The sequence below is a fragment of the Urocitellus parryii genome, chromosome 1 (assembly GCF_045843805.1).
Source record: "Urocitellus parryii isolate mUroPar1 chromosome 1, mUroPar1.hap1, whole genome shotgun sequence".
NCBI classification, from domain to species: Eukaryota; Metazoa; Chordata; class Mammalia; order Rodentia; family Sciuridae; genus Urocitellus; species Urocitellus parryii.
The window spans coordinates 141,515,901-142,092,616 of record NC_135531.1 but is presented as its reverse complement, the minus strand read 5'-3'; the positions used below and the strand labels follow the sequence as shown (position 1 = coordinate 142,092,616).

The following is a 576,716-nucleotide window of genomic DNA, read 5'->3' as shown; positions in this document are numbered from 1 at the left end:
TTCATGTTGTTCTAAGCAGAACACTGAGGTCCCATTTGGCTTCCATCTCTCTGGCTGCCAGGGTGGGGGTGGGGGGTCCCTTCCTAAGTATCACCCCCACCCCTCCCTGACCCCACTTGCAGTTGGGAACCCTGGGCCACAACTGGTAGCCCAGGCCACTGACCCTGGCCTGGGGTCTGCAGGGTTAATCCCCTGGGCCCAGAGGAAGGGCTGATTTGCAGGCCCTGCCACTCTGGGCTGATAAGCTCCTCCGGAAGGAATAGTCAGGGTCCAGCCAGGAGGAAAGTGGAGAAATAAAGCAGGTGGGGAGGGGGCTCCAGGAGCCCCCGGGGTGGCCGTTTTCCAGAGTCCACAGCTTCATTCCTCACGGGCAGGTAACTAGCTGTTGTTTCTGTCAGGGTCCACGTGGGTTTTATGGAATCCTATTTAAAGAAGAGAAAATATTAGATGCAGGGCTTCCAGAGGGGCCCTGTGACTTGTGCTTCCTCCGCATATCATTAAGTGTGCACCGTGATCTTCCATCAGGGAGTAGCCCCGTGTACAGATGAGGAAACGGGGGTTCAGAGAGCTGGGAAGGGGCGGAGCAAGCAGAAGAGTCCTGTCTCCGAGTCCAGAATTCTAAACCACCACCCCAAGTCTACAAATACAGCCACCTGTAAGCCTCAGGCCATGGACCACTGTGGACATGGGTGGGCAGGGGGCAACCTGAGCAGGGGAAGGGCTCATCTTGGGGGCAGTATCACTGCTGAGGACAGGATCCTGGGTGGCCAGGACCCTCTTCTGCCTATGAGACTCTCCAAACTGGCTCATTCTGAACCACCTGGAGGTCAGAGCAGAGGCTATAGCACCTGCCTGAAGACCAGGGGCATTGGTAAAATGCCAGTCCTGGACCACAATTCAAATCTCTGAAATCCTAGTCCCCAGCACTGGGGCCAGGAATCTGTGCATTGGACATAATTGCCAGGCTACTTTACAGCTCAGCCAGTGCCAGAACCACAGATTCAGCCTTCAGCCTGAGTTCTGGGGTCTGAGGACTCCCCTCTTCGTGGCAGAGATGAGTGTGTGAGCCTGAGGGCCTGGGGGAGGGAGTGGGAAGGGCCGCTTGCCCACATTTGCAGCAGTCTCAGTTGGAAAAGGACAAGGTCCAGGGCATGGTGGACACAGAGCTGGCCAGGGCCTGAGTCCCGCCTCTGGAGCTCAGGCCTCCCTTTCCTCATCTCTAGAAAGGAGTTACCGAGGCCCAGCACCAGGAGTTATTAAAGCAGTCACTACCCTCTGGTGACCTTTAGAGAGCATGCCGTGTGTCCACACAGTCCTTGAGGTGGGTAGGACTGTCATTCCTAGTGACAGGTGGGGAAGCTGGGGCCCTAAGAGGTGAGGTAACTTGTCTGTGGTCGCCCATCTCGTAACTGGCCAGCCTGGAACGGGAAACCAGGGCTGTGTGATTTCAGAGCATATGATTTTTAGGTTGATTTTTTTTTCTCCTGTTTCATTTCTGGCCTTGCTTCACTCAGTGGTATTTGCTGAGTACCTGCTATGTCTCTGTCAAGAGCCCAGCCCTGTCCATCCACTCTTTCTTGGTGAGGGAGACAGAGGTGTAGTGGGGACAGGCCTCTGGAAATTGAAATGTGCTTCTCTGGCTCCAGAGGGTCTTAACCAGCTCTCACTGTGCGGCTTCTGCAGCCCGACTGGATCAGAGTTGCCCAGGGAACTGATTGAAATGCAGAAAGTGCTGGAACTAACCCAGTGATTTTGATTCAGTTGGTCAGGGCAGGGGCCTGGGACTCTGCATTTTGACAATTGCCCAGGCTCTCTGTTGTGGGAGATATGAGCATCACACTTGAAGATGTATCATAACAGAAAGATGAAAGTCAGGTGAGATTCAGAGACCCCTTGGTGTCCTAAGTCTTAGACCACAAAAGTTAAAAGGACTTCCTTTCCAAGACAAAGTTGCTTCTCCTTTGTGTTCCCATAACATGCAGTGAAGACGTAAGTCCAGCAGGGTAGTTGTTTACACAGCTGCCTCCCCTCCTGGACTGTGGGACATGTTGGCAATCATTTTCATCTTCCTTTCTGGTACTTGGTGGCATTATACTCCCCTGTTCCCTTGAAGGTAAAGCAGAATTATGTATTATGAAATAATCAGTAGCAACTATGAGCCACTGAGTTCCCAAATTCACTTCATTTTGCCCTAGTAATTTTGGAAATGTGTCAGGTGGAGAGCCTTTGACTCTGAATGAGTAGGTGGAAATAAGCCTGGGTTGCTTGTTACTGCAGCATAACCTGGCTGGTCCTGACTGATACTCTTTGAAGGCAAATCCCTCTCTGATTGCACTTCTGGATCCTGAAAGAGGCTGGTACCAAATAGATGCTCAAGAATCACACCACTGCCATTTGTTAAGACTTTGCTAAGGGCCAGGCACTGTACCCTGTTATCTCATCTAAGGCTCCCAGCAACTTTATAAGTCAGGTGTCATCATTTCCATCTTCAGATGAGGAAAATTTGTGGTTAGCCAGTGGCCTAGGTGCCTGAGTCCTTATCCTCCCGTACCTTACCTAGAGTATCACATATAACCCAAGAGACAAGCTGAATTGTTTTTTTCTTTCCACTCTTGAGACAAGTCTCTTCTCTCTGAGCCTCAGTTTCCACTATATCAATTGGCTTAATAATAACTCGCGTGTCCCAGGCCAGCTGAGACGTGTGAAGTATTCTGCTCGGTGCCCGACTGTCGTTATTCATTATGATGCTACTCAGCTTCCGAGGAAAGCTGTTTTTTTTTTTTTTTTTTTTTAAAGAGAGAGCGAGAGAGTATTTTTTTTAATATTTATTTTTTAGTTCTCGGCGGACACAACATCTTTGTTGGTATGTGGTGCTGAGGATCGAACCCGGGCCGCACGCATGCCAGACGAGCGCGCTACCGCCTGAGCCACATTCCCAGCCTGAGGAAAGCTGTTTGAAAGAAAAAAAATGGGGGCTGGGGATATGGCTCAAGCGGTAGCGCGCTCTACTGGCATGCGTGCGGCCCGGGTTCGATCCTCAACACCACATACGAAGATGTTATGTCCACCGAAAACTAAAATAAATAAATATTTAAAAAAAAAAAAAAGAAAGAAAAAAAATGAATGAATGAAAAAGAGCAGGGTAAAGTATGAGCGGAGATTAGGCATCTGGGGACCAAGTGGGAGTTTTTGGCTTTTTACCCAGTGCCCTTGACTGACGTTGAAGGTCAGCTTCCAAGTCCAGAGCTCCTGTTCTGCTCACATCTCCAAAAGCCTCTCCTTTGGGACTCAGAGGCTCATTTAATCCTTATTTCACCCCATGAAGGAAGTGCCCTTATTCACCCCCATTGTAAAGATGAGGAAACGGAGGCTCAGGGAGTCAAGGATCTTTCTCCACAATTCACTGCAAGAAGAGAGGCAGCGGGGAGGTGAGTCCTCAGCCTGGCATTTGAACCAGTGTAAGACGAGTTCCCTTCTCTAGGGGAAAGAGAGGACAGCCACAGAGTGGCCCATTCTTGGGCTCCACAGGTGTGTAGCCCAGGGTAACCACTCTGTAAACGACAGGCAGTCATTGTCATTATTGATACTCTTCCCATTGGCTTTGTGAATTGAAGCAAGCGGCTATTTCTCCTCTGCAACCTGGGCTCTGCTTTGGGAAGGTGCGAAAACCCGCACATGCGCACCCGCGCAGGCGCCCCCCCTCCCCAAAAGAAAGCAAAGGCAGTCTGCACAGTGGCTGCGGGGCGGCCCCCTCCTCGCCCAGCCCAGCGCCAGCCGCGGCCCTGTCCGTGCCATGCAGACTCTTTGTCACCACCGTGATTGGTAGACTAAACAGCTGCAGCGGAGCCGGCCTCCGCGCTCCCTCTCGCCGGGGCGGCCGGCCGGGGGGCTTTCAAAGACCAGCCCCCGCTGCTATCTCCCCCATCAGCCCAGCAGCATTTAGCCACTTTCTTCAAACACCCAGCCAGGGCGTGATGGTTAACGTCAAAACTGGCAGCAAGTCATAACCTATAGGGCTGGGACATTTATCACGGGCCTGGGGCCCCTGGGGACTTCAAAGGGGCCCCGAGGGGTGGGGGTGGGGAGATCCAGTGCGGCTCTGGCTCTGCCACTACCCAGAGTCGCAGATGGCTCGTGGGAGCTCGAGGGATGGAGGGACCACGTCAGCCGGCCAGCCCCAATAATAGCTACCGTGATGATGAATATCGATGACGAACAGTAGCTGTTGTCTATGGAGGGGTGAGGACTTCAGATTTGATGTCACTTTATCTCCATAGGCCTACCCTGTGGAGTGTTTGTTGTTACTGTGTTCTTATCCCCATTTCAAATGTCAGGAAGTGGGGCACAGACAGGTTGAGCCGCTTGCTTCAAGTCACAAAGCCAATGAGAATATTATCAATTGTAATAATGACTGCCTGTCATTGACAGAGTGATTACTCTGTGCTAAACACCTCCAGGGTGAGCTCATTCACTCCTCCAGGGGATCTGTGGGATAGACAATTTTTTTTTCTTTCTCATTTTAGAGACGAGAAACTAGTCTGAGAGATGAGACGTGGCTTCTTGAGGTGGTATGTGTGGTAAGTGGCAGGGCTGGGGTTCAAAAGCAGATCATTTGCTCCAAACTCAGCTCATCACCACCTCACAAGACCCACTCCCAGGTGGGGGCCTGAGGTTCTAAGAGACATGGTCCTGTTCACTTTCGTCACAGTCCCTGTCATGTGTCAGGAGCCAGAGAGTGGTCCTGGGTGTCGTGGCCTGGGCAGAATCCTTGGGGTGTCCTGAGCCTTTTAAGAGCACCTCTGGGCTCTGTGGGAGCACCATGGAGAAATGGAGGGTCAGGTGTTGTGTTCTACCTGGGTGCCAGGCAAAGACTGGGAGGGGAGGGGCCTGGGGTTACCCAAGTGGCCCCAGGGTGTGTTCCACAGCTCACTGATGGTGGGGTGTCCCAGGGATTGGGAACAGGGAGTGGTGGGGGATTTAACCCTCAGGCCATGGCTGCTGGCACAGGGGAGGGAGAGCTCTGTCTAAGATGGGGATATACCACTCTCCAGGGCTCCTAGGAGCCGGTCAGGAGATTGACCAATCCCAGAAACATTATGGACAGTGAGAGAGGACAGAGTCCAGTGCACCTCGGAAGGAACGAACTCCCTCTTTTTGTGAGGCCATGTGACGCCCTCCCTCTATGTGACAAGTGTCCCAAGAGGGAAGGTTCCAGAAGGTTCCTCTCTTCTGTTATCTGGTCTGAGGGAAGAGATGGGAATCATCTCCACGTGGAGGGAGCAGGGCCAGTGTATTTGGATTCTCCAGAAACAGAACGGACGGACGGGGTACCTAAGTGTGTCACATCCACGTACAGACAGAACATTTAAGGAACTGGCTCCCGCAGTTCTGGGGACTGATGGATCTATCTATAGGCACAAAAATTCAGACAAGAGCTGACATTGCAGATGCAGCTCAACCTGGAAACTCGGGCAGAATTTCCAGGTTGAACTGCATTGCAGATGCGGCTGACTGGAGGCAATTTCTTTTTTGGGGGGGCTCTACCTTTATTGTTCAGTTCTTTGTGTCCCTGGATGATGCCTGCCCACGTTCTGGAGGGAACCTACCTGCTTTACTGATTTGAGTGATAATCACACAAAAAATACTTTCCCAGCAACCCCAAGGGTTGACCAAACAACTGGGCACCACAGACCTGCCACGCTGACGTAGGTAATCAACCATCATGAAAGAAATATTGTATGATTCCAGTTATGTGAGCTCTCTAAAATAGAGTCACGGAGACAGAAAGTGGATAGTGGGTGCTTCGGGGTTGGGGGCAGGAAGGAAGAATAGAGAGTTACTGTTTGATGGGTTTTGAATCTCAGATTGGGGTGATGAAAAAGTTCTGGAGAGGGATGGTGGCCAGTGATGTGAAAGTACTTAATGCCACTGAATTGTACTCGTAAAAATGGTGAAAATGATCTGGGCACGGTGGCGCACACCTGTAATCCCAGCAGCTTGGGGGGCTGAGGCTGGAGGATGGTGAGTTCAAAGCCAGCCTCAGCAAGGGCGAAGCACTAAGCAACTCAGTGGGACCCTGTCTCTAAATAAAATATAAAATAGGGCTGGGGATGTGACTCAGTGGTCAAATGCCCCTGAGTTCAATCCCCAGTATAAAAAAAAAATGTTAAAATGGTAAATTTTATGTGCATTTTGCTACAATAAAAGAAAAATTAACCACTGCATCCAGGGAGAGTCTGAGCAAGAAAGAGCAGTGGGAGCCAAGATTCCTGTAGAGTTCACTCAGTTCCTCACCCACCAAATGCTTTATGTTAAGCTGGCCAGGCTGGGTGTCTGGTAGGACTGGGGAGATGGCAGTAAGTGGCTGCCCGGGAGTCATGTGGGCTGCGGGGGCTTTCCCAAGACAGGGGACCAGTGAGGAAAATACCTCTGCTGGTTGTGCCCAGCAGCAATGGAGTTCCCCACCCCCAGCCCAACTCCATTTACTCCTGCCTGCAGTCGACCTTTGGGAGGGGAACGAGGCTCTAAGAATTACCATCTCATAATAGGCTTCATAGACAAAAATATCAGGCTCTGCTGTTGAGTAGCTGTGTGATTCTGGGCAAGTCTCTTAGCTTCTCTGAGCTTTAGTTTCCCCAAAGTGAGGATTAGAACCCTACCCCCAAACTCTCAACTGTGAATGTTTCTGGGTAGAGAAGTCTTTTTTGGGAAGTCATGGGAAGATTTTCACTTTATACTTTTTACCCTTTAGAATCAGATAGAAATTTTGCAATTCTTTGTGATCAGTATAAACAATAGAGACTTCTATATATATATATTTTAAAGATACTCAAAACATTTTCTTGCTATGTAAAATGTGTGAAAATGGGCTAATGAGTGAGAAGGTTCTTTGTGATGTGTAAATCCTGGAATAAAAGAGAGAAAATAACATCATTCATAATAGTGCCCCTTTTCAGCTTTTGCAGAGAGAGATCAGAGATTTCCAAGAGCAGACCTCACCCTTCCTTCCTAGCTGCTGCTTATAGCCTTCAAACCCTTGCAACAAATGTTGAGTGAGGATCTACTGTATGCCAAGCTCTGTAGGAGGCTTTGAGGATAGAGAAGCAAGCAAAACAGAGGAAGCATCGGCTGCCACAGAGCTCGCATCTGATGGGAGAGAACAAGCAAGTATCTACTATGGGAGGGAGTGGGGAACTCCATGTTAGAACTATAGGGTGGTACAGAGCCAAGGGGGCTCTATTTTATTTTATTTTAAATTTTTTTTTTGGGGGGAGTGCATTACTGGGGATTTAACCCAGGGCCTTACACATCCTAGGATGCAGTGCACTACTACTGAATGACTTCCTTAGCCCTTTTTATTTTATTTTGAGACAGGGTCTTACTAACCTGCCCAGGCTGGCCTTGAACTTGTGATCCTCCTTCCTCAGCCTCCTGGGTAACTAGGATTACACCACGGGCCACCGTGTGGAGCAGAGGCCATACTTCTCAATATGGAGATTGAAGTCTAAGAGGAGAATCCAACGCAAGCAAGCCAGAGTGGAGTTTGTGGAGCGGCCAGGGATGGTCTTACTTCACCACTCACCAGTATTTTTGTTAAGAAAGTTCTCTCCGGGGCTGGGGATGTGGCTCAAGCGGTAGTGCGCTCACCTAGCGTGCGTGCGGCCCAGGTTCGATCCTCAGCACCACATACAAACAAAGATGTTGTGTCCGCCGAGAACTAAGAAAAAATAAATAAATGTTAAAAAATTCTCTCTGTCCCCCTCTCTCTCTCACTCTCTCTTTTTTAAAAAAAAAAGAAAAGAAAGTTCTCTCCGTATTTCCCCATTCTCATGATTTTAGGAAATCTTGCTTGAGGTTCACCCTCTCCATGACTCTTTTTCTGGCCCTTTCTCTTAGAATTCACTTCTCTCTCTGGCTTGGGTCTCCCTTGCACACTGCTGTGCCCCATCCTGTTTGGAATTCCCTGGGTAAATCATCCTCCAGCCCTGGCTCCTGGGCTACCAGCTATGGCATGCTTAACTACTTGTTTGGTAGTGAGCTGAGCACGTTTTTAATGCATCATGTTATTATTTGTTAATCAAAATCTATGGAAAGGGACCTACTGTCCTATAAGAGAAGCCTCTGTTGTCCCCATTTTACAGATAAGGCAATCAAGGCACAGAGGACCCGAGTGACTTGTCTATGCCACAAACCTGTAGGTGCCTGAGCTGGGACTTTAATCCTGGCTCTTCTAATGGCAAGAATCATTCTTAAACAGCAGTGTCACCTCCTGCCTTTGTTGTCTCGGTCCCACCTTTCTGAATTGAGGCGCTGGGCGAACAGAAGAAGAGCTCTCTATGCAGGAGTGGGGAAGTTCACGGCTCTGGCTGCCTGGGCTGGCATCTCACCTCCACCAATGGGATTCAAGTTTCGCGACCTTGACCTTGGTCCAGCAAGTAAACTGTTCTGTGTTCCAGCGTTCTTGTTTTAAAATGGGGGTGAAAGAAGATCGCAACCCCCTTCCCCTCAAGTTTGCCGTCTTTGTCCTTGCACCATCTGTCCCTCCTGTTTTGTCATTCTTCCTTTGCGCTGTTTGCTAGTGGCAATTTTGCAAAAGTCCCAGGGCTTCTGCCTGCAGAGCCTCCAAGGTGAGTAAAGAGCCTGCAAGAAGAGAACCAGGTTCAAACCCAGGTGTAAGAGACTGGCCCTGGTGGAGGTGGGCAGAGCAGGAGGGTCCCTGATATCAGACCTCTGCTGGACAGAGCAGGAGGCTGAGGGGAATCAGGCGGCACTTATCTGCCCCTCCCTGGGGGCCACATTGGTAAGACCTTCAGGCCGTTCCCTGTAAATCATCCTGGGGTGATTTATATGGAGACACTCAGTCCACTAATCCAGTAAACAGGATCAGCAGGGCCCTGCTGGATTTATGGGCTGCCAGAAGGGCCTTCACCCAGGGAGCTGCACGCTGCATGACCCTTCTCCTCCTGACTGCTGGCCAGAGCTTCTGAATGGGCAGGGGGTCACACTCTCTGGGTTCCAGGCCCCACTGTGCTCCTTCGGCTTCTGCTGGTCACATTGGGCTGCTCCCTTTCCCTCTCTGTGCTCCAGGACCCCAGGGCCAGGTGTTCACAGAGCAGTCAGCCTGAGGTCAGCACTCAGGGAAGCCAAAGGATTTGTAAACGGGGCCCTGATGTTCCATGGTGGAGACTGGAGTGCTGCTCTGAGCTCAGATTCTGGCTCAGACACTTCCTTACGGTGTGCTTGCCTGAGCCTTCGTTTCCCAGTGGTGGCCCATTAGTGCAGAGCTGTTATTATGATAATAGAATGAGAGAATGCACAGGAAATACTTACTTAGCACCTGGCATGTAAAAAGGGGTCCCCAAGTATTAGTAATGGTTATTGCACGAGTGGTTGGACAGGCGATATCACAGAGACCCTCACACAGAAGGGCCCAGGCGGGGAAAGGTCTGCCTTACGGTGTGTGTGTGGCCGCCTTATCGTGGTCACAGGGAATTGGAAGGAACCTTGGTGCCCCTGGCTAGGGCAGAGGCTGAGCAGCCATGGAGGACTTTGCAGAAGCTACAGGTGACAGACTGCATGTTCACACAGCACCAGGGATGGCTATGAAAAGCAGATTCTATTCCAAAAGGGATATGGAGTGTTTTAAGATCCGCAAAGACAATACAATGTCTTGTAAAAGATAAACAAAACTGGAGATCCCGCATTTCCTGATTTTAAAGCCTACTAGAAAGCCATGCTGACCAAAGCAGTAGAAACTGGCTTAAAGTGGTCATATGGACAAGTGGAATAGAATAGAGGCCCTAGAAATAAATCCTCAAATGTACAGTCAATTGAATTTTGACAAAGGTGCCAAGGTCATTTAACAGAGAAAGGATGGTTTTCAACAAAGGCTACTGGGAAACCTGGATATTCAAATGTAACAGAAGTCCACAAGCTGGACCCTTACTTTACACCATACATAAAAAAAATTAACTCAAAGTGATCAAAGAATTAAACCTAAGAGCTTTCACAATACAACTCTGAGATTAAAACATAGGGCAAGGGCTGGGGTTGTGGCTCAGCGGTAAAGCGTTCGCCTAGCACATGTGAGGCCCTGGGTTCGATCCTCAGCACCACATAAAAATAAATAAACAAAATAAAGATATTGTGTTAAACTACAACTAAAAAATAAATATTAAAAAAAACATAGGGCAAAAAAAACTCCCCCAAAATCATAGGGCAAACCTTCATGACCTTGAAATTGGTAATGATTTAAATAGGACACCCCAAACACAGGCCACACAAAAAAGAACTTCATCAATATTAAATTATTCCTTTAAAAATATTAGCTATTTTAGGGCTGGGGTTGTGGCTCAGTAGTAGAGCGCTTGCCTAGCATGCGTGAGGCACTGGGTTAGATTCTCAGCACTGCATGTAAATAAATAAATAAACAAAGGCCCATCAACAGCTAATTAAAAATATATTAAAACTATTAAACATTTTTATATCTGTGTTAATATTAAAATATTACTTTTTGCATCAAAGGAGACTATCAAAAGAATGAAAACTCACAGGATGGGAGAAAATATTTAATATTTGCAAATTATGTATCTAATAAAGGATTAATATCCAGAATATATAAAGAATTCCTATAATTCAACAACAACAACAACAAAATCAACCCATTTATAGAATGGATGGAAGACTCAAGCAGACAGTTCCCCACAGGTGATACACAAAGAGTCAATAAGCACATGAATCAATGTTCAACATCATTAGTCATTAGAGAAATGAAAATTGAAAACACAACAGGATACCCAATGGGTACCTATTGGGATGGCTATTTTTTTTATTTTTAGTTGTAGTTGGACACAATACCTTTATTTTATTTATTTTTATGTGGTGCTAAGGATTGAACCCAGTGCCTCACACATGCTAGGTGAGCACTCTACCACTGAACCACAGTCTCAGCCCCAGGATGGCTATTCTTAAGAGAAAAAAAATATAAATATATAAACTAACAAGTATTGGCAAGGACACAGAGAAATTTGAGTCCTAGCTCTTTGCTGGTAAGAATAAAATGATGTAGTTGGCCATGGGAAAATGGCAGTTCCTCAAAAAACTAAATAAACAAGATGACCTAGGAATTCCACTTCTACTTATATAGCCCAAATAATTGAAAACAGGGACTCAAATAGGTACTTGTAAACCAACATTCCTAGCAACTCATCCACAATAGCCAAGAGGTGGAAACAGCCCAAGTGTCCTTCAGCAGATGAATGGATAAACTACATAGGGTCTTTACTTACAATGAAATATTATTCAGCCACGAAAAGGTGTACATTCTGATATATGCTACAATCTGAGTGAAATATTATGATAATGAAATAAACCAGACACAAAAGGACAAGTATTGTATGACCCCACTTACATGAGGTATCTATTATAGTCAAGTTCAGAGATAGAAAGTAAAATAGTTACTTATCAGGGGCTGGGGTGCCATTGCTTAATGGGTACAGAATTTCTGTTTGGCGTAATAGAAACATTTTGGAGCTGGACAGTGGTGATGGTTATAGAAGAATATCAAGAATGTACTAAAGTCACTGAGCCATATACCTACAAATGGTTAAAATGGTAAACTTATGTCTTATACATTTTACCAACACACACACACAAAAAAAAACAAACAAACAAACAAACAAAAACCATATGCATATCTTTTAAAAATGTGTACATTAAGTCAGGCAGGCCTCTAGCCACAGCGATTTGGGAGGCTGAGGCAGGAAGTTGCAAATTTGAGGCCAGCCTCAGTGACTTATCAAGAATAAAATTTATCTCAGAATAAAAAATAAGCTGGGTGTGGTGGGCCATGCCTGTAATCCCAGTGGTTCAGGAGGCTGAGGTAGGAGCATTCTAAACCTTGAAATTGGTTTCAAAGCCAGCCTCAGAAAATTAGTGAGGCTCTAAGCAACTCAGCGAGACCCTGTCTCTAAATAAAATACCCAAAAAAAGGGCTAGAGATGTGTCTCACTGGTTAAGTGCCCCTGAGTTAAACCCCCAGTACCCAAAAAAAAAAAAAAAAAAAAAAGTACATTAAGCAGGGAGTAGCAGTGGAGGCCTGTAATCTCAGCTACTTGGGAGGCTAAGGCAGGAGGATCACAAGTTTGAGGCCAACCTGGGCAGTTGAGACCCTATTTCAAAATAAAATGTAAAAGAATTCTGGAAGTGTTCAGTGCTGGACAAGGCCCTGAGGATCCAACCCCCAGTACCACAAATTTAAGTAAATAAATAAACAAGTAAATAAATAAAAATAAAAAGGTCTGGGGGTGCAGCTCATTGGCAGAGCTTGCCTAGCCTGTGTGAGGCCCTGGGTTTGATCCCCAGTACTACAAGTTGTACATTAAATCAATATGACTTGTGCCTTCCTACTGTGTGCCCTCTGGCGTGTGTAGGTAGTGACAACGAGGGTAGAGTGGGCAATAGAGTGTCAGTCTGTAAACTCTGGCGGCCTGTAGCTGCAGTGCTAATGTGCCCCCGACAGAGGACAGTGGCTAACTGAACATGTCATACTTGGGTTCTAAGAAACACAAACTCACCCTGGAGAACAGCTAATAAGCTACTCAAGTGCCAGGCCACACGGGCATGATGCCTCTCTCCGTCCGCACTCTTCCTTTGGGGCTACGCTTGGATAATACATTTCATAAGAGATGTTAGGGTCAATTGCCAGGGCTGGAGCTCATGGGCTCTGGGAAGCCTGGGAACTGGCATCAGGGACCCACATGTCCCTGCTCACTCACTGCCTCTATTTGGACAGTCTTGAAGACTTGGACCCACGGTTACCCTGGCAGGGTCAGGGGCCTGCTCACACTGCCTGTGGGTGGAGTGAGGCTTGTCCCCTCACGTGTCTGCCCTCTGCAGAGACCGTGGCCAGCTACCGACCTGGAGGCTCTGGTGATGGGCAAGGTGCCTGGTGCCTTGGGGGCGGAGGGGGCGGAGGGCTGGACCTACCTGCCTGGGCTCATGGGGGTGGTGTTGGCTGGGGCACACATGGGCCTTGCAGGCAGCAAGTGAGGCAGACAGATGGGAGAGGAGGAAGGCAGAGGAAGGGGAAGAGAAGGGAGGGAGCAGCTCACAGAGGGGTGTGGGCCACAAGTGTCACCAGGCGGGTTGTCAACTCATTATTTCAACTCATGCATTAACCTGTATTGAATTCCTGCTAGGTTCCAGAACCTCCTGGGGACTGGGGGCATCAGAGTGACCAAGACAAAATTGAATGAAATAAAAATCTCTGATGTGACCTGCTGGGAGGGAGGGTGGGGTGCAGGATTAGCCCGAGCAGAGGGGGGGGGTGCGGGGGCGGGGGAGTCCTGCCAGGCTGGAGGAGCTGTGGCAACACCCTCAGGGCAGGAGGGAGATGGGCAGGGAAGTGGCCATGGAAATCCATCTCTGCCTAAGACACCTGGTTCCTTTGCTTCATCTTAACTTCCAGACAGGCTGTCAGGAATCAGCCCATCACACAGGCAGGGAAGCTGAGTCCCAGGGAGGAGCTTGTCTAAGGTCACAGCTACCCAGGGGGGAGCCCCGGTCACCTGATCCTGCTTGAATTATAACCTTTTTCTTTGAAATGGAGATTTTTCTTTCCTTTCCTTCAGATTCCCTTCCCTTTCCTTCCCCCTTCCTTCCTTTTTGAGGTGCCAGGGATTGAACTCAGGGGCACTTGACCACTGAGCCACATCCCGAGCCCTATTTTGTATTTTGTTTAGAGACAGGGTCTCACTGAGTTGCTTAGTGCCTTGCTTTTGCTGAGGCTGGATTTGAACTCTAGATCCTCCTGCCTCAGCTTCCCAAGCTGCTGGGATTACAGGTGTGTGTCACCGTGCCAGGATCCTTTTCATTTCTTCCTATGTGGTCATGGCTTTGGGAGAACTGGATAAAAGGAAGAAGGGGCAAATAAATGACTTTCCACATGATTTGAGGGATATGACCCTGGAGTCCACAGACCTAAGATTTGGGGTCAACTTGGGCTATTTTTGCCAGATGAAAACACAGGACACCTCCACCTCCTGACATTCCATTTGAACTACAACAAGGAAGATTTTCTTCTCTTTTCTAGAAATTTTCCACTTTGGTCTTAAAAAGATGAGGGGGCTCTGGAGGTGGGGCAGGTGAGCTGTTTTCACAGAACCCCAAGGTTCTCCAGGAAAAGGAGCAGCAGATGTGAGAAGTCCCCAAGGACAGATGTGGGTCACCGTGAGTGGACATTTGAGGAAGGCAGATTACAGTCCCCATCAGTCTTCACTGCATCAGCAGTGGTGGCCCAGGGCCAGGATTAGAAAGGCCTAAGGGCCACCCTTCTGGGAGATGCTTAGGTAAGGCGGGAAGATGAACTGCTGAGATACTTCCCAACGTGGGGTCAAGGATAAAGTTAGTAATTTAAAAGTAATGACCACACACTGATTAATCACTGGCAAATGATCTCTTCAGTTCCATTTCTATGGTCCTTGGTTGCTTGATTGGTCCCTGAAGGGGTAGGAGCCCACTGCAGGACATGAGGGCAGATCAAAACCACTGGCTCCATGGGTAGAAAGCAAAAGAGAGCCAGGCAGGATCGGATCCCACAATCCCCTCCCAGGTCACGCCCCCAGGAACCTAAAGTCCTCCCATTAGGCCCTACCTCTTAAAGGTTCCAGCACCTTCCCATACAACTTCCCCCAGGGAGCAAGCTTTTAATATTGGGGCTTTGGGAGAACAAATGACAGTCGAGAGTGCCAAGCATTTCTTTTCCTGCCAATAGCTACAGGTGCTTAAACTGTCACAACAGACCTGTGAGGAGAGGCTGTTGGTGCCTCTGACCTAAGATGCTTTTGTTCTGTTGTGTTTTGTTGTCAGTGTGAATGGGCCTTTGCATCCTCCGGTTTTTGTTTGCATATGTAGTCAGGCAGAGCATAATCAGATCCAGAAGCGAGGGACCTGCCAAGCTCACTGCAAGTCCCTAGGAAGTGGGATGGGGTCTGCGTGCAGGGCTGAGGGGAAGGCTGCGTGGGGACCCTGGCGTTTGAACAGAGCCGGTAGTGTGTGTGTGTGTGTGTGTGTGTGTGTGTGTGTGTGCATGCACGCAGGCACATGCTCCCTGGCGAGGCATGGGTATGGTGTAATTCAATGACATAGTCTCTGGTTCCAAAAATGGATTCCAGGTCATTCCATACAGACCCCAAAAAGATCCTGGCTCTTCTCCTAGATCAAGTAACTGGCAAAGAGCAACAAGAATTGATTAAAGATGGGGACAGTATCCATTCCCCACCCCTTCTCTCCAGACATTGGTAACAGTTTGTTAACACTTTCTTTTCAAAGCTGTGTGGTTGGCTGAGGGGTCTGCAGACCCCCACCTCTGTCATCTCGGGCCTGCTTCCTTCCATCTCCTCAGAGCTGGGACCACGTGGGGCCCTGGGCAACCCCACAGGCACAGACCTCTCCAGAAGGATCATTGGCCACATTTTCTGGTCTCCGGGTTGGGCCCACAGCTTCAGTGCATTACTGATTGGTGCTTTTGACCAAAGTTTTGAAAAGAGAGATTAAAAAAAAAAATCTTGGAAACAAATTGTTGCTGGTTGGGGGAAATGGTGGGAGGTGTCGCTTCATTTCAAGCTCAGTGCTATTTTTCTATGATTTGGTTCTCTAAAAAGCAGGATAAAACAAATATCTATTTATCACAAGTAAGCTTTCTAATGAGCTCCCCTGTGCCCTCCCTTTAAATTCAAACCACTTGTCTGCACATAAAATCTATAGGCATGCCGTTCACACTCTGCTGAGGCGAGGGCCGGCCACAGCTGGCAACCCCTGGCTTTTGGGCTTCGAGCTATGGAAAGTGTGGGGCTGCAGGAGAGGCTCACGGAGGGAGAGTTGTGGGGTCAGGGCCGTTGGGGAAGCCTCCTGGTTGAGGTTGGAGATGTCATCTGCGCTGAAAAGACCTGTGGGACACACACCCCCGATGGGGACTCAAAGGGCCTCAGGCCGTTGCAACTTTGACACCATCTGGCAGAAGATGTCCAGTGCTCAGAAGGAAAAGAATCCATTCCTACATTCTTCTGCTCTGGACACCCACTGGATGTTTACACGTCCCTCAGAGAGGTTATCTCCATCTGACTCAGGCCCAACACCAGGCCTCCTGCGAAGGAGCCCGGGGCATGTTGAGAAAGATGGCTGAGAATGTGCTTGCCGGTGGGGGGGTTCAGAAGAGAGACTCCTTGCAATCCAGAGGCCCACAGAATCACCTCCGTGGCTGGCCCCTCTCTAGCCACCCCCTGCCAAAGAGTGATGGGGTCTTCTCCCGAGGATGCTGAGGCTTAGAGAGGCCTGCCTGTGCCCTTGGCTGGTTGTGTGACCTTGAACAAGTCATTTCCCCATTCTGGGACTCAGTTTCCCCAACTGTGAAAAGCCTGTTGGATAGCAGGCTCTAACCAGTGGCTCTCAACATCCCAGGGACACTAGCCCTTGGGTAATCTGACACCCATGTGTTTTTGTAGAAAGTACATGTTACATGTGCAGATTCCAAATTTGACTTCCACATTCAGGGGTTCTTCTGAGGATCCTGGATAAGAGCCCTTGCCTACATATTATAGGTGCTCAAGAAATGTTTTTGGAATATGAGCCTTTTTTTTTTTTTTTTTTTTTTGGTACTGGAAATTGAACCCAGGGGTGCTTCACCACTGAGCCACATTCCCAAACCTTTTAAAAATATGTTATTTAGAGACAGGGTCTCACTAAATTGCTAAGGGCCTTGCTGAGGGGGGTTGGCTTTGAACTCACAATCTACCTGGCTCAGCCTCCCAAGCCACTAGGATTACAGGTATTTGCCACCATGCTGGGCCTATATTATGAGCCTTCTGACTGCCAGTCCTACTATGCACAAGGCCCTGGGGAATGGAGGTGAGTGGGACTGACTCTATCCTAGCTCAGTGGAACTGTCCAGACACCTGTACCAGGCCTGGCTATGCAGGGAGGCACACACAGCATTGAGATGTAGGTCACAGTGAGACTTTGTGTGGGCCTTGGGTACTTTGGCCTGCACACACCCCTTCCTCCAATACAAAGTATTTGACGCTATTGACCACTGTGCTGTGAATCTGGGCTGGATTTGTTGTTAATTGTTTATTGTTATTATATTCCTTTGTATCCTCTGATAAAAAAAAAACATTAAAATTAAAATATTTTTGTGGGTCCCTACATGCACCACAGGAGTCTGATAAGTCAGCCATGCCCATGGCTCAGCTGTACTCAAGTGACAATGCAAAATAGAAGCTGCCTAGCAAGGGAGAGGAGGGAGAGGGCAGGGAGGACTTCCAGAGGAGATGGCACTGGAGCAGAGCATGGTGGGTGAGCAGGACTGACCGCTGGACCAGAAAAGGCAGGTGGCCTGGGGTGACCTACAGCAGTCAAAGGCCTGGAGGGAAGGACACTCAGTGGCAGAGGCAGCCAAAGTCCTGGGGTCCCTCCAAACTGGACCTGGAGGCCAACACCCTGCAACACCCAGCCCCTTCTTACACCCTCCAAGTGTAGACCCTCAGAATGTGCAGGTGGGTGGTGCTTGAGTGGCCGCTGTAACCACTGCTGTTTCCTGAGCTAACGATTAATACCGAGCCCATGGAGAACATTCTCACTATCCCATTGTATAGATGCGAAGCCCCAGGTTCGGGGCTAACTCACGTGCTTACAGTCACACAGGAGGGAGAGGCAGGGCTGCATTCTTACCCTGGGCTGGTCAGAGCTCAGAGCTCTGAGCTCCTGCCACTCAACATACAGCTTCTGGGAGAAGGTGGAGGAGCCCTACCTAGTCGGGCCACAGATGGGGAAACTGAGGTCCAGAGAGAAGATGCGCTTGGTCCACCCCATGGGAGGTTCCCAGCAGAGTTGGGAACAGAACCCGGGGTCCTGGCTCCAATCCCGCAGCTCTGCCCGCAGCTGGGAAAACTTTCTCATCCTCCAGCCTCAGGAAGCCCAGCTCAATGACCGTGTGCCCTCCCGGGCCAGCCTGCCTAGTCCACCTGCCCCAGAGGTTCCTGAGCACCCAGTCAGACCTCGATACTCCTTTCTCTCTGGGGTGGGGGAGTTTCTCCTTGATGTTCTCCCACCCCTGCTCCCTGCCCCAGGGAAAGGCTTGGCAAGGACAGACTTGTCCGTGTCCCAAACCTGTCCCTTGAGTGCAAGAAGCACATGCCTCCCAGGCTGGCTGTGCAGATGTTATCTCCAGCAGGAGCTGACTAACACACATGACATCTCAGCCTGCTGGGGAGAAACATGGTGCCGTCTCCCTAGACACGGCAGCAGCCCCAGGGCTGGGCAGCAGGGAGGCGAGGGGCCTCCATGCCGTGTCCCCGGACAGAGGAGCAGTTGTAGAGCAGGGTTGTGGAGACAGCTGATGTAAACACTGTGCTCAACTCAGGGGAGCATCTTCTAGAAGGAGGAGGAAGGGCTGGGGTGGAGGAATCTTCAGAGACAGCATTTGGACTCTTGGGCTGCAGTGACAGGTGCATTCAATCCAAGACCTTCTGGTGGTCAGCGCTCACCACCTTCCTGTGGTGTGCTGAGCAGGGATGTCGGGAGGAGATTCGAGGACCAGACAGGTGATAGAGGCGTTTGCAGCTGGTTGGATGGGAGCAGTTCATGTAGCCCTATATCTCCTCCCATTTTCTAGGGAGGCAACGTGGTAAATGGAAAGAAATACAGCCTCTTTTTTTTTTTTTTTTTTTTGGTGTGCGAGGTATTGGGGGTTGAACTCAGGGGCACTCGACCACTGAGCCACATCCCCAGCCCTATTTTGTATTTTATTTAGAGACAGGGTCTCACTGAGTTGCTTAGCACCTCGATTTTGCTGAGGCTGGCTTGGAACTCTAGATCCTCCTTCCTCAGCCTCCCAAGCCGCTGGGATTACAGGTGTGCGCCACTGAGCCCGGCCAGACAGTTTCTGTTTAAATATCCAGTTTCTACTACTTGCTAGAAAAAAATGTCTGTCACCTCTCTATGATTCAGTTTCCTCTTCTATAAAATGGGGACAGTCATGACCACAAAGGCTGCCTTGAGAATTCAGATAATGTATATCAATGTCCTGGCAATACATGGGTTTCTCTTCCCATTTCACAGGGAGGACATGGAGTTGGTAAGTGAGACACTGTTCAGTGGCTGGCAGTGCCAGTCAATTTAGAATCAGAACCCCGGTCTCTTCCAGCACAGTGGGATGTGTCCTACCTATTTAGGTCCCACTTACTGAGCACCTACACCATGCCTGTGCTGAGTGATATCCCCCCACCAGGCATAATTATTATCCTCGTTTTACAGATGAGGCTTAAATAATTCAGCCAGTTGTTCAAAGTCACTCCGGGCAGCTGAATTGAGATTCCAATTCTAGTCTGGCTCCCAAGTCCAGGCTCTTAACTAGGGGTTGCTAAACGATGGTCCATGAGCCAAATCCTTTCTGCTGCCTGTTTTTGTAAGTAAAAGGTTGTTGGAAACAGTTATGCTAGTTTGTTTGTGTATGGCCTGTGGCTGCTTTTGGACCAAGGTGGTGGAGTTGAGTCATTGCAAAGAGGCCGGGTGACTCACAAAGCCTGAAGGCTTTATGACCTGGCTCTTTACCAGAGGTTTCCTGACCCCTACTTTTAACTCTCATTTTATAGTCTTTCCTTGAGAATTTTAAAACAATGTCGGCTTCACACCAGGATACACTTTTAGGCAGGATGTAGGCGAGTACTCGGAGTGAATCCTGGGCTAGATGATCTGATTCCTGCCTGGGGTGGCTTCTCTTCCGTCCCATCCTCCCTGAGCAGATCTTCCCGGTCACGGGGGACCGGGGGACCTGCCTGGTGAGACAGACAATGGCTTGGTGCTACAACAGCAGCAAGCTCCTGGGTTTTGCAGTTGAATGTGGTGACAGAATCAGAGGACTTTTAGCATTTTAATTTGAAAAAAAAAGTTATTATTTAAGATGGTTTTTAGTTTTCTTACTTATTGATTAATATTTACTATTTATTATCCATGCTATTTATTATTACTTTTGGGAATGTTATTTTCCTTCTCGTTTTTTTTTTATTTTTAAAAAAAATATTTTTAGTTGTAGATAGACACAATAACTTTATTTTGTTTGTTTATTTATTTTTTTATGTGGTGCTGGGGATCGAACCCAGTGCCTCGTACCTGCTAGGCCAGCGCTCTACCACTGAGATACAAACCCAGCCCCTTAAATACATGATTAACGTCGTTAATGTGCACAACCCCAGGGCCACTTCCTTCTCCAAGTGGACTAGCTATAACCAGGGAGGTAACAGAGTTTGATATGCAGGGATTCAGGGAGCAGATACATTCCACAAACATGACCGCAGAGAATCTGAGCACAAGAGAGACCTTGGTTCTCCATCTAATTAATCATGTGATTTGGGCTCTCCATAGCAACTCCCTGTGCCTCAGTTTCCCCTTATAGAAAATAAAGCTATTTGGCCAGAGGACTGCTAATGGCTTTTCCTAGCATGGTGTTGTATTTGCATAAAAGTCCACCAAAATAAAGCCTTTGTGGATAGTTTTGCTAGCAGTTAGAGCTTTTAACAAGGTGACTTCTGATTCCTCAACAGGATTCTCATTTCTGAACCTGGCAATTTTTGGGGAATGGGGGATGATCTCCATGCACCAGGCACCTTACCAATCATTTCTGGTTTTATCATAAGGTTCAGGACTCTTTTATCAGAAGAAGAGGGATTTGGGTCTGATGAGGGTAGAGCGTGCCTGGGGGGGAGGGCAGTGGGCCAGTGACGCCATGATTGATTTCAAATCCATGGAGGGGAGGAGGTGGAGGCCATGGGAAGTGGAGACTGACCTGCCCTCCATTCTTGGTCTGGGGATGGCTCTATCAGGATGTGGGGAGCAGTTCATCACTGTGTGGGGTAAGGGCACCCCACCTTCTTTCTGGCTAATCCCATCATTTTCACCCTCCTTCCAACTCTAAAGGGAAACCCTTTGGTCTTTACTTAACATCATTGCTTATAATTCGATAGGAAAAAAGAGAGATTTCATTGTTTTTAAAATTTGCTATCTATTTGTTCTAAGGTTTAATCTTTCTCCCCCTCACTTAGTTATTTGTATTTTAACTTTTGTAAATGGATTCATTCATGACTTTTGCTTTAATTTTTTTTCTTGGAGCAATATTTTTTAGGTCACTTAGTATATAAATATATATTTTGTGTTGTCAAACTTTCACCAAATCCAACAAGAGTGAGCGTAGCAAGAAGAGGCCAACGGTTTTCCTTTCTTCTCTGGAATTCTAAGCCCCCAGAAACAGCTGATGATTGACAGTTCCTGGTAACTGCTGTCACCCTTCCTGTACTTATACAAACTCATTAAAAATGTAAGTTATATGTATAATTTTTCCTCTTTGTAAAAGTGGGAATATACCTTCTAACCTGAAAAGTGCTTTTAAATTTTCTGCATTTTTGATTAAATTAATCCTCTCTTAGATTCCTATGCCTCTTCTCCGTTTTACAGAATCTTTCTTGTCATCCTCACTCCAAGAATTTGGCAGGACCATTTTACAGGGCCTGAAGGTCGGGGCAAAAAAGGGTTTTTCCCAGAGCCTTTGCCCTCTTAGTAATGGGACGAAAACTGCAGACTTCTGATTCTGGAGGGTCTTCCTTCTCTGTGTGAGTGAATCAGAGCTTCTTCCCCTAAAGTCACCTGTCTTGATGTACCTGGGCTGGAGTTTGGGAGGTAGAGAGCAGAGAAAGTGTAAGTTCTGAGGGTCAGTGAAACAAGAGAATCTTCCCAAGATTCCAGCCAATTCCTAAGGCACTGCGTGGCCTTGGGGAGCTGTTGGCCCTCTCTGGGCTCCCTGAGCCCATAGATGAAGTGAAGCCTTTTAGCCTGAATGCAGGATTCCAAACAATGCTCTTTGGGGCTCTAGGGGAGCCCCCCATGAGCTACTGATGCTCAAGAATGAATACACAGAGCCATATTCACAGATACTGATTGTGCTGGTATTGGTGAAAAGCTAGAAGCAATCCACATGATCACCGGAAGTGGGGGATTCACTGCATCTCACATTCTTTCATTTGTTCCTTCAATCATCCTACAGTTACTGAGTGACACTCCTGCTAGGCCTTGCTTTAGACAAGGGAATCATTAGTGACCAAATAGACTAATTCTCCACTCTACTGAAGCTGCCCTGAAGGGAGAGCCCTCTGACTCCAGAGCTGCACCCACTTCACTTAGGTGAAATGGGATGGATCCAGAGGTGCCAGCATGGATGGATGTCCAGGCCACGGGGCAGAGTGGCAGAAGGAAAGCCCCAGACCCTGTGTGAGATGATTCTTTTTAAATAAATCCTTTTAAATAAATCCTAAGGAATGAGTCTGATGAGTTTGGGTGTCTATTTGTGGTAGACAGATATGAAATGTGCTGAGAGAGTTTTGGGGGTGCATTCCCAGATGGTGGTGTTGCTTCATTTAAAGGGAATGGTGCAGGATTGAGGGTACCTTGTCAGGAGCAATTTTTTTTTTTTTTTGGTACTGGAGATTGAACTGAGGGGTGCTCTACCCCTGAGCCTCCTCCCCAGCCCTTTTAATTTTTTATTTTGAGACATGGTCTCACTAAGTTGTCCAGGCTGCCCTCAAATTTGGAATCCTCCTGCCTCAGCCTCCCAAGTTGCTTCAACTCAAGGTGAAGCTAGAACACTTTCTTAGCATTTTCTTCAACAAGGGAGACATATTCAAATATCATTTGCATTTTAAAAACATCTTTAAAAATTTCAAGGACGTTGACACCCAGAGAAAAGAGAAGGGCAAAAATAAATGTACAGGTTTCAGTCTTTCCCAGTCCTTCGAGATGCAACGTGGTCAGTGTCTCCAATCTACCCAAAGCTAGGAAGCCTTGTGCTTTGGGGCTCAGAGATTCTAAATTAAACAAACCAAAGCTCGTTATCCCCTGGATCTAAGAACGAGCTTGGCTCTGCCATCCAAGCAGCATCCTCACTTCCTTCAGACGTATCTGCTTCTCTCTTAGCTTCTTAGGGTCCCATCTCGGTAGAGCTGGAAGGAACGCCTCTCCCAAGGCTTACGGGAAGTCGAGGCCTGGACATCATGAAGTTTTCATTGGCCAGAAACTCAATGACAGAGACGGAATTGCAAACCGGGAAGCAGATCTGTCCTGCGTCCAGATCCTGGGAGCAGAAGCCAGGGGACATGGGCGTTGTGAGAGGGGATGACATGCTCCTGCCTCCCCCTGGAAGCTACCCTGATGAGCCCTGGTGTCTGGCACATGCTGAAAGGAAGCCTTGTCGACATGGAAGGAGATCAAGGCGGCCGGGGGCGCTGAAACGGCCTGTCGAGTCCAGCATCTCTGAGGAGATAGGGAGGCTGCAGACCCTGCCTCCACCCCTCCTTGAGCTCTCTCCACTCAAATTCCGAGGGGCTTTGGAACCACTAGACTGTCTCTCGCTCCCAGGAAACTCCAGGCTTCCGTGGAGCCAGGGAACTGTCCATCCATCATTCTTATCTCCCAGCTCTGGCGGCCCTAGGTCCCTGGCCTGGATGGGCCCAGGGGGCCAAGAGGGGCTGGGGGCTGAGGGCTGGGGGTGCATTGATAACAAGAAAGCAGCTGTCCCTGGGGGAACTTCAAAGTGCCTGGAGCTGAAATTTATGTGCAGAGGAGCTTACATTAGGGGCCAGAGGGCCTTTCATCCTACAAATATTTATTGAGTCCCTACTGTGTGCCTGGCACTGGATTAGGGGAATCTTAAAGACGCGGAGATCTTGTTTGTGATGTGGCTACGTCCTCCTCCTGGGCCAGGTTGGGTGGAAGGATCAATTCGTTTATTCATTAAGTATTCGTGAAACCCCCTCAGCATGGGGAGGGTTTCTGGGGACTCAGTGAACATGCCCTCTCCTGTGGTCCGGGTTTGACATCTGCTAACACAGGGGTGGGAAGAGCTTTTGAGTCAGATGACCGGGCTCAGGTTTCCTGGCTGTAAAATGGGGATAAACAATGCATCCTCCCAGTGGGGTTGGGGAGAAGAGAAAAAGTGGGAGGCTGTAGGTCAAAAACTTAACCCGAGGCCGGCGGATGAGCAGCTCACCACCAAGGGGGCTACTTTGTGATGGCCGTTTGAGTGATGTGTATATTTACTTATTAAATATTTATTGAGTAACTGCTAGGTGCTGGGCAGTGGCTGGAGAGACTTCTGAGAGGGTTTGAAAAAGTCCCTTACTCTCCCCACGGGTCCCTCCCCTGCCAGGGCTTTGGGGTTGAGGAGGATCAAGGGCCCTTAGAATCTGGCTCACAGGGACTTGAGAAGCTGCCACTTCTGGCGCCTCCCCCACCCTGTGCAGGGGTTTCTTTACCATTCAGCCTTGTCTTCCAGCTTCCGGTTTCACACCAGGGTGGGGCCTGACCACCTCCCCGGGAGACCCCACCAGGAAGGCCTTCTTCCATAGAGCTGAGTTCTTGATTTCCCCCATTAGACTCCTAGTTCTGTCCTCTGGGCCGTAAGATCTCTGAGCCTCAGTTTATTCATCCATAAAATGGTGATATTAATAATTCATGTCCTGAAAGATGACTGTGAGGATGAAATAAAAAAAAAAAATTATAGAGCCGGGGAAGTAGAGCACTTGGCTAGCGTGTGCGAGGCCCTGGTTCCACCCCAGCACCGTACACACACCACACAACACGTACCACACACACCCACACACTCACACAGAGTACTTGGCCCAATGTCTGCATAATGAAGTCTGCAGTACACAGTATCTAGTTACAACAAGACAATACAATGTGGTGATAGCCTTTGGGAGTCAATAAAACCCGAAGAAGGAGGAGGAGGAGGAGGAGGGAGAGTGAAGAAGGAGGAGGAGGAGGAGGAGGGAGAGTGGCTACTAGAGCTTATTTCCTGAGGGAAATGCCATCCTCAGGGAGCCTAAGATGGGCCAGACAGCCCCAGGACCTCTAGGTCGGAATTCACGTCGACCTAAAAGGGAAGAGGACCTGGAGTTGAGCCTCTTCTCCATCTAGTTTTGGTGACAGTACTGTGTTACAGATAAGCAAGGGAACACTCAGACTGATCTCTTGGAGTCCACTGGGCCAGGTAGAGCTGGCTACTGCCAAAGCCTGGGCTCCTCTTCCCCCAACCTCCTGCCTTGGTAGTGGCCGGGAGCCCCTCAGGGTCAGTGTTAGGGGCTGAACTACATGGTGCCCTTCGCCCTAAATTCTCATAGTCTCGTCCTGCCAGGGTGCTAAAGGCGAGGTGGCTGGGGGACCCTGCAGACTTTTCTCACAGCTCTGAGACTCAGTCATCCGAGTTCAGGGCAATGGCAGATTTGGTGTCTGGGGAGGGCCGCTTTCTCATACAGAGTTGTGTGCTCATCTGGTGGAAGGGACACTCTGGGGGACTTGAATCCCACCCACGAGGACTCCGCCTTCCCAACTGAACCACCTGATGAGGGTCCCAGGTCCTGATACCATCACACTGGGGACTACATTTCAGCACCTGAATGTCTGGGGAGTGCCACATTCAGTCCCTAAGGAGCCCTAACCCCTGTACCTCTGAATGAGATCTCAGTTAGAGATAAGGTCTTTATAGAGGAAATCAAATGACATCTTTAGGGTGAGCCCTGATGCAATGCAACTGGAATCCTCATAAGAAAGGGAAATCCGGACATTGAAATATGCACAGAGGGAAGGTCATGTGAAGGGACTTGAGGGAAGACAAGGGAGAACTGGGGACATTCAGGAAGAGGCCATCTTACTTGTAAGTCTCTGAGAGCCTGGAACAGAACTCCACCCCCGTGCCCCAGCTCTCAGAAGGAATCTTCCTGACCCCTTGCTCTTAGTTTTTTAGCCTCCAGGGCTGTGAGACAATAAAATTCTGTTGTTTAAGCTGCCTAGCCTCAGGCACTTTGTTACAGTAGCCCTAGCAGCCTCCCACGGATGGATGGATGGACATACAGACAGACTGACGTGGCTCATCCCAGTTAGAGCTCACTGAGTAAGCACTGGGGAATTCCCTGAAGGGGAGGCAGGGGCAGGGTGTGGGCCATCAGCTGACTGCCCTCCTGAACCCTGGGACGGGGACCAGAAGCCTCAGGACTGGAAGGGCAGATAGGATCACAAAGCCCAGGCCTTTCCTCAACCAAGGTTCACCTTGATGGGACTCTCTGAGAAGTGAAAGTCAGTTTTCCTGGTGCTTCATCGTGGATTCCAGCTGGGTTAACTTTACCTGCTGTGGAGGGAGGACCACTGCCCTCTTCTGCAAAGACCTTCCAGCCTCCACCTCCAGGAGGCTGGGGATTTTTCAGAGGTTCTGGGAATTGTTACGCTTGATGCATCGATTTCCTCCTCTTTCTGTGGTCTTTTCCTCCTCCTTCCTTTCCTCTTTCTTTGGCTTCCTCCTTCTGGATTTTGCGTTCTGCAATTCCCCATCCTCCTCCACAGCACCCACAACACTGCTTTCTCCCATGTCCCCATCCTCCAGGACACCCACACCTGGGGCCCTCCACAGAGTTAGGGACGGTCCAGACTCTAACATTGCCTTGGAGACCGAAGCCAGAGAAAAATCTAAACTAGCTTCCTCAGTGCTGGGAAGAAATTGTCCAGAACTGGTTTCTCCTCCCACCTTCTAGGGAGCCTTGCTCTTGTCCCCGGCCTGGATACGTTATTATATTTTGCTTTAATTGCATTAGAGCAAATGGCTATGTCCCCCTGTGGTTTCGATCAGGTCAGGGATCTGATAATCAATCCTGGCACAGTCTAGACAGGAGTCACTTTGAAGCTGTTTTTAACAGGATGAGAACAAACAATTTTTCCAAAGTGGTCACATTAGGCAAACAGGCCAGTGGGGCATCTTTCTGAAAGGGAGCATGTTCTGGCTCCAGGCAGCCTGCTGACGCCCAGGCCCCTGGGGGACTGTGTGCCACACTCCTGGGAGGGTGAGGGACTGTAAGTGGAAAGGCCACATGCTCAGGCCTCCCAGATGCCTCTTCCAAGAAGTCATACCCCACTGATGTCACCTAGCTCAGCGCCAAAAGGTAGTGCTGTTCGGTGTGGGTTGTCTTGCTCTGAAGATGGAAAAAGGTCAAATTCATACCTGATCCTCTCTTCAATTTTCTTTCAATCCTTTGGATTTTTTCAAGGAGAGAGCCTCAACATGGTGCTAGTCTGTCTCCCCAAAGTTTGATAATCTCCCCTTTTAACAAACAGGGAAGGACAAGGGATCTGCCAGGTGATAAGACCTAGCCAAATTTGGCTGGGTGAGGTGGCTCACGCCTGTAATCCCAGCAGCTTGGGAGGCTGAGGCAGGAGGATCATGAGTTCAAAGCCAATCCCTGCAACTCAGGGAGGCTCTCAGCAAGTCAGCGAAACTCTGTCTCTAAATAAAATATAAAAAAAGGGCTGGGGATGTGGCTCAGTGGTTAAGCGGATCCTGGGTTCAATCCCTGGAACCAAAGGAACAGAACAAAACAAAAAAGTAACCAGGTTTTAATAACACTTTTGTTTTTTTTGAATGCACTTTCTAGAATCTCTTTCAAATGATACTGGTTTTCCCTTTATGGAAAGGGAATCATTGGAGCTGGGGTTGTGGCTCAGTGGTAGCGCGCTTGCCTAGCAGGCGGGAGCCAAGGGTTCCATTCTCAGCACCACATACAAATAAATAAAATAAAGGTCCATCAACAACTAAAAAAAAATATTTAAAAATATGAAATAAAGAATTATGTCTACCTATGACTAAAAAATGAATATTAAAAAAAGGAAGTGAACCATTGCTCAAGCACAATTATGGACAATGATGGCAAAAGTTCCGAAGCAGAGGAGTTTGGGCAAAGGGAATCGAGGGGGAGTCTCACACACAGGACCAGTGCGCCTACTTGCTGTGTGACCTCTGGCAGGCTGCTGTGCTCTCTGTGTGAAGCGGAGCCGAAGACACTGCTGTGCAGGGGTAGAGTGAAGATGCTCCTGGGGAGTGCATGTGTTCGAAGCGTCCAGAAGGTGCTCACAGGGGACGTGCACACTCTGCCTGTGGCCTCATCTCCTTACCAGGGCCATTCTCAGAGCCTTCGCTACTCCAGGGTCTTAACAAAGCTCCAGGGTTCCATGGAAACAAAGTGAACACGGAGTCCCAAAGATGCGATGCTCTGGCTCAGCTCCCTGGCTTTGAGCCTGTCCCTTCCTCTCGCTGGCCCCAGCTCCCCCATCTGTCAACACAGGCTTTGACCAAATGCTGTCTAGGGTCCCTGGCGGCTCTGGCATAACATTTGGTGCAGTAACCCGGATGTGGCCAGAGTGTGACAGAAGACTCCAGGCTTTACCAACCCTGTGACTCGTGCTCCTTCCTGCTGGAAGGGCGGCCAAGGACCAGCAGCAGCCACCTCGCCTGAGAGCAGGTCACAAATGAAGCCTTGAGCCCAGGAGACCCCAGTCGGCATCTGCGTTCCAATGAGATGCCCAGGCACCAGGCCCCAAAGGAGGATCCTAAAACTCTGCCACATTTTCAAAGTTGTTTATATATTTTTTTAAGGAATTTTTTTTAATTTAAATTTTTTTTTTAAAGAGAGAGAGAGAGATGAGAGAAAGAGAGAGAGAATTTTTAATATTTATTTTTCAGTTCTCAGCGGACACAACATCTTTGTTGGTATGTGGTGCTGAGGATCGAACCCGGGCCGCACGCATGCCAGGCAGGAGCGCTACCGCTTGAGCCACATCCCCAGCCCTATTTTTGAGGAATTTTAAAAAACAGTGAACATATATAAGCTCACTGATATATATATTCAAAACTGGAAAGCTATTACAAAATTATGGAACTAGCCCAGGACAGTTAAAAGAGGAAATGAAGCCGGGTATGGTGGCGCATGCCTGTAATGCCATCGGCTCGGGAAGCTGAGGCAGGAGGATCATAAATTCAAGGCCAGCTTCAGCAACTTAACAAGACCCTAAGCAAATTAGTGAGACCCTGTCCCAGAATTTAAAAATTTTAAAAAAGGGCTGGGGTTAAGTGCCCCTGGGTCCAATCCCAGGAACAACAACAACAAAAATACTCGAGGAAATGATCACATACGCCTGTAATCCCAGCAACTTGGGAGGCTGAGACAGGAGGATTGCAAATTGAAAGCCAGCTTCAGCAACTTAGTGACATCCTAAGCCACTTAGTAAGAACCTGTCTCAAAATAAGAAAAATAACATAAAAAGGGCTGGGATGTGGTTCAGTGGTTGAGTGCCTCAGTACCAAAAATTATTTATAAAAATCTTGTGAACAACTTTTCTCCAGATAATTTTCTTATAGTGTAAAATAGGGTCCCTCATTCCCATAGGTTCTTTTGGCCTCTTCCCAACAAGCATCTCCTTCGTACCTGATTCTTGGAGAGCAGTGTGTCATGTGTGTGTGTGTGTGTGTGTGTGTGTGAGAGAGAGAGAGAGAGAGAGAGAGAGAGAGAGAGAGAGAGAGAGAGAGCAGGTGAACAGGTGAACATGGGGAGGTGAGTTTGTGTCTGTGTTTTGCTGCTGATCTTCTGAGCAGAGACTTCAGCCAGCTCAGAAAAACCAGGAAGTAAACCAGATGCCTAAGGGCTTTGTTGGACTGGTGAGGGAGGGAAGGGAAGCCTGTCCTAGGAATCTGCAGCCCTGAATTCCTGGTCCAGCCGGGCGCCTGGCTTTCCAGTGGAGCTTTCCCATGGATGGTGGCCTGCGTGCGCCTCCACCTCCAGCCTCCCACCAGGCTCAGGGTCCTCCATTTCTTCTCATCCCCCAAATGAAAGCACCAAACACTGAGCCATCTGCTTCAAGGCTTATCCCAAAGTGACCGCGACGCAGGGAAAGATCTTCCTACAAGATGGCTTGTCATATGCTGTGGATGAGTATAAGATACCAGGAAAAGAAAAGGAGTCCCAGCATCTAAGAATAAGGGCCCGATGTCACTTAGTGATGTTCTTTCAATTTCACAGACAGCTCCGGGGAAGCTGCACACTCAGGAGAGAGCGGATCTGGACCCCAGGGGTGTGGTGAACACACTGACCCTCTTTGAACATCAGTTCTCTCTGCTGGAAAATGGGGGGGAGTGCTGTGAAGATCTAGAAGACAGGGGCTGGGACAAAGGAATGACAAGGAGAGCAACATTGGCCACCCTGGTCTGCTCAGTGCCTGGCCTATGCCTGTGCTGAAGTGTCACACTGTACCCCATCAACATGTTTGCTTCATACATGTTAACAAACATTTTCAATGTGGATGACAATAACACCCAATTCATTTTCTTATTTCGAGGAATAAGCGAGGACCTGCGTGAGAACTATTTCACAGTGGCTGGCCCGTGGAAAACTGTTGGCACAGATTAGTTTGCTGTGCACCTGTTCGAACATGTAAACATTGCAGAGGAATGTTAGTGACATGAAAGAATATTTACAGTCCAGTGGAAAAAAACAGATTATAACTCAGCATGATCTGTTTTATAAGTGCATGTGGATATATTTGCATTTAAGATGGCGCAGAACAGTGGGCATGGAGTGGAGAGGGGACTGCTGGAAAAAGGGCCCATGCCTAGCCCTGCAGACCTCTTTCCCAGGCTCCCTTCCATCGTCTCTGCCCAGGTGCCCACAGGGAAAATCAGAGTTGCCCTGATCTTGGAGAACAGCAATAAATGTAGACTAAAAGTGCTATCTGTTGACTGTGTGTTGGAGCCAATTTTTTTCTAGGTGTGCTAGTAGCTAATTCTATTTTTTTTTTTTTTTAGTGGATTGGGGATCTATTTATTTTTATTTTTATTTTTTTTAATAGTTGTAGATGGACAACTTGCCTTTATTTTATTTGTTTATTTTTATGTGGTGCTAAGGATGGAACCCAGTGCCTGACACATGCTAGGCAGGCACTCTGCTGCTGAGCCCCAGCCCCAGCCCCCAGATTAGGGATTTATTGTGAGACTATGACCTTACGCAGTTGAGGAGAGACTGAGGAAGGGAGAATCTGGACAGGGGATTTGGGAGATCAGCGGAAGTCACTGTCTGCCTCTTTTAGAATACTGACAAGGACAAAAAAGTCAAGCATTGTAGGGGATTCTGGGGAGGAGCTGAACTGATCTTCACAACCAGCTATGAGGTAGATACTGCTGTGCTCCTGTTCCTGTTTACATATGAGGAAACTGTGGGACTGGTTAATGACTTGCCCAAGGTCTTAAAACCAGAAAGAGGGTAGAAGATGAATTCAAACCTAGACTCTTCATTTTTTTTGGGGGGGGGAGGTGGTAAATGGAGACTGAAATCAGGGGCACTCGACCACTGAACCACATCACATCCCTAGCCCTATTTTCTGTTTTATGTAGAGACAGGGTCTCACTGAGTTGTTTAGCTCCTTGCTTTTGCTGAGGCTGGCTTTGAACTCGGATCCTCCTACCTCAGCCTACCCAGCTGCTGGATTATAGGTGTGCCTCACGGCCCCCAGCCTCCAAACTGAACTCTTAATCATTACTCTAGGGCACCTCTTAGGCATCCTCATTATGCCAAGAAGGAAGCTGAGGATGAGAGAAGTAGACCATCTGGCTCAAGGCCACACAGCAAAGCAGCAGCAAAGAGGGAACTAGAACTCAGGTATCCTGATGCCCAGGGCTTGAGATACAAATAAGAATGGGTCCCCAGAGGGCATCTGTCACCCTAGTAATGCTTATTTTTCTCACTGCTATGCCTCCATCCGGCAGTCCCTCGGGGCTGTGCCAAGGGCACCCAGGCAGGTGCTTTCACTTCTCAGCTGCACGGGAGGCAGCCCCAAGTGCCTGCTCCCCGGGTCCTGGCGCTGTCTGCCTGGCTCTAAGTCCTGTGTGACTCAAGGCAAATGTAATCCATATGGCTGGGCTTCATTTACACTGAAGGCTTCAAAATATTGTGTTTGAAGAGCTGTTTCTTACAAAGCCTCCGGAACCTGTTAAATAAGATTCAGCTCCCCACCCCCATCCCCACCCCCATCATGGCTGCAGCCCTTTCGGGCATCTGGAGCGGGCGGGGGTGGGGTGGGGTGGGGGTGGGGGGGGAGGACTCAACTCAAGCACAGCCTTGGAAACTTGCAGCAGACACAAGGAGACACTTACCGGGATATTTAAAGTGGCACTGTTTATAAACCCCCCAGATCGGAAGCCATTTAAATGTCATCCACAGGGGAATGGGTGCATCAGGTGCCAAATTCACACAGTGTGATCCCCAAGGCAGTGAAAACCAACAAACAAGTTCTCCACGTGGAAGGACAGACGATGCCACAGACCAAGTACTGCAAGAAAATTACAGGTGAATGCATAACATGATACTGGTGTTATAGAATTTTATGAAATATTAAAATATCAAAAATCCTTTTCTCAAGGATGTTTTAAAATCTGGCAGATCATTCTCTCTCCATATATATGTGTGTGCATGGAAAAAAAAATACATATGCAGAGAGATAAAGAGAGATACAAATAGGAATGGATCCCCAGAGGACTTCTGTCACCCTAGTAACGGTTATTTTTTCAGTTGGTGGGTGCATACATGTCTGTTATAGGAAACATGCATTTCATATTTTTGAAAAATACATAACAAAACTTTCAAAACAGCATAAACTGCCAGGCCTGGTGGCCTAAGCCTGTAATCCCAGTGGCTCGGGAGGCTGAGGCGGGAAGATCCGAGTTCAAAGCCAGTCTCAGCAAAAGCAAGGTGCTAAGTAATTCAGTGAGACCCTGTCTCCAAATAAAATACAACATAGGGCTGGGGATGGGGCTCAGTGGGCGAGTGCCCCTGAGTTCAAACTTCAGTACAAAAAACAAAACAACAACAACAACAACAAAAAACACTCTAGATTTACTTTCAGCAAGGCCAGCTACCTTCTCTATTAATGGGTTCAACCCCCTTAAGTCATTAAGGAAGTCATTCAATAAACACAGCAATCATTGAGACACAGGGTCCTTTCATTTAAGTTCCACACTAGCAAATGCAGCATAAGTTGCTGTTATCTTAACTTTCAGAAAACTAAGGCTCAGATACTTTCCCAAGTCGTGAAGCTTGTAAACCCACTGATTCTTCGGAGTCCAGATCACGTGTTCTGCCTCCCAAGTGCCACCCCGGATCCCTTGGTCTTCAGCTAGGATCATTACTCAATCTTTCCCTTCCATTCTTTGAGATAGGTTTCATTACTGCCAGTTGTCTAGATGAGGAAACAGAAGCTCAGAGAGGTCCAGTGGCTGGCTCTTGGTTCTGGGAGTTAATCCGTGGTACAGGGAGCCCTCATCCCTTTTTGATGCTCTTTCCATGCCAGGCCTTGTCTGCTCCACCCTATCCTGTCTTCCTTGCTCTTCTTTGAACGCAGGAGAAGTCCTCACTTGAGGGCCTCTGCTGGCCGGCTGCCCCGAAGGTTCTCCTCTGTCTGCTCTTTACTCAAGGGTCTCCTGCTCAGGGACACCACCTGGCACCCCTTTGTAAACCTGCAAGGTCCCTCTCCCCATTCCTGACCCTGATATCCCTGCTTTAGGTTTCCTTTCCGCATATCACCCGCCATCTTTTAGCACCACCTAATAAGCTTGTTACGTCAGTCTGTCTGTCCCCACTGGAATGCAGGCTCTGTGAGCACAGAGTTATGTTTTCTCGTCAGTATCTCCCTACAACTTGAAAAACAGCAGATAATCAGCCTGATTGTTGAATGTGGTTGAGTGAATGACATGGAGTTGAGAAAAAAAGTGGGTGTGGGATTTTCCCACTTAGGAAAGAGCCTGAATGGGAAGAGCCAGTGAGATTAGAGTCCCATAGGTAGTTGACAGAATTTATTCATCACCCTTTAACCAAGATATTTCATTTTCAAGAATTTGTACTAGGGCTGGGGATGTGGCTCTGGGCTGGGGATGTGGCTCAAGCGGTAGCGCGCTCGCCTGGCATGCGTGCGGCCCGGGTTCGATCCTCAGCACCACATACCAACAAAGATGTTGTGTCCGCCGAGAACTAAAAAGTAAATATTAAAATTCTCTCTCTCTCCTCTCTCACTCTCTCTTTTAAAAAAATATATTTATGATATATTTCTTAGTGAGAAAAGCAAACTGTAAAACAGTATTCTTGGTTTTTATTTTTTATTTTGGTACTGGGGATTGAACCCAGTGGCACTTAATCATTGAGCCACACCCCAGCCTTTTAATTTTATTTTAAAAATTTGAAACAGGGTGTTGCTATTGCTGAGTCTAGGGTTGAACTTGAAATTTTTCTGCCACAGCCTCCCAAGTCACTGGGATCACAGGTGTGTGCACCATGCCTGGCTTGTGTGTGTATGTGTACATATGTATATATGTATAAATGTGTTTGTATGTGTGTGTGTGTGTGTGTGTATACATACATACACACACATACACACACATTTTTAAAAGTTTGGGAACCTATAAACTAATATATACACAGTACTTATCTCTGGGTAAGCACTATACAGGGATTCTCTTTATTTTTTCCTCTCCTTTTTTGGGGGGTGGGTGGGTGGGTACTTGGGATTGAACTCAGGGGCACTCAACCACTGAGCCACACCCCCAGCCCTATTTTGTATTTTATTTAGAGACAGGGTCTCACTGAGTTGCTTAGCACCTTGCTTTTGCTGAGGCTGGCTTTGAACTCGAGACCCTCCTGCCTCAGCCTCCTGAGCCTCTGGGATTACAGGAGTGTGCCACTATACCCAGCTCCTCTGTCTCTTAAACTTGCTTTAAGAAACTTGGATTATTAACTTAAAAAAAACTAAATTTACATTTTTAAAAAGCTCTTGGGAAATCAGGTGACTCCTCTGGACCTTGGTTCCCTCATTTGATAAAAACAGCTTCAGGTTGTTCCTGTTTCACAGAGTTGTTTGCTAAGGTGACCAGATAACATCACAGATAGGAGGCAGGGTTGTAAACCACAAGGGCACAAATTCCCTTAAATTCTTAGTCAACTCCTGAGCTGGTCATGCACAGGGTCACATGCCTTTGGAGGAGCTCAGAGGGACAACAGCTGGGAGACTGTAAGAGTTGAGTGGAAATAGTAGCACTTGCTCGGCATGAGGAATAAGGACTTTGGAGTTTAAATCCTGCCAAATTAGAGACTTGGCGAACACTTGTGGTTTTTGACTGACATCCCAGAAGGACCGCACCTGAGGAGTTGAGACCATGTGCTGGGACTAAGGGCTGCACCCTAGAACCCAGGGAAAAATCATACAGACCTTCTTTAATAGAGGTCAGAAACACAAGTCTCCACAGGGTCAAGGTGATCTGCCTTCCTTTAGAGTCTCTGCTAGAATTAAACGGCCCTTTTCAATCCAGGAGAATCAGTGAACCCAAAATGCAGAGAAAAATTACCACGATAATCACCACAGATAAAGTCACCAAAGATAAAGAGAAAATCTTAAAACTGGTCAGCCTAGAGGGAAAAGAAACCATGCAACATATAGGAAAATAATGATAAGAACAATAGTTAAGCTGACTTTTCTTAAATTAATCTGTATTGGTGCATTATAATTATACAGAATACTGGGACTCATTGTGACATATTTGAACATGCACATAGCATCATTTGGTCAATTTCATTTACCAGGGCCCCCTCATCTCTCCCCTCTTGCCTCCCTCTGGCCCCCTTCCTCAACTGGTCTCCCTTCTATTTTCATGAGATCTCTCTCTCTCTCTCTCTCTCTCTCTCTCTCTCTCTCTCTCTCTCTCTCTCTGTCTCTCTAGCTTCCACAAGAGACAAAACATACAACCCTTGATCTTCTGAGTCTGGCTTATTTTGACTATTATAATACTCTCAAGTTCCATCCATTTTCCTGCAAATGACATGATTTCATTCTTCTTTATGGCTGAGTAAAACTCCAGTGTGTATGTGTATCACATTTCCTTTATCCATTTATCTGTTCATGGAAACCTAGGCTGGTTCCACAGTTTGGCCAGTGTGAATTGTGCTGCTATAAACATGGGTATGCATGGATCAATCACTACAGTAGGCTGATTTTTAATTGTTTGGGATAAATACCAAGAAATAGTATTTAACCACTGGATCATATTGTGGTTGCATTCCTAGCCTTTTGAGGAATGTTCATACGATTCCTATAGTGGCTGTATTAATTTACAATCCCATCAACAGTGTATAAGTGTTCCTTTTTCTCTACATCCTCTCCAGCACTTATTATTGTTTGTATGCATTATGATTGTCATTTCTCAGTATAGTATTGATTTGCATTTCCCTGATTGCTAAAGATGGTGAACATATTTTCATATATTTCTTGGCCATTTGTGTTTCTTCTTTTGAGATGTGTCTATGTAGTTTATTTGGTCATTTATTGATTTTTTTTTTTTATGATTTATTTTGTACCAGGGATTGGACCCAGTGGCCCTTAACCATGAAGCCACATCCTCACCCCACCCCCCTTTTTTAAGAGAGAGAGAGAACTTTTTAATATTTATTTTTTAGTTTCAGCGGACACAACATCTTTGTATGTGGTGCTGAGGATCGAACCTGGGCCGCACGCATGCCAGGCGAGCGCGCTACCGCTTGAGCCACATCCCCAGCCAAATTGATTGGTTTTTTAAAAAATGTTTTTAAAGCCAGGAGCGGTGGCACATGCCTGTAATCCCAGAGCTTGGGAAGGCTGAGGCAGGAGGATCATGAGTTCAAAGCCAGCCTCAGCAAAAGTGAGGTGCTAAGCAACTCAGTGAGACCCTGTGTCAAAAAAAATTTTTTTTTTTTTAAAGAGAGAGTGAGACAGAGAGGGGGACAGAGAGAGAGAGAGAGAATTTTAATATTTATTTATTTTTTCTTAGATCTCGGCGGACACAGCATTCATTTTTACATAAAACATTTCTTATTTTTCTATATATATATATTTTTAAAGAGAGAGTGAGAGAGGAGAGAGAGAGAGAGAATTTTTAATATTTATTTTTTAGTTCTCGGCGGACACAACATCTTTTGTTTGTATGTGGTGCTGAGGATCGAACCCGGGCTGCACGCACGCTAGGTGAGCGCGCTACCGCTTGAGCCACATCCCCAGCCCCCCCCAAAAAAATTTTTTTTTGAGCTCTTGATATATTCTGAATATTGATCTTCTGTCAGAAGAGTAGCTGGCAAAGATTTTCTCCTATTCTGTAGGATCTCTCTTCATGTACTTGTTTCCTATGCTCTGCAGAAGTTTTAAAATTTGATATCATCCCATTTATTAATTCCATTACTATTTCTTGAGCTTTAGGAGTTCTATTAAGGAAGCTGTTGCCTGCAACTATATGTTGGAGCATTGTCCCTGTATTTTCTTCTTGCATTTGCAAAGTTTCTGGTCTAATTCCTAGGACGTTGATCCATTTTGGGATGACTTTTGCGTAGGTTGAGAGGGATCTGGTTTCATTCTTTTACAAACGGTTATACAGTTCTCCTAGCACCATTTGTTAAATAGGCTATCTTCTCTCCACATTCTACATTTCACTATTTTGTCAAAGATGAGATGTCTGTATCTGTGTGGGTTTGTCTCTGTGTCTTCTATTCTATTCTATTGATATATATGTCTACTTTTATGCCAGTACCATGCCGTTTTTGTTGCTCTAGCTCTGCAGTATAATTTAAGATCAGGTACCATGATGTATCCAATCTTGCTCTTTTGCTTAGAATTGCTTTGGATATTTCTTCTGGATGCTTTATGTAGACTGACTTTTCATCAGGAATAATGGAGGCCAGAGGATCTGGAAAACAACATTGAAATAAAACAAACAAATTCAGGATTCGACATTAAGCATAAACATTTTTATAAAATGAAGGCAAAATAGGGGCATTTTCAGATATACAAACAGTTAGAATTTATCACCAGTAGACCTGTGCTGTAATAAATAATAAGAAAGTTCTTCAGGCTTAAGGGAAGTTCAGAACAGATGAAAATCTATTGGAAGAAATGAAGATATTCAGAAATGGCAAATATGTGAGTCAATTTAATGATATTTTGTTTCTTAAATGATTGAACATACTTAAAGCAAAAATAATAATTTATTGTGAGATTTATAATGTAAAAGAACTATGTATCAATAGTATGGAAAAAGAGAGGGAATGGAAGTGAAATTGCAGTCACGTTGATTAATGACAGGGACATGTTCTGAGAAAAGCACTGTTAGTTTTTTTGTACGACATCATAGTGCACGTACACAAGCCTATATAGTATTACCCACTTCACACCCAGGCTGTATACATATCACATATCATATATATAGCCTCTAAGAGCATGAGACACAAAACAACAATTTTGTGTTCCCAACCTGATGCAGTTATCTATGGAAAATCTATAGCTAACTTAATAATAAGCATTAAAAAAAAACCCAAAACAGAATGCTTTCACCTCAAAATTATGAACAAAGCCAAGGTGTTCCTTTTCACTTCTATTCCGAATTATATTGCTTATTCCAGTTATTGTGACAAGACAAGAAAAACAAATCCAAACAGAAAAACCCATAAAGCTTGGAAAAGAAATAAAGTTGCTTTATTCACAGATAATACAACTGTGGGGGGAAATTCTAAGAAACCTACAAGAGAAACTACCAAACTCAGGACAAAAGGTCAATTTTGTCTATATAGACAGGATCATGAAAAATTAAAAATTAAATGAAAACCATTAGCAGCTCTAAAATCCAGGACATTCTTAGAAATAAATTTATCAAAAGATTTGTGAGGTATCTACACTAAAAGCTACAAATATTGACAGAAGATATATATATCTGTGTTTGTGTGTGTGTTTGTGTGTGTGTGTGTGTGTGTGTGTGTGTGTGTGTATTATTTTTTGGCAGTGCTGGGGATTGAAACCAGGACCTGACAAAGATATTTAAAAAAAAAAAAATCTAAACAAATGAGAGCTATACCATGTTCATGGACCTGGGGACTCCATATTATTATGCTCTATAAATTTATGTATAGATTCAAGAACAAAATATCAATCAAAATTATAGCATGAGGGGCTGGGGTTGTGGCTCAGTGGTAGAGTGCTCGCCTAGTATGTGTGAGGCACTGGGTTCGATCCTCAGCACCACATAAATATTAAATAAAGATACTGTGTCAACCTAAAACTGAAAAATAAGTATTAAAAAAATTATATCAGGGGCTGGGGATGTGGCTCAAGCGGTAGCACGCTCACCTGGCATGCGTGCAGCCCGGGTTCGATCCTCAGCACCACATACAAACAAAGATGCTGTGTCCGCCAAAAAATGAATAAATATTAAAAAATTCTCTCTCTCTCTCTCTCTCTCTCTCTCTCTCTCTCTCTCACTCTTTCAAAAAAAATTATATCAGGACTTTTAAGCACAAGTTGATTGTAAATTTTACCTGAAAATGTAACAGCCTAAAATATTAAAATGAATTTTGAAAAAGTAGGAGAAAGTTAAAGGACTCACACAACCTGAATTTAAGACTTACTATAAAGCCACAATAATTAGGAAAATGTGGTAGTGGCTCAAGGATAAATATATAGATGGATGAAACAGAATGCTATCCAGAAATAGACCTACACCAAAGTAATTTAATATAGAAAGAAAAGACTTTTCAAAAAATATATATTGCAACAACTAGACACCTGTATGGAAAAAAAAGAAAAAAGAATTCTGATCCCCTCATTATATCCCAAAATTAATTCCACATGGCTCAAACAGATCTAATGCAATAACAAAAACTATATAGCCTCTAGAAACAAACACAGGATTATATTTTCACAAACTTGAGGTAGACAAATAATTCTTAAATGAAGTCTATAAAAGATAAAAGTGGATAAATTTTCAATAAATTGAGAAGACAAAATAGTTGCAAAAGACATATCTGATAAAGAATGGTCATCCAACATATACAAATAACTCTTAAACTAAAAGAAAAAAAAATCCTTCAATTTAAAAACAGACAACATACCTGAAAGACACCTCACCAAAGAAGATATACAGATGGCAACAAACATAAGGAAAGATACTCAATATCCTATGTTGAATTGCAAATTAGAACAACAATAAGATGTCACTACACATCTGTTAGAATATCATAATATCAGCATCACCAAATGCTAGGGAGGATGTGGAGCACCAGACACTGTCATTCATTACTGGTGGAATGCAAAATGTGCAGTCACTTTGGAAGACAGTTTGGCAGTTTCTTATAAAATTGAAGATACTTTTTACCATACCATTAAATGATTGTGTTCCTCCATATTTACTCAAATGAGTCAAAACCTTATGTCCATACAAAAGCTTATATATACACATTTTTTAAGCAATCCTTTTTTTTAAAGTTGTTGATGGACCTTTATTTTATTCATTTATTTACATGTGGTGCTGAGAATTGAACCCAATGCCTCACATACACTATGCAAGTTCTCTACCACTGAGCCACAACTCCAATCCCTTATTTATAATTTTTTTATTTTGGGGGGATACTAGGGAGTTGATCCTAGGAGGGTTCTACCTCTGAGCTATATTCCAAATCCCTTTTCAATTTTTATTTTGAGACAGGGCCTTACTAAATAGACCAGGATGGTCTTGAACTTGAAATCCTCCTGCTTCAGCCTCCCAAGTAACTGGGATTACAGGTGTGCACCACCACATCTGGTGTGCAAACAGATATTTATAGCAAACTCCACTCACAACTGCCAATACTTAGAAGCAATTGACATGTCCTTCAGCAGATGAATAGATAAATAAATTATGGTACATGCCTGCAATGAATTTAGTGCTAAAAATGAATTATCAATTAAGCCATAAAAAGACATGGAGAAAACTGAAATGCATTACTAAGTGGTAAAATGCAACCTGAAAATGCTAAATATTGCAGCATTCTGTACAAGGCAAAACTATGGAGACATTAAAAAGATCAGTGGTGTTCAAGAGTTAGGATGGAAGGAGGGATGAAGGCAGATCCCAGATTGTTTTCAGGGCAGTGAAATTAATCCTGTATGATACTATAATGATGGATCCATATTGTTATTTATTTGCCATGGGGAATCTGAGACACAGAGTTCAGGTAAGTTTCTGAAGGTCACACAGCTAGTCATTTGCACAACCTAGATTCAAACTGAGCAAGCCTGAAGGCCATGCTATTAACTGTTCACCATGGCTCCAGAGGAACTTCTTGAGGGCCAGGGCCCAGACTGGATTGCAGACCAAGTAACACGAAGGCAGGCCCCTGTAAAAAAGGTGACCCAGAGCAAGCAGGGTCTGCGCCTTCAGCCCAAATAAACACCCTGCCATCATTTCCTCAAATTTAGCAGTTGCCAAGAGGGAACCAGGTGGAAGCCCATGTGGTTTTGATAGAACGTCCGTTCAAGCGGAGCTTAAATATTACAGCGGCACTGTTTGCCCAGTTAAATTTAAAGAACTGTCAGTTTATGATGAATTTTTATTTTTAAGGGTTTCAAGTAAGCTGTAAACATTCACTCCAGACTGAAATTTCCTCCATTTAACACCTGGGAGGGGCGGGGCCAGGAGCAGGGGGTGGGATGGGGGTGAGAAGAGGCTGGACACCAGCCAAAGAGGGCAGGGTGTGGGGACCCTCTTCCAACCAATGTCTCCAGTAAGGGGCCTGAGGGGCCCATGCCCCAAACGAGGGAGGTCTGGGAAAGCAGGGCCATGCTCACTGAAACTCAATTTAGTTTCCCCTTCCCCTCTTCCCAGGGAAGTGGGATTTTAAGAAGACCTTTATTGGAAACTGGGATCTGTGGAGGAAAGAAGGAAGTCTGGGACAATATGCATGGTATGGATGTAATTTTTAAAAAATGCACACACATACGTGGAAAAGGGGTTGATGTTTAACAGGTTGATGTTTTCTTTCTTTTTTTTTCCCATTGGCTATTTAAAAAAATTTTTTTTTTGATTGCAAACATGCAAAGTTTTTATGATCATAAAAAAGTTGTTGCTAAATAAAAAAATAAACTAAAACAAACAACATGCTACCAGTGATGGCTGACCTATTCTGTGTTTTTACCTTGCACTAGGTCCCTACAACTCCATTGCGTGTCCTGGGCCGTGTGTGTAAGTTTCACCACAGCCTCTGTGATCTTTACTATTTTTTTAATCTTCCTTTTACAAATAAGAAAAATGAAGTTTAGGGAAGAGAAGTTACTTGCCCAGAGATGAACAGTAGGAAGTTTTTTTAGTTTGCTAGGGCCACCATGACAAAACACTACAGCTCAGGGGATTTAAATAACCAAAATGTATCGTCACCATCGTGGAGGCTAGAAGTCCAAGACCAAGGTGCCATTGGGGCTGGTTTCTCCTGAGGTCTCTCTCCTGGCTGGCAGGACAGCCTCCTCCTTGAGTCCTCAACGGCTTTGTCTCTGTATATGCACATCTCTGTGTCTCTTTCTGTGTCCAAATTTCCTTTTCTTAAAAGGACATCCGACAGAATGGCTTACCCTAACGGCCTCATTTTAACTTCATAACCTCTTTGGAGGCTCTGTCTCCTAATATGGTCACATTCTGAGGTCCTGGGGGTTAGAGCTTCAACACAGGACTTTTGAGGATAGCAGGATCCCAGTTAAGCCCATAATGGAAGTGGAATTGCTAAATCATGGGAGAATCTTGTCAAAGACTTTTTAAACAGCAAGTCAGCTTGACCAGACAAGTAGCATCTCATTCTCTCAGGGGACACTTAGGAGTTCACCTCTAGGAGAAGGAGAGCCATAACTGGGTCCCTGGATCTCTATCAAGTGCCTGATAGCACATGGCTTGGCCACCCATGCACACCTCTGCCCTCTCCCCCACTTCTTCTCTACACAGCCAGAGAACTGCCTCTGGTTGACCTATGTGAATAAAGACACAACTGGGAGAATGAACAGGAATAATGACAACAGCTGTCATTAACTGAGCACCTCAAATAGATAGGCAAGGTGCCAAGGCCATTTCTAATCTTCATGGTAGCTCTATGAAGAAAGGTAGTATAGTGGTCTCATTTGATGTTTTCTGATTGAAAATGACAGAAAACCCATGTAAGCAAACTACTGCAAGCAAAACAGGGAAGCTATTAGCTATTGTTGCAGACTAAACTATCCCCTGAAAGCTATGCTTAAAAGGATAAGCTTTATTATCGCATATGAAGCCACAGGCTGATTGGGTGGCTCCTCTGTTCTGCAGGGCCCAGCTCTGTGATCAGCTCTGCTGATTTTGGCTAAACTTTTTTTTTTTAAAATATAAATTTATTTTTTAGTTATAGTTGAACACAATATCTTTATTTTATTTTTATGTGGTGCTGAGGCTCGAACCCAGAGCCTCACACATGGTAGGTGAATGCTCTACCTCTGAGTCACAACCCCAGGCCCATGGCTAAACTCTTTCACGCAACCTAATCAGTGGATTCATTCACTGATATGGATTTACCCGGTGGTGGTAACGGTAGGCAAGTGGGGTGTGGTTGGAGGGGGCAGGTCACTGGAAGTGTGCCTTTGGGATTTATAATTCGTCCCTGGTGAGTGGAGCTCTCTTTCCACTTCCAGTAGCCAGGTGCTGTCCACCCTTCCTCCACCAGGCCCTTCCATCATGGTGCGCTGCTTCATCTTGCGCTCAGAGCAATGGAATCAGCCGTCTATGGACTGAGACATCTGAAACCATAAGACGAAATAAACTTTTCCTCCTCTACACTGTTCCAGTCCATTCTTTTCGGTCACAGTGATGAGCAAGAAGGTTAAAGCGGAGGCTCAGGCTCAGAACCAGCCCCTCATCACCTCTGCCATGTTCTGTTGACCAAACCCAGATTCAAGGAGTGGGAAATGGATTCCACCTTTGATGGAAACTGCTACAAAATCATATTGCAAGAACGTGGATGCAGGGAGGCCTGGGGAAGTATAGCCATTATTGTTATCAATCTTACACGAGGAATTTGTGGGGTTTGGCATCTGAAAAGTCCACAATCTGGCTTCAGACACAGCTTAGCACAGCCACTCAAGGACTGTCGCCAGCTCCAGGCGTGGCTCCCTTCCGTGGGTAGTTCCTTTCTCAGAAAGGCTTTCCTTCCTAAAAGCAAACAAGAGCAACTTCACATTGCGCAGCCTCGCATCTACCAACCACTGAAGAGAGACTGCGCCGGTTCTCCTCTCCACTTGGCTCTGATTGGCTGGAGTTGGGTCACATGTCTCTCTCTGAGCCAATCACGGGAGGGGGGCGTGGTATAAGGCAAGTGCAGAGTAGTTCAGTGCACAGGAGCCTAGATGGGGTTGTGCCCACGACGGGCGTCCTCTGTGGAGACCTGGGGACACCAATAGAAGGTAGAAAAGGCTCTGCTGTTCGCTACAATTATAATTTCTTTCTTACAGAGAAGAAAACCAAGGCTCAAGGAGGTGGAGGGTCTTGACCCAGGCCTGCCCGCCTTCCTCCGCGCCTGGTCTCCTTCCTGAGTGGGAAGCCTGTCACCAGGCTCTTGCAGACTCCCCTGAATCTGGGGTCGTCTTGGCCCTGCCCACAGAAGGTGACTGCCAGGATGAGGAAGCCATGGCATTGGGGGACTCGCTGAAGGCCCTGGGGCTGGGTGGTTTGGAGAAGACTTGGGGACTGATGGCCATTCCCAGCATCCAAGTGGCCTCCTAGCAGGAACTCAGGCAGTTGGTAAGGGCAGAGGTAGGCCAAGAGGCCAGCTATCAGGAGGGACAGCAAGGACTTCTCAGTGAAGAGGGAGAGGAGGGGAAGGGGGGCCAAGAGAGGAATAAGGAGGGGAGGGGTGAGACCATGGGTGGGGGGATAGGGACAAGCAGGGGCCCACTGGGTGCCCCTGAGCTTTTCCAGATGATTTCTAGGGGACCTTGCACATCCACTCCACAAGGTCAGTTCTGGTTCGTGGGATTCTCAGACAGTGACTTAGCCAAGTCAGGGCAAAACCCAGACAGGAATGGCCTTCTCCTAATCCTTCCTCTCCATGTTGGAGGCATCTTCAAAATTCTAGCAGCCCTGGCTTCCGTGGAGTCCCAGTATCCCAAAAGCAGGGTGGTGAGACCCCAGTCTTTGCCTTCAGCACAGCAGAGTCTGAATCTTTCCCTGATGCTCTCCAGCTGTGTAGGGGAAGAAGTCACTTGTTTCTCTGAGCCTCTGGGAGGAATTCCAACCTCCCAGGGCAGTTGAGAGAGCCCAGGGAGCCAGTGTGCGCTGGGCTCACGGGGTGGGGGTGGGGGTGGGGCACACCTGTGTGGTTGGGCATAAGCACCCTCAGGCTCCTCCCTGCTTTGGTCCTACAAGTGCCTCCCCATTGACTCAGCAATAGCTTCCAGGTGCCCCAGACAGGAAACCCAGGGGCCCTGCCGTCCCCTCCACAGCCTGAGGGGCTCACTACTCTTCCCCTCGCCTCCTGGTGCCCACAACACACAGATCTCTTTCACTCCATCTGCAAGAACCCGGCAGCTGATTTAGAGTGTGTTCAGGACCCAGAATGTAAACCATTTCTCACCAGGAATGTGTAAACAACCCATAAAGCAAAGGATTTGGGGCTCGGTCACGTGGCCCAGCTGCCCATAAAACCAAAGCATTGATCTCTGCTCTGCAGTGAGCCTGTAAGCCGCGGGAATGATGGAGGGGCTGCGTCTTGGAGACCTGTAATCTCCCACTATACATCTAAGGTGGCATGTTTGAAGTCCTAGGATGAGTTATTTATATTATTTTTGCAACATGTACTGAAATGGCATTAGCCCAAACTCCTGGCAACGAGGCTGATGAGGCCTGGCCACTTGAAAAAAGGTGGTGGTGATTCCAGGGGTTCCTTCAGCAAGTCACTCATGAGCCAGGGTTTCTCTGGGTAGCCATATAATCAAAGCCAGGTCATCCAGGAAACCCAGGTTGCTTAAGGACCACCTTCCCAACTTCTACCACATCCGTGTGCCACCTGATCTACCTAATGCTTTTTATTTTAAGGCACTACATTTTTTTTTAATGGTGCTAGGGATTGGACCCAGGGCCTTGTGCATGCAAGGCAAGCACTCTTACCAACTGAGCTATATCCCCAGCCCGAAGGCACTACTTTTAAACCTAGCTTCATCCCAAATAATATCCACAAAATCATGGGTCTGCTATCTGAACTTTATACATTATACATTAAAATATATTCATAACTTAATAGGTGTTCACTCTCTACCATGGAAAATCACCTGGCATATCACCTGTGTACCACTCTTTGAGAAACTCTGAGGTACTCAGATACATTCCTACAAATTAGAAAACTGAGTCTCACAGAGAAAGAATGTTACCCAAGGTTACTCAGAAGCAGGTTATCAAGGTTACTCAGGATTTAGGAGCAGAGGGAGCAAAGGGATTATAATAACAATTACCTATTGGTTGAGCATTTACTGTGCACTCAGCACTGTCCTCAAGTCCCTTATGTATATTTCCTGACTCATTTAACGAGATTGCATCTACCATTAGTAGATGAGGGAACTGAGGCCCAGAGAGGTTAAGTGGTTAGTCCCAGGTCACACAGCTCAACAATGACTGACCAGCATTTTAGTTCAGGTCTGCTTGACTATCAAGTTCTGTTCTTAATCATCCAAGGGAAAGAGAAAGGAGAGAAAGAAAAGAAATAAATGCTAGCAACCTTTGTATCTACAGTTGTGTCCTCTGCTCACCTATTCAGCATGCCTGTTTAATAAAATCCTCCCCATGGCTGCCAGTTGCCACAAGAACAGGGTCTTCTTCCCAAGGCTCCCCAAGGTCCCAGCAAAAGGAAGCCCCTCACTGCTTACATCCTTGTTTTTCTGAGATTCACTCTGTGCGTCTAAGAAGTTGACTACTTTAAATTGTACCTGTGATGAGCTCACGCAGACCACACATCTGACAGGAATCGAGTGGCCAAAACACACAAGGAACTCAACAACTCACTAGCAACACCCACAAATAATCTGATTTTCAATATAAACAAAGGACATGAATAGACACTTCTCAAAAGAAGATGTATCAAAAGCCAAAGGATAGATGGAAAAGGGATCACCGTCACTAATTATTGGGAAATTCAAATCAAAGCCCAAATGATGAGCTATCATTAGAGTGGCTACTATCAAAAAAAAAAAAAAAAAAAAGAAAGAAAGAAAAAGAAAAAAAGAAGTATTGGCAAGGATGTAGAGGAAAGGGAAGACTTGTACCATATTGGTGGGAATGTAACTTAGTATCATCATTATGGAAAATGACCTGAAGTTTCCTCAAAAAAATCAACAATAGGAATACCATAGGATCCAGCCACCCCATTACTGACTATCTAACCAGAGAACCCAAAGTATCTGGAAGAGATGCTACCACCCCATGCTCACTGAAGCACTATTCATAAAAGTCAAAATGTGGCACAATGGAATATTATTCATCCATGAAGAAGAATGAAATTTCGGTATTTGCTGGTAAATGGAAGGAACTGGAGACTATCATGCTAAGTGAAATAAGCCAGCCCCAAAACAACAAAGGCCAAATGTTCTCTTTGATATGAGGATGCTAACCCACAAGAAGGTGGGAAGGGAAGAATAGAAGTTCACTGGAGTAGGGCAAAGGGGAATGAAGGGAAGGAGGTGATGGGAAGAGGAAGGATGGTAGAATGAGTTGGACATAACTTTCCTGTGTTCATATATGAAGACATGACCAGTGAAACTCCACATCATGGACAGCACAAGAATGGGATCTAAATCAGGATGGGTTATACATCGGGTATGTATAAGATGTCAAAATACACTGCACTGTTATATATACCTAAAATGAACAAACAAAAATAAATAATTAAAAAGAAGTGGGATTTTTTTTTCAAGGAGTTGTCTTTCAAGTGGTCCCAGTAATCCAAGAAAAGTCAGATTTCTCCACATCCTCACGTCCATCCTTGCCAACACTCAGCATTCTTAGTCTTTTTTCTTTTAAATATTATATAGGTGAATAGTAGCATCTCACTGTGATTTTAATTTGCATTTCCCTAATAAGAAATAATGCTGAGCATCTTTTCATGTGCTTACTTACCATCTACATCTTTTTTTTTAAAGCGAGAGAGAGAGAGAAGAGAGAGAGAGAGAGAATTTTTTAATATTTAATTTTCACTTTTCAGTGGACACAGCATCTTTATTTTATGTGGTGCTGAGGATCGAACCCAGCGCCCCGTGCATGCTAGGCGAGTGTGTTACCACTTGAGCCACATCCCCAGCCTCCCATCCACATCTTTTTGAATGAAATGTCCTTAAGATAAATTTTTAAAAAGATACAGAAGCAACCTAAATGCCTGTCAATGGATGAGCGGCTAAAGAAATGTGATACCTGTTCACAGTAGAATATTATTCTGTGTTTACAAAGGAAACGTCATTTGCAACAACCTAGATGAACCAGGAGGACATTATGGCAAGTGAAATAAACCTGGACTGTAAGCTGGGCCCAGTGGTGCACGCTGTGATCCTGGCGGCTCAGGAGGCTGAGGCAGAACCAGAGTTCAAAGCCAGCCTCAGCAACTTAGCGAGGTGCTAAGCAACCCAGCGAGACCCTGTCTCTAAACAAAATACAGAGAAGGGCTGCGGATGTGGCTCAGTGGTTAAGTACCCCTGGATTCAATCCCCTTTACCAAAAAAGAAAAGAAAAACAAAACAAAACAAAAAAACTTAGACTCCAAATTCAAAGGAATATTTTATGTTCATGGAGTTGGATCCTTGAGTTGTTGGGGCTCAGGTGCTATCCAGGCCCATTGAGACTAATTTCCAGTTTGACAAACTCTTGAACTCTTCATGCCTGTGCTCACAGAGTTTTATATGTATGTTGTTGGCAGCTCTTGTGTGTTTGAGATTCCCGTCTTTTTTTTTTAATTTTAATTTTTTATTTGTTTTACATGACAGTAGAATGCACTTATATACTTTGATGTATCATACATAGATGGGATATAATTTCTCAATGGGATTCCCATCTTAACTCTGCCATTGCTTCTGAGCCAGATTGATGGCGCACACCTGTAAAGCCAGTGACTCCGGAGGCTGAGGCAGGAGGATCGTGAGTTCAGAGCCAGCCTCAGCAAAAGTGAGGTGCTAAGCAACTCAGTGAGACCCTCTTTCTAAATGAATAAAATACAAAATAGGGCTGGGCATGTGGTTCACTGGTTGAGTGAGTGCCTCTGAGTTCAATAAAAAACTACTGAAATTGCTGATCTTGCTAAACTTTGGTTCTCCCAGTTGTGAAAGGAACAGAGTCAAAAGCCTATTCTTAAAGAACTGTTTTGAAGATTGTAAAAATAAAGTCTGCAAAGCACTTTGTGCAATGCCTGACGTGGGGTAAAGGCTTCCTACAGGAGCAATTATTCCTTGTTTCTAACAATCACATTTCCATGGTCTGATTTAGGAAATGAAGATACTGGGAAATGTGAGTTTGTGAACAGAGGAGAACAAAAATGTGGTTTTTATCAAACCCATTAATAAAATGCGCTGGGTGTGCCAAATAAAAATTAGCTGCAGGGTTGGGGACACCTCATTCCACGCACATTTTTTTGGAGGGCCGAGGGAGTGAGGCTTGACCCTGGCTCCCGGACAGTCAGGCTGCAGACTTGGCCCTGTCCTCGGGCTGCTCCAAACCTCCCAGGGACAGAGGACTGGCAGGAGCAACAGCTCAGCCTCAGCACTGAGTCTACCCGTTGGCCAAGCTCTGTGCGCACTCAGGAAACGTGACTAACTTCAGCCTGCGGCCCCCAGCAGGAAGGCAAGCTTGGAGTTGATCCCTGAAAAATGGGAAGAATTTCCTTCTATAAAAACAAACAAACTGCCCACATCTGGGTCCAGATTCTACCCCCCCTTCAAATGCCGCTTCCTCCCAAAAGCCTTCCAGGAGCACTCTCCAGTCCAAGTGTCCCCTCCCTCCTCTTTGGAAGTCAGCACGCCAGTATTAGGTCTCTTTCAGCCTCCTGTGGGCTATTTTTACATTCCTGTTCGGACCCCCAAACCCCCCACCCCGCCCACCTGAGGGTTTTAAAGAAAGCTTTCTGAGCACTGGTCTTACCCAGTGTGTTCTTGAAAGCTTGGTCCTTGTCCCCATGCCAGTCCAATAATGGGGACACGTCTTTTTGAGAAAAAAAGGAAAAGTTTGATTGCTTTGCTAGCAAAAGGAGAAGCTCAGGGGACTCCTATCCTGGAGGCTGTGATCCAGGGGAACGAGGGGCTTTTAAAGCCCTCATTTGAAGAAGGGAGCCAAGAAGAAAGTGGTTGATCCATTTTCTAAGAAAGATTGGTATGATGTAAAAGCACCGGCAATGTTCAATATAAGAAATATTGGAAAAACATTAGTCACCAGGACCCAGGGAACCAAAATTGCTTCTGATGGCCTCAAGGGTCGGGTGTTTGAAGTAAGTCTTGCTGATCTGCAGAATGATGAAGTTGCATTTAGGAAGTTCAAACTAATTACTGAGGATGTTCAGGGAAAAAACTGCCTGACCAACTTCCATGGCATGGATCTTACCCGTGACAAAATGTGTTCCATGGTCAAAAAATGGCAGACGATGATCGAGGCTCATGTTGATGTCAAGACTACCGATGGTTTTTTGCTGCGTCTATTCTGTGTTGGTTTTACTAAAAAACGCAACAATCAGATACGGAAGACTTCCTACGCTCAGCACTAGCAGGTCCGCCAAATCTGGAAGAAGATGATGGAAATTATGACCCGGGAAGTGCAGACAAATGACTTGAAAGAAGTTGTCAATAAACTGATTCCAGACAGCATTGGGAAAGACATAGAGAAGGCTTGCCAATCAATTTATCCTCTTCATGATGTCTTTGTTAGAAAAGTAAAAATGCTGAAGAAGCCCAAGTTTGAATTGGGAAAACTCATGGAGCTTCATGGTGAAGGTAGTAGTTCTGGAAAAGCTACAGGAGATGAGACAGGTGCTAAAGTTGAACGAGCTGATGGATATGAACCACCAGTTCAAGAATCTGTTTAAAATCCAAATTTTTAATAGTGACCAATAAAAAGTCCTATTTGTGAAAAATAAATAAATAAAGCCCTCATTCCACGTGTTCCCTGTTGGAGTCGTAAGTCATCTGTTAATTGGGAAATTGTCATTTGCTGCTAATGTCAACAGGGGTCCACTTTAGGCTTTGAATATGACCCTTGCCTGCTCTGCCACTGCAACTTATTTTTAAAAATATTTTTTTTAGCTCTGGAGGACACAATATCTTTATTTTTATTTATTTATCTTTATGTGGTGCTGAGGATGGAAACCAGTGCCTGCCTCATGCATGTGAGGCAAGCGCTCTGCCCCTGAGCTAGATCTCAGCCCGCAATTTATTTTTAAAATGGACGTGTTTCTTTCTCTTCCTCTCTCCCTGCTTCTCCCTAATCTCTCCCCTTCCCTAATCTCAGGGGAAACAGGATTACCTTTCTCCCCATCCTAAACGGATTTTTCTATCCTTGACGCACCCACCATAGAAACAAGTCATCCAGACTTTGGAGAGGCACCAGAAGGTCTCAGAAATGACTACCTCCCAAATTAACAAGCGACTTACCACTCCAGGCAGAGAACACGTGGGATGTCGCCTTTGAATCCCTCCTTAAAAGCCCCCTGTTCCTGCTGGTGGGCAGATTCACAGCCTCTGGGACAGGAGTCCCTGGTGTGTCTCCTTCTTAGCAAAGCAATAAACCTTCTTTTTCCTTTTTCTCAAAACCACATCCTTGTTATTGGATTGGCCCTGGGGACAAGGACGGAGATTTCAGCCACAAGATCGTCTGATGCCATCCTCAAATCTGAATTCCTTCCCTCCCGAGGCGGGTGTGTGCTCAGGGACAGAGGACTCTGCCCAGGTGGGGAAGAGAGGTGATCCCGGCTCCCCAAGAACTGAGAGGAGGGAGGGGAGGGGGGAGGAAGAGAAAGAAACGTGTCCCTTTAAAAATAAGCCGCAGCGGCAGAGCAGCCAGGGCTGTCTTCAAAGCACAGGGTGGACCCCTGTCACAGTGGGCAGGCGATGGCTGAGGGTGGCCCAGTGGAAAGGTGTGGGTCCAGTGCCAAGTCCAGGCCCTGGGTCTCTGGTTCAGACTCCTCTGCGGGTGGGTCCCACGCACATCCAAACTGGCCCTCTCCACAGCCTGCACTGTGACCCATGCTTCCCTGGCCATTCCCCACCCCCCCCCCCCAGCCTCCCCTCCCCAGGCCCTCAGAACACCTGGACTTTAGGGTCCCAGGCTCAGGTTACCTGGGAGAGTGCCCCTCTGGGCTCTGCCTGCATGCTCACTGAGGAGTCCCTGCGTCCTTTTACCTGGTTCACAGAAGCAGGAGCAGAGGGATCAAAGGCCACTCAGCTGGTGACCTGGAGTGGTCCCCGACGCCTCCCTTCTCACCTCCCCGCACACCAACCCATTCCCTGTCCTGGGCATTTCATCTGCTGGGTGTTTTTTGAAAATCACCCTTTTCTGTCCCTGCCACTGCCACCACCCTGGCCCAAGCCACCATCTCCTCTTGCTGGTATGAATGCGGTAGCTTCCCATGTGGTTGCCTTGCCACTGTTCTGATCCCTTCTGGTCTGTCCTCAATACTGCAGCCACCAACTTGTTGACTTGAAATCTTTTCCTCTGCACCCACAATGCACGGATATGTAGTGTACACACACATGATTTTACATACAAACCTATGCATGCTTAGAGTCCACTGTATTCTGTCAGTGCTTCTCTTTCTTATTTGGTTCCTCTTTTTCTGTCCTCTCATTCCCACACTTTATGCCAACAATACATGTGTCCTTCTATACTCCTTCAACCTAAGCACACATCTCTATCACATTCATGTATACAATTGTTATTCCTTTTTTTTTTTAAGAGAGAGAGGAGAGAAATTTTTTTTTAATATTTATTTTTTAGTTTTCAGCGGACACAACATCTTTGTATGTGGTGCTGAGGATTGAACCTGGGCCGCACAAATGCCAGGCGAGCGCGCTACCATTTGAGCCACATCTCCAGCTCCCAATGTCACTACTTCTTAAAAAAAAAAAAAAGAAAAGGGACTGTTGAGTTAGTCAGCTTTCTGTTACTGTGTCAAAATACCTGAGATAATATACTTATAAGGAGAAAAGGTTTACTTTGGCTTATGGCTTCAGAGGTTTCAGTCTATGGTCATGTGGCCCTGTTGCTTTGGGCCTGTGGCAGCACTGAATATCATGGCAGGAGCCCATGGCCAAAGAAGCCTGTTCATCGGTGGGGACAGGGAAGTAAAAAGGGAGGAAGGAAGAGGAAGGCTTAGGGTTTCAATATTGTCTTCAAGGGCACTCCCCCAATGACCTCACTTCCTCCTATGAGGCCCTACCTCCTAAAGGTCCAGCTGCCTCCCAATAGCACCATAAACTGGAGACCAAGCCTTTAACACGAGGACCTGAGCAACACATTGTAAAAAAAACAAAACAAAACTTTTTCAAAAACATATTGGCGGGGCGTGGTGGTGCACACCTGTAATCCCTGTGGCTTGGGAGTCTGAGGCAGGAGGATTGCGAGTTCAAAGCCAGCCTCAGTAAAAGCGAGGTACTAAACAACCCAGTGAGACTCTGTCTTTAAATAAAATACCAAATAGAGCTGGAAATGTGGCTCAGTGGCTGAGTGCCCCTGGGTTCAATCCCTGGTATCAAAACAACAACAACAAAAACCCTCATTAACGTCCCCTGCGCCTTGTCTTCTGTGCTTCTTGAGCATCTTTCCGAGGCATGTCTGGTAGCTCCAAGGCTTTTGTTGGAGTGGCTGTGTGATACCCCTCAGTTGCCTTCGTCAGTTCATTCGCTGTCCCCTTGTTGACAGTCACTCATGGCTGCCTGTTTTCACTCCTGGGAGCATCTGAAAGTGGCCTTAGGAGCAGCAGTGAGACTCCAGTGTGGCAGGGAGATTCCAAAGGCAGGTTCCCACTTAATTCACGGACAGGGCATTGGGGACAGTTCCCTGCTGCAGCACCAGGATGACGTTCTTCATTTCGGCCCCTTAGGAGCAGGGCTTATTACGGCTGAATATGTGCAGCTGGGAAACGGCTCCCACCAGCAGCAAGAAGGTGAGGCTCTATGAGATGGAGACTTGCTTTCTAGAACCAAGGTCCCAAATCATGTTGTGGAACAGCCAAAGAGCTCACCACACCCCCCCTGCTGCTCCACTCATGCCTCTTCTGCACCCGGAATCCCAACTTGCTGCCCCTGGGGAAATGCCCCTGGTGCTGTAGCCCCCATAACTGGACCCTATCTGCCAGTGCAAAGTGGGAGACATGACAGGGTGCATCTGATTGGTGGATCCCACTGGGACAGCCACGTCAGAATTGTGAAGGAGGTGAACTGGGGGAGGAGGGTTCCCCCCAATGAAAAGGAAAGCTGGCTGGTTTACTGAGGTGCACTCTGTAATCCCAGCGACTTGGGAGGCTGAGGCAGGAGGATGACAAGTTTGAGACCAGCCTCAGTGATGTAGTGAGGCCCTAAGCAACTTAGTGAGACCCTATTTCAAAAATAAAAATAAAGGGGCCTGGGGATGGAGCTCAGTGGTAAGGCTCCCCTGGGTTCACTCTCCAATAGAAGAGTGGGGGCTGGGAGAAGCTGTATAAAATTACGGGAAACTATGAATATGACAGCATCCACTGCAGTTTCTTGTTCATAAGTCCTTCTTACTGGGCCTTTATTTCCATGCACCAGATCCCAGGAGCTGAACTGCTGCTTTTCAAAATGCCTCTGACAGATCCTATTTGCAGGAAATACGTCTGATAGGTCGGAGTCCCGCTTACTCGACCTCCCCTCTAGCCATGGGTGTTAAGCTCGACTGGACGTGAGGCTGCTGGGCTCATCCCTTTTCCTGACTGCTCACGTCAGTTGGAAGATCCTTTCCACAGTCAGGCCATTGCCTTTGGCCAGCTCTGTGGTCCAGGCCACGCCCCTTCCCCCACAGGGATGCCCTCCTTCTGGGCCACAGCTGGCTCTTCCACTCAGCCCTTCAGATCAGCTCTGACTCTACTTCCTGCCTTTGCTCTGTGCCTCTTTTTTTTTTTTTTATGCCTTTATTTTATTTACTTTTATGTCGAACTCAGTCTCAAGCGTGCTAGACAAGCGCTCTACTGTCGTGGCACCCCTTTCTCCACAGAAATGTCTTAACTGGGCTTCTCCAGAAATCTTCACCATGGCTGACTTTAGGACTGTCAGCAAAAGAGTCTCTACAAAAGAATTCAAAGTAGATAAACTTCCAATTTTCGTGTCGCCCTGTTTACTTGGCTACTGGCCAGGAAGATACCAGTACTCCAGGTGCTGGACACCCCATTACTAGTTTTTCACAAACATATCCAGTATAGTAGCTTGTAGAAATGTGTAAACAAGGCCTCTGAGGGCCTTGAGCTGGGCTTCACAGAGATGTCTACATTTTTAAGATAAGTTACAAATGGGCTCCATGGTAACAGTTGGCAGGGGGAGGAAAGAAAGGGGAGAAGAAGCTCTCCCCTTCTCAGGTGCTGTCCTTGAAGAGTTAACTTGTCCAGAACAGTGAAAGAAAAAACTGCTTTATGTGAACTTCTGCAGACTGTGAACTTCTGAGCCCCTCCCCTTTCATGCTGGTTATAAAACTCTGAAACCCCCTGAACTCGGGGCTCAGGGGATTGATTGATTACAGCAAAAGCTGTGCCCTGTGAACCTGGCTGCAGCCAAATACAACTGTTTCCTCCTCTCTTCGGTGCCTTGCCTGGTCTGTCCCTAACACTACCACTGAGCCACAACCCCAGATGAGCTCTGTGCCTTATACCCCGTGGGCTGTAATGAGCTCCTGTCCTCCACCTCCTGCAGGGTTTGGCCAGTAGGAGGCCCAGCCGGAGCTCTCTGGGCAGGAGGAAAGGGAGGCTGTGTGTTTATCCCAAGGGCTCTACCACGGAGCTACACCCCCATCCCCAAATGTGCTCCACTAAAACATTATTTACAAAAATGGGTAGCAGCTCATTCCACTCCTAAGTATTTATCCAAGAGAAATAAAAATACAGGGCCATGCAAAAACCTGTACCCAGGGCTCACCGCAGCAGTGACCACAACAGCCGAGAAGTGGAAACACCCCAAATGTCCACCAGCTGATGAACAATGAAAAAATGTGGTGGAAATCAACACGTGGAATGTCATTCAGGAAAAAAGGAAGTACAGACACACGCAGCAATATATATGAGCTTGAAATAGTAGCTCAGCGTAAGGAAGTTACTTAGGTCCCATAGTATATAATTGCACTGTCATGAAATGTCCCCAGCAGGCAAATTTCATGGAGACAGGTTAGTGGTTGCCTAGGGCTGGAGCTTAGGGCATAGCGGGCTGGGAGCTCAGAAGTAAGGGATTCCTTTTTTTTTAGTGCCAGGAATTGAACCCAGGGCTGCTTAACCACTGAGCCACATCCCCAGCCCTCTTTATTTTGAGACAGGGAAATCTTTAAGTGGCTTGGGGCCTTGCTAGGCTGCTGAAGCTGGCCTCGATCTTGTGATCCTCCTGCCTCAGCCTTCCGAGCTGCTGGGATTATAGGTGTGTGCCACCATCCCCGGAAGGGATTTCCTTTTGAGGTGAGGAAAATGTCCTCAAATTCACTTTGGTGATGGTTGCACATATCCATGAATATACCAAACCCACTGGACAGTTACTTTAAATGTGTGAATTATACGGTATGTGCATTATCCTTCAATAAAGCTGCTATTAAAAAAAAAAAAGTCAGCCAGCTAGATTTGGCCATGGGTCATTTGTTAACTAGCTCCTTCTCCATGTTGTAAATGTGGTTTTCTAGACTCTCTTACATTCTTTTGCATATCGTAATTCTTAACTTTAAGGTTTTGATCCACAGGAAATTTAATATTTTATGATTTAAAAGGAAGGTTCATCTTATTGATTCCAGAACACTACCCCTCTGGGCCAGCCCTATTTGTGTGATACACGACCTTTTTCCCACTGAGAAGAGGTATCTCTTGTCAAATATCAACATCTACATCCTGGAATCTAATTTTGGATTATTGATCATGTTCCACGGATCTATTTGTCTCTGCCTTTCTAATACCGCAATGACCCCATTTTCACAACTTTATTGTATGTTCTGGTTTCTGTAAAGGAAGTCACCGCCCCTCCTTGTTCTTTTCTTTCACACTTGACTTGCAGCAGTGAGCTTGTCGAAATGGATATTGTTCCCTGATGAAAAGCCTCTAATGGATTTCCATTGCTCTTGAGAGCATGGCCCAAATCCTAACTGGCCTTGAGCTCTTGTGCTTGGCCCTGTGTAGCTCTCCAGCTTCACTTGACTGAGGACATCTTACCTGGGACTTGGTACTTTGGTCATACTAAAGCTATTGAAGAGCTCCTTCTCCCACCCGCCCCAGGACCTTTGCGCTGGCTATTTCTTCTGCTTGGAATGAGTTTTTCCTTATCCTTCAACAAGCTAGCACCTCCTCTTTCTGCAACCTCAGTTTGATCATTATTCCCAGGGGAAGTCTATGCTGACTCCCCAACCAGAACCGCATTGTGCACCTATGCTGGGTTACTCTACTGCATTTGTTGTGGTTATTTGATGGTATCTGGACTAATGCCTGCCTCCTCTAGCTCCCCACTGCCTTCCCAGTTTACATCCCACCCATAGCTGGTAAGAAAAAATATTGGAGGAGGGACAAACTGCTAAGCAGGGCTGTGATCCATTACCCTGGTTTTCCAGTTGAGAATCTGAGGCCAGTGATGAGGGGACTCACCCAAGGTGACACAGCCAGTCAGGGGCAGAGCCAGGGCCCTGCTGTCAGGGCCCCAAGTTGGGTTCATTTTGGAAAGACCCTTTCCTTGGCCCACCTGCACTTGGCCCTGGTGGCCTGGCTAGGAGGGGCGGAGCCTGGTTGGGCCCCGCATCCCGTGTTTCAGCCTGGGTTGCCCTATTGGATTTCTTTTTTTTTTTTTTTTTTAAAGAGAGAGTGAGAGAGGAGAGAGAGAGAGAGAGAGAATTTTTAATATTTATTTTTTAGTTTTCGGCGGACACAACATCTTTGTTGGTATGTGGTGCTGAGGATTGAACCCGGGCCGCATGCATGCCAGACGAGCGCGCTACCGCTTGAGCCACATCCCCAGCCCAACCCTATTGGATTTCTATCTGCGTGATTCACTCAGGAATTTTATTTAAAGGACTGTGAAAAAACAATTCAATTTGCTCAAAAATTGTTTTAAAAGGAAGCTTCTAAAATATATATGTCATTGCAGTAGCCACTGGTGGCTTTCCTTCTTTTTTTTAAAAAAAAATTAATTGATTTAAAAAGAAATAAACGTCAGAAGAATGCATTACAATTCTTATTACACATCTACAGGACAATTTTTCACATCTCTGTTTGTATTTAAAGTATGTTGACACCAATTCGTGTCTTCATACATGCACTTTGGATAATGGTGTCCATCACATTCCACCATCATTTCTAACCCCATGCCCTCTCCCTTCCCTTACCACCCCTTGCCCTATCTAGAGTTCATCCATTCCTCCCATGCTCCCCCCCTCTCTACCCCACTATGACCCAGCCTCCTTATATCAGAGAAAACATTCGGCATTTGTTTTTCTGGGATTGGCTAACTTCATGTAGCATTATCTTCTCCAACTCCATCCATTTACCTGCAAATGCCAGGATTTTATTCTCTTTTATTGCTGAGTAAAATTCCATTGTGTATATATGCTACATTTTTTTATCCATTCATCCACTGAAAGGCATCTAGGTTGGCTCCACAGTTTAGCTATTGTGAATTGTGCTGCTATAAACATTGATGTGGCTGTGTCCCTGTGGTATGCTGTTTTTAAGTCCTTTGGGTATAGACTGAGGAGAGGCATAGCTGGGTCAAATGGTGGTTCCAGTCCCAAATTTCCAAGGAATCTCCATACTGCTTTCCATATTAGCTGCACCAATTTGCAGTCCCACCATCAATGTATGAGTGTACCTTTTCCCCCACATCCTCATCAACACTTATCGTTGTTTGTCTTCATAATAGCTGCCATTCTGACTGGAGTGAGGTGGTGCCTTAGAGTAGTTTTGATTTGCATTTCTCTGATTGCTAGAGATGATGAACATTTTTTCATATATTTGTTGATTGATTGTATATCCTCTTGTGAGAAGTGTCTGTTCAGGTCTTTGGCCCATTTGTTGATTGGATTATTATTATTATTTTTTTTTTTTTTTTGGTGCTTAGCTTTTTGACTTCTTTATATACCCCAGAGATTTGTGCTCTATCTGATGTGTGAGGGGTAAAAATTTGCTCCCAGGTCCCAACTTCCTTAATAAGACTCCTATAGCACAAGAATTAAAACCAAGAATCAATAAATGGGATGGATTCAAACTAAAAAGTTTCTTCTCAGCAAAAGAAACAATCTGTGAGGTGAATAGAGAGCCTACATCCTGGGAGCAAATTTTCACCCCTCTCTGATGGCTTTTCATCTAAAACACCTGTAAGTAAAAGGGACCCATTGGCTCAGCAGGGAGCCATGACACGCTCCCCGCCCCTCCCGGGCCCTGGGGGCCTGTGTTTGGGAGGCCCTGCTCTGGGCTGGGGCTGAGGTGGGCAGCCGTCCACGCGGCCTCAACTGTCCAGTGACAAATGACTGCTGAGTGGCACGAGCGTGCAAAGGTCCAGGCCAGGGGCTGCCACAGCAGGGCAGAGGAGGGTTCCCGTGTGACTCTGGGGTGTCAGGCTGTGACGGCCACGGCATGCTGGTGTGTGTTGAGGTCAGTGTGGGATAGTCCGTGGGAGACTTCAGGATCGTGGCCTCCGCTGGGCCTGCTGCCTGGACTCCCACCACTGCCCCTCTTTCCCAGTCCAGTCCCAGGTCAGCCCACGTGGCGGTGCTGGCCAAGGCCCGCCTTCTCTCAGGGCCAGAAATGCCGAGTGACAGAGACAAGGGGGCCAGCAAGGAGGGCACCTCCATCCTGCCCAGTCTCCTGGAGGCCAGCAAGCAAAGGAGGCCTCTGGAGTCCTGGCTGGGACCTAGCATTCCAGAATGTTCCTGGCCTCTCTCTCATGGACCGATGGAGAAGTGGGGCTTGAAAGGGCAGGAGACGCTGAGCGCCTCGGAGGCAGGGCCTGGCCTCTGGGTCCTCAGGGACTGCGCAGCCTCGTCAGGAGCCTCCAGGGACTGGCCGAGTACCATCTGCTGCCAAGACAAACTGAAAATGAGGAGAAAACGAGGACTTTGAAACTAAAGTTAAAACCAATGTGTGTGGAGCCCACGTGTGTATTAAACACTTTAAATGCTTTACCACAAATCCCAATGAGAAAGAATGACTATTTTCCAGATGAAGGAAGCAAGGCACAGTGAGGTTAATTAACTTGACCAGAGTCAGAGAGCTAGTTCACGGCTTTATGGCCAGCATTCCAGGCCTCTTCGTTAAGCAGAGAAGGGGTAGGTGTTCCAAGAATAGAAAAACTGAGATTCAAGAATAGCTGGAGCCTCTTTGGCCATCCTACCACATGTCCTTGGAGTCTAAGGTGGCCCCTGCCCAGGTCTGCCTGGTGGTTCACAAACAAGGAGATCAAATGGAGGTGAAATTACTTGTGTGAAATCATATCGCTGTTCCCAGGTCCCTCACCATTTTCGAATGGGGAAACCTGAGACTCAGAGTGGTTAAGTAACTCACCCAGAGGCACACAGTTGGCAGCTAAGAGACAAAGGTGTCTGGTCTGAAGCCCATGACCTTCCCCACTACGATCTCCTGCTTCACATTTCCCTGTATCTCAAAACCACAGCAGAGAGGGCCGGGCACAGGCACTGTCCATTGGACAGCAAGGTGGTTCAGCTTGCGTGAGAGCACACAGAGGGCGAACCTGGGAGCCAGGATTCAGAAACCCAGCTCCATCTGATTCCGGAACCTTTGTTCCTTCAAGAATATTCCAGAAAGGGCTGGGGATGTGGCTCAAGCAGTAGTGCGCTCGCCTGGCATGCGTGCGGCCCGGGTTCGATCCTCAGCACCACATACAAACAAAGATGTTGTGTCCACCAAAAACTGAAAAATAAATATTAAAAAATTCTCTCTGTCTCTTCTCTCTTAAAAAAAAAAAAAAAAAAAAAATTCCAGAAAGGCTCCAGTTCTGTGGTTGTCTGTAGTCAGCAATTTCCAGGACACTTTCCAACACGATTTCTTACTCATTTTACTGATCACTCCTTACAAGCCCTTGAGGGTCAGAACACACTCCAGTTCACAGATGGGCCTTGAAAGGGTCCTTGAAAGGGACATGCCCAGGGCCTTGAACCAGGGTCCCCGGGTACGCCCACCAAGTCGGCCCAGGGTGGGGGCTCTGCTGGGCAGTCTCTGGAGGGCCCACCCTGTCTGCTCTGGGTGAGGTCATCGTCTTATCAGTTAATTGCCACCCTGAAGTCTCACCCTGGCTCCACTGGAACCTGCAGGAGTGGCTGCTGTTGTCCAGATGAAAGGACCCTGAGGTAGAGGGCAGGGGAAGGGGGAGAGCGCACCCTCCTACTCCCCCTCCAAGCCGTTGGCTTTTGCCAAAACCTCTGGGGCAGGGACGCTGGGGCTTCCCTCAGCAGAACAGCAGGTTTCTGCTTCTTTTTTGCTGAGATGTCAGATGCTGAAACCAGGTGGGGGCCACAGGCTCGCTAGGAATAGACAGGCAGGGCTGAAAGCGGGTGGGGCTGTCCCTGGGTGCAGGGAGCTGGTCACTGATGCTGAGATAAAAGTTGTGCAAGCCTGGGAAATGCTAACACGGTGTCTCCCCCTGGGGAAGCCCTGGGGACAGGAGTGGGTGGGACGTGAATGTGGGCAACAGAGAGCTGTGTGTTGAAAGGAGGGACACAGAGAAGGACCTGGATGAGTCCCAGGATGTCTGGGAGACCAAATGCACAGGGCCTCACTGCTCCCTCCGTCCTAGATCAGGCCCTGCTGGGTGGGTGACTGTCCCTTTCTGAGCTCCTGTCCTGTCCTAGCTGTGATGGCAGGGGAGGAAGAGCTCCTCCTACCAGGGAGGTTGTCAGCATGAAGTACAAAGAGGGAGAGGAAGTGTCTAGCACACTTGGCACCAGGCCGCGGGATGGATGGCGGCCACGGAGCTGACCCAGGGGAAGGGGACAGCTGTGGCTGGGCCTACAGGTGAGCTGGCCACACCAGTCTGCATGAGCCCACAGTGTGTCCAGGGGAACAGATTGGGCTATGAGATGACCATGGGGAGGGAGAGGCTGCCGGGAGATCCCACCACTGAGACACAAGAAGTCCTGCTCCCCAAATGTGGTCACTTAGAACCAAGAGAGACATGTCCTTGCTCTGAGGGTTACCCAAACAGAGTTGGCACCTTGTATCTCACTCTGTTTTATTTAAGCCTCAAAATTTAAAACCAATTTTGCAACAGCCTCAGTGGATACATGGAGAAAGGGAGGCTTTGAGAAGTCAGGTAGTGCTTCCTGTTGCGGAGCTTGGGTGTGCCCCAGCCGGGATCTAACCCGGGACTGCCTGACCCCTTCTCTTATCCCCTGGGCTCTACAGCTGGATGGGCTGCTGGCTGGATGTGTGACCTTGGAGAAGTCATATCTCCTTTCCTGAGCCTCAGTTTCCCCACCCCTCAAGGGAGAAAGCGTGGGTCATATCAAGTCATGGGTGTGGGAGTCCTGCCAACGTTCTTCTAGCTGGAGAATTATTAGAAAGTGATGTAGAAAGCACCCAAGGGCCCCTTCTTCCCCCACCCTCAGGATCTCCCTCTGAGCCAGGGTGCTCAGTCTCCAAAGATCTCCCTTACATCTTTCCTGCAACCCAACCCCAGAGAACCATAAGGAAGCATTTTAATCAACAGCTGTGGCTACCTCACATTTTCCAGATGAGAAAACCGAGGCACCAGGAGATAAAGATAAGTCTTTTTCCCCAGAGAACACAGGGTATGGCTGAGGGGGTGCCTGAGAGCAGACATCAGTCTCTGCCCACCCTGACTGCAGGCCCTAGCCCTGGGATAGCACTTATGGAGTGGGGGCCGAGGTGCTGTTCTGCTGAGGCTGCGGTGGGGAAGACAGGCTCCATGGACCTCCCTCTCCCTCCTCCACCCTGCCTCCTGGTCTAGAGATGTCCCCGGGTGCCAGCCCTTCCCCACGGTGCAAATGAGCCTGGCCCTTTGAGCTCCCTTCTCACTTGCATGTGAGACTCCAGGCCTTCAGGAGGGCCTTTCTTCTGGGAGAGACGAGGAGTCTGGAGCAGAAGGCCTGGGCGGTCAGGTTTAGGAGGCTTCATGGGGAGGGATGTGCGGAAGGGTCTGGAATGAAACAGGATCCTAATCTAATCAAAGTGACATTGTGTTTTGCTTTGTTTTGCTTTAGCCATAGGAACAAGTAAGACCTAGAAAGGTGCTCCAAGCCTGACATCAAGAGAGGAGCAAAACCAGGACCTCAACCTGGTCTCCTGAGCCCCTAGTCTGACCACTTGTCTGGCCTGCTTTGTGCTGTGACCTACAAGTGGCAAGAGTCCTGACTAGAGACAGGTGGGAAGCACTGAAAAGTGTTTTGAGTGAATGAATGAATGAATGCATGCTAGACCTTCCTCTAGAGGAGCGTTGGATGGGGAGCTGATCCCCCAGGAACCCATGGGCAGGGCTCAGCTCCTCTAAACCAGTCCCTTCCCAGCTTGGAATTCACTCTCCAGGGCTTTCCCTTTCCCCTAGAGAGTTGGGCGCCACCTAGAGGACACTAGGAGCACCGCACCCTCATCCCACTCCACAGCTTCTAAATGTCCCCCATAAGCCTGCCACCTCATGTGGGGAGGCGTGGAGCCCAGATCAGCTTCCAGGAAGACTTTTTTTTTTTTATTTGGTACTGGAGATTGAACCCAGGGACACTTTACCTCTGAGCTATATCCCCAGCCCTTTTTCTTTTGAGACAGGGTCTCAGTAAGTTGCCCAGGCTGGCCTTGAACTTGTGATCCTCCTGCCTCAGCCTCCTGAGTCACTGGAATTACAGGCATATGCCACCACGTCCAGCATGGAGACACTCACTCACTTTCTTTCTTTCTTTCTTTCTTTCTTTCTTTCTTTCTTTCTTTCTTTCTTTTCTTTCTTTTTTTTTTTTGTTATAGATGGACACAATGCCTTTATTTTGTTTATTTATTTAGTTTTTTAATGTGGTGCTAAGGATCGAACCCAGGGCCTCACACATGTTAGGCAAGTGCTCTACCACAACCCCAGGCAATGAAGACATTCTTGCTGACTAAAAGACTTCAAGTAGAAAATGGCTCAAACTCTCCCACTTCCATGTTTCCTATTCAGTCTGTTTTGCCTTCCTCTACCCCTTCCCCACTCCTCCATACCTCTAAATAATAGAGACAGATGAACAGCATTGCTTCCGTGGTCTTCCTTCAAAGATGCAAAACCAGAACTAATCATCAGACAAAACCCATGGAAGGGATATTCTACACAATAGTTGGCCAGTAATCTTCCAAATGCCAAGGTCACGGAATTCACAGAAAGTCTGAGAGATGGTTTCAACTGAAGAAAATCAAAGCGACACCCAGGATTCTAGCCATGCAGAATCTTGGATGGGGGCTGAGGGTTTGAGGGTGGGATGTTAACGTCTCATCAGCAAAGGTCATGTTCGAGTTTGTAGGACATTGTCTGTTTTTTGGGAATAAACAGAAGGCCATTCGGATGGCTTGGGCTGTCCATCAGCAACTTACTCTCAAGCGGTTCTAACAAAAACAGGAACGTGTGCTGTACTTGCAGCTTGCTTATGAATTTGAGATGGTTTCAACATTTTTAAAAATAGATGGCAATAAGAATAAACAGAATGAATTTATTATAGGGAAAAAGATAGCACTGCCTTCTTCAGATTGAAATGGTAGTGAGAGTAACGTCTATAATCACGACGCCACTTTTTGATTCCTGACTAAGGGCTTGCATACCCCATCTCCTCCGCACACGCTCTGACTGTGCATTAGGCATCTTCATCCCCATATCGGATGGAGAAACTGAGGTTCAGAGGTTAACTAGATGGGCTGCTAAATTTTCAGCCCGTGGTCCCAGTACCTCCCAGTGCCCACCCAGGGTCTAAACAGCACATTCTCCTCCTCTGCCAGTGAACATCTCCTATTCATCAACCCCGCTTATGCCCAGTACCCAGGAAGTCTTCTTGGATTTCCTATAGGATACAAGGATCTTCTGATCTCCTAATTCTGAGATTCTGCCTTCCCGTGGTCCGTCCTTCACTCACCAAGGAAACATTTGCTCAGAGTCTTCCGTGGGGCCAGCATCATCATCCAGGGGCTAGGCCTGGACTGATTTGGAAAACACACTGTGGCCTCCCTGGTGGCCTTGCGGTTAGGTAGTGGAAAGAGACAGAACCCAAATCCACACACGTGTACATGATTGCACATTGGTGGGGCCACGGAGGCAGGTGATATGATAGCAGGGCAGAGGGGTGGCCTCTGGGAAGGAGGGGCCAGCGGGTGGGCAGGGACATGGGCCGCCAGCCCAGGGGAGCCCAGAGAAGGACTGGAAAGGGGTGGGAGAGCCCCACTGTGGCTGGAGGTGAAGAGGGGCATGGCCATGGGGTCCCACAGCAGGCAGGCATCCTCCGGGACCTCGGAGGCTATATTTAAGGAAGTTGATCTTGATTCAGCTGCACAGGAAGTCCCCGTGGGGCTGGGAGTCAGAGGGAGCCTGAGATTTACATTTTTCAGAGATCACTCTGGTGCTGCTATGGCAGATCAGAGGGTCAAGAGTGGAAGCAGATGGGTCCTTATCGCTCCCTGCCTGTTTTCTGGTGGAGCGGGGTCTTATCTGGCTTTCTGGAGAGCTCCTTGAGCCAGGGCGGGCATCTGTCTCCCAGGCTGCAGAGCCCCGGCCTGGCTCCCTCTGTGGCTCAGTCCCCAGGCTTCGCCTCTGTCCCTGGGGACAATCTGGGACACTTTCTGCTCTCGCCTCCCCAGGACCGTGCAGCCCCAGTGTGGGGGAATGTTTGACAGAGGAGCTCACGTGTTCTCCAAACAGACCTTGATTCATGTTTCCCAGAAAAACTTGCAAACAGACTTCGGCGGGTGCATCCATCAGAGGGGAGAAGGACTCTGTAAACAAAGGCCTACGGACTGTCTCCGGCTTCCACACCAACATCCTCCCTGTGGGCCACTGGCAGCCCCCAGCCCTGTCCCGGTGACTTGGGTCCACACTCTGTGCCAACCCCTTTACTTTACTCGAGTCTCCAAGAGGCATTGCCCCTTTTTATAGACAAGAAAACAGAGGCTCAGAGATGTTGAGTCAGTTGCCCAAGGTTACTCAGCACAGCCAGGTACTCAATTCGGATACTGTGACTTTCAGACTACATTCTACTACCAAACTCTCCTATTGATAAGCATGACGGTGACTCACATCAACGGACCCTTGCCATGTCCTAAATGCTTCATGTGAATTGATGCGTTTCATCCTCACGACCACTCTGGGAGGTAAGGGCCCTTATTCTCCCATTTTTTCTCTCGGGGAAGCAGGACACAGAGAAGGAGACCACGTGCTCAGGCTGAGACCAGAGGGAAGGTCGGACCCGAACCTGGCAGTGTTCCCTGGGCTTCGCGTTCTGCCAGGCTGGACCCAGGTGGCTCTGGCCTCCAGGAGCCAAAACAGGCCCATCCCTCTGACCCACTTTTTTCTCTGTTTGAGAGGAAGAAACCAAGGCCCAAGAGGGTCCCTGGCTGTGCCTCCATAGCAGGGTGGGGCCTAGAGTGGGGCTGGGGCCTCTCCTGTTCAAGCCCAGGACAGGAGCTGAGAGGCCCGGACTCTGCCTTGCTGTGAGATCTGTCACAGCCCACGGCCCCTGTCTTCTCAGTGGGAATGGCTGCTGTAGCCCTTACCCACCCGCAAGGCCCGCTGGGAAGCCGACCAACCGGGGGACAGGATGGCCGGGATTCCTGGTCCCTGAATGGAATGTCCAAGCAGCTCCTTCTGGGGTTTAGAGCCCCAGGGGTGGGGCCGGGCTGGACCTCCTCCATGGGGAGACCCCCCACCTCGGGCTCCAGCCCAAATTGCCAGACGCAGGCCTGAGAGGAGGCCGCCCTCCAGGCGGGGGTGATCAGGAGCCAGCCGGCTGGCCATTTGTCCACAGATGGGCGTGCAGATAACAGCGTCTGGAGATAAGGCAGGGCCTGTCCCAGCCCAGGACAGAGCTAGCAAGCCAGCTGGGGAGGTGGGGTCTGGAAGTGGGCAGTTCAGGGCTCTGGGCAGAGAGGCCGGATCCCAGCCCTAGGCCTGCCCCAGAACTCCTGATACCCCTCACCAGGGCTCTGTCCTCCCCTCAGGACCTGTCTCTGCCACCACCAGGACCAAGCAGAACAGAGCAGACACACCAACAAAAAAGTATGTATTATTATTATTATTTTTTAAATAAGTGCTGCTTCAACTGAAGAGAGCCCTGGGGCAGCAGCAGGTGTGATTCAGCAGATCCCCACTCCAGGTCCTGCCTCCATGTGTCCATCTGTGCAATGGGCACGGTGAGGCCTCACACCCTTCCTCGTGAGCATGAAGAATGCAGATGATAAGAAGTGGGCGCTGTGCCGAAGCTGTGGAGGCGACTGTCCCTGTCCCCACTTTGCAGATGAAGAAACCGTGGTCAAGAGGTGCATGACTCTAGTCCCAAATACCAACAGCATTGATATCTAGTAGGCTGGAGGGTTGGGCCATGAAGTTACAAAACAGTGGGAGCAGGATTCAAATTCAGACAATTCAGTCCTAGTGTCGGGCTCTTAATGGCTTGAAATGTCACTGCCAATATGATTCAAGGAAGAAAAATTAAAAAAAAAAAAAACCCTCCACAATTGGTTTTTAAAATTTGCACAGTTAGGTTTGTATGGTCACAGACATGTTTAGGTACAGTCACCTGCTGCTCGCTGACATTTCAGTCACCGGTGAACTGCAGATACGGGTTGTTCTCCTGGGGTTACCTCTCCTAGGGATGTCGTGGCCTTCTTAGTTCATACGACAGAGAAACTGCCCCCCACCACGGCATTTCTCAGAACATATCCTTGTGGTCGAGAGGCGCATGACTGTATTCCCAAGTACGAACAGCGTTAATATCTAGTGCCAGGTTTTTTCTGCCTTGGAACTGTTGACATTTGTGGCTGGTTAGTTCTCTGTGGCAGGGAGCTGTCCTGTGCCATTTGGGATGTTGAGTGACATCCCATCTATTTATTAGATGTCACCTCTTGCATCCCTCAAGCTAAGACAACCCAAAATGCCTGCAGACATTGCCCAATGCTCTCTGAGCACAGGCCCCCTCCCTCATGGAAAACCACTCATCCCGTGGATGGGAGGAAGAGGAAGTCCACTCTCTAAACCCTCTACTGGGCATTTTGCCACGAGCAGGCAAGACACACTGAAGTTGGAGAAAGCGACAATAAATAAAGATGAAAAAATGAAGCAGAGTCTCTGGATGACGGATGGCGGGTGGTGGAAGAAGAGATGGATGATTCTCCACTGAAGGGGTCAGACGGCAGAGCCTGTGCATTCTGGGAGGGCTTTTCCAGACCGTCGGTCCATCCCTGCATTTTCTAGAAGAAGAGAGGAGGCCCACAGAAGGCAGGCTGCCCAGGGTTCGAGGAGAGGCTGGGGCTGGGGACTCCTGTCCAGTGTTCTGATCCCAGGAATGTGGAAAAACAAGTGGGAGAGGAGTCACACGGAGAACCTTCCTGCTCTTCAGTGGGAGGCTCCCTGGGCTCAAGAGTGGAGCTGCCGCCCGGCCTGGTGCCTTTGATGGTGACCGAGACCTTCGGGAGCAATGGGCTCCACAAACAACTTGGCCCCCGTGGACCCTCAGTGTGGAGAGTCTGCATACATGTGACAGTCTGTGTCAAGGGCCAGAGGAGGAGGAGTTAGTTTATTTATTTATTTATTTGCTCCTTTTAGATATCCGTGACAGTAGAGTGTATTCTGACATATCATACATACATGGAGCATAACATTCTAACCAGGTTCCCATTCTTGCGGTTGTACATGATGTGGAGTTTCACTGGTGGTGTGTTCATACAGAAACACGGGAAAGCTATGTCTGATTCATACTACTGCCCTTCCTATTCCCTTCATTACCCTTTGTCTACTCCCATGAACTTCTATTCTACTCCCCCCACCTCTTATTGTGGGTCAGCATCTGCATATCCGAGAGAACACTTGGCCATTGGTTCTTTGGGGGGATTGGCTTATTTCACTTAGCATGATAGTCTCCAGTTCCATCCATTTATTGCCAAGTGCCATAATTTCATTTCTCTTTATGACTGAGTAATATTCCATGTGTATATATACCACATTTTCTTAATCCAGTCATGTGTCAAAGGGCACCTAGGTTGGTTCAATAGCTTAGCTATTGAGCTGCTATAAACACTGATGTGGCTACGTCACTCTACTATGCTGATTTTACGTCCTTTGGGTATATACAGAGGGATGGGATAACTGGGTCAAATGGTGGTTCCATTTCAAGTTTTCTGAGGAATCTTCAAACTACTTTCCAGAGTGGTTGCACCAATTTGCAGTCCCACTAGCAACATTTTCCCCCACATCCTCACCAACATTTATTGTTTCTTGTATTCTTGGTAACTGCCATTCTGACTGGGGTGAGATGGAATCTCAGTGTCGTTTTAATTTGCATTACGAGGAATTGGTTTGGCAGCTCTGTGCGGTGGCACCGTGAATTTCCTGTGTAGGCTAAGAAGACTGGTAGGGACCAAAAGGGTCCTGAAGGCCTGAGCTTCAGGTCAAAAAGATAGGGGAGTCTAGGGCTACGGAGAGTGGGGCAGACCCAGGGAGAGCTGTGGCCATGGTTCTGAGATCAGAACTTCTTCTAGAGTTGCCCCAGTAAGGGCGACGACTCTTCTTCATGGCCCACTTACTATACATCGAAGATTCCATGTTGTGTCCGCAGGTGGACATAGGGTTCAGACCTGGGTCAACTCCAATGGAACCCTGAGCAGCCATGAAAACAAATGAGAGGGGCTGGCGGTAGAGCTCAGTTGGTAGAGAGCTTGCCCTGCCTGCACAAGGCCCTGGATCCAATCCCCAGCACCATCGCCACGAGGAAAACAAACAAACAAACAACAAAAAATAAATAAAAATGAGAAAGTGGAGCCATTCACAGCAGGAAAGAGGTGGAAGAAAAGTGGTCACTAACAGATGGGTGGGCGAGACAAACTTGGTGTGGGCCCACAGTGGAATATTTGGCCTTAAAAAGGAAGGGAATTCTGACCTACGCTACCACTTGGATGAGCCCAAGGACCTTGTGCTAAGGGAAACAAGAGAGTCACAAAAACACAAATATTCTAAGATTCCACTTCTCTGAGACTCATCTGAGGTACTTGGATCAGTCAAATTCATAGAAATACAGAGAGTGGTTGGGGGCTGGGGAGGGTGGGCAGTTTTGGAGAATGAAAAGAGTTCTGGAGGTTGGTGGCCTGGTGTGAATGTGTTCAATGCCACCAAATCACACACGTAAAAAATAATTCAGGCACTAAATTTTATGTTGTTGTGTTTCATCATAATTTCTGTTGAAAAGGATGTGGCAGAATCTGGGGTAATAGGGCTCCCTCAGGGAACGAGGCCACTGTGAGATCTGGAATCAGGGCTTTGTTATTGGCGTCACACTGCTCCACAGCTGGGGAGGTGGAAAGTCAGGGACAACCAGAGGGTACGAGAAGGCCAGGGAGCTAGACATTCAGCTGCCTGGTAGGACAGGACTGGCGCCCAGGGAGGTCTCCAGGAAGCGACACTTCTGCATGGCATGTCCCTGCAGCCCACTCTCCCAGGTCTGATGGCAGGTCACGCCGCTTAGAATAGCTGGGCCATAGGTTGGGAAGAAGAGCAGAATGTGAAGAGAGGAGAGTGAGGAGGACCCCCAGGGACCCACTAGCAGCTCAGCATCTGCCCATCATGGCCTCTGATTGTGATGACCTTGAGAGGGGTTCCACCTTGACAGAGGAATGGCTGGGGACTTGCATCCAGATCTCCACAGATGCCTCTTCTGTCCAAATGTGACTGGAAACCCTACTGCAAAGGGCGCTGCTACCCAGCTTGACCAAGATGAACAAAAAAGAGGTCCCCTTGGGGTGGTGGAATGCTTTCCTAGAATTAGTTAATTGAAAATAGATGGAGGGAACAATGGATGTTAGACAAGTTATTATTTTACTTTATTTATTTTTTTACTGTGGTCAAATACACAGAACATGAGATTTAACATTGTAACCACTTTGAAGTTGTCTAGTTAGTGGCATTAACTCTGTTCAGTGTGGTGAATCCTTCTCCAAAACTTTTTTATCCTCTTGATTTAAAACTCCGAGCACATTATTTTGCGCGCGCACACACGCACAAGCCTTTGCTGCTGTATGCAGAGGATATCTCTGGAAAGATATTCACTAAATTAGTGCTGGTTTCCTCTGGGATGGGAGACTGGCATGTGGGTAGAGATATCTGCTGTTGGAGGGCTTACTTTCTATTGTTCTTTCTTTATTTTACTTTATTTTATTTTTTTGGTGGTGCTGGGGTTTGAACTCAGGGCTTAATGAATGCAAGGCAAGCACTCTACCAACTGAGTTATATCCCCAGCCCCTGTTCTTTCTTTCTTTTTTTTTTTTAAAAAAATTTAGTTTTAGTTTTTAGTTGTTGATAAGCCTTTATTTATATGTGGTGCTGAGGATTGAACCCAGTGCCTCACATGTGCCAGGCAAGTGCGCTATCGCTGAGCCCCAGCCCCACCCCTCCTGGGGTCTTTCTTTTGGCCTGCTTGAACAGTGTAGTTTTGTTTATTTTTCTGGAGCAGCTCTGGTCCTTGACTTCTGATTGAGTTTATAAGGTGGGCAGCGTCCCTTTTCTAAATCCATTCGCGCCTGGTTGCCTTTCCCCACCTTCCCCAGAGACACAGAACTTGGGGCACAGTTTGGCGTGGTGGAAAGGTGGCTGCATGTGAGTTGCTGTGTAGCCTTGGCGAGCCCCTTCCCCTTAGCCTCCTCCTCTCCAGCCCTACCAAGAAAGTCCTGGCAGAGGTGGCGCCTGAGAGTCCACCACACTCAGACCCTCTGGGGTGTCTTGATTCTAATCAAAGTTTAGATTAAATTCCCCCTGGAGGCTGGGTCTTCCCAGTGGAGGAGGAGGTACAGAGGCAGAGAGAGGGAGTGAGAGGCAGGTTAGAAATGAGCGTCCTCAGTTACCTTCTGCTCAGAGACAGAGCTGGCCCCAACTGAACCCAGCTTCAGTAAGGGGAGCAACTTGGAAAACATGGTTCGCTGTAGGCTTCCTTGCTATCTATCTATCTATCTATCTATCTATCTATCTATCTATCTATCTATCTATCTATCTATTTTTGGTACCTGGTATTGAACTCAGGGGCACTTGGCACACCCAGCCCTACTTTGTATTTTATTTAGAGACAGGGTCTCACTGAGTTGCTTAGCACCTTGCCCTTGCTGAGGCTGCCTTTAAACTCTCAATCCCCCTGCCTCAGCCTTCTGAGCAGCTGGGATTACAGACGTGTGCCACCGCCACGGGCCCTTGCTATCCTCATTTTATTTTATTTTTCTCTTACATATTGAAATGTATTCATTACTATTAAGATGACAAGTGTCCATTTGTGCATGTAAAATCTTTGAGCTTCCCGTACCTCAGTAGACACTGGCCTAGTCAAACGGGGATACGGTGAGTGGGGTGTGTCTGGTGCCCCGGAGGGAGAAGGCAGAAGGTATAGGAAAAGCCTAACCAGTCGGCAGATTGCGGTTCGGACTTCAGCTCTCCAGCACATGGTAAATGTGACAAAAGTTCTATTTATAATAATCATTATTCTATACTATAAAATAAAATGATTACCCAGAGTAAAGTATAACTTTCAAATAAAGTTTTTACATGTATTTTTTTTAAGAAATGCAAGTGGTGTATAGCTCATGAGGCACAGAATACCTCCCACAAGATCCAGAAGATAGTGACAAGAATGGTTTTTCTAGGGAAAGGAATGAGCCCCGGGGTAGGGGGTAGGGGGTAGGGGTGTGCTCTACCTTTTATACTTTAAAAATTGCTTGATTTTTAAATCTTGGGAATGTGCAACTTTTTAAAAATTAGGCTGACAAGCACAGAGAGAAATACCGCATGATCTCAGTCATATGTGGAATCTCAAGAGTTGAGCTCACAGGCTGAGAGTGGCACAGTGGTTAGCACAGGCTGGGGGTGGGGCAGACGGAGGGAGGGCTGGGGCAGGGTGGAGGATGGGTACTAGTTAGTTAGAGAGGGGGAGGAAGTTCTGTGTGCCATTTCACGGTAGGGTAGCTATAGATAATGATAATGCACTGCAGATTTCAAAAAGCCAGAAGAAAGACTTAGAACGTTCTCACCACAAAAGAAAATAAGTGCTAGAGGAGACAGAATAACATATCAAAGCATCACATGATATCCTATAAATATGTAGAATTTTTAGATGTCAATTTTAATTTTTTAAATTTATAAATGGTGAAAAGAAATAGACTGATTCCAAGTCTTGGGCAGGAAGTGCACAGAAAAGCTTGGAATATTTTATAATCAAGATTAGGTAGCACTGGGCACGGTGGCACATGCCTGTAATCCCAGGGACTTGGGAGGCTGAGGCAGGAGGATCGAGAGTTCAAAGCCAGCCTCAGCAAGAGTGAGGTGCTAAGCAACTCAGTGAGATCCTGTCTCTAAATATAATAGGAAATAAGGCTGGGATGTGGCTCAGTGGTCGAGTGCCCCTGGGTTCAATCACTGGTACCAAAAAAAAAAAAGAAACAAAGAAAAAGAAAAAGATTAAGTAGCAAGGAAGCTCTGAGAGACTAATGCAACTGAAGGGGCTACCACCAGGCTGAAGACAGGAGGGAATGAAAGCAGAATTGCAAGGACAAACAGCTACAATACATCTACAGTTCATAAAGATAGAAGTAAATATAAACAAATATATGGGGCTGGGGCTGCAGCTCAGAGTGTTTGCCTAGCACGTGTGGGGCACTGGGTTGGATCCTTAGCACCTCATAAAAATAAACAAATAAAATAAGGGCATGCTGTCCACCTACAACTACAAAACATTAAAAACAAATATATATATGTAAATATACAAATGTGTATATATACATACATACATACATACACACATAATGGTCCTCTCTGGAGGATGCTGCGTTGGAATGATTGCAAGGACCTGATTCTTCATTCTTCCCTGAATCCACAGGGGATTGGGCAGCTCTTTCCATTAGGGGCAGCACCCGGCCCACTCTAGGGTTGGCCACGTGACTGGCTTTAGCCAATGGGTGCTGGTGAACGTGACCTCACAGTGTTGAAATGTGCTTACGGGGTTGGACTTGCTCTTGGGTTCCTGCCCCCACCAAGAGAACACGTCTCACTGTGGCCATCAGCCCCAGAAGAATAACAGTCACATTGAACAGACCTGACCCCAGGGGCAGCTTGGGGCCAAGCTCCGCGACTTCAGCCATACCTCTCAGATGTGTGGGAGAAAATCAAATGCAAACTGTCATATACTGCTGAGTTTGGGGATGGGTTGCTGCTCAGCATTATTGTGAATGAGTAGCTGACTGATACACTATGATAATGGTGTTATAGTTTGCTTTTAAAAATAAAAAAGCCCTTATAGGAGTCTAATACTCGCATGTAATAAATTTTGTGTTTTCTTGTTCAGAAAAAAAAATGCCACATTTGGAGATGTGTACTAATATATCTACGAAATTAAAAAGAATTACTTGTTTTAAGAGAAAAACAGTACCCCCTTTGGCCCTGCGTCCATCTGTGTGGCTATTCAGAGTGTCCTGGAGTCCCAGTGTCCTGAGGCACTTGTCTATCCCCGAGTAGTGATCCTGATGCTAGGGGTCTGGAGTTCTAGAGGGCTGGGGTTGGGGATGCTGAGTAGGGCACTGTCCAGGTCTTCATTTGGGGGATCTGTGGGTCACAGAGCAAAGGGCTTCACCAAAGCTCTCCTGAGCCGAGGCTCCTCCCAGGACTCCTGACACCTCTACTGTCCATGGCTCTGTGCGGGAAGCACAGGAGCCATTGCTGTCTCTGGGCATCTCCTCCCCTCCCCACCCTCCACCCGACTCAGCCTGGGAAAGTCCAGAATGGCCTGAGAGCTCCAGGAAATGCCATTCAGTCTTCCCCTTCTGGCTGTGCAAACGCCCATCACAGCGCCCATCCAGATCCCCAAGGGCCTGGTGGAGGCCCTCACAGACCCAGGCGAAGGGGTGCAAGGGAAAGCAGGCTCTTCATCGGGGACCCAGCTGTGTGCTTTCTTCCCCCCACTCTCTGTTCCTCAGAACCCCCACTGAACCCACACCAGCACAGCCACTGCAGCCCCTCCCACACCTCCTGGGTCTTGCTTCACTTATCTGTCTCCATCTGCTGGACTGCCTTTCTGATTCCACGGGACTCCTCCAGCTTTGGCGTCCCAAGAGGCCTTCCAAAGTCTCCTGGGTGTCAGAGACCATTGCTGCAACCCACCTACCCCAGCTAGAGAAGGGGCTTTCTAGGTTCCCCTGACCCCAGCTGTGGTAGCCTGCTCCTGCTCCCCGTCTGGGGGACCAGCTGTCTCCCCATGGGGCCAAGACAGCTCGGCCAGAGCAAGGGCTGCTCTTTCTGTGCTTGTGCAGGTTGGTCCCTGAGTGCCATCCTCTAACTTCTGTGTGGCCCATTCGCTCATGTCCAGGTGTTTGCTCAAAAATTGCCTTGTTATGGACCTCAAAAACAGTGGTAGCAGCCAGTCACCAAAGACCCCATGTCACACGATTCCACTTATAAGAACTGTCCAAAATAGGCAGATGCATGGGGACAGAAAGTTAGGGGTTGGGGATAACGGGAAGCAGGGAGTCACTGCTGGTGGGTCCAGGGTTTCTTTGGGGGAGGATGAAAATGTTCTGGAATTAGTCTGTGGTGATGGTTACACAACTCTGTGAACATACTAAAAGCCACCGAATTGTAGTCTTTTAAAGGGTGAATTGTATGGTATGTGAGTGACATCACAATAAAGAGGTTTTTAAAAAGTGAAAATAGGGAGTGGCCTTATCAATGAAGCGTTCCTGGCTGCCTTATTTGAGACGGAGCTCCGTCTCTGCCGCCCACCCTGCCCACATTCAGCTTCCTTGTTCTTGGTTCCGTGTATCAGCACCTGTCATGTTGCTCTGTTTTTGTTTCCTGTCTCTGTCCTCTGCTGAATACAGTCAGGGATGCCACTGTGCTGACTGTTGTACTCTCAGGACTTAGAATAACACCAGACATGTAGCAGGTACTCAATGAACAGTTTCTGAATCGATTGTCCATTCCAATCCTGTATCAAGGTTCCCCAGCGGGCATCTCACCTAAGGGGTCCCAGAGAACGGACCCCTTTTAAGCATCTTTGAACCAACATTTCATAGGAACTCTGCCTTTGGGCTCTAGCTCCTCCTTTGCTCCCATTCCTCCCCACCCACCACCATTTTGCCCACTCCGTCAAGGGAGGTCTCCTGCAAGACTTTGCTCCTTCTTCTCATTTCTACGCCTGTCTGCCACGGGCCTGTCACCTCGATGACTGCGATATCCAATCAATCCTACTCCCTCCTGCCTCCTGCACTCCTGGCATTCTGTTTGCAAATCCATCCCTGATCCAATCGGCACAGCTCCTTCTTTAAACTTTCCAGTGACTTCCTCTAGCTCTTGGAATAAAGGTGTGAGCCTCTGCCTGAGGTTTAAAGCCCTTCAGAACCTGGCTGACACCACTCCCACCTCCTGCCTGTTCCCACTCACCCCCTGTACTTTGGCCACACGGAGTGCCTTTGGAACTCAAAGGTCCGGTTATGCTTCTATTCTCTGCACACAGCCCCTCTGCCTGGAACACATGCCCTGCCCTCTTGGCCTTTAGGCTTCAGTGTTGCTTCTTTCCCTAACTTGAGGCTGTGACAACTGGGGACACTGTGCATCCCACTTCTCTTTTTGTGTTGCATTGAAGGGCTGACCTGTCTGTCCCCAATTGTGAGGCTGAGCAATTCTTATACATAGGAATTCAGCACCTGGTGTGTGCTCAGTGCTCCTTACAGGTACCAACCAAAAGATGAATGAGCAAATGCAGGCAGCCATCTCTTTTTCCAAGAGATGCCATTCTTCTGTACATTCCTTCCCTCCTTCCTTTCTAATTAGGTCCACTCTGCCAGGCGTAGTGGCAGTGTCACCTGCCTGGGACCCAGGTTCAGGATGCATGCCTGGGCCAGGCTGGACCATGCTGCAGAGAGGGCACCCCATGCTGGACTTAGAGCTCCAGTGGATCTGGCTCCCTGGAGGAAACAGGACTCAGAGGATGAGGGTTTGAATCTGGGAGACCTTGGATGGTACCTCACATTCTCAGGGCCTCAGGTTCCTCTGCTCCTGGGACCAGCATCAGGGGTGCAGGCAGGACACCGGCCCTGATATTAGCTATGGCCCTACATCCCACAGGCCCTATTCCTGGGGACTGCTCACCAAGCTTGCCAATCCTTGCCTGCTTTCCTTAGCAGCCTGGGACTGGAAGGAAGCTGATGGGGCCTGCCTGCGACCCAGTGGATCCCTTCAGGCCTGCCCTCAGCCCTCGGGGGGCCTCAGTCTCCCTGCTCTGATTTCCTGGTGTCTAGGAAAGACTACCAAGTAGGCCTCAAGCCTGCAGCAGGGTGGCCCTGTCCCAGAGGCCTCCGTGTACCAGTTTGGAACTCTGACCTGGACCATGGTGCCTACCAGGCTGGGTGCTGGTGCCCTGGTGGGGCCCTTTATCAGGAGAGAGCCTGCCATCGTGGCCTGGGGAAGGAATGTGCTTCACCCACAGGAGCAGGCCCGGGTCGGGTTGCGAGTCTGGTTAATGCCTCCGTGCATTAGGCCTGTCGCCCGTTGACAGGATTTTTTGTTTAATTGGAGGCATAAGAAAACAATAACCTCTGTCGGCCTTAGGGGCCCAGCGGCAGCGTGGCAGGGATCACTTAGTGACGAGGGGAGGAGGGAGCCTGTGGACTCCCAGCCTCTGCCAGGCTGGCTGGGTGTTCCTGGGCAGGTCTCTTCTCTGTGGACTTCAGTCTCACCATGTGGCCTTGAGCAGGTTGCTGGAATCCTGCTGGCTAACTCCAAGTGCGACACCTGTCAGAACGTGCCCAGGAACTTGGCAAATGCAGATTCCCAGGCCCCATACTGGGTCCAGACTCTCCTGAGACTCATCAATCTGCTGCCTTGTCTCAAGCATGATGTGGCAGGACCCGTACAGTGAGACCAGGTTAGCCCTACCATTCCCAAATGCTTGGCACTGGCTCTGGCCCACAGCAACCATCGGCCTCTCCTGGGGAGTTGCAAGTCAAAAGGGTAGGCTCCCAAACGCTCATGGGGTATAATTCTAGTAATTTCAGTCTTGTTCCTGTTTTATGTATGAGCGCTTGCTGATTTTCCTACAATGAACTTGCACAGGAGTATAATTGAAAAAATAGGCCTGGCCTGGTGACACACAACTGTGATCTCAGTAACTCTCGAGGCTGAGGTAGGAGGATGGCAGTGAGGCTCTAAGCAATTTGGTGAGACTCTGTCTCAAAATAAAAAAATAAAAAGGGGAGGGATATAGCTCAGTGGTAAAATACCCCTGGGTTCAATCTCTAGTACGAAATAATAATAATAATAATAATAATAATAATTATGGGGAAAATTGAGATATCTCTACAAAGGATGATAGTCTTCTTGGTAGATGCTCGTGTGATATGTATTTAAATTGTCTTGTATGGCTTTTGGATTGCAACAGCCATCAGGCTTCCTGAAACCAGCAAAACAACAGAACACGAATGTAAACACACAAAAAGTTGTTACACAACCCCCATCCGTCCCTTCCCCTGAGGTAACTAATGATAACAGCCCCAACAGACTTCATTCCATGCGGGGCCTCCTGCACTCACACAGACCAGACACCTTGGTGCATGGCCTGTTTGGGATTTTTAAAAAAATTTAAAACAACAAAGTCAAATCATCACATACACTACTTTGCCACTGATTTTTTCCCTTGACAATATATCCTGGACATTTTTAGGAGAAAACACTATCTCATTTCTACTTAGATTCGCTCAGTAAGCTTAGAGGGTCCCTGGCTTACTATGGTTAGACTTAGGATTTTTTTGCCCTTACAATGGCTGGTGTGGAAGCAATACGCGTAAGTCCTTTCCAGTTTTGTTTTGACCTTTACCTGAGCTCATGGTATGCAGTATGATCCTCTCTTGACAATTCTCTCTCTATATGGAAATTGCACAACTCCATTGGGGCTGGGAGGTGCTGTACAACATGTTACTAACCTAGGACATTCAGTGGGTTAGATGGAATACATACATTTTAAAATTACAACATATTCAACTTACAATGGGTTTGTGGGGACAGAAGCCCACCCATCATAAGTTGAAGAGTATCAATTTCATTTTCTTTCTTGCCTAAATCTCTAAATAAAAATAAAAGCTACTCAGTAATATGGGTGTCCCAGTTTGGAACTTTGACCTGGATGGAGCATTCCATATTCATTCCCCTCCACTACACACACGTGCATACACCCACACCTCTGTGCATGCATGCACACACAAATAGAACACACCCCTGGCTTTCCCTCTCCTTGCATTGTTTGGTGAACCTGAAACCTTATGTCCTTCAAGAGCAGAGCATGGGTCTCAGTCACCCTGGACCCTCTCAGCCTACCCGGCTGGACTCACACTGTGAATTCAGGTGCTGCTTTCTAAATGAGCATCTAAAACCATGAGCAGCCAGAAGCCCCCAGGAGCAGCCCCTTCTTGAAGCTCCGGAGATGGGGTATGGTGAGTTGGGGGAAGGGCGACTTCGGCCTTCACACAACAGCCACATCAACCTCCTCCGACCCAGAGATGCAAACTGAGGCCCCATCCAGCCACAGATGGGTTTAGTCCGACCCAGTCAGCACTAAAAATGTGTTTTAAGTTAAAACACTTTAAAGTGTTTGATACAATAACCTAGATTTCTGACTTGTCCTGAAAACTACAGGATTTAGCAACTCTGGGCCCAGATTCCCAAATGGCCACAACTGGGGTGACGGGACACTGCCCCAAAGCTAGACACAGCTCCACTGGATGACTTCATTCAATTACATCCCAGTGCTCTGCTGGCAGAGGGTCCCAAGAGAATGCTGGACTGTCCTTGCCACAGGCCTCTTCTGGCCCCTTCATTGGCAAAAATGTTTCCAAGTCACTCTTTGGTGACTGAAAGTAGCACAATGCTAATTAATAACAGCTACAAATAATTGAGTACTATTATATTCTGGGTTCCAAGTTAAGCAACAGCTTTCAGCAGCTCCTTGGATCCTGCTAGCAGTCCTCCCTAGAAATGATTGTCTCCGTGGATGGGATGAAGACACTGAGGCTCAGTTGGTAACTTGCCTGACTCCTCGAGCAAGGGGAGGAGACAGAATTCCAATCAGACCCCAAGCCCAGGCCTGAGCCTGCCAGGCCCGACTGCCTTAGGGAGCCATGGAGATCTGCTGGTTTGCAAATTAGCCTAAGAGAGGAGGTCTCCTTCTCTGGGGCTCAGCTTTCTTTTCCACAAAATGGAAGGGATGATAAGAGCTGCTTCCTATGGAAATGGAAGGCTGAGATACTGCATTAAAATAGTGTCTCTATGGATTTCTCACAACAATTTTCTTGTTGTGAGTGTGTGTGCGTGTGCGTGTGTGTGTGTGTGTGTGTGTGTGTGTGAAAGAGTGGGGGGACGGGGAGGACTGGGGGGGTGCTGTCAGAAGAGGAGGCTTGGGAACAGGACTGGCAGGGCAAGAAGCTGCTCAAAGATGTGGTTTCCAGAGAACTCCAACTGAGCCTCATACCACAGCAGGTCTGGAGTGTGAATTGCTCACCTGGAGGCCAGGGGGCTGGACTTACCCCACAATCCTCAGCTATGGGCTCCAGAGCACCCCTGAGGGGAGAAGGGCAGCTTCTCTGACAGCCCCAGACCTTAGGTAATCCCAGGGGAAGGAGTCATTTTGAGCTCTCCGCATCCAACCACCCAATTTCCAATGGGAAACCCAGGAAGGGATGTAGGCCAGGCCTCAGATGCTTCTGTTCTCTTACCCATTCCTGAGTGTCCTAACCAGAGAGACTAATTACCTCAAAAGAAATCAGGGTGCTATTTCCAGAAGGTGAAATGGATACAGAGAGCTAAAAATAAATATTCACTACAATTGGTAAGCCTTCAGCCTGCCTGGGAAGGAAGGCATAAACCAATGGTGGCTTTTAATATGACAAGGTATTAACATGGAGGGTTGGGCCCAGATTCCACAGATGCCATCTGGAGCAAGGTGCCAGATCTCGGCTACAACATTTACAAAACAGACAAAAACTGGTTGTTCCCAACCCCTGCTCCACAGTATGAGGGGGTCGTAAGGGGTTGGATGAAGAGAAAGCAAAGCCCCCCCCCCACACACACACTAAGAATTTAAATTTTATTGTTAATATTTCATGTACCCAGAGTATTTGAGATATATGACTAGAAAAAGGAGACAACTCTCAAGGTGTTTGCAGAGTTAACAATGCATGGTAGTTATTTCACATGTCTCAACAGTGGGTTAGAAATGGAGTGGTCTTAGAAAAAGTAGGCCCTAATCTCCATCATGTGGGATTCGGCCCCAACTTCCTTAATAAGACTTCTATAGCACAAGAATTAAAATTAAGGATCAATAAATGGGATGGATACAAACTAAAAAGCTTTTTCTCAGCAAAAGAAACAATCCATGAGGTGAACAGAGAGCCTACATCTTGGGAGCAAATTTTCACCCCTCATACATCAGATAGAACACTAATCTCTAGGGTATATAAAGAACTCAAAAAGCTAAGCACCAAAAAAAGAAAAAAAAAAGAAATCCAATCAATAAATGGGCCAGGACCTGAACAGACACCTCTCAGAAGATGATATACAATCAATCAACAAATACATGAAAAAATGTTCATCATTTCTAGCAATTAGAGAAATGCAAATCAAAACCACTCTAAGATTTCATCTCACTCCAGTCAGAATGATAGCTATTATGTATACAAACAACAATAAGTGTTGACGAGGATGTGGGGAAAAAGGTACACCCATACACTGCTGGCAGGACTGCAAATTGGTGCAGCCAATATGGAAAGCAGTATGGAGATTCCTTGGAAAATTGGGAATGGAACCACCATTTGACCCAGCTATCTCTCTCCTCCGTCTATACCCAAAGAACTTAAAAAAAGCATACTACAGGGACACAGCCACATCAATGTTTATAGCAGCACAATTCACAACAGCTAAACTGTGGAACCAACCTAGATGCCCTTCAGTAGATGAATGGGTAAAAAAAATGTGGCATATATACACAATGGAATATTACTCCGAGATAAAAGAGAATAAAATCATGGCATTTGCAGGTAAATAGATGGAGTTAGAGGGGATAATGCTAAGTGAAGTTAGCCAATCCCCAAAAACCAAATGCTGAATGTTTTCTCTGATATAAGGTGACTGATTCATAGTGGGGTTGAGAGAGGGAGCATGGGAGGAATAAAAGAACTCTAGATAGGACAGAGGGGTGGGAGGAGAAGGGAGGGGCATGGGGTTAGAAATGATGGTGGAATGTGATGGACATCATTATCCAAAGTACATGTATGAAGACATGAATTGGTGTGAATACACTGTGTATACAACCAGAGATATGAAAAATTGTGCTCTATATGTGTAATATAAATTGTAATGCATTCCGCTGTCATATATAAATTTAAACAAATTAATTTTAATATTTATTTTTTAGTTTTTGGCGGACACAACATCTTTGTTGGTATGTGGTGCTGAGGATCGAACCTGGGCCGCATGCATGCCAGGCGAGCGCGCTACCGCTTGAGCCACATCCCCAGCCCCTAATTTTAAAAATTAAAAAAAAAAAAAAGAAAAGAAATGGAGTGGTCTTCTGGGGTAGAGAGCATCCTTTGGGATTTTTGTGGAGGTGGTAAATGCTGTTTATCATCTTCTCCAGGTGATGCTCCAAAGCAAGTTAGATTTGGGTGGATCTTCTTTTCCTGCTAGGAATTTGGGCAGGTGCCACAGATCCAGTTGGGAGGGACAAGGACAACTGGCAATGGTGCTGATAGTCTGCGTTGGGGTCTGACTTCCTTAGCACTGGTGGCAGTAGTTTGGTGCTGAACAGCTGTTCAACTTGGTGTGTCCATGAAGAGTCACGGGAGGGTCTTAGCTACCATCTTGCTCTGTCTCCTGAGGAGGAAATTTTCATGCTGTGAGTCCCACCTGCCTCAGAAAGGATGCTTCCCTTCATCTGGAGAAAGGAGGGCAGTACTTGAAGGTGGCTACTCCTAGAACTCCAGTTGTGTCTCTGCATTCGGGGGGACACATAGGCTGTTCTGTTTAAAGGGCAACCTTCCTGGTGGCCCAGAGCTTTACTGATGGAGCCCGGGGAAGTGGCTATACCTCGGCTCACTCTGGAGCTTCTGGAAGCCAGCAAGGGCTCTGCAGTGACCCGTGTACTCACGTGAGGCAGCTAAGGAGGGATGCCAGCAGGGGATTATTATCTTAGGGACTGTCCAGAGGGGATTTCTGGAGGGGCTAACAGACAGCCCAAAGTAGCTGGAGATCCTGAGATATCTAGGGCTGTGGAGGCAGAAGCCACCCTCAGGGTACACACACGGTCACCCTGTAAGGGACCTGCAGGTGAGGGACTTCAGAGGTGGAGAAGGGCAGAGGGTGTCTGCAATGGACCCAGAGAAAGGTCCTGTGAGAGAACCTACTTTAGATGCCCTCCCAGAGCAAGGAGCCCAAACACAAAGGCACCAGGAGAGTGCCCTCCAGTAGGAACTCTGCCCCCTGACTTCTTCTCCTACCCTGGACTCCAGACCTGGGGGGTAGGAAACCGAGGCTGTCAAAGTCTCCAGGGAGGGGGTGTTGATAAGGTGAGGAGAGAAGCCACAGCTAGGGAGTGGAGGGCCAGCAAGAAGGAGGCTCGACTTGAAATCAAGATGGAAGGTTTGGGAGATTGAGCTGAGACTTTATGCAGTGACCTAAAGACTTTATCATCCAAAATGACCAGAAAAATTATGGCTCTGTTTAATATTTCAGGAGCACAATTAACCCCAAAGAATAAACAAAGAGGTACAGAGCGGGTAAAATTTAAGGTTTTTCTCATATTAAAGCCTTTATGTTCGGTGGGTTCCAATACTGGCTGCTGGTGGAAAGGCATTTTTGAAACTGTGTTTCAAATATGTGGCCTTTCCTAGGGGCCTGAAGGTTCTCCTAGGAAAATGAGGCTGTTGGCTCAGGGCAGTGTCTCATGCCTATAATCCCAGCGGTTTAGGAGGCTGGGGCAGGAGGATCATGAGTTCAAATCCAGCCTCAGCAACAGCAAGGTGCTAAGTAACTCAGTGAGACCCTGTTTCTAAATAAAATAAAAAATAAGGCTGTGGATGTGTCTCAGTAGTTGAGTGCCTCTGAGTTTAATCCGTGGTATTTGTCTCCCTCCAAAAAAAAAAAAAAAAAGAAAGAAAAGAAAATGAGGCTATTATTTGGGGGTTTGGTGAGCCTGAGCCCAAGGTTATGCTCTAGTTTGAGTCTTAGGCTCCAAGTTAAGCTGAACAGCCCCTCATCTGCATAATGCCACCTGCCACGTTTGAGTACATTTGCAAAAAGGGAAGGTGTCTATGTGGGCAAAGAACAAACCCCAGGTCTCCAGGTTGGGTAAAAGTGGCCTTCCTGGTCCCTGGGCTCCTGAACTTGAATTCTCTAATTCTGGCCATGACATGATGGCTTCCAGTGTGCTGCTCTGACGTGTCACAGGCTGTGTGCGAGGTCTGTGGGTTTGTGACAGCCGTGCGGGTGCTGGGAGGGCATCCAGGGCTTCCCAAGGGTGAACACAGGGTGCACACAGGAAGTGAGAATCTCATTTTGGAATCTGTGAACTGTTCAGAGCTGCGTGGGTACTTAGAGACCATCCAGACCCCCCCACCACACTTACAGATGGGGAAACTGGGGCCCATATTTGCCAGGGACTTCCAGGGCTGAGTCTGTGCCCAGGCACAAGTAGACCTGAGCCCTGGCCCTTCCTTTAAGAGGCACATAAGAGATGCATTTGGGAAAGAGGGAAAAGCTCCCATCAAGGAACCAAGAAGGGTAAACTGAGGGCATAGAATGGGGTAGAGATAGGAATTGCTCCGCTTGGCATTAACAGTAGGGCACCCAAGGCTCCAAGTAGGGGGGCTGTGGAAAGGAGATGAAGAAGGTTGGCTTCCATGGGGAGGCTTCTGCGAATCACCTGCAGGCAAGGGAAAGCTCTCAGTGGTGACGGTGAGAGACAGCATCATGACAGCAAGCACAGCACGAGTGTTTACTGTGTGCTGGGCCCTGTGCTCACACCGGGATGCGTTCTATCTCAGTTAAGCCTGTGAGGTAGGTTCCGATGTCACACAGCCACTTCACAGATAACGAAGGCACAGAGAGGTTGAGACACTTGCCCAAAGTTACCTCTTGGTCTGAGTCAGGATTCCAGTCCCAAGAGCCTGATTTCAGAGAGGAGCACCAGAGCTCCCCTCATCACCTGCGAATGCTTTAGAAGTGCACCCTGGTGGGCAGAGATGCCCCAGGGGGCAAGGGGACCCTTTGTTTGTGGTGTCCCCTCCAGAAGCAAAGGCAGAACTGCAGTACTCCTGGGTGGGAAGAATCACAGGAGCAGCTCCTGTTACCTCCACATGTTTATGTGCAGGGACACAAAGATGAACCGATCCCAAGGTCGTGCGGCTAGTGTGTAAGCCAGGCTTGGGTCTGATTGCCTGACTCCAGAGGTTTTCAAATACTAACCATGTTTTCTGAGAATCCTGAGATATTCCATAAAGAAAACTTTTACAGTGAGTATATCCTTGGATACTTTTAGGAATTTGTCCTAATGAATATGTATGCAGCCGGGTGTGGTGGTGGCACCTGTAATCCAGTGTCTTGGGAGGCTGCAGCAGGAGAATTGCAAGTTCAAAGCCGGCCTCAGTCACTTTGTAAGGCCCTAAGAAATTTAGCAAGACCCTGTCTCAAAATAAAAAAAAATAAAAAGCGATGGGGATGCCAGGCATGATGTAATCCCAGCGGCTCTAGAGGCTGAGGCAGGAAGATCATGAGTTCAAAGCCAGCCTCAGCAACATAGTGAGGTCCTAAGCAACTCAGTGAGACCCTGCCTCTAAATAAAATACAAAAAAGGACGGGGACTGTGGTTCACTGGTTAAGTCCCCCTGGGTTCAATACCTGGTGCCAAAAAACAAAACAAATTGCCAACCATAATGGGATTGATTGATTAAGTGAATTATGATTTATTTACTTAAAGAATACTCTATAATCTTACCAAAAAAAAAAAAAATTTTGAAGGTCTGGAGCTCTTAACCTGGGATCCATCCTTGAATGTCAGGGGTCTATGGGTCTCTGAAAGTTGGGGGTGCCATATGGAATGGGAGTTTCTCTGGGAAGTGGATCTATAGCTGACTTAAGAGTTTCAAAGGAATCGATGACTAAAATAGGTTAAAAACTACTATTAGAAAGCAATGTTGAAAAAACCTTTTATGTAAAATGTAGGTGGTGAGAGTATTAACAACTAACGACTTATAATTTATGCTTTGCTCTGCTCCTTCCCATATTACTTTGAAGGGAACCCCAGACATCATTTTACTTGGAAATAGCTCATAATATATCTGTAGAAGGACTCTTTTTAAAAAGGCACAGGCACAACATCATTACCACACTTAAAAAGAAACTAACTGTAATCAATAGTTCTTTGTTTTCATCAGATGTCTGGTTAATATTGATAATTTTCATTAATATTCCCAACCCATTACTAAGTGAGGAAAAACAAAAATAGGTATTCTCTGTCCTCATTTTGGAAATATACACGTTATAATGGGAACAAAGTTATTTGTGGGGGCTCATAGGATTATAGTGGTTTCTTCCTTTCCCAAGTTCCCTATGTTGTATTTTATATTAAAAAATAATATATGGGCTGGGGTTGTGGCTCAGTAGCAGAGCACTTGATTGCATATGTGGGGCACTGGGTTCACTCCTCAGCACCACATAAAAAATAAATAAACAAAATAAAGATATTGTGTCCACTTATAACTAAAAAAATTAAAAATAATAATAATAATATAGAGCCAAGTACAGTGGAACATGCCTGAAATCCCAGCAGCTCAGGAGGCTGAGGCAGGAGAATCACGAGTTCAAAGCCAGCCTCAGCAAAAGTGAGGCACTAAGTAACTCCACGAGACCTTGTCTCTAAATAAAATGCAAAATAGGGCCAGGGATGTGGCTCAGCAGCCAAGTGCCCCTGAGTTCAATCCCTGGTACCAAAAACATAGAAAGAAAATAAATATATATAAATGGAAAAATAAGATGATAGTTTTTATTTTTTAGTTTTTTGTATTGGGGATTGAATTCAGGGATGCTCTACCACTGAACTATATCCCCAACCCTTTTTTTAAAAACATTTTTTTAGTTTTCAATGGACCTTTATTTAATGAATTTATTTATATGAGAATTAAACCCAATGCCTCACACATGCTAGGTGAGCACTTTACCACTGAGCCACAACCCCAGCCCCAGCCCAAACCTTTGTATTTTCTATTTGGAGACGGGGTCTTGCTGAATCGGCTAGGCTGGCCTAGAACTTTCCTTTCTCTTGCTCCAGTCTTTTGAGTCGCTGTGATTAGGTATGTGCCACTGTGCCTGGGAATGGGTTTCTCCTAAAAAGTCTCTGGCTCAGCATCCAAGTTCAAGATTTTTATCAAGGTCCATCTTGAAATGCAAAAGGCCCAGCCCTGCAGAGAGGTTGGGTTCTGGGCCACAAGCGAGCCAGGGCCCAGAGTGGGGGCTGTGGGGCAGCGGGAGATCCCTGCTGGCCTTCCCAGGCTCTGGGGAGGAGGAAGAGAGAGGCTCTGGGACTTCTCTCAAGCTCTGGTCCCTGATGTCCTGCCACCTCCGCCCTCTTACCTTCCCACCTTTATCAAGCCTCACACGTTGGGAGCACTTTGCTGTTGGAGTTGACAGACCAAACGAAACAGAGGCGGTGGCAGATAACCAGAGCCCCTTCTCGCCACACGTAGGCCTGTTGGCTTGTGGGGCCTGGAAGAGAAGGCATCTTGTTTCCCCAACACATTCCACAGTCATGTCCCCGGGGCTGTCACCCCCTCCAGCCCCCAGGACTTTCATGATTGAGACAAAAAGGGAATGAAAGACCTGCCATTGTTAACAATGCTATGTTCTTTCCTCCAAAGTTCCAGTTTTGCTGTGTGACGTTGGGCAAATCCCTCCCTCTCTGGGCCTCTGCTTTTGCATCCAGACAGGGAGGGATTAGAGCTAGATAATTTCTGAGACTTCCATGGTCCTCCAAACCTCAACTCTGATTTCATTCAGAGTTCCTGAATTTATCAGAAATAGGAAGCAGCTCCACCACACCTCTAAATGTCAGCCTGGAATCTCACGTCTATCTCAGTGTGCAGACCAGTTAAAAGTTTTCTGACAGAGACTATTACCTCACAACTTGTATATATATATATATATATATATATATATATATATATATACACACACACTTAAAATAAAAATCTCATGCATATGAGATGCCCTCCAATATTTTCTAATTTTTAAAAAATTTCTAATCAAAATCCATTCAAGTATTTTCACAATCCACAAAATAGCTATTACCTGTGCTTTGAAAAACATTGATTCATGTAGCTATACCTTTATTTCTGAGCAAGGTGGTATCAGTCCAGACGAATACAAATAATTGCGTGTGTACGCACATACACACACACACACAGACACACACACACACACAGGTTCTATATTAACTATCTTTGATAACTAGGTTTCTCAAACTCTAATGTGCATACAAATCACCTGGAATGTTCTTAAAATGCTGACTCTGGCTCAGCAGGTCACAGAGGAGGCCAAGGCTCTGTATTTCTAACTAACGTGGCCCCTGGGAGATGCAGATGCCAGGTCAGACCACAAATGGATTTCCATTTCATTGCTCAAACTATTATCAGCAACCATACCATTCCCCCCACCCCTGTGCCTCTTCTTCCTCCATCCTTCCATAAATGTACTTAGAGATGAACCCATTCAAGTCAGTCTCTGCTCCTTCCAACTGGGGAACCTTGAACGAGTTAAATGATCTGTGCCTAATTTTGTTTACCTTAAAAAACAAGGGGTCTTAGCTATGTTTTTCTGATGGAGAACTTTTGAGGATTGAAGGAGATAAATCCTGTAAAGCACTTAATGTCCTGCCCACCAGGCCGGGTGCCAAATAGCCGTTGTCATTGCCAAGGTAGCCTTGTCCTCAGCCCTCTTCCTTATTGACTTATTCTCCTCTCATAGGAATTATATTTCAGGTTGTATATTTTGTGAGAATGAATTTATTTTGAACGATAAAAAAACCCCACAATTAGAAAAGGAAAATATGTTAATGCAGAAAGTTTGGGAAATTTAGGAAAGGTAAAAATGTCATCCACAATCCCATCACCCCAACATGGCAATACTTACTGTGAGTGTCTTCTTTCATATGCTGTAACACATTTCATTCTGTGTCCTGCTCTTTTCTTTTTTCTGTGGTGCTGGGGATCGAACCCTGGGCCTTACACACCCTAGGCAAGTGATACTGTACCAGCCTGGTGTCCTGATTCTTTACTTAACATTAGATCACATTCATTTTCTCTCTAGAAATTTGTTCTAAAGTATAAACGGGAGTAGGTGCCAAGTACGACCTTGGGAATCAAAGTCTGGATGCAAACCTCAAATCATTCCAACAACCTTGGCTGAGGTCTGAGCATGTGGCTGTGGTCTGAGCACATGCTGAATCACAGGGGATAGACAATGACTCAGGACCATGCAGGTAACAGGTCATACAAACACACCACTGAGGCAGGACAGTCCCCAGGGAAGAAATGGAGTTTGAGGTCACCTAATGAGGGACATGGACCTGAGACCAGAAAGCAGTAAGGAATCTAACTTAGGTGGAGAATCTATTTTAATTCCATTTTACTAATTTGATTGAGAGTTTATTTTTAAAATTCCGGAAGATGGTAATTTTTTTAAAAATCAGGTGATGAAATGTGAACTGACATAGAAACAGTTTGACAAATACAACTGTGCTGAACACAATGTAGTCTCCTCCTGGATCAGATCTTGGTACAGAAAAAAAAGAACTTAAGTGAAAAAAATTGATGACATTGAAATAAAGTCTGCAGTTGAGTTTAAGTGTAATCAGTGTTAGTATCTTTGTTTTGATAAATGACTCACGATTATGTAAGACAGTAACATTAGGGAAAACTGAAGAGTGAAGGGGATAATGGAACTTTATGAATTATTTTTGCAACTTTTCTACCTAGAATTATTCCAAAATAAAATATCTATTGAAAATGTATGCACTTCATATGAATTATATAAATTTGCCATTACCACAAAAATTGTATTTACAATGCTCCTGACAGTGAGTATATGTATATTGAGCATCTAATATGTGCCAGCTCTCCTCCTGAAAGATGATTGTAACCATCACATTTTCCTAAGCCCTCACCAGGAATGGGGCTACATAGTAGACTCCTGGCTGAGCATTGCCAGTGGTATTGTCTCAGGATTGTTTGTATTAAGCAAGTTATTGTTCTTTTATTCATTTATTAGACACATATGCATGGAGTAATACTGTGCCCGGAGGTGGGTGGGGGGCAACAGTCTTGACTCCTCTCCTCCTGGGGCTTATAACCTTGACATGACAAGTCACATAGAACCTGATGCTACTATTCAAACTGATGAACATGAATTCTGTGCAGTGCAAAGTATTATTCGGAAATAATGTTTGGGGCTGAGGGACTAAAACAGTCTGCTGTTTGAGTAGCAGGTTCATAGTCTTAATTATTGTTGATATTTATTATAATTGATTAATTGTAAATAAAATACAGTGAATAATAACATAATGAATTATTGTTTTCTAATGTATTATAAATTACTTTTGTTATAATAATGTTAAATTAAAACTAGAGTTAGCAATTTTATTCCCCAGGGCCACATAATTGTAGTGATTAAAAGCAAGATCTTTGCAGTCAGGGAGATCTAGATTTGAATCCTTTTCTCCTAGGTCCTAGTTGAGGACACATGAATATTAAAATAGAAGTGTGTGTTGCACATAGTGAGAGCTTTACCAGCTGCCCTTAGTGCACTGTAATGAAGCTGGGTGTGTGTGTGGGGGGGTCCTACTTCAAGATTTCAGGAAAGAACAGCATATTTGTGAATGGAGGATGTGGACCTATTCTGTTCTGGTGTTTGCTGTGCAATTTGCTGAAGTCTGTTAAAAAAAAAAATCTGTAACCACCGTTCCGTTTGGTGCAAGGCAGGACCACCCCACTCAATTCCAATCCAAGCAGATGGCTCAGCTGCCTTGGGCAAAGACAACTCTACGCTAATATCAGATACAAGCATGTAGAAAGCTGTCAGATCAAGTGACAAGACACGGAGAAGAAACATACGCATGTTTGAATGTCAAGAGTCCAAGTGACAAATATATCTGAGTTTGTGCAATTGCATTTTTTTTCTTACAACAGAGAATGAAAAATAGGGGTCAGGGTTGTCGGTGACTTTAGAGCTCATCTGATTCCAGTTTCATTTAACTGATTGCTTCTCTCAGCAAATATTTTTTGGAGACTCTCCTATATGCCAGATATGTGCTGTGTGAGAGGCAGGGTGGGAACACAGCACGCCTTCTAGGAATCTGTAGACTTTGGTTGACAAAACTCTGCCCAGGATACTTTGTTGGACTCAAAGAAATTTAAATTTTATTCCTGTTTTTTCTACATTTTTCAATATGGCATATTTAACTGTATCTATAGACTTTGCTGGAGCCACATAACTAATAATAAGAAGAATTTCTCTGTGTAAATAGTACCTACCATCCCCATATAAGTCTGGATTCTCAAAACATGGTTCATGCAGCAGGGCATGCAGGTGGGCTTTACTGAGAGGACGAAGTTTCCACGCTCACCCCTGATTTCAAATTTCTGCATCACCCAACTAGAAGAACCTGCGCTTCTGAGGATGAATCCTAGGTGGCAAAGAAAGCAGCAATGATTTTTTTAAAATGGCCCCAGAAATTTAAATTAATGAACTAAGTTAACAAAAACAAACACATTTACCTTTCATTGGAATAAAGTCAACTCCTACCTTTTTTCCCCCCTCTGGTGCCACAGCTAATTGCATCCATTATGTGTTTTTAACAGGTGCTGTAAATCAGGGTGCCCACGAGAACACAGCGCTATGGAGGGGTGGGGGAGGGGCGCTCTCCATCTCACAAAGCAAAATACAAAACAAGTGGCAGCCCCAGCTCTCAGGCCCAGCCATTCTCCTCTCCTGCTCTGCACCCGCCTCTCCCAGCCGCCCCTACTTGCTGGGGGTGTGGGGGAGTGGGTTGCACAACAGCCTTTTCCGGGCCCCTACAAATCACAACCCTGTCCTAATTCTTGAGCAGGCGCCTTTTACACTACCCAGCCCCACAGCCTTCAGCATTTGTAACCTCTCTCTTTTCCAGGTTATCATCATCTGTCAGATCTGAAGTTAAACAACAAAAAACATGTCAGGTGAGTGGCGGGGAGAGACACTTGGCTGTTTATGAGAAATATTCCATTACAATCTGACGCAAAATGTTAGGATGCATCTGCCACAGGGCCCGGGCTCCGAGAGGGTCCCGTCTCCGCAGCAAGCTGATTAGTGTGTGGTTCTAACCCATGTTTATCCTCTCTGGCTCCGTGGCAAACGCCCTTGGAAAAACCTGGCTCAGTGGATGCCTGGCCGCCTGGTCCACTCCGTTTCATTCAATTAGGATACCCAGTTTGAGACATAATGGGTTTTGGCGAGCTCAATAGACTGATTGGGTTTTATACACATGTACAGAAAGATTTGATTTCCTCTGCGGAATTTATGGCAGGGGAGAAGAGGTAATTAGATTAATTTCTGCTCTGGTTTCTGGGGTTTTCCTTTCTGTTCTCTCTTCTCCTGCCACCTTTTTTTTTTCTTTTCTTTTCTTTTTCTTTTTAAATAGACTTTTTTTTTTAGGGGGGGTCTTGCTTGCACGAATGAAAATGAATTTAATAACCGCCAGCAGTTGGTTTGAATTTGGAGCTGGGTTTCACTGTGACTTCTTGTTCGTGGCTTCATGCTCTGGGTGGGTTTGAGGGAGCTAATGAGGACAATCTTGTGTCCCTTGGCATGTGGGGCTGTCCATGTGGCTAGGGAGCATTGTGCCGGAGCCCAGGCTTCCTGGAAGGAAACCCACTTTCACGTTTGATAATGAAGTCAAAACCAGAAGGTCCACTCCCATTCTCCACTCAGCATTCATGACTCTTGCCTTTCTTTTCTGATTTCTGTTTTTTTTTTCCATATTATCTTCTCATCCCCAGCCCCCTCCAGAGCAAAATTTAGCTACAGCAAGCGCAATGGTAAAGCAGGAGGAAAAGACACCATCAGAAGACTCTCAGCCACCATGCAAAGGATGGAGATGGAGTTTGCTGCTTTGCCACTGCTTTCCCTTCTCCATTCCAAAGCCAACGTCCTTTATCCATCCGCAGCTTTTTAACGAAGAACTTCCTTCGTTAAACTAAAGAGACAACGAAGACCCCTGAGAGACTTAAAAATTCAATGGAAAAAGTGAAAAAACACTGAACACTTAACTTCTCTCCCAAAGGACCCGAGAGCCTGCCAATTCCCCAGCAACACCAGAGCTAAGCATTTTCCCAGCGTCGACCTTAAATCCTTTTTTTGTTTTTCTCTTTTAAAGTGTGTTTACAATTGACCATTATGGGAAAGATGACGGATGTAGCCTGGCCCCGCTTAAAATAATAAGACTAATCGGGACACAGTTTCTTGCCCACAGACTCTTCCTAAAAGCCTATAGGCAGAACAAAGGGTTGGAGAGCCCAGAATTTTCACTAGTTAAGTGCAATCAGCCGGGGATCTGCCCCTCTCCCCCACCCCCACTGAGCCACTGTTAGAACCTCCTTGGACGAAGAGGGCTGACTTCCAGAGCTGAATACCTCCACCTTCAAGCAACCAGAAGAGTCCATTTCTTGCTCCAGTCCTGTCAGCAGCGCTGAAGAATGTGTGGATCCCCTGGTCCATAGGAACAAGACCATTTTAGATCTGGAGAAGGAAGACTAGAGGAAGCTATTCCTTCCTGTATCCCCAGCCCCAAGTTCTAAAGGGGGCTAGTGGAAGAGGAGCCCTCTGTGCCCCCACCATTTCTGATACATTCTGTCTCACATTCGTTTTTATCTTCCTGTGCAGACGAGGTCGATCTGACTGGGTTTTCTCTACAAAAATTTATTGCATTTCTTTGAACTAAATGCTACTGTGTATACATCACTCCTGGCAGGTAGTGGCTGAGGGCTCAGGCGAGGGGGTGGGCTTGTGAAGCAGCCTGGTGGAGCTGGGATAAAACCTGATGTGTAATCTCAGGTTCCTACACTACCTTGCAGCTGCTGTGGTTCCCACACGCTCTTTTTACCTTCTCTGGAGCAAGAACCACACAATTTTGATCCAGATTCTCTCCTTGAGAGAGCAGTGCTTTAAGATGGACAAGCAGTGTGCAGATGGACAAGCCTAGTGCTGATAATTTCCTCTGTTCCCCATTAGGACTCTGCCAGGGGAGAGTGTAGCTCAGTGGCAGAGCGCTTGCCTAGCATGAAATTGTGAGGCTCTGGGTTCCATCCTGGGGTGTGTGTGTGTGGAGGGACAGACGCCAGAGGTATGGTTCATTTAGCCCTGTTTCTGCCTGACTTGGTTGCTCACCAAGGCCCCAGAGTCCAACCCCACCAGGTCACTATTGAGGACTCAGTCTCTTTGGCCATTGTCATCATCCTTGGAGACATGTTGCCAGTTCTAACTAAACTTTTCCCAGCCCTCATCTGAGGTTGGCTGGCAGCTGAATTCAGGAGATAGGTGAAGTGGGTTGATTTAGTCCTTGCTGTGGAATTCTGATTAGACTGAGAAAGGAAAATTCCCCTGACCTGGGAAGCAATGGTCAGGCAGTGAAACTGACCTTCACAGCACTGACCAGAGATAAACCTCTTGGCATAAAACAGCTCCACACACAATTGATCAGTGGGTCAGAAGCAGCCCACGGATTAAGACACACACACACACACACACACTGATATAAGACTCAGGGGTGCGCAATAAGACATTATAACTGACCATCTGCAGCTGACACTGTGGAGCTGATCAGAATAAAATTGAATGAGCCAGAGAGAAATCCACCTGCCAGCTAAGCTAGCACACAGCTAACCACAGCAAGGGGCTGGAGCAGGGAGGTCCTGGAGGGCTGCAGGGTGGACAGAAGAGGAGACCGGGTCTCTGGGTGTTGAGGATACCTGGCCTGAGTCTCTGCAGGGAGGGGAACTTGACTGGGGAGGAGGGTGTCCAGTGCTTTTTGATTTACAACCACCACGCCCCAAGCGATCCCATAAATTTGGAAGCCGTTTTCACCAAAACCGTGAGTTACGATTTTTCAAATAAATACATTTCCCAATCAGACAGGGTTCTGTTTAGGTTGAACGCTTCCCGAAGCAGACATCTCTCTGTGCAGAAAATACACAGAGGAGGGAGAGAAGCCTGGATGAAGCTCAGACGACATAAAAACTTGTGTAAACACGTTGTCATTTACAGACTACGGAAGAGAAAGGGAATGGGGGGAGGAAGGCAGAAAAAGAGGGGAAAAAAAACATACATGTTTAATTCTCCCTTGAATTCTCTAGTCCCAGCCCGGAGGGAAGATTCGGAAAATTTAATATTCTTTTTCCACGAGTTTGATTTATGTTACTCATTAGACAAAGGGCAGCAGAAGGTTTACCTTAAATAGGTTTTGTTTTTTAAGGTTGTTACAACCTAAGAATGGACAGGTCTCCCCATCCCCCGGGCACATACATATGCACAGCACCCTCTCCTAGTTTTTCCTTAGCTAAGGAAGAGTGTGGCAGAGAAACTAAAGTGGATTACATCTGCAGTGGAGTGTCTTGGATTTCTAGCTGTGAGCCCCTGGGCAGGTCCCTTCCCATCATCTGGGCCTTGATTTTGCCACCTGTAAAACAAGGGAATAGGACTAAGAATCAGAGGCTGGATTGCACATAAAAGCATTCACACACAATTATGTGCACAACTACAAGAAGCCCAGGAAGCCGCAAGCTAATAAGTAAAAGTCACTTGCTACTGGAACTCACTTGCCTGGACCGCTCCTTATCCCAGAAGAGGAGGTAACAAGGGGAGAGAGAGGCTGCCACCGGCCCAGCCACTTCCCCTGGAGGTCTGCAATAGCGCATCTCCTCCACTCATTGGTTGTGTGCTCTTGGGGAAGTTCCTTCCCATCTAAATGCAGAAATTGGTCCTAACAGACCTTTCGGTAGACTTGTGGCTCTCGGGTACCAGCAAAGGCCAGGAGGCTTCACATTCTAAGAGCTTCCTGGAGAAATCCACTCCCTACCCCTCTCTCTCTCTTCCCACCCCCGACTATCCTCCAGCTCCAGGGAACAAACCCGGTCACATTGGAAAGTCCTAGACCCTCTTTAGATACAGCAGAGAACTGTTTAAGGGATTTGTGCGCTCAAACTGCGGGGTAAATGGCCCGCGGGCTGATTTATGGCGCGTTACTCCGCGACGCGATTCCCCAAGACAGCGGGAATATTTTACACCGCGCTAATATAAACAGGCGGCCGGCCGGGTCCTTTTTATGGAGTTCCTGTAATTACCCGGGCCCTGACAGGTCTTTGATTTACTGCCCTATTTAGATAAGGGGTCCGGTGCGGGGATTGCCCGTGGCGTCAAGGTCACGGGACGTGGCGGGGAGAAGGTTTTGCGGTAGGCGCCGGGGTGCAGGCTCCCCTGGACTGCCAGTCAGGAAGATGGGGTGAGGGAAGGACAGGGACCCTGCGGACATCTGGAGCGTCCGTCCGAGGTACTGCCTATCCAACTGTAGATGGAGGTAGCAAGAACTCCCCTCAAAATCATTTAGCAAAGGAAATGGGGCGGGGACAGCGTGCGGAGTGGGGATCTGGAACTGGAATTGGGGTCTCCAGCAATAGAATCCCCATACCTGGTGATACTCTCCTCTCCTCCACCTCCAGCCTTATTATGACAACTGGGTTCTGTAGAGTTGTCCCGAAAGGGAAGGACCCCGATTTGGTCAGAACAGAGCAGGGCAAGAGGAATCCAAGGGTCTGGCCTCTTCTTCCTGTCCAGGTTTTGCAGTGTTATGGTGGCATGTAACTCCATTTCTCCCCCTGTGAAAATAATATTCCTAAAAATAGACCCAACATTTTTGCAGGGTTACTGTTACCCCTCTAAGAGTCTCCTCTATATTATTTCACTTAATTTTACACTGGCCCTCCGTGGTAGGTATTATCATCCTCCCAATTTACAAAAGGGGAAACAGACTCCAATGGTCCATAGGGAGGAATGACAGTGCCCCTTCTCAACATAGGTGGGCTGGGTCCCACTGCAAGACTGTCCTAAGCACTCTAACACAATCTTCAACCTCTACAAGCTCAAACTCTCTTGGGGTGAGTGTTCCTGCCTGGCCTCACCTGCACAACTTGAGAAGCCTTCCTTGGAAAGCTGAAGGTACTCTCTAGGTGAGCAAGACAGGTTAAGGAAAGGGGCACTGCAGTGGAGTGTGGAACTGGCTAGGACCCCCAGAATCCTTAGCACCCCATGCTTTGCTCTGTAGAGGTGGATTGAAGGAGAGTGGAGTCCCTTTTCCCTTTGGGGCCCAGAAGTGGAGAACTAGGTCAGGGTGCAAGGGGAATCAGAGTAGGCCCTGTGCAACAGTGGGGAGCTGGGGTCCAGACTGTCAATTCTAAACCCATTTTCTGCAAATAGGGAAACTGAGGCACAGAGCTGGAAAGGAACAGAGTGAGGTGCAGATAGTGCTGGAACTAAACTGGAAGCCACATCTTTTGCCTGTCAACCTAAAGCATGTTTGGCTAAACTCCTGGTTCCAGACCTTCCCTTATCCTATAGCCCGAGGCAGAGGGAGAGAACGCCTTCGCCAGGTCCTTATCCTAGGAGTTCTGCTGCACTCCTCACACACCGGAGCCTGGCTGGTGTTAGAAGCACTCTGGAAGGCTGTGTCTGGGGCCTAGACAACTTTCTGTCTCTCTGGCAGTTCAGACTGCTAGGGAGCCATCCTTCTCCCAGTCCTAAAATCCCTCCGGGCTATACTCCAGTGGGGCCACTGTAGTATAGCTCTCCAAAGCATTGGTGGCCAGAGACAGCCTGCTCTTTAACTCTCACAAGATGGTTTCAGGCAGTCTTGGGGCCCTCAAGGGGTCTCTGTAACTGGGGCCCTTCATTTAGTACTGATAAGGCATTCCCCACTAGACTAACCAGACCTGATATTTGAAAGTTGAATGCAGCCATGAGTAAGGGAGTAGATGGGAGAACTATGAGTTTGCTTGTGGATAGTAGCTGTTCTTATGTGTCAATCATTGTGGATGCCTTCATAATGTGCATACTATTGAACAACTTCATTTTTTGAGGCTTGTGCTGTGACTACATAGGTAAGGCTGAGGATATATATCAAATTGAACTTGTAGGATCTATATGTCTGTGTTTAATGTACCAATAGGTGAGGACATCCATTTGCAAGCACCTGTGCACATATAGTAATGTATGATTTTTGCTTGCTTTTTGTTTAGGCTAGATCTCCCTCTGGCAGGCATTAAATCCAATTTGAGGTACTGTGTGTATTGCTGTGAAAATGCCCAAATGCCAGTGAGGTTGCGAGCCCGCGTGCAGGTACAAGCGCAGGTATCATGGTAGGGCCTCCGGTGATAATAGGGGCAGCTGCTGAAGATCGTGTTGGGGTTAGGACAAACGCTGAGAGTGTTTTTCATAGTAATTACTTTCTCTACCGGCATAACCTTACTCTAGAGCGCCTCCAGGCCGGGGAGGCGCGGGATCCCGCGGAGCCGCCGCCGCTGGATCGGGCGCCCGGCGCTCCCTCCCTGCGAGCCTCCGGCTCCGCGCTCGGCCCAACCCCAGCGCTGCTGGCGCCAGGCGCCGGGAAAGCGGCGGGTTTCCAGCCAGCCTCGGGCAGGAAACCAGGACCTCCCTCCGCCGCTCCCCCACCACCTCCTGCACCTCTAGGGCCCACAACCACATTGAGCTCCCACAGGTGAACCCATGGGCTCAGACCTAAGTGATTGTCCCCTCTTTCCTCAAATAAATTAACATTTAGAACCAAGGTACCCACAGTACGTCAATACTCACGCATTCCTAGGATTTTACACGTTATGTCTGTCATTCACAAGTACACATCATGCTCAAGACGTGTTTCCACCTACCCACTCATCCTTGGGCCTTCAGGAGGAATCCATCATCCTGTCTGGACCTCACTTTCCCTTTTTGTACAAAAGAAAGTTGGCTTTTCTCTCTCTGCCTTTGGACTAGTAACAGTGCCAGGCACATCGTGGGCATCAATAAACCATTTTTGAGTGAATGGATAAGTAATGAATTTGCCCTCTAAAAAAAGGGCACTCAGGATAATCTCCTTTCGCCCTTACCTTGGTATCCTGATTGAGAGAAAGGCACATTTGTCTACTCCGCCTAGGGAAGGGGCTTGGCTGGAAAGGGCTGAGGGGTTAGAGGGCCTCGGTTTTCCTCTTCTAGGAAGCTATTGTAATACAAGGTTGGACCTACGCTTTGCAACCCGAAGCCCGAAGCACTGCCACTGTGGGATTACCAGGTTCCCAAGGGAGCGGGAGGAAAGCCCCAGTAGAGAAAATCAAGACAGGCAGTCAAGGGCCCTGGTCCGAGGGGGAAGCTGCAGAGGTTGTGCACTTTGCTCCACGGCTCAGTGCGGGTGGGTCGAAAGCCTCCGAGATGCTGTGCAGGTCGAGTTTCCCTCGGCATATTTTTCGCGGAAGGCTGGTTTCTAGCGGTGTGAACTTGGGTGACAGTGTATTTAGAGACTCAAACATTCTCAAGGGGTGACGATCTAGGTAGAGTGGCCTAGCATAATTTTGCTCCCGGCCCTCTGTGGGGGAGCAACCAGGAGAGTCCTAGCAGCGTCTTGCGGATTAGACGCCCTAGGGCGAAGGCGGGCTCCAGGAGGCTGCCTCTGCCACGGCCTGGCCTGCCGGCTTTAGACGGAATCAGGCGCCTGCGAGGCGAGAAGAGCAGATTTCAGGCCCTCGAGCCCGGAACAAACTGGTAAATGCCCTGGGCTTGACGTCCGTTCCTTCTTCCCGTCGCCCATTCCCACCGCAGCTTCAGTAAGGCTTCTCGGTGGGAAGCAGGCTTCAGGTCTGCCGGTGACTCGGCGAGAGCTGGCCGGCTGGTCCAACCGCGGGTGCAAGATCGACTCCCGGTCCCACCAGACAGGGCAGATGATTAAATGACCGGGGTGAGAGGGTGGGGTGGGGTGGGGGAGGAAGATGTGAAGGAAAAAACGTTAGGAAACTATCCTGCCTCCCACAGCGCATTCTCTTCTTTGGACTCCCCTGCCCGGCAGAGCAGTTGGAGCTGGGGACCCGGTCCCTTGCAACTCCTATTCTGATTTCCAGAGAGTCTAGAAACAAGAACAATCCCTTCACCCCCATCCTGTCTCAGTTTCCCTATCTGTAAAATCAAGGGGAGCCCTTCTTTTCGTTCCACGACTCCAGTTTCCTTTCCTTGGACCCACAAGGAGGGGGTGGCAGCAGGTTGGCCAGTACGTAGCCCGCGCCTTCCCAGCCCGGGAATCGGCGGGCAGGGGAGGGACGGAGGCGTGGCCGGTTCCCTGTCCTTGCAGGCCGCCTGGAGTCAGTGGCGTTAGCCTAGCAAAACCTGGGACGTCCACCCCCCACCCCCTTTCCTCCTCTCCGCCCCCTTGCTATTGGCTCCAGGGAGAGGTTGACATTAAAGCCGCGCCTTATATAAGCCAGATCCTGAAGGGGAGTCCGGAGAAGGGTTAAATCGGTCTTTGGGCATCGGCATCCTAGTCCGCGACAGGAACTTGCACGAAGGCAGCAGGCTACGTGTGTCATCTTCAACCTTGCTCAGGACTCTCGTAAAGCCGGCGCCCAGCAGTGCGCGGCCCCGGAGCCCACGGGTGGCCCCGGTCCTCTTTGGGGCACATGGGGCGGCGCTAATCCGGCTAGTGGTTCAGGCCAGGAGCCTCTCCAACATGAACCTCGTGGGCAGCTACGCACACCATCACCACCATCACCACCCACACCCCGCGCACCCCATGCTCCACGAGCCCTTCCTCTTTGGCCCGGCCTCGCGCTGTCACCAGGAGCGACCTTATTTCCAAAGCTGGCTGCTGAGCCCTGCTGACGCTGCTCCGGACTTCTCTGCGGGAGGGCCACCACCAACAGCCGCTGTGGCTACTGCCGCCTACGGTCCGGACGCCAGACAGGGTCAGAGCCCCGGGCGCCTGGAGGCGCTCGGCGGCCGCCTGGGCCGGCGGAAAGGCTCCGGACCCAAGAAGGAGAGGAGACGCACAGAGAGCATTAATAGCGCGTTCGCTGAGCTGCGGGAGTGCATCCCCAATGTGCCGGCGGACACCAAGCTCTCCAAGATCAAGACTCTGCGCCTGGCCACCAGCTACATCGCCTACTTGATGGACGTACTGGCCAAGGATGCACAGGCTGGCGACCCCGAAGCCTTCAAGGCTGAACTCAAGAAGGTGGATGGTAGCCGCGAGAGCAAGCGGAAAAGGGAGCTGGTGAGTACTGGGGCCTGTAAGCTTCCAGCCAGGGGTGCAGTCTGCGTGAGCATCCCCAGCACTGCGGGAAACCGGAGTTATTTTGTGTGTGAGATTTTGAAAAGCTATGGAGTTTTCTCAGACAGTGTGTGATTGCGTGTGTGTGCAGAGAGGCAGATTCATAATTGAATTCAATTGTAATGTGGGTTAGTGTTTGTTAAGACTGAGTGAATGAAGAATCTTAAGCCTTTTGGTGTAGGATCTTAGGGCTTTCTTTAAAACTCCTTTGAAAGCCTTGGATTCCAAGAGAGTGCACACACTATATATTGCACTTACAGTTTGGAGAACTGATCCATCCCTGGGTTCTTCTGGAAGCCAGCTTAAGATTGCATGAAAAGTTCATTAATTTGCTTTGAGTCTGAATATATGCATTTGGCCTCAGTTTCTGCTCTCAAGCGGCCTTTGATGGAGAGGTTAAACTACTTCCATCACTGGATAGAAAAGGGAAACAGGCCCATAGTAGGGCAAAACACGAAAATCTGCTACAAGAGGAGTAAGAAGTGGAGGTGAGAGGCTGGGGTGGAGGCTGAGAGATAGAGCGCTCCCCTAGCACATGCGAGACGCTAGGTTAGATCCTCAGCACCACATAAAAATAAATAAAATAAAAATAAAATAAAGGTATTGTGTCTAACTACAACTAAAAAAATATTTTTTTAAAAAAAGAAGTGGAGGTGAGGTAAAAGAGGTCAGGCTTTCAACTCCTGGTTCAAAACCCACCAGTTCCACTCTCCATGGGTTGATTTTAGAGTGCAACCTCAAGGGCTTTGTAAATATAATCAAGCAGGAGCCATTTTTTGGCTTTGCAGGTCATAATCCCTACTACGTCTTTCTGGATCCTCTCCAGTTAGGGGAATATATTCTGGTGCTCAGTTTCCCTGCCCAGGGCTGCAGGACCTCTAGGCATGGTGTTATTCAGGCTGGGGAAGGAGTTCTCCAGGTTGGTGCGCTCAGGCCCAGTTTTATCTGATCCAAGGGGCCAGTGGGTCACGGGGGGAAAAAACAGTAGTCATCAAATCTCAGCCGATGCCCTGGGTTGGAGGAGATGCAGGATTTAAGGGGGTTCCTCATTGCAAGTAGTTATTGGGTGGATCCACACTGTCCCCCCCACAACCCGCCCTCCGCCGCCGCACAGCCTCCTGGAAGTTGCACCGTTGGGTGCCCTATTACGGAAGCCGGGAAGGAAGCTCCGAGTCAGGCCGGCTCCTAACCATCTGAGGCTTCCGCCACCAGTTCTAGCGGATCTAACCCTGCATCCAGACCAGATGGTAAATCCTGTTAGAAAGCCGGCGGGTCGTGTAGGTAGCTGGGGAAAGTGGATTCCCACCCCTCCCATCCCAATCCCCTGAGGTCTCCCTTAGGCGCCACAAAGCCAAATCAGCACAAATGCATTCCACCAGACGCCGAGAATTCTGGTTACCAAACCTCCTGCAGCTGCCCGTCCTGTCCCGGATCCCAGGAACTTGGCGCATTAAGGCAAATTTATGGGCCTGTTTGCCTATTTTGCAAACAGAAATCCGTCACTTATTTAAAGACTCCCAGTTACTGCTCTCGACACCTTTCCCCTCACCCCACCCACTCCTCGCCGGTGATCGGAGCAGAACCGTCTAAACCTGTCTCTTTCACCTCTCTTCTTGTGTGTGTCCTTTGGCAGCCGCAGCACGAAGGCTTTCCTCCTGCCCTGGGCCCAGGTGAGAAGAGGATTAAAGGGCGCACCGGCTGGCCGCAGCAAGTCTGGGCGCTGGAGTTAAACCAGTGAGCCGAGGACCTGGGCGACCCCGGAGCCCCGGGAGGAGATGAAGGCGGCGGCCAAGGCCGGGCTCTGGGTTCCTGCGACTTGTGAGAGAGCGTTGCGCAGAACCTCTGAGAGCGCTGGCGGGTAGCAGGCTGCAACCACACACTTGGATCGCACGTGCAATGTCATTTGAAATTGTTTTAAATACATTAAGAGAAAGAAATTTATATATATCCACCTCCTTTAACCGAGGGAGGCTTTTGGAGGCACGATGCAGGAGGGAGGGACTGCGGAACCCAAGTGCCGAAAGACACACCCTTCCAACCCTTCTGGGTCGAATTTAGAACCCCCAACGCCATCCTCATCTCCGCCATCTGGCTTTCTCTCTTGTTCCCCTCTCCGCTTTGTGCCACCCCAGACTCCTTCTTCTCCAAGTAAAATGCAATAAGAGGAATCAATAGTTTTCTTCCAGGGAACGAGAACGGAAAGCAGGAAGGTGGAGGGCTGCCTTTTGTAGTTCCCCTTTAAACAGCAGTGTTTTACTTTTCTTTTTGTTGCTGTACATCCTACGTAGTTCCAAGGGGAACTCTCCCTCTTTCTCTCTTTTTCTTCCTTTCTTTTTTCCCCCTTTCCTTTCTCTTTTTTTTCCAAATAAAAATTTCCCCTATGTTGCAAAGTTTTTATATATTTAAACTACCTATCATGCCTGTTGCACTCAGGTGTTCGTTATCTCCCCATCCCCATCCCTCTTCTACCTCAGATCTGTATGACCACTCACTGCCCCTCCCTTTGCCAAAGCAGTATCTATGCTCTTGAATAATAAAAAAGTTTTCAGTAATTCTCGGAAGTCTGCGTGATGTTTCAGCCCGGAGTCAAGCCTGTTCCCGCTTCTCCTCCTTTGATAACCACCAAACCAAACTGCAAATCAAGTTGAGGGAAGGAGGCAGATAAAGGATTTCTTTCTGGAACGAAGAGTGAAATTCTTAGACTACACAACAACAGGACAGGATGACTTACCTGAACCAGGAGAATGGGAAGCGGGGAAATTCTGACTTTTAAACTCAGAGTTTTATCTGGGTGGATATTCACAGGTTAGTATGCACACTCGTGTCTGCAGATTTGTGGTTTGGTGGTTTTCTTTGGGTGGAGTTAGCAGGAGGGGAAGAGGGTCTATCACACAAACCAGGGTTGTCTCCAGCAGAGTAGCTTGAAAGAGGGAAAATTTTCAGAGAATTCATTCATGTATGTGAAATTCTGAACATATAGGTGTACATTTTTCGGCAATGTATACGGAGCCGGTGTCTGTGCAGGTCCTGTGAGGGTCGCTTGGCACAGCTCCAAGCACGCATCAAAGTCTCGACCAGTTGTAGCAGCTATGTGAGTCAAATAAGCTAAGGTTATGGTTAAACCTAGTCATTTATCTTTTTCTCCAGCCCCAGAGCATATGGATTTTGTGCAAAGTGTTGGGGGTGCGTGTGCTGCGGGCACTTGTGCGCGCGAGCCGGTCTCTGAGGCCCCACCTGCGCACCATTTCTGGGTGTGAATAAATGCAGGCACAATTGCCTAAAAGCGCGGGTAAACTGGGGCTAAACTGGGGCTGGCAGACACAGGTGTTTACACGCCCACAAATAATAACGTAAATAATAATGTATGATTAGTTTTATTTGCATGCAGCCGTGTCCCCTAACAGCTGCCACGCTTGTCCCAGGGGCTCAGCGCTCACTGCTGGTGCGGACCTCGGTTCTTCCGCGCTCACTGCGAAGGAGGCGGGAAGACGCGCACCGTTGTCCTGCCACCTTCGAGCTGTGCACCCGAGCTTGATCAGGCTCTCTGCTTTGGGACAGACAAGGAGACCCCGGGCAGTTGCAGGGCAGGGCTATGCGGGGCACCAGGCGTGGCCTAGTTGCCTCGAACCGGCAGCGGGGTGAATATGGGGCCCCATTAGTCTTGGCTGTAAACACCGTGGCAGGGGCTGGGAGGCCACGCGGGCCTTTCCGGACGCGAAGGAGTTAATAAAAGGTGTTTTATGGACGCGAGGAAATGGTGGGGGAGGTGTGAGCTTCTCCCCACGCTCGCCCCCCTACTTTTTTCTTTTTTTCCCCCTCGCCACCCGCCGCCAGATCAAACAGACCAGCGATTTAACTAGGGCAACACCTCGCCCTAATGAGCCGGCGACGCGCCCCTCCCCCGGCCTCAGTGCGGGCCGGAGGCCCCAGGCCCTCAGGGAGGAGAAGAAAGAAAAACCAAGTTTTTTTTTTTCTTTTATTATTATTATTTTCCTCCCAAGAGCTGGGAATCCTTCTGGAAATTCTAGCACGGGCGTGGGGAAACCAGGGTCCAGGGAACGAGACCATTGCTGGCCCACAGCACAAGGGGACCTTATCTGGATTCGAACCCAAGACTCCAATTTAGCTCAAAGACAAACCTCGGGCTATACATAGGGCCCAGCTCCCTTGACTATTTTTAGCAGGGCAAAGTATCTTAGGCACGGGAAGAATGCGCACCCGCGTCCTGCTTCCTTAAGGCCAGGGAGAGGAGAGGGGTACCTTCCAGGGGTACCTCCCGTCCGCAGCAGCCAGACCCAAGACTGGCATAACCAGGAGACACCCCCCCCCCCGCTCAGCTGGTCCCTAATTCGCTTTGGGAAGAGAGGGGTGGACCCCCTAAAATCTGGCTCAGTCATGTCTGATTTGGATCTTAGATCCTGAATCTGGGAACTCAGACTGGCAGTCGCTGCCCTTTAATGGGGTCGCTGGATGATCTGTCTCTCTCTCCTACACGTTTTACCCCAGCAGCGGTGAACGCCCATGCCACGTTCCCAGCCGTAGTCCACAGCTGGAAAAGCCAAGCCCGAGGGAGAAACCGAGCGGCTCCAGTCACACAAACCAGTCCGGCTCTGGAGGTTCTCAGCCTGTCTCCTGGCAAACATCTTTAGAACCTGGTGTCTACTTTCTTATTCTAGACCCACGTTTCGACGCTGTCAGACGCTTCAAGCAAGCTGTGGTGAAGCAGTGTCACTATTTTAATTTAAGTATATTCTCTCTTTTACATAGAGGAAAAAAAAAAAAGGGAATGATCATGAACTTAAAAATAGACTCCAGGAATATATCATAAGGAAATAGTCCCTGATGTTACAAAGCTTCAACTGGGCTAAAGAATAAAGACAGGAAAAGATCCCCAGGCCTTGGTCTAATTAGAGAACTGGTTGAATAAATTCATCAGCACATTTTAGTCAGCCCTTAGAAAAGACGTGGAAATTGACACGAAAATTGTCCAAAGTATACTAAGTAATATTATGGGAAGACCATTCCCCCATCACCAACCACCATAATTATGACTCCCTTCATGTGAAAATAAATAAGTAAATAAACAAAAAACCCTCAAATGTCTTTCATGGAGAAGAAGTGAAAGAATACGCATCAAAAATATGCATCAAAACATGGGCAGGGGTTGTGGCTTAGTGGTTGAGCGCTTGCCTAGCACGTGTGAGGCACTGGGTTTGATCCTCAGCACCACATAAGAATAAATAAAATGTTATTAAACAAACAAACACCCCAAAACATATCTATACCTCTGACTTGTGGGAATGAGGGTAATTTTTACTATTCCTCTTGATTAGCTATATTTAAAATTTTTTTACAATGAATGAATACTGCTTTTGAGATTAAAAATCTACAATTTCCTTCTAACTTCTCTTGTTGCCAGCATGATTTCAATACTGTACATGGTGTATTCAACATACATGTTTGAATTTCTAACATGTGCACTGTGAGTATCACTGTGGGTATAAGTATCACAGTAAGAGAAAATCCTAATAATGATGAGTGATTAATATAACGATAATAAATATCTGTCTGGAAAAGTTATTAGTCCTTCCACACAGCAAATATGAGTCTTCTTCTTCCATTTAAAATATATTGCTTAATAAAATAATAACTACAGCAAAAATATACAAAGCAAACTATTTAAACCCTTCTCTCGAATTATTTCATCTAAGCCTCACACAGATTATGATTGGTTAAAATTGAGGCAGCTGAGGCTCAGAGGGGTGAAAGGGTTTCCTCCAAGGTCACATAGGAGGTAAAAGGCACGTTGGGCTTGGATTGAAGTACAGATCTGGCGGCCTTCAAAGACTTGGCTTTCCCCACATCTTGGAGCACCTCCAGGGTATGTAGGCGAGTGAGCGCACACACATGCCTAAGTACACACACGCATCTAGATATGCTTCAGTCTGATTTCCTTTGGTTGCCAAAATAAGGCAGAGAAAGAGGGAAGGAGTTATGTAAAGGGGTTTGGGATTCTGACCTGACTTCAGCCCTTCCCCTGGAAACCTCTTCCCTGCTGGGGCTCAGAGTAGATGCCCTCTATAAAAATGAGGAAATGGGTATCTCCTGAGCTCTAGATTCTTTCTTGGCTATAACTTTCTGATTGCAGGCACTTCCTTTCTTCTGGTAAAAAAAGTCTGCATGTTATTCTTTGCAGCAACTGCTGGTGTTGGTTTGCATAGCGAGCGATCAATTTCTTTGGTATTTCCATTTCTTTTTTTTTTCTGTACCTTTTCTTTTTTTTTATTGGTTGTTCAAAACATTACAAAGCTCTTGACATATCATATTTCGTACATTAGATTCAAGTGGGTTATGAACTCCCATTTTTACCCCAAATACAGATTGCAGAATCACATCGGTGACACATCCACATTTTTACATAATGCCCTATTAGTAACCCTTGTATTCTGCTACCTTTCCAAAGGTATTTCCATTTCTTGAAGCACATTTTTCCTCCTGGTAATCTAGAAGGGAGGCTCCCTATGGACCAATGGGAAAAGGAAGAGCTGGAGAGTTGAAGGGTCGCACACCCAGTCAGAAGCAGAGCGGGTTCTGCAGGCGGCAGGCCCCCAGCTCTCTTGGAAAAGGCACCAGATACCTTCTCTCCATGCAGCAACCAGCAGTTAAGCTTATGGTCTTGCTAAATCCTCATAAAAGAAATGAAACTAAAAAACCAGTCAACCTCATTTTTAAATGAAAAGTGACTGGAAAGAAAAATTATGCTCGCTCTGAAGTGCCTAAAACTAGCCTCCCGATTTGTTTGAAAAAAAAATTAATCTTTTTTTCAGCTGAGTTTTTACAGCTGAGCTCTCCCAAACCCATAAAAAACAAGGTTTATATGGGAAATAGTGAAAGACTCTTAACTGTAATACACAGCGTCTAATGTAAGCAGACGTAGACACTATATAAAGTTCCTACAAATGTTATTAAAACAAACAGAAATGCCCATTTATCCCCACAGAATGGACAGCGGGAAGCCTCGGACCTTAGAGGAGTCCCAGAAGTATTATGTTCACCCAAATGCTCAGAATATCCCCCAGCATGGAGACCTCAAAGATCTTTACCCACATCCAAATATTTCCCTCATTTTACAGAAGGATAAACTGAGGCCCGGAGAGGAGGGACTTGCCCACGTTCCCTTCTTCTCTTCTGTTGGCTTCTCACCTTTACTTCTAGTGCAGGGTAGAGAACAATAATGGCAAGAGACCCTTCTCAAATCATGGAACCTCCCTGGGTTTCCTTATCTGCAAATTTAGAGAGATTATTGCTCCAACTCCCCGGGCTCTGTGAGCATTGAATGAGATAAGGTGTTATCTGTGGTGGGCTGTTTGCATTATTTTATTTAAACCTCCCACAAGCCTCTTGAGGTTATTTTGGTCTGTTTGGTTGCTTTGGAAAAGGAAGATGTGTCTCTGATGGGCACATATTACCCTCACTTGCCTCAGGGTACAGAGCCAAAGTGGATTAAGGGTTCAAAGTCCTATTAAGGTAAACATAGGGTAAGCTCATTAAGGTAAACTGAGGGGTATGTGGGACTGCAGCAGCTGAATTTCTCAAACTGTCTTCAGGCATTTTTGTTTAGTAGAGATATAATGCAAGCCACAAATGTCACATCTATAGTTACAACTTTGTTTTTTTGTTGCCACATTCAAAATGTGAAGAGAAACAGATGAAATCATTTTACATGTTTTATTTAACTCAATATATCCCAAATATAATTTTAACATAAATCAACAAAAATATATTATATTCTGTTTTCTGGAGTGAGCCTTTAAAATTTAAGATCGGGTTTTGTTCTTGCAGTCTATCTTGGTCTGAATCACATTTCAAGAGCTTAAGAGCCACGTGTCGGTGTCGCTAGTGGCTACCACATGGGATGGTAACGGAAGCGCCGTGTTCTAAAGCATCCTGCTAAGTGACCCTTTAGAACACAGAGCTTCAGTTAATCATGGCAATGAAGAGCTATGTTTTTCTGAACATGTACTGTATATTAGGCAGCAGTGCTCAGCATACTTGGGCTCATCTTCTTAGACTCAGAGGGTGAGTCATTTTTCAGCCACAGAACTATTCAGCTGCAGAGCTGACTTGCAGACCCAGTTCCAGACCTATGGGACAAAGCACAATTGTCCCTTGACAACTGAAAAGGCTTCCACCACTAACTACGCTGGGTGCTGGGTGAAGGGAACACAGGGTAGCCTTCCACTGTGCTAACTAGCTGCTGAACTGAGTTCCACTTACTCCCAGGGACATTGAAGGGGCTGGAGTTGGGCAGTACACTGTGGAGTGATCTTTGGAGAGTCCCACCTAGTTCCAAATCTGATAAGAGTCTGATAAGAGTCAGCAGACCTTAGGCCAATTGTCCCCAGGGTCCCCAGTTCTCTAATGTCTAAGATACCCCCACAGCAATCTTGTCAGGCTAAAACGGGAAAAAGTATTATAGAGACTATAGCACAAAACACCCGACCAAGGTCAAGAGGGAGGTCTGGACTGGCCCCCAAGCCTGTACTCACAACCAGTTGAAAACTGGTTGGATGAACCCTGTGGCATTGGACAGGTTTCTTAACCTCTCTGAACCCCAGAATTCTTAGAGTAAAAGGGAAGGCAGAATAGGTCCCAGAGATGTTGTGGAAGTGCAGGAAGGGCTGGATAACGAATGGAAAGCGGTTAGCCTGGCAGACTGAGCAGGGTAAACATGGGCTGTTATTATTACTGCTATTATGGGTAATTGGGCTGCTGGGCCTTTCAGAACCCAGAGGGCAGGGCAGGAAGAGGTGAGGGAGCATGGCCTTTTTCTGCGCCAAGCCCAGGCTTTTGACTGAGGCTCATATACTGGCAATGGGAAGGCAGGGTGCGGGTGTGTGGGAGAGTGAGAGAGTAGGTCATGTGACCAGAGTCAGGAGCTCAAAGAAGGAGGTGCAATTTGCTGTGTGACCTTGGGCATTTCCTTGCCTTGCTGAATCTTGGCGTCATTTATAAAACAAGGGAGTGGGACCAGAGATCCAAGTCCTTTTCTGCATTGACTGCTTAGGATAGTTGTCATGGAATCAATCAAAGCCTTTATCAGATACAGCATCTCTAAGGGGTACAGAAAATACCCCCCCTTCCCATGTGGCCCGGAACTGTCATTGACCAAGGGGTGGGCGCCACCTGGTGGCAACGCTCCCTCTCTGCACTCTCTTGCAGAGAAGCCAGGGTGAGCCTCAGGGCCCTCCCTCTCTAACTTCTAGGGCAGGTCACAGTTGCAGAGAGGGGACTCAGCAAGTTCATGTTGGCATGAGGCTAACTTCCCAGGGAAGGTGGAGGTTTTGCCATCCAGGGACTCTGAGGTTTTCTTCCCTAAAGATATCTTGGGGATGGGGTCTGTGTTTCCTTACTATGCATTCTAAAATGCATGCTCCCTGCCCCCATTCCTTTGAATAGAAGCTACTGGACAAAGCACAACTGTCCCTTGATAACTGAAAAGGCTTCTGCCACTAACTACAACTACACTGGGCCAACGGGACGCAGGGTGGTTTCCCACCGTGCTAACTACTCCAGACTGCTGGTATCCTAAGTTCTTCTACAGTGTTTACTACTCTTCCACTCCTGCCCCATCCCCGACACTGCCGGTATTCTGTTTCTCTCTGTGGTGGAGGTTTCCTGGTACATTGAGGAGGCAGAGTGATGTGGGTTCCAATCCTAGCTCACTATGAGAACTGCCCAACTTCTCTGAATCTGAGCTTCCCTGAAACTTAAGGTAACAGTTTCAATGCAAGTTGGTGTGAGGATTATGACCATATATCCCTAACTATTCTAGTATAGCGTCTCTTTCCTCGCTATAGAAATAACAGCTATTTTCCTGCAGGTCTGTCATCCTGAGCATATTTGCATGGCCAGCTTTTCTAGATATAAATCTGAATAGTATGCATTGGAAATGAGAGCTACAGAAGTAAAACAAAGATAACAACAACAACAACAACAACAAAACCACTAGCTGAAAATGAAGAGGCTCTTTGGAAGTGCAAACTGATAGCCAAGTTCAACCTGATCTAGTTTAGATAAAACGCCAGGGGGGGGGGCTGGGGTGACAGCCCCACTCAGTTCTTTTTATTTGAGCTTCCTTGGAAACAGTTTCACCTTCTGGCAGTTGCTGGATGACCTGCCTGAATCTGTGCCCCGTGGAAACTCAGCCCAGCTGACTGGTCAGCTTCTCCTGCAGCTGGTCCCCTCTGGTCATTGTGCAGGAACAGGGGCTCTTTGGGCACAGGTACCCTCCCATGCCACCCTGAGTGGAGTCCAATCTTGCTGGTGGCCATGAGCCCTCAGGAAGTCTCATTAGCCATCTTAGCTTAATTAGGCTCATCACATTCGCTAAGCCTCATTGGCTTCTCTAAGACTTCCAGAGCCCATAAGCACCGCTCTGTCCTTAGAAGGAGGACTGAAGCAGGCTCTGGGTCTTCTTCACGGTTCCTATGACTTTACCAGGACCCAGACTAGACTATTCTCCACTCCTGTCTGTCTTAACTCTTCTGAAGTTCCTAGCTCCAGGAGGATAGAGTCCATTCCCTTAGGCACCTGGCCCACAGACACTGGGGACACCAAAACATTTTCTTGACTATATATTTCTCTCTCTCTCTCTCTCTCTCCCTCCCCCCACTCAGTAACAGGAATGGGAGGCAGGGGCCCTCTAATACTGAGCTACATTCCAAACCCTTTAAAATCTTTTTTTTTTTTTTTTTTTTTCATTTTAAGACAGGGTCTCTCCAAGTTACCAAAGCTGGCCTTGAACTTGTAATTCCCTGTAGCTGGAATGACAGGTGTGTGCCACTGTGCCTGGCCCAGGTAGGTTTTTAATAATGGCAGGTTTGGTGACTCCAAGCTAGCTTATCCTGCACTTGAAGCTTTCTGCTCCTAATTATAGTAATGTGGGCTTGGACTCCACGGCTCTCAGTTCAGCAGACCTTCCATTTCCTTCCAGGGCCTGCAGAGGAGTCTCTTCCTCTAGGTCCTCCCTTGGTCCTCCAGGTGCCTTTTCCTTTGTCTTTTCCCTTACTTTTTTAATATTTAATTTTTTAGTTATAGGTGGACACAATATCTTTATTTTATATTTCTGTGGTGCTGAGGATCGAACCCAGTGCCTCATGCATGCTAGGCGAGCACTCTGCCTCTGAGCCACAACCCCAGCCCTCCCCTGACTTTGAATCACATAGAGATACAGCATGGCTGTCCATGGAGTGGTAAATAAGAGGCTTTGAAATTGCTATAGTTTGTTTCTGGAATGTCCCTGAAAGACTCCTGTCTTGAAGGCTTGGTGGGGACCAATGCAGCCATGTTCAGAGGTGGGTCTCTGGGGAGTGATTGGATCCTAAGGACTCTGACCTTGTCAGTGGATTAGCTCATCGATGGGTTCAGGACTGATGGCATTATTGGGAGTGGACCCTCTTTGGAGGAAAAAGCTGCCCACAGGAGTGTGCCCTGGAAGGGGATCTTGTCCCTGACCCCTGCCTCACTCTCTCTGTGCTTCCTAGATGCCATGAGGTGAGCAGTTTCCTTTGCCACACCTGTCTGCCATGATGTTCTGCCTTGCCTCAGGTCCAAAGCGATGGAGCCAACCAGCTGAAACCTTTGAAACCAGGAGACAAAGCAAATCTTTCCTCCTTCAAGTTGTTCTGTTTAGGTAGTTTGTCCCAGGGACAAAAATCTAACACAGATATACCCATGAATATGGCCACAACTATAGATACAAGTGTATATTTGCATTTATAGACACATCTGCATACATACATATATGTATACACATACACATACGTATTACGTATAGTGTGTACACATAGGTAGTATAGATAGGAAAACATAATATAGTATTTCTAAACTGATATGGATGTCTTTCTGTCATTAAATCTTATTTTACAATGATGATAAACATAATACTTTTACAACCAGTCTCCTATTATTTGATAGGCCATTTCCAGTTCTTCCCTGATCTAAATAATGCTCCTGGGAAATAGTATCTTGCCCAATTAGTAGGCAGTATGGCACAATGAACTCTGGGACCTGTGTTTGATTCCCATCCACACTACTTTCTGGTGACCCTGGGCCAGCCATTTCACTTTTCTAAATTTCTATTTCTTCATCTGTGAAATACGGATAATAATAGTGGTAGGGTCGTTAAGGCATGCAATGTGCTTAACATTGGACCTGTCACATGGTAGGTGCTTGATAAAAAGAAAAAAAGTAGCAATTTGAGAGAAGGAGATGAATATTTGTTTTGGCTTCCCTCCTGCCAGTGTGACCTTTGTATATCATAGCATGTGACGAGAACCCATGGAGGTAAATAGGTGACAGCCCCTTTACCATGCTTAAGTTTAAGTCTGTATTGTTGTTACTTTCACCTCTCTTACTATTCTCTACACCTTTCCCCCATGTGAAGCTTAACTTTTGTAAGCAAGGGATTTGCTACTTTAGTTATGGTGGGAAGGGTTCATGCCCAATATAAACGGTTTAGATGACACCCAGAGAGCACAGGGGAGAAAGGAAAACTCACCCCCCAGCCCACCAACCAGGACTAACCATGTTGGTTGTGGCCTTTTCTTATTTGCTCCCCCATGGTGCCCAGGACAGACCAGGGCAGGCTTCAGCTGTTTAATTACTGTCCGTTGACCTCAAGCAGATCACTTGTGAACTGCATGCTGTCCCTCACCAACCTCTGACAGTTTCATTAACCCCGTTAAATCACGCAGGTGCCTTTGCACCTCCTGCGCTTGTTAATCTCTGTTCAGCTTTGGTGGGTTAAAACCTGGCTGGAAGGTTGGATGTACCTTATTAACCTCCATTAAACCCTATTAAATTTCCTAACTAGAGTCTTAGTGACTTCTCAGAATCCCTCATTAAAATTTAGTAAATCCTGTAGAGGGGACCAGGGTAACTTGCGGCTGCACTACCTCAAAGCTTGGCACGCTGAGTTCTTTGACATGGGCTTGACAACAATGTCCCTAGGGCCAGAGAGCCTTGGAGTCAATCCCAGAAGTGGCTTGCTCTCATGTTTCTTGGGCAAGTTCCTCAACTTCTCTAAGTCTGTATTTGCACCTCTATAAATTGGAGTTAATAACAGTTTGCTACTTTATATGATTGTAGTGAGAGTAAGTGAATTAATGCACATAAAACTATTAGCACATTGTTTGGCAAGTACTCGGTACTTGATAGCCTTCATTACTTCTGGATGTGGAAGAGCCTTGTAAACTAAAAACAAAAACAACCAAAACAAAATTAATAATAATAATAGAACTGTTTAGTAAATGGCAGATTCAATCCCAGACACTCAGTGTTCTCCTCCATGCCAGGCATTGTGCTAGGACTGTGGGTTAAATATGTAAGTATGGATTTATCTAGATTGATGGCCATCTATTGGAATGATTGGTCTTTTGGGGATATGCATGCCACTGTTTGACACATCTAAGCTAATAGGGAATACAGCCTATTTTCCTGACCTGAGTCTTAGGGGGTTAGATTCAGTGGTTCCTGAATGTGGACATACAAATAAATTTCCAGGAGATTTTGTAAGACAGTTCTGTGAGACCCACTTGAAAGGATTCTCATTTAGTGGATCTCACTGGGAACTCCCATTCTAAGGAGGTGGGATTGGGGCCCAGGAGTTAGCATTGAAAGCATTGTTGGGGGATTCTGATGGAGCTGGAGAGTGGATACCGCCATGCTTTAAAAAAAACTCTGGACCTCAGATAATCTGATCATTATTCGAAGGCTGTTTTTTTTTTTTGGTGGGGGGGGGGCAGGGGGAAGGTGTATTTCCTTCAAGTGAAACTTCTCTTGGTACAGTAAGATGTGGATTCAAGATGGGAAATGTGGCTCAGTGGTAGTTGCCTAGCATGTTCAAGGGCCTGGGTTCAATCATCAGTACTTCCAAAAAAATAAAAGAATAAATAAAAATGAGAGTTCATCTGTTCATTAAATGTGATGTTTGTGGATTCTTTCATTCCAGTGGGGGCCATCCAGTGGGGGGGGAACTTTGGGACAAAGCACCTCTTTTCAGTTCAATGTGTGAGGGGTTGGAGGGCAGCAGATAGAAAAGTCGAAACAACTTCCAATAGTCTAACATGGACTGAAAATCAGAACTTCCTTTGTTTTCTACAGGAAATCAACTCAGGGACCCTGTAAATGATGGCATCCTTCCGTAACAATCTATTATGAATCCTGTGAGCTCTGGAGAGATCAGGTCTGCCTACCTGCCCTGCTCCCAAAATGTCTCTGAAGAGTCCTCTCCATGTGCTGTTTACAGGGAGTGGGATGGGGAGGGCGGGCATGGGGAGGGGAGGAGTATATTTTACAAAATTTCCATGAAGCTTAACATTTTACAGGTAGGATGTATTCTACTTAACTCACATGATGAGTATTTATTTTTTCCTTTTCATTCTGAAGACAGAGATGTCACTAAGTGGCACCTGTGCCTGAGGCTTGCCTTTCTTCCTTACCAGCAGTGAGAGGCTTGCTAGGACTCAGGGACCTGCACTAGGAAAGCTGTCATGGAACTCAGCTTTCTTAAACTGTAAAATGCATGTCACTCAACTTGCCTGGAGACTTTGTCAACAGATTGATTCAGTAGATAGCCCGCAGGAGAGTGGGCAGAGAACCTGCATTTCTACCAAGTATGAGGTCAACTTTAAATGGCAAGGTTCTATGAGCCGTGAAGAAATGCCGGTCCATACAAAGTTTTTGAGACTTTAGACACCAGGATATTTACATGAAGCTCTGGATTTCCTACATGGCAGTGACAGGCAGGAGCTGAGCAGTGACTGCCCTTAGAAGGGATCTGAGTTTTCTAGTTCAAAGTCCACCTTCTGCAGGCATTTCAATTTGTAACCTCCACCTTACAGATGAATAACTGCAGACACAGACAGTGAACTCTGTGCTGAGGATATCTGTCTGGTACACTGTATGGAAGTTGAGTTCCCAGACTCAGGCTACTGGATCCCAGCTGGTCACCCTCCCAGTGAGAGAGGAACAGCAGCAGTTGAACTTGGGCCCAAAATTCTGTGATCTGATCTTATTTGGTGCACACCAAGACTGCAGGGCATAGTGGGTGCTGGTGCTCAGGACTGAGAGGCAAGGCTACTATTATTAACCACGGTCATACGTAGCCAGGGGCCCAGCCTGAAACTGAAAACATCTCAATTCTCCGCAGAAATTCAATAGGAACAACAGACTGTGTCTCTTACATATTCAGATCATTTATTAAGAGCGAAAGTCGGGCCATCCCAGTCTGTGTGATATTGCAACATGAAAAGTCACATACATACCAAGGAGACTCTACAGAATTGAGAGCCTTTCAACAGTACAGAGCCATAGATTACAAAATTAAAATACAAATGATCCCCCAAATTTGGCAGGAAATGAGTACAATATGAGGAGGCCTGGAATGGAAGGGCACTTACTTTTCAATAAGGCAATTACAAAATGGACAACCCCCACCCCCCGCAAACCCCATACCCCAAAATACACTCCGATGGGCATAGCAGACAATAGAGGGGTAAAAACAGGGATTCTGTACAACCCTCTGTCGTTGGCAAATGTGTTGATTAAGTGAGAACAACTGAAGGACGTGAGGTGAAAGCTAGATGAAAAAACTGAGTTAGAGGTTTCTGCCTCAAGAAAAGGTCCCGCTTGCCGCAGGCTGCATTCCACCTCAAACACCAGACCAACATAACCCTTCCTACCCACAGACTTGGAATAAAAAGGCACCCCTAAAGCACCACGCTTCCTGGGCATGATCTTGAGCTCCTTTGCCCTTCAGATCAACTGTCTAGCTCCTGGGAATAGACCTGGAGCCAGGGCTAGTGGAACCATAGAACCTTAAAGGCAGAAGTCCAACCAAGAGACCACAGAATAAGTCCACTTCACAAGAATCTGGATTTTAGGACAATACTACATCTCCCACTAGGGCTTTACACCCTGAAATTACAGGCAAGAACTCTTCTCCCTTACATGCATTTTGCAAAATTCAAACTGCCTAATCATTTCACTCAACCTTGAGTTCCACAGGTCAGGTCAGTCCCTGAGAGTCAGGTTGCTGGGGACTGCTCTGTTACAAGTTCTCAAGAATCTGAAGGCAGCTTAGCTGAGACTGCACTAGAGTTGTACTGCAAATGAGTGGGGAAGAGTGCTGGACAGGTCAAGAGGACCCAAGGCTAGTTCCCATAATGCCATGTGTGAGGTCCCATGTAACCTCAGGCACATCTTGCAACTTTAGTTCCCCATTCTCTAAAGATGGATGATGGGACAACAGCAAACTTGATGGACTTTGCAGCTTGAAGATCTGTCACTTCTGACACTGAGACACTAGCCCTCCTCCCCCAACAAGCTTTGTTTTCACTAAATGTGAAGTCTTTACAGGAATCTGAAGCCACAGCCCTCAGATACCATGGAACCTTTAAACTCTGTGCAAAGCAACGATATTATTTAATAATCTTCTAGTTGAAGGTTTTCCTAAATGATGTTGAGAGCATTAGTTTTTATGGGACAAGCACAGAACTCAGGCCTCAGCCGTCTGAGGTTATTTTTTAGCAGGCTGGTAACACCCACTCCCACTTCATCCACTCTGGCAAGAACAAGTGAGCATAACCAGGCTGGTGGGGCTTCCTCAAGGTTCCCCAACAAGGAGCTAAGTGGACTAAACTCAGGGAAAGGACAGGCAGGACACTAAAACAGCTGTGTCCTTGCTGCTCCTTTTTAGATGACAAAGGCAATGCTGTGGGCCAATGCCAGAAATGAGGTCCTTGCCAATATGAGAAACTTTCCATGTGGCCCCCATGGGGCAGGGACTAAGATGAGAATTACAGAGAACATAGAAAAGCCAGAGGTTTACAAAGGTAGAACAGGCTTCCCCAGGAGGTAGTGAGTTCTCTGTCCTCAGAGGTGTGTAAGCCCAGACTGCTCCCTTGGTGGGACAGTTGGAGGCAGAATGTCAGCACCTACGGGAGACTGGACTGGATCACTTAAATACCCTTTCCCAACCTTTGGATCTTGTCATTGTGGCAATTGAGTCTTCAGATGATTTCCATGAAGCAAATTCTCTGGGATCCACCTGTGGGACAGCCTACTTCAGTATGCAAGGCTTCCAGAGAAAGCTTCTTCCCCTCCTCCGCCTTCCACCAGGCAGTTGCTCTGTGGATATTAACAAAGTATTTCCCACAAAATAAACAGCTCAAATGCCAAGGTTAGATGCAACATTCCATCACAAACATTATTAAAATCTGCTCTCCAAAAGGCTAGCAGTGACTATTTAACTACAACTGGAACATCTAACGCTCGGCAGCTGTAACACACAGTGAAATCCCTCCTTGTTTACAACAGTAGTCCTGAATCCTTTGGCTTTCAATCTTTTGTGAGATTCAGTTATGATCTTCTTCATATACCACTGTCAACCTAAGTTTTTTTTTTTAAACCTTAAAATGAAACATGAATGGTAGGATATTGACATTTGCATGTGACAACCTTCAGGGCACATGAAACAATCATACCAGGCTGAAACTGAGGCAGTAACTGTACTCTTTAAGAAGACAATACCAGTTCTGGATCTGAAATTCCAGTTTTGCCCAGGAGCACCAAGAAGAGAGAAGGCAATGCTGCAACGTCACAGGTGGAGGGAAGTGTCCTTGACAGTGGCATAGAAATGCAGGCAGCCAGGATGAACACTGCTTTCCCCAAACCCACCACTCCCTAGAGCCAGACCTAGTGGCTTTGGAGGGCCTGGCCATTTCTCACAGGCAGAAGTCTTCTACCCATGGATAAAGCCATCAAGAACTGCAGAAGAGGCTAAGGCAAGTGGTTTAGTAGCGTGATGAAAGAACAGACTTCTGGACGTGAGAAAAACCCAAGTTCAAATAACTTTGTTTTTCTCTCACCTGTTTTGAAAGGTTGAAAAGATACCCACAATTTCTACTTTCCTATAGCAGCCACTTTAGAGGAAAGACAACACGTGACCATGTGTGCGCAGCGGCTGGCTCAAGGTGAAAAGCTTCCCAGGCTTCACTTTGGAACAACAGCGTTCTTACAGATGCAGCTGAACGGCCCCCAACACCATACCTTATCCAGAAATGTACTGCTCGCAGCTGGGAAAACAGATTTGCTATTAAAGAAACAGTGACATGACCTACAATGCCCACAATTTTGGTTCACATATCAGAAAGATCCACTTTCTTCCTCATTAAGACATGGACATGTCTATGGATCAGGTTAATGATGCCTTTTCCTGCAGGCCCATCTGCTCCCAAACTCCAGCTCCTGCTGAGCCTTTTCGATAGCTATGCCAACATCCGTCAGCTATGAAGGAGGGATAGTCCCTAGATACATACTGAATTAGAATGACTGAAACACTCAGAGCACCTTGCTATACCCTCCACAGCCAGGAGACGTATCAAAATAGGCCCCCTCATTGCCCAGAGTATATTCTATGTACATTCATTTACACATATTTTGAAAAGCTGCAATCTGCTGGACATGCATTTTGAACACTGGCGAAAGCTATGGGGCAACGAACATACTGCATTTTAGTGACAGCGGTGGCCTTGTTTGCATTCCATAGAAACCACAGTACTCTGTTCCACGGAACTGAGACCTCCAGACATTCCACCACCTGCTCAGTGTGGGTTTAGTTTTGACTTCTCTGAGACAGTACTCAGATTAAGCTCAGATAAGACACTAAAACTCTGCCAGGCTGTCCATTGCTCCTCTTATCATTTAAGGCTTAAATTGAAACCAACCAAGAAGGAAAAAATCATACCTTTGACTATAACATATGTCAAGATGGTTAGAAATTAGAATCCAATTTTCTTATCTTTTTCTCCCATTTTCTGATCTACATTCTCTGTCCCACCAAGACGCTATAAGAGAATTTTGCATAAGTATACTTCTGAATATAAATCTTTGCTTTCACAGGATACTTTGGCTCTGATATAATTGGATAGAAGAATTTGAACAGCAACAAAAAAATCAGGTTAATTGAAATTGAAATATTTAGAAAAATTATTTTACTGATCTTTCTCCCTAAAAGGAAGGCATATTTCTTGCAAAACTGAGGATCAAGTGGAACCGTCCTTTTTTGCTCAAACTCATGATTTGCTGCCTAGCAGAGCCCAGGGAGTCAAGGCAGCCAGACAGGCTTTCCCACAGCTGGACTCCCGAACAGGAATCACATGGTCCTTGGCAGATTTCCTGGTGGCTGTGAACTAAGGATGAATACTTCTCAAAACATTAGCCCCAAATCACTAAATTTCTGTTTGTTAAAAAGCACTTAGTACCCAGGAGGAGCATGGCTGAAATCACAATACATGACTTTGCCCCAAAGAGTAAAGCGTAGAGAGGCATGCAAAGGACCCTCCCGTGAGGGTCTTCGTATTGTTTCTGGAACCCGGACAAATAAAACATGCAACTCTCCTGAAACCTCCCTGCTGATGCACCAGGACTTCTTCCACACCTAGCAGTTGAGCAGCGAGCAACAGAAATGGCAGAGGTCTCAATGAGAGGATGGAAGCAGATGTTACAGGACTGGTGCTGTTGTGACTGCTCAATTAGCTAACAAATACTGATGGAGTGCTCACTGTGTACAAGGCACAGGGCAAGTGAGAGGGACCAGTGTCAAACTGATGTGCTAATCAGAGCTTGCAACAGAGCAGGACGTCTATGTCCTCAGTAGGCGGTGTGCAAGTCCAAACAGGTCTGCTCCCACACCTCCATCATCAATTGCTCTTCGCTGCTGTTCCAGGGCCATGTCTTGCATGTGGCAGCCTGGCATACAAGGTGAATACCAAAATATTTCTTATTCCATATTTCCAGTAGGATCGACTTAATGCTTTGTTGAATGCTGCAATACACGGTTTTAAATTCTTTTTATGAACCTGTTTTTTTTCAGTCCAGTAGTTATCTTAAAACAAAGTCTTTCTATACACATGCCGAATCATGAGAATATAATCCTCCTGACCAAAAAGATTTACAGTATTCATCATTCAAACTTTTTTATTTACAATAATATTTAACAGTCTTTATGGGCTTAATGGTCACAGATATCACCTGTGCATTGAGCATTATACTTCATTTCTTTAAGGTGTGCTTCCTCCTCACTCAAGCTTGCCGCCTTCTGATTTCTGGTCCAGTCTGCTTTTGTTACTCTTCACCATGTAGATGAAGTAGGCGAGGGTCTCTTTTTCATTCACAGGTATGTTCCTGAAGTGTCGGCTGACAGTCTACACAGGGGAAAAAACCAAAGTCCCTTAAACCATGTATAAATCAGGGCCACATGTTCTTGACTATGCAAAAGAGAGAACAGGAGTTGCTTCCAGCCCTAGGAGGGAATTCTGACTATTGCAGGACTTGCTATGTACTGCAGAACTCAGGATACTCTTTTGCCCCAGGGGTTAGGTGGTTTGCTTCCAAAAGCAGCACTTTAACTTACAATATTACCAAGGCACAGGTCTATTTCAGTGGCAGCCAACCATCCATCCTGGCAGTTCAGGATTGCTCTGGTTGGCCAGCTGCTACCAAACCTTACTCAGGTCCTTAAAGTAGGCAGAAAAGTGTCTTTTTAGAATTGTGTCAAATGAACAGTCAATTGAAAAAGATGTAACCATCTGAACCAAGAACTACCCTAAACAATATAAGGACCTGAATAGGAAAAATGGAGTTGAAGGAAGACACATAATTTACCATATATTCCCAGCACTTTGCTTATTGTGTAAGACATGAGACCGCAGATCTCCTCTTGCCCCACCTCATCCTATCCTTTCCACCAGGGGTGAATACTAGCAAATGGGTAAATGTCATTTTAAAGTAGGAAAGGCCTGTATGCTCCTATGTGTAATCTGGACACTAGTGAAGGAAAGATTTAAGAAAACTACCATAGATCAGCAAGAAACCTCTAAAGGAAGACTCAAAACAAGTAGGGTGGAGTCTTAGGAAATCTCTGAATGGATGGATAGAGGTGATTGGGACAGATAAAAAGAGAGAACTAGAAATGAAGAGTGGTTATCTTGGAATGGTAGAACTTCATTTATTTATTTTTTCCATTGTCTAAATTTCTACAATAATAGGCAGAAAACACATTAAGAGGGATGAGAAAGTTGAGTGTGGGGGCACATGCCTATAGAACCATACACTGCAGAGGCTGAGGCAAGAGGATCACTGAGCCCTGGAATTCTCTAGGCCAGCCTGGGCAACATAGTGAGAACCTGTCTTGAGGTGGGGGAGGGGGTGGGGTGGGGTGGATGGGAGGATGGGAGACTACACAAAATGCCAAAGGAGAATTTTCCCCTTTCCAAACTGTTAAGAACTCAGGATAGGAGAAAACTTTTTTGGGATGCCATTCATCATAATAAATACTTCCATTACTAACACCAAGAAAAGAAGAAATCAAGAGGAAAAAAATGAAAAAATAGCTCCTATATTTTTTATTAACAAAGGTTTTGATGATGATTAACCTGTTCTGATGTGCATAAAGGACCATATCTATAAAGTATCTTGCAAAAAAGATTCAAACAAGCAAACAAACAAACAAACAAACAAAAAGAATACTTAAGAGCCAGGAGTCCTGAGATTCTGCTACCAACTTCTGTGAGATTTTTTTTGTCCTCAGTGCTTTTATTTTGAGACAGGGTCTAGCTAAGTTGCTCAGGCTGGACTTGAACTTGAGTTCCCCCTATTTCTGCCTGTTGCCCAGCTGTGGTTACAGGTGTATGCTGTTGTGTGCCTTGCTTATTGTGTGTGTGTGTGTGTGTGTGTGTGTGTGTGTGTGTGTGTGTGGTGTGTTTTCTTTTTTAGTATCTGAGATTGAACCCAGGGGTGCTTAACCACTGAACCACATCTGCTGTAGGGAAGAATCACGGTTACAACAGTGGCACAATTATAGTTCTCTCTTTTCTCTATCCAAATTTTGTCTACCTACTTCTGCTAACTGGGCCTTATTGAAGCCTGGTCTCGTCTGCAACTTGTAGTGTCGTTTATAACGTCGTAGAGTATTCACCTGCAGCTGGAACAGATCGACCTAGACAGAAGAGGAGAAACACATTATCCATCACCTGACCAGTCAGGATTCACCAAGAGCCCACAATGTGCCCAGCATACCCTAGGTGGGGGTGAGGATAGGGAAGGCCACAAAAGAATTCTTAGAAATTGTTCATTGAGGACTAGCGACTGGCAAGGGGAACAAAACAGTGGAAAAGAGTTCGGCTGGGTGGGCTGATCCTAGGAGGCTGGAGGAGGAGAGGAGTTGAAGCTTAAGCTAAGAAGGGACAGGGTCTAGAAAGGCAGTGAGGATTGGAGTAAGGAATATGGAAGATCATGGGCACACACAGCCTTAATGTAAAGGGATGGGCTAAGGGGCCACCACAGTGGGTGTGAAAGGTATAACATGTCTTGAGAAGCAGAGGAGCTATCATAGGTGGCAGAGGGTGGTGTTTCAGGAAGATGGAGTTGGTAGAGTTTTGCCGGGAAGGCTGACTAGGGGGTGAGGGAGTCAGAGGGAGGTGCTATAGCAATGATTCATTAGTGAGATGATAAAGTCAAGCTTTGAAGGGAAGTGATGCTAGAGGGGGACACTAAGAATGGAGTAAAAGGCAAAAACTGGAGAGACATCATGGAGAAGACATGCCAGAACTAGGTGGCAGACTGGATAGAGGGGGCACGAAGGACAGTGAGAAATACTGTAACTTTGAAATAGTTCTTTCCTAGGCTGAGCCTTCAGGTATTAGAATTCTTAAAAATCCTCCAAGGAAAGACCAAAAGCTACTGTAGTGGATGGACAAATCAGCAGGTTAGGGTCAGGGTCTCTGCAGATGACTGGAAAACAGAGGGGAAGGGCCCCCCCCAGTTGTTTTTTCTAACACAGGAAGAGAGGAAAGCTGCACAGTCAGGAAACATTGAAGGCCCAGAAAGTTGGGCTGCCTTTACCTGCCTCTAAAAGAGATGTTCTTGCTTCAGGCAGGTGGAGAGCACTTAAAAACAAAATGAATGATCAATATGAGGGACCAAAGTCCTTCATTCATTTCAAAACATTCCTCAAAACCTTTTTTTTTTTTTTTTTGTGAAAACCGTTCAGAAACCAATTACATGTTTATAAAATAATAATAATGCTAAAGGCAACAAATACTGTAAACTAATGTTGGAAAGGGGACAGGGGAAGGGGCCAAAGGAAGGGCTTGATTTTCCAAGGTTTCTTCCACATCTGCAGACAAAGGCCCGCCTACTCTTTCTATTCCTACACAGTCATTTTCACTCTGAGTGCTAACAGGCGGTTGCCTTATGAAATATTCATGCGTCAAATATTCAATGTACACTATAAACGGTTCTTCTTTTGCTGAGTCTTAAGTGAAAACAATTTAGGTAGAAAGAAAATCCAGTTCCTTCCAGGAGCCTCATTAATACCACAGCACCCTAAGGAAAGGCAGCCTTCTGGTGGAGAGGCCTTGGTCTCATGGTCCATCACAGTGGTCCTTAACTCAGGACCCCCCAAAGGACATGTGGCAATGTCTGGAGACACTTTTTGATTGTCATGACTCAGGGGATGGTGTGACAGGCATTAAAGGGTAGAGGCCAGGGATGCTGCTAAACATCCTACAACACACGGGACCAGCCCCCACAGCAAAGAATTATCTGGCTGGAAATGTCAGTAGTACCAGTATTGAGAAACAGCGCAGCTGACTTTGAAATGGATCCTTGAGACAAGCCTTGATCAGCAGTCATGGAATCAGGACATGACACAGCTGGTGTGAACTGACAACTCCCATGTTCATTTTGCAGACCAGAGAACAGATGGGAAGAGACTGCCCCCAGATCACACACATTCAAGTCTCTAAGGCAGAAACAGGGTTGGAAAAAATTTGACATTGTGGCTGTATTCAAGTAGGGGTTTCTTGAAGAAAGGCAGTATGGTCATTGGAAAGAGGACTAGACCAGAGTCTCCAAACAATGTATAAGACCTCAGGTCTCTGTGCCTGTCTGGAAAATGATGGGGCAGCCAGACCAGTCAATTTCCAAGCTTTCAGCTCTCAGGTTCAGTGTTACTATAATTCTATGGCTCACTTTTCAAATAAAGCACAGCAAAAACAAAGGGGACTAAAATTACTTCTAAGCACAAAAAGAAGACCAGGCCAGAGGGAAGGATCAGATTAGAATCTGTTCTTCCAGCTCTCTCTGGCTGATTTTTTTGGCCTTTACCTCAGGAATGTCAGTGTCGTGCTCAGGAGAATCTCCACCATCGTCACTTGTCTTCCTCTTCCTTTTGTTTCGAACACTTTGGATGAAATTTTTATGGAAATCACAGATGTATAGGTGCCTTACCTGATGGGAAGGAAATAAAAGTCAGTGTTGCCAATTCCATGGAAACAGCAACAGAGATCTGTCAAATTATGGGGCTTTTCTTTTTAAGGCACTGGAGAGAGAGAAGAATGAGATGTAGGCCATAGTTTCCAAAGCTGACTCTAGAGTTGTAGAACAAGATCCACACAAGAGGGCTAAGTGGTAGAGCACTTGTCTACCATGTGCAAGGCCTTGGGTTTGATTCCCAGCACTGGGGGTAAACACACACACACACACACACACACACACACTCACAAAGAGAACGCTAACACCACACAGCGTATTACAAATCAAGTCTCCACTGAATGGTGAAGACAATAAATGGCACGGATTCAGCACAGGAAGAGATCCCTATAGCTGAGATAGTCAGGATGGAGGCCCCCAGTTAGAAGGAAGGACTTGGAAGCAGACAGGAAGTATTCCACATGGTGAGCAAAGAGAAACCTGAGAGGTCCCAGTGTAGCTAACAGAGCGGTTATAGTGAGGAGGCCCAGCGTAAATAGTCAGCCTGGGTGGCAGTGACTGCCCACACAGGAGTATAAGGAGAGATTCCAGGTTGGGGACATAAAGACTGTTGAGATGTTCCTTCAGACTAGACAGAGTCCTTTAAGGTTTTTTGAAGCAGGGAGTTTTGGGACATTTTCAGAAGACCTGTAGGAATTATATAGGAGTTAGTAGGCCGGAGTTGCCCTGGGGAGGAGGGAAGCTGAGACTGTGATAATGGTAGACAGTACATCCTATTTTACATTTACAGTGGTTACTACTATACGATAATTCTGAAAAACTTTATTTCCATGTATTGGTGTATTCTTGCAACACTTCACATCTGATCCACAAAGAGAAGTAGAAAGAAATGCGGAAATTCTCACAAAGTGGAACCACATAAAATAAGATGGATATTAGTGCTTATTTTCTAAGATAGGTTGGAGGCATATTAGTAAGCAAAGGTGCCAACAGCAGCTAAGATGTGAAGAATATGTTTTTACTTAAGAATATAAGGGTTGCCTGTAGGAACCATTCAGAACCTTACAGAAACTGAATGCCTGTGTAAATGACTTGGGGTTGTTGATATTGAAACAGATGTTGCACAAATGTTCTGGAGAGACTTCTAAATTTGAGTTTATTCCTTAAATCCCTAAAGATAAAAGTAAGCTGACAGGAAGTCAGCATCAATTAATTCAGGTCTTTTTATGAAGAAAATAATAAAAACTGTTTATTCAGATGAATTATCACTTTCATGTGGTTGGATTAGTGAGTCATGAATAATTTTAAGTTTATACTGTAATGGTGTCTTACAGACAGCAGGCACTCAATAAATGCTGATGCATGAATATTGGCAGTCCCCTACATCTAAAAGCAGCTTAGGCCAGTAAAAGCCACCACTCACAGAGTTACAAACTGGGATAGCTTTGCCAGATTTCCCTTTGTCAAAGGGCTTTCACACTCAGCACCTGCCAGTGTTCCAAAGAATCCCCCCAGAGATATATGTACTACAGGACATGTTCTTCTCCAGGGAAGTATACCAGAGAACACTGTCCAGTCCTGAGAGGCAGCTGGTGCCTGAGAGGCAGCTGGTGCCAGGCCAGCACGTGTATGCTGAGAAATCTAGCTGCTCCTCAAGTGCACAGTGACAGACTTACTAGAACAGGCAGAATAGGAATTTCTTAAAGATCTAGCTAGGAGTTCAGGTCCTGACATGAGAATAATGAAATCCTAGCTGGAAGAGAACTTAGCAACCACTAGTGCAACCCCACTGGATTAAATCTCATTTTGTAGAAGGGTGAACTGAAGCCACCCAGAGTAGGAAATAGTCTGGCTAAGGTCACACAGATCTTCTGACCTCTAGTACATGTATGTCCTTTCCTACCTCAACATTTTCCTTTATACTATTTTCAACTTCTACTTTTCTCCAGGAAAAAAGCAGAAATAGGTTACGTATGTTACATCTTGCAAGTACATTATATCTTATTAAATCACACCCAATAAAAATATGAAAAAAAATCACAGAACACTGCCAATGTTAAACTGCCTGAATTGGGTTTTTGGTGCTGTTATTTAAAGAGGTTGTTTGCTAGATCCTTTTATGAGATAGTCATTGTTTCTCCTTAACCATGCAAATGTCCTAGTGTTGTTTCCTTTCTTTTCTTTCAGTACTGAGGATTGAATCCAGGGGTGCTTTACCAATGAACTTCATCCTCAGTCCTCTTATTTTTTGAGACAGCATCTAGCTAAGTCTAGCTAAGTTGTGGAGGCTGACCTTGAACTTGTGATACAACTTCAGTTGCTAGGATTATAGGCAAATGCCACCAAGCCTGGCTGTGTCATTGGTTTTTTTTTGTTTGTTTCTTTACTTTCTGTAACAGCTAAAAATTCTTGTTAACACAGCAGTTACTTGGAATTGAATTCTTGCCCAAGCCTGTGAGAATGAAATCAAATCCCTTTCAGAAATGACTCCACAACACCACCTTGAAACAAATTGTGAGTGATTCTACTTCAAAACCCTAGTACTTTTCAGAGGCTCTCTATCTTTTGGGAATGTCAGTGCTAGGTTTAGGCTGCCTCCCTTCTAGATGTGCATGTGAAAATGGTGGACATAGCCCAATCCCACCAGTTTTCCAGGCGGTGGGGGGATGGGGGTTGGGAGGGGTAATGGGTAAAAGGAGCCTCCATTGCAGCAGCAAAGTCATTCAGATGTGAAGGCATCCAGAGGTTTAAAAGAACTGGAAAATGTTATTAGCTGTTCTAGTAAAGGCTGTTAACCACACACACAGAAGGCAGGCAGTGTTTCCAAGTGGGTAGGTCATTGCTGTCCTATAATTAAGCATTTCACTTCATCATGTGACCATCAGGGACCACCATGGTGTCTAGCCTGTTGTTTGTTCCAGATGAATTCCATCCATTCATTCATTGACTGATACAGATTTGTAGCAAGAAAGTTTTTGGCTCACCCTCTATCACTTAAAAATAGCACCTTGCCATGCAAGAGTTGCAAATGCACTATAATGGTTAATTTTAAATAAAATTGAGGGTAGAAGGGAAGAGCCTGAAAGAAATGACAAGGAAGATTTATTTATTAAAGACTTAATGAATGCTTATGCATGGGGCTTGGAAAGAAATCATATAATGGGTTTAGGAAATTAAGCAGGTGCTGTATACATTTGGCACCATCACTTCCTGTCTCTGGGCCTCAGTTTCAACTATAAAATCATAAGTGGAAAAGAGGACTTCCTTTCAACTTCTGACCTTCCCCAACCATGGAGAAATTTGGCTCTAAAAAAAAAAATTAACTATGTAAGCTCTTAGCTTACCTGAATATTAAATGTCCCCTTAATTTGTTTCCAATTCCTAATCATGAAGCAGCCAATAAGGCTTGCAGCAACAGATGTCAAACTAAAAAGTTCTTAATTGGTTGACAATAGGCACATCTTTAGAATTGTTAACTAGAAGTGCTGAAATCACACAGGAAGTTTCTATAATTAGGCACAAAACACCGGACAATCCTATTCAAATTTAAATCTCCACCTCCGCATTCCCAAAGATTCTGCCCCTAAAAAAATTGACTTTTTTCTCCCTTCCAGTGAACTGGACTGCAAGAGCCATCTCCCAAGACCTGGCCTTGGCCTCATTTTTGCCACATCCTAGAAACACTCATTCTCACAGTGCCTGCGAAGCAAAGCAAGCAAGCTCAGTGACCCTCTGCAGAAAAAGAGGCCGCGGGAGACAAGGAAGTTACTGTCACCTTTTCCCAGTCTAAAGGAGTAACAGGGTTCCTAGAAGGTGGGAGAAGTTGAAAATCTGGATCCCTTCATTATCATCTCCCCGATTCTCCTTCCTGCCCCCCCCCAATCTAAATTAACCTCCCTCTCGTTACTCTAACATCCAAAGCATATATATATATATATATATATATATAACAAGCTAGAAACCGCTGTCAAATCTTCCCAGGAAGGAATCCTTGAAGCCCCCCCTCCCCCAAACTATCGGATCTGGGCAGAATCACAGAGCATGTCAGCGCTGAAGCGGCCTTTAAGATCGTGAGTCCAGCTCTTCAATTCTGCAGATAAGGGGCGGCGAGGCCCGTAGCAAGGAGTGCTTGGGGAGTACGGACCGCAGCCCCGGGCAGCGGCCGGAGAGCGGCTGGGCGCTGGGGCCCGGACACGGGTGGACTCACGCTCTTGTCGATGTCCAGCTTGAGTTTCTTCTGCGAGATGCTCTTCTGGACCCTCTTGCTGAAGGAGGCGTTGCCCGCGGGCCGGACGCAGCGCTCGCCGTCCTCGATGAGGCAGCAGCTCTGGCCGTAGCCCGGGGCGGCGGCGGGGGCGGCGGGGGGCCCTTCGCGGCTGTCCTCCTCCGTGCTGAAGCCGTTCATCTCCCCGCCCCGGGCCGGCCCCTCTAAGGGAGGACACCTTGTAGGCCACTCCGCGGCCGCGCTCCCCGCGGGGCAGGTAGCCGAGACCCCCGCACCCGAGAGTCCCGGAGTCCGTCTCCAGACAGGCGCTGCCCTGCCCCGCGTCCGAGAGGCCCGGCTCCTTCAGCCCCAGGCCCACGTCTCCGGAGAGCCCCTGCCTCCCGGCTTGAGGCCCCAGGGTCAGCTCCCGCGGCTTGCAGGGCCCCGCCGGGGGTCACCCGGAGGCGCCTTCGGCCGGGGGCCCAGAATCGCTACCCTGCAGCAGGGGTGTCCCGGGGGCCGTCCCAGGACGCGGTGGCTCCCTAGGGACTCTGGGCCCGGGCTGCCAGGGGGTTTCGAAGGCCCCCGCCTTCTTTCGGTTGCGGGGCAAACTCGCCGCCCGGCAGCTCCCCTGGGGTGGCGCGGCCTCCTCTCGCGGGGCCGGGCCTCGAACCCGCGGCGCCCGGGCCCCGCGGCGCGTCCGGCCCGCCCCACCCCTTCAGCGGCTCGGCTGCGCCCCGAGTCCCGCGGCAGCCCCTGGGCCGCCCGGCCGCCGCCCGCCCAACGCGCCGCACCACAACAGTTCGCTCCCCCCGCCCTCCTCGGGACAGCGGAAGTCCCGCCTCCACGCGTTCAGTGGCCGCGTTCGCTCTCTGGGCGGGGCCTTCGCTGCCGCTGGCGTGCCCCATTGGGCATCACCACCGTCAGTCTTTGGTGCCTGGCTACTTCCTGGACTCTGCTGGGATGGGTTGAAAGTAGAGAAAGTGGAAGAGGGAAGAGTTGGCCGGGCAAGAGAGGGGAACCGGCCGCGGCCTCTCTAGCTCCGGGGAGGGATGGTGAGCAGGGGTTTGACTGGACTAAGAAACAGACTCTGGGAGCAAAGGAGCACGTTCGCGGGCAGACACAAGCACCGACGTGGGCGGGGGCTCAGAGGGGCAGACTTGAGGGAGGGGCTATGAAGGAGACCTCTTGGGAATGAGGTGCTGTCACGAGAGAGGCAGACTGTATAAAATGAAAAGACCAGGGTCAGAGGACCTGCAGACCGATGGGTAGGTGAAACTGGACAGAAAGTCAATCATGGCGGGAAAGACAGAGGGACAGCCCTGCACAGATACGTGAAAGAGGTGCGGACGAGATGGTGGGGGTCTTGTGAGGTCATCGGAATTTCAAGGGTGACTCCTGACTGTGTACTGGGACTAGCTTGGATGGGGGAGGGAAAAAGAAAGGAGGGATTGGGGAAGGAGACCCTATGGTTCGGGCGACCTCTTCACTGGGGAGAATAGGAAGACCTGATAAGACCTGGAGGTTGACCTGGTGAACCGCGGGGAAGAACTAGGGCTGCAGAGGGGCCAGAGAAGAGGCCCAGGCGGGAGACCAAGAGCCAGTCTTTCGGGATGAGGAAGGACTGGCGGTGTCTTGTGCCCTCCCAGGAGCTCTAAACTGTAGATTTATTGCTTTAAGTTTCCCGGTCTACCCGTGACGGGACCGCGCCCAGACAAGCCCCAGCGCCTAGTTTGACGTCCAGGGTGCCACCCCATCCTCTGCGGAGGGCCGCAGGGAAACCTCCAGTTGGCGCCTCCAGTCACGCCATTCCCAACTGGCAGCTTCTGGACAAAAGGGCCGATGGGACTAGCTTAGGACCCTGCAGTCTTTTAGGGCCCTGTTGTGATTTGTGAGGAGGGGGCCGGGAGGGGGAGGCTGTGTTAGGTGATAGGTGAGCACGTGTTCCTATGGTAGGAGTAGAAGGCAAAGAAGGAGTTTCAGCTTTGTATCCTGTTGAAAAGGGGAAGCTACTAATTTCTGAGTTCAGAAGCAGTTGCCCCATGATCTTAAATTTTCATCAGTGGTCTTAAATGCATTTGGGCCATCTAACCTAATTTCACATGAGAGAAAGCCATCTTGGGAAATAAGTCTACCAGAGAAAATTTTAAGCACATGTTTGTTATGTAATTATTTTTGGTAAAAAAAGATTCCAAAAAGGAGTGATTAAACACTTAACATTTTCAGAACAAGATACTGTGCAGTCAACATTTAAGGTATTTTCAACATCAATGTGTGTGTGTGTGTGTGTGTGTGTATGCAATTCACCATCAACTCTTTAAGAGTTTATAAGAAGTTGAAGAAATGCTTTCCATGGGTCAGGGTCTGAGGGTGAGCTCAGTGGTAGAGGCTTGCCTAGCATACATGAGCCCTGGGTTCCATATCCAGCACTTAAAAAAAAAAAAATTGCATGTGGGATATGATGTGTATTCATCTATGTTTAAGAAAGAAAAAACTTTGTGCATAAGAAATAAACTGAGGGGCTGGGGATGTGGCTCAAGCGGTAGCGGGCTCACCTGGCATGCGTGCGCCCTGGGTTCGGGTTCGAGCCTCAGCACCACATACAAACAAAGATGTCGTGTCCGCCGAAAACTAAAAAATAAATATTGAAAAATTCTCTCTCTCTCTCTCTCTCTCTCTCTCTCTCTCTCTCTCTCTCTCTCTCTCCTCTCTCACTCTATCTTAAAAAAAAAAAGAAATAAACTGAGGTATTAACAGTGATTAATTTTGGATAGTAAGAATATGGTTGGTATTTTTCTTCTTTTGTTCTACTTTTGCATTTTCCATAATAAACATTTTTTTTGCTTTTACAGCAGAAAAATAGAATAAAATAATAAACTACAAGAATAATTAAAATAAAATGAATGGGCAAAGACAGTTTGTTTAATAGGGTTCATATATTCAAAAGTAACTTATTGAACACTTGTATAGTGTAGGATTGGCTACAGGAGGAAGATAAAACATAATTCTTGCTCTAAAAGAACACCATCTAGATGGAGACTCCAGATGTATACACAGAAAACAATTGGGTGTCTGTGCCAGGCAGTGTAATGTTGGTTCCAGAGTTGATTGATAGGGATATAATCTCTACTTTCCCCACCATATACCTGTTTTCCAAAAGGGCATTTGCTTTCAGTGCCTTGTCCATCCACACAACTTCTTCAGCACCAGCTTCTCCTGGCTAGAGGGGAGAGGAATCTTTCCCTCAGGTTCTCTATTCAGCCCTCAAGATAGTGGCTACTTCTTATATCTGCTATTCCTATATTCTATAGAGTTCTCTTTTCTTCTTACCAGGAAATCCCTAGTACTTATAGTCCCATGCTTTAACCAACCAGCACATCTTTATGTTAATATTTCTGTTTAAAATTTGTGTGGATTCTTTTTCCAGATTAGACCTCAGCTGATACCTTCAGCCTCTGTATTTTGTGTGTGTGCATGGGCCTTGCGTTTAACCATCCTTTGTATGCAGTTTTGCAGTCTTTCTCTGAGGAATGCTGCATCACGGACTTTCCCCATGTAATGCAATTCTCACAGTTGCTATTTTATTTTATTTTACTTGTTTTTTGTGCTGGGATTGACTCCAGGTCCTGGTGCAAGTTAGGCCAGGGCTCTGTAATTGAGCTACCCCCCCTAGTGCAGCAACATGGTACATGGCAGTATTTATGACTGTTGGCTTTGCTGTTTCAAATCTGAGCTCCATTTCTTTTTTGCATTATATAGTAGCAAATTATTTTATTTCTTAAGCTTGATTAAATGGGTTGTGACAAACACTTATCACACAGTCTGGAACATTGATAGTAAAGTCTAAGCTGTTATTACTGCCATAGTTTACTTGTGTTTATCTCCAATAGTTGAATTTCTCCCTTCCTTCCTTCCTTCCTTCCTTCCTTCCTTCCTTCCTTCCTTCCTTTCTTTCTGTTTTTTTTTTTTGGGGGGGGGTGAATTGAACCCAGGGATGCTTAACCATTGAGCCACATCCCTAGTCCTTTTTATATTTTATTTAGAGACAAGGTTCCCCCTGAGGTACTAAGTACCTTGCTAATCTGCTGAGGCTGGCTTTGAACTCCTGATCCTCCTGCCTCAGCCTCCCAAGTTGCTGAGATTACAAATGTGCTCCACTGCTCCTGGATGAATATCTTTTTTTGTGTGTGTATTCTGTGTAAATATTTTTGAACACAAAACTTTCTTCCCCCAATATTTAGTGTTATTACCTTAACATGGTGTCAGAATCATGGTGAAATACTTCAAGGTTTTATGTGGTCTCTTGACCAGGTTTCCTGACCCTCTTTCACGCCTGGCTACCCTGCCTCAACCCCTCCCCCCATCACTCCTTCTATCCAATCAAGCCCCAATAAAGAAGTTATCCCCCTCACCAAGTCTTAATGAATCAGGTTGGACAAGGTTCTGCCAAGTGGTCAGAGTTCTTGAAATCTCTTCCCTCCTCTCTGCTCTCCTCTTTCCCCTTTTTTGGGGGATGTGGCAGAGACCCTGGGAATGATTTCCAATGATTGCCCTTCTTTGGAAACAAGTGGACACTTAGGGCTGGATCCTAGTCATTGGGTTCTTCATTCTTGAGCTTCCCTGGATTGCGATGTATAGGTGCTAGTTCAGGTCTCTGGCTCAGATCTCACTGGCCAGTCTTTCTCCAGGGAATGTGTCCTTTGGAACAGAGTGGATGCTGGGGTGGTGGGAGCAGAGGGGTGGGTCCTGCATCTTGTGCTCACCCGAGTCTGATGGTTGATGTTGTCTTTGGATCCTGTAAGGTCTGTACGGATGCATTGCTTGTTCTGAGACTGGAAGCTTTGCAAGGGCAGGGAACTGTGCATATGGTTCATCATCAAGTGACCTGTGCCCTAGTGTTTGGTTGCTATTTGTTGAGTCAGTAGTTGGGTGGTGAATGATGACCTCTGGAATCAAGTGGCAGGGCAGCGTCATGGTTAGAGACTGACTGTAAGTCTAGTTGGCCTGTGCTAGAATCTTGGCTCTGTCACTTATTGGCTTGGGTCCTCAGGAAGATTATATGACTTTACTATGGCTCCAGTTTCTTCATCTGTAAAATGGGGTTGATAGTAACTTCTTAGGATTATTGTGAAGATTATCTGAGTTAATACATGTCAACCATTTATAATAGTGCCTGGCACATGTTAGGTGCTTATATAAACATTAATTAGTATTGGCAGAACTAGCTGTGATTAGGTTTGGCAGGTAACAGAAGACTCCAAAATAAGCTTAAAATTTCTCTTACCTTCAAGAATTTTAGAGGTGATCAGATAGTTTTCCCCTGGCAGAGACCAAGTTTTTCTTGTAGCTCTGCCATGTGGGGCGTCCATTCCCAAGGTGGCTACTAGAACTCCATATGTTCAGGGCATTCTAGCTAGAAGGAAGGAGGTGGGGGAGAAGGAGGGCTCACCCCTGCTCTTTAAGGACAACTTGCCTGGAGTCTTGGGTAGACCTCCTACTATGTCTCTGGTCAGAATTTGTCCATATCTAATGGTATGGGGAAGGCAGAAAAATATAGTCTTTGTTCCTGGTGGCCATGTGCTTAGATACAATGGGGGGGGGGCGTTTCTGTTACTTGGATAGAAGTTTGGAATGTAGAATGTGTATTTGGGGCATAATCAGTCATCTTTGCCACAATTCTTTTTAGAATTTTTCTGTCTCCTGAATTCCGGGTATGTGTGTTGGTTGACTTTGGGTCCATTTCTGCAGTGAACCCCACCTAATACAGGAAGCTGAGTCTTATATTTTCCAATCTGGGGAGACATGCAGCTGCATAATCCTGCCATTTGCCAAGTTTCTGAATCTTAATGTTGTTTACTGAAGAGACTGCTACTGTGCCTGGCAGGTGTGTATGATCCAAGTCTTCCAACTAAAAGTTCCAGTTCCTATAGTCAAACCTTGCTCTACATCACAGTCACCTAGGGAACTTAAAAAAAAAATTACAAATTTCCAGGCCTCATCCCAGACATACTAAATAAAATCTTGGAAGGAACAGCTCAGAAATCTACATTTTAAAACAGATTAATTTAGTCTACATTTAAATTAAGTCATCTCATATGATTCTTAATGCCATTAAAATTCAGGACACGCTGATTTAAAGGTTAAAGCATGTCATAAATCACTGGAAGCAATTTTTCCTCTATTCTAACTAGCCTAACTCACTTTCTTCCAAACATGTGTTTTCTTATCTCTGCCCTTTTGCTTACAATGCTTCCTGACTTAACTTATTGGCTGTTAGACTTCAAAAGGATCTTAGGAATCCAATCCCTATTTAAGCCTATGGAATCTTGAGCAACAAGTCCAAGCAACACACAGTGATTAGTGATGACCAAAACTGGAGAAATACATGGTGGCAATATTTGCTGAGATTATCTGGAAAGTCCCCTGCCTCTGAAAATGGAGAGACCAATAAGAGGTTACACACATTGTATTTGGTGGAGTTAGGCAGTCCCTCTGTTGGCTCCACTTTTTCTACAGGTACAAGACTAGATGTTGACTTTCAGAGCTCTGTCCTGGACACACTTCTGTTCTTTCCATACGTCTGTATTATATCATTTATCCTCACCACCATCATATCCTAATGTCACCTGTCAATCAATATTTTGAAAACTTGTGGGCAAAATGACAGATTTGAGAGTGAAATGCCTTGGTTGCTGTTGGTGATATTTGGGGGAAAATCCTGATTTCTTTGTTGGGGGAGTAACTGTAATTCCAGAAAGTAAACAAACTTTCAGGTAATGAAATAAATAAATATACAGAAAATGAAATAAATAAATATTCAGATAATGAAAAAGATAAATACAACAGGGGAACTACTGTGATCCTTGTTCTGCTTTGTGTAGGACTTCGGGTTCCTGAAGTAGTCAAGAGAATCTGATTTGCTACTTTGTAAGTTTAGGTCATTATTTTTTTTTTTTTAAAAGAGAGAGAGAGTTTTTTTAATATTTATTTTTTAGTTTTCGGCGGACACAACATCTTTGTTTTTTGTATGTGGTGCTGAGGATCGAACTGGGCCGCACGCATGCCAGGTGAGCGTGCTACTGCTTGAGCCACATCCCCAGCCTTAGGTCATTAATTAATTAATTTACAACAGTTTAAGTGCTTAGAAGGATTTAGCTTTTTAGATATGGAAGTCTGCCCTGTTGGGCATTTAAAAATGTTTGAGAAAAATCAAGCACATTAAATTTGTAATTATAGTTTGAAATGTCCAAGGAAATTTGATTAATTAAGGCAGTAGTAAATCTATTAAATGTATAAGGAGGATTAAATCTACTAAGTCTAACAGTTCAACAGTAATCAAACAATGGGTGCAAGTGATTGTTCTTATCTTTATATGAAAAGTTACTGGATTTAAAATGAAATAACAAGATTTGTAAGTTGAACTTATAGCCTTTAAGAAAAGTTAGGTTTTATTTTTATTCTATTTTTTTTTACGGTAAATATTAACCCATGTTAATTGTGCTACTTAAGGGTCTCACTGTGACATTTCCATACATGCACATAGGGTGTTTTAATCATATCCACCCTCCTAGTACGCCCCTCCCCTACCTCCCCTTCCGGAACTCTTCCTAAAAGTTAGGTTTTAAAATGGCCAGCCTGAGCCAGTAGCTGAACACTGCTTTCCATACCCAGGCCTACTCCAGATCCTAACATTGCAGCTTGCTAACTCCCATCCCTGTGGTTCTGGATTCCTTGAACTCCAGATAGCAACATCCAAGCCTCCCCCCCACCCCCACGATTTTCAGGCTGAGCCTATCTCTAACACTTGAATCCTTGCTTCATAAACTAAGCCACCTGTGCCACCCGATTCTCCCTTCCTCTCTCCACACTTGGCACCAACCCATCATGGAGGTCACTTTCTTCCACTTCCAGTAGGTGTTTAGAATCCTCCCCTGTCCTCTGTTTCACAAGCCTGTGGCTGGTGGTCAGCCCAGGGCACTGTCATTTTTTTTGCCTGAAGTACAAAGGCCTCGAGCTTGTTGCTAGATCACTTGGCAGTGGCAGGGCAAGTGTCAACACGAATCAGACAAGAAAGCCCTCACCACCTTCCCAGGACCTTTCCCCCAGAACATCCTGCTCTCTCTTTGCCTTGTTCACCATGACTCAGCTCTGTAGTTCTTCCTTAAATTCTTCAAATAAGCTAAGTTCCTTCCTTCCCAGTTCCCTTTGCTTGGATGCTATTCTACCTGCTCCTTCCATGACTGGTTCCATCCTTCAGGGCTTGATTTAAATGTCACCTCCCCAGAGAGCCGCCTCTGATTAAAAGGAGTTGGTATCCCCTCACCCCTGCCCACCACCATTCTCTATCCAATGTCTTTTCTTATTAGCATTCAGTCTGTTATTCTTCCTGTTAGAATATAAGCCCTATGAAGGCAGAAGCTGTCTTGTTGCAGTAGTTCCAGGGCACAGATCACTATAGCAGGGACTCAGTAAACAGTTTTTTTCCCCCCTCCCTACTAAGGATTGAACCCAGTGATGTTTAACCACTGAGCCACATCCCCAGTTTTTTTTTTTTTTATGTTTTATTCAAAGGCAGAGTCTTGCTAAGTTGCATAGGGCCTCACTAAATTGCTAAGGCTGGTTTTGAATTCTTGATCCTCCTGCCTCAGTCTCTGAGCCACTGGGATTACAGGCATGCACCACGCCACGGCTCTAGGCCCACAGTAAATAGTTTTTACAATACGTAAATATATCCAACTAGAGATATTAAGTAAAAAAAAAATACAAAACAGTATGAATCCCGACATGCACTATATGCACTATGGTGCCATGATTCTATTTGTATTTCTTAAAATATGTAAACACACACACATACATCAAGGATACTCAAGTGTAAGGGTCCGGTGAAAAGTCGGAGGAAGACACCACCAAGAGACTGACTCATGCAATTGCAGAAGGGGATTTATTGAGGATCCAATTCAGCGCGCTGAGGCTCCAGGCTCACTCAAGAAGGGAGAGCAGCCCAGAGCCCAGAGCAGAGCCTAAGCAGTGCTTAAGTACAGTTTTTGGGGAGGGCGGGGGCTTTGCATATATCAGAACAAATCAGCATGAGGCGCAGGAAAATTGAACAACAACTCTCATACATGATTAGCACATTCATTGGCGGGAACAGGTGTGGGGGGGTGATTGGTCACTCCTAAGCTTGGGGGGGGGGTAACACATTCAAACTGATTGGTTCGGGCCCTGTATGCTTACCTGACAAACTGCACAGGACCCTAGGCTAAATGGCCAGTAGGGCGTTGTCTTAACTGTCTCAGGAATTTCAGGTTCTGGGTGTGGCAGAGGAATTTAACAATACCTGGTCCTTCACTTTTTAACTCGGGCGTTGCAGCTTAGAAACTTTACAATGCCCGGTCTTTTACATTTTAACTCAGGCTTTGCAGCTTAGAAACTTTACCCTTTCACAAGAAACTAGCAATTGTGGTTGCCCCTGGGCTAGACACTGTAGGTCAGGAGAGGAGAGGGCTGTGGTTTGGAAGTGTCCCCCACAGCCCCCTTTGTTAAAAGCTCAGTTGGCAGCTTGTAGCTCTACTGGGACGTGATGGAGCCTTTTGAAGGTGGGGGTCAGTGGGAGGAAGTTAGGTCAACGAGAGCACCTTGCAGGGAATATTTGTGCCCGGCTCCTTCCTGTTTCTCTGCTTCCTGGTGAAAGGGTAAAGTTTCTAAGCTGCAAAGCCTGAATTAAAATGTAAAAGACGGGGCATTGTAAAGTTTCTAAGCTGCAAAGCCTGAATTAAAAAGTGAAGGACCAGGTATTGTTAAGTTCCTCTGCTACACCCAGAACCTGAAATTCCTGAGGCAGTTAAGACAACGCCCTACTGGCCATTTAGCCTAGGGCCCTGTGCAGTTTGTCAGGTAAGCATACAGGGCCCGAACCAATCAGTTTGAATGTGTTACCCCCCCCAAGCTTAGGAGTGACCAATCACCCCCCCACACCTGTTCCCGCCAATGAATGTGCTAATCATGTATGAGAGTTGTTGTTCAATTTTCCTGCGCCTCATGCTGATTTGTTCTGATATATGCAAAGCCCCCGCCCTCCCCAAAAACTGTACTTAAGCACTGCTTAGGCTCTGCTCTGGGCTCTGGGCTGCTCTCCCTTCTTGAGTGAGCCTGGAGCCTCAGCGCGCTGAATTGGATCCTCAATAAATCCTCTTCTGCAATTGCATGAGTCAGTCTCTTGGTGGTGTCTTCCTCCAACTTTTCACCGGACCCTTACACTGGTGGCTATGAGGTGATCGGTTATCCTTCCATGCACTACGGTGCCACCCCAGGATCAAGTCAACGAGACAAGTTACCATGTAACAGAAACCTCTGAAACCAAGAGCCAAATAAGTCTTTTCCCCTTGAAAGTTGATTGTCTGGGGGTATTTTGTACAGTAATGGAAAGCTGGCTGACTCAGAAAAGTAGGAAAAATTTTAATTTTATAAAGTCTGTCCCTATTTGGATTTTTCACTATACATCTCTATTTTATAATGATAATAAGAATACATCTCCAAATATTGTTATTTTTTTTACATTTTTCTTAACACTGGGGATGAATCCCAAGAGTTGACACATGCTGGGCAAGTGCTCTACCACTGAACTGCAGACTCAGACCTTTTTAACTTTTTATTTGAGGTCTTGCTAAGTTGCCCAGGCTGGCCTCAAACTTGTGATCCTCCTGTCTCAGCTTCCTGGGTAGTGGTACATACCACTGTACCTGGCAAAGTTGTAGTGTGAGTGTGTGTGTGTGTGTGTGTGTGTGTGTGTGTGTGTGTTACTGGGGATTGAATCTAGGGCCTTGTGTATAATAGGCAAACATTCTACCACTGAGCCACACCCCATTCTCTAATACTATTACTTTTAAATGGGGATGTGGAGTGCCAAAAGCAGGAAGAATCTCAGAATAAAGGACAGTCATTGAAAGGGAATAAATTTAGCTTTATGCAAACCTCACAATGTTGTCCTTAATTTCCTCATTCCATCGATGACCTTGAAAATTTCTTCTGCTTGTGATGCTGGTCTGAAGTCTGGCACTTGACAGGCATCTTGACTAAGCATTATGGATAAGCACAAGGACTGAGGACCCTGAAGCACTTGGTTGGAATCCCAGTTCTGCTGCTTACTGGCTGTAGAACCATTGGCAACCTTGTTTAAACTTCATGTGAAATGGGATGTCAGTACTTTTCTAATAGGACCATTATGGGGATTAAACGTGATAGTGTAAATGCTTAGCTGCCGCAGTCTAGCTGGGCACAAATTACCGAGCCGCCACAAAGCACTTGTATGTTCAAACAGGAAACTTTCTTGCCTGCACTCCACGCACACTCCCTGGGAACTCTCTCAGCTCCCCCCTCCTCCACGCCTACCCCACTCAGACCCTGCACCAGGGGAACTCCAAAGTAGTGGGCAGCAGGAACCACCTTATTCCGGAGCCACCCTATTGCTGGACAGCAGGGGTCCATATACAACTGAATACACAGCTTAACATAACCATTATCATCTCAACCACTCCCTTCTAGCAGAATGCCACGTGTCATCTCGACTGGTCTGTGGCCCTCAACACTTAGCACACAGTAAGTGCTTAATATGTGGTAGTTATTATTTATACGTTTATGCTCCTAAGATTCTGTTGTACCCTCAGTTCAGATTTCTTTTTGTTGGAGGAGATATCATATTGCTAGATGGCAGGATGGTACTACTTATCAGCCTGTTGCTCAGTTTCCACACAGGTTGCTTCCATATCTATGTGCTCAGAAATGATTGGGGAAAGTACTTGATTATTTTATTGCATCTTGTCCTTGTAAAGTTGTGACAGAGCTGTGTGTGGTGGTGTATGCCTGTAATCCATAGGGCATGGGAGGTGGAGACGGGAGGATCACAAGTCCAGAGCCTCAGGTTTGGGGAGGCAATAAGCAACTGAGTGAGACCCTGTCTCTAAAAAAAAATATGAAATAGGGTTGGGGATGTGGCTCAGTGGTTGAGTGCCTCTGAGTTCAATCCCTGGTACCATACCCACCCCCCAAAATAAAATAAAATAAAGTTGCGGGACAGAAAAGTGAAAGTCCCAATAGCAGTGATAAAAGTGTGTGCAGATCAGGCAAGTGAAAAGATAACTGTAGAATGGGGAAAAATGTTTGCCAGTCATGTATCTGATGAGGGTCTTGCATTCAGAATACAGAGGTTCCTTGACTTAAGATAGGATTCATTCAGATACACCCATCCTATGTTGGAAATAGTGTACATTGAAAATGTATTTAACACATCTCACCTACAAACATCCTAGCTTGTCAACACAGTGCACCATAGACTATTGGTGGCTCACCCTGTGACTGAGTCACAGCTAACTGAGCTGTGACTCATTGCTACTGTCCCAAATTGAGAGAGAGCGAGAGAGAGCATATGCTGCGTATTGGTTGCTTGGGAAAGATCAAAATTCAAAATATGATTTCTACTGAAGGCATATTACTTTTGCACCATCTGAAAGAGAAAAATCCTAGGTCAAAACATAATAAGTCAGGAACCATCTGTATATAAAGAGACAACACAGTTAAAAGGTGAGTAAAGAGTTTGAAGAGGGAAACATTTCTCCCTATTTTATTTCATGGCAAATAAACCCATGAAAAGATGCTGAACACCACTGATCATCAGGTCAATGCAGATCAAAACTACTATTAGATATTACTTCACATCAACTAGTGTAAGGGGGGGTCCGGCGGAGCGTCGGAGGGAGAGACCACACACAAGAGACTTACTCCATGCAATTGGCAAAAGGGGATTTATTGGGGATCCATTCCAGCGCGCTGGGACTCTGTGCCCACTCAAGAAGGGAGCGCAGCTCAGAGCCCAGAGCAAAGGTCAAGCAGAGCTTAAGTACACTTTTTGGAGAGGGCGGTGGGCTTTGCATACATCAGAACAAATCATCATGAGGCGCGGGGAAATTGAACAACAACTCTGAGATGTGATTGGCACATTCATTGGCGGGAACCGGCCGGGCGGCGGTGATTGGTCATTCGTAAGCGGGTTACACATTCAAACTGATTGGTTCGGGCCCTGTGAGGAACTGCCCTAGGCTAAACGGCCAGTAGGGCATTGTTTTAACTATCTCAGGAATCTGGGTGTAACAGAGGAACTTAATAATACCTAATCTTTTACATTCAAGCTTTCCAGCTTAGAAACTTTACCCTTTCACTAGCATGGCTAGTGTTACTAAGATGGACAATTCCAAGTGTTAGTGAGGGTGGGGAGAAATTGAAATCCCCACACATTTGCTGTAGCATTGAAAAATGATGAAGTTACTTCAACAACTGTATAGTAGATTCTCCAAATGTTAACCATTACTTTATTACCCTGCAATTCTACCCTTGGGTATTCACCCAAGGAAATGAAGCCATCCATCTGTACAATCACTTTTACATGGTTGTTAACAGCAGCATTTGAAAAACCAGCCTCTACCTCAGAGCAAAGCCTGTCCAAGGAAGGGACATCACCTTTGTCCTTGGAAAAACCCACAGAGCACTCCTAGGCACATTCCCACCCTGCTAAGTTGTTTATCTACAAATAACAGGGGAGATCTGCTGGTCCAGGTGTCCCTGACTCAGTCAGGCTAGGTGGGGATCCATAGCAGCCCCCTAGCAGCCACCAATTAGACAGGGAAATACCAGGGATGCCAGATGACCCTCCCAGTAGTTTATGGTGGTTGATAAATGTTGGGAAACCATGTAGTTCAGCACGTACTTTAGAGTTGTTATTTGATTTTCCCGCGGTGTGTGATGATTTGCTAAGAGATGCTATGATGTATGTGAAGTCCCTGCCTTCTCCAAAGAATGTATAAAACTGCTGCAAACCCTGGGCTCGGGGCCTCTCAGCGTCACCAGTTGCTGTGTGTGCGCGTGGAGGATGGAGCTAGCTCGAAATAAACACTTCTTTGCTGTTTACATCGATCTTGGTATCTGGTGGTCTTTTGGGGGTCCCGAATTCGAGCATAATACATTATTTATAATAGCCAACAGGAAGGAACAAATGTCCGCCAACTAGTGAATGGATAGACAAAATATTCTGACCATGGAATATTAGTGGGAAATAAAAAATGAAGCACTGATGTTTGCTAAGTGTGGTTGAACCTTAAAAATACTAAGCTCAATGAAAGCAGCCAATCACAAAAGACTACATATTGTATGATTTCACTACTATAAAAAGTGATTGGCCAGAAAAGGCAAATCCACAGGGATAGGAAGTAGATGAGTAGTTCCCAGGAGTTGAAGGAATCCGAGGCTTGGAGTGAGCAGTGCCTATGATGGGTACAGATTTTGTTTTTGCAGGGACAAAACATTCTGGGGTTGAGGATATAGCTCAGTTGGTGACTGCTTTGCTTGCACAAGGCCCTGGGTTTAATTCCCAGCACCACAAAAAAACAAACAATACAAACAAACAAACAAAACCCCCCAACATTTTAGACTTAGATATTGTAAGGTCCTTTGTTGAGAGCCACAGCCGAAGGGGCCCCAGCAAACTTCCAGCTGCCAGCAAACTTCCAGCTGCCGGCTGATGATTGGCTCACAGCGGCCCCAGCAACATCTAGCTGATTGGCTCCCATGCGGTGATACTCATTGGGCTGTTTCCCTGCCCTTTCAAACCACGGAGCTGCTCATTGGGGGACTTCTTTCCTCCGCCCACGCGATCCAGCCAATCGGCCTCAAGAGCAGGAGGATTGTGGGAGGTGGAGAGGCTGGTGTTGGGGTGAGAGGCTTGTGGGAAGCCGGTGGTGGCAGTTGGGCTCTGAGGGTTTTTTCCTGAGGAGCTGTTTTGTTTGGCCTGTGTGGTTCTAAAAATAAAGTTCGTTTCTTTTGACAAGTGGCTCCTGAATTGTGCCCAGCCAGACTGCGGCAGTCCTTGCAGCTGCCATTTTAAGAAAAATTTCGCTTTCCCCCAAGGCATATCACCAGTCCCACATAGCAACCCCATTCCTAACCTGCGCATTAGGATCCGCCCAGCTCTAATCCCTGAGCCTGCCCCATAAAGTCCGGAACCCCAAACCTGTTTTGCCTCTCTCCATCTATGGAGAGTTGGCCTTTGACGAATAAACTCTCTTGTGGATCTCTGCCTAGTCTCTGTCTTTCATTTCTCGCTCGCTCGCCTCCAGGGTCCTCATTTTCCTTTTGGATAGCTGTGACAATTGAACAACTTTGTGAATATACTAAAAATGTTGAATTGGACATTTTCTTTTTTTTTTTTTTTTTTTTGGTACTAGCAATTGAACCTGAGGTGCTTAACCGTGGAGCCACATCCCTGGCCATTTATATATACTTTTTTTTTTTTTTTTTTAAATTTTGAGACAGGGTCTTGCTAAGTTGCTTAGGGCCTTGTTAAAATTGCTGAGGCTGGCTTTGAACTTGCGATCTTCCTGCCTCAGCCTCTAGAGTGGCTGGGGTTATAGATGTATGCCACTGTACCTGGATTTAATTGTTTATTTTAAATGAATGAAATATATAGCATCTGAGTTATATCTCAATAGCGTTGTTTAAAAAGGGATATGTGCCTCATAAACTCTTTGATATAAAGACAAGAAATCATTAGATTTGTTGAAAGGGTTGAGTCTTTAGCCTCTACTGGATGTTCTTAAACCTGTTGCTGGTTCTTTGATTTGTCAAGGAAAAAGATACAATTGGAACTCTATCATTGAAGATTGTGACTAAAAGTGAAAGTACAATCAGAAATATATACCAGTTTTTACTCTTAGGTATAGATGTGCCTTTGTTTACAGAATGAATATGTTGTTTGATTTTTGTACTTTGGACATTAGTCACATTTTCAGAATTGAATTATGTGTGCATTTAGGGGCTGTGCATACTGCGTAATGGGGAGGCATGTGATATATGAGCCCTCTTTACTTCCTCTTTCTTTCCTTCTTTGGTACTGGGGATTGAACCCAGGGCCTTGTGCATGCAAGGCAGGCACTCTAACAATTGAGCTATATCCTCAGCCCCACTTCCTGTTTCTTTTCTTTAAAAACACTTTCAAATTATTTTTGATGAACATACAATAATCTTCCATATTGATGGGATTTGTTGTGATATTTCAATACATGTATACAGTGTGCCCCGATCAAATCCAGCCTCCCTGTATCCACTCTCTTCATTTCTTTAATGCTAGAGCATCATGCAAACTTTTTCTAAAGAATAAGTCAATAGATACTAGGAGGCTGAACATAATTATTTGGGTTTCTGGAAAAAATCCAATGCCCAAGAAAAAAAGTTAATTGTTTTTCAATACTAGAGATTGAACTTAAGAGTCTTACCCATGCAAGACAAGTGCTCTTCTGCTGAGCTGCATCTCTAGCCCCCTACATCAGTCTTTTTTTTTTTTTTAAATTTCTGTTTCTCTTCTTTCGTATTTCTTTCTTTTTTTTTAAGAGAGAGAGAGAGAGAGAGAGAATTTTATTTATTTTTTATTTTTTTTGGGTGGACACAACATCTTTGTTTGCACGCGGCACTGAGGATCTAACCCGGGCCACATGCATGCCAGGTGAGCGCGCCACCGCCTGAGCCACATCTCCAGCCCTACATCAGTTTTTTGTGCATTTGGTCAGGAAAAAATAAGCCCTTGGAAAGCTGTTTTATTTTGGCCATCAATAAATAGGCAAATTATTGTGATGAGAATATTGGGTTATTAGTCCATCTCACAAAACAGCAATTCCAGAGTTTCATTTAGTTCCTTTGGTTCATCAGCAGCTCAACAATACCAGAGGTCCAAATCAGTTCTGCTAAGAGCTGAGGGAGAAATGATGGGTGATACAAGCAGTCTGGTCCTCCTGAAGTCATGCAGAGGAGAAAGACATCAAACAGTGAACAAATGAAGGAATAAAAATAATGATATACTGTTCATGGATTCTGCTTTTATAACTCACTGTTCACAGATTCTGTATTTGAATCCACTTACTTGCTAAGTATATCTGTAGCCTCAAGTTCAGTGCTCACAGCACCTTCAAGCTCACTTTGAAATGCACATGCAGAGTGCACAAAAAAACCTGAGTTGTCCCCTAAGCATTCCTACAGAAGGATTGTTGGAATCCTGACCCCACCATGAGGTGTGGCTTGGGAAGGTGGTTAGTTCATATGGGTGGAGACCTTGTGGATGGGGTTAATGACCTTATAAAAAAGACACTGGAGAGCTCCCTCCTCCTGTGTGGCATGTGAGCACACAGTGAAGAGAAGGCAGCCTATGAACTAAGAAGCAGGTCCTCACCAGACATGGAGTCTGCTGGCGCCTTCATCTTGGACTTCCTACCCTCCAGAAATGTGAAAACTGAATTTCTGTTGCTTAGGAGGCACCCATGTTATGCACGTTGCTATGCCAGACTGCACTAAGGCACACAATCCCAGCCAGGCATGGTGGCACATGCCTGTAGTCCCAGTGGCTGGGGAAGCTGAGACAGGAGTATCATGAGTTCAAAGCCATCCTCAGCAAATGCAAGGCACTAAGCAATGCAGTGAGATCCTGTCTCTAAATAAGATACAAATTAGCATTGGAGATGTGGCTCAGTAGTTGAGTGCCTTTGAGTTCAATCCACAGTACCCAGCACCCCCATCCCCCATCCCCCCCTCCAAAAAAAAAAAAAAAAGAGAAAGAAACAGTCCCAGCTGAGGCTGAGTGAGAGGAGATCCACCTTCTTGGTTTAGCTCTCTCACACAGTGACCAAATGTTTTTTTAGCTGACAGGTTAGTATCACAATTTTGTTGACAGTTTTGGTTTAAATAGTCCCCAGACAGAGTGCCCAAGGGCTACTGGGGTGTCCAGCCATGCTGCACCTTACAGAGCAAACACCCACCAGATAAGCTGCATGGGGAGGGAGCAGTGTGGGCCGTGAGTTCAGTGTCAATGAATCAACGATAAAGATCTGAAAAGGAGTTTCTAAACAGAAATGCACATTACAGGAGGCAGGGTACTGATGGCCTGGTGAACATGCCATGACCAGAGCCGCCCTCTTCCCCTAGGAGCAGGGTGGTTGCTGTTCTGTGTCCTCGGAGGCTTGACAAGACAGCCATCACGAGTGACGGGAACCTACTTCATGTCAGGATGAGTGCTATGAAAGACTGGGGATGATACAGAACGATGAGCATGTGGCCTGTTTTTAAAAAATAACTTTTATTTATTTGTGTACTTATTTTTATTTTGAATCCAGCCCCTCCTACGTGCTAGGCAAGCGCTCTACCACTGAGCTGCACCCTCAGTCCTGTGTGATCTGTTCTTAACAGGCTGGTCAAAGGAGGCTGTTGGGGACAGGTGCCGCAGTCTGGCTGGGCACAGAATAACGGAGCCGCCACGAGGCACTTGTAGGTTCAAACAGGAACTCCTTTATTGCCCGAACTCCACCAGCACTCCCCTTGCACTCCCCTGGGAACTCTCCCAGCTCTCCCCCGGGGGCTCCTCATGGAACTCCACAGGAACCCTGCGAGAACAAGGGGAAATTCCAGGAGAACTCAAAAGTAGCAGGCGCCTGAGGCAGCAGGAGCCACCCTATTGCTGGATAGCAAGGGTCCATATACAACTGAATACACAGCCTGCCCCAATCCAGCATCATCCAGTCACAGCAATTATACACAGCTTAACTTAATTAACATCATCTTAGTGGCTTGCTGGTGTCACCTCTCAACCACTCCTTCTGGCAATGCTAGGCACCATCCCGACTCGGCTATGGCTCTCAACGGACAGGGTGACCTAAAGGATGAAAGAACTTCAGAGCCAGAGGAGACCAGTTCAAGCAAGGGGGACAGCTGGGTCCCTGAAGAGAGCAAGCCATGGACTCTGCAGGGACCTGGAGCTGTGCTAGGAGGTGATGGAGAAGGAGGCCCTGGGATCCGCTCCCATGGGCCTTTTGGGCCAAGTTAAGAAGTTCAGGTTTCATTCTCAAGACCCAGTGTAAAGTTACAAGCTGCAGTTTCAGCAAGGCAACTTGTAAGGGTCCGGCGAAAGTCGGAGGAAGAGACCACCAAGAGACCGGCTCATGCAACAGCAAAAGGGGTTTATTGAGGATCCAATCCAGCGCGCTGGGGCTCCAGGCTCACTCAAGAAGGGAGAGTGGCCAAGAGCCCCGAGCACGGGTTGAGCAGTGCTTAAGTACACTTTTTTAGGGAGGGCAGGGGCTTTACATCCATCACAGTCTCCTTTAACAAATCACCATACACTGAGGGAAAATCAAACAACGACTCCCAAACATGATTAGTACATTCATTGGCGGGAACAGGTCGGGCAGGAGTGATAGGTCAGTCCTAAGAAGGGGGGTACTGCTGAGAGCCATTGCCAAGTAGGAATGACGCATCGAAATTTCCTTGCCAGAGTACCCCATGTTGCTTAGAGGAAGGACTCGTGGAAATGGACATTTGAAGTGACATTGCATGTATGTTTGAGAAAGGTGACCCTGCTCAAGGACCAGGGTGGATCCGGGTTTAAGGAGGATCCTACTGGATTTGGGCGGATCAGGTTTTAGGGAGTATCCCGCTCCTTGGGTTTAGGGGTTCCCGGTTTAGAACAATCTGGGTTTAGGGCTGTTCCAGGTTTAAGGTTATTCCTGCTGGGAATAGGGCGTATCCTGCTGCCTGAGTTCCTGTTGAGTTCTCGTGGAATTCAGAAAGTATTTGGGATTCAAAGCCTGGCCCAGAACGTGGATTTCCTCAGAACGTGTTTGTAGAGGGCCGGTGTGAGTTCAGGAATAAAGAATTGCTGTTTGAATCTACAAGGTGTGTGGTGGCTCGTGATTCTGTGCCCAGCCAGACTGCGGCAGGGTACATTCAAACTGATTGGTTTGGGCCCTGAATGCCTACGTGCCAAACTGCACAGGGTCCAGGTTATTTAACAACTAAATGGTCAGTATCCGGCATTGTCTTAACTGCCTCAGGAATTTCAGGTTCTGTGTGCAGTTCAGAAACTTTACAATACCTAGTCCTTTACATTTTAACTCAGGCTTTGCAGCTTAGAAACTTTACCCTTTCAAACTGAGAACCACTATTGGCCAACTATTCATGCTTCAATAAATATTTAAATATTTATCAATTAAAAGACCAAGTTCTTTCTTTTCTTTTTCTTTTTTTTTTTTTTTTTTTTTTTTGGTATCAAGGATTCAGCCCAGGGCCCTTAACCCCTGAGTCATATCCCCAGCCCCTTTTTAATATTTCATTTTGAGACAGGGTCTCACTGAGGTGCTTAGGGCCTTGCTAAATTGCTGAAGCTGCTTTGAACTGTCCATCCTCCTGCCTCAGCCTCCTGAGCCGCTGGGATGACAGGCCTGCACCAGGGTGCCCACAAAGTGACCAGGTTCTGAAACTGAGATTTCCCCCAGAATCTGAACAAACCCAGAATTCAGACCTGTGCTTCCAGGCTCACCCCCAGGCAGCTCGGCTTGTGGCGCTGGTAAAGGCAGCTTTCCATCCCCTTCCTGACCCCCAGGCCCAAGCCAGCAGGAGGTCAGCGCTCCTTCACTTCCAAGTAGCCTAAGAAGGCAGGCTGTAGAGTTGTGAAGAACCTGCTTTCCCGAGGGTCCACTGTGCATTCTTCATTTCCACGGCACCACGTGTGTTTGTGTATGATTGTTCCCCTGCCAGCCCCGAATGGAGTCGGGCTCAAGGGAACAACCCCAGGCTGGCCTGGGCACCACCTTGTACCCTCGGTATCCCCCAGCTGGGCAGCCCAGGCATTGAGGACACACAAGAGGAGCCAGTGCCCCAGGGCCAAGGTTGGCAGAGCTGGAGCAGCTGTGGGAGGGAAGCTTTGGGAGCTGAAAGTTGGACCCACTTGCAGCAGAAGGCCAGGATCCCAGGTCTGGGAGACACCAGCAAAAGAACTGGGAATGAGTCCCTCTCCCACCGCATTGCTGAGCTTGGGAAATAAATCCTTACCAAGGCCAGGGTCACGGGGAAATACTAGATGCGGTATTTATAGAACAATAAAGTCCAGGTTGACCTTGATTTAATCTTCCTCCCTATTTTCACGTGGAGAATCCAAATCCAAGGGAAGGAACTTTCTCGAGGGCACACGGCATCTCTGCCCATGCGAAGGGCTGTGGGCTTGAGGGAGGAGGAAAGGTGAACATGTATCTGAAGCCCCATCCCTTGTCCCTCCGTCAGTTCCTCTAACACCTACCAAGTTCCCATTAAGCTCTGGGAACATCTAAGACCCGCTCACAACCAAATACAGAGAAAGGGGTAGGTAACCTGAAACTCGGACAAACTGTCCAGTTTTTTTTTTTTAATTGTTTCCCAGTAAGTGCGTCAACAACAATAACCAGAAACTCCCTCCCTGTGCTGGGTTCAGTGATTTCAATACTTGATTCCACTCTCACTTGCAGGTTTGGGAGGAAAAGCCAAAGTGGAAGAAAAGTGACATCCCCACCGGCATCCTCCCTCCTGCCCCCTGGAGGAAGGACCCCCTCCCCCCAGTGGCCAGTGTCTTCCCAGTGGCACCAGAGAACCAGCTGCCCTGGAGCTGATCCTCACTCTCCAGCTCTGGGCACCTACTCTGTGCCAGCATCTGGAGAGGTCACTTCCTTGCTCTAGATGTCAGCCAAGGGCACATCTGCTGCTCTCTCTCCGCCCAGTCAAAAGTTGCCCAGTGGTTTCTGTTGCTTTTAAATAAAGGTGAGAGACTCTTTAAGATGACCCACAAGGCTCTGTAGGGTCTGGCTTCTGTCTCCACCCCCTTCCTGTTCTCCTCTTTACCTTTCTTTCATCCTAGTCCATCCTCACTCATCTTCACACCTGTCAAGCTCCTACCATAGGGCCTTTGCACATGCCTTCTCCCTGGATCTGGAACATTTTCCCTTCCTCTCCTCCTCCTCCTCCTCCTTCTTCCCCCCCTTTTCCTCTTCCTAATAAGAGGAAATGATTTAAACATTTAGAAGAAAATAAAGATGCAAATTTATCTTATTCATGTGTTTGAAAAGAGTTTTCAAACAAAACCCCAAAGAAGTTACAAAAGAAAATATACATTTGGCTATATGCAATTTGTGTGCAAATATAGGATAAAGTTTTACCATCTGCATATAACAAACTATTCTTTTGCACTGACAACAAAGGAACTAAAATGTTACCACTTGCTCCAAACTACCAACAGTTCTTCAGCTCTGTTCTACTTTTTTTTTTTTTTTTTTTAAATGGAGGGGTTGGGTTGTGGCTCAGTTGGTAGAGCAGTTGCCAAGTATGTGTGAGGCACTAGGTTCCATCCTCAGCACCACATAAAAATAAATAAATAACAAAGTTATTAAAAATAATAAAAAATGGAGGTCAAATTCATTAAAGCATTCAATTTAATGGCTTTTAATACATCACTACCCATCACTACCTCTGGATTCCAGAATATTTTCAACACCTCCAAAAAAAAGCCCATGCTTATTAGTATTAGTGACTCTCAATTCCCTCTTTCTCCTACTGATGACAACCACCAACCTACTTTGTCTCTATGGATTTGCCTATTTTTTTTTTTTTACCATTTCATATAAGCAGAACCATATGTTAATGATCTTCAGTATCTAATTTCTTTCAGTTAGCATGATATTGAAGTGTGTGTCAGTACTTTACATCTTTCATGACTAAATAATATTCCATTGTGTGGACATATGCCACTTATTTGTACATTCAATTTGCATTTCCCTAATGACTAATGTTGTTGAAATCTTTTTGTGTTATATTGGTATATATATATATTTTAATGTTTATTTTTTTAGTTTTAGGTGGATACAATATATTTATTTTTATGTGGTACTGAGGATGGAAACTCAGTGCCTCACGCATGCCAGGTGAGCATGCTACCACTTGAGCCACAACCCGAGCCCTATATTGGTATATGTTTCATGGCGATTTGTACATCTTCTTTGAAGAAAGGCCTGTTCCAATAGTTGCTCATATTTTACTTGGGTTATTTGTCTTATTGTTGCATTGTAAGAGTTCTTTGCATACTCTGATTAGAAAATATTTTCTCCCTCTATGTTTGTATATTCACTTTCTTTTCAAGAATCAACTCTTGGTTTATTGTTTTTTTTTCTAATGTCTTCCAATGATTTTTGTTCTCATCCCTATCATTGCCTTGGGTTTGGTTTGCTCTACTTTTTCTAATTTCTTTTCTTTCTTTCTTTTTTTCTTTTTTTTTTTGAGAGAGAGAGAGAGAGAGGGAGAGAGAATTTTTTAATATTTATTGATTTATTTTTTTAGTTTTCGGTGGACACAACATCTTTATTTTATTTGTATGTGGTGCTGAGGATCAAACCCAGTGCCCTGCACATGCCAGGCGAGCGCGCTACCGCTTGAGCCACATCCCCAGCCCTTCTAATTTATTAAGATGGAAAATTGTTATTGACTTAAATTGTGACGAGAGGCAAGTAGTCTACCAATTGAGCTATATCCCCAGCCCTCTTTCTTTCTTCTTCTTCTCCTTCTCCTCCTCCTCCTCCTTCTTCTTCTTCTTCTTTTGAGAAAAAGGAAAAAGGTTTATTGCTTTGCTAGCAAAGGAAAAACACAGGGCATTTGTCCCAAAAGCTGTGATTTTTGCCCTTCAGTAAGAACAGGAGGCTTTTATCTCTTTCTTCTTTTTAATGTGGACATTTACAACTCTGTATGCCTTGCTACATCCTATAAATTTGACATGTTGTATTTTCATATTCTTTCATCTCAAATTATTATAGCCATACTAGCTCTTCTTTTGGTTATTGTTTCTTTCTTTCTTTTTTTTTTTTTTGTAATTTAAAGTTTATTCCAGCTATAATGCAGGTTATTCTGACTTTAAGGTAGCATCACATGGCATACTTCTGAGTCCATTCCCGAGATATTCTGTTGTACTTATCTCTGTCTGTTTTATAGATCCGTGCAATCTCTGGCACTAAAGGGTCATCTGGGTTTGGATCACATAGCAGTGAACAAATGGATAAAAGAACTTTAGAAATAGTTAAAGCAGGAGACCATTGTGATCTTAGAATATCAAGACAAATGCTGCCATTACTGTTAATATTTGGATGATAAATTCTTGTTGTAAATGCAACCTTAGGTGGTTTGAAGGGGTAGTCTGTAGGAAAATGAATTGTCAAAAAGAATACACCACCTTGATATGGGCTGTCATTAGGTCCCATAATTGTGGCTTGCCAATGAAACATATCATCCCCAACTGGACCTGCAGAACATTGTGCTGGAGGGTCACGGGCCAAATCACTAAGTTCCTTATTAATCCGTTTCAGCGACATAGTCTGTGCTTTTCGTCTGGCTCCTCACTATCTTGGTGTGTGCTCAAAGGTCCGGCCAAAACTCTTGATTATCCTGGCGGCAGGGAAGGATTGTCTCTTCATTTCACACCGGCTGTGCCAGACACAGGCGCAGAGGGGCCGGGGCTTCCCTCAAGCTGCAGCCTCGGCCTCCTCCCCATGGCAGCTGGTGCCTCCCGGGCCCTATGGGGCTCACGCACACCACCGGTTATTGTTTCTATGGCATATCTTTTTCCACTTTTTTAATTTTCAACTTGTCTTAGAATCTAAAATGGGTTTCTTGGGGCTGGGGATGTGGCTCAAGCGGTAGCGCGCTCGCCTCCCATGCGTGCAGCCCGGGTTCGATCCTCAGCACCACATACCACCAAAGATGTTGTGTCCGCTGAGAACTGAAAAATAAATATTAAAAAAATTCTCTCTCTCTCTCCTCTCTCACTCTCTCTTTAAAAAATAAACAAATAAATAAAATGGGTTTCTTGTACACAGCTATCGTTGGGTCATTTGAAAAATGTACTGCCAGTTTATGTAACATATGGTATATGTTTCGTGGCCTTTTGTACATCCTTTATGTATAAAGTTTAATACATTTACTGTTAGAGTCTGTAAACAGGTCAGGATGGCGCCTGGCATTTTACCAGGGGGAGTGGTTTGTGAGATGGTGCCAGCGAGCCATTAAGTGTGGAGATTCCTTATTGGTTGACTGCTGTATCTAGTTTATGTTAATTAAGATAAGCTGTGTGGAATGTATATATACCCCTCCTGTCCTACAATAAACGGCTCCCACTCCTGCTGTATCAAGTTGCTCGTCACACCCCCCCCCCTTAGTTTGCTGCAGCTGGACTGCGGCAGATGGTGGCCCGTATGGGGAGCCCCGGGACACTCGGGGGGTAAGTGACGAAAAAGCTGCCTGTCCCTAGATAGGACTGGAGCAAATCTGCTCGCCCCTAGGCAGATAGGGCAAGAGGAAAAATGGCCATTTCGAGAAAATGGAGAAGATTGATACAGTATGTTTGTGTCTTGTTTTGTCTTAAAATGTTGTATTGTCTTTATGATGAAAATATGGAAGGGATGAAAAGTAAATTACTAAGGGAAAAATGCACCCCAGTGGTACCAAGAATAGTTAGGGTATGTGTTGATGGAAGCCCAGGAACTCTAATCAGAAAGAAGAAAGTTCAGAGGAGGAAGGATTATCAGGAAAAAAGTTGCAGCAAAAGGCTATTACTGAATACTTTTTGTTGCTGGAGGGTGCATGAATCTGTGCTGTGGCTGCCACGTGTGCGAGCCGGTCATGGCGCAGCAAGGACTTTCCAAGCAGCGGCATCCGGCTCTTCCCTGCCCCCCGCCCAGGGAGCGGGAAGCCACTGTGAGAGCCCAAATCCAGACCTGACCCGGAGGCAGTCTCGCAAACTTTTGCTCCCTGTGCCCGGAAGCAGTTTGAGTCCCGGACTCTCCCCAGGGCCATCTGGGGCTGCCCGGGATGCTGCAGGTGGAAGACCGCCCACCCGTGTCCCTGAAGTTTGATTGCTTCCGAGGCCAGTAACTACAATGGTTCTCCCACACCTGGAAGCTAATGAGTAATGAGCGCCATTAAGGCCTATTTCAAATGTAAAAAAACCTTGAGATAATGTACTAAATTGTTCAGAAGGTGCCTGCTGGAATACTACAGGATTTTCTTTAGCCAGCATTGTCGGGGTTCCTGCCTTCGTCCCAGTGCCGGTGAGGACGAAGGTGAAAGAATTTCCAGTGTTGCTGAGAACCAGAGACTTTGGATCAAGCTAGCTGCCTGTGGAACTTACCTGGACTGTGATTTAAGCTAGCTGCCTGCAGAATTTACCCGGACTGTGATTTACCTGGACTGTGAGTTAATCTATTGAGACACTGCTTTACCTGGACTGAGACAACAAACTGTAATCTACAACAAATTGTAACTCGGTATCTTTGCTAATAGTGTCATTGCTGGTATAATTTTTCCAAGGGCTTCTTGCAGGGACCCATCAACTGGCTTGGTATTGTGACATTTTGTATCCTCCCCTTCTGCTCATAGCAGATTATTTATGGTGTTTGTGTAAAAAACACTATGGTCATTATTTAAATTAAACAAAAATGGGGAAATGTTAGAGTCTGTAAACAAGTCAGGATGGCGCCTGGCATTTTGCCAGGGGGAGTGGTTTGTGAGGTGGCGCCAGCGAGCCATTAAGTGTGGAGATTCCTTATTGGTTGACTGCTGTATCTAGTTTATGTTAATTAAGATAAACTGTATGGAATGTATATATACCCCTCCTGTCCTACACTAAACGGCTCCCACTCCTGCTGTATCAATATACACAAATTGCTCGTCACCCCCCCCTCCCCCGTTAGTTTGCTGTAGCCGGACTGCAGCAATTTACAATTAATGTAATTTCTGATATGAAAGTATTTATTTCTGCCATTTTGTGCTCTCTCTCTCTCTCTCTCTCTCTCTCTATATATATATATATATATATTGCATATGTATGCATATATATATATATATGCTATATATATATGATATATATATATATATATTTTTTTTTTTCCTTGCAGTGCTGGGGATTGAACTCATGGCCTTGCACAGGCTAGGAAGTACACAACCAGCCCTTGCTAGTTGTTCATTGTGACTTACTTAAAAAATATTTTTCAATTCCTCCATTGTTTGCTTTTGTGTTAAAGACATTTCCTAGTGTACCATTTTAATTCCTTCCTTCCCTCCCTACCTTTGTTTTTGGTACTAGGAATTAAACCTAGGGGCGCTTTACCACTGAACCCCCCCCCCCCGCTGCCCCCCTGGCCCTTTTAATTTTTTATTTAGAGACAGGATCTCCCTAAGTTGCTTAGGACCTCACTAGGTTGCTGAGGCTGGTTTTGACTTTTTGATCCTCCACCTCAGCCTCCTGAGCTGCTGGGACTGTAGGTGTGTGCCACTGTGTCCAGCCCCTATTCTTTTTAACTACATATTTTAGGCTATTTTTTTCAGGCATTGCTCTGAGGATTACAATTAACATCTTAACTAAAACCATTCTAGTCTGGCTAATCTCAACTCATCTTCAGTAGTATTCAGCAACTCTGAGGCTCCTCTATAGCTGTGGTTTTCTTGTCATGTTACTGTCATATCAATTTCATCCTTCCTTACACATGTGTGTTCAGCAAACAAGTTCATAATTATTGATTTATGCATTTTTCTTTTAAAATCAGATAGGAGAAAAAAAGAGTTGCAAACAAACCAAAGCACCATTTGTACCACTTCTGTGCTCACTTAGTGTTCACTTTGACCAGTGCCTTTGTATTTCTTCATATGGATTTGCACTGCTGGGGCCCAGCCACTGGGAGGTGGTGAGGTGGAGCAGTGGAAGGTGGAGGAGGACAGAGGGTGGGGTGTGTTCCTACCACCCCTTCCTGTCTGGGCAGCAATTTTTGTGGGGGAAGCCCCTCTCCCCAGTTTGCTAGTCCTGAGGTGCCTCACTATCCTGGTTGTTTCCTTAATGCCAAACACACTTGTTAAGCAGGTCCTTCATTAAACCCTCTCCTGTCACCCTACAGGTGGGCTGGCTCATGCCAAGGTGACTCTGCAGGCCCTATGACCTCCTTGCTGACTCCAGCTTCTCATGACATAAGGCCAGGTGGATGTCTCCTTTCTAGAACTTACCACAACCCTTGCTACAAGCTCATTTAACAACCATTTGATCGACATCTGTTCCCCCTATGAATCTGTAGGCTCCACACAGGCAGAGAGCAGGTCTGTCTGGCTTACCCTCCTACAGGCTTTCTAGCAGAGCTTCTGGCCTGAATACATATGTAACATTTTTGTCTTATCATTTCTTGGAATTCTCCTGAGAGTCCGGGGACAACGGGTACAAAGGCTGTAACAATAGCAGCTCCCCACATGTCTCCAAACTACAAAGTAAAACGGTGTGAGGATAGCATGGGGCGGGGCTCATGGAGACCTGGATCATCATGTACCACTATGTCACTTTGGATCAGGGACTTCTCTGGGCTCCTGTTTCCTAATCTGAAAAACTAGGACTTTGAAAGCATGTTCTGAGGCTTTGAGGCCCTTTACCAAGACCCTCTGGTTCTAGGGCTCAAACCTGCTCATGGCCTGGGTTCCCCCTTCCCCATGGTCAGCCTTCTCCAAGCTGCGCTCCACAGTGCACTCTGGTGGGCCCTGAGGGACAGCACCAGGACAGCTTCTGCTGGCTCACCTGCTGGACTCAAACACAGGACTATTGGTGGAGCAGGAGAATCATCCAAAACCTTGTCTCTCTTCTGTGAGCTGAAGCCTCGAAGGGGATGGATGTGTATACTAAGATCTCGCTGAGGTTTTTGTAGAGCTGGGCTGGCCAGTGCTCTCCCCATCAAATGGTATTAGACAAATCTAACACCAACAGCACAGAAACGTTTGCTAAATAACTACTTGTGATTGATGAGTAGGCATCAGAAATGAGTTTAGCCTTTCCATCTCTTATTGTCACTGCTCTTCAGAATTCCTCCACTCCAGGGTGTAGTCTCTAAGAAACTTGTGGGCTGCTCCACCAACTCCTTGGGCTCTACTCTCATACACATAGGAACTCCTTCTTGCCTCAGGGCCTTTGCACTAGCTCTTCACACTGCTGGAACTCCCTTCCCCCAATTATCTCTTTGTTCACATTCCCTCAACTTCTGGCTTTCACTTAGACGCATCCCTTGACCAGTCAGCTAATGCTAGCCCCAACCCCAGTCTCAAATATCATTGTTTTAATCCTACAGAGTCCTATTTGCATCTGAAACAGTCTTTGTTGCTTTAGGTCTGTCTTCCCCACTAGAGTGATGGCTGGTGGATTTTGTTCAGCACCCAGCAGGGTGCCTGAGTGCTGAACAGGTGCTCAGTGATGTGTATGCAGTGATCAAATGGAGAACGGCACACAAGGAATATGCCAGAGACCATGTTAGAGAAAGTCTGGAGGTTTACTCAGCAACAATCACAGTCACAATTATACATGGAAAGTCATTTCTTCACAGAGGCTCGCTTTTCCAGGCAGGAGGAGAGAGGTTGGTAGTCTTGAGCTTTCTCTACAGAATCCCTGTCTGAATTTCCAAATATTCCTTGCCTGGGACCCCCTTGGGATTCTGGTCTTCAAGCCAATAACAGAGCAGGAACCTGATCCTGTTGGCTGGCACAGCTGTGTCAACGCCATTGGGAGCAGATGTTCAGAAGACTTTGTCACTAGGTATGTGGGTCCTACTCCCACCCAGAGGCACTCAAGATCAAGTTTGAACTAAAACACAACTTGGACTTTTTCACAAACAGCATCAGTCGAAAGCAATAAAGAATTCCAGAACAGAACCACACTCCTTGCCCCTCTTCTTTCAAATCTTCAGAAAATATTAAAAATGCAAGGCCTTCTAGGAGTTAAGATCACCCAACCTGTGCAGCTGAGATCTGTCAAACAAGGAACCCCGATTCCCCAGTTCCCTGTAAAGTGCTTTGCTATTCTTTTGAGACTTCAGAGACTAGAAAAATGAAGATTCACAGAAGGAAATATGGAGCCATCTTCTAGGACATCACCTGTTTCTTAGGTTGAAAAACACTGGGCACGTAGGAGGTTTGAAAAGGGGATGCCACGTGGGCTTTGGAAATCCACGTGCTACATCTTCAACAAAACTGCTCTTTCTGTCCCAGTGGGCCCTTGGGTCACATCTCCCCATCAGGTATCTTCTGCAGAGGTACCCACCCCTGTCTCTGAGCTTTCTTCCAAAAGGAAGAATCAACAGTTTCTGGACTGTTTTCAGATTGGAAGCTCCAATTGGAGGCACAGCTGGAATGGCTTTCATATATATGCTGCAAATCTAGCCACCTTCGAAGACCTTGTACTTAATTACCAGCAAAGATGCTCTTTGCATCCCAAAATGTTCCTGGAGTCCTGCTTTGGAAAGCTGCTTGGGGGAGAGTCCGCATGGTCACTATACTTTCTAGCCACACCCTGTTCTGTCACCTCATCCTCCAAATAGATGCTTTAGAGGAAAATGGGCCCTCATCTCACCTGTTACCTGGCATCTCCACAGGCTCCTGGCTGAGCTGTATTGAGTATCAGCTGGGATGGGAGCAGAAGCCTGAATTCTTGAGACAGGTGGTTTCCAAAAATAAGGTCAGACAGCGAGGGGCTTAGTATTTGCAGTCAGTGGAATTGAAACAATCAAATCCTGTCCTCCTGCCCCTGTTACTCAGCCAGGTCTCAGGACCTACTGGAGAGGGTTCAGCAGTTACAAATGCCAGAAAGCTCAGAGGACACGCCTGCCCTGCTTATGGTGTGGACCAGGCAGGCTAGGAAGAGAACCAAAGGAAAGCGAAGGGGAAGGAGACTACCTGTGGCCCCTGCGTTCCTCGGGAATCCTGTCCTGTGGAGAACTATCACCCACTAGGAGCGGGGCCATTTGGCAATCTAGCCAGTACCCTACGTACCTTAACCCTACGGTGAGGGACAGGTGGAGCACTCTGTTTGGGAGTTGGGGTGGGGGCCACAAGCATGACCCAAACAAGGGCCCAAAGAGGCAAATCAAGGCTCCTCTTGGGGGCTGCTAAGGCCCTTCTAGGGAGGCCACAGGCCAAACAAGTTGCTGAGCTGCCCTTGAATTTGCAGTGTTCATGCGATGAGCCGAACAACTCTGGCCTCTGCCCTTGGGGGCCTCTGGGTCTCAATTTCAGGCCCAATGTTTCCTGCTTGAAATCAGACATCAAGAAACACACTCATCCCACGGGAACTGCACACACCATCAAAAATGTTCCCCTCCCCCCACCCCTGCCCCTTTACGTTAGTCTAGCAAGGCACTAGGAAATGGTTCAAGTTTAGGGATTTGCTGTACATTTGCATTTTTTTTCTTTTTAAAAGGCACAGTTTTTACTTTAATGATGCTGCATTGCTCTCCCACACTTCAGCTCCCCAAATCTACATGTTCCTGTCATCCTCTGTTGAGATTCCAGAGGGGGCCTCCTCTTTTGACTCCCTTCAATAGAGGGCCACCTCTGAAGATATAGCACTCATCTGCAAAAGGACACGTGGGGTCAGCAAGCAAGCTCTGCGAGCACAGGCACCGCGCTGGAAGCGGTCCTTTGCCAGTGACACACTCAATCTGGGAGGGGGTGGTTGGGAGGGTTCCTTCCCCCCACCCCATGACTGACGGCCTGGAGATCAGCCGGCATCTCCAAGGCAGATTCGTGGCTGTGTTCCCAGATTTCTGTCTCGGTTACTTAATTGGTAAATGACACATTGGAGTGACCCGAGTCTAACTGGAATACTGATTTCAAGTATTTCCTGGGCTAGCTGGTGGAGCCATAGGTTGTGGAATGTGATTTTCGTTTCTCAATCAGTGGGTGGCAGGCTGGTTACAGAAATGCCTCCTATCAGTTTGGGAACCCTCTTAGAATCTGACACGTAATTAAACAAAGCAAAAGGTAAATGTGAAGGGCTAGTGGGTATACCTGGTTATGGGACAACAAGTTCTTTTCTCCACTGCCTGGGGACGGCAGCTGTGGGGATGGAGGGAGGTTCCGGCCTTCTGGTCATTGCTGAGCACTGTGCTGTACCAGAGCCTCTGGTGGCAGCTGATAGACACAGGTCCCCCACGCCATCTCGCCAGTGCCTCCAACCTTGGGTTCCACAGACAGTCCACGGGCTGGGGCTGCCTCGACTATACCAGACCTGCCTGCTGCTTTAATCAGAGCATTCTAGAAACCACACTGGAGGCTAGAATTCCAGAATCCTATGGAACACTCTGGTTTGGATGAGCCGCGGAGTTCTTTAGAAACTCCAGAGTTCTATGAGAACTAGAACCACAATGAGGTCAGAGGTGTCTTGCCCACAGTTGGTCGTGGAAGCTTCCAGCTTCTGGGCAGGGAGCACCTCACAGCACCCGTTCCTCTCCTGAGGCAGGGACTTGCCTGGGAGAGAAAGGGAAAAGGAAGCGTGGGTGGGGGGGAGCTCAGCCTCTCCGGTTTGGAGATCTACTCGGCCTTTTCCAAGGGCCCAAGGCCATCTGAACCGGCCCCTAAAGCTGGTTGCAGGGCTGTCCTGTTCCGGGGGAGCATTGAAATGGGCATTTCAAATACCCAGAGAGCCAGAGGGAGACAGCTCTATGTTCATGACTGCAAAGGAAGGTCTGGGGTCCCTTTTCCGACCCCATGACTGCCATCTGGTCAGCGTTCGGTATTGAACACTCTGAGGGTCACAGGTATGGCCTGTGAGTCACCTTGGGCTTAGAGAAAACAGAAGCTGGGCAGGACTGGCAGTCACCCCCTGACAGAGGCAGAAACCCAAAGGGCCCAAGGAGGACTTTCCCCTTCTGCTGCAGGTGGGTGGCCTCAGTACTAAAGGCTGACGACCGCACCAGGCAGATACTGCCTCTCTCTAGAGCTTCACATGTGAGAGCCACCCGAGGGCTGCGCACCCTTGTAGGACTCATTTTCGGGGAGCTTAGGACTGCCATGGGATTCTCCCACACAGTGCTCCAGAGAACACAGTGGGGGTTAAAGTGGGCTCTGCCTTATTGTGGGGTCCTCTGTGGGGTCTGCTCAATACCTGACCCCCATGACTCAGGGGCTGAAGGACCAGCAGACCCTTTGCTCCAGCTTCAAGAGCACTCTTGCCCTGACCCACTTGGCCGGCACCTGGCACACCATGGTGCCCCCAGAAACCCAGCCTCCTCAGAGGAGGGGGCTTCATGAGCCAGAGGGACCTTCTGGGTCTGCCAACGGGACTCGAGGGCTCAGTTTCTGTTGAATTTTTCCAAGACTGTTGAGTTGGTGTGTTCAAACAGCCACTGCTGGGTGAGAGAGGAGGGGTTGCAGGTATTCATGAAGATTCTGTGGTCACTTTCACTGCAGTCCATGCAGCTGCCACTGACAGGGTGGTAGAGGGTCTTGTCCTGCAAAACAGGGAGGGGCTCAGCCAGGAAGCGCTTGGGGACACCAACTAACAGCAGCAGCAATAATGTCAACAAGTAGGGGAGGAAGTGACAGGCCAGCTGCTCACACACCTGTTGGTCTCCCCCAGGGCACACAGCCAGATGTGGCCCAGTGCCCCCCACAGCTGGTGTCACCCCAGGCCTGTGTTCTGTCCCTGTCCCTGGGCAGAAGTCATGCATGTCGCTTCCAGACCTGGGCCCTCCACACGGCCTGCCTCCAGTCAGGTCTCACTTGTGCTCATGGCATGGTTGTGCCTTCTTTTTAATGGACTCAGTCAACAGGTAAGATTTGGAGATTTCACATAACAACCTGGGTTTCTGACTTTTTCTCTTTTTGCGGGGTGGATACTGGGGATTGAACTCAGGGGCACTCGACCACTGAGCCGCATCCCCAGCCCTATTTTGTATTTTATTTAGAGACAGGGTCTCACTGCATTGCTCAGTGCCTTGCCATTGCTGAGGCTGGCTTTGAACTTGTGATCCTCCTGCCTCAGTCTCCTGAGCCACTAGGATTACAGCATGTGCCACCACGTCCAGCTGGTTTCTGATTTCTCTTGGTTGGAAATGGGGCAAGGTAGGTCTGTGGAGCAAGGGAAGGAGGGGCTGGGCTGCCGGGGGAAGCCGTGAGGAACTACATTGCTTTAAAACAATTTATCTGGCAGGTTGCCTGTCCCCACCATCCCCTCATTCCCCGCCACCACCCATTGCCCGCATTCCCCCCCAGCCCTGCGGTGTATCTTGTCTTACTTGTCGGTATTTCCACAGCTGGTTGCCCCTCATGCTGTGGCAATCATAGAGAGTGACCGGGCTGGTGTGGGAGACGGCGTCAAAGCAGAACTTCTTGGTGTGCTGAGGGTCTCCGGGCCGGATGTCCTCTCTCCAGGTGAAGGTGAACACCTGTGCACACAGGGACATTACCGTAGAGACAATAAAGTCTGGGAATTTTCTTGTTTTCCTCCATTTTTTTTTAAATTTGGAAAAAAAAATTTAAACACATAGGCCAAAAGAGAGCCAACTGAAATTACCTCCTGTTCTAATTACCCAGCTTCAGCCAATCTTGTTACACTGTGCCCCCCTGGCTCCTTCTACCCACATTATTGTGAAGTTAATCTCAGCTAGCACATACCTCAGCAAGCAACACTTGAAAGTGACTACTGAGTCCTCAAGGTCATCAAGCACCCAGACTTCAAGTGTTCTTAGACTGCCTTGCCAATTTTTTTTCACAGTTGGTTTGAATCAAGACCCAAACTGGGTTCACCTTGCATTTATTTGATGAGCACCTACCCCACACCTCCCCCAGCTTTATTGGAGAATAATTGGCATACAGCAAAAGGCACACATTTAAAGCGTCATGTGATATGGTGTGACATGTTTATACTTCAAACAATCATCAGGATCGAGGTAATGAACAGATCCATTATCCCCAAAGTGTCCTCATGCTCCTTGGTAATCTCTCCCTCCGGTCCCTCCCCACCATGTCCCTAGGCAACCACTCATCTGCTTTCTGTTATTAGAGCTTCATTTGCAATTTCTAGAATTTCATAGAAAAGGGTGCACACAGTGTGCATTCTTTTTTGTTTGATTTCTTTTCACTCAATGGAATTTCCTTGAGATGCATCCAGGTTGCAACTGCATCTATCAGCAGCTCATTCCTTGTTTTGCTCAGTGGATTTCACCGTGTGGCACTTCATTTACTGGTTCTTGGACATCTGTATTGTTTCCAGTGTTTGGTTATTAAAAAAAAAATCTACAATGAACATTTGCATATAAGTCTTTGTAGGGACTTGTTTCCTTTTCTTTTGGATAATTACCTAGAAGTGAAATAGCTGGCTCATATCATTGATTAATGTTTAATTTTCCAAGAAACCGCCAAACTCTTTTGCAAGATGGCTGTACCATGGACATCCCCACCAGCAGGGTACAGTTCCAGTTCATCTGTATCCTGCCAACCTTGGATATGGTCAGTCTTTGTACCAGGTGTGCAGTGATGTCCCACTGTAGCTGTAAGTTCCCAGTTCTCTAATAATTAATGGAGTTCAACATTTTTAATATGCTTATTTGACACGCCTCACGCCTTCTCTGGTAACATGTCTGTACAAATCTTTTGGTCTTAATTTTTTAAAATTATTGTTATTGAGTTCTCTGAGGTTTTATATATTCTAGATAAAAATCTTTTTCTAGATATAGGCCTTACAAACATTTTCTTCCAGTCTGTGACTTGCCTTTTTATTCTCTTAACATTTTTTTTTTTTTTAAAAACAGACATTTTCATTTTGAAGACAGTATTTTTTCCCCCTTTGGTATTGTACTGTTGGGATTGTATGTAAGAAATCATTGCTTAACTCAAGGTCACAAATTCCTTTGCCTAAGTTTTAAAAGTTTTTTCAGTTTTAGGTTCTATGTTTAGGCCTCTGTGCCATTTTGAGTTAATTCTGGTATGTGGTATAAGACATATATTGGTTTTTTGCATGGATATTCAACTGCTCCAGCAACATTTGTAGAAAAGACGTTTTCTCCTTGGAACTGCCTTTATACCTTCATCAAGACAAGTTGTCCTTGTATGTGTAGGTCTGTTCTGAATTTCATTCTCTTCCACTGATCTGTCTTTATGACAGGATCATACTATCTCGATGACTGTTATTGTAGAATATTATCTTGAAATCAGGCAGTGTTTGTTCTTCAACCTTGAGTTTCTTTTTGAAAGTTGTTTTGGCTATTTGAGGTCCTGTGCATTTCCACTTGAATTTTAGAATAAGTTTTTCCAATTTCTTCAAAAAAAGTCTTCTAAAGTGTTAGAATGGTGTTGATTTTTTTCCCTATGTTGCTCAGGTTGGTCTTAAAGAGTGGGTTCAAATGATCTTCCTGCCTCAACCTCCCAATGAACTGGGACTACAGGTGTGTACCACCCTATCTTGCTTGTGTTACATTTACATATTGGTTTGGAAAGATCTGATTTTGATTGTCTTCCTTTGAATATGGTATATATTTTCATTTATTTAGAGCTTCCTTAATTTCTAACAATAATGTTATATAGCTTTCAGTGTACAGGACTTTCACATCTTTTGTTATAGCTAGTATTTGATATTTTCTATGTTATAGTAAATGCCCCCCCCCTTTTTTTTTTGTGTGTGTGTGTGTGGTGCTGGGGACTGAACTGCACACAGCCCTGTGCCCATGTTGCAAGTCTGAAAGGGAAAAAGGGAAGGAGTGGACCAGTGAGGTACCCACAGAGGGGACCCAAGGCAGGTGCTGAGGACTGACCTGTGGGCGGGAAATCCCTGCCTTGTGTGTGTGAGGCAGGCACTCTACCAAGTGAGCTATATCCTTAGCCTGTAAATGCCTGTTTTTTGTTAATTTGATTCTTCAGTATCAGTATAAAATGATTGATTTTTGTATCTTGCAACTTTGTTAAAACTCTGTTATTAGTTATTATAGCTCCTTTGTAGAGTCAAAAGAATTTTCTACTTAGATGTTCATATAGTCTACAAATAAAGACAGTTTTTCTTTTTCCTGTCCGGTCTGGATGACTTTAGGCATCATGTTGGCCACAGGTTTTTCAGAGATTCCCTTTGTCAAAGTGAGAAAATTCCCTTCTACTCTTGGTGTGCCAGGAATTGTTGGATTTTGGCAAACACTTCTAAATACATTGAAGTGATTTTATGTTTTTCTTTTTCAGTTTGTTAATATGGTAGATGATAGAAATTATTATTATTTTTTAGTTGTAGATGGACACAATACCTTTATTTTATTTATTTATTTTTATGTGGTGCTGAGGATCGAACCCAGTGCCTCACGTGCGCTATGTGAGCAATCTACCATTGAGCTATAATCCTGGCCCATAGCAATTAATTTTGTAAGTCTAAATCAACTATGTTCCTGGAACACATTTTACTTAGATGCAGTATGTTATGCTTTTAAAATACTGTTGAATAGAGTTTTCTAATTTTCTAAAATTTTGTTTAGAATTTTTGCACCTGTGTTTATGAAGTATAAGTTAGGGTTAGTCTTACATTAGTCTGGTTTTGGTATTAAGGTAATGCTGGTCTCACAAAATGAGTTGGCAAATAAATATTCGTTAGTTTTCTGGAATTTTCATAGAATTGGTAAAAATCTCTTCTTCGATGTTTGGTAGAATTGAAGAGTGAATCTATCGGGGCCTGGAGTTCTCCAAGTTCTCTCCCTGTCCAGCTCCTACATTCTGTTTTGTGAGTTCTAATGGCTTTGCTCCCTTATGCTCAGCTCTGTCCCCTCAAGGCAGGGAGTCACTTGGCTGGACTTGGGTTCTACCTCCCTGATCTGTGGGTGGGAAATCCTTCTAGGAAGGAAGGTGGGGCCGTTCTAGGGCTCGACCTGTGACTTCTCATCTGTCAAGTTCTATCTTTCATTGGTTGTTGTCTACTCTCCTAAAAACTGCCTCCTTAATGTCCATTTCCTGGCCTCTTCAAGGGTGGGAGCTGTCTTTTGGTTCTGCCTCTCTGTTCAGGGTGGCTGAGGGCCAGGAGGCATGGATCCCAGTGGGGCTGCCACGCTTCCCACTTTGGAAAGCGAAGGCTGGCCCAAACCCCAGGCACCCTGTGGTTGCTTGTGAGTCCTCAGGGTTGGCCTGGACTATGCCACACATTGAGGCTTTTCTGAAGTTGAGATTCATGGGCTCTTTTAAACCGGGTCTCATGCTCTTCTTGGTCTCTTTTGGAGGTAGGGCGGGGTGGAGAATAGCCACATAGTAACACTGGAGGAATCAGAAGACTTAGTTGCAGAGGGCCACTACCTACTAAGAACTATGAAGAAAGGACAGGGCAGGCAGATATGCACTTCGGAGGGAGATGCATGCTGTGCTGTCTGAGAGTTTGCTACGGTTTGGGAGGATCCTCTGGAATTCACCTGTTGGAAACTTAATCCCCAAAGTGTATGTTAATGATACTTAGAGGTGAGGCTTTGGGGAAGTAATTGGATGAGGGATGAAGGTTTGGAACCCTCAAGATGGCACTAATGACTTTAAAAGAGGAGAAAAAAATCCATGTTAGCAAGCATGTCTGTGTTCCCATCTGATGCCCTCTGCCATGTCATGACCCAGGATGAGGTCCTCATCGGGAGCTGGGCAGATGCTGGCGTTATGCTCTTGGACCTGCAGAACTGTGAGCCACATAACCTGCTATTCTTCATAAATGACCCAGTCTGTGGCTTGCAGTTATAGCAACATAAAATGGACTGAGACAGAGGTGCTGCTGTCTGTTCTCCGTAACCGCTTCCTGCTGAGTCCTGCTGATGCAGAGGACCCACATGACTAGGCTTTACTGCGAGCTTCCAAAATGCCAGATAATGCACAGAGAGGATATTCAAGATGTATCTTTGGCCCAGAATCAGCAAATGCTGGGTAGCTCAAGGGAAGGGAGGACTGCAGAGAGCTAAATGATGTTTTTTGACAGTGGAGGCCCTTCCCACAAGGCTGAGTTACAGTCTGCATTCTCCTGTAACATCCTTGGAGAATGATCCCTTAGACAAGCAGCCCTTTCCCACTATCCTTCCTGTTTTTCATGTGAGGTGACCACAGAGCCCCGGCCCCACCTACGTGAGAATCCCTTACCTCCCCATTGTGGCACTCAGGAACCTAAGGCATGAGAACCCCAGAGATTCTCCAGAACTCTCAGAAGGGCATGCCTATCCACTGTGGGGGTTGGGGTGGGGTGGGGCTGCCAACAGTAACATCTGCCACCACACGGGACGAGCCAGGTTGAAAAGGAAGCCAAGAGAGGGAAGAAGGTTCCAGAGGGATCCAGACAACTTCATCAACACTTCTTGGTGATGTAAGCCAATAACTCCCTCTTTTTGTTGAAGTCCATTTGGGCTGGGTGTCTGTCATTTATAACCAACAGTCCAGATGGATGGTTTTATTGTGGGGTACAGAAAGACCCTGTCCAAGATGCTGAGGAAACTCTTACAACTCGTCCCCTGAGCTGAGGCCTGTCACTCATCGCTGGCCCATAGCCTTTCCCTCCCAGTCCTGAACACATGAGCACTTGTGCTGCAGATGGTGCAGGGACCCTGTGGCCAGCCCCTGAGGAGTGGCCCTTACCTGCATGTTGTTCCACGCAGCCTCACCGCGGCCCCAGATGCAGCTCTCCAGCCTCAGTGGGGAGCCCAGTGCACCATGCTTCGTGTCTGCACACAGCCCTGTGCCCACGTTGCGAATCTGAGAGGGAAAAAGGGAAGGAGTGGACCAGTGAGGTACTCACAGAGGGGACCCAAGGCAGAGGCAGACGGGCTCAATTCTGAGTGGTCTTAATGAAGCTCACCCTGGGCTGCTGGCAGTGCCTAGCAGCTCAGTAAGGGATGTTCATCTGCAGAGGAAGCTGCTCGAGCTGCTGAGCTCCAAGCACATAGTCATAGTCAGGGAGTGGCCTGCGGTTAGGAGCTTCTAGAAGGACACCCTGGCCCGCTCCCAGAGAATTTGATCCAAGAGGCCCAGGGGTTGAATTTTACCCCCCATCCCAGGTAGTCCAGGACCACACCTCAGAAACCCCAAGAACAGGACACAGAATCTTTGCCATAGGTGTTAAATTCTCTGCCTTTTAGGGAAGGTGGATGGCAAGTGGTGACTGGAGTCTACTCCCAGCCCGGGTCTGAAGAACAGCAGAGGTCTGTCTCCCTCAACCATTAAGGCAGGTGGGTTGGGCTGGGCCAGCTGCTGGGCGGGGCGTCTGAAGTCCTTGGATGCTCACTGGCTGCAGGCAGGCCACTTGTGCTAGTGCTGCTCTCAGGTCACACAGCTCCCACCTCACCGCTGTCACTCCTGTGTGTCAGAGGGGTGGGGAGATGTGGCAGCTACTAAAATGCCCCACTTTCACTTTCTTTTGTGGGGAGGCTAGCAGCCCCACTATTGTGTTCTAATCCCACTACTGTGTCTTCCCGAGGGCTGCTCCCAGCCCAGGACTGAGCCAGACAGTGATGCCATGGCAGGTCCACTCCTGTGAGGTGCTGGACTCCTCTGGTAGGTGATTTGGCTCGAGGACTCCATATTAATCTGGCTGAAACTCCCTTAGCCATAATGTGATCTAGGACTCTTCTACCTAAACCCTCCTTCCTTCCTTCTCTCCTTTACACATGTCAGACCAGCTGACCGTGGGCTGCTGGCTCTCCCAGTCCCCCTCACTTTTCCTCTCAGGGGTTCCTACATGTTATCTGCTTCTTGAAGGACTTGAACTAATGCAGGAGAAAAATCCAGTAGCTTGGTAAAGAACCAAAGAGCTCAGGGGGAGTCAACCTGGTGCCTCCCTTAGAATACTGGTGGTGGTGTTGGGGTGGGGCTGGCTGCTTGGCTTATCAGGAAGGTCTCTCTAATTAGCTGTGTGGCTTTGAGCAAGTCCTCCCTGGTGCTTCTGCCAGCCCAGCTTCAGCTCTCCTTCCTCTGGTAGTAATTCTCTGCTTTTTCGTGGGCAACAGTTCCCCCCACCTGAAGCCAGTCTCCACACTCTCCTACCCTTCCTACCCTTGCTTTCCCCTTGTCCAATGGCCACAGCGGTTGGTTCAGGATCCAAGGATAAGACTTGATTCCTGCACTTTGCTGGCTTGGTCTGGAAAGGGGCATTCATTTTCTGCTGGGTTGACCAAGCTAGGAGTGTGTCAGCCTGAAGCTTCTGGAAGTCACCCTGCTACCTTCAGCATGAAGCCCACATAAAAAGAAGCCAGGCTAAGCAGGAGAAAAAGAGACGGACATCACTGAAGACCCTACCTAGATCCAGGTCATCTGATTCCGCAGTTACATCAGGCTTCCATGAGTCAGGAAATTTCCCTTTTGTACTTGAGGCTGGCTTTCTGAAAGTGACCCAGCTCTCAAGCTCTCCCTCTTCCAAGCCCCAATATGTCCATCCATCAATGAGTAGGTGCTCCTGCCTGGGGAACCCAGGACGGATGATGATGGTGGCATGTGGTCCACCTGGTGCAACTGGTCTGTGTCCTCCAGCAGAGGTTTGACAGACTGCCACTTGGACAGCAGCGCAGGCCCCCTACACGGGAGCCTGTGCTGGGCTTAAAGCTCTGCAGTGGCTGTTTCAAAACTCTTAATCATTTTGTGTTTGATTTTGTAATGTAAACTAGATCTGGGGGGACACTGGAGCATGAGCACAAGCTGAGGGCACATGCTGTGACAATGCTTGCATCTCTTTTCTGCCCTGTTTACTTGTAGCATCTGTGATGCCTGTGAACTTGAAGCTGCAGTGGACCTGAGATGGGCAAGACTCTGAGCTTGTGAGTTCTGCCTGTGACTAAGTGGAGGTGCTGGCTCTCCAAGTTCCCCGAAAAGGGGATCTTGCTACGGGTGCACCAAGGGCATTAGCATTCTCAGCCAAGCAGGGATGGAGTCCTGTCCCGACCGCTCCTGCTGGCTCCACTGCCCTGTGTTGGTCAGCCGCTCCCAGGATCACCAGTAAGTAAAAGGCAGTGTTGGTAGAACATGGTTACCCAGAGGTGAGGTTTTTATACAGTGATGCCACTCTTCTGCTAGGAAAGATCTAGGCACGTAGGAGGATGGAATACAGATCTTGTCACTTTACCCATCCCGAATATGAGCTGTGTGCTCTTTGTTTGCATTTAAAACTGGTACTGTCGGCTGTGGCAGAGCATATGCAAGGCTCTGGGTTCTCTCCCCAGCACTGAAAACCCAACCAACCCCCACACGCCACTCCACTGGAAAAAAACCATAAAAACAAAATCAAAAAACCCACAAAAAATGAAAACAAACCAGAAACAAACCCCCCAAAACACCACCACCATCACCACCACTAACAAAAGATTTGCCCTGGGTGATATAAAGATGAAAGGTGAAATTCATACTAATAAAGTTTTTTGTTTTGGTTCAGGGATTGAACACAAGGGCGATTAAGCACTGAGCCACATCCCCAGACTTTTTTTTTTTTTTTTTTTAATTTTGAGATAGGATCTTGCTGAGTTGCTCAGGGCTTTGCTAAATTGTCGAGGCTGGCCTTGAACTCCTGATCCTCCTGCTTCAGCCTTACTGAGTAGCTGGGATTAAAAGCATGTGCCACCACACCTAGCTTAATTAAAGCTTAATTTTCCTATACTGAGAACTCTAAATAGCAAAACAAAACAGAAAGACAACAATTACAACTACAAGAAACAAGGACAAATCTAAAGAGAACAGGAAAGAAGAGTTTTATATTTCTACTTTTCCCAGCACGGTTTTCCTGTGCTGGGTCTGAGGTTTTTCAACTTATGTAGCCCCCCCACACTCACCTCCCCCCAAGCGGCAGCGGGGGGCTCCACGGGCGGGTAGAACTTGGGCAAGTCCCAGGCGATCTTGGTCATAAACCACCTGAAGCTCTTGCAGTTAAGGGCGCTGCGGAGCTTCTTCTGAGCAGCCACGTCCCCAGCGGAGAGGTGGCGGTACTCGGGCCGGCGCTGGTAAATGTACTCGGCATACTCGTCCATCCACACCTCGGCCACGCGCTTCAGGTTCTGCGGACAGAGGCAGGGGGAAGCCTCAGGCTCGCAGCAGAGCCCGGGCGGGGGGTGCGGTGCAACGGGTCCGGGGGTCGAGATCCACCGTTCTTATTTGTGTCCATCAGAGATCCCAGCTCTACCACAGTTTTAGGTCTTCTATACCGTCAGGGAACACACTGAGCTACAGTTCTATTGATAATAGACCATGTACATGGAAGTGGTCCTGGAAGACCATATTGTCTGGTGACCGGGTAGCATCTTAGTTGTGTGAGTACACTCTAAAATGTTCGTGCAAGGATGAAAGCCTAATGATGAATTTCTCAGAATATATCTGTCAAGCCATGTGCAACTTTATTGCTAATTATTATTTATGCATGTTTTAAGGATTTTTTTGGGGGGGGGTATTGGGGATTGAACCCAGGGGTGCTCAACTACTGAGCCTCATCCCCACCCCTTAAATTTTTTTTATTTAGAGATAGGGTCTCGTTGAGTTGCTGAGGCTTGCTTTAAACTCCAGATCCTCCTGCCTCAGCCAGCCCACCCCCAACCAGGATTGCAGGCATGCGTCACCGTGCCGGCTATGTTTAAGACTTTACGGTTTGAAGATACACTGCTGCTGTTTTGCCTGCTCATCTTCCATACCCTATTATTGTATTGATAACCACCAACTTTCCTTTGGGGAGCTTCCCTTGCTTCACTGCCATTTCTCCTGGCTGGAAGAAAGGCCCATCACCCAGTCTGGCTAATGTGAATACAGAGATTCCTGGATATAGGGATTAGTCCAAGTGAGCGTGTGACCTAAGCCAAGCCAATCAGAACCAATAGGCATTAACTTTGGAATTTTTGCAAGAATTATTGGGAAGAATTGTTCTGTTTCTGCTTGGATTATTGGGTAAGATGCCAGCCAGGTCTGCTGGGCCATGTGGCAACCACATAAGCAAAGCTTATCCAAGGAGAAAGTCAACTTGGAATGAGGCAGAGCTGAGAGTAGATCAAGGAGCATAGTCCTTCTTGTATAATTAATCTAGTCACACCTGAAGCCTGTACTACCAGAGAACCTTCCAGTTCCATGAGCCATTTCATCTGCCCCCCTCTCCTTTATTGGTACTAGGGATTGAACTCAGGGGTGTCCTACTATTGAGCTACACCCCAGCCCCTTTTTAATTTTTTATTTTGAGATAGGGTCTTGCTAAATTTCGGAGGCTGACCTTGAATTTACCATCTCCTGTCTCAGCGGTTGCAATCATAGATGTGCACCACAGTGCCCAGTCATTAAATCCCCTTTCTGTTGAAACAAATTGGTTTCTGTCATCTTAGCTAAAAGAGTCCTGTCCAAGTTACATGGTGAAAATAAATTATAATTGGCAACTCAAAGGCATAATCCCATCAGGTATAATCAGCAGCTAGAATTTCTAATAATCCTTTGAGGTTTGGAGGTTGCATCTATACTTATTAGGATAGGATAATGGACAAAATGGACAAAAAAGAACAGAAAAACCCCACTGACAACCCCAGACCTGGAGACAGAGGGAAGGAATTTTTGTGTGTCACTGTGATGAGAATCCTTTATTCCAGTTGCCGTGCAGAGAGGCACTTCAGTGAGAATTGACAGCCAACATTTGAGGGTTTGGGGACATTCCCTGCCCCAGGACACTGAGCTCTAGCCCACTGGTGTTGCCAGGACTCGTGTTCCCCACCTTTCCCCAAGCTTTATCTCTGTCATAAGGTTTTTTTCCCTACTGCAATCCAAATTTTCCTTTGAAGGATAAAGCAAGAGTTAGCACTTTAGGCTGTTACAGTTATTCACACCTAAGTTCACACCTATGTGTGAAGGACTACTCTAGGAGCAGAAGGAAGGCTTGGTGGGCAAAATGTTCAAATGCTTTCCATAAAGCACTGGATAGTCAATATTTTAGGCTTTGCAGACCAGATGATCTCAACTCTGATGCAGCTATAAAGCTACCAGAGGCCCTTTGTCAATGATTGGGTCTGTCTGTGTACCAATAAAACTTTATGGACAATGACATTTGATTTTCACGTGTCCCAACTTATTCTTCTTTTGAGTCCCACACCCCCCACCATGTAAAAAAAGCATTCTTAGCTAGTGAGCCATACAAAACCAGTTTGCTGACTCCTGAGTTAAGGGAGAAGGGCACCGACATAAGGAAGGCCATACGCACAGACGAAGTCACCTGCTTCCCAATTTTGCTGGCTCCAGTTTGGGACCAGGAAACCACTGCATTCCCTTGCGGTTACCTAGCTCTTCCTGAGAGTTGAAGTGGGCTGGAATACAGCTCAGGTACAGGGTTTCCCACCAGGCCCCTGCACGGCAAAGGCTGTGTTTAATTAAAAAGCAGCCTATTGGATGTTGAAGCCCTAACGGAGCCTGAACACCTGAACACTCTAAAATGCCTCTTGTTTCTAGTTTGCTCACCCAAGTCCTTTGGCTACTTTCTATTTAAATCAGAAATGCTATTGCAGTTTTTAGACATGGCTTAATAAGCCATTTCTCCCAGATCTTGATTTTTTGTACAACTCAAGAACTGTACTGAACCCAAGGAAAGGACTTCACATTAATTTTTTTGGCATGTCCCTTGTTGGAGTCATGTAAAGGACCATAGACTGTCATGGAATTCATCTGCCTCATAGCCTGCTCCCCGACCCTTCTTAGTCCTGAGTTCCTCCTTGTCTTTAACCCAACCACACTTCTTGTGCTTGTAGTACAGAGATTTGCCTGCCCTTGGAATCAGTCTCTATTTTTGTTGCATCAAATTTGAAAGGGTTTCTGCTGTGGCATCCCCTAGGATGCTTTCTCAGGGGCAGAGTCAAGAAGGAGTTTAGCAAATTTACTGAAGGAAGAAAGACTGGCTACTTGTTCTAGAGGCCGGCAAGCTCCCAACAGCTCGTCTTTCCTAACCTGCTGCCACCTCACTGCTCTTTGACTTTCTGGGGCCAGCAAAACCTGTCCCTTCTCCTGGCTTGATTAGGGTTAGGAATCTCTACTTGACATTAGTAAATGATATTCTAGTACTCTCCAAGGCTTAGAACTTGTTTGTTGAAACACACAGCAAACATTTGATGTACCTGCAACTAAATGGGGGCAGTGAGGCACTATAATAAAAGGTGGTGCTTGACTCAGGCATCTCTGTGGTCCTGCAAACTTAAACACAACCAGACTGGACAGTTGCAGGACTAATGGGGAAGGGCTTAGAAGGAGGCATGGGGCACCACCCAGACTGTTTAAAGTCAAACTCAGGATATTGAGTCAGTACAGGTGGCTGGCTCAGATCTGCCCACACCAGTCTGCTCGGGACCCAGGCTCATATTAGGCCCAGGTCCATCCTGCCACCAGCACACACCTGCTGGAGCCCAGCGTCTGGCACAGGACCACCCCTTTCCAACCAGTAGACTATAGTGGGAGGTCAGGCCTGGACCAGATCTGCTCTGACTAGAGTGGGACCCAGGTCCAGCATAGGTCCAAGTTCATCTCCCACCACCTGGGAGCCCAAGTCTAACCCACTTCCATCTTGGAACACTGCAGTCATCGATATAGCCCTCCCATGCAGTGGCCCCTACCTTTTTGACAACAGACAGGGCCTACAAGCAGCTGCATCTCAGAGCAGGAATCCCAAAGACAGTGTGAGGCCCACCCTTTTAGCCCCATCTCTGAAAGATACTGCATCCATCTTGGGGCACCTCCACTATTATCTCAAGTTACCTCCGCTATTGCCATCACCACCTTTAGTTGCAGTAGCATACATTGAGGGACACCAGCAGGGTCTGGAAGCCCAACATCAAAGTGAGGTACAGACAATCTGCAGAGGTACTACAAGAATATAGGATAGAAACAGTAATATCTCAGATCCACACTGTAAGAAAGGAAGACACACAGATAACTTGAAAAAACAACCAGGATACTATAATAACAGAACCCATGAACAGCGGAGTTGATGAAATGTCAGAGAAGGAGTTCAGAAGTTTCATAATTAAAATGATCTTTGAATTAAAGAATGACCTAAATGAGCAATACCAGGCAAAATCTGTTCACTCAACAAAGAGATAAGAGAGAAAATACAGGTAGCAAAAGATTACTTCAAGAAAGAGATTGAGACTCTGAAAAAAAAGTCAGAAATCATTGAAATGAAGGATATAATAAACCAAATAAAAAACTCAATAGAAAGCATAATCAACAGACTAGATCACTTGGAAGAAAGAACATCCAATAATGAAGACAAAATATACAATTTGGAAAATAAAGTTAAACACATGGTGAAGATAAAAACCATGAACAGGACATCCAAGAATTATGGGACAGCATCAAAAGACCAAATCTAAGAGTTATTGGGATAGAAAAGGCACAGAGTTTCAAACCCAAGGAATGCACAATCTCTTCAATGAGATAATATCAGAAAATTTCCCAAGCATGAAGAATGAATTGGAAAACCAAATACAAGAGACTTACAGGACACCAAATGAACAAAATTACAACAGATCTACACCAAGGCACATTAAAATGAAAATGCCTCGAATACAGAATAAGGATAGAAACTTAAGAGCCACAAGAGAGAGGAATCAGATCACATATAGGGGGACACCAATTCATATCTCAGCAGATTTTTCAACCCAGACCCTCAAAGCTAGGAGATCATGGAACAACATATACCAAACTCTGAAAGAAAATGGTTGCCAACCAAGAATCTTCTATCCAGCAAAATTAAGCTTTAGATTTAATGAGGAAATAAAAACCTTCTGTGATAAACAAAAGTTAAAAGAATTTACAACTAGAAAGCCTGCACTACAGATCATCCTCAGCAAAGTATTCTATGAAGAGGAAGTGAAAAACAATGATGAAAATCAGCAGAGGGAAGGATTACACTAAAGGAAAATCTAATCGGAGGAGAAACCAAGTCACATTAAATACCAAAAATAAACAAAAATGCCTGGGAATACAAATCATGTCTCAATAATAACCTGAATGTTAATGGCCTAAACTCACCAATCAAAAGACATAGACTAGCAGATTGGATTAAAAACAAAACAAAACAAAAACAACCAACAATATGCTATCTCCAAGAGACTCATCTCATAGGAAAAGACATCCACAGACTGAAGATGAAAGGTTGGAAAAAATCATACCACTCACATGGACTGTGGGAAGCAAGCAGGGGTCTCCATCCTCATATCAAATAACATTAGATTTCAAGCTAAAATCAATCAAAAGGGATAAAGAGGACACTACATACTGCTCAAGGTAACCATACACCAACAAGATATAACAATTATAAATATATATGCTCCAAACAATGGAGCAGCTATGTTCATCAAACAAACTCTTCTCAAGTTCAAGTCAAATAGACCAAAACACAATAATTCTGGGTGACTTTAACACACCTCTTTCACCACTGGATAGATCTTCCAAACAAAAGTTAAACAAAGCAACTATAGAACCCAATAATACAATCAATAACTTAGACTTAACTGACATATATAGAATATTTCATCCTTCAACAAGTGAATACACTTTCTTCTCAGCAGCATATGGATCCTTATCTTAAGAGACCATATAATATGCCACAAAGCAATTCTTAGCAAACATAAAAAAGTAGAATACTACCCTGCATTTTATCAGATGAAATGAAATTAGAAATCAATGATAAAATAAGAAATCTTATAACAAGAAAAATTAAGCTTATTATTTATTTTCCAACACCTGGAGACTAAATAATATGCTACTGAACAAACAAGGGGTTGCAGAAGACTTCAAGGAGGAGATTAAAAAAATTTTAGAGGTGAATGAGAACACTGATACAACATATTGAAATCTCTGGGACACTATGAAAGCAGTTCTAAGAGGAAAGTTCATTGTGTGGAGTTCATTACTTAATAGAAGAAAAAGTCAACAAATAAATGACTTAACATTACATCTCAAAGCCCTAGAAAAAGAAGAACAAATCTACACCAAAATCAGTAGAAGACAGGAAATAATTAAAATCAGAGCTGAAATCAATGAAACTGAAACAAAAGAAACAATTGAAAACATTGACAGAACAAAAAGTTGATTCTTTGAAAAAATAAATAAAATTGACAGACACTTAGCCATGCTAATGGAGAGAAGGAGAGAGAAAACTCAAATCACTAATATACATAATGAAAAAGGAAATATCACAACAGACACTACAGAAATACAGAAGATAATTAGAAATTATTTTGAAAACTTGTACTCCAATAAGATATAAAATTTCAAAGACATTGACAAATTTCTAGAGTCATATGATTGGCCCAAATTGAATCAGGATGATATACACAATTTAAACAGATCAATTTCAAGCGACAAAATAGAAGACGCCATCAGAAGTCTACCAACCAAGAAAAGCCCAGTCCCGGATGGATTACACAGCAGAGTTCTACAAGACCTTTAAAGAAGAACTAATACCAATACTCTCCAATTTATTTCAGAAAATAGAAAAAGATGCAGCACCTCCAAGCTATTCTAGAAGGCCAATATCACCCTGATCCTCAAACCAGGCAAAGACCAATATCTCTAATGAACATAGATACAAAAATTCTCAATAAAATTCTGACAAATCAAATACAAAAACAAAAAGATAGTAGACCATGATCAAGTCGGATTCATTCCAGGGATGCAAGGTTGGTTCAACATATGAAAATCAATAAATATAATTCATCACATCAATAGACTCAATAAGAATCATATGATCATCTCAATAGACACAGAAAAAGCATTTGATAAAATACAGCACCCCTTCATGTTCAAAACACTAGAAAAATTAGGGATAACAGGAACATATCTCAACATCATAAAGGCTATCTATGTTAAGTCCCAGGCCAACATCATTCTAAATGGGGAAAAATTGAAGGCATTCCCTCTAGAAACTGGAACAAGTTAGGGATGCCCTCTTCCACCACTTCTATTTAACATAGTTCTTAAAACACTGGCCAGAGCAATTAGACAGATGAAAGAAATTAAAGAGATACACATAGGAAAAGAATAACTCAAATTGGCACTATTTGCTGATAATATTATTCGATACCTAGAAGACCCAAAAAGTTCCACCAGGAAACTTCTAGAATTAGTAAATAAATTCAGCAATGTAGCAGGATATAAAATCAACACCCATAAATCAAATATATTTCTGTATATCAGTGACAAATCCTCAGAAAGGGAAATGAGGAAAAGTACCCCATTTACAATAGCCTCAAAAACAAACAAACAAACAAACAAAAAACAACACCTCAGGACTTAAACTTAATGAAAGAGATGAAAGATCCATGTAATGAAAGCTATAGAACCCTGAAGAAAGAAATCAAAGAAGAACCTTAGAAGACGGAAAGATCTCCCTTGTTCTTGAGTAGGCAGAATTAATATTATCAAAATGACCATACTACCAAAAGCACTATACAGATTTAAGGCAATTCTGATCAAATCCCTCTGATCAAAATTTCCTCATAGAAATAGAAAAAGCAATCATGAAATTCATCTGGAAAAATAAGAGACCCAGAATAGCTAAAGCAATCCTTAGCAGGTAGAGTGAAGCAGGTGGCTTCACTATACCAGACCTTAAACTATACTACAGAGCAATAATAACAAATACAGCATGGTATTGGCACCAAAACAGACTGGTAGACCAATGGTACAGAATAGACGACACAGAGACTAATTCACAGAATTACAATTATATTATATTAGACAAAGGTGCCAAAAACATGAATTGGAGAAAAGATAGCCTCTTCAACAAATGGTACTGGAAAATAGAAATCCATATGCAACAAAGTGAAATTAAACCCCCATCTCTCACCATGCACAAAACTCAATTCAAAATGGACCATGCATCTAGGAATAAAACCAGAGACCCTGCGTCTAATAGAAGAAAAAGTAGGCCCTACTCTCCATCATGTGGGATTAGGCCCCAACTTCCTTAATAAGACTCCTTTGGTGCAAGAATTAAAATAAAAAATCAATAAGTGGGATGGATTCAAACTAAAAAGCTTCTTCTCAGCAAAAGAAACAATCTGTGAGGTGAATAGAGAGCCTACATCCTGGGAGCAAATTTTTACCCCTCACACATCAGAGAGAACACTAATCTCTAGGGTATATAAAGAACTCAAAAAGCTAAGCACCCCCCCCTCTAAAACAACAACAACAACAACAACAACAAACCCAAACCAAAACCAAAGCAAATGACCCAATCAATAAATGGGCCAAGGACCTGAACAGACACTTCTCAGAAGATGACACACAATCAATAAACAAATCATCACTAGCAATTAGAGAAATGCAAATCAAAACTACTCTAAGGGCTGGGGATGTGGCTCAAGTGGTAATGCACTTGCCTGGCATGCACGGGGCGCTGGGTTCGATCCTCAGCACCACATAAAATAAAATAAAGATGTTGTGTCCACCGAAAACTGAAAAATAAATATTAAAAAATTCTCTCTCTTTCTCCTCTCTCTCTCTAAACAAACAAACAAACAAAAAACTACTCTAAGATTTCATCTCACTCCAGTCAGAATGGCAGCTATTATGAAGACAACAATAACTGTTGGTGAGGATGTGGGGAAAAAGGTACACTCATACATTGCTGATGGGACTGCAAATTGGTAAGCCAATATGGAAAACAGTATGGAGATTCCTTGGAAAATTGGGAATGGAACTGCCATTTGAACCAGCTATCCCTCTCCTCGGTCTATATCTAAAGGACTTAAAAACATTCACAATAGCTAAACTGTGGAATCAACCTTGATGCCCTTCAATAGATGAATGGATAAAAAAATGTGGCATATATACACAATGGAATATTACACAGCAATAAAAGAGAAAAAAATCATGGAGATAAATGGATGGAGTTAGAGGAGATAAGTGAAGTAAGCCAATCCCAAAAAAACAAATGCTGAATGTTTTCTCTGATTTAAGGAGGCTGATTCATAATGGGGTAGGGAGAAGGAGTAAGGGAGGAATAGACGAACTCTAGATAGGGCAGAGGGGTGGGAGGGGAAGGGAGGGGCATGGGGTTATGAATGATGGTGGAATGTGATGAACATCATTATCCAAGGTACATGTATGAAGACATGAATTGGTGTGAGTATACTTTGTATACAACCAGAGATATGAAAAATTTCTGCTCTTTATGTGTAATATGAATTGTAATGCATTCTGCTGTCATATATAAATAAAAAAATTAATTAAAAAAAGAAGTTAAAATGCCTAAACCCAGAACTCAGATAAGACATTGAGATATAGCTTTAGCCTTAACTGTTGCTATTGATGCTGGCACCAACACTGACACCAACAGTAGCAGTCACAGTTTTAGGAAGCATCGCTATGTGCCAGGCACCTGTCAGACTTAAACAGGTTTGAATTCTTGCTTGAATTAGTGTTTCACTTTCTTTTTTTAAAGAGAGAATTTTAATGTTTATTTATTTATTTTTTAGTTCTCGGCGGACACAACATCTTTGTTGGTATGTGGTGCTGAGGATCGAACCCGGGTCGCACGCATGCCAGGCGAGCGCGCTACCGCTTGAGCCACATCCCCAGCCCAGTGTTTCACTTTTTTCATCTCTAAAGTGGAGATTAAAAACCAGGGAGAATGGAGGTTTGGAAGATGCTTTGCAAGATGACTGGTTTGAAGGAAGTTTTTTTGTTTTTTCCTTAATAAAAGAAAGTGTTACTGCAACTCGCTACTACACATTGCATTCATTTGTGGTTCAATGAGAAGGAGATGGTAGTATCTTTCTCACGGGGCCTTTTAAAAGACAGTTCTGGATAGGAAAAGGATGCTCAGGGATTGGCGCAGCTGGCATCCTTAGGGAAGGCTTCCATGAAGCCATTTGTGCCTCCCAGGGCTGGATTTATAACCCAGGGCCCTAGCACCGAATGAGGCTGTGGTTAGAAACTTCTAGCACTAGAGGGCACTGCCGGCTCTCCTTTCCCTCCCCGCCAGCCCCAAAGCGCGTCCAGAGCTCAGCTCCCAGCCACTGATGGGTCCTTTGAGCCTCAGTTTTCCCTACAAGTCACTGGACAAGGACTCTGGGTGACAGGGAGGAGGAAGGAGGTTGCAGCCTGGCCGGAAGGAGGCTGCGTTGGGTGAAGCTGGACGGGTTCACACGGGTCTCTTGGCTTTGGGGCTCCACGGAGGCTCACCCCCAAACCTCCCGCGGTTCTTTGCATTCCGGGGACCTTCCCTCCTAGTCGTTTCTCTTTTGTGGTCGCCTTGATTTGTTCTTTGCCCAAGACGTTGAATACCGCTCCTCCCCTCTCCCCCCAATCTGTCAAGCATTTCCATTTGCAGCCAGTGGCCAATTTAATTCAAGCAACGATTGATACAAACCGTTTTAGGACAGTGAAATAGCCTGGCACATAGTTTTTGGCAATGGGACTGGGAAGAGGGGGAAGAAGAGAAAGCTACCTGTTAGCCCCCCCTCCACAATGGGGTCTTTAAACTCTGTCTTAGGTTTCCCAGAACGCAGCATACCAACTGTATTAGTATTTATCATGTTTCTTTAAACCACCTGTGATCTAACTTCACACTTTCCGTTTTATCCCTAATATTTGTGAAGTCACAAGGTTGCTACCGAAATGCACATTAATTTTTAACCCACATCAACTTAAACACATGAAAATAAAAATGTTCCTATGCCTACCACCTAAGATGATTTTATGTGTCACACTTTGGGACACTGTATCATCTCCTTAATTTTCCTGACAAGGCTGAAAGTTAAAAGGAATCAGCTCCCTTTCAACAAAGAGGAAAACATAGGTTCAGAGGAGTTAAGCAATCCGCCTGACGTCACACAGCCTTTAAGTGGGTAAGCAGGGCTTTATGGAAGTTCTTTTAAATGGAACTCTGCCTGGAGAAGAGGGGGGCACAGCCTCAGTCCTAGTGATCACTCAGCCTGGGGCACTAAGGTGCCTCAGTGCTGTTGGTCAACCTAAACCTACCCCTGCAACTCCCACCCCCAGGAAAGCCACCGTCTTACCCGGGCCAGGCTGACTCCAGCAGGGACCTTGTAGGGTACATACTTCCTATAGATATGTCCCACCCTGGAGCAGGGGATGTCCTCCATGCGGCCCCCACACATCCACACCTGCAGGGTGAGAGGGAGAAAAAAGATCATGCTTCTGCCTCAATTCACTGTCCCTTCAAAGGCTAGCACATATCAGTGTGTTCAAAGACAGCATCAGCCCGAGGGTCTGCCACAGCCCCATCACAGAGGGAGTGACGTGGCAAACACAGTCATAGCAACAGCAGTAAAGACAGCCGACGGCTTAGACACTGGGCAGGGGGCCATTTTACAGATGCAGAAACTGAGGCTTGGAGGAGCTAAGAGATACATCTCTTTGGGGCAGTGGTAGAGCGTTTGCCTAGCATGTGTGCGGCCCTGGGTTCAATCTTGGCATGGGGTGGGGGAAAGAGGTCCATGTAGGGACAGCTGAGTCTCCCACCAACCAAGTGCCCAAGTGCCAGTCACGCCAGTGTGCCATCTTAGAAGTGGATGTTCCAGTCCTAGTGAAGCCTGCAGGTGACCCTGGCTTATTTCCTGACGACAACCTCACGGTAGACCTGAGCCAGAACTATCTAGCAAGGCCACTTCCAAACTCCAGACCAAAAGCAACTAGGAGACAGTAACAGTTCTGTGTGTTAAGATGCACGTCTAGGGTCATGTCGTCTGGTGGCAACAGGCAGGCAACACAGGGACGGTTTCTTATGACGATGTGTGCTATTGGACGGCAAAGCAAGGTGGTGACTGTGGGGTAGAGAAGGCCATGGAGGGTGCAGGCCTGCGGTGGTGACAGTTGTCTAGATCTGAGGCCTTCATGGCTTTGGGGAGGGGAGGCTGTGGCCATGGTGAGACCGGCTGGATCTGGGCAGACGTGGAGACATCCACAACCCCAATTCCGTGCAAAAGAGCCCCTTTTAAAGCTTGAACTGCTGGAGGGGGCATTGGGGGTTGGGCCTGTGTCCCGATGAGTCTGGGACTTAGCGGGGCTGTTCTGCCAGTGGTTCACATATCAGGGGCTTTCTGCTACTTCCTGCTGTCTCCATCCCCAGCTCAGATGTACCCAGCCCCATGCCGAGGGGTCTGCGTGGGGCAGCATGAGTCGAAGGTGCTGCCTGGAGGGACGCAATGACATTCTGATCTTGGGGGAGGAAAAAAAAAATTGAGCAAGTCAATAGAACAGAACATTGGCTTCAAGATAATGGGCTCCTGATGGTAGATTAATGTCAAGGCCAAGCCAAGAAGTTTATTTTCAAAGCCGGAGATATTGATCAGGTGCCAGGATCCCATAACAATAACTCTTCCCTTGTACAAAGAGATTGATGTGGAAGTGTCCCTTTGTCTGGTGGATACTGCCGGGTTGCTGCTGGGCTGCCTTCTGCCTCTTGGTGGTAGAGCCGGCTGAGCAGGAGGGGGGACTCGATTTTTGACTGTCTCCTGGACAGTTGAGTGGGCTGGCGTCCACTTCCTCGGTTCCATATTAAGCTTGCATTAGCTAACGAGGCTGCGTCTCCAGCTCTGTCTGGCAGGGGAGTTTTTGTACCAACGGGTGATCCATTTTCAAAGCCTCTTTGCCAAGACTTCTGGATCCCTTGGCCCTGACCATACTGACCATCAGCCTGGAGGTTCCTGAGGAACCAGGGTGACCTTGATCTGCCTAAAGGTTTCAGGCATCCAACATGTTCTTAGGTTCCCCAGATGCATGGAGCCCAGGGGGAGTCCTGGCTTCCGGTGCTGGGTTTATGCCATGGCTCCCTTGCTCAGGACACAATGCACTGGGGCAGACTCAATGTAAAGGCCCTCTAGAGAGACAGACAGTTGTTCATCTAAATCTGCTTCCCCACCCTGAGTCCTTTGGGAGCACTCCAGCGCGGGCCACCCACAGTATCTCATACACAGATGTCAACATGGTGGCGTTTGCTGTCCATGCAGCCTCCACCCTCTCTCACTCCACCCATTTCTTGCCCACCACACTCCTCCCTCTGACAGCCCGGCTCATGCATAGACTTCTCCCTCTGCCTGATGTGGGCATCGTCCTTTATGGGCACACACAGTGCCTGTACTTGGCCTCTGTTGTTTTTTATTGGGGGTGCAATCTCAATTATCCACATAGTGGCCCCTCAGATCTGATCCCCCTGCAATTGGCATGTGGCGTTTTTCCCTATCCTGCACACCTTCTTTGTCCTGGGGACTGTCCCCTCGACTGCTCTGCCTGGGGCCCTGGGACCAGGGGGCCAGCTGCAGCGCTCAGCCTTGTGGGCTCTGAAGTAGGCGTAAGGCAGAGCAATGTGGGGATGAAACCCAGGGGTGCATAACCCTGAGCCACATCCCCAGCCCCTTTTTATTTTGTATTTTGAGACAGGGTCTCACTAAGTTGCTGAGGGCCTCTAGGTTGGTAAGGCTGGCCTCAAACTTGCCTTAGCCTTCCAGGTGGCTGGGATCTCAGGTGTGTGTCACTATATCCAGCAGTGATAGTGCTTCATCTGAGAGAACCATGTTTTTTTTTTTTTTTCTGGGATGGAGGACAAAGGGGACCCTGTGTTGAAGCTGCCAGTGGCCATCTCTGCCCCCACACAGTGAAGGGGGACCTGCCTGGGATCTAGCTGACACAGAGGGAGGGTGGAGAGGGAGACGGACACCTGTTGGAGACCTGGGTCTAGTCATGATGAAGACAGTCCCCAGCCTTCTTCCTGGCTACTACCAGTTTAAGATGGCTTTGTCACTTTAATGTGAGAGTCCTTACCAGCCTCTCTGCAAACCCCTAGCCTCAGGTCAGTGTGGGCAGGGGGCTCATGTGACATCTTCGCCATCAGATCCCCAGTGTCTAGCACAGTGCTCTGCCCATACCAGCCACGTATTCTGTCCCTGCAGAGTTCACAGAGGAGCAGATGCCACCCTTGGGGACAAGGAGCTGACCAGAGAGAAGGGTGAGTCTTTTTGTCATGGATGCTTTCGAATCCCGAGGAAATGCCCTGTGTCTTTTAATAATCTTAGCAAGAATACAAGTCTTGGGCCTGAAGCAGGTTTCGCTCTTTCTTGGATACAAGGTCCCATTTCCATCTCTTTCCGGCTGGATCATGACTGGATTTTGTCTTGGGTGAATCGGGAAGCCAGAAAACATATCACTGTCACAGTCATCACTGGGTCACCTCCTCTTGTGAGAAACAACTCTCAACTCTCCCACTGGAGAGAGAGGGTCCTGAGACTGGCTGGGGAGGGGCCCTCTCTTTCCAGGGAGATGAATGACAGAGGCAGGGTGGTGTGGCCACCTGCCTTGGGGTGGGGAGCGGGCAGCTGGTCCCAGGGCCCAGGCCTTGCAGATCTGCCCAGGGTCTAGGTCACTCTGTGAATCCCCAGGCCCCTCCCTTCCTTCATGGCAAAGCAATGGCCATTTGAGACCCAGACACAGTGAGCACACACTGCAGCCTCACCCACGCTCAGGTCCTAATGCTCCCAGGCCAGCCATGGGACCTTGGGTAAGTCATTCAGCCTGGGGGCCTCGCTCCCCCCATGGGTGTGGACAGTCATTTCCAAGGCTATGGAAAATGTAGGAGGAAACATTTTTTTCCCCTTTACTTAAAAAATTCAAGAGACAACTCACATAAGGCACTGAGCTTAAAGCTTGGGCCCCAGCAATTCAGATGATTGTGAGTCATTTCCACTTATAGCAGGAGAAACACCACCATCTTGAACTCATGCAGTGTTGCCCTTCAGTCCAACACCACTGGGTTTCCTATCCCCTGGTCCAGTTTCCCAGCTGACTTGGTGGCAAACTCTGGAACTAACAGGGCCTGATGAGACCAGGTGGGTGGGCCAAAGTCACGGGGTGCCATTTGGGGTCTGGCCATCCAAGGCATTGTCCTTTCACCCGCTGGCAGGCGGTCCAGCTGGTGGCAGAGACAAGGGAGCTGCAGTGCAGGCTGCTGCCAGGTTCCAACTGGCATAGAACCCATCAAGTTTGAGATGGGAACAAATGTAGGCCACAGAGGTGACATTTTTGCAGCCTCTCTCCTGGTGGCATGTTTTGCCTGGTGCCAGCCAGCATCCCCCTCCCAGCTCCTTCCCACCTCCCTCCCCCTCTGGAGTCCTGTTGTCCCACCCTGACCCTTTTACTTCCTGGGAGGAGGAGTCGTCTTCTCACAGAAGGACCATGCCACTAGACAAGTACAAATCTAATTGTAAAAGCTGCTCCCCATTCAGTTCCATTGCTGCTGTGATTTATTTTATTAGCAAACTTCTTTTGTGTGATGACAGGCTTCATTGCAGTGTCTATAAAAGACAATTACTCGCTCTTATCTCCTAAACCAAGGAGGAAAGAGACGGGTGGTGATGTGCTTCAGGAGATCACAAAGGGACCTGAGAGGGGGCGTGAGGGGGCGTCCCACAGAGGGGAATGTGGCAAGCAGGGGCTGGGTGAACCTGTCAGGAAATGGCTGCCTGGAAACTGACCAGGAATGGCACTCTCCCTGCTAGCGCACGACAGGGAGAAGACCGGCAGCCAGCCAGGTCTGTAGCAGTTGGCATCTCATCTGAGGACCCCTGTGGAGTTCCAGCCCTAATCAGTTGCACTTGGAGAAAATAATATGATAATAATTGCCACCAATTATTTGGCATTAGCTGTGTGCTTTGGAGGCACCTAGGGTGGTGGTTATGAGCTCAGCTCTGGAGTTGACAGCACTGAGGTTTAATCCAATCCAAGCTCTTAAGCAAATTTCGTATGTGTGAAAGCCTCAGTTTCGTCATCCATAAAATGGGAAAAGGACCATGCCTGCTACCTCCTAAGGTGGTATGGGTAGTGGGCTGAATTGAGGCATGTGGAAGAAGTCAGAGGACCCCGTGTGCTGTCTACATGGAGTCACTTGGACACACGGCAGCTGGTGTGGGCGCTGAGGGCACACCACACAATTCCCCCAGAAAAGAAACTCATATTATTTTAAATGTATTCATTATGAACAAGAAGATGTTGTTTCCAAGAAGTCTCACTGGCATCAAATGACCTCATCCATGCGAGTTTTGGATATTTATAATGGTTACTAGATATTGTTGGGAAAAAAGAAAACAGTAGAAAAGAACAATTTTATTTTAGTTTTAAAACCAATTTTAATTAACTCCTAAATTATATATTATTTTTACAGAATATGGTTTTCAGATATAAATTCGGATATAAATTAATAATTAAATCTTTGACTATTTTGCCAGACACTATGACACATGCCTGTAATGTCAGTAACTTGGGAAGCCGAGGCAGGAGGATTGCAAATTCAAGGTCAGCCTGACACTGTCTCAAAATATAAAATAAAAAGGGCTGGGGATGTAGCTCTGTGGTAAAGTGCTCTTGGGTTCAATTCCCAGTACTGAAAAAAAAAAAAAAAAAAGGAAGGACTATTTTAACATTCTCTCTGTTTATGGTTAACCAGCCTCAACGAACGGGGTGTTCGCCTTACATTAGGTTTTGGCTCCTGTTTGGAAACTCGGCATCTCACAGCAGCCCAGCAAGGAGGTGCCACCACACCCTTCTACATAGGAGTAAAATGAGGCCCTCTGAAATCAAGTACCTGCTCCAGGCTTCCTTAGCTCGGAACCCGGAATGAAATCTGGTGGGTTTCCCAGAACCAGGAAGATCTGAGATCTCCAGGGAGCCTATGCCCTCCCATTTAATGCCCACGGTGGCTCCTAACCCAAAGTGGTCCTGTAGCAGCACTTGCATTGCTTGCAGAACACAGCAGCACCCTTGACTTCTGCCCAGTTCCTGTTCCTCCTACCCTCTCTGCATCCCAGGGCCCCACGTGAGGATGCTGCTGAGAATCAGCTGCACGCTGCTCAATTCTCTGACCTGGGAGCACATGTGCTTTTCTTCCCATCAACGTCTCCGCCCAGTGCAGACATCAGCTAACTCTTTCATCCAGTCACATGACCCCGGTCATTAATCAGCTTGCTTTAAAACTCCATTGGAAGAAATGGAACAGAAACCAGCCGCCCAGGATGGACCCAGTGATGTAGAACCTTGAAAGCTGGCAGAAAGTGCTGGAACCTGTTGGCCAACCTGCCCACCAACCTGCCCATTTCCACTGTCATTCCATATCCAAGCCTGAGCATCTGCTCTGTACAGACCCTACCTATTCTTTGCAGCTTGGGTGAGCATCAGAAGAACCTGAAGGGCTCATTAAAACACAGATGGCCAGGCCCCACCCTAGCGTCTGCCTCAGCAGCCTGGGTACAGCCTGGTCACACACACCAATGCCTGCAGGTTCCCAGGTGCTGCTCATGCTGCTTGTCCAGGAACCACACTTGAGCATCACTGCATCCTGGAGTAGTGGCAGTCTTCCTCAGGTGAGTGTTTCTGACAGCTCACATGATACCTCTTAACTGTCCTGTGAATTTGGGATTACTAGTGTCCCTTTGTAGATGAGGACATAAAGCTCAGGCGAAGGTCTCCCTGAGAGTCTGTTCCAGAGCTGGGCCTGGAGCCAGAGCCTCCACCTTTGTCTTGCCAGCCTCAAAGCTCTTTCCACTCCTGTCTTCCTGCCACCAGTGTGATCACAAAAACTGCAATGATGCGGACATTGACAGCTACCATTCATTGATCATTTGTTATGTTCTAGGCTCTGAGCTAAGCCTACAGTGTATTTCTAATACCATGCTCACAACTGCACTACTATTCAGTCCGCATTTTACAAAAGAAGAGGTCACGTCATTTTCTCAAGCTACCGGCTGTTCATGGCTGCACTAGAACCCAGGCCCATGGACTTGATCCCTCTCTGTTCTGCCTCTTTACCTAACAAGAGTTTGACCACACATCCACCATTTGTCATGTGCTTCCTTTTTGTCCAGCTCCAGACCAATTAAACATATTATCTCATTTAGTTCTTGAAATACACTTTGAAGAAATTATTATTACCATTTTTAGCCTTGAAGAGCCCTAGCCTGTTGAGCCCCGTGTGTGGTTCGGGAGTTCTGCAGGGAAGAGGATCCGTGGGCCTTTGAGCCATTTCCCTTGGAGGAGCAGGGGGAGAGACGGACACTCATGGAATTTCAAAAGGCTTGCTGGGAGTCGGAGCAGAATGCCATCCCCGTTCCCAGAAGACAGATCCTGGAAAGACGGGTGTAAGTGGCCCTGGCCAGAAATGTGCACATGGCAGTGTTTCCAGCATGCTCACAACCCAGGGAGGAAAGGAGGGGGCACCAGGGTCCTGGCAGTGATGCCGAAGCTGGCTGGAGATGCAGAACGCTGGAAGAGGATGGTGACAAGGACAGGGAAGTGCATTGCCATATGGGTGCTAAGGAGATGGCCCAGGTTGCTCTCTTCCACGTGGGCTGTCTTTGGAAGTCATCTCTCCCTCCTGCGAAGCAGCTTAAGGGCTCCTCAGAGCTGGTCCTGACTCCTGAGCCCTGCCTGTAACAGCTGCCTCTCTCTATCCCTCCCACCAGGTGGAAGGAGATGTGTCCTGGGCTTAGAGCCAGGACACCTGGAATTTAGCCCTGGCACTGCCACCTTCTGGCTGGGAAGCCCTAGTCCAGTCACCTAACCCCTCTGAGCACCAGGTTGCAATATCACACTTGACCAGCTTCCGGGGTGTGTATTGCCACTCTATTTCACTGGATCCTCTTGACAACACTGAGGCTTTTGCCCCCCACCCCATACTGGTAATTGAACCCAGGGGCTCTCTACCACTGACCTACAACCTTAGTCCCTTTTATTTTTTATTTTGAGACAGGGTCTTGCTAAGTTGCCCAGGCTGGCCTCAAACTTCTGCCTCAGCCTCTCAAGTTGATGGGATTCCAGGCACGTACCTCTAAACCTCATGGCTAATGCTGTTGAGTTTTATGGGAGACAATTTTGAGACATTTTTAGTGACTATTTTCATTTTGGATCTGTTGGAGGCAGTCTAGGAATGGGCTACCTTTTTGGTGACTGTATCATTGTTAAGCCAAGCAAACCCCCACTTACCCTGAGGCTTCAGGCCTCTATGGTTTGCCCTCTAGAACAAGCTTCAGGGACCTTCCTGACTTATGTCCTCTCCTCACCTTGAACACTCAGGTGGCTTCCTTCCCTCTCATTCCTGCTCCATGACCTGGACCCATCTCCATCTCTCCAAGGACAGTGGGCACCCCGTCCCCTATAGCAACCTTGCCTGGGTACACTTAGCAGGGCCTAGGCCTTCCCTGGAGTCTTCTCTGCCACACCCCTGATATGGCCTGACTTAGGGGAATGGCATCCCTGAGCTTGCAAATGGCTCAAACCATGTGTTGGAATGTATGTGAGGAGGGTGGGTGAGGAGGGCTGAGAATCCAAACGTTTTCCTTCTTAGTTGCTTAACTTCCTGACTTTTTTCCTGATCATGGAAGTGATACATATTTATTATGAACACACGCAGTGTTACAGAAGCACATCATCAGGTGGACAGGGACAGCTGTTTCTCTGCAGCCCTCTTACCCTTGATGGTCACTAGGGACAAGACCTTTTTGGAAGTGATTTCACCCAAGTCTCAGTTTGCTCACCTATAAACTGGAGAGGATAGAGAATGAAAGTATTGCCAGGGGAGCTTCTGAGGATGGGGGCCATGCCAGTGGGAAGGGGAGGGGGAGCACAGAGTCCAGCAGGGAGGAGAGGAAGGTCTTGGGGTTGGGTAAAAACAGGGTATTCTGAGCCATGCTGGGTGCATGCAGATGTGGGGACCAATATCGGCATAGTCCCTAAGGGGATGTGGGAGGCTACCGAGGCTGATGTTCTATTTCTTTCATTTTAAAAAATTTGTTCAACATGACAGTAGAGGGTGTATTTTGACATACATACACAGAATAAATATAACTTGTTCCAATTAGGATCCTCTTATCATGGTTGTATATGATGTGGAGTTACGTTGATTGTGTATTCGTATAGAAGAAAAGATGTCTGATTCATTCTACTGTCTTTCCTATTCCCATCCCTCCTCTCTTCCCTTCATTCCCCTTTGTCTAGTCCAGTAAACTTCTAATCTTCCCCTCCCTTGCTGTGGGTTAGCATCAGCATACCGCAGTGACACAGCCTCTTCCATGTTTACAGCAGCTCAATTCACAATAACTACACTATGGAACCAACCTAGGTGCCCTACAAGAAATGAATGGATTAAAGATGGGAGGGGAGGGGAGGGTAGAGGGTAAAGGAAGGGAATAGGAAAGGCAGCAAAATACAACAGACACTAGTATGGCAGTATGTATAAACGTGGATGTGTAACCAATGTGATTCTGTAATCTGTACACATGGTAAAAATGGGAGTTCATAACCCACTTGAATCAAATGTATGAGATATGATATGTCAAGAGCATTGTAATGTTTTGAACAACCAATAAAAAAAGATGTGGTATGCACACACACACACAATGGAAAATTACTCAGCCATAAAGAAGAATGAAATTATGGCATTTGCTGGTCAATGGAGGGAACTGAAGACTATCATGCTAAGTGAAATAAGCCAGTCCCCCAAAAATCAAAGGACAAATATTCTCTCTGATGTTCTATTTCTTGATCTGAGTACTGGTTGTGTGGATATATTCATTTAAAAAATTAATGGACTGTACACTTGATATTTTGGGCAATTTTCTGTATACATACTATGCTTCAGTAAAATTTTACATACACACACAAAAATGGCGCAGTGCTTGGCAAAGGTCCCCACACATTACTGAGGGTAAGTGTTAAAAAAATATTAGCTGTATGAAGAAATTCTAAGGATTTTCTTTGCATTTGTCATATGGCTAAAACCAGCCATTTGACAAATTATTTCTATTTGAAAAATGGGGATCAAACCCAGGCCCCTGGTGCCCACTGGGCAAGTGTCCTATCACTGAACTACCCTCCCAGATCTTTGCCATGAATTCAAAGATGAGCATGATATCATATTATGTGTGTGTGTGTGTGTGTGTGCATATAAGCACACACTATTTTTCAGTCATCTTTTAAAACTTAATTTTGGAGGCATCTAACTTCTTTTATGTAAGAGTCCATTGTTTATATGTGCCCTAACATATTTATCTGCTAAGGAAGTGTACATACATTTTTTAAGGATTATTTTAATTTGATATATGCAAGAGGTCTTTTTCGATCTAACCAGGTTGTAAGTAACATTCCAGCGAATAGCTCCTACCTAGTTCTTTGCTCACATATGTGTTGTCTTTCTTGGAATTTCTGGGCATGGAATTTTAGGCCAAAGAATGTGCTTATTCTGAAATGCAATGGATTTTCCAAAAATGTAACAAATTTTGCTACTCGCAAAAGATACAATGTCAATGTGCACTGCCCCAGGGCACACATTTTTCTTAGTCTAGTTAGGTGCTGTGGCTCTGCTTGGATTCTTTCTCCTGGTCTTGTAGGTGAAGACATTCTAGTCCTGGCCTCCTGGGGACAAGGTGCAATCAGTCCCCTTTCTGCTCATCTTGCCACTGCCCTCTCAAACCCAAACTACCCTTGTACCTGTGTAAGCCAAAGGGTTTTCCCCACAGCAGCCTACTCTACCCTGTCTCCTGGGGGAGGAAGGACCCCCTCAGGATGGGAGGGCCAGGGAGGTAGAGTGATTGGCTGGGGCTCTCCAGGTGGATGGAGAAGAGATGAGCAGCCAGGGCCCTGTCTCCCTGCTGAACAGCCTGCCCACAACATGGCACAACCCAAGATGGTGCCCTATATCTGGGGAGGGCAGTGATGTCACTAACAGTACTCCACTCCGAAGGTTTGTTTTATGATTTTTTCCACCTTATAATATGCTAAAGTGAGAGGCGCTCAGTGGAAAGTGCTCTTTGAATTTGGATTTTTTCTCAGTATGGCGATATGTGCTAGGATCCTCTCCCATGGGGCTGGACAGAAGCTGGGAACTGCAGCTCCCACATAGCCGCGTGATCACTGGGGAAACAGTCCAATGTGCTGTGTTGCTCAGCTAGGGTATTAGGTAGGTTAGGTGTATTAAATGTATTTCTAAATTACATTTTCAATTTACAATGTTTTTTTTTTTTTCAGGATAAAACCCCACTGTAAGTCGGGGAGCATCTGTATTTAAAACAACTACTTGAGCCAGATTGGGGATATAGAGGTGGATGAGACCCACCTCCTGCCTCCAGGTAGCCCAGAGTCCAGCAGGGAAGAGAGGAGAATCTTGAGGTTGGGTAAACCCAGGGCATTCTGAGCCATGATGTGTGCATGCAGACGTGAGGACCAACGTTGGGATGGTCCCTAGGCAGCAAGGAGGCTCCTCATAGGAGCTGAAACTAAGGAAAGGTGCTTCAGGAAGAGTGAACAGTGGGGGACAGTCCTGTGTGAGGTGGACATCTGGGCATAGCACCTGGGCTTTCCACTAGTGGGAGGCCAGGCTACAGAGTTCCAGATTCACCCAACCATTAAAACTGGGAAGAGTCTAACCTCTAACCTCCAAGTGGGGGAACTCAGACAGTGTGACCCCCCTTTAGGAAACCAAAGCTCAGCTGAGTTGGAGGTGGAGGGAGAAAGAAAGAGAAAGAGCCAGTGGCTCTTCTAGAAACTTCAGAAACTTTGGGATGTATTTCCTGGAGTTTTCCCATCAGGAGAGACAGGCTGGTGTGGAATCAGAGCCAAAATATTAAATCTATCTGCCCTGATGACAAATATTGATTTATCTTAATTTCTGGAAATACACTCATGTCTTTCAGCCCAGGCTCTTTTCTCTGTCACCAAGAACAGGGAGCTTAGCAGAGATTAATCGGAGGGAATTTGGCCCTTGGTAGGTGCCTGGCTCTGGCTGAAAATGAAGACTGTGTTTCAGCGAGGAGCTGCCACGGATGGATGGGCTCTCCTGCTCGCCTGGCCTCGGGTGGCCTTTACAGGGGCTGAGACATGACACACTGGCAGACGCAGTGTTCTCAGAGCCAGGAAAGTCAGAGCCAAGGGAGAACAGTCCCTTCCAGACCGCAGGAGCCTCCTCATTACAACGTCTCCTTTTCCCCCCGAGAGTGCCCGACATAATTGGATCAAATGGGAACACGAGCCAGTCTCCATCTCGCTCCTGGACTAGAGATCTCCAATATGGCTTCATCACCAAGCCTTTTGTAAATAAACTGTGTGAAGAAAAATGCCATTTGTTCTACCATGATTGCCTGATGAGTAACATTGGATGGGTCTTTGAAATACACAGAAAGAAAGCTTTTGGGGTTTAGATTCCTCTGTGCACATCTTTCTCTTGTGACTTGTCTCCATAGAGGAAGTTTCTGAAAGGGGGACTTCTACCACAGAGCTTGGAGCTGTTTCTGGCCAGTGGCCCAAATGCTCTGAGTATTCAACCAACAAGTGTTTATTAAGCACCTTTTCCACATCAGGCGATCCTTTAAATACTTGGAATACAGCGTAAATAAAACATAAGCTGATCCCACCCTATTGCTGTTTAATCCTGAGAAGAACTCACAACTCGGATGTGCCCATTTCTGGGTACTGACACAGAAGAATGCCTGATGAATCAGCATTTAATGGACAACTGGGTAACTGTGCAGTTCAAACTATTTTGGGTATGTCTTCACTGTATACCTGTGGAATGGGATCCTTTTTTTTGGGGGGGGGGCGGGTACTGGGGATTGAACCCAGGGGCACTTTGCCACTGAACAACATCCCCAGCCTTTTTTGCATTTTGAGACAGTGTCTTACTAAGTTGTTTACAGCCTCACTAAATTACTGAGGTTGGGCTTGAACTCGTGATCCTCCTGGCTCAGCCTCTTAAGACACTGGAATTACAGGCATGGGCCACCATGCCCGGCAGAATGTGATATTTATGCCCGGCAGAATATGATATTTGGAAAGTTAGATTTCATGGGTTAGGAATATTAAATCAATGACCTATGTGCCATCACTCACCAAACCTACACCAAAGCAGACATCACTAATCAATCCATACTCTTTCTGATAAGCCTGGATGCAGCCTCAGAATACATATTAACGTACAAGTGCAGCAAACCCTGCCGATGCTCCAGTTGGCTGGTCTGAGACAAAACCTATTTGCTATTTCTGACTTAAATTGTCACTAATTCAATTCACTAAGAGACTGCAGAATATTCCAGCAAACTAGGAATAATCCTAAGAAGAAGAAAAAACTGAGAAGAAAGGGCAAGCAGCCATTTTCTTAGGCTCCTTTCTCTCTCAATTGCTTTCCTCTGATGTTTTGACAAACACAGGGGGTTAGGACTTTGGAGTCAGGCAGGCTTGGGTTCAGGCCCCAGTTGAGGCACTTCTGACCGTGTGGTCTCAGCCCCCCATGTCTCCCTGTGAAGTGGGTGCAATACGGATCCCACCCTTCCAGGCTGTTGGGAGGATGAAATGGGCCAGGATGTGCAAAGGGCCTGTCCTATCAGCTCTGCTCAGGGGGACACTCTGTTGTCACACACCACAGCAGATGCACATTGCTTGTGGCTGGCACCTTTCTGAGTGGTTGGTGCTTGTGCCATCAGGGTTCTTAAATATGTTGACGGTTACCCCGAGATACTAACATTTGTTTTATTTCTTTTGGAGGAGGCTGCTGTCCTCAAGAGGGACAGCTTCAGAGCTCTGGAGGTTAAAACAGACACATACTACCTTTCAAACCCGAATAATGTTTCAGCAGCACTCTAGGGGGCTGTTTTTCTGCTGATCAAGGAGGATTGCAAGTTCAAGGCCAGTCTTGGCAATTTAGCAAGACTAAGCAACTTAGTGAGACCCTGTCTCAAAATAAAAAATAAAAAGGGCTGGGGATGTGGCTCAGTGGTAAAGTACCCCTGGGGTCAATCCTCTGTACAAAAAAAAAATTATGTTCCCCAGTTCTGACCTGCTTAACCAGTGTTGTATAAGTCATCTTATATTGTAGGTTGATAATGATAGTAACCTTTAGGGTATTTATTAAAAGCACCTAATTAGCATGGTCTAAATTAATCCTCTCAACAACCCATGAGGCTTAAAGCATCACTAAACCCATTTTATGGAAACAGAAACTGAGGCCCAGGGAGGCGATTTCCTTGGGCAGGATCACACAGCTGGTAGGAAGTGGCAGAGCGAGGAACTGATCTTGGCCACCGATGCTAGCCCTCTGCTTGTTGCCCAGCTCAGGGGGCACCAGGGTTGTGTGTTCACGGGTGTCAGCTAGTGATGGCACTGGCCATCCTTGTGGGCTGGGGATCTGCCTTAGCCATGTTCTGAACATGCTGGAGGCTGGTGGACCACAAGGGCACAGGACAAGCTGACCTGTCTCACAGGGCTTGGCCTTCTTCACCTGATGATGCAAAGGAATCCCGCAAATAAAGAGGAGAATGTGCACTCACGTTTGAGTAGTTAACTAGCTACTAGTTAACTAGTGACTCCTTTACCTCCATTGTCAAGAGTTTCTACAGCCCATGGGCTGATCAAAGAGGTAAATGTTTATTCATGGCACCTTTGACAGTGTGTGTCTACAGTTATTAATCACTGGCCACGTTCCCATGTTATATGCTGAGCACTCTCCAGACATTCTCTCAGTTCATCTTCACTGTAGCTCTGTGAGGTAGGTCTTATTATTGTTCCTCTACTTCAGATGAGGAAAGCTTGAAATCAGGAAGCTACTGAGTGTTGGAATGGGGATTTGAACTCAGGTCTTTCTGAATCCTCAATTGGAGCTTTTACCCTCTGGCCTCTATGTCAAACTACTACAGTGACAGGCACAAAAGGAGAACTCAGAGGGGTGACCCAGAGGCCAACTTGGAACCTGTGAGGCTACCTAGCTACTCTCAGCACAGCGTTCCTCTAGGCCTGTGCATCCTGTGGCCTTCCTGGCTCCTCCCCCACCATGGGCTGCCGGCATCTCAATCCCAGACATGCCTTCTTGACTGGAAGCGGGGCTTGTCTTATTTCAGAATCTTAAGAAGAGATGGAAGGCAAATGCCAGCAAGACCAGCCTTTGGCAGCCTGAGGATGCACCCACGGCACCCCCACCCTGTCCCCCACATGCCCACAAGGAGTGGCTCGCTGGCCCCTGGCATCTTCGCCTGAGGAGCAAAGGGGCCACAGAACCCTGAGAACCCTGAGTCTGAGACGCCAGGAGGCAGCTTGCCAGGCCCAGGGCCAAGGAGCAGAGTCAAGGGGAAGGGGCTTCTGAGCACTGGCTCACCTTGAAGGAGATCTCATACTGCTCCCCTCCCCAGATCTCCAAGCCGGGGTCGTACCCGCCCAGCTCCCAGAACCACTTCCGATCCACGGCAAACAGCCCACCAGCCATCACGGGAGACCTGTCAAGGGAAAAGAACGAGGCATGAGGATGCAGATGTCCTGGCCTCTCCCCGAGGGATAGTGTTCTGGGTCACTTCTGGGACACGGCTGCGTCGACCTGGGGCTTTAAGGCCCTTTGGGGTGGGGCGCCAGGCTTTCCTCCTTCTTGCCTACCATGTCCCTTCCTAAATGCTGCATTTTAACCAAGTAGATCAAAAGTCGCCTACACAATGAACACCCGAGAACACCTGTGAAGTGAAATCACATTAGTACTTCTTTCCCATGGGCCCCGAGCTGCATGATATGTATGAATATCAGGTTTCTCTATACATCTAGTCTCCCCCTAGTTAAACGGTCTGCATCTCTGAGCTTGTCTGTGCTGAGCATCTCTTAGAGGGATGAGAAGCATGCAGCTGGAGGGCTCTCGCCAGGCCTTCTGGCACCATTCTGGGGTGGTGCCTAGGGCCCTGCGACTTTCATGGCTGCTGTTCAGCAAGCCCTGCACAGACACTGGTGGTGGGTGCGGAAGTCACGGTCTCTGTTCTTTCAGTTAAACTGGAGGCAAGATAAGCTCCATCCTTTTGATCCCTCATTGGTTTACTTGCTGGTCCTGGAGGGGTACAGAGGGAAGTCACTGTCCTCCGGGGGAAGCCAATGCATGGAGCGGCCACCTCAGGACAGACGGATCCAGAACATGGTTGTGACAAAGGTCCCTGGGAGGGGCAGGCCAGAGCACCACAGGAACATGAAGGCAGGGTTCTGCTTCCCTCCCACTCCTGGGTCTGAGCAGGGTACAGGGCAGGGCAAGGAAGGGCACTCAGAGGAGGTGGCCTTCAAGTGGTTCTGGACAAGAGACAATGGGCAAAGGGAAGTCGCCGAAGAAATGACATCAGCAGGACACAGAAAGGACAAATCAAGGGGCACCCAGGGGAACAGGGAGTAGCCTGCACCATGCTGAGTGCAGAGGACACCATGCTGCTGCCGGCCAGCACCCCTGGCCCCGTCCTCACTCAGGGCCAGCACCTGGTAGGACCAGTGTTTGTCGTGTGACCATCTATTGGAGCGTGGCTGTGTCTTTGTCTGATTCCACTGGAAAACTCTAGACCTTCAAACCAGAACATTCCGGCAGCAGCCCCCACTGTTTAACGCTAACTCCAGCGCTGCCCAGGTCAGCAGCCACTGGCCGCAGATGGCTGAGCCATGGAATGTGGTCTGAATGGAGACGTGCTGTGAGTCGACACACGTGGGATTTCCAAGACAGGTTTGAAGACAGAATCTGTCCGTAATTTTAGCATCACTGCAGGTCAGAATGATATTTTGGATATACTGGTTTAAATTAAATATATTGTTAAAATTAATTTTACTTGTTTTTCTTCTTTCTTTTTGTGGTGTTGGGGATGGACCAGGCCTCTCACATGCCCTGCTCTCTCTCTCTGTTTAATGGGGCTACAAGGAAATGGAAGATTACATACTTGTATGGGAACTTCTTGCAGCCTGACTCTTGCAGCCTGATCCCCTCCCTACACCATGGAGAGAGCTTACTTCCTGTCCCACACTGCCAGTACATTGATAAAAGTATCCAATGCTGCACAAATAGAAGGTGTCACTTGTGTCCACTCCCCTCTGTCTTCTGAAGACGGTGGGGTTTTGGGTTGCTTGGCTGGAGAGTAAATGCACAGGTTGGACAGGAGAGGCGGTTTCTGACTTAGTGCTTCACAGGAAATCAGACCCAAGACTGCCCTTGGAAACTGGCCTGGACTGCAGCCAGGGACACAGGCCAAGGCCGAGTGTGGAAGGAAGGAGATCAGCCTCCAGGCATTTTGGAGGCTCAAGGCTTTGCCTCGGGAGGGAAGCTTCTCCTCCAGGCCTGCTCGTTTTCTGCTGTGTTCAGCAGTGATAATAACAACAGCCTGAGTGTCAGCGCTTGCCACTCACTGTACTGCCATCATTTCCAGCTCTCACGGGGGCTGTCCTAGCCTCCTTCTCAGCTGGAGGAATTTGAAATTCAGAAACGCTGTGTAGCCTGCCCAAGGGCATGCGGTTAGTAGGTGGATGGGCTGCCACCAAACCCCAGTCTCTCACATGGTGACAGCACTGCTGTGCCTATCTACCGTCCACTTATTGGCATCACAGGGAGGTGTGTGTGCAGAAGATGACCAGATTCCTTGAGTGGCCACTCTCTGAGGTTCTGTCCATGTGCAATGCAGAAGAGAGGCTTTGGAGAACCCAAGGATGTGAAGGATAGAGTCCCTCAGAAAGCATCTGGGCCAGTGGCTCTCTGTCCTGGTCATCTCAGTGACTCAGGAGCTTTAAGAAACAGTGATGCCTGTACCCACCCCCAGACTCAGGTGTAACTGGCCTGGGGTGGCCTGGGCATTTCAGTAAGTTCCCTAGGTGATGCCAACATGCAGTCAGGGTTGAGAGGCACTGCTCTAATGTTCAGATGAGGAGACTGAGGCCCTAGAGGACACTGGGTCAGTGTCTGCTGCTCGCCAGTTGCAAATATGAACTCACGGTAAGGGGGATGAACAGGCCTGTCCGTCTACTTGGGCCAAAGGCTCCTATAATAATGGGGGTTCTGACTTCCTTTGAGTACCCTGCACATTCCATTTTCAGGGGCTGCCCATTTTGACCTCAGCCTCTGATACTATGTCAACTTGGGCAAGTCTCATTTCCCTCTGAATCACAGGGTCTCAACGGTCAATGGGGACAAGGCTTCCTATACCGAGGATGCTATTGTAAGGACCGTGCACGATAATGTTAGCTAGAATTGCTTTGCTACCTCAGGCCAAGTGTTAGTTACTTCTGCTGTTGGTCTCCTGTCCCCAGGAGTGCTGGCCAGCCACAGATTGACTCTGAGGCATGTGTAGGCTGGTGCTGACCGCGTGACGCATCTTGGCTGAATAATCACAGCTCTGGTGAGGGAGGGATCTCTGGTGGTGAGCATGTCTAAGGTGAAGGAGGTCAGACCCACCGAGGAAGCACACGGACTCAGCTCCTGGCTTGAGGTGCTCCATTTTTACCTGGTCACTTATCATTTCCATGAAGAAGCCCAGCTGTCCTGACCTCTGAGCCTTTCCTGGGGCTCATAGACCGAGAGGCTGCCACTAGGAACCCTGACATGCACTGTGCCGGAGAAGATGGCTGAGCCAAGAGCCCCTATTGTCAGATGGGGAGAGCAGGGCAGAGAAGTTGGGGTTCACTAGGGACCAGAGTGTGGCAAGGCAAGTGTGTCCCTGCCCCACGACAACAATACCTGCACCTTGGTGTAGGCAGCCTCGTGTCCAGAGCCTATACATACATCACCTTCTGTGGTAAAAGAGACTTTAAAAGATGTGATTCAGGTTAAGGATCTTGAGATGGGAGATGATCCTGGTGGCCCCCTGTAACCACCTGGGATCAATGTCACTCCAAGGGCATATCAAGGGTAGGAGGAGGGTCAGAGTCAGAGAAGGAGGTAGGAGGATGAAGCAGGGAGAGAAACAGATGTGAAGATGCTATGCTTCTGGCTCTGAGGATGGAAGAGGGCCATGAGCCAAGGACTGTGCCCAGCTTCCAGAGGCTGGGAAGGCAGGAAAGTGATTCTCCCAGAGCATCTGGAAGGAACGCGGCCCTGCTGAAACCCTGATTTGGGCCCAGTGAGACTTCTGACCACCAGAACTTCAAGTGCTGTTGTAAGCCCCAAGGTTTGCGGTCATTTGTCACAGCAGCAATGGGAAAGAGACCCAGCAAGGGAGGCTGGCCTCTGACTTCATGTCCAGAGAGCTTCTCTAACCCTCTGGAAGGACAGTTAGGGGAGCTGGATGGCAGCAGCAGGAATGGCCCACCTTCTGCTGAAGAGCAGAGCTGGGGCGTCGGGGAGGAGCGAGCGGCTCAGTTCTCACCCGTGTGCACCCCAGGCGAGCCCTCCCTCTCCTGGGCCTCAGCCCCCTCATCTGCCAGGGGTGGAGCACCTCATCCAAGGTCCCCTCCAGTTTTCACATTCTAGGAGGCCCTGAGTCCAGTCCACACCCCAAACCCCTGGTGGGACAGGCTGCTGTTACCCTGACGTTTCCAAGGGGGTCTCACAGAAAGAAGGGGAAACTGGCTTCAGAGGCCCAGGGACCCGCACTTTCCCCCAGCTTCTGCCACTTAACAGCTGTGTGACCTGAGCAAGTTATGTAGCCTTGTGGTGTCCCTGTTTGGAAACTGGCTGCAGCTGAAGACTGCTTAGCACTGTGCCTGGCACTGGGGAGGATGATGATGATGATGGCAGCTGGCCACAGGTCTGAGAGGGAGAGAGCATGAGCGACTCCATACATGCCCGGGCAGCCCTGGCAAAGTCCACAGAGGTGGCCAAGGTGGAGGTGACTGGCTTGGTAGTCCTGAGCTAGGGCTCTGTGACATGCCAGGAGTGGGAGATACTTCTGCTTAGGATATCTGTCACTTGGTACTGAGTGGGACCAGGAATCTGGGCCCTCTGTGCTGGGCTCTGGGGGAGGTGGCGATCCTGAGCTGTGTGTGGGCTGGGAAGCAGTCATGGGGTTGACCAGTAGGATAAACACGGGTCACTCATACTTACTCAAATGGGTCACTGGGGTCAGCTTTCTGCAGTTCTGGAGGGATCGGGATCCGCTTGTAGTACATCTCCCAATCAAAGGCACCCCGCATGGCATCTCCTGCCTGCGTCTCATAACGAAAGTCATCGTGGTCGATCACATCAATCATTGGGCACACGATGGTCTTGCGGTTCCGAGCGATGCGGTCTAAAGCAGCCAAGAGATGCCTATTAGTTGAGGCAGAAGCAAAGTGCCTTTCCTATTCTGCAGCTTACTCTCCTGTTTAACATGTTCTCTGGATGATATCTCTGACCATTTGAGTTTGAGAACCCACAGAGAGGAAGGGAGAGTGTGGGCTTTAATTGAAGCAAGAGGGACTGCGGATCTCATTCCAGACTTGCCACTCACAATAGTGTCCTGAGATTGAGTCACAAATAACATCTCCAAGGCCCAATGTTCTCTGTGAAGTGGGGTAAGAGGCTCTGCTGCTATGGAAAGAGGCTGATTTCCTTCTGGGAGGACCCTTGTTCTGGCCTTGCCAGGTTTCCATTCTAAGTCCTGATCTTAACTCATGGCCCAAAGCAGCCAGGCCTGGCTTGCCCCTCATGGTAGACTGTCCACCCCTGACAGCTCACTGGTGCTCCTGGCTTCAGTCACCAAGCAAATGGCCCTCCTCAAGTGAGCTCAGCTCAAGTTCTCAAACAAAACTATAGAAGAGTGAATGGACTGTCCTGCAAGTTGTGGTTTCACCAAGGCATGCTACAAGCTTGGTGATTTAAGATTGCAATTGAGGGCCTTGACCCACGTAGCTTTAAGGTCCCTTTTGGGCCTGGAAGAATCTGATCCTATTCCATGTACTCTCTGCCTAACCTAACATCAGAGTTCCAGCTTTGGCTTGCTCTGCCCATCAACACACCTCCTGTCAGACAGCCCTGACTGAAGCCAAGGGGTGTCTGTCAATTGTCAGGGCAGATGATCTGCCAGGAGGGCCAAGTGGGCTGTGCTGGGGCACCTGGGTGCTTTGAGCCGGGAGTCAAATTCAAGACTTGCCATGCAGAGCCCTGCAGGGCCAGAGCAGGCCAACAGCTGCCCGGGCTCACTTTTTACCAAGCTACAGTCCATTTTCCTTCCAGGAGAGAAAGCAGCATTTTTGTCTTTTCCAAAATTGAAGACATAATCAATTCATAGGTGGGGCATGAAATCGATTGTGTGTGTGTGTGTGTGTGTGTGTGTGTGTGTATGTATGTGTGTGTGTGTGTGTGTTTACAATTAATAGAAATGAAGACTGAATGTCAGACTGCATTCCAGGTGCTAAGAAATACCGTGCTAGATGGAATTATTTCAGGGAAAGTGCTGGGTGCATGCCTGTAATCCCAGCAACTTGGGAGGCTCATGCAGGAAGATCACAAGTTTAAAGCCAGCCTCAGCAACTTAATGAGGCCCTAAGCAATTTAGCAAGACCCTGTCTCAAATAAAAAAATAAAAAGGGCTGGGGATGTGGCTCAGTGGTTAAACACCTCTGGGTTCAATCCCTGGTATTAAAAAAAACCAAAAAACCAGGAAATGTGTTTCAGCAGTACTGTGTGACCATGTGCAATTCTGTATTGGATTCAGGTGTCCAATGTGTTTCTAACTGTGACACATGGTTGTAAAAATGTTTGAGAAATAGCATTTTTGGCAACTGTACCTTCAAGGATGGCCTGGAAACCACCAGTGCCAGATGTACCCAGGGTGTGATTTAAAAAGTCCCTATGCCTCCTCGCATCCCACTTAGAGTTGGCGGTTGGCTTGGATCTGCTCTCTGGGGATTTTCTCTGTCTCTCTCTTTTTTGTGGTCAGTGCTAGGTGAGCACTCCACCACTGAGCCACATCCCCAGGCTTCTCCCTGCTTAAAGATGCTTAAAGAACTGCCCCAGGGAAAAATCTAGAGGAGGGCCTCCCTTCTTAATTACTCCTGGCCATTCAGGATACTTTGTGTCCACGGAGGGTTGGGGCAGTGCACATAGCACCCTGCTGGCTGCTGGCTGATGGTGGGAGGCGTTAAGCCAAGGCCCTCAGAAGGCCACATCCTGTACATTATGCTCACCTGGAATGGCCAGGTTTAAATCCTGTTTTGTATCAGCATCCATTCATGTTTAAAACACTAGAAAAACTAGGGACAGAAGGAACATACCTAAACATTGTAAAAGCTGTATATGGCAAACCCAAGGCCAACATCATTCTATATGGAGAAAGACTGAAAGCATTCCCTCTAAAGTCAGCAGCAAGACAGGGATGTCCACTTTCACCACTTCTATTCAATAGTCCTTGAATCCCTAGCAATTAGGCAAAAGAAAGAAATTAAAGGGATACAAATAGGAAAAGAAGAGCTCAAGCTCTCTGTTTGCTGAAGACATGATCTTACATTTAGAAAACAAAAAAATTCTACTAGAAAACTTCTAAAACTTATACTATAAATGAATTCAGCAAATTAGCAGGATACAAATTTTAAAACCCAGGAATCAATCATATTCGTATATTCCAATGATGAATCAGCTGAAAGAGAAATTAGGAAAACCATCCCATTCATGATAGTCTCAATACACACACACACACACACACACACACACACACACACACTTGGGAACCAATCTAACAGAAGAGGTGAAGGACCTCTACAATGAAAACTATAGAACACTAAAGAAAGAAATAGAGGAAACCCTTAGAAGATGAAAAGACCTCCGATGCTCTTGGACAGGCAGAATCAATATTGTCAAAATGGCCATGTTACCAAAAACGCTATACAGATTCAGTCAATGCCCACCTAAATCCCAATGACATTCTTCATAGAAATAGAAAAAGCAGTCATAAAATTTATCTGGAAAAATAAGAGGCCCAGAATAGCCAAAGCAATCCTTAGTGAGAAAAGTAAAGTAGGAAGCATCACAATTCCAGACCTTAAATCATACCATAGAGCTACAGTAATGAGGCTCCAAATGAACAAGAAAATGAATGGAAGACACATAGAAAACCCCACAAAACACAGTTACCTCATACCTGGTAAAGGTGACAAAAGCAACAACCAGAGAAATAGCCTTTTAAACAAATGGAGCTGGGAAAACCGGAAATTCATATGTAGTTGAATGAAATTTAACCCCTATTTCTCACCCTGCAGAAAACTCAACTCAAAGTGGATCAAAGACCTAGAAATTAGGCCAGAAACCCTGAGCCTACTAGAAGAAAATTTAGGCCTGATACTCTAACATATTGGATCAGGAACTGAATTTCTGAACAAGACCCCTAAAACACAAGAAGTAAAATCAATCTTCCCTAAATGGGATGACATCTGACTACAAAGCTTCTTCACAGCAAAGGAAAAAAAAACAAGAATGTGAAGAGAGAGCCTACTGAATGGAGAAAATCTTTGCCACCTGCACCTCAGAGCATTAATTTCCAGGATATATAAATAACTCAAAAAACTCAGCATAAAAAATAAATAACTCAAACAATCGATGGACAAAGAAACTGAACAGACACTTCTCAGAAGAAATACAAAGTCAACAAATATATTAAAAATTTGTTCAATATTTTTAGCAATTAGGGAAATTAAAACTACACTGAGATTTCATCTCACTCTAGTCAGAATGGCAATTGTCAAAAATTCAAGTGACAATAAATGTTGGCAAGGATGTGGGGAAAAAGGCACACCCATACATTGCTGGTGGGTGTGCAAATTGGTGCAACCACTCTGGAAAGCAGTATGGAGATTTCTCAGATGACTTGGAATGGAACCACCATTTGACCCAACTATCCCACTTCTCATTTGTTTGTTTGAATAATTTACACTCCTCAGTTATATCCAAAAGATTTAAAATCAGCATACTGCAGTGACATAGCCACTCAATGTTTATAGCAGCTCAGTACACAACAGCTAAGCTATGGAACCAACCTAGATGCCCTTCAACAGATTAATGAATAAACTGTATACACAATAGAATATTACTCAGCCATAAAGAAGAATGACTTCATGGCATTTGCAAGTAAATGTATGTACCCGTAGATATCATGCTAAATGAAATAAGTATTTCCCTAAACAACAAAGGTCAAATGTTTTCCCTGATATGTGGAAGCTAATAAGGAGGAAGAGGAGAAGAACAGATATTCAATAGATTAGTCAAAGGGGACTGAAGGGAAGGGAGGGGGAATAGGAAAGACAGTGGAATGAATCAGAAATAATTTTCCTATGTCCTTATATGACTACATCGTAGTGAATCCCACCACCATGTACATCCATAAGAATGGGGTCCTAACTAGAATAAGATATATTCCATGCTTGTACAATGAATTCTACTATCAAAATGAATTCTACCGTCAGGTGTAACTAAAAGAACCAATTAAAAACAAACAAACCAACCCTGTTTTGTTGCTCTTTAGGAGATCACCTTGGATAAGGCTTTCTGACACATCTGAGCCTCGGCTTCCTGGCCAACACAATGGAGGAAGATGTCACCTATCTCATGGGGGATCCTTGAGGAGAATGAGCAGATAATGGAGCCAAGATGCTCGGTGCAGCCTCCAGCAAGATCAGCACTCGGCTGACAGTCTCTGTTAAGGGGGGGGGGTTACTGAGAGAAGCTCAGAAGCAGGAGTTGGGAGACTGAGCAGTTCCTTCATCTCTTTGCCCCTTAGTGTCCTCATTTGCAAACTGTGGATAATAATGCCTCACCTGTCAGCTTTACTAAGTAGCAGTGAAATTTAAATGTGGAGATGGCTTCAAACACTAAGGGGCCATCAGCATCATGATGATGATGATGATAATGATGATGATGATGATGGAGATGAATGGGAAGCAGGAGGAGATGAGGATCAACAGTGACTTTCTTGGCGGGGGTGGAGGGGTGAGTCCTTTGTGGGCTCAGAAATGTCTAATCTCTGAGGAAGACGGAGCGAGCCATGCATGCAGGTGTTAATGGTTTCCCAGACAAAAGCCATGCTGCGCTCTGTCAGCTGCTGATATTAGAGGGAGAGACATTTACATCCACACCACGGGTTCACATTTCTATTAGGGAAGAAAAAGGGGGGGGGATGTTCTTGCACGCACGTCTGCAGATTATGAAAATGGCCCTCGTACATTTCCATAGAAACAGAGTTAAGGGCTATTTAGACCACAAGCTCAGCTTCGTGCCCCACCACTTCATTGTCTTTATGAGTCACAGAATGACCCTACAAATGGGTTGTTCCTTCAGGACCATAAATTAGGCGATTTATGGCAAGGCTTTTTACTTTTTCACTCTTTCAGTAATGAGAGGCAGATGCAGACCGTCTCTTAGTTTAATTACATAAACAGTTTACCAGAAATTCTGGCCTGTATCTTTTTCCTAACCCCATGGGATCCTGGACCCTGGGTCTCAGAAGCCTATCATCTAGCACAAAGCTCCCCGCTGATCTGTGTGAGGAGATCAATCTGCTGGATTGTCCTGTTAAACAGCAAGGGACTGGCTTTTGCTCCTCGTCCCTGAATGGTGGCATTGGGTAGCCAGTGTGTTCCTCGAGCATAGTCTGGGACCAGCAGCGTGGGTGTCACCTAGGAGCCTTAGAAATGTCCAAGTCAGAACCCCAGGGTGGCTCAGCGCTGTCTTAACAGCCCTTCCAGGTGCCTCCGACGCTTTGCCTTGGGTACCCTCCACCTCGTCTTCTCTGCCCCTGAGCTCTGTGAGGGAGGCCAACTGATCTACTCCCGAGGAGCACACTTTCTGAGTTGGTAGCCCCCCAAGGCTGCTCCAGCCTGGCCCTGGCCCTCACCTGACTCCCACCTCCTTGACTTCAAGCCTGCTGTCAGCTTAAGCTCATTGCCTGCAGCCACACCCAGCACCCAGCACCCAGCACCCAGTGACTCCTGCCTGTCTACAGCCCTGTCCTGGCATCCACTAGGACTCCACCCTGAGGAAATGAGCTCAGGAGGCAGTGTGGAGCTGTGAGAATGAACCGCCAGACAGATGGTGGCTTTGACACGGGTAGCCCGAGGGGACAGTGAGTCGCTCAGTATCTCTGGACTTTGGTCTCCATTATCACAAGAAGGGGGCACTCCAGCCTGGCATGGCTTTGTGTGGATCAGTCATGCTTATCACCTGCCACGCACAGCAGCAGCAGTGAACTGTCACTGCTGCTAACTCTACATAAAGATGTCTCCTCATAATTTGGCTTTTGACAGGGGATGGCCTTGGCTTGCCTTCTCCCAAAACTTAAAGTAATGGGAGAGAGGCATCACTAGACACTAGACATGTCCCCTCTCCAAGTCTCAGCTCCCCTCTCTGAGAAGTGAAGGGATAGGGCTGACTGAGTGGCCGAGTCCCAGGGCCTGGCATCTGATGGGTGCTTCCACAGGGGCAAGGGGATGCCGCACGCAGCAGCCGGGAGGGGAGGGGGGCAGGTGGCTTGCTCACTCCAGGCTCCTCCAGCCCCCTTACCGAGCAAGGGGGGCAGCCAGTTGACATTGGCTTCACAGTGCGAGTCCAAGAAGGTGATGACGTCCCCAGTCGCCGCTGAGGCCCCCAGCATGCGGGTCCTTATGAGGCCTTCACGTTTCTTGGTGCGGAGGATCCTCACGCTGGGGAAGAGGGCCATGTAGTCCTCCAGGGGCTTCTTCAGGTGCTCTGTGAGGGAGAGGAAGGGGAGAGAGGGCTCAGGTCAGCAGTCCTTCCCTTACCTCCCAGCAGCCCCCTCAACCGTTGAGACAGAGATTGCTGGGGTACCACCTCCCGGACCTTTCAGATAGGACCAAGAAGGGCAGAGGTCATTGCCCGCAGACTGCAAATGGGAAACTGAGGCTCAGAGTCCAGCAAGAGCGCCAGACCTGCAACACAGGTCTTTGGTACAGGAACAGGCATCTGTGACTTAAGCCTGGCTGGGACTTCTTCCCTTATTTTCTCATAACTATACTTTATTTTTTCCTTGGGAAACTGCCCTTCTCAAGGTCACAGATTCAGAAGGAGACATCCCATCCCCTGGTTCCAAGGGGGAGGAGCATGTGGCTTTGTGCCTGACCAATCAGGGCATTCTGTCAGCCTTGGCTACAGTGATTGGTTCAGGGATGACCATGTGACCTGAGCTGGTCAGAGTAATGGGTCTGGAGAATGTTTTCAGGATTGTTGGAAAGTGACTCTCTTTTTGCTAGGGTTGCTAAAGTGGTTGGCCACAATCTGGAGCTGTTATTGACATCTTTGGCAAGATGAGGTGATGGGAGGTGTGTGGGGGAATCATCTGAGCCTAAAGATAATGTATAAAAACAAGAGTCAGGAGATGGAAATCAATAGGGCTGGGCAACGTTGTGCACCCTTGTAATCCCAAGGGCTTAGGAAGCTGAGGCAGGAGGATTGTGAGTTCAAAGCCAGTCTCAGCAACAGCGAGGTGGTAAGCAATTCAGTGAGACCTGTCACTAAATACAAAAAAAAAAGGCTAGAGATGTGGCTCAGTGGTTGAATGTCCCTGAGTTCGGTCCTGTGTAACTCACCCCCTACCCTACCCCCACCTTCCCCCAATAAAAGAAGAGATAGCCATGATAGGGGACAGATAGATTCAATGGTGGGAACATGAGGTTAAGGGAATAATTCTATAAACTGGGCCCGCTGCGCTGACCCCTGCCGCAGTCTGGCTGGGCACAAATCACGAGCCACTCAAGCAAGAACAAACTTTATTTCCGAACTCCCACAGCACTCCATGCATATTCCCCCACCCCCAACTCTCCGAAACGCCACCCACGCAGCTCCTTCAGGAACACACCACACACCAACCTGAACTCCCTCTCCCACAACTTCCCCAACCAACGGGGAACTCCCCAGGCAATCCTCGAGAGAACTCCAAAGTAGTGGGTGCCCCAGGCAGACAGTAAAGGTCTAATATACAACTGAATAATGGCTCACCTCTCAACCATTACTTCTGGCAAAATGCCAGAGGCCATTCAAACTGGCTGTGGCTCTCAGCAGACCTACACATGATTTCACTTTTTTTTTTCCTTTTTTTTTTTATTGTTGGTCGTTCAAAACATTACATAGTTCTTAATACATCATATTTCACAATTTGATTCAAGTGGGTTATGAACTCCCAATTATACCCCATATACAGATTGCTGAATCACATCAGTTACCCTTCCATTGATTGACAAATTGCCTTTCTAGTGTCTGATGTATTCTGCTGTCTGTCCTATTCTCTACTATCCCCCCTCCCCTCCCCTCCCCTCCCCTTCCCTCCCCTCCCCTTTTCTCTCTCTACCCCTTCTACTGTAAATCATTTCTTCGATTTGTATTATCTTGTCTTACCCCTCCTTTCCTCTTATATGTCCTTATGTATAACCCTGAGGATCGCCTTCCTTTTCCATGTGATTTCCCTTCTCACTCCCTTTCCCTCCCACCTCTCATCCCTGTTTAATGTACATCTTCTTCTCAAGCTCTTCGTCCCTACCCTGTCCTTGTTTACTCCCCTTATATCAAAGGGGTCATTTGGTATTTGTTTTTTAAAGATTGACTAGCTTCACTTAGCATAATCTGCTCTAATGCCATCCATTTCCCTCCAAATTCTATGATTTTGTCATTTTTTAATGCAGAGTAATACTCCATTGTGTATAAATGCCACATTTTTTTTATCCATTCATCTATTGAAGGGCATCTAGGCTGATTCCACAATCTTGCTATCATGAATTGTGCTGCTATGAACATCGATGTAGCAGTGTCCCTGTAGCATGCTCTTATTAGGTCTTTAGGGAATAGACCGAGAAGGGGAATAGCTGGGTCAAATGGTGGTTCCATTCCCAGCTTTCCAAGAAATCTCCATACTGCTTTCCAAATTGGCTGCACCAATTTGCAGTCCCACCAGCAATGAACAAGAGTGCCCTTTTCCCCGCATCCTCTCCAGCACTTATTGTTGTTTGACTTCCTAATGGCTGCCAATCTTACTGGAGTGAGATGGTATCTTATAGTCCTCGAAACACTGGCCAGAGCAATTAGACAGACGAAAGAAATTAAAGGCATAAAAATAGGAAAAGAAGAACTTAAATTATCACTATTTGCAGATGATATGATTCTATACCTAGCAGACCCAAAAGGGTCTACAAAGAAGCTATTAGAGCTAATAAATGAATTCAGCAAAGTGGCCGGATATAAGATCAACACGCATAAATCAAAGGCATTCCTGTATATCAGCGACAAATCCTCTGAAACGGAAATGAGGAAAACTACCCCGTTCACAATATCCCCCCCAAAAATAAAATACTTGGGAATCAACCTAACAAAAGAGGTGAAAGATTTATACAATGAAAATTACAGAACACTAAAGAAAGATATAGAAGAAGACCTTAGAAGATGGAAAAATATACCCTGCTCATGGATAGGCAGAACCAACATCATCAAAATGGCGATATTACCAAAAGTTCTCTATAAGTTCAATGCAATGCCAATCAAAATCCCAACAGCATTTCTTGTAGAAATAGATAAAAGAATCATGAAATTCATATGGAATGATTTCACTTTTAAGAAGCACTTTACCTGCAGTCCTCCCTGGCTTAAGTCTGCAAGATGTTACATTCCTCAGCAAACTACCTGCTATCTGCAGGAGAATGAAAGGCCCTGAAATGCTAATAAGAATACAAGTTACCATGAAGGGTGTGAGGTGGTGATTTTTGTGACCCTTACACAGACCAGATCCTGGAACTCAGGGAGATAAGGATAATTTCCCCTAACCATAAAATATGTAAGAATAATTAGAACCAATGGGCCAAAGTGATTTAGAGTGGTCATGGCAGTGGGGACTTAAAGTCTGATGTCATCCTGTAGTCAGTCAAAAATTAAGAGATGGATCTGGGTGGGACTCTCTGGAAACTTCTCTGGGACCCTCAATAAAACTGGAAAGCAGGAGAGGCATGCTGTCCCTCTATTCTTTAAAAGGATCTGTCCCTTGAGAGTGTTCTATTTCTCCCTTTTTTTTTTTTTTTGTGAGGGGGAGTTTACTGGGGATTGAATTCAGGGGCACTCAACCACTGAGCCACATCCTCAGCCCTATTTTGTATCGTACTTAGAGACAGGGTCTCACTGAGTTGCTTAGTGCCTCACCATTGCTGAGGCTGGCTTTGAATTCATGATTCTTGTGTCTCAGCCTCCCTGGCTGCTGGGATTATAGCCTTTCCCCCTTTCTTTTCTCTTATATATGACAACATTTTCCTTTTTTGCTTATTTTCCTGTGGGTTGGATCTGACTCTTGTCTGGAAAAGTTGTTTTGAATAAAAATCAAATAATAGTCTCTTTCTACTAAAAGTCTCAGCCTTAATACTTGTGTCTTTGATTTTAATTAGGGTAAGAATCCTTTATAAAACTGCTAGGATGGCTAAAACAAATAAATACACAAACAACCCCAAGCCTAAACCAAAACCTAAAAACCCTCTAGCTTATACCATGCTTAGTGGTGATTGAATGTTTTCCCCCTAGGATCAGGAGAAAGGCTGTGTGCTTTCACCACTGTTATTCAACCCTGTACTAGAATTTCTAGCCAGTGCAACTGGTAAAAAGAAAGAAAGAAAGGGCATAAAGATCTGATAGAAAAAGGCAACAGTGTCTTCAACTGTAGATAATATCATTACACAGAAAATCCTGTAAATCTACAAAGAATCTTGAACAAACAAGTAAACTTAGCAGGACCTCAGAATACAGGTCAATATTTCAAACCTCAATTGAATTTCTAATCACCAGCAAATAAAGAACAACTGGAAAATGCAATTAAGATGGTAAAGATAACATTTACATTGTAACAAAAGAAGTGCAAAATGGGGCTGGGGATGTAGGTCCCTGGTTGAGAGCTTGTTTAGCCTGTAGGAAGCCCTGGGTTTGGTCCCCAGAATCTCCCTCTCTCTCTGTTTCTCTCTCTCTCTCTCTCTCTCTCTCTCTCTGTCTCTCTCTTAAACACACACACACACACACACACACACACACACACACACACACACACAATGCTACTCTAAAAAATAGAATATCACTGAAAGAAGTTAAACACCAAAATAAATGGAAAGATATCCCTTGTTAATGGATCATAAATTATTAAGATAGTAATACCTCCAAAACGTAGAAACAGACTTAATGCTGTTTAAACCATGGCTATCTGCTTTACAGAAACTGACAATCAACAAGCTGATCCTAAAATTTATATGGCAATGCAAGGGGTCCAGAAGAGCAAAGCCATCTTTTGGAAAAGAAAAAGTCAGAAGACTCACATTACTTGATTTTAAAATTTGCTTCAAAACTACAGTAATTAAGACAGTGGGATAATGGCAGAAAGAAAATATAAGTCAATAGAACAGAATTGAGAATCCAGAAATAAAACACTCAGATTTAGGATTAATTGATTTTCCTGAAACCATTTGATGGGAGAAAGAAGAGTCTTTTCAACAAATGGTGCTGGTACTATTTGATTTCTACATGCAAAAGAATTGAGTCGGGGCTGAGGGTGGAGCTCTATGGTCGAGTGCTTGCTTAGCATGCAAAGGCCTTTGGTTTGATCGCCAGCATTGCAAAGAAAAATAAAAAGTATAGTAAGTTGGATCCCTTCTTCACCTACTATGCAATTAACTCAAAATAGATAAAATGTCTATATGTAAGAGCTAAAATCATAAAACTCTTCAAGGAAACACAGGGGTAAATCTTCACCACCTTGGATTAGACAATTGTGTCTTAAGACAAAATGCCCAAGCACAAAAGAAAAAATAACTTACACATTAAACATTTTTTTTTTTATGCATCACAGGACATGATTAAGAAAGTGAAGAGACAACCTACAGACTGGAAGAAACCATATACAAATCATGTGTCTGATAAAGGACACACACAGGCAGAGTATACAGAGAACTGCGATGACTCAATAATAAAAAGAAAACCCATTAAAAAAGTGGGCAAAATGCTTTTAGAAAAAAGTTTAGTGTTTTTTCAGGATGTTAAAGATAGAATTATCATATGATTCCACAATTCTATCTCTAATATACCCCCCAAATATATACCTCCCAAATTTGAAGGTCACATTTTGAATAATCCAAAAATGAAATTATGGAATAGCTAAATTTACAGAGACAGAAAGTAAATTAGCGATTGCCAGGTACTGGGGTCAGGGGAAGGAGCAGTGGTTATTAATGCATGTGGGGTTTCCTTTTGGAGTAATATTTTGGAACCTGCTAGAGATGATAGTTGTATAACATTTCAAATATACTAAATACCACTGTATGCTTTAAGATGGCTAATTGTATGCTACATGTATTTGCCTCAATTTAAAAAATGGGCAAAAGATATGAATAGATACTTCTGCAAAGACAATACAAAATGGTCAATAAGCACATAAAAAAATGCTTGACAACATTAGTTATCAGGGAGATGCAAATTAAAACCACAATAAATACCACTCCACACCTAGCAGGATGACTATAATCACAAAGTCAGACAATAACAAGAGTTGACAAGGTTGTGAGAAATCAGAGAGTTCACACATTGTTGAAAGGAATGCAAAATCTTGCAGCCACTCTGGAAAATAGTCTGGAACTTCTTCAAACAGTTAAACACAGAGTTACAATGGGACCCAGCAATTCCACTCCTAGGTATGAACCTCAGAGAGATGAACACACATGTTCTCACAAACACTTGCACATCAATGTTTCCAACAGTGATATTTATACTAGCTCCAAGTTAGAAAGCACCTAAATGTCTATCAATGGATGAATGGATAAAGAAAATGTGGTAATAAGTGGAATACTATCAGCCATACAAAAAGGAGTGAGTTAATGTAACAATATGGGTGAACCTCAAAAATGCTATTCTAGGTTACAGAAGCTAAAGATATAAGAGTAGATATTATAAACAAGGTGTGGTGGTGGTGCATGCCTGTAATTGCAGCAGTTTGGGAGTTTGAGGCAGGAGGATGGAAGATTTGAGGCCAGTCTCAGCAATTAGCAATACTCTGTCTCAAAAAAAAAAAAAAAAAAAAAAAGGGCTGGGCATGTAGCTCATTGGTAGAGCAACCCTGGGTTCAATCCCTAGTTCCATAAAAAAAGACTGAAATTTCTAGAAAGGTGAAGCTACAGGGACAAAAAGATCGGTGGTTACATGGTTACATGGAGCTGGGCTGGGGGCAGGGATTGGCTGCAAACAGGCACTGAGGAACTATTTTTTTGAGTGATAGAAATATTTAAAAACTGGATTATAGTGATAGTTTCACAACTGTATTTATTTAAAAATACCCTGAGCTGCAGACCAAAACTAGATGGTTTTTATGGAATGTAAATTATACCTCAATGAAGCTGTAAAGTTCTAAAAAAGATCGTGTTTCTATATAATAGCCAAAACCAACTGGAAAGTTGAATAAAAATAGCCTTTATGGTAGCCTCATGGTTAGGCAACCCAAATAAATGGGGGAATGTCGTATTTATAGATTGGAAGACTCCCTATTGTGAAGAGTCAAGTTTTCTTCAAACTGATCTGTACCCAGGGCAGGCCCCCCAAATCACAGTGACCTTCTGAAGTTGACAGAAGTGGGCATGGGGGAGCTCCCTGGGGTGAGTTTTATTTTCTAAGGTTTATACGGGCATGTAAAGGAACTAGAAGAATCCAAACAATCTTGAAAGAGAACAAAGTTGGAGGACTTACAGAAATTTCAAAACAAATTATAACTGTAAAATAATCAGAACAGTGTGCAAAGAGTAAGCAAAGAGTAAACAGAGAGGTGGAGAGAGCGGAACAGAGGTCGGAAGTGGACTCACGTGTATGCTGTCAACCTATCCAGTGACCGAGGCATCAAGGTCCTTCAATGAGGAAACAGAGGTTCCAACAACTTACACCAGAACAACTGGCTACATGTATGAACAGAAATGAGCTCAGAGTTAGAGCCTTGCCTAGCACGTGTGAGGTGCTGGGTTTGATCCTCAGCACCATATAAAAATAAATAAATAAAATAAAGGTATTGTGTCCAACTACAACTAAAAATATATTTTAAAAAATGAGCCCTAATTGCCACCTAGGACCACACGGAAAGTCATTTCAGAGGGGTCATAACTAAAGCATAAAAGCTGAGGCTTCCTGATGAAAGCACAGGGGGATACCTTTGTGGACTTGAGGCAGGAAAAAATGGATCAACTGGATTTGATTAAAATTAAGACACTGGTAAGGATGTGACAGGGTAGGCCACAGTCTGGTGACACTCATAGCTGACAAAGGCCATGTATCCAGTAAAGATAGAGAATTCCTAAGAAGTCAGTAATGAAAAGACAACCAAATGAACAGTGGGCAAAACACCCGAAAAGACATTTCACAAATAAATGGAAACGCAAATGGCCAATAAGCCTTTGAAAAGGCGTTCAGTTCACTTGTCATGGGGGAATGTGAATGAACAGCCGGAGATGCCACTTAGCGCATGCTTACTGGAATGGTCAAAACTGGAGCAGCAGCAGGTGGGGCAGAGGGAGATCCACGGGTGCTCCTGCTCCCTGCTGGAGAGGGTCAAGGGTGCCATCACTGTGGGGAGCTGTTTGAGTGCTTCCTATAAAGCTAGACACCCATCTGTCCTATACCTACCACTCCATTCTAAGAGAAATAGGAACCTATACCCACAGAAAGTAGAAAAAAAAAGAAAAGAAAAAGAAAAAGCTTTATTTGTAATAGCCCCAAACTAGAAATGGCCTGTAAGTCTATCAACAGAAGGGGCAGTGTGGTATAGTCACATAATAGCTTACTACTCAATAACACAACAAACCACGGATACCTCCAACCACACGTGTGGATTTCAAAGGTATCATGTTGAACCAAGAAGTCAGACACACCAAAAAGAACTCCATGAATGATTACATTTATTCGAAGCTCATTAACAGTTAAAAAATCTATGACAGAATTAAGAAGTGTTTGCCCTTGGGGTGTGGGGACTGAACAGAAGCGGGCACCAGGGAAGTTACTGGGGCCAGTTTTGTTCTCTGTCTTGATCAGGGTGTTGACCTTCCAGATGTACACATTTGTTAAAGCTCTGGAACTGGATCCTTAGGACCTCTGTTTGCAACATTTGCCTCAATTAAACAACAACAACAACTGGTCCAATACCTTGTCTGTCTCGCCTGGGGAAGCTGTGGTGCTGGGCAAGTTTCACTGACTGAGAATCAGGAGACTGGGCTGGGCGCCCATCTCCAGCACAGGAGCATTTACCTCCTCTGGGTCTCCGTATTGTCTCTGAATTGGCGCTTTGGATCAGATGGTCCTCAAGGGCCCAGGCCTGGGTCTTGTAGGAGGCCCAGAGGCACCTGCCCAGAGCTGCTGGGCTCTTGCTCTGCCAGCCCCTGTGGTGATCACTTCCCTTAAACTGAGCCCCAAATCCTGCTCTGAACTTGGCTCAATCAAGAGTTAGAGCTGGAAGCGTCCTCTAAATCAGCAGATGCCTCCAAATCACCCCCGGGGCAGCTCTTTACTACAGCCACCAGGGCACCAGGGCACCAGGGCAGAACACTGTGATTGGCAGACCCTGGGTGGTGTCTGGCAGTGTTAGTTCTACTTGACCCACAGATGATGCTGATGCACAGCCAGACCTGGAGACCATTGGAATGGTTCAGCTTCTTCATTTTACATCCAAACAGCTAAGGGCAAAAAAGGCAAGGGACCGCCGCTGGCATGTCGTTAACAGCAGAGCTGTGTTTCAAGTTAGGCTCTCCTGGTTGGGTATTTTCTTTTTCTAGTCCCTTAGAAAAATGAATCATTTTTGCGGGAAGGCACATGATCTGCAAAGTGGCTTCACATATTTTACTCCCCTTGGCTTATACCAACAGGCTCTGTATTTGACCATCTCCCCATTGGACAGATGATAAAACTGAGGCTCAGAGAAACCAAGAACCTTGCTCAAGGCAACATAGACAGCAAATTTCTGGCTCCTCTGTAGAAAATGGATGCTTTCCTTATCCTCTGGTCCTCATATACTACTTTCATGATTTTTGCCACATCCACCTACTTTATTGCAATTTCTTTAGCATTTTCTTAAAAATCAATCCATTTTTAGATTAATTTTTTGTTAAATTCAACTTACTTTAAAAATGAAATTTAAACACTTATCTAATGAAAAATTGGTATCATTTATAGTCTAGATCTAATAAATAAAACTCCTCAACAACTGAAAAAAACAATGGTCTTAGGTTTTTGAGGTATACTCCTGCCTTTCTGACAGTGAGCTCAAGGTCTGCTGTCTCTGTCAAGAAGGAAAATCTGGAAAACTACCAGAGACTCTCCATGTAAGGGGAGGACAAGAAATGAAAGAGAATTGGAAGGAGAAACCTTTCCTGACACATGATCCAGGGGTACTCATATAAAGTCTTTGCATCACTGGAAATCATCTTAGGTGCCCTGGGAGATGCTGCTCCAGCCATTCTGGCTTGCCATTCCAGAAACTTCTGCATGATGAAGGGTGCTTCCTGTTGTGTTACCTGGCATCTCCGGGGTCAGAACAATTAAAATCTGTGCACAGAAAAGGTTCTCTACACACATGCACCAGAGTGGGGAAGGCCACAATGCTCCAGCTCTCCCCGCGCCTGCACACGAAGATTAATATGGCTTTTCTCCCCCGCTCCCCCTTCTTTTTGGAACAGTGACTCTGTAGAAAGCAGAAATCAATTTGCCCTAATTGAGGGACTAAATCTTCCCCAAAGAGACCTTCTTGGGCAATGAGACAAACCAGCAAGAGGCATGATCACGCTCCAGATACGCCGCTGTTCGCCTAGGAACACTGTCTTTAGAAAGAGAAAAAATCCATAGTGACTGCCGGTGACCACGGCTTCCTTTTGGTTGGGTTCAACTGGTCGGTCATTAAAACAGAATGAGATAATCTCCTACAGCACACACGGCTACTCCCACCAGAGGGAGAAATATCACCCCGTCCAGCTCTGATCACCACGGGCCTGCTTGGGCAGAGCCCGGTCACTAAATCACTGTGAATGCAGATGGCTGCTGTTATTACCCGGCGGCCAATTAGGACCCTTGACAGCTTGTGCTAAAGTTAAAGCAATTATTTAGGGCTATTATGCTCTTCCTGTCCTTATTAGAAGGCTCTTTTACACAAAATCAGGACCGCTGCCTATTTTCCCACCCAAGAAAAGACTCTTGGGTGAGGGCATTGTACAAGGTTATAGAATCTTAGAGCTAAAAGGGGCTTTAAATGAACTTGATGATGATCATGATGATGACAATTACAGGGAACACTTACTGGAGCTCCTGTTCACATAGGGAGCTTCCCTTCATATCCATTACCTTTGACAGTTACAATAACACAGAGACTGAACTTAATGACCCCGCTTACCGAAGATGATACTGAGACTCAAAGTGGTGATGCAACCTGCCTAACTCACTACTTGATTGTCAAAGAGCAGGCTCTTCCTACCTGCACCTAAACTCACCTCTATCTCACTTGGGTCTGTCCCTTCATTCTACCCAGAGAGAAGTGGGGAGGTCCAGAGAAGTTGAATGTCTAAGCTAGAATCCTACAGCAAGACTGGGACATGGCAGAGCTCTATCCAGTTCAGGGTCCAGGATTCCCCCAGTTTCATAAGCGCTGGGGCAGGGTGGGCAAACTGGATTCACTGAATGGGACGATAACAGATGCCTAAAGCTGCCTTCAGAAAGATTCTGGGGCTCCAGCCTGGCTCCCCATGAGGGTACTAGGACTGAGAAGAGGTGTTTGCTTGATGGATATAGCAGGGAGGTGGCCGACCTAAGCCACACACTCACCGTCCTGTCCCAGGGGCTGCTGTCATCACAACACAGTACAGAATTGCTTTTGCCCTTATTATCCCTGGTGTAATGAAGAGTCAGGGCCATCTGGCCGGGAAGGAGCTGATTCCGAAGGTGGTGAGACCCCATACTGACCAGGTTTCAAGCAGTGTCAGAGGACCACTTAATGAGCACGCACAGAGGATTCTGTGGCACATGCGCTGGGTTTTCCCCACGCCTCCATGGCTACCTGAGTGCCTTCCACCTATCCACACCTGTCTCTTTCCCAGGGGGCTATCGGAGTAACCTGTATGATTGCAGAACTGGGAAGCCCGCGGCTCCCTTGCTCTCCCTCAGGTCCACTCTGAGCACAAGCTCTCCACGGGTTCCCAGAACTCCGGGTGGGAGGGGCGTCGCGGTTTGTGGTGGGGCCTCATCTCTTCTGTTGTCACTCTCCTGCTTTTGCTGTTGCTTCCCGACCGCTCCTCCCAAACAAATTGTTTGCATTCAGATCCTTGTTTCAGGATTTGCTCTAAACCCAAACTCAGGTTCCAAGTAGCAGGAATGATTGGAAAGAGCTCCAGAGTTGGCCCTAAGTCTGGGAAGCTCGTGGTGATGGCTTGGGTGCAACAACTCATTGTACTTTGGTGCCCAGTGTCTGGGAATAATGGTTAACACTCCTTTATCACCTATGCATACCACTAACCCAGGGACTGTGCATCTACTTATTTAATCTCTGCAGATTCACTCTCTCTTCTTCAGTGCAGGGGATTGAGCCCAGGGATGCTCCACCACTGAGATACACACCCTCAACCCTTTTGAAAGTTTGAGACAGGGTCTGGCTACATTGCCCAGGCTGGCCTGGGCTTTGTGATCTTCTTGCCTCTAGAATAACTGGGACTACAGGAGAGTGCCACCGTACCCGGCTCTACAAAGACTCTTAAGAGGCCGGTCACAGACTAGTGTCCCCCTTCTACTGATGGGAAAACCGGGGCACAGAGACGTTAGGTAACTTTCCAAGTGGCAGATCTTGGATCAAGCAATCTAACTCCAGAGAGTAGTTTTCTCTTCTTCCCTAAACATTGATTTAAAATTAAGAATAATTTCAAATATACTAAAAAAGTAGAATAACGAACCTAGGGACCTGTCACTTTAACTGCAGAAATGATCCCCTCCAGGTCTAGTTCATCTTTGCCCCTGTCCCTGGAATAGTGCTGGAGCAAATGGAGTCTGCACTTGTAAGAGCAGACCCAAGGTGTAATCTCACTGCTGGGCACCCAGTATCTTCTCAGGAAATGCTCGATTATTTCACTGGATTCCCCCAAAGCCAACTCAAGGAGGATGGGGCAGCCGCCATCAGTTTTCATCACTGGAGAGGAAACTGAGGCTCACGGAAGAACAGGCCTCAGTTTCTCATCCGGTGAGGTCTGGTGAGGACAAGAGCTCAGAGTTTCCCGGCCCTGGCCTTCCTGATGTGCCCCTGAGCTCTCCCTCCCTGGCTTGCCCTCTTTGCTCAGGGCATCTTTAGACTCCGAGGTTGAGCCAGTTGTAGCCCAGGGAGGGGTTGCAGTCAGAAAGCTGCTCTGGGCCACATTTTGCTCTCTAGAAAGACATGCTGAAGTCCTAACTCCTGAAACCTGTGGCCCTGACCTCATTTGGAAACAGGGTCTTGGGGGATGTCATCTAATTAAGATGTGGTCATCCTGGATTAGGGTGTCAGGAATCCAACAACTGGGGTACTTTAATTGGGGAGAAGTTTGGGCAGACAGAACACCGTGTGATAATTGAGGCCACAGGATGCCAAAGATTGCCAGGGACACCAGAGGCTAGGAGCAGACCGGGAAGAGCCTCCTCTAGATCTTGCAGAGAACAGGATATTTTGATTTGGGGTTTCTAGGCTCCTGAACAGTGAGAGAAGTAAATTACGTTTTTTTTTTTTCTTCCCCAGCACTAAACTTTTTTTTCTTTAAAAATTTAAAAAGCATGTTTTTATTTTTAGTTGTCACATAGTAACTGTACATATTTATGAGGGATGGTGTGACATTTCAATGCCTATATACAGTGTGTGATGATCAGACCAGGGCAATTGGCATGTCCATTGCCTCAGACACTGAGCATTTCTTTGGGTCTCTTCTGGTTTTTTAATTTTTTTTAATTTTTTTTTATTTTTTAATTTATATATGACAGCAGAATGCATTACAATTCTTATTCCACATACAGAGCACAATTTTTCATATCTCTGGTTGTATACAAAGTATACAAGACACCAATTCGTGTCTTCATACATGTACTTTGGATAATGATGTCCGTCACATTGCACCATCATTCATAACCCCCTGTCTCCTCCCTTCCTCTCCCACCCCTCTGCCCTATCTAGAGTTCATCTATTTCTCCCATGTTCCCCCTCCCTGCCCCACTATGAGTCAGCCTCTTTATATCAGAGAAAACATTTGGCATTTGTTTTTTGGGGATTGGCTAACTTCACTTAGCATTATCTTCTCTAACTCCATCTATTTACCTGCAAATGCCAGGATTTTATTCTCTTTTATTGCTGAGTAATAGTCCATAGTGTATATATGCCACTTTTTTTTTTATCCATTCATCTACTGAAGGGCATCTAGGTTGGTTCCATAGTTTAGCTATTGTGAATTGTGCTGCTATAAACATTGATGTGGCTGTGTCCCTGTAGTATGCTGATTTTTAGTCCTTTGGATATAGGCCAAGGAGAGGGATAGCTGGGTCAAATGGTGGTTCCATTCCCAATTTTCCAAGGAATCTCCATACTGCTTTCCATATTGGCTTACCAATTTGCAATCCCACCAGCAGTGTATAAGTATACCTTTCTTCCCACATGTTTGCCAACACTTACTGTTGTTTGTATTCAAAATAGCTGCCATTCTGACTGAAGTGAGATGAAATCTTAGAGTGGTTTTGATTTGCATTTCTCTAATTGGGAGAGATGATGAACATTTTTTCATATATTTGTTGACTGATTCTATGTCATCTTCTGAGAAGTGTCTGTTCATATCCTTAGCCCATTTATTGATTGGGTTACTTGTTTTTTTGGTGCTTTCCTTTTTGAGTTCTTTATGTACTCTAGAGAGTAGTCCTCTATCTGATATGTGAGGGGAAAAAATTTACTCCCAAGAGGTAGGCTCTCTATTCACCTCACAGATTGTTTCTTTTGCTGAGAAGAAACTTTTTAGTTTGAATCCATCTCTACCCCATTTACAATAGCCTCAAAAAATACTTGGGAATCAACTTAACAAAAGAGGTGAAAGATCTATATAATAAAATGAAAATTGCAGAACCCTAAAGAAAGAAATCAAAGAAGACCTTAGAAGATAGAAAGATCTACCTTGCTCTTGGATAGGCAGAATTAATATTATCAAAATGACCACACTACCAAAAGCACTGTACAGATTTAATGCAATTCTGATCCAAATCCCAATGACATTCTTCACAGAAATAGAAAAAACAATCATGAAATTCATCTGGAAATATAAGAGACCCAGAGTAGCTAAAGCAATCCTTAGCAGGAAGAGTGAAGCAGGTGGCATCACTATACCAGACCTTAAACTGTACTACAGAGCATTAGATTCCAAGTTCTAAGAGGGCAAGTTGTATGGTTGCTCAGCTGGACTGAGCCCGGGCTGCTGTGAATCACTGCCGAGTTCTCCTGCATTGTTTTGTCTGATTTCACACCAACCCCACAGGGAAGCAGTTGGCACCAAAACAGACTTGTAGATCAATGGTACAGAATAGAGGACACAGAGACTAATCCACAAAATTACAATCATCTTACATTAGACAAAGGTGTCAAGAACATGCATTGGAGAAAAAGATAGCCTCTTCAACAAATGGTGCTGGGAAAACTAGAAATCCATAAGCAACAAAATGAAATTAAACTCCTATCTTTCATCACGCACAAAATTCAACTCAAAGTGGATCAAGGACCTAGGAATTAAACCGGAGACTCTGCGTCTAACAGAAGAAAAAGTAGGCCCTAACCTCCATCATGTGAAATTAGGCCCCAACTTCCTTAATAAGACCCCTTTGGCTCAAGAATTAAAATCAAGAATCAAATAAATGAGATGGACTCAAATCTTCTGTTGTTTTAAGCTGTCAGTGTGGAGCTCTTTGCTGCAGCAGCCCTAGGACTCCAGTGTGGGGGAGGCCAGGTCTCACACACTGGCTCTGCAGCAGCGACATGGCAGGACATAATTAAGGCTGTTGTCTGGACCCCTGCAGGAGTCTGTCTGTGGCCAACTGCAGGAGCCCGGACTCTGCCCCTCTTCAGTCTAGTCTGCATGTCTGCAAAAAGCAGTTGGGTGGCCTCTAAAAAAAGAAGTAAATGGCATCCTATTGCCCTCCCACTCTCCTGTTTAAAACCCTCCAATGGCTTGGATGGAATAAGGCCTGGTATCCTTCCCAGGGATGAAAAGGCAGTGCACAGTAGTCTCTGCCTCTTCTCTAACATCATCTCGTCCACTCCCTGCCCCTCTGTCCCCCTCCCCCAACATCTTCTTTCAAAGACCCCGTGATGTCACCCTCAGCGTTAGGGTCCCTGTCCATGCCAGCCCTTCTTCCTGCATTGTCTGAGACCCTAAACCTCTCCACACATTTCCCTGTAGTTCATTCTTGCCCATCTTCAGATCTCAGCTCAAACTTTGACTCCTCACAAAAGAACTTCCTGGCCCGTCACAGAGCCCTGGAACTTGTAATCCATGGCACTTAGCTCAGATCTCCAAATAACTTTGCGCAATTTCTCACTCTGTCTTGGTCATTAGATTCCAAGTTCTAAGAGGGCAAGTTGTATGGTTGCTCAGCTGGACTGAGCCCGGGCTGCCATGAATCACTGCTGAGTTCTCCTGCATTGTTTTGTCTGATTTTACACCAACCCCACAGGGAAGCAGGTCTCAGTTCATTACCCTTACTTCCAGACGTTTCTGTCCCAAGTTTGCACAGCTAGCAAGCTACGTGCTGAAGGCACAGCTCAAATCCACTGTGGCCATTCAGGAATCTTCACTGCCCCAGTAATCAATTAATTCCTAAGTGGAATTTATCAAAGTTTCAACCTCTGAGGCTACTGAGAAATACCTGCTGAGGAGCCCCTGTGTGCCACGCTCGGGCAGGGCAGGCCCACAAGAAGATGGAGCAGATGGGATGGAGCAGGTCACAGCCCAGATAAGTCAGCATCACTCCTGGGATGGTCTCTGGCCTGTGGGTAGCGGGCTGCTAATGATGCCAAGGCTGCGGCCAGAGAGGCTGCCCTGGCCACACTGGGGCTGGCTCCTGGGACCTGTAGGTGGATCTGGGTCTTGTCTTGTCTCGGCTTCACTGAATTTTTGGTCGTTTAAGTGTCTTGCTCATCTGCTTCCTGGGATGGATTTATTCCCTTGTAAGTCTTAGACAGTGATTTCTAAGGCACCGATAATTCATTTGGGGAGAGGGGAAGGCCCATGGTAACTGAAAGCCCCTCCCTCTGTCCTGTTGTGACACTCAGGTATTCTAGGCAAAGGAACAATTTTAAAGATGCTGTGGATCCTCATCTTCACTACCAATGTTAATGGAGTGATTTTTTCAAGGGTATGTACCTAGCCCTGTGTTATATGCTGCTATAATCATCATCTCAGTTGATTCCCAGAACTCCAGGAGGTGGGTGCTGATCACACTCCTGACTTAGAGGGAACCTGAGACCCAGAAAAGTTCTAAGAAAAGCTACATGCAGATATCTGGGAGGTGACAGCCAGGAGTCAGACCAGGTGCTCACAAAGCTGGTGTTATTAACCATGCCAACTGCTCCACCCCTCAATGCTCCTGGGGGCTGTACTCTGCCTGGCAGATACCAAGTTTCCAATCCCGAAGTCCCAAGCCTCTGGGTTGACCAGGGCTTTCACATTACTTCCTCGAAAAGCCTACAGGCAGGTAAATATAAATAGGAAAATTCAAGAGAGAGATGGGAAAGGAAAGCTAAGGTACACTAGGATGAGCGCTGGCTGGTGAGAAGCTCGGGTGTAAATGCCCCGTTTACTGTGTAGATAGGGAAGCAAACCCGCCCTTCAGCAAAGACATCCTGATCTTGCTGCAAGTCCCAGGAAGAAATTCAGAGTAAAGAAGAAATTCAGAGCTCAAAGAAGCCTCAGAGTTCAGCTAGAGGACCTTCTTCATTCTCCTGAGACAGATAACTTAAGCATAACAGGCACTTTTGATGTGGCTTTGGAAAACTGGCCATTTCTTGCACTGTAAAGGTACTTCTGCTGGGGAGGATTCAGTTCAGTTGAACAAGGAAGCATTGACTGGGCCCCTGCTGTGTGCCAGGAGCTATGTGGATACATTCTTCTCTGTTGATCTAACATGGTGGTTTTCTAAGCCATTCCAGACCAGGTGCATCAGTGTTACCTGGGCCCTTACTAGAAATGCCAGTTCTTAGGCCTCAGCCTGGACCTTCTGAATCAGATAGGCCCACCGACCTGCAGTTTAACGAGCCTTCCAAGTGACTCTCATGCTTGATGAGGTTTGAGAGACCCAGATGTAACAATGCAGAAAGTGGGCACAGAGAAAGAAACTGAGGCTAACTTGATCCCATTAGGATCTCTAAATGATTAAAAAGAGAACCCCTAAATTTCCTGATAGAACAATGAGAAAACTAAAGTTCTTCAAGGCATCTAAGATATTTGCTGTCCCTCCTCAACCCCAGTAAACCTGAGAGGGGGATGGATGCTGGCTCGAGGACTGCCTTATGGCTTGGATCTGGAGTGTTCCCCAGAGGCTCCTGTGTTGAAGGCTTGGTCCCCAGTGCAGTCATGTTCAGAGGCGGGGCTTTGGGGAAGTGACTGGACAATGAGAGCTCGACCCTCACCCATGGATTAATCCCCTGATGGGTTCAGAGCCGAGTGGACTGCCCGGAGGTGGTGGGAACAGTAGGGGAGGGGAGTGGGTTCTTGGGGACGTGCCCTTGGGGACTATATCTTGTCCCTGACACCTTTCTCACTCCTTCACTCTACTTCCCAGCGGCCATGAGGTGAGCAGCTGTGCTCTGCCGTGCCCTTCCACCATGACAAACTTCCTCTTGCAGGCCCAGAAACAACGGAGCCCTTCGACCATGGACTGAAACCTCGGAAGCTGTGAGTCAAAATAAACCTTTCATCCTTAAGTTATTTTCCCCAGGTATTTTGTCACAGCAATGAAAAACCATCACACCTGTCATCTTCCTCCTGTCTCAGCTCAGCCCTCAGAATCCCAGTGGTCGCCATCTGGCCTGGCTTCCCCTTCACATCCTTCCTCATGGGTCTTCCCTCACCTTCTCAGAAAAGATCTGAGAAGTGACTGCCCTCTGGACAGGTTCCCTGCCACGGTGCTTACACACAGCCCTAAGAGTCCCCCAGGGCGCTGGTTTTAGATGGCTGCTCAGCAGTCTCAGTATAAATGAGAAAGTGACTTTTGAACTTTTTGACTGCGACCCATAAAAAGAAATAGATTTTACATCATGACCGGAGACACTATTCATACACACACATATATTACTAAACTATAAAAGCCCTGGGATGGGCTTTCTGTTTGAATTCTCTGCAGTCCCTTTTTGTTAACAGCTGGGCTTGATGATGCTGTAAACTGGTTTCATGACTTTCCTATAACGAGGAAAACCTTGGCCTGGGGCCCCCTTCTGGACCTACAGACCCCAGTGTCTGGCTGGCCCAACAGCTTAGAAGATGCCACTTCTGATTCTGGGACAGGCGGTCCCCTGACATGGCCACCCAAGGCCAGTGCTTCTTGCAAGACAGCCCAGCGCTACTGTTGCGATGATCATTGAGCTTCTCAGATGCACAGACATGCATGCAGGGTGTAGCTCTATAAGCAGGATTGTCACGGCACGGCTGCCTCCGTGGGTCATCGTGAGAACTCTTTTCTGTGATCTGAGACTCCTGGAACACCAACAGGTAGAGAAAGCCATTCCCCCCAGACAGCCCATTTCATCCAGCCAGAGACTCCAGAGAACGCACTTCACTCGTCTCCTATCACCCTAAGAGCTGCCAGGAAAACACGTGTATCAGCTTTTGGCATCTCTGGACTTATTGTCTCAGCTGCTGGAAAACACAGAGGCCACTGCAGATCTAAGGGGATGGGCCTAAAGCCTTTGTTAAAGGCCAACATAACCCCAGTGTCTGGCTGGCCCACTTTTAAATCAGGGGCTTTCAACACTCCAACTCAATACCCCCTTATTTAATAGGGGTACCTGTCTCACATGGTGCCCTTTAATGCCTTAAAACAAAATCCACGAACAATTCAACCTAATACCCCTTTTCAAAAAATTCCATATCATGTCCCCACTGTGATAGGAAGGAAAAACGATAAAATAGCAAGTATCTGCCATTTTGTAAGTATTTACATTTTGCAGTATGTAAATGTCTACAAGAAGAAAGAGATGTAGCCAAATGCTTGTATAATAGCCCTCCCTGTTCTCGGATGACGCACCCTTGGATTCAACCAACTGTGGATCCCAAGTATTTGAAAAAGTAAAAAATCACATCTACTGAACAGATAACAGACTTTTCTTCTTGTCGTCATTCCCTAACAATAGAGTATAAGAATTATTTAAATAGCATTTACACTGAATTAGGTGTCACTAGTAATCTAGAGATGATTTAAAGTACATAGGAGGTGTGTGTAGGTTATATGCAAAAACCACACAAAACTACTACTTGAGCACCTGCAGCACTGGAACCAGTCTCCTGAGGTGTGGAGGGACGGCTGTGCTTGTGACTGCCACATTCTGGAATATGTACTATTTTACCTAAGAGAATGCTCCCGGTGTGCGGGGTTGGCAGCTCAAGTGCCACGAGGAGCACTACTCTGGAAGATGCAGTTTTAGAGAACTGTGAGCAACATCTGGCAGAATTTCAACCCAAACAAGCACAGTTTGCCCTGATGTAATGTATTCCTGGACAAGTCAGGGCAGTGGCAAACCTGGGGAGGGAAAGCAAAGATGTAGAGACAATTCCCTTCATCTGCGTTCACCCTGAAGAGAGTCCCGGATGTGTCTGCAAGTTGTTTTGGGTGGCAGCTGGAAACAGGGGAAGGGAAGAGGAGGTTGGTGAAGTGCTGAATATTCTAGGGCATTCCAGAAGCAAGGTGCATTTTGGAGGGTCATCCAGGACCAGGAGAGAGGAGTCAGCAAGGAAGGCCATGTGCAGAGGGAGGACAAGAGGGCACACGGTCTGGGGACCTTGGGAGAGCAACAGTGCCTGTTGGGATTGTAAGGGTTGCTATGGATTCTGTTAATGTCAGAGCTCTCCTCTCTTCCGGCAGGAGTTCAGTTAAGCTGAAGTCCTCCCAGATACTTTTGTTCACATGGATTCTTTCAGGACACTCTGAGCATCTAGAGTAAAAGCAGAGCAAGGGTCTGAGCCGAAACCAGGGACCAGGAGGAGCTGACTGACCATCACCTGCTGGGTCCCAGGCACAGACTCTACTCCACACAGTGGCCTTCGCCACTGCCTTACAAACTTAACCCTCCTGTCACACGTGGCAACAGACTCACAGTGAGTCCTGCCCAAGGTCACCTAACTCGTGGCAGTGTCTCCTGAGCTCAGGGTCACACCTGCTTCTTTACACCATTCCCTGTGGTCAGGGGCCTGCTGCTCTGATGACTTAGGGTAACATGTTAAGTTTTTTTTCCCCCTCTGGCACTTTTCTGGGAATGAATGGTTGGAATGACCACAACCTAAAGACAAACTGTACACCTTCCCCAAACATTTGCTTTGAAACCACAAGCCCCTCTGTTCTCTGGCATCACGTTACAAATTACCCGGCTCCTGGCCACACAGGTATCTGGTCTGAGCACGCCTTTGGTGATTTTAAGAATGAATTACGCTCCTTCCTCAAGCAATCGCATCCGCCAGCCAGCTCTCAGAAATGGAAAGCACTTCATCACACAAATTAACTCCTCTTCCCCACTCCGCGGAAGATGAGTAATCTATTAAAGAAGAGATGCTATTATCTAAACAGGCAGCCTTGTCTGCACTTTTAATTTCAACTAAATGCCTCGGTCCCTTTCCAGCGGGTGGGCAGGGCCATAAATCTGTTGAATAATCAGATGACGAATAAAAACACTCCAGAAAAACGCCACCATCAAGTTAATTACCACCTCCCCTGATTTCTGAAAGCGACTCCCCACCAATCAGCTGCAAATGAGAAGAGAAGGAGGGTCCCTGGGTGAAAAGCCCACTCTGCTTTTTCACTGGGTTGGAGCCCGTCCAGGGGAGCAGATTCATGAGCACTTCTAGCTGTGGGCTCTTGGTAGCTGCTCTTAAATCATGTCCGGTTGTCAGGTGTCGGAGAGCAACATGTGTTTCATTTAGGACGCTGGCTTCCGTGCCTATCGTTTAAGGTGTTATTAAAAAAAAGGGGAGAAAAAAATCTCCACTTCAGCAACGGTGTTGGCCTGTGAGTTTCATATTTGTTAAAGGGCAAAACTGTCCCCTGGGGAAAAGTTGCCTGCTCAGTTCACAGGAAGAAAAAGCCGAACATATGTCAGAGCTCTAATGGCACCCCTTCCAGCGCCCGTCAACCCTCCCCTTCTCAAAACCCCGCAGCCCAACCCAGCGCTGAGTGTCTGGAAGCTTTCCATCCAGGGCTGCTTCCGCATTGGTGAGTGTCAGAGCAGGACCCGAGGGGCCACCTCTGGGATTAATATGGGGTGCTCAGGTCTTCTGGTCTCCAATCCCTCCTCTCTTATCCTGACCACACGGTGGCCATGGCACAGATCTACTGGTGGCATTTTAGGCCTCTCAACAATGGCTGGAGCCCCCCTTTTTAGATCCGCCTCCAACCTCAACCCTGTGCCTGATCCACTCCTTGCGGATGCTACTCCTTGAGTCTCCTTGTCTCTCTCCTTGACTCTTGCATGTCCCATGACTCAGAGCATCCTTCTCTGCTTCTCCTTCTTGGGGAAGCCCATTCCTCCCTCCAGGTTGAGCCTGTTGTGCTCCTGAAGCAGCATCCCCACAAGTGATGCTCTCACCTCCGATGAACCTGAGGGCAGCACCTGCTCCATCCGTGCTCCATGCTCCTGTTCAGGACATGTGCCCATCCACCTGACATAGTTTTCAAGAGGGCAAGACCCAGGCGGATTCATTTTCCTCCCAGCACTGACACACTAAAGGTGCTAACAGATGCTTGGTGAACGATTCTGACTTGATATATTTTACTTGGCACTTGCTGCTTTTATTTATTTATTTTTTAGATGCATACAAGTGATGAGCTTCCAGAGGACTCATCTCAGGGAAGATATAAAGCATGTTTGTTTGGAGGCCCTGTCATCCAGATATTCACTTTGGAATCTCCAAACATTGGAGGTAGTGTTGGCAAGCAAGTCCCAGCAGGGTATCCGTCAATGAATACCCTGACCACTCTTGAAACTGCCACTCAAACATCACTCCCTACTTAACCCAAGAGTACATCTCTGCCCATCACATCCAAGCCAAGGGAGACAGCTCTGTTTCACATGTGGTCATCAGCAATAGAACACAAGTCGATAATAATAATATGGGGACCAGTAAATGCAAAGGCCGTGGGGCGGATCAGGCAGGGTGTAAAGCAGTCACTGATTTTGTTTGTTTTTGGGGTTAGATAGTTAAGTCCATTTCTTGTAGACAGACGCTGGCACAAAATCATATTGAGACATGCCTTGGAGATTCAGACAGCATGCACAGAAAGGAACACCACAATCAGAATGGGTAGTTGCCATTTTCATTTATAAGGTGTTCTAGGTAGTTCATCTTTTTCGTTCTAAAATGGAAATGTCTTCATTATCTTTTTGTGATTCCAAAAGTGATGCATTAAAAAAATGTTTTAATCATCATGAGAGCATAACAGCTGACAAACCACACCAGTCCCTCCCACTGGAGATGGCCACACTTAACAGTTTGCTGTATTTCTTTCTCAATTTCCCAGTACTTTGATGTTTATATATTTCTTTGGAAACTTGTCCCTCATCCCATTTAACAGTATGCTACAGTCATTTTTCTATATCAGTATCTGCACATCTAGCTGGTTCTTCCCCGCCCCTAACCATTCCCTCTCTTGATCCTTGGTTTACCCCAAGTTGGGGGAGTGGCCTCATTATGACATGGAGATGAGGCTTTGTGGGGAGGAGCACTTTAACCAAAGCCGACAACTGATTGATTAGCAGACTGGACTCTGCGAGACTCTGTAACTCACGTCTTGTCCCTGTCACCATGCTGTTCACCTCCAGAAGACAGAACCAGAACTAAAAGATAAAGCCACAGTTCAGATCAATATAAGAATAGGACTTCATATAAAATCTGTCTGCAGAAGAAATGAGTTGTCTCATGAGAGGGAGCTGCCCATCAGTAGAAGAGGCCAGCCAGAGTGGAGCTTACTATGTAAGGCACTGGAAAGACCCAAGTGTTGGTCTGTGTGGCTCAAAGGTCCCTCCAGTACTGGAATTGTGTGATTCGACAGTCCCAACATGACGTGCCTGTCTGTATGACTAGCTCTAAGAGTGTAAAAATCCAGCTAGAGCCATGCTCCTTTAACCCGATAGCTCCTTCTGAGATGCACTTAGTAATTAGCGTAGAGCGAACGTGGTTTCCTTCCACAAGCTCTAGCCTATTTAATCTAGCCCTATAATTTTCTCTCTACCCCAGCTGTGAGCAACTTGCACTTTTCAATCTCGTATTTGCTTTATGTGTCAAAGACCAGAAGAAACATGGAATGCTGCCTCGGAGGGACCTCCATGATTAACACGGGTGTGAGCTCTGTGCATTCTGAACCCAGACCGTGGAGGCCCAGGAGACTTGTGGACCTTTAGCTGTGTGTGAGCTGACTGATGCTCACGTGTTCTGAATTGCTCTGTGTTCCAACACACGTGAAAACACACACATACACACACACACACATACACACACAGTCAGTCAGTGCTCACTGCTGCTGGAGTGAGGGGGTTACTTTGCATACCACTGGGGTGGCTCAGGAGAACAGAAGGAGCTGCCTGCTGCTGTGCATCAGAAGCTCAACAGGAAACAGGGAACACTGGCCCTGGCACGCTAGGGCAGGAAGCTCTCGGCCCTGGAGAGGCATTTTGTTCTCCTGTAGCAACACAGATGGCCGTCTGGTCATGGAAACCACAGACAACCAGCATTGCCCAGAAGCCAGGTGGTAAGATCCCAGGCACTCTGGCATGCCCCATGGTACCTACTGCATCTGGGTCTGTCACAGGGCCTGTCTGCCATTGGAGGTGAGCCCATGCCTGTGGGTTACCACTGCTTTCCTCTGGAAGGGTATTTCAAAAATCATCTAGGTACTATGTGCTTATTTTGGAAATTACTGGAAAAATCAATGCAAAAATAAGTCAAATATCACCAATTAACCCACCAAGTGGCTTCTTTTAATACTTTCTAATCTGTTGAGGCTTTAATGTTCTTTTAGTGGAAAATCCCCGCATCCCGAGGGGCAGCCTTTTTTGTTCCATACTGTGCAGTGCTGCGCCACATCACACTCAGCAAAGCCTCCAGCATTTCTCACTTGAAGCCGATCAAAACTGAGATAACCATGCTCAGGCCCCAGGTTGATTGATAAAGACATTTCTGCTTCGAGAACAGCATGAAGAACTGACACCCACAGAGCGTACTCCCTCTAGACACGGTGCTAGGCATCCTTCAAGTACTATCTACTGTCCACAGTGTCCCTGAAAGGTGGGACTGTCACCCCCATTTTGAAGATGAGAAAACTGAGGCTTGAGAGTTGAGGGATTCTGCATGCTGCTAGTAAGAAGTAGAGTCCAGGGAATGCATCCAGGGCTGCTGGGCTGCAGAGCCCGTGCCCCTCACCGCGGCTTCCTTTGCTGGTGGAAGTGTGTGCAGAGACCAGTGGCACCTCTACAGAGCCCTCCTGAGCTGAGTTTCAGTGGAATTCAGCGGAGTAGGCATTCTAGACAGAAAGAACCACCTATTCAGAGGCACAGCATTCTAAAGCATCCGGGTACACAGGGAATTAGAGTCCAATGGCACTTCCCTTGTGATAGATGGTATTAAGGAACAATAAGGAATTTATAATTTATTTCCATTGAAAGAATACACTTCCTGAGAATGTATGAGAATTAAATCAGGATTTTCTAGAAACAAAAATTCAGTGTATGAAGGATTAGGACACCAATGTCCCCAGGGGAGGGGGAACATGTTAAATCTCTAAAACCTGGCAGGAGACAAATTATTGGCTCAACCACCTTCTTTTTACTAAGATGGTATATTTTAATTAAATGAGAAATACATGCATCTATTCTCCTTATAAAAATAAGTAAAGCAATACAAACATGAGGGTAAAGTTTCTCTTGGCCCTGAGACTGGTTCAGTCCTGTCTCATAGGCAACTGCTATTAGCGTTGGTGCCATTTGTAAGCACACATATGCACAATCACACACACACACCTTGAAAACAGTGTTTGTTGTGCTTGTGTGCAGCGACCCCATCCCAAGCTGTGAGGCAGCTTGTATTTTTCCTTTATGACACACTTAGAGCTCTGCTTATGTCACTCAGTCCCAGTACACTGGCTTGAATAGCTATATCATATTTCATGTTAATGTCATCGTTTATTCCCTGTCCCTTGCTGACGACTAAATAGTCGTCTCTGACTTGGTACCATTAACAAGCGGTGCTATAGTGAGCACCCTTGGTATACAGAGTGCTTCTCCAGGATGGAAACCCGGAGGTAGAATTCTTAGATTTTAGGATGTCACATTAAATTTTGTTTGCTATTTCCAAGTTTCCCTTTGAAGTGGCTTTCCTACTTTTTAGTCCCAACAACAAACAGTTCCTATTTAGAAGCTGAGTATCTTGGGAAGGAAAGTGGTATAGAGGGAGGAGAGAGGGTGTATTTTATGGGACATGTTCCATGTAATAAAACATTTAGAAAATAATGACTTTGTGTAACATAAATTAGATAAAGTGGTGCTGGTCTGACATGATGCACAAGGGATGGCCCTTTCAAGAAGGGGGCTATGTTCTGCATCCCCCACACCCTCTCAAGAATGTCAGGTGGATGGTGGGGAAAGATAGGACTTTTGTTTTTTTTTTTTTTGTACTGAGGGTCACTTGACCACTGAGTCACATCCACTGCCCTATTTTGTATTTTATTTAGAGACAGGGTCTCACTGAGTTGCTTATTAGTGCCTTTGAACTCATGGTCCTCCTGCCTCAGCCTCCCTGGCCACTGGAATTACAGACGTATGCCACTGTGCATGTATGTATGTATGATGTATATATATGTATATATTAGAGGAAGAAGAGAACCCTGTTAGGTTGGGTGAGGCCACTGATCCAGAAGGGGGCCTATAGGCCGACTTCTCTCCTCCCTAGGCCTCTGAGGCCGCCTGTGTTTCAGGAGGTACGTCTGGTCACCGTCAAAGGCATGGAGCTGGGCATGAACTTCCAGGACCAGAGGCTGGACTGCTCCACTGACCTCATAAATCTCTCTCGTGCCCAGCTGGTCCGAGTGAAGAGGGAGGCCCAGGATTTCAGGGGTGAGACGCAGATCCAGAGGTCAAAGTGGCTTCTGTGGACAGAGGGGGTTAGGAAGGTGTGCTTTCCGTAGCGTTAATGGAACAGGAAGGAGGAGCCAACCATTCAGAAGAGGGCCCGGCTCTGCTCCAAAGTGTGCACCAATTAAGATGATTACTGGTTTCCTTACAACACAAATACTAATGGCCTGTCACACTCTGGCATATTTTTCTTGGTAACCTTCAACTCCGAGTGATTAATAAGGCTCTCGTGGCGTGGCTCACACGAACAGGCAGAAAGCAGGAAAAAACTAACACAAGACTCTGATGAATGCACAGGCAACGAGGCAGAGTCTGTGGAAACGTCTGCACAGCGGTGACAGCTGGGGAGAGCCCTGCTGCAACTGGTGGGGGAGGCCTGAGAACTCTGAGGAATTGGGGTGGGGCCAGCTGGCCCCCAAATCCCTTTGCCTCTCTGGACCCCAGTGTCCTGTCTGTAAATTGGGGAGAGTAATTCCTGCCTGTCAGGCAGATGTTTGTACAGGGATGGGGGTGTGGGATGTGTGGGGTGGGGGGGTGCCTAAGGGAGAAGCAGCTGGGAAGGCTGTCATTGTCAGACATTGACAAAGAAACAGGAAACAGCAGGAGCCGGAGCCGGGCACAGCCTGTGAGAGCAAGCCTCCAAGATTGGGCAGACTTAGGTGGGATGGCTACTTTTTCTGCAGACCAGCTCCACCAAGTTACTTAGGTTGCTCTAAGCCTTAGTTTCCTCATCTGGAAAGTGGGCATGATAACGAGAACACCACATCTTACGGTGTTAGGATGAAATAAGATGATGTATGCAAAGTGCTCGGCCAACCTAGTGACAGAGATGGACAGAGGATTAATTCTTATGAGTTCATTAATATTTCTATTATTGTTGCTTTAAATCAGGAAGAATGGCATCCGCCTTGGATTCCCCAAGGAGATCCTATCTCCCCAACTGACATTTACTAGGCTCCTCCCCCCAGGTCAAATGCTGCAAATCCAAGCTTCTTCATGTACTCAATGTCAGGACATCCCCCCACCCCATGCCCCACATTTGATTCCCTCTCAGGGTTCCATGAGCGTCATTTAGGGAGAAAAAGGCAAAGACTGTTTTCCATTTGACCTTTTCAGAAATGCCAACTGCTAAGCAGAGGTACCAACACCTCGATGATGCGTTGTGTTTAAAAGTCAGTAATTAATGAGGATGTGGTCAGAGAGGTTCCACCTGAGCGCTCTGTTTTTCCCCACGTGTGTCCAGGGCTGTGCAAACATGGTCTCCCACCAAGCACTGTGGGTCTCCCGTTAGTCCAATCCACCCCTTGGCTCATAAGGGAAGCAGTCCCTAGGAGAAGCTTTAAAGGTTGGAGGGCCAGCAGTCCTGACAGCAAATTGTGGGTCCACATATTCTCGGGCAGCGTGGGGATGTGCGGTACATGGGCCAGAGGGGAAAGCTGCACGCCCTGCAGGGCTGGTGAGGGGAATGCAGGCCCAGGGGACTGGAGAATAGGAAACCGGGAACTCCCCAACTTCTAAATACTGGCAATTCAATCAGAACTGAAAAAATTATTTTGAAGGTCAAATAAGAAAGGGCTGTATCCAGCACCTTGAACGCAACATAAACACTTCAAAGTTTATGACCAAGAGCAAAGGAGGAGTAATTCACTAGAGTTCTCTATGACTAAAGGAGTTTAATGGATGGAAAAAAAGAAGACAATAAAAAGCACCTGTAATCCCACCACCCAGACCACTATTAACACTATGATTCACGTAACTTCCGAACATTAATATGTATTTAATCACATTAATATGTATTTATACACACACACATACATGACATGTAAGTCATGTATATGGCTATGGATGTCCCATGTGTTTTTAAATTTATAGGGAATGAGCCTAGATGTAAATACCAGCTGGTAGCCTTCCTTTTCAGGTAGTTGCCCTGTACTTCTGTCATCTCTGCACACTGTCATTTTTAGGCACCTCTCTTACACCGAACCCTCCTCCCTATTAAAATGTGCCCATTTGACCAACACAGGGCTGAGCCATGTTTGCCAGGTTTAGGTGATAAACAGTCTCCTTTAAAAGAAAAAAGTTACTGTGGCTTCTCCCTAAACATACCCAGGGATTTACCCAAGAAATACTAACAACGGTATTGGCATAGAAATGGAGGTTTCTGTTTTTTCATTGTGAATTTTCAAAGAGAAGTTTTATGTTGGTAAAATAGCTTAAGAGAGTAGGAATTGAAGTGAAGATGTCTCAAATTCCTGCCTGCCTCCTTGACCCAGTGCCTCAGCCCCTTCCTCCGTGCAGGCCCTGGAAGGACCTCAGAAGGATCCGGTTTGCGCCCTGTGCACCTGAGGCCTGGAGGAGCACCCAGCTTCTCCCAGATCTCCCTTGTTTCACCTTCGGGGAGAAACCACATTATATGCTTTTCTTTTTCTTTCTTTTTTTTTTTTTTTAAAGGGGGGGGGAGAGAGAGAGAGAGAGAGAGAGAGAGAGAGAGAGAGAGAGAGAGAGAGAGAGAAAGAGAAAGAGAGAGAGAGAGAGAGAGAGAGAGAGAGAATTTTAATATTCATTTTTTTTTAGTTTTCGGTGGACACAACATCTTTGTATGTGGTGCTGAGGATCGAACCCGGGCCACACGCATGCCAGGCAAGCGCGCCACCTACTGCTTGAGCCACATCCCCAGCCCCACTATATGCTTTTCTATGTTAGGTTCTTGAGTAAGATTTCTTCTGGAAAATGTTTTACTATTGAAGAAAGAAAGACTGGAAAACACAGCCATGGGCCATTCTCTGGCTATAACAGATGAGAACATGATCCAGAATGGGCAGGGCCTTCTGGATTCCAGGAAGCCTATGGTGGAAAGGCGCGGGGACTCGGCCCCCCTCCCTCAGCCCCAGGCCTCTGATCCCTCCCCTACAGCCTTTTACACCCCACCTCCCACACTCCCAGTGCCCTGCCCACTCTGTCTCCCCCAGACTAGCCTCGATTATCAAGGCTCCCTATGCAATTCTTCTCATGTGCAGATGGAAACAAAAGAGAAAGGGATGTGAGAGTCTCCAAACTGAGTCCTGACTCCATCCTAGAGGGGTGCGCAGCTACAGGGGGCTCCAGCATCCCCAAGAGATGGGGAGCTGCTGCCCTTGGCCGGTCAGTGAGGCAGGCTTCATCTCTAGCCAGAGGCGCCCTTAGGTTTCCACTGGAAGACAAATGCATTCCCCTTCCAAACACCAGACAGAGACTTTCCAGAAATGAACGAGCCCTGCGTCCTAGAGCCAGAGGTCTGGAGGTAGCATTGGGCACCCAGTTTGTGAGCTGGAAGTGGGGGTGCGCTGGCCTGGACCTGTCTTCAAACTTGGCATTGACCTGAAGTCACTCTCTTGTCTTTTCTGGGCCTCAGTTTCCTTGTATCTGAGATGTGGCTCCCTCCATGCAGCAGCCCTCACCAGACTATAGGGAGAACAAGACGAGGGTGGTGCCTGGCCTTGGTCTCATGTGCTATGTCACTGACCCTAGGCATTCTGTCGACCTCATCTACAAAATAGGAGCGGGCCACCTTATTAAAACTGGGAGGAGCAGTGAGGGTGTGGGAAATTATCACTAAAAAAGAAAGTCAGCTGGGCTGAAGATGCAGCTCCGTGGTTTTGTCTAGACCTAGCATGAGTGAGGCCCAGGGCTCCATTGCCAGCATGGCCAAACAAAACAACAACAACAACAAACACAGGAGAAAAGAAAGTGCACCCCCAAACTCACTTCTTTCTTTGACATATAATAGCATCTGCTGCCTCAAAGACACCATGTTTTGGCAAGTGCCCATGTGGCCAGCAAGCTTTTCAGACACGTCCTCTCCCACTGTGCCTGGCCCCTTGCCCTTGAATTGCTCACTCTCCAGCTGGAGAGGCTGGTGCCAGGCCGGGGACAGGAAGGTCCAAATGATGAGGGAGAGCTTGCAGCCTGAACATTCAAGCTCCAGGACTTTCAGGGAAGAGGACAGCAGGGGATGGAGCAGAAGAGCCTTCTCAGAGGTGGGAGGGCCTGACCGCTCCAGGGCCTGAAGGGTGAGGAGGACTGTCAGGAGGCAGAAGAACAGAGGTTCATGATGTGGATTTGAACTGATTAGCACACAAGGCTGGCCAGGTACCTGCAGTGACAGGATTACACAGACACACCCAGGGTCATGCACACCTGGGCTGGGGCTTTAGTAGCTATAATGCCGACACTTTTTCTCCCACCCAGGAAGGCACAGGGGTACAGCTAATGTGAGTGTCATTACCACAAAGATACACAGACACAAAGCCTGTGCGCCTTCTCTCCTGTCCTCAACCCCCTCCCCAACTGCTGCCTCCCACCAAGAGGCATCCCACCGGCATCAGTCCCCAGGAGTCACACGAAACATCATGCATTACCATGGGGCATGGGACATGCCTGGCGAGTTAGCTTGAATTCTGACCAGTGGGAAACAGGAGAGGAGAGAGCCAGTTGAAAAATGTCCTCTCCTCTCTCTTGTGTCTGTGCTACTCCAAGATGCTGCTCCTTCTGGTGAGAAGGGCCCTTGGCTGACCGGGGGCCTGTGCTGAGTGCACTGAATGGGGTGTTCACAGTCACCCCACCCCCACTCCTGCTACCTGTTGCTAAGTGTCTGGGCAGGGGCTACAGAGCCTTCAGTTCCCTGTAGGATCCCAGCCCCTCAGGTTGGGGCTTATGTCTTCAAGTTCATCAAGGTATCCCTATGATCTTACTCAAAGCCTGGTATGCAGCTGGGGCTCAGCAGAGATTTCTGGAAGCAGGAAAAAGCACAGACAACCTGGCTCAGTGACCCACCCCCTCCACCCAATGTGCGGAAGAACACAAATTCTTGGCCACAGCCAAGTCCCTGATAAATAATACATTTCAAAGAATATCTGCAGAGCAAGAACCCAACCTCACAGCCCTTGGTCCCTGCCTAGAGCTGCAAACATTCCCTGGGAGGGGGTAGCCATAGAGAACAGGGGAAGAGGGGAGCAGCTAAGGACCCCTGGTCCAAGAGGCACCTGCAGATGACACAGAGCTGGAGACAGAGGACATTCCAACTTGAGTCAGAGGCCCTGTGAAACTTCTTCCCTGCTGTAGTCATGGGGAGATTAAGGGCAATCAAAGGTTTCTTAAACCAACAGGAGTGAATAAAATTTCCCAAGCAGCTGGGTCAAAGTGCTCCTGTGTTTGGCAGGATTCGCCTTTCTTAATTTGGCCAATGCCTAGTTTGCACACCCACGCAGTGTGCCACCCAGTGTAGGCTTTGCCTAATTAACACTAGTGTTCAGAGGCTGTGCAGCATCACATGCCACCAAACAGGTGTCTGCGTGAACAAACATACAATTGGCATGACTAAAAAAAGGCACGTGACAGTGATGGGACCAAGGCCAACTCCTTTTTGCCTCCTGACTGAAAGACAACGTCTTGGGGAAAGTGGTGAGATGTAAAGAAGTAGTGGGGGAGCCTGTGGCTTACCTGTCCCAGGGAAGCTCCCAGCTCCCACCTAGAGCTGCGTGGTCCTGGGCCAACCAACCTCCCCCTCTCGCAGAAGCAGGGTTTCCATGGCACACTTCTGGCTATAGCTATTGGTTTTTGCAATTATAAAAAACACCACGTGACTATCCACATATATGTGTGTGTAAATATATCTGCTTGTTTATTTTTTATTGTTTCCTTAGAAATGTTTCTAAGATGGAATTGCTACATGAAAGGAGTTTTGATGCAGACTGCCAAACTCGCCTGTCAATTTACACTCCCCTCCAGCAGGTGATTGCAGTTGACCTTAGAGTGAGGGGCTGTGGACCCAGCCTCCTGCACCTGGGCCCAGGACACCCAAGAACAGGGAAAGTCCTGACCTCTGCACCTACCCCTGGTCCTCCCACTGCCCCTGCCTCCACTCTGTGTGAACTGAATGTCAATGGCTGCTGTCTCTAGAATCGTGCTGTCTGGTAAAATTTTCTGGAAGTTCCATAAGTGTGTTGTCCCCGTTACAGACTGCTACTGAGCACATGAAATGAGATTTGTCAGACTCCCAAACCAAACTTTTATACTGAAGTTCAGTTGATTTAAATGGGATAGGTGTATGTGGCTAGTGATTACTATATCGTACAGCACAGATCTGGGAGTTTAGGAGGGACTGTAGCTTATGCTTCTCCTATAATTGATAACCACGGTGGCCAGAGACCTTGCATAATAAGCTTCAGTTCTGATTTCAAATAATCTGTTGCCGCTGACCTATAAACACTGACACGTTGGACTTTCTTAAATGTCTATAAATTTGATATTTTAGAATTTGCAACTCCCAGGTGACATTTCCTACCTGGAATCCTTTGTTAGATTATGTGTCCCGTTAGGGATCAGGAAAGGATCTCCCAGCCCAGCAGAGAGGACAGAAGGCACAGCTTCCCTCCAGGACTGCAGATGGGCCTTCCTGCCCCTGAGCTTCTGCTCCTGTGTTCCTTCAGCCTAGGAAACCTCCTTCACTAGGCAATGACACCTCCCCCAGGAAGCCCTCCCTGATTATTCCCATTTAGCATCAAAGGCATCACCCTCCAATCACAGGTATTTGACACCCCTGAGACCCTATTTATCCCCTGTTTTAGGTCAAATCCCCAAACTTTAACAACCGGATTTATCATTCCAGAGCTTATTTGAAATACCAAATTAGAAAAAAAAGAAGGTTCACAGGGAAAGATATACAGAGGGTGACAAGAAATAAACATCATCTAAGAATCAATATTTAGACAAAAAACACAAATTCCTGTCTTTGGCTTCTGAAATCAGAGCCATTGGTCACTCTGTACAAAGGTGAATACTTCCCAGACTCAGGAGTTCCTAAGGGTGGTGCGTCGTTAATAGCTGATGCTCATTGAGACAACTAAAGACATCAAATGACAGCTCTCAGCTCTGGGGAAGAAGCGAGGAAGTTCTCCTAGAGTTGTAGGAGTTAAAGCCTGGGAGGAATCTTAGACACCAAAGCACAGAGAGGTGATGACTTTTACTTAGGATCACAAAGCAGGGCTGGAACCCAAGCTGGTCAGCTCATTTTCATACCAGTAGCTGGGAGAGTCGCTGGATGGACTTTTGGCTCCACAATGCCACTGAACTGATGAGGTATTTATGGAGGAAAGAACAATGTACCCCCCACCCCCACCCCACTGTACAAAGGCTTTTTCTCTTACACCGATGACAGACACTGGGAAAGGCTGTTTCTTCATAGAGAAACGGAGGTCAAAAGGAAGAAAGAAACAAGGACTGGCATTTGTGCTTCATGACTATCGTGGTGTGAACAGCATGACTTGGGGGTGACATAATATCGGCAAGGTCAAATTGGGGCAATTAATATACAAGCTGGTATTACAAAAGGGCCATGTGAGCAAAGACTGAAATAAAAGTGAAATTCTCCAAACATACAGCTGTCTATCAAGATGTAAATGACAGGAGAGAAACAAGCAACTGACGATACACAGATGATTTCAATGCTCCGTGCATCACCGGCCATTTATTTTGGGGCTTGGGTTGTGGAGGAAGAATAATAGGATTGATCTAGGGCGGTTATAAAGCACCACTGATAAATAAATATCTATCTTCCCATTCTATGCAGGAGCAGGTGCTCCGAACAAGGTGGCTCCCACAGACAGCTTTTTAAATGATCCCTTGCAATGCCATTACAGCCTTCCAGCAGATAATAAAGCTTCATTGTCTTGAATAATTTAAGATTTTCCAGTGCCATGAAGGTTGAAGGGAAAGAAAATCACACTCTGCTTTAGAGGGGGAAAAATTCTCAGCAAATCAGCAGTGAGAATTCTGGTAGGGAAATGCCTGGGTTTTCATTCTTTTTCCTAGTAGGTGGGTATGTGATCTGGCTTAACCTGGCTCCTGATTTTCAAAGTCCAAGTGCCAAGAAAGAATGGCTCTATAACAAACAAGGAGAAGATAGGCATTCTATCCCCTGAGATGATTTCTACCATCTACATTCAAGTGTGTTACTCTGAACTCCAAAAAACTTGAGTTTAGACCCTGAGTCACCCCTGGCTATCTCTCTGGTTGGGACTTTCCTAACCTCAGTCCCATCATATGTAACATCAGATGACAATGCTGATCTCATAGCATTCAGGGAGGCTGTGAGTTAGCAGTTCTTAGCACATATTAATAAATGGTGGCATTTATTATTTTTGTTTCATGGGTTATTATTAACAGTCATATCTTCAGTGTGGAGTCTCCAAGGCATATCTAAAAATGGGAGACGAAGGAAAAAGAAGGGACAGATGACCAGGTGAATTTCCTGTCAAGGAATGCTGTGGCATCAAGGTTGGGGTTACTCTGAGCCAAGCACTGTTCTGAGTGCTCTATGTGCAGCATCTCAATTAACCTGCACAGTTCTCTGCAGAAGCAGCCCAAGTTTGTTCTTGGAGGTGCATGAGGTTGAGCACTAGCTCCATGTCATCCTGCCATCTGATTAGAGTTTGGGTTCTTAGGACTCAAGGATTCAAAGCCAAAGCAACTTTAGGTTTAAGTCCTACATTTAGTTTTTTTTTTTTTTTTTAAATTTGTATCAAGTGCGATTTCACACTATTATCAAAGCAGCAGCATCTATAGAGGAATTGGTGGTCATAAAATTTGGTTCCAGGTACTGCCCAGGTGGGCTCTTGAAGTTAAACTGGTATAGACACAGCACATGTGGATATGTCCAAAGAACTGACAGTGCTGATCATCCCTGCTCAGAGTCTGTACTGCATGTGCTGCGTTCACAATTAGCTAGGAAGTGCAAATGGGGCAGATATTTGACCACACTAGTCAAGAAATGGATTCAAGGATGATCTTTGGCTTATGTTTCCCAGACAGTCATTATGGAAAGCAGTATGGAGGTTCCTAAAAAAATTAAAAACAGAACTACCCAACAATCTAGCAATCTCATTTCTGGGTACATATCCAAAGAGAATAAAATCCTTACCCTGAAGAGATGTCTGTGCTTCCTGTTCATTGTAGAAATACCCAAAATAGCCAAGTTATGGAAATCTAGATGTCCATTGATAGATGAATGGATAAAGAAAATGTATATGTATATAGACACACACACACACACAGAGGAATATTATTCAGTGTTAAAGAAGAAGGAAATCTTGCCATTTGCAAGAACACAGATGAACCTGGAAGACATTATGCTAATTAAAATAATCCAGATGCTGAAAGACACATACTTTGTGGTCTCATATCTACATGTGAAATCTAAAAAAGCTCAGCTCAGTAATAGAGAGCAGAGTGGGAAACCTGAGAGGCCAGAGGGTGGGGAACAGGAGATGTTTGTTAAAGGGGACAAACCTTCTGTTATAAGCTGAGTAAGTTCTGGAGACCTAATGTACAGCATAATGACCACAGCTAATAACACTGGATCACACACTTGAAATTTTCTAAAAGAACCAATCTTAAGTATTCTCACCACACAGAAAAAAGGTAATTATGTGAGGCGATGGACGTGTTAATGAACTCGATTGCGGTACTGTATTCACAGTGTGTATGAAATCATTGTGTTGTACAACTTTAATGTAGTTTTTATTTGTCAACTATATTTGCATAAAGCTAGGGTGGGGAAGGATGAGCTGTGGTGGATATTTGATGCATATTTTCAGTGAGGGAACAGAAAAGGACACGACTAGAGTGTCCACATCTGCTGCTGGTGGCCTTGCCCTTGAGCTCAATGGAGGACCCTGCAGGAATAGCAGAGACCCTAGGGACAGCCTGGACTTTGGGGAGCTGTGTATTGATTTCTGGAGGGGACTGGCAGCTTGTGGGGCTGTGGCTGGCCAGCAACAGGTGCTCCCTGAGTGCAGAGGACACGCATCATTAACCAGCCATATGACCTTAGGCAAATCCCTGATTGCACATTCTCTTCCCTAACATACATGTTGGGTGCCAGTTCCTGAAAGCAGTGCAGAAATCCCCTGGATTCTGAAGTCCTGCTGCCTGGGAACACTCAAGCTTTCGATCATCAGTGGAACGCCCTGATTTCTCCTGATTTAAAAATATCCTTTGTACGTGGGTAACTTGCAAAAGCTTGAACTTGAGGTTTCACGTATGTAGTACATGCTAAGAGAGAGAATCCGTAGGAGTGTGGAAGAAATATTTTAAAATAAAGGTTGAAATGTGAATAGCGCCAGAGTGACTGTTCTTGAGCATGCTCAGTTACCACATATTTTAGAAATTTTTTTTCCAATGGAAGGAATTTGGGGGTGAGGATACAAATGGGGTCTTCCAAAACCTGAGGGAGTCATGAGAAGTTTAGGGTGGAAGTGGACCCTGGGTGGACCATGAGAAAAGAGTGATTTAATTCAATGAGGAAATGCTTTCTTGAGAGCTGTCGTATTGATCATGACACAGCAGGGTAAACAGCACAGGTATACAGAGATAGCCATCAGGCTTAGTGACACGGCCATCAGCTTTAGTGATGTGGCCTTAAGATGTACCAGCAGCAAACCCAAGCAGATGAGTGTACATAGCTCAAAGAACCAAGACCTGAGGTGCTTTTGATTGGAGTTGTTCTGTTCCCAAGGTGTGACAGTGGTCGGGGTGGGCTCATATGAAGGACGTTTGAGGGCAAAAATGCTCACGGGAGAGTTTCACATGTTCCAAGAAAGGCTGGGACTCTGTGTGCTAGAGAGCAGGGCTTTTAAGCCAGGTGCCCAGAGTTTGGAGGAGATGTGATCTGCACCAGAGCAGACCGAACTGGATAACAGAAAAGGCAGGAAGCTTCCCACGGAGGATCAGGATGGGCCCCAAGCACATTTTCCCCGCCACCAAAAATTTATTGCACATTTCAGGAGGAATTTATTTCATGCCTGGTGAATTTAGAATCATGGGCTTGGTTGGGCCTCCTACAGGTGATTATGGTAATTTAGAGAGAAAGTACCAAGCCATTTCTGTCACAAGGCCATTCCAGCTTGAAAATAATAGTGCCTCCTCTTATTTATAGAGTGCTGAATACTTTCCAAAGTGCTTTCCCATCTATTATCTCATTTGATCCTTACAAATGAGGTCAGAGATATAGGTGGTGTCTCTGCTGCGGGGTTCTCAAAAGAGCTGCACCCTCTCTGGGCTTTAATTCTCTATTGATGAAGGAAGGGACTGTTCTCTTCACTCTTCTCTCTCTCTCTCTGTATGTATATATATATACACACACACACACACATACATATTTATCTATTATATATATGTGTGTGTATTTATATATATAAATAATTTTTTAGTCAAATGCTGTTCTAGCTGCTTCCAGTGCTAACACCTAAGACAGACTTTCTCATCTCCAGATTCCGGGACCACCTGTATCTGCACCCCAGACTGCTGGTTATGAAGCAGAGGCTTGGGCTCCATCTATACTGAGAACCTGGGAATCTGCCTGTGACACACACTTCCTGGGTGATTCTTTTTTTTTTGGGGGGGGGTGTACCAGGGATTGAACTCAGGAGCACTCAACCATTGAGACACATCCCCAGCCCTATTTTGCATTTTATTTAGAGACAGAGACTCACTGAATTGTTTAGTGCCTCACCATTGCTGAGGCTGGCTTTGAACTCATGATCCTCCTATCTCAGCCTCCAGAGCTGCTAGAATTACAGGTGTGCACCACTGTGCCAGGCCTTCTGGGTGATTCTTAAACACATCAGTTTAAGATTTCCTGCTCTAGTATTTTTCATAAATTAGCTCTGAGATATTGTTATATGAAATATACATAGTCCTGACTCTGGAAAAAATATAAAATTCTGCTGACTGGGAAGAAAACAGTCTAGTGTTGGTTGAGTCTATCTGATCATCCAGATAATAACAGCCTCTCAAGGATATAATTAGTGCCCTCAAAATTGGAATATGACTGTTTAATAATTTAAGTGAGATCATCAGGATTAATGAATAGTGGTTGAAATTAAATGTGGGACCGTAAATCCACACAGGCCTGTTGCAGTGGAACAATGATTTACAACAAGGCGTTCAGGAAACCAGGGGTCTCGCTGAGGCTGAAGGCACCTTATCTCCTCCTATATGAGCCATGTGTATTTGCACAAATGATGATGCAGGGTACAGGATCCCAGGGTATCACCATCCACATAGGCCACAAGGCACACACAGTGGCCTGCCGTGCCTGTGACCCAGTGTTTTCTTCCTTTTCTTTTCTTTTTTTTTTTTGCAATGCTGGGGATCCAAACCAGACCCTTGCACATGCTCGGCAAGTGCTCTGCCACTCAACTACATCCCCTTCCCTAATCTCACCAAAATAATGTGGAGCATCTGTTAGGAATGCAGATGCTGGGACCCCACTGAGTCAGAATTGCTGTGGGTGGGTCCTGGTAACCTTGCTAGCTCCTGCAAGGTTCTGGTCCTGGGCAAGCTCCTCAGTCGATGACGATATGCAGAAGAGCCACTGCTTGAATCCATCAGGAGGTGGAGACTGATGGGGACACATTCCAGGTTAGCACCTCTGAGGTCACTTGTTTTTGGCCACCAAATTGAACGTTCTCAGGGTTTTTTCTTTCTATGGAAACCTGCAGTCTCTTCTATGTCCTTATTGTGCTTTTCAGCTCATTAAAGCAATTTCACTCTCTAGTTTCATCTAATCCCTGTAATGAGACTTTGAGGTGGACGGGGTAGCTCCACGTTCCCGTTAGTAGTAATAAAAAGGAGCACTATTATTAACAGCAGCATCATTAACAATAATCATTCCCTGAATGCTGACCTGGTGCCAGGCCCTGTCACAACACATTATCTCACATAATCCTCACCCAGGACATGAAAGGAAGCCAGCAGCAATGGCTTTTGGGCTGGAAGAAAAGCAACTCTGACTAATTTACAAGAGAAGAGAAGGCAAAGCTTTTGGGATGGGGTGGACGAAGTCTGGCCTGAAGCACATCTGGATTCAGGCTGAACCCAGGTGGCATGATGAGAAGCAGGTGCAAGTGAGGATTCAGCAACCTGACTGTGCGCCTCACCTTGCCATTGCGCTGTGGGAGCAGACCTGGTTCTGTGTCCACTATAAAGAAAATGTACTTGGAGCCACCTCTGCTCAGGAAGGAGGGCTGTTTTCAGGTCTTCGTTGGAGCTGTCTTATGGCAGGGGGAACGTGTTGACTGGGAGAGGTCAGAGGTTCTCCTGTCTGGTTAGAACAGATTTGCTGGCTGTTGGTGGAGCTTCAGGAAGCAGCTGTTAGCCTGAGTTCTCCATGATCAGAGGCTGGAGTGTAGTTATTACTGAGAACATTCTAGACCACATTCTGTCAGCATCTAGGGGGAAAAAATATCTGCTCTTGAAAAGACTGGGCAGAAAGCAGAGCTTTCTAATTCCACCTGTTTTCACCCTCTTTGCAGATTATTAGCAATGACCAACAAATCCCATTCATTAGTGGGCCCAGGAGTGGAGAACCAATAATAGACAATGGGAAGTTATTAGTTATCTTGAAGTTCCTGGTTGCTTACAAATAATATGGGCATCTCAGGAGGTCTGTATTTAAATAAAATTTTATTTATTTGCAAACAATTAAGTTTAAAAAATCATTCTATGAGGAATGAGCAGTTTGGACTTTTAGAAGGAACTTAGTGTTCACAAGGATCCCCAGAGGTTAGAAAAAGCAATGCACATTTGTTAATACTTTATGGGAACCAACATCACTAAATCTCTAAGAGGGAGGGATATTACTGTGGCTTTTACACATGCCTATATCTCTGTTCTACATAATGCTGCAAAAATTACATTTTCATAAGATTTGTCGATTTGAGGTAGTAAAACATGAGAAAAATACAGAAAAGAGAAATGAAACTTTCAACACCCATGAATGCTAATCGATTTACAGCGCTGCAATTTTCTTCTTTAAAAAAACTTTTGGAACGGGCGATGTGAAAATGTGTGGATTTGGCCTTCCTGATCTTCAGAAATGTCAAGCATTGCTTATTTTTGGCCATGAATACTTGCAGCATTTTAGGCCTCCAATGTTAACAGCTCTGAAGGGGCTTCTGGATTCAAGTCAAACCAAAATTGGCCCTGACGTCAGGTTTCTGGAGTCTGTTAAGGTGTGCTTCAATGTTTTAGGGGCCGGAAGTTCTGCAGGGCAAGTGGGGTGGATCCCTGAAGTCCCTCTGTTGGCAACTGGTTCACCTGGAAGCTTCTATGGGTTTGATGTTGGGCTGTAGGTTAGAGCATGTGCCTAGTTTTAAGCCAATGTACTTCAGTAATCTGTTAGAACAGATGCTATAGAGAATTCGGCTAATATTTGTAATTAATGAGACTAGGAAAACATCTATTAGATATATGGACATGGATCAAATATCATGATTGAATATTTCATATCTTTACCTAAGAGTTTTTGCTATTGTTGTTTTATTTAGGAGAGGGGAGGGAGTTTTCTTATACCCTGGTTTTGAACTCTTTTAAATATGAATTTTCCCTTTAGGCAAGTATTAGCTATTTAGAGTCTTCCTGTAAAATTAGAGGTAAGGTGTTGAAGTTGCTTGCAACAGTATGTGGCCCTCGACAAGCGCCACACAGGTGCTAGGAAGCATTACTATTATTGCTATTATCGCTTATTTCCCTCTGTGAGGCTGACAAAATCACAACCCCCGGCCCCCACTTACTGAGCTAAAAGTGAATGACACGGACTAGCACCTGGGGGGCTTGTGCTGGACCAAGGTAGATATTAAGGAACCTTTTACTTTCATTTCAGTCTTAAATCTCATCTTCTTTTAGACCCTGGGTAAATAGCAATGCACGTCAGACCTTGGCTGGCGGAAAGGCCCAGGGGCTTTCTGAAGACAGACTGGATGCAAGGGGGCAGTTTCACTGTCCTCTCCCTGGGGACCTTATTCCGAGGACCTCCAATGCCATGCTACGTTGGGTATTGTTTCTCCTCATCATGCTTTGAGGGAAACACTAAAACATTGGGAAAGGTTAGACTTTAACCCTCAGAAGAAAATCAGGAGAATATCCACGATTTAGCAGTTTCCCCTGTGCCAAGTTTTTAAAATGTAGCAGGTTTAGCTGCTGAATTAGGAGTGTCACCTTTCTGAAAATATATAACACAGCTATTTTCCACTACAGAAACGATTCTTTCCCAAACATCACAGCTTTTGATGCTTCAGATGCAATCCAAGCTACTTATTTGATTTTTTTGCTCTCACAGTAAATCATTTATACAGTGCTCAATTCACAAAATCCTACCTTTTTAAAAGATGCACAAAATATCCCATCAATTTATCGACTCCAGCATCCTGTGTTCCTGCCAGCTATCCACCAAAAGGTTTATAGATTTCCTTCATTACTAACTAATTGATATTCTGTAAGAGCTTTAATCTTCTTAGCAGTTCTCTCCTTTGGAGTCCGAGGAAGAAGTGTTGTGGATGTCAAAATATTAAAGGAGAAGAGAATAGAGAAGGCCTGTTGATTTTCTTAATGGCAACATGCCCCAGAGATTGATACTTAGGATCAAGATTCTCAATATTACACAACTAATAGCCAGGAAGACCAATCCCTCCTATCGAATGTGGTTATCACCCAGGAGGAGACTATTTTCAGCATCGTTTTGACACCTACCAAAAATCTCTCTCAGTTTTACCATCCATAAGGTAGAACTTCTTCCCATGCTTTCATGTGTGTGAACAGGGAACCCTGTTTCATGTCAAGGTGGCCTGGTGGGTGAGGCTGGGCAGGCTGAAGCACATGGGTCACTGTAGCATGCATGTTGGCAGAAGGTCTGCTCTGCCTGGGCCCTGGCTTCTGGGGCTAGGCTTGTCCCTGGGTCAGTCAGTTCAGGAGAACGTGGTAGGAAGAGACCCAGGCTGGGTTCTCTGTACTGGCCTCTGCTACAACACTCCTGATACTCTGGCCTCATCTGTCTTCCACCTCCATTTTGATTTTTGACTTGGGGAAGACGAGGTGAGGTAGTCATTTCACAATGCAAAGGGAAATGACTGCAGAAAAGTTTAGTGAAAGAAACCAGATACAAAATTACATCTGATTGTGTGTCAACTATATAAGGGTACTATGAAAAGGGTCTGAATTCAGATTCACTCTGTGGAGTATTATCTAGCTATTAAAACCAAATGAGTATAAAAGTACTTTGGATTAGACAAAGAAGAATAAAGGGAAGGGAGGAGGAATGGGAATAGGAAAGAGAGTAGAATAGGACATTACTTTCACATATGTATATATGATTACACGACCAATGTAATTCTATATCACATACAATCAGAAGAATGAGAAGTTATACTCCATACATGTATGCTATACCAAACTACATTCTACTGTCATATATAACTAACAACAACAGCAACAAACCAAATGAGTTAGATATGTTTTCTATTATTGTCCTAAAGGACTTCTGTGACACACACAGGGGAGAAACAGGAGTTGTAGAGTAATGTGTACAGTAATGTATAGAGTATGAACCTAATTAAAAAAAAATATATATATATATATAGAGAGAGAGATGAAAATTAGGAATAAATGAATGTTCTAGAATCAGAATTCATGATTTTTAAATCAGAGCTCTGCCTCTTAGAGCCAAGTACCCATCAGCAACTTAACTTCTCTGTGTCTCAGTTTTATCATCAGTAAAAAATTTGACTGTAAAAATAAAAGAGATCATTGGGACCAGTGGTTTCCACCCTGGCTATGACAACCTGCATGAGTTGTGATGATGAATGAGCAGATGCTCTAAGCACGTATTAGAAGCTCAATAAATGTGAGCTCCTGTTATTACAGGGTGTTACAGATTAGCAACTGTGCAGGATGATCTGGAAGGTATAGACTGCCATCATTAGTTACCTCAGTTGGGATGAGGCTGAAGGGGAACTAGGAGGGTATGACTAGGAAAACAGAAATAAAAAAAAAAGCAGGAAATGAAATAAACTTTGCAAGTTACAAAGAGGAGCATAAAAAAAGATGCTTTGTATCATATGTCAGTAGGAAATTCAAATTAAAATAATGAGATACTACTATATATCTATTAGAACAGCAATAATCCCAGCTACTGACACTGCCAAATGCTGGATGAGGATGTGGAGCAACTGGAACTTTCGTTCATTGCTGGTGGGGATGCAAAATGGTACAGGCACTTTGGAAGACAGTTTGGTGGTTTCTTATAAAAGTAAACATACTAACATCACAGCTTTTGATGCTTCAAATGCAATCCAAGCTACTGTTACCATTTGATCTGCAGTTACACTCTTGGGCATTTACCTCAGGGAACTGAAAACTTATGTTTACCCAAAACCTGTACACAAATATTTATAGTAGCTTTGTAAATAATTGCCTCAAATTGGGAGCAATCAAGGTATTCTTCAGTAGGTGAATGGGATAAACATGGGACATCTAGACCATGCAATATTAGTGCTAAAATGAAATGAGCTTTCAAGCCAGGCAAGACACAGATGAAACTTAAGTGTCCATTACCAGTGAAAGAAGCCAATCTGAAAAGCAAACATGCTGCACAAATCTTAATGCAATCTGGAAAAACAGTAAAACTACAGAGATAGTAAAAAATCCAGGGGTTGCCAGGGATCAGGGGAGGGAAGGCTGAATAGGTGGATCACGAAGGGTTTTTAGGGGAGGGCAACTGTTTTGTATATTATCATGGTGAATACATGCCATTATACATTTGTCTATACCCATAGAATGCACAACACCAAGAGTGAACCCTAATGAAACTATGAACTTTAGGGGTTAATGATGTGTTGATGTAGGTCCCTCAATTGTAACATATGTACCACTCTGATATGGGGTCTTTGATGAGGGCAGTCTATGTTTTTTTTGGGGGGGTGTTGAGGGGTATATGAAAGCTTTTTGTACTTTCAGCTCAGCTTTGCTATAAACCTAAACTGCCTTAAAAATGAATTCCTTTAAAAAATGGGGTGGTGGCATCTAACTATTTAAATATCATAGTAATGGCTCCAGGTGGTGAGGTCATGGGTGGCTCTGTCTGTACTTCCTCTCAGCCTGAATTTGTCTCTCTGCTTGGAATATTCTCCCCTTCCCTTTCCCAGGAGTAGTATGTATGTCTCCCTTCAGATTCAGCTTAGCCACCTCTTCTCTGGGAAGTCTCCCCCATCACCTCTGCTCCACAGAACCTGGACCCCACCAGGCAGCAGGCATTCCATGGTCTTATAATTGTCCCTTACCTTGTCTCTCTCCCCAGCTAGAGGGAAGCCTTTGAGGGAAGCCTATCTTATGGTTTTATTTTATTTTATTGTTATTATTAGTAGTAGAAGTACCAGGGATTGAGCCCAGGGGCACTCTACCACTGAGCCATATTCCCAGCCTTTTAAACTTTTTTTTTTTAGAGACTGGGTTTCGCTAAGTTGCTTAGGGTCTTGCTAAGTTGCTGAGGCTGTCTTTGATCTTGCGATCCTCCTGCCTCAGCCTCCCAAACTGCTGGGATTACATGCACACTATGCCTGGCTAGGAGCCTATTTTATACCCCTGTATCCCCAGGACCCAGCACAGCATCTGACAAGAGAGTCATTTCATGAATATTGTTGAACATATAAATATGAATTTTTTTTAATAAATCAAGACAGATCTGAGCAGTACAAAACTTGAAAAAGGTGAAAGATCCCAACTAATAAAATGGAAGTGGGGGATGGCATTCCAATAGTGGTGCTGGAAGCAAACTAAGGCTGCGGGAGAGGTGGTGAGAAGTGAGACCTAGATGCTTTCTGGGCATTGGCCAGGGCGGGACTGTGAAATGTAAAGCAGGACAGGATACAATGGGCTTCCGTAGTGTGCTCCCATGACCTGTGTGGTGTGACAGTGCAGTCATGGCAAAGAGCCATGACAGGGAAGGGGATCCTGGACCCTGGTTCCTCAGTGAGTGTCCCTACCATGAGAGTTGACAGGCTGGCAATGCTCACTCCAGCACCAATCATTCCTATGACCTCTCAGCAGCCCGGCAGACACCCCCTTGAGAACTTCCTGTGGGGAACCTTCCCTGGGTACCTTTTTGTTTGTCTGTGTGTAGATGGGGACAGAGCCATAGAAAGTGCCATCAAAGAGATCCATATCACAGCTTCCCACCTCTGAACCTCATCAACCCAGACAGTCTGCACTCACCCAGAAACACATGACCACATAGCCCATCTTTCTGGAAAACCAATCCTGTTCAACGGTGGGGGGTGGGGGGGAAGCAGAAGAATAAAAGGAATAATAAAAAAAAATCTCTCTTGCTTTTCCTAATAGAAATTGGCCACCTGGGCAAGGTAAGCTGGTTTTTGCCCTTCCTGTGTCTCCCACCAGTGCAAAATCACCGGAAAGTCCTCCTAATCCCAAGCAGAGCTTATACATTCCATGAGCTTTTGGAGACCCCTGGAAAACTCTGGAGTATGCTATTTGCAAGGCTGGCCAGGGTTACCCTGGTGCCAGAGCTTGCCTCCACTCTGGTCTCTGATGCTGCCTGTGCAAAGCTCTGGATCTTATTTCAAGAATTCATCTGTTCCAATTTTGTCTTCTGCCTAGGTCTCGACCCTCGGCTGAATTATAATTACTTGCCCTGGGGATGCTGGGGGAGACTCATTTAGGAGGAAAATGCCTTCCACCGGGCAGCACCAATCTAGCCTGTAGTTAGCATCTATGAATTTCAACTCAGCGCGGCCTTTGCTAACGGGGCCCAGAGAAATCCGTCTTTCATGATGGCCCATATTTGCTGTACTTTAGACAGGCCTCTCCATAATTCTGAAATCGTTTCTCCCAAATCTCATTTTTAAAACAATCACTGCTGAGTAAGTTTTCTTCCAGAGCCGCCTTGAGAATTCCATCTTGGAACAAGAATAATGATTACTTTTCTGAAAAATGCAGGTCGCAAAATCTGAGCGCTGACGTGCAGGACCGAGGTAGAGGGTTCTCTGCTGAATCCAGGCCTGATTTCTGGAAGAGGGCAGTGGTCAGGGGCCTTGGTTCTCTTCTCATCTATGAAATGGGCCCGTGCTTGTTCTCCTCTCTAGGAGAGGAGGTGTGTGAATGGCACCACATTGAATTCATATTTTTTGTGCTCTGGAGTAACAGAGGCATGGGGAGAATGTCATCTTTAGGACATGCATTTTTTTTTTTCCCTCGGGCAAGTTTGTACAGTCTTTGGGGGGGAGGGCTGTGTTGTTATCTTTACAACCAAGCAGGCTGTCAATGAAAATGGAATGTTAGAGGTGCAAACCATTAGAATCCTGAACTGGCTGCAGCCAATAATGAGCTTGTTTTAGCAAGAAGTCAGTTCTTCAATCCAATGGGAAAGTAGTTTATTGAGAAGTGTCCTTGGGAACAAGAAGGAGCAATACCCTTCTACAGATGGGTCACCTAACCTCTGAGAGGAGGAGGGCCAGGGCTGCACTAGGAGCCCAGGGACAAGTTCTTGTCCTTCCTCTGCAACCAGCTAGCTGTGTGATCTTATTTCCGTCTGTCTACTGTTCCAGGCCTCAGGTTTCCCATCTGAAAAATAGGCAGGTTGAGTTCCAAATGTGGCTTTACACATATTTAAGCAGTAGAGCTCCTCCCAGGGAACACTTTTTTTCATATAGCAAATAATACCAGGCCAGGAGAGGCACCTGGACACACCTGTGCCTGTGAGGTTTGCCACCCAACCACAGTGCTCCCTGAGGGTACTGAAACTCTTTTCTAACTGGTTAAGGAGTAGTGCTTGTTTCTAATCTGGAAGATGCCCTGGGGTGCTCAATGGGGTGTTGCTTAGTGCTGGGGTCCATCAGGGCAGCCAGTGCTTCAGAAAAACAGCTCTCAGGAAGCAGAGGGGGCCTGAAGCTTGAAGACGTGGGCGGCACCAGTCACCATAGGAACGGCCACGCTGCAGACGCCTGTCACTGGTGATGGTTTTCTGTGTTGGCTACAGCTGCCATCTCCCCTCTCCTCCCCTCGTTTATTCCCTAAGGCACACGTGTTTGTTAGTCATCTACTTCTAGACCAGCGACAGTCTGGAGGGACCTCTGTAAGAGGTACCCCGAGAGCTGCATCATCATAAGGGAGAACCGCCTCCCGAGATGGGCGGGGCCTAGCCCAGGACTGTCCAAGGGGCCAGCGTCAAAGTGGCGGAGCAGAGGTGCCCAGGCAGAGGCGCATGTGGATCCAGGGAGGGATGGAGCTTGGCCTGCTCTGGGAGGAGGCAGCCACCCCCAGCAGAGGCTCAGCGGGGCCCCGAGGGACAGGGCTGTTCACACTGCAGAAAATCAACGCGTCGCTTGAGGCAGGATCCCTCGTACCTTCTCCTGTGCACTGCCGGGCACTGAGTGCCTGGCCTGTGTGTGTGTGGGGGGGGTCGCAGACTGGGAGAAGGACGAGGCTGGGAGAGGAGGCTGGAGGAAAGGAAAGCAGGAGAGAGGGACCTCCAGGCTGCCGCAGAGCTTGGCCGTTGGCGTCCATGGGCGCTCAGCGTGTGTGATTCTAGGCACGTGGCGAAACCCCAGGCTCCTCACCTGAGACTGGGGTCCCAAAGCTTCCCCAGGGTGGTTGTCAAGAACAAGTCAGATACAGCATAGGCCTGGCACATCCAAATGGTCCCCTAAATGGTGGCTACTATTAGGGTGAAGAGACAGGGGCATGATTTAGTGGAAGATGGAAGGTGAGCGACAGCCCATTCCTTTAGTGCTTCACAATTTGCAAACACATTCACCCTCAGGAAGGGGAGACTGTGCCTTATCTCCATGTTTGTGCACTCTTCTCTGGCTCTCCTGCAAACCAGCCACAAATCATCCCAGCAATAGGATCGTAGCAAGCTTAATGTTTATATTCTTAATGTTTACTCTGTGCCAGGCACTTTATATCTCTAACTCATGTAGCAGCCACAGCCTCTAAGAGTAGTCGGCACTACTGCAGTTCACCTTACAGACTAGGAAACAGGAGCACAGAGAGGTTAGGTGCCTGGGTTAAGGCTGCAGAGCTAGTAGGTGGGAGGAGCAGGATCTGAGACATAACTATTGCCAGGCCCTCTGCTAAAGACAGAGGTGAGGAAGGCACACTCCCATCCAGGGGCTCACTGACAGCACTAGGTGGACACAGTGGATGGTCTATTTGGGGAGACACACGACAAACCAATGATCTACACAGGTAAGGATTTTAATTCTACTGTGATGGAGTTAAAAGTCAGGAGTGCCATGAGAAAGAGTGTGTGTCAAGAGCCAGGGCAGACTTTACAGCCTGGTAAGTACCGGGCTGTGTGTGTGTGACTACAGAGACCCTGGGCTAGGCATGAAATCAAGAGTTGTATTAAAATGGGGCTCGGGCAGGTGAGCTGCCCCTGAAACTGTCAACTGTGATCACACTCAACCACCCCGTGCGGCTTATTAGTGCCTCTGTGAGGCATGAGCAGAGGAAGGAGAGTCTCTAGGCTCCACCGCAGCTGTCAAGACCTTGGTGCAAAGACCAAGCTGGAGCTTGTCAGCTGGAGGGCAGTTTTTTAGGATCTCATCTTTAGTACCACATGTGTCCCCCAAATCCCAAACTAAAAGATATTCCACAGGGAGTGTCACAACCAAGAGCTCTGCATGTGTTTAAGTCATGTGCTTGGGGCCAGACTGACATGGCTCCATCGCCAAGTTACCTTCTAAGATCCATGTGACCAAGTTTAAGTCACTTATCCTCCCTGGGTCTATTTTCTGTAAAGTGGCAGAGCAAGGGCTACAGGGGACTTGACTTAACATCTCTGTCCCACTTCTCCCTCCCCTACCTCTACTGCAGAGACCAAAACACAAAAACACTTATGTTCTCAGTCACCCACGCAGATGGAGGTGACCAGATGTCAGGGTTCTGGCCAAAAGTCTTTGGGAAGACTTTCCAGAATAAGAAGACAAAACGTGTATCCTTTGCCCTTTCTCCTTCTCCTGCCTGAAAGGCAGAGCTTTCAGAGGTTCAGCAGCCCATTTTGTGACCATGAGAATGAGGAAGCAAGAAGAGAGAAAAGGCCTGGTTCTTTTAGAACAGGCTCCAACAGCCAGTTGGAGGGTCCTAAATCTCTTAGTATGACAAAGATAGGAAAGTGAATGGATCATTCACTTGTTTGAGCTATTGTTAATCAAAGTTCTATTCTTTGCAGTTTTGTGAATTTCTAACTGATATTGAAGGGATAAAGATAGGATCCATTTGATAGGTCATTATGAGGACTAAATGAGATAATTTGTGTATGGTGCAAAGTCCCTGGCATGGCGTGTAGTAAACATTCAGAAGTAGTCGCCCATATGCTAGAGAAGGGAAACCGTGCCAGCCCTTTTGTGAGTCGCTGGGGGGAGTGTGGGAAGCCAAGGCTGGGGGAGGCAGGTCCTACCTCGGTCACTGAAGTCATCAACCAGCACGATCTCTGCCACCAGCTCCGGGGGTGAGCGGTTCAGCACGCTGTGGACGGTGCGGAGGAGGGAGGACCAGCCCTCGTTGTGGAAGGGGATGATGATGCTGGTGTTGGGGAGCTTCTCCAGGTATCGTTTGCTGTTGCAGCTGGAAGGAGACACAGGAGAGGCAAAGGACTGGGTCAGCTCTCATCTTGCCAAGAGAACTCAGGCCTGGGCTTGGGCTTCTGCAAACCCTGCTGCCTCTCCAGCTGTCAGGGAATGAGCACCAGCTGGAAAGACTGTGGCCACTGTGGAACCCTCTTCAGCTTAGATCCAAAGTCCTGCCACCACTCCCTGCCCACACAGTATAGGGATGTGGATCACAGACCCCTGGCTTTGTGTGAGTCTTGATTCCCTGTGGAGGTGAGTCCTCAGTAAGGCCCTGGCCCCTTTCCCTACCTCGGGTGTTGTGATTTATAGCAACAAGTATGTATGTTTTGGTTTGTGTTCCTGGTAACTGGCACAGAGCTTCTAAAACCCTTGCAATGTCCTGAGCAATAGAGGTGATAGGAGAATCTTCCTCCAATTTTTGTTTTTTGACCCTGGTTCCTGACGCAGAGTTCCTAACTCCCTTGGAATTTCCTGGGTCATGGGGGCAGCTTTTGATCTAATGATGCAACTCTTAATGGGCTCCAGGAGGGGGCTAGTCACTAGAATGATCACACCGTTGTTGGGAGCAATGACTAAATTGTGATTCTTGAGCTGTCCTGCAAACAGAGGCAATGCCTCTCCTTGGAACTTTCAGTGTGAAGGTGATGATTAAAGATAGCCCAGTTGCTCTAGTGACGCCCTGTTCAATAGGAGGTTCTGTGCCAGCCAAGTTCTTGACCTTGAGGTTCAGACACCAGCTGCCCAGGGATGGAAAGTTATGATAGTCATTATTGGGCTGCTCATACCTATGACGTTGGTTCCACTTGTTTTGAAGAAACTTTCTCACAATAACCCTTTAATGATAAAACCTATATAATAAATGTGCTGAGCTTGTTCTGGGTCACTATCTCCTACTAGGGTTTAGTGATCCAACAGGCCCCAGCTTTTTCTCTCATTGTGTGTCTGTTTGCCATTTTTAACCCCCCATTGCCCCTCATCCAGTTTCCTGAATTAACCGCCGTGCAGGTCTTGGCACACCATGATTGGAAGCTTAGAACTTTGGGCCCCACCTCCCCATTCTCAATGAAGGGGAGAGGAGCAGGCAACTGAGTTAATAATCTATTAAGCCTGCTAATGAATTCCCCATAAAATCCTGAACCAAGGGATTTGGAGGACCTCTGGGTTGGGGAACACATGGAGGTGCTGGGAAGGAGGTGTGCCCAGAGATGGTGTGGAAGTTCCAGGCTCCATCCTCGAGAACTTGCCAGGGCAGCTCTTCACCTGGCTGTTCATTTGTACTCTTTGTAATATCCTTTATAATAAGAAAAAGCTAGAAGAGCATTTCTCTGAGTTCTGTGAGTATTTCTAACAAATAATTAACCCCAAGGAGAGGGTCATGGGAACCTATAATGTAAAACTGGTTGAGGCCTGGATTTGCAGCTGGGATGAGAAGTGAGGCCGGTCACAGACTAAGCCCTGGCCTGAGGGATCCGACTAACTCCAGATAGATAGTGTTAGAACTGATTTGAATTATGGGACACTCAACTGGTGTCAGAGAATTGCTTATTGCTGGGTGGGGTGGAGGGGAGAAGCCCACATATTTGGTCACAGAAGTATCCTGTATTGAGTCTGTTAAGTAGTAGAGGAAAAAACAAACTGTTTTATTCTGTCTTACATACAACCAATTTTGAGGAGAAATGATTCATCCATGCTTTTGGAAGAATAAACTGGGCTTCACTGGCTCAGCCCGCTCCTGGTCTCTGCTCTCCACCAGCCACATGGAAAGCTTGGAGGGGGAAGGCCCTGCCCCCTGGGGGCATTCAAAATCACTAAAACGCCCAAAGGAATTAACATCTTTTCTTAATAACATCACATATCTAGCTGGTGTTAAAATTTCCTTGGTCTTATGTCTTTTTTACAATTGGTTTGTTTAAATTGAACCAAAAGAAAGTCTATATATTGCATTTAGCTGATGTGTCTGCTAACTCTCTTTTATATGTTTCCTCCTTTTCCCTTAAAAGTTGTTTAAGAAACACTATACATCTCCCGAAGTCTCTATTCTGCTGCTTGTATCTCTGTAGTGTTTAAAAATATGTTCTTCTGTCTTCCTTCTGTAAACTGAGAGTTAGATCTAGAGGCTTGAGATAATTTGATAAGATATTCTGGTAACTTCTTCAAAGCAAGTGGTGCATCCATTATAAATTCCTTGGGATATTCTATGTATATATATAGACATATGAATACACACAATTTTATTAATTATATATATAATTAATAAAATGTCATTTATAAATAGTATTTCACTTACTTTCCAATCTAGACAGCTTTTATTTCTTTTTTCTTGTTTAAATGTCTTGGTTAGAGACTCCAGCACAATGTTAATAGAAATAGTGAGAGCAGACATCTTGCTCCAGATCCGATGGGGAAAATCTTTCAGTCTTCAACCATTAAGTATAATGTTTGTGTGGGCTTTCCATAGATGCCCTTTGTTAGGTTGAGGAAGTGCCCTTATATTCCTAGTTTTTTGAGTATTTTTATTCTGAAACAGCATTGCATTTTGTCAAATGCTTTTTATTGGCATATACTGAGATGATAATGTGGATTTTATCCTTATTCATATGGTTTATTGCATTGATTAAGTTCCATATGTGGAACCAACCTTGCATTCCTGGGACACCCTACTTGGCCATGGCATATAATCCTTGCTGAGTTTGGTTTTATTGTAATTTGTTGAGGATTTTTGTACCTATATTAATTAGGGATCTTGGTCTATAGTTTCCCTGTGATGTCTTTTTCTGGTTTTATATATTATATTCCTTTTGCTAAAAATTTAGGTTGTTAACATTAATATAACTTATTGACTTTTTCGTACAACATACAATAGTTTCAGGAAAACAATACCAATATTATTGGTAACAATATTATTACAGATTTATTTTGTCTGTAAGGTATATTTCATTAGGAATATTGAGTTAAATTTTGTGTTTTGTTTTGTTTGGTACTGAGGATTGAACCCAGGGCTGTGCAAATGCTAGCAATCACACTACCACTGAGCTATAGCCCCACCTCCATATTTCATATTTTGAAGCTACTTAAATAATTTCTCTCTGCATGGTTCTTTTTCAATACACAGTTGGGTTCATTTATTTCATTTAGCTTTTTGTTTTTAGGGATTCCTTTTTGCTTTTAAATTTTGGCCTAATCTCATTTTTGTGATTATGAAAAGCATTTACATGGTTCCAAAATCATATATATAAAAAAAGATAATACAAAGCTTTTAGGCTTTGATCCCAATCTCCTCTACCTGGTTTGGCTCTTCCTTCCTGGGTCCCATTTTACTTTGTGGTTATAAGCAGCTACCTGTGTAAATTCCCTTGTTATTCCCTTGATTTTCTTTTGAGTGCATGGTCACATGCCACAATATTTAGCTTGTCATCTTCATTTACTTTTGAAATCACACCTTGAGGGCTGCAGGGGTTTTGTTTGTTTTGTTTTGTTTTAAAGAAGTGGGTAAGTTAAATTCAGAGAACAATAAGCAAGTTCATTTGGTTATACCAAGACCATTTTATTTCACAATAATTTTTATTATTTATCTTTAGGAGGGAAGAGGGATGGAAGGAGGAAAGCTACTGAGCTTCTAAACAGTGCTTCTCAGGTTCTACCTGGACCAGCAGCCTCAGCATCACCTAGGAGCTTGTGAGAAGCATTGTCTGGCCACCCCACCCCACTTGATTGGGTGGAGCCCAGCAACTTGCATTTTAACAAGCGATCTCAATTCACTGTCCTAAAATATTCACATTTAGGACTGTTGGAATGGGTTCCCTGGGAACAGCTCCAAGGGGAAGAATTGTGTGTAGATGGTTTCTTGGGGAGGGCTCTGGGGAGATACCCCTGTAAGGAAGCGAGAGAGAGACAGGGTGAGGGAGGAAGAAGGAAAGGTCACATTTGAGCTTTCACCAGGAGCACATTTCACCAGGAGCGCTGGAGTTCTGGAACATTCCCAAGTTGTCTAGATTGAGATTAGGGCCTAGCCTTTCTCTCCAAGCATGAACTAGGCATTGAGAGGGAGCGAAACCTTAAGCAAATCTGCTCCTTGTGGTCAAGGGCAATGCCCAGTGGGAAGGAGGACCCTGAGTTGCCCTCTGCCCACATTCCCGACAGCCTGGGGATGGGCACATCAGCTGAAGAGGGACTCTAGGGAGAATAATGTCCATTCACTATAAAAATGACAGAAAATCCCCAGGAAGGCACTATACCCTCCCCACTTCAACAAACATGTAGCCTACGCCTGTTATCCCAGCAGCTTGGGAGGCTGAGGCAGGAGGATTGCAAGTTCAAAGTCAGCCTCAGCAACTCAGCAAGGCTCTAAGCAACTCAGTGAGACCCTATCCCAAAATAAAAAATAGAAAGGCCTGGGGATGTGGCTCAGTGGTTGAGGGCCCCTGGGTTCAATGCCCAGTGCCCAAACCAAAACAAACAAACAAAAAATGAAACCTGCAACACAGAGAGGTCGTGGAAACTCACCTAAGGTCATACAAACAGAAACAGGTAGGATCTGATGCTGGATGTCTTTCCTAGAGCCTGCGCTTCCAGCCACTGTGCTAACACCCATGACCCCAGAGCCCAGAGAGCAGGCAAGGTGGGGTTCACCATCCCATTTGGCAGAAGGCAGAGACCCAAGGCAGGGGGGGCAGCCTGTGCAGGGGCAAGGGTTCTCACTGGTGCAGCACCCCCAGAGTGGCATGGGGTCAGGAACATTGTCCTTCTTACCATGCCTGCTGTCTGGTTGACAGAGTCTCAGGTAACACTCAAGACAGCTCTGCGTGGAAGCTTTCTGGGAAGCTTTCAGAAGGTGAAGGAACCTGCCTAGGAATGACAGCAAGAAGCACATCGCACCCCCTTTGTCCTCGGGTGCAAGCTGAGGTTACCACGCTTTCCAGCTGTGACTTGTGACCACCCCCACATCCCACGTATGTCACCCGATTGCTTGGCTGGTTTCTTCTCAAACCCCCACATCCTAGCTTAAATGTTTCCTCTTCAGAGCAGCCTTCCCTGACCCCTGCTTCCCCTCCTGAGACTCCCTGGAGGGTTCAGTCAAGACAGAGGCCAAGGGCTGGGGATGTGGCTCAAGCGGTAGCGCGCTTGCCTGGCATGCGTGCGGCCCAGGTTCGATCCTCAGCACCACATACCAACAAAGATGTTGTGTCTGCCGATAACTAAAAAATAAATATTAAAAATTCTCTCTCTCTCTCTCTCTCTCTCTCTCTCTCTCTCTCTCTCTCTCTCGGCAGACTGTTCGTGTCCACCTTCAAGCTAAAATAGTATGACATTTTTAAAGAGTTGTCAAAAACAAAACGCAGACAAGAGGAGGGTGAGCAACTGAGACGGAGGGAAGGTTGGGCGACGGGGTGCGCAGAGCAAGTCCACTGTGGGATCAGAATGGCGGATTCAGTGGAGAGCTCTTTCAGCTTCTCTGCACATCTGATAATTTTCAGAAAGAAATACTGAAGGGGAAAACTGGTGCTCATCTGCACCTGTGTGAACTGGACCCCAACACTAAGAGCCCAGAACCATGGGTGAGCAGTCACTCTTCCCTTTGGGGGCTCCCCGACTTCTTTCATGTCTCCTCCCGCTCTTCCATCTTGCTGGATGGTTCTTATCCAGCCCCCAGGAAGCCCTCCCTGGTTCCTGGTTCCTTTCCCCTCCTCTCTAATCCCTTTGATCATGTCAGCCAGACTTCTCTGGGAACCTTCTGCTTCATTATGTCGGCTTTTACAAATAAATGAAAGCACCTCTTCTTAAAAGTCCCTTTCCCTTTACTTGGCTGAGTCCTCTGTGGCCCAGAAAGACAGGCACTATCTAGCTTTCTATAAAAGCTCCTGCCTTCCAACCAATTTCACAGGAGGTCTGCTTGACTGAAGCAGGTTGGGGGGAGGGGAAGCTGCAATCAGCAGCCTGGAGTCCACCTGTGAGGCACAATAAGGTTGCTCTTTCCAACAGAGAGCCCTGGCTCTGTCCAACCCCAGGGCCCCACTGACTGCCAGGAGATAGGGGAACACCAGTCACATTAAGGGAGGTAAATAAAGCCACAATGGACTAAGTTCACTTCTAATTTAATTCAATCATGGAATTAAAGATTACTCAGAACTCAAATAAAAGGCTCAGCTTGGATCACAGCCCTGAACCTGTTCCCCCTCTCTCTGTGTGTATCTTTATAATCTACTGTTTCTTTCCCTCTCCTATCCATCCAATCATTCAGTCACTAAATAAACACAAAATTGCAACTCGACTTTTGCCATGAGCACTGCTCATTAGTTTGGTCCCAGCTTAGTAGAAGCCCTTTGCTTAAATAAAAATTTGCAGCACATTCTCAAATCCTTCTCTTCAGAATCCAGCAGAGTCTGGCTCGGCACACCTGCCCACAGGCCACCTTCCTGGTAGAGCCCAGGCAAAGCCTGGTTTCTCATTCTCTTATTAGTTCTCAGAGGGCAGCAGATGGGGGACCGGGGGATGGCATGGGGGAAGATAGAGGCCATCACCCACCCCAGATCCGCCTCATCTTGCCAACTCCATGGAATACTTGTCTGTACTTGTGAATTGAGATCCTAACACTGAGAGAGCATGCCCAGGGCTTTTGTGTATGATAAACAAGATGAAGCTCTTCGCCCAGATGCCTTGGGAAGTAACCACAGTGCAGGTGGTCTCCAGGAGGGGGACTTGGACACTGCTCCTATTGCAAAGGGCTGGGGATGGCTACCATAGTGACCAGGCAAGGACCTTTCTCGTCTCCCCAAGCCTGATGGTTTGTAGAGCATGCTTCCTTTTCCCTAACTAGGCAGTACAAATTCCATTTTCCGGATGAAGAAAATGGAGCCCATAGTGGGAAATGAATTCAATTCAGATATCAAATCCCAATTGTGTTTATTTAAAATAATATTTGCATTTTTGTGGTTTCTAGGTGACAAACTGTTCAGCATGAAATCTGGAAGACATAGAAAGGTTCAAAGGAAAATGGATAACAAGAGCAAATACATATGGTTCCCAACTTCTGATGGTTTTGCTTAACAATTTTTTGACTTTATGATGGTGTGAAAGTGATGTGCATCCAGTGGAAACTTTCCTTCTCATTTTGAATTTGGATTGTGTCCTGGGCGAGTGACAAAGTTCTATGCCCTCCTGTGATGCTGGGCAGCAATGGTGATCCCCAGTTCCCAGTTGGCCATGTGGTCTCCAGGAAGAATCACCAATGCTGTGCAGTGTACTGTGCTGCTAAGCTATGATTTCAGTGGGGAAGGTGCATCACATCCATTTTTTTAAAAAATTAATTAATTTATTTTAATTAGGTATATATGACAGCAGAATGCATTTTAATGCATTGTACACAATTGCAGCATAACTTTTCATTGCTCTGGTTGTACACCATGTAGCATTGTGCCATAGTGCAGCCACACATGTACCTAGGGTAATAATGTCCACCTCATTCCACTCATACCCCCATGTCCCCTCCCCACCCTCCCCTTTGCCCAATCACAGTTCCTCCATTCCCCCGGTGGGGGGGGGGGCAATTATGGACCAGCATCCACTTATCAGGAACATTCGGCCTTTGGGTTTTTTTTTTTTTTTTTTTTTTTTTTTTTTTTTTTTTAGCTTCCTTTTCACTAACTAGGCAGTACAAACCCCATTTTATTTTGCTTAGCATGATATTCTCCAACTCCATTCATTTACCTGCAAATGCCATAATTTTATTCTCTTTGAACGCTGAGTAATAATATTCGATTGCGTATATATACCAGTTTCTTTATCCATTCATCTATTGAAGGGCATCTAGGTTGCTTGACAGTTTAGCTACTGTGAATTCAGCTGCTATAAACATGGATGTGGCTGCATCACTATAGTATGCTAATTTTAAGTCCTTTGCTTAAAGACTGAGGAGTGGGATAGCTGGGTCAAATGGTGGTTCCTTCCCAAGTTTTCTAAGGAATCTCCATACTGCTTTCCAGAGTGATTGCACCAATTTGCAGTCCCACCAGCAATGTATGAGTGTGCCTTTCCCCCTACCCCCACATCCTCTCCAACATTTATTATTGTTTGTATTCTTGATAACTGCCATTCTGAGATGAAATCTTAGAGTAGTTTTGATTTGTATTTCTCTAATTACTAGAGATGTTGAACATTTTTTCATATATTTGTTGATTGATTGTATATCCTCTTCTGAGAAGTGTCTGTTCAAGTCCTTGGCCCATTTATTGATTGGGCTATTTATTTTTTTGGTGTTTAGCTTTTTAAGTTCTTTATATACCCTAGAGATTAGTGCTCTATCTGATGTGTGATGGGTAAAAATTTGTTCCCCAAATGTAGGCTCTCTCTTTACCTCATTTATTGATGAAGATTTGGGCCTACTTTTTTCTCTATTAGGCACAGGTCTCTGGTTTAATTCCTAGGTCCTTGGTCTACTTTGAGTTGAGTTTTGTGCATGGTCAGAGAGAGGGGTTTAGTTTCATTTTGCTGCATATGGATTTCCAGTTTTCCCAGCACCATTTGTTGAAGAGGCTATCTTTTCTCCAATGTATGTTCATGGTGCCTCTGTCTAGTATGAGATACCTGTATTTATGTGGGTTTGTCTCTGTGTCCTCTATTCTGTATCATGGGTCTACATGCCTATTTTGGTGCCAATACCAGGCTTTTTTTGTTACTATAGCTCTGTAGTACAGTTTAAGTTCTGCTATGATATTTTCCATTTACTCTGGACTTATTGGGCTGTTGTGTGTGTGGAGGAGCGCCTATGCTCTGGGGCTGACCTTGGCTCAACATCTGGGGTGCATGTCTGTTTCCTTCTCTGCACACACATCTTCATTTCCTCAATGTGGCAAACAGCACATGGACTCCTGTGTGCTCCCTCTGCTCTGCCCATCTGGAAGTCTTTGTGGCCTTCCGGATGCAGCATGGCTTCCTGGGAAGCCTGGAGAACTGCTGGAGGTGGAGGCAGGCACAGCAATGCCACTGAGGTCCCCACAGAGGGTGGAAGTGGTGCCCTGTGGAATTTCCAGCACATGCCCAACATCCATTTGCAGTCCCCTCCCCAACTAGGCTCAATATTTCTTTCTTTTTTGTACCAGGTATTGAACCCAGGGGCGCTTAATCACTGAGCCACATCCCCAGCCCTTTTTGTATTTTATTCATAGACAGGATCTTGCTGAGTTGCTTAGGGCCTCACTAGGTTGCTGAGACTGGCTTTGAACTTGAGATCCTCCTGCCTCAGCCTCCTGAGCCACTGGAATTATAGATGTGCACCACTGTGCCGGGCCAGGCTCAATGTTTCTGACCCCTGGTGGCATTATAAAAGAAGAGACAGAGTTCAGAGTCTAACAACTAAGATTTGCATGAAAAACATTTTACCCCTGGCAGGAGCCTGTCCACTAGCCTTTGCTTCATTCTGACTAGATCTCAACCTCGATTGGGTAAAGTTCGATCAGGAGAGCAGAGCGTGGGGACAGGAGGCTCAGTGGGGGATGCTTGCTGAGTTACTGTCTGCAACAGTGAGAAGAAACAAAGCTAATGTCCATCAGAAGGGGAAATTGTGAAAAGGATGAACAATTTAAACTATTAAATACTAATGCAATTAAAAATAAAGTAGATGATAACGATGACAATAAATACATTGGTAGAGGATTTCTAATAAGCCAGGCAGTGTCACAGGCACTTAATATGCACTAAGTCATTTGTGCTCACAATAGTCTTAAGAGGGATGGACTATTATGATCTCACTACAACAAGAAACAAACAAGGCACAGAGAAGTCATGAAATTTGCCTATGGTCAAACAGCTGGTAAGGGATGGAGTCCAGATTTAAGCCCATCCATCCCTAACACATACCAATATTTTCACAGGAACAATTTGTCAGTGCTGTTAATTTATAAGCAAAAACAAGAGTGAATGGTTAAAACCTCAAATCCAAGGAAACCGAGAAAGAGTATGAAATCCCAGCTTCCAGCTTTTGCTCTGCCATTATCACAAGCCAGTCCTCTTGCTGGGTCAGTGTCCTCTCATGTCACTAAGGGAGCTCGACTGATGCAGTGGGCCTGGCTTGGGTGCCTGCTCTGCAATCCTTTCCTTTCTTTTGGTGACAGCATCCTGATTTTCCTTGGGGACTCTCCTGCCCCTCAGTTGGACCCGGGTTTGGGTGAAGCCAACTCCTCCCTCACCTTAGGGCTGGGCAAGGGAGCCTGGCTCAGTCAAGGCTCTTTATCCATGGTGACTGGATCAGGGGTGGGAACTTGTAAATCAGAATAAAACTTTGCTGGGAGGACTGGGAGAGAAGTTAGCTCTATTCTGGTGAAACTGAACCTGGGAGGGTATACATCTGGCCTGCCTGCAGCTATGATTGTTCTCTGCCTCTGAATGAAGTTAACAGACCAAAAACCTTAGCCAAGAGCTGGAGAGATGCCTGCTGGCATCCATGGGAACCTGGATCCAGCTGTGCCTGAAACCAAAGTCTGCCCCTGGTTTTTTCATTATGTGAACCAATACATTTTCTTTTCTTAAATCAGTTTGAGTTAGATTTCTGTCACTTGTAGCTAAAAGAGTCCTGTTGATATAACTGGACAATCCCTAAACCCTGTCAGTTGAATCAATTTCTTTTGGATCTAGTGATGGCTTCTGAAGGACAAGGAGACAAAAAAAAATGTCCCCAAGGGACACCTCTGATCCGAAGGGGTGGCTTCTCTCTTCTGCCATAGGAGAACTTTGCTGGCTCACTGATGAGGAGAAAGTGACCTGGACAGAAGGTCCTGGAGGCAGCAGTTGGACTGGGAGATAACTGAGCTCCATTGTGAGTGAGTTCCCCAATTTAATATTCCTTAAGGATTCTGAGCTCTTGGGAAACAAAGACGAATCTAATACACTAGCCCTGAACATACACCTCAGGGCTTAATGCTGGCTATAAAAGAAGTCAAAATACAAAGGAAGCATTTCAAAAATAATCTCTCTGAGTCAACCCTGAGACAGGATGATCAATCATCTTTAAAGGAACCATAACACACATCCAATTCCTCAGCCCGCGGCACCGTCTATGCAAGTTGGCTGAACAACCCTGACACTCACGTGCTTAAGGGAGTAGGATGTGGGGACGGTGACCCCAGAGGAATGTCACAAATGCCAGGTGAGACGGCCCATCTAAACTGTCACATGGAGAGAGGAGTGAGTAGCTGTCTCTGGCCAGTGCAGTGGCAAGAACTCAGCAGAGAAGGCTCCTGACTCCAGTTCCCTCTGAATCAGGGCCAAGAGAGGGCCCAGGGCTACAGAAAGGCTTCAGCCAACGCTCTGCTCTTCTGGACTCGAATCACAGTCTTGGCGCCTGGGCCTGAGCCCATGCCCAGCTCTGACAGCCCATTTCTCACTCTCTCAATCATTCCTGCTTTCAAGAAACGCACCTCCCACGGGAGGCCAGAGCTGAGCCCTGGGATTACAACATGAGGACCATGCTGCTGTCCCTGTCCCTCAGGATGAGTCCAGTGGGGGAGGGGAGGAGGCAGACAAATAATATAAAGCTAATAAATTATGAGTGTTCTGCTGCCTGCCTGCATACAGCTGTGATGTGAGACAGAATGAAGCAGCCTGGAGATGAGAAGTGAAGCCCGGGGGGAGGGGGCACCCCCTCACGCCCAGCCCTGCCAGCAGCGAGCAGGCCTTCGGTGGCTGCTGGGTGGAACTGGAGTGGGAAGGGGCCTGGGCAGTGATCTTGCTTTCCAGGTAAGGAGGGGGGCTGGGAGGTGATGATGTGACCAGAACACCTGGCCAGCTGGTGTCGGCCAGGGTTGTGGCCAGCTCCTCCTTTAGTCACAACACAAAGAGAAAATCCTTTGGAGACCCCGGATGTAAACAACAAATCTAAATCAGACACAGTTTCAAGGAACTGGCATCTGTCACCGTGTTCCCAGGGCTGCCTGTCTTCTAGGTCTAGAAGGGGCTGAGCCATGCAGCCTAGAAGAGTGGGGTCTGCAGGAGGTGTTGATGAATTCAGCAACTGAAAACCCCCTGGGAGAAATGGGGGGCCCAAGCATGCTTGTGGATGTCCATTCCATGCTCATTTGCATTTGTTCATTCTGTGCTTGTTCCCATTTATCAGAAGCAGTTTGGTATGGCTGGTGCCAAAGAGACCACTTATTAACCACACAACCTCGGGCAGATTACCAACCTCTGCAAGCCTCAGTTTCCTCCTTTATAAAGGAGACTTGCATGTCTGGGCTGAAAGGTGACTGGGAGTGGATATGGTGGGGCATATCACCCCATCTTGGTCCAAAAAGGAAACTCTGAGCCAGTCGGTTCACACATGGGGCCTGCCTTCCCATGCCTTTCCTTCTGACAGAAATGACCTTGCTGAGGAAGACCCCAGAGGGTGGGCCTTAGGACTGCCCTGTTCCTGGCTACAGCTACTGGGCAGAATGGAGCCCTCACCCAAGGGTATTGACTTGCCAGGTGTCAATGGCCTTGAACGAAGACTGTGTCCAGATGGCATTCACCAGGCCAACTTAATTCTCTTCCTTGAGGATATGACCTTCTTGTATGGGAAAAGAGTCACAGAGTTAATGAGGGAAGCAGAGACAGAGTCACACAGAGAGGTACGATGGCCTCTTAATAGTGGAATCCATTCTTGGAAGGATCTTTCCATTTTAGGCACTGGGAGCCTGATTTGCCACAGCCCCACCTCTTCCTCCTCCTGAGAGCTTGGCTGTCGGACTTTTTACAATTCCAACTGAACAACATCCCGGCCTCCCTTTATTGCCCTTGGCTCCTCATGTGGGAAGCCCCAGTACATGACGTGACATGGAAACCCTAGAAGTCTATCCTGTCCCTAAATCTATTCCCTGCATGAAAAACCAAAAGCAAGCATCTAAGTTTGCACTAAAGTTAGTTCATTTTTTTTTCTTTTTCATTTTAAAGACAATTGAATTCTTTTAGAATTAAGAGTTCTAAACTTCAGAAATCTCACTAACATGGACATCTGGGCTTCTGGGTCATGGACGCCGAGACTGGGGGACACACCATTATTCTGCATGATGTGCCCTGTCAATACTGTGCCAACTGGTCCACATGACATCATGAATAGACTCCCGAAGTACACACTCTATCCTCTGCACATTATTGCAAATTGTTCTTCAGTGGTTACAAGAGCGAGTTCTTTCTTTTTTAAAGGGATAATCACTTTAAAAGTTCTTCTAGAGAGACTCTGCTGTTTGAAAGCGTCCAATGCTTGGACTCCTAGATAAACAATTGGGCACAATTTTAGCATCTCACCATGGGAACCCAATCCAACACACCTTCCTTTGCAGCCGAGAAAGGTTTGTAGATTTTCCACTAGCCTGTGTGTTTTGGGGGTGACAGAAGCCAGGAACTCTTTGGGCTGATAAACACAGACAGCCAGCTAGTGTTCCCAGGCTGAGTGCACAGCTCAGCCTGAGAAGTCAAGGTGAACCATTGCACGTTAAGGCTGCAAGGACTGACTCTCATCCCGTCTGTGCCCTTGGGTTTACAGATGAGGGGACTGAGGTGCAGGAGGGGAGGGATCCTTCCAAGGCCACAGAGTGAGACAGCTCATCCACATTGCAGACAGTGGCCCTCCATCCAGGGTTAAAAGAGAGGATGCAACTGTAGGTGTGGTGAGGGCGGGGCATGGGAGGAAGAGACCTTGGCAAGATCCAGGTTCAAAGTCCACTTCTGTCACTTAGCAGCTAGCTTGGGAAAGTGAGTCTCAGTTTCCACTTAGGTACAATAGGGATAGAAGTCCTTCCTATTGAGACTGTCACAAAGAATGAAAGAAGTACTATATGTGAATGTGCCTGATACAGCATCTGGCACATAAGACCGGTTTCCATTCTGTAGATGCCATCGTGTAGATCATTTTCCAACAAATGATTGAAGTTCAAAATTTTGAGATCTCCCTTCTCTGTTTTGCAAAAAGGACAGTCCCTTATAATAACAACTTTGTCAGAAAGACAATGTCCCAGGGACACTAGAACCCCAAGAAGTCGACTAAAGAGAAGTTACAAACATCTCCAGGCTTGATGGTGCACACCTGTAATCCCATCAGCTTGAAAGGAGGATCACAGGTTGGAGGACAGCCTCAGAATCTTAGCAAGGGCCTAAGCAACTTAGCAAGATCCTATCTCAAAAATAAAAAATTAAAAGGCCTGAGAAAGCCCCTTTCCCTCAACCCCGCTCCAGATTCACACGGAAAGCCCTTTTCTGACACATTCCAACATTCAGCCTCCTCCCTCAGTGGGCACTTGGCTCCTCAGCCCTTCTCAGCTCTTCTCTGGGTTCTAGGCAGACACTGGGTTCCTCTTAAATACAGTCCGTTGGAATAAGAGGAACTGGAAAATGACTGTGACAACACAGGCCAAGATAGACCTTTTTGTGAAGGCCCTTTTCCACTAGGGAAAGCTTTGCTGAGAGCCAGCCGAACCCACCTGCTGTTCTCTCTTCTCAACAGACAGCTAAAGAAAACCAGAAGTCACCATTAATACTGTTGCTGACCATGACCCTCAGTGCTGCCTGGTCATCACCGGCCTCCACCAGCCAATCTGGGCCAGAGACGACAGATTCAAGCAGTATTTAAAGACTCCTGGGTTGTGCTGTCTTTTCCTACCCCTGTGATGCTAAATTTTGGAAACCTCTTTATTCAGCTTTTATCTGGTTTTAAGATGTTGATAAAAATAACACATTTTAAAAAAATCCAATCAAATCTCTTGTCATTTCCATCCCATAGGATAAAATGTTTGTTCCTCCTAAAGACACAACATACAATGTATTCTGCCTACTCAGTCTTTAAACAAAGGCTGGAGCAAGGAGGAGGAGTTCTGGTTAAGAATATAGCATGGGGGCTGGGGCTGGGGCTCAGCGGGAGTGCACTTGCCTGGCATGTGTGAGGCACTGGGTTTGATTCTCAGCAGCACAAATAAATAAATAAAATAAAGGTCTATCACAACTAAAAAAATAATAAATTAAAAAAGATATTTAAAAAAAAGAATATAGTATGGAAGGTGGGAATTAACAACCATGAAGACCACATCTCAGATTCCAGGTGGGTGTCAGCTGCCAGGCCAACAGTTTTAGGAAGAAATGGACTTTAATATGAAGACACTCAATAATTCATGAAAGAGGAGAAAAGATGAAATAAATTATAAAGATCAGTGTTCCAGGGTGCCTCGCCACACAGTTTCTGGAGGCAAAGAGCTCGAAACAAGCTGTTCGCCTGTCCTTCAAGGAGCTGCAGAACAGATCACACAGCTGCTAGAAATGTCTTGCAAAGGTGACTGCAGTCTACTAAGTGAAAGAAGCTACTTGTGGACTGAAATGTTACCATACAACCACATTTTTGTAAAATAAAACAAAACTCGAAACTGCACTTACAAGTCTACGCATGCTGCATAAGCAAAGGAGAAACTGGAGAGTTATACACTAAATTGTTGCCATTTGCTACAAGGAAGATTGAGGATGTGAGTGTAGGGGCAGCAAGGATAGAAAAGACCCTGCATGTCTTCCTCCAGGAAGGTGTGGAGAAGGGGACTTAAAATCAGAAGTGCCACCGGGCACAGTGGTGTGCTCCTGTAATCCCAGCAGCTCCAGAGGCTGAGGCAGGAGGATCATGAGTTCAAAGCCAGCCTGGGCAAAAGCAAGGTGCTAAGCAACTCAGTGAGACCCTGTCTCTAAATAAAATACAAAATAGGGCTGGGGATGTGGCTCAGTGGTCTAGTGCCCCTGAGTTCAATCCCTGGTTACCCCTTTCCTTACTCCCTCCCCACCCCTCACCTCCAAAAGAATTAGAAGTGCCTGGTGTTCTGTTCCAGGTAACAGTGCTCCTGAACTGAGGGTCTCTGCTTGTCTTATCACCAGCTGCCCCCCAAGACCATCTTAATGAAGGGAGAGAACTGATAATTGTCCTTATCTTTGAGTCATTATTTCCTCTTCCCCTAAACCCATTCAAGGCTGACATCACTTAAAATCAAACTCATCTTCATAACCAACTTTACCAAACGCTATCTATCTGCTCCTGGACTAGCATGTTACCTTCAGCATGAAGAGCAAAATGCAAATGGAGGAGTCTGCCTGTTGTGTTCGCTAGATTTATTTAGCAAATCCTGCTCACAATGGCTATCTAATAAACTTCATGCACAAAGCACAAGAATTTAAAAATGTCTCTCTCCTCTGTAAGACCTGGGTCTCAGTCCATCCATACACCTTGCAGTAGAAGGAACCACCTGTTTGGATCCAGGTTTGAATCTTTGTCTTCTACTAGCTGTTCAAACTGGAGCCGAGAGCTGAGCTTCTCTAAGGTTCAGTCTGTGCATCTGTAAAATGGAGCTAGTAATTATCATTGGATACAAACCATTTTGGAGGAGACAAAATCACAAAACAGTCAGAATAGTGCTTTTGTAAACCAGAGGCAATGTTGAGCATAAAGAAAATAAAATTATCATCACACAAAAATGCAGAGTGGAAAAAATGCAGAGTGGTAAGATAAAGCTGGTCAAGTGCCCAGCCTGGCACAGGTATAAATAAATAAAAGCACTAGATAAATGGGAGATGTTATTATGAATGGGGAACACAGTATTTGTTTCTAGCAGATGTAGAGAATGCATCTCTTTGCAGAAATAATAAAAATCACAAACCACACATCAGTTCCGCAGCTGACGAGTGGGTTTTACCTTGCATAAATTATAGGGGTAGGGAATGTGTCCATGTTTTGATTTTTAGCTGATAGCATTCTTGCTTATAAGCAATTAATCTTTCCAATTTCAACCCAAGGGTTGAACTGACTGAAGTCTGTTTAAAAAAATCAAAGAAGTCAATTTGAAAAAAAAATTTATTGACTGCCATTTTATTTTAAGGCTCATGAGCACCTTTAAATCCCAATATTGGGTCTGAAGGGTCAATAATGGTTCCCTTGAAAGACACATCATTGTTCAGAAGGGAGTCATTTAACTTCAGAGGAGGAGAGCTGAGTTTAGCCTCCTGAAAAATCTGCGATGCTCCGACAAAACCTGGACTCTTTCCTTCCTAGCTCACAGCTGCCTGGCTGACAACTGGCCACACGGGAAGTCCACCCTGTGCCACATCTGGGTATCCTGGAGCTAATCTCGCCCTGAAAGTGTCAGGCAAGGTTACTCAACCACATGAATCATGATAAAAAGGGCAAAAACTGCTAATAAGAATCAAATATGTCTTCCAAGCCTGTGCCTGCTTGGTGGAGGGTCTGACAACAAGCTCTTCCTTGTGGGGGCTGAGGGTGGGCACAGACTCCAGTTCTCCTCCTCATCGGGAAGGGCAGGAGGTGGTGGGCACGGCTCCTGCTGAGTCCTGAGCACAGAACATAAGGGCCATCAGTCCCCACACCACAGATGACTGGGGCTGTTTTTAGACTTCCTCTCTGTTGTGCCTTAGGCATTTCTTGCTCCTCAAGGGAGATGAGTTACTCAAAACCAGGCAAAAACACAGCGACTCAGAAAAGAATCCTGTCACCATTTCCATTTTTCACAACTCAAATGGCATCATGTATTCAACTGCCTTAAAATGTGGATGTTTATAGTGTCTCAAACTTGTCTGGAATAAAAACAAACTATCCTCCCTCCCCGCCCCCCCCACCAAAACCCCTTGATGTCTCCTCAGAATTTGCTCTTCCCAAAGTCATCTATCTCCATTTCTGTGAGTGGCAACTCCATCCCTCGGCTGCTCTGGCCAAGGACCCTGGGGCCATCTCTGGCTCCCTCTTCTGCATACCTACACTGTCCTGAGTGAATCCTGCCATCTCCATCTCTTCAAAGCATACTTGGAGTTCAACCACATAGGATGCTGCCACTCACACTGTGGTCTGAGTCGCTCTCTCCTTTATTTCCCTGTAATGGACTCCCAGTTTCCTCTGTGGCCACCCACAGTTTATCCTTAAAATAGCCATGAAAGTGATCCTTTCAAAATGAAAATTAGATCATGTCACTCTCTGCTCAAGAACCCTCCAGTGGCTTCCCATCTTACCCACTGTGGCAAAAGCAGCTGTCCATCATGATGTCTGTCCTCCTCCTAGACACCTCTTCAGCCCTGCTTCTTGTTAATGTGGTGCCAGCCACCTGAACCAAGCAGGATGGCCTCAGGGCCTTTGCATTTGCTGTTTCCTCTATCTGCGGGACTCTTCCACCAGGTATTTGCCCAGCTAGGACCCTTGCTTCTTTTATCTCCTCCTATGTTATCCGAGAGGGCTTCTCTGAGCACTAAAATATAGTACCCCAACCCTGGAGCTCTCACTACCCTTTACCCTGCTTCTGCTTCTCTTTTTCCTACATCACTTACCATCATTTGGAAAATTAATAAACTTCTTTGCTTGATTACAGTATGACTGCCCCTCCCCCAGGGTGAGGTAAGCTCTAGGAGGAAGAAACAGCCTGCCTATTTGTTCACTCTTTTCCCAGAGCCTAGACCACACAGTAAGCTCACATTGTAGCACTCAATCAGCATTTGCTGAACGAGGAATGAATGAATGACTTGCAGACAGTCGCAGGTGAATAACAGGCCTGCAATCTCTTCAAGGCAGGGGCTGTCTCTTGATCACTTTAGAGTAATAAGCCTGAGGAGGGGCTGGCTGCACATCAGATGGGCTGCACATCCGAGGTGGAAGGGTGGGAAAGGAGGCCCTAATAAATTCAGTTACCTTAAGTTCCCGATTTTGTTAACTCTAGGTCTATCAGTGAGGTGGCCATGCAGTGCATGAGGCCCAAGAGCACAATGGCAGCTTTGTCAACAGCTTCCACTGGCCCCCTGACCCCCAGCAGGGATGCACAGTTGAGATGCCCCCTGAGTCGGGCAAGATCAGTCCCTGCTCCATCCCTGCTCTTTCTTGATCAGGCTGACCTCACCCATCAGGAAGACGCCCCTTCTGCTCACAGGGCTGTTAATAAACACAAGGCTTTCTTGGTTCTCACGCCAAGCTTGGTATCACCAAGGACACCTTGGGGGGAAAGAGAAGGTCCCTGAATAGGACCTCAGCCATCACTTTCCTGGGTCAGGGAAGCTTTTTCCTTACTGCCCACTCCTCCTGATTCCCCATACTTTACCAGGGCACTTTGGAACACTGAAAGGGAAACCCATTTCCAACTGGTCTCTGGATACACTCTGCTCAGGGTGCACTGTGTACTTTTGGCACGCCTCCTCACCCCTTTGATTCTTGTATTCGCTGAGTGGAAAAAACTGAATGATGATGTTGTTCAGTGCCGTGACGGACACTGATTTGCAATTCTCTTTTCTTGTAATATCTTTGTCTGCTCTGTGTATTAGGGCAATGCTGGCTTCACGATTAATCGATTAATCGGAAAGTACCCCATCCTCTTTAATTTTTTTTGAGGGGGGAAGAGCATTTCCTGTAATGGGAAGGTTTTTAGCCAGACTGTCAATTTCTTTAATAGACACAGGGCTACTCAGGTTAATCAGCTCTTCTCTAGTAAGCTTTGGTGGTTTGCATCTTTCAAGGAATTTATCATTGCATCAAAGTTGTTCGATTTATAGGCACAAAGTTGCTCATAATATTACTTTATTATTCTCTTAAGAGTTATAGAATCTAAGCTGGGTGCAGTGGCACATGCCTATCATCCCAGTGTCTCAGGAAGTTAAGGCAGGAGGCTGGCAAGTTCAAAGCCAGCCTTAGCAACTTAGTGAGCCCCCAAGCAACTTAGAGAGACTCTGTCTCAAAATCAAAAATGAAAAGGGATGTGGCTTAGTACTTAAATGTTCCTGGGTTCAATCTCTGGGAGCAAAAATAAAAATAAAAAGGAGTTACAGAATTTCCAGTTTTGACACCAAAACTTGAGACCATTCTTCTTATTAATACAATACATTTAATGTCACAGATTTCCCTAAGTACTACTCTAGTGACACCCACAAGTTCTGATACATTGTGTTTTCACTATTGTTCAGTTCAAAGTACTTTTTTGTTTTTCTGTTGATTTCTTCTTTGACATATTCATCATTCGTAACTGACTTACATAGTTTAGAAAATTTGGAAAAATTTTAAAGATTGTTCTGTCTCTAAATTTAATATCATTGTGGTCACAGAATGTATTTTGTATCACTTGACTCCTTTTAATGTATAGAGTCTTGTTTTCTGGCCCAGAATTTGGTCTATCTTGGTAAATATTCCGTGTTCACTTACAACTCTCTATATCTTACTGTTATTGGGTGAAGTATTTTATAAATGTCAATCAGGTCAGGTTGATTAACAGTGGCATTCCAGTTTACTATATCCTCTATTCTTTTTGCTCTGTTTGTCTTACCAACTATTAAGAAAGGGGTGTTAAGGTCTCATATAATTGTGGCCATATATGTTTCTCCTTGTAGTTCCATCAGTTTTTGCTTCTGGTATTTTGAAGCTTTCCTACTAGGTGCATAAATGTTTAAAATTACTGTGTCCTTTTTAAAAAATTTTTCTGATTGGTGAATTATGGTTTTACATCATAGTGGGGCTCATCTTGATAGACTCCTAAATGCATATAATATTTGGCTTCATTTCAAGCCCTAGATTTCCTCTTTCCCTCCTCTCCTCCCTCCCCCTGATCCCCTTCCTCTATTCTATTGGTATTCCTTCTATTTATTTTTAATTGGTATATTACAGTTATAAAGTTATAACGTTCCGTGATATATTCATACCTGCATTTAGCATAATTGGTCAACTTCATTGCAGAGTTCCTCCCTTTTGCTGTGCCCTCTTGATGAATGGCCTTTTCATTAGGAAATGACTTTCTTTACTCCTGGTAGTTCTTTGTTCTGAAATCTACTTTAACTGAAATTAATATAGCCATTGTAGCATTCTTTCTTTCTTTTTTGATATTGGGGATTGAACCCAGGGGCGCTTAACCACTGAGCCAATCCCCAGGCCTGCCCTTTTAATATTTTATTTAGAGACAGAGTCTTGCTGAGTTGCTTAGTTCCTTTCTAAGTTGCTGAAGCTGGCTTTGAGCTTGCAATCCTCCTGCCTTAGCTTCCCGAGCTGCTGGGATTACAGGCATGCACCACCATGCCTGGCTGCATGTTTCTTTATTGACTAGTGTTAGCAGGGTATATCTTTTTTTTTTTTTTTTTTTACCTTGTTTATGTGTTCTTTTTTTTTTTTTTTTTTTTTTTTTTTGCTGGCAGCATGCAGTTGGATCTTGCTTTCTTATTCTGATCATCCTTGCCAATTAACAAAAATCATTTAATGTAATTTTTGTTATGGTTAAATTGAAGTCCATAATCTTTGTGTATTTGCTTTCTGTTTTTCCTTTCTGATATTTGTTTCTCTTTTTCTGCCTTCTTTTGGATTAATTGAGTATTCTTAATGATTCCATTTTATCTCTCTTGTTGGCTTTTAGCCATAATCTTTGTTTTGTTATTTTAGCACTTGCTTTAGGGTTTATAGTATACATTTTAACTTAATAAACTCTACCTTCGAATAATACTATGCCACTTTACATGTAGTATGAGAATCTTATGGAATATTACTATTTCTTCCCTCCAACATTTATGTTGGTATATGTTTTACTTTGACATGTTTTCAATCCAATAATATGTTATTATTATATTTGGTTACAGAGTAAAATATCTTTCAAAAGACTTAAAGAATAAGAAAAAAATATAGCTACTATTCCTAGTGATCTTCATTCTTTGTAAATAAAGATCACTATTTCCATCTTTATATTTTCATTGAGTCAGAATTATACGTTGACAGGTTTTTTTTCCTTGCTGTACTTTAAAAGATGTTGCTATATCACATTCTTGCTTATATTGTTTCCAACAAGAATTCTCTTATCATCTTATCTTTGTTACTCTGTATATGTTTTATGTGCCTTGATATAATTTTCTTCCTCTCTTTTGCTATTATTTATTTATTTATTTATTGTACCAGGGATTGAACCCAGTGTTCTATTATAAGCTACATCTCTAGACCTCTTGCAGAGTTTACTTTGAGACAAGGTCTCCCTTAAGTTGCCCAGGCAGGCCTTGAACTTGTGATCCTCCTGCCTGAGTCTCCCAAGTAGCTGGAATTATAGGCATGTGCCACCATGCCTAGCCTTTTTCATGCTTTTTTTTTGAGCTCATGTTTCACTGGGCTTCTTGGGTATAGTTTTATAATTGTCATTCAATTTAGGAAAGTCTGGCCATTATTTCCCTCCTCATCTTCAGAGAGTTGTCCCACAGCTCAGTGATATTCTTTTCATTTTTCAATTTTTTTTCTTTCGGTTTTCTGTTGGGTAGTTTGCTTTGCTATCCCTTCAAGCTTACTATTTTTTTCCCTCTGTAATATCTAATCTACTATTAATCCCATCCAATCCATTTTTCATTTCAGGCACTGTCAGTTTCATTTCTAGAAGTTTGATTTGGATCTTTCAATATTTTCTATGCCTCTACTTAACTTTTTACATGTATAAATTAGAGTTATAATGACAGTTTTAGTGTCCTCTGCTAATTCTAGTATCTGTATCTAATAGCTGGGTTGGTTTTGATTGAGTGACTATCCTCAGCATTTTGGATCATGTTTCCCTGCTTCTTTGCACTTTTAATATTTGAATGGATTTCACATTGTTCAGGATGAATACTTTTGTATTTCCATAAATATTCTAGAGCTTTGTTCTGTAATACATTAAGTTCTTTGGAAAGAGTTTGATCTTTTGGGGTCATAATCTGATTTTTTGAAGACTTGTCCAGGGCAATGTTCAATGTAGGGCTATTAGTTCCCTTTGAGGTAAGCCTTTTCTAAAAACTCTACCCAACTAACCATGAAGTATGAACTATGAAACTTTCCAGCCTGAGTGGTGAGGAAAGCCCCATCCTCAGCTCCGAGTGAATGCTAGGCACTGTTCCCTCTGGCCCTTTTGGGTGATCTCCCACTCGCCAGCTTCAACTAGCTTCCTCAGAGGCTCAGGCTGATCAGTACCTCTGTATATAGTCAAGGGGACGCCCTCCAACTCCACGGCTCTCTCCTCTCTAGTACCAGTCCTGTAAACTCCAGTCTCCTTGTCTCCTTGGACTCTCAGCTCTATTACCTCAACTAGGAAAATCTTCCAGGCTCCACACAGGGTCTCCATCCTTGTCCCATGGCCTGGGGCAATGAGCTATGGCAACTGTAAGGCTCACCTCATTTGATTCCCATCTCCTGCAGTTACTACATTTCACTGCCTGATGTCCAGGTATCTTAAAAAGCACTGAGTTTTGTTTTTGTTTGTTTCAGGCAAGAGGGTAAATCTGTTACTCCATCTGGATCCCTCAATAGCAATTTTAAATCTATGTGCACATTCCTATTGGGGAACTATTATTATTATTATAAAAACAAATGTAGTTGACTTAAACTTCTTATCCTGACAAGATTTTTTCCCCCAGAATATGTCTTTAATATATGTTGGTCAAAGGTAATAGGCTCTGACTTCCTTGTTGTATTTTGGAACCTGTTGGGGTTATAAAGTTGCTCAATAGAATTGTGGCCTAATATAATATAAACTTCTTCTGAGGAAATTCAGCACATACTGTAAATTAACCAAGTTAATTTAACAAAAAGGGGGAAGAGGCAAGAAGGAAGGAAGGAAGGAAGGAAGGAAGGAAGGAAGGACAGAAGGTAGCAGGAATCTGGTAGACAAAGATTCCATCAGGTTCATTTACTACTGAAGCTAACCCCACAGAATGAAGAAAGCAGATGAGGACTGTCAGCTGCTTTCACAGACCACCCAACAGCAGGACTTGCATAAGAACTGTAGACCCCAGCCACTTCTGCAGCGGGGGTCCCCTGTGCTGTCACTTGTGGGCCAGGGAGGAGTCTCTGTGTTGGGTTGCCAGGCAGCCCAGCAGGGCTCCCCAGGGAGTAGGAGAGTGGGCCAGCCCACCAGCAGCCTCCTTCACACTCACTTGGCAGGAGGTGCAGAGGGCAGGCCCGCTCTGAGCCAGCTGGCCTCCTCCCACATGCAAGCCCAGCAAGTCGGGCCCAACTGCCTCACTGCTGTTCTCTGTGGCTGTGTGCTCCCCAGAGCAGCTTCTGGTGCAAGCAAAGGCAGCTGGCTCAAACAAACAGCCCCTCCATCCTGTTCTTGACACGCTGTTGCCAAAATTCAGTTTGAAGGAATAAAAGGCAAACATAAACCTCAGCTCCTGCCGGAGAAGTTGTTTAAGCTAAAAGAAACCGAAGGGAGTGAGCAGCTCAACTGCTCTAATTTCTTCCTGCATTCCTGCTGTCAAACCGTGGGAAAGCATCCCCCTGGAAAACAGAAGAGCGCTTCAAAACATCTGTCAACTCATTTCTGCAAGTTGCCTTCCCTACCTGGCAATCCTAAAGAAGAGGGGCATCAGGAGCACTGGATTTGGTGACATCTTTCAGTTAGTAACTTGGATGCTGGCTGGGTGGGCGGATGGGCAGGTAATAGAGATGCCTTCTGCCTCCTAGCTCAATTCTCCCCACCTGCAACAGGTGCTCTGCAGCTAACCAGTGCTAAGGACCTTCCGCTGGGCTGGCGTATCCAATGTTCACAGTACAGAGAACTAAATATATGAAATTGTAGAGGAAGCTAATGAGGCTGAAATACAAATGGTTCCCGACACACCATGATTCAACCTAATGATTTTTGACTTTGCAGTGGTACAAAAGCATATCCACACAGCCATTCCTACTGTATTCATTCCATAAATTACATGAGATATTATTCAACAGTATTTTATAAAATTAGATGATTTGGCCCAATGAGACCTGAGTTGTGGCCTCGGGGATCACATCATCCCAGGGTCCTTGTGCTCTCTCTCTGCTTTTGGCTGCCATGATCTCATCTCAGGCTAATGTAAGTTTTGTACATTGAAGGTAGGCTGGCTTAGCTAGGAGGTTCAGCAGCTATGAGGTTAATTGCATTTTTTACTGATGATACTTTCAACCTATGATGGCTTTATGGTGATCTAACAGTATCATAAATTGAGAAGCCACTGTGTCGATCACAGAACAAAAGTTTGAAATTTGGTAGTAAATATGCTCCTTTATTAATACACTCACAGTAAAATCTGGATATAAAATCAAAAACCACCTTCATTTCAAAGTAATGCCAAGCACATATGCCATTTCAAGAGGCCTATAAAGTGATGTGGAATGGTTTCTTTGGGTGACAGTGTCATGGGGGCTTTAATGCCTCCATTAATAACTGGAAGGAACATCATATTTCAGGTAGAGGTTGATGAAAAAAAAAAGGCATGTTTTTCTCATCCAGGTTTACAGACTGCCTGAACTCTGTCCATGGGCCCATCTGTGCATCCCAGCAGGACTTCTCAATTAAGAGGATGTTTCTTTCTCTGGACTGTTGGGAAAGAACCCTGCCCAAGGCTGGGCCCCCATCCTGGTTCCACTTATAGCCAGTGGAAGGTTCATCTTAAGCCCTAAGTTAGACAATGTGTGCTATCCTTCCTGAAGGCTTCTTTTGGGGCATTTCTCCTACCTGCAATGTCCTTTCCACGCTCTATCACGTGGCTAGCTCTAGTTAGTCCTTTAGGATGTGATGGATGGCACTTCTTTAGGAAGGCCTTCTGAACTCTTTTTTTTTTGCGGGGGGGGGCGGTTACTGGGGATTAAACTCAGGGCCTTATTTTGTATTTTATTTAGAGATAGGTTTTCACTGAGTTGCTTAGCACCTTGCTATTGCTGGGGCTGGCTTTGAACTCACTCATGATCCTCCTGCCTCAGCCTTCCAAGCCATTGGGATTATAGGCTTGTGCCACTGCTCCCGGGCTTCTGGCAGGGGACCCAGAATTCTCTGTTGTCCCAAACCATCCTGTGCCTGCCCTATTATAGCTTAGATATAAGGTATCCCCTGAAAAGCTCATGTGTTAAGACAATGCAGAAATGTTCAGAGGTGAAATGATTCGATTATTGAGAGCTGTAACCTCATCAGTGAATTAATCTGTTTGATAATTTGAATGGACAGCTGGATGGTAAGAGTAGACAGGTGGGATGTGGCTGGAAGAAGCAGGTCACTGAAGGTGTGGCCTTGGGATCATATCATCCTTGGCATCTTGTGCTCTTTCTCTGCTTTTGGCTACCATGACCTGAGCCTTCACCAAGTTCTTCCACCGTGATGTTCTGCCTTATCTCAGGCCCAGAGCAATGGAGTTGGCCAACCAGGAACTAGATCTCGAAAACCATAAGCCCCAAATAAACTTCCTTCTTTAAGTTGATCTTGGCAGGTATTTTGGTCACAGCAATGCAAAGCTAACTAACACACACCCCTATTATTGATCTTCTCAACTGCTTCCGCCATCTGTCCCCACACCTTGCACAATACACCAAGAAATAATAGCTCATTTATCCCTTGTTCCTGGTGTTGAGCACAGAGATTTGCTCACAGAACATTGCTATATTGTTACTGAATGAACAGATAAGAGGGTAGATAAAAGCTGTGACTACACTCAGCCTTTCTTTCTCATTGCAAAATATTCCTTGTTTTATATCAGTGATTCCTGGTTATGTGTGAGCATTACTTTTGGAGATTTTAGAACATACTGAGACTCAGGCTGTGTCCTCAGAGAGTCAGAGTTCAGCAATTGGAGGTGAGACACCAATCTTTGTATTTTTTTAAAAAACATGTAGATACACTCATGGTTGAGAACCTACAGTATCACAAGAACAGCAGCTGGGGTTGGAGGACCAGGCTCCCAAATGAACTTCTTCCCTAGACACAGGAAGATGAAATTATTGTAGAATTCTGAACTTGCAAGAGGCTAAACATAAAAATTGAGTTTCTGACCCTCAGAGTCAGGTCATAGTTCTGAATCCAGCAACATCAGTGATAGCTGACCTACATGCTCAGACTTAGATGGAAAAATCTGGGGCTTGGCAGTGAAGATCATGGAACAAATTTCAAACCCCACAGGCAAGCACACTGAGGTCTCTGTGCATCCCCACTTGGCAAGAGATCCTGGGGCAGGGGGTCTCATCCTGGTGAGAGCCCATCTTTTAGGTGAGGGTTCCTGTTGTGGGGTTTCCTCATCTACAAGGGGAGACAACAATGCCAACCTCAAAGTACTGTCGCAGGATACAAAGGAGGTGAAGGGATAAAAGCATTTGTAAATCAACAAACATGCTCTCAAGATTCAGTCTTTACTTTTACATTCTATGACTGAGTTTCAATAGGTGCAAAGACCTTCATGGATCAGAGATTAAACATGGATTCTGAAACCAGACTCTCTGAGTTCAAATTCTGAGTCCACCTCTAACCAGCTGTGCTTCTTATGCATACACAATTTAACCTTTTTATGCCTCAATTTTTTTTTTTTTTTTGGTATCAGGGATTGAACCCAGAGGCTTTCAACCACTGGGCTATATCCCTGGCCCTTTTTATTTTTTGTTTTCAGACAGGGCCTCACAATTTGCTTAGGGCTTCACTAGGTTGCTGAGACTGGCTTTGAACTTGTGGTTCTCCTGCCTCAGTCTGCAGAGCTGCTGGGATTATAGGCATGCACCACTGTGCTCCGCTCCTCAATCTGTAAAACAGTGAGTGATAATAGTGCCTAAGGGTTTTGGAAGTTCTGGCTGAATTAATGCACTTCAAGTGCCTAGGACAATGTGTTTCAAGTGTGGGCTTACATCAGAGGCAATGGGAGTGCTTGTTAAAACACTGATCGGGTGGGCCCCTCTCTAGCACCTTTTATCCAGTAAATCTGAGCTGAAGTCCAAGAACTCACATGTCTAACAAATTCCCAGGTGACACTGATGTTGCTGTTCTGGAAACCTACACCTTGAGAACCACTGGCTTAGAACAATGCCTGGCATAAGTAAGCATCTAATAAATGCTAGCTGTTTTCTATCCCAGGCTTTATTTTCTTAGTCCCTGAGCAAAACATGTTGTGCTCCAGGGCTCTTCAGTATTGCCTTCATTTAGAAGCAATTTTGACATCTTCTCCTGGCAGTGGATCTCAAAGTGTAGTTCCCAAATAAGCAATACCAGTGTCACCTGGGAGGTTACTTGAAATGCAAGATCTTGGGCGGCGACCCAGACCTACTGAATTAGGGACTGTGGCGATGAGTCTTAGTATCCTGCGTTCTAGCAGTTCTGCAGGCAGTTCTAATGTGCTTAGAGTTTGAGAACTGCTATAGTTGAAAATTACCACCAACATGACAGTAAACCTTACTGAAAACATAGGAGAGCCAAGGGTCCAGAGTCTTGTTCTTATTGAGCTGACGTCTAAGACCTGGCTCAGCTTCTCAGTCACCTTGGGACCTTAATTGTTTAAGCCTCACTTTCCTCATCTGTAAAATGGGCACCATTCCAGGACTTACCTCTCAGGAACCTGAGATAATACAAAAGAAGTACGTGGCACATGCTACCTGTTCAATGAATGTCAGCTGCCATTATCATCTTTATAATTGGTGAGAAATGTCCTTTCTCAATATGATTTGAGACAGTTATGAAAAAGACAACACTAAAAAAACACTACTTACTTATTTAAAAAAAGAAAGAAAGAAAAACATCACACAAAGTGGAGAGAAAGAGGCCTGAAAAGTCACTGCTGTGGTCCTCTAAATTGAGGTATAAATATCCCTGGGGACCAGGGCAAGAGACAAAATGCATAGGTAGGTGGTTCCAACTACCCACCAAAAGAGGGAGGCTGGTTCTTCTGGGGAGCCAGCTCTAAATTCCAGAGAACCTGATCACGGGACCCTCTGCCAAAGGCCCTGTGCAACAGGAGGAAATCTCCGTCAGCAGTGCTTCATGGACCTGTTTCTTTAATTAATTCTCAAACAAGAGCCACAGGCAAAATCCTCAGATCCCAGAAGATGAGAGATGTCACACTCACTTTGGGTGCCGGATGTCAGGGAGAGAGCGATTCAGGGAGATTTTATCACTGACGTAGATGTTAAATCCATTTTCTCGGTATGCCTGGTCCACTCTTTCGGCATCAGTCATAGGGTAAGGCCGCCCTTGTTCTCCATTTCCTAGAGGCAAAGAGCAAATTTGGTGTTGCTGATCACCTAGCATCTATGGGGCTTCTGTGAATGGAGAGGGGAAGGAAGGATGCAAAGTGTGTTGAAAGCACAAAGATAAAGCTTTATTCCTGGATACGGGAAATGTCTCCAGATTTTGCAGAGGGAAGTGGAAAGAGGGGGAGGGGAACTACCATTTATTCAGTCCTGGTCCCATCACGTCCCTTAAGGATCTTGTTCTCATGTAATCTCCATAGCAACCCTGTACAGTAGATGCAAAAGCTCTCAATCTACAGATGAATATACTGACACTCAGAAAGTTACAAAGCCAGGTGTGTGGGTACCCACATTCCCTCCATTCCCTCTGGAGCTCCAGATACCCCTGCCCTTGGAGTCCGACACCTGGATGCACAGCCAGGCCTGCCACTGATGAGCAGATCAACCTTGAGCAAGTCACACCAGCTCTGAGCTGCACCTTCCTCCTCTGATAGCGGCAGCCTGTTTGGGAGAGGCAAGAGAGGCTGCACACGTGAATGCTTTTTTAAATCTATAAAACGCTATATAAATTTGAGGAAATATGATTACTCTCTAAGGGAAGCAAACTTTATATGTAAATCAAAATTGCCATAAATGATGATGCTTTGATTTTTTTCTTCTGAGACAGTAAATAAATTAAGAGCTGCCTACCCTAAGCCAGGATTGCCTGAACGTGTCGCTTCCAGTCACAGATTTGGGCGGATAAGGGCTAGCTTTAGTCTCTCTGTACCATCCATCTGGGGAATCCCTGATGCTTCAAGAAAGTCTTCTCTGGGTTCTCCAGGAGCATATGGTGTGTGGGAATTGTATCACAACAGCTGCAATATAGCCCAAGAATCTGCATTGATGATTTTGAAGAAATGGTAATGAGATCACCAACTAAAACTCACTTCACCTTCTGGAGTTGGTGGCCTTGTTTACTTTGCAAAGTATATGCTGGCAATATCAGCTCGCCAAGAAGGTGCAGCGGAGCAGAGGAGTTCAAGGCTACTCCAGTTCAGCCGGACCAGGGGAAGGACCCTGCCCTCTGTCACTTGTACTGCTCCACAATAAGACATCGCTGACCAACACCCAGGATAGATCCCTCAGGGGACACAAATGCAGGAAGCAGAAAGACAAGACCAGAATGTTGGCTCTGAGGGACGCTCCAGCAGGGCCACTCATGGGCTCACTCAGAGATCAGAGTGGAGCCTGCAGGCCAGCCCTGCTAGATCCCAGCTGTCACTTGGACGTGCCTTTGGCCTTTCTAAGTTTTCGCTCTTGCATTAACTGGAATATGAAGTTCACTGTTGACTAAGGAGGCCACTCAGGGCAAAATGACTGCCATGTAGTTAGCTGGTCGTGATTCTTCTTGCTGTCCCCACCACTCTTCTTTGCTGGCCAACCTGGTGTTCTAATCATTCTGGCACAATTGTGTGGTGAATCAGCTCTTTGCAAATGTCCCCTTTCCAATTTAAGCAGCCCCTCCATTGTAAACCACTGGCACACAGGGCGATGCACTTCATGTCTTTAGAGTCTGGCCATTGGTTCAGTTGTTATGTGAGCTCTCTCCAGAGCCTTGAGGGAGGCTGGTTTCTCATAACATCATTTTTAAAAAACCGTCAGTGGGGTCTGCCTTTGAGATTCAAATGAATGAGATACCCATCCCTTATATTTCTAGGGTGCTTTCCAGCATACTGAGGCTATTTTACACCTATCACTTTCATGGCACCTCACTACACCCTGAGCTAGTCCAGACAGGGGGCATGAACCCCAGTAACAGGCAGAGACTGAGGCCCAGAGAGTATGGACTGATGGGCACATGGCTGGGGACTGGCATCGGTGCAGCTCCCTAGAACTGATCCCCAGATGGAACCTGTGGCACCTCATCTCAGCCCTTCTTCACTCTCCAGTCCAAGAAGAACTGCTCCAAAGACTAATTAGTCCAGGAAAACTTGAGCTGAAACCTGGTAGGTTAATTAAACTTCATGGCTGTGGTGGTGGGTAGGGATCAACCCGCCTTCCAGAACTGGATTCCCATCCCAGATTGGCCTTGTTCTCACTGTGGGACTGCAGGCAGGTTACTGCCCCTCTTTGAGATACAGGCCCCCTCTAATTAAATGGGCCATACAGGTTAACTCAGGACTGAACAGAGAAAATGCATAAAATACAGAGCATGGACCTTGCTCCCCATAGGTGTTCAGTGGGTTTGGCTCTTTGTTGTTAACGCCCTTTGTTATGGTGGCAAAGCATCCTAGATGGTGGAGACATTTTCAATCACTCAACAAAGGCGGCAGGACAGACGCTCCTAGGCAGTGGCTCTGGTGATGTGAGTGGAAAAAGAGGATGGAACAGTGAAGTGGGGGCAGAAGTCAGGGGGAGAAATGGTGGCAGAGAGAGGAAGTCAACAGGAGGTCCAGGCACCCATACTAACACACACACACACACACACACACACACACACACACACACACGTGCACATACGCTTATGCCCTCCACAGAGCCCGCCTGTCACCATCCTGCCCTCCGTACCTATGCGCTGGGCGTCCCTCCTGATGGCCTCTTTGTCGTGCCAGTCCTTCAGCTTCTGCCCATCTCCCGAGAAAACTGTCTTCTTTGGCCGATTGTGTGAGCCCTTAAAGAAAAAGGACAAAAACTGTAAAAAAGAAGAAAAGGGAAAGAAGGTCAATAACCTTAGTACACTACCTAAGGGAGAATTGGAACATCTGTCACCGTCTATTCTGCCTTCAGTCCATCCGGGTGAGGGCCTCCCGTGTGTCAGCGAGGTGTGCAGAGGCCAGAAAAATGACACAAGCTCACTGTACCCTTTGGGAACTCACAAGCCGGGAGGGAAGAGAAAAGACAGGCACATTCTTCTCACCCATGGGAGGAAGTGCTGGGTGCAGCGTTGCCCAACAGAAATAAGATGCAAGGCAGATGTGAAATTTGAAAATTTCTATTTTTTTCAGTTAAAAAAAAAAGAAAAACAAGTGAAGTTACTTTTAGTCGTATTTTTTATTTAACTCAATACAGTCTATCTCCAATATTATCATTTCATATGCAATCAAGGTAAAAATTAAAATATTTGACATTCTTTTCTGTTCTTTTGGCACCAAGTCCTTTATACTTGTGTTTGTCTCAGTTCAGGCTGTTTCCAGGGCTCTGCAGCCACGGGTGGTGAGTGGCCGTGTGTTGGACAGGGCAGGGACAGTGAACCTGAGGTGAGTGACTTGGAGGAGGCATTACCGGAGTTCACAACCCCCGGGGATAAAGGGAGACTGCTTCATGGACATGAGGCATTAGGTTGGGCCTCAGACAAGGAGAAATGAGAGGCCTTCAGCGTGAACAGATTCGAGACACAGGTGGGGAAGGGCAGATGGGCTTGGCCTGATGGGAAGGGCCCTGGGAGCAGAAGTGGTCCTTGGTCATCTCTACAATCCCCAAGGCTGAGCACCAAAGTGGCTGTGGACTTTGGCAAATGTGTGCAGACTGTGCGAACAATTGAGAAGCTGAAAGAAAGAAATATATGCAGCAGCCCAAGACAGCACCTTCAAGAGCTGGGCTGTGACTGCGTTTTATTAGTTCCAGGGAAGTAAGCCCACCCTGGTGGTCCCATAAGGCAATGGCTTTCCAAATTAAAGGAGGTTGCATTCCTGGGTCCCAGTGTTGTCCCATGCCAGCCACTAAATCCACAGGTGTGGTCCAGGCTCAGGCCTTTCCCTGTGCCCGAGTGTGGCCATTTGCAAATCTTCTATGTGCACGCAAATGACAATGGCTCTCCAGATCACCTTGCCCATTAAATCCCTGCAGGCTTATTTTGCCACGGTGGGCAGAATCCAATAGTCCTGTTTCCTATATAATTAACTACAAGGGCCCCGAATGTGAGGTGGACTGGAACATTAGTGCTAACGCGAAGCCTCCTGGATAAAACCGTACCCATGCCTATTTATTAAGTGTCTGGCTCACCCCTGGGTTAGCAGACTTTCCACAGCATGCCCTTCCTCACGACAGGTCTGGTGATGACAAGGATCCTTCACATTCTCTCCTGTAAACCTCTCTGAATTGCAAGAAGATAATTCTGAAAGTTGGAATACGAGATGTCTTGGTTGGAGGGAGAAGGAAAACTATAAATACAAAGGCCACACGCCTGCAACCAGGCCGAAGGGCTCTTAGAAATCACAGAAGCTGAGCTGGAAGGCCCTTAAGGGACCCTCTAATCAGCTGAGTGAGTTTCAACCGAGTTGAGCTACAGTTCTGCAGGAGGCGCCTCGGGCTCCGAGCTGGGAAGGGTAGGATCAGTGTTCATGTGCTGCGGATCCTGTGGGACTTCATTTGAAATAGTTCTGCTAAAAACCAATAGGTGACCAGCAAACAAACAAATGAATACATTTGGAAACAGATCCAACCCTGCTTCCCTGTGCCACAGATGGAGAAATCTGTTTTGGTTTGATCTTTTACGTTTGAGCTTAGAAAACAGGAAGATTTCATGTTGCTTTAGCAAGATGTTGGATTCTTTTGAAAACCCACGATCATGTCAATGCTTGGCCTGAGTTTCCTACACCTCATGGTTGGGCTGTGTGAGGGTTCACTTGTTTGAGTGCGGTTTGTCTTTCCAGTTTGCCAAAGTCCCCTTCATTCCTGGTTGAATCCCTCTAGTCTGTGTTCCCTGCAGGGCCCCAGTGAGTCTGCAACATGCTGGGAAGGATAGTAACGTATCCTGGACGGGGAAGATTAGAAACTGCACTGTTTGAGGATGAGATGTGACGCTCAAGAGAACATCTCAAGAGGTCTTGAGGCTGGAGTGAGCGCCCATGGTAGAAGCTACTGACTGGGGGTGTGTGGGGGTAAGCCTATGATAGAGAAGAAATTCTAAAAGCTGGATCAGTGCTGGAATCAAACAGGACCACTTAGAAGAAGATGTTAGAGGAGTCCAGGGATAGGAAACTTGATGGTTTAACAAGATGCAGAGGATAAGTCAAGTGCTGGGTTACGGCTAGTGGGTAGCCTGATATTCTACATTTCTCCCCTCCCCCACCACTCCCTCCCCACTTTTTTTTTGTTCCAGGGATTGAACCCAGGGAGGCTCTACCACTGAGCCACATTCCAAGATCTTTTTTTTTTTTTTTTTTTTGAGACAGGGTCTCACTAAGTTGTTTAGGGCCTCGTTGAATTACTGAGGCTGGCTTTGAAATTGCAATCCTCCTGTCTCAGCCTCCAAAACTTGTTGGGTTTATAGTCATGCACCACTGTAGCCGGCTGAGATCATGCCTTTCTAACAAGCTCCCAGGTGATGCTGTCCACAAAAGACACTTTGAGTAGCAAGGGTCAGGCAACCTTTAAAGGACATCTCAAGTGTCTAAGATTCTGTGAAGGACATGTTTTTTTTTTTTTTTTTTTCCCACCTGTTTGTGGAAGTCTTCTGATGCTACCAAGATTAGGATACAGGGAAGACTCTTGACTTCACAGATTCAATCTTTGAATCTTGTCCCTAAAATAAAACAGTGGACTGCTGAACCGATTGTGCTGATTTCAGGTTCCAAATCCTGGGAGGTTCCCACCAGTATCCACTGCTTTTGCCTTAAGGATGTGAATCGTATCTTCCTACCCTTACCCTCCCGTCCTCCCAGGATCTGCAGAGATGTCCTGTGGGGTTTGAGGTGGTCTAATTTGTCCTTACATCTTCCCTAAGCCAAGGGAATTTCTGAGCATGCTGCCAGGGAGTTCTGAAGGTCTCCCACGCAGCTTCTGGTTCTCAAACACCCCAGCTAAGTAGCTGCTCAGAGACCTTCAGTATGGGCAGGAACAATTAAAGTCCAACCAGCCAAGTTATCCAAGCAAGGCCACATGAGCAGGCAAGAGAATAAGGGCCATGTCCTTGGATTCCCAGGCCAGTTTTTAGGGAAAGAGCCCTGGCAGAGTGACTTTGCCTAAGCTCCTGAATCATAGGTACCCCAATTTCCCCGCCTGGAAAGTGGAGATGGTGCTAGTTTCCCAAAGTACCTTGGCATGAATGGAGAATCAACACACAGACTGTGGATAGTCACTCCTTTAGGATTTTAAGAATCTACTATAAATTGTCATCTTCTCACCAAATCACCTTGATGCAGGGCTCAGGATTTACTATATAGGTTAAAAGCTTTTCAATACCAAAGGCCTTTGGAAGGGTGAAAAATCAGCCTTGATGCTAATATCAGAGCTCAAGGGCCCTTAGAATCCTACCTTCAGACCTGGGCCTTGATTACAGATGTAAATTCTTGGACACCATCTTCAACCTGCTAAGTGCAAGTACTTGTGGACAGGAGCCCAGAAAACTAAGTTGTTTTTTTTGTTTGTTTGTTTTGTTTTTGTTTATTTGAACAAACAGGATTCTGATTCATAGTAAAGTTGGAAAACCACTTGTCTAAACCCAGCTGCCTCAGTTTACAAATATTAAATCTGAGACTAACCAAGTAGAACAGGTTTGCCCTAAGTCTGCTAGTTTATCAGCCCCAAAGACCAAACCGAATCTGTTCACTTTCTGGGATAGGCTGAGAACTTTCTGAAGGTAGGGAATATTTATTCAAGTTGGTAAGTGTATGTTCCTAGGCCAATACCTGGCTCATTTTGGGGTCTGGAGAGATAATGGCTGAGGATGTCTGGCTGGATGACAGAGGCAGGTGAGAAAGGAAGTCAAGTTGAATGACTCAGTTTTCTGGTTCTAGAATCTAAGTTTTGCTTCTTGGGCAGCTGGACCCCAGTTTCTTTGGTTGATAAATAGTGAAAACTAATTAACACTATCTTCTCTGGGGATGTTGGGGATTAACTGAACTAATCTATCCAAAGTATTTAGCTTAGTATCTGGGACAAAGTTAGGTCCTCTCAGTAAGAGGAGCTATTATTTATACATTGATTTTTGAGAAAGTTTATAAAACAAGATATGTTCTAGTGTGTGCAATGGCTAAGTTTGGGGGAATGGGAGAAGGAATGGGAATCTAATAATAACTGTGCGTCCTGCAGAGGCAACCTATTTAACACCTGATCCAATTCAACTGGCTCCTGCTGATAACAGGATTTAGAGAGTTTCCTCATTAACAGGATGTCATATGCCCATGTGGAGACTTAGTGTTCTTTAAGGACATAAAAAGTTCTTAGTTATAGTGGCATCCCACAATAGAAACAAATGCCACAGACCTTTAACAATGGGAACCGAGTGAACAATGCTTCTTAAAAGACGGCGATCCTTAACCAACGGCAAGAGCCAACCACTACCTATGAGAGCAGGTCTGGATTTTCAGTCCAGAGGTCCTCTCAAGTTTCTTTAGTTCTGTACACTCAAAGATTTGTCTCTGAAAGCTGTGGTTATTTGCTTTCCTTTGCAACCATCTTTTGCTGGATCTCTTCTCCCTGGGTTTCCAGAATGTCCGTTGGCTGCAGCAGGCAAAGGGGCGGGGAAGGAGCATGGCAAGAGAAGTGAGTTTGTGGAGGAGGCTGGCAGAATGAATGTGGAAATCACATTAAACCATAAATTGGAAATGGATTCTGACTGGCTGCTCTGTATAGCTGCTCACAAATCTGTGGGCTTTTGACTTCACATTCCACTAAAAGAATCAATTAGAGTTCAAACAGCCACACACTCGCACACACAAACGGAATTTTAATCTTTGTTTAATCACTATTTAGTGTGCCTGGCACCCTTTGGAGAGAGGAAAGAATGGTGGTGGAACAAGCCAACTGTGTTCTGCTCAAGATTTGTTGACGTGCGTACTCCAGCCCCAAGACTGCAGACTTGGCAAAGCCCCTCTGCAAGGACACCCGCACCTCTGGGTGACCTGGAGGAGTCCTCGAAACAGGCAAGGGCTGGAAAGAAAACCAGGCAGGTCATGCGCTGCTGCAGGGTCCCAGGCTGTATTTGCTGCAGATTTTAGAATGGCTTGCCACCCCCATCCCTTCCTCTCAACTAACCCTACAAAGGTGCTGAAATGATTTGGTTTTGAGCTTTCAATGACTCTGTATAATTCCAAACATTTACTTATCTACTAAGTAGATTATTCTAATAACATCTGTCTCTCTCTGTCACACAGACATTCACAGTCACACCCTGCATACGTGTGACCACAGAGCAAGGCATCCTCTTCAGAGTGACCTCGTAGGTTACACTCCAAAGAGGACCAGGCAGAGCTTAATTCAGCCAAAAGCACAAAGTTACCTTAAGCAAAGGAGTATGCACAACTGGATAATTGCACTTTCTTCATGAGTTTGGGGACATAAGCTGGATTGTGTTCATTTATTCATTTAACAAGTGATTTTTGAGGGCCTACCATGTCCACAGAACTCTGGGAGAAATAGAGATAAATAAGATAGGGCATGGTCTCAACAAATAATAGGGACATAAGTATATAAGAAAGAAAGACGTGCATACACACAATACTATCACATGGTGTCTTGAAATGTGTGTACAGAAAAATTCTAGATTGGGTAGAGAAAAGTGATAGGAGGGGAGGGGAGGGGAAGCGGGGATAGGAAGGGAAGCAGAATAAAATAGACACTAGTATTGCTGTATGTATATACATGACTGTATGACCAATGTGATTCTGCAACCTGTACACTCAGAAAAATGAGAAATTATACCCCATTTGATTCAAATGTATGATATGTCAAGATCATTGTATAGTCATGTGTAACTAATAAAAAATAAATAAATAAATAAAAAATTTATAGGTATTTACAAGAGTCACAAATTAAATTCCACCTGGGGTGAGCAAGGAAGAATTCCAGAAGTCTTTGAGAGGAGACTGAATGGATGGCGAGGGTCCTGGCTTATTGCAAGGGGGAATGGAATCCAAGCAGGGAAGGCAGGGGAGACTGGAGGGTAGAGAGCGAGGGACATGTTTCCTTAATGTCAAGGAGCCTGACTGGCTGGAGTGAGCCACAAGACCTGGAAGGAAGACTGACATCTGAGCTGCCTGGCGGGTGGGCGTCAGAAGGTCTTTGAGTAAGGAATAGGCTGGAGTAGAGCTTCAGTAAAGCAAGTCACCACCTATTCACTTTCAGTTAATCTCCGACTCCTCTTCCTGAGAGAGATACAGGGAGAAAGACAATTTTGTTTCATTAGGTGAAAATGTTTCCTCTTCTAAGGCTGAGGACTGCTCTTCTTCCAGGCCCCAAGAGTCAGACTCACAAGTCACTGACCTACACTCAGCCCCACCCAGCAGGCTGATTCTTGGAGAAAGCTTTTCTTTCACTTCAATCAGAACCAAGTTGCAAGAGAAAAATCATCAGATCTGAAGGGTACTGTGGGAACAGAAGGAGACACTACAACCCAGCCACCTTGAGACCAAGTCTGCGGTGCCTGCATCAGGCAAGTCCTGCTGTTCCAATCAGCAGTAGGGCCAGGTCAGTTTTCCTGATCCCAGTAACTCTGTTGTCTTAACACCTGGATGTTGACATCCCAAATCTGGATGGGGCTTCATTCCCCTGAGAGGGGAAGGTCACTCACAAATAGAAGCATTGTATAAAAGGATTGATTCCATGTTCCCAAAGGCAAAACCATCCCACCCATCCATTTCACCTCTTGTTTTATACAGTTGACTAGAAAAAAGTCATTTGCTACTTAAGGTGTGAAAGCCTATTAAAAGACTTTTTAAATAGCAGGAAGAAAAAAAAGTTAAGGTCCTTGGGAATGTCTATTACCTAAAGGGCAAATGAAACCTTCAGTAGCTTTGTCTTTCCAATGTGTAAGAGAGGTTGCAAAAATTTTTTCACAGGACTCAAACATTTTATCAAGGGGGGGGGGAACAAACCCTCCCTGACAAACTGGTAATGTCCATTTGTGTCTGTCACTCATCCATTCACCCTTCCACCCACCCACTTAAACATGTAGTGAGGAAAGCCCTGGGCAGCCTCTGTGCTGGGTGCTAGGCTACAGGGGTGAGCAAGACAGACAAGGGCTCAGGCTTATAGGAGTGTGTGGCAGGGGTAAGCATCGACTTTATCCAGAGCTAAAAATAAATTAAATTAGCTATAGTGGCAGGTGCATAAAAGAGACATATGTGGCACAAATTCCCTCTATATCTGATCAAATGAACAGCAATTTGTTCTAGTCAGCAACACTTCCCCAAGGAAACTGGATTCAGTAGAGAATATAGCTAATTTAATAGAGAATTTTCCAGACATAGGGAAAAAGCAAGGACACGCAAAGGCCCTGTGGTTGAGCAAACACTAAACAAGGGACCCAGAGAGAACAGCTTGTGTGGTACATAGAGGAGGAAGGGAAGTGTGGAGTGGATGGGAGGTGGGCAAGGATAAGGATAAAGATTTTCCCCATTTGGAAATACTGGTGTTTTCTATAAAGAGGTGGTAAGATCAGGTTGCATTGGAAAGCTCTCTGGCAGCAGACTAGAAAAGGAATTAGGAGGCCAGGAGGAAAGGTGGAGGCCAGGAAGGAGGTTGCAACAATAGCATGGGCAGAGATGGTTCTAGGTTGGACTAGGAAGGTTGTCCCATGTGTCCTGCCTGGGGCACCCTATGTCTAAGGGATGGGTGCACAGAGATGTTTGTTTTTGACAGGTTCATGAGGGCCCTGTAGGGCTGAGGCAAAAAAAAATAAATAAATAAAAAATAAAAAGGCAGCCTGAGAACGTGGACACCTGGGTGAGAAGACACCTGTAAGGCCCAATGCCCACTGTCACTCAGGAGTGGCTGGGCCAACTTGGGACCTGAGCCCAGCTGCTAGACTGATTGATGTCAGCTTCAATACATGTTACTCAACACTATCAAGAGGAGGCAAGGCAGGAAATCAGACCTCAGGAGATCAGATTGTGTCCATTCACCTTCAAGTTCAGTGACATGTGCCCTAAGGAGAGACAGGAGCGATGTTGGGGAGGTGGGTGAGCTTCCCCTCCGCTGCTCAGTGCCTGTGACCCTCCTGGCATCCCTGGAGGCCCGAGCTCCCGCCAGCCCCCTGCAGTGTGGGCACTCTGGGGCTGGGTGCGCCTGCTCCTGGAAGATAAGTATTCCATTACCTCAGAAGCACTGCGATCACTCCAACCAAACTAAAAGTGCTCAGTTTTCATGCTGGAGGAAAAATTGCCTGTATTGGGCTTTTGAGGGGTGGTTTGACTTTACAGTCCATGGGTGATTGTCCAGGGTGATCCTGATTCCATGTTCTTTTGCCTTAAGTGGTGAGTTTTTTACAGCCTAATGCAGGATAGGAGACTTGACTAAATTATTATTGTCATTACATCCACTTTGTAGATGACAAAACTGAGGCTTGGAGAAAAAATCAATAGGAAAGCGTTTTGCAGACTGCTGGCCATCACAGGAGTGTGATCCTCATGGCTGATGGTACCCACCACACACGACTGCCCACCCCTTCCCACATCTCAGTGTGGAAAAGTTCTGGGAGCACAGCTCAAGGCCTGCTTGCTGAAACGAAGAGGGCAATTCACACAGGGACTAGGAAAGCTGGGTCTAGTTGGTGCCAGGAAGCCTGCACAGTGCCCTTCTTGGAGTCCGATGAGCTGAGCGTGGCAGGGCCACTGCATTGCTCAGTAGAGCAGCTGTGGATGGGTAAAGAGAAAAGCAGGCAAAACTGGTGAGCTTGATAAAAGACAAGTTCCAGGCTCTCAGGGACAGAGAAGAACTATGAACCTATCCTATTAGTCTCCTGGCTCGGGACCTAGGGCTGGGCCACCAAGTAACAGTCATTTCCCTGTTAATCATCATCATCATCATCATCACATCCCTGGTATGAGTCAGCTTTCCATCATTATCACAGAATACCCGAGATAATCTACCTGTAAGAATGAAAGATTTACTTTGACTCTGGGTTTCAGAGTTTTCTGATGAGGGTCAGAAAACTAGACCTCGTGGCTTCAGGCCTTAAGTGGCATAGTACATCATGGAGAGAGTGCATGGCAGAGAATGCATGCTCATGGTGGCCAGGAAGAAGAGAGAGAGAGAGGGAGGAGGAGCTGGATTCTCAATATCTCCTTCAAGGGCACATCCCTAATGACCTAACTTCTCCCACTAAGCTCCACCTCCTAAAGAATATACCACCTCCTAAAAGTGACACAGGCTGACAACCAGTCCTTTAACAGTTAGGCCTTGGGAGACACTTAAGATCCAAACCATAGCACCCCTACATCCTGAAGACAGCATGAGAACTTGCTTTGGAGCCATAAACTTATGTCATGGTCACAGCTCACTAGCTCTGTGACTTTGAGCAAGTCATCCTATTTTCCCAAGCCTGGGTTCCCCAACTGTGAAATAGGAGAAATTAATAAAATCTAACATAAAGTTTATTGTGAGGCTTGAATAAGATACAACAAGTATAGCTCTTAGCAGTGTCTGGCATCTAACAGGCACTAAAATCTGTAGCTACCACTGTTCAATATTAGTTGGATGCTACCTTACAATTTAGAAAGCATTTTTCCCATTCCATGTTTCTTCATCACAGTCACACTTGGATGAAGACAGACATTACCAATTTATCATAATGTCCTTCCCTGTGGATCCCAGACTCTGAGAATCTCAACACCATGCTCCGTATGGCCCTCAGCATTCAGCTAGCACTGGCCAGGGAGTAGGACCCCAAAAATGTGCTTGCCATTAGCTGGAAGAGTGAATTCTCCAGGGTCCCTGGTCAAGACTGACCCATTGCTTGAATTCTGCAATCTTAGATCTTCAGGTCATTGTTTGCTTAATGCTTGTGAAGGTATCTCAGGACAGTGGAACAGTAAGAGGTGGGGAAGGGAATGTAACCTGTGGTCCCTCCTCTGGTCTGTCCTCCCCTTGCCCATGAATACTGGGCCCTCCCTTGTTCCGTGCCTCAGAGGGTCTCACAATCCAGCTAAGAAGTGGGAGCTGAGATGCCCTCTCCATGGATGGTTCACTGAGACCAAAAAATACTATCTCAGTGAGTTTCTATCTGGGTCATGAGGAAGATGTCTGCCTGGATGGTCCCTTCCATCTTGCATCTTGGTCTCCTCCATCTGCCATGCTGGAATTCTGGACTCTTCTCCTCATCTCTATTGCCTTGGGGTGGAGGCCCCAAGGGCTCTGAACCTCTCTGGCAGTACCCACTTCCTCATCTTGCCCTGGCATCCTTGTTCTTTCATAAAGATCCCTTAGACATAGGGTGCCCCAGGCAGGGACACATGGGATAGTGCTGTGACCATACTGCTGTGACTCCAGGCACTCCTGAGGGGTGCATCCAACTACCAAGGTGAGCTTCTCTGGCCCCCTCACTAGACCACAGCCCAGATGGGTGCCCTTATAGAATCCTGGCTTCACATTCATTTGGGTGATCATGTGATTACTATCTGTCTCTCCCCAAATTGTGAGCCCCATGAAGGTAGGAGATGTCAATTTCTGCTGAATGAATGAATGGGTGGAAACACCTTTTGTTTTATCTTTCCTAGATGAAGAGAAGGTCACCCAGGGATTAGACGTGCCTAATATAGTCACAAGGATTTAATACCATGGAGGGGTTCTGAGGATTATCTTTATCCAATGATTAAATGGCTTCAAGTCAATTTAATGAGCTGCAGAAATCTAAAGAGAGCTGGCTCACCTGATTCTAAAATGATTTCTAAAAGATGCAACAGACTCTGAACTCTTGCGCCTTCTTCGTTCTTTCATTTTCAAATTGTTTCCTGTCTTGATTTCTATCCTGAAGGCTTGTGGCAGAAATTGTTGTATATCCCTCAGGAGCTGCTCTCCTTTTCTTTCATGGTAATAGAATTTTAGTTGGGAATATGACTACACAGTATCAGCGGCTATTCCCCCGACATCCCTGCAGCTCCATGTGACCTGGTGAAGCTCTGTCTGGTGAGATGTGAGTGGAGGTGCTGTGAAGAAGCTTTAGGAAACCTTCCCGGAGAAATGGCTATTATGCACCTTGGCCCCTTGTTTCCATTCTTCCTTCTAACTTTTTATTTTTTTAATATTTATTGTTTAGTTTTTGGCAGACACAACATCTTTGTTGGTATGTGGTGCTGAGGATCGAACCTGGGCCGCAGGCATGCCAGGCGAGCCCGCTACCGCTTGAGCCACATTCCCAGCCCTTTTTTTAAAAATTTTTTAAAAAATAGATGACAGCAGAATGCATTACAATTCTTATTACACATATATACCACAATTTTTCATATATCTGGTTGTATATAAAGTAGGTTGACACCCAGTTTGTGTCTTCATACATGTATGTTGGATAATGATGTCCATCACATTCTACCATCTTTGCTAATCCCCTGCCCCCTCTCTTTCCCTCCCACCCCCTTCCCCATCCAGAATTCATCTATTCGTCCCATGCTCCCCATCCCAACCCCACTATGAGTCAGACTTCTTATATCAGAGAAAACATTCAGCATTTGGTTTTGGGGGATTGGCTAACTTCACTTAGCATTATCTTCTCCAGTGTCATCCATTTACCTGCAAATGCCATGATTTTATTCTCTATTATTGATGAGTAAAATTCCATTGTGTATATATGCCACATTTTTTATCCATTCATCTACTGAAGGGCATCTAGGTTGGTTCCACAGTTTAGCTATTATGAATTGTGCTTCTATAAACATTGATGTGGCTGTGTCTCTGTAGTATGCTGTGTTTAAGTCCATTGGGTATAGTCCGAGGAGAGGGATAGCTGGGTCAAATGGTGGTTCCATTCCCAGATCTCCAAGGAATCTCCATACTGCTTTCCATATTGACGGCACCCATTTGCAGTCCCACCAGCAGTGTATGAGTGTACCTTTTTCCCCACATCCTCGCCAACACTTATTGTTATTTGTCTACATAATGGCTTCCTTCTATCTTTATGCCTAGAATGCAAATGCAACCATAATGGACCAGAAGGTAGGAATCCATGCCTTAGGGATGGCAAAGACATTTGCAGGAAGGAGTGTGAGAACCTGTCGGAGCAGGACTGTCCTGCCAGCTATGGGCTAAAAACCCCCCCAATTTTAAGTGAAAGAAAAATACACTTTTATCTTGTTTGATCCATTCCCATCTATCCTTAACTGTAAAAAAGCTTCTTCTCTCAAGGCTTGAAAGACTGAAAAGCAACTTGGTGGGGTGGAGAGGACTCTGATGAAGACCCCAGAAGACCCAGGTTTCTGACTCCTGCTCTCCATTGATTAACAGTAACACCTTAGGCAGATCCTCTTGCCTTTTCAGGTCTCCATTCTTAAGCTACAGAATGGAGATCAAAATAATATCTAATCACAACACGACTGTCATAAAAAATACTAAGGGATCTACAAAAAAACAAAAACAAAACAAAACTATTAGAACTAGTGAGTTTAGTAACACCACAGGAAACACGGTTGATAAACAAAAACCAATTTGATTTCAAAATACTAGGAATGGAACATTGGAAACTGAAATAAAAAAACACCATTTACAATGGTGTCAAAATACTCAACACTTAAGGTAAATTAAAATGTGTGCATGTGTGTGTGTATTTATGTATTATTATACATTGAAAATCACAAACACTGCTAAAGAAATCAGAGCATTAAATCACTGGGGAGATATATCATGTTAATGAGTCTGAAGACTCAATATTGTTAAGATGTCAGTCCTTGAACATTGATCTATAGACTCAATGCTCTGTTTTCGGACATTGACATGCAACCTAGAAGAATAGTCAAAACCACCACACACAAAAGCAAAAGAGGAACCAAATTGGAGAACATACATGTACTAATTTTAAGGCTTGCTCTAAGGCTACAGTGACCAAGGGGATGTGGTACTTGAGTGAGGACAGACAAGTGATCAATGGAGCAGAGTGGAGAGTCCAAATACATATATAGTCCATCGATTTTGAACAAAGGTATAAAGGAAATTTACTGGGTAAAGAATAATCTTTTCAACAAATGATGCTGGAACAATTATATATCTATATGATAGAAAGTAAACCTTAATCCTTACCTCACACCATACACAAACATCATTTTGAAATGGATCACAGACCTAAATGTAAGAGCCCAAACTATAAAACTCATTGAGGGAAATATGTGACAAAATCTTAACGGTTTGGTTTAGGCAAAAGTTTCTTAAATATGATAAAATAACATAAATTGTAAGTTGGAATTCATCACAGTTAAAAGCTTTTGTTCTTCAAGGGACAAGCCTTGTCTGGGAGGATATATATGCAAAGCGTGCATTTGATGAAAGACATATTCAGAATGCAAAAAGAACTTTGCAACTCAACATTATTAGTCATTAGGAAAATGCAAATCAAAACTACCAAGAAATATCACTTTATACTTACTGGGATAGCTATAATTTAAAAAATGGGAAATAACATGTATTGGCAAGGATGTAGGTAGAAAAATTGCAAACTTTATACATTGTTGGTGAGAAAGCAAAATGGTTTCCAACTGCTGTGGAAAACTTTGGGGTTCTCAAAGAAAACACAGAATTACCATGTGACCACAGCAATTCTATTCTTAGATAAATAAAAAAAGTATTGAAAGCAGGGACTCAAACAGACTTTTGTAGTCCAATGTTCATAGCAGCATTATTCAAGGCAGGCAAAAGGTGGAAACGACTCAAGCGTCATCAACAGATGAAAATGTAAACAAGATGTGGCACATACACACAATGGAATATTATTCAGCCACACAAGGAATGGGATTTTGATATGTGCTGCAGCACGGTTGGACCTTGAAAACATTATGCTTAGTGAAATAAGCCAGATGCAGAAGGTCACATATTAAATGAGTCCACTTATGTGAAGTACCTGGGATAAGCAAATTCAGAGGCAGAAGGTAGAACAGAGGTTACCATGCAGTAAGGGGAGGAGAGAAGGGGGAATTCTTGTTTGATGGAAATTATTACTGTTGGGAATGAAATAAAAACAAAATGGAGGGTACAGTCAGTGGTAATGGCTGCACAACATTGTGAATGTCCTTAAAGACAGGAGCTATACACTTACAAATGGTTAAAATAAGGGTTATATATTTTGTATTGCCTCTCTCTCTCTCTCTCTCTCTCTCTCTCACTCACACACACACACACACACACACACACACACACCCCAGAATAACCAAAGTTACACTTCCCTCCTTTTCCCCAGTAAAAAAGCTAATTCTTCCCATTTTCAACCCTTATATATTCTAGTGTCCTAGTGATTCACAATGTATATTAGCATATTAATGGTTCTTTGAAGTCCCACAGTAAAGACAGCTGTTTAATTTTGTTGAATCTAACATTTCACAAATTTATTTCATTAGAAGTGCCCTGTTATGGTTTAGATATGAAGTGTCTTCCAGAAGTTTTGTGTGAGAAAAGGTAAGAGAGGTGAAAGAACTAGATTATGAGAGTTGTAATCTAATCAGTGGATGAATCCACTGAGATGGATTAACTGGGTGGTAGCAAGAGGGTATGGTTGGAGGAGATAGGTCACTGGGGTGTGCTTTTGGGATTTAAATTTTGTTCCTGGAGATCAGAGTTCTCTCTGCTTCCTGGTTGCCTGGTCCTGAGCAGCTCTGCTCTACCACACCCTTCTGCCATGATGTTCTGACTCACCTGGAGCCCTGAGCTATGGGATCAGCCAACCATGGACTGAACCTCTGAAAACATGAGTCAAAATAAACATTTCCTTGTCAGGTCTTTGTGTTGAGAGCCACAGCCAAAGGGGCCCCAGAAAACTTCCAGCTGCCAGCAAACTCCCAGCTGCCGGCTGATGATTGGCTCACAGTGGCCCCAGCAACATCTAGCTGATTGGCTCCTCTGTGGTGATGTTCATTGGGCTGTTTCCCTGCCCTTCAGACTGCCAGCTGATGATTGGCTCACAGCGGCCCCAGCAACATCTAGCTGATTGGCTCCTCTGCGGTCATGTTCATTGGGCTGTTTCCCTGCCCTTCAGACTACGGAACTGCTCATTGGGGGACTTCTTTGGCTCCGCCCACGCGACCTAGCCAATCGGCCTCAAGAGCAGGAGGATTGGGGGAGGTGGTTGTTGGTGTGTGGAGAGGCTTGTGGAAGCCGGTGGTGGCAGTTGGGCTCTGAGGGTTTTTCCTGAGGAGCTGTTTTGTTTGGCGTTTGTAGTTTTAAAAATAAAGTTTGTTTCTTTTGACAAGTGGCTCCTGAATTGTGCCCAGCCAGACTGCGGCATTTGGTGGCTCGCACGGGGAGCGACTGAGGGTAAGTAAACTGCTCGCCCCTGAGGGCAGGGCGAGAGGATGGGTAGCCATTCTAAGTTTACTCTTTTGTTTTGCTTCATTTTTGTTTTAAGTTGCCTATCCCTGGAGATGAGTGAGACGGAAGAAAAACCGCTCACATTTGAGGAAAAACTATTTGCGTTTGAGGAACAGATAGGGAGAAAGGAAGGATGGACATTTCAGTCCCTGGAGATGAGTGAGACGGAAGAAAAACCGCTCACATCTGAGGAAAAACTATTTACGTCTGAGGAACAGATAGGGAGAAAGGACGGATGCACATGTCAGGAGGATAGAAAGGCTATAATGAAATTTTGTTGTTCCATTTTTATTGGATTCTGTCTCGGTTTGGTTTGGTGTTATCTTGCTGGGTTGTATTATAGTAGAAATACGGGATCAGCAATTAGTAAAAAACAAACCGAAAGAGTGTTAAGTAAATTGTTAGACGAAGGAGGCATCCCAGTAAAATCAAGAGCAGTCAGGGCATACGTTGATACAATACAAAAATACAGCCCATGGCTTTTTAAGGAGGAGTTGTTAGATATATCACAATGGAACCATCATGGTGAAGATTTAAAAAGAATAGAAAACAACAACCCAGGGACTCTGCCAGTTGGCACATTGACATTGTGGGCGAACGTATCTGGTTTGCTTAGTCCAAAGCCTTCAGATCAGACAAAGGTAGAGGAAGGAGAAGACATATTGATTCAAGTAAAAGAGGTCTCTCAGGTTAGTCAGAATGAGGAAAAGATTCAAGTACAAGAGAAGGTCTTTCAAGCTAGTGAGACAGAGGAAGGAAGTTTAGAGCAGAAAAAGCCATCAGGGGAAAAGTTACAACAGGAGACTGCTAATAACACCTTTCTATCAGAGAGCGAAAGTCTCCAACCAACAGCACCACCTCTACAGGAGACTGCTACTAACAGCATTCTATCACCAGAGGGCATAAGGGTCCAATCAACAGCACCACCTCCATATGCTAAGAGACTCCCAACCCCCGCAGTTGATAGTTGGGATCCTGAGACAGGATCTCAAGTATGCCCTGTATTTGAGGTAGGAGGGCAGCGAATTCACCAGGGTTTATTTTACAAAACAGTGAAGGAGCTAAAAGAGGCTGTAACAACCTATGGTCCTCAAGCACCCTTCACTGTAAGCTTGATCGAATCCATTACCAACTTAAACATGACGCCAGCAGATTGGGCTAATATGTGTAAAGCTGTGCTAACTGGAGGACAATACCTGTTATGGAAGGTTGCTAATGAGGAATTTTGCAAGGAGACAGCTATGGGAAATGCAGCAGCTGGTTATCCTCAGAGAAATCTAGATATGTTGTTAGGAAAGGGACCTTATGAGGATCGGCAGCAACAACTTGCATATGATCCTGGTGTATACGCACAAATTGCTATAGATGCACTTAAGGCATGGAAGACTTTACAAGGACATGGAGGTTTACAAGGTCAATTATCTAAGATAATACAAGGAGCTAATGAACCTTATGCTGAATTTGTAGATAGGCTTATTCAAACAGCTACCAGAGTTTTTGGGAATACAGAACAAGCAATGCCATTAATAAAACAACTGGCTTATGACCAAGCGAATCGTTGGTGCAGAGATATCATTAGACCATGGAAACAGGAAGATTTAAACAAATATATTAAATTGTGTAGAGACATTAATGAACAAGAGCAAGTCATGGCAGCTGCAGTAAAACAGGCTTTAGATGCCAGAGACATTAATGAACAAGGGCAAATTGTGGCAGCTGCAGTAAAACAGGCTTTAGATGCCAGAGACATTAATGAACAAGGGCAAATTGTGGCAGCTGCAGTAAAACAGGCTTTAGATGCCGGGCTAAGAACATGCTACAATTGTCAACAAGCAGGACATTTTAAAAGGAATTGCCCCATAGGAGGAGGGTTTAACAATACTAGGTATCAAAGGAATAGAATACCGGGTATTTGCCCACGATGCCGTAGAGGGAGACATTGGGCTAATGAATGCCGTTCTCAAACCACCATAGAGGGTACTCCATTATCAAAAAACGAACAAGGACAAGGTTTTTATCCACAATATCGTGGACAAAGGCATCGGGCTCCGTTGCCAAAAAACGGACAGGGGGCCCCAATGCTCCGGGGCCCCAAACCACAAATATACGGAGCTCTGGAGGAACCCAGCAACCCCAGCAACCCCATCAGGGTAGTGCCCAGGGCATCAGATCCCTCGTCAGACAGACTAGAGGGAGCGCAGGGTTGGACATCTGCGCCTCCGTCAAATCAGTACTAACTCCAGAGATGGGAGTTCAAATCATTCCCACAGGGGTGAAAGGACCTCTTCCCAAAGGAACAGTAGGCTTATTATTGGGACGCAGCTCTTCTACTCTAAAAGGACTTTTGATAAGTCCTGGAGTAATTGATCCCGATTATGAAGGTGAAATAAAAATTATAGCCAGTTCTCCAAAGGGTATATCAGTAATTTCACCAGGAGATAGAATAGCACAGTTACTAATAATACCATGCCTACATGATAAATTTTCCAGTCATGCTGTAGAAAGAGGTTCCAAGGGATTAGGCTCCACAGGTGTAGATTGGGCTATGCTTTCTTTAAATTTAGATTCTCGCCCCATGCTAAAACTAAATATTCAAGGACATGAATTTAATGGGTTACTGGATACAGGTGCAGACCTTAGCATTATCTCTCGTCAAGAATGGCCAAAACATTGGCCATTACAACAAGCCACTCAAACGCTTCGAGGCCTAGGAGTGGCGAATAATCCCGATAAAAGTGCAATGGTATTAGATTGGAAGGATCCTGAAGGATGTGAAGGAACTATACAGCCATATGTATTGGATCATCTTCCTGTAAATTTATGGGGACGAGATGTCTTAGATCAATTAGGTTTAACATTAACAAATAATATCAATCAAAATGCACCCACTATTATGGCTAGACAAGGTTTTAGGAAAGGAAAAAGATTAGAAAAACAAGAACAAGGTATAGCAGCACCAATACAAATAAATCAAGGAACAGACAGACATGGGTTGGATTTTCACAAAGGGCCACTGAGACAATAAAAATTACCTGGAAATCAGAAAGACCAGTATGGGTCCCTCAGTGGCCCTTGACTAAAGAAAAGATACAAGTAGCCCATGATCTGGTCAAACAACAATTAGTGGAAGGACATATACAACCTTCTGTATCTCCCCATAATACTCCCATTTTTGTCATCAAAAAGAAATCTGGTAAATGGAGATTATTGCAAGATTTAAGAGCCATTAATAATGAAATGGTCATTATGGGACCTGCTCAATCGGGGATTCCTCAGTTGTCTGCTTTGCCAAAAACTTGGTATGTTTTAGTTATAGATATTAAAGATTGTTTTTTTTCAATTCCAATTCATCCTGAGGATAGTCCACGTTTTGCATTTACTATCCCTGCACTGAATCATGAAGGTCCTGATCAGAGATATGAATGGAAAGTACTCCCTCAAGGGATGGCTAATAGCCCAACTATGTGTCAAATTTATGTTAACAAAGTAATCCAGCCACTTAGAAATCAAAATCCTGAGCTACAAATATTTCACTATATGGATGACATATTATTAGCACACAAAGCTAAAAACACATTGCTAGAATGTTATGCCACACTTACAAACTTATTAAAAAATTATAATCTAGAGATAGCAATAGATAAAGTACAATTAAATTTTCCAATTAATTATTTGGGAGTTCTATTATCCTCAACCATGGTCCGTCCACCAAAAATTCAAATACGAGTAGATCAACTCAAATCACTTAATGACTTTCAAAAGTTATTAGGAGACATAAATTGGATAAGGCCTTATCTAGGTATTCCAACAGGAGAATTGGGACCTTTATTTGATATCCTAAAAGGTCCATCAGATCCAAATTCACCCCGAATGTTGACGCCTGAAGCAAGAAAGGCATTAAAAATCATTGAAACATATATGGAAAATATGCATTTGGATAGAATTGATATAAGTTTGCCTTTATTATTTATTGTACTATCAACAAAAAATATTCCTACAGGAGTATTTTGGCAAGAAGGTCCATTATTATGGATACATTTATCTTATTCTCCTAACACTATTCTTACTAGGTATCCTGAGGCTGTAGGACAATTAATACTCAAAGGAATAAAAACAGCAAAGGCAGTGTTTGGAATTTCTCCTAATAAAATTATTACTCCATATACTATGAATCAAATTGATGAATTAGCTAATGAGTTAAATACTTGGGCAGTAATCATGTGCAAATCTAATGTTTCATTTGATAACCACTTACCATCTAATCCTTTATTGTCTTTTTGGTCATTGCATCCTGTAATTTTTCCAAAAATGACAAGAAAAACACCTATCATGAATGCTCCAAATATATTCACTGATGGGTCAAATAATGGTACAGCAGCAATAGTTACCCCTGATCGAACTTTTACATTTTTAGTACCCAAACAATCAGCTCAAAAGGTAGAGCTTAATGCAGTATTACAAACTTTTGTGATGTTTAAAGATTCTATATTTAATTTATTTTCTGATAGTCAGTATATAGTTAATGCTATAGTATCCCTTGAAGATGCTGGTAGGATTTCCCCTTCTTCTACTGTTTTCTCTTTGTTTTCCACTATACAAAGTTTAATCTGGGACAGAAAAGATCCATTCTTTATAGGACATATCAGGGCACATACAGGATTGCCTGGAGCCCTTAGTTTGGGCAATGATTTAGCAGATAAAACTACACATGACGTACATATTTTCTCTATACTAGAAGAAGCTATAAATTTTCATAAAAGGTTCCATGTCAATGCTAATACTTTACAAAAGCGTTTTAAAATAACTAAGGAACAAGCTAGACAAATAATAAAACAATGTCAAAATTGTGTGACCTTTTTACCACAAGTTAATCTTGGAGTCAATCCTAGAGGATTGATACCTAACCATATTTGGCAGATGGACGTCACACACTTGCCAGAATTTGGAAAATTAAAATATTTGCATGTTACAGTTGATACTTCTTCTGGATTTTTGATGGGCTCCCTTCATGCCGGAGAAAAAACTAAAGATGTTATAGCTCATTGCTTACAAAATTTTGCCACTGTGGGCATTCCAAAACAGTTAAAAACAGATAATGCCCCTGGTTATACATCTACTTCTTTTAAACAATTTTGCTCATCATTTGGCATTACTCATATAACAGGAATCCCATACAATCCACAGGGACAAGGCATAGTTGAAAGAGCTCATCAAACTATTAAAATGTACTTATTAAAGCAAAAAGACGGAATTGGGAAGGGGTATATATTCCCCAAAGATAAACTTAAAATAACCCTTTTTACTCTAAACTTTTTAAATTTGGATTCATCAGGACTTAGTGCTGCAGAAAGGCATATGTGTCCAAAAAATGTACATAAGCCCAAGGTACTTTGGAAAGATATTCTAACAGGACAATGGAAAGGTCCTGACCCAGTAATTGTCTGGAGTCGGGGGTCTGTTTGTGTGTTTCCACAGGAAGAACAGCAGCCGATTTGGATTCCGGAGAGATTAACTAAAGTCCTGACCCAGTGATTGTCTGGAGTCGGGGGCCTGTTTTTGTGTTTCCACAGGGAGAACAGCAGCCGATTTGGATTCCAGAGAGATTAATTAAAGCAATTTCTACAGACCAAAAAGAAGATGATTTGGCTCAAATCCATAACAGCTGATATCCAAAACTCCAATTTGGCTATCCTTACATCTGCAACAGAACCAGGATGCTTTTTTCAATATCTATTTTATTCTATTTTGTTTTTTGAGCTCATATAGACCTAGGTTAATGTTTTGCTGATCAGTTCTATATATATATTTTTTTTACTATAGAGTTTTTAAACATTGCAATGGAGATTTCACCTGTAAAAAGTTATAAGGCCTTTACTATTATGTTATGTGTTGTATGTATTATATTATGTGTGCACACTTGTGTTTTGTGTTATGTGTTTGAATGTACATATGTCCATATATCATATATGATGAGCGCTCATAAAAAAAAAAAAAAAAAAGGATCCAAAAATTTTTTTTTTTTTATTCACGTGATTTAAATGGTTTAATTTAAATTGGGTAAATAACTGTTAAGAATTGTTTTAATATGTAAACAAAAAAAGGTTAACAGATCTGTTTGTTTACTTTCACCTATCCTTTTCATTATATTTAATAATTCTTTTCAAAATAATGTAAATTGTTAAGAAAATTGTTTTCTTTTAGTGCCTTCTAGAATGTTACACAATTATTAATATTAACCATTATTGCCAAAATTCCTATCTTCATCCCAGTGCCAGTGAAGATAATGTAAATTGTTAAGAAAATTGTTTTCTTTTAGTGCCTTCTGGAATGTTACACAATGTTTTCTTTAGCTATTATTGCCAGAATTTCTATCTTCATCCCAGTGCCAGTGAAGACAATGTAAATTGTTAAGAAAATTGTTTTCTTTTAGTACCTTCTAGAATGTTATATAATTTTTTCTTTAGCCATTATTGCCAGAATTCCTATCTTCATCCCTGTGCCGGTGAAGACAAAGATAAAACTAATCTACAATCTCTGCAATAGCCATCACTGAACCGCTTACAGAACTTGCCTAAACTATGTGTCACATGTATGCATTGTGAACTCACTTGTATGCATTGTGAACTATCTGTTGGTGCAGCGACTTGTGGTAGTGTTGGAGTATTTTTGCTGATGATGTCATCGGTGGTACAATTTTTCCAACAAGAGCTGTCAATTGGCTTGGTATATCTTCCTCTCTTCTGCTTGTCATGATCGTTCAGCTATTTGGGGGCCAACAGAGGTGAGGCAAAGAACCTCACCCCCCCGCTGGTACCTCTCCACAGGTGTGGCTGTATACTGGACCGGTAGTCAATGACGGGTAAGATCCAATTACAATGGTTCCAACCTAAGACAGGAGGCTGACGCCCTGAGGTCAGCTCATCCGAAGACGGGTAAGGACCATATGTAGTATTGGACAACCTAAGGCAGGCACGGTCCCTAAGCCACATGCTTGTTGTTTAAACAGAGAGGGGGAGATGTTGAGAGCCACAGCCAAAGGGGCCCCAGAAAACTTCCAGCTGCCAGCAAACTCCCAGCTGCCGGCTGATGATTGGCTCACAGTGGCCCCAGCAACATCTAGCTGATTGGCTCCTCTGTGGTGATGTTCATTGGGCTGTTTCCCTGCCCTTCAGACTGCCAGCTGATGATTGGCTCACAGCGGCCCCAGCAACATCTAGCTGATTGGCTCCTCTGCGGTCATGTTCATTGGGCTGTTTCCCTGCCCTTCAGACTACGGAACTGCTCATTGGGGGACTTCTTTGGCTCCGCCCACGCGACCTAGCCAATCGGCCTCAAGAGCAGGAGGATTGGGGGAGGTGGTTGTTGGTGTGTGGAGAGGCTTGTGGAAGCCGGTGGTGGCAGTTGGGCTCTGAGGGTTTTTCCTGAGGAGCTGTTTTGTTTGGCGTTTGTAGTTTTAAAAATAAAGTTTGTTTCTTTTGACAAGTGGCTCCTGAATTGTGCCCAGCCAGACTGCGGCACTTTGGGTCACAGCAACACAAACAACTAAAACAACTCCCCATCTGCCTATCCCACCCAATAAGTGCCGCAGTCTGGCTGGGCACAATTCAGGAGCCACTTGTCAAAAGAAAATAACTTTATTTTTAGAACTACAAATGCCAAACAAAACAGCTCCTCAGGAAAAAACCCTCAGAGCCCAACTGCCACCACTGGCTTCCCACAAGCCTCTCACCCACACACCAGCCTCTCCACCTCCCACAATCCTCCTGCTCTTGAGGCCGATTGGCTGGGTCGCATGGGCGGAGCCAAAGAAGTCCCCCAATAAGCAGCTCCGTGGTCTGAAAGGGCAGGGAAACAGCCCAATGAACATCACCGCAGAGGAGCCAATCAGCTAGATGTTGCTGGGGCCGCTGTGAGCCAATCATCAGCCGGCAGCTGGAAGTTTGCTGGGGCCCCTTTGGCTGTGGCTCTCAACATCTAAGGAATAACCAATGTCCTAAAGAACTCATAGTAGTATTCTGTTGCTAAGAATTTAAAGGGTTTATGAGAAAGAATGCAACATGGTTCTTTCCTCAGTAGTGTGCAATCAAGTTTGTTTGTTTTAAGCATGTAGACACAAAACAACTACCTGACCATTTCACTAACTTGGAAGGAGGGAAATCGTTTATGATCATACAACATCTTCTAGAAAAAGCTTCAATCAATTTCTAAAGTCTCTGTTATCCATCTGCCCTATCCATCTCTCCTATCCATTCACCATCTATCCATTTAGAGAATGTGTTTAATTTGCAACTAATATTTGTGGTACTTAGAGTAGGTGCTTCAGGGAATATAGTAAAAACAATGGTTTTTGTCTAGGATATGGGCCAGATTTGAGATCATTTCATTCAAAAAATTGCAACTGGAACTTGGCAGAAGAACAATGAATTCTTTTTCTCCTATAAGAATGGTCTGGAAACAGTTTGCAGAGGGGCATGTAGGCTGAGCATTGAAAGATGGATATTACATGGGTAGCAGAGGTGCAACGGTAATGAGATATTCCTGAAATATTTCTTTTATTGTTTTTGACTCACAAAGAAGGCATCAGACCATTATATAACCCTCGTGTCTTGTAACCCTGGCTAATGGATCACTTCACGTTTTCCAAATGGTATCTCACATGTCAGTTTCTCCAAAACCCTTTGTTTAGCTTTAGATACCATGCAGTTGAAGTTTTTAGTCTAGACAATTTAGGAAATTTTCTCAGCATGACTGTGGTAGATTGGCTGGAGGTGACCCCAACTTTCCACTCCTCCCCACATCTGAGCCCTTTGCAGTGGGATCCTGCAGCTCTTTCCATCAAGAGTTCATGACTTGCTTTGGTCAAGAGAATGAGGCCAAAGTGACAGGGTGCCAGTGTTGAGCCTAAACCTTAGTGACTTGTGCTCTTTTACACCACTGTTTGTTCCTCTGCTTCCTCTGAGATATCAAGCCCAGCCCAGTCTAGAAAGATGTGAGAGGCCCATGGAAGATCAGACATGTGCAGAAGAACAGAGGCTACCCCAGACCAGTGGACAGACAGCCAACCCCCCAAAACATGAGGGCGCCCAGGTGAGAGCAGCAGAGGACCCGAGGCATGGGTGGAGCACAGCTGAGTCCAGAGGACCCACCCAGCTGGCCTGCACACTGGGGAGCAGGAGCACGTGGTGGGTGTTTGAAGTCACAGAGCTTTGGGGTAGCTTATCACACAGCATGGTTTTTGATTAAAAAAAAAAAAAGAAGAAGCAATAATATGACCTCAGCGAGGATTTTTCAATTCTGTGTTGGCAACCAAGGGTGCCAAAATAGACAGAACTGCTTGAATCTCTTCTCCCTTCTCATTTTTTAAAGATCCAAGTCCCAGTTCCAATGCCACATCCTTAATGACCATTAATTCTGTGCCCCTCCACTTAAGAGACCACCTTCCACCTTCCTTCCTCCTGACCTCTCGCTGCACTCTTTCTTCTCTTTCTTAAATTACAGCTGGACTCCTACTGGACTCTAAGCCAGTTTTTAAACTGCGATGAAGAATCACTGTGTTTTAAGTTTCCAATTCACTGAGAATCCAACCATCTATGGTAGGCAGGTTCTAAGAATGACTTCCAGTGACCTTCATCCTTTGATGGTCCCCTCCCCTGTGAGTGTGGAGGGAACCTGTGTGATGGCTATCACTTTGGTGGTACAGTATGTGATATGTAAAGGGAGGGCATCCATACCAACTTAACCTGATCACACACAAACAGCTGAGAGCTTTCTCCACCTGGCAGTAGAAGAAGAGAGTGGAGAAAAATTCCACGGGGCACTGCTGGCTTTGCAGACAGGAGAGGCCAGGAGTGGGTGGGCCTGAGGAGTAGAGACCAGCCCTGGCTGACAGTCCCCAGGAACACAGAGACTTCAATCCTACAACCCCAAGGATTGGATTCGGCCAACAACCAGAAAGAGTCTGGAAGTAGATTCTTCCCAGAGCCCAGCCTGGCTCACACCTTGATTTTGACCTCGTGAGACCTTAAGCAGAAAAGTCAGTCAAGTCCCCTTAGACTCATGATGAACACAACTCTGAGCTAATAAATATGTATAGTTTTAAGCTACAAAATTTGTCTTAATTAGTTACACAGCAATGGAAAACAAAACACCTCTCATTGGTATGGCAGATTATGTTTTCCAAAGCTGGGTGCAACAAAATCTGTCCTGTAGCTTTTGGTAAAAAAGAAGCAATAAGATGACCTTTGTGAATCTTTCCATCAACAGGTGGAATCTGTTTCCTTTCAAATTGGGTAGACCTTTGTGAATGCTTCAGTCAATGGAGTTGGGCAGGAGAGATGCAATGTGACTTCTAAGACTAGATGGTAAAAACTCCATGCACTTCTTCCTCATCTCTTGAGACACTCATTTTTGGAACTCAGCCACTATGCTATGAAGACCCTGCCCCATGGAGGCCAATACTGAAAGGAACTGACAGCCACTACCAACTTACCAGTCACGTGAATGACGATCTTGAGAATGAACCATCTGGCCCTTGCTGACCCACCCTGGCAGGCACTCCCTTGGGCAGAGAGGAATGGCTCTGCAGAGATGAGCTCAAACCATACATTCTTGAGAAAATAAATGACTGCTGTTTGAAGCTACTAAGTCTCAGGGCAAATCTGTTAAGCATTATAGTAATGGCAGCAAGGGTGTACCTTGTGCCACACACAATTCACCCCAAAAGCTTGACAGCCTGTGAATTGACCTATATTCAACAGGAGAAGTCACTGGGCATGCATTTGGCTGTCATGGCAATGTCAAATTGTCACAGAAGTTTCTGAATGCTGTTCCTCAATTTCGGTATTTATCTCAGTGAACTAGAGTCAGCCTGCAGACTGCACTGTGAGAGGCACTGCTATAAGAACATGTCAGGGCCAGGCCCATTCTTATTCATCTCTGCATCCCCCTCAAATGCCAGTTAGAATTTCTGGAAATAGGAAGGTCTTGGTAAATATTTGCGGACTAAATAGAAGATACAAAGAAAGCTGAGGCTGGAAGTTCAACTCATTCCTTTTAAAGATGGTGGACTTGTAGTCCAGCAGGGTCATGGGACAAACTAGTGATAAGGAAGATCAGACAGGTGCAGAAAAACAGAGGCCATCCCAGACCAGTGGACAGACACACAACCCCCCAAAACATGAGAGCGCTCAGGTGAGAGCAGCAGAGGACCCAAGGTGTAGGTGGGGCCCTTCAACCTTCAATCCAGGCTTTGCAAACCCAACTGCCTATGTGTGAAGGGGGTGGGTTAGGCAGGTACGAGACAATACAGAGAAAAGACAAGTGCATGCATACCCATGTCAGGGGGCAGCTGCCACCTCAGCTCCAGTCGACTGACACCAAGTGAGGGCCAGTAGAAGTGGATGTTCATTTTTTTAAAGAGAAGCTGGAAATTTCCAGGGTCAATTTCTTGGCCTTAACATATTATACTGGATAAACAAACATGCCTACAGGGCAGAATTTTGTCTAGAAGGCTACCAATTTGCAATTCCTGAGCTAGGTGAACACTGCTACCTTATAGGTAAGGAAAATGAGGTCCTGAGAAGTGACAGATTTCATCAAGAAAGTGCAGGAAGAGGAGCAAGGCCTTTGGCTGACTTGTTCAGGAATCTGATGATGAAAGAAGGAGGAAGAGGAGGAGAAGGAGAAAAGGAGTGTTTCCTGTGTTTATTCTGCTTTGTTTCTTTGTCTGAGCTATATCCCCAAACTCCCTACATTCATTGAGGTCCTGCTATGGGCAAGGACTTGGGCCAAGCCCCCAGACTTATGATCTCATTTAAGCTTTTCAGGTGTCTTAGAAGTAGGAACATGTCTTTCCACCTTTTTTACATTCTGAGAAGGGAAATTGAATAACTGGCTAAAATCATGGTACAAGTGGGCACAGATGGTCTGTATTCCTAAGCACATCTTATCAAGGTGAATAGGTCTTCTGCCACCTCACATCTTTTTATTGGCCCTTTTGCATCCTGTTTATTAAAGCCCCAGGGATTCTGTTTTTTCCTTTTCTTTTTTTTTTAACCTGGAAGAGTGGTAAATTCTACCATTTAATCTACCCCTTCTCTACCATCTGAACCCAGGAGGAGCAACCCAAGAGTGACCTGTATCCTTCCTCCTAGAGTCTGAGTGACATTCCCTTAGAGCCAGGCTGGGTCTGCAGCAACTGCAGTGAAGACAGGACCCAGAGCCACAGGGCTGCACTGCCACTCCTTCAGAAATGAAGAGGTAAAAGGAGCCTGAAAGAAATCATTTAAACCTGTTATTTTCAAACTATGTTCAACAGATCCCTTGGAGATGTCGCCACTGGGATTTGGAGAGGGGACCCCAGCAAGAGGGGCTCTGATTTCTTTTTTGTTATGCATTAATTAGGCTTTCAAGTAAGAACATGTGAAAAGTGTTCCGCTGCTTTAAAAAAAAAAAAAGCAAGCTTAAAAACCAGTGATCTAATCCAACCCTTCATTGAATTTTTTGAAAGCCAAACCCTATAATTTGATTTGCAATTATAAAAATAATAAAGGCAAATGGTGAAAGATTCAAATAGTCAGAAGAGTATACAATGAAAAATAAAAATCTCTCCATTTTCAAGCCCTAGTTTCATGCTCTAGAAATAAATATTAACAATTTCTTGTGCATTCCTTCCAGAACTTTTAAAAAGGAGACTGAGTCCTAGTGGTTGGCTTATCTGAGTTATTCAGCCATATCCAGCCCTTTTTACTAGACTTTAGGGTCTCAGTATCTCTGGCCTCACTTATGGAACAGGAAGATTCCATGTCTTTTCTATGGTATCCTGTCTTCCAATGGCCTTTGCTTCAACCAGAATTGAGTTCTCAGCACTGGCTGGTGTCCACACAGGGAGTAGCAAGCTGTGAACAGGCATGCTCAGAGAGGGATCTGGGCCACCCAAGGAAACTCAGGCTTGGAACAGCGTCCCGCAGGGGGCAACACTTCCATATCCTTGACCTCATAAGACCCACTTCCCACAGCCACATTCCTCTCCTTTGCATTGCTATCTGCCCTCGGCCCCCACGCACACCTCCCCAACCGTCCTACCTGCCTGCTGTGCCTCAGAGGGTCCACTGGCATTTCCCATCAGTAGCCCCCTTTCCCACCTGCTAGAACCTCCAGGTTCATCACCAGAGTCACTTTCTCCCCTGGAGGGCTAACATTTGGGCTCCAGCCCACCCTGCACCCCTGGGGTGAGTGAGGAAGTTGGATAGCACTTCTTGGTGGCTGACCAAAGTGCTGCAGGGAGGCCTCCCTGGAGGCCAGAGTGGGGAGGATGACCACCACTGAGGGGCCACCTGGCACCCGGGGGAAGGAGCGGCTCATTCATCCTGGATGGCATTCACTTGCTGAGAAATTTCAACTATCACTCGGAAGGCAAAAGCACACCGCCAGGAACGCATAATTATAAGTCGTATTATTGGGACTACTCAAAAGTGAGGCATGAGACCGGAGAAAATAGCTGTCTGTCTCATGCGTGAAGGACCCCATTTCATTCTGCACGCTTTCAAGCTGCACAGGAAGGAGGAAGAGGAGGGCCACGCCTCTGCTCATTCAGTGGAGGGTGGGATTTCCTAAGAAACACACTCTGCTGGCGGACCTGAACTTGAGCCTGCATTCCTCCTGCAGCTCCAGCTGCTGAGGCTTTCCTCTCTGGTCAGAGTGCCTTTTACTTCCCTGAAGGAGTCACAGATGACTGACTGTACGTGTGGCATTCATTGGGTCATTGTCTGAAATATGCCAGGGCTGGAAGGACACAGAATTGATAGATGCATGAACCTCAGCTTCCTACTGGACATAGGATGTGACAACAGACAGGCCCACATCCCCACGTGGACTTGGAAAGCTGGAGTGCAGCAGAGTCATTTAAAGAAGGCTATGACTCTGTCCTGAGTCTCTTACTCCACCATCTGCTCTCCATTTGGCCCCACCCTCACTTTTAAGACTTAAGAATTTGTCAAGGCTATTGTTTCTTTCATTGTGTTGTGTGACCATGTGATTTATTTATTTATTTGGCCGGAGTGAGCCACACAAGCTATTCCCAGTGGGCTAATACCAACTGGCCACTTGATGTTCCAGGAGTTGTGATTTCACAAGTGCCCTGCACTTAATGACGAGCTCTCAATTTCTCCATCCGATGACAAGGGAAGATAATAGTGCCCCAGGCTACCTCTACCAGGGGAAGAGAAGATCAAAGAGAACATGTATAAGAAAGCATTTTGGGAACCCAGAGCTGATTCATGCCTGTCATCCCAGCAGCTCTGGAGGCTGAGGCAGGACCATTGAGAGTTCAGCAATGGCGAGGTGCTAAGCAACTCAGTGAGACCCTGTTTCTAAATAAAAATCAAAATAGGGCTGGGGATGTTGACTCAATGGTAGAGCTCCCCTGAGGTCAATCCCTGATCCCTCTCCCCACAAGAAATGAAAGCATATTGAGGCAGTGAAGGCCACACACAGAAATGGTCATCACCATCCTCTGCACTGGGTCACACCTGAAGCCAGTGATCTCACCTTGTCCTGCTGAGGAGGTGGAACTCACACCATCATGTCTGCTTCTTATTCTGTGTGGACTCACCGAGTCTGCAGGTCCAGGCTATCAGTGTCAACAGCCCGGACCTTATGAAGATCTCCCTAGATCTTATGAAGAATGATGCAAAGTTTGCTTAATTCTATTCCCAGCTCTTCAGCCACACAACTAGACTGAAGAGAGCTAGATTAATAAGAGAGCCAGAGCAAGTGTGTCCAAGGAATACATACTACATTGTTGCAACTTCAGGATTCACTACAAGAAACAGACAGCCCTGTGGGCAAATGTTGAAAGATGGGAGATGGAAGCATTTGGCAAATTTCTAGGAGTTTCTAGGAGCTCCAGTTGACTGCTAGAGAGCTGATGTGGACGTATCATGTGTGGCCACACAGAGATGAACTGAATGCATCCTAAAAGTTGGGACCACTGATCCCTACCAGGAGCCTCAACCAAACTGCCTGACTTTGGGGATTGTCTGGCCTTTGCCAAGATCCCAGACTATGGGGCTCATTTGGGTCAGACAACCTGGACTTCCTGCACTGGCTTCAGGGCTCAGATTCTTCTTCCTTCAACAAGGGCCTCCCTCTCCCTTGGGTGTCACTATGAGTTCCTCTTGGTCTTCTGACTCTCCTGCCCTCTGCTTGGATCTCATTGTCCAGGAAACTCAGACAATCTCATGCTGATGTCCAGTCTGCTTTGCCTATGCCAGGCTCCCTCTGCCTACCAGTCTGCATCCGCTTGCTCTCAGAAGGCTGGCACCTGCTTCGCTGGACTATTGAAGCCGATCTGGTTCAGCTAGCCTGCCAAGTCCACAGGTCCCAGCCATGTCCAGCTGGGCCCTGCTGGGGATTGGACAGTCTCAGCTTTCTGTCATGGATCTGGGCTGCTCTGAGTGCCCTTCTGATAACACAGAGGAGGAAGCCCAAAACAAGCACTGTGTATGACAGATCTGTTTTTACAACACCAGGTAGATCAACACAATTGTGGATTTGCTTGCATGTGTGTTTTTTTGTTTGTTTTTGGGCATTGGAAATTGAACCCAGGGACACTTAACCACTGATTCACATTCCCAGCCCCTTTTAAATATTTTATTTAGAGACAGGGTCTCACTGAGTTGCTTAGGGCCTCACTAAGTTGCCGAGGCTGGCTTTGAACTCACGATCCTCCTGCCTCAGCCTCCCCCAGCCACTTGGAATTACAGGCATGCACTACTGCATCAGGCTGCTTGCATGTGTTTTAAAATTATGTATTCATAAAAATCCAATAAAAGAACCAATAATGTTGGGATAGTAGTATAAAGTTTCTCAGAAAGAACCAATAATAGAAAACATTTCTGGAGCTTATTAATTTTTAAGCCCCCTTAAAGTCCCTCAGTGGCTTCCCATTGCTCTTAAGCCAGAACCAAACTCCTTAACCAAACTTCTTCAGGTTTAGAAGGTTCTGTGTGGCCAGCCTCTGCCCACCTCTCCAGTCTCCATCCCACACCATGCTCCATGTGTGAAGGATAAGGAAAATAATAACCCCCATGGAGGGCTGGGGATGTGGCTCAAGCGGTAGCGCGCTCGCCTGGCCTGCGTGCGGCCCGGGTTCAATCCTCAGCACCACATACAAACAAAGATGTTGTGCCCGCCAAAAACTAAAAAATAAATATTAAAAAATTCTCTAAAAAAAAATAATAACCCCCACGGAAAAAAGAAGAACCCTGGGCTCCAAGGAACTTCCTTTATCTACGGTTGTTCCCCTACTTGCCCTCTGCCCTCCTGCCCTGCCCTAACTAAGCCCATCACCTGGCCCTGCTAAACCCTATGAAACTCAGACTCTTGTTGTAGCCTGTCACCATTTTCCCCTTGAAAATGTCCCCCTCTGTTGCTTAATAAAACATCGCTGATCTGTTGGGGTCTGTCTGTTTCCCGTTCTTTTTCTACTCCCTTTCATTTGGTGCTGAAACCTGCGATCGGGGTTTGGGGCTCTTTACTCCTCCCCATCCTAATGAACCTCTATTGCTTTTTCCTATTTCCCTCCCATCTCTCCCTCTCTTTCCACCTCATACTCAAAGGTTAGTAACATTCATGTTAAACAGGCTGGAAAGTGACCATTGATCATCAGGCACTTCTGTGGCTCACGACTAGCACAGTAGAATTCCCAGACTGACATTTTTTTCCCTCTCTTTTTCTACCTTATACTTAAGGAGGCCCTTGATGCTCTCCATGTCCACTATAGCTCAACAGTGGCTGGTTCACAACCTGAAATTGACCCCAGTCCTGGGCTAGATTTTGGCTGCCTTATTGCCATGTGGATGGAGCATGGACCAGTGTTTGGTCCCTTATTGGTGTTGGAAGCATCCTCCTTCTAACCCTCTCTTCTCCAATTCCTTCTTTCTCTTATGTATTCAGAGCTGTGGATCAGAGGCCTCTTTCTGCCATGTTCCTGCATGCAACACTGGCCTTCTCATTCTTTGGAGAGGTGAGATCCCTTGAGGTCTCTTGCAGAGGTGCTCTGCCCAAGACCCTCACCTTTTGGCTCATTCAGACCCCGGGGGTCCTCTAGCAATGAGATTACAGGAGAGGATGCCCTCTCATTCTCCAGAGGAACTGTGTCTGGTGATGGGAAACATCAAGGGATCTTGGATATTCACCGCCACCCCAGTCAAACCTCTCCAACATGGGAGCTAATCAGTCCATCCTGTGGGACTCCCTCTAAGGTTGTCTCATTAAAAAATTCAAATCCTCCACCTCAAATCTGACCTCAAAAGTAAATGCCTGATTAGACTGAGTACACATATTTGGCTGCAATCTAAATTAGACAATCTAGTCAATGGCCTGGATTCAGAATTTGGGACCTTTGACCCCCAAATCCTCCAAGACTTAGACAATTTTCTCCAACAAAATGGCACATGGCCTGAGGTTCCTTACTGCCAAGCTTTCTTTTACCTTTACTAAAGGCCCTCATTACACCAACCTTGCTCTGCTCTATAATTAATTACTGCTGACTTCCTGCTCCAAAAGCCCCCTAGATCAGGTCCTGACCCCAAGACCTCTTCTTCACTTACTTCCTTTGAAAAAGCACATGAATTCCCATGGAAAGCAAGAAAAGTTGGAGGCCATAAAGGAAAGTTTGATAGACAGGAAAGCCTGATAACCATCAAAAGGGGCTGTCCGAATCACAAGCATTTTTCTGAGTCAATCTGAGACCTATGAATCTTCCTAACCTCCTACATAGGCAAGCTTGATCTGTGTTTCTTTGTCTGCTAGTATGGTTATCTAGCCCCAACATTTATTCCTCATATTGGTCTAAAAGATATGGCACATAAAAGTTCTAACTAACTTTACTAAGAAAGTCCTAATTGACACAGACAAAGGGATCTCTACTAGGCACAGAGGTAATGCCAAAAGAAAGGTATTTTGCAAAAATCAAATGGCATTAGACATCTTAACTACAGCTCATGAGGACATCTGTGACATTATAAAAGCTAAATGTTGTATATTTCTCTAAAATGGGCCTATGTTGCTGACCCCCACATGCTTTTTTTTTTTTTTTTTTTTTTTTTTCCCCAAGGAGCAATTTACCTGTAGCCCTGCCTGGCCTCTAGACAGGATATGTCACATTCCTTAGCAAAGTATTTGTTCATTGCAGGAGAAATGCAGGCCCCAAATAATGTTGATAAGAGGAACTCAAGTTTCCCTGAAGGCAGAGACTTTTGTGACCAAATACTGAAACTCTGGGAGATAGGGATGGTTCCTCCTAACCATAAAACCTGTTGGAATGTATGGTTAGGAATCCAATTAGACCAGTCAGCATGGGCCAAGATGACCTAGCTGTCAATCAAAAGTCAAGAGTTGGGTCAAATTCCCCTTCACCCAGGTGTGAGACTCATGTCCGTTCTGACTTGATTTAATTTATTTTCTGCAGGAGAAATTTGGTATGTGGACAGAGGAAGGCTTCAGACAACTAAAGGCAGCTGGCCGGGGCCATCCTCTGAAGATCTCATGTCCTGAGTCTGATCCCAATAGCCCCCAGGGGTACCGAATATCAACAACTGTCTGTCTCTCTGTTTCTGACTGACTCAGCCTGATGGTAGAGGGCACCCTCACCCAATGAATCTTGGATCCCAAGATGAAATTTTGGTTTGATCTGAGGCCTTTGGGAGAGAGGTGCCTCATTAATCCCCAGAGCATGAGCCAAGCCATTTCTCCCTCTTCAGAAATGCTTCTACCCCAATTCTGTCCACACTGTTTGCCTCTTAAACTGGGACCCATTATGAGAGATTCTCAAGATAGAGCTCCCTTAGGTTTAAAATTAGACTACCTTCTCTAGACTCTCATAAGACACATTTTCTTTGTACTCCCCTCATCTGGCAGGAAAAAGACCAGAAAATCTGTCTCAGTTACTCACAGTAATACTATGCCTTATTTGTTCTACTTTAGGAATCCAAAATATTTATTTTCTCTAGTGGAGACGTCACCCAGAGAACTAACAGGCATGTCCCCAACTTCAAATTTAGGAACATAATATGAAATCATGGTCCTGTGAGTATGAGTGCCCTAAAGGACAAAGGGAACATATAAGAAAATTTCATGGCACAACTAGCTGGTAAATATCCTCCCTTAAATTACAATAGTTATCAAAAAATTAGTTAGGGGCTGGGGCTGGGGCTCAGTGTAGAGCACTTTTCTTGCAAGTGTGAGGCCCTGGGTTCAATTCTCAGCACCACAAAAAAAAAAAAAAAAACAAAAAACAAATAAAGATGTTGTGTCCATCTAAAACTAAAAAAAAAGTATTAAAAAAAGGTGGGGGTTGGGGTTGTGGCTCGGTGGTAGAGTGCGTGCCTTGCATGTATGAGGCACTGGGTTCGATCCTCAGCACCACATAAAAATAAATAAAAGTATTGTGTCCATCTACAACAACAACAACAACAAAGTTAGATACTATCCTCCATTCTGAGTGAGGCCCAGACAGAAGTCATAAAAGGAAAGGCAGAAACTACTAATTTTCTGCATATAACCTGGCCTGATTAACAACTAGGGAAATAAAAAAAAAAAATGTCTCTGGAGGAAACAAAAATTGTAGGATTGCAACTTAAAAGAGTGATTTTACAAAAGAAAAAAAGGTTAAAATGCCCAGTGTATGAGGTTTTGCCTCTTAAACTCAGAACAGAAGCTTCCTCATTGAGCTTCTGCCAGATCTTTAACTCACCAAGGTTTGCATTGAAATGTAAATTGTAGAGGCTTGCAGGGCTTGCAGAGAACTGATGTGGGACTGAAGAAAAAAAGGTGTCCTTAGTTATTCCCCTTATATCAATGAAGTCATTTGGCATTTGTTTTTTAAGGATTGGCTAGCTTCACTTAGCATAATCTGCTCCAATGCCATCCATTTCCCTCCAAATTCTATGATTTTGTCGTTTCTTAATGCAGAGTAATACTCCATTGTGTATAAATGCCACATTTTTTTATCCATTCAGCTATTGAAGGGCATCTAGGCTGGTTCCACAATCTTGCTATGGTGAATTGTGCTGCTATGAACATCGATGTAGCAGTGTCCCTGTAACATGCTCTTATTAGGTCTTTAGGGAATAGACCGAGAAGGGGAATAGCTGGGTCAAATGGTGGTTCCATTCCCAACTTTCCAAGAAATCTCCATACTGCTTTCCAAATAGGGACGAAGAGCTAGAGAAGAAGATTAACATTAAACAGGGATGAGAGGTGGGAGGGAAAGGGAGAGAGAAGGGAAATTGCATGAAAATGGAAGTTGATCCTCAGGGTTATACAAAATTCCATATAAGAGGAAAGGAGGGGTAAGAGAAGAATAATACAAGTGGAAGAAATGATTTACAGTAGAGGGGGTAGAGAGAGAAGAGGGGAGGGGAGGGGAGGGGAGGGGAGGGGAGGGGGGATAGTAGAGAATAGGATAGACAGCTGAATACATCAGACACTAGAATGGCAATATGTAAATCAATGGAAGTGTAACTGATGTGATACAGCAATCTGTATACGGGGTAAAAATGGGAGTTCATAACCCACTTGAATCAAACTGTGAAATATGATATATTAAGAATTGTGTAATGTTTTGAACTACCAACAATAAAAAAAGAAAAAAAGAAAAAAAGGTGTCACTTTTAAATCCAAGATGCTTGTAGGTGGCTGCCTGACCACCCTGCTTTTTTAACAAGTTTTTCCATAGACATTACAGCACAGGAAGGGAAAATAAAACAATCAAGTCTTCTTTACCTTGAGAATCTTTATCTAAGGATTTGGGGGCTCTCTCATTCTTTCAATATCTAAACTAACTCTAATCTGAGTCAAAAAGTAAACTCTGATCTGATAAAGGTGTTCTGGATGCTCCTTTATTAGAGTAATTAATGGTCATATCATTTTTTTTTTTTTAGAATCCTTGTCATTTTTTTGCAATTCTATATTTTTGAGCTCATGGTTTTATGGTGAATTCACATTTGATCCTGCATGCCTAAATTAATATATTTTTCTGATCAGTTTTATTTTATCTTACTATAGAGGTTTTTACACTTTGTCTTTTTTCAGGGGCCAATTTTCAAAGGTTAGCTCTCAAATACACTGGGAAAATTTCCTCTTACAACAAACAGCTACAAGATCTCTGCCTCATCTGTTCTGTGTATGTGTGCACATCTGTGTATTGTGTTATTGTGTCTACTGTGTGATTGTTTCCAAATATCATGTACACGGTATCAAAATTGGCATACAGATAAATGAGCACTCTTAAATTACAATTTAAATGAGAAATGGATCCAAATACCTTTTAGTTCACTTGACTTAAAAAAAGGAGGGGGAAGTTCAATTTAAAAACAGATGAGAATATAAATGTCTTTAAAATTACTAACTCACAAGTTTTCTAGGTTGTCAGACAATAGAATGGTGGTTTCTATAAAAGATCTAGAATGTAATATCCATTGCATCTAATATATTTCTTCAACAAAGAAGAGATGGCTAGTATTAGTACTGTTAACTATACTTGTCTGATACCTTGTTTTTTACAGTTAAAAAACAAGTAAATTATATTTAAGATAAATGGGATTAATCATAAATGGTTTGATAGAGATATCTGATTAATTTACAAACTTAAACTGCTAACTGCTCATTATGGTTTGGATGTGAGGTGTACCCCAAAAGTTTGCAGGTGAGACAATGCAAGAAAGTTCAGACAGAAATGATTGGGTTACAAGAGCCTTAACCCAATCAGTGAATTAATCACCTGATGGGATTAATTGAGTGGTAATGGAAAGCTGGTGGGGTATGGCTGGAGGGGGTGGGGCATTGGTGGCATCACTTTGGGATGTATATTTGTACCTGGCAAGTAGTGTCTCTCTCTGCTTTCTGATCATCATGGGAACTTCTACCCTCCACTACACTCTTTCACCATGATATTCTGCTTCACCTCCAGCCCCAAGGAATAAAAACACTGCTAAATATAAAATCAAGTACTCTTAACCTCTTAAATTCCATAAGATAATACATTTAAACCTTATGTGAGTTTTCATAAAAGGTTTAAGATTGCTTTGTGTCTGTGTCTTCACTAAAACAAGGTTACTGAAAATTATGATTCCATCAGGTGTATATACACACAAAATATAAAAGGTTTCAGTTAGGTTTCAATTAACATACTAAAAAAAACCCCAAAGCATTCTATCTTATTAAAGTGGATTAATTTGTCTAAATTGAGAAACTTTATAAGGTTGTTTCATAATATAAATTTTAAAAAGGGGTCAACAGCTAGGAAAGAGATGAAAAATTCTAGGTAAGGAAGTGTATTTTAGTATGGAAAGTAGAAGGAAAAAATATTTCTGGATGAGAAAGTCTTTGTGGTAAAGTAAAAAGTTGTAGAATGTCTAAGTAAATTGCAGAAGGTTTGTGGAGGGCAAATGTCAAAAAGTTTGTGTGTAACTAAGTTGGTTGTATACAAGTAGCAAAATCAGTTAAAGTTATTCAAGGTTTTTCCCTAAGGTCAAATATTAATGTACTGCTATAAACCAAAGTTTAATCCTCTATGGGTTGAAGTAACAAACATTTCTTAAAATATTTATCTGCTCTTATTTATCAAGATAATCTCTTGTGTCTGTTGAATTTATTCTTTAGAAAAACTAGTCTTGGAAGAATTATGGTTTGTACAACTCTGGTTAAACAGCAACTGTTATTTTAGAGTATTACACTAACTTACTGAGTCTAAACTTTTCTTTAAAAGGTAAACTTAGTTAATGTAAGAACATCAATGTAATCATGGGACTGTTATTAGCTTCTTTGTCATATCTTCCAAGTACAAGTCTTTAAAGTATAAGGTTTAGAAGATCATTTAACCAAGCTGATATTCTTCAAAAGGTGCCAAAAACATGCACTGGAGAAAAGACAGCATCTTCAACAAATGGTGTTGGGAAAACTGAAAATCCATATGCAACAAAATGAAATCAAACCCCTATCTCTCACTATGCAAAAAACTTAACTTAAAATGGATCAAGGACCTAGGAATTAAACCAGAGATTTTGCATCTAATAGAAGAAAAAGTAGGCCCTAATCTTCATTAGAATTAAAACCAAGAATCAATAAATGGGATGGAATCAAACTAAAAAGTTTCTTCTCAGCAAAAGAAACAATCTGTGAGGTGAACAGAGAGCCTACATCCTGGGAGCAAATTTTCACCCCTCACACATCAGATAGAGCAATGATCTCTAGGGCATATAAAGAACTCAAAAAGCTAAGCACCAAAAAAACAAATAACCCAATCAACAAATGGGCCAAGGACCTCAACAGACACTTTTCAAAAGAGGATATACAATCAATCAACAAATATATGAAAAAATGCTCAGCATCTCTAGTAATTAGAGAAATGCAAATCAAAACTACTCTAAGATATCATCTCACTCCAGTCAGAATGGCAGCTATTATGAAGACAAACAACAATAAGTGTTGGTGAGGATGTGGGGGAAAAGGTACGCTCATACATTGCTGGTGGGACTCCAAATTGGTACAGCCAATATGGAAAGCAGTATGGAGATTCACTGGAAATCTGGGAATGGAACCACCATTTGACCCAGCTATCCCTCTCCTTGGACTATACTCAAAGGACTTAAAAACAGCATACTATAGGGACACAGCCACATCAATGTTTATAGCAGTACAATTCACAATAGCTAAACTGTGGAACCAACCTAGATGCCCTTCAGTGGATGAATGGATAAAAAAAATGTGGCATATATACACAATGGAATTTTACTCATCAATAAAAGAGAATAACATCATGGCATTTGCAGGAAAATGGATGACACTGGAAAAGATAATGCTAAGTGAAGTTAGCCAATCCCCCAAAAACAAATGCCGAATATCTTCTCTGATATAAGGAGGCCGACTCATAGTGGGGTAGGGAGGGGGAGCATGGGAGGATTAGATGAATTCTAGATAGGACAGAAAAGTGGGAGGGAAAGGGATGGCATAGGGGGTTAGCAAGGATGGTGGAATGTGATGGACATCATTATCCAAAGTACATGTATGAAGACATGAACTAGGTGTCAACATATTTTATTTACAACCAGAGATATGAAAAATTGTGGTATGTATGTGTAATAAGAATTGTAATGCATTCTGCTGTCATTTTTTTAAATCAATAAAAAGAGTTAGGATTATAAAACTATGTTTCTTGGTTCATAGCTATTATATAAACAATATGGTTTTACTCTTGTTGATTTCACTTTGTATTTTCTTTGTAAACTTTAACTGTTATCGGTGCCTTACGGAAGTATAACTTTCAGTGCAGACAGGATATAAGGCTAACTTCCAGTACCAGTACAAACACCAATTAGATAAAAGGGGTAAATAACTGTAAAGTTATAGATATTAAAGGGAAAACCTAGTACTCTTTCTTTGAGACTGCTGAAACTGGCTTGCTGGATGTTTAAGACCAAAGCTTTAGAGACAAAATTTAAGGAAATAGAAAGGCCAAATACCAGAAAATCATCAATATTTGGCTCCAGGCAGACTTCCATTCAGAGTGATTATTTAACACATACCTAGGTGCCTGGACCTTAATAAGGGCAGGGGAGTTCTTATTTGGCTCACTATAACACCTGGCTTACTACCACTTAGTCCTATTCCAGACACATAAGCACTCAATACATGTTAACCAAATAAAGTGAAGGAATGGATAAGTGGGTGCATACTATGTGTTGGTCTCTGGAATTCCTCTTCAAAGCATTATCTCATTTTATCCTTAAAACCACCCAATGAGGTGGGTGCAACTATATTCCCAACTTTACAGAGAGTAGCAAAGATTTTACAAATGATAAATAATTTCCTCATGGCCATACATGTAGCAAGTAGTAAAGGATTTGAACCCAGGTCTGTGTGACTCTAATTCCTGGAACTCTGCAAAATTTCATCCCCAGCCAGGCAGTTGAGGACATCGCAAACGTTTACTTTTTCCCATTGGTTTTAGAGTATGCACTCTTCCAGAGGGGTGAGCATAGAGATAGAAAGAGTTTTCTTCTATTTCATACACCTGGATCTGACTTACAGAGATGAAGGTATCTCAGATTCTTTATAGAATTTTCCAAAGCAAATTTTAATAAAGTTCCCTGGGAACCTCTCAAAAATTCCATATCCTCTTCCTCATCCTCCTTCCTTCTGGTGTACTCTTGAGACCTAGGCTAGAGTATGGTTTGAACTTGAGTGGTCACCGCACTGATATCAGGGTTGGTCTGTTATTCCACCTACCATGATCAATAAGAATGCAGGTCCATAATTACTCACCAATGGTGCCTCCTTGAATAGACTTAGCTCAGTGGAACTTAATATTCCCTTGCCAGCTTGATAAACCTAAGGACATCCTAAGCTGCTGCTGAAATGTGCATTTGCCCAAACTCATCTCGTCTGTTGTCCCAGATGTTGACATCTGGCGCTCCTTGATGCTAATGTGATGTTTAGTCTCAGTGAGAGTCTGAAGGTGGAGCCATCTCTCTCTTGAGGAGTCAAATTGCCCAGACATTGTTTGGTGACTCTCTTTAGCCAACCTCATGGGAGTCTGAAGCTCCATGAATGGGGTGATCCTGAGACACCACGGCATTCAGTGGACTTCTGTGTCCATGGACTGTGCTGCTGTCAACATTTGGACTGATGTCGTGGGTGAACTCCTCAGGGGAAGGGATCTGCTCCCTCATGAGGAGCTTGGCTAACTGCTTTGGCAGCGGAGTCTGCTAATTGCATTACTGCATGTAACATCTGACCTTGCTAATAACTGCTCAAGCTGCAAACCTGCTACTAAAGTCACCATGTTATCAGCAATTATTTGACTCTGTGCAAAAATGTTAATTTCATGCTTTGTAAACACATCTCTTGTAAAAGACCAACCTGCCTATAAAAATTGCTTTTGACGTCCCTAAGATAGTCTTTGTGGTGGTGGTGGGCAGTATTTTGTTAATTAGTTTCTATAACCTTCTTTCTCAAGTTTTTCCCCCTCCCAGTAACGAGAGAGTTATAGACATCAGGGTTCACCAAGGAGGCAAAGAAATATCCAAACAAGTAGAGACTGACTTCTGAGGACGACAAGTTCCTAGCCAGCTACTGTGCACTTTCAAACAGGTGCAAGGAATTTGGGAAACCTGGGAACATCACATTCTTTTGGCTGATTGAAACTCAGCTTAACTGGTCTGAACATTTCACTCTGCTGCAAAGGAAAAGGTAACCTAGAGAAAAGGCTCCTACAGAGGTCAATGCTGGGATCAAGAATTGAACCTATGGGTCAGATTCCCTGGGTGGCAGACTTTCCTGGAAGCCATGAGCCCTAAGACACAGAGAGAAAATCTGAACAATTTTTTTAAGTGAAGGGGGGCACGTCTAATCATCCTCTCCTCTAGTGACCTACAGTGCTATACATTCTGACTTCCAACTTCCACCCAGATGGATGGGGGACAAGAAAACTGAAGAATAAGACCACCCATTTCGATTATAGAAACATCATTTAGACATCTACCAGCACTGCTCTCAAACTTGCTGCCACCCTTCACCCTGGCCACTTGGAGGGGGCAACATGCTCAGAGCGGGAGCAGAAGTGAGGCTTTGGACCTGAAGCAGCCACCACTCATTTGCTTTTCCTTAAATATCCCTCTCAGCTCCAATCTTACTTTCCACTCCAGAATTTGGATGTTTGAATCTTAAAAAGCATGTCTCTTTCTTTTTTCCTTCTAATAATTTGAGTAAACCCAACTCTTTGTAAGATATGCCTTGTTTATATAATATCTCTCACCTTGAAGGCATGGATCCCACAAGCTCTAATACCAGCAGAAGGTGCTAAGATCTACAATGGACCAACGTTGAGCAATAGGCCATGTATGTTTAGGGAAAGGAGAGATCAATTACAATTTGGAGTCAGGTTTTCAGAAGGATAGATAAGTACGTTTTTTTTTTTTCAAAAAACGATAGTACCTTCAGTTCTTAACTTTTATTTTCCCTGACTGCAGATTATTTGGAAAAGAGAAAAACGCAAAGGAGAAAATTAAAATTCACTATAGGAAACTGGGAAAGAGGTACACAGGATCTCTCTGTAATTCTTCTAACAAGTAACTGAAAATAAAAAAAAATTTAATTACAGAATGGTCCATAATTTCACCATGCAGTAATCACCACTGCTAATAATTTCAGGGTTACCCTTTTTACTTTGTTTTGGCACATGTGTCTGAAATCTGAAGACTAATTGGAGGTCCAGAACTGGCTTTCCTCACATATTATATGTCAAGAGAAATTTCCTGTTATTAAAAGTTCTTTGAAAGTATTTTCAGAGTACATTATATTGTAATACATGGGTGTATCATTTCTCCTAATGTTGGACAAATAATTGCTTCCAGTTTTCTACTATTAAATTTTTTTCATATTACATACATTTTACCATGATAAGAACTTAATTTTCAACAAACATCCTAGACATCTTGCCTCTCTGATTATCTTCTCAGGTTAGATGTCCAGAAAAAAATATTCTGAATTATTTTTTTAAAGTTCCCATTGTATGTTAACAAATTTCTTTGTTGATGGGAGTGGAGGGAGGTGGCCAACATTTTTTTCAAGAATAAGATTGAAAAAGGACTCAAAAGAAAAACTCCAAGTGACTGCAAAATGCGTAACTGGTGATTTTCAAATCCAAGGGCACCTGGGGGCTGGGAAAGAGGATCCAGAAACCAGAAAATCCACCTGTCTGCTTCATCCTGCTGTCATGCATCCCTGATATCTCCATACAAAATGATCTTTGAGGAGAGAGGCTGTAAACCAGGACATATGGACTCTCTTTTCCAAAAGGAGGCTGTTCACTCTTCTCCTAGGAGGGTAATAACTTGGGAGATATGCATAAACCATTGCTGCTAGGTTATAAACAGCATGAAATTATCCAAACCTGGAGCCATTAAAGATGCACATTGTGAATTTAGAATCAAAACACTCTATAAATTCATAGCAAATCTGCACATTGAAAAATCAGCCCGCACACTGTAAAAGCAGTTGTTGGTTTAAAGGCTTTTGCAAATGCTCTTGGCTATATTTCCTGGGTGGGTGCGAGGTGTGAAATGAGTAGATTTCTCTAGTAGCAGGATTCGTCACCATCAGGAAAATGAGAAGCTCTGAGGTCTCTTCCAGGTCTGACATTTCCATTATTAGTTTTACCATTTGTTCTGGAAGAGATCTGGCCAAATTCTCCTTATGAGTCTAATAGCTGCTTGGTACCTTGCTGATTTTCTTCATTTGTGGGGGGTGAGGATAGGAAACTAGAGACTTACAAAGTTACCACGAGCTTCCACACACATCTTCCCAAAACTAAATATTATAACATGGAGGAAAAGTGTAAGGACTAGAAACTCATTGAGAAGTCTACCTCTCTGGAAATCACGCTTGTTGGCTATTTCAGTGTTTCCCATAGAGAACAAGAAAGGAAGTCTGTCTGCCACCACCACTGGAAGGATCCTGGGATGAGGTCAGGAGGGAGCTGTGGTGTTGGCCCCATTGGTCATCATTTTGGGGTTACTGGGGGTCAGAAGAAAGCTCCCTTTTCCACAGTGGACATGAAGGGCCCATAGTATGAGGCTGTGGGATTCAGACTCCCCCTAAGAACAGCTGGGTTGGGGTCTGTACTGCTCAGCAATGGAATACATTTCATGGGAGGGTAGCCGAAACAAGAGTTCAATTATCCTTTGACTTGGACAGAGACAAAATCCTTCAGGCAGACAGCCAAAGGCCCTTTGACTTTTCTCTGTCTTGGTATTCTAAAAATTCCACTTTTTTGTCCTGTAAAAATATAATGTGGCAGCCTACTATTTTGGACAATTTCATTGGAAAACTTGTGAGAATAGTAAACAGGACACCATATACTCTTTCCAAGATTTACCAATTGTTATTTTTTTTAAATATATTTTTTTAGTTGTAGATGGACACAATACCTTTATTTTATTTTTATGTGGTGCTGAGTATCAAACCCAGTGCCTTCCACATGTGAGGCGAGCACTCTACTACTGAAGTACAGCCCCAGCCCCCAGTTGCTAATTTTTTTGCTACATTTGCTCTTTCTCTATTTAGACATCTTTCTCTGGATCATGTGAAAGCACACTGTAGATGTGAAGCTTTGCCACTACCTATGTTAGCATGTGCCTCTCAAATGAAAGAACATTCTCACACAAAGCCACAATCCTGTTATTACACTGATATAAATCATTCTCTGATATACATTCCATATTTAACTTTCCCCATTGCTCCCCAAGTTATTTCATATTTATTTGTTAAAGAGACATATAATTTACATAACACAAAATTACCTTTCTAAAGAGTGTAATTCAGTGTTCTTTTATTATTCTCACAAAGTTGTGCATGTATCACTGCAACCAAATTCAAGATTATTTTCATCATCCCCCAAAACTCTATACCCATTACTGGTGCTATGATCCGAATATCTCATGCCCACAGAATTTATACGTTGAAATCCTTAACCCCAGGTAATGTTGTTAGGAGATGGGCCTTCAAATGGTGACTTAAGTCATAGGGACTTGGATTAGTGTCCTAGAAAAGAGACCCCAGAGACCCCTCCCCACTCACACCATGTCAGGATGCAAGAAGGCAGCACCCGTGAACCAGGAAGTGGCTCTTGTCAGAAATGCAATCTGCTGCCTCCGTCTTGGACCATGAGAAACTCATTTCTGTAGTTTATAAGCAGTCTAGTTTAAGGCATTTTTCTAGAGCATTCCAAATGTTCAAGACCATCAGTCACTCCCAACTTCTCCTTTCCCCCATCCCTTGGAAGCCGCTAGTATCCTTTCTGTGTCCGTGGATTTGCCTGTTCAGGGCACCTCGTATAAAAGGAATTGTGCAACATGTGACCTTCTATGCCTGGCTTCTTTCATTTAGCATAATGTTGTTTTTGTTGTTGTTGTTGTTGTTGTTTTTTTGATACCGAGGATTGAACTCAAGGGCATTTGACCACTGAGCACATCCCCAGCCCTTTTTTTGTATTTTACTTAGAGACAGGGTCTCACTGAGTTGCTTAGCACCTTGCTTTTTCCTGAGGCTGGCTTTGAACTCATGATCCTCCTGCCTTAACCTCCTAAGCTGCTGAAATTACAGATGTGCACCACTGTGCTTGGTGACTTAGCATAACATGTTCAAGGTTCATTCATGCTACGGTATGCACCAGTACCCCATTCCTTCTTACAGGTGAAAGATATCCCATAGTGTGGACAATAGCATGTGTTGTATATCCATTTATAAGATGACAGACATTTGAATTTCTTCCACCTTTATCTACTACAAACAATGCTGCCATGAATATCCATGTTCAAGTTTTCCTGTGACCATGTTTCCATTTCTCCTGGATGTGCGCCTCGCAGGGAGACTGCTGTCACATTATTACTCTGTTCAACCTTTAAGAACTGCCAGACTGTCTTCCCAAGTGGCTGTAACATTCACAGCCCTGCCACCAATGCCTGAGAGTTCCACTTCTCAGCATCCTCACCTACACTTATTACCACCTGTTTCTAAATCGTTTTGCTAGCCATTCTTTCCTCAAACCAAGATCCATCTAGGATCCTGCCTAGTGAGGGCTCCTTTGTCTTTCTTATCCGGGACCAGCTCACCAGCCTTCTTCTGCCTTCCCTGACGTTCAATAAAAACAGGTCCTAGTCCAAAGGAGGGACTTGATTCCGGGCAGCTCCTTGAGTACTTTTCTCATGCCCACTGCACTGAAACCTGAGCCTTGAGAGTGCAGCCTCTGAGATAAGCTGGAGCCCTGCTTAGCTCCTGTGGCTCTTCTCTGGGGGATGTGCCTCAATACCATAAGCCATCTGTGTAGCATAACGGGGCACAGGGGAAGGACAGCAGGTCAGGCTGCGGTGCAGACGAGGGAAGCTGAAGGGCACTGGGGAATGTGGGTGCCAGCCTCACAGCAGCTGGGCTGTCTTCCGTGTGGGAGTTAATTGGGGTTGCTGAACTACTGCGGGGTGCAGCGCTGGAGAATAACACCCACCAGCCCCACCACAGTAATGAGCTCTGACACATGTCACATCTCACCCTGCAGCTAATTAAATACTCCACAGCTTCTTCAGCAGGAGCCCAGGAAGCCCTGAGCCGAGGAGGACAGAAGCAGGGAACCCGGGACCCAGTCCTGGCTTAGCCAGATTCCCAGCATGACCCGGGGAACTTCAACCCGACTCTCTTGGTCCCTGCCTACTCTACCATGGGCAGGGAGAGGATCACATGTGAGGTAGCTTTAAGCTTCGGGGGTCTCGTGTGCTAGGCAGGACACTGTCAGTTAATGTCACTGACAGTAACTAAGGCGCATTCCTCATCAACGGGAATCCATGGCAAGGACTAAATACAAGACAGCTAACGCCTCAGGAAACTACCAGTAACCCACAGGAACTACTGTGGGTTACATTTATGAAGTATCTCCTGGCTCCCCAGCATATGTCCCCTCACTTGTCCCCATATAGCACAAACAGGGGTTGAGTTATCATCCTCATTTTGCAGGTGAAGCAGGGTCACAGGTCTGAGGCTGAGCCGTGCTTCCTTGAACAGCACTCAGCACGGTGCCAGGGCTGCGCTGGACTCTCAGCACATCACTGAGCTAGATAGGTAGGGGTTTCCTCAGTGAGTTTTCAAATGACAGGGAAGACAACTAATGAGTGACAGCAACAGAATGGAAGTCCCACGTCCTTAGGGAACTACCAGGAGTCCATGGAAGGTCCCTTACAGGGGCTGGTGATTTGCCTCAGGTGTCATTCACACAGGTGTGCCACTGAGACCTCTGGCCCTCTTCACCAAAGCAGAGGGAAGTGAGAGCCTCACTGGGCAGGAGTAACAGTCCCCTGGGGCTTCCTTGGCAGTGGAAGAAGGTGGTAGAACACAGTTCCTTTGTACAGTGCTGAACCCCCTAGCTGCGTGATGATTGCACAATGGTGCCCAAGGGCATCTCCGAAACACACATAAATCTGAGCAAGACTCTTAAGGTCTTAGGCTTTGAAAAGAGCCTAACTCCCTGAAGCCCTTGACCCCACCAGCAGCTGTGGGGCTGATGGCAGGGCCAAGAGACCAATCCCTCCCTCTGGGCCTCTCCTTTTCTACCTGTAAGGGGAATAGGTCGAACCAATTCCTGTTCCTTAGCTCAAACCTATTTATGAGCCGTCAAGACTTTTTCTCTTCCTTTCTCTGCCAAAAGCCAAAGACATGGCATGAGTTGATGAGTTTCAAAGATGTCTCATAAAATTAAATTAACAGTGTCAGGAATCTTTACTGACCTCTGAAGTCAAATTCTTCAAGGCCAATTGGCTGGGCACAGCTGTTTAATAATGCACCCCCCCACACACACCAATCTCACATTCCTTTGTAGTTAATAGGGCCATCCCATAACTCATCCCAGGAGAGAGGGGGAGAGAATGGCCAGTGTCTGTGCTTTCTGCAGAGGCTGGTTCATAAAGTAATATTTATACATTCCCTTTAACCTGACATTGCACGAGATCTATTATCAGTTAATTAAACTGTAACAGTTTTATACATTGACGTCTGGTGGTGATCAGCATCTAAATTTACAGATCCACGAGGCCGCATTGACTTGTGTGATGAAACTAAATAATATTCACTTAAAAGAACATTAAACTGTGCAGAACCATCATGAGCAGTCAATAAAGGCTTCACGTGAAACAGAATTTAAAGGGATGGTATTTGCTACTTTACTCCCTTGAGAAACACATGCTTTCAAAAGTTATTTCCTACCCCTGAATTCCCTGCCACCGGAATGGTTTTGACAATTTTCTGATTTGTTTAAAATGGATGATTATAAAACTTTGTTAGAGGCATTTGCATTCATTTAAAAGGGGGTGCATCCTGGGTCCTGTCACTGTCATAAAGGAGAAGGAGACAGGAGACTAATTAAGTAACAAAGGCTCAGCCAGCAACCTGGCTTCCAGAGGCATAATCTCCTTTGCCAGGCGCAGGGCAGATGACTGGTTGCAGCTCGGCCCAGCCTCCTCGGCCTAATCCTCCCTCCTCAGTGAGCAGCATTCCGCAGTGTCTGGAATAATAATGTAATTACAGACAGCTCAAACACCTGATCCATGAAGGGCGAGGATTTGGGGCCTTTCAAATATGGGAAAGAGAATCAAAGCCACCAAAGGGTGGATCTTTTGTGGGGGCAGGTAATCGAAATTGTATCTCTCTCTCACTTTTTTTTTCCCTGCTAATGTTTACAGAAGTCCCTCATCATTCTTGGGGTATGTGATCAGAGACCCCAGTGGATACCTCAAATGGCAGATAGCACCGAAATCCTTAATGAACTGTTTTTTCCTATACATACACATCTAGGGTGAAGTTTAATTTAGAAATTAGGCACAGTAAGAGATTGACAATAATAATAAAAAATAAAATCAAAATTATAACAATATACTATAATAAAAGTTATTTAAAACTTGTGAATTGTTTATTTCTGGAACTTTTTATTTCCTATTTTTGGACTTTCGGTTACTCAGAGAGCAACCGAAACTGCAGAAAGTGAAACCTCAACTAAACAGGGACAACTGGATACACTTCTCAGAGGAGAAATACTGCTTTCACCAGGACATGATGGCTAGTTAGGCCAAAGTGACCCCGGTACTCAAAGGAAATCCAAACAAAAGAGCCTCAAGTACATTCCCCACCCCAAATTCTGTTTTGTTCATATTGCCCCTTCATGCTTTCTTGTTGGGTGTAAGTTATAAAGTCCTCTCTGTTCTGAAACGAAAGATGCAGGATTAATGCACAGAGATTGCAGGAATTTCAAATTCCCTAGACCTAGCACAGTGACTGTACACAGAAAGTGCTAAATAAATGTTTGCTGATTGGTATCAGTTACACTTCATATTATGTAAGTTATATCTAACTTTACTAAACTCATTTTGGGAGGAAAAAATATCTTCCAGAACATTTTGAGTATGGCATACTTAGGAACCACAACAACCAAAAGCCAAAACCAAAATCTAGAGCCATGGTTTTCAATAGCGTCCCAGAGGCTTTGGGATGTTCTATAGAGGTGATGCGGGTGTTTTAGGGAAGGAGTCGGAAGAGCCTGCTAGGCTGCTGCTGCCCAAGGCATGTCCATGTCAATCAACAAGACTTACCTACCCATTTCTTTTTTTTCCATATTTCTTATTGGTACATTATAGTTATATGTAATGGTGGTTTATTACATATTCATACATGCCCGCAATATCACACTATAATTTGGCTGATGATATTCCCCAGGTTTTGCTCTTTCCTCCCCTCCTCCCTCTCCCTGGTCTCTTCCCCTCTACTCTCCAGTCTTCCTTCAATTCATGAGACAAGCTCCACCCCCGACTTTTCTTTTCCTTTTTCCTCTCCAGCTTCCATATCTGAAAGAAAACATACGACCCTTGACTCTCTGAGTTTGGCTTATTTTGCTTTACATAATGTTCTCAGATTCCATCCATTTTTCTGCAAATAACATAATTTCACTCTTCTTTTTGATTGAATAAAACTCCATTGTGTATATTCACACAGTGTTTTTATCCATTCATCCACTGACAGACACCGAGGCTGGTTCCATCCACCTCTTTTCCATGCTAGATCTTCCCATAAAATTTCCTTTTGAAGAGAAAATGCCTGCACCTGGATATTCATATAGTCTCAAAGGATCTCCCCACAAGATACTTATTAATTGCAAGAGGAAGAAAGTAACTTTATACTAAGGAACCTGGCAGATATCACCTTAAGCAGGTGATCAAAGCTGCATCACGGTAATAAGATGTTGGTATTGCACCCCAGACTCAGCGAGAAGGGCACAGGTCAGCATGCCCACCGAATCTGTCAGACTAATCATGAAAAAAACATCAGACAAAGCCAAACTGGGGGCTGTCCTACAAAGTAATTGGCCATTCTTTCCAAAGGTGTCAAGGTCATGGAAAAGAAAAGACTGAGAAAATGTCACAGAATGGAGGAGACTAAGGAGAGATGACAACTAAAGGTAATGCAGAGTCCTGGATTGGAGGCTAGAACAAAAAAGGACATGGGCAGGGAAAGCTGCTGATATTCAAATAACGCTGCTTCCACATTAATTACATGTCTAGACGAGTAAACTATGATTACGTCAGGCATTAACTTTAAGTGAAGCTGGCTAATAGGTAAAACTAAAGTCATTGCAAAATAAAAGAAAAAAGTTTTTGCAATGAAGCAAAGTTTGATAAATCACCATTCATGAGGAATACAATTGCACTTTGTTGGGATGACCTTCCAGTATAACAGAGGCAGGCCTCACTGGGGGCCAACAGCAATTCCAACTCCTGATCAAAGTCTGAGTTTGGAAAGATGGTGAATAGCGTGAATAGCCTGGGCAAGGAGGCATTGCACCTGCCTGAGGCAAAGTCAAAAGAGCAGGAAGTAAGTACTGTCTGCAGTGAGAGACAGGCTGACTGTCTGCACCAGTGTCAAGAAGGCACCGAAAACCCACATCCTTATAAGTGACAAGGGTCACGAGTTAGAATGGAAGTCTAGGCTGACTGATGTCCCTTTTATCTGGGGGTCAGAGTCCAAGTATGAGTCTCCTCTGGACAAGTCACATAACCTTGAACTTATTTTATAGAAAAGAATAGAACTCCTGTTGTGCCAAGGCTGCGGTTTCATGTGTGTGGATCTTAACGTTATTCATCTGAAAACCTTGACAGCGTTTCTCCTGCCAGTGCCCTGCTCTCCCCAGCATAATGGAAAGACTCAACAGTGACAGAAAACTGTCAAGACAATAGACGGCAAAGAAGGAAAGACGCTCTGTGGTTCAAAGACGTTTGGTGCAGGGGCAAAGGACCTCAGCAGGCTGGGAATGCATTCTGGAAGCTGCTCTTCCTAACAGCACATGGCTATGAACAGAACAGGGCGGGGAGAGGAGGAACTCCAGACAGCAGGCTAAACCAGTTCGGTTTAACCAAAAGTCCCTGAGGATTTTACATTTTACTTCATAACATTCTTGGGTTTACTTTTATATAAAAATCATGGTCCCTCCCAACTCAGGTCTTGAAAAGAAGGGTTAGATTTATTCTGCAGATTCTCACAGCTACTGGCACTTACCCTAACTTCTAGAAGCATAATGCAAATGGCTCGGCGATCATTCATTTATGATTATTGCATTAGGATATTCTGTTAGTACAAAGGAATGTTTTGGGGAAGATTTCTAAAAACAGATTTAAATCTTAAAAGTGTGGATATACCTGCAAAATCCACTCATCCAGTCAAACCTCACTCCCTAATGATGTCAGATAAATGAAGCATGCTCCACCAGGAAGCTGTGTTAGGACCCCAGGAAATCCATGTTGTACATTTATTAGTCACGCATGGGAGAATGAGGCTTGCCCTTTCTTTTACTGTTATGAAAAGTGTGAGTTTGGTAAATGTCCCAATGGTCCTTTTCTTTCTTAAAGAGAATATGAACTGCTGATAATACATTACTTGTTTCTTAAAGTGTATTAACATTCCATATTTGTCCCTTTTACTTTACTTTGAAAGTCGGGATTCCTTGTTCTGGGTGTTTTTGATCTTGGGATACTAAATGAACATCCAAGTCTCTGTTATTTAAAATATAAAACTGGGTGCCCAGCTTCAACCACCCCCCCCTTTCTAGAACCTACATGAGGCATCCTCTGGTCTTGGGGAACAGTTTTCTTCTGTGAGACTTGTGGGACAGCCTGTCCCTCAGGGTCATGAGAAGAGGTGCAGCACCTAGTCCACAGTGAAGCTTTAGAACTAAGTGCTTGACCGCAAGAAGCCAAAGAAGGCACGAGGGGTTGGCCCAGTGACCCTGAACGCAAGCTTCAGGCATGAGCTGCTTTCCTCCTGCTGGGGCAACCACACTGAAGAGCTGGAGGGAGGACATATGGGAGGACAGCAAACAGCACCAGCACTGCAGGATCAAAGCCTCTGGATCCAACCTTGCCTGTAAGCAGTGCACCCCTAGAATTTCAGTAGTAAAAATTCCTGTTTTGGTTTAAGCTACTTTGAGATGACATCTTTAAAGAATTAAAACAAATTAAGAAGGCAGAGATGAAGTAGATTTATTTATTTATTTTTTTAGTTGTAGATGGACATAATAGCTTTATTTATTTATTTATTGGTACCGGAGATTGAACTCAGGGGCACATAACCACTGAGCTACATCCCCAGTCCCATTTTGTATTTTATTTAGAGACAGGGTCTCACTGAGTTGCTTCGTGCCTCGCTTTTGCTTGAGGCTGGCTTTGAATTCGCGATCCTCGTGCCTTAGCTTCCCGAGCTGCTGGTGCTGAGGATTGAACCCAGTGCTAGGCAAGCCTCTACCACTGAGCTACAACCCCAGCCCAATGAAGTGAATTTATAAGGGACCTGCAGTTTTTTTTTTTAAAAGCATAAACATCCAATGTTTAAAAATCTAGACAGTTCTCTTAAAGATTCAAATGTCCAGCTTCTCTTGAATAGATTGGCAACCCATGCTGTGTTCCTGCAAAGGATGTCTTCATTGGGGTGGCACGCAGAACCCTGAGGACACACTAAACCTGCTGAAATGCACACTCCAAAAGCCACCTCTATGGATTATATTTGAATAAAGTGGGAAGAAGAAGAGCTTCCTGTAGGGCAAGGTGTGGACCAGACTGTGACACTGACCAGTTGGTAACTTCCTAGCTCCCCTTTTAAAAACTTTTTCTCCTCCCAGGGAAAGGGACTTGGCTTTCAGCCAGCCACCAGCTGGAAAAGTAGAAGCCATGCTAGACCCAGAGGCAAGAAACTCGGATTCGTCACTTCTTGGCTGTGTGACCTGATACAAATCAGCTTGACTCTCTGGTCCCAGTGTTCCCACTATAAAATCAGGCAGCCCTGAGCTGCTCAGGTAGAGGATGGTTTTGACCAACGTTAGAGATGACATATGTGAAAACATCTTATTAAGCTGCAAAGAGTCACATCAGGTACGATAAATTCATGACTCATGACATACATGTCTGTCCTATGCCTATGGCAGAGGACAGTCCATAGGTCACAACCTCCTTACTGTAGCAAACACTGCAACTGTCTGTTCAAGAGTTGTCCTGTGCCCTGTTATGTTGGCAGAGCCCTGACTTTGACACAGGAACCTCACTTTCCTCACGTAATTGGGGGACACATCCTGGTGAGTCAGTGCCAGTCTTGGGTGGGCCTGTCATCCTTACTAGGGATTGGTTCAAGGATAGATGCAATTGAGGGTTTTTTTTTCCTTTTTCTTTTTTTATAGTTGTGGATGGACAGCATGTCTTTATTATTATTTTTTATTTGTTTATTTTTATGTGGTGCTGAGGATCAAACCCTCACATATGGAAGGCAAGCACTCTGCCACTGAGCTATAGCCCCAGCCCAATTGAGGGATTTTCTGGTGTTAGAGACAAGGCCTGGGGAAAGGATTTCCTCACTGATTAAAAAGTGGCCGAGGAGCAAAACACCATATTCTCTGCTCCTGGCAGGGGCTCCTGCAAGAAACTCATGTCTCTGAAGGTAAAGAGCAGAAAGATGATGGAAATGAAAGACGGAAAGGGCCAGGTACCTGACAGCATTACTGAGCTGCAGAATTAAACAGCTGTGAAGCTGCCCTGTCCTGAAGTTCTGGTTATTTCAAAATTAAAGGTTGTCAGTACCTCTGGTCATTTTGAATTGGGTTTTTCTGTTACTTGCAGCCCAAAACATGCTACTTTATAAACTCAGTAAGGTATGACGTGGCCTTAGACATACACTCTCTCTTTTTTATTTGTTTTGTTTTATTTAGAGACAGGGTAGTGGGAATCGAATCCAGGGGTGCTTCACAGTAAGCTACATTCCTGGCCCTTTTTATTTTTATTTTGAGATTGGGCTTTGCTAAGTTGCTGAGGGCTGGCTAAGTTTCTGAGGCTGGCTTGGAACTTGTGATCCTTTTGTATCAGTCTTCCAAATGCTTGGAGTTTAAGTGTGCACCACCACAACCAGCTTATCCTTTTTCTTAACATAATGCTTCAGAAAGGCATTATTAGTTGATCAGAATTTCCATTGGACATAAAAATATATTTGCCTTCCTGGGGCAATATAGTTTTTTCAAAGAGGTCTTGAAGGCAGTAAAACATTCCTGATTTTGTGTCTCCCTTCCTGGAATTTGATATTAATAAAAGGTCCCTGAAGACAGGTTAAAACAAAGCAAAACAAGACAAAAATCCTACAGGAATTCTGGGACCAACAGGGCTTCATAAAACCAAATAGCTCTGGGTAAATATTTCTCTACCAACAGGAACAATTTCCCAGTGTGAGCTCAGTATTGATGAGCATCTAACATGTATGTAAGGGGCGCTGAAGGAATTGAAGTGATGAGGAGAGAACGCTCAAGTGCAAACACAGTCTTTCCCATCTCTGAATCCCCACAGAAAGACACACACACACACACAGCAACCAGACGGCAGAACCACTAGAGCAACACCTATGCACCAACTAGCACACAAGACATCAGGAACCTGACATACAAGTGGGTGGAGCAGACTGCCATTATCTATGGGGCCTGCTTGTCCTCAGTGTCTCTGTGGGATGAGGCAGGAAGCAGTGGGAGCAGGGGCTGCCAGTCCTGAGAGCAGAACACCAACCAGCACAGCCCATGGGAGCCCACACCAGGGAGGCTCTGCCCAGGCCAACGCAAAGCGAGCACGGGGTCTGCAGGAAGCCCTTGAGGAGCACTGGCGTGGTCCGGCCTCTGCGGTTCTACCTGCCAGGGAAGACAGAGACCTGCACTGAGGAGAAGCTGCAAAGAACAGGACGAGAGTGGTGGACACCCAGAATGAGGAGCTGTCGATAAAAGAACCAGGGAATATAAGAAAACAAGCCACCCTATTTTCTTTTTTCAATTTTTTAAAGAAAAAGCTCTATGAAATTAGAAGAGTCTTCCTGAATCCTACCTTATTCAGAAGTTCACAAAAACTAGTTTCATGAAAAAATGGACAACAGAATAATATTGATGTCAAATCCCACAGGAGAAGGCGGGCACAGAACAGCATCTCAGAATGAAAGCCTGAAGGAGAGCCTCTCAAACCAGATGGAGCTGCAACCTGCTACTTCAGTCAGTTAAAAGACATCAACAAAGTGCTCCAACATAGGAAATAGCAACATAAATCAGCCTCTGAAATGAGGGCACACACTCTGCAAAGAATCAGAACCAAAGGGAAAAAATCATTCTGCAAATGAAGACTAAACTAGAGGAAAAAATAGCTTAAAAATACCAACAGGAATGTGCTGAAAGGTGAAAAAAATTACATCAAGAAGAAAGCGGGGTGGGGGGGTAAAGACTTAAGAGAAAGTGATAGAAAGTGAAGATAAATATCTAATATGCAGACAGGAAGAGACCCTGCAGAAAAAGAAAAGCAAAACAATATAACAGAAAAAGAAAAAAACCTAAAAACTATAATGCAAAAAAGAAATGTAAAGGGGCCAGAGCCAAGCTCAGCGGCAGAGCACTTGCCTAGAATGAATGAAGCCCTGGGTTCGGTCCCACCACTGGGGAAGGGAATGCAAAAAGAAGACTTGAAAGACAAGTTGAAAAAGCACACTGCATAAGTAAGAATATCAACTCAAGACAATACTAAGGGAAGGTCCAGTATATTTACTAGACAAAGTGGAAGGAAGGAAGGAAGGAAGGGAGGAAGGAAGGAAATAAGGAAGAGGGGTAGAGTATATATATTTTTTAATGAGTTAGAAAAGAAAATTAGATTACCACCAAATGTCTTAACAATAATACTTCAAGTCAGAAGAAAATGGGCTTACAACTACAAGATACTCAAGGAAAGAAAATGTGAGCCCCAAATTTTATACCCAGCAGAATTGACTTTGAAGTGCAAGGGGCAAAAGGGCTCAAGAAGTACTGTTCCCATGAGCCCTTCCTAAGGCATCTACCAGAGAATAAGCTTCGGACAACCAAAGCAACTAGAGAGGGATCAGCCTAAGGACTGACAGCAAACATTAAATAGTTACCAGCGGAACCAACAGTAAGCAAGAGTTAGGAGGAAGGCGTGGCATAACACAGATAACCAAATCACCATGAAAACAATGCGGGAAATGGGAGAGATATGCAAACAAGGCATTTCGGTGTCTTCCATAATGTACTGGCAGAAGTCCTAGTGCTGTTTTTCTGCCTATAATAAAGTAGGATGCAAAAATGTATTATCTCCTTTGTCCTTGAAATCCTGGGTTCTTGAAGTGAAGAAGGGGCCTACAGAGATGGAACAGAGGAAGGAAAAAACAGACTCTATCCACAGACTCTTGAATTCAAATTGAACACAAATTTATGGACTCGTGGTATTTTATCTTTAAATGTAAATAAAATATAAACACATTTATAATTTCCCCCCGTCTAATGAAAAAGCCAGAAGCACACTCTGTAGCAAAGAGCATCCCTAGTACCCATTTTGTGGTCTTACAGTATTATTTTTCTGAGCCAGAGAAATGACTGACTCCAGGTCTGGAGCAGGAGAAGCGTGGGATGAATCTGGGAATTGTCACATGGCAGCGGCCAGGGAAGCTGTCAGGGAACACTGGAGTGCTGTGGCCAGGACTCAGGGCCCACCTGAAGAGACTCCCACTGAGGAAAGGCATCCTAGAGCTGGACCAGAGAGCATGATGTGAGAGAGCACAGCACCATGTGTGTTCTTGCCTGAGGGATGACCAATAGTCAGGTCAACTCTCTGGATCTGGCGCTGATCTCTAGCAAATGAAGAAACCGGAGTCACAGGTCAACCCAACCTTGAGTGTGCAATCAGCAAGTCCAGCTGTGGGAGGCTCGCCAGACCAGGGCTCCTCAACAGATAAATTATAAGAGCAAAGAGAGGGAGGGGGAACCTGCAGATCCAGAGAGACTTGGAAAACATCACTCTGAAAAGTGGGTGCTTGTTAACAACTGAGAGGTACGTGTAGAAATAGACGTCTTCACAGTGAGAGAAGGTGATGGCCATGCAAGTCAGTTTCCCACTAGGGGAGAGAGGAGACCACAACTGGACAGGGCACAGGGGCTTCTGCAGAGTCAGGGATGTTCTACTTCTTGGCTAGTGGTGGCTGCCAAGAGGGTTCACCTTATAATAATTAAGTAAATTTATAGTTGTCTTCTGTGGCTTTCTGTACCTGTATTTCACTTTGCGACCAAAAGGTTTTTAAAAGAAACAGAGAGAGGAAAGAGAAGAGAAAGGCTCTGTTCCAACCTCCATCCCTTGACCTGCTTTGTGCTGAAGATAGAGATTGTGGACACTGTGTATTCTAGATAGAGGGCACAGCCTCAGCAGGACAGAGAAGAAGAAATGAGGTGTGGCAAAAGCTGGCAAGAGCCACAGGTTCTGTTTGGCTGCTCAAGAGCTACATGCAAAACACAGAGGAAAGTAAAACTAGGAGGTATTAGCTGAAGGCGTGCTGTACAAGTCTCATGATGCCAGCACGAGATGTTTGTTCTTCATGTTTTAGGCAAGATAGGGTAAATGTTTCTAAACAAAGATTGACACCTGGATTTCACCACCCCAGTGATTATTTCTCTCTCCATCCCCTTTCTCTTCCCTAATGGAACTCTAATTTTGTCCAGTTATCCATCCTGCAGGTTTCTGTATCTACATGTGATGTCTGGAGCTATAGCAGCTATATTGGGACAATGAAGAACTCTACCCTAGGGAGAACATGCTGAATATGGTGAAGCCAAAGATGGCAGGAATATGAGTTATCAGATGATGTTGTTAAGCCACTGAACTAATTAATTCACAGTCATTCTTCTGCCAGGATTCTTGTTATATGAGATAATACATTTCCATTATCATTTAAATGGGTTGGGTCTTCCATCACTTACCAATGAAAGCAGCCAAAATTACGCGTGGTTTCAAGGGAAGAGTTTTAGAGCTGAGACTGAAAGAAACTAAGACTAAAATGGATTTAAATGGTCCCCCTGCCCTTAGTGGTCCCAAGGACTCACCACCTACTTGTTGTCTTAAGGAATCTCCCAGTTCTGCAGAAACAGAGTGTTCCAGGGGCCAGCTCAAGTTCACCACTCAATCACACAAGTCTACCTGGTGTCAGACTCTAAAAGGAGCAGATCCCAGGGAATGGAGAAAAAAATGAAAAGGAAATAAGATTGAACAGTTGCCTGCAGAGAACCCCAGCTACGTGGGATTGATTTCCATGCCATCTCCATTTGTCTCCCTGGAATTTCCTCATCAGATCTCCGGCTCACAGGGAGGCTCCGTGCTGCTCACACCTGGAGTGTGGTCAGAAAACATTGAGGGCCAAGGGGACCATGGTGCGTAATCTCCAGGGAAGAAAGAGAGGTGTTTTTCCTCTTCTTGCCAAGAGGCAGTGCCTGGGCCATGGCCTCTGCAGCAATGAGTCAGAGTGGCCCCACTGGCTGTTCTGGCGGGAGCTTCCTCTCAAGCTGGAGAGCCCCTGGAATCTGGGGACTGTGTGCCTGTCTTGGGTGCCTGTCATCCATCAAGTGTTTAGGCCGGGTGTCTTGGCCCTGGATGAGCAGGGCTCTTCCCCTGGCCTATCCCTCCTGAAAGCCACACAGGGAAGAAGTTATTAGGGGGTCTGGACTTGGGGTCTCTGGTGGTAGGGATAAGGCTTTTAAAAAGTAGTGGAAGAGTAGAACAGAAGGGCAGGGTAGAGTGCGTCCTTCTGGCCACTCGAGGTGCCACTTCCCCTGTTTATTTAACGCCCCTTCCCTGGGGTTGAAGGTCCTCTGGTATCAAGGTTGGGGTGTGCACTGACCTGGTGCATCTTGCCCACTGGGAAGCACCCATGCGCTCCAAGGAACAAGGAGGACACGTAGGACAGTGGTCCCCAAAGCCCATCCCCCAGCCCAGCAGCCCCAGCAGCCCCAGCAGCCTGCTAGGATGCAAACCCTCAGCCACCTCAGGGCTGCTGAATCCCAACCCTGGGACTGTGAGCAGAAATCTGTGCTTCTGCAAGGGCCATCTGAAGACCAGACCAACAGCCTCGTCGTGTAGGGAGGACGAGAACTGCCCAGGGAGCTGGCGTGTACCCTTCTAGGATCAAATAGCTGGAAAGTGGCAGAGATTAAACCAGAAGCTAGCTGACTCCCAGCCTGGTGCCCTTCCTGTGCATCAGGAAAGGAAGCAAAGCGACTGGGAACTATTTCCAAACCCTTCTGAACCAGGTCTGCATACATCTATCTCAGCCTGGAGCCTCAAACATGGCCATTTCTGACACGGGACACTCAGAGCCCTGCAGCCTCCCCTTTCTGGATCATCCAGGAGCCCAAGGAAAGGGGGGCCAGAGGGGTTCGAAGGAGGAGCACAGGGAGCAGGCTGTCTGTGCAAATCCCAGCTACAGGATGGGGCTGTGTGGCCGTGGACCAGCCTTCACGTGGCATGTACACAGCAGATTTGCAGGGACAGCGCCCGGGGTGCGGCTCAAGTGAGGTCAGCACATCGGTGCTCAGCACAGTGCAGGGCACGTGGCTTCGTGCTTGGAGCAGGTCAGCTGCCATTGCTGCCCTCACGCCACCTTCTACCACCTCCCCACGCCCACCTGCTGACCAGGCCTGCCGACTCCAGCTCTGATGTCCTGCATCTGCCCGCTCATCTTGGTGTGTGCACGCTCATGCTACCGTCACTGTGGTGGCTCTGGTCCTCAACCCATCCCCTGTTCCTCCACACAAGTCTTCACACAGATCCGGCAGCCAGCACCCCTGCAGTGTACCGCCAGGTCGGCAGCCAGAGAGCTTTCTCAACTACTAAACTGAGCAGCTCCATCCGTGGCGCGGGTTTGGGTTTCTAGAACCCCTGCAGTGGCTCCGCGTGGCCTTGGGGGGATTCCTGCTCCTGGCAGAGCCCATAGCCACCCCACCTTCACCTTAGATCTGGGTGCTCTCCTCCCCGTGCTCTATACCTAAACACTGTGAAGAACCCAAAGTACGGCCTCCCCATATGACTGTGCTCCAGCCCTCTGCCAGGAATGCTCCGGCCCTGTCACACACCCTTGAAGGCGCGGTGCTGGCACCTCCTGCCCTTTCCGGGGCTGCACCTGCTCCTCACAGCACTCCTCCACCCACCAGGGAGTCTGTGCTCCGCTTCTGTGCCCTCGCCTCTGCTCAATGATGGCTCTCTCCTGGGCATGTGAAGAGCGGTCTACACTTGCTGATCAAGTGGAACAACAATGTGGAACTCCCCAGCCCCAGCTCTGTCCTTCGGGCTCACAGAACAGACCTGCTCTGCTGTTCCCTTCGGGAGCCTTTCAGGTGATGGAATCTCCTTTCGCTTCTGAGGCAGGTTGAGATGATTCTCATACAAACAAGGGTTAAAGCAGGCCCTGTGACGGATGGCTAACTGGCCCCCACCATCACGGGTGGTCATTCTGTTCCCAGCAGGCACAGAGATCCTGCTGCCTTCGCATCCCCATAGGCTGTGGGATGTGACAATGGAAAGGAAGGGCTTGCTCCTGGCTGGAGATGCAGGCTGGAGACTTCACTTCCAGTCCCGGTGCTGCCCCCACGGCACTGAGTCACCCTTTCCTGCTTGGCCTCAGCCCTCACCCGGCACTTGCGAAGGGCCCTTTAGGGCTCCAGCACCTCAGGAATGCAGATGCTTGCCAGGCCCTGGTGGGGAACCGGGAACCAACTGAAGATAAGTCAAGAGGAAGAATGCTGAGCCTGCAGCCAGCTCCTCCTCACAACTTCCTAAAATGGTGCGACAGAGTGCTCCTTTCCCAGAGGATCTTAGAGCACTGACTCGAGGCAGGCACCTTTTGAGGAATTAACTGTCTAGCTAGTTTAACCCTCATGCTGCCCTGTAAGGTGGACCGGCCGCTGCCCTATTTTCCTAGATGAGAAAACTGAGTGGTTAAACCACTTGCTCCAGGTCACACAGCTACTAAATGGCAAGGTGGTCTGACTCTGGACCTCTCATTATCAACCACATACAGGACTGCCTCCTTCTAAACCCAGAAGGTGGGAGGGTGCTGAAACCTGCAGGACTAACTAGAAGTCCTAGCAAACCGTCTGGACGACAGTGCCTGGACGGAGACAGGAAGGTTGAGTGGACGCTGTCCTACTCATCTGTCTGGTGTGGGAACTGCAAGGTGTTCGGAAGGGAGTAGGGGGAGAAAGCAAAGGAATGGTCCATGTTCTCACAGGAGCATACAGTAATGTTGTCAATGACAGTAACAGTGTCCCAGGCACCCTGCCAAGCGCCCTCATTCGTTATCTGGTTTGCCACTCTAAGATGGGTGCTGATACTATCCTATTATTTTGCAGATAAGGAAAAGAGGCATAGAGAGGTGAAGTAACCAGTCCCAAAGTAACACAGTGTAAGGAATATCAGCCACAGGTGTGCTCAGCAATGTCTGCATGTGACTGATAAGGACCATCATCTAGGGACAGAGAGCAACGCCTGAGTGCAATAAAACAGCACCCAGGGACATGACCAGGGAACACCAACTTGGAACTGTATTTAAACCACTTGTCCTGCCATATGGGAGAGATTCGCTCTGAGGACACCGGTGAGACTGGCCGCCTGGCTGTCCATTCCTGGATCGACTCCACCATTCCCTGAAGTCCACCCATTAGGTGGAAAGGGCCACCGGTGAATAACAATGTTCGCTCTTTGGCTAAGAGAAGTCTCGTGGCATTGGAGGTACTTTGGGACTCGGGGCTGCCCTGGGACTGTGTGATGTGCTTGTTGTGTTAAACTAGCGTGAATTGAGTCACCTGTGGGTACTGGATGATTGGTGTGATCGAATACGCTTGCATGCTAACACATTCTGCGCCACTCGTGACACACAGTGAATACACAGAATAGGATGTGAACCAGATCTGCCTGTTGGGGGCCCGTGCTCCTAATAAAATGACTTACTAAATTCTTAAGAAAACAACACGAACTTTGAAGGCTCAAGGCTCAAGGCAAAATATGATAAACTACAAATCTCTAAGAGACCTGGGGTGAAAACATGGAATGGACATCCTGAGCACTGTTAAGAGACCGCAGCTGCGCTGCTCCAAGAAGGCGGTAAGGATCAGGAAGGACTTTTCGATGCATGGGATGCAGGTGGGAGTGTGGAAGAGCCTGGGAGGGTGGCAGGGCTGAGCCAGGCTTCTATCACCACGCAGGGTTCTGAGCGTGTGGGGGCACTCCAACCCATGAGGAGAGTCACGGGGCTTTCATGGGAGGGACAGGAGGAGAGCAGGAATTTAGGGGCAGGGTCTGAGCACTGGGACTTCCTACGGGATCAACCCCACAGAATCACCATGAAAGTCACCTGGGCAGATGCACCAACAAGTGTTCACCCCAAACAGAAGCACAAGTGCCAGGAAAGCAAGCGCAACAGCTGCCAGGGGGTCAAAAGGCCTGGGATGCCCAAACCACAGTGGTCACCTCAGAAAAGCTGTTGAAACATGGCTCCCTGGGCCACCCCCGGAGAGGCGCTGCCCTAACACATTCTCAGCTGGACATGGCTTCCTGTGGGACGCTATCTCCCAGCAGATGGCCCTCCTGCAGGGGCCTTGATTTAGCATTGGAAAATGAGTGATTCACCTTCAAAAGACTCCTGATGGAGTAGAATCAAGACTCTAGCAATTATTACTTGCTAATGGTGTGACTCTGAGCAAGTCCTTTAAAACTTCCTCGGGCTTCAACTTTCTAATCAGCAAAAGGAGGACCACTTGCAATGCCCACTTCACAGAGCTGGCCAAGTGAGATAACGATGGAAAATCCTCTGTGGCTCTCAAGGGCTGAGCATTGTGAGTTACCGTGGTGATGACGGTGATGAGGAGTGGAAGTGTGTTTCTGAGCTCCAGCATCCTTCTCTTAGTGCCACTTCCAAGTCCAGAAGTGACAAAGAAGAAAAAATGAGCTATTCAAAAAGCCTCATGCCAGCTCCAACTCCAAGGCCAAATGCTGAGGAGACAACTGGAAAAATAGCTAATATGTGTGCAGGATGCTTACCATGTCTTGCTTATAATAATGAAAAACTGGAAATATTCTAAATGGCTGACACCACAAGAATGGCTAAAGGAATGAGGGTTCTTCTCCCATAGGGAAATAGTACCCAGTGTTTTTAAATGGTGCACGACTCCATTTCTTAACATAAAATAATTCCCACTCACAATCTATTAAGTGGAAAAATCTTGCTAACACAAACCTCCTGATAATCCCCTTAACACAGAAACTGCTTACCAAAAAAATTCAAGCAGGCAGACACAATGCAACTGTGGTCACCTCTGAGGGTCATATGTGGGGGGCCACCTCTGAGCTATTTGCATGGCCTCTACTCAGCCTTGAAGCCAAGGAGATTTTGGTCTGGCATTGCAAGTCATTTTGTGGATTATCACTCCACTATAGAAGCTGCTCTGTAGCTCTGGAGTTGGGTGCCACCCACTGGGCTTGGACAGCCCACCTCCTGTATTATTTCGCAAAAGAACATTCCATGGATATCCTTTGAAGCCACAGTGGTCACCTTTGTATAAGTAATGAAAATGTGGGCTCACTCTCTCCTTCCAGTGTGGAAGCAGGACTCTTAAAGTCGCAGAGCCGTCCTACCTCACTTTTCAAAATTATTTCAGTGTCATGTGATTTTTCACCGTTTTTCGCAGCCACCTCACTGCATGTAGGGGAACACAGCATATCTTGCCTGTATGGGCAAGAGTCATAGTCACTGGGGATTTTCTGTTTGGGCTTATCTGCATTTTGTAAACTTTCTACAATGAGATTATATTATGGCTTTGGAGTGTAAAAAAGAAAAATCTCACTCTTTGCCTCCAACATCCCTCTCCCTTGGCTAGTTCTCTGCACATTCCAGGGACTCTGGGCTGCCAATCCAGTAGCTCTGCCTCCAGCTGGGGCCCTGTGCTCCAAGGAATTGCCAAACCCAACACTCTAAGCAGTGGGCTGGGGAGGGGCCTCCCCAGAGGGGGCTCATCCAACTGGCAAGAGGATGTTTCCAGTAAGAATCTCAGTCAAGAGAGGCAAGGAGGGCAGTCTGAAGTAGACCAGCCATCCACCAATCTCCAGAAAGGGTGTTCTCGAAACAACACTCCAGCCACTGACTGAGCACTGGGACCCCAGCTGGGAGCTGGGCCCAGTGCCTTGCCAGCACTCCCTGGCCTGGCTTCCAGAACCCTGCGGCAGACAGCACACTTGAAGCTCTGCTCTCCCTTGCCCTGGCTGCATGGTCAGAAAGTGTCCAGATGCCTCGATCCTGGGTCCCTCTGGGAGCAGCACAGTGCTCAGCACTTCTCTATAGCCCTCCACACCTCGGTGCACCCAGGCTGGGCCTCCTTCTCATCCAAGGAACTGGCCTTGTGGACACTCAGGATCCTGAGTAAAGTCTGTATGGCTACCCTTGGGTGACTTCCCCTGCTTCCCAGCCTCTGTTCCCCAACCATTTTGTGGGAATTCACAGTGGTGCACAGGTCTTTGTGTCTAGGGAGGCTCATGCCTTTTACCTGGGACCCAGAGACTATCAGGAAGGACCCATGTTCTTGAGCATCTGAACATCTCACTGTAGGTATAAGACCAACAGACTGAGAAGTTCATGAAATTGTGTCAGGCGGACCCCTCATTGAGTGCTCTCAGCTGGGACTGGAACATCACTAACTTAAGAAGCAAATGCTCCCATTTCCTGGATCTACCCACAGACCAAATGCTTTATATACCTCCTGTCTTCTAACCCTCATCAGAATCCTGGGAGATAGGTCTGATGATTACATTTTATATGTGAAGACTTTGGGGCTAAGAGAGGGCCAGAGACTTGCCCAAGGTCACCCAGAACCAGGGATTGCTCTTGTAGTATCTATGATAGTTAGTCACATGGGAGGGTTATTTTGGGGTCTGTCACTCTATCGGATTACATGCCCGTAAAGCTAGGGAGGTGTCCCTCACTGACCTAGTCCTGTCGGGGATGTGTGGTAAGTATATACAGCTTGTGTACACACACACACACACACACACACACACACACACACTCGGGCAAGGGAGGCAATCATGGCAACTCAAAGGAAGCCTCTGAATTCAGATAGGTCTGGCTTTGAATAGTCGCTCTGCCATGTCCTGTCTCTTCTTAAGCAATTCAGTCTTCTAAAGCTTCAGTTTCCTTAGCTATTAGCCAATTTCATGAATAGGAAGGGTGTGAGGAACAAAAGTGTCACAGATATTGACCTCTGAGCACAAAGCCTGGCATGTAGTAAGTGCTTATTAAAACACAGGCAGCTGTACTACAAGGCCAGAAACAGAAGAGCCCAACTAAGGAAGTCAGGGGTTCCTTTCTGCCAACAGAATGGGAGCTCCCTGAGGGCAGGAGTGGGATGCTCACATCCATAAACCCAGGACTTGCCAATAAACAGGGCCCAACAAATGGGACATGATGGCAGAGACATTATTGCCCAGGGTGGTGACTCTGGGCCAAGCATGGAAGGACCGACTGGCAGAGGGGACAGAGGGGAACAAGGCTTCTTCAGCTACGGCAGACAGCTCCTGTGCCACTGGGAGGAAGACAGCCCCTGCCCTGCTGCTGCACTGAGACCTCCTCAGAAAGCCTTCCTCCCACGTGGGATCAGCGGAAGAGGGCACGAGCTGGTCCAGAAGAAGTTAGAAAGTTAGGTTGGCTAAACAGAGGCCTGGAGAGGGAGGCCTTGGAGCTGAGTGGTCAAGAGTTCAAACCCCAGCTCTGACGTCCACCGGCCTGGAGAATTGCCCTCGGGGAGCCTCTCCCACAAGATGAGGTAAATCAAACACAAGGTGCTGAGCGCGGGTACCCAGCAAGAGAGCAGTAAATGCTGGTCATGTCGGGAGCATATGCTTTCTTCTGAAGGTAAAAACCAACCTCCTCAGAGCCAAGGAGGAATTCGGCTTAGTGCAACTAAAATAAAAACAGGAGAGTGGAAACCGACTCCAAGGATGACTATTTATGAGGCCAATTTCAGTTTCTGTGTGCTAATGAATCCCCCCGGCAGCCTCTGCGCAGCTCCAGGTCCAGAGAGCGGGCCGGCCCTCCCTGGAGTCCTGCGAAGCGCTGGAGCCCCCCAGACACTTGTGGGGCTCAATCAGCGTTGATCATCTCGGCAACAGTCCTAATAACGACGATGAGGTGAAGAGCAGGGGAGAGAGGAGATGCAGGTGGGCAGAGAACACTTCGGCTGTTTTGTTTCCTCAAGACAAACTTCTGCCTGAAATAGATTAATTCAATCTGCATATTAATGTGGATTACTAATTAATGACTGAAAACTGCTTTCAACAGGAGAGGAACTATGCAAATGCTCAAAAAATAATAACCACCAGGAGTCTCAGGGAAGGAAATACGCCAGCCTCTGTTTTTTTCTTCTTCTAACATTTAAAACTTTGTGGAGGAAGGAAATGGGTGGCATTAGGGAGTTCACCTAAAGCGCAAGCTCAGAACATGTGGCAGCCTGGTGTGGGGTGACTTCCTCTGCTCGGCTGTGACCACTTCTCACTGCTCTCTCCCCAGGCGGCTGTGACTTCGGGCACACACACCTGTGTGGCCTTCCAGATCCCAAGTGCCTGGAGGGATCTCCAGAGCTCTGGCACCCAGCACTGTGCCGGGCAGGCAGGGAGCAGCCAATGGTGCTTGGTGAAACCGACCCTTGCCAGAAGTGGAGGCAGAGGGCAGCAGTCCCGAGACCCTTCCAAAGACTACAATGTGAAGAGGAAGTGCTGGCACCTCCACATCCACAGTGGAGAAATGTGAAGGCCTCTCAGCCCAGTGATCATGGTCAAATCTGTAGTGAAAAGGCTCATTAATAGTAAGGACATGTATCCAGTGTGATGTGCTGAACAGGTCCTTTACTTCTGTGGTCTTCCCTCCAAACCCTTAACTCCCATTTAAGTATCAGAAAAATATCAGAAAAATCCCAACAGATTCTGAAACACGCCTGACCAGGTCTCCTCAGAACTGTCAAGGTCATGCAAAACAAGGAAAGCGGGTGGAAGAATGGTCCTTGGAGCTTACCAAGACCAAATCCTCCCCTTTAGCAGAGGAAAAACTGAAGACCAAAGTGGGAGGCAGTGTCTCACCCAGCGCCAGTTTAGGAAGTTGGTGCCACACTGAACTCATGCTTGCAGTATCCAAAACGTTCTCTTCTACCTGGGTCACAAAGAACCAGGTTGGGACCACAGAGACCTTGCTGCCAAAGCCCAGGTCTATCTTCACCAACCTCGAGAATGTCAAGGGCCTCTGTGTGAAAACAGTTTGGTATTTAGCCACACACCGTTCGGCCCTGCCCACTACACCATCACCAAGCAGAAAGCCCAGGCCCAGCAGGATGTGGCCCAACACTCAAAACTTACAACGCGGTGTGGGGAGAGGGCACACCTGGCCTGGCGGGCGGGCTGGCCATGCTTCTCCTGCCTGGCCCCATCCATCAGCCTCCCCGGGGGATCTCATTTTCCAGCTCTGCGTAGGGTACATTTTCTAAATGTGACCCTGTTTCTGTTATGAGAATCAAAGTGCTCCAACCGCAAGATCATAAATACTCAAAAGTGACTGCTAATGGCAGTGGCAGTTTGCAAAATGCCAAATGGCAGCGAGAAGTGGGCCCCATAAATTACATCCCAACTCCTCCATTCTCACTGAGGTGTTTTGTGGGTTTTTAGTGATGAGATCTGCTTTCAAGGGGATTTACAGGGTCTCCCCGTGAATTCAGGCAGAGCTTTTAAAAATACTTCTAACAGATGCTAAGAAGAAAACCAGAGGAGTCTACACTTTATTAAAAATTTGTTTAATATGTAATGGCAAAAAATATGGAAAGTGGCCGGATTGGAGATGAATACATTTACAGTGCAAGTGCTAATAATTACAAGAACAGGAACAATGACAGCTAAGATGTATTGAATCAGGCATTGGGCTAAGCATTTTATGTGAATTATCTCTGAATTCTTACAGAATTCTATGCAGTAGATGCCACGATGATCCTTATTTTGGACATGAAAAAATTCAGGTTCCAAGAGGTTAAGTCATCTGTCCAGATGACAGAGCCAGGGAGAGTCAGACTAGGGGTGTGAGCACCAGAGAAAATTAAGAGCTCGGATTTGGCTCACCCGCCTCGCCTCCCAGTCAAAGCAGACCCAAGACAAACTCTCCAAGCCCCAGCAAAAGTCGCTGTGCCCAGGAGAGGTCCAGGGACTGTGTCAATGAAAAATGTGAGCCCCTGTCATCAGCACAATGAACAAAAGGACAACTTTAAGGAAACATAAAGGATCCCTATTATTATAAAATTGTGAGCATGTACCTGGCTTTGTTACCTACTGAGTCTTTTCAACCTCAGCTCCTTTATCAGCAAAATGAGGGCAGTACCATTTCTGACTGTCAGGGCAATTAGGTGAGATTGCATACCCGCCTCTCTTTGAAAACCCCAATGCACTGTATAAATTGTTATTAATAAAAATACCTAGATGAAAAAAATCTCAAATCAGTGCTAACATTCATTCTCTCATGTCTCCTTTACAAAGGCAGAAATTGAGGTGCCGAGAGATTCAATGGCTTGCTCAGGGTCACAACATTGAGTCAATGGCTCAGCCAAGGTAGAAGGGCTGGAGTTATTTGTTCTTTTCGAACTCAGTTCCATCCTTACCCCCATCTCTCCACACTCCCCCCCCTCCGCCCGCCTCTCTCTCCTGGGGCCATCAACCCCTAGGTCCTTTACAACTGGAGCTGACAGTCTCTGTCTCCAGGTGGTAGATAAAGTCCCCATCTGTGCTGCACAGGCAGTGTTTATGGCCACTGTGGTGCCGGTGACCCCTGGGTTGGAGTGTCGCTCTCAGGGCTGCCCCGCCTGCCGGGTATGTTTGGTTGATCAGCTGCAGGTCAGACACATTTCTGATGGGGTGGGGAGAGAAGGAGGTCTCTGCTGAACTTCTTGGGGACCGTGCATGGCACAGCGCCATTGCCAGCAGGCTAAGGAAGGTATATCCAAGTTCCTTGTCCTTCCGTGAATTTCCTTCCTTTGGGAACTGTCCCACTTTTCTCATAAAATTCCACGTACTACACCATTTCCTCTATTTTCTGATTTTCAGTGAAATTGTGAAAGGGAAAGTTGCAGAATCCTCCAATTTCAGGGCTCAGAGGCTTTGGGCTATCTAATGCCACCTTTCCCGCCTGGCCCTCAGACCTTCTCTAAGAAGGTCCTCAGACCTCTGGCTCCTGCCACCACTGCCAGCCTCCCCTTGAACATCGCTATAGGGGTGGAGGGGGGACTTACTACTTCCCGAGGCAGCTCGTACCATTTTCTGCCTATTGTTAGAATGATCTACTGAGAGATTAAGAGTGTGGATCCTGATTGGGACTGACTACCTGTTTTGCAAAATGAAAAGGCAGGTTCCTTATTTAAAAATTATTAATTTCCAGGTGGCCAGAGGAGTGTGTTAAACAAGTGCAAGTCTCCCGAAGCTGGCCCTGTGCACGTGCACTGGTCGTGTGTCATGCAGCCTGATTCTGATACTGGGTGCAGTGGGTTTGAGTCCCACTTATTCATCAGTACTGGAAAGTTACTGGACCTTCCTTCCCATGTGTATAAATGGAGGCCAAGCTAGTCCACAATCTTGTGTCTGAGGATTAAAGGAGTTAACTATGTAACATACTTAGAAGATCAGGGCCCAGGGTGAACATCATCATTTTTGTGCCCAAGTTGCATATGAGGGACAGAGAAAAGCAGCCTGGTAATGTCTACGCCAGCCCCTGTGATACGTGCAGACAGCTCTTACAGCCTCACAAGCCTTCTTTTCTCCTGTAGCAAAGCTGCTGGCTCCTGTCACCACTGCCAGCGACTCAGGCCCCAGGAAGGAAAGCTCAGATCACCACCATGGTTGGAGCCAGCCTCGTGGGACCTGCTGTTTATGCCCTGGGGTTGTGTGGGAGAAGATCCATAGGAAGAATATGGAATTAAGGTGGCACATGATGCCTTTTCTAAATGCCGACAGATGTAGTCCTGATCCAACTTTCCCACCACAGGATCTTAAAAATGCCTGTGGCCACTTCACACCAAAGAAGAGGGGAAGATGGAGTGGAGAGAGACGGAGGTCAGACTGTGGTTACATGATCTCCTCTGCACGTGTGAACAGGACATGTGACTGTGGAATGTACTGCTAGGGCCCTTCACAAGGCCTTGGAAGTGGGGACTCTCATGCTCCATGGTAAACCTGGCTCTAGCTATTGTTCCAGCTCATGATGTCTGACCAAATAACAAGAAGGGTAACCGCCCAAGAAGAGAGTCCTGGGTCACCCTGGAGCATCTCCTGAGTGTGCTGCTGCTCTCCATCATTTCCTGCCTGGCTTCGCAGACTCACAGATGGCTGCCCACCTGGCACCCTCTCCCCTCCAGCCTGCCTCCGTAAAGCAGCACCCCTGCAAGAATGCATACCTAACCCTACCCTCTCCTGCTTAAGTCCCTCCAGTGGCTTCCCCTGGATCTTAGGGTAAAATCCAAACTCTGTACCACAGACCCCGACCTCCTTCCAAGGCCCTGTGCCCTCTCTGGTCACAGTTTTCACTGCTCAGCCCTTCAAGTCACACCTGTACAGGATGCTCTGTCTAGAACCCTCTTTATCCCATGCTCCAACCTGGCTGATTCTTTAGATATTTGCTTAAACAGCACTCTCCCAAGGAATCTTCCCCAGCCCTTTCTCCCCCAACAAAGCAAAACTAAACTCTGGGGTTAGTGCTACTATGTGCTCCCATTGCATCCTCTACTTTCCCACAAGGTGCTGTGTCACCTTCTTGGCCCTGCAGTCCTTGCTAAAGCCTGTCTTCCAGCTAGCTGTACATGCCACAGGGGAGGGCCCTGCGTATTCTGTATCCCCAGAACCCGAAGTCGCCAACATGTGATAAGCACTCACCAAGAATGTGCTGCCGAATGACTGTTTCACAAAACACCCAAAGCAGAGGGCAGGGGAACAGAGACCACTGGGGTGGCACCCCCGAAGAACCAGTCTCATGCCAGCGTACTGGGCAGCCAAGACAAGCATCACACACTCTCCCAGGAACCAGAGCCTCTGCACAATGCTGCGGCAGGCGCCCTCTTCCCCTCACAGAGCCAGCACAAGGAGACCAGTTCTTTTTTTTGCAGAGTTTCTTGTACACAGAAATCTTGCCAGAGAAGCCTGACTTCAAGTCTTTCATTTATTATTCATGTATTTCCTTGTAATGTCATTTCTGCTGCACTCAAAGGACAAGCCCTAGCACAGGCTGCCCACCTGCAAGTTAACACTGATGTAGCCCAGCCACGAAGAGCTGGTGCGAGAGCAGCCATTTATGGCCAGCCAGACAGGCCACGGGGCAAGGAGTGACTGAGTCAAGATCTTCTCTCTCCCGCTAGCAATGCCCTTTATCACTCCGAGTATTTTCATATCCATCACTTCCTTTAAAAATTTTCTTTGGGGCTGGTGAGGGAGCTACATGGTAGAGCAATTGTACAGCATGTGTACAGACCTGGGTTCAATCCCCAATACCCACTCCCTCATTTATTTTTATAATAATCCTCTGAAACAGAAAGCTCGGGGATTACCATCCCCATTTTACAGACAAGGATCCTGAGGCTCAGGAAAGCTGAGTAATTTCTCCAGGGTTGGAGTGCTCATAGGTGGCACAGCCGATGGGGGCCCAGGAGGACTGATTCCACAGTCCATGATCTGGAACTACAGTCTTCTCCATTGACATTCTGAAGAATAGATCTGTACATTATCTTTGTTTCCTGAGACAAATGAGCTCAAAAAAAAAAAAAAAAGGCAGAAGTGCAGGAAAAGAAGTTAAAGCCACTCATTCATTACCTCATAAAAGCAACCACACCCTGTTACACCACGCTGCACCCCATCCTGGTCTCAAGCCAGCCCTTTGCAGCCTCAGGGACCCTGCGCTGGATGATGCTTCTTCCTGGATGCACTTCTCCTGGCTTCTTCCCAGGCTTTAGGTCACAACCTGACCATCATGTCACTGGGGCTCAGAGAATGATATTCCCAAAGTACAGCACTTGGACTAGTGGAGCACTTGAGTGACAGGAAGCTAGAGAGCCTGAGAATCAAGGTCTCTCTCACCTTTCCTCGTTGCGCCCTGCCCCCAACACAAAGGGGCTCGCTCTGAAGCTCCCTCATCTGACTGAAGGAAATTCTTCCAAAAGTAATCCAATTGCCTTGGACTCCCTCCCCCAAATCTCATTATCTAGGTAAAATTAATTGCTGGAGAAGAGACTGGAGTTGTCACCATGCACAGACATCTATTCTTCTGAGGGCAGCTTTGGGGATTACCTGGGAGATGTCATCTGTGAAACAAGACAACCTTTGTTCCTAGAGCAGTTCCTTCCGCCCCTCACCTTCCCATAATTTGTCACTACCTCCCTTCCCCAGATGAATTTTGTCCCATGCTTTTGACTGCTCTTCAGGCCCATGGATTTCCTTTAAAGGTCACGAGCCACCCCTCTAGGTGGCCCACACCCCCATTTCCCTCTCCTCTGTGCAGAAGTGGTATAAGTTTCTGACCTCGCTGGGTTTCGGGTGCTCCTCTCCTGTGACTCTCTGTGCAGAAACATGGAATGTCTGCCTTTTTCTTCTGTTAAGCCATTGCCAGTTTATTTCAGCAGACTAGATCCTTCAGAAAGGGAGAGAGGATGCCCTTCGCCCCTATCTTATTTGCAGAGAGGCCTCCTGACCCTCTGTCCCACATTGTCCCTTCACTGTGTCCATGAACTGCTGTCACACATGTTTGTTTTCTTGTCTACTGTTTGCTTCTTCCACTGGGATGAAAGCTTCCTGAAGGCTGGGTGAGTTTTTCTTACCACTGCACAGAACCAGGCCTGGCACACAGCGGGTAGAAGCAATGGCTGTACCAAATAGGCAAATAACTTATTTGCATTTGGCCATTGTCCTAGCCCACAGCATCTCATTTATAATAACCAAATCATGTACAACAGCCAAGTAAACTTCCAATAACTAAAGAAAAGTAGGCCAGCTAATAGCTTTCTATTTTTACTAAGGGTGAAAATAAAATGAGAAGCCTGGAGAGGGTAAGTGGCTTGTCTGAAGTTACATGGCACTGAGAGACAGAGGTGGGCCCTGAACTCACCCATATGTTGGCTTTCTAACTCACTTTCAATTTAAAATTAAAAAAAAAAAAATACTGCTTCAAGCATTTTTCCTTCCTTTCTTCCCACTGCCTCAAAGATTGTCACAGGTCACTGTGTTGTTTACTGAGCCCCTGGCTCTCATTCCCCAGAGGGCAGAGAGCCACCCATGCCTGCAGCATTTCTTTGAGCTGACAAACAGCAAGACAAGTGAATTAACAGGACTTTCTGGGGTGTTGCTAACCTGCCGCCAGGATGTGCCCAGGATTCTGTGCAGAAAAGCTGATGAGCACAAAACCTGTGTTTCTAGCATTCTCAGCAAAGGCAGGCACACACACAAGCATCAAGGGATTTATCTGTACCCAGAGCCAGGAAGGCGTACAGAGGCAGAGACATGTTAGCAGTAACGCTCCTGCCAAACCCAGACCCAGGAACATGGGCACCACCTTAAAACAACGGACTAAGATGCTGCCCACAATGGCCTCGCCCTCCCCCCAAGAGAGTGGGGTTCACTTCCATTCTAATACACCCATAATAAAAACATAGAAATTAATCACAACCCAAACTGTACAGTCGAGGAGAAGAAAGGGAAAGGATTTCCTGTTCTCTCCATAATCCTCCATCAAAGTCCTCTAACTAGGTGGTTCTGACTTCTAAATCCAATGGATATGCCTCCCAAAAAAGGGTTGGGAAGAGGCAGCTCATTGGCTTTGCAATTCATTCAGTAAGTCCCTCCAAACCAGCCAAGAAGATGGACAGCCTACGTTGGATCTTACCACCGTTCCAGAAGATAAATCACAGTGCACTCATGTCACTCAAGATCAGTAACACACTGAGCTTTTTGAAGATTCCTGACTTTTTCCTCATTTTCTCTTTCATTTTACCTTGGCCAGGTAAAAATTTTAACAGGAACGAGTCTGTGGGCCAGTGACGTGTGACTGGGAATCCTAGCTGCAGCCCATCCCATCCTCTCCTCTCATCCTCTACATATAAGGACAGGAAGGTCTAGGGAGGCTGGGCAGCTGATTGGAGGAGGCTCTGAGAATCTGCAGAGACCTGAGTTGCCTGGTGTGTGCCTCGCCTTTCTGTGAAGAGATGTCAGAAGAGCTTGACCTTTTTTATCTACCAAATGCTGCATCTCTCCTTCCTGGGCTAGGCCAGATCGCAGGACTGGTCTGGTTTCCACTTTCCAGAAAGTGAGAAAGGGACTTGGATCAGGTTCAGTCACAACCTTGGTTGACCCCAGAAGCTAGGAATCAGCTGTGCAGGGGAAGTGCCCTGGAGGCCAGGACGCACAGTGGGCACACACAGCTGCCCACAGAGGCACATCTAGGGCCCCAGGACTTAAGTAGCCGATGCAAAAGATGTTCACAGGCCCGAGAAGCAGAATATTGTAAGCTTTTGGCTTTTTACCATCCCTAGCTTCATCACACCTGGAACACAACTTCTAAGACCATAAACCTGCATTCAGCACACCAGATGTGGAAGGTGCAGATTTGGGACCTTGAAATTTTGGCCATGCATCAATATCAATGTTCCTTGAGGATGCAAACCCAGGAATTTTCTTTCTGTGTCTACTTAGGGCTTCTGTGGACAGGTCCAGTGGTTGCTCTCCATGATCTTCAGAGTCCCTAATTAATAAACTCCTTGGGGATAGGGCAGTTTAATTTTAAAATTAACATTTCTCAAATAACCTGATGTACTCCTGGGCATAGGGAAGCACATGAATGCTAACTGAACTAAAATGAGGGCTAAGACAGGGATTTGGGCATTGTAGCCCAAGGTGCCCATCTGGGGCTATTTCTGGGATGTTAAAGCTTTGTTTACAGAGGATTATAGGATTGGATAGTTACATCCCAAGACAAGACAAGGAATTTACTCATAAGATGATAAATTTCATCATTCAAATTTGGAAATTCCAATAGTGGAAACACTGTGTTTTCTCCACTGGGTCGGGGGTTCCTTAAGGGTGAGATATGGATTTTGCCCATCTTTGCATCTTCCAAATATGCCTGGCGTGGAGACTGACTCAGAGAAGGCCTCCAAGAAAAGCTGATAGACTAAACTGAGTTATCACAAATTCCTACTCCCTCCATGTATTCTGACAGATCCTGTCATTCATTCATTCATTCATTCATCCATCTGTTCATCCAGTGCTCTTTACAAACCAAGCACTATATCAGAAAATAGAGATGCTACAGGGAGAGAGTAAGAGCAGTCTGGTGCCTGATGACATGGAACTTACATCCTTAGCAGGAGAGATAAATTTTAAATCTAACAGTTATACAAATAATCACATTGTTTTAACTGCAATAAATAATCTAAAGGAGAGAGAATAGGAGGAGAGTATATAACAGAGGGCTGACTCTAGCTGTGATACAGTGTAGGAATTTTAATCACACTCCGATTTAAAAAAAAAAAAAAAAAAAAAAAAAAAGCTCAACTCTGTTGGCATAGATGATTCAGGAGAAGGGAAAAAAGCAAGGCCCAGGGGCTCATTCATTGCTCCTACAAGCAGTCTGTACCTCGGTGCACAGATCATCAATACAAGAAAACTAAGCACCTTCCTCCCTAGCTCTCTACTGCTCACCAAAAAAATAAGGGAAACAAAGTGAACAAAAATACAATTAATCCCAGGTTGCCAGAAAAGAAACAATTTCTAACCCTGAGAACATAAAAAGACTGAGACCCAATTTACATGTCCCTGGTAGACTGGATACTCTGATCAAACCACTAGTTGAAAATAACTGAGAAGCAGACTAAAGAACAACAGCAAAAGCAAAATCACATATTTATAAATGTATGAACAAAGTTGCAAGGAAGTAAGAGATAACAGAAAACCAAAACCCAAATGAAAATAGAAATCTACAGCTAATTGGAGAACAGGAGCTTTTTTTCTTTCTTTCTTTTTTTGATACTGGGGATTGAACCCAGGAGGCACTTACCACTGAGCTACATCCCCAGCCCTTTTTTGTACTTTGTTTAAAGACAAGGCCTCACTAAGTTGCTGAGGCTGGCTTTGAACTTGCGATGCTCCTGCCTCAGCTTCCCGAGCTGCTGGGATTACAGGCATGCACCAATGTGCTCAGCAGGAACTGGTATGTGATTTAGGGCATTTATTAAACATGGTCAACACATGTATTGATTTGCACATCCTTTTAGGACCCAAGAAAGAGGACAAAGCCTAGAGTCCATATAAGGTGGGAGTATGACGGGCCCATTCTATACCACCATCCAGATACCGGGAACCCTACCCCTTTGTTATCAGTCAGAAATAAGGCCATCTCATCAGAGAACTGGCTCAGATTCTGACAATGAGTTAAGGGGTGACAAGGATTCCACTTTTTTATTGATTCTTTTTACTTATATATGACAGTGGAGTTCATTTTAATAAAATTACACATGCATGGACTATATCTAAGTCTAATTAGGGCCCCAGTCTTATGGATGTATAGACACTGGTGTATTCATTTGTGTACATAGGAAAGTTATGTCTGATTCCCTCTATTGTCTTTGCTTTTCCCGTCCTCCCTCCCTTCCCCACATTGCAATTCTCTGAATTTCTATCTCTCCCCTATTGTGGTTTAGCTTCTATATGTCAGAGAAAACAATATTCACCCGTTTGTTTTTTGGGGATTGGCTTATTTCACTTAGCATGATAGCCTCCAGATCCATCCATTTACCAACAAATGTTATAAAGTCATTCTCTATGGCTAAATAATATTCCATTGTGTGTATATACCATAACTTCTTTATCCATTCATCTGCTAATGGGCATCTAGTTTGGCTCCATAGCTTAGCTATTGTGAATTTTGCTGCTATAAATATTGATGTGGCTGTATCGCTGCAGTATGCCGATTTTAAATCCTTTGGATATATAACATGGGTGGAATAGTTGGATCAAATGGTGTTTCTATTTTTAGTTTTTTTGAGGAATCTCCATATTGCTTTCCAGAGTGGTTGCACTCATTTGCAGTCCCAAGAGAATGCATGAGTGTACCTTTTTGCTCACATCCTCACCAATATTTATTGTTACTTGTATTCCTGATGATTGCCATTCTGGTTGGAGGGAGATGAAATCTCAGTGTAGCTTTGATTTGCATTTCTCTAGTTGCTAGAGACATTGAACATTTTTTTCATATATTTGTTGACCAATCATATTTCTTCTTCTGTGAAGTGCCTTTTTAGTTCCTTTGCCCATTTATTGACTGGGTTATCTGGGTTTTTTTTTTTTTTTTTTTTGGTGTTAAGTTTTTTGAGTTCTTTGTATAACTTGGAAATTAACACTCTACCTGAAGTGGGAGTAGCAAAGATTTTCTCCCATTATGTAGGCTCTCTCTTCATGCTCTTGATTATTTCCTTTGCTGTGAAAAAGCTTTTTAGTTTGATGCCATCCTATTTATTGATTTTTGAGCTTATTTCTTGCACTGTAGGAGTCTTGTTAAGAAGCTGGTTCCTGAGCTGACACATTGGAGTCTCCATTTTCTCCTAGTATGTGCAGTTTCTGGTCTAATATCACTTTGAATTGAGTTAACTTTCATTCTGCTACATATGGATTTCCAGTTTCCTAGCACGATTTGTTAAAGGGGCTATCTTTTCTCCAATGTATGTTTTTGGCATCTTTGTCTAGTATGAGGTAACTGCATTTATGTGGGTTTGTCTCTGTGTCTTCTATTCTATTCCATTGGTCTTCATACCTGTTTTGGTTCCTCCTGAGAATATTTTAACATAAGTCAGCTCTCCTGCTGGTTTTTGGTCCATAATCAGAGTACCTGAGAGGTCTGAAAATCTTTAGGCTGAAAACGTAAAGAGATCCTACTAGGTACATGGCAGAAGCAAATGCCAATCTTTTTTGGAGGAACCACTTTCACCTAGTCCTCAGACTACTCTCACAGAAAAGGGCCCAAGAAATAGGAGTTCACAGTAGATAAAAAAGAATGAAAGGAAGGAAGGGAGGGAGGAAGAGAGGAAAGAAGGAGGGAAAAAGGAATGTAGGAAACTACCCCCATACCTAAAATATGTAAGGAAATTGTACTAGAAAAGCAGTGAGGGAAAAACCCAGCAAAATTAGATCCACAAAAAAATTTTAGACAGTGAAATTACCAGACATAGAATATGTTTAATGTTTTATAAGAATTAAGAGGAATTGACAATATGAAGAGAAAATAAGAGACCATGAGAAAGACTAAGCAGATTTTAAAAAATATCCAAGTATAACTTTTAAAACTATAATAACAAAATATTCCATAGAAGATTAAATATAGATTTAAAATTCAATATAGATATAAAAACTCTAAATCAAATTAAATAGATTCAAAATTAAATATAGATGTAAAAATTTTAAATGAAACTTTAGCAATGACATCTAACAATATATAAAAAGGTTACCAAATAAAGATTGGTGGAGTTAGGAATTCTTAGGAATGCAAGGTTGGTTTAGCATTCCAAATCAAATTATCCACTATATCAACAAATTAGGAAAGAAATATCAAATAATTATCAATAAATGCAGACAAAGCATTTACTTGACTTTTTGTTATATGATGTTGGATTTTTGCAACATGTATTCCCGATTAAACATGACATCAAACTAAAACTACCAGGAATTTCCTCAGTCAGATAAAGAACATCTATGAAAATCCTATAGTTAATAATATTCTTAATGTCATCATTTAAGACTGAATATTATTTCCCCGATGATAAACAAGACAAGGATATCCATTCCCATCACTTCCATTCAACATTGTACTAGAGGTTCTAAGCAATGAAATGAGGCATGAAAAAGAAATGAAAGGTATCCAGATTGGAAAGAAATAAGTAAAACTCTCTTCACTGGTACATGACATGACAGCCTATGTAGAAAATCTAACAAAATCCATACAAAAATCACTAGAACTTTAACAGTGAGCTTAGCAAGATCATAGTAGTTAAACAATATACAAAACATTCAGGTGTATTTCATTGTCTCAGCAATGAACAATTTAAAAATACCATTTACAAAAGCATAAAAAATTATCAGATTCTATGACTAAAGCTGAAAAACACGTGAAGACCTAAAAATACAAAAGATCATTAAGACAAATTAAAAAAAATTGAATTGGTGAAGATACACAACATAATATGGATCAAAAGGCTGAATGTTGACTTATGGATTTGATGGAATCCCAATAAAAATAAATTAATTAATATTTTTAAAGCCCAGAAAATTCTTTTCAAAAAATGGACACACTGATTTCTAAAAGTCATATGGAAATGCCAAGGGCCCAGAATAGCCAAAACAACTTCAGAAAAGACCCAACTAGATACCTAACACCCGATTCCAAGTCCTACTATAAAATGGTCAGCATCAAGACAACATGGGATTGGTACAAAGAAAAACAAACAGATCAACAAAACAGAATAGAGGGTACAGATACAGATGAAGGAGCAACTGTTTCTGACAAAAGTGAGGAGAAATTATAGTCCACTCAACCGGTGGAACAACTAGATGTAAAAATGGGAAAAAAAGGACTTTATAGCACATACAAAAATTAACTCAAAATGGATAAAAAAAATCTACATGTAAAAATCTAAACTTTTTAAATTATCTAGAATGAAACATAATCTTAAAAAATTTGTGACTCTAGGTTAGTGGAAAGATTTCTTAGATATAAAACTAAAAGCATGATCCATATGAGAATAAATTGATAACTTTCAAACTGCAACAAAATTAAAAACTCCTGTCCTTCAAAAGACACTGTGAAGAGAATAAAATGACAAGGCCTGGGCTAGGAAAAAAATACTGCAAAGTATATATTTAATAAGGGACTTGTACCTAGAACAAAAAGAACTCTCAAAGTTCAAGAATGAGAACTTAATAACCCAGTTTTTAAAATGGGCAAATGATGTGACCAGATACATCATAAAGGAAATAAACAGAAGGAAAGAGCTTATGAAGAGATGTTCAACATCACTGGTCATTAGAGAAATACAAACTGAAGCCACAATGAAATGCAAACCTGTTGGAATGGCTGAAGATGAAAAGATTGATCATACTAAGTACTGACGAGGATATAGAGAAACTGAAATCCTCTCATTAGCTGTTGCTGAGAATGGAAAATGGTCCCCCCACAGTTCAATACACACCTAACATGACCAGTCCCTCCACTGCCGGATGTTTACCCAGGAGAAATAAAAGCACATGTCCGGACAAAGGTCTGTACACAAATGTTCTCAGAAACTCTGTAACAACTCCAAGGTCAAAAGAACCCAAATATCCATAAACAGTAAAGGGATAAGCAGGCTGACCTATCTATACAAAGGAGTGTAATTTACAATAAAAAAGGAACAAACTTTTTATGTATGTTACAAGATGGATGAATCTCAAAACAATCATGCTCATTGAAATAAGGCAGATTTTCAAAAATGAGCATATACTATGTGATTCTGTTTGTAGAAAATACATACTGATCTATGGAAAAAGCAAGTAGATCAGGGATTGCCTGAGGCTATAAATTCAGAAGGATCCAAGGAAACTCTGGAGGTGATGGGTATGTTCATGATCTTGACATGGTGGTGTTTTCATGGGTACATATATATGTGAAAACTTATCAAACTGTACACTTCCAATATGTACAATTCACTGTGTGTAACTTATACACCAGTAAGAGCTGCTTTTAAAACTTCACATCAGAGTGAAACTGCAGAACACTACAAACAGATATAACATCTTAAGAGTAGCCAGATAAAAAACGGATTCCATAAAAGCAATAATCACTAGGTGACCCCTGACCTCCCAATAGCTGTAATGGAATCCGGGAGGCAGGGAAGAAATCCATCCAATATACTCAGGATAAACACTGTGAATTAGAATTGTATGCCCAGCAAGAGCAGGAGCAAAGTAAAGATATTCTCCAGCAAAAAAACTGAGTTTGCTATCATGAGGCCCTCACAAAAAGAAATTTAAAAGGACACACTTCAGGCAGAAGGAGAGTGACTCCACTCAGAAAGCCTATATGAAACAACAGCAGCACAGCCTTGGGGAATCAAAAAGAAATAACCAAAACACGTGATAGCATGCACAGAAGTCAGACAAGGTGAGGAATCAAAGCTAGCTCTCGCTCAATTCCTCGTACCGGCGCAGTAGGGTAAAAATATTGATTAACTGTAGACTCAAGAATGCATGCTAACATTTCTTGTTTAGGTATTCAAAGCAGAGAAAGAGAATTCTGACCTTAGTTACTAGAAGAGAGGAAAAAAAGTAAAATGAAGAAAAGAAAAATCCCAAAGGCAAGAAAGGAGAGGAAAATAAATTCAAAAACGTGAGATGCAAATAAATTTCTAGTGGGCTTGGTGGGGCACACCTCTAATCCCAGCGACTCAGAAGGCTGAGGCAGGAGGATCACAAGTTCAGGGCCAGCCTGGGCAACTTAGCAAGGCTTGTCTCAGAACAGGACTTTTAGGAAGGGGTGGGGATGTAGCTCAGTGGTAGAGGGCTTGCCCAGCATGCATGATGCATGGATTCATCCCCAGTACTGTGGACAGAGGGGAGGAGGGAGGAGAGGGAGGACAGGAGGGAGGAGAGGGAGGACAGGAGGGAGGGAGGGAGGAAGGAATCCCCGAAGCAGATGGCAGGTCCAGTCCTCCACGAGACTGGGAACTTCTAACAGGCAGAGACTGTGTTCCCTTACACGCCGTTATCTTCATGCTGACCCCAGGGTCTGGCACATGAGAAGAGATAAGTGATAAATACCACTGATCCAGTGTTTATCAATTTTTTTTTTAAATTTTGGACAAATGGATGGTAAATAAATGATTTTGGTAACTTGAATGAATAAAATGAATGCATGAATAACATAAGACTTCATTTTGGCCCCAAATTTCCACTTTTGCCAGGTACCACCTCATTAATCAGAATTAGTCAACAAATTACAGGCTGGACAAATTGAGTTTCTCTCCACGCTGGCTACTGTGTGGGAGCAATGAGGTGTGCAAAATACAGATGGACAAGGAAGGAGGAGGCTGCAGGGACAGGTCAAGTTAGTTCCAGATTATAAAGTTGATAGAATGGAAGGAATGCATGAGGCGTAGCTTCTGCTTGTGAACCAGGTGTTTATCCCTTCTCCATCTCTACAGCTCATGCTCTAGCTGGGGCCCTTACACCTAAGGTAGAGGCCACGAGGTCCCCAGCTGCTCTCTGCCTCAACTCCAATCCACGTCCCCTGGGACAAGCACCCATCACATCACCACCTCCTGCTCCCACACTTCAGTGGGTCACCGCTGCCTTCTGAAATCAAATTCACATTTTTAGTCCAACTTTCAAAGCCCTTTGAAAGTAGAGTTTCATCCCCTCTCTTCTACTGTGGACCCTTAGGGTTAACAGGCCTTAGTCACGAGGTGCCATGACTATTCTCACCTCGGCACCTTTTCTTTCTTTAGTTGTAGATGGAGACATACTACCTTTATTTTTATGTGGTGCTGAGGATCGAACCCAGTGCCCTACATGGGCTACCACTGAGCTACACAGCCCTGCCCCTTTTCTTACGCTGTCCCCTTCAGCTGCCATTCCCCTTCTGCCATCTCTGTCACTGATCTCTGTTACTGAGGCCACATATCCTTCAAGGATCAGCTCAAATGCTAACTTTGCCATGGTGCTCCAGGGCACAAAGCCAAAAGTAAATTTTCACTTCTTATTCCACAACATTGTTTAGGACTTTCTTATGTTTCCTTAACCCATTGTCTTAGGCTCCACTTGGCAGGCAATTTAAATCGAAGATTAAGAATGAGGGCTCTGAACACTTGAGATTGGATTGGGTCTCCCTGTCCCAGATGTATGAATCAGGGAGGTTATTCACCTTCACTTAGCCTCAGTTTCTGCATCTGCCAAATGGGAAGAGCTACCTCTAGGATAGTTGGGGGGGGGATTAAATAGCATCATGCCAATAAAGCATACAGTGCATGCCATGGTAACCTTGACCAGAAGGCATGCTTCACACCTCTTCATCCACAGAAGGGCGCCCCTAAGCAGAGGACCCACGTCTGATTGTGCTCATACCTTTCCGTCCCTCTCTCTTCTAGCACCTAGGGTGGCACTCCACAGTGTTTTCCTCAAACTATGCAAAACAATCCCCAAATCCAGAGTTAATATAATGGTAAATACACTCTCACTCACGTGGGCTCCACATTCAAGTCCTACAGGATTCTTAAGGTTGACTATATCTGTTAAATATTCAGTGTCTTTCTTATCCCTGGAAACCTCATATGCTCCATATTTTACCAGATGATACAAACACCTTCGTAAGAAAACACAAAGGCAAGCCAAGGAATGGGGGAATGTATTTGTAAAACACAGATCAGATGAAAGACCTGTGTGCCAAATACACAAAACACTCTTAAAACTCCATAATAAGGCAAAAAAAAAATTAAACACAAGCAGAAGAATTAACAGATTCTTCACAGAAGATACAATGTGGTCAAGAAACACATGAAGAGGTGCCAATCATGAGAGCAGGTAAATCTCATGTGAGAAGAGCAAATTTCAATTCTTCATGCTGTCCCCGTCCTAAGTGTTTATTCAAGAAAACCAAACACACATGTCCACACACAGACTTGTACACAAATGTCCATAGAAGCTTTATTTCTAATAGGTAAAACCTAGAAACAATGCAGATGTCATCAGCAGGTGACTGGATAAGCAAATTGTAGTATACAACAGAGTGCTGCTCAGCAATAAAAAAAGAATGAACTATTGATACACACAAGGGTGTGGATGAGTCTCCAAGATTGTCATGCTGGGCTGGGATGTAGCTGAGGTACAAAGCACTTGCCTAGCATGTGCAAGGCCCTGGGATAGATCCCCAGCACTGTGAAAACAAAAACAGGAAACAACTACAACAAAAACCAACAAGCTGAATTTTTAAAAAGCTAGGCAGAAAGGAATACACACTGTGTGGTGCCTTCTGCATAAATTTCCAGAAAATGCATCTAGAGAAAAAGAAAGCAGGTGAGTGGTTATGTGGGGATAGAGGGAGCGAAGAGAGACAAAGGGGCACAAGGACCCTCAGGGTCCATTACCTGACGGTGACGATGCCTTCACAAGGCTACACATATGTTCCAACTGATCAAGTTACACACTTAAGACAAACAGTTTATTATTCTTCGACTTTATCTCAATAAAGCTGTGTTGAGAAAAAAAAAGTACCAATACCTCACAAAATAAAAACTTTGATTAAAAAACAAAGGGGCAGCTCACTGCTGAAGCTGGTATGCAAGCTGCTCTTGGAGCTAAGGAGAGGCAGGAAGGCCGAGACGCAGGAAGCTGGGCAGACAGGCCCCAAACTGCATCAGGGAGCCATAAATGTGGTTTGGCCACGACTGGCTTTTTGAGGTTGCTTTCGTGGCAGAGCTAATTTATTCATGCCCGAGTCCCTGGCAGTCCAATACCCAGAGCCTGAGATGGACGCTGGGTTGCATTCCTGCGGCTTTTCTTCTTTTCCTCTGCGCATTCTAAAAGAGCCTCCGGGTCCTCAGAAGACTTACACCCAAAGCAGGGTTATGAGGGTGAAGTGTCAGGCATGGTTAGAGGCCTAAGACGCAGATCCCTGGGGAGGAGGAGAGGCAGAGCCCTGGAACAGCTCCAGGCCTCAGCTCAGGGATATGCGCGCTGCATGTAAACTGCAGGGCACCCAGCACCAGGGCAGTGCATGGGGGAGAAGGAAAGCAGCCTCACACAGATATCCTCAGGAAGCAGAACTCCTGCTCCAGTCCCAGGAAGTGCTGGGCCTTCCAGACCTCTCTTCGTCCACATAATTTTGTAAGAAGAGTTTAAACATGAAATATTAATGGAATGGGCGAGGGAGGTAACTGGCCATTCCTCCTCCTCCTCAACCCTGTCCTCGCCCTCCTCTGTTACCACCTGGCACCGGGTCTCTCTGGAAGCTTCTTGGCTCCAGATGTCCTGGCTCCTCCATCTGTTGGAGAGACAATGCCTACCCTACCCACTTCGCTCACCTTGCCTCTGAAGAACTAAAGTGCACGTAACCCCAAGAGTCCTGGAACGGGGGATCAAACTGGCAGGCCTTGGCTGACACCTGGCAGACACAGATGGCTCTATTTGACCTGCACGGTATTGAAAACCCAGGAGAGTCCATATAACAAAATGCACAAGTCCATCTTTTCTTGAAAAACCCAAAGAAAGTTCTGGCCTCACTGGACCCACATTCCCAAGCAACCCACTGGAGCTGAGGACAAGGCCCCGTCAGAGAGCCCTTCACTCCTTTGGGCCTTGGGTTTGCCCTAGTGCCAGTCAGAGGGTATGTGGGCCTCATCTGGTCCTATCTGTCCTTCACCCAGGACTCTGTGGGAGGCCCATAACATGGCTCCAGCCTTGAACATGTGTCTTGCAGTGGAAACTCTTACCTTTAAGAATGCTCACTGGGCTGGGCACGGTGGCACATGCCTGTAACCCCAGTGGCCCAGGAGGCTGAGGCAGGAGGATCACAAGTCCAAAGTCAGCTTCATCAACTTAGTGAGGCCCTAAGTAACTAAGCGAGACCCTGCCTCAAAATCAAAAAAATTTTAAAGAACTGGGGATGAGCTCCCATGGGTTTAATCCCTGGTCCCATAAATAGATAGATAGATAAAAGAATGCTCACTGGCAAGATTCCACTTGCTGGAAAGTTCTTCCTTACAATCAAGTGGAAGATCCTTCCCAGTACCTTCTGCCCTCACATCCAGGGTCTACTTTTCCTTAATGCCCCCCTGCAATCCCCAGGACTCGGGTGTTTATAAGCCACTGAGTTCTGTGAAAGTGAAAATGCCAAGTTTCTTCAACCCTTCTCTTTAACACAGTTTTCTGGTCCTGTGGTGTTCCAGAGCCTTCCTCCAAACACACTCCACTTTATCTGTGTCAAATGTGAGCTCTTCCTTTCCATCTTGTGCTGGTGAGCAGGCTGAATGAATTCCTAACACCTGTTCCTGCATGGCGGCTCTCCTCTGGCAGGCTTTAAGGATACTTGGGCCATGTCACTGAGCACTAGAAGCAACATTAAATATGTCCTTTCAGTTTTAGTCTCAGCATCCCAGATGATAAAAATAGACTCCGTGGCATCAGGCAGGATAATTCATCCTCTCTACAAATCAGTTGTGAGGCAGAAAATGAAACATCAGGGATTTCCTATGTTTAAAAAAATTATGTAAGTCTCGGAGTGAAAGTAATTATTTAGGATTTTAAAAATAAGTAGCCCATATTCTGAGGCGGAGTACTTTTTGTGGAAAGAAAAAATAAACAATCTGCCAAGATTCTCCAGTTCAGACCTAAGGTTAGAAGAGGAACACCGACTCTCCGTCCTGTGCTTCCTGTGGTTTTCTCAAAGATCAACACTGTGGGAATGGAAAAAGCATTAGACCTTCATGTCATCTCCGATAAAATCTCTGTGTGAGTGTGCGTGCGCACGCACACGTGCAATAGAAAGAGAAAGAGAGAGAGAGATGGGGTCTTACAGAAGTCATCTCTGCCTCTGATCAGTTACCTCTTTTGTAAAATGCTAGCACTGGGCCAAATCACTGAGAGGTCTTCAAATGATTGCTTGGTTTACCCACAGAAATTCTGAATCTGGAGGGCTGGGGAGCTGGGCAGGGGCTACCAAGTTATCAGTTTGGCAAGTGCCTAGTGACTCTGATAGCCCCAGATTTCTCTGTCAGAGAGTAACAATCTATGTCCTTCCTCTACTCCGTTATTTGGCTTGCACTCTGTGGCAGGAAGTGCTCAGAGCTGAAGGCTCTAACAGGAAGCAAGTCGCACCGGGGCCACCCACAAGGAACACATGCACCCACAGTGTAGGTGAGGAGAGACTGCAAGAAGACCATGACTGCCCGGGATGTGGGAGGGGCCAAGATTCCCATCAACATGGGGCATCACAGGAACCCTTCCAGGCTGAAGGGTGGGCGGGGAAGGCTTGCTGCGGGGGCAGTGTCTCAGCAGAGACCCAAAGCATGTGGAGGACCTGGCCAGGGGAATCCCAAACTGGTATCCTGCCAAGGCCTGGGGTCCGGTAGAGCACACATGTCTAGGGAGTGCATGGGCTTCGACTGGAGCTGAGGGTGACCTGGTGTGTCAGTCAGTTTTTCTCCACTGTGACCAAAACATTCAACAGGAACAACTTAGAGGAGGAAAAGTTTTTTTTAGCTCACAGTCCCAGCGGTTTAGTCCGTGCTAGGCCAAGTCCATGGCTCTGGGCCTGAGATGAGCAGAGCAGTGTAGGGGAAGGGCATGCTGGAGTAGCGAGGAAGCGAAGAGAGAGGGAGGGGAAGGGCTCTGGGAGGAGGCACCCTTCCAGGGCATCCCCAGCAACACTCCTCCTCCAATCACACCCACCTGCCTACATCTACCACCCAGTCAGTGGTGGCCCCAAACCAGGATGGACTGATTAGGTTACGGCTCTCACAATCTCATAATTCCTGCATGAACAAAGGAGCTTTTGGAGGGACTCCACGTATCCAACCACAACACAGTAGGGGGAGCAGGATATACAGCTGGAGAAGCTGGCAGGAGCCAGATCACACAGGGCAGGGGCAGCCACAGCAAGAACTCTGGATTCTGTCCTAACAGGGATGGGAAACCAGAAAAGGGCTCTGAGGAGGATAGGGACATGACCAGACTTAGGCTTCAGAAAGATCACTCTGGCTGCTGTGTGCAGAATACAGTGCAGGGGAAAGAAAGGAGGCAGGCGGGAAGAAGAGGCTGGGATAAACAAGGAATCCATTCTTCACCACAAAGAACCAGCGCTGGTGGTCAGCATGGTGAATGGTGCTGACTGTCAGGGGAAATCCCTGACTTTTAGCTTCTCACTCAGGGTCCCACAGAAAGATGACCTTTTCCAGGAGGAACCAAGGTCTGAGAACAGAACTTACTCCCACCTGCCCACCTCACTTATCCCCCTAATGCTATCGGGGCAACTTGCTTCCCTCAAGCTCAGGAAGGAAAGTGGGATCTGTCAGTCAGTTTTACGGTATCAAGTAGCAAAGCAAAAAGGTCCTAGACATGGCAAAACTCTTCATGCTCACACTTTGGAAACATAAACTCCATCTTAATAAGAACTTAGGACCAGCCTTCCATAATTGACAACATTTTTAAAAAATATTTATTTTTTTAGTTTTAGGTGGACACAATATCTTTATTTTACATTTATGTGGCGCTGAGGATTGAGCCCAGTGCCTCGTGCCTGCTAGGTGAGCGCTCTACCACTGAGCCACCACCCCAGCCCTTGACAGCATTTTGATTGCTGTGCCTTTTGGAAGCCTCCAGAGACTCCTGGGAAGCGGGCATTCCTATTCTAGAGAGGAGGAAACTGAGGCCCAGAGGCTTTAGCAACTGGTGCCAAGGTCACAGAGCTGGAAGCAGGGCGGGGGCTGGGAATTCACTCGGCAGCTCTTTACCGTTATTGATTTCCAGAGCACAGGGACTGTAATTAATTAAAATGTCTCTCCTCCACCCTGGAGACAGCAAACTGGAGAATCCGATGGCAACGATCTGCCCGGAGTGAGAGTGTGTTGTTGTGAAGTCCTGGGAGGGCTCCTGAAATGAGAGAGGGACCTCGAGGTGGGAGGGCAGCGAGGTCACAGGCCTGGGAGGAGGCCACTCCTGGCTGCCCCCAGTCACTACAAGAAGGCTCAGACTGAGCATGTGAGCCCATCTCTGCTCTGGGGAGGCAGGACTACTGCTGGTCCCAGGAGGGTCCAGGCTGGGGTGGGAACATGGCTGGCAGGAGGAGCAAAATAGACAAATGACCAGGAATGACCCCCTTCCTCTGCCCTTGCCCCCTATGTTTTTATCCAGGTCAAATCAAGTAAGTTAAACTGTACAGTTTAAAGAAAGGAAAATGGTCTCTGAGTGTCACTGTCCCCCCAAAATTAATAGCTGTTCTTGAGCTCTCACAACGTGCCAGACACATGTCCCGTTTAAAGAGTCTCCAATCAATCTTTAGCGGCTGTCTGTGAAGTTGGTAGCTATTATTTCCATTTTATGTGTAAAACGGAGGTTCATAAATGTTAGGCATCTCCCTTAAGGTCCCCGCACAGAGCCAAGATTCAAACCCAGGCCTTCCTGACTGCTGAGCGGGGGCATATGGAGGCCAGAGCTCACTCCCTACATTTGTCTGTGACAAACACAGCCCTCCATGCATGTCGTGAACTTCCATGGTCTTTATTTCACTTGGAGGTCCAGCTGAACCCTCTCCATCTTTCCTCTAGCTGCTTTCTTGGACTGAGAGAGTAGTTTGCAAATGAACTAGTAGACAGGCCTGGGTGCCGAAGGGCTAAAGGGCTCAGATAACAAGGCCACGGGGAAGAGACTGCAGATCCTTGATTCCCACAGGGCTCAAGTGCACGCCCCACCGCCCCTCAAACAAAACCCTGGGAGATGGGAGGGTGACGTGATAGTCCCTTCCCACAGGATAGCCTGCCCTGCCAGAAGTCACAGATAACACACACACACACACACACACACACACACATGTATATGCTGGCTCCTCCAGCACCTCGTGGATGAAGAATGAGGCTTAAGGCTGCTGTCACAGCTGCTCCCAAAGCCTGGGGAATATGGGAGTGGAGCCAGCGACAGACAGACAGACAGGGTGGGAGAGGGAGCCAGCCACGGGGCTGGGGGGAGTGGGGTTGCTTGGCTTCTAGGAGGTTGAGGACTGACCTGTTTCTCATGCTAGGTGTTCAATAGCTGCTGGATTTTTATATATAGTGATTTTTGTGGGCAAACTGCCCAACAAGCCTCTAAGAACATGGGAAACAACTCCAACAGGAAGCAAAAGGTAATGGTTTTATAATTAAACCATGACCACCTGGGGTTGGGCAGTGGCAAGGCTTCTCTTAGGAGGATGGAAGAAAATGTTTTCTTTTATGAGCTGAGACTATCCAAAAGGGGGAAATTTGCCAGGGTCCATTCACACATAAAAAGCAATTGCTGGGATGTGAATATGAATATATAAATGTAGTTGCTAGTACGTAGACCTTCTTGTGCAAATATCAGGTTGCTACATTAATGAGCTGGGACATAATTTAATAAGCAAGTAATGATGATGAGGGATGCCAGCTCAATGTTCTCTGAAAAATAGATAGGTTTTCAGTGAGTCAAGTCTTTCATTTAATAAGACCAGAAAGTTGCATTTTATTATTATGAATTCTTAATTTTCAAATTAATGGCATTTATTTACTATAAAGTTAACTAATGAGGTTGTTTTGATCAACATGAATAACTGGAACTCAGAAGTCAGAGACAACAAGTTGAAGCTTATATCTGCCTCTGTTTGGCTTCAGCTGCCCAACACTGAGAAAATCTGATTTAATGGATGTAGATGTATCTATATGAGTAGGCAGATGCTTTTAAAAAAATCCACACAGCCTTCCCTACCTGGACTCTTTGAATTATCTTTAATTAACTAGATACTATGAGAATAAGCTGGTGATTTTTACCATATAAAAATGTGGAACATAACACCTAGAAGCAGTTCTTAAAAATTATTCTTATTACAACTTTAAAAAGATTAAAGAGAGCCAGGCACAGTGGCACATGCTTGTATTCCCAGCAAATCGGGAGGCTGAGACAGGAGTATTTCAAGTTCAAGGCCAGCCTCAGCAACTTAAGCAAGACCCTGTCTCAAAATTAAAATAATAATAATAAAAATAATAAAATAAAATAAAGACTAAGGATGGAGCTCAGTGGTAAAATGTCCCTGAGTTCAACCCCAGAGTGTGTGTGTGTGTGTATGTGTGTGTGTGTGTGTGTGTGTGTGTGTGTGTGTAATTAAAGAAGTAGAAACATATTTACAGGACACTTCCAACACTGAAACTGGGTATTTCAAGTCGGCTTGGACTTCCAGAGAGTTTGTAAAGTGTTGGCTGAGATGATCTCCTGAGTCTTGCCACCTCTGTTGTCTGACCCCTCCCTCACTGTGACATCTTTAAATAGAAAGCAATGAAAATCCCAACAGTAGAAGCACTCCTGATGCGAACAGGTTTTCTCTCCCATTTCAGAGGAGAAAGGGAGGAGGGAAGAAAGAAGGCAACAATTACTGTCACCACTGCACCTTCACAGATAAATCCTCCTATACCTACAGCCAGAAAAAACTACCAGCTGAAAAAGAGAAAAGTGTTCAGATGTACAGAGCTTAGAGTCCCCTGCCGAGTCCCCCTCCTGCCCCAGGGCAGACGCCTTATCCCTAATAACTCAGGAGCTCTGATACAGAAACTATCAGGTCTCTTGAACAAGCAAGTTGGATTCTTTGGAGACAGGCGGGCCAGGCAGGCGCACCTGCAGCAGCAGTGGGCGCAGAGGGTGGATCTGCCGAATGCATGCCTGGCACGCTTACTCCTTTTTAACTACGATAGCATCTTCTGCTGTCTGTCTTAGAGAAGAGGAAAAGAACTGCTCTATCCTTTATCAAGAAAAATGGAAAGGCTGGGAAGGTGAGGGGAAGAAAGGAAAGGGAGAGGTGGTGCCCTCCACATCCTGGAGCCAGGGCAGCTGCAGGCTACCTCTGAGCACACTACTCACAGTGTTCCTCCCCAGAGCAGGACGTCATGCTAAGTGGCTCCAAGGCGCCTCTGCAACTCAAACGGTTTCAAAAAGTAAAAACAATCTTTTAAAAGCAAATTCTTAAAAATCACACAAGTTATACATTGATGCAATCGTATCTCAGTGTGCACATGGTATAGCGGAATCTACAAGGCATTTTTCCTTTGTGTATTTTCTCAGGTGGTTCTGGCCACAGCCCTACAACATGGCTACTACTGTTATTATCCCCATGTTAGAGGTGGGGCAGGGACTCTAAGTTTAACCACTCTGAGGTCAGACTGCTGGAGAGCAGAAATCACTGACAGCTCCAGGTTTCCCTCTAACACTTCTCCTCCTCTTTCTATTACCTCTTTCCTTTTTGTCTTCGGGGAAATATAGTTTGACAATGAGAAAATGGAGGGGAGAAACTGAGAGGGAGCCTCCTGCACAGGGGGCTGGTGGGATCTCTTCCCGTCACTTTGTGCCACATGATCTGGGGCAGATTTACTCATAACCTCAATGTATAATAAACACAATGAGATGTGCAGTAATTTAAGAAAAAAAAATGGTTCATGCATGTCCAAACCGATTTTAAAAATTAAAAAAAGAAATTAGTCCTTTTCTTTAAGCTTCAATAAGGAAGTGTTTTAGTATTAGGTGAGGAAATGAAAGGGAGGAGGTTGGGGGTATTTTTTAGTCTCAAAGTAGGCTCTGTTATTCCCACGGTTGTGAGGGCTGCTGCCTCTGTGATCACAGTCAATGAGACAAGGAGACATTCCACAATGAACCAGCACAGACCACAAACGCCAATTCGTTAAAGAAGAAAAGTGTTCCTTCTAGAAGACAAGTCACCAGGTTGGTTACTGGGTTAAAATTTAAAATTCCACTTACTTTGTAAAAACCACGTGGCTCTTGCTTTGGTTTGGAGGGCTGTTTTCATCCTCAGAATTCAGATCAAAACTGTTTTTTCTCAACAATGTTTTAGCAAAGAGGGTGTGGGTGGCAGTGGGTAGGGAGGAGTGATTGCCATCAAACAACCTGTGTACATTCCACTTGTTTGAAGAAGCCATGTTTCTCAAATGATTGGAAAGGAATGAAGGGTTCTGAGACCTTGCACTGTGCTTGCATGGTTTCAAAAATATCTTCTTTCAGACGAAGAACTCTGGTGGGGAAGGACTGCCAAGCCCATTTTGTAAAGGAGGCTCTCAGAGACCAGAAAGATTTAGCAATTGACTTAAGAACACACAGCACCGGCTTGTATCCCAACTTGCTTTTGCACTTATCTAAGGCAGGCTCCTTGCTCCTCCTCAGGGACAGCACTTCAGAGAAAGTTGCCAACTCCCGTTCAGCTTCCTAGAACCCAGGTCGGCCACTATCTGGGCCTGCACAGAGGAGGGAACCGGCAGGCATCCCAGGAAGCAATCAGATTCTCATGGGAATAAAACAGAAACAGGGAACAGCAGACACTGACGGCACATTGCCAGGATGTTCATCCTGGACATGTTGTTTTCCCCTTCCAATCCTTAATCCATCCACTGGGAGAGCAGGTTGCTGTAGTTACCACTTGCTTCTCTCATCTCAACCCTTTATAACAAACTGAGGCAACGAACTTGAAGACAGCAGAGCAATGTGTGCCCCTGTGAGCTGACAGCAATAGCAACCGATGCTTGCCACAAACCAGGACACTGCACTGAACAAGGTGCACAGTGCACATGAGGAAACCAAAACCAAACAGGTCCAAGATGCTTATGCAAGGACCTGAAGCAGAGAAGCTGGAAGTTAACCCGATCCGTCTGTCTCTGGGCCCAGGGCCTAACAGCTCTGCCACTTACTAGCCATGCCACCTCTCATAAGTCAATTGATTTCCGAAGGCTTCTCTTTGTTCTCTGTGTAATGGTACTGACCCCATAAGGAAGCTCAAAGCCTTACTAATTGGGCAGGAGGATGGTCCACTGTACAATTCCAAGGGATGCTATTCACCAGGAGAGATGTGCTACGCAGCAGTCCTGCCTGCCACGGTGCCTCTTGCAGTGAAAATGTTCAAGTGCTACCACCGTTATTCATTATCCTTGTTATGACAATGTCAATAATCAGGGTCAAGAACCAAGGGGAAAGCTGCCCATCTGTGAGGGCAGGTGTCGGCTCTCCCGAGAGCTTCCCTTTGTACCATTCGTTGTGATTCCTCCTTTCCCAGACCTCCCTCAAGCCGTCTACCATGGAATACCTTGGCTCCTAGGGCCAATTTCGGGGCATTTCTTACTTTCCTACCAGATATAAGTTTCTGGAGGAAGATGTCAGTCTGTACCTTAGATCCCTTCCATGTGCCATTTAGTGTCACGCACACAATAGTGGTTTTAAAATGTCCCCAAATTCTCTCACTCCTCCCTTCAAGAGGTAGAGTCTAATTCTCTTCTTGCACAAGGGCTGAACGTCATGCCTCTCTTCTAACTAACAGAATAAAGCATCAAGGATGCCTCTCTTCTAACTAACAGAATAAAGCATCAAGGATGAGGGATGAGTCCAGATTAGGTCATGGAAGGAACGGTGCTTTCTGTTTGTGCCCACCTGCTCTTATTGGTGAGCTCCCTCTTCCCTGTTTTGTGGATCACTTGCTCTGGGAAAGCAAGCTGTCATGCTGCCAGGGCATTCAAGCTTCCTCGTGGAGAAGTGCACGTGCTGAGCAACTGAGTCCTCCCGCGAGTCCTCAGACTGCTGGGCCCCAGCTGAGACTCCTAATGCCAGCAGAGTTGGCCAACATCTTGACTGTGACCTCATGAGAGCCGCTGGGCCAGGTCCTCCGAGCAAAGCCCAAATTCGTGACCCAGAGAAACTGCAATAACAAATGCTTGTTGTGCTAATTCTCCACATTTTGAGATAATTTGTTATGCAGCAGTATGTAACTCAAACAGGAAACACATGGTGCTTTACTGCTCAAGAATAAACCTCTACAACAGGGAGGCCGTAATTTAAGGACAGAAAGAGTCATCTGCATACTTGGGACGACAGCTCCCTTTTCTTAAGTAAAAAAAAGAAATCAAATGGAAGAACTGGGGATGGCTTGGCTTCGTGTAACAAAAATCACAAGGAACAAGAGGTGGAAATGTAGACAGAGACCCTCAAGCTGAGTGAGCCACGCAACACCCCACTCCCACGAGAGACACCCCAGAAAGGCTCCAGCTCCTTCCCCCGCTCTTCCTTTCCTAGCCCAGGGCCAATCTCCAAGCACATATCCCTCCTGGAAGCCCCTCCTGACCTCCTGCTTTTGCACTTGAAGCCTTCCTTTCCCCTTTTGTTCATTCATTTCTAATCACTGAATTTTAAAAAACTTTTTAGTGTGAAATAATTTCAAACTTACAGAAAAGATACAAGAAGTACAAGGATTTTCTGTATAGCTTTCATATACGTTCATGTTTTTCATTCTTTCTTCTTCTTCTTCCCTTTTTATATCTAATTTTTTTTTAACCCAAAAGTTGAAGTCATGGTAAAACTTTACTCCTAAATTCTTCATGGTGTATTTCCTAAGAATAATGACATCAAAATCAGGAAATTTAACGATACCACACTGCTATCCAATCTAAAGTCCAAATTTTTGCCAGTTGCTTCAGTAATTTCCTTTAATGCCTAATGTTTCCTTTCCTGGTTCAAGATCCAATCCAAGATGGTCATTCCTGTTTTCATTCATCAAATATGTCACATGCTAAGCACTGTGTAAACAGCAGGGCTCACATAATGGGGGAAGGAAGAGACACAACCACTGTTCTCACATAGCACTCACAGTTTAACAGGAGGACAGATTAATGAAACAATCATGCTCACTGTAAGTTTGCATAATTACAAACTAAGGCAAGTTCTTTAAAGAACAAAGCCTCAGGTGGGGTGAGGGCTCAGAAAGCTCCCCTCAGGCAGGAACACCTGCACTGAGGTCTGAAGGATGAGGCCGTGTTACCAAGCACAGTGTGTGTGAGTGTGTGTGTGTGTACCAAAAGAACATTCCACGCAGTGAGAAGGAAGTGTCCAAAAGCTCTGTTGCAGGACAAGTAGCTTATTTGAGGACAGTGCGACTGGAGGGCAGACCTGGGGAAGGGGAAGACAATGTGCGGAGTGGAGTTTACTCTTTATCCTAGAGCAGGAAGCCCCTCGTGGGTTCCCAGGAGAGGCATGGCGGAATTTACATTTCCAAAAGATCTGACTGCTGTGTGGAGAAAGGTAATGAGGTCAACCATCCCTCCGCCTCAATCCAAAATCCAAAAAGCTTTTTTTAATAACTCCTTTTTAATAACTCATTTAGTGACAGAGCCTGACCTGAATAGAGATGAGGCTATATAGTCTTTATTTATCTACATAGTGTGAATACATTTTTGCCACAGGGAAAAAAAATGTGTTTGACTACTACCATTACCCCAGCAGGCTACTACACAACAGAGCACATGCACGGGACTAACACCCTGAATCAGACTCCGTGCCACGGTGGGGGACTGAGTCTTGTCCTACCACCACTAAATTCATGGTAAAATCCCTCCCACCAACGTGATAGCACTTGGAGGCTAGGGCTTTGGGAAGTACTTAAGACACCAGGGTGGAGCTCTCTGAGTGGGAATAGCACCCTCAGGAGAGATCCTTGTGTGTGCTCTCTCTGCCAGGTGAGGACACAGCAAGGAAAGTAACTATCTGTCAACCAGGAAGAGGGAGGACCCTACTGAGAATCTGACCACCTGATCTCAGCCTTCATAACTGTGAGAAACAATGTTTAAACCACCCGGTCTCTCTGGTATTGTTCTATCTGCCCAAACTGACTAAGACAGTCTGATAACAATTTATTACCTCTTAGCTACAAACCCACCTTCATTGCCTGCCACACAAAAATAGTTCTGGACCTTAAACCTGTTTTCCTTGCCAGCTAATCTGGTGTTGCAGTGGTCAGGGGAAGACGTGGACAGACACTGCAAGAGGAAGGGCTTTCCACCTGCTCCTGGTGTTTGCTGGACAGGCGGTGAGGGTGGCTCCATGGGCGCTAGGTTCTCCATGCCCAGCTCCTCCTGTCCCTCCTCCTGCACTGCCAGGCTCTGGCAGCGTGTGGCAGCCAACAACACCCAGTGCCAGCAGCTCCCACAGCCCACTCTTTGGATGGTTTCATAGTAAATGCCTTCCGTGAGGCACCTCACCGTGAACCCTATCACCCAGCTTCACTGGTGTGCAATGCAGCAGCTACTCTGCCCTCAGTAAGCACAGCTGTGCCCTCTCACAGGTCAGGACCTCAGCCCAAGGGGCTTCTTCCTCGGGCACTCTCTCTCAGCCCTGTGGGGAGGGATTTCCCTGGGGTTGACCTCAACACAGGGGTGTGGGTGCTCCTCAGGCATTCACCTCTGCCCTATGGGTAGTGGCCACTCCTGTATCTGGTATTCCTATATACTTTAGAGCTCCTTTTACTTCTAATCAGCCAATTTTATTACTCTAATCTCCTGTTATAGTTGGTAATTCCTTAAACTTCCTGTATTCAAATTTCTGTGTACTTTCTCTCCTGATTGAACCCTTACTAACATAGTTCTGAATCCTAAACGTGCCCAACACAGAGAGATAAGCCTAAGAGATCCCAGACCTGTGATATTGATGGCATCTATGTAGCACTTATTAAGTGCCAGGCATTAGTCCAAGTGCTTTGCATTGTGACCTCACACGATCCAAGTAACTATTCTATGAAGTAGGGACCATTAAGTGGAGGAAATGAGCAAAGAGATTACGGAATGTTCCCAAAGTCACACAGCTGGTAAAGGGCCAAGTTGAGATTCAAACCAGGCAAACCTGTGGCCTTAAAAGCCCAGGGGTGAAGACAGGGAGGGGCAAGGAGAGAAGCCTGTTTGAAGGCTACAATGTCCTTTACTGTGCCCTCAGGCCACATTCACTCTGACTGCACAGGACTCCTACCCTGGAACTGTGTGCCTAGTGGTCCAGCTCGTCCTCAAGGGCAGAGACCATATCCTTCTGCTTAGCAGAGAGCCAGCGTGGGGCACTTTCAGTATTCCGTCAAATACTGATGGATAAATGATAAGCTGAATGAAGAAGTCTAGGCCCAATGAGCCTTCCAGATCAGGTCCTTGGCTTAGGAGTATGGGGCCCTGGAGGCTTGTCCTGGGAGTCTCTCTGTCTCACCTGACCTGGATGCAAACACCTTACGGTGGCTGACAAAATGACCTCCCAGAGTCTTTAACTATTGAACCCCAAGACCCTTGAGAAAGCAAATCTGATCACGTGGCTTCACCATGGGACACCCCTCATACTCCCAAGTGCTGGAGATGGAATCCAGATCATGAGCCTGGCCCCACCTGCATTCCAGACTCTTCTAGTCCTACTCTGGATATACTTTTTAGGGACCAGCAACACTAAACCAGGAAGCCCTGAATACCCCTTAGAGTTGTCCCCACTAAGGATTTTTGACACTTCTGTCCCCTCTATCTGAAATCCCTTTGCTCCCCACTCCACCCCTACCTTCAGTGCCCGGATACATCTCTCTCCCCTGAAAAGAATGGGCCAGGATGCCCCTCAGGAAGCCCTCCCTGCCCAGCCATCTGGTTCCCTGGCTCTCAATGGGCTCACATACAGCCCCATACAGCTGGCACCTACAGCTATCAGAGACCTCAGAGTATTCTGGCTTGACTTGTTTGGTATATGGAGCCAACAGTTTGGGTTCAGGGCTCTGCAGGCTAGTCATAGTTCCTTTAGGAACCGGTTGTGTGACCTGGGTGAAACATTTCATCTCCTAGGGCTTAGCACCTCATCTATACAATGGGGATAACTATGGCCTGCATGTTACTGGGTTGCTGTGAGGCCTGAGAATGATAATGTATACAAGGGCTTCAGACTGTGCCTGGCAAGAAGATCCAGCAGCAGCTGTCACTATTATAAACATCTTAAGTTCAGAGGCAGCAGATTATACATCTTGGTGGCCTTGCCACCTACTCTGGTGTCAGGACCAGCACAGGGCAGAGTGGCTGAATGAATTAATGTATTCTCCCTCCATCTCAGTGACCTCCAAACTGGTCATCCTGTCTCCAGTGCCCCCTGCATCACCTCGGTTACCTTTCTAAGTCATACGCTGATCTTGTCATCCTCTGTTCAAAACCCTCCATCCCTTCCCTGCCTCCTGAAATGCAGCCTCCCCAGCCCAGCAATCAACCTGCACTCACCTTTCCAGCTCCTCTCTGGCAGTCTTTGGGAAAGTTTCAGTGGCTCTGGCTAACCTACCATTATAGGAACAAGTTCCCCCACTATCTGCTACCTTAGAGACCCAAGTCGTACCGTGTACACAGTGCTGAAGTCTTAACTGTCCTCAGGACCACCTTAAAGGTCACCACTTGCAGAGGTCCTTTCTGACCTCCACTGCACGATCTGTGACCTCCTCTTGGTACCCAACATGTCCACTGGTCCCTCCCGCAGTGCCCAGCCTCTGTGATACACCACCGTGGCCCCTTTTAAACTCAGAGTTCCGAGGGCACCGACCACACAGCAGTCCCCCAAATCAATTTAACTGGGACCCAAAACAAAAACAGTTTGTTGAAATCAGTGTACCTGGAACTCAGAACAGAATGAGAGACGATGCAGTAAAGTAAAAGGCGATGTGTTTATTCCACTGCTCTTCAAGGCTAATGGATGAGTTAAAAAAATAAAAAAGAAAAAGAAGAAAGAAAGAAAAAAAGGAGGCTGACCCATTAATCAGAAGCGTGGTTTTGAAGAATACATACGTGCAGTGCAATGTGCTGATCCTCCACAGGAAGAAAGGATCTTTTCCATGAGATAGAAAGGAATGGAAGTAGCCAGAAGAGAGTAAGACAATTATCCCTGCCCCGGGGTTCTGAGGTTTAGGGCAGCATGCCTCCAATCTCCACCTCTGTCTTCACAGGGCCATCTTCTCCATTTGGGCCTCTTTTCTTATAAGGACCCTGATGAATCACACAGGATTAAGGGCCCACACACTCCAGCATGACCTCATCTAAACTATTATGACTATAACCACCCTATTTTCAAATGAGGTCACATTCTGAGGGACCTGGGCCTAGGACTTTAACATATCTTCTCTTGGGACATGATTCAACCCATAAAAATCCATTTATCCACTGATGGGTGCTGTGGTGCTGTGGGACAACTGGGCCCTAGTCAGCACCCTTCTCCTTAGGAGACCTGGGCTGGGAGATAGCTCAGGGGGAGAGCACTTGCCCAGCATGTGTGAGGCTCTGGGTTTAAGACCTCTCTGGACTGAAGGGCCACTCAGCTTACCTCCAGCAAGTACCTGCTCCAAAAGAAGCAAGCAGGGATCCACATTTCCAGAACCAAGGGAAAAATATACAATCCCATAAAGTTATTTGCTTCATATTCTAAAGACTGTCCAAAGGGAGAGAACTCGATGGATCCTCATCCAGAGATAGCACCAATGAAGCCTTGAGGGCCATGGACAAGGGCTACAGCTCTGGCCAACAGTCTTTTGGCCAGAGGCCCTCTGATCTCAACGGGAGAGAAGTTTCTCCCCATGCTGTGAGAACAGGGCCCCCTGAGGGTGAGAGGGTGCAACTTCTTCCAGCACCAAGAAGAAAACACAGGACCAGGACGGCAAGAAGTACTACCTGGGTGGGTCCTCAGGCACACAGGCATCACTCATTCATTCATTCAACATACACGGACACCTACTATGTGCCAGCACTGTGGATACCATTGTACTAAGACAGAGGAAGTCCTCCTGAGTCTTTAGTATTTGCTGAAGCAGAGAATAAACAAGTAAATAAAATGCAGTGTAATTCCAGACACTGCAAGCTGCTGCGTGTATAATTCACAGTTAGATATGTTGCAGAACGGCTGGGGAAGACATATTTAGAATGCAGGTTCAAGGAAGGCATTCTTGAGGAGGTGAGACTGGAGCTGAGGCCTTGAGGTGATGGGGAAGCAGTCATGCAACAATCTTTGGGAAGAACACTCCAGGCTGGACCATGTGCAAAAGTCCTGAGGGAAGAACACACGTGACATGCATGAAGGCCGACATGGCTAGAGTGTGAAGAAAGAGCCAGAGAAGGGAAGAGAACGGGTCTGGAAAGGAGGTGGGGGCCAGACAAGGCAAGACTTTGAATGGTATGTACTGTCATCAAAGCAGTGGCAAGCCACTGAAGAGTTTCAGAAAAGGGACAGGAACTTCTGATTTACACTTGCAAATGTGCTCTCTGGATGTGTATAAAGAATGGACTGTGATTTCAGGGAGGAAGTGGGGAGAAGAGCCAGAGACTGTGGCAGGAATCCGGGTGAGACACCAGGGGCCAGTGGGACTGTTTCAGAGACGGAGTCGGATACAGCGGCTCTGCCAGACCCAGTGGAAAACTCAGGAACACACCGAGTGTCAAGAACTGGCAGAACCATTGCAACTCACCTCCCAACCAGCACAAGGGGCACATGAGAAAACTGAGGCACTGTGGGTCAGGGCACTGCCTAAGGTCACACAAGAACTTCAGGCAGCTCCCATCTAAGTTTCAGCCTCCTGCATCAGGAAGAGACCAGAACAGCCACTGACAATCAACCAGTCTGCCCAATCCAGCCTGCAGTGTGCTTTTGCGAATAAAGTTTTATTGGAACACAGTATGTTCATCCACCTGTCTATGGCCACATTGCTCTATAATAGCAGAGTTGGGTATTTACAGTAGAGACCATATTGTCCACAGAGCCTAAATTATTCCCTGGATGAAAAGAGCACAAAAGACACACTTGCCAGGTTTAGGAATGGAAGTTCTAGAGACTAGGGAAGCCTAGGCTCACAGGCAGCTCTCTGGGGTCCCCTGCCTCCACTGGAGCCTCACCCAAAGGGCTGTCCTGCTGAGAGAGCTCCTTCAAGTACTTGATTCTGCCTGGGGAGATGGCAAAGCACAGCACTGCGGCACCCATGCCATTACAATTGTACAAATTAAGTTCTATAAACACTTTCAAGAGACAGAGATTAATTCTGACTGGAAAGATCAGGGAGGGCTTTCTGGGAAAGGAAAGATTTGAGAGGAGCCTGAAAAACTGAGCAGAAGGCACTTTAGAAATCCTTTAAGTTACCCTGCGCCATGGTAGATTACCTAGGACCCAGCTGAGCTAAAGGGAGTGAGCTCCCCATCACTGGGGTGTTCGAGCCAAAGATGGCTGCCCATTTGGCAGGGATAAGATTGAGGGAGACTGGACAAGATGAAAGGTATAATCCCTTGAAGTTGTGGGGGTGGCAGGCCTATGGCCTCTGTGGTCACGTCTTTCATCTTATTTGCTGAGACAGACCCAAACAGCATAGACAAGTGGGGGCGGGGAGGTGAAGGAGAGGCAGAGACACACAGAGGGAGAGGAGAGGGCCCAGAACAGGAGAGGTGTTGAGGCAAACTCCCACCCAAAGGCAGAGAGAAGCCATGGAGGGAGGAAATCCACACCCAGGCTTTGTGCCCCTCAACTACTGTGGAGAAAAAAAGAGCAACCTGACAATTAGGGTTGAAACCAATCAAATGCCCCTTTAACATTTCTGGCTCGGCACCTGGCAGCCTTCTTAATGTGCCCCGTTGTTCCCTGGCAGGACTTTGGCAGTGCAGCCCTCAGCTGCCTCTTCGGCTGCCAGGGCAGAGTGGAGAGCAGCAGGATCCAGGCTGGGGATAGGGAAGCACTCCCCAAGCCCATGGGGTGACTCTACTGGGGCACTTTGTCCCAACAAGCAGAAGGGCCCACCCCAGTGGGAAGACCACTCACCTGGTGCCACAGTGTCTGACACTGCTTCATGGAAGGGGTGGCAGAAGAGTTATGGGTCAGCAAAGTGCTGACCAGGAGGGTATAATTCCATTTATAGGCTGGGAAACAGAGGCCAAGAGAGGTTAAAGAACTTGGCCACAGGAGTCAATCCAACATGGTGGCTAAGAGCGCATGTCTGAGAGTCAGAGATCTGAGTAGGAGTCCCACCGCTTGCTTGTTTCTTGCATAGGCCCGGGAAGTTACTTGAGTTTCCCGAGCCTTAGTTTTGCACCTGTAAAAGGACAATAATCAGAGCATTCACCTCCTGGAGACACAGGGCTGATGAAATGAGAGGGGCACAGAACATGACAGGCAGTACGAGCTCACTAAATAAGTGATCACTGCAGTTGCTGCTGAGGAGCCAACCCAAAGTCCAGGACTCCCATACCCAGCTATGCCTCACATCCATGCCCACTGCAGGACAGGGAGACTCCTGGGACCTCTCAGGGAAGATTCCTGGGTATTGGCTAGAGTTGCAGCTCCCACACCCTGGCTGAAGGCCCTGTACTCAGAGACATAAATGACTGTGTGCATCGGAACTGCCCTCACACAGGCACTGTTTTCCAGAAATGTCCTGGATGTCAAGGGAACACATAGCATGAGCCATTTCGACTGGGAAAGCAGCTTCCCCCTTACTTTGAAGGATCCTAACACTCTTCCAGTCACAGGCATCCATATTCTGGAGTCTCCTGACATGCCAGAAAGCACAAGGAAGAAAACAAGGTAGGCTCTGTATCCACATCACTCCCGGCAAATCTACAGCAGCCCCAGACACAGCTGGAATAAGCTTTATTACTGAGGGTGGACCTTAAATTCAGATGCCTAAGGCAGGCACCATGGTACACACCTATAATTCCAGCAACTGGGGAGGATGGGACAGGAGGATCACAAGTTCGAAGCCAGCCTCAGCAATTTAGTGTGACCCTGTCTCAAAATTAAATGAAAAAAAAAAAATACTGGGATGTAGTTTAGTGGTAGAGCACTTCTGCATTCAATTCCCAGTACCATGAGGAGAGTGGTGGGTTGGAATCAGGTGCCTGGAGACAGAAAGAAGCAAAATAAATGGTTTCTTGGGCCATGATAGAGAAGGACCCATCTGAATATAAACTCAAGTGAGGAAGTTCAAGAGCCCAAGGATAATATATTTTATATTTCCAAGTAATCTTGATTTTCTTTCTGAAAAGTTCATTGGTCTTAGAGAGAGGGGGCTTAGTCTCAACATACTGGTTCTGTGACTAGTTGTGTCATTTATGCTCTTTGAACCTTAGTCTCCACATCTATAGAGTAGAGACCATAGGCTCTGCCTGCCTCCCCTGGAAGACAAGAGAGCCAAAAGAGGCTTGCAGACTATGAAGCAGGGCTCCACACTCAAGTCTCCCAAGGCCAGCCTAGGTATGTGAAAGGGGGGAACACCCCGGTGTGAACCACAAGGGTGGCGGGAGCTCTGGCCAACTGCAGAGCTGGGCCAATCTAGAGCGGGCAACTACTTCCCAGACCCAGCAGATTCTTATGATAGTGAAACCTGGGTCCAGCTGTAGACTGTTTTATTTTGCATATCTCCCACCCCAAATAAGAATTTTTCCCTAAAAATATGAAATATTTCAATATTTGGGCAGTGGCAAAAGTAAAGACATCAGCCATCTATGGACCAACACTGGCTGAACCATTCAAGATATATCTCTGGGATACATACAAACCAGTATAAGGTTGTTTTTTTTTTATAAAGGCCAAATAAATAAATAAAAACAAAAACCATTAGGCTTTATTTCCAAAAAATAACCAGGAATCCAAACCATAGACTCTGCTTCTCTAAAAACAGAATCGTTAACTTTTTGCTCAAGTTGGGTGCCAAATTTAGAAACTGGTTATTTCACAAATAGACACAGACACACATACACATTTTAACTGTCAGCCGCTAACTCTGATCAATACTCAGGAGGAAACATGCAAAAAATAACAGTTTTCAGTTGAGAACATACAATGTGCTTCAGCAGCAGGAAGTCATTTTCTCACACACACTCCTGCCAGATGTTTCCAACCTGTTCCCTGAAGAATACCCCTTCCTCCAGAAGCTCTTGCTGTTCCTGGTGCTCAGCAGTGGCTCTCAGAAGAGGCTGACATTTGTGACTCACAGGGGAGACCCACACACACAACCCTGCTGAATTGGGCTCTTGGGAGACTGCCCGCATGTGGCTCCCAGGCGGCACGTGGGGACCAGCTGTAATCCCTGCCCTGGCACTACTGCCCAGGCATGTGGCTAAAGCAGAGCTTTTCAGAGCCAGCGAGAGCCGAGACCCAGGTTTATGAGGTCCTTAGCGATGATCTCGTCCCAGGGAGGGGGGCTGACTTGGGGCCTGATGAGATTGCATGATCTCACACAGTCAGCAGCTGCTGGAGGTGGCAGAAGGAAGCCTCTGGGCAGGGATGGAGTCTTTCCCACCATCTCCTAGCTCTGAAGCCCTGGATATGCCACTTCACCTCTTCACACCTCCTTCATTTCATCTTTAATTTAATAATCACCAGGACACTACAAAGTAGTGGAAACTGTGCTCATTGTAGGAGAAGGAACCTGAAGCCCCAGAGTCCTAGCATAGAGCTAGCGACTGGCAGAGCTGGGCATGGGTCTCAATGCCACGCTCTCCCTTTTGCTCTCACCAGCTCCAGGGAGAAGTTCACAGGGTTCTGTAGCCGCCTCTTGCCAGGAGGCCCCCACTTCAGCCCCTCATCTGCTAACAGGTGCCTCACACTTGCCTCCACGGCAGGAAGGCAGAGCCCTGTACCCCAGAAGGGCATCAGAAGAAATTTTAAGCTCTAGAGCAGCCAGACCACAGCAGAGGGATTCCAAAGTGCTCCGCCCAGTCTGGATGCCAGACTCAGTCTGACCTGCTGGCATCTAATACATGCCACCATTAATAGGTACCACAGAGCTCCCCTGCACGTGCTGATTGGCAACAAAGGAAGCTGCAGATAAAGGCGCTTCCCACTAATAGAGGCAGCACTCCCAAAGCACTCCTAGGGACAGTGCAGAGGGCCCCTGGGGAACAAGAGGTCTGTCTCCTAGGACGTGAGCAGAAAGAAGACCATTCTCTGTTGGACCCTCAACCGAATTTGTTAACTATGTGATCCTTGGCCCACAACAGGGTTTGTTAAGTGTGTGATCCAGACCAGCCCAATCATGTTGCTTGATGTGGGCTCTGGATTCTCCATCCTTAACAGGCTCCCTGGGGATTCTGAAGCACCCTGAAGCTCAAGAAGAACAAATCTTTAAGGGGAAGCTCCTTGCCCTCCACCGGCAGTTATTTAGTACCAACCACATCATGACTTGCTCCCTCTCTCCGACTTTCAGCTAATATGTAGGCAAATAAGAGTGACCGAGGCAGAGGTCAGTTCCTGTCTTCAGGAAGCAAAGGTTAAAAATAATTACTGTGCTACATGACAGGTTTATATGAAGGGCTTTGGCCACCAGAGAGAACAGTTACCGAGGCTGCCCAGGAGGGACGCATCAGGGCTGGCAAAGGGCAGCAGGAAGGAAGGGCATTAGGGGTCTACCTGGAGGGGCCTCTGAACTAATTAAGGAGATGAGAAAAACCGAGGCTCAAAAGAACTAAGGCCAGCTAGAGCGAGGGACTTCCTGGAGGCGGCAGGCTGTGAGCTGAATCTAGAGGATGCCAAGGTTTGGGGTCCTCTCCTAGGGCAGGAAGCAGAAAGTGCCCCCAACGACTAGTTCAGGTACCAAAGAGTCAGGAGCAGGGTAGAAAGAGAAGCCTCTGCAAGCATGGTCTCCTCCCTGTCTGTGAGGCACGCACCTGGCTCCTTCTGCTTCTGAACCCCGAGCCTTGCCAAGCACTTAACCTCAGAGAGTTCACCTTCTAGACACAGTACACAGCTCTCCCCGTCCCAGCCACAGGAAGCCAAGAAGAGTCCTCCCTATAAGCCAGACACCGCAGCCCTGCAGCCTGGCTCGCACAGCTCTTGTTCCTACCAAGTGTCATGTTCTGGGTTTTGCCCACAACGACTCATTTATCCTCAAAAGAAACCCCGAAGAGTTAAGATGGTTCCCATTTTACAGACTGAGAACTTCAGACAGAGGTCAAGTGACATGCTCCGGAATCAGGCAGTGTAGCTCCAAAGCTGAGCCCTATACACTGCCACATCCTATCTCCAACTAACTGGGGGGGGGAGGGTAAGTTGCTTTGCCAGTGGGGCCTCAGGAGGCCTGGAGCAAAGTGACTCATGCCACTGAAGGGGGTCAGTCTTAGGGCAACAGCCTCCGCCCTCTGCTCAGACATCCGAGCTCCCCTAGCAGTCTTGAGGAGTGGGTGGAGGGGAGGGGGTAAGGGACAGGTCCCTGGTCCTATCAGATATGGAGGAACAGAGTGATTAAGGACTTCTGGGCCTGAGACTCAAGGTGCGAAGCCAGCCCCCCAGTGCTGTGCATAAACCACTTGCATGTCCGCGATCTCTGCTCCCTCATTTTTTTCCTGTTTCCAACTACGGGTATTAACAAGATGGGAGGGTCACAAGCTCTGCAGAGTAAGTGGGAAACACTAGTATTACTACCAACATCTTCACCTCCTCGCCATCCACGGCCAGATCATTCTTTGTATTTACATCATTTTATGCTGGGGCTTTCCTCACCAGGAAGGCCAAAGGAGAGATGGCACTGGGAGCTCAGAATGCCCTAGGAACCTAAAGGGAGAGAAGGCGGGCCTGCTTCTTCCCCTTCCCTCTCCTATCAGCACTCAGCAGAGGGCAGCAAACAAGAACCACAGCAAGATAAGAAGAGGAGCGAGACACATGGAGAGAAGGCGACACACGGGTAAACACACACCCACCCACCGCAGCCGGCGAATTGTTTAGCTTCCTCCGGCTTCCACAGCATGAACACTCCACCTCCTCCAGCTAAGAGGGCCAAGCAGAAAAAAGTCAAAGCTGAAGACACAGAAGTTCTTTTTTTAGCTTGAGAGAAATTTTCAATGAATTATCTTTCTGTGTGTATGGGGAAGGCAGCTCCACGTGGGGAAAGGCAGGCAGTGGCCAAACCCCTAAGATCACCTGCTCTTAGTCACCACCCTTCACGGTGGGTCAGCGAGCTCCAGCACCACAGGGCTCACACACAGGGCATCTCAGCCCAGGGGTGGCAGAGCAGGTTCGGGATCAACAATGAGTCCAGGGTGGCAAACAGGTTTTCTGTTACCAAGTCTGATTCCCAGGGAGTGACTACTCCAAAGTAGACATCCACTCCCTCTTCTGGAGAGTCTTCCTCGTCCTCCCCACAGAGCCCCCAGAGTCTCCTCTAGAGAGTTTCTCTCTCTATGATCTGGGTGGCCTGCCCCACTCCAACTCAAGGTGTGCTGAGTCAACCAACACAGCCCTTCCTCCAGACAGGTGGATGTGAGTGGTTCTATGCACACTAGATCCACACTGGCCCAACAAGACCTAAGAAGATCTTGCTAGAGCTTAAAGGAAAGACATTTTTTCTCTCTTCTATAGAAGCAACCAGAGGAGACAGACTCTGTCCTCTAGGATCTAAGTATGGATATGAAATTGGAAAGAGCTGCTATCACATTTTGCTACCACAGGGGCTCAGACAAAGCTAACATACAGAGAGAGTCAAAATCAAGAGACATGAAAGAAAAGGAGCCAAGCTCTGACAATACACAATATCTCACCGTGCCTGAACTCCATGGCAGTCACAGGAACCCGTCTATCCTCTAACTTACTTGAGTCAGCCTGCTTAATTAATTGTGTTACTTGCAACTGATACCTAATCTGAGCTGGCTCTTAGGCTCAGTTAGCTCCGTGTGCCATCAATAGCAGTAATAACACCACATGCCTTGCACACGTTTAATTCTTCTACTACCCTGCTGGATCCCTGTGCTGCCTTAAAGTTTAATCCATTTTACTTACTTTAAAGTATAAAACATTTGGGAAGTAACTTTACAAAAAATGGATCTGTAAAGAAGCCAGGTAAGTTCCAGCAGATAATTGGTCTCATTAAGTACTGGCCTTCAAAACTTGGCATGATAATCTTGGCTCATGAGGGAAATAAGGATAGAAAAGGTTCAGATATTGGAATAGGGAGGGAAGAAAATCTTCATGGTGAGCTCCAGCGAGAACTCAGAGCGCTGTGTTCTGGGGGCATTGTTTACATGGTTTCTGTTCTGGGAACTTGTTTACATGGTTTCTCTTCTTCTGGGCCTTGGTTTTCACACATATAAAATGAGGGGTTGCACTAATGACCTCTGAAGCCCCTTGCCTGCTCTAACACGTTTCAATTGTCCAGCAAACACCTCCTGACTGCCCTCGGAGGGCAATACTTCATGCTATGTGCCAGAAGAGTTCTTTCCAGGGCACAAGGCCAGGCCAGGATGTATCTTTTGTCCACAGGAGCTCAGACATGTGTGGGCTACATCCTTTCCCTACTCCAGGGGCATGAGAACAGTGGGCTCAGGAGAAGCAAGACTCTTATGCAAGTCCTTCGTTTACTTGCTCTGACACATTCATGAGCGGCAGAGGGTCAGATATATGCAAAATACAGAAGCCACTGCACACACCATCGGGAGCATTTAGCTGCTGCAGGACATGCTTCTAACTGCCAAGTTTGCCTGGAGGTGTTTTATACCGAGATGAGACCCTGATGCCATCTCTGTAAAGAGCTGACTGCAGACAAGGTACAATTAGGAAGCTGGATGGTTATCTTTTAAATGGGCCTTTGCTTTTTCTGTCTTTATTCCTTTATCTGTTATCATGTCACTGGAGCCCACAGATTAAAGACTGAACATCTATGGATGACAACCCGAGAGAAGCCTTCAGAATATGAACAAATCCTTAAGTTGAGGCCTCATCACTTCCAAACCCACAGAACCCCAGGTTATTAGAATTAGAAAATCCTTAACAAAGTATCTGTTCCTTACATCACAAGTGAATTTCAATGTCATTAACTCCACTTAAGTGGCAGTGTTAAACAGTCCGAGACCAAGTCTGGGTTTCCTGGGAAAAAAAGATTAATTAGCAATGTCTGCCCTGGCCATGGAAGGAGAAGCACCAATATGATACATACGCATTTGCCTTTCCCCCTTCAGAGTCTAAACTCACTTCACAAATAAGGAATCCAAGGCCCAGAGAGGTTAAACCATTTTCCTGAGGTTACACAGTGAGTTTAGGGCAGAAGAGGGAATCAGAAACCAGGCCTCTCTTCCCAGGCCTTCCTCAGCTCCCAGGAGAGGAAGAATGCGGGAGGTAGATTAGCTCTGGTAAATCAACAGCCCTTCCCTAGTGGCATCAAATTTCACCTGGGCAAGCAGACAGAGAAGTGATTAGCAACCTAGAGGACACCAGTCCCTCTGTGGAAAATTAAAGAAATCATTCCAAGCTACATTTCCTTGGTCTTTAACTTTCTAATGGGTAAGGTTTTGCTACCAGAAAGACTGAACAAAATAGGGAAAGAAAGTATTGATTTCTGGATATTCTAAGAATAAAGTTCAGCCCTGACACAGTAAGAAAAACTCCTGATACTTGAAAATTAAAGTTATTGGTATTCCATTATCCCACCAATTTCTATTCCACAGATGCTGTTATCCAATGAAGTCATTTCTCACCAGGGATTAGGGCTCAGAAGAGGGGAGGGACTGCATCAAATTTCCTAACACGGTTTTTTAATAACCAGTTCCCCAGCCAGGAATCCGAAACAGACTCTAGAATTAAACCAAGATGTTAGGCAGACTGGGGCCAGGAAGAAGAAGGACACCCAAATTAAAAGAAAGATGGCATCAAGACTGGGTTTTCTTGCTGGGTTTTGTAGCTTTCCAAGACACCAATTGTCTGACCAAAGGAGTGCTGAAATCCTAGAAGCATTATGTATCCTTATAAATCAGATGCCCTACACAGGATGAGCTAGTGTGGCAATTATGTAGACTTACATTCTAGCAGATGACAAATGCTCTTAATTTGAAACAATTCTACAATCCAGTGGTGAAATCAAGAAGTTAGAGGATAGTTTACCCTTAAAGAAACTTCCCTCAAACCCACAAGGAACCTATTTTTCATTTGGATAAAATCCGTCAGACTCCCTCCAGAGCCTCTGCAGCTGTTTCAACCAGAAAGATCAACGAAGTGCTCTGGGATGGTTCTCCACAATTATAAGAGTGACAGGCTGAGCTCAGAACTGGTCAGGCCTGTCGAAAAAGCTCCGTGTGCTCAAGATGCCAGATTCCCCAGACAGCAGCCTAATGTGTTACGTGCATGTTCCAGGACACTGGGATGAGGGCAGGAACAGCACCGCTGGGAGAAGTCGGCTTCTTCCCCCAAGGCCAGCTGACATTCTAACAGGGGACTGGGGGCCAAGCCCAGAGCTCTGCATCTGTGGGAGAATGAAACAAAAAGGGCTGTGTGGAAATTTGGCAGGGTGTTCCTGAAAGGCAGCAGATGAATGCTGAATCCTGGAGCACCTAGAGAACTTATGATTGGGGAAACAGCTCCCTTCTGCTGCTCGATGGAAGCAAAGAAATGTTCTTCAAAGCAAGGACAATCGGCTGGCAAACCCCTCCCACACATACCAAACCCCTTCACCACCTCGTCCTCCTCCTCTTCAGGCTAGTCCAGGGAAAAAGAAATGAACAAGTAATGGATCTGCCCAGATGAGCCTATCTGCTTTTTTCAGTTAGGGACTCCGAGCAGCATCCAGCTGTTGCTCCCCTCTTCCTCCACCCAAAAGGTTGCCTTACTCCATCAACAGCCTCTTGCACAAGTGAGTAATTTACTTTGAAAGCTCAGGCCAAACTGGCAGTTAACCTTGACTTTCTCTCTACACATCTGGGTGTGTAGGAAATGAAAATCAGGACAACTCTGGCATCTTCAGCAAATGAAATATAAGGGCTTTCTCCAGGCAGAGACAGAATGTCAAGATCTATTTTACAAGTGGCTACAGCTCTTCCAAAGGAGAGTCTGCACTTGAGCAGGACACTCCCCCTTGGCCTAGACCTCTGTCCATAGGGAGCTCCCAGAAGTAAGGAATGTTACAAGGGGCTCCTATCTTGGGAAAAGGAAAAGAAGTGACCCACTGCACTCCTCACTGATTCACTGACTGTACCACAGAATGCTGGTACTGGACCAACGATTGCATTTTACAGATGAAGAAGATAAGGCTCAGAGAGGGAGACTGATAGCAAGTTAATGGTAGAGCTGAGGCTAGAACCTTGGCCTCCTGACTCTGATGCTTATTCAGGTAGGGACAGAAGAAGGAGATTTCATGAAAGAAAAACTCATACAGATGCAGAATTTTTGAATCAGATTTTAGGAAAAGAATTAGGCCCTTAGTTTCTAAACAGTAACATCTACCAGAAAAATCAACCAGACCCTCTGGGATGGTTTGTAACAATTACCAGAGTGACAGGCTGAGCTTAAGTTGATGAGCCCTGTAGCACAGAGCCCTCTGTGCTCAAGATGCCAGAATGCCCAGAAAGCAGCCTGATACTGGGAAGAGAAAGGAGAATCATCAACCTCAAAAAGTCATCCTCTTCCCTGGAGGGCAGCCAACAATCAGTCAAGACTGACCCTGATGCACAGCTTACCATTTCCCTTGGGATCAGAGAAATTCCATAAGAAAATCTGAGAAGTCCCACTGTAAGAAAGAGTTGAAGCATGAATATGCTTGCCAGGAGCTGGTAGGGTTGGAGTGATGTGACAGAGCTTCTCTATCAGGAAGCTGCTAGTCTCAATGTATGTACTCATGCACACAGCACACATATACAAGCACACACACACAAACACACAGGAAGGTACATGGGTGAGCTCAAAAGAAGCAGAAATCAAGATTCCAGTTTTGGCTGCAAGAAACGCCACATCTAATTAGTTCAGAAGAGACATGGTTAGCATCTGGAGTTCTAACCTCAGGGCAATGGGCATCAATAGCTTCTGGGACATTTTGGAGGTCCTTCCACAGCAGAATCCACCTTTTGGACCACCAGAGGGTCAAAGGTAGAAAGTTCCTTAAGGACCAGGAACTCACTCCCATGTCCAGGGAGCATAGCATGATCTTTGCATCCCCCCAAAATGTACAGGACCTGAAAAATTAATAGGTCGAGAGGGAGACAAACAAATGAGGAGAGTCGGGAGGCCCAGGTGTCCCTGTGCAGATGGCACAATAAGAAGGGATGAATCCGAGTAGAAACACCAGGATCAGCAGGTGGCGGTGGGGGACGAGGCGAGAGAGAAGAGATTTGGACATTTTATAGAAGGACCAGCATCTCCATCCTCATCTGCAGAAGGAATCATCCTGGGATACAGGGATGCAGGTAGGCTATTCTAAGAAAAAGAATGCTGGAAAAAGGTCAAGGAATAGCGGACAGCGACAGAAAGGAGGGGGCAAGTATAACAAACTGAGCCCGCACTAAGTACAAAGGGTCCTAGGCTCTAGTTCTGGTTCTGTCTCTGACAGGAGTGAGACCTTGGACAAATCTCTGTCCCGGGAGCCTCAAATTTCCCAATCTGAGAAATGGGAAGAGTAGAGTGTTCGGCACTGCCTTTGGGGAGACAGACAGGAGAATGTGGAGGAAGGAACCGCAGGCTAGAAGTGAATTTAGGGAGAAGGTGCTCCCAACCCCATGGCCACGGCGGTACTCACCTGTCCTGCGGCTGGGGCCACCGCTGCCCCAGAACCCCCGGGGGTGCCGTCGGGCTGCCGCTCGCGGTACAGAGCCCAGAGCCCCACGTTGGGCAGAAGGACCAGGGCCGCCAGCACCAGCGCCACCGCCTGCAAGAGCCGCTTCTCCTTCCGCCTCATCGGGGCCGGTCAGCCCCGCCGCGACCCGCCGGCCCCGCTGCGCCGCCCCCAGCTCCGCGCGTCCGCCCGTCCGCCCGGCGGCGGCAGCAGCTCAGCAAGCAGACGCGGCCGCGGCGCCGGCCCCGCTCCAACTCCGCGGCACTTCCGCCGCTCGCCGGCCGGGGAGCCGGCCGCCGCCACAGTGCCGCCGCCGCGGGGGGATCGTCACCGCCGACGCCGTCCTGGCGCCCTCGCCGAGCCGCGCCCCGGGCGCCGCCCTGTCCCTGATCCGCGGCCGGGAGTGTCTCGCCGCGGGCCTCGGCCTGCTCGCCCGCGGTCCAGTCCGCCCCGGCTCGGCGGGGTCCGGCGCCGCACCGCCTCCCCCTCTCGGGCCGCGATGGTGCGTCCCGCTCCTCGGCGCTGCCCCGCCCGCGGGAGCTTTGCTAAAGTCCCGGAGTTGGGGAGTTGGGCGCTAAGTGGTGCGGGCTGGGCGCTGGTGGGCGGGGTGCGGGTCCCCGATTTCGGGGGCGCCCGGGACCCCAGCGCCCGCCTTGACGACTGCTGTTGCGGAATGCAGCCGAGACTTTGCGAGCCCCCTGGGGAGGGACGTGCAGATAGTGCTGGGGCCCCACCGGAGTCTCGGCATCTGCAGTCTTCGGGGCTGTGGCTTCCCAGTCGTCCGGGCTCGGTCCCGAAAACGGGCAGACCTACTTTGATCCCGGAGACTCAGTGTTTTCCGCCTTGAAATGGAGCCACAGCTATGCTCCATGAGCATCCATCCATGGGCGGGCCCTGGTTTTCTTCCTCTCCGAGACCCTCCTGTTCAGTGTGAACGCCCTCTGTCCACTGTGGAATGATGTGTCTGCCCACCACCTGTCTGTTGTCTGATAACCGGCGGGGAGGTGACCCGAGAGACTCTGCAGGACCTTTTTCTCAAGCAACTTTAACCCCCGTGGAGTTGGAATGGCTTCCAGTCCCACGTGTGTTTCTGGACGCCCGGCGCACGGTGTCCTTTCCCAAAACCTCTTGTCGGTTTCTGATCCCATTCAGCCGCTCAGCAAGCCGTCGGCGAGTGCCGCCTGTATTTCAGACACTGTGCCAGGCTCTGGGAGGAAAGGAAAGCAGTTCCCTGACGACTGGGAGCTGGAACATTAAACGCGTAATCGCACTAGACACGGTAATGTGTGTATCACTGGTGAGGGCTGCCTGGGCGCTGTCTCAGCCCTGCAGCGGGAGACTTACTCTGACCCCTCAAGCCTGTGGCTCCTCCCTGGGGCGCCTGATACTTGTCACTTAACTGCTTCCTCCCAGATGCTGAGAAATCGAGAACTCCTGGCTTCTTTCCTCGCTGCCACCTTCACGTGCGCCCTCTTGATTCTCTGCTTCTCCTGCCCAACCTCTCCACCCCTGGACCAGCATGGTGAGGACTCTTGCCTCCCAGTTTTTCCAGCACAGGCTGAGCAATGAGGGTTCAGTTTTCTGACATTACATCTCTGGTCTTGACATCTGTTGCAAAATCGTCAAGACTTGGGTCGCCTGGGCTCTGGAGTCCACACTGCTCTGGTGACCCGCTATGGCTGATCAAACCTCTCCCCCTCTCTTCCTGGTTGCTGGCTTTGTTTTTGTTCATGTGCTGTTGATCACTCAGATCCCCCCACCCAGAAAGCCTTCTCTTTCTGTTAGTGGAAATCTTGTTCATCCTTCCTGTCTAGTTGAAGTGCCACAAAATTCCCTAAAACTCCTCCTCAGCGACTATGGACTTTCTTTGGATTTCTAGCAAAGTAATGATTATCTTTAAGTGAATTCCTAGCCCCAGGCAATGTATTAAATGCTTGATGTACACTCTTAACGCTCTGGGTTACTCTTACTGTTTGTGGTGGTTGCTTTTCTTATACCCATTTGCAAATGAGGCTCTGATTAAAGAATGCAGCAGCCAGAATGATCCTGTTTGGACAAAGGTTAGATTTTATCATTCCTCAGTTTAAATTCCTCCAGTGGCTTCCAGCTTGCCCCTGGGTTCCCTATGCAGAACTCTAAGACCCTACAAGCCTGCATATGATTAACCCCTATCCCTCACTCTCTGCATTGTGCTTCAGTCCTTATCTTCCTTACTGTTCCTCAGAGCTCTGCAAATGCATTCCTGCCTCGCCCCAGGACCCTTGCACTTATTACCTCTAGAATGCCCACTCTTCTATTTTCTAAATTCTAGCCTCATGTGCTTTTAAAATATATTTTTATTGTGCCAAAATACACACAATGGAAATTTTACCATTTTCACCATTTTAAGTATGCATTTGAGCAGCTTAAGTACATTCACATTGTTGCAAATCATTGCCACTGTCCATCTCCACAACTTTGCCCTCACTCCGGACTTAAATTCTGTGCCCATTAAACACTTAACTCCTCATTCCTCCCTCCCAAACCTCCAGCAACTGCCATTATCCTTTGCTCTATGAATTTGACTATTCTACTTATACTTTGTATAAGTGAAATCATATAATCCTTGTCATTGTGTGTCTGGCTTATCTCATTGATATTTTCAAGGTTCATTTTTGTTGTAGCATGTATGAGAATGTCATTCTTTTTTAAGATTGAATAATATTCCATTGCATGTAGATACCACATTTTGTTTAGCCATTCATCCATTGATGGACATTTGGGTTGCTTCCGCCTTTTGGCTATTATGAATAATGTTGCAAAGAATAGTCTTCTATCTTTTACACTTCAATAGATACACAGTATTTAATAAATCAGATAATGTTGCAAAACTCTTTTATGTGCCTCTAGAGCAGAGAGCTCAGTGCTGTCTTGAGTGATCTTTCATAAACACACGCTCCCTCCTGCTTGGGCTCACCTATGGCTTCCCTTTACTTTAGACTTGTCTATGAGAATCCTTACTACAGTCTGCAAGATCTAAGTGATCTGACCCAACCTCCAGCTTTTGCCTTTTCTCTTTTCTTTCTAGTTAGGGTAGCCTTGCTGTATTCCTCAAACACACCCAGCTGCTGATCACCTTAGGGCCTTTGCAAACTTGCTCTGCCCTTCTCTGGAAATAACTCCCTTCAGACCTTTGCATGGTTCTATCTCCATGCTCTCAGGAACCCAATCAGAGGTTCTGCCTCAGAGAGAACTTCCTGACCAGCGGATCTATAACATCGCCTAGTGCCCCAGTTGTCTCCATTTTCTTGAGTTTTCTTCAGAGCACGTCTCATTTGGGGTCTCCTGCCCTACAATGTGAGCTTCAAGAAAGCAGGAATTTGGTGCTTTTCTTGTCTTTTATGGTACTCCTATCTCTGTCAGAACAGACTTCTCTTTATTGTGAATCAGAAAATGGGTGTCTGTGCTCTTTCTGGACAGAGGAATTTGCAGAAACGTTCACCCTCTTCCTGAGCCAACACAACCAAGGCACAAAGATTTCAGCTCCTGCCCCTGTTATCTATACAATGCTGAATTGTGGACCCTCGAAGGCATGGCACACAGTAGGTGCTCAATAATTACTGGTCGAGCGAAATGCAGCAATTAAGATCATGACGGGAGATAAAATATTCTGTGTGGCTCTCCTTCTCACCCCATCTTGTAGCTCCATAGAGGATTCTGCAGGAAATTGGATTTGAGCTTTTTCTCATGTCTTAGAGAGTCACTTGCGGATCAAAGCTGCACACCAGCCCCGGCTGCCCCCAATGGGGACTTGAGCTTGAGAACCCAGCTTTAATCCTAGGACTCTTTGATCACTTTCTACAATGTGGGATGCACCAGGCAGGGATAGGGCTCCTGGGGCTTTATCCTACTCACAGAGACAATACCATTTCCTGGGAAAACTGATCTGCACTGACTGAAATTAAACAAGAAATGTTACTTTCAGACTAAGCCCTCCTACTAGGCCTGTTGTGGCATTAAATCATATAATGTGCATAAAGGGCTTACGGTAGATCCTGGTCAAATGTAAGCATGATTAGCTGTGGGTGCAATAAAAGCTCAGCACCAACAGGAATTCTGAAAAGGGATAGACAGGATTTCAGCTGAGGGCAAAACCCTCTGCTATGGCCTGCATTTTTCTGATCTCATCTCCTATCCTTTCTTTCTCACTCCAAACCAACCAGCCACAAACACTTCCCTTGAAGGCACCGTGCTCATTCCAGCCCAAGACCTTTAGTTAGCTGTTATGTCTGCCAGCTGTTTTTTTTCCAAGATCCCCCACTCTGTCCCCAATAATTGCTAGCTGTCTCTGATCCTTCAGATCCCAGTCAAATGACACCTATTCACAGAGACCTTTTTAAACACACTCTTCCATATTTTATATCTTGCTCTATTTTCTTCACAGTGCATATCCCTCTTTGTCACAGTCTCATTTATTTGCTTATTCACTTGCTTATTACTGAGCATCTCCAAATAGACTATCAGCCACACGTGGCAGTTTCCTTGTCGGCTTGTACCCTGCCATTTCCCTGCATTGTGGAAGATTAGTCCCTGAAACATGGAAAGAGATGGATACGTTTTTGATGAATGATGAATCTCTCCTCTCTTTCCCCATCTTCCCATCTTTACTTCCTGTTTTATAAAAATAAGCCATATATTCTATGACTCACTCTTTGGTGTTCCATCTTGTCATCAGTAACAGGAAGGTTCAGTCAGAGGAGAAGTGACAGGTGCACTCCCCCAATCTTCCTAATGAGTATATAAGAACTTTTCCTGCTGAACATCTTCACCTGGACTTTCTTAGGGACCCATGTTGCTGACCCCATTTGTCAAGAACTGTACCCTCAGGCTGGAGTGGCCAAGCTCTGAGCAGAGAGGGTATAAAAGTAGACTGGATCAGAAAGTCAGGCGGGTTGGCCTTTGTGATAGTCTGCTTCTAATACTCTTTAATCTTGGCCAAATCCTTTAGCTGTTCTCAGCTGCAAAATGAGGATAACTTTAATGAATGATTTCCAGGCTGGTGAGAGACACCAAAAGCAAAACCTAAAAAATCATGGGTGTTGGACTTCTGTATTTCCTACAAGCCCAAAGCCTTCCAGCTCCTCCTCTCTTTGGGGATCACCAAGCTCAACTGACGTGTTCTCAGAGAAGCCTGATCTCCCCAAACAGACTCCATCTTTCAGCTGTCTGACCTCCCAGTCCTGCCTTTCCTTATGGTCAGAATGTTTATGGCTGTGGAGAATTACTTGATATCCATCTCTCCCTCTGGGCTGTAAGCCCCATGAAGACAGAGACCATGGTAGCTTTCAGCATTTTTTTATTCGTTTGTAATAGATTTTACTTTTTAGAGTAATTTTAGGTTCACGGCCAAATTGAGCAGAAGGTACTGAGATTTCCCATACACTCCTGCCCCCAAACATGTACAGCCTTGCCTGCTATCAGCAGCTCTCAACCGAATAGCCTTCTTGTTAAAATTGATGATCTTACATTGATACATCATAATCACCCTAGTATGTGGTCTACATTGGAGTTCACTTTTGGTGTTGGATATTCTATGGATTTGGACCAATGTATAATGAGGTATCCACCATTACAGAATTATAAGGAGTGGTTTCCCAACCCCCAAATCCTCTGTGCTCCCCCTTCTCTCCCTGCTCCCAACCCCTGGCAACCATGGGTCTTTTACTGTCTCCATAGGTTTGCCTTTTACCAAAAAGTGTGTAGTCTTTGAGACTGGCTTCTTTCACTTAGCAATATGCATTTACAGTTCTTCAATATCTTTTTGAGGCTGGGTAGTTCATTTCCTTTTATGGATGAATAAAATTCTGTTGTCTAGATGTCTCGCAGCTTATCCACTTACTGACTGAAGGCCATATTGATTGCTTCCAAGTTTTGGCAATTATGAATTAAGGTGCTATAAACATTCACATGCAGGTTTGTGTGTGGATATAAGTTTTTGCCTCCTTTGGGTAAATACCAAGGAGCTCTATTATTGAGTGTGTTTAGTTTTTTGAGAAACAACCAAACTGTCTTCCAAAGTGGAAAATACAAAGTGCCATTTTGCATTTCTATCAGCAAAGAATGAGAATTCCTATTGCCCTATTCCTTGCTGGTACTTGGTGTCTGGGTTCTAGATTTTGACCATTCTAGCAAGTGCAGAGTGACATCTCATTGTTTTGATTTACAGTGATGACATATGATATGGAACATCTTTTTAGATGTTTATTTCCCTGGGTTTTGACTCCACACTATCCCCTCAATGCCTAGCACAGTACCTAGACACAAGGAGGTGCTCAACAAACATTTGGAAAATAAATGAACCAATTAATCAATCAAACACTAAAGCATTCACCTCTCTAAATCCTATATTGAGTAATTTTAGAGTAATTTTAGGTTCGCAGCCAAATTGAGCAGAAGGTACTGAGATGTCCCATATACTCCTGCCCCCAAACATGTACAGCCTCGCCTGCTATCAACAGCCCTCTTCCTAAATTGAGGAAATTCACTAAGGCTACTGTCAGTAATCCAAATTGCTATCTCTACCAGCTTGGTCCTTTAACAAGGCTCAAGCTTCCAATGTACAGAAAGTGAAGCATTCTGGATCTGAAATTTCCCTACCTGTGTCTGGTCAGCCTGAATCAGTCTAGACTTTGCCCTAACTACTAATTTTACTACTACTCTACTAGTACTTATTATTACTTACCAGAGATTAAACCCAAGGGTGCTTAACCACTGAGCCACATCCTGAACCCTTTTTATTTTTTAGAGACAGGCTCACACTAAGTTGCTAAGACTGGCCTCAAACTTGGGCTCCTCCTGCCTCAGCCTCCTGAGTTGCTAGGATTACAGGCATGTGCCATCACATCCAGTGAGCCTAAATTCTTGTGTAAACTCAAAAGTTATCCAAATTCTCTGAGCATCAGGTTTTTCTTGTATGAGTCCACAAAGGTATACATGTCGTATCAGGAATTAGAAATATCTAGCTAAACATAGAATATGGTCATATTAAGTAAAGCAGTTGAACCAGATGCTCTCTGAGGTCTTCTTTTAAACTCTGGGACTTGGTCTTACATCATAGGATGGAAAAAAGAAGGGGCCAGTTATGAAGCATCACTCTGGAAGTTCTCCAGTGTCTATATTTAGTGGCATTTTAGCTCCTGGATTGAGTAAGAATAAAGGGGTTGCAGGATGTCTATTTGAAATGACCTCTAGACAGGCCATTGCCTCTCTTTTCCTCTTGGAGTCTACTTTGTCATTTCCACCATGAGATGCCAATAAAACCAACCAATCCTGCCAACGATAAAGGAACGCTTCTGAGTCAAGACAGTGAATGTGGGAGATGCCTCAAGCAGGAGAAGTTTTGAAAGAGCAAACAGAAGGCTACAAATCTCAAACGGAGTAAATACACAAAGTCACTGGGTGGATACATCTCAAACAGACCATCAATCACTAGGGTCAGATGCAAATATTAAGTGTAGAGGGAGCCATCCTCCTGGCACTGCTGTGGAAATATCAGGGCTTGGAAAATGCAAGTGCTTCCTGTTTAATTACTTCTGTTTTTGTACAAAGGAAAAAAAGACCAGTACAAAACACCAATAGATAGGTGGTAGGATTCAGAGCAAGGAGTTCTTCCTAGGGTACTGAGGCTCTTGAAAGAGTGACTCTCTTTTGTGAGCACCTCTAAAATAAGGGGGTTGGGTACTCTATAACCCAGGGATCTCAATCTTGGTTGCATATTAGAATCACCTGGGGGATATTTTAAGACTCTAGATGTTCACCCAACATCCAAAACCTATTAGACTCAGTCATCTCAAGTGATTTCTTACAGTAGCCAAATTTAGGAGCATCACTGTTCAGAGGCTTTCTGGGCTCCAAAACCCGGCTAAGGTTTCTAAGTCGTAGATCATATGATGTTCCACTAGGTGGCACCTTCCAGCAGATTCAAGAATGAACTCATAAAGCAGGGCTTGGTGGTCTTTGCTAGGATCCGTAATCCTGATGAGAAGACTGAACTTGTTGTTTAAAAATTCCTAGTAAGTGGTGAAGTGACAGAATATTAAGATTTGTCCTGTTGGGGAACAGGCCAGGAAAGGGAGCAGCTCCATTCCTTACTACTGGGCTCACCCATCCATGCATGCACTCTGGTCCTTCCTCCCCTATCCACCCAGCAGGAACAGTAAGCCCCCCTCAGAAGCCCTCCAGGAGCCCCATTATTGGAGTGGTGACATCTGCTCTTTATATCTGGCTAGTGAAAAATACCCTGCTGTTCCTTGAGGATTTGTACTCCATGGGAGGTTGACTCCACCCTAAACTGTTGGCTTGGCCAATCAGAGCACTCTATCCCCTTCCGCTTCTGTGATTAATCCAGGGGTGAGCACCTGATTTCCAGAAGACAAACCTGAACCAATGGGGTTTGTCCGGAGGATTTTACGAAGGAAATAGTGGCCTCTTCTAGGTCAGCTTTCTAACTGGATGTGAAGAGTCGGCTGGACGTCTTGCCTTTGCTCTCCTGAAGCTTCTGTTCCTTGCTGCTGCTGCTGCTGCTGCTTCTATATTTTTATTAGTTGTTCACGGATCTTTCTTCCTTCCTTCCTTCCTTCCTTCCTTCCTTCCTTCCTTCCTTCCTTTCTTTCCTTTCTTTTTCCTTTCTTTCTTTGCTGAGACTCGAACCCAGAGCCTCAAGCGCTCTACCTCGGAGCTGCAACCCCAGCCAGTCCATGGGCTTCTTGATCCTCCTTTTTCTTGATGAGCTGAGTCCTTGATAGGACCTAGGAACAGGGAGAAGACCCAGGTCAGGGTTTCTCCTCAGCTCCCTCACTGGGACTATGCCACCGGCTGACTGTGTCTGCCACTAAGGGCCACAACGCCTGTGACACAGTCTCCCTGGGTTCTGATAACTGCCCCTCGACTTAACCTGCAGTCCTAGGACTGGACTGCACATACTGTTCCTGGCAGCAGGGCATTTCACTGTCCTTGGTGGTCGCCCCTCCCCTCCCACAGTGTTCTAATAATTTCTTCTCAAATTTTCCAGCATGAGAGTGCCATTCATTTCCTGCCTGAGACCCTAACTCAACCAGGGTGAAGCCCCCAGAGAACAGCCCAACACAGGGGAAAGGGGAGCTGACAGATCACTGGGTCACTAGAGCTAACCCCTGATGTCATCCAGGCTTCTAATCCAACTCACCTCCCACATTCAAACAATTACCTAATAATGCTGATTTTATTGCCTAATAAATTTTAAATGTATCCCTTCGCCTCTAGGCCTGCTCTGTAGCACATATTTCAGATGCCTGTAAGAATCCCTGATCAGAACACTACATCAAATGACTAAATTCCCTACCTTGCCGAGTACCTCATCCTCATCTATGGGCTGGTCCTTGACCATGACTTGTCTGACTTGGATCAAAAGGATGAATTGGACTACTCAGACTCTCTCAGAAATTGGAAACAAATGACAGAGGAAAGAAGATAGCACTTTAATCTTCCCCCAAACCCTATGAGGCAGGTTCTACTATTATTTCCATTTTCTGAAAGAGGAAACTGAACCATGCCTAGACACTGTGTGCTAAGTCCTTTAGGTACATCACCTCACTGACTCATTTAGTTATTCATTCAACTGATATTTATTAATGCACCTATCATGTGCCAGAAACTATGGGAAATGCTAGGCATTCAGTAGTGGGAAAATGATAAATAACAGTCACAGGGCTTACCATGTGGTAGTGGAAAAGACATTGTAAAAATGAATACAGGAAGGGGCTGGGGATGTGGCTCAAGCAGTAACGTGCTCGTCTGGCATGCATGGGGTGCTGGGTTCGATCCTCAGCACCACATTAAAAAAAAAAAAAAAAAGATGTTGTGTCCACCGAAAACTAAAACATAAATATTAAAAAATTCTCTCTGTCTCTCTCTCTCTTTTAAAAAAAATGAATACAGGAAAAACAGTTGTCTTAGGAGGAGGAAGGAGAAAGAGCCTCCTGGCTGTTAGACAAAACATTAGGTTAGAACCCAATGCTGTTGGAATCCTAGTCCAACATTCAGCCAAGTTCCACTATTGTGACTCCCCTAGGTTGTTCTCCTAGGAAGACACTGGATTTGCCAATGATTGTCTGAGTAGTACTATTTGTACCTGAAGCAGGGCCCTGCCACTTACTGACATGCATACAAGTACATACATGCATATACACAGAGTAAGAGCTTTGCTGACACATCTCCTCAGCTATAGAGCTCACCCAGGGGACTGCACCTTGCTTTTATGTAGTAAAACGATTTCTCTGTATCAACACAGAGAGATTACCTCCATTCTTTTCTCCAGAGATGAAGCTGAATGAACAATAACAACAAAAATCCAATTTTTTTTTCCAAAATCTGAGCAACACTGGGCCTATTTTCCTGTATGGCCATTCAAGTTGGAGTTGAGTGGTAACTGGTCAGTGAGACTGAATGGGTTATCAGAGGCCTGTAGATTTTAGAAGTCTCTACTGATATAGTCCATTCTCTCATGACGAAGAGACTCCACAAATTTAACAGAGGAAGCTGAATGGGGACTAAAACCCAGTTCTCCTGACTCCCCATCCATGGTAGCATGCAGCCTCTGGAGTAAGTACAAAAGGGACAGGTAGCAAGAGAGGGTTCAGCGTCAAAAGTGGAATTGTTTTCAGCATCACTCAGCTCAACGCCTACATCACACACCCCGTAGTGGATTGCACTGTGACTAATCCACATACAGCAGAGTGACAAATTGGTTCCTGTTTCTTTGGAGTAACAAAAACAACAACAAAAAGTGGGATACTGCCACAGCAGAAGGATTCTGGTTATTCCTCTCTCATTCCCTCGTTCGTCAAGCACAAAGTCTGCCAGCTCCTCATTCTAGGCACCCCGGGTTCAAGCCCAAGTATCATTTAAACAGAAGTATCAGAGCAGACAAAACTTGACGCAATGCACTGAGTATTTTATTGCAGTGTTTTCCCAGGGGCTATGAGAGCCCAGAGGAAGGGACTTCTGATACTGCTAAGAGTGGCATGGAAGAGGTCACAGGAAGTGATGTTTGGGCGCATCCTGGAGGATGAATAGGAGTTTCCTAAGCAAAAGAAGGAGTATGGGAAAGAATTTCTTAAAGATAAACAATATTCAAGAACAAATTCTTCCTCAGAAACTGACAGATAAACCAGCGCAAAAGAGCTATGGGTAATAATTTTTTTTTTTCAATGAAAGCAATTTACTGCCTTAGTTAATTGAAAAATCTAAGGAAAGGATGCCTTCAGAGACTGCAAGCTCCAGGTGTTCAAAGGGTGTCATTAAAGCCACAGAAACTCCCAATTCTGCTTCTTCCTTATGTTCTTGCCCTCGGGCAGGCTGTTCCCTGCTGATGACAGGGCTGCTCCAGATTTAAATTATCCTTAGGGCTAGCAGTGCCAGGGAAAACTGATTTCTCTTTCCCAGCAATCTCACTAAAAATGCCAAACCAAGTCTCATTCAATGGGCCTGGATCACTTGCTTGCCCCTTAGCTCCATCTGAGTTCTTAAGACCTGAGAGTGGGGAAGAGGGAGCCCTAAAGGAAAACTGGAGTCCTGGGTCTAGAGGAAGGATGGATGGATGGATGGATGCTGGATAGTCAAAACCATGAAATGCCAAAGAGGTGGTGGATTAAGAGCACATCTGGGCCAGAGGTATGTGTGTGTGTGAGGTGTGGGGGTGTCTCTATATGAGTTGTACATGCATTGTTATTTCTTAGACCAGAAGACAAGTATTCAACTTTCCTAGACTGGCAAAGATTGAGGAAGAAGTATCAGGAACTGTTATGGTTTGCATGTGAGGTGTCCCCACAAAGCTCTCGTGTGAGACAACGCAAGAAGGTTCAGAGGAGAGATGATTGGGTTGTAAGAATCTTAACCCAATCAGTGATTTAGTGCCTGGATAGGGATTAACTGAGTGGTAACTGAAGTGGTAGGGTGTGGCTGGAGGAGGTGGGAATTGGGCGTGGCTTTGGGGACCTATTTATATCTGGCCAGTGGAGTCTCTGCTTTCTCATCCTCATGTGAACTGTTTCCCTCTGCCACACTCTTCCACCTTGATGTCCTGCCTCACCTGTAGCCCCAAGGAATGGAGCCTGCTGTCCATGGACTGAGACCTCTGAAACTGTGAGCCCCTAAATAAACTTTTCCTCCCCTAAAATCGTTCTGGTCGGGTCTTTCAATTGCAGCAGCGAAAAAGCTGACTAAAACAGAAACTTTTAGAACAAACAACTTATTTTATTGAAGAAGAAATTAAGGCTCATAAGAGGGAGGGAAGTGACATGTTAGAAGCATATAACCTGGTAGCTCAGAGACCAGGAGGAGCCTTGGTGACCTGAACCCTAGGACTCTCAGGTAGTGAGCAGCATTTCATCTGAGGAAACGAGGAGCCCCAGGAGGAATATGGGCATTTCCAGGAACCCCCTTGGGATCACTGTCCCCATGGCAGATGCCACATCCTGCAGGCTCAGTTGCCATACTCTCTACCCCAGACATGTGCCTGGCATTTGGCCTAGATGCCATGAAGCATGGCATCAGACCCTGGGGCCCTAGGAGCTAAATGACTCATAGACACCAGGACCTACTGAGAACAGTTAAGAGTGGGTAACCAGACAGAGCAAGGCAGCAGAGTGGAGGTGGGAAACCAAAGACGGAGATGGGGCAGAAAAGAGGGCAGGGCTCTGGAGGGAGCAGGAAGGAGGCTCAAGCCGAGAGCACATTCAATGTCTAGTTTTCCAATCCCTCGATTTGTACATATGTTTTAATTTTTTTATTTTTAGTAATGCAATACATGCATATGGTTATGAAATTAAATAATTCAGTTTATAATAAAAATACGACTCCCTCTCCCCATGTCCTGGTCCTGAGACTATTAATTTTTAACTGTTTTGTTTTGACCTCAGCTAATGTTTATTGAGTGCCAGTGTTACGTGCCAAGCCCTGTGTTAAGCAATGTGCATTGCTTCCTTGAGGATCCATGAGCTAGGTACTGCTGCCATGTTTGACTGGGGAAATTTCAGTGATCCGTCCAAGGTCACACCGCTGATGAGTAACAGAAATGAGATTTCAGCACAAGGAGGTCTGATTCTGGACCCCCGAGTGCTCTTAATCATTACACTCTGGTGGTTTCTGTCAAAGATTTATTACTTCTGCTCCTTGATTTATAAACTCTCGACATTATCTATTGACTTCTTAGTATGACTGATGAGGATTTATCTCACTTAATCCCCCGCTTTTTGCCCACCAATTTTATAGACGCATGGCAAAGTAGCCGTCTGTTGTGGGTATCTTTGGGGCTTTAAATAATTCACTCAAACCTCAATTCTTTGTTTCTATTCTACAGACACTTATTGATTGGTTGTGTGGGGTCCCCCATGAGTTGGATCATGGAAAGGACATCGCAAGTTTCCTGGTTATCCTTTCCCATCCACCATAGCACCCAGCTTCGTGCCAGTCACACAGTAGGTGCTTGATAAATATCTGTTTGATAGAGCAAAGGCAGAGCAACTTGGCACCCAAGGGGAGAGATGACCAGAAATCTCAGGCAGGCGGAAGGCATGGCAATTGCAGTCTGCAATGTCAGCCTGACTTCTTCAGAGACACAGCCTCCCGCTGAGGAGGGAACAAGAAGCTATAAAATGGAAATTGAAGGAGAATCGCTTCAGAGCAGCTGTCAGGAAGCACTTCCCCCAGTGGAGAGAGAGAGCCGGATGTGCAGAATGACCTCGAGGCAAGGTCATTTCTGCTCTCACACCTGGGCCTGTCCTTCCAGCTTGCTCAGGAGCCACCAGGGAGCTCACACCATGCAGATCTACGGCCATCTCCCACTTTGTGAGACACTTGGGGTATTGTGCTAGCACAGGTTCCAAAGTGGGCTTTTGAAAGGGGTGCCACTTGGATAGGCTTCTCCCCTGGGCCCATGTAACTGTGAGAAACCCAATATTCCAGAATATAGGCCACCTACTGTAGGGTCCCTGTGCACGCTGTTCCACTGCCTGTACCATCCTTCACCATTTTAGTTCCTGCTCTTCCTTACTCATCCTTTGCACCTGAGGTCAGATAACACTCCTAGGGAAGACTTTCAGAATCTGCGCCCCCACCAAGGTAAGTCATATCCCTTTCTAAATGCTAATATTTACCCTTTATTGCACTGAGCACAGTTGAAGTTTTGCATTTATTAGAGTCATTATTTGCATAAAGCTGACCTCACCCATTAGACTATAATCCCCAGGAGGACAGGGACCATTTCTGATTTTGATCACCACTGTGTCCCTGGCACCTAGTACAGTACCCAGCACATGGTAAACATCTGAAATAAAGGAAGAAGTGAATGAATGGGTCTTGGTGAAACCTTTTAATCAAATAATTCATTTATGTGAGGTTTAGTCTCCTCGAATCCCAGAATCTCCCTTGAACCTAGGGAAAAAAAAAAATCTGTGAAGCTTTCCATCCCTGACCTCCAAGTCCAGTCTCCTGAGTCACCTGAAAATGCACTGGTGGGATTCCTGATGACTCACCTGGACTCTGGGGAACACTCCCTGCCCCCAACACACACTCTCCTTCCTCTCCCCTGCTCTTGCCCTCCTTTGTCACCAAAGTCACCGAGCCCTGTTGTTCATCTTCTACCTGGGTGATCATCAGTTCTGGCTGCCGCTCTCTGACCAGGGAAGCTGTTCAGACACACAGATGTGTGTGTTCCTCATCCAGGGGTTCTGATGGGGGCCTGGGAAAGAGTCTGTTTAAAAAGATCCTCAGGTGATCCTGGTGTGTGGCCCCTCTCTGAATGGATCTCAAAGATGCCTCCTTCCTTCTCCAGTTCCTCCTCCACCTCTTGCTGTGGGGAGAGCCATCTCTTCCCTGATCTCTCAGGCTTCAGGCTTGGCCCCCTCAATCTACTCACCCCCAGGCAGCCTTCCAGAAAGATCTTTCTAGAATAAAAATACTAATTGTCATTCTTCCACTTAAAACTTCCCACCACAACCCACTGCCTTCAGGAGAAACCCCAAACTCTCAGACAGCCTCACAGAGCCCCTGTTGGCTTCCCCAGGCCCACCTCCCTGATTGATTTCTGGCCATCTCATTAAAACCTCTGAGTCCTTCATCCTCAATGGGCCTGGTCATATTCTTTTCTCCCTCTGGGTCTCTGCACATCTTCTCCCCTGGCCAGTGTTAAAGAAAAAAAAAAATTATTCTGACACTCGTTAAAGCAGTAAGAAAAGACTCTTCTCAGAGCTATTGCCACAGGGCTGTGGTAATAGGGAAGAAAGATCAGACTCGACTCCCGGTACAACAAAGACAGCTGGGGATTTATAGCCAAGGAGCAGAGCGAGAGGTGAATGGATGGAAAATTACTAAGAGAAGATATCAGTATAAGGAAACTCTTGCTAATGGCAGGTCAAGGGCTTAGACATCAAGGATAAGGGAGGAGGGCTATGATCAGACAACAAGGGTGACCAGAGATCAAAGGGTGAGGGTGACTTAGCTGGAGCCTTTGCTAAGAGTGGGCTGGGCAGACCAAAGGCAAATGAGGGCCAAGGTGGAGGCCTAGTGGAGAGGAGGGCTCAGAGAGCGTGACTAAAGAAGTTTGGTCAAGGACAGAGTCTTTGCTATCAGGAGCTCCTTCTGCAGCTGACACAGGGGTCCCTGGGACACTCTTCCACCTGGGGCCCTCCACCTGTGGATGTTAGCATTTGTCACATCTTATAGCTGTGATCTGTTTACTTGCCTGCACCCCTGCTTGGCTGTGAGCAACTTGAGGGCAGAAGGTGTGTTTTGAAACCCCGGTGCCTAAAGCAGCCTTGGGCTCTCAGCTGATTTGTGACAAATGAATATATATTGATGAACATGGCTACTCCTGGAATGGCTACTCTGTCCTAAAGCCATCAATGATGGTGCAGCCTCCATCAGTGGTTCTCAGAATTTAGTGTGATCAGAATCACCAGGAGGGCCTGTTTAACAGAGATGGCTGGACCCTGCCTCGGATTTCTGATTCAGTGGGGTGGGCTGGAGCCCAAGAATTTGCCTAACAACAGGTGATGCTTTTGCTGTGGTCTCAGATTGCACGGTGATGATCACTGCCCTGAAGGATTACATCTGATATCATCTCCAAGTGATATGCATCTTAATACTTCTCAAATCCAAAGATGATGAGATTTAAAAGGCAACTTCCAGGTGTGATAGTGAAGCAGATATGATCTCATGTTGTAGGTGACCTCCTTCCTCCTAATATGCCACATTCTGCCTATCTCTCATTTGTGACAACAGCTCAAGACTTCTGTCCTTTCTCTGCTCCATTTGCTGTAGGAGGGGCTGCCTCCCAGGCCCCTCTGCCAGGCCTGATGCCAGACTGTGAGCAGGGACCAGGCAGCTAAGTGGCATACTAATGCAGGTGACCTTAGGACATGTAGCATCCCATCTCAGACCTAGGGGAGATGGATTTCAGGGCAGAGACAGCCAGACAGGAGTCATGGCTGGAGCAGGCAGAGAAAGACAGAGCTCCCCAAAATTATTCCGCCCAGGCCAGAGGAAGCCAAGGTATAGTCATTTGCAGGGTGTGTGGACAGAACTGGGATGTGCCGGCTGTGGTGGCCACACACAATCACTGGAGACCTTCCGGATATGGCACAGGGTTGAGAATGGAAAGAGAAGAGGGGCATACTAGGAGCCAGGGCAGGGACCAGCTCTCTCTGCACTGCCAAGTCCAAGGAGGAGCTCCTCCAGACTCTAAATTTGAACTTGACCCTCCTAGGCCATGAAGAAAGAATATTTGTTGAGATAGGAAGATAGAACATGTGTTATTTACAATGGGTTAATTTATAACTTCTGACGCTGAGACAGGTGATATGCAGGTCTCGATGTATAATCTTGCTCCCATTTGGCATGAAGGGCAAGGCCTGGACCTTGGGAGGTTTTAAACCTGAGGTTCTCAGCTAGTTGTCTGACACTGGTGATGGTTGTGGGCAGGGGTGGGATGGGGGTTAGAGGCAGATAAACCTCAATGCTGCCTCTTCCCTGATGTATTTCTTTGGGCTACTTATATCAGCTCTCAAAACCGCAGTTTCCTTGTTGGTTAGGTGGAGATGATTGTAGTACCTACCCAAAGAGGGTTAGGCCCAAACCTCTGTGCTCTGTCTGCATGGGTGTGTATTTACCAAGGGTTATTTATTTGTGATTTCCTGGTTAATATGTTCCTATCTAACATGACTTCCTCTTCCATCAACCCCACCCTTGGCAGGGCTTGCTAAGTTGGAGAAGTTGATCCCCCAAATCCCTGGTCTTCTCTTTGGTCATTCCTGCCCTATTTGGTCATTCTTCCCGTCTGTGGTCTCTCATCTTACAGATCAGGTATCCTGCATTGAAAGGCAGATTCCTGGGTCCCTGGCTCAGAGGTTCTGATTGTCTAGGTTGGCGCTGAGCCCAGAAATCTGCATTTTAATGATCTCACCAGACAATTTTCATGTAAGAGACAACGCTTGGAGAAACCCCCTGGCTGAGAAAGCAGCTTGGCTGGCAGAACCAAGAGCAGTTGCTAAGATTTAGATTCCTGTTCAATCTAAAGCGTTTTCCTAAGAATCACAGCTGCCCAAGAATGTAATAGCTTCCCTGGGAAGTGGAGACTTCTGCCCATGAAGGTATTTAAACAAATGTTAGGTCAACACAGTGATAAGAGAGGGCTCAGACGTGAGCTAGGAGTGGGACTTTGACACTGAAGACTGTGGGGATTCCATCTTCTTTTTCCTTGACCCTTCACCTCTCAGAAGATGCTGGCAGTTGTTCCTCCTGTCCCCATTGTCCTTCCCCAGGTATATTCTTGATTCATGTCTCATATGTGACAGTGCAATGAGTGCTTTTGTGTGCTAGTGGCTGGTGACAAAGAAGGGAGTTTTGGGCTGTGCCACTCAATTGTATCAACCGAAGGGACCTCCTTGACCATTTGGGAAGAGACTCTTGTCTCCCATCCTCTGTGAGCCCCTCTCTCCCGTTCATAATTGATAAAAAGAACTTGGAAGCAAACGAGGCTGGTTTCAGACTGTGCTCAGGAGAGGATTTGGAGCTGCCACATCTTACAGCAACTGTGCCTAACGCCGCGTGTAATCACTGCCATGTGTCTGTGTCAAGACTGGAGTATGCTTCAGTGAGAGGTCCCTGGAAACTCCCCTGTCAGGACCCTCTGGGCTGGAGACAAGTAGACAAGTTAGCACAGTGACAAATCCTGCTGCCCTTCTGTTGTTGGGTGCCCCATGCGGCCAACCAGCCCCACAGGGGACAAGATGGGAAGGCCCACCCAGCAGCAAAGTTCTTCAGGACTGGAGTGTGGGGTTGCTTCCTAGGCGAGTCTCTCAAGGTGGGGAGCCTCGCCAGTAATTTGTTTTGAGTAGATGATGTCCTTACTAAGGATCTGAGAAAGTCATTGAAGGGAGAAGGGAAGGTTTTGTTTTTTAATTTGCTTGCTTCTACACCAGTCAACAAAGAGGGCCTCCCACCAAGGCCTTTGCTGGCCTTAGGGTTGCCCCTCTATAGGGTTCCGAACCTTCCAGGGCATCTTCTCACCTGTGTTGAGTGGAAAGCATCCTGTCCCCACAGCTGCCCTTGGTGACCCAACTGCTCTGAGCCAAAAGTGAACATTTCCTTTTTGGACCAACCCCTACCTCCATTCAAGGGCAATGGGTCTGTCTTTTCAGGCACCTGTTGTCTTTGCACCTTGAATAATTTTTAAGATTGGTGGCCCCCTATTGAGCATCTACCACATGCCCGAGAGGGCTTAGAATGCCATATGCCTAACATCAAATTTTCAGAAACATAAGATGATTCATTGTATTTGGCAAATACAATGACCTAATCACTCTGTGCCTCAACAAAAGTGAGGCACAGAGTGATTAGGTCACTTGCCCAGGGCTGTGTGACCTTAATAGTGGTTTGGGCTGGAGGAGGTATGACACAAGGGATATAGACTCTGGCTCAGAGCCCCTGGGAATGAAGCAAGGCCCTGGCTCTTATCGGATATGGGGAGGACTACTGTGACTTCTCCAAGCCTTAGTTTTCCCTCTCTTTAAAATGGAGAGAATAATGTTACCTACTTCTACATATTTATAAATAATAATCCTGCAAATATGACCCCATCCTAATCTCCAGAACCTGTGAATATGTCCCCTTATATTGCTTATGAAGACATGATCAGGTTAAGGGTCTCCAGCTGGAGATTATCCTACGTTATCTGGGTGGACTCAATCTCACCGGGAGGGTTCCTGTACAGGGAGGCAGGAGTGCCGGAAGAGAGTTGAAGATACTACACTGCTGGCCCTGGAGCAGGCCAAGGGACCACGAGACAAGGGAAAGAGCCATCTCAGAAGCTGGAAAATGCAAGGACGCACTTTCCCCAGGAGTCTCCAGCAGGAAGGCAGCCCTGCTGTCACCTTAATCTTAGCCCAGTAGGACTCATTTGGACTTCTGGCCTCTAGAGTTATAAACTAATAAATGTGTGATGGTTAATCCACTAGGTCTGTGGTCGTCTGTTACAACGGCAATAAGAAACTAATAAAATATTACTGTGGGTTTTTTTTCCCCCTTAAAACCAGTAAAATGCCAGGCAAATTGGGTTGCTTACATAAAAGTTCACTATAAATGTCGGTTCCTGGTTTTACTGGGAGCTTCTTAATATCTTACCTACCTTTGTATTCCGAACATAGTCTGTTATAGCACTTGGCCCACAGCAGACACTGTCATTACCTGATGGATGAATGATGGCTCCATTCATGAAAAGAAAAAGGGGTTGTTCCCAGAAAGTGGTGGGAAGGACTAGCATTCATGCATATGGAATGAAGGTAAAAACTCTGACAGTGATTGAGATGGTCCCACCTTTCCCTCTGGTTAAGGCATTGATGGCTCTGGTGAAGACCCTCATGGTTCTCTGCATGGAGGGACACATTAAATAATTCAAGAGTCTTTACCCAGGATTTTGTTAGGTATACCCTGGTGCAGAGAAAAGAGCAGCTCAAGATTTACATTCTCTAAGAAATCTTTCCTTCTCTCTCTTTTTTTGCACTTCAATATGTGCTTGTTGGAACTCTTGGTTGCAGGTTATCAACATCCAACTCAAATGCACTTGAGCCAAAAAGAAAGAAAGAGAAGGGAGGAATAATGAAACAAATGCAAACAATCACCCCAAATTTAAAAACCAAACACAACTATAATTCACTGACTAGCCTAACTAAAATAAAATGTAGCTTTAAGTTATCTTCAGGGACTGTGGGATGCAAGCGATTGACTGATGTCACCAGGATCTGTTCTTGCCACCTGTAAGCTTTGTTTTCCCCTCAGTGTTTGTCTGGCTTTCAGGCAGGCTCTGCCCATGTCATAGACCTCGGAAATCACGGGCTCAAATGAGACCAGGTGAACTACCTGAAGGGAAAGAGCATCTCTTTCTCAGCAATTTTACCAAAAGTCCCGATGGCTTCTGATTGGTTTAACTTGAATCATACACCTGCTTCTGAACCAGTCCCTGTAGCTGGGGAACTGAAACACACCTGAGCTCAGCTTGGCTCGTGGACTGTGAATAGGGCAGTGGTGCTCCCCAAGGGACATGGAGAAGCTGTGACCAGAGGAGGAATGGGAGGAAAGGCTGTGCAGGCTAAACTACAGAGACCACTTAGACAAGAGGTGGCAGAAACAGACTTTAGGACCCAGCCTCCTGAATCCCAAAGAAATCTGATTGTTTATTCACAGAAGCTAGAGAGTGGCAGCTATACCTGCTCCCAAAGCTGCTCCCCTGGGATTTCCTGCAAAAATGAGGAGTGTGGGTGCAAGCCTGGCTGAAAAGACAATTCCTACTAACAGGAAAAACCCAGAATCTCAGAACTGGAAGGCTCCCAAGCCTAACTTCTCCTTCCCTTTGCAGCATCTTCTCTGGTGGCTGGCCAGCCGCATGTGGGGCCTCCAGAGACAGGAAACACATTCCTTTTTTGAGGCAGTCATTTAAAAAATATCTTTGACTATTAAAAACAAACTATTTCTGTTATAAACCCGAATCCGTCTTTCTATAGCTTCTCCACGCTTGTCCTCAGAGTCTCAGAGGACTGACTAGTCAAACTCCTTTGGAATGGCCCAGAATAGAAGAGCATAGAAACTGGGAGTCAGAACCCGGTTCCAACGTGGGACTTCTAGAAAAAGTGGGGAGAGTGGGATGGAGTGTAAGCATAAGTGTGAAAGCATTCTGTGTGTCACGGATAACACTGGGGACAATAGTAATTATATGCCAGACAGTGTCCTGAAGCATTATCTCATTTTATCCTCACAATAAATACTTGAGGTAACTATTATCATTCATGTTACACGGATGAGATGAGAAAATTGATGCCAGGAGAGTTGAAGTCACCCCCATCCCAGGTCACACAGCTAATTTAAATGATTCCCAGGTGTGTGTCCTTATCTACCAAGTCACCTGCAAACAAACAAACAAAAAAGATATGATAATAGGCATTGTTTCAATCTATCGTTTCAGCTGAAGATTCCCTAGATCAGAGTATACTTGGTTCTTCACTCTTTTCTGCAGTTGCCAAGTGGTTCTTGGATTCTGTCTTCAGGGAGAGACATTGAATGTGCCAGAAGCAAGCCAAGAGCCATTCTCCCCGTCTAAGGCCCGCTCCTAACCAAATTTCCTGGGGAAAATGAACTCCCAAACATTTCTTCCTTCTTCCCTGATCCTGAGATGAAATAACCCAAGGGAGCTCTCTTCACAGAGGGGAAAATGATGCAGAGGACAGTTCATGTTCCTTACAAGAACATAAAAAGACCAGGCTTTGTTGACTCAGATAGGGAAATAGATTCCAGAAACACTGTGTCTGCTCTAGGGTAATTATCCTGAAATTGGTTGGCATTTTACTCAGCTCCAAAACTCATAAAGAGGCTTCAAAGAGACAGAGCCTCTGGGGACTGTTTTATCAAAAGGAACTTTAGAAGAGGTAAAGTTTCTAGATCAAACTCGGCTCTTAATTGAATCAGCAAAAACTGAACCTGTCTTAAAAGAGAGTTTTGTGAAACAGCAGGAAAACATTTTTCGATATGTAGATTGGAAAAATATGAAAAGGAGAGAAAGGACCCAGATACCTGGCAGAATATCTCTTCGCTGTTGGCTGGTGGTAGTGAGAGAAGGGAAGTTATTGGAATCGTAGGCCCTTAGCTTGGGAGAAAAAAAAAACAAAAAACACCACGGAGTTTCCATCTGTTCCATCTTTTTCACTTAATTCACTTACATTTAATTCAACTCACCCATTCATTCATTTTCCAGTAAATAACGATTAAGCGCCTGCTACACATCAGGCACTCTGTTGGGGCGCTGGAGATGCCGAGGGGAACACAGCACAGCCCTGCCTTCCAGGAGTTCAGGCTGCCCAAGCCCCCACGTGCCCATCCTAGCAGGAAGTGCCTCTTTCTGCCATCTCCCCACCTCCACCCTCCACTTTGGAGTTCCATGGAATCCCACGGGGCTGGGTAGTTTGAGCAGCAGAGCCAGCCTTTATACTCTAGCCTATTTCCTTTAGAACAGAATTGATTGGGGATTCAGGAAGCCGGATTCTAGTGCTTTTTCTGCCTCTGATTCTCTATGGGATCTTGGAAAAGACACTTTTACTTAGTTATGGGAGGAAACTGAGCTCAAGGAAGCTTGCTTTCTCTTGCTTCCCTGGCCTCTTAAGTTATATTCACATCTTGACTCCCCTACATTCACAAGCGGTGTGGTGTGCCTGTGAGCAAATTGTTTACCCTCTCTTTTCCTCAGTTTCATCATATATAAAATAGATAATGAAAGTCTTTTTAAAAAAACAAAACTATGTGAAACGCTTAGAATAGTGCCTGGTATATAATAATTACATTATTTTTATAGTTCCATGAGTCTGGTTTTCATAGTACTGATCACCATTTGCTACTATCTATTTGCTTGATAACTAGATTTATGTTTCCCTCTCTCCCCACACTAGATTATAAATTCTTTAAGGGCTGTTTACCTATTGCTATGTCCCCAGCAGCATCCCCCCCCCCAGTGACTGGCATATAATAGGGGCTCAGTCAATGTTTGTTTAATGAGCTAATGAATGGGTGGATTTCTCCCCCAACCCATCTCAACTCAGAGGAAAGAAGAATCTGAAGGGATGCCCGAGCATCTGCTCCCGGAGGTTTTTTCAAACAAGCTCCAACAGCTGTTTGTGCTAGAAGCCACCATAAAAAGCATTCTTAAAAGCAAGAGGGAGAGAACAGCAGTAATGGAGAGATCTATGGCTCAGCTGGGATCTGGGATGTATGGCTGCAGCAAGACTCTCGGGAGGGAAGGGGGGAAAGGCGGGCAGGTAGAAGCAGGAGCAGAGAAAAGCAAGGCTGAGGCTTCCAGAGAGAGAGACTCAGTGAGAAAGACACTCAGAGAGGCAGAGACAGACAGCCAGGGCCGCCCCGTGGTTGACAGAGACAAAGATGGAGTGGGAGAAGGAAAGCAGGGAAGACAAGTGTTTGAACTGGCAGCTAATTTCCCAAATCCTTGAGGGGTTTGGAGAGATAGAGAGTAATGCAGGCTTCAGCCTTGGCTGGTTGATTTATGACCGGTGAGAGTTTAGGCACCGTTGAGCTAAGTGCATTAGGCAGCTGTGTGGCCTGGAACTCCTTGCAGCCAGGCCTGGGGCTCCCAGGGGCAGATCCCCGCTGCAGAGGCTGACTGCTCTCGTGGGACACGGACACACGGTGGTGGGGAGGACTTGCTCCTTTGTCATTACCTGCCCCACTTGACCTCATTTTAATTGGCAGCCACAGGACGAGTTTTGACTCAAGACAGGCCCTGTTGACTGGTCTTTCTTCCTCTCTCCCTTCCTCCATTCTGCTCTTCCTCCCTCCCTCCCTTCTTTCCTTCCAGATTTATTAAGCATGCACAGTGTACAGATGACTAGGGATGCAGAGATTAAATAAGACACAATGCTCAACTTTTCAAGAACTCTCAGTGGCACAGCAAAAGAAGAGAAAAGCAGGCAGCAGAGTCATAGGTACAGTATGGCACCATTTATATCAATTACATTTTACTTGTGTTTGCTAGTGATACATGCACTTAATAGAGACTAATAAGGGTAAAGTGGATTAGGCAAAAATAATCTAAATTTTTGACTGAGGTGGCTGGGGGAGGACGTAAGGAGGAAATGAGACGGGGGAAGGGAACCAAGAGGATTTCATCTTTATATAAGCCATGTGTTGCTTATTTTATTTAAAAAGTAGGAGAAATCTGATTTCTTTTTTGGAATGGTCATTTTCAGATGGTGAATACTGTTCTTTTAAAGTTTTTCAGAATTTAAGAAAAGGTTCGAGAAATTAGTCGGGATTCAGTGAGACAAGCCACTTATGTTCTTCCACATTTGCCCCAGAAGATAGGAGCAGCAGAGGGGGTCAGGGGGCGCCACTCATCCATTCTCTCCCTCATGCTCCGCCCACCTCCCTGCCCCCTCCCATTCTCAGTAAACAGTTCTCCAGGACTGCATCAAATAAGCTACCTTAGGCTAAGAAACACCAAAGAAGGCTCTTTCCAGGAAATATTTTCACCTTTCAGAGGCTTCTGGGAGTCAGGAGCATGAGTCGTTCAGGCAGGAAGGAGGTGAGGTTTGGGAGCTGAGGTGATCATGCTTCTCTGGCATCTGTGGAAGAGGGGCCTCGGCCTAAGTTCATGGTCACTCCTAAGACACCTGAATTTGTACGCAGGTCATATAACGATATGTGGCATAATACATAATTAAATAACGTCTGACTCCAAACAGACAGACAGACAGGGATAAGGCTTCTTTGGTGACCTTGGACAAACTGCGGTCTCTCTGGGCTGCAGTTCCCTCCTTGTCTGTCAAATGGGGACAATAATTCTTCCCAAGGTGGTTGTGAGATTTAAATGAGCCGGCAGAAATCACATGACCAAAAAGACCAGCTCAATGCCCAGCAAACACACACACACACACACACATTGGCAGCACTGTTTAATCCCTTCTTCCTGGGAATTAGGATTTCCTCAGTGTGACGTCTGGGGCGTGTCTCCATGAGTCAGACGACTTGCCAGGCCTTCCTAGGTCCCATGGAGAAAGCCGTGTTCACTGGGCCTGAACAAGTCCTGGTCCTAGGAGGAAACATGAGTTCCAGGGACACAGACCAGAGCTGGCAAGGACGTCACTGGTTCCCCAAACCTCACTTACATCTCCTGGAAAAATCATGCCAGTTCTTGAATCTAAGATCAGAATACCTAAGATTGTGGCACAGGAGCCTCATCTTCCAAGGAGGCCCTTCCTCGAATGCAAATTAAAATAATGACGTAGCATTTTTCACCCATCAGAGGGCAAAGAAGAGTTTGATAATGTCAGATGTCAAGGAGGCTGTGGGAAAATGTGTGCTCCCCACTACTGCTGGTGGGTGCAGCCACTTGGGAGGGCAAGCAGGGTTGCATGAGGATCTGTGCTGTGTGGAGGCCTGTCTGAGGTTGCTTGTTGCAGGACTGTGTGAGATGGAGAAAAGCTGGGAGCAAACCATGATATGCCAGCATCCTGCAACACCACGCAGTTCAAAAGAACGAAGTGAGTCTCCAAATACTAATTTAGAAAGAGCTCCAAGAATTACTCCAAAATCAACAAAATCAAGCTGCAACATAATATAGACCATGTGGCTTTTATATAACAACAATAACAAACCAATAACAATATAATATGAATATGTATTCATTCTGTGGGTACAGTTATGTCTGTAAATGTGCAGGAAAAGACCTGGACAATAGACATGAATCTGAAAACTTGGAAGGACTGAAGGATAGTGGGAAATTAATTTTAACTTTTTTTTGGTTACATTTAAAAAAAATTTGTTCTAGGTAGTTACACATGACAGTAGCATGCATTTTTTTTACACATCTACATAAATGGAGTATAACTTCCCATTCTTCTGGCTGTACATGATGTAGAATCACACTGCTTGTGTAATCATATATGCACAAAGGGTAATAATGTCCGTTTCATTCTACTATCCTTCCTGCCCCCATAATCCTCTCCCTTTATTCCTCTCTTCCTAATGCAAAGTATCTCTATTTTTCCCTAGCCCCACTCCCCACCCTGTGAATTAGCATTCACATATCAGAGAAAACATTTGGCCTTTGGTTTCTTGGGATTGGTTTATTTCACTTAGCATGATATTCTCTAGCTCTGTCCATTTAACTACAAATGCCATAATTTCATTCTTCTTTAAGGCTGAGTAATATTCCATTGTGTGTATATACCACATCTTCTTTATCCATTCATCTGTTGAAAGGCATCTAGTTTGGTTCTATAGCTTGGCTATTTTGAATTGAGCTGCTATAAACATTGATGTCACTGCATTACTGTAGTATACTTATTCTAAGTCCTTTGGGTATAAACCAAGGAGTGGGATAGCTGGGTCAAATGGTGGTTCCATTCCCAGTTTTCTGAGGAATCTCCATACTGCTTTCCATAGTGGTTGCACCAATTTGCAGTCCCACCAGCAATGTATGAGTGTACCTGCTCTACCGCTGAGCCACAACCCCAGCCCATGTTGTTTGTATTCTTGATAATTGCATTCTAACTGGAGTAAGATGAAATCTTAGAGTAGTTTTGTTATGCTTTTCTCAAATTACTGGAGATGTTGAACATTTTTTTCATATATTTGTTGGTAGATATTTTAACTATGTACAACTTTCTTGAGGCATAATTAACATATAATATATAGCACATAATTAAAGTATACAATATAATGTTATGTTCACATCTGTGAAGCCATCACTACAATAAAAATAAGGAACCTATATATCAGAAGCACCCAAAAGTTCCTCATGTGACTGCATTCTGTTCAGTGAAATGTAGGGGACTTCTAGAAAGGATTTCCTTGTTCTTACATAGAGACACACAGCAAGAAAAGACCTCTTCTTTTGCTGGATGTTTTTCTTTGAGTGGTACCTAGAGGAGTGCAAGTATCTTATGATCTGGGGGAAACAGTTAGCTAGGGAACAACATTAGTGCTCTTGAGGGTGGCAGAGGGAGAAAGCAGATGTACCTGCATCCTGAGTCATTTTGCTGAGCCTCTGAATTAACTCACCCTGGAGACACCCTACTGTGGGACTTCTAGTTATAAAATAGAAAGCAATGTCCACATCTTTGAAGCTCATTTGAAATAAGTGTTCCGTTACCTGTAACCTAGAAGTCTAAAGAGATGTGCTTTGCAAATTAAGGGAGAAGTACTATCTTTTCTCAGAAGGAAAAAGATCAAAAATCTGGACCAGAGGTTACGAAGGAGTAGAGATAACCAGCAGAGGCAAGATGCTGCTCCAGGTGGGATGTGACAGCCAGGTTCCCATAACATCACTTGGGGGGAGGGTAGAGGACTTTCTAAAGTCAAGGTAGAAGGGAGCTTGTTCTTTTGCTTTTTTGGCAATGAAGGGAAATGAGGGCCTTGATAAGAAGATGAGGTGTCTGTATACCCCAGTTTTCCCAACTGTGGAATGGGCAGGATCGTTCCGTCCAAGTTTTCTTCCATGGGAATTGTGAGAAGGGACTGTGACCTGACCTGATGTTGGAAGGCCTGTGAAAATCGGACCCACAGCCCAGATGCTCACATCCACCATTTGTCTTCCACCTGTCGGGCAGATCTGTTGAACCAAGTCCTCTGGGTGTCCGTGAAGAACCAGGATGTGCAATTTACAAGGCTTGGCTACAGGAAAGCCAGAAAATGTCCAGAAAGACAGATCTCTCCTTAGACCCACTGGCTCTATACCTCTAATGAGGTACCGTGTTTGGGTGTGTGTATCAGTGCCTGCGCGGGTGGAAATGAAGGTGGGGAGTGTAGCCCAGTGGCGGAGGACTTGCTTAGCACATGTGAGGTCCTGGGGTTGATTCCTAGCACTTTCTACCCAAAGGAAGGCAGGCAGGCAGGCAGGGGTGGTGGTATGTGTGGTAACCAGAGAGTATACGGGAGATAACTGTGAATATACATATGCATGTTTTCTGTATGTATCTGTGTGTCCTGTTTGCATGTGTGGGGACAGCTGGGTGTGGCCACAGCACAGCCAGAGCCATCCAAACACACCTGAGTGCTAGTCTCAGTTCTGTCCCAGCTCGGTGACCTTGAAGATTTTTAACATCTCGGAGACTTTACCTGTAAAACAGGGCTGCAGTGATTTGCAAGGAGGCTACGAACTTGAAAGCTGAACTTTAAAGTGTTCTGGCAAGCATGATATTCCTGAGCTGGGTATGAATGAAACTACATATTCTATCTGTACTGGAGTGTGTGTGTGTGTGTGTGTGTGTGTGTGTGTGTGTGTGTGTGTGTTGGACAATGTGCATGTCGGAGGTGGACATGTGGGTGTGTATGTTTATATTGATGTGTGTTTTGTCTGATCATGGACTGATAAGTGTGTGGGAAGGAAGAAGGAAAGGAAAAAGGGAAAGTAAAGAATTAGTAACAACAACAACAAAAAAAAGGTTGAAAGAAGGAAATGGGAAAGGGAAGAGGGAAAGAGTGGAATGAGACAGCACGAGCCCAGAGCTTTCTGTTCTCTCTGGAAGCATCTGCTAGTGCCAGGAATGCAGGCTGGAATGGGTTCAGAAACCTCAGGGACTCTCTCTGGAGCCAGTCATCCGCTAGCTCCTTTGTCCTAGAATCACCTCTCAACACTTAGGGATGATTTCCCGGAGAGTGAGGCTGAAGAGGGGAGTGTTCAGTATGGCAAGGTGCATTTCCTTGGCCCTCCGATGGGAAGGGGGCCTCTCTGTTTCTGGGTGCTTTGCCTCACCTGCACCTGACCACCCCCAAAGCCAGGTCCACCTCATCTTGCTCCTGCAACTTGCCCTGCAGCTGCCTCCTGCCTCTGGCCCTTCCTGTCCCTCCTGATCACACTGTATGCGGCCACCATTCTCGTGCTCATAGGATGTAATGGTCTGCCTCACCCTGCTGGTCCCTCCTATTACCCAAGCTGGGTTCAATTAGTCCACCTCAGAGAGTCTCCATTCTTCAGTGGACAGCACCACTGTTCTCCATGCCCAGCTTTTCCATTAGAAAGTGTACTTCATTTTTAGTTGTGAAAAAGAAACAAAGTACACAGAACGTGTGTACAGCATGGCGGGTGATTATAAAACAAATACCTGTGTTATCACTCTTCTCCATGATTAAGAAATAAAATAAAACATTGCCTACACCCTAGAAAGATCGACTCCTTCCCTAAATGTCTCCTCCCAGGGTGGCCTCCTTCCTGAAGGTGACCACTGCCTGACCTTTGGATAAGCCTGTCCATGCTGACTATTGAGCTATTGCTTTGGGCTTGAAGCCCACCCTTCTGATCTTGGCTTGGCGATGCTCAGGCTGGGACCTTCTTAGACTCTGCCTATAGGGGGCGCTATGGGGAGATGGCAAGCCTGGAGGAAGGAGGAAGGATGTGCTTTTCCCCATTTGCTTCCTGTATCTGTTTCAGCTACCACCGATCTAAATAATTCCATTTGATGAACAGAGGTTCTATATTTCAGTGCATATATGGTCAAATTTGTGCATTGTTTTCCTTTTATGATTAGTGTTCTTTGTGTGCTGTTTTAAAAATAATTCTTTCTTTTATAGGAAATTCTCCTATCTATTTTTAAAAATTTTTGAATACTGGGGATGGAACCTAGGGTCTCAAGCAGTGCTCTACCATTGAGTTATGTCCCAGCCCTTTTTGATTTTTATTTTGAGACAGGGTCTCACTAAGGTGCCCAGTCTGGCCTTGAACTTGTGATCCTCCTGCCTCAGCCTCCCGAGTTGCTGAGGCCTGTGCCACTGCATCTGGCTCTGTGTTATCTTTTTTTAAAAAAGCTCTATTGTTTGGATTTTCATCTTTAGGTCTGTGATCCACCTGATCATCAGTACCCCCCGCCCCCGTGATTCTTACAAACTCTTTCTGTATACAGAATAGTCATACCAAATGCAAATAATGACAATTGTATTTTATACTTCTCAGTCCTTTTATTAATTTTTTCTTGTATTTTTCTTGTATGATCATATTCGTTAAGATTTTCAGTATAATGTTGATTAGAAATAGGAATAAGCAGCCATCTTTACTGTATCACACATCTCAAAGAAAAGTGCATTTTACTAGTAAGCGGGATGTTTGTTTTTTTCTAGATGCATTTGATAAAAGTGAAGAAATTCTCTTTTATTTCTGATTTTCCAAGAGTTTTATATTATGACTAATGCATTTTATCATATGCATTTCCTGTACCTATTATGGTTCTCAGTGGACTTTTCTTTTATTCAGTTAACGCACTGAGCTGTTCTGATTTTTAAGTGTTATACTACCCTTGCATTCAGGATAAACTTAATTTATCTTCATATCTTTATATATACCCCTTTATATTGGGGTATATATCCTAATTCTATATTGCTAGAATAATTTTGCTGATATTTTGGTTAGCGGTTTTGCATTTATATTCACTAGTGAGATTGGTTGTAATTTTCCTTTCTTGTATGATCCTTGTCAAGGTTTATTATCAAGATTATGACTTGTCTCACAAAATTAATTGAGAAATGGTTCCTCTTTTAATATTCTCTGGAAGAGTTTATATAATATGCTTGATAGAATTTGCCTGGGTAGCTGAGCCTGGAATTTTCTTTAAGAAAGTATTTTAATTATGAATGATGAATAGCCCTACTCAGACTTAGTATTTCTTTTTGCGTCTGTTTTGCTAAATCATGTTTTACTGGAAATGTTTTCATTTTTGCCTCATTTATTTCAGGTTCATTGGTGTAAGTTAACACACATTTTCATTTTATCATCTTTTAATTCTCTATAATACATAGTGCTGTTCCCCTTTTTGTTGATTATTCATCCTAATTTTGGCCTGTATTTCTTTTCATTGCTTCCGACTTCTCTTGCCTTTTATCTGGGAAATTTGTCTTCTGCCTGGGAAAACATCCATTACTAGTTTCTTTAGTGTAAGTCTCCTCGTAAGAAATCATTTCAGACAAAATTTAGTTCATATGAAACATTTTTTTTAATATTCATTTTTGAAGGTTTTTTTTTTTTTTTTTTTGGCTAGGGTGCTATTGTTACTTTGGCAGAGACTTTCTTTCATCATTTGAAGATATTATTCCATTGTCTTCTTTCTTCCCTGGTTTTTTCTGAGAAGTGAGTTACTGGTCTCATTTTTGCTCCTTTGAAAGTAATGCATCATTTTTCACAGGCTGCTTTTAAGACCAAAAAAAAAAAAAATCTCTAATTAGAGCAGGGCTGGCTTACTCTGCGTTAAACTCTATTTCAGTAGCTATTTTGAATTTTCACACAGCATTGAAGGGTCCTGGTCGTTGACTTTTGTCTACCCAGGCTGGAGAGCCTCAAGGGACAGCTTCTCAGCCTCCCAGCTGGGTTTAGGTCAGCAAAGTCCCCTGGCACAAAATTCTGAATCGCCTCCCTCCATGTCCCCCACTCCTGGGCCTTGTTCCAGTGCTTCTTTTCTACGCTTCTTAGCCCTTTGATATTCTGAAACAGATTTAAAGCAAAAACAAGTCCAGCCTCTCTTACTGTTTTCAGTTGGAGGGTTGGTCTGAAGTCCTTAGTTCAGCACTACCGACCCCATATCACCCTCATTTTATTTTCTTCCTCACTTTTACTGATAGCTGGAAAATTCTCATTTGTTTGTTTATTTTATTTTTTGAATTGTCCAAAATAGGCTGAAAGCCCTGCAAGATTGGAGAATTTGTCTTGCCGGGAGGTCAGGCCATCGCCCTGACCTGGCACACAGTGGGCCTCTCACTGGAATGTCTTTTCATATCCCATTCTTCTCTGCTTCTTGCCCTCACTGGTCTTCTAGTGTCGCGACCCCTTGCCCGCAAGGAAGACGCAACTCAGGAATCTTCTCTCAGCAGTTTATTCAGGTCCTTGATACTTTTTCTTCTCCTCTCGGATGCCCCTCCCAGCCTTAATAAATCACCTCAAGCCCCAATGTGAAGCTGCCACGTGGGCTTTTCTCACAGGGTGCCAAGTCACAGCGTGCCAACTCATTCTGATAAGGAGTTGTTTGTCACAGACTACAGGGGAAACCTGCGCCATCTTGTAATGGCGGCCACAGTTCACAGAAACGGCTCACCACATTCTAGTTCTTCAGCTTTCTCCATACTCACCACACGGCCTTTGCATATGCTATTTCCTCTACCTAGAAAGTCCTTCCCTTCCTATTTCAAGTGGTTAACACCTCAGCTCAAGCTTAACTCCTCAGGGAATCCATTTCTAATGGCCTTTTCTTGGTCCATTTCCATATATATGGTTCCACAGTGCCATATCCATATCATTGATTGTACATTTTATCCTTTTTTACAGTTTACATATTACACATACTTATACATATGTAAATATCATAAACTCTTCATTATAAACTCCATGAGGGAAGTAAGTTGTCTCTTTTTCTCATACAGGTCTTCAGCACTTGGAACTGTACCTCGTTCTCAATCAACAGATCCTGCATGAATGAATGAATGTGCCAATCCTCAAACCTTGCCCGATCCTTATTTTCCAGGTGGGAACGTGGGAGGACTGGGGAGTTTTAAATTAGGTATCAGCCATCGATAATCTGCTAGACAGACATAGAAGTGTTCTGTGTGACATGAAGCTAATGCTTAGACTTTTTAAAGGCCTAGTTTTCTTCATTCGTAAAACAGGAATGAGCCCGATCTCATTGGATAGTCTTGAGTATAGAGTTCATGTTCATAAGGGCTGAGCACATTGCATGGTATGTGGTTATAAAATGGCCACTTCTGTTATTATTGTCATTGTTGTGAGTATGTTCTGTCCCCATCGAGGTACTCCATCAGGCCCAGCTGTTGGGAGGAAGGAGCAAAAGTCGCTTGATCCAGAAACTTCAGCAGCGAGCTTTGTGTAGTTGAGAGAAATGGCCGGCCTGTGATATCATAAAGAGAAGATAAAGAAATTGAGAGATGGGGCAGAGTGAGGGTGAGCTGAGAGAAGGGGCCTGGGCAGCTCTCTCTGCCCCTGGGGCTCAGACTGCACACTGCCCAGCATCAGCTGCAAGTGTTCTCAGAGAAAGCCCCTCTGCTCTTTCCCTAGGGACTTGGTGCAGGACTTCAGCTAATTCTCAAGACCTAGTTACATTCAATTTACTTGAATTTCATCAGAGCACGGGTCAGCAGAGTTCTAGATAAGCTGGCCTGAAGCTCATGCAGAGGCCAGTGAGGTCCAGCCTCCTGCCCTGTCTCACTCTATATTGGTGACTCCCCAAGTGACCATGGAAAACCTGATAATCCCATAGAGCAGTTCCTGAACCTGCAGAGTCCTGGCCCTGTCAAGCCGTGGTGGAGACTGGCCAGAGCAGCAGGACATGGGCCACAGCCTCAGCAGGAAGAGTGGACCCACGCTCTGCCTTTTACTCTGGGAAGGTGCCATGTTTACTTCCGGAAGTCGCTGTTAGCATTCAGACCCTGAGGCAGAGCTGGGCCTCAGGATCCTCCGCTTTGAGTGACTGACCTCAGCAACCTGAAAGCCAGACTGAGTAGGAATGTTCCAGTGCAGCTTGTCACGGAGGCCAGTGTCATCCAAAGGCCAAGCCCAGTGGTCAGCGGTGTCCCCTGCATCTCTGGGACGATTGCAGATCTGTGAAGCTAGGATGGCTCCCCTTGCCTGCAGCACTCCTGCATTCATCAGGTGGAGGAAACGGTCTCTCCATAACAATAACAATTTACACCCAGAGACCGTTATTTAACCGCAGGTTGATCTCGTTAAGGCTGGATCCCAGCAATCATCACGACAGAATGTGAACTTCCCCGCTCTGGCCCCGCTCTGGCCCCTCTAACAGGGAGAGCCCTCGCCTGATGGCTGACACTGAAGCTTGACCTCTCAGCTTCCGACCAGGAGGAAGAAAGGAAAAACGGGCAGCTGATCGTCGGATTCCAAAGACTTAACGCCACTACCGTGGTTATTTAATGAAGTCACTCATTGGCCAATTATCTTTGAGCACCTACTATGTGCTAGTGCCACTCTCGATGCCAGGAACAGAGTAGTTATAAGAGGTAGGGTCAGTGTGTTTATTTTTCATCGATTGCCACCCAACAGAATGACCATGAATTGAGCAGCTTAAAAAGACACACGTGGCCTCGGGCTGTGATTCAGTGGTAGAGAGTTTGCCTAACATGCGTGAGGCACTGGGTTCGATTCTCAGCACTGCATATAAATAAATAAATAAATAGTCCATCAACAACTAAAAAAAAAATTTAAAAAATGATACACATGTGATCTCAGAGTTTCTATGGGCCTACAGTTTGAGCATGGATCAGCAGGGTCCTCCCCAAAGCTGCCACCAAGGTGTCAGCCAGGGTGGGGTTCTTGTTGGGAGGTTTGGGGAGAGATCTGCAGTCATATGTCACTTACGGTCAGGTGTGTATTCTGGGAAATGCATCCTTGGGTGATTTGTTGTTGTGAGAAGAGATCAGTGTGTACTTACCCAGCCTGGATGCTGCAGCCTATCACTCACCTGAGCCACAGGGTATATGTACAGGGCACAGCCTAGGGTCATGTTAACCAAACAATGGGAGATGGAATCAAGCGCTAGAGAAAATGATGCCTTGGAGAGACATGGTGAGCAAGAGATATATGAGGCTGCTGCTGGTGTGATAAGGCAGGGAGGCTATTTTACAGTAAACTTTTATTTATTTTATTTATTTTTTTTAGTAAGTAGAAGGGGTGCACTCTAAATAACACAAAGTAATCAGCTGTGGTGGTTCATGCCTGTAATCCCAAGAACTCTGGAGGCTGAGGTAGGAGAATAACAAGTTCAAGGTCAGCTTTAGCAATTTAGCAAGACTCCTCAGCAACTTAATGAGACCCTGTCTCAAAATACAAAATAAAAAGGGGTCCAGGCACCAGGGACTTTTAAAAAGGACTAGGGATGTAACTCAGTGGTAAAGCTCCCCTGGGTTCAATCTCTAGTACCAAAATAATAATAATAATAACAACAACAACAACAACAAAAAGTATAGTATGGTAACTAAATAAATCAGTAACATAATAATGTATTAGCTTTTAATTCATTTTATGTTGCTATAATAAAATGACTGAGGCTGGGGAACTTATAAACTAAAGAGGTTTATTTGACTCATAATTCTGGTGGCCAGAGGGTCCAAACAGTGCATACTGGCATCCTGACAAAGGCTCCCTGGCAGCATCACAACATGGCAGAAAAATAGAAAGGGAAATAGCCAAGTGCAGAAGAGACCCAGCACATGGGTTGGGCTCACTTTATAAGCAATCCGTTCTCTCAAGAACGGATTCACTCCTGTGAGACCCAGCCTACTCAGTGAGACCAGCAATAAGTCATTCATGAGGGTGGAGTCCCTGCGCCTATCTACCTGGCACTAGTCCCCACCTATTACACTTCCCACCCATTATACTTGCAGCACTTGAACCTTTGGGGCACACACACAAACCGCAGCTAAACCATAGCATTATTTGTATTAAGTACGATGTGTTGTACCCAATTGTACATGGTATACTTTCACATGGCAGGCAGGGCCGTGGGTTTGTTTATGCCAACATCCCCATAAGCACATGAGTATGTGTTCTGCATGGCACTCCAGTGGCTGTGACATCACTGGGCCACAGCAACTTTCCAGCTCCCTTCTGCTCTTGCAGGCCCACTGTCCTACGGGCAGCCTGGATTGGACCAAATGTCATTTTGCAGTGCATGACTTGACTTCCAAATCCACGTCGAGTTGAGGTCCTGGCGGGTTATGGGACCAAGAGCCTTCATTCCCAGCTAGCTGTTGGGTGGAGGCCACCCTCAGTTCCTTGTCACATGACCCTCCCCAACACGGCCACTTGCTTCCTCAAAGCCAGCAGGGGAGGGAACCTAGCCAGACAGTATTGCCACCTCATAAGACATAATTGTAGAGCTAGCATCCCGTCAACTTGGCCGAATGTGTACATTAGGAGTGAGTCACACTTCCTGGCAACGCTGGAGAAGGCGAGGATTACACACGGGTGTGAGTAGCAGCCGGTGGGATGATTGGTGTCCACGTTGGAGTCTGTCCACTTTGGAGTCTGTCCACTACACTCGGGCTCTGCTGTCACTCTGTTTACAGGGAAGACAGCTGTAAAATATAATTACTGTGAAGTGTGATCCAGGCTCCAGGAAAGGCCTCCCTCACTCCACTGGAGAAGTATTGAAACTGGGCGGAGGCCTGACCTGCAGGGCTTTACACAGCGTTTATGGGAGGTTCCCCCAGAGGCTCTGATGAATGGGGCTCAGGTGGGCCCAGTCACCGGGGCGCTTTTAAAAGCTCCCCAAGTGAGTTTGATGCGTGGTCAGCGTTGAGAACTACTGCTCAGGGCGACTCCTTCAATTTTACAGATAAGGACTTTGGTGCTCAGCAAGGAAACATTTTCCACAGATCCACGGCTACCACTTGGCAAAACCAGAGCACAAATCAGGGGGAGATTAAGTTGGCGGGTGTAGGAGATCTGGGTTCTTCTTTCCAATGGTTCTGTGTCCCTTCTTCTCTCTAGGACTCCATATCCCCATCTATAAAATGACATGGACTGGATGATCTCAGAGTCCCTTCCTACACTCACAATTCTCCAGTCTTCTTTGGTCGAATTATCGGCCAGCTCTATGTTGGCAGCTGACCCAAGACTGGCACCCTGCTGCTCCTGCTTGGGGCTGTGTCTCTGGGTGGTGCTGCCTGATGGGCTGAGGACGTTCCCTCGCAAACCCTCTGGCTGAAGCATCGTGAAAAGTTGGCCCAGCAGGACCCTGCTCCAGCCGGCTGGCATCTGTGGTGTGCTTATGAGAAGTAGGGTTTTAATTAAAACTGACATTTCAAAGACTACCTTGGAGGGAGCCCTGCTTCATGGAAGGCACACGACGGTGGCATAGGTAACCCCCTCTGTGACAGGCAGGCGGCTGTGGAATTAATGTGGGAGCACCTCATTGGCTCCTCTGACAGCCGATGACAGTGGACCCTTCGCACTGAGTTATCCCTTGGCACTAGGTAGTACAGGAGCCAGAGAAGTGCTGCTCTTGCCCTCTGGGGACCAGGACTCCCCTCCCGCTCCACACAAGTGTGTTAAGCCCTCTGGGACTCAGTTATCGCCCATGTAAAACAGGCAGCTCTACTACCTACTTTTTAAGAAAATGCTTGCCAAGCGCTTTGGGTTATAATACCCAGTATTTTTCTGCAAGGAATTCACAGTTGGTAGCAGGAGGCCAGGGTGGAGCAGAGGTAAGCAAGGAAATCAATACATGATAAGGCAATCTGCTCCGTGCCTTCCGTGTCAGGTGTCATGGGGACCCAGAGGAGGGGCCTGAGATGGCAAGGTGAGGGAGAAGAAGCCAGGCTTCCAAGACATGAACTGATTCTCCAAATATTTATTGAAGAAAACAAAAATTTATCGATTACTGAATATACGCCAGACACTGTCCCAGGTGGTGGGGACAGAGTGGCGAAGAAGGCACTGACTGTGGCCTCATCTTTACAGAGCTTACCTTCTCATGGAAATGATAATAAAAACAATAGCCGTGTTCGTGTTACCTGTTACCATGCTGTTGGTCTACTAGTGAGAGTATGTACCGCGTGCTCTGCTCCTTATTTACCTGTCCTGTATCGTTTAATCCTCACCAATGACCTTATGGTGTGGATACTATTACTCTCCCCTTTCCCAGATGAGGAGCCAGAAGCTCATAGAGGAGACTTTGCCCAAGGTCACCCAGCTAGGGACAGACAGAGCTGAGATTCCCACTGAAAGCTGGGCAGCTCGGAGCCTGGATCCTCAACCATTATAGCATTCTGGTTTAGGCTTGAGGTTCATGCATAACTGGGGGAGAGGTTACCCATTGTAAGAATGTGTGTGTGTGTGTGTGTGTGTGTGTGTGTGTGTGAGAGAGAGAGAGAGAGAGAGAGAGAGAGAGAGAGAGAGAAATACTGACTGGTGGTGGGGCTGTTGCTGACCAAGTCCTCTCCACGAAGCCTCAAGAGATGCCCTCTTCTCCCCTCCTGCTGCCCTTGATGATGTGAAGGGGTCAGTTTCTAAGACAGCTAAAGGGAAAGCTGCTGCTATTTATTTTGAGGAACCACAAAAATTAATGGCGGCTTATTAAGGTGAAACCTAAAGAAAGACGACAGAGACAGGGATTCAGAGATTCCCTTCAACCGTCGTCCTTTCTTTCAAAATGTTTATCCCTGTGGGTGCGGTGGTCTCTGACGTGAGGAAACCAAGTGCCGTTCACTCAATGGATTAATGACGAGCCTGAGAGCAGCCATGTCCTCTTCCTGAAGTCACACAGCGGAAGGGCTCTGGACCCTGGATTTAAATCCAGGTGAAGAAACAGTTCAGACAGGCCCAATGGGTTTCAGGCCACAGGGCTCCCAAGACCATGCTCTGTCTCTGGTAGAAGCCACATGGAAAGTTCTGGAAGGTTCTATAGAGCTGCTGCCGGCCCCATGTCCTGATGTCCTTCCTCCGACCTCAGTGACCTTCCTGGGGATGCAGCAGAGCTGGGTTGGGTGTGTCCTGGAGGAGCCACGGGGCCTGCAGCAGGATGTGGGTGTCCCCAGAACCACAACGTCAGGACTGGAGCAGGAGCCTCCCCACCCCCGACTCCAGACTGAGAGCGCTTTCCTGTGACGCCAGGCTGGCACCAGCCCCAGAGGAAGGAACAACCATCCGAAATATTGGCGGGCGCCAAGCACGATGCAGGCTTAGCCAGATGATCATGGAGATTAATTTCCCGAAATTAATTAATTAATTCACCAGACATTTAGTGTTTGTCGGATCCCCTGCCAGGCACCTTCCAGACATTCTTCATTCTGTTTACAAACATGTGCCAGGTGCTGGGTACACAGCAGAAAATGAGATGGGCCAGGCCCTCGCCTCACAACCATCCTAACAGGTGATTATTTTCCTTGTTGTACAGTAGAGACCCAGAGGGATTGAGGGACTTCTGAGCTCACGTCTGCCTCTCCCTTCCAGCCACCATCTGTCCCACAGTGTCCCAGAGTCCCTGGGAGAGGGCTCAGGCTTGTCTTTTGGCTCCCACAGCCAGTTTTCCCAAGTTCTTTCCGGTGTTCCCATGACCCTGCGGTTCCCGACCACTGCTCCGGATGAGGGCAAACTCTCCAGACCCTCCTTCCTCCTGTCTGAACCTCTCTCCATTTCACTCGGGAAGCTGAGGAAAGCCCCAGTCAGTGGCTGCCACTCCCAGCACCGTGGCTTCTGCTGCTACAATGCCCTTCCCAACCTCAGAACCTCCAGAGCATCCTTCAAGACCCATTTCAGCTGTTGCTCCCTCTGGGAAGCCACCCCAAGCCCCTGGGGCAGAGGCTGTCCTGCATGCTCCCCCCACACCCACCTCCTTTGGAGCCTTTTCCATGAGCATCTTGTTAGATTCCTGAACGTGTCTGTCTCTCCCATTTCCCTGCACGGGCGAGGACCACCCACGTGGCCCTTCTTGCTGCTGTATCCATAGTCCCTGGCACACACACTGTGCATTCAGTAAATGTGTGTGAAACGGGTGTGCGAGGGCTGAGTGGCTTCTCTCTCCTCCAGTTGATGTCCTGGCTACAGGCCTCCCTGTGGTCCAGCTCTATCCTCTTTAGCCCAGCTGCCAATTGTGGGTTTAGGCCTAGATGCTTCATTAACTAATAATAATGAGTCACTGTACTAGCCTCGGGAGCATTGTCAATGATACAGTGTCAGAAGAAGGCAGTGGGATGTGGAATTTCAATGAGGCTGGAGTGGTTCTGGAAACAGGGGAGATGCCATGTGTAATCTCTTCCTCTGTGCCAGCTCGCATGCACCCGCTGCCTCGCCATGGAGAGATGCTCCATTAGCCATTCCAGTTCTAATTCTAGACCCCTTGGAGGGACTGCCAATGCAGGCCACGTGTCAAGTGTGGTAGGCTGAGTAGCTGTCCCCCAAAGACACCCGGGTCCTAATCTCCGGAAGCCATGAGTGTCCCCTTACAATGCAAGAGGGACTTTGCCGATGTGATGGAGCTACAATCTTGAGAAGAGGAGGTGATCCCAACTCTCGGGGTGAGCCCCATGTGTAAATCACAAGGGTCCTGAGAAGAGGCTGAGACAGATTTGACTGCAGAAGAGGATGGGATGATGGACACCCAGATGGGCTGACGGGATTTGTAGATGGACGAAGGAGCCACAAGTTCCCAAGAGGCCACCGGAAATTCCAAAAGGCAAGGTAGGAGATTCTCAGAGTTTCAGAAGGAACAAGGCCCCTGCCAACATCTTGACTTTAGCCCAGTGAAATTGATTTTAGACCTCTGACCTCCAGAACTGTTAAGAGACTAGGTCTGTGTTTTAAACCACAAAGCACATGGTGATTTGTTACAGCGGCCATAGGGGACTAATACATCAGACTACTACTCCCTCTTCGGGACAGCTTGATAGATGCTGTACTCTAGGTTGGAGTCTCAGAATTATTCATAACACAACGCACCTAGCAGTCACGGACAACTGGTCGGCGTTGGAAAGGGACGAGGGAACTTATTTTCCATCTCTGAACAGGGCCAAATATTTCTTTCAATGGATAGGGAAACGGGAGTTCAGAGAGTTGAGGTGACTTCCCTGGGGACACACAGCGCATTCATGGCAGGGCTGTCTCCTGCAGACCAAGAGTCTTTTCCTTTATGTTAGTTCTTCAAGGGCGCAGGTTGGTAGCAGAAGCCTCCAGGGTAATATAATTCTGGTTTGGATTGAGCTCCCAGCAGGAATCCTCTTTTCCCCTGAAGCCAGGGCTGTTTAAAGAAATGGCTCTGCTGGGACCTTTCTCTGGCTCCACTTACTGTCCCCTCCTGGAAGTCCAGGCTCTGCAGCACAAACCAGGTGAGATCCCTGGAGCCTTATGACAGGTTTGGCCAAAGACTGGCCTCTCAGGGCAGATGTGTTTATCAAAGCTTTGATGCAGGTTTCAGCCACCCACTAATGACTTGCCCAGGGAGTCTTTCTGCCTGGCTCTAATCTCTCCCTCAGGAAACCTGAGCTTGTGAACCGAGAGTTATTAAGGAAGCTGAGAGAGAGAGAGATGCCAAGGCCAGGCCTCCCCTGAGGGGAGGTAAGGTTATAGCCTCACATGAATACCTGCTTCTCTACCTGGATTAACCAAGTGTCCCCTCAGGCTCAGCCTGTGACTGAGCAGGGCAGCTCCACTCCTCTTTTTTTGTGGCGACATGCCCAGCTCTTTGCAATTGGATGGTACCATTCCTCTCTAGCCTTTTCCCCTCTAATACTAATGCCACACTAAAATTCACCATTCTCTAAGAAACAAAGAAAAACAGCCAGGTGTGGTGACAGATGCCTGTAATCCCAGCAACCTGAGAATCGCAGGCAGGAGGATTACAAGTTCAAGGCTGGCCTTGAAATGTAATAAAAGAGGCAGGGCAGGTAGCTCAGTGGTGGAGCAATTGCCAGACAGGTACAAAGCCCTGGGCTCCACCTCCAGCACCACAAAAACAAGAAGCATAATTTTATTCTCCTTTATCACTGAGTAATACTCCATTGTGTGTATAGACCACAGTTTCTTTAGCCATTCATCTACTGAAGGGCATCTAGGTTGGTTCCACAGTTTGGCTACTGTGCATTGTGCTCTATGAACATCCATGTGGCTGTGTTACTGCAGTATGCTGTAAAGGATGGGATTAGAGAACATCATGCTAACGAAGTAAGCCAATCCCAAAAAACCAAAGGCCAAATGTTTGCTCTGATAAGTGGATGCCGATCCATAAGAGGGGAGGGGCATGGGTGAGTGGAGGAACTTTGGATGGGACAAAGGGGAGTGGGGAAGGGAACACGGGGGTAGGAAAGATGGTGGAATGAGACGGCATCATTACCCTAGGTCGATGTATGACTGCACAAATGTGTGACCCTACTTTGGGTACAACCAGAAAAGTAAAAAATTGTGCTCCATTTATGTATAATGAATGGAAGACAATTCTGCTGTCATATATAACTGAGTAGAACAAATAAAAAAATTAAAAAAAAATACTTTTAGAAGAATAACTAATTTTTAGAGAAAGTAAAATTGTTGTTATGAAATATTGATTTTCATAAATAACTAAAAATAGCATAACAGGCTAACATTATTACCTATGTAGCAAATGTTTATTAAGTAATACCATTTTCCAATTTTTTGAAGAATACTTGACTGAATTTTATCTTTTAAAAAATTCAAAGTAATATTACTCACATAAAATTTATTTTTTCACACACACATACACCCATACACACACATATACACAAAGCAAAAGAGGAGGGGAATGGCTTGCCATTAGTAGTAGGATTGGAGACAGAGTGGGGATGCTTAAATCCTACTCATATTCTTTATCCGGCTTCCTAACATGCAACCAGGCAGGAGACATACGTTGATGGTCTATGAAATTCCAAACTCAGGTTGTAATCCTGATTTTTTGGATAATAAAAAACAGTGGATAAAGAAAATATCTATACATAATATGTGTGTGTGAGTGTGAGTATGTATGTATGTAAGTATGTATCTCCACTAGAATATTACTTGGCCATAAAAGAAAGACTTCTAACTTTTGCAAATAAATGGATGGATGGGGAGACTATCATGCTAAATGAAATAATCCAATCCCCCAAAAGTTTAAATGTTGTCTCTGATATGCAGATGCTAACACATAATAAGCCAGGGGAGGGGAGAATAGAAGTTCATTGGATTAGAGGAATGAAGGGAAGGGAGAAAGGATGGGAATGGGAAAAACAGTGGAATGAATCGGACATAACTTTCCTATGTTCATATATGAATACACGACCAGTGAAACTCCACATCCCATTCCAAGAATGGGATCCTAATTAGAATAAATTATACTCCCTGTATGTATAATACATCAAAATATACTCTACTATCATGTATATCTAAAAAGAACAAATAAAAAAATAGGCAGGTGCAGTGGCACAAGCCTGTAATCCCAGTGGCTTAAGAGGCTGAGGCAGGAGGATCCCAAGTTCAAAGCCAGCCTCAGCAAAAGTAAGGTGCTAAGCAACTCAGTGAGACCCTATCTCTAAATAAAATACAAAATAGCACTGGGGATGTGGCTCAATGGTTGAGTGCCTCTGAGTTCAATCCCTGGTACCACCCCCCCCCCAAAAAAAAATACCATGTAAACAAATCTCATTATTTGGTTTTGTGTGCACCGTGGGCTACATGCTGAGAGATTTTGCATGTAGAGTTGGAAAATCTGGGTTTTGTTCCTGTCTTTGTTCTAAACAAAACTGTGTGACCTTGGGTAATTCCCCTCACACCAGCCCCGAGCACTTCAGTCCTGTACAATCAGAGGGCTGGACCACAGGATCTTTAAATTCTGTGTGGAAGACATTTCCACCTCTCCCAGCAGCCTGAAAAATCCCATGAGTTTGAGTGAGGAGGAATTCTCCCAGGTGGGTGGTGAGCAGGCTGGTCTGCTGAGGAATGGCCCAATCCAGGAGCTAGGCTCTGTAGGTGAAGGGGATTGCTAGCAGGGTTGCAGGGGTGCAGGCAGAACTGGACAGGGAAACAAGAACTGTGGGTCTTGCTTAGCAGGGTGTGAGGTCAGCTAACAGAGCAGACCATTCACCCACAAAATGGTAGGGAGACCCACTCTGTGCCACTGAGCTAGGTGTGGGGCACACAGCAGTGACCAGATGGAAAAGGTTCTTGGTCTCAGGAAATCTGAGTCTGGTAGGAGAAGGCAGGCTTTCTATCAGGAGTAACAGTTCAGAGTGATGGGGGTAGGAAGGGAGGTGTACAGAGCTATGTGAACCGTAAAAGGGCCTCAGTCGTGGTGCAAGAGGGAGAGAAGCCCACCTGCAGGATGTCGTCTGTCACCTGAGATAGATAGACACTTAGGAGTGAAGAAAACAGGAATGGTGTTTCAAGCATAGGTTCCATTTAGGTAGAAAGTGCCCAGGTATTAAAGGTCAAAGGCTAGCTAGAGGGATGAGCAGAGGAGACTGAGAGTGAGGACTGGACCTGGAATATAAGCAGCTGCTTTGTAGCTAGAGGGAGAGACAGAGAAAGGAAAGTAGGCATCCATTCATCTAGCCATTTTACCATTTAGACCTCCTTGTCTGCATAAGTATAGGTCAGATGCTGCAGCCTGAGCAGAGGGTCTGGGTCTGAGGCCTTCAAGAGACAAGATAGGCTGCAAGAGCTGAAGAGGTAAAGATGGAATGAGGGGAACAAAGCTGACAACAGAGGAAATAGAGAAGCAATGGGGTGAGGGAGGACGGAAGGGAATAAGCCCTCATTGGAAACTTGTTGTGAAATTTAAGGGTTAGCCTCAGTTTTTCCATGTGTAAAGTAGGACTAAATAAGATAATATGCAGTATATTCAATACTTAACATGGAATCTGACACACATTCAATGGGTGTAATATATTATAACTATTATAGTCTGTTTTCTGTTACTGTAACAATACAGCAGGGGCTGGATACTTTATAAAGAAAAGAGGTTTATTTAACTCATGGCTTTGGAGATTGAGAGTCTAGGGTTGGGTGGCTTCATCTGTTTGGCCAATGGCGAGGGTTTCCTTCTGTGCATCACAATATGGCAAAAAAGCAGAAAGGGAAACACTGTATATAGAACAGACCAAGAACATGTCATGGCCCCACTTTTCAGCAACCCTAGAACTGACCAGTGTCCCTTAGATAATTACATTAATACCTTCTGAGGGTGATGTCCCCAATGACCTCATCACTTTGCACTGGGCACCCACTACTTAAAGGTTGCACCATCCCTCTCCATTGCCACCCTGATGACCAAGCTTCCAGCCTATGAGCCTGAGGGGGTCAATCTCAACCATACCCAAACCACAGCAGCTACCTCTCTTACTATCACAGCTTCGTTCATCCAGCAAACATTCATTAGATGCCTATTACCTGCCAGGAACTATTCTAGGCACTGGGATTCACCAGTGAGGAAAACAGACGACATCCTTATTCCTATGGAACTTACCTTCCAGTGTTCACTCATTCCACATGTACACTGCTGGGAGGAGGGTCTTATTGTTCCTCTTTTGTTGATGAGGACTGGACATTGAGGAGCTAAGCAACTTGCCAAGATGGTAAAGCCAGTAGGCAGAGAAGGCAATATGTGAACCCCAGCCTGCAATGGCATTCCCACGCCTCCTTCTACTACCTCAGATCATCCACTCTCTAAAAGGCAACATGGAATCAACCATGATGTATAGTATCAATTACATATTTTCAACCCAGTTATTTTGTGACAGTCCTGATTTTAAGCTCTCTGTCTCAGCGTTTCTGGGCTTGGGGAAGATGCAGTGGTTTTGCCCCTAGAGCCTACAAGAACTGCAGGGAAAGAAGCGACTGTTGCAGCTGGAGTAGGGGGAAGGCTCCTGGAAGAGGCTGCCCCTTCAACAACAGGGAAAGTGAAGGGCGCATGAAGGTTCAGGAGTGCATTAAATAGGGATCTTGACTGAGGGAGAGCCAATGACATTCGGGTGTGCATGCTTCGGTTGCTTTGGCACAGGTTTATTGAACACCTAATATGTCAGGTATTGCGCTAGGCACTGGAGAACCACAGGCAAGAAGACAGCCTGGATTCCTGTCCTCAGGATGGCCGGTGGTGGCCGGTGGTGAGGGGATGTAAGTTAAAGGAGGGGGATGGGAACCTTGGGCAGATAAGACCATTTTTCCCAGCAGAGATCCTTTCCCTGCATTCTGCTTCCCCAGCTCTGCCTCTGGATTCTGTTCCCCTGACTCATGCTTCTTCCTGCCAACTGGAGGGGAAGGCACAGAGTTCTGGAAGCTGCCGATGGGCTCAGGAAGTCCCAGATGCCAGAGTGGAAGCTGTGCTGAGAGCGAGGAGTCTTGGCTCATCCTCTCAGGCCGATGCTCCTTTTGGTGTGGGTCTTTTATCTACGAGCTCAGTGCAGACAGTCAATGCTAATCCAATCTTCTGGGACCAAATGAAACAGCCTGCATTTAAAGGGCTCGGGCTTTCTTTTCTGATTACCAAGCGACCTACATAATCACTCTCACCCCAGCCCGCCTGGGAGGGCACTGCCATCGATGAAGCTCAACCAAGCACTCTCCCTGCTGGGAACTGGCTGGGATTTCTTTTGAGCTTGCCAAGTAGAAAGGAGACCTGGGCAGAGCAAGTCTGGCCAAGGATTCCAAAGGCCTGGTTCTTGCTCCGGATCTGCAATTAGCTCCTTGTGTGACTCAGGGACTGTCTATTCCCAGTGCCACTAAACCCTACCTCCAGCCTCAGTTTCTCTGCTTGGAACACAAGGGGGGTTGAACCAGACTATCTCAACTGTCCCTCCTGCCCATATTCTGGGTCATTGATGATGCTAGCTCATTCTAATTACTCCCTAGTCTGAAAATGTTTCCAGGAACTACTCTGGGACCCCTAGGTGCTTATGAAATTTGACACGATGGTAAATAGCACAGGGACGTACATGTGAGTGTGTTTTTAAACCTACCCAAGACACATGAAATAGAAAATATCAAGTTGCAGGATGAGTCCCATGGTGAGGTGCCATACATGTGTGTTACATGCATACTCACACATGCATGCACACGCAGAGAGTATCCAGATGCCTCTGGGAGGATACAAAAGAGCCTTATAACCTTGGAGAAAGGGAACTGGGTGACTATGAAGGAGATTTTGATATTTCACTGTACCTTTGTGTACTTGTTGACATTTTTTAACCACACGTATTGCTACTTTGAATAGTAATAAATGATCTTAAAAACAGTGTATTGACTTTGCCATCAATTCATTCACTCACTTAACAAATATTTATGGAGCACCAATTAAGTAGCAGGTGCTGGTATATAAAGTGGCAAATAAAACAGTCCTTGCCCTTAGGAAGCCTATGTTCTAGAAGACAACCATCAGATGAATAAATAGATCAAGTCAAGTCAGGATAAAGGGTATGAAACACACAAATTAGACTCGAGCACGAGGCCTGGTTTGGCCAGTTGTGAATTGCTTGAACTTGTGTAGGTTGCTTTACCTATTTTTTTTTTTTTTTTGATCTTTGGTTTCCTCAGTGATAAGATGGGGTAATAATAAGATCAACTTCATCGGATGATTGTAAGAATTAAATGAAGTGAAAAACATTTCCTGGGACAGAGCAGGTGGTGTATAGGTGTTGGTTATTGTGTGGTGAACATGGCTGGGACAGAGTCTGGAGGAGAATGGACATGACCAGGAGCTGTGTAAGGAGCGTTGGAGGAGTGGGGGATGAGCAGACACCCAGGGCAGGAGGGGTCACTAGGAAGAGGTGAACCATCAGGGTTGGCTGAGGGTAAGTGGTGGCTATATGGAAGGAGAGGTGGTGGCAAGGGACCCAGCCCAGAAGAGAGAAGTGGGCTTGGAGCCTGAAGCAGCAAAGAGCCCCAGATGACTCCCCCATCCCTCAGCATGTCTACACCAACTGGGAAATGCAGGGTCCAGCCTGGTGAGGTGGGAAGCAAAACCATCCAGCAGGATTCTGGGTGAAGACGGTCCAGCATGTCCAGACATCACTAGGGATGGCAGAGGATGAGGAAGCTGAGTGATGGTGAGCATGGGAGGATTCTGATTAAACTCACTTAACAGGATTCTTGCTAAGAAAAGACAAAGCAGAGATAAACATGGAATTCCAAAAGTCAGGGTCTCATTGAGAAATTAGTTCAGGGCTATCTGAGTAGCTGGGTCAAGGAGGAAATCTCTGTCACAGGTGTCACCATGTTATGCCTGGGTTGCTGAGAGGGCCATTCTAATCTTCTATTTTATGCTTGGTAGTGTGCAGGGTGGGTGACAACATTTGGGTGACCTGTGACAGAAGGTCTTTGTCAAGAAACTAGATGCAATTCAGGAATGAGGAGAGAGGGTTTTCCTCAGGGGTCCCAAGCCTGGCTGGGTGTTAGATCTCCCAAGGAGCTGGTCATATTGCAGGCTGCTGGGCCACCATCCTGGGCTGTCTCAGGAACATAGGGTGGAGTCTCACAAATGTCTCCTTGGGCTCCACACTGCTATGCCCAGAGAAGTGGCCTGTGCTTCTCAGGGAAGCAGTGTTATGGGCCAGGTTCTATAGGCAATGACCAAACAGACTCCATTTTACCCTGAGACTCCATATCATGTAAGAAATGCTTCTCCTGTGGGGAAGTCCCACCTCTGTACCCATTTGTAGCTACCTAGCATAACACGCTTGGCAACACAAAATAGCAATTCTTATACAATGTAAAATTGTTCTCTTTGCTTTCCATTTTTCTTGGGCAATGTACTTTGCCCACGCATTGATTTGTCTAGATGCTAGCAACCATTCTCTAACTTGTACAGTTTGAACCAGGGTCATTTTGACCCACTTCCCTTCTGCTGGCTTGCTGCCATGCCAACCTGGAAAGTCCTGTGGGGAAATACCAACGGACCCATGACGTTGTCTCCCTAACTGCCCAATCCAGGTTCTGTACCTGCTTGCTTGCAGCTACGTCAATCCAGGTGTAGTCTTTGTGTTTAAATATCCTAAAATGCTCAGGCTTGGGGCTGTTCCTTGCAGAGACAGTTATGGGCCCCATGGAAAGCAGTCACTGGCTGACCCACAAAATAAAGACTCTTCAATTTGGACAAAACTGGGACTTGGTGTGTTTTCTGAGTGACCTGCCCCACAACAGCAGGGCTGGGAGCTTCCCCTTTTCACCCCCACTGGACTTCACTATAGGCCAGAATCCAACTCCAGGATTTGTCTATGATAGAAACTTCACAGTCACTTACTCAGGGATTAGAGCTTGTTGGGTGTGTGTGCACGCATGTGCATGGGTGTGCACATGTGTTCATGTGTATGCGTGTGTGTGTGTGTGCATACACACATGTGCATGATGTGGAGGAAACAGGCAAAAGCAGGAGCACAGGCATGGTGAAAGCCAGAAAAGTGAAATGTTTGCTTCTCAAGGAAAAATGAAATTCAAAGAGGAAAATCATTGCCCATAGGGACTCTGTGACTCTCACCTGCTTTTAGTGGATCTCAGTGAATTTTGCTCAGTGATGCTTTTTATGCAAATCCATGCAAACAAATTCTGGGCCTGGCTTGGAGTCCTGGGAGGACTGATTCCATTTCAGGAGCCACACAGGGAGGAGAACCTAGCAGGAGGCCCCTCCTGAAAGCTGAAGATAAGAAGCTGGCCAGAGCCCACAGGGTTTATTTGACGGTTCCTGGTGATAGCTTCTTAGCCACAAGAAAATACATATCTATGGCTTTTTGACACAAACCCCAAATGTCAATTTTTTTCTGAATTATTTTAAGCAACAAAAAAATCTACTTTTGCCCAAAAGGCAACTTTACATGAAACCCTAACATAGAAAAGAAAAAGAAAAACAATTTGCTTCATTCTAAGGATGGAAGGAGGGACAGGGGCACCAGGCCCACTTGCTCAGGGGATGCCCACCTGGTAACAGGTCTCAGTTCAGATTTAAAAAACTCAAGCCTTTTCACCTTCCCCACTGTGAAGGTGGAGAATCCCCCCTCCCCCAGGCTCCTACCACAGACCCTACATTTCTTTGTAATCATCTGGGGCCCGTGGGCAACTGAGTTCAGGGCTTTCCTGGGCTAGAGAACAAGTTCTTCCAAAAAAGGAAACTTCCAGAGGCCCCAGAAGCTAAGACATGACATGCTAATTACTGGCTCTATGACTTTGACCAATATCAAGGACATAGAAGATAAAGTCCGAAGCTGAATCTTTGCTATGCCATTTAAAATTGTAGCAAATCACCTAACCTCTCTGAGTCTCTGCTACCTTTTCCATAAAATAGACGCAGCCCCCACATCATAGGTTTGTATAAGGAGTAAAAGAATTGTTATGCAAAGGATAGCAAAGACTACCCTTTCACATATGCCTATGTGACCCAGGAACATAATCAAGATGATTGGCAGGCTGGGGAGAGCTTTCCTGATGTGGAAGCCCCCTTCAGCCCCAGCTGAGCATTCCTGGGAGGGAAGGTAGGCCTGAGGAATGCAGTTTTCCCAATTTTTCAAGGAAAGACTGAAAATCAGACTTTTACATAAAAACTTCCAAGTTTTCAACGTTGGCAACTAATTCTCAGTTTCCAAGCACCCTGTGGATCAAACAGAATACATCTGGGGGGCCCTGGGGCTGGTCACCACAGATGCCAAGTGACAATCAAAGGCTTAGGAGTTGCTTCCTAGGCTCCAGAAACACCCTCTACCTTCTCTTCCCCTTCTGTCCTGTCCATTCCATTGCTTGATGTGCTCTGAGAGTTTTTCTTGAGAGGATGAAAAGATCTCTACAAGTGCATCTTTTCAAGTATCTTATCATTTCTACCAACGCCTAGCAACTTTTGTAAAAAGAAAAGAAAGAAAGAGGAGAAGTAGGAGGAGAGAAAGGAAAGAAGAAAGGAAGGAAAAAAATGAGAAACCAATGTGCACCACCACTGCCACCCAACATCCATTTATCAACATGCACACACATGTACACACACATCAGCACATGGAATCTAGATGCCCTTACCATGCTCTGGTTTGTTTCCTCCTGGACCCTTCCACCTTCCACTGGGGGTTCCGGAGCAACTCTCCACAGGTGGGTTGAAGATGGCTCAGCAGCTCTGGAGCTGTAATGGGAGGGGACGTGCATAGTTTCAAAAGCACGGTCTCCATTTCCTGAGTCTTAAATTCACTCAAAGACTGAAGGATCTCTGAGCTCTGGTGTGGCAGATTAACCATCCTCTCAGAAAGGAACTCTCCAGGGCTTTCTGGTAGTGTCCTTTGAGGATACACATCTGGAGTTGGTCCAGCTGTCTTTCACCTCCATGTGCTGGTGTGCATGTGTACATGTGAGTGCAGGTGTATACATGCATATTAGGAGGAAGGGTCGGTGCACAAAGCCATTATTTTTCACTTTTTTCCTTCCTTCCTTTATTTCTTCCTTCATCTCCTCCTCCTCCTCCTTCTTTTTCTTCCTTTTCTTTTCTAGAAATGATAGATGCCCATGAAAAAAAAAATTAACTCAGAAAAGTTCCAAGAGCACTGTAGGAAAGAAAGCAAAACCAAAAACAAATCTGAAAGCCTGGCTCCCCAGAAAATCTTGAGAATTCAGTGTTTTCCCAGATGTCTTTTTATAGTAGATAAACGAATACACAAATGCATGTTTAATTTTACATAGTCGGGCTCATAAAATATCTGTGCAGTTTTATAATAGGCTTTTCTCACTCGCACCACATGTGGGGGGATGCCTTTCCCTGTAGTGTATTCGGATTGGCACCCCCGCGGTGGCTGCGGAGTGATTCATGGAGGTGCCATAAATATTTATTAATATTCATAAATATTGTGAAGACACACACACTACCCCCCCGATAAGGTCCCCAGTGCTTCTCTGGACCCAGAATATATTATCCCATGTGTGGACACCTTATAACTGGGCTCCTTGCTTCCAGGCTTCCACCAGATAATCCATCCTCCATAGGACAGCCAGAGCTGGCTTTTAACCATGCCTATCAGATGGGGTCTTAAAACTGCTTAAAACCCTTGAATCTCTTCCCGTGACCATGAAGGCCAAAGTACTTACCACTGGCTGACAAGGCTTAGCGATTGCATGATCTGGCTCTGCCCGCCTGGCTCTCCTGACCTCCACTTGGGCCAGTCCGACCGCAATTCTCCTGGCTCAGAGCCTCTGCCTCACCGTCCCCTCTGCCTGCCGCTTCCCCCATCTAGATCTTTGCAAATGGCCTTTTCACCTGTCAGTTGTCAACTCTGAGAATTCTTTCCGGGGCCCCCTACCCCTCCCATTTGCCTAATCCACACTGACCGCCCCCCCCCATCCCATTGTCCCATTACTCTGAATTTACAATGCCTATGGCGATGTGAAATGATCTTACTGATTTGTTTGCATGTTTGCTGTTTGTCTGCCCACCCTGACATTAACACCTGAAGACTGGGACCTTGCTCCCATCAGGATACCCAGATAGCCAGTAATTATTTGTTGAATGACTGAGTCCACCCCACCCCACTTCCTACCCTCCCCACACCTCTGCAAAATCCACCACTCTTAAAATCCCTATTCCCCATGTTGCCTGGATCTCTCTCCATCTCTCCCTTCCAATAACTCACCTTTTCAGAGTGAGTTGAAATGCCTCTTTGCCCCCCAATGAGCCCCACGGAGAACCCAGCTGCAGCCCCTCTCCACTTTGTCTCCCACCCTCCTCCTCCTACTCTTCCCCATCCATCCTTCTCCCCAGGACCTCCTTGAGCTTCTGCTCTCTTGGCTCTTGGCTCCTGGCCCCTGCTTTCCCACGGTGACCCCTCCTCCGTCCAGCCCTCACCGCTGCCTGGAGCCGATCCTGACTTTGTCTGCAAGAATGATTCTGTCTTCTACACTCAGGCAGCGCTTTATCATTTCCACCCCACCCTTGGGACATTATTTTATGCCTTACAATATTGTCATTTGCATCTCCAGCTTAATCTTTCTCATTAGATTTTGAGTTCCTTGATGGCAGAGACTACTTTTTTTTTTTTTTTTTTTTAGCCTTTCTACAACAGTTAGCATGGAGAAAGTGTCTTGCATACATTAGCTCTTTTAATCCTCACTGGGACCATATGAGTTGGGAACTTGAATTAACCTTATATTATAGATGAGAGAGTTTAAGAAACTTGCCAAAGGTTACACAGCAAGCAAGCACTGGAGCTAGGATTTGAATCCGCAGCTCAAACCCCTAACAGTGAGACTAAAGCACTTTCATCTTAGTGCTGGTGGTGAAAACAAACAAACAATAACAACAACAACAACAACAACAAAGTCAAACCCTCTTTTTCCATCTCTCTTTGTAGTAGCTGCAGGCCCTCTGCTCCTAAACTCCCAGGGCTTTAAAGTGGGAGGGGGGCATTGCAGGGATTTTATTAGAGTTAAGGAAAACAAACTGAAAACTTAACTCCAAATCTGAGTTTCTGGCTGTGGGATCCTGCTTCTTATTCACAGATAACTCAAGACTCAAGATTGGCAGCCAGGCAGGCAGGGCCTCATTTCTACTGTTAGACTGAAGCATTTCTGAAGTTGTGCCAAGGTGTCCCTCTTTCCCTCCTATCTCACTAGGACTATTATAGCCCCATCTTATTTGTGATTTCACTTTCTGTGGTTTCTGTTACTATAGTTAACTGTGGTCTAAAAATATTAATAAAAGTTTCAGAATCAACTGGTTTATAATTTGAAATTGTGTGCCATTCTGAGTACCATTGATGAAATCTCATGCCTTCATTTTCTATCCTCCTCGGGACATGGATCATCCCTTTGTCCATTGTATCCACATTGTATATACTACCCACCTGGTAGTCACTTTGTAGCTGTCTCAGCTTTCAGATTGCCTATCATGGTATTGCAGTTCAAGTAACCCTTGTTTTACTTAATAATTGTCCCAAAGTACAACAGCAGTGACACTGGCAATTCAGATATGCTAAAGAGAAGTCAAAAAGTTCTTCCTGTCACTGAAAATGTAAAAATATAATAAGATATCTTGGGAGAGAGACCGTATTCCCCTACTTTTTATTGCAGTATATTGTTGTAGTTGTTCTATTTTATTGTTAGTTGTTATTGTTAACCTCTTATTATGCCTAATTTGTTAATTAAACTTTATCATAACCACCTGTATTTATAGAAAAACATATATAGGCTTCTGTACTATTGTTTCAAGCATTCACTGGGGGTCTTGGCATGTGTCCCCTTTACTGATAAGGAGGGAGCACTGTACCATTATTTGTTTACCTGTGTTCTTCTTGATGGACATTTTGGTTGTTTCTCTTTTGGGGTTATACATAAAGCTGTTTAAACATTCTTTTGCCAAGTCTTTATGAACATGTTTTCATTTTTCTTATGCAAATATGTAAGAGTAAAATTGCTGGGCAAGCAAAACTTAGGAGAACTTGCCACACCATCCCCCGCCCCCATTGGTTGACCAATTTTACACTGTTATTCACAATTCATGATACTTCCAGTAACTCCACATCCTTGCCAACATTTGGAGTTGACAATCTTACATTTTACACATCTGAGCAGTGCAAGTTATATCTCATTGTGTTTCCATCTGCATTTCCCTGATGGCTAATGATGTTAAGCATCTTTTCAGTTGTTCATTGGCCACCTGAAGATCTTCCTTTGGAATGTGCCTGTGCAATGCTTTTGCCTATTTTGAAAAAGTTGAATTGTCCTTTGATTACTGAGTTATAAGAGTTCTTTTCTGGCAGAGTTGGTTATAAGATTTTTTTTAATGTGTTTCAGATAAAAAGTCTTTTGTCAGACATATGTATTGTTACTATGTCTCCTAGTTATGGCTTGTCTTTTATTCTTTTAATGTTGTCTTTTGATGGAGTAGGAGTTTTTTTTATTTTGAGGAAGATACATTTATCACTGTTTTGTGGTTAATGCTTTCTTGTGTCCTGTCCGGGTCACATACTTGCCTACTCTAGACATCTTATGCCTACAATTTGCATAGTATATCTTTTTACATCCATTTACTTGGAATCTTATCTAAGCTTTTATATTTAAAAAGCATTTTTTTTTTAATGACAGCATATAGCCTTGTTTTTTTATCCAGTCAAAAACTTTCTCTCTTGGATTTGTGGAGTGTTTAGTCCATTTAAATGTAATGCAAAGTGATGAAATTATTGATATCCTTAACTCTGAGTCTACCATCTTGCTGTTTGTTTTATAATTGTTCGTGTGTTCTTTGTGCATCCTTTCTGCATTCATTCCAGTTATTTTAAATATACATTTTATCTGTTCTGTTGGCTTTTTGGTATGCTTCCTCATTTTATATTTAATGGTTGATTTGTGGAAATAATATAAATCTTCAATTTCTCACAGTCTACTTAGAGTTAATATGGTACCAATTCCAGTAATGCAAGACATTTAAACTGTGTTATATCCACCCATCTTTTCTTATTGTACATTTTATTTCCACATCTGTAGCAAACTTCAAATTACATTATTGCTTTTTGTTTAATTATATTTTTAAAAAATTAATGAGGGGGAAAGCCTTTTGTATTTACCTCCGTATCTAATATTTTTAGTTCTCTTCATTTCTTCAACTAGATCTGTATTTCATCTGAAGAATTTCATTATTTTCTGAAATACACATTAATCGATGACAAATTATTTTAGCTTTTGTTCTTTTGAAAAATGTCTTCATTTTGCCTTTATTTTTGAAGGATGTTTTCTGGGTATGCAAATCTAAATTGACAGATTTTCTTTCCTCTCTCTCTGCACTTTCTATACACTGTTTACTTCTTGCTAACATTATTACTAATACAAAGTGGGTGATTTTTTTTGTTTGTTTGTTTGTTTTCTAGTATAAAATGTATCTTTTGGGTCTGATGACTTTTAAGATATTTTTTGCACTTCTGATTTAAGCAAGCTGACCATGATGTGCTTTTATATTCTTTGTGTTTTCCCTCCTTGGGATTCACTGAGCTGTGTGAATCTGTAGATTGATATTTTTCATTCCATTTGGGGATGGCCATTATTTCTTCAAATATTTTTCTTTTCAAGTCTCTTCTTCTAAAGTTAATTGCATATGTTAGACTGCTAGATATGATGTCAATAGACACTAAGACTATCCATTTTATTAAGTCTTTTTCCGTTTTGCTCTTTTCTTTGGACTGATTCTATTGTTACATCTTCATGTCCATTTTCTCTTGAGTGTCCAATCTGCTGTTTATACAGCGATTTTATTATTATAGACATTATGCTTTCAGGTCTAAAATTTTCATTTTTAAATTGTCACTTCTGTTCTGATATTCCTCCACAGGTTCAAACATTACATCCATCTTTTCCTTGAAATCTTTAAAACATACTGATAATGTTTTAACATTTCTGGTCTACCCATTACAACATCTCTGTCATCTCTGACTCTGTTTCTCTTGATTCTGATTACTTATTTTTCCTGGTTATGGTCTTGCCTTTCTTGTGGATCACATGTTGAATAATTTGATGGTATGACAGATATATGAATGCTACAGATATATGAAATCAGAGCCTGGAATTTAGTCTCTTTCTTTAAAGAGGTTTAATTTTTTTTTTCTTTTTCTTCCCTGCCTTGCCCGGGCAGGCAGTTGTTTACTGGTAGATCAACATTATCCTTTGAAGTCTTGTTTTTGAGTTTTGTGAAGGTGCAACTAGAATAGTCTTTTCCTTGGAGCTTGAAAAGCTCTGCATCCTAAGGTGTGGCTTTTCCAGAATTTCAAGTGAATGCCTAGGGTGTTTAGCAGTCTCTCCACCTTGGATAATAAAGACTCATGTTTCTCCCAGGACTGTAACTTTTAGAGTCTGCATGTAGCTGTTCTTTGCCTGACTTTACACAATCTAGTCCTGTGCATTTATTATTTATTTTTGACTAAAGATTAAAAGGGACCCCTATGCAGACTTCAGAGCTCTTTCTCTGCACAAGTCTCTACCACTCCAGCCAGTTTAGAACCCTTGAGCTCTAATCTTTGACTCTTCAGCTCAGCAAAACTGAAGTGCTCTGCCTATGCTATGTGGTCTGGACCAGTGTCCCCAAGTAGAGAGCAAGGACAACTTCTCCAAAGGTCATAGTCCTCTACTGCCTATGTACGACATTTAAAAACAGCTACTTTATATATTTTTCCGTGGTAGAAAGACTGACCCAGTTCCAATTATCTTATAACCTGAAGCAGAAGTCATAGTTTTTATTATCAGGATTTGCTTTTTATAATTTATTTTGTTTGGTAATTACATAGAATATTTACACAACTCCAGATCAAATCTACGAAACAAGATGTATTCATAGGAGCGGGAAAGGGTAAAATGAATCGGACATAACTTTCCTAAGTTCGTATATGAATACACATCATGCACAACCACAAGAATGGGAAGTTATACTCCATGTGTATATGATATGTCAAAATACATACTACTGTCTTGTATAACTAAAAAGAACAAATAAAAAAAGATGTATTCATAGAAGTCTACCTGTTTTTGCATTTTCCACATCATTTCCTGCATCTTCTTAATATGTAGCAATTAACAATAATAGTGATGGTTTGTTTTCCATTCTTTCTTTTGTTAATATAAGCAGATATGTGTGTTGTTGTTTTTATACCTTTACCTAGACAAACCCTATATACTTTCTTCTAGCCCCCTTTTATTCACGTAGATATTCTGGTGATTTTTATGGGCCAGGGTATGTAGGCAGTGACCAAATGGGTATGTGGGCAATGACCAAATAGACTCCATTTTACCCCGAGACTCCATATCACGTAAGAAATGCTTCTCCTGTGGGAAAGCCCCACCTCTGTACCCATTAATAGTTACCTAGCATAGCATACTTGGCAACACAAAATAGCAAATCTTATACAATGTAAAATTGTTCTCTTTACTTTCCATTTTTCTTGGGCAATGTTCCTTGTCAGAGATTGATTGTCTAGATGTTAGTAACCATTCTCTAACTTGTACAGTTTGAACTAGGATCATTTTGACTCCCTTCCCTCTGCTAGTTTGCTGCCATGCCAACCTGGAAAGTCCTGTGGGGAATACCAATGTACCCATTGCATTGTCTTGCTAATTGCCCAGTTCAGCTTCTGTGCCTGCTTGCTTGCAGCTACGTCAATCCAGATGTGGTTTTTGCCTTTAAATATCCTAAAATGCTCAGGCTCAGGGCTGTTTCTTGCAGAGACAGTTATGGGTTCTGCTGGGGGCAGTCACCAGCCAGCTGGCTAAATAAAGACTCTTCCATTTGGACAAAACTGGGACTTGGTGTGTTTTCTGAGTGACCTGCCTCACAACAGTGATCAGTCTACACTAGTATAACAAGGTGTGGCTCATTGCATCCTTACAGTTGCCTGGTTCTCAGGTGTCAAAGTCACTAACTTGCCCTGGTTTGCATGTTTCAACATTGAAGGTTCCACGAGTCCTGGGGAAAGAAAAACAACAGAAAGTTTGGTCACCCTGTCATTTTCATGAGGGTACTAGCTGATTCAATCAATTTTCCTTGGGTGGATTAGATTGTTTTCAATCTTTTACAACTGAAAATAGGTCTTCAGTGAATGGCTTTGTGCATACATCTCTTCATATTTTGGAAGTATATTTTTGTGTTGTAATTTTTAAAGACAGGATTGTTGATTTAAAGGTCAATGTATATGTAGTGTTTCAAGATTTTGTCAAATTCTCCTCCATAGGGATTATACAATTTTGCATTGCTAACACCCGAGTTTGAGAGGCTGTTTCTTTAGCGATTCTCCAACAGGCAATTTGCCCAACTTTTCCCAATTGAATAAATGAGAAATATACCCTGATATCATTTTAATTTATATTTCTCTTATTATAAGCAAGTCTAAGTATCTTTTCAAAAGGTTAAGAACCACTTACACTTCTTTCTATATGGTTTATCTGAATTTGCTAGACTATTTTTTCTGTAGGCTATTGGCTTTTTCTTATCTAATTTTAAAAACTCATTTATATATGTATATACACACACACACACACACATATGAAGTCTTTATCTATGATTTGAGTTGTAAATAGTGCTAGCTTGTCATATATCTTTACCCTTTGATTGTAACATTTTGCCATGTAAAAGTTCCTTTGAGTGAAATCAATTTATCTATGTATTTCCTATCATATGTAGATTTTTTTCTTTTAATGTAGTCCATAATTTTTGGGTTTGTTGTTGTGTTGTGGTGCTGGGGATCTCACCCAGGGCCTTGTGCATGCTGGGCAAGCAGCTCTATCGACCACTGAGCCATAACTGCAGCCCGCATGTAGGTGCACAGGCCCTCACCCCACCTCCTGCTAATAATGCTAAATTTTATTTGACCTTAGCTGGAGCAAAGTTACATAGATAAAATGAGCTTCCCTAAATTAACAAAGACAAAATGCCTGTAAGTTTTTGAGTCATAGTTAGGGGTGATTTCTCCCTTCATCTATGTTTTCTTCTACTACTTGTATCATTGTATTTTTTTACATTTATATCTCTTACCCATTTGGAATTTGTCCTGGTGAATGACATGAGGAATGGATTCAACTTTATCTTTTCTCTTTCTTGTTTTCTAAATATCATTATTTAAAAGTCCATTATTTTTCCACTGATTTCAGCTGTTGCCCTTCTACCAAATTTGCATATGCAATTAGGTCTTTTTCTGATTTTCTTGTTCTGCTTCATTTCAATTGTAGGGGCTCCATGGCAGATTTTAGAGCGGCCTTTTTCTTAGATATTCAAACTGGCCCTCTTCTTTTTTCTTCTTTTTCATGATTTTCCTCACTATTCTGGTTTGTTGTTCTTCCCAATGAACTTTATAATCAATTTGTTCAACTTGCAGAGAAATCTGATGGTTTTAAAATTCGGATTGCTTCAGGCTTATAAATTAACTTAGGGAGAATTACCATTTTTATGGTATTTCTTCCCATCCAAGAACACAGACAGTAGCAGATGACATTTTTGAAGACCTCATCATATTAGAGAGTTGACAAAATGCCCTGTGTAATCATGTGGCTGAATACCACACTGGGCTTGCAAGTCATCCCCAACTCATCCCTGCATCACCTCCTCCAGGGAGCCTGCCTTGCTCTCTAGGGATATGATCTTTCTATTCCCTACACATATCTTGTGGTTCACATTAACATTTTTGATCATTAGTTTTACCTATACACATGAACATAGGTATATATACACATATATACCTATTTCTCTTTCTGGGCTAAATAATTCTCTGGGGAGTGGGTATGTATTGTACATCACAATAAAAAGCTCAGTTAAGGTAGTGGCTGAGTTGGACCCTTCACGTAAATGACCCTACTGCCTTTCTCAGAGGTTACTAAGTAGACTATGGCAAGAGAACTCCAGCCCACAGGCTTGGTCAGCCTGGAATATTAAAAAATTTTGTTTTTTGTTTTATTTATTTATTTATTTATTATTGGTTGTTCAAAACATTACAAAGATTGCAGAATCACATCGGTTACACATCCACATTTTTACATAATGGCATATTAGTAACTGTTGTATTCTGCTACCTTTCCTATCCTCTACTATCCCCCCTCCCCTCCCCTCCCATCTTCTCTCTCTACCCCATCTACTGTAATTCATGTCTCTCCTTGTTTTTTTTTTCCCTTTCCCCTCACAACCTCTTATATGTAATTTTGTATAACAATGAGGGTCTCCTTCCATTTCCATACAATTTCCCTTTTCTCTCCCTTTTCCTCCCACCTCATGACTCTATTTAATGTTAATCTTTTCCTCCTGCTCTTCCTCCCTGCTCTGTTCTTAGTTGCTCTCATTATATCAAAGAAGACATTTGGCATTTGTTTTTTAGGGATCGACCAGCTTCACTTAGCATAATCTGCTCTAATGCCATCCATTTCCCTGCAAATTCCATGATTTTGTCATTTTTTAGTGCTGTGGAGTACTCCATTGTGTATAAATGCCACATTTTTTTTTATCCATTCATCTATTGAAGGGCATCGGGGTTGGTTCCACAGTCTAGCTATTGTGAATTGTGCTGCTATGAACATCAATGTGGCAGTATCCCTGTAGCACGCTCTTTTAAGGTCTTCAGGGAATAGTCCAAGAAGGGCAATAGCTGGGTCAAATGGTGGTTCCATTTCCAGCTTTCCCAGGAATCTCCATACTGCTTTCCAAATTGGCCGCACCATGAAAAGATTGTATAATCATATAGATTTGGGGTTTATCTGAAAGTAATACAACCTGAGGCCATATTGGGTCACATTCTCACATGCCAGCAACCTGCTGTGTCCTTTAGACCAGGCATGTGCCCCAAGCGTCCCCCAGTGCCCCCCCCCCAGGTTGTCATTTCTGTGACCTGCCTGGGCCCTTGAAGGCTTTTGAGTCTATACTTCTACTCCTTCCAACCATCAGTCAAAGGGAATGAAATCCCTGACCTTGACACACAGTGGGTGCTCAGCAAATCCTTGTGGGGTGAATAAATCCCCTCTTGGCAATCCAGTTCAGACAGTGGGGCTGATGCAGCAAGAGTCACATGATGGGTGGGTGGCCGAGAAAGGGACCTGGAGATGTTTTGCCTGGCTGCCTGGCCTAGGCCAGCTATTTGACTGCCACCCAAGGGCGTGCCCAGGGTTCTTTCCCACCTGTTAGCTGGCTAATGGCTGTAGACTTGGTCTCAAGCCCTTCACTGTCACAGCTGTCCTCAGTTGGAACATGAGTGACTGCCCCATTAACACAGGCCCTGGGGAAGGAGGCCGTGGGTCCTGAGGGAGAAACGGGCCCTGCGGGATTCTGCAGCGTCTTAGAGTCAACTTCGGGTCCTTTTTTCTTTCTATCCTCTTTCCACACAGCTCCTCTAGGTTTCATCCAAGGTGGTTTCAGGTGGCACTGGGGGGTGGGCATTGAGAAGCCCCTGGGTGAGGACAGAGCGGGCACCTGTGGCTCAGGGCTTTCTTTGCACCTTTAGGAGAAAGACCAGGACGCTCCAGGCCTCCCAGGGGGCCCCAGGCTCCCATTCTTCCAGAATTCCTCCAGGATTTGGGAGCTTCACCAGATAACTGCCTTGAAAGAGAACAGCTAATTGTTTTTTTATTCAGCAAACAAGTATTGAGCGCTTCTGTGTCAGCCACTCTGCTATTTGCCAGGGTGGGATAATTCCACAGACCTGTCACTGCCTTCTAGTAGGAGAGACTGCAAGAAAAAAAGGGACTGCAATGGTGGGGGGGGCTGTGGGGACAGATGACTAATGCAGGATGTTCAACAGGGCCTTCAGGGGCTTCCGGCTGAGACCTGAATGATGATGAGGCAGGTTCCCCAGGGAGAGGGAAGAGACTGTGAGAAGACCCTGGGGGCAGATCTGGGGAGCGGGAAGCAGCTCAGTGTGCTGGGGCTCAGGGGACAGGGCCAAGGGGAAGGCTGGAAGGCCACGTGGAAGCCAGGCCAAGGACCTAATGGGTGAATTGCTACAAGCACTTGTTATTTGCTGCAGTAAATATTTTCTCTGCATAATGGGATCCTTTACCTGGGGACAGGGTCTGTGTTCTGGGCAGAGGATCCAGAAGTGCTGTTGTCTCCCTGTTCTCATGAGAACTGCTAGTGACCACGCCCAGACACTCTCCCCAGGGCAAACTGGAAGCAGAGTGAGACCTGTCGCCCCCGGAGAGTTGCAAATTCCCCTTTAGGAGAGGGATTTAAAACTAAGTGGAGGCAGCTTTGAGGCCTCACAGCCAGCAGTTCCCAGGGAGAGTTCCCTTCTCTCCCTGTCACCTCCATTCCACCCCAAGTAGCCAAAGAGGGCAGAGTGGGGTCCGCAGAGTTTAAGGCTGGATGTGGACATGGAGGCTGATGCTGAGGAAGGGAGGGAGGACAGCTGGAGCTGGGTGGGAAGGGAGCTGGTGAGTAGAATGTGTCTGAAGACCCAAGGAACTGGGTGCTTAGGTCGCTGCAGCTGCCCGTGAAGTGGGCTGGAGGCTTCCAAGACAGACTCAGCTGGCCAAAGGGAGGCTCAGTGCACCCTGGGAGAAGTACTAAGGTGGGCTCCTGGGGGGGTTGAAGGATGCCTAGGCTGTCCCTTTTGGGGTGTTCCTCAGAGCTGCCATAAAGCTAAGCCAAGTGCCATCCCAGGAGAAGCAGACACCATATCAGTGCACACCAATATCACACCAGCGTTACCACCGGAACCGCATGGACAGACACTGACCCTTTGAGAGACTAGTGACACCTCCTCATCTCCACCAGGTGACCAGATGGATAGCACTTCAGCCGCCGGCCCTCCTTGGACAGTGGACCCTAGAGAGGGAGGAAAGTCCTAGGGGGACAGAGAAAATGTAGAAAGAGAAAAAAAATGAGATTTACATCAAGCAGGAATTTTAAATTGGACAGGACATTTAATGACCAGAGTGTTTGGGCATCTGCCGAAGTCATTATTACCAAATAAGCAAGGTGGTGGCTTTGACGGGGTACAACTGGAGGCAGGAATAGAAGGGAGCCAAAGCCTTTTCTACACAGCTCGGTAAGTCAGTTACTCTTCCATTATGTCACTGAACCCTCAATCCAATAAGGCAGGTACCGTTATTATCTTGGTTTTAGAGACGAGGGAACCGAGGATCCAGGAGATGAAGCAATTTAATCAAACCTTCACAGCTAATCAACAGCTGAGCTCAGATTTGACTCCCACCATTGGGCTTTAAAGCTAAATCACTGAACAGCACCCCTCCCCCGAGGGCAGCCTCGCTGGGGCTCTGCTGGGGACAGCACCTCCTCTCTCAGCTACTGTCTCAATGAAGGCAGTGATGGGGAGCTTACCACCTGCCCCGATTTCTTATTTCATTTTCAGATGGCTTTTGAAATAATAACGAGTTGTGTTTTTTAGAGGACTTTGTGGTTAACATACACAGCACTCATTAAGTATTTATGAGGCACCTCCCATCGTGCTGAGCACTGTGCAAGGTACCAGACCTCCCGCCTGCTTTGAGAAGAGAGCTCAGCGGGCAATTCTTTCATCTGTCTTCTGCAAATGAAGTCAGAGAAGCAAAGAAAGAGGGGTGATTTGCCTAAGGTCACAGAGAGCCAGGGCCACCTCCATCACCACCAGCAGCACACAATTCTCCGTGTGTACCAGGCGCTGTCCTAAGAGCTCTTCACAGTCCCCTGGGGTTTGAGAGCCCCTGTCCATGGCCCCCGCTTGCTGGCTTTCCCACACTCTCCTTCTTGATTCCTGATTTCCCGCATAGAGCCTCTGGCCAGAGGATTGCTTCTCTGGCTTGGGGCGGATCCTGCAGTGGGGAGACTGGGAATGGCATGCGTCTTAGAGAAACGCAGAGAATTTGACTTCTTTCCCTAGCCCTGGCTCTGCATGCCTGCTCCTATAGGAGAAGGCACTGACAGTTCAAAGAATGGGCCCTTGATTAATATCTCATCCTCTATAAATAAGTGAGCAGAGGCATGCTCTGCATGCTCAGCTTTCCTGCTTCCTTTGTGCCATTTATTGCTCCCTGCACCCGAGCATGGCACTGGCCTTGGGATTGACAGCTTCAAACTCTCAGTCTTTCCATCAGTCGGACTCTACCAAGCCTGACACCCCCACCCCACCCCTGCTTCCTAGCATCCTTTGGCTCCTGCAGGGATGTCTTCTCTCTGGACTTACCAGCTGCCTCCAGAACTGGTAGTCAATCTACCAGGACAAGGAGGTTAAAAGCTTGGGCTTGTGTGGGTTCAAATCCCAGCTTCACCCTGACTTTGTGACCACAGGTGAGTTTCTCACCTTCTTTGACATATAGAATAGGGCTGATGAAAATAGCTTATATCCTGAATTTCCATCGTGATTAGGAAGACAAACACTTAATAAGGAAACAGTCACATGCAGGAGAATTTCAGTCATTGTAGAGTGATGGACAGTGGTCAGGAAGGGTGATACTCAAGCTGATTCATGAATGATGAGAGAGAACTAGTCCAAAGACAATCTAAGAGTGCTGGCTCCGGGCAGGGAAGGAAAAGGGAATGCGTGGGAATGACAGAGCCAGGGACCACCACCGTGGGATGGAGGCTGGGACAAGAGAATAAACCGTGGGCGTCCATAAGCCATTGGCCTTTGTAACACGTTCTGTTGCTCAGCCATTCCCTTGTGTTCTCTTCAACAAGATTCCTCATGACACCCTAGTAAAAACCACAGGATCAGAATGTTTGCACAAAATGAAATTATTACCAGGGAGAAACCTACATAAGCCCTGAACCTTCACTTATTCTTAATCAATTTAAATATCACTAATTTTGGAGGTCACATATCATTAGTTTCCCAATAGCTTTGGTGTCGATAACACCTCTGACTAAGGGGTTATGATCATGATGGTTGCCTAAGTGACTCTTCAGGGACCTGAAGGCCATTTTTGCTGAAAGCATGGACTTCACGTGGGCCTGCAGATGTCTGATGGAGGAGGAAAAGGCTCTGCATCTCTGTCTTCATGTTGTGTCTGTCCCTTTTGCTGGGTCAGAGTCTATTCGGCTCTACATGGCTGTGGGTTGCCTCTTGCAGCTGGTGCTTTTCCAGCAGCTATAGAAGCCCAAGAAGTCCTTCAGCCCCATCAGAAGGTCAAGATTGAACCACAAGGCCGGGGTTGGGGCACAGATGATGGTGTCAGCTGCAAGAGTAACTCAACAGTTGCTAGGACAATTGGACTGTGACCACCTGGTAGTCTGAATCTCATGCAAGAAGAAACATCTTTTGGATCTGTGCCCCATGTGTGGAAAATTATTACACCAGAAAATCAAAGAAAGCTTGTATCTCCCCTTGTACAGGGAGCAGCCTGGACCCTTAAGCTCCAATTACCTACTTTGGCTGATGCTCCAGTTAAAACCTTGCTTGGTCAGGCCGCATGGGACACACCTGTAATCCTAGTAACTCAGGAGGTTGAGGCAGGAGGATTGCAAGTTTGAGGCCAGCCTCAGCAACTTTAGCAAGACTAAGTCTCAAAATGAGAAAAAACTAAAAGGACCGGGGATATAGCTCTGTGGCACAGAACCTCTGGATTCAATCTCTTTTGCCCCCACCCAAATCATTCTTTTGCACTCTCGTGTGGTATTGCTTAGTGTGTAGACGTACCACAATGGATTGATTTATTCTGCCATGCATAGTTATTGGGGTTGTTTCCACAGAGCATGCTCACAATCACTATGAGGTGCAGCCACTCGAGTGTGGGTGGGATTCCCTGGGTCTTCCTGACTCGGAGGGATTTGCACCCTCAGCATGTGGGGTGAGTGGGTATCATGGGGGTGTATTTGTTTCTGATTGGGGCTGTAACAAATTACTGAAAATTCAGTGGTTTAAAGTAACAAAAATCATCCCACAGCTCTGGGGATTAGAAATGGCGATGGTGTTTCTGGAGGTTCTTGGGGGAAACTCCTTTGCTTTTCCAACATCCGCCTGTGTTCCTTCAACCTTTGCTTCTGTCATCACAGCTCCTTTCTTACTAACACCTTCCTGCCTTCCTCTTACATGGATCCTGCAATAACATTGGCCCTGCCAGAAAATCCAAGATAACCCCTCCAGTCTCAAGATCCTCAGCTTAATCATATCTGCAAAGTATTTCTTGCTACAGAAGGTTCTGGGGATTAGGATGCTCCCATCTGGGGGAGGCCAGGATTCTGCCTAGCACACTGGACAATCTACTGATAGGGAATCTTGATGTAAGGGACAGAGCTCGGAGTGGGAATCAGGGGCCCAGGGGTTTTTTCCCTGGATCCTGTGTGGACTCATGGTGGGACTGTGAGCTCTCTGGGCTTTGGGTAGATAGAAATGAAGGCTGGATCGGATGATCCATCTCACAGTGACTTCCAGCCGCCACTTTGTATGATTCCACAGACAAGCTTTAGGTCCGGGCTTCTCCCCAGCCACACTTTTTATCTGCATGTGCCCATCTCTTCCTACCCCCATGAGGAAAAGGAGCCTTCTGAAAAGATCCCCCTTTGTCCCCTCCTTTCTCTTCCATCATCTGGCCTCTGGGCCTTTCATCTAGAATAACTTTGAAACCGGCTATTGATTTTTCAGTCTCCTCAAGTCATACCCTCCCACTCTCAATTTTCCTTTAAGTTGAAGTTTGAAAACCCAATTTGAAGAGAGGGGGTCGGGGGAGAAAAGAAGAGAGAGAGAGAGAGACAGAGATTGCCCACATGATTTCAGAGGCTGAGCTGATGGAGCAGCTCTTTCAGGAGTCTGAGCCCTAAGCACTGGGGAGAAAGTAATAGAGATGTCCTCATTACTAGTTTCTGATATGAGCGGACCTGTTCTTTCATTTGTATTTGATGGCCGTGAGAGCCGTGGGTTCCCAATAGCTCCTGCCAAGCAGGAAACCAACAGGAAGGCCGTTTGCTGGACAGTGAATCAGCAGCCTGTTGGACCTCTGTATTCTCTAGCAGTGCAGTGGTTGATCTTTCCCAGCTGGCTTCTTCAGGAGGATCTCTTCCTCTATCCATTTTTACTGGTATAATCATTTACCAGCACCTACTTTTCCAAATTGCACGGTAGCACTTGTGCTTTGAGGTTAGATGCTCATTCATTCAGTAAGCACTTAATGGTGCATCTGCTTTAGGTTGGGTGCTAGGCCAGGCACTGGGGACAAAATAACATGCAAATCAGATGAGAGGCCTGGCCTCATGGAGCTTATAGAGGCAGAGGAGGCTGCTCGGGTAAAGACCTTGAGGCAGGAGGAAGCTGAGCAAGTTTCAGAACCATGAGGAAATTCAGAGAGTGAAGGGAGAAAAGAGGGAGAAGCCACAGATAATGGGAAGTTTAGAATTTTTAAATTCTGCAATGAAGTCTGTGCATAAGTTAACCTCCGGTGGCCTCATCCATAAAATGGGTACATTAATATTTTCCTTTGTGGGGAGTCTGTGAGGATTCACCGAGACAAAGTGTACAAAGTACTCAGCCCAGAACCTGGTCTGTGACAATCCTTAAAAGAATGTCCGCCATTAGTTTTATGAACCTGTACAAGATGCATTGGTATCTGGAGTTGGGGATGGCAGTGGTGGGTGGGTGGGTGGGTTGGAAAAATAAATCAGATTTGGTTTGTGTCTTTGAGTGGCCTCTAGCAGTTTTGGGGAGGACAGCAATGGCTAGTCCCTTGGGGTGCTCTGAGAGGTTCTCTGCTGAGATTGTTGGAGTAAGCTCAGTGGAGGACCGTGGTGGCCCTGCAGGAGTTGGGAAGGCTGCTTGGAGGGGGGAGGCTTTGCATGCTCCTACGACATGAACCACGCATAACTCTAGTCAGTCTGGAAAGCAAGGAGCATCTTTGCTTCCCAGGGAGCATCTGGGAAGCAGAGAGAAACAGCTGTGTTCCCTGCCCTCCTGCAAAAGCGAGGGAACTCCGAGGGGTTGCTTCTCTTATTAATCCAGCTGTGAGCATTTTTCAGACCAGCTGTCCTCCCATCCCTAAGCCCCTGAGGAATGAGGCATGGAGCTTGGGAACAACATCATTAAAATGCTTCCCAGAAAGAGGCCAAAGATGGGCGGGTGAGACGCTGAGGACAGCACAGAGCCATGGGAGCAGCTGGGGAAGAGACGGAGGCTGCGGCTGAGGCCGGACATGGTTCCCATAGAGTTTCTGCACCAGCTTGTAGAACAATCTTGGACAAGCCCCCACACCTCTGGGCCGTGGTTTTCACACACATAAAGTGAAAGAATTGGCCTAGATGGCCTCTGATGACATTTGTTCCTGACATTCTGTTTCTTAAAAGGAAAACTGTGAAATGGCTACTCTACTCCCTGCAAAGATTTTGGGGACAATTTCATGGACAGAACACAGGAGCAAGTGTTTGGAGGCAATTCCCCAAGTAAATCTGACTCCCCCCCCAAAACCTTTTTACATGTAAAATCTACACACTTGAAACTTCAGTTCCTTTGGAGGTTATATATATCTGGGTAGCTAATTAACTTCATTCATTTTCCTAAATCTAGCTTTAGCACGAATCAATATCTCTCTCTCTCTCTCTCTCTCTCTCTCTCTCTCTCTCTCTCTCTCTCTCTCCCTCTCTCTCTCCCTCTCTCTTTCGTACTGAGATTGAACCCAGGGATGCCTTACCCCAGTCTTTTAAAATTTTTAAATTTTGAGACAAATTCTCACTAAGTTGCTGGACTGGCTTTAGATTTGCAATCCTCCTGTCTCAGCCTGTCAGACTGCTGGCATTACAGGTGTGCCCCACTCCACTGGGCTAATATTCTTTTTTTTGTTTTTTTTCTTTCTTTGGGACGGGTGTTTACTGGGGATTGAACTCGGGGGCACTTGAGCCACATCCCCAGCCCTATTTTTTTTTTTTTTGGTATTTTATTTAGAGACAGGGTCTCACTGAGTTGCTTAGCACCTTGCTGAGGCTGGCTTTGAACTCATGATCCTCCTGCCTCAGTCTCCTGAGCTGCTGGGATCACAGACATGCACCACTGAGCCAGGCTTATTTATTTATTTATTTATTTATTTATTTATTTATTTATTTATTCATGCTGGGGGTTGAACTCAGGGTGCTCAACCACTGAGCTACACCCACAGACCCTTCTAGTTTTAATTTTAAGACAGGTTCTTTCTAAGTTGCTTAGGACCTCATTAAATTGCTGAGCCTGGCTTTGAACTTGTGGTCCTCCTGCTTCCACCTCCCCAGTTGCTGGGCTTGCTGGTGTACACGATTGCACCTGGCCTAATATTTCTAAGGAATATACGATCATGGACAAGTCATTTAGTGTTTTTCCTTCTTAAAGTGAAGACATTCTGGTAAGTCATCTTTCTGTGGCTCTTCGGCTCCCACCTTCCCCGTTCCTGTTTATTCATGGCCTTGCTCCTAGTGCAGGTCACTTAACTCTAGAAACAAGTGGGATGTGAAAAATCAACCTGGATGGGCTACCATTTCCCTAAACCTCCTGTTGTGATCAGAATGAAGTCATGTGCTTAATGGTGCTTTTCCCTAGACCAGCAGAGTAGCAAAGCAGTGACAAGCCTGGGCTTTGAGGCAGGTAGCCTGGGATCAGATCCCGTCCTGCCGCTTACCATCTGTGTGGCCTTGAGCAAGCACCCAATCATTGTGAAGGATGTGCAGCCCTATTTAGGCAGAAATGCAGGAAGACTCAGCTTCCTTACCTGTGAAGTGGGAGTCGGGACTGCTTATTACTGTTCTAATGGATGCTAACTGCCTGTCACTTAGAGTTGTTACGAGGATTAAATCTATAGTGTCCTCCAGGGAATTTCTGCCACAAAGACACATCATTTCTCTGGTGAATGTGCAACTGACTCCCAATGTTCCTTGGAGTCATGGAAATTGGGAAAGGTGGGATTTATGGCCAAGCGGGGGGGGGGGGGAATACATTATTCCCTCTGACTCCATGTGACAGCTGGCTCCAGCAACTGTGTCCTTTAGGTCCCAATGTTGTCTGAGCTGACTTTCTTTAAGACAAACAGGAAACCTTGAGTTGTATGTAAAATTGCCTGTAATACTGCACAGGACAAATTACAACACAGCTGCAGCAGGTATCTGGCCCACACATCAAAGTTTGTAACCTCTACTAAGAGCTCAGGGAATGGTAGGAAAACCTTGATTCTGTAATCCAGGTCTCTGACAACCTTGCTTAACAGATATGGAAATGGAGGCCAAGGCTGGGAGTGGGGGAGAAGGTTTCTCATGGTTACATGGCTGGGTTTATATGAGAGTCAGGATTCCAATTAGGTCTTTTGACTCCCCACGTACTTTTTCTGCCAAGTCATAGGAACCTTCTGGCAGCTCACAGCCTCCGTGCTAAACTGTCTAGGGCTGACTAGAAGCCCCACGGGAACTCAGGGTCTGGAGATACAGTGATCACGTCTCCCAGGTTCTTTTTTATAAGATTTGCAGATAAAAACAGTTGGAGGGTATCCACACATCCTCTGTCCCTGTACCTACATGAAATTCCCTTTGCTCAATGGTGGCTCACGACAGGGAACTGGGGGATGATTTGGAGATTCCAGCCACCAAAACTGTCTCCAAGTTCCCCTCAACTCAAATCTTCCATCTCTGCCCACCTTCCCGAGGAGGCAGATTCTCAGAGACTTTGCAGGCTGTTTTATGAGGTTACAGGACAAAATAATCCTCAATCCAATATAATTATGGTACAGGACATAATCTCCTTTGTGGTTGAATACTTAGATTTAACAAATTTTGAGAAGAAAAAAAAGGTTGGTTGTTTATTTTTAACAAAACAAGAATAGCAATTGAAAATCTACTTGAATGCTTCTCAGAAAGACTTATACCTAATGGTCTAATGGTGATATTCATACCACTCCCCACCCCACCACACATACTGTTTATCCACTTTTCAAGTGCACCCTTCCCTTTGGAGAGAGACCCACATTGTCTTCTAAAAGCTCCCCCTTGGGCCCCAATTCTCAACCTTCATCGCCTTCATTTTAAATTCTACTGCAAACCAGCTCAGCCCTCCCACCAGCGCCCCTGCGCTCTGACAGGCTCTCTGCACACCGGGAAGTCTGCTCTGCTTCATTCTAAGAACCTCGTTAGGGGTGACTAGGATGCGGACTTGTTGGTAAATCGCTTCTGGAAACATGTTTCCCACTTTGGCAGGAGATGGAGCAGGGATTATCTCGCTGGGGAATGGCGCAGCTTATCTGCCTTAGCCCCCACTCCGTGTGCCTCACTGACGTTTTTTTCATAATTTCTTTTCCCTCAATTGCTTCCTCTCAAAGGTATTTGCATTTAAACAAGAGTTTGCTTCCCTGCTGATTATTTTCCCCTTCTTTGATTCCTTTGCAGAGGCAGCCAGAGTTGCTGGCCTGGTGGTGTCTGCCTGGGCTCCATGGCAACAGCCAGGGTATTGAATGGTGTGAACTTCACCTCTTTCCTTTTTGCAGATACTATTGGCAGAGCAGACACATTTAGGAGAAATTTCAAGGAAGTGAAAACGGAACTGTTTGTCACCTCTGGGTCTCCTGGGCCTGCTTCAAAAACCTCTGGCTGGATTGCAATGAGTCATCCTCAGAGAGGAGGAAGCGCCTTGGCAAGGTTTCAAAGCCAAGGGCACGCGGTTCTATCGGGGGAGAGTGGTAACAAGGAGCTGAAAGAACAAGGTTCCACATCTGCCTGTCGCTGACCCGTGGCATGAACTGGCTTACCTGGGGTGCCTTGCACACTGCTGAGTGGGTGAGGAGTCTCTGCTCTGAGCGTCTGGGCTCACTTTGCCTCCCAGCAGAGAAGTTTGGCATATTAAGCTGGAAACTCTGGTGTCTGACAAAGCTGTTTCAAAAACCAGCTGCATCATACGCAGGGAACTCAGGGTCTGGAGATACAGTGATCACATCTCCCAGGTTCTTTTTTTTTTTTTTTATAAGATTTGCAGATAAAAACAGTTGGAGGGTATCCACACATCCTTTGTCCCTGTACCTACATGAAATTCCCTTCGCTTAATGGTGGCTTATGACAGGGAACTGGGGGATGATTTGGAGATTCCAGGCACTAAAACTGTCTCCAAGTTCCCCTCACCTAAGTATCAGCTTGAAGACGACCTACTACTTAAAGAGGAGTCCTTACCAAACTGGCCTGTAGGTGATTTTTATTATAAGCCACTGCGTCTTGGGGTAGTTTGTTACACAGCATTACTGTGGTCATAGCTGACTAACACAAAGGAGTTAGTAAAATTCTCCCAGTGCCCCCCCCCCCAATGCTCTCCAAATCTAGCACATAACCTCAAGAAGCAACATGAAGTTTACTAAAGATCTTTCTGGGAAGATGAATAAGAAGGCTTGTGCTATGCAGTGCACAGCATTGTACTTCATTTTTAAAAAAAAAATGTTCTTTTTAGTTACAAATGACAGTAGAATCTATTTTGATATATTTATACAAGCATTAAATATATCTTTTTTGGGGGGGTACTGGGGATTAAACTCAGGGGCACTTGACCACTGAGTCACCTCCCTAGGCCTATTTTGTATTTTATTTAGAGACAGGGTCTCACTGAGTTGCTTAACACCTTGCTTTTTGCTGAGGCTGGCATTGAACTTGTGATCCTCCTGTCTCAGCCTCCCAAGCTGCTGGGATTACAGGCATGCGCCATCATGCCCAATTGGAATATAATCTTATTCTAATTAGGATCCAGGTCTTGTGGATGTGCATGATGTTGAGATTTGGTCTGACACAGTAGCATATACCTGTAATCCCAGCCACTTGGGAGGCTGAGGCAGGAGGATCATGAGTTCAAAGCTAGCCTCAGAAACTTAGCGAGGCCCTAATAAACTCAGTGAAACCTTGTCTTTAAATAAAATATTTTTTAAAAGGGTGGGGATGTAACTCAGTGGTTAAGCCTCTGGGTTCAATCCCTGGTATCTAAGCAAACAAACAACAACAACAAAAAAGATGTTGAGATTCACTTTGGTATATTCATATATATACATAGGAAAGTTATGTTAGATTCATTCCACTGTCTTCCCTATTCATACTATCCCCCCATCCCTTCCCTTTGTTCTCCTTTGTCTAATCCACTGAAGTTCTATTCTTCCCCTCACCCTTGTTGTGTATTAGCATCCACATATCAGAGAAAACATTCCCCTTTTGATTTTTTGGCTTATTTCACCTAGCATGATAGTCTCCAGATCCATCCATTGACTGGCAAATGTCATAACGTCATTCTTCCTTACGGCTGAGTAATATTCCATTGTGTGTACATACTACAATTTCTTTATCCATTAATCTGTTGATGGGCACCTAGTTTAGCTCCACAGCTTGGCTACTATGAATTGAGCTGCTATAAACATTGATGTGGCTGCATCATTGTAGTATGCTGATTTTTAAGTCCTTTGGATATATACCAAGAAGTGGGATAGCTGGGTCAAATTATTGTTCCATTTATAGTTTTTTGAGGACTCTCCATACTGTTTTCCGGAGTGGTTGCACTAATTTGCAGTCCCACTAAAAATGTATGAGTGAATCTTTTCCTACATCCTCATCAGCATTTATTGTTACTTGTATTCTTGACAATTGCCATTTTGGTTGGAGTGATATGAAATCTCAGTTTTGATTTGCATTTCTCTGATTGTTAGAGATGGTGGACTTTTTTCATATATTTGTTGACCATTCATATTTCTTCTTTTAAGAAATGTCTGTTCACTTCCTTTGCCCATTTACTGATTGGGTTACTTATTTTCTTATTTATTTTTGGTGCTAAGCTCTTTGAGTTCTTAGCATATCCTGGAAATGATTGCCTTATCTGAGGTGCAGGTGGCAAAGATTTTCTCCCATTCTGTAGGCTCTCTCTGCATGCTCTTGATTGTTTCCTTTATAGCATTGCACTTCAGATCTTTTTAAAATATCTCTTCTCCTTTCAAAGACTGTCCTTAGCTACCAACCATCTGATCATCCCTCTCTATTTGCCCCTAAATCCCACAGTCTGAGAGCCTCCTCATCGCTATTTATGCTCTCAAAGTCAGATGTAGCCTGCCCCATCCAATCTTAGTTCCCATGCCCATTAGGTGCACCCAAGTCCAACAGTAAGAGACGTTAGTTGTTAAAATCATCCCCTGAGAAGGCATGGGAGGTATTGCCCTTGCTTTGTCTAATCTCCTTTGCAGTCACTCTCCCAAACTGCCACTCTGTTTCTTTAAGAATACACCTAGGACTTTTTGTCTGAAGACCTTATGCAGCCTACAGAGGAGCAGGTCAGAAATGCCAGAAGCTGGCTGTGTTCAGTGATGGGCAGGAGACAATGGATAAGAACCTCCATTTCACACCTTGGATGAAGCACCCTGTCTCTCTTAGAACTCTAGCAGGCTTGAGTCTCAGGGGCCCACAACTGTCATCCTTTCAATAATACCCCTGAAATTGGACTTCTTTTCCTTTCCAATTTTTTTAACCCCTCCCTTACCATCACTTCTCAGCATTACTCCCCAAAAGACTCTGAGTATACTGATCTTCAGATCATAGTTTTTGCTGGAGGAACTCAATCTCAGAAAGATGGTATGCATGAATGCACACTTTTAATGTGTAAATGCATATGAACATATACACGGTATTAAGAACAAGTAAATATCTTGCTATAAACAATAGTTTCCCTCTCTCTTAATGCAGTTGCAGGGAAATATTTGGCATGCAATTTGTGGCATGATGATGATAACTCTGGTGAAGGTGAGTCTCTATCCACTCCTGCTGGGGAGCACTTGATATTCTTCCCCAGGAACCATCTTAGTAGATTTTTTTTTTCTTGAACACCTAAACTCATGAGTCATATTTTACTTGCAACTTCTGTTCTGGTTTTAATGGTAACATCAACCTGTAACTTCTAAAGGGCATTTTAGAATTTGTACAATAATTTAATATTCATTAAATTATTACTTACTTATTCATTCATACAATCATTATTTTTCAAATGCCCACTATATACCAGTCATTTGCCGGGGTGCTAGGAGAAAATCAGAGAGCAAGACTGGCAGGGTCTGTGCTATCACAGAACTTAGGTCCTGGTGGGGGAGTGGCAGATAACTTCAAATAAAATAGTTAAATTAATTAATATTCTACACGCATGTTTAAAAATATCTATTTTTATAAACAAATATTTAAGCAAGATCTTACCCATATGATGGCAAGTGCTACAAAGAAAATAGAAAAAACTGCAAGACATATTTTAGATGGGTGATCAGGGACCAGTGGTAGCAGGAAAAACAGGCAGCCAGGAATTAGGTACTTGTGTCCTGAGGTCCTAAACCAGAGGGGTGCCTGACTTCAGGGAGTCCCAACAGACTGGGTCTGGCCCCTAGTCCCCAAAATCAAATGGAAAAGTAACAATGAAGAGCAGGAAAGGAATTTATTTAATATAGCCACACTGGGAAGACAAGAAGACTAGCATCCTCGGCCGTCTTTAGGGAGACTGACATGAGTGTCAGGTTTAAATAAAGGTAGGAATGAAAGCAGGAGGCCAGATGTATGCATAGTCCTGGTCAAACTGTGGTCTGTTTGATCATCATCATTAGTGATGAGAAATCTGTGCCACCTGGGTGGTAGTCATGACCGTGGTTGCAGGATTTTGATCTATCAGACTTGTTAGTCCCCAAATCTGAGGTGACTGCAGAAGAAAATGACTCAGAGAAATGACTAGTCAGAAAGGCAAGATGGAGTTAGGACTTTGGGTTTATGGCAATGACTGGAGACTTCAAGGCACCATTCCTGGTGTCTGGGCAGAAGCTGGCAGTTGGCAATCTACTGATTATGACATCCCTAACAATGTTGAAAAAACTCTCATCTCGGTGCCCTCTTAAAGGGGGACAAGAGAGGTTAGGTAAATTTAGGATTAATTGAACTTGTATTATCCATTTTCAGACAGACACTCCTTAAATGGTTATCAGGTCTACTTGCAGAGTTGAAGAGAAATATGACCCCAAGTTTAAAGTATCAAAAGGAGTCAGATATAAAATGAAGGCAGAGATGCCAAGCTTTCATGCAGGTTTGAGTTATCCACGGGTTCCGCAGTCCAAGTGAAGAGTCAGTGCTTTTTAGCAAAAGCAGCCTCGAAGCCACTGTTACATTTAGAGTACAAGAGGACACATTTTTACCTTGGAATCTTAAAACAATCTTTTCAGGCACCTATTCTTCTTCCTCCTCACCCTTCCCCTACTTTTTTTTCCCCCTAATGAGGAAACTGCTGTTCAAGGAAATCCAGTAACTTGCCCGAGTTTGGCAGAGGAAGGAACTAAGACCCCAAACTAGTTGTTGAAGGTTTCCCAGACGGTGCTGAGCAGAAGGCCTCAGATGAGGTTGTTAGAAATCCAGATGATGATCCTGCCCACACCAAGCCCAAGCCCCCAGTGTTGGGGATGTGATCAACTGCAAGCCAAGCATTACCCACCTCTCCCTACCCCTGCCTGTCTACTGTTCCTGGCCAAGACTCACAGTGAGAGGAAGGCAGCCCTCACCAGTCCCTCCCCAACAAAGCCAGCTGGGGGCTTGGAACCACAGACTCTGCCGGGTCCACAATGACAGCCAAAAATGACAGCTGCCACCAGGCAGCCTTTGGATGATACAGCAATTCAAGGAAGTACTATCGCAAAACCCCACCATACCTCCCTGCTGCATGTGGCAGTCAGATCCACAGCCTGGGCACCAAGGGAGGGTTTCACTTCCAGACTCTGCCAATCACAGGCAGCAGGCTGGGAAGGCTCCTTTTGCATGCAGCTGAGCATGTGTGCCTTCCTGAGCCTCTGATTCTGAGATCAGAACTCTAAGTTGACTGCTCAGCCAACTGACTTGTGGTGCCTGCCATTTGAAGTTTTTCTTTATGGAGTAACAGAGCACAGACCAGGCAATGGGTTGCTCATAATCCTTGCAATTATGAGCTCTGACTAGAACTTAGGGACCTGCTATGGCGTGGATGTCATTTAATTGTTTGATTACATCCCCAAAGCACCCATTGAAGTTAAAGGTTTGGTCCCCAAGGAGATGCTAGTGACAGGTACTTAATCATTGAGGGTTTGCCCTCAGAAGGGACAGTCTAATCTCAGCTTCTCAGCATCTCTCTCTCTCTCTCTCCATCTGATTTGTTTAGCAATGTAACCTTTTCTATGTTGATATGCCTTTGCCATGATGTGACTTCAGTCAAGAGGGCCTTGACCAGAATACAGCTGATGCAGGTGCTGTGCCCTTGAACCTACAAAATGGAGCTGAATAAACCTGAACTTTTTATGAAGTTAGTGTCAACTGTACACCGGGTGCTGTCCAAAGTGCTGAACCCTCATTTCTACCAAGAAATACAGAAACACACACAAGGGAATTCTTGACTGTTCCCTGCTCTTTCTAATAAGATTTATTAGTTTTACAATTACTGAAACTCATTTCACTGAAATACTTTTTAAAAAATTTTCGGCTTTACTTTGAGCATTTAATCATGAGGGAATATATATATATATAGTTTGCATTTGAGGTGTCCCCCAGAAGCTCATGTGTGAGACACTGCAAGAAGGCTCAGAGGAGAAATGATTGGGTTGTAAGAGTCTTGACCCAAAAAGTGATTTAATGCCCTGATAGGGATTACCTGAGTGGTAACTGAAGTGGTAGGGTGTGGTTGGAGCAGGTGGGAATCAGGGTGTGGCTTTTTTTATTTGTATCTAGTGAGTGATTTTTTCTCTCTGCTTCCTGACCAACATGTAAGCTGCTTTCCTCTACCATATTTGTCCACCATGTTGTTCAGCCTCACCTTGAGCCTTGAGGAATGGAGCCTGCTTTCTATGGACTAAAATCTCTGCAACTCTGAGCCCTTAAATAAACTCTTCCTCCTCTATAATTGTGCTGGTCAGATCCTTTAGTCACAGCAGCAAAAAAAAAAAAAAAAAAAAAAAAAAAGCTGATTCAAACAATATATATTTGAACAGGGTCCTGCAATGTTATGATTCTTGCCTTCCATCTCAGATGACACCATTAGAACAAAATTGAGTGTGGGTGAGCAATTACAGAAATTCAGATCCCTGCAAGCTCCAAATCCTGCCCTTGGGAGCTGCGGGTGCCTCAGTGAGTTGGGGTCTATGGATGAGGACTGTGCCACAGTAAATCCTGCCGCCCACTGGGAGGACTATTGTGGGATATCACTTGGGTCTATCAATGTGATGTTCATTGTTTTACAAAAAGCAACTATGAGTTCATTGTCTTCCACAGGATATCATTGATTTTACTTACTAAAATACACATACAAATAAACCAGCAAAGAAGTTCACATTGCAAAACATTCCTATTGAGAGGTGAGGTGCATGTTTAGACAGACCAGGGGACAAAAATGATCCATCTTGTCTATGTCCAAAGCCTGCTGGGCTTCTGACTGAACTTGGAGAGGTCCTGCCCAAAAAAAATGACACCCTGAAGAGAGAAGGTCTTGGGCCTTTGGCCAGCAGAGCCAACAGCTTCTTGGCATCACAGGGAGGCTTGGAAAATATCAGAAGAGGTCAACTGTGAGGCGAGGTTTGGATTACCACAACAGCATAGTAGATTGGGAGCCTAAAGCCAGAATCTTATTCCAAAAAGAGGTTCATCAAAGACCGCTTGAGAAACATCTGGGAGTGTCAGGACAAACAGCCATCTGGTCCCAGCTGCCAGGGGTGACTGCATACAAGCTGGAAAAGGGGAACAAGCAGCACTTGTCTGCAGGCAGAGTATCTTCAAGTCCTTGCAACCCAAGGAGGGCAGGAGGAGGCTCAGGGCTGGGCCATGCCAAAGCAAAAGTAAGTTTCAAATTCAGTTTTGGCCCCTTGGAGCATAGTAGGCCCTGAAGCTGCTCGTTCTCTGTGCCTTTGAGGATGTCATTGTCCCTCCCCTTCCTCAGGGTTTTTTTTTTTGTCCTTTAGAGAAGGCATCTGCATAAAGCTGCCCTTTAAAACACTGCAATCCACTCAACCACCCCCATCACTTCCTAATCCCAAGCTCAGCATCCTGGGTGTCTCCCCATAGTAGCCCTGAAATACCACCATTTCCTCTCCTCCATGTTTCACTCACAGCACACAAGCTCACTAGTGCACCAACTGGCCTGTGTTGACCATCCGAGCCTTGGTGGGTCCTATTTCCTCTGCCTGAAGGCCTTCTTTGCTCTTCTCTCACCTAACCTTATCATATAAATGACAAGAGTTTATTGATTGGTGAGCCTTCTCTGTGCTAGATGCCATTCGGTTTGAATGACTGTAGTAGCAGGTTTCAAAAGGCCACAAGTTGTTCCCTTCCTTGGATCTGTGGTCCCCTTGCTGTGTATAACTTTGAGTACCCTCTAATTCTTTTTGGGGGGCGGGGTGGGGAGTACTGGGGATTGTATTTTGTATTTTATTTAGAGACAGGGTATCACTGAATTGTTTAGTGCCTCGCCATTGCTGAGGCTGGCTTTGAACTCATGATCCTCCTGTCTCAGCCTCCCAAGCCCCTGGGATTACAAGTTGAACCCTCCAATTCTGACTCTGATTTTGCCATATGATTTGCTTCAGCCTGTGAGATGTTAGCAAATGTGTTGCAGACAGAGGCAAGAGAAGTGATTGGGTTCTTTTTGTATCTCTTTGAGGTCTTCTGCCATTGCATGAATGAGCTCAAGAGAACCTGCTAGAGGCTGAGAAAACTTGTGAAGCAGAAGTGAGCTATCCCAACTGAAGCCCATCAGCCCCAAGTTGATCCAGCATCTGTTCACAGATTCAGAAATGTTGCCAGCCAAAGTGTCCTGGGCTAAATAAATGGTGGTTGTTTTAGCTTACACATTTTGAGTGGGTTGTAAATCATAACAGATAACTAATGCAGCCACCAGCTGTATTTGGTATAATATCTGATACCCCTCTGTTGGTATCAGCAGACAGATTTTATATTGATAAATGCCCTTCTCCTTTTTTAGCCTATGTCATATAATTCTTGTGAAGATGATCCAACCTGCTGCCTCTAACTCCAGAATTGGCACATGACCTGGAACAGTTCATTAAAACTCAAATCTGAGGTTTTTGTTAGAATTCTTGGGGAAAAAAATGATGCCCTCTTTCTACAAACAGGAATAAGATAGAAGAATGTCAGCTTCCAGCACCTGGAAGTCATCTTGCCACTTTGACGGTGAGAGTCTACCTGAGAATGGAGCCAACTTAGGAGAGAGAATAACTGTGAGTCATAGAGTGAGTCCTGTGAACATTGCATTCTGTATTTCTACTCAAGCCAGTACAAATGGAATCTCAGTCTTATAAAAACAAAAACTTCTGATGGATATACTGCCCAAATTCTACCTTCTCCAAGAAGTACCTTGTCCCCTAGTAAGAAGAGAGTTTCATACAGACTTTTTGCAAATGGTCAAGAATAGTAATTTCAAATCAGAAACACCTGAGTTAAAATCCTGTTTGCCATTGATGAGCTGTGGATGCCAGGCAAGCCACTTAGCCATCCCTGATGGCTGCTTTAGTATTACACAGCTCACAGGATTGTTGTAAGAGGAGATGAATAACTGCACGTGCAAAGCACTTAGTACACATCTAACAATCGCTATTATCACAAATTCAAATCTTCTTTATCCCTGATGGCAAGAGTAGTGGCTTAATTAGGCCTTTATTCCTCAATTATTGTGTCTTTTTCCCCCAGCTCTTGATGTATTGCATAAGACTTTAAATAGAGGAGGTGCACGTCTTTTTTTATGTGGGTTCTGCAGGCAAAGTGACAAGAAACATGTCCTTTCAACAGAACCACCCTGATTACTTTCTTCTTGGTCATCCAATCTGCCCAAAGCTGATTTTGAGAGAAAATCAGGTTGGAATCTTAATTACCTAGCATCATTTCCGGTCTTCTCCCTTGGATCTTGAGAACATAGAATATTACCTCTGCTAGAAGCACAGCTTGGTCCCAAAGCAAAAGCCCAATAAAGCACATGGAGTATGTCAGGTACTGTGCTTAGTGATCTACACTGAGCATGTGTCAGCAGGGGGACCATAATGGATGCTGGTTTTTGTTTGGCCACTTACATCCTTTCCTCACCATTTTAAAGCAATGTCCAGTTTCATTCATGAATCCCCCCTACTCTGCCTCAGTCAGCGTGATGTTGTAGTGCCAGATTTATGCTGGCTCCTGGTAGGGCCCTCCAATGAGGCCTGGCCTGTTGGTGCTCATTCGGTCTCCCTCACCACAGGGCTTGCTTTAGAGATGCCAAGCCAGTGAGTATCAGCCCTGGGTTCTGCTGAAATCATTGAGGAAGAGAAGCTTTCTCTCCACTGGAATTGCTAGGCCAGAATGATAGGGCCAGGAGTTTGTGGTCATCACCTTGGTACCAGGAGGAAGAGCCTGCCTTGGGTGGGGTGGCAGGTAAGGGGTGGCAACTCAGAGAAATACTAAAGCAAGAGATGGACAGGAATGACATCCTTGTGCTCCTCCATTCAGCCGGACACAAAGTCCAGCCATGTAAATCAGCTTTTCCTTGCCATGACCCAGATACCTGAAATGACAACTTTGAGGTGGAAAAGTTTATTTTGGCTTATGGTTTCTTGGTTAGCTGGCTCCATGGCTCTGGGCTTGAGGTGAGGCAGAACATTATAGCAGACGGGCATGGTGAAGGAAACCTACTCAGTTCATGGTGGCCGGGAATTAGAGCCAGAAAGCAAGTTGCCAGGTTCAAAACATAAACCCCCAATCAAGCCACCACTGAGATACTTCCTCCAGCCACACCTACCTACCTACAGTAGTCCTTTCAGATTATTAATCCATCAAATGGCTTAATCCACTGATTAGATCATAACTCTCACAATCTAGTTATTTCACCTCTGAACATCCCTCTGAGGTCTCACGTGTGAGCTTTTGGGGAACACCTCATAAGGTAACCATAACACCAATCTATGCCTAGACTTTTTAAGTTACTTGATACAATATATTTCCTTTCTTATTTTTAAAAATTATTTTTATTTTAAGACAGGGTCTCACTATGTTGCCCAGGCTTACCTAGAATTCTAGCTCCTCCTGTTTCAGCCTCCCTAGTCACTGGGATCACAGGTGTGTATCACCTCACCTGACTTAATTTAAATTAGTTGAAATTGAGTTTCTATCACTGGAAAAAATCCTAAATACCTCTGTGAGAATCAGTTTTGTCTTCTGTTAAGTGGAGCTTAATAATACCTCTTCTAAACACATATAGTGCTTAACATGGTGCTGTCAAATGGTAGTAATTGTCCTCTTTCCTCTGGGCTCTGGGAGTGAAGGTGACTATGCCCCTCTCTTCCCAAGCAGCAGTTCATCCTTGGTTGGTCAGATGTCTGCAAATATCCCAGAAGGTTACCAGAGAGGCCAGCAGCCTTCTTTTCTTGGTATAAATAGCATGATTTCTTCTAGTTGGGTGGAGCAGCTCAGTGGAATGTGTTTGTCACTGAACTCTGGCTTCGGGTTGCTTCCCGGATATGCCCCAGAGCAGCTGGCTGTGTTCTACAAGCCACAGTCAGATGATAAACCTTTGATTTTTTTTTCCTCTTCTTTGCTTCTTGGGAATAATGGGACCATAATGAGTTACATCCCTAAGAATAGCTCTAATTGTAACAATGCCCAGAGAGGGAGCTGGCAGATCATCCAGTTCCATGTAATGTGCCCAGTTGGTTCAATCACTGTCATTGAAACAGGTATCATAAGTACTGTGTGTTCCATCCCAAACTTGCAGTGGGCTTTCTGTGGAAAGTGGAAAATGAAAACCACATAAACAGGAGTTTTTCTTCTTTGTTGGTTTGCTTTAATCCCTTGCCTGTTCATTTTCCCCTAGAGAAAGTTGGGTTTTTTTGTTATTATTATTATTATTATTATTATTATTATTATTATTATTTTGCACCCTCTCTTGCTAAATATCTTAGCTTCCATCAACGTGGCATCGTGTCAAGGAACTGATACCTTCCTTAGCTGGAGATGCAGAATCATTTGTGTGCTGTCCGAGGTGCTGACAAGTGGTTTTATTATGGGAAATGATCTGGAGCACTTTTAGCTTAGTTTAAAGTTTATACTGTGCACAATCAGAATTTAGGGCTGGGGTTCAAGACTGCAAGAGTTGGTAGGGAGGGGAGATCTCTGGCTACCCAGATTCATTTTTTTTTCAGCAACTCATTGTCTTGGAAAGTCTTTTTTTTTTTTTTTGGATGGTGCTGGGGGTTGAACCTGGGGCCTTGTGCATGCTAGGCAAGCACTATACCAACTGAGCTATATCCCTAGCCCCTTGGAAAGTCATTTTTCTTGGATCTCTCAGAGACTTCAGTGTCCATTCATAACCAAACAATGAGCAGTCCAGAGTCAGGATAGTAAATATGATTCCCTAATGCTTGGTTGGAATAGTAGGTAAGCATAAGCCAGTACTAATTATATTTATTAAGTGTTACTATTGTACATTTCTATGCCAGGCACACTGACAGATACTCAATATACCTTTTCTCAAATAGTCCTTATGACAACCCAGTAAGTTAGGCACTATGTTGTGCCTATATTAAAGTCAAGAAAACTGGTACTTAAAGTTGAAACTGATATTTAAAGTACTCGGGACAGGAGCTGGGCTTTGGTGATAGGCCTACCTGATGAGATCAGCACCCATCCTTTTAACCATCATGCTGTGAAAAATGAACCTGCTCAGTAATGGGTTCTAGACATGGGAAGACTAGCTATTAATTCACTAGATGATTTAGAGAAAGTCAGTTCTCCTATCTGAGTTTTGAATCCCCAAGTCATGAAATTGGTGATTGAGCTCTGAGTTCTCCCCTTTTTTTAGTAGCCCTGGATTAGTGGGGAGCTCCCAGGGAGCTCTCTGTCCTTGGCTGTGAGCTCAAGTCACAGCTAGGGAACCAATGTCAACAAAGTCACACAGGGACTCAATCATAGGATGGTGAGATGGGTCAATATGACTTTTGTCATATTTTTTTCTCCAATGATGGTCTGATGCCAGTATATTTTTCACCTATTTTCAAATAAAAAAAGACTAAAATTTGTGCTTCCTGGGGCTGAGTCCTGCTGAATCTGAGGCTTTTCTATTTGACTGCTGCAGTTTGGTGTGGCAACTGAGCAGGAGAAGGGGAGCATGCCCCCACCCCTTAGCCTTCCTCCTGAGGACCCTGATTGGCTGAACATCAGGACATTGTGGGAGGGCCTCAAGATAACTGCTTGCAATAGATTGGTGGGTGATGTTTCCTTTGTCTATTGTAGGCACCAGATTTCCCCACCTCTAGCAGGATTCTCGCCATATTGAATACTTGAATGCCCAGTAAGGAAGCGTAGTCACTTTCTTATTTGTGTAAAATGTCTGGGACAAAAGTACAGGTGCCACTTAAAATGTCAAGGCAGCAGTGCAGCTGGCAGGCAAATTTCTGTGTAAAAATCCATCGTTTGCTTTGGGACCAGGAAGTGATGTAAGATTCTTTGATTGCAATTGGACATAAGGACTTTTTCAGCCACAAAGGAAGATGTAAACACCACTGTAATTCAGTCAGTTCTCCCCTCAATTTAAGACTCCACTGTGTGCTCTCCACCTCCACATGTCCAGTTTTCAGTCAAGGCACCCTCTTCTCCCAAGTCCCCTTTTCATTCTCCCGATAAAGCAACACTTCCTCCATCACTACCTCCCCTCCATTTTGGCTGCCATGGCCTGGCCACATCTTGGAATAATGTCCAAACTTATCTTTTTGCCTCTAACTTTTCTGTATGACCATTCATTCTGTAAGTAGCTGCCATTTGAAGGTTACTGAAGGAGAGTTCTGACCAACAGCTTCTCAGCATGTAAAATTTTAATGGCTTCTGGAACAAATAAACAGGAAAAAAAATAAACAACACTTTCATGCCACTTCCAATTCCCAAGCAAGAAGTTAAGAATGCTCTCTACATGATGTCAGACCTGCACCAGGCACTTCAAGCATTAAAAAACTTGGTGTTTGCAACACCAAGCTGTATCAGGTGAGTATTAATAGATTCCTATGAAATGACTATGATATGACTATGTAAATGAGACTGAGAGATTAATAACCTGCCTGCCTAAAATCCCCCAACTTGTAAGTGCCTGACCTAGATTTGAAAGCAAAGTGGTCTTCAATTTTTTCTCTTTCTCTTATTATTACTATTAATAGACTGTATTTTCACAGTAGTTTAAATTTTACAGAAAAAATTGAGCAGAAAGTAGAGAATCCCCACCTGCCCCTAACCCCAGCTTCTCCTATTATTAATATATTAGTGTGATAAGTTTGTTACAATTGGTGAATCTATGCTGATACATCATTACCACCCAAGGTCCACCGTTGACATTTTAGTCTTGCAGATGTGCCATCTATGGGTTTGACAAATGTATAGTGATGTGTGTCCACTATTATAGTATCATACAGCATAGGGTCACTGACCTAAGGATTTTCCTGTGCTGCCTCTGTTCATCTGTTCCTGACTCCCTTGGGTCCTTGGCAACAGATATTTTTACTGTTTCCATAGCTTTGCCTTATCCAGAGTGTTGTATAGTTGGAAACATGCAGTATTGTTGCCTTTTCAGATTGGCTTCTCTCACTTACCAAATGCATTTATGGTTCTTTTATGTCTTTCTGTGGCTTGATAGCTCATTTCCTTATTTTCTAAATAATAGTTCATTGGCGGATGTTGGTTTATGATCTATAGCTTCCTTGAGGGCAGATGACCTGGGCTAAAGTTTCTCTGGTTTTTAATCTGGTACTTGCCTTTCTTCCCAACTATATTTATTTCTATACTCTGTTAACATCACTTGTTTGTACACATAACTTTAATTTCTCCAAGCCTGAGATCAAATTTTTGCTCTTTCCAAGAATATCTTTTCTCCATATTTGCACATCTAAATCATAGTGTCTCATGTTTTAGTTCAAGTGGTACCTCTTTCATGAAATCTTACCTTAGTGTGCTCCACCCCAACTGTAAATGGTTCATCTTCCTATATACAAGTGCCGTGTAAGGTTGATAGGGTAAGTTTTAATGTCCTTGGTCATCCAGCACCTAGTCACCTACCTCTGTAACAGTTACTGAAGAAAACTCTTCCACATTGGCCTGTGAGGTTCAGCACAGTGATCCATCATTCCCTTAGAGCAAGAGGGAGCACAAGACCCAACCTAAGTCAATCCTTAAATTGCATTTTCCAGGGGGTTGGTTTAGGGATGAGTATATCACCTAATTTAAACCAGTAAGATTCATGTTGAGTTCATAAATCGAAGCTGAGAGGATGTGAGAGTGGGAGCAGTTACAGTTCTATTGAGGCCCCAAAGACAATCTATTTGGGAATAGGGTCATAGGAGGGAGGAAAGAAGAAATTAGGTCCTGAGGATATAATTTGAACCCTCAAATTGTACTTACGTAAGCCAATAAATTTATTTTCATTCAGCCTATTTTTATTGGGTTTTCTGATACTAGCTATTAAAAGAGAACTTGACTACACAGGTGGAGAATAGTCAGAACAATAGGACAGTAAGGCTAAATTTTCTCAAATTTAGACTATCTGAGTATTCTTTATTCAACAAATATTTATTATATATCTTTTAAATGTTTTTATTTGCTGATGAACCTTTATTTTATTAATATGCAGTACTGAAAATTGAACCCAGTGCCTCACACATGGTAGGCAAGTGTTCTACCACTGAGCTACAACCCCAGCCCTTATTTTATAATTTTTATGTTCCAGATGCTGTGCTAGGTGTTGGCCCAGAAAGGAACTAAGAAGAACTATTCCTCCCATACTCCCCAACCATTCCCATTATGAATCAGCATTCTTATTTCAGAGAAACCATTCAGAATTTGTTTTTTTGGGATTGGCTTACTTCACTTAGCATTATATTTTCCAACTCCATCCATTTACCTGAAAACGTCATGATTTTATTCTCATATAAACATATTTCTTTAGCCAAGAAATTGCAAGATGCACAAATATGTGGTGAGGAACAGAGGCTGCAATAGCTCATTCAGCAGGCTCACTCCAGACCCAGCTGCCTAGAGACTCTGAGTAGTTTCTAGCTGCTTCTACTCCCTGGAAGAATAATGCAGGAGAGGATTCCACAAATCCAGACCCCCTCACCACCACTGGTAGGAAGAAGCCTCTTATACTGATCACACACCTGGTTTTTACTGGACTTGGGAGTGCCTAAAAACTCATCATCTGTTTGTCTATCTCCACAGAGTTGACAGGTGGTGGTAGGTGGAGAAATGGGGATAAGAAGCATTATCACCAAAGACTCCAGCCTGGGGAGCAGTGGTGGGATGTCACAGCAGAGAACCAGTGGGTCAGGAGCTCCCTCAGGCTGTGGTGGGGTAGACAGTGTTTGATGCACGTGAATGTGCTCCACCCCCTAACCAAATATGTGATGAAGCAGTTGTGAAACTTTAATATGCACATGGATGTTCTGGGCATCTTGTTAAAATGCAGATTCAGATTTTGTTTATCTGGGTGGAGGCCTGATATTCTGCATTTCTAATAAGCTACCAGGTGATGCTGAGAGTAAGAGGATGTAGGAAACAGGAGATGGATTTACCTTGGGTGCGTGTGTTGCCTGTTTTGCCTTTGGGATTGCTACCTAATTTCCTTAAAAACTCTTGATTGTTTTCTTATGCTTCAGAAACGTACTTGCACCTGGTTGATTTCAATTAAAAGTTCCACCATTAGTAGGGACATTTTCAACCTACAATATGCTCAGGTGAGAACACCTGGGATTGGTAATGAGGTCAACTCTTCAATAATCAATTTAGTTATTTAATAAAAATGTCTGCTGAGCTCCTGCAGTTCCTGGACTTTGCTTTTTCCTGGGATAAACTAAAGAAATGGAGCACTGTCCTCTTGGGACTTTGGTCTAGCAGCCAAAGAGACCAACACTAAGTAAACAATCAAATACAATACGTTAAGTTGTGGTAAGTGCATGGAAAGATACTAATAAGTGACTAATGACGGGGAAGGGAGTTATTTTAGAATATGTGGCTGAATCAATTTTCTAATGCCGTTGTACAAATTACCCTAGACTTAATGGCTTCAAACAAAAAAGCTTACTCTCTTACAGTTCTAGAAGTCAGAAGTTCAAAGTCAGTTTCACTGGGTGAAAGTCGAGGTGTCTCAGGGCTGAGCTCCTTCTGGAGACTCTGCTGGAGAATTGGTGTCCTTGTCTTGTCCAGCTTCTAGTGGCCACCTGTGTTCCTCAGCGCATTGCCCCTTCCCCACTTCATGCCCACTTCTGCGTCTGTTTTCAGATCTCCTTCTCTGACTCTGATCTTCCCATCCTCCTCTTTTAAGGATGTTTGTGATGTCATCTGGCTCACTTGGATAATCCAGGATAATCTCCCCATTCCAAAACATTTAATCCCATCTTTTGCCATATAAGGTGACATATTTTCAGGTTTTGGGGATTAGGATACAGAGATCTTTGGGTGGAGGAAGTGGGAAGTGGACATTATTTGTCTGTCTAACACAGAGGACAAAAGCCCTTTTTGAGGATGTGATATTTAAACTAAAGGTTCAACACAAATCAGACATGCAAAGATGAGGGGAAACAGCAAGGGAAAAGGCCCTAAAAAAAAGGACAGGGCTTATAATTCAATGGTGTGGAGAGAATCCCAGCATTATGGAGCACAGGGAGTCAGACAGGACAAGGGTATAGCAACAGGTAGGGGCTAGACATGTGGAGCCTGTGTCTTCGGGTTTTACTGTATGTGTGATCTATTGCCATAGGAAAGTCAAAGTGAGATAACTAACATGATCTGCTTTGTATCTGAAGGAGAAAGTACTAACTTAACTTCATACTTCCTGTGTAGAAATGCCAGTCCTGGGTGGCCAGGTCTTTTGACTTTCCAGGGAAAGCTGAAAATCTGGATATTTCTAATGTTGAACTCCCAACTATAAATTATTGATAATATATTGGAAAAATGTAAAACATACATGCAGGTCAGGTTTTCCAAGAACTGCAGGGCTACCATCTCTGAAGAAGCTCTGCTTCATGCTCACTGCATGACTTGGAAAGAGGGATGGATACTTCTGAGCCTCGGGCTCCTGATCTGCACAGTGGAAAGAATAATGTGGCAACCACAGAGTTGGTGTGAGAATTCAGAGTATATCAACGAGAGATTCCAAATAAAATACTTAGTGTGGTGCCTGTAAGCATTCAATATGCACATATGCATGTATTTGTTTTTTAATTTGAGGGGATTAGATGAAGGTTTGAAATGGATGACCTTTAAAATTGCTTCTGGCTCTAAGATTCCAAGATGATAAAAAAAATGTCCTCATTAATCAGTCCATATATTTAATAGCACAAGACTCGAGCTTTCTTCCCTAACCTGGATTTAATTTCCTTATCCAATATGCATCACACATAATGCATCTTTGGGAAGAGGACAATGGGCTCTGAGATAAAGACACTTGATGGCAAAAGCCATTGAAGTGAGGGACGAGAGGCCACTTATTGCTACTTATGCACAACCTCCAGGAGTTAGAACCCCAACAATCAAGTCATTAGAGACCCATCTGCTCAATATTCTCTTTTCTTTAAGGATTTTGGAATTGACATCTCTGTTATCTGAAAACCCAGGTGTAGTTCTTTCTTCCTTTGTACTCACTGGTGCACAATCTGGGGAGGGGATGGGCATGTACAGCTTCCTGCCTGGCTGTAAGCAGGTGAACCTGAAGATTAAAGGTTTTTGCTCAGGAGGGCCTCCTCCAAGGTCCCATGCTAGTATCTCCCATTTGCAGGGTCCTAAGCAGAAAAACATGGCAGAGTCAGAGCAGATCCTGGGCTCTCCTGGACTCCCAGACTCCAGGGAGGAGCAGTTGTCAATAGAATTCCAGAGGATGAGCTGGGTTTAAGTATTATCAACTAACAGGAATGATTGCAAATGACAATGACAAATGAATGTCATGGCTTCTTGGAATATCATCCAAGGATACTTGGGCACAGAAACACACTCAGGTGCACACCAAACTTTTATTTCTTTGCCAAGCTTCAGAGGCAGGATAGAGTGGGGAAGATAAAGAGCATCCCTGCTCCTGACACACCTTTAATGGAACGTCCCCAACTTTAGTCACAATACTAGGCCAGGTGGCCCCGAATCTCCGAATTTCAGATTTCAATATCCCTAATAAGGACAGGGAATAGTGTGAGAAATAGTACAGCACCATTCAGCACAGGTAGAGATCCTGGTATTACTATTGCCCTCGGATGGCATTTAACTCAACCAACTTCAGTATCCTACCCCATTCATGAGCTTCTTTGTTTGCAAGCTGCAGTCTGACTCAAGTCCAAAAAGGGCTTTATGGAAGGCTGGGGGCTGACAGAATTAAAGGAAAGGCTTGAACAGCGCTGGCGGAGGCAACTCTGGGATCCATGACAGGACTCGGTCCCTAGGGATGCTATGTGATAAGCCTGTGTGTGGTTTTTAGTCTATATCATTCTGCTTAAGATTTAAACATCTGAGAGATTCTGAAGGCATGGATCAGTTCTGACAGACTCGTCAGACTTCATGTGATGGGGAAGGTGATTTCTCCAAAGACATACTCTTCTACTGCTACCCAAAGAGAAAGAAGACAAGCAGGGAGAAATAGCAGATATCACAAAAGCCCTGCACAAACCAGTTCCAACCACCCCTCCTGGCCCACTTCCCATGACCCCAGAGCATATGGTCTCCTCTTCTTTGCTACCATGTCCTGCCTTGCTCAAACTCTGGGATGCTTTTGTTGCCTAACTCTACATGGCTGCCAACCCCACTCCACAGATGTGGATGCCTTATAGGCCTCTGCTTGCTATGCATCAAGGTTTGGGTTCAATTGTATGTGGGTTAAGGAGTAAGCTTTACTGGGTAAAGGGAAACAGAAAACTTAGAAAACTAGTGCTTTCCATACTCAAAAGAGAGAAGCTACTTTTGTGCTCACAGTATCTAATTCCTAGCAGTGAGCCCCTGTCTCCTGCTTATAGTGAGAAAATAGCCTTGGCAGAGGTAGGAATAGAGAGTCTCCATGGTGCATTAGTTCAGATTTGTGGTGCCAATCATTTATAGGAATGTTCTGAGGACACCAGGTGCTCTGCACCTGATCTTATGCTGCATGGAAAGCTAGAGTTCTCCCTACTGGGTGAAGGAAGCCATCAGTCCCATGAAGAGCTGAGATTGGTAAAGCCCTTCTGGTTGGGAGACGGAATGGAGCTTCTAGTCCTAGCTAGTTTCTCCAGGCAATCTAGAAAGAACTCTGAGATCACTTTTGGATAATTCTGCTCATTGCACCTATAGGTACCAAACTCTGCTTTCATAGTTCTTTCATTGGTTCATGCTACCAAGTCCTAACACCGCAAACCAGATGCTTTTCATTTATTTGATCTTCTTGGTAGGGTTTCCTTGAGAATTTCTTCTCTCTTTCCTCTGTCTTTACTCATCTGTGTCCAGGATCATACCCTTGATTTTAGATGTTCCTGTCTCTGTCTCTTCTCTGGACTGTAATCTCTTCAAGGATACCTCCCATATCTCCCTCATCTTTTCATTCTTGTCAGTAACTGGGAACTTGGCCCATACAGAATTTCCTTATGACAAAAGATGGATGCATGAAAAAAATATTAATAAATGAATGAATGAATACATTCAGCTGTAAAATGGAAATCTATTCAGAGAAGAAATGAGAAGGGATCATCCAAAGCAACCCCCCTAGGGAACATAAAGAGGTGGGATGAAAGACAACACTACCAGGAATGAACCAATAGGAAGATCCTTGCCTGGTGTTGGGGTGGGGTGGTAGGCAGGGTCTTTGAAAACTTTGGTTCCTTCAACAATTATTATTAATCATCTACTACCCGTCAGACAAATCCATGGAATACACTGGTGAATAAAGCGTTTAGGATCTTTACTCTGATAAAGGTAATGGGATATGTTTTAACTTCCTCTAAACCATGGGAATGAATTTCCTTTGCTTCACTAAATCCTTAACACTTCAAGACAAACTGGGCTCCTGGGATCTAGATTTCCTGGTGCATGAGATTGACTCAGAAAGAAAACTAGACCTGTATTTGTTAAAGATCCAAAATCTTCCCCTCCCCTTTAATTACCACATTCACATGGTCACATGAAGGTTGAGTCAAGATTTGCCTTGCACCAGCCAGTTATTCTGCCAGAGACACAGTGGAAGGTGGATTGTTTTGACAGACCTAAATGGCTTCAAAACCTAAGTGGCTTAAATGTAACATGCCAACGCCATGAACTGTCACTCAGAAATTGCTCCAAGTGCTCCAACCATTGATCTGTTCATGGTAAAGAGTAACCGATGGTTGGGCACAAAGAGTTATAGCTCTAAAGGCCAAGTATGTTTTACTCATTTTCTCTGGGCTTGGGAAAGGGATGGAGGATAGAAGGCATCGATTTACTTGTAAACCCTGACTTAATCATTAAGAGTAAGACTTAGAGATCGTGAAGCACGGGGCTTTTGTTGTATAGCTCTATAGCTATTATGGGGGAGGAGCCTTATTGGTGCCTTTTCTGGTTCAGTTCCCCATCCATCCCCACTGTAGTCACTCATTTAAGGAGCCCCAAGGAGGGCCCTTTCTCTTACGGGGCCACTGACATAAAGGAGGAAAAATGGTGGTTATATGTACATCAAAAACAACCCAATTAATTTAGCAATGTTGGTTTCTGTTGGACAAACGCATGTTTAAATCACAGCTGTTGGAATGAAGATGAAGGACCACACAGTTCATTGAATGATGTACTGTATTAGAAACCTAGAGCTGGGCGTGGTGGAGCACACCTGTAATCCCAGCAACTTGTGAGGCTGAGCTGGAAGGACTGCAAGTTCAAGGCCAACCTGGGCACCTTAGCAAGACCCCATCTCAGAAAAACAAAGCAAAGCAAAGCAAAACAAAACAACACAAAACAAACAATAAAACCTTAGACTTATCCCTAGTATCTGCTTCTCTGGAATAGCTTCCTCTACCCAACCCAGCCAGAACTTGACACTCTGAAGATATAGCCATCCTATGGGGATAATTTGGGAAAGCATTTACCAAAACACATTGTCATTATTCAGAAGTATCTTTCCTTGTTGGTTAGTCCATCTTCTTAAGCATGTGGAGCCCTTCTTAATTTTTCTGTGGTAAATATTTCACAAATGAAAGAATAATTATACATTATACATGCTTCCCATGTTACAGCGATTATGAGGGAAATAGGAAGAATGGGAGGCGTTGAAAGAGATGGACAAAGGGAGAAAGAAAGAGAAATAGATCACAACAGAGAGAAAGAAGGCAACACTCCAGGAGGGAGGCACAAACTTAGAAGAAAGAACTTAGTGGCTTTGCATATGATTCCAGGAAAACATTGATCAGACCCTGCTGTTCCCTGGAGCTTAGAGCTGAGAGTGGATTCCAGTTATCACTTCTCTCTGAAGTGCTAATTAGAGGATTAGCCATTGTTCAGAGCTCTTTAGCCACTCTTTATCTTCCCCAGCTCCACTCGGAAGGGGGCACTTCAGGAGAATTCATTCTCTATACTGCAGCCCAAAAGTCAGAATACTACTATGGGCGAAACCAGATTTGGCTCCTGGAGCTGTGCCTTGTCTTTGTCTCTCTGGTTGCAAAGCAAGGCATCTGCATCTCCTTGATCATCTGCACAAGTGGATCTCATTCTCTCTACTCAACCACATCTGTCAGCAGAAAGGGAAAGGGATGCATAAAGGGAAAGGCAGAGAAAGGGAAAGGAGTTGGGGGGTTCCTGTCTTCCATTTATTAGGCTATTACTGTATGGCCAGCCATCACTCTCAGCAAATGGCATGCATCTCCTCAATCTTCACTTGGGAGGTGGGCATTTTTATCATTTGCATTTGCAGATGAGGGAATTGGAGTTCAGATTAACTGGCCCAAGGTCAAACGCCTGGTTCCCATTAGGGACTATATTTGAAACCTGGATGGTCTGATCCCATAACTCATTCCATTCACATGATTGTGCTGCACTGCCACCTACCAGGATCACTGGTAGGTATGAGATGATGCTGACAGTGTTGATTGTGATGATGATATGATAATATGTGGTAGCTAAATTATTATTCAACATGTTTGTGCCTAACACCATATTAAAGGATTCACATACATTGTCTATTAAAATTTCCCAACAACCTAGTGATGTAGGTTTTATGACTTATTTGTAGATGGGAAAATTGAGGCCTCAAACTATTTAGGGACTTATTTGAGGTTGCTCAATGAGTTAACCCAATGGCTGAGCTCAAGTTGAAACAGAATCTGTCTGGCTCTGAAGAGGTTGCTAAGGCTGGGAAGGGTCAAACCAGAGGATTTCTTGATTGCTGGGGGTTCACTTTGATTTTTAGAAACTTCCTGGGAGAAGGGTTTTCCAGGGATCTTTTGATTCACTCGTCTGCCTTTGGGTAAGTAAGCCATTATCATCTCCTTTTGATAGTTTTAATGGGACCAGAGATTTTTAAGGGGATATCATTCGGGATCATTCACCTTGGATATTCAGAAATGACCATCATTTCAAGTCCTCCTAAGTTGCTTGGATGTTTTCAAGCTCCATCTCCCTTCACCTTCTTGATCTTTTTTTTTTTTTTCATTTAATTTCCCCAGCTGGTGCCTAGTGTCCTTTTGCTGTTTTTGGAGTCCCGAGACTGTCTTATTTCTGCTTTTGCTGCCCTTTTGCATTCTGTTCCCATTAGAATTTATCTCTCTGTGTCCCCACCCGACCCCCAACCCTATCAGGTGGCCAAAGTCAATCTGATCAAATTCATTTGCACTAAAGCATTAATGGCTTATTATGGCAATCCTTCCAGGTAAGCTCTGCATTTTAAAAGACCCCATAAAACTCTGGCCCCATGCTGTAGGCTGCAGCATCGTGGGAAGGTAGGCTGTCTTCCTGGTGAGGCTTCACTTAAGGGCTGGTGTCCCCAGCACTTACCAGTATAGAGGGGTCTTTCCTGGCAGAGCTTCACTTGCTTTATTCAGCAAATGGGGGTGGGGTCTCTGCCTGGAAGGAAGAAGGGGTTTGTCTGCTGCTCTCTTACAACATGAAGATCAGCCTAATTCCAGGGAGACCAAGGCTGTCAGGCAGCAGGCAAAATTAATGATAAAACTGGAGTAAACACAACACGTGTCTCTTTGACTGGGGTTGGGAGAAGGTGCCTTGGTGCCAGTCTGCAGAGTTGGGCCCTCCAGGGTGTGCATAAGCGGTATACGTATCTCTGTGGCGGGGCCATGTGCTCTGAGCTAATGAATTCAAAGGCACGGATGAGGGCTTAGATGTGACGCCTCCACCTGGACAGCTTCTGGAGAACCTTTCATTTACTCAAATCACATCTTAGATCTGCCCTCTGTGATCAAATTAATGAGGAGTAGCATGCACACAAAGTCCCTTGGTGTGGGATAAAAAAGAGATCACACACAATAGGAATGGCAAGGGGGAGAAAGCAATAAGTGATGGAAAAGCTCCTGTGATTCACTGCCTGGGCATACGCTTCACAACGTGGGGTTTCTTCTTTTCTCTGCACTGGGAAATGCGAACATCAGGACTGAGGGCAAGTTGCCATTTGATTGAGCTCTTTGTAATTGGGAGAATCTTTTTAAAAAGGATGTAATGGGAGGAGCTGGCATTTCCTGAGAATCCATTTGCTTTAAACAATCAAATATGCTTATTACTGGCTTATTCCTTGGAGGGGAAATTTGTTGGGCAGAAAACAGGTAGAAGTCAGAGAGGGAGCCTAATCCATGGGTCAAAGAGAGTTGGTGACAGGTAGGGTTCAGTTAGAGTTGCCCAGATTGTTGTAATGGCTTTTAATAACCTGGAAGGTGAGTTGAAGGGCATGGGTTATTTTTTTTAATAACTAAGGAGAGGAACTATAGCATAGCACATGGTTCCAAATGTCATGCTGCAGGAGGAATATAGGTAATATAAACCAGGAAATTGGACCATACCCAGGGAAGTCAACACAACAACCCTAAAGACAAACAGTCTGTAGCCTCAGTCAGAGTAAATAGGGAGCAGAGGGGACTTTGGTGAGCTGTAAAGCACCTAGACTTCAGATAGCAACCTCCAGAGAGTGGTCAAAAGCTCAGGCTATTTAATCAGAAAACCTAGGCTAGAATTCCAGTTTTCCTTCTTATTGGTTTTGTGATGATGGGTAAGTTACTTAACCGTATAAAGTAAAAGTGGGGAAGAAATGTATCAAAAAATCACATGAAAAGGATGGTCCTTGGGTTGATCAATAGAGTGTAAAATACACTATTGTAGTAAACATTCATTATTAAGGGTTGAATTGTGTCCCCCCTCTACCACAACAAATTCCTATGTTGCAATTCTAATGTACAGTATCTTAGAATGTGACTTTATTTGGAAGTAGGGTCATTGCAGATATAATTAGTTAAGATGAGATCATTAAGGTGGGCCTTAATCAAATGCAACTGCTATCTATTTAAGTTGGGGACACACACACACACACACACACACACACACACACACACACAAAGTGCCATGCAAAGGTGAAGACAGAGATTGGAGTGATACTTCCACAGACCAAGGAAAGCCACAAATTGCCAGCAAATCATCACAAGCCAGGCAAGAGACATGAACAGATTCTCCATCATACCTTTTAGAAGGAATCAACTCTGCTGACCCTTTGGTCATGGACTTCTAAGGTCCAGAATAGTGACACAACACATTTCTGGCATTAAGTCACTCTATGTGTGGTACTGTGTTACAGCACCCCTAGCAAACTAAGACATCCACTTAATGCCAACAGCTTAAAACAATAGTTTTCTTCTTGTACATGTCCCATGCCCATTCGAGTTGGCAGGAGACTTCGCTGTCATCGTCAACTAAGGTACCCAGACCCAGATGAGTAATTGCCATCAGTGGCTTGAAGCGGTCCACAGAAATGGGGACAAGGGCATAGAGAACAGTGCACTGACTCACATTTCATTGACCAAAGCAAGTCATGTGACCACACCTAATATCCAGGGGGAAAAGGCAGGGTAAGTGTCCGCTGTACCTGGAAGGAGACAAAAACCAGATGATGAGTACAAGTAGTAATGTCTATTACAATTGCTTGAGAATATCTGCATAGAAAAAAAATATTGGAGAGAAATTTACCAAAAAGCACTAGTTGATGTTTGGTGTCTGGATTATTATACTTTTCTATATTTTTCCATAAAAGACACACATTACTTTAAATACTTAGGGAGAGAATCTTCTATTTTTTTACTCTTTTAAGTAAAATAACAATTTTCTAAGATTACCTAGTCGATAAGTGGGTGGACAGAAGGAACTGAACTTTTTCCTTTCTGTGAAAGGAATGGTATAAGGTCAGTGTTATGTGTAGTGACATTCTCTTATCCAAAAGCCTTTACACAGAAGATGAACACTGATGCCACCAGGATGAGTTTGTTGTTGCCTAGAAACTTGCTAATAGAGCAGACAGATTTGAACAGTGCACTCTGATTTATCACAGGGAGTTTGGTTCAAGAAGTGATGGGTAGGAGTGTCTATTCAGGGGAAGATATTCTGTGGACAGAGGAAAAAAAAAAAAAAACTAGCCTGAGGAAGAGGAACAATGTTTTAGGTCAGGTTCCCCAGAAGGCAATCCTGGGGTGATTTCATGTGACTTTCTAAGGAGGGGTCTGAAGAGTGGAAGAGCGGAACAGGGTGGGGAGGAGGAAAAGCAAAGGCGTGCTTCCAGGTTCCATCCCAGTCTGACCTCCTGGGATGCTCTGGGCTGTAAACCATTCCCTGGAGCTTGCCCTGACACGGCAAGAGCGCTGAGCTTCCATCTCCTGCCTGGTTGGGATGGCTCCCACACACCTTCATCTCTGTAAAAGTGAGAACAAGTTTCTGAAGAAAGTCCCAGGTATGAGCTGTTAGGAGCAGAGCACACAGAAACTGGCCAAGGGACCATAGAAATGGTAAAAGAGATCTGAGGGGGATATGCTGGGCAGGGCATTGATAGTGCCCATTACAGAGGGAGACTCCCTAACGATAGAGGTGCTGGCTCTGCAGATAACTTGCGCTTCATAGCCTGTGTGATGAGCCCAAGCGAGAGAAAGAGCCCATGGGAAGGAATTTTAATCAAGATAGAAAAACAGGCTCTTAACATGCTCCTTGCTTGCAGTGGTGACTTTTGGCTCCAGATACCTCAATCAGCTGCCCCTGGGAAGGGCTGACAGATGGTTTCAGATCTGCGTAGATGGCTGGGGGGAAAGGTGCATCATCATAATGAACACGTAAGAATTCTTGACACACGGTGAATAAAGAATGAAAAGTGACACGTTGTTGAGTGATGTTGGTGCCCTTATGAAGATCAGACATGCAGAGAAACTCTTTCCCCTAGCTATGTCTTCCTGTTACCTCCATTGGAAGCAGACCTGCTTGCTTCCTGCTCTCCCTTCTATTCTCTTGGGGGAAGTGCTAGCATTTCTCTAGGCCCCATGAAAAGAAACACAGAGAAAAAAACTTGCAGAGAGTCAGACATGGGTTCAAATCCTCCCTCTACCACTTACCAGCTACATGAATTAAACTCTCTGGCTTTCAACCTGCCTCCATACAAAATAGAAAATAATAACACCTACACCTGTGAGGAGTAAGTTGAAGTTAGAAAAGAGCGTGACCTTTCTGAGCCTCAGTTTCTTGATCTGAGTGCAATATGATTAATAAACTAAATGATGATGATCACCCCTTCTGAGGATCGCAGTGAGGACTAAGAACTAGAAATGGCAGATTGATAGCATTGGTTACTGCACCTGCCCCATCCTGGATGCCCTGCTGCCCCCCCCCCCAGTCTCCTTAAAACCAAGAAGAATGGATCTTTGCACTCTTGCCACCTCTGGTCCAGTTATATTTCATGTAGGTTTGGAATCCATTTGCAGGGCTGCATCTTGTGTTTTCTAATGAAATCCTTCTCTTTTCCTTCCAGCCATGGTGAGCTATAACCACAGCTGTCTCTAGGGGAGCAGACACAGAGCTCTCCAGAGAGACAGAAACCCCCATCGGGCCACGCTGGCTGGGCCCAGGTGGAATAACTATGAATGAGGAAATGTCAAGGAACTTATTTTTCTCCCAGTAAATGTCCTGAGCCAATCCAGACCTGTTTAATTTAAAGGCAAGAGGCGCAAATTGAATCCTGCACTGCATGCATTTATCTCCTCACTTTTTTTTTCTGCAAGAACCAGACGGGGATTAATAGGCTCACTCTAAGAGAGGAAGACATAGGGGGTGCCAGAGAGTCCTTTGTTTTTACAAGGTTTGAAAGGCTGGATTTCTAACAAGTCTAATTTAATCTTAGCTCAGGCCAGAAAAAATAAACTGGGATGCCACAGGATGTTAGTGATCATGTAATTCAAACTTCCTTACTCAATAGGTAGGGAAACTGAGTTCAGGGAGGGGACAGTCCCCAGCCATGTTCCAAACTGCTGCTGGCTGGAAGGAAGGCAAAGTCACCTGATTGTTGGGCAGGGCTTCCCACTTCTGTCATTCATTTCTGCACCACCATCATGATTTGATTGGTGTCATATTTACACACCATATGCACCGTTATTAACATGGTTTCCTTAACACTTGAATCAATTCAACCTTTTATTCCTAAATGAATTTATTTTGAAAGGAAACCACTATCAAGGAAAAGCAAGGATCATTTGCCACAAGAAGAAGGTAACCATAAAAATAAATGCTATGAAATGAAGCAATCTAGTTAAATTTGAGCTGCGTGCAAAGAGACAGTTCACTATCCCTGTTAAAAGGGAGATTCATCATGTTAAAGAGAACTTAAAAGCAAATAGCTTTCTCACCATAGGAGAGGACATTTTTTTAATGATGTGTTTGTGGACCACAGAAAATTGCCTCTCATATTATGAGTGGTCAAGTTGATTGGGAAAGAAATGTGTATGAAAGTCCCTAAGCAGGTCTAATTCTCAACACTATTCGGGGTAGAATTTAAACTGTGCCACTTTCTAGCTCTGGACCTTGAATGAATTATTTGACCTTTTTTTCTGATGGTGTCTTCAGTTATGAATTTGGCATAAGAGTATTTGTGTATCATGGAGTTGTTGCAAGCATGAAATTATATGGTACATATAAAGCCTTAGAACAACCCTTGTCACAGAGTAAGCACACAATAGCATATGTTATTACTGTAATTATCATTATTAAAGCTTAAAGCCCTATGTTAGTGCTGCAAACTTCATTTGTAAAGGGTCAGATAGCAAATATTTTGCAGTCCTTACAGTCTATGCTGCAGCTACTCAATTGTGCCATAGAATCAAGAAAGAAATAGATAACAAAATGGGCATGGCCATGCTCCAATAAAACTCTATTTTTTAAAAAAGAAGATGGCAGGCTGGCTCTGTTTGGCAAGCTGTTGTTTGTGCTAGAGGGTTACAGGTATGGAAAACAAAAATAACCCAAATGCTCCATAGACCACTTTGAGTAAAATACCTATCCCCATGATATAGCACAACACTTCATATGGTAGTCCAAATTTCAAACTTTTGAATTCAATTCCACATTTCCTAAATGTAGGTTCTAGTCTAGAAATTCTAGTCTTACTACCACCCTCCCTGCCAATGGCCATGGGATTGAGCAGCTTGTGAACTTGAGGCTGAATGGAGGTTAAAAGATGGGCTGGGAGTGAGAACAACTTGGATTTGCCATTCATCCTGCAAGAGGTATTATTTTCATTTTACACACGAGGAAATTGCAGCGCATCGGCATGGAGTAATTTGCCCAATATCACACAACCAGCAGATTGACATCAGTTCCATAAACATCAAATTTGGTTCTAATCCAAAAATCTAGGGCCAGCTGCATGCCATCAAGATGCTTCCTTTTCCTGTTACTAATTTTCATGATAAAGAAGGAGAGAGATTGAGAAAGATTTAGAGTTGGAAATGGTACTGATGGTTTAGGACACAGTTCTGATTCAAGAAGGAAGAAGGACAGTCCTCAGAGACCACAAGATATGGGGAAAGGGCACAGACCTCTTCTGTCCTTACTGTTGAACCTAGTTATGTACTTGGGCATGTCTCTCTCCTCCCTGGACCTCACTGTCCCTAAGTGTAGTAATATGAGGGAGCATGCATTGAGCGCATACACAGGGCATGTGACTTTCCAACACCTTTGCTTCATTTTCTATTCACAACTCTGAGATTTTTATCTCAGTTGCCCAGATGAGCAAGGCAAGACATTTGTATTTCTAGGGTGATGCAGCTAATATGTACTGCAGCTGCGATTTGAATGCTTGTCTGTCTTATTATAAATTCAGGTTTTCCCAGTGCAAAATAGCCTTCAAAAGAGTAGCTGGGCACAGTGGCACCTGCTTATAATCTCAGTGGCTGGGGAGGCTGAGCCAGGAGGATCTCGAGTTCAAAGCCAGCCTTAGCAATGGTGAGGTGCTAAGTGACTCAGTAAGACCCTGTCTCTAATAAAATACCCCCCGCCCCCCCCCAAAAAAAAGGGCTGGAGATGTGGCTCAGTGGTTGAGTACCTCAGAGTTCAATCTCTGGTACAACCCCTCCCCCCAACAAAAAGAGACTACATTCCTGCCTAGGTGAGTCCACACATGTGGAGGATGTATGTGGATGTTCTGTATTCTAGAATGAGAGGTGACTCATGCTGTAGTCTTAACTTGAGCTTTCAGTGCAAGACTGGTCCTTTCAATGGCCCTATCTATGAAAAGGGATCCATCTAAGAGTATCCTCTGTCTGCAGATTTGGAAACTGAAGCTCATAGACTTTAAGTAACTTGTCCAAAGTCACGCAGCTAGTTTTGTTGTGTTATGGATATGGTGTCTCCTCAAAGCTCATGTGAGACCATGTGAGAATGTTCAGAATGGAAATGATTAGATTATGAGCTGTGACCTAAATTGGTGGATTAATCCACTTGAATGGATTAACTTGGTGGGAATTGAAGGCAGGTAGGATGTGGCTGGAAGAAATAGGTCACTGGGATTTATGTTTTGTCCCTGGTGTTCAGAGCTCTCTCTCTGCTTCCTGGTTGCCATCTCGTAAACTGCTTTCCTCTGCCACACCCTTCTGCCATCATGTTCTGCCTCACTTGGGCCCAGAGCTATGGATTCAGCTATGGAGACAACAGACTGAACCTTTGAAACCCTGAGCCAAAATAAACTTTTCCTCCTGTAAGTTGTACTTATCCAGTATTTTGGTTACACTGATGCAAAAGCTAAGACAGCTATAAGAAGCAAGGCTGTCTCCAACTCTAAAATCCATGTTCCTAATAGGTTTATCATTCAAACCAGGACACTGAGAATGAAAGGCACTATTGGTAATTATGCCAGGTCTGCAGGCATAAACAGGGACATATGGTCTCTCAAGCTCTTGACCACTATTTCTCCATAGTGGGATTTTCCTATCCTTGAAGACAACTAAGAATCAGGGCATGGAGAAGAAATCTTTCATAGTGGGCACAAAACACCACCATTTTTACTATTATAATCAACTCAGGAAGTATTGTAGGAAAGAAGTCTTGTGGGAACGAGGCATTTGTAATTTGGTGCTTGAGATTTTTAGGAAAGGGCTGAATTTAATTGTTTCTGGAGGGGCTGATTGCCAGCACCTAGCACCTTTCTCTCTCCCTCTGACTATAGGCACTGGTTGGGTAGAAAGATGGACGAAAAGAGTGCTCCAAGGGAATGGAGATAAATGACTTTATATTCAGCCTGACTAGAAGAAAGGGATTTCTTAGATTCAAAAGAGACCAGATCTTATCAGGCCATTGCTTGACATGTACCCCTGTCACAGTCGCATGGGGTGGGGGTGGGGGTAACATAGGTGACCATCTCCACTTTACACCTGGAGGCATGCCGGGGAGAATTTTCTGCTCCAGAATTCTACCATCAGGATCTTACCCCTTTGGGAGAAGGTTCCATTTCTCTAGGAGACCAGTTTTAGAAATAAAGAGCCATAGAACCATTTGAGTCCCTTATCAGTCATAAACATGAAGGAGCTTATTACATAGCAGGATTTCTTTTCAGTTTTACAGTTGGCTAGGATGTTGGGAAGGTAAGTTTTGATAGAGAAATTGCAGAGGGACAGCTTCAGGACCTGAGTGTTTGCCCAAGGAAGGTGTCTCCGAGTGGGGGGCCTGCCTAAATGGTGCCCAGCAGAGCAAGGTGCTGAGGGAGAAGGTGGTGCCAGAGGCGCCAAGGCCCCACTGTAGCCTGAACTCTGCCAGGCCCTGGAGCCCACCCACCCTTCAGAGAATGGCAAGGTCAGGGGAGTCAGAATGGTTCAAGACAAAGAGGTTGGAGAGCCAGGAGCCTGGGTGTCAAGGCCAGCTCTGCTAATAGGAGCCTCCTAGCAAGTTAATCACCTTGTGACACCTCTTCTTCCAAGCATGAATCTTGGCTGAAAATGAAATAATCTCTAAAGCCCTTTTCAGCTCTTGAATGTGATTCTAGACCACGTCATTAAGTGAATCTTACTGGGCCTAAGTGGGTGGCTTAGAGCTAAGAGGCTCTTGACTGGAGAGTAAGCATAACCCAAGCCAGTGATCACTCCCTCCATGTTATCCCTTCTCCTTGTCTTAATTCTCTTGATGACCAAGGGAGCTTTTAGCCTCTCCTCATTCCATTTCTCTTTCTTCAATCTATAGGGGAGGCTGGAAAGAAAGGCCAGCAAAAGGGGAAGGTGGCTGGGCAATGGCTGCTCATAGACCCTCTTTCTCAGTACCCTGGGGCAGAGGGAGTATGGATCAAAAATTGGTTGAGAGAACTGGGAAAAGTCAGGATCCTAGGCTACCAACTGTAGCAGGGCTAGTATTTTTGGGGGGCGGCCTCCCCTGACCACAAGGTCTGGGTAGTGGTGGCTTAGATGTTAATCTCTCAGAACCTTTTTTTTTCCCGACTTTAATAGGAACATGGAGTAGGCTAATATTTAATAGACATCTATTTTGACAGGAACTAGGATGGGTGCTTTAAGTGTTATCTCATATAATCCTCTCAACAACCTTTCAAGGGAAGCATTATCTTCCGTTTATATAGGAAAAAACCAACAATTTAGAGAGGATAAATCACTTGCCTGTTAACGCAGCTCAGCTGTAGTAAAGCTGGGACAATCGCCTGGTCTATCTGACCCTCTAGTCCAAGGCTGGTCCACCATCCGTGCTACTGTTTTATGAAGTTCAATTTCATTGTTGCTCTAACTCACTCAACAGGTGTGGTGCAGAGAATGGGGAAGGAGGGTTGACTACCTGGGTCCAGGTCTCATTGATTAGCTTGTCATTTGAGGCAAGTTGCTTAATCTCTGCAAGCTTTAGTTTCCCCATCTATACAACAAAGGATTGGAATAGTTCTTGCATCAGATCTGTTGTGAGGATGAAATGAAATTAGTAGTAATGGGCTTATGGCAAGAGTTTATAATTTTTAGCTATTATTATTGGTACTGGGGTGGAACCTAGGGGCACCTTATCTCTGAGTACATCCTTAGTTCTTTTCATTTTTATTTTGAGACAGGGTCTCACTAAGTTGTTGAGGCTGGCTTTGAACTTGTTATCCTTCTGCCTTATTCTCCCATGTCAGCTGGCATTACCGGCATGCACCACCATGCCTGGTATATTATTCTTAAATTGCATGCAAATCATATGCAAATAAGACTGTGACTCCCCCTGAATTCTACAGTGAAGTGGGGGGTCTTCTGATAAATCCCTGCTGGTTTTACACGCCATTTGTGAAAGCTAAGAAGTCATCCCCACTATCATCAGAAAGCCATTCTGACATTTGGATGATTGACAAGGAGCCTCATGGCATTTCATCACTTGGTCAGTCCCACTGACCCTGAGGTAGGGAACCCAGATGTGCTGACCACCCTTTTCAGGTTAAGTCTTGAGTCCCTCAGCAAGTTTTTATCTAACCCCAGAGCTTTTATCTACTGTGTCATAAAGAATAAAAGTGGGACTCTTTAAAGAGAACTGGGTCCCATCATTGGTGCCTTCAGATGTATGTATGCATGTGCATGTGAATAGATAGATGGCTCTTTTAAAGAGGAAAGGGCATAGAGGGGTCAGTGGAACATCCCCAGTCAGGAAGGGAAGCAACAGCTAGCTTCTTCACCTGCCTCCTCTGGAATTCTCGGGAATTTGTTTTCTGGACTCTAACTCCGGAGCGTCAACAACTCCACTCCAACCCAGATGCTGGCTGGCTGCGTCCACCTGGACCAAGCCTTTCCCCGGGAGCTGGTGTCCACCAAACCCTCTTGGGGACTTGTTGAAGCTTTCATTCTGGTGTGTGCACTTCCAAAATTACTGGATCTGGGTTGCAGCTGATCTCCAGGAGCTGCAGGACTTGGTGATGAGCGCGAGGCGTTAGGAGGCGAGGATACACATGTTTCCACGTCCCAGCTGGGTCCACTTGGCCGCGGAGGCTCAGCGGGCGGTTTCCCACCCCGGAGTGGCAGCCGCTGGCTGGGGAGGAAGAGCAGCTGCGCGGCCTCCTGCCCATTGCGCGACGTTACAGCGGCCTCTCCTGGTCATCCCCGGAGCTACAGGCATTCTTATAAGGTCAGTGGGTTGCAGGGTTTTCTTCATTGTTTGGTTTCCATTTCTTTGAGACTCACTGAGGGCCAGGTGTGGTTTTAGACACTGCAGACACAGCAGTGAGAAAAAACAAGCTCCTTGCTCTCATAAGGTTTATACTCCACTGTATATAAATCTCTCTCTGTCTCTCTCTCTCTCTCACACACACACACACGCACACACACACACACGCTGGAGAGCCAGAACTTGGGAAGAAAAAAACCAGAAATGAGCTATAAGGAGGAGTCAGAACAGCCTCACTTGCTAAGGTGACTTAAAAGAGCCGAGAGGGGGCTGGGAGGCTGGAGCGACAGCAAAGATAAAGGCTTCAGAGTGGGAGGGGGGCTGGCTGTTTAGGAAATGAGGCGATCGTAGCTGGAACAGAGTTAGCTGTCCGGAGAGTAGAGAATATGCTGCTGAAGGTTAGTGGGGCCAGATCCTGTAAGGCGTGGTCCCTAGACCAGTAGCATCAGTGTCACCTGGGAACTTGCTAGAAAGGCAAGTGATCAGACTCTGAAGGTGGGGCCCAGTGGCTGGGAAGCCCTCAGGGTGAGTTTGAGAAGCACCTGCTAATGGAGGCCTCAAAAGCTATTTAGGGACTTTGGCTTTTATTCTGAGATGAGAAGCCATTGGAGGTTTTTTAGGTAGGATAGCCACATGTCCTGACTTAAAAATATATGTATACATTCATGATCCCAGATAGTCAGGAGACTGAGGCAGGAGGATCACAAGTTCAAGGGCAGCCTTTGAAGACTCTTTATCAAAATAAAAAATAAAAAGGGCTGGGGGTATAGCTCAGTGGTAGAACAACCCTGAGTTCAATCCTCAGCATTGCAGAATATACATGCGTGCACACGTGTACATACACACACACACACACATGCTTGGGCTTACACCTGGAGTTTCTGATTTTATCCATCTGAGATGTGGCCTGGATATTGGCACTTCTGAGGCTCATCAAGTGTTTCTAATGTGCAGTCACCTGTGGGTCACTCTGGCTTCTGGTAGAGCATAGACAGAAGAGGGAGGAAGCAGGGAGAGGAGTCACATGGCTGTCACTGTAACACAGGTGAGGAATGCAGGTGGCTTAGCCCAGAGTGGCAGCACTGCTGTGGTGAGTACTCAAGTTTCTGGACCTATTCTGAGGCAGAAGGAGAAACTTTCTTCAGATTTGCTAGTAGGTCAGATGCAGGTGTAAGAGAAAGTGGAAATTCAGAATGACTCCCAGGCATTTACCTACTAAGGTGGGAGGACCAGGTTTCACCAGGGAGGGGAATCGGAATTTGATTTTAAACATGTAAAGTTGGAGATTCAGCTGGAGATTCAGCTGGAGATTCTGAGAAGGCTGCGTTCAGGAGACATGTAAGCCTTTGGTGATGGATGGTGTTTAAAGCCTTAAGGTGGGATGAGATCACTTAGGAATTAAGTAAAGATAGAAGGAGAATTCCAAGGGAGCCTGTGGGGTCCTCTATTGCAAGGAAGAAGTAGGTAGAGAAAAAAGAGTGAGTGGTACCCCAGAAACCCAAGAGAAAAAGTGTTTCAAGGAGGAAGAAATGTTCAAACACCAAAGCTGCTCACCAGTCAACTAAGATGAGGATTGAGAATCAATTACTAGACTCAGCAGCATGGGGATCTCAAGGATGAGAACAGAGGGATCCCAGAGGGACAAAAGTCCCCTTGAAGAATGGGAGGAGAGAAATTGGAGACAGGTAGAACAAACAATTCTTTTTAAATTCTTTTTTTAATATGAAAGAATTAGTATGTTTTTATTTTGGGGGGAGAGATCCTCCAACCCAGGGAAAAATGAATGGATACATTAATAAAGGCAAACATGTATCAAGCACTTTTTATGCTCCTGAAACTGCATTTAATGTTATATATGAATTATTTTCCTCACACTTCCTCTTTACTGCGATTCTAGGAAAAGATTCTATTATTTCCAATTTATAGAGGAAGGAGTCTGAGCTCTGAGAAAAGACCTCACATTCCCAAAGATGTATTGCCAATAAGACAGGAGGGAAGAGGTTCCACCCAGGAATGACCTTCAAAGCTAGAGGCCTTATGGCCAGCTTACACTGTCCAGTCTTTAGCCTTCCTGCATGTGGGATGCCCATTTAAATACCTGAATTTTTGTTGGGCAACTAGAAGTTATGAAATAACTCAAAATAGCACCAAAAAATCAACAATCAAACGAAAATAATCACGAATACAAGACTGCTATAAAGTCTTCCAGAATTTAGAAAAGCTTCCACAGTTATCTCACCCTTTACTCTGTCCTCCCTCCCAGCCCTCCACTCACGTTGCTGTTGCACAGACCTCTTTCCTGCTTGGAACATCCGGGATGCTCCCTGACTGTGCTCTGATAAGTACCCACAGGGAGCAATCTCACAGATTCTCTTGAACAACCCCCCTTCCTGTTCCTCACCGGCTCAGCCCTCTCTGTACCAGGCTGCTTGGTCTTTCAGTGCAGGGTTCTCTGATAAGACACTACTGTACACGGTCAATATGCTGGTGGAAGAAAAAAAATATAGTGTTTGTACTGGGTTGAAGAGTGTCCCCCCAAACTTCATGTCTACCTGGAGCTGCAGCATGTGACCTTATTTAGAAGAAAATATGGTCTTTGCAGATGCAATTAGTTAGGACGAGGCCATATTGGATTGGTGTGGACCCTGTTCCAATGATGTGCATCCTTCCTTAGAAGAGAAAACACAGACACAGATCCTTGGGGAGAGGCCATGTGAACATGGAAATAGAGATTGGAGAGATATAGTTCTACCCCAAGAAACATCAAGGATTGCTACAAAAAGACAAGGAAGGATCCTTCCCTCCGGCTTTCAGAGATAGCATGTCCTTGCCAATACCTTGATTTCAAACACTTAGTCTCCAGAACTATGAGAGAATAAATTTTTATTGTATTAAGCCACTACATTTGTGGTAATTTGTTACTATAACCCAAGGAAATGAACAGAATATCCACTGATTAGAACTTGGCAGTATATCTGAGAAGGATTGTGATATCCCCACGTGCATCAATTAGCTGCACTGGATTCACCATTAAGAACTCAGCGATGTGGGCACAGTGACCTATGCTTGTAATCCTAGCGACTCTCAAGGCTGAGGCAGGAGGATCACAAGTTTGAAGCCATTCTCAGCAACTTAGTGAGGCCCTAAACAACTTAGTAGGATCCTGTTTCAACATAAAAAAAATAAATATAATTAAAAGGGCTGGGATGTAATTTGGTGGCAAAGCACCCTTGGGTTAAATGCCCAGTACAATAAGAAAGAAAGAAAGAAAGAAAGAAAGAAAGAAAGAAAGAAAGAAAGAAAGAAAGAAAGAAAGGTAAACTCAATGAGGACAGCAATATGGTTCAATATTTTCCTAGCATGTGAAAAGCCCTGGGTTGGACCCCCAGGACTGTAAATAAATAAATAAAATTTAAAAAAAGAGAGCTTATTCAAGAGAGGCTCCGAATGATTTATCTGAAAGGGCTTTTGGAAATAATGTCCTTCAGCAGGTTTTTTCTTTTTTGGGGGGAGTGGGTACTGGAGCTAGAATCCAGGGATGCTTTACCCTTGAGCTACATTTCCAGTCCTTTCTTTTTTATTTTGAGGCAGGGTCTCTCACTAAGTTGCCGAGGTTGGCCTTAAACTGTGATTTGATTCTTCTGCCTAAGCCTCCTGTTGCTGGGATTGCAGGTGTGTGCCTACATGCCCAGCTAGCAGTTTTTTTAAAAAAATCTTTTTTTTTTCTGTAAAATTCTTTTTAATAAAGTCTTCAATCATCTTTAAATTTAGGCTTGATTCACTTACAGTGGATTTTTCCAAGATAGGAAATGGGTGACACTTCTGAGAGAGAACAATTGGAATCATGCAAGAAATTAAAGTCTCAGTAATACTTCTAATGCCATAGATGGATGCTACAGAACAGGCTCATAAAATCAGTGATAGGATGGTGTTGACTCTAGATGGTGAGTCAAAGATGGAGATCTTAGTGTTATTGCTGAAGAAATATTAAGTGTGGGCAAAAATTTACCAGTAAATGGTCATTGCATTTTTATAATAAGGAGCAATCAGAAGCGGTGCCTAAAAACAGGTTAATGGTTAAATGAAGGGAATATACCCCTTTATTGTCCTAAATATTCTTGTAAAAATGCTTGTGATGCAATGTGAGCAGTTTATTTTAAAGAGGGGAGAGTAAGGTCGAGGAAGACCAATGTGCTGGTAAAAGTCATGTGGCTATTTAATTGCAGCCTCTATAATTTGGAATACTTCTTGGTCCCTAGCAGGTGCTCAGTAAATATTTGTTGAATGAATAAATGAATAGAATGCAAATGCGCTATCCAAATCAGTTTCCTTTAAATAATGTGATCATGGCTTGCTCAGATTAAAACTAACATTACTTTGTTTAAATTGGCAATTACTTTTCTCCAGATGCTTAAGTTAACGCCTCCCAGCTCTGGACTGATTTCATATTGTTGAAATGTCAAGGTTTTTTGGAGATTTAGTCAGAAAAAAAATTCTAATATTGAAGCATAATGCTTTGCAGGTTTTCCTACCACCTAAAAGAACTTTCCTGTCCCACTGGACATTCCTCTTAAGTAAATAGGTGGGCTTTCAAAAAACAGTGCCATCTAAAATGTACTAATATCATAAGCAACCCTTTGACTTTAGTTATATTTCCCCTCAGACCTTGGAGATAAATTCTTGACTGGTTGCTCACAAAGATAAAGGCAATGTGACTAATAGCCACCATTCATCAGGCAACTGCCGTATGCCAGATATTTGTTAAGAGCTTTGTTACATTTGTTACATTATCACCAATCTTCACAATAAAGATTAATGATATCTTTCAGGATATTGTTATTTCTCCGCTGTCCAATAAGGCAGCCACTAGTCTTTGAAGATGCTCTTTTTGTTTTTTGGTGTTTTTTTTTTTTTTTTTTTTGGTACCAGGGATTGAATCCAGGGGTATTTAACCACTGAGCCACATCTCCTGCCCTTTTTATGTATTTTGAGACATGGATCTTACTAAGTTGCTTGGGTTTTGCTGGATTACAGGTGTGTGCCCCTGTGCCCAGCAAAGAAGTTCTTTTTGGAGGCTGACATTAGCATTCCAGGTTTTAAAACTTCTAAGAACATCTTATGGATAAAATCCTCATATGTGCTAAGACATGTTTAGAGATATATGTTATAGAAATGTTTATGAAAGCATCTAAAATGTCCATCAACAGGGACTAGTCAAAGGATACACTCCGTTAATAGAAAGACAGAAAGCCACTCAAAGGAATAAGGCAGATCTATAAATACTGGTATGGAAAAATGTTCAAGATATAGGATCTGAAAGTATGGTTTCCTTTGTGCAAAACATACACAATTAAATAGAACAAAAATAGGAAGGGAGATGGGAAAGATGGTACAATACTTGTGGAAAATAAAGACAATTTGGGGGACTATGTAGAGAAAGAAAGGAAAAGACAGGAGGAGAAAATTTCTTCAAGAATGTATAAAATACTGCTAATATACAGGGAGTATAAATGAGGAGCAGGAAGTAGGAGGCAAAGAAAAGATTGTTTCTTTCTTAACCTACAGACCTCCTATAACTGTTCATATTTTAAACAATATGCATGTATTAAACTTATAATTTTAAACCCAGTTATTTAAAAATAATAAGAAAATAGAGGGCTTGTGACTTGTTATTAACACCCCTGGAGTCTGCAAAGAGACCACAAAGAAACCATGGAAGCTTATTTCTGCATTGATGCTCAAATAGTAAGAAAAAGTTGGCTTTTAGCAGAATTTATATGGATACATGAAAGCTCTGGTTAATGTGCTCAGAATAGACTGGAGATAGTAGCACTGAACATATTCAGAAGCTGATAAAGATATTCCAGAGCACAAAATGTTGGGCAGATGGAAGCTCAAGATGTTTCCCAAAATGTTACAAAGTCTCAAGAGGATACAGAAAAATACAATATTTAATAATATGAATTCTTAATTTAAAGGAGCCCCTTTTGCTCTTAAGGAAACACTCATTTCCATTTTTTTCTCTTCCTTTAGTGGGCTAAGATATAAGCCATTAAATATAAATCTAGAAAGTCACAGAATGATCTTAATATTTACTGATTTTTTTCTCAATACCATTTTAGCCTCATAGCAACCGGATGAGGTAGTGCTCTCACCATCAGGCAAAATGATATGCAAAGAAGTGAAGTAACTTGTTCAAGGTCATTGGTGAGTAGGTGGTGGTGGGGTCTATCTTATAACCTTCTTCTTGCTACAATATATGCATCTCAGCATTCTAGAGAGGGGAGGGTTCCTTAGGCACTATCTTTATCTATAGATTGTGGCCAAGGTGACTCTGGAACTTAGTGCTTGTGCTTCTGCCCTAACAGTCTTCCCGGTAGGCCCTGTACTTGTAGCAAGTGTCTCAGAGAATGTTGAGCTCAGCTAAATGGCAGCTCTTACACATGCAAAAATGTAATAGGTCCCCAATAATAAGGTTCCTTTCTGAAACCTGTACTCTCTTTTCCTGAATATCCATTCACTTTTTGATATTTGCATTTTTTTCTATTCCCCTGGACATCACCTGTAAATTCCATAACTTGTGGAAGGCAGCTCACCATGGTATCACTTACTTCAACTTTATCGAGACCCCAAATATGTGTAAAAGCAGAGTTTTATTGGTTGTTTTCTTCTGACACGTATATTTGAAGTGTAAAACTGATCACGTCACTTGCCTCTGTAAAACCATTTCATCTGTTCTTAGAACAAAGACACATTCCTAGCCTGGGCTTGCAGGGGCTCTGCAATCCGGCCCTGGTTGACTCCGTAGCATCATCAGGAGCCATGCTGTTCTTATTTGCTGCTCAAATGCACCTTGGCTCTCCCGGTCTTTGCATGTACATGTCCATCTGCCAGGAACGTCCCCCCCCCCCCCAGCAACAACTCCTCTGTAGGAATCGGCTTAAGGGCCATTTCTTTGCAGTGACCTTCCCTTGGGTAGATCTTTGAGACTCTCATCACATTTGTTCTTAATTGGTCATGACATGTGTTCCCCCAGAAGATTCTGGGCTCCAGGAAGGCAGGGACCACATCTATCTTGCTTTTCATTCTGAGTATAATACTCAGAGCTAGCTTAGCATGTGCTAAGTGACCTACAAATAGTTGTGGATTAAATAAATGAGAGAGAAAAACCTATATAATACACACAAGAGAACTCAGTAAACCCAATAGTTCTATACATTTTAGAGTGTACCACTATTTCATGTCCAAATTTAACACCATATGCTTATGATGATGTTGCCAAGTTTTTGATGAAAGGCTCTGCTCCTTGTACAATCAGAGAAAGTCGTGCTGAAATATATTTGAAAACTGTGTCCGTTAAAAAGTTTAAACTGAAAAAAAAGTCTTATTACAATGGGAATATTAACTACATGAAACAACAAATCACTTAGCAAAATATCTATCGATGCCAGAGAAATGGTTACTCTACTTTGATTTAATGTCAACTGCATTTATGAATTTTTATATTGCAAATGAGTGCATTTTATTTTCCCCTCTCTGACTTAGTCCTCAGGAAGTTCCTGAGTAAGAAAATATTAGTTTGTCATTGCTACTTTCAGATGACTCCCTGCCCATAGGGTCCCATATTTTTCTCATTGCAATTGGTAAAGCATTCAACCTTCACATTTATATCAACCAATTCCTTTTTATTCTGTAAGAGCCAAGTAGTGTATTACCTTCATCTTCATCAGAAAAGGAGATAAACTGAGGCAAATATGCTAAATGACTTCCTTAAGCCCACACAATCAGGATTCACCCATCCATCTTTATCGGTGATGCTACAAATATTTAGTGATTGCCAATTTGTGGCAAGCTCTGTTTTAATTGCTGGTAACATAATGGGAAATAAGATGGACAAGGGCTCTGTTTCCATGCGGCTGATGTTCTAGATGAGGGAAATAGACAAATGGACAAGCTAACCAATAATTTTTTTAAAAATCAAGTAGTGATGGATGTTATGATGAAATTAATTGAGACATGAAATACAGGGTTATTTAATCTTAACCCTAATTCCACCCCAATGTTGGGAGTAGCTATTTTTAGTGTGGCCAGGGAGGCCTCTCTGAAATGGTGACAATTGAGCTAAGATCTGAATGCCAAGAAGCAGCCTGTGAAGGGAACCTCTGGGAGATCATTCCAGGCAGAGGTAAAAAGCAGGACCAAAGGTTTTGATGTGACAACAGACTTGGTGTATTAGAGGAACAGCAAGGCTCATGTGGCTGGGATGTGATAAGTGAGGTGGAGAGCAGGGACGGAAGATGTACTCAGATACAAAGCAAAGTGCCAGGTCACATAGGGTCATCTGAGCCATGGCAAGGCGTATGGATTTCTTTTAGAATTTTCTTCTTGAGAGACAATTTTTCTTTTAAGAGGGTAATTTTCTCCTTGGTTCCACTGGATTATTAGCAGAAAGTAACACATGTGCTTTATGATTCTGAAAGTTCACTCTGCTGGCCGTGTGGAGAATGAATGACCCGGGGACATAAGTGGTAGCAGGCCTCTCAGTGGCGGCCATCAGATAGTACAGGTGAGAGAAGAGGCTCTCTTGCACCAGGATGGTCTCCGGGGAAGCAAAGTAATTGATGGATTTGGTATATAAATTTTTTAAGTGGATCAATAGGACTTAGTGACCTACTGGATGTGGGAATAAGGCAAGCAGAGTTGAGGATGATGCAAGGTTTTGACTTAAACATGTGAGTAGAGCCCATTCATTGAGAGACGATGGCAGAGGGAGAAACTGTTTTTTGTTTTCCATTTTTTGTAATCAGGGAAAGGAATTTAAAAATTCCATTTTAGGCATCTTAATTTTGAGATGTGGGGCCAACTGGAACTGCCAAGTAGGGAGATGTTAAATACCCAAGTCTAGAAGGGAGTATTTGGAGCTGGAAACAGAGACTTGGGAGTTACCCATGTGAAGATGGTTTTTAAAACTCTGGAAGTGGGTGATGTTATCAAGGAAAAGAGTGTTAATGGAAGAAGGGTGGCCACACCTCTTGGCTCTTATCCCTCATTCCTAATCCCAGTGCAGACCAACAGACACAGTACATACAACACAACAATTCTCTCTTCTGTTCCACTAAGTGTAACAAACATTTATAATATCTTCTATATTTAAAGATGCTCCCCTAAGAAATCAAGTCCACAAAGATAGGTGACTAATGTAATTTGATGCTTCCTGAAGTTGTTCACAAACTAGGAAGCAGAGAGCAACTGTAATATAAAAGGTAGACTATGTTAAAATATTCCCAAGAGAGTCTGAAGAGGATCAGCAACATAAACTCTGAAAGAGAGAATAGGAGCAGTTCTTGGAGGGTCAAGAAACTGAATTTATTTTTTTCTTGCTTGCACAAAGGTCACTATTGAAGATTCTTGAGTTTCCCAATAAGATTTACATTCCTTCCCTGGGCATGTCTTACTCATCCTTCCATGTCTAGCTCAAATCTCACCCAGTCCACCTGTATCATCCATTCTCTGCTTACACAATATTTTTTTTTTCTCTTTCAGCCCTCTGCCTTTATTATCTAGTGTGACTCTATTTAGTACTTATGATACATGGTCTCTTTCAGGTGGTTAATTACAAGAACATTTTATTTTTTCAACTGGTCTTTAGATTTATTTTAAGCAGGATCTGTGACTTTAATCCGTAGCCCCTGGCTCCGGGAAAGGAACACAGTAAGCCCTCAAGCAATGCCTGTTGTTTCAAGTATTACCTTTTCCCATCTCCAATCAGTTCAGGCTCCTTTGATCTAGGCTCTCATAGACCCTTCAGCCCTTTTCTGAGCTTTTAACTATACTGCTGTCTTTGTGACTATTTTAATTGGGTCTGTCTTCTCCCAGGCTCCAAGTTTCCAAAGAGCATAGACCATCTCTGGTTTTGCTTGCAGTAGTGTCCCTGTTTTGGGTATAATATTGATTGAGAAAATGAATGAAAAGAGCCTCCCTTAGGTGTTCAAGGGGTCAAGAGGCTGTGAATGAAGTAGCCTCAGTAATGATCTGTTTGCTTGCGGTTTCTTAAAGAGCAATGAAATCCACACTGCAAAACTACACCACATGGGGATTTCCTTTGGATACACTTCCCTTCTGCTTAGGGACAAAAAACATCCCAGAGGGTGGCTCTTCTAGCTGAAGAAGGCCCCTTGAGGGCTGAAATGTCATCACTCAGGACCCTGGAGTCCTCCTTTTCACACAGCTGAGTGGGAAAGCAAAGCAGAGTGTTCCCAACTGTCAAGAAGAACAAGCACACTGGCAACAGACATGGATCCTCTAGGCAGATGGAGTGACATGTGTATTTACACACACACACACACACACACACACACACACACATATATATATAATTATTTTTTCTTAATCAATAAGTTTCAGCAAAAACATGAAAACTCAAGAACACAATAGGAATTTAAGGGACTTTGAAGGACTTTCTTTTCTTAAAGAATATTAGCACAATTGTTTTTTGGCTGCAGGTGACTTTAGGAAAAAACTCCCTTCAATATGTAAATCTCCTTTTCTAAATCAGGTTCTTCTAATATCTCCTCTTTTCCTCTAAGAAATACTTTCCTGGAATCAGCCAAAATAAACAAACAAACAAACAAGTGATATTTGAAGACTTCTACCCATATTCCTGACTCTGCCTGGCTTTCTGTCTCCCTTATCCACCACCCAGGCCTATTTCTTGTATCTCCCCAACAGGCCAACCTGGCCATTTCTCTTTCCTCTGCCTGGAGTGACCCTTCTTTGAATCCTTCCATGTCGGACTCATCATTTGGGCCAGTGGCTCAATGTCCTTGTTGGAGAGGTTTTTCTGACCCAATTAAAGATGTACTCTGTGCCACTCTGGATCACTGTGCAGTCTCTGTCTCATGAACAGCATGTGGCATATGGTGGGCGGTCAGTAAATATCTGTTTAAGGGCTGGGGATGTGGCTCAAGCGGTAGTGTGCTCACCTGGCATGTGTGCGGCCCGGGTTCGATCCTCAGCACCACATACAAAGATGTTGTGTCCTCCGAAAACTAGAAAATAAATATTAAAAAATTCTCTCTCTCTTAAAAAAATCTGTTTAATAATAAATAGGGTAAGATAAGCCAATTATGCTCCAGCAGAATCCTGTAACTCATCCGTTGTGTAAGCCAGTGGAAAATTTGCGAATATAAGCAATAGTTTGAAGATACAACCTGTGATTTATTGCTTGATTCTCACTTTGTTCAAGCATGTTATCATCCTCAAGGAACATGGCTGCATTTTTATCCAGCATAGAATCATATTTTGCTCCTAAGGTGTGTGTGTGTGTGTGTGTGTGTGTGTGTGTGTGTGTGTGATGACCTCATTGCACACAATCTGTTGCCTACACTTTGTATTCTTTCCTCCTTTCTTAATAATGGAAACTCATTTAAGAACAATGTATCCAGTCAAAAATAGCCACTTATCTCTTTGCATTTTCTCATGACTATAGCAGGTAGCCACATAACCTGGTCCTGGGGTGCTGAGGAGCCCAAGTTGGGTAAGGCTTTGGGAAAGCTATTGCTTCCTTGATAAAAAAAAAAAAGGTACAGACTCAGCTGCTACGTGTCTTTTGTCCTTTGACCTTCTATCCTTCTCCCTTTGTGGAGTGTAGATACGACATTGAATGTGTTGCAGGTGCTATCAGTGCTCTGCCCACAGCTCCCTGATACTCACCATTCCTATATTTACCACAGGATCCCAACAAGAAAGCTCCTGTGACTCTCTAGGGAGGGCTTTTGCCAGCTACAGGCTCATCCTTAGTCTGTAGATGGAAGGCAAGAAGAAGACTAGGGAGTTAGTGACCCTGGGAGCAACCTTAACTAATACCAGATGAGAATCCAAGGAAAACTATCCCAGCTTCCTGGCCTCCAGGGGAACAGGAAGGATGGATACTAGCTGCAGTTACTTGCTGCAGTCTGGCTGGGCACAAAATCACGAGCCACCACACACCTTGTAGATTCAAACAGCAACTCTTTATTCTCGGAACTGTCACCGGCTCTCTACACACGTTCTGGGGAAATCCACGTTCTGGGCAAAATTCACGCTTCCACTAGGCTCTGAATTCCAAAATACTTTTTTTGAATCCCATGAGAACTCAATGGGAACTCAAGGAGCGGGCGTGCCTGAGGCAGCAGGATACACCCTATTCCCAGCAGGGTACACCTTAAACCTGGAACCGCCCTAATCCAGTAGGATCCTCCCTAAACCCAGATCCACCCTGGTCCTTGAGCAGGGTCACCTTTCTCAAACATACATGCAATGTCACTGCAAATGTCCAAGGCAAGTCCATTTCCACGAGTCCTTCCTCTAAGCAACATGGGGTACGCTGGCAAGGAAATTGTCATACCTACTTGGCTAATGGCTCTCAGCAGTTACTAGTAGCAATAACCTACTCATTAATGCATCCTGTATTGTTGTTCTTCTCTTTCCAGCCTCACTTCCCCTACTTTTCTGGTATCACCTCCAAAATAAATTACTTGCAGAAAAATCCTTGTATCAGAAACTCCTTCCAGAGAAAGTCAACCTAAGACATCCTGTGACCATGAGAATGAAAGCCACATGCTAAAGGTAGAGAGGAGTCTAGAAGCCCACTCAGCCACTGCACCAGCCTTGGATGGCTTATATCTGGACTTTGTATTGAGAAAATAAATTTATTTGGGTAAGCCACCACAATTAGGTTTCTATGGCGTACAACTAAGAGATGTAGAGAAATTTTTTTTGTTCACTACAGATGATGCCAATCATCAGTTGGATATGGTTGCATTACTACCTCCTTATACCATATGGCACCTTACAACTAATTGTTTTCTTACATGTTGCTACATTTAATCCTCATGTCAATTCTATGAAGTAGGTATAACCAACTCCATTTTACTGAAGCCCAGAGGGCTGAGTCACTACTTGTCCATGATTACAAGGCTAGTAAATTCCATCACACATGGTGAGGGGTGGCAAGTCCAACAATCCTTTGCCCCTGAAGGACAGGGGCAGGATTTGCATTCTAAGGAGTCGGTGGCATTAAGTAATGAGTCTCACCTCCCACCTGCTCCCTTTGCCTTTCTCCTAAGACCCTGTGCTTTTCTATACTCATTTCCTATTACAAACTTTCACACCTATGGGACTCTTGGCTGCCAAAGCTCATCATAAACTTTACATAGTAATTAACATGCTCTCTGAAACATGTTACTGAATCTTCTTATCTCTAAGCCTTTGCCCAGGCTCTTGCCTTTGCCAGGAATGCTATATTTCAAAAATAGGACACCATAGTGTCTAGGCTCAGGAAGGAGAGCCTGTTATCTGTAAGGATTGTTGTGGGCAGGATGCCCATACCAGTATGGTTCACAGACTAAAAATACACCGATGCTTAGTAAGTATGTTTAATATTGAAATGGATAGCTGTAGTGGAATCTTAAATTGAATTCAAATTTACTCCTCTTTAAAATCATTAACATCAAATTCCATCACACAAAAATGAAAGATACTATATAGATTTCAGGCAAATGAAATATACTCCATTGAGCATTTAATAAATTACATTCAAGTGTGACTTTTTCTTAAAAAAGACAAAATTATAATGCAACTATTTATTAAAATGCTGAGAATTTAAACATCATCTGAATCATACCAAATAATGGTATTTACTTTTGCAAAGTATGACAATGAGAATCTAGGAGTTTCTGTACAAGGCTGAGCATTTTGAACATTCCTGGCCTATATGAGAAAAGATTGTGTTCTCTTACTAGTGACTCAGGAAATACAATACACTTGAGTTACAACTGCTGGTCTGTAGAGACAAGGGTAGCACCCATGACTAGCTGGGCACTAGAAAACAAGCATGCAGTACTTTCGTGCCACTCTGGGACCCAATGAAATTTGCTCAAGGGTGAAACTACATGCAGGATGTAGAGAGGGCTGGACCAGGAGCTCACTGTGGCTGGAAGATGGAAGGGAAAACAGCATGCAGATAGCAAAGAAGCCGCCAGGAGCCTTCTCACAACCATCCCAGATCAGCAAGTTGGAAGATATTTATAAATATCAAGGTAGTGAGTAGGAAATATAAATGCTCATTGGGCCTGATTCAAGAATGAAACCATCATAACAGATAAAACTTTGAGGACAGGTGGTTATCATACCACCTATAAGCACAAGTCAACTCAGAGGATGCTCATCTGGTTTCAGTTGACAGGGAATTTATATAAATGTTTAAGTTTTAATTTTTGGCAAATTTATTTCACAAAGCTCTGGTTTCATCTCTTAAGAACAATAAAGTTCATTAAATGACAATTTATAAATGAGAATAGAACTATTTTAAATACATTTTGTTGGACATAGGCATTTTTTTTTTACTAACTATAAAATTAGGTGAAACAAAAAGATAATGACACCACAGCTACCGTCTAACGACTTTGAGACTGCAGTTTAAGTTCAAAAGGTTAAGGATTTTACAAAAGATCACATTGCTAATTACACATGAAGAGTACTTGATTAGATACAGAAAATATTAATAAGTGTGGTTTTCTTCCTCTTGAAATATAGCTTTACTAAATAATACCAGCTCCTATTAAGATTTGACCTACTTTATGGTACCCTAACCTAGAAGATTCAAAGTAAACCAGTTACTTTTGTTACCAATTAGGTCAACATTTTATTTCTAAAATAATGTATTCAGGATACATTGGAGTAGCCTGTACTTATTTATTACATAGAATTGTGCAAACTTACAGATATTTTGCAGTATTTGCTATATTTTTCCAAAGTTGTTTCCTAGGACATTGATCATTAAGAGTATTTATGTTAGGGTTCCAAACACTAATGTCCTTTCTGAGAATATCTGGGATAAAACCCCTCTCTTTAATGTAACAAGCTACATATAAGAAAAAAAATCCTGAACTTGTATATTAGGGCAGGGTTGGAGGTACTATCTGAAGATCTGAGTGATATTCAGGAGATTGACACATACAAGGAGCATTAAATTTTTTTTTTTAATTTTCAAGAGAAACATTGTGGGAAAGGAAAAAGTGTTTCATAATCTAGGGTATGTTTAAAAGCCCTTGCTGTCATAGTCAAACGTACAAAAACATAATTCTTAAAGAAATAAGAGCCAAGGTAAGCTTTGGCTAATTGATTGATAGCTTTTGTTTGGCTCTGGAGGTTTCCATGGAAACAGCCAGAGAGACAGAAAAGGCAGCATTATCATCTTTATCCATAATGCCATCTGATAAAGCTGCACATTGATTCATTTATGCCATCCAGAGCAGATATATTACTTTTGGTTAAGTTGGACAAAGGGAGACATGGGTTCTACTGGTCACACTTTGAATTTCCTGTCTTTCTGTTTGAAACCTTAAATTAAAATCATGATAAAACCCTGTCTGAACATTTCCCTCAGAAGCTTCTAGTTCAAGTAATACTTCAATAACCAGAAACCAAATGAAGAAACGTGAAGCATCAAATGGAGCCCCACTGCTAAGTTCTTAAAATTATATGGCACCAAGCTTCCTGTAGCTGAAGAAATTATCCTGAAGAATATTTACAGTTCCGTTATATCAGATCTCAGATAGGCAAGAAATGCCATGTTAAGTGTTTATTATACACAGTTGAACCAGGTGGCATCATTCATCATTTTTCTCCTTCTATGTCTAGATTGTCTGTTTTAATATAGTTAACACACAAGACACAATTTTCTAATCTTATCAGGTAAAATGCTTCTTAGAAAGGCTAGAAAAACAGACTTAACTCAAAATCACACATCTGAAATACACAAAAATAAAAACATCAACAATAAAATACAAACAAAATAAGCTAAATATGGAGGCATGCAACCTTTAGCACCATGTTTAAGACCACAGAGGGCAAGAGTGTTAACAGAGGTCTAAAGAGGCATATAAGTTCTTGAATGGGATCCCAAACATAGAACCCACTTTTTGAGTCCAAAACTTTTAAAAAGGGAACGCCTGAGAAATTCTCAACAGAAATATCCATGATTTATCAGAGATAGACAATTTGATGTTATTCTTATTCTAAAAGCATTGGAAACATTATTTCTAAGGAAAAGACTGCTCACTTTGGGAGACCAGTTGGGAAATCAGTGCCAGCCTCCAGGAACTAAATGATGTCTCAGTAAGTTAAAAAGACATGCTATGGCCAGAAGAAGGATCAATTTACTCATGGAGAGTAATTTGCTAGTGAGCAGTAAGCTCCCTCATATCTGCATAACAACCATCATGCGAAACAGTAAAAAGATTCAATGTGGCACATACACTCGTGTACTCCACAAGGCAGAACATTTGGAATATGTCCACACGATGGCATCAGGTATAGAAATCCAGAGCATAAAGTCTCAGCTTGGTCCTTTCTAGAAAAAAAAAAAAAAAAAAAAGGTGGGCACCTAAAAGTCTAGGGAAAGTTTTATCTAGTGATGTAGTGAAGATTTTTATGATTTAAAGGTACTTTTATCTACTGCAAATCCCTCATCTTACTGATGGGAAACTGAGAACTCAAGTGTCACATATGACAATGGAAGTGAAGCCATGGGACATTTAATTCAGTTCTTTTCCTATTATACTTATCTCTCAGGTGCCTTTCAATCTTACATGCATCAGTTAATCAAGCTCAAGGAAAAATAACTGAGAAATATCAGATAGGAAAGTGCTGCATGTTTTGCAAAGATTTTGGCAATTCATGTTCTGATGTGCTTAATATAAAGGGAAAACCCCAGTCATCTTTTGGTAAAAATGTTATTTCCTCCAAGAAACAGCTCCTTTCCTGAGAGCTATTTTTGTAGGTACTGGGAAAGCTCACAGCTGACAGTTTTCATAGGCCCCATCTTTGTAGTTAGAGCTGGATTCTGCAGATCCTGTATCATCAGGTGGGATGAAATGATTGCTGTCTTGAGAATCTGTATCAATACTTTTGGTCTCTGACTGAAGGTGGACAGAAACCTGAACTGCTATCTCTTGACCTTGTTCATTCAGAGAGCCATCATCTGAATCTCCTCCTGGTGAACTGCTCCGCCCCATCTCTGAGTTAATGACATAGATGCCACCTTGAGCATCCAAGGCAGGTCTCTCTTTAATTCTTTCTCCCATGTCATCAGGGTCATCCACTCGTACAGCCTCAAACATCTCCTCGACAAAGGCCCGGCAGTTTAGAATAAGGGGTGGAAGAGGAACACTTCTTGCCAGTTCCTCAATGTAACGAGCAAACTCCATGGTCTTAAACTGAGTGACTTTGGCGAGTTCCAGAGTCTTGGCTGAGGTGATGATGGGGATGCGTTTTGCAATCTCAAAAGCCTTCTGAAGTTTCTCAGCCCCTTCAGTTCTGAAGAACTCATTGATGGCCTTCTCAGTCTTGCGGAGATGACTGCTCATCATGCACAGCCGTGTGACATTCAAGATGAGAGTGATTGTAAAGGCAATCAGGCACACAATCATGTAGTAGATACTCATGTCTCCCGAGGTGAAGATAACTCGGAGGGTGACAGAGTAGGAGGCATGAACCGGAGAGGAGACAAAGCATGTGTAGAGCCCACGGTCATCAAAGGCTATGTTGGTGATATTTAGGAAGTTATCAGAAACCAACCATTTTCCACCTGATAATCCAACAGAAATGAAAACAATTACAGCATAATAAATATTATTACTAAATAAACCAACTGCCTTATCAATGTTCTACTTCTTCATGAAAGTACTTTAACTGTTAGATTTTGCTATTTGTTTAAACCATATAAAAAGGGCAGACTGTTATATCCAGAGCTAGAATTAGTTAATCTGGAACTTCAAAAAAGAAACCAAGACACTAATAATTGCCATCATTTCCTTTTCACTGCTTGACATAAAATATCTTTGAGGCAGAGAGATGTGTCCAAATAATATTAAATGATTACTCTTTAAAAAGATGTTTATATGTAAGGTGTGTCTATACTACAATCACTACTTATATGCTTTTATAAAAATTTATTTAGTTTTTAGTTGTAGGTGGACAGAATACTTTTATTTTTATATGGTGCTGTGGATCAAATCCAGTGCCTCAAGCATGCTAAGCAAGTACTCTACCTCTGAGCCACAACCCCAGCCCTCTATGTTTTTTATGCTATCTATATTTTAGAAGGATATGCTCAGAAACATAAAACAATGGTTATTTCCAGGTTAATGGGTTATAGATAATTTTTATTCTTATTCTTTTTCCCCCCAGTATTGGGGATTAATCTCAAGGCCTCACATATGCGAGGCAAGCATGCTACAAGTGAGCTATATTCTCATATTTTTTTTTTAAATTCTGAGATAGGATCTTGCCAAGTTGCCTAGGCTGGCTTCAAACTTGTGATCCTCCTGCCTCAGTTTCCTAAGTAGCTGGGATTACAGGTGTATACCACCATGCCCAGCTACTTCCTTCTCTTTATTTAACTATGTTTATTCAAGATAAAAAAGTTATATTTTTTAAAAATCTTGGAAACTTAATGCATTTATTCAATTGCTAACTGGCTAATCTGGCATGCCTTGCACATGTTAACTTGCTTTCTTAGGAATGGCATGTCGATGATGACATCTTGATTTTCTGGCAAAAGGAACTGAAGCACAAGCCAAAAGATATATCTCACAAGTCAGGGTAAATGAGCAGCTTGGCAAAGAAAATCAAGCTGCCCTTAGAATGCCTATGCTTCTATTTTAAACCTACAATATGCTGCCTCTAGTCTGTGCATGAAGATATATCCCTTTAGGGAACACCTATGCAAAGTACAAAAATGCACAACAAAGCTTATTGAGCATCTACACTGATTGCACATCCTTTAATAATGTGGCTTAACCAAGAAAGCCACTCAAAGATGAGATGTATGGACTAACCTGGATTGTGTGAGTTCCCCAATGACTACAGGTGGTGTCTTGGGGAGAATGGGTGAGTGTGTGTTAAGTATCACATGATTAACATTCAAAACTGCTTTCATCCCTGAGGTTATACGGTTCTTTATTAAAATAATGCACTAAAATAGTTGCAAATAAATTAGCAAGCACTCTGGATTGTGACCATTTTTATCATTAAAACTAATCTAAATTCTATGGCTATATTTATTTTTAGGAGTCATCACTTCACTAATGTAAAAGAGGAAAATATATAGCTAGAAACATAGCCATTATTCCAAAGCTTCTGTTCTATGAACTTGGAGCTATGAAAAGGACACCCTTTGAATCCAAGGTGTGATGAACTACACAGACTCCATTAATCAGCCAATGCACTACTACCACAAGCTAAACTCTTTAGCTCACTTGCTGATAATAGCTCAAGATTTATGAACCTTATACTAGACTGACATGCTCTTTAAACTCCTCTCACTTGAGATTCATAAAATTTAATACAATTTTCCAGAGCTGCTGCTGAAAGCATCAATGATAGATGTTAGTAGTCATCAAAGTAAAGGGAAAATAGGAAAATGAAACTGCCATTCCACTTGGCTGGTTTTGTCCTAACCTAAGGGTTTGTTTATGCAGTCAGTCTCTAATGATCACACTGAATAATTCAAATCTCAGATGTGTTTGTTCAGGATAGCTGGGAGGAGAAGAGTCTAGTTCAGTGGGTACAAACAGAACCCTAAATCACATTCAAAATACACATTGATTTAATAGGTCTATATTTTTATTAAACTGATTAAAAATACTCTGTTCTTTCTAACAATTCAAACCCTTTAATTCCAGTTATTTAATCTGCAGAAGGGGTTAAAATGTTTAGTATATATATACTGCATATGCTCTTCATCTATTTTTTTTTTTCTTTTTGGGTAGTGCTGGTTCACAAACAGCAAAATTAAGAAAAAACCTGTTAAAAAGTAGTAGATTTAAGTTGAATTATCATATGTTTGTGTGATTTTTAAGACTGAGAAACTCCTGCTTTCAAGTAAATAAGGTATAGAATAGGTTAAAAAAAAAATAAAGAGAGCGAGAGACAGAAAGAACTGGAAAAGCTTACAGATTTCCATAGTACCCTTCTAATGCTCAGAGGAGCTCCAAGTTTTATGCACAGATTTATATAGTAGGTCTCTAGTATCCATGAGTTCTATATTCCTGGATTCAACCAACTGCAAAGTGAAAATAATTGGGGGAAAATTATGTCTGTACTGAACATGTACAGATTTTTCTTGTCATTTAATAAACAACTACTTTATATAGCAATTGTATGAGTTATTACAAGTAATCTAGAAATGATTAAAGTATATGTGCAGGTTATATGCAAATACTAGGCCATTTTAGTTAAGGAATTTGACTTAGTTTAGGAATTAACATTCAGATTTTGGTACTTGAGGGGGTTCCTAGATACAATCTCCTGGGATACAAAGGAATGACTTAACTCATTAAAAAAAAATAATAATAATAATCCTGGATTTCCTCTAACATTTACAGTAACTCATTCTGAAACAAGAAATTTTTGTTTTTGTAGGTCTAGCCCAAATCCTTCCTGATGTATTCACATGGGGCTACTACAGTGGTTTATTCACAATGCAGTATAGGCAACTATACCCCTGTAGTTAAACAAATACTTTCTATACAGCTGTAAGAGCAATACTCATGTAGTCTATTGTTAGTGAAGAAGAAAACCAGCTCACCAAGAGGAAGGAAAATAGCTCACTACAATCATGTGAATACCTTTTAAATTTAACACTATGCTTCATGATTTTCTTCTTTTGATTTAATAATTATAATTACTTTTTTTTCTTTGGTACTGGGGATTGAACCCAGGGGTGCTTTATCACTGAGCAACATTGCCAGTCTTTTTCATTTTTTGAGACAGGGTCTTGTTATGGTGCTGAGCCTGGCTTCAAACTTGAGATCCTCTTACCTCAGCTTCCAAAATTGGTGGTATTACAGGTATGCACCACTGTCTCTGGCACTTTGCTCCTTTTGATAGGTTTATCACTTTAGGCTTTTCAAAAGTTGTTAAGTTATTCACCCTTTCTCATCTTTTATATTTCTTGCTAAATATGTCATGAAACCAGGAAGAATGGATAGGAAATGAGTAAACTTGATTAAATTACAGCTTGGTACAATTACCTCTGCCTCTGTCATCCAGTTGTTGTCCTTTTGAGTTGTACCAACGGACATCTTCATAGTGATCAACTGTGAGAAGACATTCAATTGAAATGCTAGTTCCTTCTTTGGCTATGATGACATTATCACCTGAGTGGGAACCTGCTGCAAGTTCAAAACTTGGAAGAAATGATGCATTGTAAGAACTCTGATTTGCTCCCAGTGGGGCCATTTGGTTGAAGTCCACATCTTCCACAACAAGAGCAGCTGGCACAATAATAATCACCACTAAAGTGAATAAGCAACTATGTGGCTTCATGGGAAAATGAAAGAAAACCTTGTTTAGACTCGGAAAACTCAAAAGCTTCTATGCTATAATAAGAGCACAGTGGGTGATTTACTGCTTGGTAGAAAAGTTTTCCAAAAAAGTGGTAGATCCCAGTATATTTTGAAATCTTCAAGATTAAAGAGAGGTGAGTGGAGACCAACCTAAAAGAAAGACAAATATAAAGTTTAACCAACTGAGACTCATAATGGGGTGAAGCTCAGTATGTTCCAGAAATGAACAAACATGAAATTGATTAAAATAATTGGTGCTGACATCAGGGAGTGATTAGAGAGAAAATCGTCTAAAAATCTCACTGGTAAAAAATGCACTGAATTGGGAAAGAGCAGACCTAGATTCCGGTCCTAGCTTTGCTTATTAACAAGCTGTACGACCTTGGCAAGTAGCATTCTCTCTGGGATTCTGTTTTCTCATCTGTCAAGTGAGGGAGTGGATGAGATAATCTCTAAGGACTCTTCCAGTTCTGAAATGCCATGATTCTATTTTACTCTGACAAATTCTGTGCAACAGGGAGCCAATGAAAGCTAAAATATTTAGCTTAACGATCTTTTATTTCAACCTGCACCATTACCATCTGTTGTTATATCAATAATGTAAATCAAATGGTACATCATAATCATAACCACGGAGCTCCAAATTTGTGTAATTCAAGTACATACATATATTACATATAAATAATGCAGGAATATGTGTGGTAGTTTTTTGGTCTTCCTATTAGAAAGAGACTATATTAACTGCATTATACATAAATAGAGATACTGATTTCTGAGGCTATAGAACCTCCCTCCTGGGCAAAGAGATGCTAGACAAAAGAATTTTCCTTTAATAGTTTCTTCAGTATTAAGAGACAAAATACAGTACATTAAGTAGTTTGTAAGAATATCAAATTTCTAGCTCTAACTTTAGTAAAATTAGATAAGGGGAGAACTGACATTTTAAATGTGTAGTTGGTGGAAATGCAAATAAAAAACTCCAGAGGAAAAATATTAGACAGATTTAAAAGAAGAACAAAATATCATGAATAAAAAGCAAAACAAAAACCTAGCTTAAGAGTTTTAGTGTTTATGATTATCTTCCTAATTTGATTTCCCTTTTAAATCACAGACTCTCAAAGAAAAAATTCAATTTATACTTCTATAAAATACAGATGAAATGCCTAGCTTTATTTCTCATAAAGGCCCAAGATAATTAGTTTTAGAAATGACATTTACTCTCCTTTATACTCACATGAAGACTGCTTGATCACAGAACATAAAAAGCAATGGATCATCGTATTTTGCCATTAAGCTCCTCAAAGTCTAAATTACAGGAAGTTGTAAATGACATTTAATTTTTTATAAGCCCTTTAAAAACTGATTGAATAATAATTATAAATAATATTCTAAATCTTTAAAATTTAAGGATAGATTATTTAGAATAAAACAAAAAACTCCAGACTTTGGCTCTACACGATAGATGAAACATATGTGTTGATTTCCACTTCATTTTAAAAACCCCACTAAAATGACAATGAAGGAAACAAAAGACTTGGGCATTGGATGGAACCTAGTAAATGATTTTATCTAATCTATAAACTTCATAGTGACTTGCTCCTTAAGATTTTGAAGGAAACAAAAGACTTGGGCATTGGATGAAACCCAGTAAATGATTTTATCTAATCTATAAACTTCATAGTGACTTGCTCCTTAAGATTATGCTGGAAGTTAGGAGGAGAATCCAGATGAGAACCTGGTCTTTTCTTTTAAGGAAGGGGAAATAGGCAGAAACAATGGAAATAACATTTCTTGACTGATGGCAGTGAGTCAGGCACTGTGCTAGGGACATGACAAGTAAGCTCCAAGTTCTTTCTCATCACAAAATATACAACTACTGATGGGCATGATTTTGCCCTTTATTCTAGAGTAGTGATTCTCAATAGCACTAGGCTATGTGAATATGCTGAAATGTGCTATAGGCTTTCCCAAGACTTTGGTAAGAAGTTCCTGTGGCTTCATTTAAGACAGGATTTTAAAAAATTCATTTGTTCCTTCTACTGCCATGATTTTTTAAAATCTTGTTTTTGCTACATTTGGGTGGGCACCAAGTTATTACTAATCATGCCTTTTCTTTAAAGCAACTCATTATTTTATTATCATATATTTATTTTTAAAAGGAAATTCTCTATCACTTTTGTGGATAACTCTACAAATAAGCACAAGGAAAGCAAAGCAGTGTTATCAGCCTCCAAAGATACTTTCTGAGTTGGAGGCCTACCCTCTTTGTTGGGAATCCCAAACCCAAACCAAACAGAACAAAAATTCTAATACCACCTCATTCCTTATCCTAGGGTCTTCTCCCTCCCTACTTTTCCCTATCACTGAGTTTTAGATTAGAAGAATATTAGTAACATCTGGTGAGTACCCTCTTATCCTACAGACATCATCTCTGCCTTCACAAAGCTCAGTCTGGAAGTAGCAATAGACACTAACTAAATATATACAAAGTATGCTTAAAGCTACCCAAGGGATAATATAGGACACTACAAGAGGACCTAACATGAAGGAAATCTCATTACAGGAGGCCTCCCTGGGAAAGTGAGTTGCACAACAGGACCTGAGGAATAAAGAGAAATCAAGATTGGAAGTGCTCCAGATTAAGGGCCAGGGCACTGGGGAAAAAGCAGAGGGGTCACTACAAGTTGTAGTGGTGATAGGCAAATCTTATTACCCACCTTTCAGGTGGCCAGAGAATGCTGCATTTGGTGTCTGATTCTGGAAGGGAACATACTGGGCTAATGGTGAAGGAAGAGATGGATTTTGGGAACTATAGTGACTAACACGAGTAAAGGAGCTACTTGTTTGCGATGAAGAGGTCAAAGAACTGAGTGTTCAGGAGTGGGGTAGCTCATTGTAGTTATGGTAATATGCCTCTACAATCAAGGCAGCTAGTGTGGAAGAAACTGGAAGTAAAGGAAATAGACTCATTCTCCTTCCTGTGAGATTCAGGAGCATTGGGAGGATGAACAGCTTCCTTCTGGGCAAGCAGTGTCCTCACAAACAGAATGCTTGCCACAGAATTTCTGCTGCACAGAACCTCTTCAAGTAGGTTTCCTGAGCCTCCTTTGAAGGCTGGCTGTTCTTTCCACATGGAGTCATAGCACCTCCTGACCCCTGGAGCATGCCACATCCACAGTACTCATCCGGTGCTAGTAACGCTGCTCTGTACTGCTAGATGGTTTACCCATCTCACCCACAAGCCCCTTAAACACAGGGACTATATTTTTTTTTACTACTACATGTCATAATGAACACATGTCAATAGACATTTATTGATGAAGATTAGTTTAAATTTGATAAAGTGTGTGATAGATCTTCATAAATTGAGTAATATTGTATAACAGGGATCATAACTATTCAAACTGACATGTTTTACTAGCCCCTATTATATTCCCTGAGTCAAAAAACAGACAACAACTTCAAAGGACCTTAAAGGTGCCTACCTGAAGGTATTCTTCAAACTGACTCCCAACCCCTAAAGCCTTCATTTATTATCTCATCTCAGAAGATAAGATTATGCTGGGAATAAAAGATCACCAAGTTCAGAGTTTACAAACTAAAATGAATATCTCAGTTACCTAGAGAGCTTGTTAAAAACAGAGAATCCTGGATCTCACTCCAGACCTAGTGGGTAACAACCTCTGGGTTTGGGCCTTAGAATTTATGGTTTTCAATTAGCTCCCTGGGTAATTCTGAAGCAGTGGGTCCATAGACTGGCATGGCATCAAGGCCACTAATAATATTTCCTCACTTCCTGCACAACAACCCTGACAAATGGTGCTCCAGATGGTTTGAACATGCCTAGTAAGATAGAATTAATCAGTCACACTTTATTCTGAATTTAGATTACCCTGGAACAATGCAAAACTCAAACTCTCTGATAAAAAAACTTCACATTTTTCCTTTTCTCATTGCAAATAAATATTCTACAATAACATGGCTCAAACAAGTATTGCAAACTGAGCTTGAGTCTCAACCACAATGTTAGATTAAGTTTTATGTGTTCTGAATTTGAGGTGGAGAACTTTCCTCGTGATCTACCCAGCCTATGGTTTCCTTTTGTGAGCCCTGCTTCTCTTCGTGGGCCCAGGAGGAAGTCCATCCAAGCTCATCAGAATCTTTGTTCTTGAAATTTAGAACTGAGACATTTGTGGGTTAGGGTCATTTGAGAAAGGAAGGCATACAAGGGGCTAAAGCAGGTACATGGGGACCACATACAAGGAGAAGCCTAGGGATAGGACACTAGGGATAGTGCTACTAGAAGGGAGGAGAGACAGGGGCTGAGGGAGAGAGAGGGGGAAGGGTTGCAGGGAAGAGTGATTCACACATGCTGTGCTGGCTCCTGACAGAATTCAACTTCCTGGCTCGGGTAACTTCCTTTCCTTTTTTTTTTTTTTTAAAGAAATAAACATCTTTATTCAATTTTCTTAAAAAAATATACCCTGCAAAAATGAAGATTGAGTATACAAACAAGGAAGCAAATGGGGACATGCATTAACTTCAGCAAAATTAACTGAAAAAGTAACTGTGTATGTGGCTACCAGGCAGTCCTTATCATGATCTCTAACTTCTCTTCACACACCGGGGTTGGGCAGGTGAATGGCCTATGTGACCAACATTGGCTGTTCTTGTTTAATACAGACCCAGCCATTTGTCTCTACCAGAAATGCCAAGAAACCTACAAGATTGGGTCTAGAAAAATCTTATAAAACACCCTGAAAGTGTTCTTAGGCTAAAGGTGGTAGAAGCAGCCTGGTATACTGATTTCATGCCAAGAGAAGAAAGGTCTGATGATAGCCTTATATGTCCAGTCAATACTGGGCACCTCAGACGGACACAATGGACATGAACAAACAGAACTTCTGCTGTTAACTTCACCCATAGACAGTTAAGAGGCCATTAAGCAGTTGGGAGAGAAAACACTGGTAAAGGTGTGTGTCCAAGGTGACAGAAGCAAAAAGGAAGTAGAAACAAACCATCCTTGGGATCTGGATACCTTTGGCTTATTTTCTCACACTAAATTTCTTTTTTACTTAAGCCAGCTTAAATAGGTTTCTACTATTTGCAACAAAAACTCCATAAACTACAATCATATTTTCCCCCTTCCCACAGCAGTGCTGATAAAGCTGAACAACTATGACCATTCTGCTAATTCCAGTTTGACTTTAAAAATCAGTTAAATCAGGGACCCATAATGTGCATGATTAAGTATTAGGTGCCACAAGGATGCTCAGGAATTTACAAACTAGCTTGGGAGGTAAGGGCAGAAATAACTAACTAGATACAAGATAGTGTGAGAAGTCCTGAAGAGAAGCGTAATTGTGCTGCAACTATAAAAGAGAAAGGAGGAATTTTTGAATTTTAGGAATGCAATCCACTGTTAAGTTTGGAACTTCCATATAATATATATATATATATATATATACACACATATATATATATATATTTATATATTTCCATATACATATGTGTGTATAAAATATATATCAAGCCTTCTATCCTCAATGCAGGAACTGACATTTGAAGCTGAAGAATAAAGAGTTCAAAAAAGAAAATTAAGGGTCATCTTCCTGTGAATAATAAAAAAGGGTTATATTGTGCTCCTGGATGAAGTTACTAGGTAGAATTCTATATTACCTTTCCTCAGCATTAATAAGAATGTAACAGATAAGTATGACACTCAAGCTAAATACAACTTCTTTTTCATCTTTTTGGTATGTAAAATGTTAAGCTTTGCCAGGATCATGAATAATCACAAATGTAGATGAGTTTACCCTAGAAAACCATTCTGAAAATGGACTATATTATTTTTAAAAAGAGCGAAAGAAAAGAGCCTGTAGCTGTCATCCCTAACAGATTGCCTTGTTGCTGTTTCTGCCAACTTCTGAGAGAAGAAATATTTCCATTCAGTTCCAATTTTCAACATAAGTAAATAAGGAAGTAATGTGGCTGATTTCCGTTCTAGTGGCTCAATACTAAGTTGGCTGAGGAAACTGTTGTTTGCAGAAATAGTTCTAGGATAACTCAAAAGGGGAAAAATACCAGCACCCAGATGGTATTGTTTTTTGCTCCAATTATACTGGGATATTAATGCTTCATTCCCCATAGTTAAATGTGTTCCAGGCTGTATTTACAGTGTATCCACTCTTCTCTGCCAGCACTGTTACACTTGGAGAATGAAGGAGTTCCTACAAACTAGTACACAAATTGACAAAGTGGCATTTTGAATTGGCAAGGAAGAAAAAGAACAAATGATGAGCAGATTGTTAGCACTACTCTATCCTTTGCAAAAAACAAACACAAAGTTGTTTTGCTTATACTTAAGCATTGTTATAGAGATCCGTAACATTTAAAGGTAGTAGTATTAAAACAGAAACGGGCCATTTTGAGGTCCATTTACTTACCCATTTCTAATTAAAATAGCCCTTACACTTCTAGTAGTTTCTTTGAGCCATAACACACCTCATAACTGGCCATTTGGGCAGTTTCAGCTCAAACCTCCACATATTTTCTGGCACACTAAGAAACATCTTCTGTATTGACTGTATTCTGTATTGATTACATTACTTAGAGTTTTGCTTTAAACCCAGGATTATGTCAGTAATATCTAACATAATTTGTATCCTGACAAAAACATTTGTTGAATATGCTCCTACAGGCAAATGACAAAAATATGGAGAGGCAGGCTGAGGATCTCTCTGCTCCAACTTTTTTTCTCTATAGACTGAAACATCCTTCAGTATCTTAAGTTCAGTGTATCTTAGCCTCAGATCCATTTTTCCAATATATACATAGTTTCAATGATAGCACATAATTCTTTCAATTTTTTTAATACAAAAATTATAGGAACAAGACTCAGTGGTTATGAGAATAGGTCTCAAGAGTACCTGATTCTACCTCTGGGTGAAGCTGTGGGTTTGAAAGGCCTTAATTTTTACAGCTGCTGACTAAGGTTATTATAGGGTAGTTGTACAGACTAGATGAATGGATGTGAGTAAATTATAAATAAGTGTCATAATTCCGCTTCCTAGATGTTTTTCAATTAAGTCTTTTTGTCCTTGCGCTAGGTCACTGTCCTTTCATCTCATCTGGGTACCACACTATCCTTTTAATTTCTAAATGGATCTCCATAAGTCCAATCTTATCCATCTGATATAGTAAAATACTGCCTTTCTCAGAATTGGTTCTAAAGACAAATCCAAGCAAGTCCAGACAATTTCAAAATCTATTAGTGATTTTTCCTTGGTACATGAGATAAACTAAAAATTCCAGACTGGCATTCATAATTCTCAGAAACAGATTCAGGTGGCACATCAGAAGTGATGGGAAGGCGCCCAACAGTGTATATATGAGCAAAAATGTTCTCTGAATTAATAAAGTGATTTAGAAATTAAGTAGGGACTTTAGTTATACCTCCATCACTAATCAGCTCTGATGTTCTCTTGTGACCTAAGTTTCCACATCTGGAGGCTGATTATTATTCTTTCTTTGCTCATGTCCTATAATTTTTCCAGCTTTCTTGTCTGGGCACAAAGTCACAACTATGTTTGGTCTAGTCTCTAAATAATTTTTCATATTAAGTTCTGCTTCTAGTTATTCCTATTGCTTAAAAACTTTGTCCTTCCCCACTGATATCTTCATGTGAAAACTCTACTCTTCCTACCATATCTAATTTCATCTTACTCAGGAAGCCTCTCACCTAAACTCTTACCTCACCCTCTTTATTTTGGATAAATTTCTTTTGCTGTCAATTTCCTAGAACATTGAGAGTACTCTATTGTACGACTTATTGCAGTTTCCTTTCTTTAAGAGTTACTTTTTCTGTTCAAAAGACTATAAGTCTGAAACCTTTCTCAGTTTTTAGCAGAGGACCATTGCCTGTGTCGAGTGCTCAATATTTTGAGTTCAGATACTCAGCAGCTCTACAGTTAGAAATGTGTCTGCTGCAAATTTCTTACTAACATTCCAGAGTTTCAGGCTCTGGAATGTTAATAAAGAGATTTGAAGGCAAGAAAACACAGCTTTTTTAAAAAAAAATTCAGTAGGCAGAACACTCTAGATAGAGTTTGACTTATAATTGGTTTCTCAAACTGCAACTTTTAGATCTGTTACATCAAATTAATTTGTGGTGCTTGCTACAGATGTGAATTCTTGGCTCTACTCAGACTTACTACCTTGACTTCTCTAGCGGGAAGGATCCGGACATCCCTATGTATGTATGTATCTAATCTATATTTATATTTTCATACTGGGGATTGAACCCAGGGCTGCTTAACCACTGAGCAACACTGCCAGCCCTTTTATTTTGGGACAGGATCTCGCTAAGTTGCTTAGGGTCTTGCTGCATTGCTGAGGCTGGTCTCAAACTTCAAAACTCCTGCCTCAGCCTCCTGAGAAGCTGTGTTTATTAGCAACATCCAGATTGGACATCTGCATTTTTAATGTGTATATAGTTTTAGTGATTTAAGTCAATCTTATATTTGATTGTCCTATGTTTCTTATGACATCCTATATTTTTTATGACAATATCATAATTTAACAATTCTCGAAGTGTTGTGTAGGGACTCTTGGGTGTCTTTGGGCTTTTTTTTTTTCTTTTTGATGGGGGGCATTGAACTCATGGGTGCTTAACTACTGAGCCACATCCTAAACCACTTTTTAAAAATTTTTTAAATTCTGAGACAAGGTCTTGCTTAGTTGCTTAGGGCCTTGCTAAATTTGAGGCTGGCCTCAAACTTATGATCCTCCTGTGTGTGCCACCAAGGCTGGCTGGCTGTTCCTGGATCTTTGTCAAAACTGTATTTGTAGTAGTATTAGGACATTTGCCTATTTCACTTTCATTCTCACTACATGATGTATTTTCCAGAGGCTCTGTGATGAGTGATACTCTGAGAGAATGCAGAAGAAATGAGAATCTAGCTATCTCCTACTAAGACAGACATTAAAGAAATTTGTAAAAATGTAAAACACAGCCATTCTCAATATTTTTATTTGTTTTGGAAAATATTATTTATAAAAATGCTAATTATATTATTATGTAATGAATTCATTATTTTAAAAGGAAACAGATTCTTTAAAAGTTGTTTTGATTTCTAAAATGGTAAATATTGATAGCTGTAATTCACACACACACACAAACATATATTTTAAAAGTGTAAAAGGATTCTAATGCTAAAACGTTTGATAACTGCAGTTATAAGTGACAGGAACAATTAAAAAAGTTTTTTTTTTTTTTTTTTTAGTTGTAGTTGGACACAACTACAACTTTATTTTATTTATTTTCACGTGGTCCTGAGGATTGAACCCAGTGCCTCACAAATGCTAGGTGAGCCCTCTACTGATGACCCCGACATTTTTTTTAACTAATAATTCTCAATTTATTAAAAAGGGTTCTACATCTTTGCAACCAGAGCCAGATTAATACTCATATTTTAAAGATAAGATCAGTACACTTAAGCCATTTATCAAGATAAGGTAATCCCAATTTTATTCACTTTCCATTGTGACAGAAAAAAATCAGAGGAAACATTCCATTTTATATGTATATGATATTTATTTGTTTTCCAATTTGGAGTAGGAATTTTTAACAAGTTCCAGATGATACTGATGCACCTAAAATTAAAGAACCATCATCCAGAAGCAAAGGAAAATATCTGAAGGACTTAAAAGGAGCAATTATTATATCTGGACATTAAGATAATCCTGAAGGCACTAAAGTGTAGTTGGAAGACATGGATTCTTTTTTTTTTTAATTTGTTTTATTGTTGTAGATGGACAGCATGCCTTTATTTTATTTATTTACATTTTTATGTGGTGCTGAGGATCGAACCCAGTGCCTCACACATGCTAGGCAAGTGTTCTGCCACTGAGCTCCAGCTCCAGCCCAAGACCTCAAAAGCTGAGTCCCTGCCTGGTGCCCAATTTTCCACATCTTTATAATAAAATGTTTTTAATGCATTTCTAGTTCTGCCAATCAACCAGGGTTTCATGCATTCCCACTGCTCAAGGGCAAATGAAGAGCTGCATCTTTCTGATGAGGGCGAGAACATAAATCAGAGCATGTCACTCTTCTGCTTAGAAACCTTCAATCATTTTCCATTGAATTCCACATCGAAGTGAAACTCTTACCCTGGCTCATAGGCCTCACAAGAATTGGTTCCTAAATCCGTGACCTCATCTCCCTCCCTCCTCATCTTGCCCGTTTTGCTCCAGGCTGTGGCCTTTTTTCCTCTTCCTTGACTTGGCTAGGTTTGTTCCAACTATATGGCCCCTGTACTTACTCTTCCCTCTGCTTGGAATGCTTTACCCTAGACCTTCATTTGGCTTATTGCTCCCTTCGTTCCATTCCATCGCCCTGTCTAAATTTCTTTAAAGCAATTACTACCATTTGTTGACTTGCGTGTGCTCTGTTTCTCCCACCAAAATGTCAGCGATTTGACAGCGGGGCTTTTGCTATTTACTAGTGTGTCCCGGGCGCCAGGACACCGCAAGCAGGTATTTGGCGTTCAGTAAATATTTTCGGTGGCCGAACTCATGCACCCAGGCCAGGCCTTCAAAAGAAGGGCGGGCGTCCCAGACTCCTTCACATCTGACCCCGAAGCACCTGCAACCACTCACTCCTCGGCGACCCCAGCACCTCCCTCGAAGCCACCCGGTTGGACCCCTCACTCACCGAACCCGAACGAAGCGCCTTCCGCCTGAGCGGATGCTTGATCCGGAAGTGTTCTTAAGCAGGCGAGCCCGCCTCCGAGCCGAGGGAGTACTTCCGGGCAGTAGGAGCGGCGAGTCAGCGGCGGTGGCTCTGGTGAGGGTGGCGGCGGGCTGGGCGCGGGGCTTTCCGGGTTGAGGCAGGCAGCGTCGGGTCCCGGGCTTGGTTTCCCCCGGAGGTCGCTGGGGCTGGTGAGGAGGCGGCCCGAGGGCGGGCGGCGGGGTGCGGGGGCCGCGGAATGGCTTTGGTTGGCGAAGCGCAGCGGTAGTGCGAGCGACGGAGAACTTGGGAGCGTGTGTTTACAGCACGTCTCCGGTTTGGGACGTGCAGTTGGATGTGGGAAGAAGGGAGAAAGCTTGTCTGCCCATCCAGAGCAGCCACATTCATAACCATAGTAAGGTTGCAAACTACCGCCTCCGCCGCCAGTAGTGACCGCAGCTGTTAACCTGCGAGCCCTTCGGTGACATCGCTGTTCCAGGCCCCTCCCCTGCGTGGTGGAGACTTTAGAGGAGCCGCAGCCGCGTTTGACCGGCGAGGAAACGGAGATGCAGAGAAGCAAAGTTACTTCTGGGCAGGGTTAGAAGAAAGTTGAACTCCGGAGCCAGGCTCTTAGCTCTTAGCTTTGGCGCTCTCCGTGTGGGTAGTGGAGGCGGGGGCAGCGTATACATGCGTGTGTGCAGTTCTTAAAAATGTGGATCAACTCTCTAGTTGGGAATCATTCTCTTACAATTTTGAAAATAACACTCTGGTCATAGAATACCTGGAAAAACTAGAAAAAACATTAAATAGTGTAATTCCATGGACCTACTATTTATTCTTGTGTGTGTGTGTGCGTGCGTGCGCGCTGCTGCTAGATTATGAATCCATTGAGAACCAGGATGGCACAGCCGTGTAATAATGACAGTAATAATATAAACAAACATCACAAAACCATTGTTTTTTGGCCTCGCCTAAATGTCTGGCACAGTCTACATGTTCATTAAAGCTTTGTTGCACAAATAAAAAAAAAAAAGGAATCACCAGTGTATAATATTTTGCCTTAGTCTTTTATTACATGAATCACGTTTATGCAATATGTATATTACATACTACATATAGTATATTATATAATAGTTGGGTTGTAATCTGGAGAGAGTATAAGGAAAAGATACTAAAAAATACATATTTATTCAACTACAAAAGCATCGAAGTTTGTACAAGAGCTGTGTTGTCTTTCTTATTAGGCCCTTGAAACAAGTGAGGCAGAAATTGCCTTACATTACTACTTTATCTTCAGAGCTTGTTAAATAGTGGAAATGCAAAAGGTATTGCAGGTGACTGAGTGAATGAGTACTTCTAAATTGTACTTAAATTGGTAGTTGTATCTGAGTTGTTTTTCTCTATTTGGGAAATATAGGTATGTATATCATACCCGAAGACCCTAGGCTCCATGACATTAATCTACCTTTCTAGACTTGTGCCTCCCTATTGTTCTTAATATATTAACTACTCCAGGTAACTGACTGGATCCCCTGTGCATTTGAGCTTTCTCATATATTGTTTCTATAGTCTTGAATTATCTCTTTGGTGTATTCATATGTCAAAATCCTAAGTTCCTTTTATGTCAGGTATTGCAAACTTGAATGTCTGCAGGGGCTCACCATGTTAACATAAATGAATGAAGTGGATTTAAGGGGAGATCGTGGAGCATAGGAAGGCATTGCCCTGTTTCAGAGGGCCTAACAGCTCTTTGGCATGAGGCAGTTATTATGCTGTCAAATGTGGGCCTACTGTTGCCAGAACTTTGAATTTTACAGGAGAAATTGGAAACTTGTTAATAATTCATTTTTTTTAAAGTTTAAACACTCTATAGACTAAGTTAAAACATCTGTAGTCTTGATTTGGCACTCAGTTTCCCAGTTTGTAACCATTGCTCTAGGCTTATCTCAGATAATTTGTTTATGGATCATATTCCCTGATTCTTACAGACAACTTTCTGTTCTTTTAGAACTTTTTTATGTACTTCAGTTATAGTGCTGTTTTCCGTCTGTATATATACCTAAGATGTGTATGTGTGTGTGTGTGTGTGTGAGATAGAGAGAGAGAGACAGAGAGACAGAGAGAGCGCGCGTTTGTGCACTTGATTTATTCCCTGGTGATTTTTGGTTAACCTGGGAAATTAATATCTGCTCTTTGTAGAAGTAGCAATATTATCTTGGCTTTAATTGCCAAAGAGCTCTACTTCTGGAAGGAATTGAATTGGGTAACATTGCTATTCAAAAACTGATCTGATAAAAATGTTATCTGATGGCTTAAATAATCTCTGGAAAAAAATTGAATTGGGAATGATTAATGGGAGTTTTGAAGGACATTCAGTAAATGGGAAAATTGACAACTGGGACCTCATCAAAACGAAAAATTGCTCTGTGAAAAATTCTATAAAGAATGAAAAGAAAATCTACAGACTGGGATAAATATATCCACAAAACACATATTAGAGGACTTGAATATGGAATACATAAAGAACTTTCAACTGTAAATCTAATTAGAAAACCAAATCTAATTAGAAAATGAGCAAAAGATAGAAATAGATATTTTACTGAAGAAGCTATTCAGGTAAGCACATGGAAAGATATTTAACATCCTTAACTGTTGGATAAATGCACTTTAAAAGCCACAGAGGAATGCCACCACATACCTGTTAGAATGGCTCGGATGAAAAATAGTGATGCAACTGGTGAGCATATAGAGAACTTGATCACTTGTACATTGCTGGTGGGAAAATAAAAAGCTATACTACTATGGAAAGAGTATGACTTTCACATAAAACCAAAGATGAGCTTATTATATAACTAGTAATTATGCTCTTGGTCATTTATCAGAGACAAAAGAAAGCTTATGTTCCTTTATGAACCTGTATGTGAACTTCCATAGTCATTTTGTTTGTATAATAGCCCCCAAATGGAAATGGTGTATATAACAGTTGGTAAATAGTTCAGTTGTGATACTTTCATACCATGGAATACTACTCAGAAATAAAAAGGAACTATTGGTACAACCTAAGTGGATCTGGAGGGCCTCATTGTAGAGTCAAAAAATTCTCAAAAGAATGTTATGATTCCATTTATATAACATCTTGAAATGACAAAATTTCAGATAACAAATCAGTGATTGGTTACTATGGGTTGGGCAAAATATGGGAAGTTGCCATGGCTAAAATATAGCAGAAGGGATTCTTATGATTGAACTTTTTTTAAAAAAATCTTGACTGTGGGTAGTAGTCACAAGCATCTATGCAGGTGGCTCTTTATATCCATGGGTTCCACATCCATAGATTGAAAATATTTGGAAAAACAGTTATATCTCTGTTGAACCTGTACAGACTTTTTTCTTGTCAGTATTCCCTAAACAATATAGTGTAACAACTACTAACAGCATTTACAGTGTGTTAGGTATTATAAGTAATCTATAGATGATTCTATGAAAGGATGTGTGTAGATATATGCTAATATTATACAATTTTATGTAAGGAACTTGACCATTATTTTGCTATCATTTGGGAGTCCTAGAACCAATTCTCCAAGGATACTAAGGCATGACTGTATACGTGATAACATTTTATAAAACTATATACGGACATATTAGAGCCTGTAACACTGGTGAAATCTGAACATGATGGGTGGATTGTGTCAGTGTCCCGTTTCATGGTTGTGATATTATTCTGTACTTACACAAGTTGTTACCAGGGAAAGTAAATGAATGTATATGGAAAATCTATTATCTCTTATACTGCATGTGAATCTAAATCTCAAAAGATCTAAATAAGTAATTTATATTAAAAAAATCCTATGTAAGTAATTTTGTTCTTGGGCTTGTGTTTTACTAGGTGATGTTCTAATCATGTCAGATAAAGATGATATTGAGAGTCAAGTGATAACTGAAGCAACCCTGGTTCTTGAAGAAGGAAACCATGAGCCAGCCAAGAATACTGAGTCTGTTGACCAAAGTGCTAAGCCAGATAGTAAATCTGAACCTGTAGTGTCCACTCGGAAAAGGCCAGAGGTCAAATCTTCTAGTGATCTTGAAACTCCAGAAGTTCTCCCTGTTCAGGTATTACAGGCTGCAGCCAAAATAGAATATCTGTTAAAATATTGGTATTTAAAAATATTTGGGTTAAAAGTGACTTGGATTCAATGCTAATGTAAGGTTGCACTTAGCTTTGTTTTGTAGAACCATATGATACATTTTCTCAGTTGTATAAATGCCTTTAGAAGAACTTGTCTTTGCTACTTGGTGCTTACAAGATGATAATATACATCTGTTAGTCAAGCAAGTATATCACTCATAATTTTGCTAAATTATTAGATAATCTTGTCTAACTTTCTGATTCTAATTTTTCTATTTTTTCTTTTGTTTTTCTTCTTAACTGGGAAAAATAGGAGCCTGTTTCCAAAGATGTACCCCAGACTGGATGGGGGTATTGGGGAAGTTGGGGAAAGTCCTTACTTTCTTCAGCCTCAGCTACAGTAGCCACAGTAGGTAAGTCATCAGTAGTTTCATTATTTTTTATATTCATTTTGCTACAGACTTATGTTATACATGATTTTGATAATAATCCTTCCTTCCATGTTTACTCAGAGGCTTTATAGTTGTGGGTGGTTAAATAATGGGCTGATACATATTGCTGCTAGAATTTGAAGCATTTTTTCATTAAAAAGTTCAAGTCTGGGAATTGTTATAAAAAATGAGTTAAAATTTTTTATATTAGCTATGTATTGTTAAAATAATATGTCCTATGGCCATAATAATTTTAAAAACATGCAGATATTATTTTTGCTTTGTTTCTTTAGTTTTGGTAGCAAATAGCAAAAAATGTTATTTGTCTAAATAGGACAAGGTATTTCAAATGTCATCGAGAAGGCAGAGACTTCTCTCGGGATTCCTAGTCCCAGTGAAATTTCAGCTGAAGTCAAGTTTGCAGCAGGTTAGTATAAAGAAACATTAAGGCCTAGGGTTTTGGATTAAAATGGAACAGTTAAGCTCATTTTTCAGTAGGTATAATTTAAACATCTAATGCACAGGGCATCATGGGACTGTGACAAGAAAGAGGATTTGGAATCTTTAGCTGTCAGTTAGAGTTCTGTGTCCTCTAACCAATCATGTGTCTCTTCACTTTCCACATCTACAAAACGATCTTGAAAGACTGTTATAAACATTAATAAAGCTATGAATATAGAATATGAGGATGTTTAACATTTTTCTTGGTATATTTAAGTGACCCAAGTGTTAGCTGAATTTAAATCTATTATGGCAAGAGAAAAATATTTTAATGAATAGTTTGGGGGTTGTATTTTTTTTTTTCCCTTTGGATTTTAATGAGGGTGAAGTTTTATTCTGGACACTTGCCTTGATCAAAGGGAAACATACTCTCACTGAAACCAGGAATCAGGAAAGCCTGGGACCAAATAATAGAAAGTTTTTCAATACCTGGTTTGCTTTCTGTGTCAGGGACTTTATTTTCTCTCATTATTCTCTTTGCTCATCTATGCCATTTTTTTTTTTTAAGCAAACTGATTCTCTGTGCTTGTCTTCTAGTTCCAACTTTATATTGAATCCTAGTATTTATCCCCATCTGAGACCAACTGGCATCAGTTATTTCTGAGTTCCTAGGAGAGACAATTAGATTGGCCTAGACTTGAGTCACTTGTCCATGGGCAGGAGATGAGATCATATTATACAAACATGTCTGCAAAGGACTTTGTGAGTTTGAGGCATTGTTCTTAGTGATGTTCTTAGATTACTCTGCTGAAAATAACAGAATAAGTGACTAAGAGTGAATTTATTTTTTCTCACTGAAGAACTTCAGAAATAGTCTGTTGCAGAGATAGTTCATTGATGTTGGGGTTCTGGGTTGGCTTCTCTCCTGTTTACTTTTGTTGGTTTCTTAATGGCTGCCAGATAATACTGCAACTCCAAGTATGATTTTCTAAAACAAGAATGCTCTCAAAGTCAGGAATTAAGTGGAAAGAAAGTACCATTTTCCCTCTTGCATCTCTTTAAAATGAGTAGTTTTCCCCAGCAATTCGCAGTGCATTTCTTCTCAGATATCGTTAACTAGAACAGGTCATGCTGTAGCAGAGAGAGGGTTTTGGGCATTGTTATAAACTTCCATATCAGAAGTTGGGTTCTTTTGCTCTCCTTTTGTTGACAGGTAGTTATGGTATAGCTTAGATTGATACTTTCAAGGCATTATTAAGCTTGTTTAGGGTGAGTCTAGAGTAGCCTTTACTCTGAGGGCTTGTTTGTTTGTTTGTTTGCTTATTATTTATTTATTTATTTATTGCTAAGGCCTGACTTCTGAGGTTTTTACTCAATTCCCAGTTGTTTAAAGAGCTCTTTTTACTTTGGTTGGTTGAAATTCAAATGTTTCAGCTTAGCATGAGCTCTGGGGATCGTTTAGCTTACCACTCCATAGCAGTCCCCCACCCCCAACTTTGTGGAGTCTCCTAGTGCCTGAGCAGTGTGGTATTCAGCCAGAGACACAGGGCACACCTGTGTAGTTTCTTGGACCTCTTAACATATGCAGCTGCATCCTCTCTAGTTGGCTCCAGTCTTTGTTCAGACTCATTGTGATGCTGTGCTATGCTGAATTTCCCCTCCTTGTGTTGTGGTTTGTTTGGAAAGTTCTTCTCTACACCATGTACTGCCTCTTTCCAGTATCTGCAAAAGGTTGTTTCTTATATTTTGTCCAGTTTTGCAGTTGCTGTGGTAGGAGGGCAAGTCCCGTACCAGTTAATTCATTGTAGCTGGAAGTAGAAATCCTCCCTATAATAGAGTATTTGATATAGTTAGATTATTTGATGTAGTTGATCTCCTATAAGATTTTTAAAATGAATAAAATAGAACAGTTTATTTGAAATATACTCTTTGGAATGCACGTCTGATTCCTACTAATGGGCATGATTTTCTAGGATAAAATTGAGTTATAAATTACATATAGTAAAATTTGCTTTTTAGCTATGTAGGTTTTTGTACTTCAAGAGATATATGAATGGCTATGTTGGAATACTATGTAACCGTAGTACGTGTAGTTATACATATATAGAGTATTTCCTATATAAACTATTGGGATATAAAAGAATTTTCACTAAGAAAGTTCCTTTATGCCCTTTGTAGTTACTCTCTCCCATCTACTACCAGCCTTTGGCAAGCACAGGTCTATTTTCTGAACCTCTAGTTTTACCTTGTTCAAAAGATCATTATCACTGAGATTATTCAGGATATAGTCTGATGTTGTATAGATCAGTAGTTTGTTCTGAAGATTGGATTTTATTTTGAAATGAAATAAAAATGGAAAAAAAAACCCTGCCTATTTGAATTTTCAGTTAAAATGGGCAAATTGTTTAAAATAATGAAAAGACCTAAGGACTTGAGTATAGGAACTGAGTCTACACTTTAAAAAGTCACATAGATGCTAGTAAAGAAAACAATTAATGAATCTTCCTTCCATGTTTCCGTATTTCCTTCCTTTTGTAGGAGAGACAAATGCCAAAGAGAATGAAAGCTCCTCCCCAGTCATGGGGCCATTTGGTGTATTCTCGACCATTTCTACAGCTGTTCAGAGCACAGTGAGTAAAAAGTGCAAAGTGGCCTGCTCCCTTCTGTTTTTATAATAGATTTGTATATCTTTCTCCTTCTTTTCCTTGAAAAACCTTGAGAACTGATTACTCTTAAGGGAGTCCAAATCACTGAAGATCAGTCACCTCTCAGGTCAAGTAAAAGCTTTTTTGAAAGAAATAAAGGAATATAAGATGAAGAGTTAGAGAGGCTATGTACATGATATTTCTTTTTTATGTTTTCTTAGTACATAATATTTTATGGACCAGGAATTCTTAGTTTGGTGACCTAGGAAATGTCTCTGCTTTTACAAAGACATTTTTCTCTTAATTGTATCTTAAGTGGGCAGGAGGGCTAGGGCGGTGTGTGATCTTTATGGTAGATACTTGTAAAACTACAGATGATAAAAAGCATTTTAAATAGAATAATATAGGACACTAATTTTCCTACACGAGTGAGGGTAGGTAGCTAATACTTTTTTTAAAAAAATTTTTGTTGAAGTATCATAAGTGTTCAGTGTAAATGTTCATGTTATGAATATACCCAGTCCCCCCACTGTGTCCTCTTTTCTGCCAAGATAACCATAGTCTTGATTTATAATATCATAAGTTAATATTGCCTGTTTTTATACTTTATATAAATGAAATTGTAGAGTATGTACCTGTTTGTATTTGGCTTCTTTCATACAACATTATGTTTGTATATTTTATCCATGTTACAGTTTGTATGGATTTTCTTTGCTTTATCCCTTTGTGTGACTGCCACTTTTTTTCTTTAATTCCACAATAGTGAGCATTGGGTTAATTTCCAATTTATAGCTATTACAAATAATTCTGCTATCATCATTCTTGTTCATATTTTCTGATGTGCCTCTGTACATATTTCTCTTGAGTATATAATCATGAGTGGAATTGGTGGTTCATACAGCTGTAGTAAATACTGACTAAAAGTTTTTCAAAATGGTAACACCTATTTACATTTCCACAAGCAGTGTATAATTGCTTCACTTTTTCTACATTTTTCTCAATGCTTGGTTTGTTGGCCACTATTTTTAAATAATCAAAATATGCAAATATATTTTCTTAACATTACTGTTTATGTGTTTTCTAGGGAAAGAGTGTTATCAGTGGGGGTTTGGATGCCTTAGAATTCATTGGAAAAAAGACAATGGATGTAATAGCAGAAGGGGATCCTGGATTTAAAAGAACCAAGGGTCTGATGAATCGGAATTCTACACTGTCTCAGGTACTTTCTTCTTTACCTGTTTGATTCTTGTTTCTGTTTTGATTTGTATTTTTGCCTTTGCTAACTTGGGGCCTTCTTAGGGTTTCCTTTTGAAGAATCTTTAGTGATTTTTAAAATTTAAGCTACTGAGATAGGGAGGAGGTAGGGAGAGCTTGAATGCTTAAAAAAATGCCTAGCTCTTTTTTTTTTTTCTCCTTTTTTTCATTCTGTAGGAGTTTCCTGTCAGTGAAATGCTAAACCCTGTCAAAGTTGTTTATTAGATTAATGTTTAAATCACTTTTGGAGAAACACCTGGTTCCTTGGGTGTTATTTACACTAGCATCAAATTATGTGTTATCATTTTTTTCCCTGCATCTCCTGAGCCTATTGGATTTGAATTGCAGTGCCAAAAATGAAAGGGCAGTGCTCTGAACTCAGCTTTACTTCCCTCCACTCTCAGAACTCACCCTTGAGCTCTCATTATTTGCTTCAGTGTAACACCTCCATCTCTTTTTAGGTCTTAAGAGAGGCAAAGGAGAAAGAAGAGCTGTGGACCTCCAATGAGGTTACCATGGAAACTGACAAGAAAACTCATTATGGGCTACTCTTTGATGAATTTCAAGGCCTTTCACACCTAGAAGCTCTGGAGATGCTTTCCCGAGAAAGTGAAATAAAGGTAAATCCAAACTAAAAATCCCAGCTGAGAAGTCTTCAAATAAAGGAATGCTGCATAGCTTCTTTTCTCTTTCCACATTAGGAAGATGAAATGTGTTTCCGATAGAGGCTTGAGACTCTATGGAAATACTATACCAGAACAAACAAGAAACTGATTTTGAACAAATTGCTAAAAAGAAGTAGGATGAACCAAGTGTATTTCTGTAAAATTACACAAAAAAGGATAGATTAATAAGGAGGTCCTTAATAACACATCTGCTATTTTTCCCTATACCTCAGTCTTTTTTTTTTTTTTAATAACCCCCAGTTTCTTTGGTTTCAGCTGCTAAAAACCTATTGACTTAAGCTGTTAATTTGTATACAGTTAGCTTTTAATTGATTCAAAATGATTTAATGTTCCTCCCTGATTTTTAATTTGTTTTTAAGCACTAATAATTTCCAGATGTCTCTAGCTTTTGTTAGTTTTGGAAATACAGATTCTCTCTACCTTTCTGTAATAATTATCCTCTTGTGTTGCTGGTGAGCTCATAGTTCTGACTTCATTTTGACCTATTGTGTCTTCTCCAGTTGAGAATTGTTTTTTCCTTTTCAGACTCTTACAGTTTTTTTTTTAATATTATATCCATTTAGGTGAAATCTATCCTTAATTCTTTAAGTGGAGAAGAATTAGAGGCACTAAAGTTTGAATTAGAGCAACTCAAAGAAGCATTTTCCCTGGCAGAGTTTTGTGAAGAAGAGGAAGAAGAGAAAAAAGGTAATATGAAAATTTATTATCTGAATGTAGAGAATGCAGTGTGTTTGTTTGCAGTGGTTTGCCCATGAAATAAATTATTTATTCTCTAATTATACTGGTTTGATTTTACTTTTTTCAGTAACAGTTTTCATGCAGACTCCTTTCTGCAGCCTTTCCCCTGACTAGTCATTGAAATGAGCAAGTCATTCTCATGTCCAGGTCTACTCTTCTTTTCACTGCCAGACTCTTTGGAGGTTCTCCAAGTCTACTTTTTTTTTTTTTTTTTTTTTTGTGATAATAGGAATTGAACCCAGGACCTCACACATGCTGAGCTATGTCCCAGCCCTTCCAAGTCTAATCTTGTAGAACACTTGACTCTTTTTTTTGTCTTTTTTTTTTTTTTTTTGCAGTTAGAGATGCTCTTGTCAGATTCTTTCCTCAGTTTGTCAGGCCATCCCTATGAGCATCTGTATATCTAGATACTTTACCTATGCTTTTCTGACTTCTGTGACCCCCTAACCCATCTTGAATTGAAGCCTGCAAGATGGCAATTATCCAAAATGTGGATGATACTTTGTTTTTTTATTTTATTTTTTATTTTTACAAATTTTGTCTTAAATTTTAATATTTGTATTCCTTGGGAAATATAGACATTGAAACTATTCATTTTTGTAAAATTATCAGGAAACACGATAGTTTATATATATAGCACAATTTCTAGGCAACTGAATCTTAAGCTCTAAGGGTTGTTTTTAACATTAAAAAATTTTTTTAATATCTTTATTTTATTTATTTATTTTTTATGTGGTGCTGAGGATCGAACCCAGGGCCTCACGCATGCCAGGCGAGCACTGTACTGCTAAGCCACAACCCCAGCCCCTGTTTTTAACATTTTTAGCTGGAAACATTTCTAAGATATATTCTCTACTAACTGACTTCTTTTAGAAAGTGGAGTTAACGAATATAGTTTGCCTTTTCTTGATGAAACACTTAATTATAAACATTATTGAGTAGAAAAATTCTCTCATTGTTCATCAAAACTTAAAGGGCTGGTTACCCATGTGGTAGATTAAATCAGTGGTTCACAAAATATGGTCTGTGCATTCTTAAGTCCCTAAGAGCCTTTAAGGGAGTTCATGAGTCAAAATGGCATAATAATATCAATATGTAACTTACTTTTAGAAAAATTTTTGTTTTTATTTTTCACTATTTTGATATTTTATCTTCACTGTCATTGAACTTGCTTTGAGTCTCATTTGGTTTTTTATTTTTAATTTATATGAGCAGGAAACCAAACAATTAATCTTATTCAGGTTTCTATTGAGAGAGCAAAGATCTCCTAGTGTAGGTTTTAGGGCCTTGTCTATGAGAGGAGGACAAAAAATTGTGTAGATTCTGCATAGATAAAGACTTTTACTCTTTTGTTTCTTTTTGTGTTCTTATTGGGTTCTAAGTCAAGATGTCTGGTTATGTAACATCTCATTAATCATACCTTATTCTGTATAAAGGTACTATTATTGATTAGAAAATGGTTTTTGAAAGATTGTGGTTTAGCTTAATGAATAAAAAAATGACTTTTTAGGTTAGACTTGGGTTCATATTTACTAAGTCTTGTAACCTTGAGAGATTACTTAACAGTGAGTTTCTGTTTCCCCATTGTAAGAACAGGATCTAATTCCTCTCAGGTTGTTATAAGGGCTCAACTAAATATTACATTTAATGTGTGGCACATTAGTAAGCATCCAGTGAATGATGGCTATTTTTAGTTTCATTATTAGGGAGATATAAATAAAGGGATAAAAATCTGCATTTTAAAAGTCTAACTTAGCAGGAAAGCAGTAACTTGATTTTGATTTGTTCCATTTGACCAAATATGACAGTGTCCAGTTATTTACAAACATTTAAGTTATTTGTGCATGCATTAATAGTATTTGTTCAATTTAGTCAACATCTGGCTTTGCATATTATTAGAAATTCTGATCTTTAAACACTAGAGGACTCTAAGGAGTTTTATAATCGAATGGTTTTGTGTCTGTGATACTTTACCCCTGTCTGTTTGCCAGAGATCAGAACTTTGAAGATACAGCAGTGAATTCTAGGACAACATCCCCATCCTTCATCCTGCCTCAGCCCTCCTAAGTGATTTTGATTGAGAATGGAATAGTGTCTTTAGTGTTTAATTATAGCTCAATGAAGCTGTTAAAAAATAATGGAGGTTGCAAATAGGAGAGAAAAATCATAGAACCTGGTTCTGGTGATGTTGGTCATCTTCATTTTCCATCAGCATCCCTAGCCCTTGCTCCTGATGTGCCTAATCACTTTACATAAGAGGGAATCATCTTGCTTGGGGAGACTCCAGCCTTTCTCATGAGTCCCTCCAAAGCACTAGCCCTGTCTCTCTTACATCTTTACAGAATTTTATTCTAATGCAACAGCTACTTTTTTATGTTCATTTCCATGGAAAGTATGTGATTGTGATCTCTTAAAACATTTTTTTGATCATAAATTTTGCCAGCAAAAGTTTATTGATCACTTAGACATTAATATCTATCTTTACACACATACATATACATACATATAAATGTTTATAAATTAAATACATTTAAATACCATGTTATTTACATTCTGAATTATACCCTAAATTAGAATTTTTTAATAGAATAAGATGAGTGTCCATAAATAAAAGCAGATTATTTTTTCTTATAGGCCTTTGGATTATTTTGTGAACACTTTAAGATACAGATTTAGAACTTATGTGGATTCAGATTCATTCCCTGCACCCAAATAATTTAGGGCTTAGTTAGGAAATCACAGTGGTTATCTGAGAGTCAGATTTTAGATTTTTCATAGCAGGATGTCATTAGGTGTTTAGATGAGTTATGTGGGTTAGAGTTGTGTCAGTGAGATCAGCTTTTCCCAAGCCATGTTGTACTTGAGATTATTAAATCAATTTAATTCTCAACCTTAAATGCCAGAATGAGGAACAAAATGATAGTGGATGGAGAGAAGAGCCAAGATATATTTCCCCTTCCCTGGGGATTTTTTTGGGAAATACCAGGCATAAAATAAGTAACAATTTGCCCCTGTAAGCCATTGACTGGTGCTTAAGAAATGCTCATAAAGATTTTAAGTGCTTAAAGATTTCTTTACATAAGAATTTTCTTTTACATTTCATGTTGCAGAGGAGCCTTAGGCTGGGCCTCAAAGGGGAGAATGGATAGAATTTTTAAAAATTTCTTTTGGAGTTGCAGGTGGTCAGGATGCCTTTATTTTTATGTAGTGCCGAGGACCGAACCCAGTACCTCACACATGCAAGGCAAGTGCTCTGCCTCTGAGCTACAGCCCCAGTCCTGGGTAGAATTTTGATGGTAGAAAGGGAAAGAGATTCTTGCCATTCACTTAGAGATCTTGATCTTGACTCACGCATTTGTTTGTTTCTCAAATGTAGGTGTTCTATATTCCCATCAGCTGTGACTGGGCTAACTCCAACAGCTTCCTTAACCATCTTTCCAACATTCTGGAATCACCTGTTCTTTTCATTTCTCAGTGTCCACCATTATATCTTTCCTGGATCATGGATTTGTACTTCAGCCTTATTTCCCTTTTTGTTCCCCTTCTTATCCATTCTTCACCTAGCAGCCAAAGTAATTCTTCTGTAATTTAAATTTGATCGTGTCTCTGTTTGCTTAGAAGCATTCAGTGGATCGTAAGTATAGAGTTTGAGTCCCTCATCATGGCTCCAAAAGCCCTTTATTTTCTGGATTTTACTCCCCTTTCTAGCTTCTTAATAATTTTCCTTTTATATTAGACACTTTTACCACATTAAACTTCTTGCCATGCTTTCTTATATCCCTGGATCTTTGCACTTGTTTTCTCTCCCTGAAACTTTTTCCATTCTCCTTACTAACTGTTCTCACCTTTTGTGACTCAAATTCCATTTCCTTGGAAGCACATGCACAGTATCTGTTTAGTTAGTGCTCTACCTTCACCATTTCTTCATTATGGGATGTAATGCAAAGAACATCGGGAGCGGGGAGGGCCAAGGTTTGACTACTGTTGCTGTGCAATCTTGTGGAGATCACTTCATCTTTTCAAGTTCTTGTTCTTCAACTCTAAAATGGGGTAATGACCCCCCCCCTTTTTTTTTTACAAGCTTATTCAAAACATTCATTGATATATAATATACATTAAAAAAAAAAAAAAGAAGATTCTGTGTAAGCACCGGAAACTCCAAGCTCATGTAAATTGCTGCTGCTGCGGCTGCTACTATTGTTATTAATACTACTGCTACTGCTACCACTCCTCTTCCTTCTCACCCTCCTCTTGTTCCTCAGTAGTCTTTCTGGAGTGTTTTACACGGGACTTGTTTTTTTAGGGGATGAAGATTTTACCAAAGAGGTAACAGAGCTGTTTTCTCAACTGCACGTCTCCTCCAAACCAGAGAAACTTGCCAGGGTAAGTTGTTTCTTTTTGGTAATTTTTATTATTTTACCTTAAATAATTTAGTAGAAAAGACCATAAGATTATAAATTCTGGCCAGGGGTGTCATCAAAATTAAGGATATATTATCAACATACTCAGAAAAGTGTTCCACACCTTCCTGCCTCCTGTTCTCCCCAGGATGGTGTGCTGGATCTGTATCCACCCCTGCCAACGCGTCCTATCCTCACCTGTTATCATTCGGGATGCTTTGCTTATCTGAAAGCTTAATTTAGGCCAGAGTGTTTGTAATTTGAAGTTGGCACTACTGACCAAATTTCATGATACCAAAGGGAAAGCCTCTGTTGAGGGCTCATTGATCTCAGGGCTTTGCAGAGATGATGAGTATGACTTGAGGCTGTCATTTCCCAAAGCTCAATGACTCAGATAATGACTATTTAGCATGTGGAAATGAAGAGTCTCAGGACAAAATCTTAGTCTTTGGTGATGAGTTCTGAGCTGTCTTCAGTACATCTGGAAATACACTTTATCAAAGCTCAGAGTGAATATGGATCCATTCTTTCCTTCTCTCCTTTATGGAAATAGAATATTCCTTAAAAAAAAATAGAATATTCCTTATTCAGGGGTTTATCTTATGTTTTCTCATGCTTAAAGTTAGGCTATGCATTCCAAAGGCCAAAATGCCCTGGGAATGGATCATGCCCAGTTCCAGTGGATCATGGGCTCCTTCCTGCCTCTATACCCATCTCTCGCAGGCTCAAGAAATATTTCAGGATTAATCAGCTGGGGGCACACATTGCTTCCTGGCCAGAGGGCTGATAGCCATTCTGTCTTCAGCATACTCATCTTCTCTCCCATACCCCATGGTAAGGAATATGAAGCTTAGTGTTTTATCCCAGTCTCCCATGACCACTGGAAATGTTGTATTCTCCAGGAAAGTTTTTCACACCATTCTTTTTTTTTTTTTTAATTGGGTGTTCAAAACATTACAAAGCTCATGATATATCATCTTTCATACATTTGATTCAAGTGAATTATGAACTCCCATTTTTACCCCAAATACAAATTGCAGAATCACATCAGTTACACATTCACAATTTTTACATAATGCCATATTAGTGACTGTTGTATTCTGCTGCCTTTCCTATCTCCTACTATCCCCTCTCCCCTCCCCTCCCATCTTCCCTCTCTACCTCATCTGCTGTTGTTCAGTTCTCTCCCTTGTTTCCCCCCCCTTTCCCCTCACAACCTCTTATATGTAATTTTGTGTAACATTGAGGGTCTCCTACCATTTCCATATGCTTTCCCTTCTCTCTCCCTTTCTCTCCCCCAACTCATCTCTGTTTAATGTTAATCTTTTCCTCATGCTCTTCCTCCCTGTTCTGTTCTTAGTTGCACTCTTTATATCAAAGAAGACATTTGGCATTTGTTTTTTAAGGATTAGCTAGCTTCACTTAGCATAATCTGTTCTAATGCCATCCATTTCCCTGCAAATTCTATGATTTTGTCATTTTTTAGTGCTGTGTAATACTCCATTGTGTATAGGTGCCACATTTTTTTTATCCATTCATCTATTGAAGGGCATCTAGATTGGTTCCACAGTCTAGCTATTGTGAATTGTGCCGCTATGATCATTGATGTTCACACCATTCTTAAGCAGCTCATCGTCCTCATCTTATTGTAGTCCCTTACCATAGTATTTTCAATCTTGCATTACAGTATTTTTTTATGAAATAATATGAAACAGAAATGTTGCAGAAGTAGTATAAGCAATGTTCATGTACCTTTTATGCAGATATACTGTTGTTAACATTTTACCTCATTTACTTAATCATTTCTGCTTACACATACACATGCATGCATGCATACACCCCTCATTTTTGTAACCATTTGAAAGTTGTAAACATCATAGCTCTTTACTCCTAAATAATTCAATATATATTTCTAAAAAGATATGAATATCTTCTTGCATAGCTAAAGTATAGTTTCCACCTTCAGTAAATTTAATGTTAATACTATACTTTCATTTACTCTGTTGTTCTTATTCCAGTTTTGTCAGGTGATTCAGTGATATTCTTCATATCATATATTTTCTTCTGACACCAGAGCCAGTTCATGGTCATGACTTGTATTTAATTGTTGTGTACTTTTAATCCCTTTAATCTGAAATATTTTCTCATCCTTTCTTTGTCTTTTATGACATTGACATTTTTGAAAAATACACACTTCCCTCTCTTTATAAAAATAGAATATTCCTTATTTCTGGGGCTTATCCAATGTTTTCTCTTGCTGGAAGTTAAGCTATGCATTCCTAGGGCCAAACTGCTCCATAAGGGATGGCCTGTCTTGCCCAGGGTATCAGATTTAAAGGCTCATGATGTCCATCTGCTCCTTACTGATGATGTGTTGTCTGATTTCTCTTTGTAGAATCATAATTTATTTTCATTTGCTTCTAATATGCTTTCTGTGAAGATATACTTTAAGACCCCACAAATATCTTGCTTTTCATCATAATTTCCCTCCTAAATTTAGCTTCTATTTATGATTCTTGTTGCAACAGTCTTTATTGTGAGGATTGCAAAGTGATATTTTTCTAGCCTCAGCGCACTCTCCACATTTACCAGTATATCTTCATTCTTATCAAGAGCTCTGTCCCCATTTTGTTTTCTTCCTTCCTTTTTTTTTTGTCTATTATTGGTATGATTTTGTGGATTTTGACTTTTTTTTCATTGATTTGCAGTTCAACTCTGCCTCAGTTTTTTTTTTTTTTGAGAGAGAGAGAGAGAATTTTTTAATATTTATTTTTTAGTTTTTGGCGGATACAACATCTTTGTTTGTATGTGGTGCTGAGGATCGAACCCAGGCCACATGCATGCCAGGCGAACACTCTACCGCTTGAGCCACATCCCCAGCCCAGCGTCAGTTATTTTGATGTTCATATTGTCCTTCAGGCTGGCTCCTCTGTGACACGCCCCATCAATTCTTTATTTTCTGGCATAGCAAGGTAGTATAGACTCATCTCGTACCCTCCATCTCAGCCCCAGAATTAGCTATTCTTTCAAGAATCCACAGTTCCTTTTTAGTATTATAGATCAAGACTAAGTGTCCTCATTGCTATTGAGGTGTCTGTCTCTAGGCTCTGTCAGTACAGCTAGGAGATATACTTAGTTACACACACACGTATATGTGTAGATACATAAATATGCTCATATGTGTACATTATTTTAGGAATTGATTTCATACTAGTAACTCAAATTTTAATCTGCTCCCACAGGGTTTGTCCTTGCCTTTTCCTAGACCTTTTCCACAGTAAGAACCTTATCTCCTAACAATACTAGCACATATTCTTAATAATTTAATGCATTTCTAATAGTTTCATTGTTTTGCCCATACTATTGTAAATCAACCTACAGAACGAATTTATGATTTGTTTGCTGTCCGTTAGAGTATTAATGTGCTTCCAGAAGTCAAAACTATACAAAAAATATACTCAGAAAAGTGCAATTACCTCCCAAGTCTCTACTACTGCCTTCTTTTTTATATGTTCAGCTTCCTTGTTTTCTGGCTTGTACTTCCTTTTCTTTTTTGTAAAGATAAGCAGATATATTTTCTAATCTCTTTCTTACACAAAAATTAACATACTCTATATGTTCTTTAGCACTCTATTTAACATTGTGCATATGTATTTTCATAGCTTTTTTTTTTTTTTTTTTGATGGGGAGGGTACTGAGAATTGAACCCAGAGGAAATTCACCACTGAGCTACATCCCTAGTGTTTTTTTTTTTTTTTTAATTTAAATTTTAAGATAGGGTCTCACTAAGTTGCTTAGGGCCTTGGTAAATTGCTGAGGCTGGCCTCAAACTTATGATCCTCCTGTCTCAGCCTCCCGAGCTGCTGGGATTACAGACATGCACCACTGCATCCAGCTTTTCATACCTTTTTAAAATATGTATATCTTATCTCCTAACATAAATCTTAATTTTTTGAAGTCACGATCTATACATATATGTAAAATCCCAGCTCTATACCTCTTATTTTCTGTGTAACCTTGAGCAAGTTGCTTAACCTTTCTTTGCCTCAATTTCTGTATTTATGAGGTGGAATAATATAGAATTCTTATGAGAATTAAATGTGTTAATATACGCAAAACTCTTCAAAAATGCATGATTCATTGTGAATAATGCTCACTTTGATGGCATCACAGAAGCTAGCTGATGTCTAGTACATTCAGATGTTCCATAAACAAACATATATTCAGTTAACCTTCATTATGCTAGGTATTTATCTAGGTGCTAGGGAAATAATGAGAAAGACAGTTTCCATGTTCTTATAAATCACACTAATAAACAAATATGTTTAAAATAACAGTTATCTGTGTGTTAGTTCTAGCTATTCTCTGAAAGCAGTCTATTTAAATTTGGGGCATTGAGATTTAAGATGTAGGATAAAGATCAGCCAATGTCTGATTGTTCCTGTATGTGTGATAAAGGGAAAAGAGCACTGAAGTAGAATCTGGGAATATGATTCTAATTCTCATTTGGACACTCACATATGTTATGACCTTGGTAAATCCCATTCCTTCTTCAGGCCATATTATTTCTCAGTTGGAAAAAATCAGTTGTTGGAAAAGCTGAGCTCAAAGGTGCCTTTTAACTCCTAAGATTCCAGATCTCACCAGTGGGAAGTTCTAGGCTGAATCATGGAAGTGGATGACAGTTTTGGAAAATGCTGAAAAATTATCCTAAACTGGCACAGTAGTTCATAATGACTTCACTTAATGTACTATTAGAGAGGTCATTTGGGTATGTACTATGCCTACTAAAATATCTCCTTTAATATATTAAATGTATGCTATCAGTTTTCTTTTTTTTTTAAATGTGGCTTTATTGCTTCCTATTTTTCTTTCTATTAAAATCTCAGATAAATTAATCCGTAGTTTTTTTCTCATTTTATCTCTTCAAAGAAATTACAAAGAATTTCACTTACAGTTTGGAATATTAGGCAACTATTAGGATTCCTTCCAGTTAGGATTCCTTCCAGTTTCCTATGTCACTCTTCTATAAAACTCACCACTCTGACCTTGTCTCCTGTCATGTTCCCCCATCCTCTATATTCTTCCCATACTGGCCTTTGTTCTGTTCCTCAAATATACCAAGCTGCTTTCCCTGTGCTTATGGGTGTCTTTGCCTAAATATTTGTATGTTCGACCCCTTTTTACCCTCCACAGTGCAGCTCAAAGACCTTTCCTAACCACTCAAATTCAAGCCACCGTCTGCTCATCTAATCCTACACTCTCCATTATCCCAGTTTATTGTATTTATGCATGTGTTTATTTGCTTTCTTATTAATTATTTTCCCTCTCAAGAATAAGGAAGAGCAGATCCCTAGTTTGGATCATTCATTAGTGAATCTGTAGCACCTAGCCCAGTATGCAGTATATATTTGTAATAAACGAATGAATAAATGCCTGCATCCTGTGTACTGTGATCTTGCTAGATATCTCAGATTTTGCTCTGCACTTTGAGTTTTCCTGATTATGAACCTTTGTTTAGGTTATTCTGTTTGGTTTTGTGCACTTGAGAGGTTAATGCTTAAGTAATGGGAAGGTTTGCGTTACAGCCAGATTATTCCTGTAAGTTCTTGTTAGAGGTTCTATGCCATAGGGGCAAGGATCCTGAAATGAATGTCTGGATAGGTATACACTTGTTTTGTAGCCTCGCATGCAACCTTACCTGGGCTGAGTAATAAAACCTGTGATTCTCTGTTAGAATAACTCTCAAGGTTGTTTGTAAATTCTTATTACCAGGTTACAGCCTTAAATATATTCTGTCTATATAAAGTTAAGTGAATGCTGTCATTTAATGACAGTAAACGCTTCTTGAGAAACCAGGAAACTTTTTTTTTTTTTTAAATACCTCCACATTTAATTTTCTTTTTTTTTATTAGTTGCTCATGACAATACAATGATCTTGACATATCATACATTTGATTCAAATGGGGTATGAATTCTTATTTTTCCATGTGTACAGGTTGCAGGATCACATTGGTTATACAGCCACGTGTATACATACAGCAATACTAGTGACTATTTTATTCTGCTGCCCTTCCTATCCCCCCCTTCCCTCCCCTCCCCTCCCATCACCTCGCTCTACCCAATCTACTGTGACTGCTTTCTCTTTCTCTTTTTCTTCCCCCTCACATCATCATACATGTATTTTGTATAACAAAGAGAGTCTCCTTCCATCTTCCATGCAATTCTCCTTCTCCCTCCCATTCCCTCCCACCTCTCTTCCCTATTGAATAGTAATCTTTTTTTCATGCTCTTCCTCCCTAGTCTTATTTTGAGTCACCCGCTTTATATCAGAGAAGACATTCGGCATTTGTTTTTTAGGGATTGGCTAACTTCACTTAGCATAATCTGCTCTAATGCTATCCATTTCCCTGCAAATGCCATGATCTTGTTATTTTTTAGTGCTGTGTAATATTCCATTGTGTATAAATGCCACATTTTTTAAATCCATTCATCTGTTGAAGGGCATATAGGTTGGTTCCACAGTCTAGCTATTTTATCTACAGATTACAGAAAGTCAAGTCAGACTTCCCTAAGAGGAGAATTCAATAGCCAAAAACACTAGACAATCAAGGGGCAAGAATGGCTTCAGGCTTGACTCTACTCAGGAACCTCTATCTTGGCTCTGCTTTATTTTGCTTTGGCTTCATTCTTAAGGATCCTTCCCACGTAGTGGTAAAATAACCACTAGCAGTTTCAGGTTGATTTTTTTGACCCCCATTTGAATAACTCCAACAGAAAGAGTACTTTCCATCAAGCATTTTGAATACATTGTTTTCAGCAGAGGTAAGGGATGGACATAAGAGTCTAGGAGTTAGCAGCAAGTCAGGGATAGTTAAAAATCACTGGAGTAGAGTGAATGTAGATGCCCAAAGAGAGGAAGTAGAGTGAGACATGTAGAAAGTAAAGGCAAGAACTCCAGATAATGATGTTTAAGGACTGTCCAAGTAGGATCAGTACATACAAGAGACTAAGGAGGTGTGATTATAAAGATAGGTGGAGAACCAGATGATAGTGGTGTTACAAAAACCAAAGAACTAGAAACCACATTGAGTTTCATTATTAGGAGAATGGATAAATTGTGGTATATGTATAAAATGACATTCTACATAGCAATAAATAAGAATGGGCTGTAAATACACAAAACAACATGGATAAATATAACTGATATTTGTTGTGCATTAAGTAGCCCTACACAAATTAGGGTAAGTGGGCTTTCTGAGGGTGGTAGGAATGTTTTGTATCTTGATCTGATTCTCATTTTCACAGGCATATATACATGTAAACTGTGTGTGTGTGTGTGTGTGTGTGTGTGTGTGTGTGTGTGGTGGTGGTGGTGGTGGTGATTGGACCCAGGATCTGTGCATGCTAGGCAACTGCTTCATCACTGAGCTAAATCCCCAGCCCACATGTAACATTTCTTGAACTGTACGCTGAAGATTTGTACACTTTATTTTTGTGGGAACAAATGCATGGAGTACTGCATACATGGCATACATTAAGGGCATCTGAATGGCAGGCCACTTCCCTAGTGCTTGGTGTGTGAGCGGCAGACCTCTTACCCCGTAGGCATATCCCTGGGTGTGAGGCCATGTGTTGCTGTCCCAGGGCTTGCTCCACGGCCTGCTCCTCGATTGGTCACAGGAGTAGAATGAATGTAGATGCCCAAAGAGAGGAAGTGAAGTGAAACATGTAGAAAGTAAAGGCAAGAACTCTAGATAATGATGTTTAAGGACTGTCCAAGTAGGATCAGTACATACAATCACAGTTAGCAAGAAATTGTGTTGGTAGCTGCCTATAATCTGCCTAGCTACTGCCTGAGTATATATCCATGGTAACTATGCAATAAAATCAGACCTGCTTCCAGCTTGGTCTCTGAAGGTCTTGATTAGTGACTCTGCAACCACAGTCTCCTCAACCCTGTTCCGTGGACCTCCTCGCTGGACGAGAGAGAGCCCATATATTATATGTAAGTTATACCTCAGTTGGAAATAAAAAGCCAAAGAATCAAGGGAATTTTGAAAAGAAATGAGTGTACGTGGTGCCAAGTGTCCACAGTTCTTGCCTAGTAAGATAAGGACTGCAATACTAGATGGTATGCTAAGCTAGAAAAAGAGTGCTGACTTCCAGGATGCTAATGTTTTCGTGGTAGGTGCAGAATAATCTTGGTGAGCTGAATTGAATTGCTGGTGTGCAATAACCTTTCCTTATTTAGGCAAGAAGTACTGCCTACGAATGGATCAGGGCATTTCCGACCACACCATTAGCAAAGAAAGAAGAAGAAGAAAAACAGTCAGAAACAGAAAATACTGAAGAAGTCAATAAAAATTCAATAGAGGTAAACAAAGCAACTAAGTTTTTTTTTTTTTTTAAATAGATTTGAGATGTGGGTATTACAATTGAGGACCCAGTGTCCTTCTGTTTTGTTGAACTGCTATCCATCATTTCAACCTCGTGAAGCCAAATTGTGGTCTCTTAGTTTCAGACACTAGAAGTAACACAGAAGTAAAGAGAGAGAATGCAAGTAAGCGTGCGCACAAATACAACAAAAGGGTGCATGTGTGTTTGGTCCCAAGGAGAGTTCCCAGAAAGTGCCACTAGATGCTTAATGTAAATCTTTTGGCCAAAGCTTAGTCACACCCGACTCTAGGGGAGCCTCTGTTTTTTTTTTTTTTTTTAATTTTTTAGTCATGACTGTAGCTGTAAAAGTACATCACTACTGTGGAAGAAGATGAGAAAGCTTATTAAAGAGCGACTCTACTTTCAAAATATTGAATTATTCAGAATGAAAGAAGCAAGGTGGTGTCATTGCCTTGCAAATTAAAAACAAAAAACTAAAACCTAATGTTTTATTTTGTTGTGCTTTCTTTTGTTTTTCCATCCAGGATATCCATGCATTTGCAATTCGAAGCCTAGCAGAATTGACTGCCTGCTCTATTGAACTATTTCACAAAACAGCAGCATTAGTTCTGCATGGTGGGAAGCAGGAAGTGACAGCCATAGAAAGGAGCCAAACTCTTTCCCAGTAAGTGTAATGAATATCTCTTAAAGATAAAAAGGGCTGGGACTGTGGCTTAATCCCCAGTACGTATGTACGTATGTACATATACATACATACATACATACATACATACATAAAATGGCACTAATTGCTGAAAGAGTTTTCTTGGCTTAATTTCCAAAGTTTTTTTTTCCCCCCTCCAGATTTTTTTATTGGTGCCTGATAGTTATATAAAATTAGTTTCCAAAATTTTTAGAAATGTCTATATTATCAAGGTACTATTTATATCATATAATATTTACATAGTAAAAGTTTTTTCATTTTAAGTGTTTTTTTTTCTTTTTGCTGAACCATTGCATTATAAATCTGCCCTTTTTTGTTAACCAACTCATGCTCTGAAAACTGTATTTTGCAGATTGCTGGTGTGAATAGGAATGGAATTTGACATAAGTGAAACAGAAAATAGTTCTAAGAACTTGAGTTTTTAGTTATTGAGTGCTAATTATATGCAGGCACCATGCTGAGGGATTCACATGTATTCTAATTTTTACAGTAACCCAAGGGATTAGTTCAGCTTTAACAAAGAGGAAATGCAGAGACTCAGAAAAGTTAAGTAATCTGCACAGGTTGTGCAACCTACAATTTAGACATAGGTCTGACTATGTCACACATCCATTCTTTTTTTCTGACCTTATTACTGATCTTGAGAAAAAAGCATTCAAAATATAATGTAAGTAATCACAGGAGGAAGAAAAAAGGCCCAGTAGTTTCTAAATAGATCTCCTTATTTAAATGAGAATTTTTATTAGGAAAAAGAATGTCCCATGTGTTAGAATTGGGATATTCTCCAGACTGGTCTCTTCAGCAGCAGCATCATTGTCCCTCTACGACATCCCATGGGGGGATTTTTTTGTTTTATCTTGAACACCCTTAAGGATGAGAGTGATGCAGCTGTGATCATGTGAAAAGTCGCTGTTCTTGCTACTCTGATTGTTCTTCCAGGCATATCTCATACCTGTACGGAATTCAGCTTTCTACTCAAATGCCCCTTCTCAGAGACCTTTCTTCATCGTAGTCTAAAATAGCATCTCTCATCATTTTCTAGTCATTATTATCTGCTTTATGTAGCTCATATCACCACCTAGTAACATATATGCATGTGTTTATACATATGTATGTATACATATTCAAATATGTGTGTGTAATGTTTGTATGCTGTCTTCCTCTTAATTAGCAAGAAAGTTCAAATCCATGCAAACTAGTACTTTACTGACACATCTCCAGGGCTTAAAATAGTGCCTGGCATGTAGAAGACTTTCCATAAACATTTTTTATTTTAATTATATTTCTAAATGGAATGTTGGGTCTTTTAAGTATTGTGTCCTTTAATGCATTTTAGGTATTTTCTTCGATTTAACTAGTACTTTCTAGAGAATTTTAGGGAAATGTTTTTATAAGGCATGAACTTTTTCTTCCTGTAGCATGAATGTCTGCTCAGATGGATCTCCAATTACATTAGGAAGCTGATATAGACATATTTATACATTTGAAAGTTTCTTCTGTCACATTTCTTTAACTAAGTGATTTGTTTTCTTATGACAATTGTTAAATATAACACACAGAGAGAGAGAGAGAGAGAGAGAGAGAGAGAGAGAGAGTGTGTGTGTGTGTGTGTGTGTGTGAGAGAGAGAAAGAAAAGAACCCTCCTGATTTTCTTCATTATTTTCTAGGATGACAATTGTATTGTGTAAAGAGTTGTCCTGTCTGTCTAAAGAGTTTACCACCTGCCTAACAACTGCTGGGGTAAGAATGGGCTAATGTCATATAACTGTTTTTTTAAACAGCTGAATTGAAATATAGTTGATGTGCTATAAAATTCAACTGTGTCAAGTATTCAATTCTATGGATTTTAGTATATTTACAGAAATGTGCAATAATTATTATGATAAAATTTTAGAACATTTTCATCATCCCCCCCTTTTAATCATAATATATTAGCAGTCACTCTTCATTTCTTTCTCTTCCTTACTCCCCCAACCCTGGTGATACAAATTTATTTTCTTTCTTTGTAAATTTACCCATTTTGGACAATTCATGTAAATGAAATTATATATTATGTGGTATTTTGTGTCTTGATTTCCTTCATTTAGCATAATGTTTTTGAGGTCTGTCCATGTTTTAGCATATCTCAATCAACATTTCATTTTTTATACCTTTATTTTATTTATTTATTTTTATGTGGTGCTGAGAATAGAACCCTGTGCCTCACAAAGGCTAAGCAAGTGCTCTTCCACTGAGCTACAACCCCAGCCTAGCATTTTATTTTTATTAGTGCATAGTACTCAATTTTATGGAGGTACATATGTATTTATGTGTTTGTATATATGTATACATGTATACACATACATACATATATACCCATTTTTTTATCTTCATTTGATAGACATTTAGTGTTTTTCCACTTTCTGACTATAATTAATAGTGTCATGAACAAGCATATATGACCTTTTGTATGAACATTTTCATTTTTCTTGGGTAGTTAGAAGTGGATTGCTCTGCTGTATGGTTAATAATAGCCCATTGAGTAACTGCCTAGTTGCTTTCCAAAGTGACTGCACAATATTGCATTGTCACCAGTGATGTGAGGGTTCTCCTTTTTCTACATCCTCATCAACACTTGTTATTGTCTTTTTAATTTTGACCATTTTAGTATTTAAAGTGGTATCTCATTGTAACTTTGATTTGCATTTCTCTAATGGCTAATGATATTGAACATATTATCTTGTACTTGTTGGTCACCTGTGCAGCGTTGGAGAAATGTCTGCTCGAGTCCTTGGTGCACTTTTCCCCCATGTTTTAAGAGATGGGGTCTTACTGTGTTGTTGAGGCTGACCCTAAACTCATGGGCTGAAGTGACCCTCCTGTCCCAACCTCTTAAGTAGCTGGGACTATACTTGCATGCCACTGTGCTCACCTGGCTTATTTTTTTTTTAATTGGACTGTTCTTTCTTTTTATTATTAATGTATAGGAGTTCTTTTTTTTTCTGAATGTAAGTTTCTTACCAGATATTTTCTCTCAGCCATGGATTGTGGTTTCGCTTTCTAGATAGTGTCTTTTGCACAAAAGTTTAAAAATCTCGATGAAATCAGATTCCCAGTATTCTCTTTTATCACTTGTGCTTTCTGTGTTATAGTATCTAAGAATCATGAAGACTTACTTTTGTGCTTTCTTCTAAAAGTTTTGTTTTAGTTCTGGTGTCTGATCTGTTTGATCCATTCATTTTACCAATTTAATTGTCTTGGCCCCTTTCTGAACTCTCATTTATATTATGTTGATTTCTATGTGAGTATCCTTATGTGAATACTATGTTGTCTTAATTAATGTAACTTTGAATTAAAAAGTATGATTCTAGCTGGGTAGGCTACTCAGGAGAATGAAGCAGGAGGATCACAAGTTTGAGGCCAACCTGGGCAACTTAGTGAGAGCCTATCTCAAAATAAAAACGGGTGGTGATGTAGCTCAGTGGTATAGTACTTGCCTAGTTTGTGCTAGGCCCTGGTTTAATTCCCAGTACTTCCCCTGCTCACCCCCCTCAAAAAAATATTTTCTTTTCCAAGCCATTTTAATCATTTGGACCCCAGGCATTTCTATATGAATTTTAGAGTAAGTTAAAGTTACGTCTAACTTATTCTTACAAACTCTTTTGTTCTCTCTTCTATGAAGTCTTCATTATGCTTTGTGCTTCCGAGACCTGTATTGGAAATGTAGACCTTAATAAAATAAAAAGCCCAAATTTTTTGCCCTGACTTTTAAAGAATAGCTTCTTAATTAGACACTGGTAACATTCATATTGTATAGTTGCTAGCCAGTGAGAGAGCTGTAATTAACATTAAAGTTGTTTTTTTTTTTAAATTGGAATTACAAAAATTTACTGAAGGCATGTACCATGAATTAGGATAAATGAAGGCATTTTATTTTATTTATTTATTTTTAAAAGAGAGAGGGAGAGAGAGAGAGAATTTTTTTAATATTTATTTTTTAGTTATTGGCAGACACAACATCTTCGTTTGTATGTGGTGCTGAGGATCGAACCCGGGTCGCATGCATGCCGCACTACCGCTTGAGCCACATCCCCAGCCCGTATTTGAAGGCATTTTAATTGGCGTATTATTATACCTAATAGTGACATTCATACAGGCACATAATCTGATCAGTTTTATTCCCCAGTACCTCCCCTGCTCTATCCTAGATCCCTTTGTTCTATTTTACTGTTCTTTCTTCTGTTATTATTTTTTAATTAGAGCATTATAATTACATATAAATTCTGGATTCATTGTGGTAAACTCTTAAGGACACAGCATAATTAAGTAGATTTTGCTCCCCGTTCCTTTCTCTTTCTCCCTTTCAATTCCCTTCTACTGTCTTTATCTCCCTTCCATTTTCATGATATCCCTTTTTTATTCCTTTTTATATTCTTTAGCTTCCACATATGAGAGAAAATATTCAATCTTTGACTTTCTGAGTCTGGCTTATATCACTCAGCATATTCTCCAGTTCTGTTCCATCCATTTTCCAATAATTTCATTCTTCTTTATGAAATGTGTATATACACCACATTTCCTTTATCCATTCATCTCTTACAGACTCCTAGGTTGGTTGCATAACTTATCAAGGGCATTTTAATCAAGTAAATGAAAAAAACTTTATAGTAAGTATGAAGTGTGGTGGCAAAGTTACTATGGGGCCCTAAATTTGTTTTAATTAAGAACATGGCCCAAATTCTTAAATTTGAGATTAGATTATTCATAAGGGTAATCTTAGAATATAGCTCTTCTCTCTTTTTAGTATTTTGTTTCTATTTGCTGAAAAATTAAAAATGTTTAGTTGTGCTGTAGAAAACATTGAATATGGAATGAAATTGCTTAATGGGGTTTGCTCTGAAAATGTGGTGTGTGTGTGTGTGTGTGTGTGTAAAAGTTCCAGATAATGTTAGTATTTTTGGTAAATATATTTGAAACCATAAACTTGGGTTCCTTGGGGTCCAAGTCATGGGATAAAAATGTTTCTTATTTGGCTGCTGTGGTCTAAGAGAAGAGGGGAGAAGGAGGGAACTGCTGGACTTGGGGAGGGAGGGAGGCAGCATTTTGCCAGAGGTCCTATGAAGACAAGAATGATGGAAGAAGAAGGATTTTGGCACTTAAGATGTAGGGGAAATTTCTTGAAAGAGTGTATGTGCAAACCAGAGTTAGTATTTTCTTTAAAAGATTTCTGGTTTCCTGAAATTAATTGAATAAGCCACAGTGTTTTGTACTTTAACAAAGTGAATCAGCTATAAAGTTCTAACACATGTATTATATTTGCACTATTTATTTGCATGAAATGAGATTTTTCCAAACAGCCTGTCTTTTTTTTTTTATTTTTTTTTTATTGTTGGTCGTTCAAAACATTACATAGTTCCTCATACATCATATTTCACAGTTTGATTCAAATGAGTTATGAACTCCCAATTTTATCCCGTATACAGAAAAAAAAAACTTTTTTTGAACACATGTTCTATATACATTTTGTTTTCAAATTTTTCTAAAAGTTTGTAGTCAGATGTACCTTTCCCACTGTCTCATCCAAAATGAGGGTACTTTTAAAAATTTATAAAAAAAACTATTAAGGGGGTGGGGATATAGCTCAGTTGATAGAGTGCCTGCCTCACATGCACAAGGTCCTGGGTTCAATCTCCAGCACCACCAAAAAAACAAAACAAAACAAAAAACCTACCAAGAAAAATAATCCCAATTTGGATAGCAGAGAGTATAGAGAAAATTTAAAGCACTTAAAATTTCACTTTCCAGAGGTGAAATTTTCCTCTCTCTCAATCTAGATATCCTATGTTTATATTTGTGTGTTTCAAAGTGGGATTATATTCTACCTGTTGTTTAAGGTTATCTTCTAACAACACTGTATCCTTTATTCTAGATTAAAGAAAAGGCAGATGTCCTGAATCCATTAATCACTGCAGTCTTTCTAGAGGTTAGTAATAATTGTTTTTAAGTCTATGATTCCAAAGGCATTTTGTATTAATGAACTCTTATTAAGTCTTTAGCTTTTGACTTTTTTGGTTTTTTTTTTCACCAGATTAGTAGTTTGGTGCAGATATGGACAAAGTTGTATATGTTTAATGTGTATTTTATTGCAAGACATAGAAGTTGAAGCTGCAGGATAATGTGGATTGGTAGGAGCAATTGGCTGTCCTTTTTTAGTCCCTTTCCCTTGACAGCTTAACATATAATTCCCAGTAATGAAATTACTTCTGGAGACCAGCTGGTAAACATGAAGGGATGAAATAGGCAAGCCCTATTTTCTAAAGGACTAAAGCTTATGCAGGAGAGGTGTTTCAAACAAAACATTTTGTCATTTCCTTTCCAAACAATCTTAATTTTTTTTTTTTTTTTTTGTCGAATAGGTACCTATGTTTACATAATCCTCATGGAGGGTTTAAGTCTCTGGAAAGGGATGGTGTGCAAGCATCCCATGATTGATTGTATTGCCTCCCTAAGGATGGTTTCTGGATACCATGTTTGAAGAACTATTGTCTTATAAATTAATTGTAAAGGCAACTTTAGTCTTTTGATGATCTGTTCAAGACATATTATTTATCTTAGAGTAGGGAAGACAAAAATATTGATAATTGGTTAGGTTTTAAATATGAATTTTTTAATACTACTAGACTATTCTCCAGTTTTAAATTATTTAAAAATTACCATTAAAGAAATACTTTAGTTTCTTAACTACACAGTTTTATTTAAGCAGTCTGAGGAACTCTTTTGATCACTTAAACAATTTTCTTTCTTTTTTTTTTTTTTTTTTGGTACTGGGTATTGAACTCGGGGGCACTTGACCACTGAGCCACATCCCCAGCCCTATTTTGTATTTTATTTAGAGACAGGGTCTCAGAGTTGCTTAGTGCCTTGCTTTTGCTGAGGCTGGCTTTGAACCCTCGATCCTCCTGCCTCAGCCTCTTGAGCTGCTGGGATTACAGGTGTGTGCCACCAAGCTCGGCTTAAACAATTTTTTAAAGGATAATTTTGAGATTTAGTAAATGGCAGAGTGGCAGAGTTGAAAGAACTTTGCAAACCAACAGCACAGTCCTGTCCTTGATCATCTTTGACTTGCTGTATAACACTGAATCAGAAATTTGCCCTTCTTGGTAACCTTATTATTTTTAAGTGCAAAATAAGAGATCTAACCAGATAATCTTTGAGGTTTTTTGGCTGGAAAATGTATTGTCAAATGTCACATTGAAGTATATCAAAGTACTAGACAATGATAAATCCAGAAAAGATAATCTTACTTGATATGAGTTGCCTCTTGTTTTTTCTTTTTTAGTTGATTGTTTTTGCTTACAGATTTGAAACACTTTTGTCTTTGAAGTAATACAATTTTATCTTAGTGTAATGAAGTATCTATTGTTATTATTCTGGAAGGTGAGAGCTTGTTAGATATAAATGAAGTCTGGCAAACTCTGAGCATAATGATTTCATAGTGCTTCTCACAAACAGACATATTTCTATCTATACTGTTTCATCTTTAAAGCAGTGTTCCTTGTTTATGTTTGTGATCAGTTGTCTTGTGTTAATGATTGCATTGAGGCCATTGAAGAAGAGCTACCATAATGGGCTGGAAATTCCATAGTGCAGGATTCATTCATAGACTCCTGAAAGCATCTTTCAGTAATCAACTACAGTGCTATGACAGAAACTACCCACTCAATCAAGGAATAAATAAACCTTGCATGCCAAGTTTGAGCAGGATATCAAACAGCTACCATTTCTGATGGGCAAATTGGGAAAAAAAATGCTAAATTCTTTTTTGGTACTGTGGTATCATCTCAAGAGTTAGGTTTTTTTCTGTAAAATAGAGTGTACTGCAGTAGTAAGGTCTGTGATCTTACTTGGCCGGCTACAAATTCGTTTAGATTACAAATATTGATTTTATTATCTTATATTTATTTTACGTGACTGTGATTATTTTCTTTTTCTTGTTTTTTCAATCCCCCCAGGCATCAAATAGTGCCTCTTACATCCAGGATGCTTTTCAGCTACTCTTACCTGTACTGCAGATCTCTCTCATTGAGAACAGGATGGAATTACCCAGGCAGGAGCTACAAGTCCAGAGGCCTTTGCCAGAACATTGAAGAATAGAGAAGATTTGACCTGAAATTTGTGATGGCTAAGAAGTGCCACTTTCTTCAGGGTACCCCTGCAGAAATGAATGAGGAAGGTTATTTTAATATATAAAAATTCAGGCAGGAGAACAGGTTTAAAGAGGAAGTTTGTTTCTTCACTTGGCTGAAGTATTCAAATCCTCACACTATTCCCAGTTATTGACATATTATTTGAAAAAACACTTTGTGGAAAGTCTAAGAATATAAGCTCTAGGTAAAGTTTTAGTGGGACACTCAGGCAAAAATATTGATCTATTTTTGACATGCTGCAAAACACTAAAAATTTTGTCATGGATATAATCTGTAGCCCATGGAAAAAATTGGTGTAAAAAACAGGAGGAAAAAACCCTTAATTTGGCATTCTAGAATTTATGACATACTTGGTTTATTAATGCCATGTACTTTCTCCTTTCTAGAATAAAATCTATGGCTTTAAGAAAATTGAGCATATATAAACTCTAAAATGATTACCCTTTATCATGTGATTCTTGGAAATGGCTAGGAAGTTTCATTTACTCTTTAATTCTCAGTAGATATTTGACATTGAGGAAAAACTTGCAGTATTATACTTTTTCAGGCACATGAACGAAGTATAACAGATTCCCCTTTGGCTTTAAATGACTCCCGTATCCCTTGATGACAAGCTTCAAGTCATAGGTGATTCTCTCCTCAACTGTATTTAAGACCAATAAGTGCAATTTAGAGAAACAGTTTCATATTTTAGATATTCTTTTTAAGTTGTTTTTCATGCATACCCCATAAGCAGGACAAATTCTGTCACAACCAACCCTAAATGAGTGTTGAGGCTCTTTTGTTAGTAGGGTTTTTGTTGTTTGAATATTGTTAAAGTGAGTCATAGAGTCCCATAGAAGTGATATTCATTTATAATAAGATTTAACCTCTAGTACATTTTTCTTCTTCTTTGTTTTAATTTGTTCTTTAGCATGATTTTAAATACAACTTTTATCTTCTAGATCTTATGCCCTTTTTCTTCAACAACCAAAATATATTTTGATATCTATTCTTTTTAAAAAAGGTCTCCAACTTTGTGGTTTTTAATGATCAAGTAACTTTTCTGTGAGCTCTGCCCCCCATCTTATAACATGTTTAAAATAAAATATAATTGAACTGTTCATAAGTGTGATATTTCACAAATGTCAAGAATGAAAATCATCATTTACTTTATGTACTATAATATGTGCATTTTCATAAAAGGCTTAAAAATGAAGCATTCAGAAATGCCGATGTTATAAATATTCATGCCTCTTAGTTAACATGTCATCAAAGCCTCAGGTTAATACATAAGAGGAATTCTGAAAACCTGCCCACTGACTTGCCCATATGCATCCTGATGCCTCCCCAAGCACCAGTCTGCTCATTTCTCCATTTTACTTGAGACCCCATCTGTGCTTGTTATTATATCATCTGGCCAAAGTCCCATCATGTCTCAACTATCACTTTTCTTATCAGGAAAATTACAACAAAGAACAGTTCAAGTAGTCTCTTATCTCTCTTGTGTTTTGAGTTAAAGGCAAAGAAAGATACCATGATCACTTTACTCTCACAAATCAATGTTGAACTTGCCAGATATTTAC

At 44.6% G+C, this 576,716-nt stretch overlaps 6 protein-coding genes and 1 pseudogene across 8 annotated transcripts; 3 read left to right on the top strand and 4 right to left on the bottom strand.

Moving 5' to 3' along the window:
* The first annotated feature begins 48,241 nt into the window (after positions 1-48,241).
* LOC113182422 (small ribosomal subunit protein eS1 pseudogene) lies at positions 48,242-50,863 on the top strand (annotated as a pseudogene).
* A 50,142-nt stretch (positions 50,864-101,005) lies between these two features.
* On the top strand, positions 101,006-103,346 carry Hand1 (heart and neural crest derivatives expressed 1). Its single transcript, XM_026388351.1, has 2 exons — positions 101,006-101,551; positions 103,242-103,346. Exons 1-2 carry the CDS (start codon positions 101,009-101,011, stop codon positions 103,344-103,346), a joined length of 648 nt encoding a protein of 215 aa, XP_026244136.1. The 5' UTR covers positions 101,006-101,008.
* A 15,737-nt stretch (positions 103,347-119,083) lies between these two features.
* On the bottom strand, positions 119,084-130,850 carry Sap30l (SAP30 like). The gene is made up of 4 exons (XM_026388283.2): positions 130,155-130,850; positions 125,843-125,965; positions 123,573-123,671; positions 119,084-121,878 (listed from the first exon to the last, which is right to left on the bottom strand). Exons 1-4 carry the CDS (start codon positions 130,350-130,352, stop codon positions 121,753-121,755), a joined length of 546 nt encoding a protein of 181 aa, XP_026244068.1. The 5' UTR covers positions 130,353-130,850; the 3' UTR covers positions 119,084-121,752.
* Positions 130,851-153,897: 23,047 nt separating this feature from the next.
* Positions 153,898-154,427, bottom strand: LOC144254378 (ubiquitin-conjugating enzyme E2 D3). The gene has a single exon (XM_077797473.1). It carries the CDS (start codon positions 154,388-154,390, stop codon positions 153,947-153,949), a length of 444 nt encoding a protein of 147 aa, XP_077653599.1. The 5' UTR covers positions 154,391-154,427; the 3' UTR covers positions 153,898-153,946.
* Positions 154,428-159,348: 4,921 nt separating this feature from the next.
* On the bottom strand, positions 159,349-405,719 carry Galnt10 (polypeptide N-acetylgalactosaminyltransferase 10). 2 transcript variants are annotated; one of them, XM_077801874.1, is made up of 12 exons: positions 405,506-405,719; positions 291,791-291,914; positions 289,117-289,255; positions 260,139-260,305; positions 210,013-210,198; positions 203,590-203,773; positions 198,931-199,048; positions 183,812-183,919; positions 172,610-172,831; positions 169,434-169,550; positions 164,108-164,257; positions 159,349-163,321 (listed from the first exon to the last, which is right to left on the bottom strand). In XM_077801874.1, exons 1-12 carry the CDS (start codon positions 405,662-405,664, stop codon positions 163,163-163,165), a joined length of 1,833 nt encoding a protein of 610 aa, XP_077658000.1. In that variant the 5' UTR covers positions 405,665-405,719; the 3' UTR covers positions 159,349-163,162. The 2 variants fall into 2 exon arrangements, with proteins under 2 accessions (XP_077658000.1, XP_026244109.1); XM_026388324.2 differs by having other exon boundaries at positions 291,791-291,893.
* Positions 405,720-523,031: 117,312 nt separating this feature from the next.
* Mfap3 (microfibril associated protein 3) lies at positions 523,032-543,166 on the bottom strand. 2 transcript variants are annotated; one of them, XM_026388327.2, is made up of 3 exons: positions 543,127-543,166; positions 532,098-532,562; positions 523,032-528,649 (listed from the first exon to the last, which is right to left on the bottom strand). In XM_026388327.2, the coding sequence occupies exons 2-3, from the start codon at positions 532,390-532,392 to the stop codon at positions 527,856-527,858; spliced, it is 1,089 nt and encodes a 362-aa protein (XP_026244112.1). In that variant the 5' UTR covers positions 532,393-532,562; positions 543,127-543,166; the 3' UTR covers positions 523,032-527,855. The 2 variants fall into 2 exon arrangements, with proteins under 2 accessions (XP_026244112.1, XP_026244113.1); XM_026388328.2 differs by lacking the exons at positions 532,098-532,562; positions 543,127-543,166 and adding an exon at positions 531,019-531,079.
* Positions 543,167-543,206: 40 nt separating this feature from the next.
* Positions 543,207-576,349, top strand: Fam114a2 (family with sequence similarity 114 member A2). The gene is made up of 14 exons (XM_026388320.2): positions 543,207-543,258; positions 547,028-547,251; positions 547,581-547,680; positions 548,033-548,125; positions 550,678-550,769; positions 551,869-552,003; positions 552,500-552,658; positions 553,288-553,411; positions 557,766-557,845; positions 566,117-566,239; positions 566,787-566,926; positions 568,633-568,705; positions 572,874-572,927; positions 574,957-576,349. The coding sequence occupies exons 2-14, from the start codon at positions 547,042-547,044 to the stop codon at positions 575,089-575,091; spliced, it is 1,518 nt and encodes a 505-aa protein (XP_026244105.1). The 5' UTR covers positions 543,207-543,258; positions 547,028-547,041; the 3' UTR covers positions 575,092-576,349.
* The last annotated feature ends 367 nt before the right edge of the window (positions 576,350-576,716 follow it).

Excerpts from the sequence above, each read along its gene's own strand:
- Hand1 (XM_026388351.1), top strand. The coding sequence starts at position 101,009 with ATGAACCTCGTGGGCAGCTACGCACACCATCACCACCATCACCACCCA. Across the intron at positions 101,552-103,241 it reads GCAAGCGGAAAAGGGAGCTG|CCGCAGCACGAAGGCTTTCC; the intron begins GTGAGTACTGGG and ends GTCCTTTGGCAG.
- Sap30l (XM_026388283.2), bottom strand. The coding sequence starts at position 130,352 with ATGAACGGCTTCAGCACGGAGGAGGACAGCCGCGAAGGGCCCCCCGCC. Across the intron at positions 125,966-130,154 it reads AGCTGGACATCGACAAGAGC|GTAAGGCACCTATACATCTG; the intron begins GTGAGTCCACCC and ends CCTTCCCATCAG. Across the intron at positions 121,879-123,572 it reads ATAAGGCCCAGTTAGCAGAA|ACTGTCAGCCGACACTTCAG; the intron begins GTAGGTAGACAA and ends TCCCCTGTGTAG.
- LOC144254378 (XM_077797473.1), bottom strand. The coding sequence starts at position 154,390 with ATGTCGCTGAAACGGATTAATAAGGAACTTAGTGATTTGGCCCGTGAC.
- Galnt10 (XM_077801874.1), bottom strand. The coding sequence starts at position 405,664 with ATGAGGCGGAAGGAGAAGCGGCTCTTGCAGGCGGTGGCGCTGGTGCTG. Across the intron at positions 210,199-260,138 it reads TGATGACTTCAGTGACCGAG|AGCACCTGAAGAAGCCCCTG; the intron begins GTAGGACCTGCC and ends TCTCCCTCACAG. Across the intron at positions 172,832-183,811 it reads CTGGAGTCAGCCTGGCCCGG|AACCTGAAGCGCGTGGCCGA; the intron begins GTAAGACGGTGG and ends CTCTGTCCGCAG.
- Mfap3 (XM_026388327.2), bottom strand. The coding sequence starts at position 532,392 with ATGAAGCCACATAGTTGCTTATTCACTTTAGTGGTGATTATTATTGTG. Across the intron at positions 528,650-532,097 it reads ACTGGATGACAGAGGCAGAG|GTGGAAAATGGTTGGTTTCT; the intron begins GTAATTGTACCA and ends TTGGATTATCAG.
- Fam114a2 (XM_026388320.2), top strand. The coding sequence starts at position 547,042 with ATGTCAGATAAAGATGATATTGAGAGTCAAGTGATAACTGAAGCAACC. Across the intron at positions 547,681-548,032 it reads AGCTACAGTAGCCACAGTAG|GACAAGGTATTTCAAATGTC; the intron begins GTAAGTCATCAG and ends TTGTCTAAATAG. Across the intron at positions 557,846-566,116 it reads AACCAGAGAAACTTGCCAGG|GCAAGAAGTACTGCCTACGA; the intron begins GTAAGTTGTTTC and ends TTCCTTATTTAG.